At 43.5% G+C, this 461496-nt stretch overlaps 1 protein-coding gene and 1 non-coding gene across 2 annotated transcripts; one reads left to right on the top strand and one right to left on the bottom strand.

The window, feature by feature from the left end:
- Positions 1 to 25198: 25198 nt before the first annotated feature.
- On the bottom strand, positions 25199 to 25271 carry TRNAR-CCU (transfer RNA arginine (anticodon CCU)). Its single transcript has one exon. It is a non-coding gene; the product is annotated as a tRNA-Arg (tRNA).
- Positions 25272 to 60299: 35028 nt separating this feature from the next.
- Positions 60300 to 408360, top strand: PRICKLE2 (prickle planar cell polarity protein 2). The gene is made up of 9 exons (XM_052645998.1): positions 60300 to 60341; positions 61128 to 61213; positions 311950 to 312133; positions 350723 to 350836; positions 353920 to 354057; positions 357002 to 357205; positions 360706 to 360892; positions 366583 to 367455; positions 407486 to 408360. The coding sequence occupies exons 1-9, from the start codon at positions 60300 to 60302 to the stop codon at positions 408358 to 408360; spliced, it is 2703 nt and encodes a 900-aa protein (XP_052501958.1).
- The last annotated feature ends 53136 nt before the right edge of the window (positions 408361 to 461496 follow it).

The raw sequence follows: 461496 nt of genomic DNA, 5'->3' as shown, positions 1-461496 counted from the left end.
ATTTCTGTGTATGTGCCCTCCTCAGACTCCACTTGCTCACAGAATACTGTGGTTCTTTCTGTTTTCCTTCTTTCCAATGTGGATGAAAGCTGTGTATCAGAGGATACTATCAGAACTAGAAGGGACATGAAAGGATATATACAGCAACAATAATAACAATAGCTATATAATAAGCATCATAAAAATCGCATTTATTGAGCATGTACTATGTGTGGTGGTTAATTTTATGTGCCACTTTGGCAAGGCCATGGTACCCAGTTTTGAGACAGACACGACTCTAGACATTGCTGGGAAGGTATTTTTTTCAGATGTGATTAACATTTAAATCAGTAGAGTTTCATTAGAGCAGATTACCCTCCACACTCTGGGGGAACCTCACCAATCCGTTGAAAGTCTTAAGAGAAAGAGTGAGGTCCCTGAGGAAGAAGGAATTCTGCCTCCAGACCGCATTCACATGGCAACATCAGCTCTTCCCTGAGTCTCCAGCCTGCTATCTTGCCTTGCCAACGTCAAATCTGCTGCTGCTGCTGCTGCTAAGTCACTTCAGTCATGTCCGACTCTGTGCGACCCCCATAGATGGCAGCCCACCAGGCTCCCCCGTCCCTGGGATTCTCCAGGCAAGAACACTGGAGTGGGTTGCCATTTCCTTCTGCAATGTGTGAAAGTGAAAAGTGAAAGTGAAGTTGCTCAGTTGTGTCCGACCCTTAGCGACCCCATGGACTGCAGCCCACCAGGCTCCTCCGTCCATGGGATCTTCCAGGCAAGAGTACTGGAGTGGGGTGCCATTGCCTTCTCCGGTCAAATCTGCTAGCTTCCACAATTGTACAAGCCATAAAATTAATCTCTTCCGTAAATAAGCCTCTCTAGATAGGTGGATCACAGATAGACAGATGATAGAAAGATGTGGTCCAATATTACTGTTGTTCAGTTGCTAAGTCATGCCTGACTCTGTGACCGCATGGACTCCACCATGCCAGTCTTCCCTGTCCTTCACTGTCTCGTGGAGTTTGCTCAGATTCATGTCCATTGAGTCAGTGATGCCATCCAACCATTTAATCCTCTGTCATCCCCTTCTCCTCTTGCCTTCAATCTTTCCCAGAACCAGGGACTTTTCCAGTGAGTCAGCTCTCCATATCACGTAGTGAAAGTATTGGAGTTTCAGCTTCAGCACCAGCCCTTCCAATGAATATTCAGGGTTGATTACCTTTAGGCTTGACTGGTTTGGTCTACTTGCTGTCCAAAGACTCTCAATAGTCTTCTCTAGTACCACAGTTTGAAAGCATCAGTTCTTCAGCGTTCTGCCTTCTTCTTACATTCGTACATAACTACTGGGAAAGCCATAGCTTTGAATATACAGACCTTTGTTGGCAATGTGATGTCTCCACTTTTTAATATGCTGTCTAGGTTTGTCATAGCTTCTCTTTCAAAGCACATGAATCTTTTAGTAGTCACCGTCTGCAGTGACTGTGGAACCCAAGAAAATAAAATATGTCACTGTTTCCACTTTTTCCCCATCTATTTGCCATGAAGGGATGTAACAGATGCCTTAATCTTAGTTGATGTTGAGTTTTAAGCCAGTTTTTTCACTTTCCTCTTTCACCCTCATCAAGGGTCTATACTAGATTTCCATGTATAAAAATATTTATAGCTATAGATATATTCCATATATGTATATTATAGGTAGACTATAGGTAGAGATTGCTTGTTGGTTCTGTCTCTCTCTAGAACCCTGACTAATACACTATGTGACAGGCCAGAGCCATTCTGTCGCACAACTCCAGGGGGCGCCATTCACCCTGAGCCCTGAATACTTTGCACATGTCCTCTCATGGAACCTTCATGACAGCTCTCTGGTGGAGCCACTCTTTTTATTCCCATTTTAAAGATGAGGAAATTAAGGGTTCAGAGAGTCTGACAGCCTGTCTCACAAACCCAGGGGCTTAAGCACTCAGCATAGAGACCTGAAGCAGCTGTGTCCAGGGCACTCAGTTAGTTAGAGGGCAGTGCCAAGACTAGAACCCATTCCTTCTCACTCCCGACCCACAGACCTTCCACACTAGAGAGCTTCTTCCCAGACAGAAGAAAAAAATTAGATCTTTGTTTCGCATTTGCAAGCAGAGGGAAAGAAAAGAGTCCCTCGAGGAACATTTCCTGTGATTGCTCAACTACATTCTGGACTAGACACTGACAGTTAAGAGCCCCAGGCCTTGTGAAGTTAGGATGAACTCAGTTTTCGCTTAATTGGTTAAACTTTGCTCTGATCCATTTGTCTTTGGAGTTCGACTTTTAATATGACTGAGCAGCTCTTAGAAATGGAACTTCTATGGCCTTTGCACTGGAGCAGCCATCCCCATTCCATCAAGGAAAGGTCAAGAAAGGGGCGCTGGGCTCATTTGCATTCCCCCGACCTCAAACTTGGACCTGAAATAAAAAGTCTTTGTCCAAGAAAAGAGCCAAGCTCTTCACGCAGCAGCTGTCTGATGCAGAGACCTGCGGCTTTCAGGAAGCCCTGTGTTGTCTGAAGTCAAGTTTGTTTTGCATCTGCCCCCAGGTATTAGTCCACATAGGAAATAAAGTGTTAAAAGCAATTGCTTGACCAGTTTGGGCTAACTCAGGCTTTGGCAAATCCTTGCTTCTTGTACGATTTACAAAATATTTTCTTTGTAGTTGTGCTTGAAGCCCAAGTGGGACTAATGGCTTTAACTACCAGCCTGCACATTTCAAAGTGATTTCCACATCAGGAAGCCATTGCCAGCTTCCCCAAACATTTAATTGGTATAGGATGTGAGCAATTATCAAAGGCCACACTTCTGTTCTGAGTCCCAAGCCATCAGCTCAGGTGGGAGCTGGTTTTCAGCAAGGATTTCCATTTCTGCCTCCTTGTGTGCGCTCAGTCTGTATGGCTCCATTTTCCTGTGGAATAAAAGGTTTCCTTGGTAATGAAAAAGCGTTATAATCATCCCCAGGACCCAAAAGGGGAGTTGGCTTGGCAGCCACAGACCAAAGAGCACTGTGTTGGCATATACTCTCCAAGGAACAGCATGACAGTCTTTGCGAGTGTGTGGTGGTGAAGAGTACAGTCTCTAAAATCTGGACAAGTTGCTTGCTTCTCTGAACTCATTTTCCTTATTTGTAAATCAGAGTAATAATGACATCGACCTCAGAAGACAATTCAAGGATTAAGTGACATAATGAGCATCAGGCTTCTAGAGCAGTGATGGCCCACAATAAAGGAAGGGAATGACATCCTCCCCCTGCCTTCCTGCCTCCACCATCACCATCACCCTCCCTCTCATCATCAACGTCTTCCACTACAAGTTTTTTTTTTTTTTTGTAATGATACAAAACCCAGAAATTACAAAGAAGAAAATTTACCAATTTAACCACATAAAAGTAAAAACTTTAGATATGAAAAAAAAACCCATAAATAAAGCCTACAGATAAATTACAAACAGAGGAAAATATTGGCCAGATGAAGGCATTATTCTCATTTACAAACATGATGAGCAAAACTGTTTTAAAGAAAGTGCTTACTGAAGACAAAGGAAGAACAAACTAAAGAACAGAAAGGAGGAGTATAAAAGGAATATGAAAAAAAAGTGTTTAAAAGATGCAAACAGGCCGTTAGTTTAAGAAAAGATTTTAGATGACAAGCAAATGCAAACTGCCCGATTTAGTTAATAAACCAACAGAATATAAAACATCAATGAGAATCTTTTAATCTATCAACTGAGGAAAAATTAATAATACTCAGAATTTGCCCAAGTGTTCTCTACTTCTGCACTACTTTTAGCAGAAATTTTTAAAATTATATATTTACTTATCTTTCTACACCAGGTCTTAGTTGCAAGCATGCAGGATGTAGTTCCCTGACCAGGGATTGAACCTGGGTCCCCTACATTGGGAGGGCAGAGTCTTAATCACTGGACCACCAAGGAAGTAATTTGGCAGTGTTGGTGCAGTATAAATTGCTGAAATGTCCGGAGGATAACTTAGTAAATCTCAAAAGTAGCACCATACCTTCATTAGTAACCTGTAGTTAATAGTTTCATATTTGAAAGTTCTAAGCTCGCCCTCTGGTGATGGATGCTAGCTAAACATTGTGACCATTTCACAATATATACAAATGTTGAATCATTATGTTCTACATTTGAAATAAATAGAAGATGTCAATTTTATCTCAATTTAGAAAAAGAATCAGAGAAGGCAATGGCACCGCACTCCAGTGTTCTTGCCTGGAGAATCCCAGGGATGGAGGAGCCTGGTAGGCTACCGTCTATGGGGTCGCACAGAGTCAGACACGACTGAAGTGACTTAGCAGCAGCAGAAGAATAACACTTTCCTAAAGGCATACCTGGACTGCTGCTGGAGTGGGTTGCCATTTCCTTCTCCAATGCATGAAAGTGAAAAGTGAAAGTGAAGTCATTCAGTCATGTCCGACTCTTTGCGACCCCATGGACTACAGCCTACTAGGCTCCTCCGTCCATGGGATTTTCCAGGCAAGAGTATTGGAGTGGGGTGCCATTGCCTTCTCCTTCTCTTCTACTAATACATGTGTAATACAGCATAATATAGCAGAAGTCTTGGAAACCACCTAAATGTCCAATAATAATAGAATAGTTAAATGAAGTATGGTAAATCTATATAATAATGATGTATTATATAGTTATCTATGTCTATCTATTTACCTATCCATCCACTTGTCTGTCACCTGTTGCTGCATAACAAATCATCCCAAAACTTAATACACATCTGTTTGATGTCACAGCGGCGTCTGAGGATCAGGAATGCAGGTGTGGTTAGCTGGGCCCAAGACCTCTTCACAGCCTCTTACAGGCTACAGTCAGGGAGGTGGTATCATCTCTAGGCTGACTGGGGAGGGATCTGCTTCCAGGCTCCCTCCCATGGTTGTTTACAGGATGCAGCCTTTGCAGGCTGTTGGCCTGCCCTCAGTCCCTTGTCCAGTGACATCTCTCTAGGGCAGCAGATGACATGGTAACTTGCTTCAGTAGAATGAACAAACTGAAAGAACCAAGAAAGAATGCCAGTAAGAAGGAAGTCCCAGGGCTCTTATCACCTAATCTCGGAGGTGACTTTCCCATCCCTTTTGCTATATTCTGTTCATTTGAAGCAAGTTGTTAGCTAATTTCAAACATGATTTTCCACTCCTAAATTCTGCAGTATATATCTATATAAAGTGAGGACATTCTTCTTAAATGCAATGACTTATTACATCTGAAATAATTCAAAGAATTTCCTGTTACTACCTTAGATCCTGTCTCCATCTGAAAGTGTTTCCAGTTGTTTCAAAAATGTCACCTTACAGATGGTTTACATATCAACTGAGATCCATATAGTGGATTTTGCTAATAATAATAATTAATCTGATTATGCTGTCTTTTAACAGTCTCTTCATCTAAACCATTCACCTTCCCGTTTATGATTCTTTTTCACCTTCCCTGTTTTCATGCCACTGATTCATTGAAAAGAAAGGAGATCAGTCGTCCTACCTGCTGGGTTTGTCTGAGTGCTTTCTCATGACTTCTCTGGACTTGTTCCTCCATCTCCTGTCATTCCTGTAAGCTACAGATTGGATCTAAATACCTATATTCAGGGAGACTATTCCATAAGTGATGCTGTACGCTCCATATTCTATTTTTATTAGGAAGTACATAATGGCTTTTGCCACTGCTAATGATTTCATAATCAGAGTTGTCTTTTTTTTTGTTATTATTGGAGTATAGTTGATTTACAGTGTTGTATTAATTTCAGGTATATAACAAAGTGGATTAGTTAAACATATATCTTCTGTTTTTTTTAGATTCTTTTCCAATATAGGTCACTACAGAGTATTGAGTAGAGTTCCTTGTGCTGCACAGTAGGTCCTTATTAGTTATCTGTTTTATGTATAGTCATTCGTGTACGTCAGTCACAGTCTCCCAATTTATCCCTCCCTCACTTATTCTCTGGCAACCATAAATTTGTTTTCTATATCTGTTGACTCTACTCCTGTTTTGTAAATAAGTTCACTTGTACCCTTTCTTTAGAGTGGTCTTTAAAAAATGTTCGCATCATTCCTCTGCTTAACCCCTATCACATTTAGAATAAAATCGCGGTTCCTTCCTGTAATCTGGCTCAGGGCTAATTCTCTCCCTGTTGGTCCTTGCACCTCACTCACACTGAGTTATTGTCCCTCAAACTTGCCAAACTCTTTCTCAGTTTGGCAAGTAACCTTTGCAGTTACTGCTTGAACACTCTTCCCCTAGAACTTTTACCTGGCTATTTCTCACCCCTCCCAATAGCCCTCCTTTCCAAACCACTCTCTAAGCTATAACCCTAGTTTGTTCTCTTTTGGCATTTGTCCCAACCTGAACCAATATCATCTTTTTAGCTTGTAGGTTTCTTTATGAGGTTTTACCTGATTTCCCATACTGGAATGTAAACTCCATGAAATCACAGACCTTGTCTGCTCAGATGCTCAATAAATATTTGTTAAGCAGATAAATGAACCTTATCAAGGTAATTTATGTTAAGAAACAGCCTCTAAGACACCTACCTGATGAGAATAAATATAGCACCATATTGTACCTCTGGATATCTGGGGGGTGGGGGGTGTTTCGTTTTGTTTCATTGTGCTGCTGTTTTTGCAGGGGGTGTATGATGCTTTCTTACCACAGATCACGGCTATTCAAACTGTGTCCCATGGACCAGCAGCATTGACATCACCTGGGAGCTTGTTCAAAGTGCAGAATCTTGGGCTGCAGCTCAGACCTACTGAATCAGAAGCTGCATTTAACAAGATAACCCAGGTGACTCGTGTGCATTTTAAAATTTGAGATGCCCTGGTCTAAAACCCTAGTCTCTTCTATTTTTCTTCCTTCTGTTTCATCTTATTCTCCAGTTCTACCCAACCACCCTCATAGGTAATCCCTGATGGCCCATCCCCGGAAGCAGCTTCCGGTGCCTCCCGAAATATTTACCCAAAGGCTTATCTCTCCAGGCTCCTTCCCTCCGGATTTCATTCTGTTTATAAATATTGAAGCTGAAATGTAAACCACTTTGAAACTCTTCTCCTCAAGGCCTGCCTGTCCTGGTAAGTCTTTACATTTGCAGATATCTATTGACATATCTTAAGCAAATGATTTTAAATGTTTCCACAGGCATCCTGCGTTTAGCATTTCCTTTCTTCTTGCCTGGCTGCAGATTGAGGCTAGGGTTTATTTTCAAAGCTTGAGGAATTCATAGTATTTCTTAAACCTGGGTTACGGGCACACACCACCACAGCATGGCACTGGATGTCATCTCATGCAGCCTGGTTGCAAAGCCTGGGTTATTAACCTCTGTGACAGCGATGGCTGCAAAAGTTGCTTTATGGAAGTGCCATTTTTTGGTCCATTCACTTATGTATTCACTCTTTTGAAAGGCGTGTGAGGGTATCGGCGTGGCATAGAGATGTGGATGTCAGACCATCACTAGAGGAGCTGAAATAAGTACAAAAGTAACCTTATAAGATTGAGTCATGTAAGTGGCATCAGGTACTCACTGAGTTCAACGGAAGACTTCATGGAGGAGATAGCAAGTAGAGATGCCTTTGAAGAGCAGAGGCCCCAGGAAGTCATGGTCGCAAGACTGTCACTGAACGCTTTCATTTGACTTTATTCAGCATCTTGGCCATCTTTCATACTGTCACTGGGCTTTAGTCTCTCAGAATATATTAAGAACCTGAGAGTCATAGGATCTAGGGGCAAAGAGGATTAACCTCCACTCACTCAATAACTTATTCCTGAGCATTTACTGTGTGCTTGATACAGCCCTAAGGACTGAGAATACAGCAGTGAATAAACACGCAAAATACCATTTTTGTGGAGCTTATATTCTAATGAAGGGGTAAATGAGACAGTGACTGAAGTTCTCTATGGTTTGGGGGTACAGAAAAGACTTCAGCAGTATTGGGTTGGCCACTAAGTTCATTTGGGTTTTACCCTTACATCTTATGGAAAAACCCAAATGAACTTACTGAGTGACACAAGGTATCTTGGTTTAGAAATTAATGATTGCTTTATTAAAGTCACATGTTAAAAAAAGCAAATGTTTAAGCGCAGCTTGTATATCTACATCTGAAAAAAAAGAGCCATCTTTTTTTTTTTACTTTTATTTTTGTATTGGGGTATAGCTGATTAACAGACAATGTTGAGATAGCTTCAGGTGAACAGTGAAGGGACTCAGCCATGCAGGTACATGTATTTCTTCTCCCCCAAATCCCACTCCCATCCAGGCTGCCACATAACATTGAGCAGAATTCCATGTGCTATACAGTAGGTCCTTGTTGGTTATCCATTTTAAACATAGCAGTGTGTACACGCCTAGCCCAAATTCCCTAACTCTCCCTTCCTCCCGTCATTTTCCCTGGCAACCATAAGTCTGTTTGTTTTGTAAGTAAGTTCATTTGTATCATTTCTTTTTAGCCTCCACATGTAAGAGATGTCATGCAGAATCTCTCCTTCTCTGTCCAACTTCACTCAGTTTGACCCTCTCTAGGTCCATCCATGCTGCTGCAAATGGCAGTGTTGTTTTTATGAGCTGTCATTTTTGAGGGCATTTGAAAAATCTTTGATTGGATTTGAAAATTTAATTAAGCTATGTTGATAAATTCTGTGTGTTCAATTTAATTTTTTAGTAGCACATTTGTGTCCTTGACACATCCTCTTAGGTGCTTAAGTCATTTTTATAAATCTGTTAAACTAATAGGATGATCTTTAAATTGTTTTAAATGTTCTAACACTTTGTATAATTTTAGTAAGATTTTTAAATTAAAATCCTAAGTCATGATCAGTTATAACTCAATTGCATAGTTTAAATGGGTATTACTATGCTGATATGTTCAATCTAATAGACAAAATAAACATATAAACATTTTACTGTTGAAATATTCAGTATGTAAATATTAATGCTATGGATTTGATTCTCTTAAACATTTTTATAATTAATCAAGAATTCCTAAAGGTTGAAATACACTTAACCTTTAAGGAAATAGTGACATCAACCTCTTCTGTTTGGGAAGTTGCCTTCGGGTTCATTGAGTTTAACAACCATGATGCAGCCAGATATTTGCACTGTCACCTGCCACCTGAACCCCTTTTCCAGAATTGCCTAAAGGAAAAGTCCATGACTTCACCTGTATCCCTGAAATTCACGTGTAATCCATGACAGTTCACCCAGATGGACTAGCTGTTGGTGTTTGCATTTCTTTCTTTCACTCTATAAGCAAGTCAATCTATTCCCAGGTCTAAAAGACACATGTACTTGACCAGAATCTGGCTCCCCGCCCGCCCCCGCCCCCGCCATGGTTCTTTCAGACTTCTGATTAAATTATAGACATCTCTCAGCATGTTGTGGGATTTTTCAAAGCAGTGCCCGAGATCGTTCTATTGACAGGATGTACAGTTTGTAAAGAAGCAAGGTAAAAGAGAGGAGAGGATTTTGAAAGTGATGAGAGATGAAGTTTTCTAGGGTGGTCAAACGTGGCCTCTCTAAGGAGGTGACACAGGCAAGACACTGAACAGTGGAAGAGACAAGGCCATGTGGCTCTCTAACGGGTAGAGAGAATGGTGGGTGCAAAGGCCCTGAGGTTGGAGCAAAGACTTGGAGCATGGAGACTAGGTGGTTCAATCTATATGAATGAAGGGAGAGTGGGAAGAGAAGAACTCAGAAAGTGGAGGGCAGGATGGGGAGATGGGGACAGTTGATGCAGTGCTTTATGGACCAGACCAAGATATGGATCCTAAATTCCATTCTGAATGAGCCTGGAGTATATTTGACCTGACATAGATTTTAAAAAGCTTTCTCTAGCTTCTGGTAGGTGCTGGCATTTCCTGTGGCTGCATCATTCCAGTCTCTGTCTCCATCTTCAAAAGAGCCTCTCTCTGTGTCTGCTCTTCAATCTCTCATTTAGGTTTGCTATAAACTGAATTTTTCTGTAGCTCTAAAGTTCACATACTGAAACCTAATCCCTAATATGATAGTATTTAGAGAGGGGATCTTGAAGGTCATTAGGTCATGAGGGTGGAGGCCACATGAATGGGATTAGTGCCCTCATAAAAGAGACCTGAGAGATCCTGGCTCCTTTTGCTGTGTGAGAACACAGTGATAAGAGGATGTCTATGAAACTACTAGGAAGTGGACTCTCCCTAGACACCAGATCTGCTGGCTCCTTGATGTTGGACCTCCAGCCTCTAGAGCTGTGAGAAAGAAGTGTTTGTCATTCATAAGCATCAAGTCTGTGGTGTTTTTGTTGTAGAGGCTAAATGGACTATAACAACATCCAACGCAGATAGTCCCAAAAGATCTTATATGGAGACCCTTCAGTTAATTGTATCTGCCAAGATCTTTTTTCCAAATAAAATCACAGTCACAAGTTCTGGGATTTAAGACATGGGCATGCGTATGCATGTGTGCTCATTTGTGTCCGACCCTTTGTGACCCCATGGACTGTAACCCTCCAGGCTCCTCTGTCCGTGGAATTCTCCAGGCAAGAATACTGGGGTGGGTAGCCATTTCCTCCTCCAGTGGGTCTTCCCAACAAGAGGATGGAACCTGGATCTCCTGTGTCTCCTGCATTGCAGGTGGATGTTTTAGCACTGAGCCATGGAGGAAGCCCATGAACACCTCTATTCTTGAAGGGCACCATCCAACACACTGCAATAAGCTAATGTTGCAGACACAGGAAAAGATACAGCCCATTGCCACACTCACATATCTATTCATTAAGTCAACAAATATTTGTTGAGCACAGTCTAGAATAGGAAGGCCCATGCCTGGCATTGCAGACACCAAGGTGAGGTGACGATAGCAGGCAAAAGCCTTACAAAGCCTTATAAGGGGAACAGGATATAACGGATTCAGCTCCCCTTGGAGTGCTCATGGCGTTCTCTTATACATTGTATAATTTTATTCTCCCAGTTCTGGGAAGTAGATGTTACTGTTTCATTTACAGTCATGAACATGGTGGCTCAGAGAAGTGACTTGCACAGACAGATGGTTAATAGGTGGTATAATCAGGATTTAAACCCAGGTCTGCCTGACAGTGACAGATGGCGATGCCAACTCCGCAATAAACACACTGGGGACACCACACGTGCACATCATTAAATGCTGACTCCTGTGACACTGAGTTCCAAATGGATGTAAATGGATTATAGACAGTGACCCCATTTAAATATTACAAGGGAGAATATTCTTGGCATCTACTGGTCAACCCTTTCTAGGAAGCACTGGCTTTTTGTTTTACATTTTATATTCTGCTAATCTAAGATTTTCTTAAAGTTCAGTGATCTCAGACACTTCAGTTCTGGGAAATAACACGAGAGTGATAAAATGCATCTTTGTCTGGGTCCCAGCAATCCAGGCCCTGTGTTTCCCTCAAAGTGATAACTTCAAAATGTGTTGCATCTGAAAAACAACAACGGTCTCTGTAATTGGTGCATTTAGATTAAGCACAGATTTGCTACCCTTTGTATGCAGACAGACCAAGTATAGAAATGTGGCTTTTATTTATACTTAAAGCCTGGTAAGACTTTTTTTTTTTTCCCCCTCTCCTTTTTCTGCTGTAGCTTCTGGAACAGTAGGACGGCAAAAGGCAACTGGGTATCTTGCAATGCCACCTCTGAGCTGAGTGATCCAAGGCACAGTGCTTCCAATGTCTGAGCCCCAGTTTCCCCATCACTAAGGTGAATATTTATTCCAGGTGATCTTTGAAGTCTCTTCTGGCTCTGAAATGTTTTAACTGTGAAGCTAAATATTTAGTGGTAATTATGTTTGCTAGAATGTGTGTTCCATATAGCTAGGCTTAGTTTACAGTTTTTATTAGACAGATGAATGAGGTTAATAAGAATGGGTAATTAAAAAAAGATTGAATTCCCAGAAGGCATTCTGCTATGAATTTAATTATGAAACGTATTAATTGCATCACTCTAAGACTTGAAAGTTGTGCAGTTGCTTGATGCACAAAGTAAGGGGCAGTTTTGCCTCAAGCTGACCTCAGCTCTAGTATCAGAGATGTGGAAACAGTCACTTTCTAGCTGGGGAAAGAAAAAGAATACGAGACAGCTGGGCAGTTGGCATAATCATTCTCTTTCCTTGTCTTTGGCAAATTAAGGTACCTACAACAGACAAGAAATATACATTATGAAATATAGCTCTTCCAGTATTACCTACGGGGTGCTCTATGTAGCTGCCGCTAGACTGTGTGACATCTTTATTGGAAATTAGCAAAAGATACCCCTTTTCAGAGTTCACAGCTCCACAAACAAACAGCTTGGTGAGTAGCGAGTACATGTTTCTGACCAGGGTATGGCTTAGCAAGTGGAGCTTGGGATGAATTGCCGTCTCTACTGGCCTCCTCAGCTAAGTGTTTGTGCCGTGCACACACTGCCGCACAGAACAAAGCAGCCCTTCCTGGCTCAGTCACTTAAGTTTCTTTCTACTACTCTGAGAAAGTGGCCTGTCTTTATTTTTTTTAATCCCAATACTGTTACATTTGAGGTTACAGTAAAAGGGTCTAGAGCACTTGAGTATGTTAGGGTAGGAGGGAGAATGGCATTTTTTAGAAATGGAGAGAAAAAACCGTTGTGGTTGAAGTTAGCAAACACGGGAGATGAAGTTAGGAGACAAGGCTCTAGAGAGGGACAGGGGTCATTCTGTAATCTCTAGGCCATTTGTTCCAAAAACAGTGACACTCTGACTGGTTTAACTAGTGAAGAGTTTGAACAGATGAAATTGGTTCTTTTGGAGAAGGTGAATTAGAGGAATCAGAGGTTTGGACCTCTGGTACCAAGAGTTGCTGGTAGTTTGGACGATGGTAATGATGGAGAAGGGGGGATGACTTTTAGAGATATTTGTTAAGTAAAATTGCGTGGAAATGATGATGAATGGTCTTGGCATATCAGGAATAATTCCAAAGGTAAGAATACCTAACATAGCATGTCCTTGCGCCAGGCGCTGTTCTAAGTGCTCTTTGTACATTAGCTCATTTAATCTATGAAAGAGGGACTGTTGGTTTCTTCAGTTTGTAGAAGAGGAACTGAGGCACAGAAAGATGGAATAACTTGGCCTGCATTCCACAACAGAGTTGAGATTTGAGCCCACAGAGTCTGAGGTTTAAATCCTTGCTCTAAACCAATAGTTCTTAATCAGGACAGTTTTGCCCCAGGGGACATTGAACAGGATCCAGAGGCATTTTTGGTCGTCACACCTCAAAGAGAGAGGTGCCACTGTTATCTCATGGAGAGAGACCAGGGATGTTGCTCAAAACCCTGTAATCACAGGACAGTGATTATCTAGCTTTGCATCCCCAGTAACACAGAGGCTGGGAGCGCCTGCTCTCTCCACTGTGTCACAGCACCCCCTGAGGACACTGCCTGGGCTTCTGTCTTAGCCGATTCACCAAGAACCTGGAAGAGCAACTTGAAAGGGGCTGTGAGTTGTTTTCTGGACATATCCAGCCCAAGCCCTTGAAGGCATCTCAGAGGAGATGGCAAGTCGAGCCCACCAGTCAGGTGCTTGCTGGGCTCTGACATCCACAGGAGGAGCCTGGCATTGCTTAGAGCAGGCTTCTATTCCTGGATACTGGAGACCCCCAAGTACCTTACATATATCATCTTGTATCTGTTTGTTTATGCCCCTACCCTTCTCTAGAAAGATGTAAAGCTACTTAAAAGAATAAGGAATAAGGTATAGGCCATAAAAGATGGAAGTGGGCCATGGACATTAGGGTGGAGACATAGATTGGAGCCGGAATGGAGACATAAATGGACCCTATCCATATGCCTGGCTGCTGCAGGACTGTTCCTGGGGGTTCACTGGACTCCTTTCTCCATCTCCCTGCCCTCCTTGTCCCGTCTCCACCAGACGGATCCCAAGTATCATCTTGTGGCCTCTCTGTAGCTGAGAAAAAGCCTGGGTATGTGTACTATCTTTTAAGTTTCTGGTACGTAGTAAGTGAAGTTGTTTAGTCATGTCCGACTCTTTGCGACCCCATGGACTGTAGCCTGCCAGGCTCTTCCGTCCATGAGATTTTCCAGGCAAGAGTACAGGAGTGGGTTGCCGTTTCCTTCTCCAGGGGATCTTCCCAACCCAGGGATTGAACCCAGGTCTCCTGCATTGCAGGCAGACGCTTAGGAGAGTGGTAAATATTTGCTCAGAGAATCTCTGGGGACACACTTCTGAACAAAACACAGACCCTCCCCTCACTGGGCTGTCTTTCTAATGGCAGAGACCAAGCAACAGGGCAGGCGTTCAGTGCGAGGATTCTTGGTTTGGGTTTTTGTTACCAGATGATTTAATACAGTAGTTTCAAGATGGCATCCATGCTATACAGAAAGAAACAAAAAAGGAGTCAAGGAAGAATGATGAGGGAAACCTGGTAGCTTCTCTGAGGAGATGGCACAAAAGCTGCAGTCTGAAGAAAGATCCAGCCCGCACAGAGTGAGGCAGGGGCATTCCAGGGTGCTGAGGGAGCAGTCGGGGTGCATACCCCTGTGTGGGAAAGAGCCGTGGCCTTTGAGAGACACACAGGAGGCCAGGGGGTCTGAAGCGTGATGAGGGAAGGAGGCCACGAGAAGAGACGGTAGGAAAATGGGCCAGGCCGTGAGGGGCAGAGTAAGGAGTACAGGGTTTATTCTAAGGGCAATAGGGAGCTCTGGAAGGATTGCATGGTAAAGGTCAACAGCTGTTTCCAAGCATCTGTCTCCCCGCCATCTTCCTCGTTAATAAAACCCACAGCATTGAAAACCGGGTTCATGGCTGCCTGGAATAGAGAAGACTTTCCCAGTCTCTTCCGTAGCTATAGTCAGGTGACTTAAACTCTAGCCCCTGGATTATCAGCTAAGGTGGTGTTTGCAACTTCTTACTCCTCTTCTTCTTTTTATTGGTAGTTAATTTTCTATTTCTTTATTTTAAAAAATTTATATTGCAATATAGTTGATTTGCAATGTTGCATAAGTTTCTGCTGTACAGCACAGTCTATCAGTTATACATCTATCCACTCATTTTTAGATTCTTTTCCCATATAGGCCATTGCAGAATATTGACAAGAGTTCCCTGTGCTCGACAATAAGTCCTTATTGGTTATCTTTTTTGTTTGTAGTAGTGCATATACGTCATCCCCATCTCCCAGTGTATCCCTTTCTAATACCTGCTTCCCCTGCTGGTAACCATAAGTTTATTTTCTGCATCTGTGACTCTGTTTCTGTTTTGTAAATAAATTCATTTGTACCTTCTTTTTTTTTTTTTGGATCCCACATATAAGCAGTGTTATGTATTTGTCTTGTCTGACTTATTTCTCAAGATGACAGTCTCTGGGTCCATCCCTATTGCTGTAAATGGCATTGTTTTGCTCTTTTTTATGGTTGAGAAATGTTCCACTGTGTATAGCATGTACCACATTGTCTTCATGCTTTCCTCTGTCGTTGCACACTTGGGTTGCTTCCACGCCATGCCTGTTGTAAATAGTGCTGCTATGAACATTGAGGTGCAGGTATCATTTCGAATTATAGTTTTCTCCCTATGTATGTCCCGGACTGGGATTGCAGGGTCATATGGTAGGTCTGTTTTAAGTTTCTTCAGGAACCTCCATACTGCTCTCCATAGTGTTGGTACAAGTTTCCTTTCTCACCCACAGTGTAGGAAGGTTCTCTTTTTCTCACACCCTCTGCAGCATGCATTGTTTGTAGACTTTTTGGTATGCAACTTCTGAGAAGTATCTTTGAAAGGAGGGAGTGCACTCCCCTCCCCGACCCTTGCTGCTCTGTGGAATGTAGATTCCACGGCTAGAGCCCTCGCACCGTCTTGGACTTTGAAGTGAGCTTAGAAATAGAAGCCAGGGATGATGATGCTACCAGCCACACTGGGCCTGGATTCTGACCACTGAGCTGCCATGCCAGCCTTGGGCAGCCTGGTACCAGATGCTTCTGTGTGAGAGAGATAAATGTTTGTCTTATTTAAGACACTGTTGGTGTGACTTGTCTGTCTAGTGGAACCTAATCCCAGCTGAGGGAGGGGTTAGGAGAGGACATGGTTCTGTTTGTCACCTAAGCAGCTCTCTTAGGCTGTTGTGCACAGAGTGGATTAAGAGGCAAGAACCTGGAAGCAGGAAGGTGGGGTGGAGGCTGCTGCAGGTTACTAGGCAAATGAATGAATGTGTTAGTGAATGAATGAGTCAGTTCACAGGGACGCCCGCTTTCTCACCTCTGACGACCTGCTTTTCTCAGCCTTTCTGTCGCATTAGCAGGTGAGCCTTCTTCTCTGGCTGTGTTAGGCTGCTCAGACTGCTACAACAGATTATCCCAGACTGGACAGTTAAGAGAGTAGACATGTGTTTCTCACAGTTCTGGAGGATGTGAGTCCAAGGTCAGGTGCCAGCATATCCAGGCTCAGGGAGGGCCCTCTTTCTGGCTTGCAGGTGGTCCCTTTCTGCTTCTGTCCTCACACGGGGAAGAGAGGATGCCCTGGTGACTCTCTTTCTTCTCCTTAAAAGGTATTAATTCCACCAGTGTGCGGGGAGGTGGGGAGTCCACCCGCATGAACTCAGCCAAATCTAATCACCTCTCAAGGGCTCGCCTCCCAATGCCCTCACACTGGGGGTGAAGGCTTTGATGAAGGGATTGTGTGGGGCAGGGGTTAAGTGCAGAAGCCTGCAGTTCTCCTCCTGTCTGTCTCTCCTTCACTTTCTTATTTATTTATTTATTTATTTATGTTTGGCTGTACCAGGTCTTAGCTGCAGCACATAGAGTCTTTATTTGTGGCATGTGAACCCTCAGGCGTGGCGTGTTCCCCAACCAGGGGTTGAACCCAGTCCTCCTGCATTGGGAACGTGGAGTCTTAGCCGCTGGACCACCATGGAAGTCCCTTCCTTCACTTTCACACAAGACATTTCACCTCTGATACTCTGGTCACCAAAGCAAGCAATTCTATGATACCAGCTGGGTGTCCTACAACGGCAGTCAGTTCTGGTGCCATCTACCTGGAGATAGCATCAAATCCCGCCTGTAAAGAGCTCAGTCTCAGAAGACTGCCCTCCACTTCAGATGCCAATTGCAGTTTCACACTACATATAACTTCTACCTAATTTAGCTGCAGACTGGAGGTTCCCACAAACCCCCTTCTTGAGTCTGATTAATTTGCTAGATCAGCTTGTTGAACTCAGGGAAACACTTACTTATGTCTGCCAGTTTATGAAAGAATGTGATGAACAGCCAAATGGAGGGCTACATAGAGTGAAGTCTGGGACGATCCTCAGCACAGGAGCTTCTGGTTCCCGTGGAGCTGGGGTGCATCACCCTCCTGACACAGGTGTATTCACCAGCCTGGAAGCCTTCCGAACCCTGCATACTTTGGACATAATATTGGAGGCTTTCTCTTGTAGGTATGATTGATCATTAACTCCATTTTTTACCTTTCTCAAGAGAATCGTAGGTGAGGGGACCAGGGACTGAAAATTCCAAACTTCTCATCATGGCTTGGTCTTTGTGAAGCCAGCTCCCATCCAGGAACCAGCCCCACTCAGAGTGGGTTCATTACATCATTAGAACAAAAGATACTCCTATCACCCAGGAAATTACAAGGGTTTCCCTGTGTCAGCAACTGGAGCCAAAGACCAAATATTAGAACAAAAGATGCCCTTCGTGTGTTTATCACTTAGGAAGTTACAAGGACTTCAAGAGCTCTGTGGCAGGAACTGGGGGAGGAGACCAGTGTATATTTTCTGTTATCTCACCGGGAGACACAAACATTCAATTCATAACACAGGCTGATTGAACTTCCCTCCTAGACAGAGGAAAGAGACCAGAAATATCCCAGCACCTGACTGATGAATTTACCTCCTTCTCCAAAAGAAAAAGGCCTCTCAAATAAGGGAAGGAAGGAGAAAAGGCATGCCTTTTCATGTTAACCCTGGAAGGGTGCTTCAAGATCACTAAATTCCCACTTCACAGATGGGAAAACTGATGCCCAGAGAGGGGAAGGGACTTGCCTGTGGCCACACAGCATTTCAGTGAAACAGAAGGTATAAAATATAGAGGCTGGAAGAGGGTGTCAAAACCACATAGCCCCACCTTTTCATTCCCCTCATTTAGAAAAGGGGACCAAGGCCCAGATGTGGGGGAGATTAGTGGCAGCCAGGATTAGAACTCAGAACAAGGATGCAGTGATGGTGTAAGACCAGGCCCTGTGTTTGGAATTGAATGCCTTCCTGTTGTGTCTTGAAATCCTTGATAATTTTGATGTCTAAATTTGTGTTTGTAAGCTGAGTCTGATGGAACAATGGAGCTTGTACTAGGGGTTGGGAAGTTCAATTCATGCGAAGTCCTGCCTCCCACCACCTCCTTAGGTGGGTTCTCAGCGCACCTTGCCTGGTGTCCCAGGACTGACCTATTTGGCCCCTCCCTACTGCTCCCCCAGCCCCATCCCCTTGCCATCATCATCAGGGACTGGGACGTAGGGGAGGGCTGCCGCGCATACCCCAGAGCATCTACGGAGTTGGCGTGACCACAGCCATCCCTGCCCTGGGCTGGTAGCCACAGGGCTTTCAGTGGGAAACCCAGTGGAAGTGAGTTGCAGCTGACCCCCATTGAGATGCCTTGTGCCCCCTGGTGTCACCTATCCATCCCTGGAAAGGCCTTGGGGAAAGGAGGGTGCCTGGCTCCTTACCCGGCTTCTCCAGGCCCTTGGCAGCTAATGGGCAAGCACACACATGTCAGGCTACAGGGTGGTCTTCTGGGTACCTGTGACAGTATGCACTCTCCCCATGCCCACAGGATTAAATAACAAGCCAAAAAGCACTGTCCCCCAGAGAGACTGCCAAAGAGGGGGAACGCTTTCTGTGTTAGCACCTGCTGTTTGACCGAGGGGCCTGCATTCCCAGTTTGCACCGGGACCTCACTTTGGGTAGCCAGTCCTTTTCATGTTTGCCAGTCCTTTTCATGGACGGGGGCAGGTAGCCAGCCCTGACAGGACTTAAGACTGTCTTCTCCATCAGCCTCCAGCTCTGCCTGGGCCGTGCTAGCTTTCTTACGGTCAGACTGCTGTGTGCTCAGCCCCCTGAGCCCCCTTTCTCTGTATCACCTGTTTTGAAGCCTTGCTGGACCCCAGTGAAGTGAGTACGATTATTGTGTGGGCATGGGTGTGTGTTAAGTCGCTTCAGTTGTGTCCAATTCTTTGCAACCCCGTGGACTGTAGCCCACTTACAGGTGAGGAAGGGTCGGTTAGGCTGTGTCAGGCCAGGCTCCCTACTCCCACAGCTTGCCTACTTGTCCTGGCCTGGCCTCTGGCCAGTTGCAGGTGGGGCAAGGAAGGCACCGCATTCAGAAGCTGCCCTCGCTGCCCCTCCTCCTCCCTGTGCAGGCCTGTGTGCTGCTCCTCTCCCTCTGCTCCACTGCTCAGCACTTCAGCCTCAGCCTCCAGGGGAGCAGACCTTGCAACCCAGAACGTCGTGTAACCAGGCAACCATTCCAAGACGCTGCTTTCCCTCCCTGCTCCTTCTGCCTTATTCAATATCTGCCAGGCGAGCACAGCTCCTGGGAGTGTCCCAGAAGCATTCGTAAGAAAGAAGGCTTGCTGGGGAGGCCTGCGGGGATATCTAATATTCATCTCTCTGCATCCTCCAACCCAAAGCCCTGAAGCTGCTCATGGGAAATTCTGAGAGATGTGTGGGAATCCAGATTCAGGGGGCTGGGCCAGTTGGAGAGGGTGGGCACTAGGGAAGATGGGGCAGGGGGAGGTTTTGCATGGTGCTACGCTTGGTCCTCAGGTACTACCTGGATGCCCCTGTTTCCCTAGAGTGGACGTTCAGATACCCTGCACTCTCAGAAGCAGCTCACACGGTCGGCCTTCTGCACCCATGAGTCCTCCCATATGTAATCTGATGCCAGATGAAGGGGGTGACCAGGATTAATGGAGCTCCTATTATATTTCCTGTGCCAGACGGGAGGCTTAGAAAAACAAGCAAAGTAGACCCAATTCCAATTTCACAGGTGGGAAAACAAAGGCTCAGATAGGCAGAAAGCCTGAATCTGGCTGATGACAGCATCTGCCCTTCCCAGTGACCGTGCTGCTTATATAGGAATAAAGGGATTCAGAAGTCATCTGAGAGCCAGCTCCCTTGTTGTACCAAAAGGGGAACTGACAGACAGGGAGGGACAGTGTCTCCTCCAGGAACACCCAAATTACTTGGCTCCAGGGTTGCACAGAGTCGGACACAACTGAAGCGACTTAGCAGCAGCAGCGGCAGGGTCATCTTGCTGTCACTTGAGCTCAGTTTCAACCTGTTCTTGGATTCGGTAGCTGTTTAGAGCTCCAGCCATCCTTCTGTTTTCTAAAGCTGACAGCATTATGCCTGTGCTTCTGTGAATATGCATACAGTCTGGTAGTTTAAGGGCAGCATAACATAGTTAAGACTCATTCCTGCCTCTTTAGAGCAGTGAGAGTTGGGACAGTTGTTTCATCGTTTTTAGGTCTCAATTTCCTCCTCTGTAAAATAGAGACAATAACAGTACGTACCTCATGAGATTATTGTGAAGATTAAATGAAATCATTTATGGCATATATTGAATACAATCTTGAATATTATTTAATTGTATCCAACTTGCATCACAGATGTTTTCAAACTCTCAACCAGATAAAGAATAAGGCTTACATCATATTCTTTATTTCTTTATTGGTATCCAAAATGCCTACACAGATAATAGATAATAATGCAACACAGTAGGTATAGATAATAGATACAATGCAACAATAGATAATAAATGTTTGCTTACTTAGTGACATCTTGAAAAATCCAGACTTCAAGCCAAGGTGGACTTTGAAAATGACACCAAAATGGTAGAAAACGTTGTTGTTCTGTCTTAGTCAAGACTGGACTTGAGCAGACTGTGCATCTCGACTCCTCTTCTTTCCTCGGCCTTCCCCCTCCCTCCAGCCTCCTCTCAGGGGAATGCTCGACACCTATTATTTCCTCTGTGCTGTGAATTTAAGATCCAGGTGGTCCCTCTCCTAGGGATGGTTTCATTCATAGTCTTCTCTGTGACTGTAGAGATTCTGTCATTAGAAAGAGGAGGTGTGCTGTAGTGGGGAGCTTGTGACAGAGCCCAGGGCAGGAGGCAGAGAACTGGCTGTCTGTTGGCTAACCTTGACCACTGGGCTCTATTGCCCAGCTTCCCTTGCAGCTAAATATGGCCACATGATTGAGTTCTGGCCAGGGACTTGGTGAAGATGGTGAGTACAGCTACCAGAACTGGCCCATGAAACCCTCAGTCTGTCCCCTTCTCCAGCCATAGAGAAGAACATCTCCCATCCCCATCAGGACTTTACTGGAGAGGGGAACTTCCATCATGTCAAGTCATTGAGTTTAGGGAGGGAACTGCTTATCTGTTCTAGCATCTAGTGTTGCCTTACCTGATAGGGTCATGAGGCGAGGGTCACAAAAGGGAACTGAACGAGCTGTTCCCAGATGTGGTGCATGTGGCTGAGGGCTGGCTGTGCAGGAGACAGGGCAGAGCTCAGGTCCTGCCTTTTTCATCTCCTACCCAGGGCTTTTTGTCCAAAGGCTCTGGGCAAGCTGTGAAAACATCTTTAAAGCTGAGACAGCCATCACTGCTTGATCATTCTCTTCTGAAGAGATGCTGGGAGAATCAGAGAGTGGGAAAGTAGGGCAAGGGTCCTTTGATTTCAGCCCAGTTTTTTTAATTTTCACCTCAGCTAAGAGCTTAGAGTTAAAAACTCCCTGAGGGATGCATTCTTCAAGCTTTGCCATTTCTGGCCCTCTCTTTCTCCCTCCCTCCTGCCTTCCTTTCTTCCCTCTCTCACAGTGAATGTGGAAGCATGCAGCTTGAATGCCCAACTATATGCCCAACTTCATTTCCACGTGTGTACATTGAAGATGATGCCATTTGTCTTGCTAGGTCCTTGTGTGGGTTAGTGGTGTAATGTCCAAAGAAAACACAGCAACCCCTCAGGGGAGAACATGCTCCTGCTTCTGTTCGTATGACTGTGTTTATGCCTCACGTGATCTGACTCTGTATTTCTGCCCCTTCACTTGGTGGCCATTCATTCAGCACCCACTGTATTCCAGGCACTGAAAGGGAACACTGAGCCCTTGCTCTCATGCAGCGTGCAGTCTGGCAGAGAGGTAGAGGTCTCCTAAGTGAGCAGACACATAAAATAATCGCAAATTGTAATAAATGCTAGAAAAGAAACAGGTTGCTGAGATAAGAGTGAGGGGTGAGGGAAAGTGAGGCCCGCACTGAATGGGGCAATCAGGGAAGGCCTTTCTGAGAAGGTGCCATTTCTGTGGCCTCAGAGCCTGAGGGACAACCAGACAAGGGAAAAACTAAAGGAGAAGCCCTCTGGGAAGAGAGAGCAGCTGGTGTGAAGGACTTTAAGTGGTCCGGAGGCAGACAGGAAGCAGTGTGCCTGGAGCAGAGGGTGTGAGGGGCCAGGAGATAGGAGGGTCCGCCTCCTGCCTGACAAGCCATGGTATGGAACGTGAATTTTTAAGATATTCTTCCCTGGTGGCTCAGATGGTAAAGAATCTGCCTGCAATGCAGGAGACTCGGGTTCAGTGCCTGGGTTGGGAAGATCTCCTGGAGAAGGAAATGGTAACCCACTCCAGTATTCCTGCCTGGATAATCCCATGGACAGAGGAGCCTGATGGGCTACAGTCCATGGGGCTACAAAGAGTTGGACATGAGTCAGTGACTGAGTACAAAGCCATTTAAGTGTTTCGTAGCCTGCGTCACATTTTTACAACAGTAGTTCTTACAGTGTGGTCCCAGACCAGCAGCATCAACATCACCTGGCAACCTGTGAGCTCAGGCCCAGCCCAGAGCTACCGAATCAGCAGCTCTGGGGTGGGACCCAGCTGTCTGTGGTCGAACAAGCCCTTCCGGTGATCCCGATGCTGCTGGTCTCGACAGCAAGCCCAGGGGTTCTCAGTCCTGCCTGCAAGAAGCATCCAGGCATTTCATGAGCTGTAGATGCTGAGACCCCACCCAGCCTCAAGACTCTGCCTTAGTCCCGGATCAGTATGTTAGTAGTTTGTTAAAGCTATCCAAGGTGTTCTGGTAGCTCTGGCAGCGGATCTGGGCTCTACTGGCCTTGGAGACTAGACTGGAGGGAGAGGGGAAAGGAGGCAAGACGACCAGCTAGGAAGGAGGCTGATCCAGAGGTCCAGGTGAGCAAAGTGGCCGCTTAGACTGGAGTGGCATAAGAGGAGGTGGAGAGGCAGGATCAGATTTTAAATATATTCGGAGTAAAAAATTAACAGGACTCTCAGGTGGATTGAATATGGGGTCAGGATGGTACTTCACGTTCAGCATCAGACTGAAGTTAACTCTAGAGTGGTAGTTACGACCCTTTGCTTGTAGGTGGTCTGCAGCCAGCAGCCCCTGGGAACAGGGGCTGGTCAGTGAGCAAAGGAGTATGAAAAGGTGCATCTTCTCTCTCTGTCCCGCAGTTAAGACAGTGAAGAAGATCCAATGCGGCAAGCTTCGAAAGCTCTGAGTTTCTCCTGAGTGCTAATAGGGAACATGATGTGAAAGAACCTTCTCCCCTCCTCCCTACCCCTCTTCCTTTCCCCCTCCCCACCCATCTTCCCCATCCCTGCAACTGCTGCAGTGGGACATCCTTGTTTTAGAGTCAAGTTCCTCCAGAATATTCCCAAAGGACCACTTCGGAAAACACCCGCCTGGATTATGTATCTAGATGTGACCAGCAGAGGGCGCTCTACACTCGGAAATGTGCGTTGCTGGGAGCGAGGCGAATCTTGCTTGCCGTTTCCAAGTCAACTAGGAGAAAGTGATTCACTCTGGAAATAATAATCATATCCGTACGTACCAAACAGCCCCTGTAAACCACCAAACACTGTGCTAAGTGCTTTCTGTGTACCGTACCACTTAGTCCTCCTAGTTTTATAAGGTGGGTGCTGTAAGCAGCCCCCTTTTACGTATGCTTAGAGAACATGAATAACTTGGCCAGGGCCATTCAGCTAGTCACTGGCGAGACTGGGCTTGGTCGTCTAGCCTTTCTGAGTCTGAAGGTGTGTGGTCACTTCTCTGTCAGAGGGGCCAGAAACCCCAGCAGTTCTTTCTTTTGCTGCTTTCACTAATAGTTGGGTGGGGGGTGGGGGATGCCCTTGGAAGGTGGCATCACCTGAAAGCAAAGCCATGGCTCTGCAACTCACTTGCTATGTGATGGTGAGCAAGTTACTTCGCCTCTCTGTGCTCCAGTTCTTTCATCTCTAAAATGGGATGAGATGATCTTATATACCCAGAACCTTGTGCGGCCTAGAGCGGGTGCTCAATTAAGGGCAGCTTTTCTGCCTAAAATGATTCCACGGGACTGGAAAGAGCTCTGCAGGGTCTAGAATAGTGACGTCCGATGGTCCTTCCTATGATGCTGGCCATGCTGTGTGTCTGCACTCGGTGGTGTGGTAGTCTGTAGCCATGTGTGATTCTTGAACACTTGATACATGGCTGATATAGGAACTCAATATCAAATTTTGTTTATTAGAAGAAATTTAAATAACCACATGTGACTTGTGACTACCATATTGGGCAGTGGCAGGTCTAAAATGTGTCTGAGATAAAAGTCCTATGTATCCTTGAAAGCCCCTTAGGTATTAAATAAAATAATCCACATTGAACATTTAGAGCCTGGCATCAGGCAAATGTTCAATGAACTGAAATTTGTCCAAAGTCAACATAAAAAGACAAGAAAGTCAAGCAGCAAAGCCATGTTTTACATTTGACACATTTGTGGAACTAGTTGCTCAGACTTTCCCAAAGCAAAGCTCTCAGTCAGAATCCAGCACCCACAGGGGGCTGCCTGGGGCAGGCTGTTATTTTTCTCCAGCTTTTCAAGCCAGAATTCTTTGAATATTTCTTCAATGTGTATAAGTGGAGAAGAAGAATAACTTTTATTTTAGTTCATGAAGTGTATGTTAAAAACAAATTCCTTTTATTCATTCACTAAAGAAATCTTTCCTCCTTTTCTATGCCCCTCTCCTGCAGTTTTATAAATCAGACAATAACATCTTCACCTTTTTTTTTTTAAGGTTTATGTTTAAAGATTTTTTATTATTCATTTATTTGACTGTACCGGGTCTTTGTTGCGGCATGGGGGATTTTTATTTGTGGCACATGGGCTCTAGTTCTCTGACTAGGGATTGAACCCAGGTCCTCTGCATTAGGAGTACAGAGTCTTAACCATTGGACTGCCAGAGAAGTCCCAAGGTTTTTAAAGGTTTAATGTGTAAATTAAAAACTATACCTGGTCCCCAGGAAGCAACACTACATCACATATGTCTTGGTTCTAAGATTTCATCTGTTTAAGACTTTGTGTTTAAGCAATGGTCAGTTGGGAAATCTGGAAATTCAGTGGCTGGAGATTCCGTCTCATAGTGATGAGTGGCATGCATTTCCTACAGAGACAGGTCTGCCTTGATGGACACTGGTGTGTGTTTCCGCCTGAGGGTAATTTCTGTCCTGGCGGTATTAGGGCCGGTTTGCTTCTAGCCAGCTGTGTAAGGAAACCAGAGTCGATGGGCACCTGATTTCTTCCAGAGAAGCCAGTGTTCCGCAGGGATTGGCACACGGGGCTGTTGGCCCGTCCCCTCGTCTGGCTGTGAGCCAGGGTGACTCGAAGCCCCCGTCACTGGGGCAGCCGTGTCTGCTCACAGGACTGGTGCTGCATTCAGCGCCGCGCAGGTCCCTGCTTCCTTTCTCACCATCCTGAAGATTCGCACACTCTAGGCACCCTCCCTATTAATAGGTGCCCAGTTCCTTGAACAAGAGCTGTGGTTCTAGCCACATACAGCCCAGGGAAAAGAGGCCTTTTGTTTGTTTTACTTTCACTGCATGTCCAAGCCCTTTAAGAACATAGAGAGTCCTCTGCCTGAATGACATGTTCCTTTTTTTTTTTTTCCTGAACATGGCTCATCCGTAGTTTTGCCACTAAGGTCCTTGGAGATGGATTCCAGGTGTAAATAAAGAGACACCCTCCTCATTGTGCCTTTGAATGAGGAGTGGGACGGATCAGTGGGTCCAACATCACTCTTCTCGCCTCTGTATGTTGGCCCAAAAGGCTGGCCACCTTCTCCCGAGTCCCTGTATTGGCATTCCAGCAGCCCCAGTCGTTGTCAGCCTAACATGATGCCCAGTGCTATGTGCTGTCAAGGAGGGAAACCTCCACGGGGCTCCCAGAACCCGCTCCACCATGAAGAGCTTCGTCCAGGTCTTAGCCATCCCCAGGTGGAAATGGTAGTTTTCATCAACTGTCTGAGGGTGGGTTTTCGAGTTCTCTTGCTGCTGCTGCTGCTGCTGCTGCTGCTGCTGCTGCTAAGTCACTTCAGTCATGTCCAACTCTGTGCGACCCCATAGACGGCAGCCCACCAGGCTCCCCCGTCCCTGGGATTCTCCAGGCAAGACCACTGGAGTGAGTTGCCATTTCCTTCTCCAGTGTATGAAAGTGAAAAGTGAAAGTGAAGTTGCTCAGTCGTGACCGACCCTTAGCGACCTCATGGACTGCAGCCTACCAGGCTCCTCCGTCCATGGGATTTTCCAGGCAAGAGTACTGGAGTGGGGTGCCGTTGCCTTCTCCGTTTCATGTTCTCTTGCTGCTGCTGCTAAGTCACTTCAGTCGTGTCCGACTCTGTGTGACCCCATAGATGGCAGCCCACCAGGCTCCCCTGTCCCTGGGATTCTCCAGGCAAGAACACTAGAGTGGGTTGCCATTTCCTTCTCCAGTGCATGAGAGTGAAAAGTGAAAGGGAAGTCGCTCAGTCGTGTCCGACTCTTTGCGACCCCATGGACCGCAGCCTACCAGGCTCCTCTGTCCATGGGATTTTCCAGGCAAGAGTACTGGAGTGGGGTGCCACTGCCTTCTCCTTTCAAGCCAGCTTGTAACCTCAGCCCTTATCTATGCTCTCCTCTGCAGTATCTCTTGATAAAAGCACTGCCTTCATGCTCTGGGTTGACATCTCGGGTTCCCCCTACCCACTCTACTGCGCCTGGTGGTGAACATATGCCACAGGGTGCCCTTGCCCTTTGGCATTCATGTTGGGTCTTCCGATGCAGAGCCCAGGGGAGACTGGAGGGAGGAGAAGAGAAGGCCCCATGTGTTTTGTCTGCCCTTTCTTTCAAGGTCACCTTGGCCGGGTGTGCTCTCTAGACTAAGATCTTGGCTTCCCTCAGCCTAACCCCTCTGTGCAACTGTCAGTTCTGCTCACAGCTTCTTCCATTGTCGTTCAGATCCGGGACATGACCCCTTAGCTGCTCCCAGCCTTGGGTGGGTGCACTAGCTCTTATGATCCTCTGTGCCTGCACCTCTTTAGTTTTTTTCCCAAAGACGCCTTGCTCCAATTATCCTGATTTGACTATTCATCCACTGCCATTAGGCCTCTGATTGACATAACTTCCTTTGGCATATATGTGCATTTTGTTTTGCTGGATTTATATTCCTGGATGCTCTAGGAGCCTCAACACTGAGAATTATTTCCCCCTGCAAACCTTGCTTGCATTCAAGATGTTTACTGATTGTACCAAAACCTGGATATCTCAATTCCAGTCTCTTTCAAACTAACCATCCATCTGTCCGCCTTCCCTCCCTCCCTTCCTAGATGTGCTGCATATAAATACTGGAGTCAGACTGTGAGTGCTGTGTGCTAAGTTGCTTCAGTTGTGTCCAAATCTTTGCACCTCTATGGACTATAGCCCCCCAGGCTCCTCTGTACATGGGATTCTCCAGTCAAGAATACTGGAGTGGGTTGCCATGCCCTCCTTCAGGGGATCTTCCCAACCCAGGGATCAAGCCCATGTCTCTTAAGTCTCCCTCATTGGTAGGCTGGTTCTTTACCACTAGAGACTGCCTTGGTTAAAATTCCAGCTCCTCTGTCTACTAGTTACGTGACCTTCTTTCTCTAGCCTCCGCTTTTCTCGTCTGTAAAATGCAGACGCTGCCTGGGTTGTGATGAGAATTGAAGGACATCTTTTGAGGCATTTGCACGTGGAGGCTGCTGTCTGTTGACTGATTGCTTCTATATCCAGACCATTCTGTAACCTCTGATTTCTTAACCTAGGTCTCCCGGGTCTGTCTTCCTTATCCTTCTAGCTGGTAGATGACTTCTTCCTTAGTGCTATCCATGATCTTGAGGTGACCTCTGGATTCCTAATCTTTACAGAAATCCTTCACTTCCCTGGGCCAAGTTCAGTCAGAGAACACACTCTTACCTAATCCTTAGAGTTGAGTTTACTGATTCCTCCCAGTTTCTGGTAAAGAATAACAAAAAGAAGCTTTGAATTATATTATTTTTAGTTTCTCCTATGAAGTATGAGACATTCAGAATGCCTTAAAGGGAGGCATAAAGAGGCCAGGGAATTTTTTTTTTTTTTTTTAACAATATGGGCCCAGCAGGAGGGAGAATTTCATAGCAGTTCTAGAAAGCTGGGATAAAAGAGAAATACAAAGTGCTTCCCACGTGAGGACTATATAAGTATCTGTGGTTTTGCAATGGATTTGATCAGGATTGTAGAGGAAGCAGTTGAGACTAGCGGTTAGCTCAGAGATTTAGGGAGATCTGTAGCTATAAATTCTCCATTGCATAGGTGATCCATTGATGATTTTTTTATGTGCTGATGGTATCACTTTTCACCTCTAAGCTCCTGAGAATTGTAAAAACAGGATTAGGAAGGAGGTGTATGCCCACAATTCACCAAGAAAGAGTGGAGGACGCACTTAGACCCCATCCACAGCTGAATGCATTTTCTTGATGTTCTATTTCATATTTTTACTTTCTCAAGAGTCTCCCAAAATAGCAATTTATGCACATTTGTCTTCCCATTTAATTTTGCTGTAACAATAGTTGGAAAAACATAACCAGATGCTTTCTTTTAAAAAAAGAAATCAACACATTGGCATCAACATCAAAATTAATGCCTGCTCTCCAGAAAGTCACTTTTTCAGTTAATAATTAAGTTGGCAAACCCAGCTCTTAAATTCTGGGACCACACAGTGGGTGCGTAGGTAAGTGAGGGACTGGACCCTGACCTGACCTCAAGGAAATCAGCCAGCTAAGCTGCTCTTAAGTTCCCTGGAAAAGCATACTGTAAGCCAGGTTTCTTATTTAAGCAATTAAACTTCACTCAAGTAAGAGATGAATCTATTCTTTTTTAAAAAATATCTTAATACATCACAGATGAGGTTAAAGTTCCCCTGGACCAGCACTCTTCATCATGATGCTGACCCGCTTTCCTGAAGGTTCCAAGTTGGGGGTCTATATTTCCTGAACTTGTAGCTTACATTTTCTTACAGGCATATGTACACATAGAAGATAAGTAACATTGTTGTATGTTTTTCTCACAGACCATTTTCTCCTCACAGCCAGGTCTCAAGGGAGAGAAGAATCCCTTGTTAAAACTGAGGCTGGGAATTCGGGACCTCCTTCTCCCCACTGCATTTCCTCTGGCAGAAACCAAACGTCCAGCCTCCACACCCTGTGCTCTTTGCCCCTTCCTCCCTTCTCCTTCCCTATATGTGGATCTTTTTGCCCATATTTGAAATTTCAGCATAGCTCAGGTAGGCAGGCAGGGAATCATGTGGTGCGCACTTTCCCCAGCCATGGTGACTCGGTAAGGGTAAGCCCGCGACCTTCGGGGTCATGATGTCGGTTCGGGCCTAGCTGCCGTCCTGGATTGCGTGCAGTGCAGGTTAGCAGATGAGAGGGCCTGGCTGAGACAGCGCAGTCACCTCTGTGCCTGCTTTGCTGATTCTAGGCCCCGTGTCACCTGGGTGATCTCTGTTGCCTAGACTTGAATTCCGTAACCTATTCTTTCCAGTGTTTTCTTACTTGAGTTAAATTGAGGGAGTTTCTGATACTAGTATAGAATTTCTCTCGATCTGCATGACTGTCGTTCACTTCAAGCGCGTCACTGACACTTCTCGTTCATTCTGGGCAACTAGTCATGTCGGGAGTTCAAGACTGGTTCCCGGTAGTCTCTATTTGCATGTCTCAATGCTGGAATGTCTTTCAGTCCCCTTTCCCAGATTTCACAAGTTGGAACATGTCCAAATTAAAGAATCTTTCCTTCTTGCTCTCCCCTCAGCTGGACGACCAGGTGGCACCCTGGCTACCATCCTCTGCATCCCAATTCAAAAGCTTACCAAGTTCCCATGTAGAAAGTCCAAGCTTCTGTCTCTGATTAGTGAATTTATTGGATGAACTATTATGAATTACCTCCCTGGTGGCTCAGATGGTGAAGCGTCTGCCAGCAATGCGGGAGACCTGGGTTCGATCCCTGGGTTGGGAAGATCTCCTGGAGAAGGAAATGGCAACCCACTCCAGTGTTCTTGCCTGGGAATTTGGGGCTTCCATGGTGACTCAGATGGTAAATAGTCTGCATGCACTGCTGGAGACCCAGGTTCAATCCCTGGGTCAGGAAGATCCCCTGGAGAAGGGAATGGCAACCCACTCCAGTATCCTTTTTTAAAAAAAAAATTAATTAATTAATTTAATTGGAGGCTAATTACTTCACAGTATTATAGTGGTTTTTGCCATACATTGACATGAATCAGCCATGGGTGTACATGTGCCCCCCTTCCTGAAGCCCCCTCCCGCCACCCTCCCCATCCCATCCTTTAGGATTGTCCCAGTGCACCAGCTTTGAGTGCCCTGTGTCATGCATCGAACTTGGACTGGTGATCTGTTTCACATATGGTAATATACATGTTTCAGTGCTGTTCTCTCAAATCATCTCACTCTTGTCTAGAGAATTCCATGGACAGAGGAGCCTGGCAGGCTGCAGTCAATGGGCTTATGAAGAGTCAGACACAGCTGAGCAACTAATACTAACTATTATGAATTACTGAAAAATGACTTCATCATTTAACATGTATTGCCGAATATCCACCATGATCCGTCCTTCAGGTGAGATCCTAGGGACAGCTGAGAATAGAGTCAACCCAGTCAGCACCTGTCATTTGGAGCTTGGAGTCCAGAGGCAAAGACCACTGGAAATTAGCACACATTTTGAGGGCATATTGCAAAGGCTGATGGATTTGGGGTGTCTAGAAACGAATCATAAGGTCTCATGGAAGCTGAGAGCCCTGTGGGAGTGAGCCAGGTAAAGAAGGAGGGGAAAGCACTTGGAAAGCACTTGGAGAGCAGAATGTGTCCAAAGACCTGGAGCTGGGATGCAAATCTAAATAACCGGGAGGCCCTTTATTACCAAATTCAGACTTAAATTGAAGAAAGCAGGGAAAACCACTAGACCATTCAGGTATGACCTAAATCAAATCCCTTATGATTATACAGTGGAAGTGAGAAATAGATTTAAGGGCCTAGATAGGATAGATAGAATGCCTGATGCTATGGAATGAGGTTCGTGACATTGTACAGGAGACAGGAATCAAGACCATCCTCATGGAAAAGAAATGCAAAAAAGCAAAATGGCTGTCTGGGGACGGCTTACAAATAGCTGTGAAAAGAAGAGAACCGAAAAGCCAAGGAGAAAAGGAAAGATGTAAGCATCTGAATGCAGAGTTCCAAAGAATAGCAAGAAGAGATAAGAAAGCCTTATTCAGCGATCAATACGAAGAAATAGAGGAAAACAACAGAATGGGAAAGACTAGAGATCTCTTCAAGAAAATTAGAGATACCAAGGGAACATTTCATGCAAAAATGGGCTCGATAAAGGACAGAAATGGTATGGACCTAACAGAAGCAGAAGATATTAAGAAGAGATGGCAAGAATACACAGAAGAACTGTACAAAAAGGATCTTCACGATCCGGATAATCATGATGGTGTGATCACTCATCTAGAACCAGACATCTTGGAATGTGAAGTCAAGTGGGCCTTAGAAAGCATCACTACGAACAAAGCTAGTGGAGGTGATGGCATTCCAGTTGAGCTCTATCAAATCCTGAAAGATGATGCTGTGAAAGTGCTGCACTCAATGTGCCAGCATATTCGGAAAACTCAGCAGTGGCCACAGGACTGGAAAAGGTCAGGTTTCATTCCAATCCCAAAGAAAGGCAATGCCAAAGAATGCTCAAACTACCACACAATTGCACTCATCTCACACACTAGTAAAGTAATGCTCAAAATTCTCCAAGCCAGGCTTCAGCAATACGTGAACCATGAATTTCCTGATATTCAAGCTGGTTTTAGAAAAGGCAGAGGAACCAGAGATCAAATTGCCAACATCCGCTGGATCATGGAAAAAGCAAGAGAGTTCCAGAAAAACATCTATTTCTGCTTTATTGACTATGCCAAAGCCTTTGACTGTGTGGATCACAATAAACTATGGAAAATTCTGAAAGAGATGGGAATACCAGACCACCTGACCTGCCTCTTGAGAAATCTGTATGCAGGCCAGGAAGCAACAGTTAGAACTGGACATGGAACAACAGACTGGTTCCAAATAGGAAAAGGAGTACGTCAAGGCTGTATATTGTCAGCCTGCTTATTTAACTTCTATGCAGAGTGCATCATGAGAAACGCTGGACTGGAAGAAACACAAGCTGGAATCAAGATTGACGGGAGAAATATCAATAACCTCAGATATGCAGATGACATCACCCTTATGGCAGAAAGTGAAGAGGAACTAAAAAGCCTCTTGAAAGTAAAAGAGGAGGGTGAAAAAGTTGGCTTAAAGCTCAACATTCAGAAAACAAAGATCATGGCATCCAGTCCCATCACACCATGGGAAATAGATGGAGAAACAGTGGAAACAGTGTCAGACTTTATTTTGGGGGGCTCCAAAATCACTGCAGATGGTGATTGCAGCCATGAAATTAAAAGACGCTTACTCCTTGGAAGAAAAGTTATGACCAACCTAGATAGCGTATTCAAAAGCAGAGACATTACTTTGCCGACTAAGGTCCGTCTAGTCAAGGCTATGGTTTTTCCAGTGGTCATGTATGGATGTGAGAGTTGGACTGTAAAGAAGGCTGAGCGCCAAAGAATTGATGCTTTTGAACTGTAGTGTTGGAGAAGACTCTTGAGAGTCCGTTGGACTGCAAGGAGATCCAACCAGTCCATTCTGAAGGAGATCAGCCCTGGGATTTCTTTGGAAGGAATGATGCTAAAGCTGAAACTCCAGTCCTTTGGCCACTTCATGCGAAGAGTTGACTCATTGGAAAAGACCCTGATGCTGGGAGGGATTGGGGGCAGGAGGAGAAGGGGACGACAGAGGATGAGATGGCTGGATGGCATCACAGACTCGATGGACATGAGTCTGAGTGAACTCTGGGAGTTGGTGATGGACAGGGAGGCCTGGCATGCTACGATTCATGGGGTCGCAAAGAGTCAGACACGACTGAGCGACTGAACTGAACTGAACTGAACACCTGGAAGGCTCAGGAGATAAGAATAACTATGCCTCAAATTGTCACCTTTCAGAAAACAAATGCTCTGTTTTAACCAAAATAAATGGCTGATGGGTGAGAAAGCTACGATCAAAACAAATGCCTTGGTTGTCACTGAATTGGAAACTGTTTTATTGACGTCAAGATGTTTAAAAATACCAGTGACGATTCGAAATCAGCCCCTTTCCCCTCCCCAGTCATCAAAACTTCACACAACCCCGGGCTTCCCAGGGGGTCTTCTCAATATAGAAGAGCCTCTGAGGCCCCAAGGGTCCCGGTTTGTTTATTTTATGAACCTTTGCCTCCCTGTCTGGGTGGAGATAGAAATTGTAAAAATTCTGAAGAGTGAGATTTGGAGGGAAATGAGCGGAATTGTCAGTCACGCTGAAAAATCGCTGCTGATAGCTGCTGCGTTTTCTCTTGCCTTTGATTTGTGGCTGTATCTTTTACACATTTTAAAATATTTATTTATCTGCCCCAGGTCTTTGTTGCAGCATGCAAACTCATAGTTGTGGCATGTGGGATCTAGTTACCAGACCAGGAATTGGACCCAGGCCTGCTACATTGGGAGCGTGGAGTCTTAGCCACTGGATCGCTGGGGAGATCCCTGTGACTGTTTTTTGGGTTTTTAAAAAAATTTGTATTTATTTATTTTTGGCTGTGCTAGGTCTTCATTGCGGCATGGCCTTTTCTCTAGGTGTGATGTGTGGGCTTCTCACTGCAGTGAGAAGCTTCTCTTGTTTCCAAGCATGGAGTTTAGGTGCACAGGCTTCAGTAGCTGCAATCCCCTGACTCTAGAGCCCAGACACTATCGCTGTGGTGCACGGGCTTAATTGCTCCACGGCATGTGGGATCTTCCCAGACCAGGGATTGAACCCGTGTCTCCTGCATTGCCAGGCAGATTCTTTACCACTGAGCCACCAGAGAGGTCCCTGTGACTGTTTCTTAATCATCATCACATTATCATCAGGGTAGTAATAGCAGTTAACACTAAATAGTATCTCTGTGCCAGGCATCACACTAAGAACTGCTAATGCATCATCGTATTTAATCCTAACAAACCCCATAAGATGGGGACTGTTAGATAATATGAAATTGTCAATGGTTAACCTTTCCTGACCTGCAAAGATGATGATTTCATATGGCTGAGCCAGGGCTTTACAAAAATTGCCCATGTTTCCATAACTGGGGAATTGCTAAGCTGAAATGAGTAGCTGGATTTGTATACCAGAGTGACTGTGCTTCTTGGCCTGACTTGTGGGAGGGAGGGAGAGGTTAGATACCATAAAGGTTCTATGTTTTCCTCCCCTGTCCTACTCTCATGAGTTAAGAAAGGAGAGAAAAGTCAGAAGATGCTGAAGTCTGAACACATTCTAATAATCCTTCCCCTTTTCACTCCACTGCCCCATCCCCTCCCTGATTCCATCTAAAACTGAGTTTCCCCACAAAGGGAGTGACTGGCACTTGCTACCACCAGGTCCAGGGAAATGATGACCACAGGCACTGTCAGAAGCAGGTCCCCAAACAATAATGGGAAAAGTCTGTCTCTGCACCTCTACACTTTCCTTCCTACTAGCTGTTTCATATTCAAAGTCCACAGTTTGATAGCCCTACCAGAGAGAAAGAGAGGAAGAGGGATGGGGTGGGGAATGCTGCTTGCTCAATACTAAAATCCTAGCAAAGATTCCCATCAGCCTGGACAGGTAGGGCAGTCATGCCTGGATTCCCAATGATCGCAGATGTATCTTTTTGAGGGAGTATGTGTATAAGGCATTCTTTAGGTGCCTCATCTAATGCTTCCTCATAACAGCTCTGCAGAAGTGGTGGTGGGGAGGGGTGCTGTTTTTATCATCCCATTTTACAGATGGGAAGACTGGGGCACAGAAGTACTTTGGTAAGTTTCATGCAGCTAGTAGACTCTGGCCCCAGCACATCACATGCCTCTCTGACTTGGTCACCTGGACTGAGGATTACGAGAAGGTGATTTCCCAAAGGAAACCTGGGTGCCCTTAACCGGAAGAAGAGGGGCCAGGCGTGGGCACACAACTGCCCTCCATAGTGAGAATCGAGCAGAAGTTTGGTCAAGAGGATTCATTTCTTTTCTGTCTAATGTTGAGCCCCCGTTTCCAAGAATAGGAGGCTATAACAAGGAAAAGGAAGGAAGTGTTAATTAAAAGGTCCCTGTGGGCTCTGGGGTTAAAAAACAACAACAACAAAAATCCTAGGGAGGCTTATAGCCAGGCCTTCTCTGCAAGGGCTCTGGGGCAGGACAGAGGTTTAGCCCAAGGCCCGTAGACTGGTATGGGACCTCTCCAACTCCATCGTCCTTATTTGTCAAGTGGCCATAAAATATTGACGTCTTGGGTTGATAGGATTAGGAGTCCTAGTACATGCCATTTCCTTAGCCCTGTGCTTGGTGTGCGGCTGGTCCTCAATAAACAGTAATGTCTATAGATGATGTTGCTAATGCTCTTCAGATACACATGTCCTTGGAATCCTTCCTCGTAGGCCAAAAGTCTCATTTGCTCCACTCAGATCTTTGGTTCCTTTTTTAAAAAAATCATTTTTATCTATTTGGGTGCACTGTATCTTAGCTGAAGCCTGCTGGATCTTTAGATGTGGCATAAGGGATCTAATTCCCCCACTGGGGATTGAACCTGGGTCCTCTGTATTGGAAATGTGGCATCCTAGCCGCTGGACCACCAGGGAAACTCCTGGTTCCTTTTCTAGAATTACAAGTTCAAGGACTTGGTCTAGTGCCCACAGTTCTAGGAGTCTTGGTGGCACTTTTCCAGAACTTACGGTACAGTGTTCTTCTTTGGTGGGATGGGCAGTGCAGCCCAGTCAGCGGGGCCTCCTCTGATCAGCTTCATCTGTTTCTGTCATGCTGGAGAAACAAGAGCCCTTAGTCTTTGGATCCAGAGCAATGCAGTGGCAGTGTCCTCCAGTGCTCCCTCTGTAGCCATCCCATGAGATGCTCCTTGACCCGAGCCCGGTGGCCTCTGGCAGCCATCCTGGACTCAGCTTCCAGAGCCCACTCGCTCTGTCTTGGCTTCTCTTTGGATCCTGCCACTCTCTCTGACTTGACTCTGTGGACTTCCCGAGTGAGTGTCCTGACTGATACAGGTCAGTCAGGTGTCTTTTTGTTGTAGACAACAGAAACCCAATTGAAACAGACTCCAGCAATGAAATAATTGAAAAGTCAGGACTCAGCAGGATTCAGGGACTCCAACCCTGATTTGCTCTCTTTTCTGGTGGCTTCATTCAGGCAGACTTGTCCCCTCAGGTGGTAAAGTGCCCACCAGGGAACCTGCAGGTTCCCAACTTGGCACCCCTACTGCAAGCCTGCCCTCAGCCACTGACCGTGTCCACCCCGATGTTGGGCGTGGCTACGTGACCTCTTTTAACCAAAAGAGTATGGTTGGCAATGAAAGCATGCCAGTTCTGAGCCTTGACATTAAGAATTGCCTGTTTCCATTTGCTTTTCTCTTGTACTTCTGGAATCACCATGAAGATATGCCCCAGGTAGCCTAAAGGGAAAAAAGACATCGAGAGCAGAGCTGCCCCGCTGACCGCAGACGTGAACCAGAGGCAGGACATGCCAGCGAGCTCACAGGGCTATCAGTGAACCACCCGTGCTTGCTGTAGTGTGTGCCCCTGGCTGTGGGAGGGCCCAAAATGTAGTCTTGTGGCTGCAGTTGAGGGATGCATGGGCTATTCTCCTGATCACCACCCCCAGAAGAAAACTTTTCCTTTCTGATGGTTCCAACAAAAATCCCATGATTGATTTCAATCGGCCAGACTCAGGTATCTTCCTAGTGCTGGGATGAGGGGGGAGAGTGAAGAGTCTAGAACCAAGACATAATTGCTGAAAGTGAAGAAGCAGTGGTCCTCTATAGGAAAATCATGCTGCTATTATTAGAAGGTGGGAAGGATGCTGAGCAGGCAGTGACTGACTCTCAATATACTGTCCCTGAAGGGGATGTAGAAACCTGTGTCCTTGGCTGTATGTTAAGCCAGGAGCCAGGCTTGTTCATGTCTACACCCATCTGTGTAGGGTGGAATTCAGCTGGAGTTAAGATCCAGTCACCAGTTGGCCAGGTAGGGATGCCCAGGACACAGCGTTTAGTGAACCTCCAGAATTAACATGACCTTGTCCCTAACCTCTGGTCCTTTCCAGGACAGAATGAGTAAGGTGTCTTTAGCCAACTGGCAGAATACTGTTTGGCCGCATGCCCTCCTTCCCCACAATGCCAGCTCGACTTGGAGGTGAAAAGTAGCAGCTGGAGTAATTGCTGTGTCCACACCTGGACCTGATTTAGAGCCGTTCTTTCTTGCCAGCCCCAGTCCTCAATCGCACTCTTGGGATTTTCATCTCTGGTGGGGTTAGTGCCCTGCTGCTTCTCTGTCTTTGAGAGAGAATTAAACTGAATGGGAAGCATGACATGCAATAAATATAATCCCTTGGGCTTGTTTCACAGGGTCATTCAACTTCTTGCTGAATATCATCTAAAATGAAGTTGAATTAAAAACTGGACTTTTTTTGCTTTCTTCCTCTAAATCTCACCCTCTCCTTGACCTTTTCCCTGCTTTGTGTAGTCGCTGCAATTTTAAAGTGACGTTTGGCTCTAAGATACTCTTGGGGAACTTTTGATGGACAGCACCCTGGGAAAGGACTCATTTCTGTCTCATTCTGGCAGTATTAGACCCCACGGCTGCACGACAGCCTGTGCTTTCTCTAGGGCTTCTATCATGGAGAAGTACTGAGAGATGTGAAAGGAAGACTACATTTTCCCTCCTCCCCAGGGCTCATACATCACTTTTGCCACACTCTACCCCTCAGATCATGAACTTCTTATGGCAAAATTCAGACTTGAATTGAAGAAAGTAGGGAAAACCACTAGACCATTCAGGTATGACCTAAATCATATCCCTTACGATTATACAGTGGAAGTGAGAAATAGATTCAAGGGATTAGGTCTGATAGAGTGCCTGAAGAACTATGGATGGAGGTTCATGACATTGTACAGGAGGCAGTGATCAAGACCATCCCCAAGAAAAAGAAATACAAAAAGGTTGTCTGAGGAGGTCTTACAAACAGCTGAGAAAAGAAGAGAAGTGAAAGGTAAAGGAGAAAAGGAAAGATATACCTATCTGAATGCAGAGTTCCAAAGAATAGCACGGAGAGATAAGAAAGCCTTCTTCAGTGATCAATGCAAAGAAATAGAGGAAAAAAATAGTATGGGAAAGACTAGAGATCTCTTCAAGAAAAGTAGTGGTACCAAGGGAACATTTCCTGCAGAGATGGACACAATAAAAGACAGAAATGGTATGGACCCCACAGAAGCAGAAGATATTAAAAAGAAGTGGCAAGCACAGAAGAACTATACAAAAAATATCTTCATGACCCAGATAACCATGACGGTATGATCACTCACCTAGAGCCAGACATCCTGGAATGTGAAGTCAAGTGGGCCTTAGGAAGCATCACCATGAACAAAGCTACTGGAGGTGATGGAATTCCAGTTGAGCTATTTCAGGTCCTAAAAAGTGATGCTGTGAAAGTATTGCTCAATATGCCAGCAAATTTGGAAAACTCAGCAGTGGCCACAGCGCTGGAAAAGGTCAGGTTTCATTCCAATCCCAAAGAGAAGCAATGTCAAAGAATGTTCAAACTACCGCACAATTGCACTCATCTTACACGCTAGTAAAGTAATGCTCAAAATTCTCCAAACCAGTCTTCTACAGTACGTGAACCGTCAACTTCCAGATGTTCAAGCTGGATTTAGAAAAGGCAGAGAAATCAAGTTGCCATCATCAAGAAAGCAAGAGAGTTCCAGAAAAACATCTACTTCTGCTTTATTGACTATGCCAAAGCCTTTGACTGTGTGGGTCACAACAAACTGTGGTAAATTCTTAAAGAGATGGGAATAGCAGACCACCTGACCTGCTTGAGAAATCTGTATGCAGGTCAGAAAGCATGTTGTTATGTCCAGTTAGAACTGGACATAAAACAACAGACTAGTTCCAAATCGGGAAAAGAGTATGTGAAGGCTGTGAATTGCCACCCTGTGTATTTAACATCTTTGCAGAGTACATCATGAGAAACACTGGGCCAGAAGAAGCACAAGCTGGAATCAAGATTGCCGGGAGAAATATCAATAACTTCAGATATGCAGATGACACTACCCTTATGTCAGAAAGTGAAGAACTAAAGAGACTCTTGATGAAAATGAAAGAGGAGAGTGAAAAAATGGGCTTTTAACTCAACATTCAGAAAACGAAGATCATGGCATCTGGTCCCATCACTTCATGGCAAATAGATGGGGAAATAATGGAAATGGTGAGAAACTTTATTTTGGGGGGCTCCAAATCACTGCAGATGATGACTGCAGTCATGAAATTAAACGATGTTTGCTCCTTGGAAGAAAAGCTATGATCAACCTAGACAGCTTACTAAAAAGCAGAGACATTACTTTGCCTAAAAAGGTCCATCTAGTCAAACGATGGTTTTTCCAGAAGTCATATATGGATGCTAGAGTTGGACTATAAAGAAAGTTGAGTGCTGAAGAATTGATGCTTTTGAATTGTAGTGTTGGAGAAGACTCTTGTGAGTCCTTAGGACAGCAAGGAGATCCAGTCAGTCAATCCTAAAGGAAATCAGTCCTGAATATTCACTGGAAGGACTGATGCTGAAGCCTGAAACTCGAATACTTTGGCCACCTGATGCAAAGGACTGACTCATTTGAAAAGACCCTGATGCTGGGAAAGATTAAAGGCGGGAGGAGAAGGGGACAACAGAGGATGAGATGGTTGGATGGCATCACTGACTCAATGGACATGAGTTTGGGTAAACTCCAGGAGTTGGTGATGGACAGGGAGGCCTGGCGTGCTGCAGTCCATTGGGTTGCAAAGAGTTGGACACGACTCAGCAACTGAACTGAACTGAACACCCCCACTCTTTAAATGCCTAACCTCCCTGTGGGGCTGGGAGAAGTCCCGGGTGGGGCAGCAAACACTGGTCCGTGTATTTGCTCCAGTTACACTGTTGGGGATGAGACAATAGCTCCTGTGAACACGAGCAGGCTGTGTTCAATGCTGCTTTCTTCCCCTCCTCAATGCAGCTTTGATCCATCTGGGGCTACCCAAAAGGAATTGCAGTGTAACTGGGGCAGCCCAACCTGGGAACCATATCTCATTCAGTGGGGGCAGATTCTCTTGTGATTTGGGAAGTTATCAGGTCCGGGCTTGGATCATTCCGTGAACATGGAGCACTCCCTCCCCGCAAGCCGCTCAACACAGCAGGCTGCTAGCCTTTAGCACAGAGCTTTGCTCTAGGGACGATGGCTGGTGCTAGTTATTAAACTGTTGTCTCTCAGCCTCAAAGTCACCCCTGTTTGGAGATGCAGTGGCTGGAATTGCTGTTTCTCCCGGCCAGCTGGTGCCATTCTAGGTTCTGCCACTAAGAGGTGCCAGAGGGGGACTGTCAAACTACGGGAGAGAGAAGGACTCTCCTAGTTGCCATGAGCTTCCTTTGGGCAGAGCCGTCAGTCTCAGTCTCTCGCTTTTTGCAGTACTCCCAGCGCCAGCTTCTTCATGATGTCTCTACCCCACGATTTACAGAACTACCCTGCTTTAAAGACCACAGCCTCTGGGTTTTTTAAACAGTCCCAGCTCTCTGTGTATAGTTTCACTCACGACAAAGAGAAACCCCAACAGCTGGTCCAAGGAAGGGAGGGGTCTCTGCCTGCATAAAGATCCAGTTTCTCCCCCGGGGGGTGGATACAGCAAAGAGGATAAAAAAATGACCTTTCACCTTCAAGAACAGTAATGTAAGATTAATTTGAGGCTTTGGAACTAATGAGTTGGCTCGTCCTGTTGCAGCACCCCATGAATAACACTGTGTTTGCAGAGCCAGCAACCCAGTGATCTTTTTCCTCAGATGGAGCTGGGGAGAAAGGAAGGAGAAATTCATTTTTAGAAACAAATTTCAGAAGCGGGAGATGCCCTAAAACTGTTATTAGAGGAAGAAAAAAGAAAAAAACCCAGTGCAAATTGTGTACCTTTAATCTGCTTAGCTTTTCACTGTCGAATAGCTGAAGGGCTCAGATGGACGAGAGTATTGTGCGGTAGTTAAATGTGTGAACTTGGAGTAGATCCCTTGGGGTCTAAGCCTGATCTGTGACTGTCTAGCGGTGTGATCTCAGACTTGCTTTTCCACTGTGTTTCAAGGAGGTTTAGATTAGAGCACATGGAAAGCACATATGTTCAGGCCAGGATTCTGGTTATTTTTGCATTTTTGATGATGATTGAGGCAGGCAGGAGCTTTATCCACGCAACAGGAAGGCTAATGTCTAAGAGCAGAAGACGAAAGCAGAAGCAGTCTGATGGGACTCGTGGGGAAAGTGGTTTCAGCACCACCCAAGAAAGAAGAGTCTCACAGGCTAGCTGACCAGCAATGGGAATGGCTCCTGGGGAGGCTGTGAACACCCTGTCCTTGGAAGTACGCAAGCAGGAGCTCTTTCTACTATATTATAGGATGGGTTGGATAATTTGTAAAGATCCTTCTCCCTGTTCACATTCTGGATCTTCAGCTTATTAAATGCGTTGCCTGAGGTCTCAGAGCCTGGTTTACCTTATCTGATGGTGGTACTGGCCTCCCTCTTACAGTTTCTCTTCTGTTTTCTTCACTCCTTCCCATCAACACAGTGAGGATCGTGATGGACTGGACACTGAATTAGGCCCTGGGAATACTGAAAGGGAGTAGATGGTATGTAGATGCTGCCTTGGAAGAAACTCAGGCACGTGGGGGAGGGGACCGATGATCAGAACATCAGAAAGCAGTTCCACAGAGATGCTGAAAGAGTATTCAGTGTTCTGGGAGCGCAGGGGGAGAGCATCTCCCTCAACAGGAGTGAGATGGGGAAGGGGTGTTGGAGAACGCTTCCTGAAGGAGACGCTATACTGTTTGGATGCTGGGAGTGTGTGCTTTGGAAGCAGAGTAAACACTAGGATCGAAGACCCAGGGTGAGGAACAGGGTGACGTACAGGGAGCTGTGCCAAAGGCAGTGTTGGTAGGATGCAAAATGTCAAGTAAGCGTGATGGGAGACAGGATGAGGAGGTGATAGGTAGGGACTGGACCACAGAGGCCCTTCTCTTTCACGCTAAGGAACGTGACCTTGGATCCTCTGCATGATGAAATGTCAATGACTGGTTTAAATCAGCATGTTCAGGTTTCTGTTACAGAGCAACCCCTCAGAGCCTAGGAGGAAGACAGACCAGGGAGCGACAAAGCTGGACCGTCAGCTGAAAGGCTCCTGAGCCCTCGGAGTCACCTAAACCAGAGGTAATGCCACAAACCAGGAGTCTTGTGGAGTTGCTGTGAGGATGCAATGGGGGGATGCCCAGGGCCGTGCCCGGTAAAACAAGAACCGCTTCTCAAATGTACAGGATGGCTATAACTGTGATCTCTCTATAAAACTTTGGCTTTGGGGGGCATCATATAAATCGGGCCCTCTCATCACTTACCCAGGCAGTGGCAATAAAAGCCATACTTATCATCCAAACCAGCATAAATGGTACTTGTGCTTAAGAAGAGCCTTTAAAAAAGTAGTGAAACCATTGGCTTGAGAAGTAATTTTGCAGATGCTTCTGGGATTCAAAGGTTTCCATTCCAAGCCTGAATTTTGGTGCTGCTGGGAAGGATGGGCACGTGGGGGCGGAGGTGAAAGATTAGATTTCTTGCAGACAAACGAGGAGGCCAGATGATGGTCTTTGAATAAAACTTCTAATGGATTTGGCACGAGAGGGCACTGGAGATGGGCCCAAATGTCTCGGATTTTCTGAACTGTTTTTGCAGACAGTTGGATGTTTACCAGGATTTTTTGGACCTTGTAGATGTGCCCTGGAATGCCTCGTCTCAGGGAAGGCGAGAGGAGTCTCTCTTAAGCAAGTGTGGTGTCTGCTCCTCATGCTGTTTATGGCAGAGCTGAGAACTGTCTTCGAAATTAACAATAGACGTGCATAAATCTTCTTCAGTTACCTAGCAACTAATACAAGACAGTGGAGAGGTTCACAGGGCTGGGAGGAGGCAAACCTGTTTGAGGACTACCTGGGAGCACTTTGGTGATAATTTAGGGATTGCAGGGAGGGAAAGAAGGAAAATTAACACCACTAATGAAATGTAGGGGTTTCTTTCTTTTTCTTTTATTTCTTATAAACAGTGAATCAGGTTACAAAAACCTTTCCTAAATCTCTGAGATATTTAGCAAAGCGAAGGTTTACAAAGAAACTACATAATTTCCGAGGCCTCTTCCAAAGCTAAACGTTTGGCTGTAAACTAGCGGGGGAACCTCATGTATAAAATAATAGATCACATTAGTGGAATTGCAAAGTTTCACTCACATTTGTAGGATGTAAGGAATGATAGAGTTTTTAGATTTCAGTTTCGTTGGATGCAAGATACACGTTTTGAGTCAAAATGGATGTTTAAAGGGAAAAGGCATTGAAACAATGAAGTTGTAAGGTATGCAACTTAAGACACACAAATATATTCTCTGTGGATATGTATATATGTCTGTGTGTGCATTTTGTTTATAAAAATTAGTGTCTGCATTAAGCCTTGGGCTGCAAATTCAGTGCTACAGGGCGTGACAGGTGACACTGATGAGTTCTGTGCCCAGGGACCACAGAGAGTCACATATCTGGGCACTCGCTAGGTGACAGCCTAAGAGAGTAGCGCCCAGTGCTGCCCAACCTGCTGCTTCCTTAAGAAGGGAGGCACCCAGAATTCATGTAGTGTCTCCAAGTTTCAAAATACTGACAGCTAATCTGAAGTTTTAAAAAGCATCCTGTGGGCTAAATAAAGCAGCTCTGCCTTAAAGCAAAAAGCTCTGAAAACTTAGTCCTCTTTTTAAAGATTATACAGCTGCTCATGACCCACTTTATCTGATGGGATTGAGAAGAGCTCACCCAGGCCACAGGCTAATTAGTTCATCCAGTGCCTCCCACAGCTTCCCAGGCAGCTCAGTGGGAAAGAATCTGTGCCAATGCAGGAGCCACAGGAGATGTGGGTTTGATCCCTGGGTCAGGAAGATCCCCTGGAGAAGGAAATGGCAACCCACTCCAGTATTCTTGCCTGGAGAATCCCATGGACGGAGGAGCCTAGCAGGCTATAGTCCATGGGGTTCCAAAGAGTTGGACATGACTGAGCGTGCAAGCACACGAGTGCCTCCTGTTAATACATTCTGTGCAAGGTGATTTTCATATTGCACATGTTCAGTATCTTTCCAAATATGAATATTACTTATTCAGGAGTTAGAATCTTTATTTCAAATATGAGAATGCTGAGGCCCACGTACATCAAGGATTTGCTGAAGCTCCTGAGTCCTGAGTCTCCAAATCGGTTTCATTGCTCCGACTCTACAACTGCCTGTGCTTAAGGGTTTGACTCCCCTGGAATAAAAGAGGTCAGAGTGATTGTTACTTTTACAGGGAAAAACAGTTTTAACAAAATTTCTCTTAAGAAGAGTTAGGAGGCTGTATCTGTTTGCTAGAGCTGCCATAGCAAAGCTCCACGAGCTGGGTGGCTTAAACAACATACCTCTATTCTCTCATGATTCTGGAAGCTAGAAGTCCAAGATCAGGGTGTGAGCAGGATTGGTTTCTTGTGAAGTATGTCTCCTGGCATGTGAAGACTGACCGTTTTCTCCCTGCATCTTCCCTCTGTGTGTCTGTGTTACTAATCCCCTCTTCTTGTAAGGACACATTCATATTGGATTAAGCCTCATTCATTTTATCTTTTTTTAAAAAAAATACCTCCCTTTATCTTTTTTTTTCTGTTTTTAAATTTTTATCTATCTTTTAAAGATTACTTTCCATATACAGTTATTACAAAATACTGGTTCTGTTCCCTGAGTTTTACAATACATCCTTGAACCTATCTTATACCCAGTACTTTGTACCTCCCACTCCTCCACGCTTATATCGCTCCCCCCACTGATAACTGTTAGTTTGTTGTCTGTATCTGTGAGTCAGCTTGTTATATTCACTAATTTTCTGTGTTTTTTAGATTCCATGTATAAGTGATATCATACAGTGTTTATCTATCTCGGTCTGATGTATTTTGCTTAACATAATATACCCTCCAAGTGCATCCATGTTGCTGCAAATGGCAAAATATCATTCTTTTTTATGGCTGAGTGGTGTTCCATTGTACGTATGTGTGTGTGTGTGTGTGTGTGTGTGTGTGTGTATACATCCACACTTCATACTCTTTATCCATTCAGCTGTTGATGGAAATACAGATTGTTTCCATGTCTTGGCAATTGTAAATAATGTCGCTGCGAACACTGAGGTGTGTCTGTCTTTTAGAATATGTCTTTTTGGTTTTTTTTTTTCAGATATGTACCAAGGAAAGGAATTGCTGGGTCATATGGTAGTTCTATTGTTAGTTCTTTGAGAAATCTCCATACTGTTCCCACAGTGACTGCACCAATTCACATTCTTAACAACCAGTGTACAAGGATTCCCTTCACATCCTGGCCAACATTTATGATTTGTGTTCTTTTTGATGATAGCCACTCTGACAGGTGAGAGGTGATATCTCATTGTGGTTTAGACTTGTATTTCTCTGATGATTAGTGATACTGAGCATCTTTTCATGTGCCTGTCGGCCATCTGCATTTCCTCTTTGGAAAAATGTCTGTTCAGTTCTGCGTTTTTTAATCAGGTTGCTTGTTTCTCTGAGGTTGAGTTGTATGAGCTGTTTATATATGTTGAATGTTAATCTCTTATCTGATTTAATTTTATCTTAATCATGTGTTTAAAGAGCCTATCTCCAAATACAGTCACCTTCTGAGGTCCAGAAGCTTAGAGTTTCAACCTGTGGATTTTCAGGAAACACAATTCAGCTTCAAACAGAAACCATCCACTTTTTCCCCTCTTCTGTCCCTTTAGTATTATTATTAATATTGTTGGAGAAGCTGAGAGACGTTTTCTAAATCCGGGAGGCAGAGTGTCAAGCAGGGCATTGGTGACCCTGAGGGGATCTGCTCATCTCATAAGCACGGGGTGGCTGTCCAAGCATCTCACCTCCCTAGGAGGAGGGGGAATTCACACATTTGACCCTGTCAACCTGTCCCCAAAGCATCGTTTCAGTGTTTTAGGATAAATACAACATGAGGCATTTAACAGTGTCACTCTTTTACTTGGCATCACTTCTTATATATGTGTGTATTGAATTAAAATAACATTAATGTGGACACGTAGCACTATTTACCATATCAAAATGGGAGACAACCTCAGTGTCCAACAGGAGGATTTAATAGGATTCTCTGCAGCCTTTGGAAAGTTGGCTGTGGAAAATATTTGCAGTGTGAGAAAAAGCCCAGGGTAGATGAAGGGGAAAAAAGCACGTTACAAAGAAATATGTACAGTTTGATCCAATTTTTTGAAAACAATTTATTACATGTACATAGATATTCACACACACACACACACACACACACACACACACACACACACATATATATATGCATCTTTGTTCATTTGGAAACACATGCTCTAAGATGTTTAAGATATCTCTCAGTCATGGAATTGTGTATATTTAAGATTTTTTCTTCTGTTTTCTTCATGTCTTGTGTTTTCTGCAATAAATATAATTTTTGTGAACAGGAGAAAACCCTTAAAAATCCAAACCTGGCTGTATACACTTAGTTTACATTCTTCTAACTCAGCCGTTGACATAAGGAGCTCTCTTACAGCTTGTAACATGGGATTGCATTTATAAAATTTTCATTTACTTGCCATTTTCCAGTTGCAGCTCTCAGCCATGATCACCTGGACTCTAGAAGAATTTTTGTGCCAGGCTTGAGAAACTCTTTTCTCTTTTCTGTCCATCTGACTTTCTTTTCTCATGGAAGGGGCTCTTTGAGTGAATTCAGAGAAAGGGCAGCACCCCACAGGCCTGAATAAAGGGTAGGAACATACATAAGTGAGCTAAAGTAACAGCCAAGCAGACCTAAAAAAGAAACAAGATGTAACTTCACAGTGACTCTGCCTTCTAGTTCTCTATGTTTATTTGTAAGGTCCTTTGGACATACTTCCTTTTTCATAGAACATGCTTTCATTGGCTACATATCTCTGCACTGTATCCTTTTATGAAGGAGGGGTCTGTGGAGGGTGACACTGTACTAAACTTGGAAGAGACAGTAGTGGTCACTTTGATCAACCCCGGACATCATTGGTTCCCAGACCTCTGAATCCCCTCGAGAAACTTTATAAAGGGTGAGGGTCCCATGCATGCTGCACGCTAAGTTGCTTCCGTCTTGTCTGACTCTGTAATCCTATAGACTGTAGCCCACCAGGCTCCTCTGTCCTTGGGATTCTCCAAGGAAGAATACTAGAGTGGGTTGTTGTGCCCTTCTCCAGGGCTTGACAGCTTCTACACACTCCTATAACACAGGACTCCTAAGTAAATAGTTAATAGCATCCCCCTAAGTTGTGGGCATAAATCGATCAAACAGTTGTATAAGTCGATCTGCTGTGTGTCAGAGGGTCCCATAACACTAAAGAAAAAGAAGGGCCCTGGGCCTGTGAATTGTGAAAGCTCTGGTTCTTTTGATATTTGTGCCTCAGCTTCCTCATCAGTAAAATGGGGCTATCACAAAATCTAACTTAAAGAGTTGTGAGAATTAAGGGAACTTCAATTAACTCAAGTAAAGTGCTTAGCACAGCAGTGTGCTGGTTCTATGCATGCATCCCTATTTCCATTTTTCTTTTTACCAGCCTTTTTGGAGGGAATGGGCAGAAGAAAGGGCTGTTTTGCTGAAAGTGAAGAGGACCTGGTGAAAGACTTAGGCCAGAGGTCAGCAAACTAAGCTTGCTGGCCAAATTTGACCTGCCACTTATTTTCTTAAATAAAACTTTTACAGAAAGTCAGTCTCGTTCATTCATCTCTGACTGCTTTTGCACTGCAATTACAGAGTTGAGTTGTGATAAAGACTGAGTGCCCTGCAAAGACTGAAATATTTTGTATCTGACTGTTTACAGAATATGTTTCCCAGCCCCAATCTAGAGTTAAAAAAAAAAAAACAACAGCAGTGTCTTTTCCACATGATCTGCCATCGAAGAGATGAGTGTTAGGAGGCTGTCCCTATCAGGTGAAGTGGCTGACCCTTGTCAAAGATTTCCTGTACCTAAGAGTCAGCCCTCATTGGCACCTTAATTTCTGTGTCTTTCACCAAGAATTAACACCCGTGCCAATTGAGACTAAGGCAGTGTTCCTTCGTATTTTTGGCTAGTTCTACCAGAAACACAAGGAATGGATGTGGTGCACGTCTGAGAAGGCTCCTGGGACCAGGATGCCCGGCCTCACCCAGGTCTATGACTCTGATTCTTCCTGGGCACAGAGCTGCTTGTCACTTCCCAGCACCCCTGCTGTGGGGGGACCTGGTCTCACCTTCTTACATGTGGAACTGGGGGGAAATGTGTCCCCAGTTCCCACATCTGATCTGAATCTTCCTCACTGACCTTTCTCAATCTCACCTGTTCCTTGCCTGCAGGTCAGATGCAGACAGTCCAGTGGAGGACCCTAAGGTTCAGAGCAGGTTGTCCAATAAAACTTTCTGGAATGATGGAAAGTTTCCATTCTGCACTCTCCAGTACAGTAGCTTCTAGTCTTATGAGGCTCTTGAGAACTGGACATGTGGCTAGTACGACTGAGGAAGCGAATTTTTACTTTTCATGTAAATGGCACATATGACTCGTGACTTGTTATTGGACTGTGTACCTCTGGGGGATGGCAGATGCAGGTGTTAGGAGAATCATAGGCCTAAATGTCTGGGTGGAACCAACACGGTTCCCTCTCCCACCCATCCCTACACCCCCACCCCTTGCCTTGGATTGTGATGTGAGCAGGAAATAAACAGCTCTTTGCACTGGCCTGTGAGGGTTACTGTTTGACCAGCTGGGCTGCCATGACTAACACAGACGTGTCTTGGCAACCACCTTTCTGAAGAAAGGACAATTCAGTCTACTCCTCATCCATTTTAGAAGCTCGAGGAATGCCAGGGGCCTCTGCTGAGATCTTGTTTTCAAGGCATTGATTATCCTGTTTAAAAGATGAAAGAGGTGGCTTTGTGGGCCAGAGAGCAAGTGATTTCACTTAGCACCTTGGCTGTATACAGACCTGGTTATATGCTAGGAGGGAAGGTTCACTGTTCAAAACTCAGTTCCAGTTGTTGTTTATTTTATTTATTTATTTTTTTAAACTGCTTTAAACTGTGCTTCTCCTGCTCATGACAGAGAAAGGGCCATCTGGTTTGATGATTTTTTGGCTTGAAGGAGAGAACATGAAAGACAAGTATAAGCTTTAATACTCAAGAGATCTGATTCTCTGCTGAAGAGGAAATGAACTCCATATCCAGGAGAATTCTGCCAGGAAGGGGCCAAACAGACTGTGCTCTCTGGAGGGTTCTCAACGGTACTGTGAACACCATTTTAACTCTCCTTTTGGTCGTTTCCAAGGTGAGACAGTGATACATCGCTGGAGCAGGACAGCTCATCTCACCTTCTCTGGTGTCACCAGAGAGGGGATCTAGCAAGTTTCCATGCAAAGCCAGACGGGCTAGGGTGGCATGGGCCGTCTCACCTGCTCTATGTGCTTGCCCGATTCTGGGAGAAGCACCTGACTTTCTGCTTTGATGTAAAGAGAACCAACTTTGAAATCGAACAGACCTTTACCAGAATCTCACCTCTGTCACTTGTTTCATCAGTAAGTCGTGTCTGACTCTTTTCGCGGCTCCATGGACTGTAGCCCTCCAGGCTTCTCTATCCATGGGATGTTCCAGGCAAGAATACTAAAGTGGGTTGCCATTGTCCTTCTCCAGGGCATCTTCCTAACCCAGGGATCGAACCCACATCTCCTGCATTGGCAGGACGATTCTTTACCACTGAGTCTCCAGGGAAGCCCCTGTCACTTATTAGCTTAGACAAACCATGTCACTTCTCTGAGCCTTGTTTTCTTTCATTTAGGGATAATAATACTAAGCCAACCAACAGACCTGTCATAAGAATGAAATGAATCGGTGTCTATGGCAGCATATGTAGGACAGAGCTTCATGCAGAATCAGTACCTTGAGGGACTGAGGGTTTGGAGGATAGAATTCCAGTCCTGGTGCTTCGGGGTGGTCCTGTGATGAGGATGTGAGGCCATGTGTTAATTAGAGCACTGCTTCTCAAATTTCAATGTGTATTCATACCACTTGCAGATTTTGTGTAAATCCAGGTTCTGAGTTAGCAGGATTATGTCATGTAAGTGAGTTTCCAGGTAGTAATTTCAAGGCTGCTGGTTGCTGACATCACCTTTGGAGAACAAGGAATTCAAAGCATCAACCTGATCTGTGTCTGCCTCCTCTGTCACCCACATAGAAGCAGCGTACTCTCTACTTTGAGTACAGAGAATGGGGGAAGTGGAGGATGAGGATGAAGTAGTTGGCAGATGGAAGGGGAATCTAGGCAAATGAGGAAAGAAATCGTGGGGAAACACATGGATTCGAGGTTTTCAACCTGAGTGGACTTCAAACTCACCTGGAGAGCTTTAACACTCTCCATTTTTAAGTCTCACCTCAGGAATCACATATTTAAGAGACTGGGATGGGGCCAGTTGTAACATATGAAAGCAAATAACTCCTCAGGTTATTCTTATGTGCAGCTTGTGTTGAAACTGCTGGCCTAGAGAAAAAAGGCAACTTTCCCAGCTAGAAAGATTCAAGTATCTTTTCAAGATATGAGATCAGGTGTTTTTTTTGGGGGGGGGGGGGGATGCTGCTAGTTTAAGAGGAAGAAGTTCATGAAAATGGTAGATAAGAGAAGGCAGTTGGTTGAAATCTTGAAAAACTGGATCCATTTGATGAAGCCGTTACAAAACACTAAAATTCTGGGTCACCGACATGATAACTTAACTCTTTGAAGCATTTTGGGCCTTTGAACAATTTTTTTGTCTGTTGAGAAGCCAACAGTAAATGGTAGACATGAAATCTATGCCATCTGGGGGGAATTGGAGGTTCTTGGGCTTCCCTGATGGCTCAGTGAGTAAAGAACCCGCCTGCAATGCAGGAGACACAGGAGACGTGGGTTTAATCCCTGGATCAGGAATATCCCCTGGAGAAGGAAACAGCAACCCACTCCAGTATTCTTGCCTGGAAAATCCCACAGAGGAGCCTGGTGGGCTACAGTCCATGGGGCTGCAAAGAGCTGGACACAAATGAAGCGACTCAGCACGTTTCTTTCACAAACATCGTGGATTTGATTGTTCTCTGTGCTCACAGAGGCTACTGAATTGGAGCACAGAAGTCTCCTTGGCTGGTAACCTTACCCAGGTCTCTGTCCAGTGGGCCTCCCTCGATCAGGAGGCCCTGAGCCCAGCACACACGCTCCAACACAATCTCACCCATGAGCATTGTTAGTGTTGCTGAGTGAGTTTTGACTCTTGAAGCCCAGGTATACCTGCTTGTCACCAGCAGTCAGCTCAGAGTTGGCACTTGACCAGCCTTGACACAAAGCTCAGCCCCTTTCCAGGATCTCAGTATGCCAACTATCTGCAAATATTTTATGGAAGATGCCTTATGTCTTGGGGTGGGGGCTACATCAGGCACTGTGCCACATGTCCCTTGAACAGTCCTCATTAGGTATACATCTCCCCCTGGAAACCTGAACGCACAGCCAATAAGGAGCCTGACCTCTCCAGGCTTTCACTCCTCACCAACCTCAGGCTTTCACTCCTTTGGAGCAGAGCTCAGCTCTGTCCTATTTGCTCCACACTTGGTTGTCTATACCCAAGCATAGCAAACACGAGGTTCCCTAGAAACCCGGACCTGCCCTCTTTAGATATGTATTATCACCCATTACCTGGATGTTGAACAGCTTATTCTGATGGGTACAGAGCTGGGCACTGCTTCTGGAAGGAAGGAAAAAAGCAGAGCAGGTGCAGATCAGCCAGACAAGCTGCCTGTGAGAAGCCTTTGCCTGAAGAGTCACAGAGTCAGTGGTTCTGCTTTGTGACTGCAAGCTGAAATCACAGGTGGGAGTTCATAAAATGCCGATGACTGAGCCACACCCTGGGAGACTGATTTCGTTGGCCTGGGGTGTGACCTGGGCACTGGGATTCTTACGAGTTCCCCAAGTCATTCCTAGGGTGCAGCCAAGTTTGATACACGCTGTTCCATCTAAGCTGGTTGGTGCTAAAGAGGAAAAGGGCAGCCGTGGGCCTTTCCTTATAAGAGCGATTGCTTTGTCCTGATTGCTGACCCAGTTAGTCTTGAGTGTTTAATTCCTTCAGGTGAACCCTCTTAGTGTCTACCATCAGAAAGTATGAGCCTGCAAAGGTTGAGAATCACTGAATAATTCTGTATCTTGGTGAGGTAAAGAGGCCATAAGTAGGAGGGTGGGAACTGGGGTTAGATTTTATTTTTGACGAAGGATTGAGAGAAATACCAGTTCCTATATCAAACTACTATCCTCATTTGCAGGATGCTTTTCAAGCACAGACTAAGGCAACTGGGGAAATACCAGGAGGCTCCTTTACTCTCCTTTTCCTGATTCCTATTCCTGTGACCAAAGGCATGACTGGAAAAGAATGCAACCACGCCTTGAGAGCTGGAAGAAAGGGGCAGCCTTGAAGGTGAGCAGAGGGGAAAAGAGGCTGGGGAGGAAGTGGAAACAAAGGTAGTCAAAGGAGAAGGATGTTCACTCTCTCCGCAACATACTGGTCCTTCAAGCATGCTTTGGGTAAAGTAAAGATGCCCCTTTGGATGCACCCCATCCTTCTCAGGCATGTGAGGAACCCTGAACCCTGTGTGTTTGTGTGGATGTGTGAGTGAGAGAGAGGCAGCTTTAATAAAAAGTCATCCCCAGAGGTAGGAACAGATCAGGAGAACCTGGGATAACAGAGCTAGGCTTCATTCTTTCCGCAACCACCTCTCTTAACAGCATAAAGTGATGGCAGATCACACACCTTGGTGAGCATCTGTTTCCTCTTCTACGCCTCCTGGGAGTCTTGGGGTTGGGATTTGATATTTATGAATGTACTTTGCAAACAGTAGACTGCTATCTAAGTGCAAGGAATCATTTAAAAAGTCAGTGTTGCATCTCTGTGCTTTTATAAGGATACTAGGAAAATGAGGAATATAGTATTACAAAGCCTCACGTGCATGGTTGAAGGGAGTGTTAGAAGAAAAGAAAACAGAAACATTTTTTCTGTGATTACAAAAGACATACATGTCATGGGAAAAACTTAGACAATTGCAAAGACACAAAACCTGAAATTCTTCTTCCCAAGCATACTGCTATTTGTCTTACAAGACAATTATGTGTGCATATTTAAAATCCATCATATTTTCAAATTCAAAAGCCTCTTAATTCAGAACAATACATGTTTCTTATGGAAACAGAATAGGTAGGTTAAAAACCATCTCTATTCTACCACTTAGAACCTCCTAATCTTCTAGAACTTTGAAAAGTTATGTAATTATTTATATATTTTATATTTTTACCTTTATTGTGCAAGGAGTGTACACTTATTTTATAAAAATTAGATGAGCAAAAGGGAAACTATAAATCACTTGAAACTGAAACCTCAACTGACCACAGTTTGTAGTAATTTTTTATTACAGTCTGTAGACTTTTCAATATTCAAATAGATGTATATTTTTGAAAGTGTAACAGGTACCCAATATCTTTTGCAAATAAGAACTCATATTGCTAATTTTATAACCTGCTTTCCAGATGGAACAAGATATATGTTCTACAACTTCACTTTTAATGTCTGGGTAGAATTCCATTGGAAGGACACACTACTATTTATTTAACAGGTTGTCTGACAAATATTTAGATTGTGTGTGATTTTTCTTTTCCCTCTTAGAAACAGCACTGTCATGACTATCCATTTAAATTTTAGGTTAAGCTGGGCCAGTGTCTCTGCAGAATCCTAAGGCTTTTCAAAAAGAAAGATGTTGACTGCCTAGTGTAGGACTTTTTATCATTTCCAACATTTTTGCTGTATACATATTAGATTATATTGATAAATCTAAAATGATTTAAAGCCCTGTGAAATATTTAGCCTGCCAACACTTTTTATTCTACTTCTCTCTGGATTTAATTTTTCCTGATTATTATGTCAGTCTCACACTCATACAAGACAATTTGTGGACCTCAGAAGCATGTGCATTGGAAAGAAAGGAAGAAGTTTCATATAATCCCCCTGCAAGAGAGCAGTGTGTCTCTAGTTACTTCCATCCAAACCCTCACCACACGTGACTTCACATGGTCTTTTTCAAAATACTATTTGTAGACTTCTGACTAGGAAGATGCTTTGGTGGAGCTTCTAAGTGTTGGCTGCTGTTCATGGAGATTTTAGCCCTGTTGAAACACTTAGAATTGTTTCTAGAAAGTACTAGAAAGAAATATGCACATGGGTGAGGCCGTGCTGAGATGTTGTGTTGTTCTTCTCTATCTTAGACAATACTCTGTGGACAGATCCCTGAGCTTTCCTGCAGTTGTGTAGGAAGAGGGCATCAGTGGCTTCACTTGGTTTAACAGTCACAGCCTTAGACAAGAAACAAATGTAAAAATACGGAAGACAGGCACACGTAGACCAAGAGAAGGAGAGAGAAACAGCCCCTTGCTTCACTTGATCCACATCTGGTGTTAGAAGGCTTCAGACAACAAAGACACAGTTCTCAATCTAGGTAAATAAGTTTACATTTCTGACTATAAAATGAGCATATACATTAAAAAGGCACAAAGGAAAAAAAATACCATTTCACCATCAATCCATTGTACGATTTTGTGTTTCTTTCCAGGTTCTTGATGCATGCCTTTTAAGACTAGTTAAAGCCCAACAGTTTACCCTGGTTTTGCATTTCTGCTTCTTAGTATGGCAAAGGCATCTGCCCATGTCAGTAGTTCCGGAGGATGATGTATTGCCTTGAGAGATGAAGAAGGAACATACATCAAAGATGTCTGTGAAGGGCACATGTGGTGATAAAGCAAAATAAAATTGTCTACTGTTCACGTATAGCTGCCAGTGAGAGTACATTTTCCTTCCTGGGTTACTAAGCTTTATCTTCCTAAGCAAGATAAAGTGGTTATTGAATAGATAAGTAAGATGCTGCCTCTCATAAGTGAGCCTCTGGTGTATTATAAATAAATGCTGGGAAAACTTGTTCTTGCTCTGAAGAGACAGACTCAGGGGGACTCATCCACAAAGAGGTGCTTTTAGGGCAGGTGGGAGGGTGCTGCCCTCTCGGCGCCCTCTTTGTAGGGTGGGATTGGGTCTTGTGCATGTGGTGTGTTCTGATAAATGTGTGGAGACCACGCACCTCTTTTCTCCTCTTTGATCAAGTAACAAAAGTCAAGGTCCGGAAAAACTCAAACCATGTGTCTGCAGGGCATTGCCTCCTCCACCACCCACACCTACCCAGGAGCAAGACATGGGGCAGGGGTTCTGCCCCGGCCCCTGTGGTTCCTCCCAGGCAGTTTGAGAAAGGTGCTGGTTCCTCGGGATGGAGATCATTCCCTCCATCTGTTAGCAGCTTGTAGTGCACTGGTTTTGTTACTGACCTTCGCCAAACATCCTTATAATTAAAGTGCAAATGGGCCATAGCTACCCTGTGAACACTGCCCTCCTGACCTGCTTCTGCCAGTTACAAGGCCACCTGCAGTGCAGGGCAGAGATGGCTGTGTGGCCACCCGCTGAGAAGGCTAGGTGAGCGTCCTGGGCTAGAACTGATTATAACTGGGCTTTGAATTGCTCACACTCCCTGCCTCCACCCCTACCAAAGCTACTGCCTTCTATTTAGTCAGTTAACAAATGTGACGCATTTATAATGGGCCAGACCCGTGCTAGGCCTGGGCAGTAAAGAGAGGAATGAGCTATGGAGTTTGCCCTCTGCAAGTATACCTTCCACGGGTGATGGCGGGTGGTGGGTAAGTAGAAAATGCTATAGAGGGGAGTTGACTGTTAAGGCGATTGATTTTTGAAGCATTTTTCCCAGGGCTAGGATTAGGGAGAGGTGACTCAGACAAGGATGTGTACATGTAGGGTAAGATCCTATCTTTAAAATGACATTCTGTTCATCATGGACTTTTTTGTATTAATTTTGACTCCTTAAATTATTGCCTAAAAATCTTGATGACTGAGTTTGTGGGTGCCCCTGTAAATTTTGCTCCTTAGGCAAAGACCTCACTGGCTTCACACTAGTTCTGGCCTGGAACTCAAACCAAACCTTGCCCTTGAGCTAATACATACCTCACACACAAAGGGTATATATATATATATATATATATATATATGTATATATATAAGCTGTGTTATTCTGTTGTTTTGGATTTGGGGTATAGGTAGACTGGCTTAGCCACTAATTTGCTACTTTACCGCAGACAAGCTGCTTTTCTTCACTCAAGTTCAATGTCTCACCTGGAAAAATACTAAACTGGGAGAGTTATCTTTTTGGCATGGACAAGAATGTCTTCTTTTGGCAAATAGGTAAATGAGATAATCTCATCGTGTGCTGCCTGCCGTATGAGGGAGTGTGTGTGAGAGATGTTACCACAGGGGGTCAGGAAAGTTCTCTTGAAGTGATCCCGCATGGCCTCAACCTGCGGCATCTGGAAGTGGGGCTTCGGTTCTCCATCCAGAGATTGAGGTCAGGTCGTGGCAGAGTACCGAATCCTAGCCACTAAACCACTGTCAGTGACCAGGCCCTAGCTCTTCAGTTTTGCATAAAATAATTCCCACAAAGATTAGAAGTGCGAAATAAGTTAAAGTGCAATGCGTGTGGTTGGACACACGGCTGGGCTGAGAGAGAGTCTCACCCTTGTGATCGTCTAGATCACTTTTATGGGGCATTTCTTCCAGGTTTCCTTTGGCCAGTCGCTTTGATTTGCCTGGTTCTGAGTCTGTATTTGGTTTATCTTGGGATCCTCCCGTGCGGGCATGCGCACCTCTTAGCCAAGCTAGATTCTAGTGAAGAGGCCTATGGGTAGTCGCATCACTTACTTTGAGGTGACGCCCCCCTTCCTTCTGACCTCTGAGGGGCCTTTCAGCGCATGTGTAATCAGGGAGGCCTCCTTAACTTCAAGAATGAGGAAAATGTAGTCTTTTATCTATTACCTGGGCATGGTCCAGCCTCCTCCATCATCTTGCTTTTATGGAGTTTCTGTCCACAGGGGAGAAACTGTTGAGCCTGCAGCCCATCTATCTCCTGCCTCAAAGGGAGATGGTATTTGAGCTGAAATATCCATGCCAAGCGGACACTATGGCTTGCAATCTTCTGTTTTTTTAACAGCTGATCTTTAAATGAGCCCTCAGTTGGCTCCTGTTATAACATGTAAAACTGTTCAGTTCAGTTGCTCAGTTGTGTCCAACTCTTTGCGACCCTATGAATCGCAGCACGCCAGGCCTCCCTGTCCATCACCATCTCCTGGAGTTCACTCAAACTCATGTCCGTCGAGTCGGTGATGCCATCCAGCCATCTCATCCTCTGTCATCCCCTTTTCCCTCCTGCCCCCAATCCCTCCCAGCATCAGAGTCTTTTCCAATGAATCAACTCTTCGCATGAGGTGGCCAGAGTACTGGAGTTTCAGCTTTAGCATCATCCCTTCCAAAGATCTTAGACAGGGATCAAGACCATCCCCATGGAAAAGAAATGCAAGTAAGCAAAATGGCTGTCTGGGGAGGCCTTACAAATAGCTGTGAAAAGAAGAGGAGCAAAAAGCAAAGGAGAAAAGGAAAGATAAAAGCATCTGAATGCAGAGTTCCAAAGAATAGCAAGAGGAGATAAGAAAGCCTTCCTCAGTGATCAATGCAAAGAAATAGAGGAAAACAACAGAATGGGAAAGATTAGAGATCTCTTCAAGAAAATTAGAGAAAAAAAACAAAATTAGAGATACCAAGGGAACATTTCATGCAAAGATGGGCTCGATAAAGGACAGAAATGGTATGGACCTAACAGAAGCAGAAGATATTAAGAAGAGGTGGCAAGAATACACAGAAGAACTGTACAAAAAAGATCTTCACAACCAAGATAATCACGATGGTATGGTCACTCACCTACAGCCAGACATCCTGGAATGTGAAGTCAAGTGGGCTTTAGAAAGCATCACTACGAACAAAGCTAGTGGAGGTGATGGAATTCCAGTTGAGCTCTTTCAAATCCTGAAAGATGATGCTGTGAAAGTGCTGCACTCAATATGCCAGCAAATTTGGAAAACTCAGCAGTGGCCACAGGACTGGAAAAGGTCAGTTTTCATTCCAATTCCAAAGAAAGGCAATGCCAAAGAATGCTCAAACTACCGCACAATTGCACTCATCTCACACGCTAGGAAAGTAGAACTGTTTGGTGTCTTAATTCATTTCTCTCAACAATGCTGTGAGGTTAGTACTCTTGTATCATTTTTTTTTTTAATATATTGGTAAGGTTCAGTTCAGTTCAGTCACTCAGTCATGTCCCACTCTTTGCAACCCCATGGCCCAGCATGCCAGGCCTCCCTGTCCATCACCAACTCCTGGAATTTACCCAAACTCATGTCCGTTGTGTTGGTGATGCCATCCAATCATCTCATCCTCTGATGTCCCCTTCTCCTCCTGGCTTCAGTCTTTCCCAGCATCAGGGTATTTTCAAATGTGTCAGCTCTTCACATCAGGCGGCCAAAGTATTGGAGTTTCAGCTTCAGCATCAGTCCTTCCAATGAACATTCAGGACTGATTTCCCTTAGGATAGTAAGGAGACACCGAGAAGGCAATGGCACCCCACTCCAGTACTCTTGCCTGGAAAGTCCCATGGACAGAGGAGCCTGGTGGGCTGCAGTCCATGGGGTTGCTAAGAGTCGGCATGACTGAGCGACTTCACTTTCGCTTTTCATTTTCATGCATTGGAGAAGGCAATAGCACCCCACTCCAGTATTCTTGCCTGGAGAATCCCAGAGACAGAGGAGCCTAGTGGGCTGCCATCTATGGGGTCGCAGAGTCGGACACGACTGAAGCGACTTAGCAGTAGCAGCAGTAGCAGTTAAGGAGTCAAGCAAAAAGAATTCAGGAAGAAGGTTAGCTAGCAAGAGAATGAGCATATGGGCCCTGGGGTTTCAAGCTTGTCTGTGATTACTTAATAAGGGTAGAAGTAGATAGGACCATTTTTCACCCTTCTCCTCCTCTACCAACTTAGTAAATACGAAGTAGATTATATGTAAGTTACAAACTTTTAAAATAGTCCATTTTGGGGGTAATGGGACTGTTCTGTATCTTGATTATGCTGGTGGTTGGAAGTCTGTGTGAATTAATCAAAACTGCCAGAACTCTGCACTAAGATGGGTGATTTTTACTGTGGGGAAATTATGTTTTAATTTTAAAAACTGCGCCCTCTTCTCCCCCGCCGCCCCCCCCCCCCCCCCCCCCATAGCCCAGCTACAGGAGAGGGACCTGGAGGTGTCCCCTGCCCCTAACCTCCGCGGCGAGGGTGAGGGACGAGCCTTGAGGGGAGGCGGGCCCAGGTGAGGGAAGGGAGTTGGCCCTGATGGGCCGGCGGGAAGCCGGGAAGGGGAGAAAATAGGCACAGCTGGGCGCGCGCCGGGAGGGATGGGAAGGGCCCGTGGACCGCGGGGCGAACCCGGGGAGGGCGGGGGGATGCCGGGAGAGAGGGAGGGACCTGCGGGCGGGAGGGCGAGAGGCACGGGCGAGGGAGGAGGGCCAGGCGTGCGCTGCGGAGCCAGCCGGGGGCAGCGAGGCGGAGACAGGCCACCGGCCGCCGAGGGTGCCCGCCCAGGCGACCCGCCCTCGCGGCCGCGGTGCGGACGGACGAACGGACGGCGCTGCGTGCAGGAGGCGCCCGGCCATGTTCAGCCGGAGCTCCCGGAAAAGACTCTCCAGCCGCTCGGTGAGTGTCCCCCGCCCGAGCGGGGCCAGTCTCCGGGTGCCCCGTCCCGCCTCGAGCGCCCCTGTGCAGGCTCCCTCCGCCCCGCGGCCGCGCACCTGTGGCCCCAGGTAAGCCGGCCCCGCTAGCGGGGGTGCGGCCCGGGCACGCGGGAGCGCTTGTAGGGGCTGAAGGCTTTAAGTGAGGATCCCCAATCCCGGGAAAAGCCGAGCTGGGAACCGTGACCCGGAATGTCACAGTCTGGGGGCACCCAGGGAAGCCCCCTCTGCCCCTTCCCTTCAGGCAGGTCGGAATCCCCGTACCCAAGCCCCAGCGTCCAGCTTCTTGGAGCTCTAGCCGCGAACCTGACTTTGGGGCGGTTTGGCGGTGGTGGTGGTGGGGGGATGTCCCGTTCTGCTCCCTTCTCGGGAGCATCAGCCTGGTTCAAGGAGAGCACGCAATGGTCGCCTCTCGGGGACTCCGGGGAGCAGAAAGGTCTTGCTTTTGTTTCTTAGAAACCCGTGACCAAGGTGTCTGGGGGAGACAAAGCCCCAGCCAGGGCCATTTCTTAGTGGCTTGGTGTCCACGCCAGAGGCAGCCCGAACTGGGTCCGCACAGCCATCCCCAGGCGGGAGACCACCCCTGGGGCCCTGCAGCGCCTGCCCTAAATCCCCAACGCCAAGAGGAGCTTTGAAGTAGAATCAGAGGAGGTGGGGTGAGAAAGGCAGGCTGTCCTGCCTGGGACACAAGTGGGGCTCTGGAGGAAGCCCGGTGGTGGAAACATGCTTGTGTTGTCTTTTTGTTTTGAAGTTGACCGGACTGGGGCGGATCGAGAGAGGCCAGCCATGTAACGCCTGTGGTGACCAGTGCCCGGGGTTTGCCTTGCATAAATGGAGGTAGGACCCCTTATGTGGGATTCCTGGAGACAGCACCACTGCAGGGGGAAGCTACACAGATAAATCCACATACATGTCTATATGCACACACGTGCATTTTTCGCCTTTTAAATGCACTTGAAGTCACATGGAAAGAATGCAAAGGCTGTTCCTTTAAGAGAGGGACTACATCTGCTACAAATATTGAAGGTGGAAGTGGTGGCCAGACACTGTGGGTGCAGGAGGGCCCGGCTCTGGCTGCATTTCCCTGATGTGAGAGTCTAAGTCACTCTACCAAATGATTCGACTTAGGCCGGACAGTTTTTCCAAGTGCCACAGTACTGCATATGTAGGATTCCTGGGACTAGCTGGTGTTTTCCAATTGTGTTTTTAATTCAGCCTCTGTAATTCTGGGTCCTAACCGCAAACCCACCACTGCCCGCCTGTGCTGTGTCAACCCTCTTCGGTGGCCAGATGTTTCTTATTAATGTGCCGTGAATGTTAACTTCCAGGCAGCCCCAGCCTGGATTGGAATGATTATGTTTGGGGGACAAGGAATCTGGGTGCCCTCCCAGTACATCTGGCTGCTGAGGCTCTGGCTGGGAAAAGTTAGGGTGCAGGCTGACAGGCTCTGTTTGGTAATACAAAGAGAAGAGAGAGGTTCTTCTTGGCAACTTCATGAAAAGGCAAAACTGGGGACGGGACAAAATTCTTCAGTGTTGTAACCCATTCTCTCTTTGCTTAATGCATCTTCCTCCCTCACCCCCTCACCCCGCCCCCCCCCACTCCCCATACCCCTTTGAAGAAGGCTGTTTCTGGATACTAGGGAGAAAGCCTGCTTTGATTCCCGCCCCCCCCCCCCCCCCCACTGTTCATTCCCAGTTGGTCATGTGTGCTGGGCACCCAGTTCTAAAGAAGCTCCCAGCCGGCTCCTTCAGAAATTAAATGCTTTTGTTCTTGCCTCTGATGGGCTGGCAGCCTCTTTGCCTTTGTTTCAGGGCACTGAGCGCAGCCCTTATGGCTCCCGAGCATTTAATAACTTCTGTGTCGGATGCAAGGCCGGGTGACCTTATAAATATGAAAAGGGCAGACGTAGGCATCCATCAGTCCCGCTGATGGTGTAGTCCCAGTAGGTGGCTCTCGACTGGTCCCTGGTGTGTCCCAAATGTGAAAGGGGCGATATGTGGGAATACATGTGGAAGCCTGATTTTGTCAGGCACATCCAGTGTGACAGCACTACTGATCACTTCCTGTTTGATCCATCCTTTGCTCCACTTAGGGTGGGAAGGCAGAGTGATGAACAGGAGAGCAATTTCTGGCTCCTCCCCTACTCTGGAGCCTTTAGGGCAACTTCTGATCAGAGGCCTGTAGGGCAGGGGTACAATGTAGGGGTGTGGCCAGAGTCCCCTGCTTCCAGTCTGACCTCCAGCCGGTCATTCTCCCTAGGTCTCAGTTTTCCTATCCCGTTAAATGGGCATCATAATGGTACTTTCCTCACAGCTTTATTGTAGGGATTAAGCCAGATATTGAAAACACATTGTTTACCCCATACCAGGCACATGATAAATATTAGCTACTTCTGTCAGTTATTTTGAGTTTCCTCTCAGCTAGTGCCTGGGAGGAAGCATAACGAGCTCACTAGAGGCTGTGGGATCTGCTGGTCACTTCAGATTGTCAGGGCCTCTGCGTCTTGCAGAACCTTCAGCAATGTTAACCCAGCTGGTTCAGTGAGGGGAAAACAAGTGTTTTATTTTCAGCCCATTATGGAGCCTTACTTTTGGAAAGAGAGCCTTTCATGAGGCTGGGATGGGTTTTCATGCCCAAGTAGTTTCTCCACTAGCAGCCGAAAGCTTCCATGAATGGGGTTTTTATGGCATTTCCATTCATGGCTGGAAAGGAAATAGCTTCTTGCTTTTTGCCCCTTCCTTTTCCCTCATGCTCTTGGGTGACTTTTTGGAGAAGAGGGAGAACCGTTTCTGGGTTATGGCACAAGATTCTTTTTTGGCAGTTAAGAATCCCTGGCATGCTCCTTTTCCAGTGCTCTGCCTTGGGAGACCTCTGAGCTCCTGGGAGAGACAGTCACATCGGATAGGAGGAAAGGCCTGACACAAAGCGGAAAGACTGCCTTTGGTGTGTTTCATGGAGAGTGAATTTGCCTTTTCCAAAGCACCACAACACCCTAAACACTGTCATTCCTGGACTTCATCTATTCTTTTGGCTTCCACATGGTCCCCCTCCCCGGCATTATCCACACAGCAGGCATCTCCATCAAGCAGAACAGACTTGTGTTCCTGCCTTCCAACACCGAAGTTCTAGGGAGGAAGCAGGTTGTAAACAAACTTTGCTTCCCTTTCTGGCTTGCTGGGGCTTTGAAGTCCGGAGGGAGCTGTGCTGTGGTCTTGCTCTGGTTTTGCCTAGCTGTGTGACCTTGGGAAGAAGACTCAGGCTCCCTGAATTTCATTTTCTTCAGCTCTCACGCTGGGATCTCACCTCTGAACAAATATTTGAGGGCCTGCTTTGTGCCAGGCTCTCGACAGGTGCTGGGGATACAGCAAACAGGGCAGACAGGGTTCCTACCCTTGTTCAGCAAATAATTACATTTTAGATAAGGTGGTCTGGAGAGGACTCTCTGAGGAGCTGACATTTGCACAGACACTGAGATGAAGCAAAGGAGGAGGGTCCTGTTGATTCAACCTGGGGCAGGAACCGCCAATGCCCGCATCTCATGGGAGCTTGTTAGAAATGCTGAATCTCGGGCCCTGCCCTGGACTTAGTGACTCTGGCTTCAGGCCTTAACCGGGTCCCCAGCTGATTCATGTGCAGGGTAAAGATTGCAGAAAGCTGAATTACAGCACCTGGCACTGCTTACCCCAGCTCCCTCTCTGCCCTCTTGGGGCTCCTGCATATGATAAAGTTGCCTCAGGTTCTGTGAAAGTCTGTTACATTTTATGGAGATTTTCCTGAGGGATCATACTCCTTTATCAATTATAGTGTCACCCACACCATTGGTGGCAAATGAGGGGATTTTTAGGATTCTTAAAAAAAAAGAAAAACTAGATAGAAAACCACAGAATTTCTATGCCTTGGAGAAGAGAATGTTCGTAACTGTCAACCAAAGCGCCCTCTTCCACCCGACATAGGGCAGTTGGGGAGCAAAGGTGTACACTGGTCCCTGCAGGTGACCTGCCCCCCTGAAAAAATAAAAAGCAGCCCCTCACGGCAGCCCAGGGCAAATCCCACAGGGACAGGGCTGCTGAAGGAGTTCTCATTAAGGGGAAGATTAAGGCATCTTCGTGGACTGTGGCCAGGAGAAAATCATTAATAACTAGGCACTTAGTGTACTCTGCCATGAGACAGCTCTCCGAGTGGGGCTTAATTGGACTCGCTTGTTTGTACCTAGTTTGAGCAGAGAGGGGGAAATAGCCAGTTCGACAGTGAAGATATGCCCTTTGAATGCCTAGGCACGGAGGAATAGAGATAGTAATAGTGATACCAAAGCAACGTCAGCAGTGACCAGGCTGTATGCTTACTCTGTGCAAAAGTGTGTCTCCCTGTTTGTACATACATTTCTGTCACTTACTCACCAAAGCCTGTGAGGTAGATGTGATGCTTCCTTGACGAGGAGACTAAGGCCCAGAGTGGTTCCATCATTGGCCCAAGGTCTCCTGGCTACTGAGAATGAAGCTCGGATTTGGCTCTTAACAGCCAGCCTGCTTTCTCTGTGACTGTCTGCCCTGGTGACTTCTCTATTCTAAGGAAGAGGTCACAGACTAGAGGCCCTCGGCTCATACCCAGCCTGCAGGTGGGTTCTGTTTGGTCTGCACAGTGCATTAAACGGGGGACTTTTTCTAATATTAACAGCCAGGTTTCCAGCTTCTCTTGAGGAATCCCAAGCTTTGGTAAGATGGGGCCGACTTTCCTGTGTGGCAGTAACTGGCAACACATAAGTGGTCTCCGTTAGGTGGGTGTAATCTTGGCTCATTGTGGTCACCAACATTCTAGTTGCTTTTGGGGACCTATTTTCCCATCCTTCCAGTCTTTCACCTGTAACAGTCCTTGGAGCTGGGTGCAATTATTTATACCCCTTCTAATATATAAGGAAAGTGAGTCTCAGGTTTCACAGCTTGCCTAAGGTTCTGCAGTCCCTAGTCAGTGCTGTTCCAACCATCTCTGACTTCAAAATTCTGTGTTCTGGACTAGGACTTCTCAGACTTGGCTGGCATGTGAATCACCAGGGGATCCTGTCCAAATGCAGATTCTGATTCAGCAGGCTCCAGGGCGAGGAACTAAGATGCATTTTTCAACAAGCTCCTGGGTGATGCTGATGCTGCTGGTCCAAGGACCATACTCTGAACAGGAGTTTGCAAACTAGGTCCTGCTGGCCATATCAGACCCTTTGCCTATTTTGTATGACTCAGAAGTCACGCATGGTTTTAACATCTTTTAATGGTTAGGAAAAAAAAGAATGCTATTTCATGATGTATGCAGATTCTTTGAAAATCAGATTTCAGTGCCCATAAATTGTTATCTGAACAAAGTCACTCCCATGTGTTAATGTATTGTCTGTGGCTGTTCTTGAGCTACAATGATGGAGTTGAGTATTTGCGAGAGTGTAGTTTATAAAGCCCAAAACATTTACTATCTGTCCGTTTATAGAAAATGTTCTCCTATACCACTTGTGGAGGAATATGCAAGTAGCTTCTCTTAATTTTAGAAGAAAGATTTCCGAGAACCTTTGGATTCAGGGCTGGAAGAAATGTCCCCTTCAGCCTGGATGAGAATGGTGCTAAAAAATGAAAGGCAACCAAAAACCAGGGAACAGACTACAGCCATTTCTAAAGGGCATGTGGAGATGAGGCTTGCGAGACCAGATCAATGAACCGCCAGTGGATTCTAAGCTCCTTGTAATCCCTTTAACGTTTCAGCTTTGCTGATAAATGTAGATTTGACTCTCGCAATAAAAGGCGGGCTTTCAGAACAAGCCTCCTGGAGTTGCACTTTGATGAGCGGCTGACATGGAAAGCCCAGAGCAGTAGTAGCCTTGTGAAGTCGTTTTAATTATGCAGAGTGGTTAGTCTGGGGACAAGGGCTGCCTTTCCAGGCAGGATGCCTGGACTCTGAGTGACCGCGCCCCTGAAGCAGTGCTCACTGGGTCAGCCAAGATTGTGCCTCGAACAGCGTCTTTCCTTTGTTGCCCTGGTAATCGTGCTGATTGATGATTGGGGCGGTAATTTGGGGAGACGCCGGCCTGCTTTCCTTTAGTGGGTTGTAATTTGGCTAAGAAATGGGTTTCCACTGGATTGGTTGGTTTTTTTTTTTTTTTTGGCTTGGGGAGGAAAAACACTCAGTCAATTGATGTGCCAAGAAAAGTGGGGGAAAAGGAGGTGGGGTGCGTGTGCATATGTGTGTGTACGTGTGCATAAGACATGCTCGGAGTCCTCTAGGAAGGGAAAGATCCTTACAGCTAAGAAAGGATCTACTACTTACGTCTTGGGCCTTTGATAACATGCCTGATAGAACCTGAAACACCTCAGTAGGTTTTTCTCTTGAGGAAATATATAAGTTCATCCCAGTGTGGCTGCTTTAGCTCTGATTTTGAAATAAGACATGGCTATTATAGAAAGATTGAAAACATCACACATTCATACACGTACACACACACATATAAAGAATATATAGCAGAGAGAAGAAAACCTTTAATCCTCCCTTCGAAGGCAGGAATCCAGAAATCACAGCCAGTAGGACAAAATCATTCTGCTATCTGTCTTGTTATAGCCTTGTAGCTAAGACTAGTCCTCACATTTTGAAATGGTTGCCAGAAAGAGAATCAGAATTACGTTTTGTGGCACATAAAATTTACTTGAAATTTCAGTTTCAAGTCCATAAATAAAGTTTGAATGGGACACAGCGTGCCTGTTCATTTAGTTTCATCTGTGGTTCCTTTTGGGTTTCTCTGGTAACTCAGTGGTGAAGAATCTGCTTGCTAAGCAGGAGACACAGGTTCAACTCCCGGGTCGGGAAGATCCCCTAGAGGAGGAAATGGCTATCCACTCCAGTATTCTTACCTGGGAAATCCCATGAACAGAGAATCCTGGTGGGCTACTGTCCATGGGGTTGGAAAGAGTCGGACACAACTCAGCGACTAAATAACAGCATGGCTGCTTTAACAATAGCTGAATTGAATAGTTGAGACAGCCCTCATGGTGCACAGTGGAGAAGGAAATGGCAACCCACTCCAGTATTCTTGCCTGGAAAAATCCCATGGATGGAGGAGCCCGGTAGGCTACAGTCCATGGGGTCGCAAAGAGTCGGACATGACTGAGCTACTTCACTTCATGGTGCACAGAGCTGAAAGTATTAGGTTAGCCAGAAAGTTCTTTCAGGATTTTCTGTAAAATGTTATGGAAAAACCTTAATGAACTTTTTGGCCAATACAGTATTTTCTAACTGGCTCTATACAGAAACTATTTACTCACCCTACAGCTGGAGATACATGATGTTTATGGTTTGGTGTTTTATTTCCTCAGGTCATTCAAATTATTTATTAAGATTATTTAATAAATTTAATGTATTATTTATTAAGATCTTGTAGAAAATATACATTCTACATATAATCTTTTATAGCTTTTTTTTCATACTTGGAAATACTTCATGGACATCTTTATATGTCAATATATAAATGACATAAAGATCTGATATATTTATTAGCTTTTAGAATCCAGTATTGGGTTATCATTGAATTAAATGTCTTTGAGTCATGGCTGCCTCAGCTGTTTTCCCTTGTTCTTTATCATATAGCACACGACAGTAGTTCTTCTTGTCCTATGACTTGCTGATGTGGAGCTCTTGTCAAATGGTCTTCTAAAAAGATGGTGCCAACTTTCACCCCCATTATTTAAAAGATTGGACTATATTTGTGTGTTTTTTTCCGAGGTGAAACTTTGACGCATCTCAGCTTATGGAGCAACCTGGCAAGTAACCCTTGTTTCATCCCCTGAGTGGCAGTTTATACCTAATGAATAGTGAGAGAGCACGTGGCATTGATGTCACTGTCTTGTTTTCAAAATACATTCTTGTCTTAACCCTCAAAGTGATACTGAAAGTCTATTGAAAGATCGCCATTCATATGCTTCTGCTGTTGAAGGTTGGTGGATAAAGGAAATCTAATGAGTTGTTTTGCAGTTTCTCAATTCAGAAAGTTGGAAGATTATCTTTTAACTCTGTAATTAATGAATATCCCAGAGGGAATTCCCCATGAATTGAGAGAACATTTCCTAAAGGGAATGATTCCTAGATCACTGAGCATTTTGACATCAAAAGGATCAAAAGATCCTGTGTTGTATATGGGAGAACCATGGGGGTTGATTTCTGGGAAGAAATACGTATTTCCAGGCAGTGTCATAAAAATTTCTGTGAAGCTCGTGAGAGCTTCTGGGTGCCCATTCTAGCTGAGCGGTTAAAGGGACAGGCTTTGAAGATACTTTGTAGGAACTGTAGTCTTGGTTCTGCCTCTTATAAGCTGAGTATCCTTAGCAAAGTGACTTAACCTTTCTGAGCCTCTCTTGGTTTTCTCATCTTGGTATTCTCAGTATGGGAATACTATTGCTTATTACTGTAAGTTATCTCCTGAGGTTATTGTGAGTGTTAAATGGGATAATGTATGTGTTGTGCTTCACTGGGCATGATGTGTAGGCTTCATATACCTTTGTGGTTGGAAGAAGGCTTAATGGAAACACATTGGATAAGGAGCAAGAAGACCTGGGTTCATGGCTCTGACATGGTAGATTATATGACAGAACAAGGCACTTCCCCACCATGAGCCACAATCATTCATTTGCTAAAAATGGAGGTGATGATTGTTGTTGTAGAGCCTTAACTCAGAGAGAGAGTGAAGTCCCCTCTGATGTGATGATTTAGCATCTAAAGGAATTAGACTTCCTGATGGAATAGCAGATTCATATGGCTCATTACACACTCACCTGGGGATATTTACACTTTAGGTTAAATAAAATTAGAAGAATTGGACCCTGTACCCTCACAGTCTCTTTGAAGTTGTGATGTTTGTAAGAGCATATGATGTTTGTAAAAACAGGTTGCAGTCTGCAACAGGAAGACAACATTTAAACTCTGCCCCTGGGGTCAGTATTTATAGAGTCTTTTTTTGTGCCAGGCACCCTTGAAAATTCATGTTCAAAGTGAAAACCACACATAATCAAGATAATACTTAGTTCATTTTCTCCTAGCCTGCTTGATAAGTATGATTTTTTTTTTCCTTGGTGCCCAGTGTGCCATGCTAAACACTTCCATTTACACAATCACCAGTCCCTTAAACAGAAGCTCCCTTTTCTAAGCTATGAGAAATATGGATATTTACATAATACCTGAACCCAGATCATACCCTGAAAACTCCTGAGAAGAAATCTGCATTGTACCTATGTCTTGCTGATACTACACAGCATTTAAAATTGAGATTAGTTGCCAACTACTGATATTTTGGATGAAAATTCAGACTTAAGGTTTCCTCTGGAATAAAGAAAAAATAATGAAAACAATGACAAATTGTGGCAACTCATATTCCTTGCTTCCTTTTAGATAGAATACACATGTTGAAATTTTTCTGCAGTCCCCAACATTCTCTGTTGCTTACCTGGCCTGAATCACCCATTACATCCCTGGCTGGCCATGTAGTCATCTGATGTTGTGACCACTGATTTGAAGAAGTGAGAAAGGAATGTGTACTACTGGAAGGATGCTATGAATGGAAGATTGGGATAAAGGTGCCACTTGGTGGCAGCGTCTGTGCTGAGCGTGACATCTAAGCAGCTAAACCCTCCCTGTCCCGGAGGGGTTTCTGGGGCTGGACCTGCTGTGTGCTAGGCTTCTTTCACATATCACCTTTTGTCATCCTCAGAACAGTTTTCTAACGCATGTCCTTTATCTACTCCTTTTTAAATCTGAAAAAAAAAACAAAAAAAACCCTGAAGCCCTGGGGAAGCTAGGTAAAATGTCCTAGGTTATGTAAATAATAAGTAGTGGAGTCAGGTTTGAAACCAGGTCTTGAGGGCTTGAGATCACAAATTCTTTAACAAAGAGTGTTAAGCTCTGTCATTTGACTCCCATGGTCTAAATATAAAACAGTACCTTGGCAAAAACAGAATCTTATATTCTCACTGGCCTGGGGATGACATCGGACTGTTGTCAGATATCAGCAGAACCCTAGGCTAGTTGGCTTATTCGAGGCTGGGGTCTTGAATGTGGAACTCCTGTAAAATTAGAGGGTGTGGTGTTGAGCTTATTGGGGTGTCTGAAAGGTGAGAAATTGCATTAACTATAATGCGATGTCCAGTAAAAGGCTCCTTGCAATTTTCTAATCAGTTCAGCATGCATTAAAGGGGGCTCCATTCGGCTTGTTGACAGCTTTGGTGTCAAACTGGGGCCTCTGGGGAGTTTGTGAAAGCTGGCAGTGGGGGGCATTCTTCAGACATGCCATTTGCATGTTTGCTAGAGGAAGCATCCACCAAAGGGCTCAGTCAAGGGAGGCAGTTGGCAGTACTTCCCCTCAGCCAGTCTGAGGTCAAAGCAAGTTGAAAATAAGCAAGATGATCATCCAGTCAGTCTTCAGATCTGTGTTTTTGAACTTCTGTTCCTCATTGCTTTACAAGGTCTGACACCATGCTGCAAGACAGACCCAAGCACCTCTGACTGTCAGAAGGCATTTAATGAGAGTGTTATTTGAATTTAGGTTTGGTAAACTACCTGATGGTGCAGAAACTGCCTTCACAGTTCTTTAAAGCTGACTCACTATGTGTACATATAACATCCAGAGCAGGTCCTTCACGTTTGCATGCTGAGGAATTAGGCCTCTGGGGCCTTTATTAGAAGAATGCAGGTGTTTTCTTTCTTCAATGACACTATGCAATTACTCGAACAATATAATTTCTCAAAGTCTTTTGTTTCGCACTTGGGCACCCAGGAGCGCTCCTGTCATTTGCATCCTCGATGCCTTGGTCTTCGGAGCTTCTATAGCGACTTGCTGAGCTGTTCGGAAATTATAGCGACAGGCCTCGGTCATCTTTGTGAAGACCTGAATTTGGAGACAATAGATACCTGGGAGACTCTCCACCATCCTGAGTCTGGACTATTTGAAGCCGTAGGGAAGGACACAATCATATGTTTTCCTTGGTTCTGGGACACCAAACCATTAATAGTTCTGTCCAACTGCTAGGGATTTTGGATAACTTTTTTAAATTTACAGAATCCCGGTGATAGCATTTTATGGCAGGTTTATTTTTTAACTGTTTCTTTTATGCTGGAGTAAAGTCGATTGACAATGTTGTGATAGTTTCAGGTGGACGGTAGAGGGACTCCGTCGTCCACATACGTGTATCTCTTCTCCTCCAAATTCCCCTCCCATCCAGCCTACCACGTAACACTGAGCAGAGTTTCAGGCGGGTATATTTACTTAAAATAGTAAATAGTACTTAAAATAATTCATTTTGATCCAATTGTTACATAAATATGCAGTGCAGACAGCTTGGAAAATTGAACAAAATCAAATGATTTATTTTAAGAAAATAGCATTATCTTCATCACACAAGGTTGAGTACAGATCTCTTAGCTTTAGGGTGTGATTTCTTTCTAGTCTAGTTTGTTTATGGTAGAGTGTTATTAGTTGTATTCATTTTCTAAAGCTGCCAAAACAATTGCCTACAGACTGCGTGGCTTTGAACAACACAGTCTATGGTCCCACAGTTGTGAAGGCTGGAAGTCCAAAGTCAAGGTGTTGGCACAGTTGGTCCCTGTGTAGGCTCTCAGGGGGAATCCATCCGTGCTGTCTTAGCTTCCGGGGACCTTCTTGGCAGTGCTTGGCCTTCGAGGCTTTCAGAAGTATCGCTCCCGTCTCTTCCTCTGTGTTTCTGGCCTTTTCCCTTTTTAAGGACTTGTCATTGAATTTACGCATGATGATCTCATCAACTTAGTTACATCTGCAAAGACCTTTCTCAGAATAAGATCACATTTGGAGATTTGGGTGGATCTTTGAAGGGACCACTATTCAACCCATTGTAATAATTATGGAAATAAAGCATATATATATATAATATACATTTAATATATATAGTTATATATTAGATATATAATTAATATATTTTAAAACATATTTAAGCAGTATGTCCAATTTGGGCTTTCTAAACGTGTTCTTTGTGAAACGACAGTGGTACGGGAGGGCTGGTCCTTGACTGTGGGGCACCTTTGTGGGGATATGCCTTACTTGTCTTTCCTGGGCCAGTTAAATATCTGCAGCAGGAGGGGACTGTACAAGCTGCTCTTCGTGGATGGCTCTCTGAGACGGAATTTGCTGCCCATATTGATGAATTCAGCTGTCTGAATCAGCTGACCCTCGGGTCATCCTGTGAAGTCCATCCATCTTCTTTGAGCTTTTGTTGGGCCTTGCCAGGGAGATGTATAGGAAATGAACTGGTAGTCTGTGGACAGTTATTTGTGGGAAGCGCTTTTTGCCCTAGGACCTTTTAATTAATGTCTAGGCTATATAATTGATTCACTTGCAAAGGGGAAAAAAAGTGAGCTTCATTAGAAAAGGAAATTCTTCATCCTCCTAGAAATCAGCCCCATAAAACCCTGCCTGAGATGACTCCCTCTACCCCTCCCTCAGTCAGTACCCCCCACTCACCCCCGCTTCCCATCATATCTCTGTAAATACCATCAAGAAAATTATAACACTAATTGTACTCCCTCATTCCCTGATTTCTGTCAAATCCAGCATGAATGGATCTAGGCTTTCCAGAATAAATTATGTGAAATAAATTGAAAGCAGATTATGATTTTTTATCATTATGTTAGCTATCATGAATGGAACGTTAACAATAGGCTAGGGCATATTGTATTCTAAGCACGTTTCTTGTCTTCTTATTTAATTCTTGAAACCCATTCTGAGAGAAACAGCACTATCCACATTGTTTTCACAAGGAAGCTGAGAGGCTGCAAGGGTGAGTTACTTTTCCCGAGGTTACACAGCTAGTGAGTACTCAAACCAAGGTTAGATCTTACAACCCTGACTGTAGTTTGAACTCTTAAACCCCACAATATGTGCCTGGCTCTCGAGGATTCTTCTTCTTCTTTTTTTTTTTTAAAATTTGTTTTATTATTTTATTTTTTTACTTTATAATACTGTATTGGTTTTGCCATACATTGACATGAATCTGCCACGGGTGTACATGAGTTCCCAATCCTGAACCCCCCTCCCACCACCCTCCCCATATCATCTCTCTGGGTCATCCCAGTGCACCAGCCCCAAGCATCCTGTATCCTGTATCAAACCTAGACTGGCGATTCGTTTCTTACATGATAGTATACATGTTTCAATGCCATTCTTATAGACTCTAAACTGTGGTTTTCACACTTCAATATTCATCAGAATCGCCTGCAGGGTTGCTCCAGAGGGTACTCCTCAGAGTTTCTCATTCATTAGATATCAGCAGGTGATTAGAATATCTAATCACCTAGTAATTTAAGTTTATTGAACATCTAATAAACTAGGTGTTGCTGCTACTGGTCCAAATAGTTTGAGAACCACAGGTCAACACTGTAGCCCTTCTCCAGGACTTATAGTCACATCCATTTATCAGACCAGGTAAACATGATTTAAATGACTGTCCAGTTTACTAGTCCATACGTTTTCTTATCACAAAGAAACAGTGTAGGTTACTATTACCTGGTTGGTATTGATGTTGAGCACTTGGAATTTAGTTTGGAAAGAAGGCCCTACCCCCACAAAAGCTTGAGTATAATCTTAGTTTCTTCTTCTTTCCTGTCATGTAGAGGCCATGAAATTTAATAAAGTTAATAAAGTGGTTTTTGAGCTCTTTTGTCAGCTGGAAAGTAGAACCAGCCAAGGTCTGGTATCCATGAAGATGACTAAAGATGAATGAAATGTTCTAGCCCAACCAGACAACCTAGACAGCATATTAAAAAGCAGAGATGTTACTTTGCCAACAAGGGTCCGTCTAGTCAAGGCTATGGTTTTTCCGGTGGTCACGTATGGATGTGAGAGCTGGACTGTGAAGAAAGCTGAGCGCCAAAGAATTGATGCTTTTGAACTGTGGTGTTGGAGAAGACTCTTGAGAGTCCCTTGGACTGCAAGGAGATCCAACCAGTCCATTTTGAAGGAGATCAGCCCTGGGTGTTCTTTGGAAGGAATGATGCTAAAGCTGAAACTCCAGTACTTTGGCCACCTCATGCGAAGAGTTGACTCATTGGAAAAGACTCTGATGCTGGGAGGGATTGGGGGCAAGAGGAGAAGGGGACGACAGAGGATGATATGGCTGGATGGCATCACCGACTTGACGGATGTGAGTCTGAGTGAACTCTGGGAGGTGGTGATGGACAGAGAGGCCTGGCATGCTGTGATTCATGGGGTCGCAAAGACTTGGACACGACTGAGTGACTGAACTAAACTGAACTGAGCCCAACCAGATAGTAAAATACATTGTAAAGCTACAGAAAGGAAAACTGTACGTTACTAGAGCAGAAATGGATTTTTTATGACAAACTCAGATATCTCCCCAAATCAACTCAGGTGTTGTAAGATGATGATCTATGATAAAGGTGATATGTATTTAAAAGCAGTGGGGGAAAAAATTCAATAAATGGTGCTAGGACAAGCAGCTTTTCATGTGGAATGAAAAGATTAATCCAAAACTTTTCAATGTAAAGAACATTTAAATTTGATTATGGAAAAATGCTTTTACAAATTGGGAAAGTGAAAAGCATATCTAAATTCAAATATTCCTTCTTCCTTTTTCTCTTACTTCCTCCTCTCTTGGAATGCTGACCACCTGCTGGTCCCCAAACGCAGGCATAGTTTCACCTCAGGGCATCTGCCCTTGCCGGGACATCCCCCAGGACCAGCCACCTACATACCCATCAGTCTTTCTCCCTTGCTTCCCTCCAGATCTCTCTTCTTCACAGTTGTGTTCTGTGATCATCTTCAAATTGTGTTCAGATCCCTCCCTTTTCCCTTCGTCTTAACTCTTTGTTTTTTCAGAGCACTTATTACTACCTGACAGTATACTCTTAATAGATTATCTGGCTTTTGTTCTCACCCTAGGATTAAGTTACCTTAGCTCCATAAGAATTTAAACTTCATGTGGATATTTTGTTCCATTGTTCCTTTGTTCAATTCTCTAATACCCAGAAAAATACCTAGTGCACAGCAAAAAACCTACCAGAATTTGTTGGCTGAATGAATAAATGGATGGATGATAGGAATCCCAGATGTTGTAAAGGAAGATGCGTTATTTTGACATGAAATAATTTAAAAATTGTCAAAACAAAATTGAAAAAAAAATTTGGAACAGATAGGATAGAGACAGAGGCCTAGTTCTTTAAGATATGAAAACAGTGCTAATAAAACTGTGAAATGATTCATTAGAAAATTGGGCAACTGATCTCATTAGGCAGGTGTTTGAGAAGGTATAATTTGTTTTCATAGTAATGTTCTTATGTTTCCATTTATTTGTGAGTCTAGTATAAGTAGCTCTTAGAAAATGTTTGTGATTCTTTGTTCAATTAACTATAGCATCTCTTTTCCTAAGAAGTATTAAAACAGTGTGCATACTCATGTTTTGGGCCAAGCTTTGTTGGCTTCTATCAAGATTAAAAGACCTTTTAAGATTCCTTAGGATTTGGAGTTGTCTATGGGTATGAACAAGACCCATAGCTGTGCTAGTGTGATCCAAGAGACGAGAAAGAGCAAGTAAAAGACGACCAAATCCACAACATCAGAAATAACCTCTGTGTCTAGGGATGTGGGCATTTCACCGCTAATGGGTACCTTTCTCTTTTCTTGTCATGATGACTTGGGAGTGTTGCCTATGGCCTTTAGAGGCCTGGGGACTGAGATGTAAATTCTTTTGTGGTCTGTGAGATTGTACCATCACAATGCAGGTAGTCCTGCCTGGAATGCCAATGCTATTCTTCCCCAGTGAGAAGCAGTGAAAAGGTTTTGGAGGCAGCAGGTGCCTTTGGGAAGTGCTTGTACATATCCGATGTTTGCAAACTTGACTTCTCTGGACCTCAGTTTCCCTCATCTGTATATTGAGGGAGATTATAGAATAGGAAGCCCTTCTCTCTCCCCCCGCATTGTTAATACACGGTGATAGTATTGCTAGGGTTTTCCTGCTCAGATAATCAACTGAAGAGATTTGGACAAGAAGAAATTTAGGAGAGAGAACAGAAATTTTTCACGCAGTCCGCTTGCCTGATGAGCATCCCCTTTTCAGGATGCTCTCACTCTTCTGCTTGCTTTAGTTGTGGTGTTGTAGAATCATATATCTGCCAAGTGTGAATTTGTTTGTTCCTTACACTACTTATTGCCAGTTACACCTACTGCTATAGTTAAGTTACCTACATAAACCCATGACGTATGAATGTGAGAAGAAAGAAGAGTTGTTATTTCTATGAAAATTAAGCTGAGTGCTTGGAAATGACCTGAAACAATTTAAAGATATTGGAAAAGAGGCAGAAATTGTAAAATGACTTAGATTTTTTTGACAGCATCTTTAAGTTCTGACACTACTTTAAAAAAACACCTCAAAAAACAAGCAACAAATAACGCCACCAAAAAAAACAAAAAAAAACCCAACCCAGATAAGAGAAAACCTGCACTGGGAACTGAAGGTGTGTGTTATGGTGCTGGATCTGTAAGTCCATAAGCTAAATTCCCTTGCCCACTGCTGCTGCTAAGTCACTCCAGTCGTGTCCAACTCTCACGACCCCATAGAGAGCAGCCCACCAGGCTCTGCCATCCCTGGGACTCTCCAGGCAAGAACACTGGAGTGGGTTGCCATTTCCTTCTCCAGTACATCAAAGTGAAAAGTGAAAGTGAAGTTGCTCAGTCATGTCTGACTCTTAGCGACCCCACGGACTGCAGCCTACCAGGCTCTTCCATCCATGAGATTTGCCAGGCAAGAGTACTGGAGTGGGTTGCCATTGCCTTCTCCACCCTTCCCCACTAGAAAGGAATGTATGGTTATGTATTTCAAGAAAATAAAAGCTATCTATGTATGATTCTTTTGTGATTCCTCAATGTTATAGACACTGCTACTCGTCCTCATGTACATTTCTACTCCTTAGAAACATTGCCTTCAAAGTACTGTCCGGCAAATGTCGTATTAAGACAATATTTCCTAGCCCTCCTTGCTTCTAGGGATTACAATTGACTAAGCTCTAGCCAAAGGCATATAAATAAAAATAGGAAGTACAGCTTCTGGAAAGTGCTTTTGAAAGGAAAGCATGTACCGTTTTTGCTGACTTCTTGTCCACTGGAATGTGGATGTGACAGCTGGAGCTCAAGCAACTACATTGGACCATGAGGTAGAAGCCCTCTGTTGTAAAAGGCAGAGTATGGTATGCAGTGCCTGGGTCCCTGATGACCGCAGAGACAATAGCACAGCCTTGGACTGTATAACTCCAGACTATATTTCCATGAGAGATAATTTTCATCTTGTTTAAGCCATTATTATTTTGAATCTTCAGTCACCTACAGCCGCATTTCAAGCCAACAGGACTATAACAATGGGATGTATGTTGTGTTCTCAGTGGTTGATAATCCAAGCTCTTCTTTTAATTTTAGTTCTTGCTAAGGGCAGGTGTGCTATTCCAGAATACACTGTTCTGAGGCAGGGATGCCTTCATGTGAAATTTTTGCGTTTTGTAAGTTCTTAGAGTGGATGACTCGTGGTGGTAATAGGTATTAAAGAGAGTAATTATTTCCTGTTGGTCAACTGCTCTCTGAATATGCACAGTTATCTATCGAGGAATAACCTGGGACAACTCAGGAATGTCCTCATGTAGCACTGATTTCACCCTCTGAGAAAGTGCATATCCTGTTTTGGAATGTGTTTAGTACTGCTTATTTTAGGATTAAAGGATAATAGAGTGAAGGAATACATTTAATCCATTTGATGGTCCCTATCGTTTTACCAGCAGACCGAGCAGAGGAGTTGGGTTCACATTACATCCGTGGAGAGGGATGCCACAGCGCTACTGTGTGGGAGTGTGGGCAAGGGTGAAACCCTATCGCCTTTGTGTGAGCACAGAACGACATGTGCCTTTTTAACCTCGTAATTAAATAATCACCGTCCAAAAACGTTTCTCTCTGGAAAGCCTGCCCTGCTGGTTGTATCCCAGAATAGTTTTGCATGAGAGTCTTTAAGTAGGAATTACCTTTATGATGGTTATTCCTGACCAGCTTTCTCAAATTATCTGAGCAAAGTGTTAAATTGTTAATAAAAAGTGTCTGAGAAAAAATTAAATGACATTTTGGGGTCAGGTTTTCAAAAGCAAGAGGAACACACTGGGAAATGGATTTATAAAGGCTTAAAGGGAATTTATTCATTCAAGAAAGTTTATTATGTGTGTGCTGTGGCTTTATGCATGTATGTTTAGTCGCTCAGTTGTGTCTGACTCTTTGTGACCTCATGGACTGTAGCCCTCCAGGCTCCTCAGTCTGTGGGATTATCCAGGCAGGAATACTGGAGGGGGTTGCTGTGCCCTCCTCCAGGGGATCTTCCTGACCCAGGGATCAAACCCACATCTCCTGGATTGTAGGTGAATTCTTTACCCGCTTGCCATAAAATACAGTAAAACGTCATAAATGTTTATAATTTCAATTCGTTGGATGTCCTTCTTTGATACATACATACGGGTATGCACTTGTAGTATACACAGATCAGTATCAAGATGTGTGTATATCTGTGTATGTATGTGTACATATGTTTTGTTTTTTTAACACAAATGGTGGCATATTATAGATACTTACTTTTTGTCACTTGACAGTAGATCTTGGAGGATTTTTAACATTAGTATATTATTATATATAAATATTGTTATAGAAAAAAAACAGACCAGGCAATAGCCCATTATATAGGTATGTCATAATTTTTTTTTAACCAGTTGTCTGCTGATGATCATTTAAGATATTTAAAATTTCTGGATAATGCAGTGGTGCTTTAGCAGACATTATTTGTAGCTTGTCATTGCCTTTTCACATGACAGTACCTGCGGGGTCAATTCCTAAACACAGAATCATCAAATCAAAATGTATGTGCAAATTAATTAGTTGACTATTACTAAATAGAAAAAATAATGGTTTCCAAAGATGTTTAGATCTATCAGTGTATATGAGGGTGAAAGATAAAGTTTACATGACTGAACGTTTAACTTTAAAAAACTTTTTGGATTGCCATTTAAAGCATTTATTTTGTATTGTGGTAAGATAGTCATGGGCTATCCAGGTGGTGCTGGTTAAGAATCTCCCTGCCAGTGTAGGAGACATAAGGGATGCAGGTTTGATCCCTGGGTCAGGAAGATCCCCTGGAGGAGGACATGGCAACTCACTCCAGCATTCTTGCCTGGAGATTCCCCGTGGAGAGAGGAGCCTGGCGGGGTACAGTCCATAAGGTGACAAAGAGTCGGACACGACTGAAGTACCTTAGCACACGTGTACAAGATAGTCATGGCTGGGATGCCATCTTGATTTATTTTGTTGATAACACCACCCTCAAGTTTTTGCAAAACCATTAAATTGGATTTAACCTACTTGCACTGGGGTAGGAGTTTTTAGGTAACTTAACCCTGATGGAGACTCTTTGGGAATAAGATAGATCATCATTATTATAGACAAAGACCAATACATTGTCAGCATACAGTACTGATGATGCCCACGGTACTGAATTCTGGTGTATCAGAGTGTGAGTTTGTGTTCTATCACATGACTGGGTAGAAAGAGGCAGAAGGCTGGTGTTAATGATTTTGGTACTGGTCCATTCTGCCCCTAATTTTTTTTTAATTTCATCTGAGTCTTGATTTACAGATCTGTAAAAATCAAGGAGTTTCATAAATTGGGGAAGAAACCCTTTCTCCCTCACTGTTTCCATCACACTCTAGAAATGTTGCTTAAACCTTAAACCCAGTTTGAAAGTTATGGTTTAACTGTGTGCCTGGCAGCATTTCTTTCTCTCCATCTCCTCTGTATCATGCTCTTCTGGAAACCACTATTATTTCTTGCTTCAACAGGTGCCCTGGTCTACCTATCAGATTTCTCCACTTCTACCTTTTCACCCCTCTAATCCATTTTCCACCCAGCCCTCAGATACAAAGAGGTAGTTCTTATGAAATATTGAGCAGATAAAAATATTAATAAAATATGTATCAGGCAAAAACAACAGTGTTGTGATGGACATCCATGAACCTGCCACCTGGTTTTAGGAAAAAGAACCTTATTATCTCTTGTGATTTCATCCTCTTTCCTCTCTCTGAGGTAACTAGTGTGTTGAATTATGAATTTTCACATCCTTAGCTTATTTCATAGTTTTGCCATAATTTATGTCTTACTAGGCATCTTTGCTTCTGTAGTGTTCTTTTGGGACCCAATATTCAAGAGGTTATCTGAAGCATGTGCCCAGGATTGGCCTTGCCAGGTCATCTAGCGTGTACCTGGGACTTCGCTAAACAAGGATACACTGCTTTCCAAAGTTAGTACTCCGTCAGCAGTTAAGGTTCTGCTGGTTCTCATCCCTGGCCACACTTGGTTTTGTCTGATCCCTCCTTAGTCTTTTGTACATGTGGCTTCCTCTGCCTAGAATGTCCTTTCCCCATCTATTCCAGAACTCCTTGCTTCTTGCATCTTTCCACTCTCAGTTTAAATGTCACCTTCTCAGAACATTTCTCTGCCCATAAGCCCCTCTTGCCCCCAGACTATAAGGGCAGGACCTGTGTCTGCTTGGTTCATCATTGTGTTTAAAAAGCACGTTGATTTTCTGGAAGGTGCTCAATAAATAGTTGAAATGAGAGTAAGAAATGATGTGAATCAAGCCCTTTCTGGTCTGAAGTCTTCTGTGTGAAATGATGTAAAGATTTGAGAAAGTTCAAGAGAACTCACTCTGTTTGGCTCTGGCTTCAAGGCAGTTTTGTGATGAAGATGGTTTAAGAAGACCTCCTCTGAAGGGGTGTGGATGCCCAGCTGCTCTGATGGAACATTTCCACCAGCAGACATGAAAAATGTCTGTGTGCAATAAATGAATAAATGGAGCGTAAATAAATGAACAAGCAGAGCATACATAAATAGGGCATGCATAAATAGGAGTTATAGACGTGCTTGTCTCCCAAGTAAGAAAGTAGGTGGAGGTGCTCTTGAGGTGCAGAATTAACCGATATTCTAGCATCCCTGATTGGGACTGAAAAGTAAGTGATCCCAGATGGGAGACCTAGGGAAGTTTTAGTCCAGAGCTCAGATTCCCAGTGTGGACATTCGAATTTGCCTGTGGATGTTTGTGGGGTTTTGTTTGTCCTCATGGGAGTTGGCTTCCTTATGGGTGGCACATTTTCTTTGAGCTCAGCCTGGTGAAAGCTGGGCAGTGCAGCTTCAGTACTGGGCAGACTGGGTGGGAGTAGCAGGTCACTCTTGAAGATTAACACAGAAACATCCCTAAATAATGTTTGAGTATCCATACATAATGAAATCCATTACATGGAGTCGTTTACAACCTGCAAAGCACTTTCTCATACATATCTGATCGCCTAGAAATGGGAAGGAATTGACTCGTGTTCAAGATTCCTGTGAAATCCCAGCAACAGGGATGCCACGCAGGGAGGTGATCATAAGCTCAGGCTGGAATCTCTGTTGCTCATTGACCAGCTCTGTCAATTTGGATATGTCACTTAGGCTCTCTGAACCTCAGTTTCCTCATCTGTAAAATGGGAACATCAATTCTTCTCTAAGTTTCCAGTGAGGGAAGTGATATGATAAAGATAAAACACTTGCCACAGTACCTGGCACATAGGAAGTGCTTGAATTTCTTTTTCCTTTAAAGATTTATCTTTAATTTCTATACGATGGCGCAAGAGATACCCAAAGGAGATTGACATGGTGGAGTATGTAGTTGAAACTGGGCCCAGAATGCAGATCTAGGCACTTTCTGGCCAGTATTTTTGGGACACACTTCTTTTTCAGAACAGCTCAGATATCTTAAGGCTCTCTTAATTAAGCTCTTTCTATGAAAGAGCTACTCTTATTTTTTTCTCCTAAGGTTTCGCAAGTCTGTTTTGCTTCAATACATTCTTAGTCATTTATGATTTAAAATGGAAGGATTAAGACTGAACAATTGGCAGCAGCCTGTAGATACAAATGCCTTTGAGGACTGCTAAAAAGGAAGCAGGAAGTAGAAGAGGGCAAGTAAAACTGTCAGAGCATCAGCCTCCAGACTGCAAGTCCCTGGAATAAAGAGCTCCAAGGGGCTCTCTGTGCCCCTTGCTTGGGTGCTGACATGTGAGGACCTCTCTAAGTCTGTGGCCAAGAGGAAATGCCTCTCTGTGAAAAGTCAGCTTAGTGTGAAAAGGATGGGCAGGCTGAGTTGGGATAATTAGTGGCCCAGTGAAGCAGAAAAAGCCCCTCCAAGCCTCCTTGTTGCCCACTGGCTGAGGGACCTCCCCACCGTTGTTGCAACCCTGACCTTTCTCCTGACATCTTTCCAGAACAGTGTTTCTTAACGTGGCCTCCTATAGATAGAACACTCTTGAGCAAGGGTGGAAAAAAACCTGACATCTTTTGTTTCTACTAACCCCTACTTGAACTTTAGCATTTCCCTGAATTATGAGTGAAGGCAGCAGACCACAGTGATTGCATTAGCGATACCTGTGCCTTTAGCACCAATAAAAATCCCAGATGTTTTCTTATGTTAACAGTCATAGAAGTCATCTTGAAAGATCATTAATGCTCATCATTGTTTAGAAATCATGGCACTTGGGAGATTTACTTCTGGATCTTTGTATATCATATTTTAATAGATATTACCATATAAACCAAGCTATATAAATTATAGCTTATATGTAACATTTATAATTGTATGCCATATAACTATGGAGAAGGCAATGGCACCCCACTCCAGTACTCTTGCCTGGAAAATCCCATGGACGGAGGAGCCTGGTGGGCCGCAGTCCATGGGGTCGCGAAGAGTCGGACACGACTGAACAACTTCACTTTCACTTTTCACTTTCATGCATTGGAGAAGGAAATGGCAACCCACTCCAGTGTTCTTGCCTGGAGAATCCCAGGGACGGGGGAGCCTGGTGGGCTGCCGTCTGTGGGGTCGCACAGAGTCAGACACAACTGAAGCGACGCAGCAGCAGCAGCAGCTACATAACTATAGCTTATATGCTGTGCATTATTAATCATATAATCTATATGTGTAGCATGTACTTACATATAAAGACAAATTGCTACACCAGATTTTAAAAATATTTTAATAACTATTTTAACATAACTGGCCACCTTTATAATCTGATATATTTTGTTTTGCTTCCCCTGTGGCTCAGCTGGTAAAGAATCTGCCTGCACTGCGGGAGACCTGGGTTCTATCCCTGGGTTGGGAAGATCCCCTAGAGAAGGGAAAGGTCACCCACTCCAGTATTCTGACCTGGAGAATTCATATTTTGTTTTAGTCATTATATTATGAGAAGGGGTTCATAGCCTTCGCCAAATGCCCATGGGGAGGGTGAGGCACAGAACAGATGAAGAAGACTGATGCTTGTTCTGAAGGGGGGATAGAGGAGAGGGATGAAGAGGAGGATCTGCCCTGGATATTTCAGTTGTTGTCTGTCTTAGAAGTCCATGAATATAGTAGAGTTGGTGGTTTGGAGGTGGCTTTGGCTTTTCCTAACCACACTGTTGAGTATTTATTTTTCAAACTTTCCTTTTCACCAAGAGAAGCATTTTGCTGTTCAGAGACTTGTCCCCCTACCTTCAGCGTTTTGTGAAGTGTCATCTTCTCTGATTCCCTGAGTCCCCAGAGGTGAATCGGAGCTTCCTGTGTTTCTGAGGTCCCTCCCCTTCACCGGCATTCGCTTCACACACATACACAAGCATGCTTTTCGGCTTCCCTCTCTCTTCCCTTCACTGCATGACAAATGCTTTCTCCTCAGCCCTCCTCCCGACGCAAGTTTGAAGACAGGAGGAAAGCAAAACCAGGCCATTGCCAGGCGCCAGCGAGAACATATTAGGAAACTGCCATGGTCTTCATCTGTTCACTTGGAGAGGGCCCGGGCACAGAAGCTCCTTTTTCTCCCGGGCAGCATGGCTTAAAACAGAGCCTCCCAAAGCCACCTGTTCATGTGTCCCCTCTGTGGCTTTTGCCACATCTAGGGACCTGCCCTACTGCTGAGAGGCAATTCTGGGTCGTAATTCTGCTTTCAGGACCTTGCCTGGATTCCTGTCCCAGTTCCTCCACTTGGCAGCTGTGTGTCTCTTTAAACCTCGGTGTCAGTGTCCTTATCTATAAAGTGAGAATTGAGATAGTTTGTACCTTACAAGGTTATTAGAAAAATTAAATAAGTTAATACTGAAGTTCATGAGAACCAGTCTTCAAATCCAGATCTGTCTGGTCTGAAAAACTAGGACAAGTTCCTTACTCTTACTGATCGTTACTGCTTCACCTGGACAGTGATACTTATCTCAAAAAATAGTTACAGGATTCAACCAAGAGGGACTCTGTGAGGTTTATGGAGTTTTGTGAGGATTAAATGAGATCATAACATTAATAAGCTTAGAAAAGTGGCTGCCACATATTAAATTAAATTCTTCCATATAAATGCTAATTACCACACCTGACTAATAAAGGTATTTAATAAATGTTAACTTCCGTTGTTGTCATTAAGCCTCTAGGCTCAGTACTCTTTGTTCATTCTCATTATTGAGTGCATGTCTTTAATGTTATCTGGTAATGGCTACTCCTTGGAGCTAAACATCTAATTGCACAGGGAAGACTTTTTACTGATGATGCCTAATAAAAGTGGAACCTCTTTTTAATCTATTGACTCTCCCACTGCACAATTAGTTCGCTTTCAATTTTTGTTTTCTGCCACAGTTGGTAGTCTGTGAAAAGAGGCCTGCCTGTTTTGTTTCTTAAAGACCGAATATTTTTTCTTGGCTTGGTATTCACACCGAGCTACTTAGAATTTAAAGGAAGAAAAAAATGGAATTTTAGAAAATCATTTTAATATCCTCTGTGTGAAAAGGGAAAAATTCACTGTAAGACATTTAGTTTAGACTATTATGAAATATTATCTCTGAGAAATGTAATGTGTTCATCTAAAAAATTTAAAGTCATATTACCTTCACTTTAACTGAAATATCAGCAGTGCTTTTTAATTAGGTTTCTTTTAACTCCCCACATTTTCAGGCTAGGATAGAAAAGGTCAAGACAGTTTCTGAAGAAAGATCTAAGTTTAATTTTTCTCACTTTATAATCACGTTCTTTTTTGACTTCTCAATAGCTGACATTCTAAAAATAATCTTGTTTTGGCTCACAGGCTTCATCTATCTGGCCTAGAATGATTTTTTTGGAGGGGGGAGATGTTATCACTGCATTTGGTTTCCAGTGATAATCTAGGTGGACTTAGAAGAATTCCCCAGCAAAACCTTGTGAGGTCAGCCAGGGCAAATGTTTAACATTTCGACAACTTATCTCCTTGTTTGTTTAGCATTTCTTAGCCTTTGAAGCTTCCCATAAATAGTCATGAAGTTATCACAGAGGGGATCAGCTAAGATGAATTGATGTTATTCCCAAATGCAAGTCCCGTGCCAGGAGCTGGCTGGTGCTTCAGGAAGATGGCGGTGGGAGCAATCTTGCCTGCCCCACCGATGGCCTAATAAACTACACCATTATTGGTTCTCTTGGTGGCTAGGCCTATCGGACCTTTAATAATCCTATTGGATTTTTATTTCATCCTGGTGGTTTGGAGTATGAGGTAGTAAACAGAAACCTGTGTCTCGAAACTACAGAGGTAATTTGCCAGTTATATGGATGCTTGTTGGGGGATAATAAATGCCTCCAAAGTACAGCCCCTAATACATGCACACTCCTCAGTGCTACCGTCAATTGCAAGGAATTCAGAATAGAAAAATATACCAGGCTCAATGAACTGGATAATTGTCCTGAGTACCTCTTTTGCTTTAACGACAGAGGCAAACTGTTGTGAAATATGGCGGTTACATTGCTCCTCATTGAAAGTCCTGCCAGTGGCACCATGTCAGCTTCAGAAAATGAGGAGACTCGTGCTCCAGATGGAAGATAAAACATGAAAAAGGCCTTTGTGAGCATCTGCCCTTCTTCCCTGATCCCTTACCCCCTCTTCTAGTCTGCATGGGTACAGCATGGACTTGCGTCTGTGAGCCAGTCCTTCAGCCTCAGTGGCTGACTTGAAATTGAGAGATTGAAAGGAAGGAAAGGTTTCTGCATTGGGAGACTGGGTGATGCTGAATACCGAAAGCCAGGAGGAGGAAGAGAAGATATAGCGAAGGAGAGGAGGAGGGATTCAGATAAGATGGGTTGAATGGCCTAGAGGACATTCTGATAGACACGTTCTGGATGCTTATCCTGGACTCGGGCTCAAGAGTATGGTTGAGGCTTTAGATGAAAACGTTGTTAGTCGGACTTCCCTGGTGGTTCTGTGTTTAAGCATCCTCCTGCCAATGCGGAGGACACAGGTTTGATCCCTTGGCTGGGAAGATTCCACGTGCCACAGGGCAACTAAGCCCGCATGCCACAGCTACTGAAGCCCTCTTACCTTAGAGCCCGTGCTCTGCAACAGGAGAAACCACCACAATGAGAAACCCATGCCCTGCAACTAGAGAGAGTGGACGCTGCTCGCTTCAACAAGAGAAAGCCCGTGAATAGCAGCGAAGACCCAGTGCAGCCAAAAATAAATACATAAAAAAATTTAAAATAGATATTGTTAGTCATCTGTGTTTAGGAAGTTGAGGGTAGGTAGTTAAAACTGTGGAAGCAGTATGACCAGGAAAAGTTATGTGTGTCTGTTAGGTGCTCAGTCGTGTCCAACTCTTTGCAACCCCATGGGCTGTAGCCTGCCAGATTCCTCTGTCCATAGAATTCTCCAGGCAAGAATACTAGAGCGGGTTGTCATTTTCTTCTCCAGGGGATCTTCCTGACCCAGGCATTGAACCCGGGTCTCCTGAATTATACAGAGATTTTTTATCATCGGAGCCACCAGGGAAGCCCAGGAAAAGGTATAGACACTGTTCTGTAAGGTAAGAAAAGTGTGTTATTGGTGAAGAATTGTATGTGCCTGCAGGTAACACAGACCCCCTCCAAAAAAATAAAAGTTAGCTTAAATGCAGTAGGAGTTTTAATATATATGAGGAACAGCGAGTAAGGGCAATCGAGGGTGGGTTGCCAGCTCAGTGCTGTCACCTGAGACCCTTCTATTCCAGCTCATCCAGTCCTTAGCATGTTCTCTTGTCCTCAAGAGAACACTGTGGCTTTTCTTGCCCCCTCCCCACCTCCCGGTCCCATATCCCCACTCTGTACATTCAGTGTATTTCAGGCAGGAAGAAAGGAGAGGGAAGGAGGAAAAGTGCTGTTTCAGGTGAATTATCTTCCTTTCCTGGATGATCCACTCATGCCATCTCATTGGCCTAATGTGGTCGCATGACCATCCCTACCTGCAAGGGAAGTTAGGGAATGTAGTTGTTGAACAGGATTCATTGGCATCCTGACTGTAATATTGGTGTTCTGTCAGCAGGGCACAAGGGCCAAAGGAAAGTTTAAATTAATGACTTAAACATTGAGCAATATTTATTGAATGCTGATTGTATGAAATATGTAAGAACTCTTCAAATGGCTTTCTTCTCTTTACAATCTTCTTCCAATTGGATCAAGTCCCACCCTGGGAAAAATTGTATGGTCAAGGACCAGTCTGTTGCTTAACTTCCATTATTGCATTTGGTCTTCACCTAAAACCCTCTGAGACTGGCACTGTTATATCCATTCTACAGGTAAAGAAACTAAGGCACAGAGAGGTTATGTCATTTGCCTGGTGTCACACAGCTACTGACCCTATTTTCAGTGCTCTCTGCTACTATTTTGCCCCCATATACTCAACCAGATCCTACCTTCTGCCAAATCCCTTAACTTTTGGTGCCCAGTTCTCTTATATCTGTTCATTTCATAAGTTAAATTCCTCACTACTGAAAGGTAAAGTACTTGGTTGCCTCTAAAAAAATTACCTAGAATTCACATTTCTTACAAGAATTTGCGTTTTAATAGGCTCATTTTGTATGAGAAAGTGACGAAGCCAGAAGAATGCATCCTCTAGAGTTTTCACCTGCATGGAAGTGGGAAGTGTTTGGGGGGATGTTGCTAGAGGCATTTCAGTGGACGGAAAGCTGACCCTGTTGGCAAGACTGGGGCGGGTGTGTTCACGTTTCACCACCTAATCTGTTTGGGAAAGACAGAGTGAAAGAGAAGGAAATAAGTGTGGACATTCTGCCTTTCGTTCTACTCATGGTGGTACCTAGCACAACATGAGCAGAACAAGAAGTACACGAATCTTTTGGTTCTTGTTGATTTCAGCTTCCCAGTGCCTCTGGTGGTGTGGGCTTTTTGCCACATCGAGGGGGATGTTAGTATTTAAAGATACACATTTTTAATGCACTGTGGCTCTTTGGTGCAAGCTCGTGACTGGCACTCATATGAAGCAGCAGTGCCTTCTGTAAATACTAGAGGAAAGCTGGTGGGATGGATATATCAGGAGAAACGGTTATCACTTTCCAAGATGGCACCTCTTTCAAGTGTGTTGTGAAGAGTTATCTTACGCTTGTCAACTTAAAAAAAATGCACAACGTGAGTGTTGTGAGTCAGGTTTTATTTGGGGCCAAATGAGGACTATCGCTGGGGCAGGGAAGGGAGGCAGCATTTCACATAGCTCTGAGAAATTGCTCCCAAGGGGGAAGGTCAGTATATATGTGATTTTGGTGAAGTGGGAGTACGTGTACTCCAGCACACATTTTTTGCAGAAAGTTTCTGCTAGTCTCATGAAGCTTACCTCTAACCATGAGGAGCAGACATCACCATGAAGGATCTTAGTGCTTTTTTAGATATGAAGAGATACAAGAATTGGGCTCATAAGATCAGCTCCTGAAAATATCTAATTATCTGAAGACCTGTTTATCACCAGTTTTTCCCAGAGCACAGAGTGCCTCGTTTCTGTTCTCTCTCTGAACTCCTTTCAGGGGTGTTCAAAATCAGCAACCGCAGAAGCAACATGATATAATCCTTGTAGAGGTAGATGGCAGCTGCCAGTGGCAAGTGCCAGTTCGTGGTTGACAGTCTACATGCGTGCTTCTCAGCCTGGGCACTATTGACATTGTGGACTGAATAATTGTGTTTTGTTTTTTTTTTTTGGTGGGGAGCTGTCTTCTGCATTGTATATTTAGCACCATCCCTGATCTCTACCAGTCAGATGCTCTGACAACCCAAAGTGTCTTCGGATATCACCACATGTGCCCTAGAAGCAAATCACCCCTGGTTGAGAACCAGTATTTTTCTTGATCTGACCTTGTATACTAACTCAAAACCTAAACCCTGCCTGAGATGTAACTCCAGTCCATATTTTTCTAGCTTTATTGAGGTATAATTGATTCAGAACATTTCCGGTCCATATTTATGAAATCCTGTCAAACTGACAGGGATGGGATATTTGGGGCTTAGAAAATTACCATGCCTCTACGTTCGGTAGAGACAATTAGAATCTGCCTAATTGTAATGTGCCATTAAATCATCTATCTGTTAAATATTGAGTGCCCGCAACATAAAGGGCACTGCACTAAGGCCATGTACAGCAGGGCAAAGCATACATGTAGTTCCTGTCCTCATAAAGCTGCTACTCTACTTCTTCATACTCATGGAGCATGAAGCATCCAATTACAAATTTTATTTATTTGTAGCAAGTACTCTACAGGGAAGGGCGAGTCGAGCTGATCAAGCTTCAAGGACTGAAGAAGATCTGGAAGATAACCAAGTGATAGCAAGTGAAGGGGGAACAGTATCCTGGGTAGAGGTAACTGCATGTGCAAAGGTCCTGAAGCAGGAAGGAATGTCACATATTTGGCCTGAACACCAGGACAGCAGATGCACAGAAAATAAGGGAGAGAATGGACAAGATGAATGAAAGGCAGAGAAGAATGTCTGCACCAGATCGTCTTGGAAATTGAGGAGTTTATCTTAAGATTAATGGGCCGCTGTTGAATGATTTTACACAAGCAGCTAAGATTCAATTTGTGCTTTAAAAGATCAGCCTGTCTCTGTGTAGGTCCAAGAATCGCAGGTTTCTCTCCAGACTATAAGGGATTGATCTCTTTCCCTGCTGGGCAACTCTGATGGAGCCTTTTGAGGTTACCAAGACTGTTGGTGCCAGCACCCATCCTCCAACCACCCCAGTATGGAAGCTTTTAAAATTTTAAGTAAAAGAAGCCATTTCTGTTCGTGTTCTCTCTTTGTTGTCCTTCTTTAAACCGTGATTGAAGCTAGGCTCACATATCTGAAAACCCCAGAGAAGAAAATCATTTCCATAGCAGCTGTAACCATGGGAAACCTTCAAAATAGCTCCCGTTCCTATATTCCGCTCCGCTCTATTTATTGGTTGGCTGAAAATGAGGACTCGCATTTTGGTGTTCTTCTTTTTGTCAAAATCCACGAAGATGAGAGTCGTCTTTTCACTTCCACATGCACCTTATGATAGCTTGAGAATCGAAAGATGGCCTATTGAGGGTGAGGTAGAAAATATGGATGCCTTCGCTTGTTCATAAGTTAAAAACACTCAAGGGGAATGTTGATTTAGATAATGAGGTCTCCGGTTTCTCTTCCTCTTGCTTGTTTCCTCCCAGGAAGTACGATAGCACCATAGTACATCTTCCCTGAGAGCTATCAGGAGCAAACCTCTTTTTTTTTCTTTTCTTTTTGAGACACTTGAAAGAGGTTTCATTAGTTTCCTTTCCATTATATTCTCATGGGCTTTTGGTAACAAGCCATCTTTTTGTCACTGCAGAGAGATGCTCGAAATTCTTCCAGAAACACTTGATTCCCCTTTGGAGAGTTTCTGTCATAAAAGTCAGGGCTTGTTTTGGGCTGAATCTCTGGTATGGCACCTCTTTTTTTAAGGGGTGGGCACAGGGTAGACATGGGCAGGTCATTTCTCTTGATGAGCTGATTTTCAGGAAATGAAGACATGACAGTGAATCAGAAGTTATTGCTGTTAAGGTTAATAAGGAGACTGAAACATACGAGTTTAGTGTTTGCTTTTGGACTTTGGCCAGGCCACTGGGAGAGGCTCAGGAGGAGAGCTGAGAGAGGAAACACGAAGTTCAGGCAAGTTCGTTATGTGTGCACTCATTTCCAAAATGTTTGAAAACCATGTCGAGAAATGCATTGCCTAAGTTAAACCAGCTGCTGGCGACTTTTATGTTCATAGCGTCCCAGGGTCACCACAGATAACAGGGCAAGTTCTCCAGGTTCTCAGCATGTATGAGAGAAGGCTGGGGAGGCTTCCTTCATGCAGCACTCTTACCGTAACAGGGGGGCATCCTTTTACCTCTGGAACTCACTGCACAAAAAAGAACTCATGACTATTGTTGGGCTGGACCCAATAAGGGTTAGCATCCCTTATTGAACTTTGAGGTTTTTGTTTTCAAACAAGGTACTCAGGCTCTGGCAATCAGTTAGTCAGAATCATGACACAGGAATTTAAGAGCTTTACCCTGGTTCAAGAGCTTGGCCTGGCCTTCTGGAGTTTTCCTGTTGACATTCATGGGCTTGATTAGAGTACAGTTGTAAAAATTAAATACGACGATCTATGCAGCTTGCCTAGCATATGCTCCATAAATGTCAGTTCTTGTCTCTTATTAAACTTTTATAAGGGCAGTCTTAAGAGAATACAATTGGATATGTTTGACCGAATCACATTGGGGCTGGGCACGTTGAGATATTGTCAACGGCTTCAGTTTTCCACAAAGCAAGTGGTGTATCATCCCGTGAGAGGCCTGGAACGGTAACCGTGCCTTGAGTCTCTTGCTTGAGGTCAAGACTGGCCTAGCCTGAAAGCAATATTCTCAAAACAGTCTCCAGAGCAATGAGCTTGACAGCTTGCCCTGCTAGCAGTCAGTCGGTGGTCTCTTTCAGGCCAGCAGAGTTGGTTGGTCATCACCAAAGATGCAAGTGCCCATGCTTATAAAACTTAGTACCCAAAGCTGCCTATTAACATGTTTTTCCAGTTGAGAAGGCATTGATGATTAAATAACAAGTGCCTCTGTGTCCTTTAGACTATGTTTTGGCTCACTGAAAAATTTTTTCAGTATGCGTCCATCTTTCAAGAGTATTTTGAGAAATTCCTAGATGCAAGACTTTTCTTCAGAGACCCTATTACTCAATTCTTTTTTAAAAAGGTTTTTTTGTTTATTTTTGGCTGTGCTGTCTTCATTGGCTTGCAGACTTTCTCTGCTGCTGCTGCTAAGTCGCTTCAGTCGTGTCCAACTCTGTGCGACCCCATCGACGGCAGCCCACCAGGCTCCCCCATCCCTGGGATTCTCTAGGCAAGAATGCTGGAGTGGGTTGCCATTTCCTTCAATGCATTAGAGTGAAAAGTGAAAGTGAAGTCACTCAGTCATAATCCGACTCTTCGTGACCCCATGGACTGCAGCCCACCAGGCTCCTCCGTCCATGGGATTTTCCAGGCAAGAGTACTGGAGTGGGCTGCCATTGCCTTCTCCAAGACTTTCTCTGGTTGTGGCGAACGGGGGTTGCTCTCCAGCTGTGGCGTGCGGGCCTCTCACTGCGGTGGCTTCTCTTGTTGCAGAGCATGGGCTCTGGGCACGGGGGCGTCAGTAGCTGTGGCCCTTGGGCTCTAGAGCACAGGCTCAGTAGTTGTGGTGCACAGACCTAGCTGCTCCAAGCAGATGGGATCCTCCGGGACCAGGGATCAAACCCGTGTCCCCCTTCACTGTCAGGCAGATTCTTAGTCACTAGACCACCAGGGAAGTCTGTGTTCAGTTGCTCGGTCATGTCTGACTGTGACCCCATAGACTGTGGCCCACTAGGGTCCTCTGTCCATGGAATTTTCCAAGGCAAGAAGACTGGAGTGGGTTGCCATTTCTTTATAGAGGGAATCTTCCCTGCCCCCACTGGGGGGCCCTTCTCCTGCACTGGCAGGTGGAGCCACCAGCGAAGCTCCTGCTCAATTCTTGATGAGCAAATCTTGCATAAATCCCAGAGTAAATCACCTTTCCTTTCTTTGTCCTTTAGAACCTCGGACCTAGGAAGCCTCTTGGAGACTACCTGGAATATCCGGTTGAGGACACTGATTGGCAGGGAGAGGAAGCTCACTATTTTAAGCAAATGTTTTTGCTGGCAGATAAAAGACCAGAATCTGAATCAAATGTGGTGGTTTCCAAAGTAAGGTCTATAAATATTGTGAAAATTTAAAAAATGATCTTCTAGTATTTATTTAAAAATTACAAGTTACAGATATAAAACTTCTACTTTGCAGTGGACAGTTCGTAACTGATAATCCTGTCAATTGCCTAAGCGTGTTGCTTAGCTTGTTCTTGCTCTCAAACTAAGCCCTGCTCTCTGGAGATTGGCAGATGTGGGTAGGAGGGGTGTGAGGATGAGGAGGCTGTGTGATACCTTCCTCCTTTTAAAGTCTGTCTTTAACAAGAAATTGTTTTATGCTAAAGACATCTGATTCTAGGAGATCAGAAGATTGGTGTTTCAAATCTCTCTGTAGATGTTATTTGAGTGGGGTGGGGGGACGGTTTTGAATTTAGACCGAATGGGATGCACTTTCTGACACTTCTAACACCTAAATTTGTGAGCAAATCCTACAACTTGTCAGGTTCCCATTTCCCCTTCAGCATGATGAAGTGCATAATATTTCTTTCATGAGATTACTGTGAATATTAAATGATGTATATTATATATGGAAAGCCTTGACCACAGTGTCTGGCAATAGCTAAATATTATTATTAGCATTAAGATCAGTGGCAGATTTCAACTCTTGAACTTGAGTCCCTGCTAACAGAGAAGGTCCTTCAACTTCCCTGTAATATGAACACATTATTGAAAATGTCTGACTTATTTTCCTTTTTGCTAATCTCTTCACCTGAGTGAATCAGACTACTCTTACCAGTAGGAAAAGATGTGTGTTAGTTGGGTGTTACCTTTTTCACCTCTGAAGACTCCTGTGACCACATTCAGGTGAATCTTCTGATTTTAGGCTATTTATTTATCAGCATCCTGATAAACTAAGCATATGAACATATTTTGCTTCCAGCCCTTTCATTTATCCTTGAGAATTTGAGTCCCACAGCAGGGACACAAAGGTTCTATTTAAAACTTTGTGACAATGAGAAGAACAAGAAATCTTGCAGGAACAGTGCCGAGATGCAAAAGAGCTTGCCCTTCTCACACATGGAACTAATTGTGACCCTCATCCCAGGGCCCAAATCCTGCATGAGGACCCCAGAGTGCATGTTGTAAAGATGTTTTGGAATCCCACCTCTGTCATTGCCCAGTTGGAGGGGCTGTAATATCAGCTGGGAACTGTGCAAAAATAATAAAGTTGAACATTCTTTTGGAAAGGTGACCCATATGTTTAATATATCACAGTATGCGGACCAAAGTCAGCTTCTATTACAGGCCACATAAAAGCTTCACGTAGGTGGTTTGTCTCTGTCTTTTTTCTTCTCTCTTTTCTCAGAATGTGGATTTACTAAGCTAGCTTCCCTGTATGGCGCTGTTCTCTCATTCTGTGACCCACAAAATGAGGGAGATTTGAATCCTGCATTCACCCTTCTGCGTTCTGGGATATGCTTTCATGAGCATCATCTCCTCGGACCAAAAGGGCCATTAATCATAATACTGGAGCTAAGAGAACTCTGTGGTTTTCTACCCCTCTTTGAAAACCCCTTAAATCACATTTTTATTTTTGATTGGCTAGTTCTCAATAAATGGATTTTATATAAATTCCTATGGTTTTTCATAACTAGTCTTAGATAGTATTTAATTATTAGGTATTTATTATTAAGTGAAGTACCATTAAAACCAATACAGATGAAAATCTCACTGTATTTCTGTCCACGAATAAGAATTTATATTTGAATGGCTCTTAACAGTTTGTCAAAACCCTTTTGAACAGATTATCTCATGGGATTATTTCCTTGCTTTTGTTTTTTATGATCACCATTTTCAGGTGATGAAGCCAAAGGCTCAGAAGGTTGAAATGGTTTGTTCCACGTAGCTGGTGGGTGACGGAGCCAGGATGAGAGTCCATTTCTTACTCTGACATCAGAGCCCTTGCTTCTGCCCCAAGTGCCCTCCCTGTAGTCTTGTTGAAGTTTATATTGATGAAGGCACCAACATGGGAGAATCAAGCATTTTTCAAGCACCTTCCATAGCCTTGTCCTGTATACTAGACTTAAACTTCTCTACAATCCTCTGAAGTAAGTAGGAGATTTTACAGATGAGAAAATAGCCTTAGAGAGGTCCAGTGTCTGGCACAAAGTCCAAAGTTACTGATTTGTAAATTTTAGATTTATTTCTGTAACCTGGGCTCCAGGCTGACTTTCTACAGAACAGTTAAAAAACTGTGGGCTACACACAGTGCTTGCTAAGGAAGGCAAGTCAGTGAAAAATTTAGAACAATTGCAAGTGAATTTGTTAAAGTCGGAGCTTCTACAAAGATAATCTGCAAATATTTGAAAAACACGCATATCCATTGACGTTAAGTGGCCAAAGCAGCAGGATACGGTGGCCCATCTTGGTCCCAGGCAACTTGTTTTGTTTTTTCTTTGCTTGAGCAGAAGGTTCTACTTTCTCTTAGAACCAGGGAATAGGAAAAGGGTTCAAAGTGTAGATAAAAGCTTGGTGGGTGTGAGATTAAGAGCTGTGCTGTGCTTCATGTCACCTCTTCCACTCAGCCCTGATGGCATTCCTTCCACTGTAGGAAGAGGATGGAATTTAGATCCTCTATCAGTTAGCTATCACAATAGTGGTGTGTAACAAATAACCCCTGAGTCTCAGTGGCATGCAACACTAAGCTTTTTTTCTCTATTTGTGTATTTTCTGGGTTTGCTGGAGTGGCTCTGCCCCTCCTGTCTTTCATCCTCTTCCTGGCAGCAGTGACCAACCCCAAAATATATATATTCGGATTCTTTTCCCTTACCAGATATGCCAAAATGTTGAGTATAGTGCCTTGTGCTATACGGCAGGTCCTTGTTGGTTATCTGTTTTATATACAATTGTGTATCTGTTAATTCCATACTCCTAATTTATCTGTCCCCCTTTCTCCTTAGGTAGCTGTAAGTTTGTTTTCTATGTCTGTGAGTCTATTTCTGTTTTTTAAGTAAGTTGTATTGATATCATTTTTTTACATTCCACGTATAAATGATAGTATATTAATATGATTTGTCTTTCTCTGACTTTCAGCTTTTCACCATTGAGTATGATGTTAGCTGTGGGTTAGTTACATACGGCCTTTATTATATTTAGGTATGTTCCCTCCTTGGCTACTTTCTGGAGAGTTTTTATAATAAATGGATGCTGATTTATCAGAAGTTTTTTTCTGCATCTATTGAAATGATCATATGGTTTTTATTCTTCAGGTTGTTACTGTGTATCATACTGATTGTCTTGCCCTGTGCTTAATCGCTCAGTCATATCGGACTCTTTGTGACCCCATGAACTGTAGCCCAGCAGGCTCCTCTGTCCATGGGGATTCTCCAGGCAAGAATACTGGAGTGGGTTGCCATGCCCTCCTCCAGAAGATCTTCTCAACCCAGGAGGCAGACCTGGGTTTCCTACATTGCAGGCAGACTCTTTACCATCTATTTGGAAAATACCTGCAAATCCTTGCATCCTTGGGATAAATCCCACTTGATCATGATGTGTGACCCTTTTAATGTATTGTTGGATTCATTTTGCTAGTATTTTTTGAGGATTTTTGTGTCTGTGTTCATCAATCATACTGCTGCTGCTGCTAAGTCACTTCAGTCGTGTCCGATTCTGTATGACCCCATAGACGGCAGCCCACCAGGCTCTTCTGTCCCTGGGATTCTCCAGGCAAGAACACTGGAGTGGGTTGCCATTTCCTTCTCCAATGCATGCATGCATGCTAAGTCGTTTCAGTCATGTCTGACTCTGGGCGACCCTGTGGACAGCAGCCCACCAGGCTCCTCTGTCCACAGGATTCCCTAGGCAAGGGTACTGGAGTGGGTCATCAATGATACTGGCCTGTAATTTTCTTTTTATGTGGTATCTTTGTCTGGTTTTGGTATCTCAGTGGTGGTGGACTCATAGAATGAGATAGGAAGTATTCCTTTCTCCACAGTTTGTTGGAATAGTTTCAGAAGGATAGGTGTTAGCTCTTCTCTAAACATTTGGTAGAATTCTTTGGTAGAATTTTTACTTTTTTTATTTTAAAAAGTGTTTCTTCTTTTAAGAAACCATAGTGATATTAAACACAGATATTCCATTTTCTGAAAGTCCTCTTTGTGCTGCTTTGCTTTTACGAAAGACTTTCATTAGTGTCTGTTTTCACTAACCGAAAGAAATTCAAAGAGAAGTCTTTTGCATTTATGAAAAAGAATTGCTTCTTCACTTTACACTGTTTCAGCTTATGAAAGGTTTCATAGGAACATTCTACTTTCAGGTAGCTGGGGAAACCTGTAGTAGTTTTTATAAGTGTCTTTAAACCCTGTATTGCTCCCCCAAGTTATTTTGGATTTTTTTTTTTTTTTTTTTTTTTTTTTTGTGGCCTGAGAAATTTCAGACTCTGAGAACTACTGATGTAGACCAACTATCTCTCTGAAGCTGGAATCTGGAGATTTCTCCACGTCCGTAAGGACACTTTCAGATTCTGTTGGATTACCTCCAGAGATAGACAGTTGCCATTACTAGCCAATTATGACCATTGGATCATCCTTCCTTATGTCAGTGAAAAATCCTCTTCCCAGTCGTGATAGGAGACACTCAGTCAGCAGTGATCTTTAGCACTGCAAGAATAGAGGAACACACTTACCTTCCATCTGCCTATTGTGGGTTCTTTTGAACTCGCTAAGTTGGAATTTTGTAAGAATTTGCTGTCCATCTGAAACATAGGGATGCTGCAGAAGTTAACTGGCCTGTTTTGTAATTTAGAGCCCTGTCTGGACCCAGGGTTGAGTAATCAGTGAAGAGAGAGTATGGTTATGTAGCCTCAGCCTCTCCCCTAGAATTCCTCATTTGGCTGAGAGCCCTGTAGGTTGTTCATTCCATTTTGGGGAATCAAAACCTGAAGAAGTCAGTGTCCTCCACTCTCAGAGGACCTTCAGGCTTGTTGGACTTCGCTCCTCTCCCAGACCCAGGATCTCCACAATACCAGCAATTAGTGCACTAATGAAAACGTACAGCAGAGGGCGATCTCTCATGCATATCAAGGCTGCCTTTGCGGTAATGTCTATTAGATTGAAAAACCCATGGAAAAGTTTCTTTAATTAGGCCAGCTTCATAAAGGAGAGAGAAATTCCTTCTCCTAGAGGCCATCTTTTATGTGTAGGAAGGGTGATTTTCTTGAAGGGGCAATTTCCCTCTTCCGCCTACCCCACCTCCTGACACTGTTGGGTCTAATTTGTGAAGTTCAAAGACAGAAGGGGCTTTGCTGTAGAGTAGCTCTTCTGGCTTTTGTTCATTTGTTTTTGCTTTTTAAATCAAATGTACAGAGTGGTGGGACATTTGAACACAATGCAGCCAGCCGTGCTGACTTATTAGACCATCTTCACAGCCCCCTGCACAGAGGATTAGCCCAGAGAGGATCATTAATGCCAAACATCTGTTTTTCTTTCATGTGCCGGGCACTCACTCTGCTGAATCTGTCTTATGCAATATTTCATTTAATAGTCGCAAAACCCCATAAGGTAGATAGGTTTCTTATTGCCATTTTATGGGAAGGGAAATGGAGACCCTGAGATAAAGGGAATTGCTGTTTGACCTTGAGCAAGTCCCTGGATTTCTCTGGGCTCCACCTTGCTCTTCTCTGAAACAAAGACAGATTAAATAGCCTCCAAGATCCCCGTTTCCTCTAGGTTCCAGACAAAATCAAATCAAAAGCACTGAGGCAAAACTTACTATGAAAATGGGAAATCTTTAATATGCGGGGGTGGGGATGTTATCGTAATTGACAAGGAACTAGGGCTGTGCTTTTGCTATTTGTTGAAAATTGCCTGAGCTGAGCCTATGGTGTGTTGAGGAACCGAGCATCAGTTTAGTTTAACATTCATAAATGTTGAAATGCTGAGCCTGGACCAATTTTAGCAATAACCTGCCTCAGTTTCTGGGTAAAATGGGAACTGCATGAGAGGTTCTGAAAGCTTGGCCGCTTAGCATCTGCTTCAGCTCATCCATGAAATGCAGAAGCAAAGTGTTAGCATATTGAATTATGCAAAAGAGATGAGTCTCCTTTTATTTTTCCTGATAAAAATTTAGCAAAATTCCTGACCTGCCCCAGCTTCTAAAGTAAATTTTCAAGAAGGAAACAAATAAAGCTTTTAGTGGCCGATCTTCTTAGATGCAAGTGTTATTCTCTGAAGCATCAGCCACTGTCAGAGGTCTTACTGTGAATCTGTTCTAGTGGTTTTATATTATTTCATACCTCTCACTGAGTTAGTTTCATACTCAACCTCTCACTAGGTTCTGCATGCTGGGTGCTACTTAGCAGAGACACCGTGGAGATAAGAGAGAAAAAGTCATGCTAAGTGGTCCTTAAGGAACAGGGGGTATGCCTTGGTTGCATAACTGGGCCATGCGCATTATAAAAGGCAGGGGTGATTCTTTAATGTTTAGAGGGTTTTATAGACCATGTGATGACAAGGAATCATTTTAAAGAGAGAAAAAACTTTCAGGTACAGGTGAGATGCTTATTGGATATATTAAGGTGAATATATTAAGTTTTACTGTAAGAAACTGGCAGGGAAGATCTGGGCTGGCTGGGAAAAAATATATTCAGGAGTTATCAGCACATCGATGGTATTTAAATTGTGTTAAAGAGCAGTTAAGGAGAGGATTGATGTCAGACAGAGAGCCTGTCCAAAGCTTGAGGCTTTGCACTGTTCAGAGGATTTAGAGAGGAAGAGGAATCAGTGAAGGAATCAGAAGGGGAAAATGTGTCCTTAGATAAATATTCTATTAGCAGAGTTTAGCTCACATGCACACATATGCGCAGAGCACTGTTAGAAGTCCTGGTTCCAGCTTTCCACAAGTGAATTCTCCCCTCCCAAATAACCTTGCCTGGCAGAGATGCTATTTTGTCAGAGGAAGCAGCAGGAGCTGCTAAGCTGAGATGATGATTCATTATCTGTTAATGGTTCCCCCCGTGGTTTTTCTTTATTCTCACAACCCCCCACCCTCTTTTAGTGGAGTTTTCCATGGGCTGCAAAATCTATCTCTGGAAAATATCCAAGATTCTCAAGCCTTCTGGACTTTTCTTGACTCATGGAACCTGAGAACTTCTAGGCCAATCAGAATCAGTGGCTGTTAAACTCTGCCTGAAATTTGGTTCACTCCTCTGTACACATACTTGTGATGGTTGATTTTAGGTGTCAACAGGATAGAGCTGTGTGGTACCCAGAAGGTTGGTTAAGCTTTATTCTGGGTGCTTCTGTAAGCATGTTTGGGGATGAGATTAACGTTTATATCAGTGGACTTGAGTAAAGCAGAGTGCCCTCCCTAGTGTGGGGCAGGCCTTGTCTAATTAGCTGAAGGCCTGCAGAGAACAAAACGGCTAGTCCTTCATGGAGTAAGAGAGAATGGTCAGGATAACTACTTTTGGACTTCATCCTGCAATATCGCTTTAACTCTTTCTGCCTGATAACCTTCAGACTGGCGTAGGGCCCTGCATGCACATTTTCAACTTCTCAGCTTCCATCATTATGTGAGACACTTCTTATATAGGCATACCTTATTTGACCATGCTTCGCAGATACTACATTTTTCACAGATTGAAATGTTTGTGGCAACCCTGTGTTGAGCAATCCCACTGGGGTCGTTTTCCCAATAGCATTTGCTCACTTCATGTCTCTGTGTCATATTTTAGTAATTCTCATACTATTTCAAACCCTCCACCAGGACAAAAGATTATGACCGGCTGAAGGCTCAAATGATGGTTAGCATTTTAGCTATTAAATATTCTTGACAGTATGAACATTGTTTTTTTAGACATATAAACTGTGGAAAATTCTCCAAGAGATGGGAATACCAGACCACCTGACCTGCCTCTTGAGAAATCTGTATGCAGGTCAGGAAGCAACAGTTAGAACTGGACATGGAACAACAGACTGGTTCCAAATAGGAAAAGGAGTACGTCAAGGCTGTATATTGTCACCCTGCTTATTTAACTTCTATGCAGAGGACATCATGAGAAACGCTGGACTGGAAGAAACACAAGCTGGAATCAAGATTGCCGGGAGAAATATCAATAACCTCAGATATGCAGATGACATCACCTTTATGCCAGAAAGTGAAGAGGAACTAAAAAGCCTCTTGATGAAAGTGAAAGAGGAGGGTGAAAAAGTTGGCTTAAAGCTCAACATTCAGAAAACGAAGATCATGGCGTCTGGTCCCATCACTTCATGGGAAATAGATGGGGAAACAGTGGAAACAGTGTCAGAATTTATTTTTTGGGGCTCCAAAATCACTGCAGATGGTGATTGCAGCCATGAAATTAAAAGACGCTTACTCCTTGGAAGAAAAGTTATGACCAACCTAGATAGTATATTCAAAAGCAGAGACATTACTTTGCTGACTAAGGTCCGTCTAGTCAAGGCTATGGTTTTTCCAGTGGTCATGTATGGATGTGAGAGTTGGACTGTGAAGAAAGCTGAGTGCCGAAGAATTGATGCTTTTGAACTGTGGTGTTGGAGAAGACTCTTGAGAGTCCCTTGGACTGCAAGGAGGTCCAACCAGTCCATTCTGAAGGAGATCAGCCCTGGGATTTCTTTGGAAGGAATGATGCTAAAGCTGAAACTCCAGTACTTTGGGCACCTCATGCGAAGAGTTGACTCATTGGAAAAGACTCTGATGCTGGGAGGGATTGGGGGCAGGAGGAGAAGGGGACGACCGAAGATGCTGGATGGCATTACCAACTTGATGGGCATGAGTCTGAGTGAACTCCGGGAGTTGGTGATGGACAGAGAGGCCTGGCGTGCTGCGATTCATGGGGTCGCAAAGAGTCGGACACGACTGAGTGACTGAACTGAACTGAACTGAATAGCCTATAGGATAGTATAAACATAACTACATAACTTTTGTATGCACTGGGAAACCAAAAAATCTGTGCAACCCGCTTTGTTGTGATATTCACTTTGTGGCAGTGGTCTGGAACTGAACCTGCAGTGTCCCTGAGGTGCGCGTGTAATCAGTTAATATCTCTCTCTCAGTGTCTCTCTCTCCCCCACCTGCTCCGTCCTTTCTTCCCCCGCTTCCCCACCTCTCTCTGTATATCCCTATTGGTCTGTTTCTGATGGAGTTACCATTATTCTGTATCTGTCTCTCTATGAGCATGAACTTCAAAGGCCTAGCCAGATATGACCGGACTGTTGTGCTGTGGAGATCTCCATTTGTTTTGGGTGGCATGGACGATGGTGGAGGTTTTAGCACTGTCTGCATTGCATATGTGCATACACAGTCGTGACCGACTCTTTTGCAATCCTGTGGACTGTAGCCCACCTGGCTCCTCTGTCTGTGGGAATTTTCCAGGCAAGAGTCCTGAAGTGGATTGTTATTTCCTCCTCCAGGGATCTTTCTGACCCAGGGATTGAACGGGTGTCTCCTGCATCTCTTGCCTTGGAAGACGGATTCTTTACCACTAAACCACCTGGGGAGCCCACTGGCGACACTGAGTGAAAGTTTATTATACAGACTCCAGTGCTGGGAGTGCTGCCGTTACTAGGTGGTTGTAGGATGTCCGTTGGCCTGAAAGGGCTGTTTTTACCCCATTCTACTGACTGAGCTCTTCCCAGCACAGTAGTCTGCTGACAAACAGCCTTCTTTGCACACTTAACAGATTGTAGAGAACAGCGAGTTAGTGAACAGCAAGAGAAGAATGAAGGACTAATCTGTGGGCTTCCTTTACTTTAGCAAGTGTATATTCAGTGGATGAGAAGATACCCAGAAGCATTTATAAGCAATGTTTACTCATTGTTTTAGAAGCCATCTTTTCATACCTCAGCACCAGAATAGCTGGACTGTGGTTACACTGTCGGTTGGTGTTAGCACCGAACCAGTATGGTGGTGAAGGAGGACAGGAGTGGTGCCAACTTCCAGGAGCAGCTGAATGGACCAAGGTGGGACCCAGGCAGTGCCTACCGCAGCACTGACCAGGCTTCAGAGAAGGAGGCAGAGGTGACATTGTCAGCGGAGGCCAAGCTCAAGGGCTCTAGGGTATGTGGGAAGAAGTGGCACCCATTCACCAGCCAAGATAAACCAGCATCTGGCCTCCCTCTCACTACAGCAAGGTGCTGGGAGCCGAGCGGGGCCCTCATGACTCTTTACTGTCACGAGAATGTCTTTCAAAGAGCTTATCGTGGTTCCCTGTGTCAACGATGGATCAGACATAGCCAACATTTACTCCTGACGAGTGCATCAAACAAAGGAGTGTGCCAACAAATCTGAATCAACAATTAGGAAAATGTTAGACCAATTTGAAACACAATACGTGCTTCAGCCTATATATCACTTAGCAATTTCTGACCAGCCATTCACTTTTATGCACACATATGTTATAGAGAGAATACAAGAAATTGCAGTTTGGAATTTCACTGTGCATTTTTGTATCAATTTAGAATAAGTTTAGTGTTTTGAATATAATCACGGAATGGTCTCACTCGACACAAAAGGAACCAAGCCAAGTGCTGGGCTTTTTCCCTTTCTCCTCTGCTTCTTGGAACTTTATTGATTTCCTCCCTGCATGATCTATATTCAGAGATTGGCAGTAGCCAGTCAGACCTCTCATCTTGAATCTTATCCTGTGTTCTCCCTGGAAACTGTTTTAGTTAATATACAAATGGAAGAAACACTAAATTAGACTAGCCAGGCACTGAGTAAAATGTAGGCGTTTTTAGACAGAATAGTCTTTCTGTCAGGAACAAAAGATTCAGAAGCTCGGAGGGTTATTTATAAATCGGGCATATGACAAGGCTCTCGAGGCTCACCCGAGTCAAGAGAGGAATGGTACATGGTAGTGGCAAAAAATGCGATCTGTGGGACCACACAGACCCGGGTTCAGGTCCTGGCTTTTCTTTTTACTATGTGTGGACTCTTAGCCCAGTTATGAAACCCCAGATGTGGCCTCAGTTTCCACATCTGTACAAGTGGCATCCTCTCAACATCTATTGCGTGGTTTATTTTAAAAATTAAGAGGAATAATTCATAGAAAGTGCTTAACACAGAGCCCATGACATAGCAATTGCTGAATGATTATTTGCCATTATTGCAATTACTGTTGCTTAGTGTATGTTAAGTCGCTTCAGTTCTGTCCGACTTTTTGCAACCCCATGGACTGTAGCCCACCAGGCTCCTCTGTCCGTGAGATTCTCCAGGCAAGAATACTGGAGTGGGTTGCCATTTCTTTCTCTGGGGGATCTTCCTGACTCAGGGATCTGAGCCCATGTTTCTTACTTCTCCTGTGTTGGCAGGTGGGTTCTTTACCACTAACTGTTGCTTAGTAGTTCTAGGCAATAAATCATAAGCTCTGTTCTAGGTCTGCCAGAAGTGTCAACCTTTGTTCAGAGTGATTTGGTCTCTCTTTGTTGGTGACTGTCCCTCCTGGTTTTCATAACAGCTTATAAATATTATTCCAAGTGATTCATGAATTACCTGAAATACACCCTCAAAATGTCTCCAGGATGTCCAGCTTTTGCATTGGACCGCTCTCTTCCCAGGATATGTTTCTGACTTTGGGCTCAGAAAATATTACTCCTGTCCCTCTGAGTGACCACCAGGGCCTGTGTGGTCATTGATCACATCAGTGGCCCCAATTCTTCCCTCCATCTTCTTTTTGTGTAGTTTATGATCCTCTCCTCCTCACACCCTGTGTTCAGCCAAGGAATTGCTTTGGCCACTGGGATGTCAGCAAACCTAGGACAACCACTTAAAAAAGTGCAGGCATGTTTCTGTTCTGTCTTTTCCCTCTGTCATCTCCCAGAGAAAGATGCACCTGCTTATTAGCCTCCTGGTCCAGGAAAGGAACGAGAGCATTAAACGAGAGCAGAGCAGACCAGCCAGACTCATCTGAAAGCAGCCAGCCCACCCCCCAGATGCAGCAGGCAGCCCGGCTCCCACAGACACCCGGGGAAGAGCTGCCAATAGACAACTGATACAGCCAGGCAGGGAGGAAATGCTCTCTTCCTGTGGTCGATGTATCCACGAGGAAAACGTTGGGATTTTTGTCTTTTTAAATTTTTATATTGCAGATAGGCTTGATGTTACAAAGAGAATGTCGCTGCAAGCTGACACGTCCTCAGGAGTGCCAACCAGATTTTCAGCTTGTGGCAGGATGTCGTTATTTAACGTCTGTTGGGAAATAAAACCTGTGTACTCATTTGAAGCTGCTTGTAAGTGCCACCAACAATCATCTGTATAAATGGGGAAGGGGGCGGGAAGGGGACTTTGTTTCCTTGCCACATTTTGCTGATAAGTACACAGACTAGTGAAGGCCCAGTCCTTACATCACCACCTTGCAAGGCCTCAGAGGTCACAGCTGCTGGTAGCAGTGATGCTGCTCAGGCTCCATTGCGAGGGACTCTGGCAGGGGCAGACACCCAAGACCACCTGAATCCTCCTGCTTCTGATGCCTGTACCCTCAGCTGTTTAGGAACCCAAGCATTCCACCATGATTGCACGCATTATATCCTGGGGGCCTGTTGGGAGGGAAGGAGGCTTCTCCCACTAGCCTGTGAGTCTTCTGAGGGCAGCAAGTTGGCCTGTTCTTTTTGTTTATGAACTGTCTGGTATGTAGTGGACCCTGAGAGTGAGTGAGTAAATGAATGAATGATGTACCATTAAGTATATTCAAGGTGCTGAATTTTATCCTTGATGAACATATGTACTTCAGAGACTGCAAAAAAAAGGGGGAAAAAAAAGACATGTATGATACTGGACAAATTCCATAACGTTTTGAGGGAAGCTTTAGGTTTCACATGTATAGAGGGCAATAAAGATGAGAATGATTTTGCTTCAACATGCTGCTGCTGCTGCTAAGTCGCTTCAGTGTGTCTGACTCTGTGCAACCCCATAGATGGCAGCCCACCGGGCTCCCCCATCCCTGGGATTCTCCAGGCAAGAATACTGGAGTGAGTTGCCATTTCCTTCTCCAATGCAGAAAAATGAAAAGTGAAAGTGAAGTCGCTCAGTCGTGTCCGACTCTTAGCGACCCCACAGACTGCAGCCCACCAGGCTCCTCCGTCCATTGGATTTTCCAGGCAAGAGTACTGGGGTGGGGTGCCATTGCCTTAGAGACTCTAGGCCTCCAATAATGTGCTGAATGAATGAGAGAGCCATACTTGACATCATAGAAAACACTTTGACACACATGCTATCACTCATCATAACATCCTGAGACATTAAAAGGGCTCGTTCCACGCCTGATCTTCCGAAACAGGGAAACTAGATCTTCAAAGGACCAAATGACTTTCCCAAGGTCACACATACCTCTTCCAACTCCAAGTTCAGCTTTCTTTTCACCTAACTTGGCACCTCTCACATGAGAATTAGTCAAATAAACGTAAAGGATTTAGCATTGCTCCTGGCATACTGTCCACGGCTAATAATATGTGAGTGATGGTGGTAAGGCTGATGCTGAGATTTATACTTTAATAAAATAAATTATGCACACAGACAGAAGTTCCCCAAAGAGAATCCATATGCAAATACACAAGTGGAGAGTTATGAGAAACCCACAGTCCTCGTGGAAATCTAGGCAGGGACACAGCTATGTAACCAGAGCGCTGCTGCCCCTGGGAGAGGTTGGGGGCAGAGCAGAGAAGCTGTAGGTGGGACTCTAAGGAGAAGGTGGAGTTGAAGGATGGGTGAGTTGTTGACAGTGGTCGTTCATGTGATCCAGACTTTGGGTCTTGAAGGAATTCTGAGAAGGTACGGTTCCCTCAGGGTGTGTGATTCTGGAAGAGGTTGGTGAGGAAAATGCTGCTTCCGACGGGTCTTGCCAAACAGAGGTCAGTGTTTTCTTGGAGTGAATATAGAAGAGACAGCCTTACTTTATTTAATGGGCTCGGTAAAATTGTATTCCTATATTCAGGATAGAAAAGTTGTATTCCAGAGGACATCCTCAGCTCTTCCTGCTCTCTCTCCCTATTTCTACCTTTGTTGCTTCCATGCTTTTTCGCTATTCATGAGAGGTCAAAACTGTAGAGCACATCTGGGTTCCAACCTCAGGTGCTGCTACTTACTTCCTGTGTGGGGAAAGGTGTGTTGCTTTCTATTTCTTGAATTTTTAAAAATTTATTTTATTGAAATATAGTTGATTTACAACGCTGGGTTCATTTCTTCTATACGCCAAAGTGATTCAGGGTTTATACACACATACATTCTTTCCTTTCTCATGTTCTTTAACATTATAGTTTATCACGGGGTATTGAATATGATTCCCTGAGCTGTACAGTAGAACCTCGTTGTTTATTCATTCTATATATGCCAGTTTGGGTCCACTAAGCCCACATTCCCAGTGCCTCCCTCCTTACCGCTTAGCAACCATGTGTCTGATTCTCTCCGTCTGTGAGTCTGTTTCATAGATGAGTTCATTTGTGCCATAGTTTAGATTTCACATGTACATAATATATGGTGTTTGTCTTTCTGTTTCTATGGGTCTTGATTTTCTCTATCTGTAAAAATGGGAAAGCAGTTCCTACTTCAAGTTTCATGAGAAGATCACTTGGCGTAATATGTGCTAAGGTTTCTTAATAAATGATGGTGACCTCCATTACTCAGTTTTCATTCCTTCTGCCATTCAAGTACAGAGGACTCTCTTCACCCTTCCTCAGGCCCTGATGATAAGCCAGGCATCTTCCCAAGGGATAGTCGGTTATTTACCGTCAAGTGCCATGTTTTCATATAGAAATCTTATAGAAATCTCCTTTGAGCATGTTTTATCCCTGAGGCCTCACCTACTGTTATCAGCTGGGCTCGCATTTTACTTCTTACCTTTCATCAACTGGTGGCCACCCCCCAGAGCTGATAACCAGCACTCAAGAGATGGGTCTAGCCCCTTAATTCATGCCAACCTCCAGTCCAATTGGCTGGTGCTGGTGACTCAATGTTTTGGTGATCATACCTGTTTGCCACCTTTACAGTCATGGATTTGCAGGACAAGTGATTAGGAGGTGAATTATCAGTGCTTATCCATGAGGACTGTAATTCAGGGACTGGCAACAGCTGGACTGTGATCAGATGGCCCACATATACAAACACAAGAGTGTGAGGGAATCAGAGACAGTGTCCATTCAGGTAGCCACTTTCTAGAAGAATAACGTTCATAAATGTTTCTCATCTTGGGAACTATAGGCATCTTGGTTTTGGTCAATTCTTCCTGACACAGGACTGAGTCACATGTACAGCATTCTTGTCCTTTATGCACTAAATACGCAAAGCACCAAAAAATGCCCTCAAGCATTTCTGGATGTTCCTGGTGGGAGGATGATGGTGGACATGGTTCTCCACTCATGTGTTTGGTGGAAAACCTCTGTGTGACTGGCCAAACAGAAGCAGTAACAATGTTTTATAAGCACATTGCAGAGTAAACTTTAAAATAGAAAAGCCTACTTAATAAATAAAATCAATGAACATTGGCCCTGATACTCAGTGTAACCCTAACCATTCTTCAAGCCCGACAGATAGCAGCAGCCCAGAACTATTTCCTCTGCTTATAGCCACCAGCTCCACTTGGCCAGGGGTTCGTCTGTGTGGGAAATAAGATGCAGTGCTTGCCCTTCAGAGGCTGACGTTTGTAGACCTGCCAGGGTGAAACACTGCTGGCTTCAAAGCGTCGGGCAGCAGAAGCCTGGGCAGGGAACTTATATTTCCTTTACCGTCTCACTCTAGAAAGGAGTAGACCTTTATCTCATTTACCTGGGATCTTGTAAAGCAGTATTACCCCACGGATCCCAGTTGATGGCTTCATCTTCTTTTCACACTTAGAATGAAGTAGAGAAATGCTATGTGAACAAAAATGCTTTTCACGGTATTCAGTAAACACTGGGACACAGATGGTCAGACTTGATAAACAGCACTGGCCACAGCATTGGAAATGGCCTTTGGGGCCACCCTCTGGTATTATGAATTAACCCTTCGTTGTTGGTTGGGCTGCCTCGGGGAAGTTGCTGGGGAAGCAGTTATTTTGCCAAGCGTTACAATATTTTAACGATAGGTATGGGGGTTCTCGCTTACTGCCCAGAGGCAGCCTTATGTGTCAGTCCTCAGGACCCTCCTTTTCCAGACTGGACGGCACTGCCCAGGTCACCAGATTCCAAGGCCCGTGCCAAGCCTCCCCAACCCCCACGTACCTTTCCATTTTTGCCCTAACAATTGTGTGTCCTCATTAAGCACTGTTAGTGACACACAGGTTGGACTGAAGAGCTTTTAGAAAAAGTATATCTGTTTATCCCAGGGCAGACCTTATAAACACATTTAATAAAGATGTAAGAAATTTTTAGTTCCATTCAGTGGCTCGGTCATGTCTGACTCCTTGCCATCCCATGGACTGCAGCACCCTAGGCTTCCCTGTCCATCACCAACTCCCGGAGCTTTCTTAAACTCATGCCCATAAAGTCGGTGATGCCATCCAACCATCTCATCCTCTGTCGTCCCCTTCTGCCTTCAGTCTTTGCCAGCTTAGTTTTTAAGCTAAACAGAAAGTTTTTTTGTTTTTTTTTTAACTTCCCCTCCATCAAGTACCAGTTATGCTTTTTCTCTTTTTATACAAATACAAGCTCATGTGGTATCTTTTTAAAGGTGGTTCCACCCTCCTCTGAACCAGATCACTTACACAGGGCTGGCTCCCCGGCAGTCTCCTCCCAGCCCTGACGCGAGGTGTTTTTGTTTCTGTGGTTTCAAGACAAACCTCTCACATTTGTCCAACGTAGCGTTTTGTGGTCAGGGACATACATGAGAAAGCTTATTGAAGTTGATTGGCATCCTCCTTTTACAAATTGCTACCTTTTGAGATTTTCCTTTGGTTTTCTTTGGCAACATTATATTTCGGTCTGGAGAATTTGGCAGTGTCATATTTCTGCTGGCTTTTGTGTGTTTAATATTATAATTGCCTTTATCTGTTCTTTTTACCTCCAACTTGGGAAGAACGTTTATGCACAGTGATCTGTGTTTGCACAAAGGATACTATACGTGTATAAATGTGTTTGATTTCTGTTCACTGGTTTGTTTTAACATGGCTTTTCAGTACAACATGGTGGAAATGGAGGCCTTTGAATCCATTTGATAATCATCAACAACCCAAACAAGAACATGAAAAGGGGTATTTATCCCAATCATAACCCCTAAAGATGTATTAGCATTTGAAAGAAAAATGTGCCTGAGAAGATAGAACAGCAAAATGGACTGTTTAGCAAACATTTGGTAGAGTTGTAAGTCATTAAGTCATCTTTGTTCAAGGCTTTAGGTGAAAAGACCTAATTTGTCAACTGCCTTATGGAGGAAGAGAAATTTGTGCCTCTAAGACTTGGTAATTTTAGTCAAATCAGGTCTTTATTGACATGTAGCATTGAAACTCTGCCCAGGAACATTTTTTAAACAGATAATTATTTAGTCATGAATCAGAGCCTCTGTAAAAATGAAAGTGTTGGTGAGTGGAATGGGGAGTGCTCCCTTTGAAATTTAATATCCCTCAATTTGTTCCTTTTCTGAAACTGGGAGAGGCTCATTCTGAGTCCTTTCTTCCTTTTCTCCTGTGGTTCTGAGCCACGTCTTGAGCTCTCTTTGCAGAGTCCTTGTGGAAGGCTTTGGAGGACCAGAGAGAAATAGAGTCACTGCAGGGATCTGTACACAGGAAGTGGTGTTGAAGGAGAAGGGAGATGCGACTCAGGATAGAGGAGGGAGGGCAGATTGATAGGTTAGAGCAGTAGAAAGACAGACAGACAGGGGCCAGTCCTAGGCCTGGCTGAGCCTCTGGGAACAGCCCAGGGCACAATGGTACAGCCAGCCAGGCACATGCTTTTGTTGTTACGATGAACCTGGGTAGGAGTTTAGAATAGCTTGGTAGTAATAGTAGCAGCACCAGCAGCTACTTTTTTTTACATATTTTGTTAGTTTCAGGTGTGTATTGTGAAGTGAATCGGTTATACATATATTAATACATACACCTTTTCTTTTTTAGATTATTTCCCCATGCAGGCCATTACAGAATATTGAGTAGAGTTCCCTGTGACCAGCAGCTGGTTTTCATGGAGGCCCACTGTCGGCCATTTAACATGCAAGTGTTTTGATTGGATTGTTCCCTCTAATCCTTAGAGCATCCTTAGGAGAATGAAATTTATTATCCTCATTTTCCATAGAGGAAACTGAGACTTAGAGTTAAAAAAACTCTGAAGTTAAAAGAAATAATCATTCCGTTGGAGAAGGGGGCTTGCCGTAAATGATTTTCTTTTCACATGATGCAATCCGTAGGAGTCTCTTTGAGACCCATCTCCATGGGGATATTCCGATTGAGATGTGACAGAGACGGCATAAGTGTGACAGTGAAAAATACTTTGAAGTAGCCTTCCACTGTTTGGGAAGTCTCCAATTACACTAAGTCAGAGAGGCCAGAGTTTATTGATCTGTTTTCATTTTCATTTTCATTTTTATTGCAAGACATAGAACTTTTAGTTCTGTGTGTCTTTTAGTTCCTTGTGCCGCAGTTAACTCTAGTAGAGGTTCTAGCACTGCTTCTAAACTTGGCCATAAAACCACTCTTCCCTCCCTCCCTTCTATCCTTCTCTCCGCCCCCCCCCCCCCCCCCCGCCCCTTCCTTCACTATCTATTAACTTCTCAAAAATTATACATGAAGTCCCTTTAGAGAAGCATGGATGAAAGTGTAGAATGGATGACTAGAAGGAAAATGATCTAGGTACCCTCCTAGGTTGTACTCCTGACTCTTCATAATTTGGGGTAAATTTTCATTTCTCTCAGCCAAAGTTTTCCCTCTATAGCTTGGAATTTGTGTGTTTCTTGTACTGTTACAGAGATGTGTTATTGTGAATAGTTAAAATTAAAACATTTCATAAAGTTAGTGAAAGTGAAGTCGCTCAGTTGTGTCCGACTCTTTGCAACCCCATGGACTGTAGCCCACCAGGCTCCTCCGTCCATGGGATTCTCCAGGCAGGAATACTGGAGTGGGGTGCCATTTCATTCCGGACACTAAATTGATGTGAAGAGCATTTCATTCTCATAATATGTTGAGAATATGTTGTCATTCTTTAATAGTGGTCCCAGAGAAGAGGGAATTCGAGTTTTCTTTCAGTGCCTAAGAGTTAATTAATCTGAAACTATTGAAATCAGTGGTTTTCTTCATGCCTGGGAAGTTGGAAAGAGCGCGTTCAAGATGACTGAGATGATCAGATCCTGCTGAGGTTGTATTAACTCCATTGAAAGCCTCAGATGGAAGCTGATAACCCTACTTGGATTAAGAGCTGGATTCTGAGCTGGAGTCCATGAAAACCTTGGTTTTGTTCTTTTGATGTAGGGTTCATGGTGACACTTAAGCCCACATGGGACAGACCTAGAGAGCAGTCACTAGACTAAGGACAGTTTGTATAGTCAAAGAAGAAAAGTCACCCCTCCCAGAATCCCATGGGCCCAAAGAGCCTGGACCAAATTAGACTCAGACAGAGTGTGGCAACCATATTGTGGAAGGAGTCACTGGATGTTGTGTGGATTTGTCTTTGTTTTCCTTTGAAGGATCACATGTAGAGCTAGAAGGAAAAAAGACATTTTCCCAGCACCGAAAGGGAAAAATGCAGTTGAGGCTTCTGAAATGAACTGTGAAAGGCACAGACCTGTGGAAAGAATACATTTTCTGCTTAGTGAAGTTATGTATTTAGCAGCTTTCTGATGACACCCGGCCTCTGAAGCATGAGTGTAACAAAGTTATGTTACTGAAACTTAAGACCAAGTCTTAATGACTGAGGGCCATGGAGGCAAGGCCGCCACCTCACTTGTCCATCAAAGATTCCGTCCCAGTTAGAAAGAATGTAAATTATCTTTCCATCCTCATAGCTCCAGGCTGGTGGTAGTTTGTGCTTTTTCCACCCTTCTTTCTTGTATAGTTCATTGACAATTCTGCTCATGCTTTAAAATAATCTGAGCTCGAAGTGGGGCTTGCATTTCGCTGATTTTGATTACTCCCACATACTGTATGTATTTGCCATTTAAATCGTCTTCGTCTGGAGATTTCAGTTCTGCCGCATCTGATCTCTGCTGTTCTTAACTAGGGAAAAGGAAGGGAAGGCAGGTCCCTTCAGAGGGGCCTGTTGTTTGAGGACGCCTCCAAGGAAGATGGGGAGAAAATAAAATTCCTCATGACAAGGAAGGCTTGACTGCTTACTCAAGCCCTTGTCTGGTGCCTCTCACTCTTTCTGGAACTTGATGGATGGATGTGCTTTCAGGAAGGTCCTTATCATTTGAAATACACAACACTTATTGTTTCCATGCAGCTGGGCCCTAGACTCTGTTCCATAGTCTCTTGTCCTGGAACTCTGCTTTCCTTTGTCCTGACCCACGGGGCGACATGAGGCACTGGGTGACCAAGGGCTCTCCCCCTGAGTTCAAGGACCTGGAGTCCTGGCACATGAACCAAATATCAAAATTCGGGATAAATTCAGTTAATTTTCAAGAAAGACTGCACATTCACAGTGCCCTCCAGAGCAATGCTGGAGCCTGAGGCAAAAGGGGAAAAAAGATCAGTACTATGATAAAATGTTGGTATTTATTCCTTGTCCATGTTGATAAGGCCGTTTACCCTATATTAAGTACTTACTCTGTTGGATTGTGAAGAAAGCTGAGTGCTGAAGAATTGATGCTTTTGAACTGTGGTGTTGGAGAAGACTCTTGAGAGTCCCTTGGACTGCAAGGAGATCCAACCAGTCCATTCTGAAGGAGATCAATCCTGGGTGTTCATTGGAAGGACTGATGCTGAAGCTGAAACTCCAATACTTTGGCCACCTCATGGGAAGAGTTGACTCACTGGAAAAGACTCTGAAGCTGGGAGGGATTGGGTCAGGAGGAGAAGGGGACAACAGAGGATGAGATGGCTGGATTGCATCACCAACTATATGGACGTGAGTTTGAGTGAACTCTAGGAGTTGGTGATGGACAGGGAGGCCTGGCATGCTGCAATTCATGGGGTCGCAAAGAGTCAGACATGACTGAGCGACTGAACTGCACTGTGCCTTTTGGACATAGATGTCTAGCATGTGGAACATGCATCCCTGGAAACGTTAACAAATAGTAACTCATGAAATCACCCTGACATAGGTACAGTGATTATCCTGATTCTAGAAATCAAGAAACTGAGGCAGCAAGAAATTAAATTACTTCTCTGAAGTCATCACTTAGGCACGAAGGCAGAAGCAGGATGCTAGTCTCCATTATGTCTGGCTCTGAGCCTCTTCTGATCTCTTGTTCTTGAGGGACAGAACATTTTTCACTCTGTTCCATGAGACTTGATTTCTATTCAACTACTTGAAGTTTTCCATTTCCATTTCCAAGAGGACTTGACTTCTGCCCAGGAGATAATGCATCAAATTCAAGTGGAACCTGAAATGTAAGATCTGAGGAAAGTATGTGGAAGACCTTGATTCAGTTAATCCAGGTAAAAGAGGGAGATGGGTGTTAGTCTAGTTTCTTCCCACAGGTACTGGGCATGATTTTTATAGCTTCTTAAAAATTGTAATATAGAAAATATCTGTGTGAATACTAGTTGGTTCTTCAGTGATGTTGCAGCATAGTTTCATTGCTTTTACTTTCTTTTTCTTCAGATACGTTCATCTCAGAATTCTTGTTTGGAAATTTAGGTTTTGACTTAAAATTTTACCACCCTTGATCCATAGACATGTGTTGACCAGTGTGGTAAGTGCTCTTAGCACGTATGATTATTGACCACTTGAAATGCACTTCATATTAATTGAGATGTGCTCTCAGCTCAGAGTTGTTTGAAGACTTAGTGTGATCAACAGAATCTAAATTATCTCATTAATTTTTATATTGATTACATACGACAGTGATTTTCTGGATCTACTCATTTAAATAAATATACTGTTAAAATTAATTTCACTTGTTAGTATTTTTTAATGTGGCTAGTAGAAAATTTTACATCACATATGTGACTCAAATTTATTTCTGTTGCACAGTGCTGGTATAAAATATTGCCTGTCAGCTGTTCCATTTTGAGGCAAGAGGTTGGTGTGTTTGTTTTGATTTGTTTGTTAACTGTCGCAGGAGCAAGTAAAATTTGCCAAAAGAGAAAGAAAGGGAAAATCGTAGGCGCTTAAGACTTTTAGCCCAGTTATAGTTACTTTGTTAAAGAATTTTCACCTTTTGTCTCTGCTGTCTCAGCAGGCATGTGAATTCTTTCGGCTGTAGCATTAATTTGTATTCTGAGAGGTTTGTAAACAGCAAAAAACTGGGCCTGTTTTTCAGAACAGCTGCCTCTAAATGACTTCATCGGACTCTGAATACAGCTTAGGTGTTCATTTTGGCGTTGAATACTGATAGGCCTGCCTGTGTTTGCCATGTGCAGGGCTCTGGTGCATCTTCCTTGAAGTCTTTGTGCAGAATGGTTCTCTGGGCCCTAGGGCCTGATGTCATAGTCCTCAGACTTGAGTTTTCAGAAGAACCACCTGGTGACCCGGAGCGGCTGCACATCCCTGGAGGCTGATCCCTGGGGCATCTGGTTTAGGTCCTCTGGACCAAGCACATCAGTTGTATTATTTCTAACAAACCCTTCAGGCTCACCTCTCCATTGTAACTCGGGTATTAACATGGTCTGTCTCCCATTCTGTCTTAAGGATATCTTTGCTTTTTCCAGAAAGTGTTCCTCAGTCATCCAGTCAGTTTCCCTTTCTCCTTCCTTCTCACACACTATAGAATCTAATTTACTTACAAGTAGATATCAGCCAGTCTTAGCTATCCAAAAAAAAAAAAAAAATCCTTTTAGTGAAAGTGCCTTTATGTCTTAATTGTCTTAACTGCCTTATGGATCGGTGAAATTGAACTTGAAAGATAGCTGAAGTCCTCTTTGAAGTAAATGAGATAATTTTTCAGCAAATGTTAACTTCAGTGCTCTGCACAAAGACAATGCTCCATAAATATTTATTAAATGAATGAATTTCTGTCCTGTTCATATTCCTTACAAGTCGCATGAATCCTGCTGATCACCTAGGGTGTTTATCTGTAGTGCCAGAGGCAGAAACTAAGTAAACACCTACATGGAGGATTCAAATGAGGGCTTTAATGCCATACTGTAGAAGGTACCTTAATGGAACAAGTAAGAAGGACCCTCATGACTAGTTGAACATCATTTCCCCCTCCATATTTTCTTCAGCTCTTTTTGGTCCAGTGCATGTAACCATTCCCCAGTCTCCATCTCTTCCTTAGAGTGGAACTATATTTGTCTGAACTCTGGGTTGCAAGTGACAGAAACCAGTTTTATAAAAGGGTTTACGCACAAAAGCAAGAATTTATAAGTTGAGCTTATTGCAATACTGAGGCAAGACTTCATCCAGAGGCTCAAGGAATATTATTAGGACATGAGTCTTTCTGTCGCTTGGTTTTACTGTCAGACTGTCTCCACCCTCATGGTTAACCTCCTCTTAAATGTCCTCACTCCACCAAAGACCTTGGCTTCCCACATAGCTCCAGGAAAATTTCTGGGAATTGGCTCTGGTTGAAATGTGTATCTTATCTGGAACGTGGCCATGCAAATGAAATGCTTGACTTTGCAAATCTGGGTCACATAACCTCCCCTAGATCAGGGTGTAAAGCCAGCCTCACCCAAACTGCCGGAGTAGAGAGTGGAGAATGGTATGGCACCCCAAAGTCAATTCAAGGTCAGTTGACCGTTGAAAAGAGGAAAAGGTACAGCTGGCAAATCAAAGAACCACTTTAAAAACCTACAAAGGAATTGTTTTTTCTCTTTCTAAATGTGATTGACTATCACTACAGAAACCATAACCTTTCCCCCACTTCCGAAGTCATTGTTGCAGGCATTCCCAAGTCATCAGCAGACTGGGAGCTGCTCGGGGGCAGAGAATGCTCCATATTGACCTTTGGACGTACCCTGGTACACTGCAAACAGCAGGTTTTTAATCAGTGTTCCAATAGACAGAGGACTTCCCTTGAGGCTCAGCTGGTAAAGAAACACGCCTGCAATGCGTGAGACCTGGGTTTGATCCCTGGGTTGGGAAGATCCCCTGAGAAGGGAAAGGCTACCCACTCCAGTATTCTGGCCTGGAGAATTCCATGGGCTGTATAGTCCATGGGGTCGCAAAGAGTTGGACACAGCTGAGTGACTCTCACTTCGCTTCAGTAGAATCGCGTGGTGTACCTACTACTCTTACATTAATGTCTCTGTTGCAGTGATCATTCTAACCGGCTTTTATCCCACAGCCTGCTGAAGGAGAACTTTGAGATGATGCAGTCGTGGCTCTAAATCTGATGCTGCCATTGACTGAACAAGTCACCTGCGCCTGTAGGCCTCACTTTGTGTGTTTATAAAATGAGACTAGTATAGTCCCTCCACCCAGAGCCAGTGTGATGATTAAATGAGATTATGCAGGTGAAGTGCTTTACACAGTAGCTGGCCTGTAGTGAGGGCTGATGCACAGTAATTAACATCAGTATCTCTGTATTTCAAAGAGCAAGTGCTGACCATTTGTATCTGTTCAGTTGGCATCTGCTAAGTTTATGCTATATCCTAGACCCTTTACTAGACAAGATAAAGATAAAATGAAGACGATAAAAATCCCCTTCTAGAGGAATGTGTGGTTTCTTGGAAGGGGCAATCATGTAAATAAGATAGCGAAGGTAATGCTTACGATTGCCTGATCCATGTGGTTGCTTCCCCGAGTGGTGTACAATGAAAAGGAATTTCAAACTCACCCAGATTTCTAGAATAGCATGAAGGGGGAGCACGTACCTGCCAAGATGTGCCATTCCCCTTTTCTCCTCCTCTGCTGACTGCCCTCAGCCTGCTGAGACAGGCAGTGCCTGCATGTCATGGACCTCGCTGACCTCTCCTGCCCCACCCCAGTCACACCCTACTGCCAAGACTCCTTGAGTTCAGAGGCTATGTCCTTTCTGACCTTGAATTCTCCATGCAGTTACTTTCTCTGCCTCAAAGGCTGTCTCTATCCACTTTCCCTTCAAGACTTAATTCAAGCATCACCTTCTATGATAGGCCTTCCCAGCCTGTTGGCCTCAGCTGGGTACCTCTCTTCTCTTTTTTCATCTCTCTTGCCTTCCTGGTTCCCTTAGAACCTAGTGCATGTCCCCCTTACACCCTGGACCCTCTGATAATGTGACTGTCAGCATCCCTCAGCCTCCCTAATTGTCATGTGTAGTTAGGCTGGTCCTCCTAATAACCAGGGAGGAAAGGGGAGGGATGAATGGGGAGAATGGGATGGACATATGCACACTACTGTATATAAAATAGGTAACTGTGTTGTATAGCACAGGGAACGCCACTGAATACTCTGTAATGACCTATATGGGAAGGCAGTCTGAAAAAGAGTGGATAGATGTATATGTATAACTGATTCACTTTGTTGTACACCTGAAACCAACACAACATTGTAAATCTACTATACTCCAATATTTCTGCTTAATAAATTTTTTTAAAAAGAGGAGGTCATGATTTTCTGTATCTCTCAGGCAGCCTGGCACCATACGGGATGGTAGGAGAGAAGGAAAAGGACCTTCCCAGAGATGAGCCAGCAAGTCCTCCAAGATTGACAGTCCTCTTTGGGGGCATTTTGAACAGGGTCTCTACCTCGTGAATGATGTTTTCTGATACAGGTTATAAAGTGGCAGTAAAGGCAGAATAGCATAGGGATGGCTAGACTTCTTCCATGAGGATGAACTTTTAGCTGTTACTGACAATGAGCAAGGTGCTTAACCTCTTAAACCTCTTTATCACTTAAAAAAAAAAAGACAATGACAAGTCTTGTTTCATAGGGTTCAGTTCAGTTCAGTCGCTCAGTCGTGTCCGACTCCTTCTGACCCCATGAGTCGCAGCACGCCAGGCCTCCCTGTCCATCACCAACTCCCGGAGTTCACTCAGACTCACGTCCATCGAGTCAGTGATGCCATCCAGCCATCTCATCCTCTGTCGTCTCCTTCTTCTCCTGCCCTCAATCCCTCCCAGCATCAGGGTCTTTTCCAATGAGTCAACTCTTCGCATGAGGTGGCCAAAGTACAGGAGTTTCAGCTTTAGCTTCATTCCTTCCAAAGAAATCCCAGGGCTGATCTCCTTCAGAATGGACTGGTTGGATCTCCTTGCAGTCCAAGGGACTCTCAAGAGTCTTCTCCAACACCACAGTTCAAAAGCATCAATTCTTCGGCGCTCAGCCTTCTTCACAGTCCAACTCTCACATCCATACATGACCACTGGAAAAACCATAGCTTTGACTAGACGGACCTTAGTCGGCAATGTCTCTGCTTTTGAATACTCTATCTAGGTTGGTCATAACTTTTCTTCCAAGGAGTAAGCGTCTTTTAATTTCATGGCTGCAATCACCATCTGCAGTGATTTTGGAGCCCCCAGAAATAAGGTCTGACGCTGTTTCCACTGTTTCCCCATCTATTTCCCATGAAGTGATGGCACCGGATGCCGTGATCTTCATTTTCTGAATATTGAGCTTTAAGCCAACTTTTTCACCCTCCTCTTTCACTTTCATCAAGAGGCTTTTTAGTTCCTCTTCACTTTCTGCCATAAAGGTTATGTCATCTGCATATCTGAGGTTATTGATATTTCTCCCGGCAGTCTTGATTCCAGCTTGTGCTTCTTCCAGTCCAGCATTTCTCATGATGTACTCTGCATAGAAGTTAAATAAGCAGGGTGACAATATACAGCCTCGATGTCCTTTTCCTATTTGGAACCAGTCTGTTGTTCCATGTCCAGTTCTAACTGTTGCTTCCTGACCTGCATACAGATTTCTCAAGAGGCAGGTCAGGTGGTCTGGTATTCCCATCTCTTTCAGAATTTTCCACAGTTTATTGTGATCCACACAAAGGCTTTGGCATAGTTACTATGAGCATTTCATGAGATGATGTAAGGAAAACCCTTTGCACAGTACTTAGCATCTAATGAAGTCCCCAGTAATAGTGTGTGCTGTTGTTATAAATGTGTAAATATATTTTGGAGACCTCCAATGGTTTTTCAAAATGAACCATCAGTAACAGTTTTCGTCCAGAAAGTGGTTTGATGGTTTTGTATGACAGTTGGGAAGAAGGAAACAAGAACATGTCAGTTGCAGAGGGGGAACATAATTTTGTTTTGGTTGCTTTTTGCTTTTGTTTTTCACACCTGTTTTCTCAGGGGAATGGGACTTAGTGTCTTGCCAAATCTTAACAACAAGTAAAATATGTGGTTTAATGTCCTCAGCAGTCATCACAAATTGTGAAATCAAATCTCTCATTTGCTTTGGAGCATCCGGACAGCAAGGACAGCTGGAGTGTTGCTATTTTTTCTTTCAAATAAAAGAGTCAGCGCCTCGTTACCATAGAAACCACCAACCTAATTATAAGGAGTTTTGTTCACTAAATAAAAGTCATCATTTCTCTCTCCTCCCCACGCTCATACAGGTCCCCAAAATATTGCTGTGGATTTGGTCCTGGATGAAAAGATCTGCCCTCTTTAGCTAAAGGGTTCTAGTGCACTGATCAGCTCACACAGGAAAAGGAGCAATCAGGCTGGCCTGAGACTTCATCAGGTACCATCCACAGCTCACTTTCTCCTTCAGAAACAGTCATGAGCATTTAGCAGGAACACATTGGCGTTTTGAAAAGTAAACTTCAAAGAAAGATGCTCCTAACCCTTCCTACCATGAAGTAGACATGCTGTTTCTTGTTTGCAAATAGAAGGGTAGACCCCAGCTCTGGAATTCTCCTGTTCTAGGCTTTTGTGTTAAGATTCGGAGATCAGTCATATTATATAACATTGCAGTGTTTGGAGAGGAAATGCTAAACCATGAGTTTCTAAGAGCTGACAGTCTGTTTCACATGCGTGTGGATTTTGCTAGGATGGGAAGTAGTTGTTTTCCCTTTACAAATTTGGGTACCATCAGGGCTCACCCAGAGAATGGGGAGGCTTCTTTGTACCTGCTTCTCTCTCCTTGAACTTGTCCCATCTGTTTACTGACCTTCATGCATCTGTGTATCTGAGTGGAGATACTTTTCTTTGACCCTAGAGAGGTGTTCTCTCAGAGATCAGCTGATAGAAAGCTAAATGGCCCTGAAGACCAAGAGTCTTGGATATATTTTGGGCATAAGGTTACTTAGGAATTAGAGATTTACAAATGCAATTAATGCCTCTTTTTTCTTTTTTTGAGATTCCATTTATAGAATATACCAGCTGTAGGTCAGTGCTGGTGTTGAGTACATTGCTTGCATTTTGTAGACACCGTAATACTAATTTAGAAGGGAATGTCCCATAAGCACATGCAGGAGTTTTGGAAGATACATCAGGCCATTTGGCATGGGGGTAGGGGGTGGGGTGGCTGGACTATGACGGGGCCAGGAGAAAGCCTGAGAGTAAAGGCAGGACTCCCAGAAGAAGCTGTAAACATGAGAAGAAGATTATAAAAATATGTGTGGGGGATGGCAGGGGGAGAGCATGGTGGAAATGAATTAGGCCCTACAACTTGGGTAACATCCCAGGACAGGTAAGTGTTTCCTTTGTCCGGAAAAGATATCTTGATTTGGATGGGGATTTATTTGACCTGCACTCGTTCCTTGTGTGGTGGTCTCTGCTTTTCCTGCCTTGTGACCCCTGTTCTTGCTGGTGCTGATGATTGTAGTTGTAACGGTCATGGCAGCAAGGATGGTGGAAGTTGGAAATGCTGGTGATCACTATATTGATACAGTGCTGGGTGGTCAATACTTTTTGAGTACTTTCTCAGTGCCAGACCTTGTTCTGAACAGTTATATGTCTATTTTTCCACGTTTAGGGAAGAAACCTAGAAATCTTTGTTCTTTCTCTCATACCTGCCATCAACTGCTGGCACGCTTGCTCAGCTCTGTCTTGAGAGCATCTCTCTCGCGCCTCTCTGGCTGTCCCCTTTGCTGCCATCTTTCACTGTCTTGCCTCCAGAGGGCTACTTCCTCGGCCCCCAGATTTCATCCCTGTCTCTTAGAGTGCATTCTCACTGCAGGCAGGTGGCCTTCTGAAACCCCACCTCCTGTTCTCCTCAGAGCCTTCTCGTGGCTTCCCTTCACATGGACAGTAAAGTCCAGGGCGTTACAACCATTTACGCCCCAAACACCCATCTCACTGGTTTTACCCCTGAGGCTTACTCTGCTCTAGTCACCAACCTTCTCCCTTCAGGCAGAAGATTACAGGGTCAAGTAGAATTTTTTAAATAGTATTTGACATTGATAATATTTTGTAACTAGTGTATCACTTTCTTTTTACTTCTTGTGTTTGAAAGTGTGGATATTATATTGGCATTTAAAAAGCATCTTTATTCAGATAGCTTACATCCCACACATTTCACCCATTTTAAGTGTGTAATGCAATGGCTTTTAGGAGTTGGGCATCCAGGAGTTGGGCATCCATTATCACCATCAGTTTTTAGATGTTTTTATTACTTCACAAGGAAATCTCATACCCCTTTGCCCTGATCCCCCAAATTTCCCTTCACTCCCATCCCTGACAACCACTTATCTATTTCTTAGCTCTACAGCTTTGTCCATTCTAGACATTTCAGGTTTTATTTATTTTTTAATGATTAACTTACATTCCAGCGATGTGTATTGGTATTCCTATGGAAATATAAAGTTTGCTGTTAGAATAAACTTACTAAAATAAATTAATAAGCTTAAACAATGTTGACTAGAATAAGTGGTATGTGCATAAAGGTACAAATTGCTCTGGTGGCTGGTGGCGGCCTGGAGGTAGGCAGGCATCCTCACAGGGGAACACACCAGGATGATTTGGGAATTGTGGCTGGTGGATGTCCTTGAGCTCAACTGGTCTAGTCATCTTTGGACTAGAACAGAGGTTCTGAGTGCCCACACATGCGTGTCATCAGAAAGCACCCAACACTTGACACTGCCTCATGCAAACCGAGTGCTTATCAGGCAGGCGATTGTTGCTGGCCAAGTTCAGTCATAGCTGAGACGAAGCTCTGAGTCTCCCCACCCTCCACCCTGCTGCAGTTTGATCACTTCTTTGTTGCTTTGTCTGCCCCTGCTACTTCGCCTGCCCCAGCAGAGAGCTTTACTTGAAGAGTATCCCCCCACCAAGAGCGAGGGGGAAAGCCTGCCATTTGAGGGTATCTGAGTAGCTGCCTCCACCCGCTGAAACATCACAGCTAGCTTTCAAGTTAGAAACGCATCGCCCTTAACCAAGTTGACAAAACCACAGCTTACCTCTTTATGTTTTTGCAAATTCCATCAAACCAAACATCGAAAGCCCAATTCCATGGGGGCTGAGTGCATTTGTTATCAGTTTAGCAAATGACCCCTGGACATGTTTCCATACCCCAACATGTGGAATGCATCAGCAGACCAGAAATATGATCAATGTTGTTGTTGTTTGGTTTGGTTTGGTTTTTTTTACAAAATCATTGTACAAGTAAATTGAGATTTTAAAAATGCTTTTTTCACATGTTATTCTCTGGTTGGAGCAGCCATATGTTAAAGTAAGCTTCACCTATGGCAACAGTTTTCATCTGAGACTTATTTTAGCTGTTAATGAAAGAGTCCGTGGGTGGTGAGCAAAATCTTGTGCAGAGCTGCTAGAGAATCAGAACTAATGGCTTTTGTCTTTTTGCCTTGTGGATCTAAACTGTTTTGATTTTTGCCCAGATTATGGATGGGGTGAAGCCAAGCCACCATTATTGCAAGACCTAAGCTAGCCTCTGTCTGCATCCAGGGAGAAGTTATTATTTAGGGTGAAGCTCAGGAGGGGAGAGAAGGAGCCGGGACTCAGACCATTGGCTCCTAATCCCAGCTCAACCACCACTTAATAGCTGTGTGAAAATTATGAGTTCTTACCCCTTCCAGGTTTAGGTTGCTTTACCTGAAAAGTGGGCATGATGACACCTACCTTACAGGACTTGTCGGTCAAATGAAATAGCGCATGCCAAGTTCTTTGCATAATGCTTGGCATACAGTGAACTCAGCTGCCATTACTGGTGTTATTTTTGTTGTTTTCCCCTCATTTTCAGAGGCAGTGGAGAATTCGGCTCTCTGGGTACATCCGAAATGTTCTCTGATATCTGGTCTAGTTGCATTTACTTGCCACACTGGCCTCTTTGTTTCTTGAAGACACCAGCTTTGATCCCACCTCAGAGCCTTTGTGCTTGCTGGTCCCCCTGTCCAGCCTGCCCTTCTCCCAGCGCTTCACGTGGTCACTCCTTGTTAACCTTCAGGTCTCTCCTTAATGTCTCCTCCCCGGCTTCCGATTCTCTGTTACCTCACTGTGTTTCCTTTTTTGTACTTGTCTCCCCCTGGAATTGTCTTATTCATTTGTCTCCTTGCCTCTTGTCTAATACCCCGACTAGAATTGGGAGCTCCATAAAGGAAGGATCCTTATCTGCCTTCTCTGAGATCACTGCCTGGTACACAGTAGGTACTCCTTAAATATCTGTGGAATTACAGTGTACAACTTGGAGTTCAAATACAGGGGTTTTTAAGTAGTGGGACATGTAGTTCTAGAATGAGCCTAATGCTAGAAGGGTTACTGTAAGATTTTAAAAAATCTTGCGTTCTGAATTTCGGTGTTACCTCTTCCCCAGCAGCCCCTGGATCCAATTTGTTGTCATCAGGAAGAAGGCAGAAAGAATGACAACTAATGTTGCTGGAAACTGGAATTGGTTTAAAGGCCATCACAGGATTTAGTTTTCACAACAGGATATAAGAAACCATGTTTTTCCTTTGGCAGAATGCAGAAAAATGGATGGACTGTGTTACCCTCTTCTTGACCACTTAGTGGATGTGTCAAGGGAATAATTGGAAGGATTATAATGAAAAATTTTGTGCCTTGAATGCCACAATCATTTAGGGAAAAAGAGCATCCTTCCTAAGACAGGCGTCTCAGTGGATACATGCTGTTCTGTCTCTAGTTCCTTTGGGTAATTGGAGGCAGGAATAAAGAAGTAAACTCATAATTATATATACTTATTACTGCTTATTATAATAAATACCATGAAGGAAAAATAAGGCAAAGATATGGTTTTGATAAGAGAGATAATCATTGCAGGCAACCTAGTATAATTTGGATAATCAAACTAAGTGAAGGAATACCTTAGAGAAGATGAATATAGTTTCATTATTTTGGCATGAAAAAAAATAGACTCTGATAGCCCTTGCACCAGATTCCTGGCTCCTCCACTGCTAGCACAGGACAGAGGACAGCGCTGACTCTTGAAAGACCCAGTTGATTTATCTCTTTCTCAGACTCTCCTTGCTCCAGCATCCCTCCCTTTCCCTGTCTCCATCCCCACCTGGTAGGAATGAGCATCTTGTGGTACATAGCCTCACAGGGCCTTGGACCTGCTGGACATCCTGCTTATGGGGCACTTTAATGAAAAACAAAATATTCTTGCGGGGAGGGGGAGTAAGGACAATGATGGCTTCTGAGTAAATGTGCTTGTCAGAGCACAGGCTCACCTGCAGTGCTCCAGAAACCTCCAGAACAGAACCTTAGTGCTATTTGGAATTGCACAGAAAAGTGGGCATTTTGGCGGCTGCCATCCATTCTCCCACGCATTCCCCAACCCAGCAGTGCTATTTCTTTAAATCTACTTCTGTTTAGAAGGTGCAGATTTACTTGAGGGCTGACTGTGTGCCAGCGTCTGGAAGAAGCACCTGACAGAAATCTCTATATAAGGTTTCTGCCACAGCGTGTGCCTCTATATGTGTTATTATTATTGGCCACTTTTTCTATATCACATGATATGTACCTCTGTATTAATTATATTTTGCCAGTTTTTCAACAAACAGCAAAGCTAACTTACTATATCAGTATGTATCTACAGTCATTTTAATAACAGCATACTTTTCTATGTATCATGTGTATCCTAATTTATTTCACCAAGTCCCTATAACTGGACACCTGCTGGTCCTTCTCCCTCAGATGAAAGGATAAGGTTGCTGCAATGCTTTCTTTCATGGTTCCAAAATATAGGTCTGGATGTGTTTGTACACAGGTCTTTGTAAACTCAGCTAGTTGTTTCTTTAGGATAATTCCTAGAATGGTATCTGCTCCTTACTAAAAAGGGTATTTCAGGAAAATTCCATGGCCACAGACATTCAGACCTGCAAAGAATATAGCTGCTGTGATTAAGCTTTTAGCCTGACTCTCTGTTTCCTGGATTAGTAACTGCTGGTTGGCTGGCTGGCTGACTGCCTGCAGCTTCCAAAGAGCAATGCAGTCGGGTAGAGAGAGATGGAAGCTTGGTGTTATATTATGACATCGTACGTTTAATAAGAGAAACACGCTAAATATCTAGGACAGAGGGAAGCTGCACCTACCTCACCCCACCTAAGCATCACATGCTTCCATAGCATTAGCCATATGAAGAGCAGGGAGGGTGAGCAGTTTGGGCTTATAAAGTGAGATGTACCAGGCAGGGCAGCCAGAGACAGAGCCAGAAAAATAGCCAACTGCCATAGCAGAGATAGCCGGATATGAATTATTGAGAATCTTAGGACCAGCCTCTGGATTTAATACCAGATATGCTGAGGCAAACCTTGGAAGGACTCTTTTGTTGTTGCTAAGTCATGTCTGACCATTTGTGACGCCATGAACTACAGCACACCAGGCTTCCCTGTCCTTCACTGTCTCCTGGAGCTTGGGCTCTAAGGGTGGTTAATTTGCAGTTTAGAAGCTTTCTTCTGGCTTAGGGATGGAGAATGGTTGCACAACAGACATGTTTAGAGCCAGAGAGATGTGTTAGGAGGAGGATGCAGTTTTAAAAGTAAGAAGCATCTATTTTTCCAGCTCATGGGGTTTTAGACACTGCAATGGTCAAAGAATAGGAATGAGAGGAACAGATTGGAGATTATTTACATGAGAGGCCTCCACCTAAAGCTAAGCTAACAGGAATATTTGACCCCTGGAATTCTACCCCAAAGTGTGCTTATATGCCAGTCGTTATTAAAAATATTTCCAGTGAGTGGTAAGTTCTTGGATGTTGGGCATAAACAACCTGTAGAACCTGTTTGTTCTGGCTAGAGTTAGCAAATTTTCAAAAGGACCCCCATAGATGAGTGATCTTAATGGAATGATGACCATCTTCTAAAGCTGGATTATGGTAATACTCACACGACTTGATAAACTTACTAAAAATCACTGATTTATATATTTTAAATGTATGAATTTTATGATATGCTCCAAACACTTAAAAAGTGAAAGGGTCTTCATAGTCCCAAAGTAAATGAAAAGCCACTAAATTCTACATGTTGAATTAAGATGTAATGATTAACTTCATTGTTTCAGTTCTGCTAGGTTATGGTGCCTTCTTGTTTGGTCAAAGACTAGTTAGTCTAGATGGTACCCTGAAGATATTTTTTAGACGTGATTGAGGTTTACAATCGCTTGACTTTAAGTAAAGCAGATTACTCTGTATATTCTGTGCGTATATGTGTGTTAGTCACTCAGTCATGTCCAACTCTTTGCAACCCCATGGACTATAGCCTGCTTGGCTTATCTATCCAGGGTATTCTCCAGGCAATAATACTGGAGTGGGTTACCATCCCCTTCTCCAGGGGATCTTCCTGACTCAGGGATTGAACCTGGGTCTCCTGCATTGCAGGTGGTTTCTTGACCATCTGAGCCAGTGGCCTGTATCGTGTGCCTGGGCCTTATCCAATTATCTGAAGGCCTTAAAAGAAAGAATTGAGTTCCCATGAGAAAAAAAATTTCTGCCTCCAGGGTGCCACATAGAAACCCTACTCAAACACCCAGGCTGCTGGCTTGCCCTACAGATTTCAGACTCAAGACAGCAATGACTCTTAGCCGAATTGTCAGCCTGCCCTAAGTATTTCAGACTTGCCAGCCCCCACAATTGTATGAGCCAATTCCTTAAAATACTTATCTCTCTATAGATATATACAGGCATAGAAGATACTTTACTGATTCTGCTTCTCTGGAGACCCCTGAATGATGCATAAGGTAAATTGAAGTATTTCAGGTGCTTTCATTTTTTAAGTTGGTGTCACTATGGAAATCATATTCTGTCCTGTTATTCACAGTTGTGCCACTCTTATTTGTATGTTGGGCTGCCCTGTTGGATCTCGTTGGTATGGCATGTGTTATGGTGGAAGGGAATTAGGCAGAAACCCTGAGAGTTCTGGATCTGCTCCATGCACACTGAAGGTATCAGCTCCAGGATACTATGGGTGGGTAGGTAGGCCATGTAGTCTGGCTTTGGATGGTGGTCTGAAAAAGGGAGGTGGGAGGCAGGCCAGCCCACTGGCCACTTCTTGTGCAGTGAAGGACCCAACTGAAACATGGGGAATGACTGTCCCTGTGTGACTGAGGCTCTCTGAAACCCAACCACGCTTCCTTGGTCTTCAGTCCGAGCGTGTGTTTTGAAAGAAGACACACCAGTGATGGTCAGCTGCAGCTCCGACTTTTATTAAGGGTTGGCTGGAATCCATATGAAAATGACAGTCGGTCCCCAGATGAGCTCTGGTTCTCTTCACGTAGTGTTAAAACACAGTTTGTCATGTTGCATCTTTGCACTGAGGAAGGTAGTGGCTCTTTCTCCTATTTCACTCTTTGCCATGGCTTGTGGGAATGGGGAGAAAAGTCATCTAGGGAAACATTTCTGGGGAAAACCCTTAGGAGAGTGGAGACTTCTTGCACAGAACATACTGGCACTTAAGTTCACATTGGAATGATCCAGTCTATTGAACACATGCTGTGTGCCAGGAATTGTGTCAGGCTTTGGGACTACTATTAGTTGGAACACACAATGTTCTTGCAGTCTTGCTGGCTGAAGGAAGAAACGAAGAAAGAGAACCTAGCCTAACTTGAAAATTGGTATAAAGTTCTATTCTGAAACAGAGAAAGAAAACAACTGTTGGCCATGTCCACGGTTAACCTATGAAAGATTACCCAAGTGTGGTGCCTGAGAAAGTCTTGTCTGGAGACTCAGTCGTGGTTCACAGTTGGTATTTAGTTCTGCCTAGGTTCTAGAATATTTGTAGGAGATCACCATATGATTTAGTAGAAAGTTGCTGGTGAACTGTAGGCATATTACCTAGTCCAAAGTCTTCCTGCATGCTGTATCACAGGCCAATAAATCGAGTTGTTGGGGGCAGGAAATAGTGACTTCATTAGAAAAGCTAGCAGACCAAGGAAATGGTGGACTGGTATCCCAAAGCACCATCTTAACCAAGTTTGAATTCAGGCTTCTTTTATACAAAAAAGGAAAGGGGTATGGTTGGCTGTTATAAACTTCTTGGTGCCAAAATCTTTTGTTCCTTGCAGCTGTCCAAGTAGGTCTGGTCACCATATTCCTGTAAACCTCCAAGACAAATGTTACACTCTGTTCTGTAACTTTTAATCTCTATATGAATGGATGTGTTATATTTCAAAGATCGGAGCCTTAAGAATGGGCTACCCCATATATTTCAGGCTATAGACATCATTCTACAAAAGCATGACTAAATATTTGCAATGGAGCTCAAAAATTAAAGCTACAAGAATAGATTAAATATGGAGTCAACGTTTGTCCTTCCATGTTAGTTTTCACTGTTTATTGACTCTTTTTTCCAGGTCCTTATTCTCTTTAAGGGAACAGTCCTTGTTCCTTCATGTATAAAATCCTTCCACTCGGAGTACTGTGGCGAGGGGCAGATGAAATATTACCATAAAAAGAGTGTGTATGGAGATGCCCTGTGCTGAGCACTAAGAGCTATGTTGTAACAGTCTAAGAAGTGCCCCCTGATTTTTGTGAAATTACAATATATGAAGAGAAGTGGATCTGAAATGGAGTGTGTACAATTCTCTGTGAATGTGTATGTGTGAGGGGGTGTGTGTGAGCCTGCAGAGACCCATGTGTTTAGGAGAGGTATTGTCATCAAAGAAATACGTTTTGACAACTAAAGATAATTTCATAAAACCATTCATTCTTTCCTTGCTTTTCTCAAACATCATGGAAAGATACTTGAAAACTGTCTTTGAAAAAAACTATTTTCCCACCCATCCACTTCCCTCATGCAGTTAGTTGCTGTTCATCTTTCTTGCAAACTTCCCTAGGAATTCCTTGGAGAACACTCTTCTCCCTGGCCCCCTCCTCCACACATCTCTTGGTTTCTGCTTTCCTACCCACCCCCACTTTCTCTCAGTTCAACTTCATAAAGGCTTAAATTAGTCTCCTGGATCAATAATGCAAACTGTCCTGTGTCTTCAAACCAGATACCTCAGAGGGGTAACAGGGAGGGTTTAAGGTAGACATGGGAAGTCAGGTTGACAAAGCCAAAACCTGTGTACGTAGACGGAGAAAGGCTGAAAACATGTGCATCAGTGTAAATCACATGGTCTCCTGTACCTACTGCTGCAACACGTCCCAGCTCTGGGAATCCATGGTTAGAGCCCCAGGTGCTGCCTGGGAAAGTCATGGGAAACCTCAAAGAGGCGGTCTCTGCACTGGGTCTTAGAGTGTTGCTGAATGGAAGTTCATGTGCTTGACACACAGTGAGGACAGATAAACCAAAATGTCAGAGTTTGGAACAGAGAAAGGTTTATTGCAGGGCCATGCAAGGAGACAGGTGACTGGTGCCTCCCAAGCCCTGAACCCCCTGAAGGGTTTCAGCAAAGTGTTTTTAAAGGCAAGGGTAGTTGCAGACTTCTTGGTGTAGCAGTCCCTTGTTCTTGCAGCTGTACAAGTAGGTTTGGTCACCATATTCCTATAAACCTCCAATAAGACAAATGTTATTCTCAGTTCTGTCACTTTTTATTTCTACATGAATGGAGAAGTGTTATACTCCTAACTTTAAAGTGAGAGCCTTGAGAATGGGCTACCCTGTATTTCAGGCTATTGGCAACGTTCTTAACTTGAAGCCAAAGCAATAGCATACAAAGGTTAACATTCAGGAAATAGACGTAATATGGAGTCAGATTTGTTCTTCTCTGTTAGAAGAGAATAGGCCCAAGTGCGTTAGTGTGGCAGCCTGAAGCCATGTGCTGTGAACTAAGGAAGGGAATGATGATCTTTGTGCCTGAAATGTCAGAGACATGGGAAGCAGAAGGTAGAAAATGAGACTGAACTGGTTGTTTGGGGGCTGTGTACTATGTGCTCACTTTACACAGAAAATCTCCATTTGCAGATGGCTCTTGACACCTGCAGGTTGATTTGTAAATGATCCCTCCCATGACTGCAAGGGAAGGTGGCTAAGGTTGTTGTGGCTGATCCTGGGCAACCATCCCTGTCCCCTGAAAAACTGTGGACCCATGCTGGCAGCATCTTAGTTCACAAAGGGAAGTGTTCAGTATTTATTTAGCTGCTTTCTGGAAGTCACATCACTCTGGGCTACAATGAACAGAAACCTAACTTAAAGTGAGTGATACAAAAAAGCCTTACATTTTGTTATACACAGTTCCCTGAGGGAAAGGGAGCTCTCTTTTTCCACTCCTTCCTGCAAAAGTCACGTGATTGTCTTTCCTTGTACTTAGGTGGGCACATATGCCCATCTGTGAACTCTGGTCAAGATGATGGGCTATGCTGATTGGCCAGTCCTGGCTTCTTTGTAATGGGATGGGAGCTGCCCAACCTATTGAAGCCTCATAAACTGAGAGTAGGGGAAGGAGGGGGTTCCCCAGAAGAAAACCTAGATGCTGGTACCAGAAGGATCTGGAAGAGACTAAAACCCAAATGCCCACCACAAATAGCTTCCTGTCCATCTCATATTCTCACACTGATGAGCAATGACAAAAATGACCTCCATCAGAGATAATGAGTATAGCAATTGTTAGGGCTTTTTATGGAGGAAGGAGTAGAGTGACTTCAGGGAATATATGTGCAGCAGGAAAAAAAAAAAAAAAAAAAAAGATTTGAAATGAAGCCCAGCTTCTTATTGGTTTTTTAGTGTCTTGTTTGCTGAGGAGAATTAAGCAAGAAGAGAACTGATTGCATCTAATTGCCTGTAAAAAGTGTTCAAAAGACATTTTATCACACAGTTTAGATGAGTAAACAGCTAGGAGGTGAATGCCACCCTCTGAAGTAATAAACAGAAGGGGAAAGTCTTTCTTCATATTGTGTCTGTTTGTGCTTTCGCCAGTGCTGCCTGTGTTCATTGCTAAAACTGAGGAGGAGTTACATTAACTCAGGACAGATGGTGCTTAATACTGACCACACATGAAGACTGGTGGCCCCAGGCTCCAAGTTCAGGCAGAAGGCAAGACAGATTTACTTCCATATGGGATGAGTACCATTAAATGCTAGGATGCTGTGGTTGTAGTTTGGGAGTGGAAATGGCAGAATTACCTTGGTTAGGTAGATACTGTTGTTACTCTTGGTAATTTTAACAGCCATTTAATAACAGGGCTTTACTGTTTACTGCATGCTTTCAGGCGCACCTGTTCACTTTATCCTCCCCCAAATTATGTGCAATTAAAAAGTTTGTCTCCGTTTTTACAGATCATTGATTCAAGATCATAAAGTTACACTGTATTGGGCTCAACGCTTGGGCATTTGTGTCCATACCTTTGACTCAAAACCCAGGGATATTTTGACTACTCCATAATTACTTGCCCCTAAGTCACTCTCAGTTGTTAAATGCTTACATTTCTCTTTTGGGGGTAGTGGAGGGAGTAGAAGGAAAGATAGCTTTATTGAGGAAGCTGCCAGTCCTGGGGAGAAGGTGGACTCATGTCCCAAAGAACCAACTCCTGCCTCCTCAGACTTCGCTCAGAGATAATATAGGGGAAAGAGGAAGGTGACACATTCTGGGCAGAGTGTAGTGTTTTGTTTTAAGAAACGGTTATCATGACCATTGGTGCCACACTTCATTCACAACTCTCTTGCAATTGGAATATTATCAGGCCATGTCTCTAGTTAGTTATTTCTGCTGATCTTGGTGAGTATGTCGGGGAGGCAGAAGGTAGCAGTGGCTCTCCCTGGAGTCACAAAAGCTAGTGGTAGAAACATCAAGGAGTGAGTGCCACCCACTGGAACTGTAGGCAGACACCCTGCCTGCGTCCTTACATTTCTCTATATGCCCACCAGGGAGGGATTGAGAACTAAACTGCCTAGGTTCAAGGCTAAATTCACCTCCTCTACCCACAGGGTCTTAGTAATCTTCCTAAGTCTTCTTGACTCCATTCTTTAATCCTGTAAGTACAGGTACATGACAGTTGAATGGGGAAGGGAAGAATATATCAACACTCATATTAATGTTTATTTTTAAATAATTTAACCTCACTAATACTTGAAAACTTTCTTTTGAAATTATCTAAAATTATAGAAAGTTACAGAATTAGTAGAGAGAGTCCCCAGGTACCCTTCTGCCAGTTTTCCCTAAGGCTGATATCTTTAAAAAACATTATTGTACGATCATCATAACCAGGAAATTAACATTGACACAATGTCATTAACTCAACCACAGACCTTATTCATAATTCACCAGCTTTCCCATTAATGTCTTCGTTTCCTGCTCCTGGATCTTTTCCAGGATCTCATGTTGCATTTGGTTTTCATATCTTCTTCTTGTCTATAACTCTAATCTGTGACAGTTCCTTTTTATTTCATGACTTTGACATAGTTGAACAGAACGGATCATTTATCTGAGTGTCCCTCACTTTGGATTTGTCTGATATTCTTGCATGATTTGATTGGGGAATGCTATTTTTGACTGGAAGACCACTGAAGTCATGCTGTTCTTTCCATCTTGTCAGGAAGTACATGATACCAGCATGTCTTGCTATCAGTGATGCTGATGCTAGTTTTGACCACTTTTTTTAAGGTACTGTCTGCCAGGTGTCTCTGCTGTAAAGTTACTATTTCTCCCTTTGTAAGTATAGCTTGTCTTGGGGGAGACACTTTGATATAAAGCACGTATTCGGTTTGTCATGGTACTTTTGCTTACCAGTTTTAGCTTCCGTTGATGATGTTTGCCTGCAACAGTTAATACCAAAGCATTTGCCTAATGTACTTGATTAAAATTTATTAAGTAAGTTCTCTTCAGTGCTCTTATTCAGATGTCATGTTTTATAGTGACATGCCATAGTAGTATTTATTTTCCCATTTTCTTCCCCTGTGTTTATTCACATGAGTATTTTTACCCTCTTCAAGTAATGGTTCATGGGAAATTTGATAAATATATCATTTTATAAAAATTAACACCAGAAGAACTTTTTGGAAGCATTATCACTGACTTGTAGAATTGGCAGAAGGCTGGAGAATTTAGTTTGGAAGTCCGAGGTCATGCAGGACCCATGGAAAAGACAGTATTCTACTTTTGATTGCCCACTGGAGGCAAAGTCAGCCTGACCATTTCACCTGATGTTATATCATCAAGATTTCTATATGCTTCCAGTATTACCAGTTACCATTTTACATACCTGCATAATATTCCACATATTGTGGGGGATATTGTATGTTTAGGTTGTTCCAAATTTAATAGTAGGTACATTAATAAATACCTTCATGCTCAAGTGTTTCTGAAACTTGGGTGCATGCTGGAATCATCCAGGGAGTTGAAGAAATACTGATGTCTGGGTCCCACTTCCCTTCAGAGTCTGATATAACAGATGAGGCTGTTTCTTGGACATAGGGATCTTTCAGAGATCTCCACAGATGCTAATATGTAGCTGAGGTTGAGAACCACACTGGTCTAGAAGCTTCTGTGGCTCATGTGACATACGTTTTCTTGTACATTCACTACTTCTTGTTGACCACAGAAACTTGTTCTGTTTTCTCTCCACTTGACCTAAAGCACACAAATACTCACACTCAGATGCATTCACACATGTAGGCAACCTAATTACTGCTTTATAGTATTACTACTTCCTGCTTATATGAACAAAGTAAGTTTTATGACTTCACTGTGCTTTTCTTTTTCTTCATCTATAAAATGGTGATATATTAGTGTCTCTCTCCTCTGCATATTGCAGATGATTCAAGAGTCAAAATTCATATTCCTTATGCAAAACTCTTTAGTGCAAGCATTTTAGAGCACAGTTTGGCAATAACAATTCGACAGAATGCGTATCCCTGGCCCTGTGAAAAAAACTTTCAGGTTTACGAGTATCTTCACAATATTAGGTTGAGAAACCACCATGATAATGTTTGTCTAGGGCTGAGTTTAAGGTCATGGCACCACGGCGATGATGGCTGGGCTTGATACAATGTATGGAGGAGTGTCAACCTCCTCTGCTCATCTGGAGCTGGTCGCTTTTACTGTTGCCATCTCAGCATATGGTAGGTTTCCATGCCAGTTCTTTCGTTTGTTTGTTTGTTTTATTTCATTTAAAATGTAATTTTGACTTTAACAACTGATACCATAGTTTTAAGTGACCTGTGTGACATCCTAAGCATTTGCTCACAAATGCCAGATTCTCAAATGAAAGTTGAAATATAAAGTTAAGTAACAGAGTGGATGTGAGAGTCGGACTGTGAAGAAAGCTGAGCCGAAGAATTGATGCTTCTGAACTGTGGTGTTGGAGAAGACTCTTGAGAGTCCCTTGGACTGCAAGGAGATCCGACCAGTCCATTCTGAAGGAGATCAGCCTTGGGATTTCTTTGGAGGGAATGATGCTGAAGCTGAAACTCCAATACTTTGGCCACCTCATGCGAAGAGTTGACTCATTGGAAAAGACTCTGATGCTGGGAGGGATTGGGGGCAGGAGGAGAAGGGGACAACCGAGGATGAGATGGCTGGATGGCATCACTGACTCGATGGACGTGAGTCTGAGTGAACTCTGGGAGTTGGTGATGGACAGGGAGGCCTGGCGTGCTGCGATTCATGGGGTCGCAAAGAGTCGGACACGACTGAGTGACTGAACTGAACACAGTGGATGATAGTAAATTCAGGACTAGAATCAGCCTATATATAATTCTTTTTAAATCCTGAGGCTTTTCATTAATTAAAAATAATAGCTACTGATACTGAGCACTTACTCTTGACCAGATATCATGATGAACATTTCACAAGTTTTATTTACTCTTCACAATTGAACCTCCAGGGGATAGCGTGAGTTTGAATGTTTATTCCTTTACTGAGATAAAGTTGATATGTAATATTGTATTAGTTTCAGGTATACAGTAGTGATTTGGTCATTGCTTCTACATTGCTACATGTATACAGATATGTATACATATATATACATTCTTTATTTTCCAATTCTTATCCATTATAGATATTGAATATAGTTTCCTGTGCCATATAGTAAATCCTTGTTTAATTTACTTTATATGTAGTATTGTGTATCTGTTCAAAACATACACCTAATTTATCCTTCCTGCTCCTTCCCCTTTGGTAACAGTATGTTTGTTTTCTATGTCTGTGATTCTCTTTCTCTTTAGTAAATAAGTTCATTTGTACTATTGTTTAGATTCCATGTATAAGTGATATCATACAATATTTATCTTTCCGTGACTTACTTCACTTAGTATAATAATCTCTAGGTCTATCTAGGCTGCTGCAAATGGTATTATTTCCTTCTCATGGCTGAGTAGTATTCCATTGTGTATGTATACGACATCACCTTTATCCATCCATCTGCTGATGGGCAGTTAGTATTTATTTTAAAGTTGAGGAAATGTAATAATAATAATTTGTTCAATCCTTTTCATATTCCAGATGCTATTCAAACAGTCTTGTTTGAATGCCTTTGCTAATAACCTATTTGCTCCAGGAGAGGATAAGTAACTTGCTCATTGTCATACAACCCATCAGCACAGAGCTGGGAATTAAACCCCTTCCAGTCTGCCTGACTGCCAGTGGCAGTTAACTTAATCGCTAGATTTGATTGCTTTCCCTAAAGGCTGATGCTTGGTCAGCTCCCTAAGTATCCAGGTGCAGAGGATACAAGGGAGATTTTTTTTTTTTTTTTTTCATTTCAGTCTCAGCCAAGCGTCTACCATACTGGCAGGTGACATCTAGGAACAGAGGGACTGTAGCAGCCTGGTGATTGCTGGCCCCTGGTCCTGTGCTTGCCTGTCTCTTTATGATGCAGTGCCTGTAAGGTAGGGTATGCTTAATCAGTGTTTTGTGGCATTAGGTTTATGAATTAAAAATATCAAATAGAATAAATAGGCTTTTGTTAATAACGTTCACACCAAAGGGAAGAAAAGTGCCTGTTGATTTTCATGCCAGAGAAGAGTGGACCCTGCAAGGCAAATCTACTTAGAATCAGTTGTCCTAAAGCTTGTGCAGTTCATCCCAGCCATGCTTGTTTATCATTCACAGTGAAGATGCTTGCTTTGAGGGGTGCTGGTGTTGCTAGATGGATTTTGTAAATGCAAGCCCATTTATGCTAGCCTTAAATGCTAGTCTCTAATTGAATCTTGAAGGTTGAACTTCAGGTTCTTTATTCTGTTGGCTTGGAAACCCCCACATTTCTGTGACTTTTCAGAGTCCAAGTTTTCATTCTGTGCCTAGCGAATTTCCCTGAAACAGAAATGTTTCCAAAGGATTAATGCCCAGCTCTGTCGCAAGGTGGTCCTTTCCTCCTCACGCCAGCAACCTCCTCCATGCCCAGTTGTCATGTTTCATGAGAAGCGTCCTGCTCAGTGGGCATTTCAGCATGTGTGTGCCAGCGTCTTGCAGCAGCAGTTTCCATGCCTCTTGAGAAACAGATTAGGGGAAGTGATGGATGCTGAAATTGGTTTTGACAGATCTCTAATCTTCTTTATAACTGAAAGCTGTTAGTGGAGGGGGGTTCTTAGGGGTGCTTCTTGCACAAATTCCATTTCCATCCCTTTCAGAGCTCTTGTAGCTTCCTCATCCCACCAGCATCTGTGGACTCTGGGTGCTAAGGAGTGAGGGGAAGGACAGCAGTAATTGTGTTCTCACTGTGGAGGAAGAGACAGGTCTTTATTCTCTAGGTGGGAATGGATTCTTTGGCATTAATGTTCACTTATTAGTGTTAGGTCAGCAGTAAGAAGATGAGGTGGGGGAAAAGGATTAAATGGTGGGGACAGACCCTGTTCTCTTTTATACAGATGATGACTGTTTGCTTTCAAAGTGCATTCCAGATGGGCCAAAGGAATGAACAGAGAGTGTAGAGAAGCTGAATGCGTGTGGCAGATGGGGATTTTAGAAGTTCAGCTCAGCAGCAATAAGCAGTAGAAAGTAAAACAGAAATGAGACAGCATTTTACCTATTAAATAACAAAGCTCCATTTTTTTTGAATTGCCAGTGATAATACTTAATGTTGAAGGATGCTGGGTGATAGGCATATACTGCTGTTGGGAATACACATTGGTTCAAAACCTCTGGCAAGATATTATAAGCCTGAAAAATATTCATGCGCTGTAACTCAGTGATGAAATTTCCAGGAATTTTTACTAAGCAAATAATAATTTTTTTAAAAGGAAGTGTATCACTTGGGTATTCATAAAAATGTGTTTTTTCATAATTGCAAAATTAGAAATAAATATCTAGCAGTAAGGTTATAGAACATTTTAGCAACAGCTGGAATATTATTAATGTGTTGAAACAGTATCCATTAAAACTGTTAACTACAGTTTTTATGATATGGAAAATGCATATGATATGTTGATAAGTAAAAGTTGTCTATTTAGTGGTTTTTCCTTTTTTTCATATAATACATACATAGAAGAAAAAAGACAAAGGATTTATATAAAAATGTTAATGACTATCATGTCTGGGTGGTATAATTTTCTTTGCCTTATTTAAAAAATTTTGTGTATACTTCACTTATTTAATGCTGCTCTGTTCAGCATTCATTTAACCAGTGAATATTAAGTGCCAATTATATATCAGCACTGACTTTTTATAGCAGTATTTGTCTTAGGAGCGGTTTTATTTTTACATGTACATCAGTTGATGACAGTATTGAGAGCTGCTTTCTCAGGGCTGTCAGTGGAGTGTGAGTTTCTACAGATGAGGACTAATGAGCCCTCCTGTGCTTCCCACTGTATGAGCCTGCTGGTCAGGAGGAGAAACATGGAGAGGGCCTCCTCCTCCTTCTGTCCTTATTTCATGGTCTCATGAACACTGTGGATTCATGATACTTGGAAAAGGATAGTAGGAAATAGTACTAGAGGTGCCATGAACTTACCGAGGGAAATCCACAAAAAATGGATATTAAAAATGCAGGAGCTACAAAGAATGACTTTTCTATTTTGGGAGCAGGATATTTATTTTTAAAATAAGGAAGAAAAGATGGGAAAGAGGAAGGGAGGGTGGAGGGGGAGATGGAAAGAGTTCCCCAAAATGCCATCACAATAAATAATGACATTTAAATATTTGTTTAAATGTTTGTAAAATGTTTTATTTGTAAAACATTTATTATATGTTTCTTTGGATATGCCAATGCTCTTTCATTGTATAAGTTAGGGCTTTCCTGTTTTAAAACAAAATTACTCCAAATGCATATGAATTATATTATCATTGATTTTGTTTATGAAATGATGGTACTCCAAGCCTTAACTGTTTGAGTCAAATATCTTCACCTCTAGCAAGGAGCCTGTCTCTCCAGCACAGTCCTCATGTTTGGTAGGCACAGCTTAGATAACCTTCGTCATGATGTCTGGCATATTGGGGTTATGGTCCTATCATTTTGGTCAACTGAGTAGTTACCTATATGGATGAATAGCTTTTGGTAGTTGACTTTCCAGTTATTACATCTGTCTAGCGTTTGCAGAAAGCAGGCACATCTCTAGAGATTTGAGTATAAATTCTGAAGTTAGACAATCAGGGGCCACATGCCAGCTCTGTATATTAGCCACGTGACCTCAGCAAGCTCAACTCTCTGGATCTCAGTTTCTACATCAGTAATATGGGGAAAGTAGTTTCTGTCTTAAGGGATTGTTATGAAGATAGAGTAAGTTTTTGTTGTGGACTGTATTATTTTCACAAGTATTGCCTCCCCTAGACCTCCAGAAGAATTTATCTGTTTGCTCTGTTGATTTCAAGCATGACCATGTAATATGTTTTGGCCAGTGACTTTTGAGTGGAAGGGCACATGTTGCTTCCTGGCCTGCTTTGCCATGTTCTCCTTTCCCTCTCCCTTAAGACTGGCAGTGCTCTTGGTAGAAGCTGCTCCATCAGCCCCGATTCAGGAGTGGGAAGCGATGGGGCAGAGCTACAGCCAGTGACCATGCTGCATGAGGGGGGTTCTCCCTGTATGTGATCAGAAGCATGGAGCTTCTCAGATCGCTAGTTACTGTGGCATGACTTCTCCTGACCTTACTGATTTTCAGCTCTCAAGTTGGTGCCTGTCACATATGTAATGTTCATCCAGCATTAGTTTGTGTAGTTATGTGTCTCCACATCTCATATTTTTTCATTTATCGGCCCCAATAATTAAAGATTTTAAAATTAAAAAAATAAATAAAAAATAAAAAATCTCTTCAATCTTTTGCTGTCCATTAAGACATGAAAATGTCACTGACTTTGGCAGGTTTGTTCCTGTAGTTCAAGAGCAGAACAGCAAAGGGATTATGAGGGAAGATGTTTTTAGGAGAGAAGCAGATATACCAGTATTTTTGATCAGGGATCAAGAGCAGTGACTTAAGGACCAAATCTGGTCCAGTGCCTTAGTTTTGTAATAACTGTTAGCTAAGAATGGTTTTTATATTTGTTAATAGCTAGAGAAAACAAAAACAAAGAAAATGTTTTCTGACAGCTGAAAATTAAGTGAAATTGAAATTTCAGTATCCATAAACTTTTGTTCCAACAGAGCCACACCCTTTCATGTAAGTATTATGTGTGGCTGCTTGCCCAGGTTGCATTAATAATTGGTCCCGGTGTTCTAATCTGTGCATATCATAGGATTACTTTAAATACCTAAAGAACCTATATGAATAGCAACATACTGAAAAGAACAAAAGTCAGTGATATACTCTTAAATGAGGAAAACCTGTATTACAGAGGGTGTCATTTAAACCTCTTTTTTTGTTTCAATGTGTTCCTGAAAAAAATATTAAAAATAAATATAGACTAAAATCTTAAAAGGAATGGCCAGGCAGTGGGCTTTTGCCTGATTTTTGTTACACGAATCTGTGCCTTTTGATATTTTCTTTCTGTTTAAGGCATTGAGTATGTAATTTGAGAAGTTATTTCAAAAGAATAAAATAAAAGTATACTATAAGTTAAAGAGAGCAATAACTCATTTCACAATGTTTAGGGCCTCTCAAGCCCTCATCCTGGGTTGTGCTGAAAAGACAGAAAAGGTTCTGTGCCAGAGAGTGTCTCCTTCCAACCCCATCAACCCCATTCCATTGTTTTATGGGCCATCTGGAAACAGAAACATCCTGTTCTTTCCATACTTTTTCAGTCTTGGCATCTGAACCTGGCATCACCTATGTGCTTTGGAAATTGTACTTCGAATTTGAGAGTTTCCTAGAACCCCATGGAACTCCCAGATGCTCTAGGACCTATGTACTCAGCTGTGACTGGAAGACACCAGTTCCAACTTGTGCAAGTGCTCCAAGGCCAATTCTGTTTTTTAAGGGTGTCCTTCTAGGACTCAGGGCCAGGACTGCCAAGTCCTTGTAACCTCAGGCTTGAGCGTCAGATGTTCATCTGTAGAGGTGTCACTGGTGCAGCTGAAGAGCGGTGGTGGTGTGGGTTTTTTTTGGCAGAGCAGACTTCCTCACTGGTGGACACACCTGAACTTGGGAGAAGGGGTGCTGGTCATCTGAGCCATCTGTCTCGGCCGTGGACTCCTCACTCCCAGGCAGGCAGCCTCCTCAGTATCCCAGGAACCACCCTTTGTATAAGTGATGTGACTGGAGCCTCCTTCAATGAGTGTGCTTACACAATTCCTTCTTTGTTCTCTGGGGCCTGGGCAGACCAAATGCTCTCCAGAAGGCATCTCAGCAGGTGTCCTGGGATGCGTGTGCTTTATTTAGGCTTCCTCATGCTATAGCACTCAGTGGACAGCCTAGATCAAAAAGGCGGCAGACACCCCTCCCCCCAAAAAAGAATGCAGGAACAGAGTATGGTGTTCGCGTGCATTAGTGGGAAACTGATTCACCACTGTGCATCCTTAGGTCATGTTGTGCTTTTGTTCCCAGGATAAAAGACAGGCAGAGGCGATATAACTCAATGGTTAGACAGGTTGGTGAGGGTCAAGTGCACCTGCATTCAGGTCCAGGTGCTGACGTAAGTTGCCTAAGTGCCCTTGGACCTGGGCCTTAACCTTGGTAAATTTTGCTTGCCCCATTGCTAGAAGGAAGATGCAGAAAAAGCACCTACTTCCTGGCATTAAAAACAATAACTGAGGTGTGACGTGAGGCATAGTGTGATGCGTGGTGCACAGTTAAGTACTCAGGGAGTGTAGTTTATCTTTTTAGACATTTCTTGACACATTTAGCCCTTGGAGCAGGTGCAAAGGACCTGCTGTATCTGTGATCCATGCCAGGATTTTTTTGCTAAGCTTAAGAAACGTAGTAGCCAAAGTTGAATTTGGGAACAATTTGCATCTTCTAAAATTTCTATTTATTCTTAAAATCTTTCTCAAGTTCAAAACTTCCTCCCATTCTCGTCTTCCACCAAGAGAATAATACCAGTAATCGTCACAATAATGGCAACAACAAATACTCAGACCCATCATTGTGTAAGTATTTTGCTCCATTCATCCTTATAATAAACCATATGAAGTTCAAGCTATTATCATCCCCATTTTTCAGGTCAGGAAAATGAGGCACAAAGAGTTTTTTAAGTAAGTCACCCAAGGTTATGCAACTAATAAATGGTGGAGCTGGGATTCAGTTGCAGACCATCTGGTTCTGGACCACTGGCTCTTCATGGCACCTTAGGAAGAATTTTCCACATAGCAATGCTCGTTATTTTCATACTTGAATCTAGCCTGTTCCTTTAAGAAGAACTAGACAGTAAATAGTTGAGCACATTCAAAGCAAGGTTTCATTCTGGCCTTGGAAGGAAATGAATCATACTTACTCTTTGAACAGTTTTGAAAAGAACTTTCACTAGGTCTATGAAATGTCAAACAAACTGAATCAGATTTTTCCTTTTGTAGGAAGGTAAACTCTAGGTAGCTCAGACTGATAATCAAATGAGTTATTAAGTTGAAAAGTATAAACAGTTTTCTGCACCTAAATCTTTTTTGCTTTCATTTGTCAATCTGTCAGGACTGGAGGATTCTACTGGAGAATTCTGCAAGGCCGGGTTTCTCAACCATAGCACTATTGACATTTTGGGTCACAAAATTCTTCATTGTGCAGCCTGCCCTGTGCATTATGGGATGTTTAGCAGCATCCCTGACTTCTATATCACCCTCTAAATTTATTTCATTTTTTGACTGTGCCACATAACATATGGGATCTCAGTTCCCCAACCAGGAATCAAACCCACACCCCCTACATTGGAAGCGCAGAGTCTTAACCACTGGACCACTAGGCAAGTCCCCTAGAGGACCCTCTAGATGCCAGTGGAGCCCCCCTGTTCCCAGTGGCACAACCAAAAATGTCTCTAGACATCCCATTCCTAATGTCCCTGGGGAGCAGAATTGCCCCCTGGTGGAGAACTGTGGCTCCAAATTCCCAGTAGATCTGTCTTGGAATTCAGGTTCTGTCACATGCTCGCTCAGTAGGTTAATGTGTGACCATGTCTTAAAAGCCTTCCCATCTTTGATTCTCTCATCTGTGCAGAAGGCATGTAGATCCCCTCCTATAGGATGACTGGGAGTATGAAATGAGAAAACCTAATTAAATGATACTGAATGATTAATATGTATGCTTTTTTTTTTTTTGGACTCTTCTTTTCTTTCCAAGCTCTAAAATTCAATGATTCTAATCATAACTATAGTTTTTAGTTTCCCTCCAGATGCTAACATATGTATGTGATAAATCAATTTATATTTCTCTGGAAGACAACTCTTGGGATTCAACGTTGAGAACAATTTCTTTTCTTTTTCCTTTTTTCCCCTTGTTTTGGCTGAATTTATATATTCTAACACAGAAAAAAAATTTTTTTTAATTTTTATTCCATGTGAAGAATTGTTCAGAGAAGATCAAGGCCATCTCTTTTGAATATCCACTAACAGTTGAAAAGGAGATGAGTTTAATTAACAGCTCTAGGGGTTTCTGTTAGCTAAGACGGGGAACTTTCAGACCAAGATCTCGGACAGTGAAAGTTCATCACCAGAGCAGGTGATAGCATTGCCTTTCTTGGAAGCTAGCGAAACCTAGAAAGCCGCTGATCCGGAACGCTCTGAAGCCTGCCTTCTAAATGTGGGAAACAGTCTTCGCCTTGCAGGTTTGCCCTTGACTGTGCTGCGGGCTCTGCTTCTGTTCTGAGCTCCTGAGAGATTCTGGAACGATTCACCGAGTGTTTCATCTTTCTTCCCCATGGCTCAGGCCCCTTCCTTCCCAACCCTCTCTCACTGCGCGGCTAACAGAAGGACTCAAGAAACAGTTGGCTGAACTTGAGCACTTAAGACCTTGATGAAGGCAAAAACAAAAACAGGGAATCATTAGTCCCAGTTTGTCAGCAATTAATTGTACTTTGAATGCAATTTTTTATTATTGGAGGCTTAGGCGAACAGGATGCCGTGGTTCTATGGTTCTTAAGCAGCCAGAGCACGCCTGAGGTACCCCTGCACTGAGTCATCTGTACAGCTTCTTAGAAAGATGGATGCTTGGACCCTATCTCTGGGCTGTAAGTCAGGAGGGTTGAGAGGTGCCAGACAAATGTATTAAATACACATACACACCCTGCTCCTCATAATTACTTAATTGTTGAAAGCATGAGCTTCGGATCTTGGACATTTCATATCTGTGTTTCTTCTCATTTGTAAAGTGGGAATAATGATAGCTTCCAACCACACGGACTTGTTGAGAGGATGGCGAAGATGATTCAAACCAAGTGCTTAGCAGAGCCCAGCAGAGATGAGGCCTCAGTTTGCATTAGCTGATGTTGTTGCCGCTTGGATCATTGTCATCATCACCTCTCCTGCCCTGGAAATCTTGGGCCGCTCTCGATTCCTCTCTTTGTGTATTTCCTTCCTAATTATCTAAAACCACTTGCCAAATCCTGATGAGTCCAAGTCCTCTTTAGGTTGTTTGTAGCCTTGCCCTTCCCCCCTTTTCCTACTTTTCTCCTCTGCTTCATGCCTTGCCTGGACTGCAGGCAGCCTCTTCACTTATCTTCCTGCCTTCCTGTTTGTTCTAGAAGGTGCAGCCAGAGTGATGTTTCAATCTTTCAAGTGGTATATCCTTCCCTGGGCTTCTCACCCTCCATTGCATTTAGAATAAAACCAAATTTTGCCCTCAGTTTACACAGCCTGCCCACTCTGGTCACCAGGCATCGCCTCATGCCACTTTCTTCCTTGTCTGCCATGTGTGAGGCACCATGATCTCTGACTACGTTCAGCTGTAGTTGTGCTGAGTTCTTTTCTACCGCAGGACCTTTGCACAGGCTCCTTCTGAAGCTCTTGATGACTCTCCACATTGCTGCCTCCTTCTCACTGCAGGTCTCAGCCATTACTGTCTCTTTAGCTAGGTTTTGTCTGACCACACCCATTCAACATCTGTCTCTTACTCCCACTATTTCAACCTCAGGCTCCTGTCTGTCCTCTTCTTAGCACAAGGCACTCTGCCATTATTTTGTTTATTTGCTGTATTTTCTCATACCCTTTCACTGTAATGTGAGAACCATAGGGGAAGTGCCTATGTTTTTTTAATTCACCAACCTGTCTCTGGAACCTCATTCAGTGTTTATCCCACAGAGGATGCTCAGAAAATATTAGTGGGATGAAAGAATGAATGAATTCCAAGTGAATGACTTTGCTTGTTTATTCATTCACACATCCACAGACGTGTGTTGAGTAGCTCCTGGAGACAGGGCGAGCTGAGTATCTGAAAAAAAGAAGAGATAGAGGGGTGTAATCTAGAACCCATGGGAATGTTTTGATTTTTCCAGAGCCCTTGGACTGATTTTACTTTTTGAACATAGCAAGTTGTGTAATTATATGATTTTTCCTTTTCCACATCAGCTGCTGCAGATTTGGAGCCAAATTTGTGGCCCATACATCTTCTTGGTATGCAGTTTCGCCTCATTCTTGGATCCACTTCACATCCCTGTCCTCATTTTTCTTTTCCTTTTGTTCCTATTTTTAATTTATGCTGTCTTGTATTTGATGTATCCTCATAAGCTGCCTTACCTTCTCCCTGTAACAAGACAAAGTAGACATCCATCAATCTATACAAATTTGACGAGAAGCGCTTTATGAGAGGGATAAATAAAGTGCTTCTGGTGTTAGAGAGGCGGATTATTTCCCAGGGGACATCTGTAAGCTCCAGGGAGTGGGGAACGGGAGGTGAGCACCTTCTCCCGGAGAGACTGAACATGCCCTAGGCACAGGAAATGTGACTGCAGTTGAGATTAGTAAAGGGAGGATTTAATTCAGGTAACTGGTTATTTTGCCTGTTCTGACTGCACACTGGAGCTCTGGACCTCATACTGTTTTTTCTCATTATCTTCCTTCTCTAGAAGCACCATATAATTTTCAAAATAATCAGGAGGAGGTACCCACTCTGCTGTCTCTCTGAAAGGTTCAGACACGTTTTCTCATAACTATCTTATCGATTCTCAGCCGATCTGTGTGATTTGGGAGCTCAGGAGCTTGCTGCTTCTCCTTTTTTGTCCACTATTGTGTTTGTTTACAGGGCATCAGACGTCTTTGGGGTTCTGGGGGACTTTTATGTACAATGGGGTGAGCTCACCCTTCCCATGGTTCCGCCTACCTGGTCTACTCCATACGTGGAGCCTGAGTCTCTGGTCCAGACCTCTCCCAGGACCCCAACTTGTGTATTCAGAGCTCCTCTCTGTGTGTCTCTCTCTCCTTGGATGATTGGTAGATGTCAGAAGCTTGACGTGTCCAAAACTGGATTCCTGGTCTCTCCCCACCCCCCGACTCCAGCTTCATCTTTTGCCACCTCCATTGATGATAGTTCCATTCATCTGACTTTTCAGGCCAAAAGCTTTGAGGTCATCTTGGACTCTTCTTTTACTCTGGCATCTCTCACTCAGTCCAGCAGGAAGCACTGGGGTCCTGCCTTCACAGTAGGCAGCATGTGTGAGTCACCCAGTTGTGTCCAACTCTTTGCAACCCCATGGACTGTAGCCCACCAGGCTCCTCTGTCCATAGAATTCTCCCGGCAGGAATACTGGAGTGGGTTGCCATTCCATTCTCCAGGGAATCTTCCCAACCCAGAGATAGAACCTGGGTCTCCTGCATTGCAGGCAGATTCTTTACCATTGGAGCCACCAGGAAGCCCCCACAGTAGGCAGACTTTGATCTTTTCCCACCACCACACCATGATTCCCTGATTGTGGTCACTCTCATCTGTTGCCCGAATCCCAGTGATAGCATCATTTCTATCCCAGCCTCCAGCAGTCTTTGGAGAACCTTCCAGATGGGCTCCCCACACCCACTATTTCATCATGCTCAGTCTAAAACCCAAAGTTCTTCAGTGGACTCATGTCACCACGTGATCAACTGTCCCTTGTCCCTACCATTAATTCCTCTCGGTCCTTATGAGTCTCATAAACCCCTACACTCCCTCCGGCTTACTGCTTCAGCCACAGCGAGCTGTTTCTGTTCCTTGAAGAAGCCTTGCCTGCTCCTACCTCAGGACCTTTGCATCACATGTCCCTTTTGCCTGGCATGCCTTTACCTCCCTAAAGTCTTTGGTCTCCTTGGGCAACCTGTTTCAGATGCCGACATTTGTCTCTGGGATTCCCCATCTCTCTAGCGCACTGTTTTTCTTCTATGCAAAACACTTAATGGTTTTTCTTTTTTTGAAATTTTATTTATGTGTTTATTTTTACCTGTGCTGAGTGTTCGTTGCCACACAGGCTTTTTTCTAGTTGTGGCAAGTGCGGACTACTCTTTGGTTGCAGTACATGGGTTTCTCATTGCAGTGGCTTCTTATTGTGGAATGTGGGCTGTAGGGCACATGGTCTTCCATAGTTGTAGCACCTGGGGTCAGTAGTTGCAGCTCCCAGGCTCTTGAGCACAGCCTCCATGGTTGTGGCACATGGGTTTAGTTGTTCTTCAGCATGTGGGATCATCCCACGCCAGGAATCAAACCCATGTCTCCTGCATTGGCAGGCAGAGCTTCACCACTGAGCCACCAGGAAAGCCCCACTTAACCACTTTATGACACAATGTTTTGTTTTGTTTTGTTTTTTTGACTGCGCTGGGCCTTAGTTGCAACATGAGGGATCTTTAGTCTTCATTTAGCAATATTTAGTAGCAGCATGTGAACTCTTACTTGTTGCCTGTGGGATCTAGTTCCCTGATGAGGGCTCCTACTTGAGCCTTCTGCGTTGGGAGTGCAGAATCTTAGCCACTGGATCACCAGGGAAGTCCCAATGTGTTTTTTTTTTCCTTAGTCTGTTTATCCTTCTCCCTTTCCATACTGATAAAGGTCCGTCTAGTCAAAGCTATGGTTTTCCAGTAGTCATGTATGAATGTGAGAGTCAGACCCTAAAGAAAGCTGAGTGCCAAAGAATTGATACTTTTGAATTGTGTTGAAGAGGGCTCTTGAGAGTCCCTTGGAATGCAAGAAAATCAAACCAGTCCATCCTAAAGGAAATCCATCCTGAATATTCATTGGAAGAACTGATGCTGAAGCTCCAATACATTGGCCACCTGATGCAAAGAACTGACTCATTTGCAAAGACCCTGATGCTTGGAAAGATTGAAGGCAAGAGGAAAAGGGGACGACAGAGGATGAGATGGTTGGATGGCATCACTGACTCGATGGAGATGAGTTTGAGCAAGCTCTGGGAGTTGGTGATGGACAGGGATGCCTGGTGTGCTGCAGTCCATGGGGTCGCAAAGAATCAGACATGACTGAGTGAATGAACTGAACTGATTCCTCTCCTGCCCTGCACTAAAGGATAAGGCTGGGGATATTTGTCTTATTCTCTAATCCCAGGGCCCTAGAACGGTGCCTGACACATTGCTGATTCTTCATCATCATTGTTGAATTAGTAAATAAAGCCCTGTCTCTTCTCCAGTCAGTGTGCTCCTCATCCCTTACGGTCATTTGATCTGATACACTGTCCTAGTTTAGGAGCCCATCTATAAAGTCTTAATTACATTGATAAGGCTGGGGCAGATTCTTCCAGGATAAATTATGACATACCAGCACCCTCCACATGAACCTTGCTCAATTCCTCTGTAACCCTCTCTTCTGGAGCCTCCTGGATCCATCTGGAAACCATTCCAGTAAACATCCATCCTGTATAATAGATCACTATTTTCCTTGTGCATATGACTCTGGCTCCCCAGAGCCTGCAGTCAGCATGGAGATGGATTTCTTATCTCCGTGGCTTCATTAAGAGTGTACATATTTGGTTGCCAGTGCTACGCTTCTCCACAGTGCAGTTTGTTGCAACAAAAGAAAGCGTTTGCCAAATGATTTGTCAGCATATGCTATAAAGCCACACAGGAACTCTTTATGTAACTGGAAAGTACTGATCCCAATTAGTGACAAATTAAAGACTGAGAAGGAAAAAATGGTGTTGCTTTCTTCAAAGGAATCTAGAGGGTCGATGTGAATATGTATGGGTGGGGTGGGGAGGCAGAGGAGTAGAGAGGCAGAGAGCAGCAAAGGAGCAGACTGTGGGTGATGGAATCTAGTTCAGGGCTCCAGGAAGCAGAGTTTAGCATCATGGGGACCAGTTATCTACTCAACTCCCATATTCTTCAAGGTGATAACCTTTCCAGGCCAGCTGGTCTCATGCCTCAAGTTCTTGGAAAGAGAGACATTCATAGAGGCTTTCTGAAACAGCAGGGACCGGAGCTGACTTCCCAAGGACTGGGAGTCGTGCTGTGGTGCCAGGCGGAGCCCCCGGGCTGCTTGGTGAGCTGGGATGGTGCAGCTCAGGGAAGGAGCTGAAGTTGGCAGCCCCATGCGAACTCAGCCGCTTGCAATCCTGGCTGCCATTGAAAGTGACTCACCTCCACATCAGGGGAGCACATTAGACAAGTCTGGCTTCTTCTCCACGAATAAATATTTGACCTCTTGATGTTCTCCAGGCGTCTTCCTAATTAGGAAACTCAGACAGATCTCTAAGAACAAAACCAAACATGGCTTCCCAGGGCAGGACAGGGCCGGGCCTCCTTCCCCTGCCTTAATACCCCGAGCCCGCAGCATCCGGGTCTGTCTCTGAGACTTGCCTCCTGTGACAGAGTGTGTAAGTGGCATTTTTGGTTTGTTTCCATTAGAAGAAAAGAACTTCCCTTATCAAAACCAAATGTTTATCTAGTAAGAGACTTGCTTCATCTCACATTCTTTTTGGCAACGTCAGCAAGTAAATGTCAGCACTAGGAGGATAGACAAATATGTGTGCTCAGCTGGTTGGGTAGACGAGGGTCTGAATTGGGACTGCCCCACAAAGGACCCATTGCTCTGATCGCCTCCATGCCTGGGGGTGGGGAGGACCGTGGAAATACTGCCTGGTTTATGCTGAAGCTCTTTCTGTGGTAATGTTCCTTAGAATGTTTTTTAAACTGAGTAAATTCAAGAATTTACAATTGTTAGATCCGGGCAGGGTTTTAAACTTTTATGATGTAGCCGTGAGGCTCTCAGACTAAACGGACACCAAACATATTCAGGGCACGGGGCGTGGTTTGGGGGTCCGAACTCCATTACTTCAAGGCATTGTTCTTGAGCTCAGTTTTCTCTGAATGAAAACAAGTCTTCCTCTACCCGACCCCCCCCCCCCCCCCCCACCAACTCCTACCCTCATCAGCAGGAAGATATTGTACATTAAGAAAATATTTCTTGGGAAATGAAGAAAGGGAATTGGGAGCTGGGCTGCGAACTTCCAAATGGTTCTTGAGTCGAGTGATTTTTGCCTCGCTGTCTGGTTGCCGGAGTGACTTCACCCACAGCCCCCCTTATATGCTTATCCTAGAGTTAGTCCAAGTTGAGGATACAAAAGACAGTCTCCGGCCACACAGTCAGTGGAGAAGCTCTCCTGCACATTGTTTAATGATCAGCCCAGATGTCTGTCCTGAGTGTCGGATAAGACAGTCCCAGCAGAGGCGGGATGAGAAACAGGCACGTCTCCACAGTTCACAGTGTCGTATCTCTCTTCGGCTAGCATCTGATTACATCCATGTATATTATTTAAAAGGTGCTTAAAAAAAAAAAAAACCTGACCACGGGGGAAAATCAAGTGGCTTTCTCTTCCTGCTCTCTGTGGATGATGTTTTAATCACGATGCACATAAAGATGTGGTGTTTGCTGGTGGAATTTGTCAAAACTAATAAGGCAGTTTTCTGTCCTGTGGCAGCCCCGCTTAAGTAGCTCATGTCATTACTCGGGACAGCCCCCGGTGTGCTCTGCATTTCTAGACTGTGCTGTGACCGGTCTCTCTCCTTTAAGACCTACTTGGAAAGAACCATGCCACCGTGTTCATCACTTTCACGCAAGTCCTGCCAATGTATGTGGACCTGCATGCTCTAGGGGTGAAAACGATGACTGTTTAGGTAGTTAGGTTCATTAATAAAGACGGGGTTTTTACATACCAATAGCTCAGGGCACGTGGGGCTTGAGAGTCTGAGGTCCAGAGCTGGGTTTGAGGTAGGCAGCGCCTCCTTGGAACTGCTATGGTCCTAGAAGCCCAGACTAGTTAGTACATTCAGAATATGCTCAGCCAGGACTGGGGTGACTTGCAGGGTGGAAGATATGCCCAACCATGAGACCACAGTCCACAATAGGCTTCAGACTAACACGTTCCCCAAGTGACATTTGACCCACAGTGGTGTAGCAGAACTCTAAAGCAGGGGTCAGCGATTCACAACTCAAGGCTGGCATATTGCATGCTTTTGTAAATAAAGTTGTGTTGAGACATAGTTAGAATTATCATCAGTGGCTGCTTTCCCTCTGCAGTGGCAGAGGTAGGTAGCTAGAAGAGAGACCACACAACCTGCAAAGATGAAAATACTAACTTGTGGGTCCTTTACAGAAAGAGTTTGCCAGCCTTTGATGGATTTTCAACTTAGAGGCCCCAGTTTTCCAAGAGTATTCATTCATGGCCTTCCATCGAATGAATCCCCTGAAATAACATGCAGAATATTTTGCGTGTGTGTCTGTGTTCCACATAGAAATTTCTGGAGAAAGAGTGCATAGGTTATAATAGTTTTGGCAAGGTGTCTATGACCCTAAGATAAAGGTCCTTATTGATAGGCAGATTTTACCCAATTTATAAGCTTGTCTTCTCCTCTTCCATAACTTCTATCTCTGACTTAAGCCCTCTAGGATCCTGCTAAGTAACTGGTGTGAAAGGTAAATTATATGTGGAGTATGAGTGTCTAACAGGAATGTGTTTTCCTCCATGAGAATAGTTTTATTTTAATCAGAGCCCTCCTTCCATGCCAGAATCTAATGGTCATGTCATGGGGGCAACATTAGACACAGAGTGAAAGGTGGGGTGGGGGAGGAGTGGCCAGGAAGGTGTTGTCTGGAGGCAGGTAGATTTGGACTAGAAAGAAAGCTGAGCACTGAAGAATTGATGCTTTTGTACTGTGGTGCTGGAGAAGACGTCCCTAGGACAGCAAGGAGATCCAACCAGTCCATCCTAAAGGACATCAGTCCTGAATATTCATTGGAAGGACTGATGGTGAAGCTGAAACTCCAGTACTTTGACAACCTGATGTAAAGAACTGACTCCTTGGAAAAGACCCTGATGCTGGGAAAGATTGAAGGCAGGAGGAGAAGGGGACGACAGAGGATGAGATGGTTGGATGGTGTCACTGACTTGATGGACATGAGTTTGAGTAAACTCCAGGAGTTGGTGATGGACAGAGAGGCCTGTCATGCTGTAGTCCGTGGGGTCTCAGAGTCGGACATGACTGAGCAACTGAACTGAACTAAGTGGAACTTTTTTATGTCCTTTTTAAAGAGACAGTAGGGCAGTCATCTTTCTGACCAGGAAAGCCAGAAAACCATAATAGAACATGTAAGGCAGTAGGCTAAGTATTTTATATGAAATGGCTTACATCCTACTCACATCTCCCTCAGGAGTTAGCATATGTAATGTTAGAATGTTGGCCAGTGCCAAGTGCACACAATATGACTGTTAGTGACTAGTTATCATCCTCCGTCCATGGGATTTCCCGGGCAGCTAAACAACAAAAAGTTACCTTCCTCACACTCAGCATCCCCATCAATTGTCCGAGGAAACTGAGGCTCTGGCTTACTGTCTAAAATTTAGAAGTTCTTGGCAATCACAGGCATGGGACCTTGTGTCGGTCAATCTCAAGAGATGGCACTGGAGTCCAAGTCTGTTAACTTCCAAAGTTTTCACTTTGTTTTTACACCCTCTTCTTCTAGCCAACTCTGTGGACACCATGATGTGGGTGTTTCCTCTTTCAAAAGCTACCCAGATAGAATCCTGTGGTGTTGGTCTCAAGAAACACATCCTCCTTTCCACTGTATTTCCTCCTCATCTCAGTTCTTTGAGAGACCTTATCTTTAGTGTCCTGGCTCTAGAGCAGAGGTTTTCAAACCTGGCTGTCCATCTATACATCCTAGGAGGCATCAGAAGGATGCAGATTCTCAGTAACTACGCTAGGACCTAGTAGATAGCACTGCTGAGGATGGGCCTTGAAAGTCTGTATATTTTATAACCCTCTCTTTGTAGTCATGTTTCGACCAGCCAGGCGTTGGCCCATCAACTGCTGCTTGGACACCACTGCTGTCAATGCCACCCAGGCTCTGGCCATGTCAGGTGGTCAGGACGGGGGCGTAATTGTTACTGAGATCTGACTGCTTCCATCCAGGTGACTCACCCTCCTTTTGGAAACAGGCAAGATGTTCCCTCTTTGCAGTTGGGTCCTCCTGTCCAAACAGAGCCCAGAGTCTGTGGGTGGTCCTAGGCAGGCAGGAGGGCTCCCTTCTGGCAGAGCCGAGAGGGAACAGGCTGAGCTGCAGTTGGTTCTTGGGAAGAGAATAGAGAAGGGTGGGGGTGGTTGGCCCAGAAACAGCAGGATCAGGAAGTTGGTTCCCAACTCCAAGTGGAGTTGGAGGAGGGAGAGAGTATTCCTCTTTTTCTCTTAGGCCTCATTTTAAGGTCTTTACTACATCTTCATTTAACTCTTAAGAGCCGTGGAAGTTAGAGCTGCCCCGTTAAGAAGGAAAAAGAAAAGCTTCTTGTGTAACAAGCTATAGCCCCTTATTTCAGAGATTATGAGCAACATCCTCAGGGTTCATACCAGTGACCCCTCTTCCCCAGCCCTAGCTAGTTACGAATTGGTCACTGCACTTGAAATCCACGTAGGTCTAAATTACATACCGACTGAAAGTATGAGAGGGGGTAGGCTACGAGCTTGGAAATGAATACAGGACCCAGCAGGCAAGCTTGCCAGATTCTTGATGAGAAATCCGAACCACTCAAAAAAAATTAGAGCAAGGTGCTCTCTGTGTGTGCCTGTTTGCATGTGAACATATTTGCTAGTCTGCATTGGTCTTTTTAGGGGGTCAGAGCAATTAACCTTTTTTCCTTCCTTTTAACTGAACGTTTGGAAAGAACTTGGAGAATTTAAAGTTTGGAAAGTAAGCAGCGCAAGATGTATTTATGTTAAAGTTGATATGTGAGAGTCTTCTTTCCTCCAAAGCAACATGAGTAACTACCAGTGGGAATTGAGCACTTTGAGTCATGCATTTTGATGTCTGTCTGGCTTTTCCTGGTGAGTTGATGTCCCTGGAATCTCAGGGGTATGTGGACACGTTTATGATGATGTGGTCCTCTCCTGGGTTAACTCAGGCAGGGGGCCATGTCATCACTGAAATGTAGATTGCCCATAATATCTGTTAATTGAAGTATTAATTATACAAAAAAAAAAAAAAGAGTCCCTTTTCTAATTCTAACTTCTCTAAATTCTTTGCTGCTCAGATGTGGCTGGGTACAAAGTTTGGATTGGGATGTAATCTCCTGTTCAGCTAGTAACATGGATTTGAGAAAGAATGGCAGATGAAGTCAGCCTAGTTAAAATGAAGCTCTAATTAGTTGAAGAAAAGGAGAGAAATGTAGTATCACACTCATACAGCATTAATGGTCACACCCCCCACCCCAAGCATCTTCCCTCGGCTCTGTTAGTATTATTTAGAGACCAAGACTTGAACTCAGTTCCCTTGTGGGCTTCACTGCCTGCTCTGAGAGGGGTCCCAACCTAGGAGCATCCACGGAGAGTACTGAAAATTGCCAAGGAGGCCTGGCTTGTGAATTGGCAACTGTGTTCATTATGACTCTGGGCCTGGAGGGATTGCATTGCCTGGCTACCCATCACCATGTTCATTGTTCCTCAAGAATAAAAATATTTCTCTTTTTAACAGCAGGCACATACAGAAGTAGGACTAAGCCAGGTCTTTTTTTTTTTTTTTTTTTTAACATTTTTATTGGAGTCTAGTTGATTAACAATGTTGTGTTAGTTTCAGATGTACAACAAAGTGAATCAGTTGTACATATACATATATCCACCGTTTTGTAGATTCTTTTCCCATATAGGTCGTTATAGACTATTGAGTAGGGTGCCTTGTGCCATACAGTAGGTTCTTATTAATAAGTTATCTATTTTATGTGTAGTACTGTGTATATGGCAACCCCAGTCCCCCAGTTTATCCCTCCCTCCTCCTTTCCCCTCTGGTAATTGTACATTTGCTTTCTACATCTGTGACTCGATTTCTGTTTTGTAAATAAGTTCATTTTTATCACTTTTTTAGATTCCACATGTAAGATGAACCAGGTTTAAGGGAGCAGCTGAGCTTCAGCCACTGACCTGAATCATCAAAGCTGTCCTTAAGGGTGGGGAAATTACAGAAGTGGCCTAATTTAAACAATTTTTAATAGCTTTATTGAGAAATAATTTATATACCATATGACTTGTCCATATAAAGTGTACAGTTCCATGATCATTAGTGTCTTCACAGAGCTGTGCAGCTATCAACATTGTCTGATTCCAGAACATTTTCGTAGTCTGAAGGAAAAAAATAAACTATACCCATTAACATCATCACTTCTCTCCCAGCCCTAGTAACCCCTAATCTAGATTATGTCAATGGATTTACTTATTCTGGGCCTTTCATATTAATCAGTCATATAATATATGACCTTTTGTGACTGGCCTCTTTGATTTAGCTTAAACTGTTTTCCAGTTTCATCTATGTTATAGCAATTATCAGTACCTCACATATTTTTCTTGCTGGATAATACAGTAATTCCATTGTATGGGTATACCACATTTTGTCTTTTCCAAATGTTGATGGGCATTTATGTTGTTTCCACTTTTTAGCTACTGTGAATAATATTGCTGTATACATCCATGTACAGGGTTTTGTGTAGACATCTGTTTTCTTTTCTCTTGGGTGTTATACCTATGAATGGAATTTCTGAATCAGAGAGTAAATCTATCTCCGACATTTTGAGAAATGGTCAAACTGTCCTATAGTGGATACATAGTTTTACATTCCCATCAGTAATACATAAGAGGAGCCATCTCTCCTCATCATCACCAATACTTATTATTTCTGTCTTTTTATTATAATCATCCTAGTAGATATGGTTTTCATTGTGGTTTTGATTTCTTTTTCTATGATGGTTCATAATGTTGAGCGTTTTTTTGCATGCCTTTTGATTATTGTATATTTTCTGCGAGAAATGTCTACTCAGATATTGCCCACTTTTGAGTTATCTTTTTCTTGTGGAGTGTTAAGTTTCTTTCTATATTCTAGATAGTAGTCCCATATCAGATATATGCTTTGCAGATATTTCTTTCCCATTCTGTGGATTGTCTCCACTTTCTTGGTGGTATCCTTTGAAGCACTAAATGTTTTTAATTATAACAAAGCCCAAGATATCCATATTTTTCTTCTGTCATTTGTGATTGGGGTCAGAGCTAAGAAACTATTGCCTATTCCAAGATTATGAAAAACTCTTGTTTTTTCGTGTAGGAATTTTATAGTCGTAGCTCTTACAGTTAAGTATGTGATCCATTTTGTGTTAATTTTTGTGTGTGATGTGAGGAAGGAGTTCAAATTCTTTATTTTACATGTGGATCCCCAGTTGTCCCAGGACCATTGGTTAAAAAGACTTATTTCCCCTGTTGAATTGTCTTGGCACTCTTTTGAAAAAATCAGTTGACAATAGATGCTCGAGTGTATTTCTGGGCTCTCCATTCTGTTTCATTAATCTAAATGTCTATCTTTATGCCTGTACCAGACTATCTATTAATTACTGCAACATTATAGTCCAATCACTTCATGGGAAATAGATGGGGAAACAGTGGAAACAATGACAGACTTTATTTTTGGGGGCTCCAAAATCACTGCAGATGGTGATTGCAGCCATGAAATTAAAAGACACTTACTTCTTGGAAGAAAAGTTATGACCAACCTAGACAGCATGTTGAAAAGCAGAGACATTACTTTGCCAACAAAGGTCTGTCCAGTCAAGGCTATGGTTTTTCCAGTGGTCATATATGGATGTGAGAGTTGGACTGTGAAGAAAGCTGAGCACCGAAGAATTGATGCTTTTGAACTGTGGTGTTGGAGAAGACTCTCAAGAGTCCCTTAGACTGCAAGGAGATCCAACCAGTCCATTCTGAAGGAGATCAGCCCTGGGAATTCTTTGGAAGGAATGATGCTAAAGCTGAAACTCCAGAACTTTGGGCACCTGATGTGAAGAGTTGACTCATTGGAAAACACTCTGATGCTGGGAGGGATTAGGAGCAGGAGGAGAAGGGGACGACAGAGGATGAGATGGCTGGATGGCATTACGGACTCGATGGACTGAGTCTCACTGAACTCCGGGAGTTGGTGATGGACAGGGAGGCCTGGCGTTCTACGATTCATGGGGTCACAAAGAGTCGGACACGACTGAATGACTGAACTGAACTGAACTGATAGTCAGCTTTGAAATGGGGAAATGAGAGTCTTCCAACTCTTCTTTTTTAGGATTATCTTGGCTGTTCGAGGTCCCTTGAATTTCCATATGAAACATGTCAACTGTGAAAAATAGCCAGTTGGGATTTTATTATGTCCCATATTTGAGTAGGTCCTCAATTTACTGGTTGGAGTCAGTAACTCAGGGAGGTAGTCTAGAGCGAGACTTAAAAACGGAATGAGGAGAAGATGGTCACCCCACTGACTTTTCCTGCTACAATTAAAACACACACTGACACTCACACACACACACCCTTAGGCCCACATATGCAGGTTAACTCGAAATTCTCATCTACCTCCACCATCATCTAGGCCCTTTGCAATTCTGCTGCTGTATGTGTGTTGGAAGTAATATTATTCCCATTGTACACGTCATTTGAGTCTCATGGGAGATGATTGGTAGTTGGTTTATCACACTGTCTGGTGTAGAGTGAGTGCTTGGCTAAGTGTTTACCATTGTTGTTATTGCTTTCCTCAGTGATATCAGTCACCTAGAGAAGTAATAAGTCCTTAAACAAAAGGTAGATCTCAGTAATATGTACACTTAACTCCTTGGGATTAATGACATAGGGAATCAGATGTGAAGTTTAGAGTGAAAAGTGAAAGTGAATGTCACTCAGTCATGTCCAACTCTTTGGGACCCCATCGACTGTAGTCCATAGAATTCTCCGGGCCAGAATACTGGAGTGGGTAGCCTTTCCCTTCTCCAGGGGATCTTCCCAACCCAGGGATCACACCCAGGTCTGCCTCATTGCAGGCAGATTCTTGCCGGAAGTCTAGAGTAGCGCTTCTCTAATGTTAGAGTGTAAGAATCACTTGGGGATCCTATTAAAATACAGATTCTGATTCAGTGAGTCTTGGATGGAGTCTCAGATCCTGCATTTCTAACAAGCCTTTGGGTGATGCTTTGGAGGAACGGGGTGGTGGAAGTCCTAAAGGGCACACCCAGGTAAGAGGTGTTCAAGACTGTCGCTGACACTTGGGGACAGACTGGACATTAGGAGGAAAGACTTGCATTAGTGGAAACTGAGAAAGCTACGCCGAGAGACTTGGATTGTCTGCTGTTCCTCGTGACTGTGGTCTTTCCCCTTTTGCTGTCCCACAGTATTCAGGAAGTGTTGTCCGGGCCAGAGGTATCCAAAACTCTTTTAGAAGATGTTTGATCACAGACTGCCAAATAGTGTGTATTTATTTATCAATAAATTATATGCACATACTCCTGTGGTTAGCTGAAACAGGCCATACTTGCTTTGAATGACAGTATGGGACTGTAAAAATAACCATGCAAGCTGAAACTTTGCAGAGTGATCTTAATAAGCAATGTGAAAATTTACAATTGTATTGTGACCTTTAAATTTTTTTTTTTCAAAACAGTAAAAATTCTTACTGTTGGTTATAAATGCATAGGGAAATAAGAAAACTACTAAAATTAACATTTAGTACACTGCAACTTAAAGAATTGGAAACATTGAGGATTACAGTGTTTTACTTCTTTGGACAAACCTTAAGAGCAGTTTGAACAGTGCTTGTCTTCCTCTTCTTATCTTATGATACAGATGAAGCATCTTTTCTAGAACATGGCAGTTTGTCATATTCCTTTCTAAGTTGGGATCAGTTTCCATTTTATGCTTTGTAGTTTCATGAAGCATTACTGAGAGCTCCTTACGTTTTTGTCATGTGTCACTGACTCTGCAACATACGTGCATGCTCAGTCACATCCCTTTGTGACCCTATGAACTGTAGGCCACCAGGCTCCTCTGTCCTTAATCCCAGGCAAGAGTACTGGAGTGGGTTGCCATTTAGTCCTTCAGGGGATCTCCCCAACCCAGGGGTCAAACCCATGTCTCCCACGTCTCCTGCACTGGCAGGCATGTTCTTTACCACTGAACCACCTGGGAAGCCCCTTCTGGAACGTACATCTTCACCCTTTTTTTTTGTCACTACCATTTGCCTTCATGTCATTAAGTGTTCACCTTCGTTAAATTACTCTGGCTCCATATTGCATGGGTATCACTGGGAGACAAGAAGAGGACACAACTACATGCTTTGCTGTCTGTGCATGAACTGCATAAGAGATGCTCCGTGACCAGTCCCTGGCAGACTGAAAGAAATGACGTGACTGGTCCCTGATCATAATGTGAACCTGGTATTTATTGATAGGTAATGATTTGTGGACTGAAGCAGTGATGTTTATACTTTATGCAAATCACTCACAGTGAATATACTATAGAAAGTGAAATTTGAACCATGATGAGAGGCCACAGTTGAGAAAACTGGAATAACTGAAATTTGTGCATAAGCAACTATGCAATGCAAAGACTGTATTCCAAAGTATGATATATACATAAAATAAGATTCACAGTTAATCATAGTATGCAAAAATGTGTACTTCAAAGAGCCATCTTGATCACTTTTTACCAAATTATGGTTACTTCTCCTTGTTGCTGTTTTTAATTTATACTCTGTCATCAAAGGAGTCCATATCAGAAGTCGGAGGTGCTCTAACTCAGCCATTTGTCTCATTTTCTTGTGCTTTCATTAGACAGTTATATACTGGATCTTTTGTAGTAATCTGTTGAGATCAATTGTAAATTTTGGTTCAAATATACCAGGTGCCCACATCCCATAAACTCATTTAACGTGGCAATCAGTAACCTCAATGTCAACTGTCCCAGATTGTAGCTCTCCCGCCTTTTCCACAGTTCAGTTCAGTTCAGTCGCTCAGTCGTGTCCGACTCTTTGCGACCCCATGAATTGCAGCATGCCAGGCCTCCCTGTCCATCACCAACTCCTGGAGTTCACTCAGACTCACGTCCATCGAGTCCTCAGGGTGCTGTCAATGCCACATAGGCATGCTGCATGACCATCTGACAAAAATCAAGAGAGGGCCCCTGTGTCAAACCGTATATAAAATACCCATAAGTTTAATGCCCTAAATTTTAAGTAAAAATCAATTTAAAGATAAACTCTAATATTGTCACTTAATTCACCATGGAGACCACTAGCCTAAATGTTCTGGTTATGCTCGAGTTGTGCTCTAGCTAAGGGAAGCGTCCTTTGTTGGAACGGGGAAGAGGTTGGTTTTTCTGTACTGCCAATGCGGTGAATGGCACTTGAAGGTTCTTAAAGACAGTGTCCTCAAAACTTTTTGCACAATAGATTCACCTGGGACCCTAGTTTTATTTATTTTCTTATTCATTCATTCATTCTTGTATAGCTGTTGAGGCACCCCCTCTGGCAAGCAGCCTTTGTACTGTCGTCTTAGTGACCATATTTGCCAAGGAAGGTACCTCTTGTAGTCGCTTAAGTACCAGTAGAAGAAACTTACCTGAGCATGAAGTCAGTGCTGGTAGCTCTGGCCTCCGGAGATGACTGCATGGTTGTAATAAAGTCCTACAAATGCTGGAATAGGCCTAGGTTTCTTTACAGTGTTCAGTTGTAGCTTCCCCTCTGAAGCCTGTTCTACAATTAAAAATGAAAGCATTTACTGGACATCCCAGTGGATAGCAGATGATATGGTCACCAAACACCAAAGAATAGTGTTGCCCTTCAAAAAGTTCTAAAGCAAACAAGATCCAGTCAGCCCACAAAGGACGAGGGTCAGGGATACCCAAGACAGAGTTAATTTCCAGACACAGAATCCCAAAGAGGCTGGTTGAGCTGTTGAAGGCCTCTCAAGAAGTGTGCCTCAGAGCTAGTCTTGGTCCTCCAGTTTCCTGGCCCTTTTCCTTGGCCTATTTAAGTGTAGTATAGTGTGAGACCCTCCTGCATCTCAATATCTGCAGAGTTAATTAAAACTCTGTTTCCTGGGCTCTACCCTAAGTGGTTGGAATTATAATGGGGTGACATGGAGGCTGGAAGTCTGCATTTTAAACAAGCTACCTGGGTAAGTGCCCATTAGTGAAAGTTGCTCAGTCGTGTCTGACTCTTTGCCACCCCGTGGACTATACAGTCCATGGAACTCTCCAGGCCAGAATACTGGAGTGGGTAGCCTTTCCCTTCTCCAAGGGATCTTCCCAACCCAGGGATCAAACCCGGGTTTCCCACATTGCAGCCAATTCTTTACCAGCTGAACCACAAGGAATACTGGAGTGGGTAGCCTGTCCCTTCTCCAGGGGATCTTCCTAACCCAGGAATCGAACCGGGGTCTCCTGCATTGCAGGCGTATTCTTTACCAGCTGAGATGTCAAGGAAGACCAGGTGCTCATTCAGGCATGCTAAATTTGGAGAATCTTGGTCCTGGCTTAACCTGCCATTATGCAGTCTTCCACCCTGCATGCCATTATACACGAAGTTCTAGAATTCAGATAGTAAATGGGACAAGTTTCTAGTGTTATAAGATTGATGTGTATATATTGAGCACTGGTCCAAAAGAATGATTATCTCTCGTTGGTGAGAGGAGTCATTCCCTAAGAAATATTTGTAGACAGTACTGAGTTTTTCATAATATATCCAAGTTTGTTAAGAAGTTACTTGATGTTTAGTGGGCATTTAGAGCCACAGCAAGGTCCATCTGCCAGCCAAGCTTAGCACAACTTGAAAATGCAGGAGCTTTGAATTGAACAAGGAAATGGTAGCCCACTCACTCCAGTGTTCTTGCCTGGAGAATCCCAGAGACGGGGGAGCCTGATGGGCTGCCATCTATGGGGTCGCACAGAGTCGGACACAACTGAAGTGACTTAGCAGCAGTAGCAGCAAGGTCAATTTTTGCCTCTGTTGCTTCTTAGTTAAGTGAAATTGGATGATTTATTTAAACTCTGAGTCTCAGTTTCCTCATCCCAAATGAAGTGTAGTTATATCGGTTTTGAAGAGCTCTTGGGAAGAGTATATGAGAAAATGCAAAAAACTTAATAAAAGGGATATGATTTCTATTCTAGAACTGACATACTGTTTTTTCTATTTGGGGGGCAATCAGGTCATATTTCAAATGCATTAACTGCGTTGACTGAAGAAAACCTTAGGTGAACTCTTTTGTAGACAAAGATTTCTGAAACTCCTCCAAAGCCTCTGCTCTGCGTTTGACGTTATTGTGTGGTAATAATGTGGATAGAGGTACAAAGAGTATATTTAAGAGGTACAAGAAATATAAAGTGATGTCTTCTTTATACACAAGCAGCTCCCAAGGCCAGTTGGGGAGAAGATAGTGATACTAAGAGCCTTGCTTTTGTTTGACTGTCTCTTGACAGTTCCCAATGTGGTGTTATGTTTTATCCTCATGGCAACCCGAGGGTTGATAGGGCCGCAAGGATTGTCATCACCTCCATTCCACAGGCTGGGAAATTGAGACTCTGCAGGCTTTTGACTTGATTGTTGTAACTAATACTCAAAAAGACTCTGAATTCTGCTCATACTGCCTCCCATTGCCCATGAAACAATCAGAACACAGAGCTTGATCACTAACGGCCAGATGTGTACCTGGGGGTTTTAATGGATTGCTTTTCTTGCACCCGTTCCTTTTTATGCTTTGTTTGTAGGAATAAGGTGAGACCCATGCTGGCTTCTGAATGGGCTCTGATGTACTCGGGGGCCCTGGAATTCACTTACTGGCCTACTCTTTATCAACGTGTTCTGTCTTGGCATTTTTCATTCTGTAACACGTCAAGTTTGTAAAAGCACATACCCCTGGCTACAGCTCATCTCCTTCGTGCTGACTTGAAAATAATTTAGGCACATGTAAAGTCAGCGTATCTGTCTTCCGAGTTTTTTTTAAAAATGGGTGTCTTGTTGAAATTGAATTAACTGTTGGAATCAAGAACACAGTAACGATTTTAAGTAATTATCTTAAACTTTTTTTTTTAATCTGTTTTTCTATATGTAAAGTAGGCCTATGGCTTCTTACCTACCCCAGAGTAGAATCTAGTGGCTTTAATTAATGACTGTTTCTTAAGGGCCAGACAGGGTCAGCATCAGCATCATCATTATTATTTTATTTTCACACGACCATCACTATCTTCATCCTCCTCACCATTGTCATGATTATCATCACATACAGCCCCTTTACATAATGCCTGTACTTCAAGGACACAGAAACATTTTGCTTTAATAAGCTCCAAAACTTTTTCTCCTCTCCCTCCCAAATACCTTTCCATTTCTGTTGCTCTGGGATTTGGCAACCCAATTTAATTTCTGATGAGAAGACACTCTGAAAAATTGAAATGAGATAACAGGAGTTGATTGGGGAAAAAAAATAACTTCATCTTAACTCTTAAAGCAGAAGACATCAGGTTCCCTAATCCCTTCCTTTCGTCCTTGAAAATAGAACATCAGCCACCGAGTGCACCTGTGCCGATTTCTAAAATGAATGTGTGGCAGCCGTTGCCAGAGTAGCAATTAGACAATTAAAGCTAAATTTCACCTGCAGAGGCAGGCTGCAGAATGCCAGTGGTTTGACCTTCCACACTTGGGGATGAGGTAAATAATCCGTGGGAGATGGAGTGATGTCATGGGATTGGTATTGGCAGGGAAATCCAGCGGTGGTGTGCTTCTCGGCTGACCTCGACGGCCTGGGGGATGTTGGATGCAGTGTAGAACTCAACCATTGTTTTCCACTTCTCCTTTGTGATACTCATATTACACCTTCCCTTCTTCCTGGTAGAGCTGCAGAAAAGGAAGTCACCCAGCCTATCACCCTGCTGGGTTTTTTTTGTTTTTTTTTTTTCTTTTCCCCAAAGTCCTTTTATCATAACTGGAAAGATCCTTTTGATTTCTTTAGTTATTTTTCTGTCTTTGCCACCCTCCTCTGCTCCCTCACCATATCTGTAACCTCCACAAAGTGAGGCCTTCTTATGCATCTTGCTCCTCTTTCTATGCACAGTCCTCATGACAGGAGCGAGTAGCAAATGCTCAGTCAACATTGGTTGCATCAGTGTGTTAAAGATGCCTTGGACAGGGACTTCCCTGGCCACCCACACTTCCACTGGAGGAGGCGTGGGTTCAGCCCCTGGTCAGGGAGTTAGGATCTCACATGCTGCATGATACGATCGAAAATAAACAAAAACGGTTAAACACAAAAGTGCTTTGGACACAGCAGAACCTAAACAGCCCAGAAGCTAAATTTGGCCATTGGTTTGCACAGTTGGTTCAGTTCAGTCGCTCAGTCGTGTGCAGCTCTTTGCGACCCCATGAATCGCAGCACGCCACAATATTGTTAAAAATACTGAATTCACAGCGAGCATGTAAATCCGATAAGCTATCATACAGAAGACACATTTCTGGCTCTTCTTGATAGTCTGTCAAAAGATGTGGAACGCTGGACCAGTCTTAGGAGAAAAGGTGGGGCCTAAAACAGATTCTCAAAGTGTGTTCCTCAGTTCAGCAGCATCAGCATTACTGAGGAGCTTGTTAGAAATATACTCTCCATCCTGACCTACTAAAGCATTGGGCAGTTTTTAACAAGCTCTCTAGGTGATTTTTGGAGCCCAAAAATAGATGTTTTTCTGGAACTCTCACTGCAGATGGTGACTGCAGCCATGAAATTAAAAGACGCTTACTCCTTGCAAGAAAAGTTATGACCAACCTAGATAGCATGTTGAAAAGCAGAGACATTACTTTGCCAACAAAGGTCCATCTAGTCAAGGCTATAGTTTTTCCAGTGGTCATATATGGATGCAAGAGTTGCACTGTGAAGAAAGCTGAGTGCCGAAGAATTGATGCTTTTGAACTGTGGTGTTGGAGAAGACCCTTGGACTGCAAGGAGATCCAACCAGTCCATTTTGAAGGGAATAAGCCCTAGGATTTCTTTGGAAGGAATGATGCTAAAGCTGAAACTCCAGTACTTTGGCCACCTCGTGCGAAGAGTTGACTCATTGGAAAAGACTCTGATGCTGGGAAGGATTGGGGGCAGGAGGAGAAGGGGACAACAGAGGATGAGATGGCTGGATGGCATCACTGACTCGATGGATGTGAATCTGAGTGAACTCCGGGAGTTGGTGATGGATAGGGAGGCCTGGCGTGCTGCAATTCGTGGGGTTGCAAAGAGTCGGACACGACTGAGCAACTGAACTGACTAACTGACCTGACTAGGTGATTTGTTGTGCCATAAAGCCTGAGACCCACTCACTGTCCCTAGAGGTTACTGAGTGACTGGCTTTGAGAACAGAATGCCTAGGTTAAAGTCTGGCTTTGCTGGGTGGGGTTAGAGTTACCTAACTTCAGAGCCTGGTGGGCGGCAGTCCATGGGGTCACTAAGAGGCAGACACGACTGAGCAACTTCACTTTCACTTTTCACTTTCATGCATTGGAGAAGGAAATGGCAACCCACTCCAGTGTTCTTGCCTGAAGAATCCCAGGGACGGGGGAGCCTGGTGGGCTGCCATCTTTGGGGTCGCACAGAGTCGGACATGACTGAAGCGACTTAGCAGCAGCAACCTCACTGTGTTCATGTATGTGAACGATAATAGGTCCTTCCTTTTGTGGTTAGGAGGATTAAATGAGTTAGTATATACAAAGCCCTTAGACCCTTAGCATCATAGCTTAACAAACGTTCCTGGCTGTTATCTTGGCTATAATAAGCTGATGTTGAACAGGCAGCTGCCTTTTTTAGATGCAACTTTTTTGTAGTTGGATGTCTACTTTATTAGGACCCCGCCCAGTCTGCCTCCTTCCTTCAAGTACCACGCTCCACCCCTGTGGGCCTTCAGGCTGTCATCCCTGACATAAAGGAACTCTCTCGTTGTCAGCAGTGACTCACACACCCTCCCATCAAAGAGTAGTATTATGTACCTATTGTGTGCCTACTGGATTCCAAGCACTAAGCTAGGCTCCTGGGATGTTTTATCTTCTATTTCCCAACAGCCCTACAAAGTTAATATTATTAAACTTACTTTATAGATGAAGAATTAGCAGTTTAGAGAGGTTAAGTAATTTGCCTCCAGGCCACACATCCTGGAGCAGGAATCTAATCCAGGTATTGAACTTCAAAGTCTGCTTTGTTTTCTCTTAAGGAAAAAAAAAAAAAAAAGGGGGATCCATGCCATTGTAGCTTACACATGATTTAAAAGGCATTGAAGTGTTTTTAGGTGGTGAAGAGGATGGTTTTAGTTGGTGTGCAAATTCTGTGTTGAAGAAAATAATCAGGTGCATAGTGAAAAAATTAATACATTTCTAATTCTTCCACAAACCTAAGGGGAAAGTCTGAACTGGTATTAGTAGGTCTGTTAACTATTATATGAAATTTCAGTTTCAGTTCAGTTGCTCAGTCGTGTCCGATTCTTTGCGACCCCATGGACTGCAGCATGCCAGGCTTCCCTGTCCATCACCAACTCCCAGAGTTTACTCACGGTCATGTCCATTGAGTCAGTGATACCATCCAACCATCTCATCCTCTGTCGTCCCCTTCTTCTCTGCCTTCAGTCTTTCCCAGCATCAGGGTCTTTTCAGATGAGTCAGTTCTTCGCATCAGGTGGCCAGAGTATTGGAGTTTCAGCTTCAGCATCAGTCCTTCCAATGAATATTCACGACTGATGTCCTTTAGGATGGACTGGTTGGATCTCCTTGCAGTCCAAGGGACTCTCAAGAGTCTCCTCCAACACCACAGTTTAAAAGCATCAGTGCTTTGACTGGAATTAAATGAAATTCCAGTTTAATAATCCTTAAGCTTATATGTTTTAGTGACATCTATGCTCTTTATATAGACTCGTAAAGAGTCGGACACAACTGAGCGACTTCACTTTCACTTCACTTTTATATTTAAACATAATTGAAATAAATTCATCTTTTTACTCAGCCATTTCTGAGGCAACACTTACTGAAATGATTTGTCAAGGCTAGTCAGTACAGGTTCTGACCAAGACGGGGTGTTCATTGAAGGTTTGCTTCATGCATTCCCCACCACCTTTTCAAGGGACATATTATTTAGTCTGATTCAAGGTCACCAGCTAATAGTGATCTGTTACTTTTAATACCCCTTTTCCCACAGGCTGAGAGCCTTTGATGAGCAAGTGTGTCTAGTGAAATTGAGTATGGGTGAGTGCGCATGCGTTCAGTTGTGTCCAGCTCTTTGCGACCCCATGGACTGTAGCCTGAAAGGCTCCTCTATCCATGGGATTTTTCAGGCAAGAATACTGGAGTCCTTCTCCAGGGGATCTTCCTGATCTCCAGGGATAGAACATGCATCTGTGTCTCCTGCATTGACTGGTGGGTTCTTTGCCAGTTGAGCCACCAGGGAAGATGGAAATTGAGTATACTTTTAATAATTATTTTTGCAAGTTTAATTCTTGTTATGGCAAGTGAAAAGAATTTTTACATATAATAATTGTATAAAGTTCCATTTTCAAACACTTATTTTGATGAGACAAGGAGCTGATTAAAACTATGCAATACAGAAGTGGGGGAGCAGGAGGTATAAACTATTAGGTGTAAGATAGGTTCGAGGATGTATTGTACAACACAGGAAATATAGCCAATATTTTGTAATAACTGTAAATGGAGTATAACCTTTAAAAATTGTATAAAACATGTTTAAAACTGTGCTAAATCAGTAATAGTACATGTAGTCCATAGACTTATCATAGTTCATGGAAGTAGAATATAAATGACAAATGTGTGGAAACAACTGCTCCCATCATCATGTTGCTGATGGACACTCATGTTGAAGGAGGACACCCATGCCTGCCATTATGCCCAGGCTGATCCTTAAGGCCTCTGCTTGGACTCAGCAGGGCTCTCAGAGGACACCAAGCACTGTTTTCTTCTTTCTCCTCTCTGGCAGCTTGCTGTCAACATTACCCTCAAGCTTCTTGCCAGCAGAGACCTGGTAGAAAATCAAGCCCTAACTGAGGACAGGGAGAAAGGATATAGGTCTGTTAACTCTGGAGAGTGGGCCACATCAGTGTTTTGGGAAGTGGAGCTTGGATCTTACACTCCAGGGGCAGAGGCCTTGGCTGTGTGACTCACTCTAGACCAGCACCACCCACAAGCAGGTTCGTAAACTGGGAAAAGGATCCTGACCAAGAAGCAGTGCTGGGGGAAGGGTGGGTGGGTGTTGGGGTGTGGGTGTGATCTTGCTTCTTCGTGTGATTTGAATCTGCTACCCCGACTCTTTGAGAAAGAAAAGAGCATCCTTGGGAATTTCCTCCCAGAAATAGGGCAGCTTGCCCAGTGGTTGAGCTCTTTGGGATGGATCGAGAGAGACCTGAATTGGATTCCTGGGTATCTGTTACCAGCATTTTGACTTGGGGCAAGTCTCTTAAGCTCTTGTTGTCTGCAAAATAGGCATGGCATGTTAAACAAGTAAGTTGACAGAAACCAAGGATGCTGCACAGAACCTGGTGTGTCAGGGGGGTGGTTATTGTTGAAGTTGGATGTCGAGCTGGGTGAGGGGATGCCAATACTATGTTCTTCCCAACTAAAACTCCGAAAGCTAACATGTAGGCCTGGGATCACCGGATCATGTACAAGTCAGGGTTCTCCGGAGAAAAAGAACCCCAAAGATACACAGTTGGCACATGAAGAACATGGGTTTGAACTGTGTGTGTCCATTTATAGGACTTTTTCAATAAATAGTAACACTACTATACAATCTGCAGTTGGTTGAATCTGCAGATGCAGAAGCATGGATATGAGGGCCAACTGTAAAGTTATAGGTGGAGTTTTGACTGCACGGGGGTCCGTGACCCTAATCTCCATGTTGTTGAAGGTTAATCTGTGTGTGTGTGGAGAGAGAGAGAAAGGGGGAAGGAGAAAGAGAGGGAGGAGGGGTGAAGAATGAAGAGAGGGAGAGACAGTGAGAGAAACGGGGTGGAGAATGGGGAGAGAGATTTATTTTAGGGAATTGATTCACACAGTTGTGGAGGCTGGCAAGTCCAAAGTCTGCAGGATAGACTGGCAGCCTGGAGACCCAGAAAAGAGTTGCAGTAAGAATCCAGAGGTCTTCTTCTGGCAGAATATCCTCTTCTTCCAAGGGAAGGCAGCTTCTCTGTTAAGGCCTTTGAACTGATGGCGTGAGACTCACATATGTTATGGAGGGCAATCTACTTCACTCACAGTTTACTGATTTAAATGTTCATCTGATCTTTTAAATATCTTTGCAGAAACACACGGGATCATGTTCGACCAGATATCTGGGTACTGTGACCTAGCTTACTTGACACATAAAATGAACCATCACAGATCTTGTTCCCTTGATCTGGTGGCCTTTGGGGAAATCACTAGTGGAACTGTATTATTGATTTCCTTCTATGTGAAGTAGAGTTCTTTATATCTCAACAGGCAGAACTATGATACAAACTAGTTTAAGGAAAAAAAGGAGGGGGTGGGTGTGAGTGACTCAAACCACCAGGGATTCTAGCTTCTAGATCAAGTTCCCCTGATATGAGGCCCCCTCCTGTTTTGTCTCCATTTTCATGCAAGTGTTCCCTTTGTGGTGGCTAGATTGCTGCCACTGCTCTTGGCTTAAAATCTTCACAGAATGGTTTTCTTCTCAGGACCAGGGGAAATCCTGCACCTGCATCTCATTGGCTCAGTTGGGTCACATGCCCGCCCCTAAGCAAATCACTGCAGCAGGGGGAGTGAGTGCACTGATTGCTTAGACTGGGTCCGGGAGCCTGCATAGGAGCTGACCTTCACCCAGGCCAAGTGGGCTGTAGTGTAGAGAAAGAACAGTTCCCCATGGGAATCAGTTCTTTCCAGGAGGAGGAGGACAGGTTGACGGAAGGGCTAGAACAGCACGTGACTACTCCAGCCTCACACATGCAGCTCTTCTCTCCTCCTTGCCAGTCCCATTGCCCTCCTTTCGGTCTTTGCCTTCCTTAGCCTCATCCGTGCCTCAACCATTTTCTTTCCCTTTAAAAACCTGGTTCTTGCTCTGCTAATTTTGCAACTCCCAATTCGTCTAAGAAAGCAGATGCCTCAGAAGCAGGCTGCCTCAGAGAGCAGTTTTGTGCCTGATTCCGTACGTGTGATCATTGCCCAGGGACAGTCTGGTACCAGCCGATCAGTCAATGCAGTGCGTATGTTCCTGGCGTGGGCGGATGGCTCAGAGTGACTTAGTACTAACTGGTGCTAGGAAGAAGGCAAGTTATGACTGTTGTGTTTGTCCATTAGCCAGAGATCTGCAGGAGGGACTTTGGAAGGGAAACTGGGAGCTTACCTGTGAGTTGTAGCTGACTAGAAGACATCTCACACTAGAAGGATTGAACATTAGGGGCAAAGCTGCTTACAAACCCTTTTTTATTTTTGGTCCTAATTGTGTGTGTGTGTGTGTATTTTAAGACAGCTTTTTTGACATTTAATTCACATACCATACAGTTCACTCATTTAAAGTGAAGAATTTTTTTTTAAAGCTTATTTTCAGGGTTGTGAAACTATCACTGAAATCTAATTAAGAATATTTTTATCATCCCTGAAAGAAACTTCATATCTATTAGCAGTGACTGTCCATGTTCCTCTTCCTCTGGGCCCCTGGCAACCATACTTTCTGACCCCACAGATCTGAGTATTCTGAACATTTAATATAAATGGAATCATGCCATCTGTAGCCTTTTCTGATTGGTTTCTTGCACTTAGCACAATGTTTTCAAGCTTCATACATGTTGTTGCCTGCGTCCATATGTCATTTCCTTTTTATTGCCACATAATCATCCATTGTATGGATATACCGCAGTGATGGACATATGGGTTACTTCCACTTTTGGACTTTTATGAATAATGCTACTGGGAACATTTGTGTAAGTTTTTGTGTGTATATGTATTTTCATTCCTTATGGGGTATATACCTAGGAAGGATTGTAATTGCTGGGTCATAGGGAAACTCTGTGCCTAACTAGGAGGAAGTTTGCAAAGCAGCTGCACAATTTTGCATTGTTGCCAGCATTGCATAACCTTACAAAGCTTGCTGTTGTCTATGTTTTTGATTATGGCCATTCTAGTGGGTGGGAGGTTGTGTCTTATGGTTTTGTTTGGCATTTCCCTAGTGGCTAGTGATACGGGCATCGTTTCATGTGCTCACTAGCTATTTGTATACCTTCTCTAAGGAAATACCTTTTACCTGTTTTTATTTTATTGGGATGTCTTTCTATTAACAAGTTGTAAATGTTCTCAATATATTCTGGCTGCTTATATTTTTGATTTAGGCTCTTGAATTCATATGAACCTTCTGGGTCAATGAGAATATCTTCTATTCAACCCTGGGGAAAATCAAAGGATACACTAAGTTGTCATGGATAATATTGCTAATAATTTTCAGGTGTCATTTAGAGATTCTCTGAACTTGATTCCTCATTTCTCTCCCACTTTTTTTTTTTAAAAGATGTCAAAATTACTGAAAGAACAGCACAAGAAATATCCCTGTACGTTCCTCTAGATCCGTTAGTCATTTATCTTTGGCCACATTTGCTTGCTTTTTCTATGTGTGTGTGTGTGGTTTTGATGGGGATGGGGGGAGAGGATGGTGGCAGGTATAATTTTTCCAAGCTGAATTCTTTGAAAGTAATTTGCAAACCTAAGGACCCATCACCTCAAAGGTCTTTAGCTGGCAGGCTGTGAACCAGGTTATGCTCCTCCATAACCACCATGCCTTTATCATATCTAAGAAGTGTCAGATTGTTTCAGTAGTCCCAAATATAATCCATATTCATATTTCCCCAAATGCTCTTTCCTGCCTTAAAAAAAAAAAGTCCAAGAAAATCCATATAAGGTTCACCTATGGTTGTCATGTCTCCTAAATACTAGAAAAATTTCCCCCTTGCTTGTTTTTTGTGATACTGAATTTTTTGGAAGAGTTTAGGCTAGTTATCTTATAGAATGACCCATATTATGGATTTTTCTAATTGTTCCAATAAGATGAGAATTAGAATAGACCTTTGTTGGCAAGCACATTGCATGGGTGACGTTATGTCCTTCCCTTGCGTCATATTGACAAGTGTATGATGTCAGTTTGTCCTGTAACTGTTGGTGCTTAGTTTGATCATTTGATCAAGGGGGTGTCTGCCAGATCTCTCTATTATAAAGGTAACTTTTCCCATTATAGTTAATAATTAACCTGTGTAAACCTCTTGTTCCCCAGAACCTTGCACCCAACTGTGGCATCCATTGATGATCCTTGCTTGAGTCAGTTATTACGTTGGGAGTTACAGAATGTTGAGTTTCTAATTCTATTATCCATCCACAGTTTTTCTGCTAGAATTCTTCTGTCAAGCAAAGCTTCTCATACTTTTAACAATTTCCTTTCTCTCTGCCCCCCTCTAGTTCATTTTTTTTCTTTTTAAAAAATAATCACCATGACTTGAGGGTCATTTTAATCACTGTCATTTTCTAATTAAAACAAAATTTTAATTGTTCACCCTCTCAATGGGCATTTTTGAGTTCCTACTATGCAGTAAGCATTATGGCTTAAAGTCCTTAGATTATCTTTAAGTCTTCTTTCAGGCCTAAAATATTTTGTGATTCTATGAGATTCTAAGGTACATCCTTGTATGTGCATTTTTATATTTTTCTCTGCCTCTAAATTGTGTGTTTAATTCCATTTATTCATTCATTTTATCTTAGTGTTTTGTGAGACTGTCTTTGTAGACTTGTTTTTTATTAAAGGAAGCCAAAACAAGTGAGGCATTGTAGAATCATCTGGATCTCTCAGTGTTCAAGGCCTAAGGGAAAGCCATTTCTGTAGGCGTGATGAAGTTTCTGAAGCTGCCCAAGCTGTGTAGCAGCTTACCTAATTCCCTCCAGCTTACCTAATTCCTGATAACGTAAATGGCTCTGCAAGTCACAGGCATAGTATTAGACAGGCTTCCAGCTTGCCTTGGCTAAGTCCTTGGCCACCAGCCCCCTTCTAAAATAAAAATAACACTTAAAATCCCACAGGCAGTTCTGCCTGCCATTCTGTTCACAAGGTCTGTGCTCAGCTTGTGTGTGAGACAGGGGATGTGCCTCTGCTCCTCCAGAACTCTCTCGCTTCTCGAGTGTGGGCTTCTCACACACAGTCATTTCATGTGTTTAGATTCTCTCTTATGTAAAACTAACAATGTAAAATTACACATTGCATTTGTACTCTTGTTATGCACCATAGCTTATAGTCTATGTATTAGTAATTGTCCTGTATGAGGTTATCAGTTATATTATACCTCATTGGTGATTCAAGAGATGAGTTAACTGTTGCTGTATTATTTTTGCCTCATTTGATGACTTCAGATCCTAACCTCTGGCTGAGTCTCTATTATCCTGCTCTTGCAAACCCATTTTTATATAGTTTTGACATATATCTCTTTTCCTTTCAAACCTTTTTTCCTTTTTATTATGCTGACGAAAGCCATTAGCCCTGGTTAATGACTCCTTCTGAAGTGCTGGTCTCAGTTATGTTTGTGCACGTCCGCCTCCCCCTCACCCCTACCCTTCCCCGGTAGCTGACAGAAGAAATGGGAATTATGAGCCCCAAGATATCCAAAAGTGCCTATTTTACTGCTGTCCTGAAATTAGATCCTTGTCTGCAATAAATAAGGCTGCACAACTAGTAAATAAAAGCATGCCAGTTTATTGTTTTTTTTGAACTGTGTTTTTTCCTTAGGAAGGCTAGATTTAGAGCTTGTATTAATTAACTTGGTGGCAAGCAACTGAAACTGATTTTGCTAATTTCAATAAAAAGGGAGGCTATAGAGTGCCTCTCAGATTCTAAGGCAAAGCAGAAATAGCAGACTTCAGAAGATTAGGACCTAAGCATGATGGCAGCAGAAACCCATGTCCATTGGTCCCATTTGTTCCATCTTGTGCCCCTCTGCTAAAAATCCTCAGTCATGCTAGAGAAAAACTAAATGGACCTGACTGGGATTACGTGCCTGGTGAAGGGTGGATGTCAAGTGTTGGAAAGTGATTGACATTCTCACCAAAACTGGGGAAGGGGCATGCTACCAAGGGAAACCTGGGCTTTCGTCCCCATAGAAGAGCAAAGGAGATTGGACAGACATAAATATCACTGCCCTCAATCAAGCAGCACCCTATGAAAATGGGAAAATGTTACTCAGTCATGTCCAACTCTTTGCGACCCCATGGACTGTAGCCCGCCAGGCTCCTCTGTCCATGGAATTCTCCAGGCAAGAATACTGGAGTGGGTAGCCATTCCCTTCTCCAGGGCATCTTCCCGATCCAGGGGTTGAACTCAGGTCTCCTGCACTGCAGGAGGATTCATTAACCGTCCGAGCCACCAGGGAATGCATCTTTGTAGATCATTATCTGTGATGCCTGATACTTTGGAGAGCAAAATATTCAGTCACTTTCCCTCCCAAAATAGCCACTGATCTTATAACAGACTTCATCTGATGATCTAGACATGCAAAGGATTACCTGTCCCCTAACTTTATCTTCCTTCTCCTTACCTGATCCTCTAGAAATCCTGATAGTTAATTACACCTCTGTGGGGGGATGGTGGGGGGTGGGAAACACATGGAAGGGAAGAGAGAAATAGAGAAAGAAGGAAAATGGCTGAGAATGAGTTAATATGACTGACTCCCTTCTGGAAATTTCCAGCTGTCAAATATTTGTTTCTGGGGACCAGCACTGTTCTCATTAGAAATTCCCTGGCTTGGTCACTGCTGCCTGGAGCTGTGGGTATGTAAATGTCAACTCTCTCACTGGCAAGTCGGTGAAATTTGCTGATGACACAAATCTGCGTAGGTTTGGGAGAAAGCAGGATTGTGAGAAACTCCAGATGCATCAGAGCAAACTGTGAGTCACTCAGATGGGTCAATGGAGAGCCAGCTTGCTGGGTGGCAGTGAGAAGGGACAGAAAGGAATTGGCATATTTAGCACCAGGAAGGAAGAAGTCAGACCTGAGGCCAGCAGTGTCATTCAGCGGCCTTCTGCAGTACTGTCTCGAGTTCTTTCTTGGATCTGTGTACTAAATTTGACTCTTCCTGTGTCAGAGAGAGAGAGAAAGGAGGGGAGAAAATAGAGCTATGCAATCAGAGTGAGACTGACTGCGAAGCTCCTGTTCCCACACCCAGAAGCTATTTTTAATAGGAATGTTGATGATAATAACAGTTAACCATTTATTGATTACTTACAAGGTACAAGGCATTGTTCCTGGACATGTTATATCTATCATTAATCTACTCAGTAACCAAAGGAGGAAATTCAGTTGGCAAAATTGGGACTTGGGAACCACAGCTAGAAAGTGGTCAGAAAAGAATAAGAATAAAAACCTTAGCACTTCTGCCATGTAAATAGTAGCTGCCTGACTTATTCCTGCCTCATGCGGTATTGGTTAGGGTCCTTCAGCCCATAGGAGGACCCCATACCAAAGCCCCACATTTCAAGTGTTTATTCGTATTTTCTATTTTTTAACTTTTTATTGGAGTACACAGCTAATTTACACATATTTTCAAGTTGTTTCCCTATGCTGGACAAGCACCCTTGTGGTAGAAGAGGAGCCCCACTAAGAAAATCAACTTCTTAATTCCCGTTTATACCCATAACCAGAAACCTCAGCCATTTCTTCTATTTAAAGGTTGCTTTAAGCCTCCTAAATTCGTGTTTAGCTCCTTGGTCAAAATGGTAAAATGAGAGAGAATTTGGCCCTTCCCTCTCTATTTGAACTGGAACCTGAGTTTGGCTTAACATATTAGGAGCCGGGCTCGGAAGGAAGAGAATGTCTCACTGGGACGAGGAGGAACCTGGCATTTACTAGTGAGCAATTAGGAAAGCAGAGCTGACAGTTCCTGAGCACCTGCTAGATTTCAGGACACATTACCATATTTAATTCTCACAAAAACCCCTGCAAGGTATTCGAGAACTGTCCCATTTTATTTTACTACCTAATAAACTACACATGGATAGTTTCTAGGGTTTGCCCAGAGATACACAGCTTGCAAATGCTAAAGCCAGCATTTTTCATTTTTGTCTTCTCTTTCTCTTACCCTGTGGACTCCACCTTCAAAATGTGTTTTGGAGGAGGAAAAGAAAATATCATTTTCTAATTTAGAATAAAATGCTTACTAGAGTACTGACATATGAACCATTGTCTGAATTTTAGAAAAATATCAGTAGAAATTGTGAAAATGGAACTAAACTTGATAGGAAATCATTATAGTAAAAAAAAAAATGTATTTAGAATCTGAATCTGACTGTTCTAGAGGAAATAGCCCCTCTGTTACCCACCCCCCCACCAGCCCCAACTTGAGCCTCCATCCAGATGGTAATAATGATGATACTTTTTAAGTTAGCTTTGATGAGGTATACATAATTCACATACAATAAGTTCACTTTTTATTTTCTTTTTAAAATTTTATTTGGTAGTAGTTAACATTTATTGAGCACTTACTATGTGGTAGACAGATTTTAATGCTTTATACACATCATTTTATCTTCATATCCACTCTGAGGTAGGTATTGTTACTTGCCCATCTTTGTTGTTCTAAAATATCTTGCCCAGATTATTGCAGTAGCCCCTCAGCTGCCCAGGCCTCTCCAGGCTTTTCTCAACAGTACCCAGAGTAATGCTTCCAACCTGTTGAATTACTCACATCAGCAAAATCGCATTCAGAATCCCATTGTAACATTCAGGAGCTCATCTTCTCCTGTTCTCCCCTTTTCTCACACCACCCCAACCATCTGGTCTCCACAATGGTCTTAGCTGAATTCCTTCTTCACTACTTGGAGAGCCTGGAATGCTGTTCCCAAGACATCCCTGGAGCTTGTTTGCTGATGGCTGTCACGTCACCTTCCCAGTGAGGCTGACTCTGCCCAGACTCCTTGAAATTAGAAGTATAGAAGAGGCTCAGGTTAAGGGTAGCGTGATAGGCAGGAGCTGATGGATTGTTTCCATGACCTCTGCCCTGATGTTACTCCCATGATTGCGTTGTTTATATGGCAAAAGGCAAAAAGGTTGTATCTGGGCTACAACTAAAAAGAAGAAAATTCCAGCACCCACCTGATGCAGCTTGAAGTGAATCCTTCCCCTAGAGCCTGTAGATGAGAGGCTAAGACCATGGTCTGTTTACAGGTTTGTGACACCTGAGACAGAGAACCTTGTAAAGCCCCCTGGACTTCTGACCTCCAGAACTGTGAGATCTGGAAAGACTGGTGTTTTAAGCTGCTAGGTCTGCAGTGACTTGTTAGAGTAGCAGTGGAGACCTCATACAGATGGTGAATAAATAGAATTCCTCTCTTCAGGCAGAGGGGCTTGTGGATCAGCACCCATCGTGGAGCTCTGTTGGGAAAAGTCTGAGACTGCTGGCAGGCTCTGTGATGGATTAGCAGTGGCTGAAATTTTGCCACATATGTGCCATCCCTGGTCTGGGCTCTTCCTGCTGAACTAAATAGAACGGTGTGATTAGATGGAGTTAAGCTGTTAGGCTCGAGTCAGAACAGAGAACATGGGTCATTAAAGAAAGTAAGCCAGCAGAATAAGAATCAAGAATATAACACTGTCTTAGTTGGTTCAGATTGCTGTAACAAAAATACAGACTGCATGTCTTGTAAATAGCAAACATTGATTTCTTACAGTTCTAGACGCTGGGAAAGCCAAGATCAAGGCACTGGAAGATTCAGTGATGAAAACCAGCTTCCAGGTTCATAGACAGTTGTCTTCTGGCTGTGTCTTCATAATGGAAGGGTCGAGCAGGCATTCTAGAGTCATTTTTTTAACTTAATGTTTATTTTACTTGGACAATAATTGCTTTACAATATTGTGATGGTTTTGCCATGCATAAACCTGAAATGGCCACACATATACATGTGTCCCCCCCACCCTGAGCCCCCCTCCTACCTTCTTCCCCATCCCATCCCTCTGGGTTGTCCCAGAGCACTGGCCTTGGGTGCCCTGCCTCATGTATCGAACTTGCACTGGTCATCTGTTTTACATATGGTAATGTACATGTTTCAGTGCTATTCTCTCAAAGCATTTATAAGGGTGCTAATCTCATTCCTGAGGGCTCCAGCCTCATGGCCAAATCACGAAGTCCTCACCTCCTAATACCATTACACTCGGAATTAGTGTTTCAAAATATGAATTTGGGGAATGTACAAATATTCAGTCTACAGCAAAGATCTGAAATGTAAATTCTATTATGATACAGATTTTTGCTTGGTTTAATCACTTTTCTATCCTCGGTATCTGAAACAGTGTTAGGGCTAGAGTAGGTGCTTAATAAAATTTTTTCAACTAAAGATCTATATAACAAGGAATAGGAGATAAATATATTTGAATGGTTAACTGAATGTGTTTTCATATTATAGGGACCTGATGTCAAATTCCATTTCCACCACTTAACAATTTCTTTATCTCTAACAGGGAGATAAGAGTGATTTCTTGCCAGTGTAGCAGTGAGAATAAATGAGATAACATGCTTATTATCCAGAGCCCTGTGCCTGGCACCTGGTCAGATTCACCCAGTGGTAGCTGTTTTAAAATCACTATATCCTTCAGGCTTCTTAGCTGTAAGTTAAGGCCATGAGCTTGGGCTGATTGGAGCAGGGAGACTGTTATTCAAAGGTTATCAGGAAGTTCACTAAATCTTCCAGAGGCTGGAGAGCCAGGCTCTGAGCACAGACAGATCAAAGGGAAGCATTCTGTTGAGTCAGCCAAGAGTCATGTCCAAAAGGGGTCTACGTGGACATGGCTGCCACCACAGCACACAGTGGCGGCTGCAGCTCGTACCTTACTGCAGCAGCTTCCCCATCCATGTTGCTGCTCGTTGACAGATGGGCATCACCCCCCATCCCTGCTCCTTCGTGTCATCAGATCCAGACTCTAGGCTCTAGACAAGGCCCCACAACTGCTCAGGGCTTCCTGCAGCTGCCCGGAGAGCCAGGAGTGAGGTATGAGCTTGTCATCTTCTCTGCGGAGAGATAGGCTGTCTGTTCCACTTATAAGGCAGGGATCCTCCAATCGTAGGAAGGAGTTTAGATGCCAGACAACCCCCTCATACCTCCCCCCACACACCCCGCTGAAGACCAAATCCCTTCTATTCATTTTTCGGTCCTGATCCAAAGTAGAAATACTATTTCAAGAAGGCAGGGGAAGCCTGGGAGTTCAGTCTTAGGTTGATTCCAGGTAGAAGGGGTGCTTCCTGGGTCTTTCAAGTATATTCAGATGTAGAGGAGAGTGTCTTTTTGTCCGTTTGACACTGGCTTTCAACTTGACCTCTTCTAGTCAGTTCTGTACCAGGGTCATGCATAGTTGAAGGTCACTTGCATCCAGCCTCAGAACGTGGTTAGAGCAGGGAGGCATCTGTAAGCGTGAATTCCAGTACTCTTTGGCCTTCGCGCTTCTGAGAAGACGTGCAGGATCTGTGAACGATCCGGTGCTGACTGATGCCATGGTCATACAGTCAGATGCTGACTGTCATTCTTTCCCTGCGTGTTTTATACCTGAGAATGCTTTCTAGAAATAATCACATGATAATAGATTATGTTATTTAATGCTGGTCACGTTGTAGCCATGGAGTAAATGCTTTAAGTTGTATGCGGTCTCATAAAATCCTTCCTTTTGTGAGGTTCAGTATAATTGCTTCTATTTTATAGACCAGGAGACTGAGGCTTAGGGAGCAGGTCAACCAGGTTATAAGCAGTGGAATTTGGCTATGAATCAAGGTGTGCCTGACACCAAAGCATATGGTCTTAACCACAAATTTGTGTGAAGCCGATAGAATGTGAGCAGTAAAGATTCTTTTCCAGAGCAAGCTGTGCCATTCAGCATTATGAATTGTCACTATAGTGTCCAAGTTCGGCAGAAAGACTATAGAAAATCCACAGGTGCCCTTTCAGATTTGTTGTGAGAATTTGGAAATATTTGAATCTCCATTTCTTTCCTCAAGATTTTGCCTGAAGATGAAGTGTTTTTTTTTTTTAAATAGTAACGGCAGTATGAGAGAACATATAATTTTTTCTGTAATCAAGATGATGAACTGAGTTGCCTGTATTTATTTCCATTAGCACAGTGATTACATATAATCAAAACCAAGCATCATCAGAAAAGGTCAGATAACAACAAACACAGGCTAGAAAAGATGAGTTACCTTTTCACAGAAAAGATTTGTGCAGGCCCACTAAGAAGAAGGGGCTTCCCTTGTGGTTCAGCTGGTAAAGAATGGGGTCGCAAAGAGCTGGACACTACGGAGCAACTTTCACTTTCGCTTCAAACTAAGAAGAAATACCTCTATCCCTACCCGCTCTTGACACCAACCCCCAATACTCTGCTCTGCCTTTTCCTTTTGTTTCACACTTTACCTTCTAACATGCTAATTGATTATTAATTGAGTTTCTTGATTATCATTGCCTCCTTTTAAAACATAAGCTCATAAGCCTTTGTTTCATTCTGTGACAGATCCCAAATGCTGGGGAAGAGTAGCTGCAGAGCAGATACTCAAATACTGGTTGAATGAGTGGATGAATATAATAACTAGTAGTAGAAGTAGAATTAGATAAGAGGACATTCTCTAAAAGTATGACATATGTTTGCAGGATGGTTTCAGTTATCTATTGATGGGAAACAAGCCACTTTACGATGCAGTGGCTTAGGACAGCCCATCAGTTGGCTACCATTCTATGGGTCAGGAATTTGGACAGGGCTCAGCTTGGGCTTCCCTGGAGACTCAGACAGTAAAGAATCTGCCTGTAATGCGAGAGACCAGGGTTCAGTCCCTGCGTTGGGAAGACCCCCTGGAGAAGGGACTGGCAAGCCATTCCTGTATGTTTGCCTGGAGACTTCCATGGACAGAAGAACCTGTCAGGCTCCAGTCCATGGGATCACAAAGAGTCGGACACAACTGAACGAAATGAATTGAGATGCATTCAGTTCAGCTTGCATGTCTATCTGTGTTCCACGTGGTGATGGCTGAGACAACTCAAATGATTCTAGGGAATTCAAGATGGCCTCATTCACGTGACTGGGTACTGGCAGTTGACCGGGCTGCCCCATTTTCCTCATATAGGCTCTCTCCCACCCCCAGCCTGCCGTCTTGCAAGGCCTTTCTCTCCACGGGGCCTCCCTCTCTAGCCTGATGGTCTGGACTTCTTTACGTGGTGGCTGGGTCCCCAGGGTGACAGTGGAAGCTCTGAGGCCTCTCAGGGCCTCAGCTCCCAGCATGTCTCTTCCACCGCATGGCGTGGTGAGAGCCAGCCCAGATTCTCAGGCTGGGGCTGGGGACTCTGCCTCGTGGTGGGAAGAGCGGGACCCTGACAAAAACAGATGGGAAGATGGCAGCTCTTGCACTTCACATTTTGCATTTTTTTCCCCCCAGTTTCCTTTTTTCTTTTCTTTTTTTTAAATTGTGGCAAAACATAGGTAACATAAAATTTACCATTTTACCTGTGTTTAAGAGTTATTGGCATGAAGATAATCACATTGTTGTGCATCACCACCATCCATTTCCAGCCCCCCTCTTTATTTTTTAACTTCCCTAAACATAAATTTGGTCCTCATTGAACAATAATTTCCGGTTCCTCCTCCTCCTCCTCCCCCCCGCCCCCAACCCCTGATACCCCCATTCTGTGTTCTGTCTGCATTAGTACTGCCTCAGGCATGATCTGTTAAGGACATCACTTGCATCGACAGTATTTGTCTTTTTGTGACTGACTTCATTTACTTAGGAAAACATCCCCGGTGTTCATCCACATTGTAGCATGTGTCAGATTTTTCTTTCTTTTTAAGCCTTGTTATACTCTTTCATAGATACATACAGCATTTTGTTTGTCCATTTATTCTCCTGTGGATACTTGGGTTGCTTCTGCATTTTGGCTACAGTGAATAATGCTGCTGTGAACACGGGTGTACAGATGTGTCTGCTTTCAGTTCTTTTTGGTGTTTACCCAGCAGTGGAGGGTCTAAATTACATGGTAATTCATGTTTAATTTCTTGAGGAACTTCCATCCTGTTTTACATAGCAGTTGCACCATTCTACAGAGAGGGAGCACCTTTTAATCCATAATATTAATAACACAATAACACAACCCATAATATTAATAATACAAGACAAGGAAGCCTAGAATTCTGCAGTCTGTGGGATCACAACGAGTTGGGCACAACTTGGTGACTGAACAAAAGCCACAGCTAATAACATAATAATGTAATCTCATTTGTAACCTGTATTCACCACTTTTATAAGGAATCATTTTTTTTGCCCTGCTGTAACTGAAACATGCTTTGATACACGGTTTTCCCTTTATATAAAGATTTTCTTCCTTTATTTTCCCACATCTATGTATGGGTCCTATGGGACTTGATTTATGTCAGGTTTTCCTTCCTCCATTATAGAGAAAGTCTATTCCAAGTTCAACTAAATGGCAAGGGATAGTGACACCCAGGTCTCTGCTTTCTGTCTTTCTTAAACTCTAGCTCACATAGATTTCTGGGCTAGGGTGGCATCATTTTCCCTGAAAAGCTTTGGAGCATTGCCCCAGAAGACAATTCAGAAGTGCCCCTCAACATCCCAGCATTTTCCAGCCCTCTGTGACTAATCTGAAAATGAGTCTTTGGAGAAAACGAAGGGGGGAAGAAAGAAAAAAGCACCCTCCCAAGACTAGCAATGAGAAATTGCTAAAAATAGTGGTTGCTTTATTGTTTCTCTTCCTAAAGGCCATATTTTTGGCTGCTGTTAGCTATTATTCATTCCCCTGGGGCACATTTTGTTTTCTCTGAAAGACTGTATAGTAAGGGGGAACAACTTATAATTTAGTCTACAAATTGTGTGTGACATTTCTGGGTCCTATTTGGTGGTTTTTATCTCTATTATTGTCTGAGAAGAGCTTTTTGTTCATGGGCATTGTTTGAAAGCAGGTAATATCCCTCATAAACAGGCATCTCCTTCTGTAAAGGTATATAGTTTGGCTCCTTTCTGTATTTACTCCTTATATTTACAATACTGTCTGATAGCCCAAGCTATAACAAGAATCATTACCTTGTTCATGTCTATAAAGCCTTCGGTATTGGGAGGAGGTAAAAGTGGGTGTATTGGGATTTCTCTAGGCTTTTTTTGGAGTAAGAATGTTCTGTTTTCCTTTGGAGGTAAACTTTGATTCAGAACTTTTCAAAATTCAGCCACCCAAATATGGATTCTGAAATATCAATAACCTCAGATATGCAGATGACACTACCCTTATGGCAGAAAGTGAAGAGGAACTAAAAAGCCTCTTGATGAAAGTGAAAGAGGAGAGCGAAAAAGTTGGCTTAAATCTCAACATTCAGAAAACGAAAATCATGGCATCCGGTCCCATCACTTCATGGGAAATAGATGGGGAAACAGTGTCAGACTTTATTTTTTAGGGCTCCAAAATCACTTCAGATGGTGACTGCAGCCATGAAATTAAAAGACACTTACTCCTTGGAAGAAAAGTTATGACCAACCTAGATAGCATATTCAGAAGCAGAGACATTACTTGGCCGACTAAGGTCCATCTAGTCAAGGCTGTGGTTTTTCCTGTGGTCATGTATGCATGTGAGAGTTGGACTGTGAAGAAGGCTGAGCGCCAAAGAATTGATGCTTTTGAACTGTGGTGTTGGAGAAGACTCTTGAGAGTCCCTTGGACTGCAAGGAGATCCAACCAGTCCATTCTGAAGGAGATCAGCCCTGGGATTTCTTTAGAGGGAATGATGCTAAAGCTGAAACTCCAATACTTTGGCCCCCTCATGTGAAGAGTTGACTCATTGGAAAAGACCCTGATGCTGGGAGGGATTGGGGGCAGGAGAAGAAGGGGAAGACAGAGGATGAGATGGCTGGATGGCATCACGGACTCGATGGACGTGAGTCTGAGTGAACTCCGGGAGTTGGTGATGGACAGGGAGGCCTGGCGTGCTGCGATTCATGGGGTCGCAAAGAGTTGGACACGACTGAGCGACTGAACTGAACTGAACTGAAGAAGGGCAAAACAAGGGCTTTGTTGTCTGGCACATGTAGGTTTGAGTTGATACAGACCCATTCATTATCTGTGTGATTTGGGGAAAGTTCTCCATTTATGTCAGCATGAGTTACTGCAAGTGTGAAATGCTGAAACCAAAAGTACCTATCTCAGCAAACTAATTGGACAGTCAAGGAAAAGTGCCTAGTACAAAGTATAAGCGAAGTAATTATTCTTCCTGTGAGTAAATTCTGAGTTCTGATCTTCTCAGTCTATTTATTTTCATCTCTGAATGCACAGTTTAGATAAATATTCAAAAATAATCTGCTAAGAAGAACTGTTACAGCAAAAACAGTACATATTGTAGTTCAGTTCAGTTCAGTCGCTCAGTCGTGTCCGACTCTTTGCGACCCCATGAATCGCAGCACGCCAGGCCTCCCTGTCTATCACCATCTCCCGGAGTTCACTCAGACTCATGTCCATCGAGTCAGTGATGCCATCCAGCCATCTCATCCTCTGTCGTCCCCTTCTCCTCCTGCCCCCAATCCCTCCCAGCATCAGAGTCTTTTCCAATGAGTCAACTCTTCGCATGAGGTGGCCAAAGTACTGGAGCTTCAGCTTTAGCATCATTCCTTCCAAAGAAATCCCAGGGTTGATCTCCTTCAGAATGGACTGGTTGGATCTCCTTGCAGTCCAAGGGACTCTCAAGAGTCTTCTCCAACACTACAGTTCAAAAGCATTAATTCTTCAGCACTCAGCCTTCTTCACAGTCCAACTCTCAGTAGAGCTGTATATAATTTGTTTTTTCCCTATGTTTTCAGCTTTAATGGTAATAATTAGAGCACCTGAGGTTTTTTGAGCATTACTGTGTACTAGAAATTGAGCTAAGCATTTTACATGATTCATTTAAACTTTACACTGGGAACATAGTTACTATAATTATGCCCATTTTAAAATGAGGAAACTAAGGCCAATAAAGAAATTTTAAGTCCCTCTTTAAGTCAGTAAGTAGCATAGCCAAAATTTGAATTCCTATAGTCTGGCTCCAGTGTCCATACATTTAACTTCATGAGTTTTCATAGTTTTTGTTCTCAAGACCCTTTTATTACTTAAAAGAGCATTACTTTATGTGGGTTATATCTATAAATATTTACCATAATCAGAATTCAAACTGGGGACTTTAGAAATTCACTTACTAAATTTATTTAAAGTATGAAAATAAGAAACTTATTATATGTTACCATAAATGCCATATTTTCCAAACCCCCCAAAAAATTAGTGTGCACAATGGCATTTTTTTTTTCAAAATCTTAATGTCTAGCTTAATAGAAGACAGCTGGATAATCATATCTGCTTCTGTATTCAATTTGCGGTGATATTCCAAATTATTGTGCCTCTCGAAAACCCCATTTAACATTCATTAGAGAAAGGGAGTGAAAATGGCAAGTAACATCTTAGTGTTATTATGAAAATATTTTTACCTCCCAGTCCCTCTGGAAAGATTTTGGGGGTCCCTGGGACCTTCACGACCACACTTTGAGAACTATTATCTACTGTTTCCTGCTTTTCAGGTAAAAAAAAAGTTTATAATCAGGTTAGAACAGGGAAGGGAAGAGAAGAGGTATTAGGAACTATTTCTGAACCACCAAATGAAACACAGGGATGGCTGGCACAGTTGGCAGCCTAATTTCACCTACTGTTTCTAATTTAATTCTTGTGATATGCCTGAGGAATAAATATTTTTAATATATATTTTATAGTTATGAACAATGAGACTAAAATACTGAGTCTTGCTCAGAGACATCCAGCAGAGTTAGGATTTGAACCCTTCATCTGATTCACTAGTTGCCTGCTCATTCTTCCATTTTCCCAGAAAGTAATTGATACACTTTATGTTACTTTAAACCACCATTAGTGAAGGCCTTTTATTAATCAAGACTCTGGGTTATAGTGACAGAAGTCCAATTCAAACTTGTTTCAACCAAGAAAAGGAAATATATTGGCAGTGTAAGCAAGTGGTAAGTGGACTTCAAGCATAACAGGGTTTAGGTATTCACCTAACGAAGTCAGATTTAGGATTTTCATTTTTCGTCTCTTGCATTTGGCTTCCCTCTCAGTGAGCATCATTCTCAGGCAGGATCTGATCCTAGCAAACCTTGGCTTTATCTAACCAACTTGACAACCCATGCAGAAAGAAAACGAATCTTTCCCCAGAGTTTCTGCAGTAGTCTTGAGGCTGACTCTTATTGGTCCACTTGGGACAAGAGTTTGTCCTAAAACTAATCCCTGGGCCACAAAGGTAGAGGACTGCAGATGGGGACCATGTGCCAGTCCCTGGAGCCTAAAGAGGTAGTAGGGTCAAACCAACCTACTCCTATGTCAGCCTCAGTTATTTCCTCTGAGACTAGGGGAGAGGCGATTCACAAATGAGAACTGGGATGCTCGTACCAGGAAAAATGAGTCAAGGGATTCTGAGCAGGTAAAACTTGAAAGATGTCTACAGTGGATCCTGTTTTTCTCATGTATACTACCTTAACTTCCAGACAAAGAGAATTCCTTGATTTCTGCCTCCCCCTTCCTTTTCTCATTCTACGGAGTATTTTTATGGGATGCTGTGATCATGTCATAATGTTCTCTGGGCCCTGCTCTTAAGGAATTTACAATGTTGTTCTGGAGATGAATCAGACTTACACACAAAATGCTCTAAAAACAGTTACTAAGCAACAAATTAGCATATGGAGATGAAATCCTGTTACAGGTTAAATGTCTGAGCCAAGGGATTATATAGAGGATGACGGCAGACACAAACGTGGGACGGAGCAGCATCTTTATGGTATATATTGCATGGCAACAGACACACTGTGTGCTTTCTTCTGAAAAAGCACGCTAAGTCTTTTTGTCTCTTCCTGGGAAACAGTCTGTTGATGTTGAAAGATTACAAGTTGAAAGTCAGAAACTGAACAAAAGTTATCTGCCTTCTTCTCTTCCTCATCGCTAGTCCTGGTATTTGCTTTCTGGCCAGACTTTTCATGTGCAAGTAAAATCTAAGAAACACACTATTCCTTTTTTTTTTAACATTCTACTGCCCTCACATGTGAAGTGTGTACATTTTTCAACAACTGGTATCTAGGTAACTATTCAGTCCTGCGCCCTGATGAGCGACAAAATGAAGTAATTTGGGGGTGATGGTTATTTTCACTGGAACGAGGTGCAGTTCAGAAGAGTGAGTGGCTGAATGTTGAAACCCGAGAGCTCAGTGATACAGGTGCTGATAAACTGCCGGGGCTTCAACTTTGTGATCAGGTCAAGGTAAATTACAAGAAATGAAACACTAAAAGAAACCTGTTATTTAACCACGATATTATTTAGCAGCTTAAGATTTCTGTTTTAAAGGGTATTAAAAAAAATAACTTCCAGCATTTCATACACTGTGACTGAGCATTGTTATTAACTGCTGTGAGGCATTTGTTTAAACAGAGAAGGAAAAATGTAGCTTGTATTTAGTGAAGCCTGTTTAGCTGTTAACCTAGCTTCAGGAATTCAAATATTGTTACATTTATTTCAAGAGTCCAAAACAGCCGCTCTGCATTAATCTTTACTTGATTTTGCTTTGAAATTTTCAGGGGTTGTTTTCTCCAAAGCTCTTGTTTCCAACCTAAACATGAACAGATCGAAATTTCTTGCTCAGGCATTGTAAAGCTAACTTGATCCAGTGCACAAAAAAAGAAAGAAATAGAAGAAATTGGCATTTCTACAACCAGTTGGAAACTTTTATCTCCAGGTTTTGGGATTTGGTGCTTAAAACTGTACCACGTGCATTGGCCTGAACTCCACATTCACTCTGAGTCCTGAGTGGCCAGCAAAAAGAGCTAATGAGCTTGCCCTTTTCATTCTCAACTTGCTTTTTTATGGCACAGGGTGGGACATTTGTTTTTCTTTGCAGTTTCCACTTTTTCCTCCATTTTGATAAAGTCTCTCCACTCTAGGTAGTAGAACTCCACCTGATAAAATGGAAACCCATTTCTTTTCATTACTTAGAAGCTTTTTCAGTATCATTACCTTGTCAGCCTTGGCTGCCAGAACAAAATGCTATAGACTGGGTGACTTAATACAAATTTACTGTCTCACAGTTCTAGAGGCTGAAAGTTCGAGATCAAGAACCCAGCAGGGTTCGTTTCCGGTGAGGCCTCTCTTCTTGGTTTGCTGTCAGCCACCCTCTTGCTGTGAATTCACCTGGCCTTTCCTCCGTACATGCAGGGAGAGATCTCTTCCTCTTATAAGGGCGTATGTGTGCGTGTGCTGTAGTGTCTGACTCTTTGTGATCCCATGGGCGGTAGCCCGCCAGGTTCCTCTGTCCATGGGATTTTCCAGGCAGAAATACTGGAGCAGGTTGCCATTTTGTACTCCAGGGAATCTTTCCAACCCAGGGATTGAACCTGCATCCCTTACGTCTCCTGCATTGGCAGGAGGATTCTTTACCGCTGAACCACCTGGGAAGGCCATAATGGTATCAGTCATAAGGAATTAAGGCCCACCCTTGTAACCTCACTTAACCTCTATCCTTGTTTATAGGCCCTAACTCCAAATACAGAGGGGATAGGGCTTCCATATATGAATTTAGAGGTGATGGAGGGAACGCATTCAGTCCATAACAATCTTTTTTGTTTTCTTTTCAAGAGGAATGAGGTAAAAGTCTTTTCTGTGTTTCCAAATCACATGGTGTTCTTGTCGACCACGATCTCTGCTAGAACTCGGCAAGCACGCTGTGGGTGGAAAAAGGACACAGTAAACTGTTTCAGCTGGTGAGAGTGACATGCAAGATGAAAAGCACAGAGAATTTAGTCTCACTTCTTCTTGTTCTCTTCTCCTGTGAATGTAGCCTGTCCTATTGGTAGCTGCCTGCTTATTTCGGGGCCATCTTCTGAGGGATGCCTGTTATTAAAATGGATGGGGCTCTGAAGTAGTAATAACAGAGACGATTTCCCTGGGCAAGGAGGTTTGCTTAGTGTGGAGATGAGCCTTGTGTTCAGCAGTCTAGTCTTTGTCAGGAGACTGGAGAGTAAAGACCTAGGGTAGCACTTTCAGCTTTGTTCCATCGTTTTACCATGGGGTTTCAACGTGTCAAGGCATTTTCTAAGATAATTGGCGTTGGCCCCTGATGCTGTAATTGTATGTTGCCCACTTGTTATGTATTTATAATAGAATGATGTTTGAAACCTGGTAGATGTTGTTCCCTGTTATTGCAGAATTATGGCCAAGACCCAGAATCGGGCCAGAGGGCACAGGTACCCCACATTACAAGTTGAGAAATTGGAGCCCTCCAGGGCTTGCCAACAGCCTCCATTGCAGGAGGGCAGGCCTTGCTTGCTTTACCTCCCAACCCAAGTTGATAGAAGAGGCAAAATAGAAAAAAGATGTTGTCTTTTTAGGTAGAAGGATATTTACCCAAAGCCTTACCTTCCTTGCATTCCTGTAAGAGAAGTCGAGGGGATTATCCCCTTGTTGTGAGCTGACCAAAGCTAACATGATCCCTCTAGATTCTTTGGAAGCGGCTGAAGAGATTAGAGTTGGTTAGCATTAGCCATTCTTCTATAACCTTGCTCCAGTTTTAATGAAAGCAGGCCTCAGACCAAATTCTCCCACACATGCAGACATTTACTAAATGAATATTCATTAGCAGAGCTGGCTCAAAACAGCTTATAAACCCTTTCTGCAAGCCCAGGGCTGTTCCAGCTTGCAGCCGAGTAGAACAGCGATGCTCTTCCATGGTCAGGGAATGGAATCATCAGGGCAGCTTTACAAAGGCCGTGATACCAGTGCCCCCTCCAGAGATTCCTACACTGTTGATCTAAATGGTGAGGTCTGGCTGTTGGAATTCTAAAGGTTCCCATGCAAGGCCAAGGTTGAAAACCAATGTTTTAGATGCTCCCACCATACCCAGTATGAAATTATTAGAGACCAACCCAGCAACATCACAGAGGCAGGATTCTGTCTTTAGTTAGGACTCTTCAGTTAGAAAGAATCCTAAGTCAGTGGTTACATCTTGGGTTGAAGATTACATCAGGGTCTTATTATAAGTGGTTCAGGATACAGGCCCCGAGTGGATTTTTTTTCCCGGTTCATCAGAGCTGGAAAGTGTATTCAGACTATGTTAGCCCCTTCAAGCATCCTAAATACCTTGGATTTCACAACTGAGACCCTGTTTCTGTCATCTGTCATGCTAATGAACTGGTCATTTCACCCATAAGAATCTGTTTTGGCTTCCCTGGTATTAATTAACAAGTGCTGGTTGTTGCTTAAGGGAAATGTGCTTATGGTAGCTCACCTTAGCTTATGAACCTTTCCAGTGTGGTGTAAGTGGTCTTCCGGAGTCTGTGTATTCTTGGTAGCATGTTAGCAGACAAGCCTTAAAATTAAGGTTAACCTACCTGGCACATACGTGATACCATTTTGATTGTGCAGGTAACTTAAAAAGGAAATTACAGTCACATAGCACTGACTGTCCCCAAGGCCAAAGGAATGATGTTCCAAGAGTGTTCCTGATAAAGTCTAGACGTGCCCCAGCTGTCAGTCTTTCCCTTTCTACCCTCCAGTCAAGTCAGACCTCTGGTCTGCAGGTGGCGGAACTGCTGTAGTAGCGTGCTAACTGTTGTAACCTTAGCTAAGAGACAGGACAAATGTGACCAGTGGGTTAGCTAGGCCAACTGGGGCCAGGGTATCTTCTAGTTCTTCAGTGATAAAGATGTTTTCCCCACATTGTGTCTCCAGGCGCTGGAATTGGAGGTCAGAGTAGAGGAGATAGATGCTTTAGACTCATGGGGCAAGGCTGCCGCGGGCAGATGGCGTGTACACTGGAGGAACGCTGTCCGAGACCACTAACAGAGTCAGCCAGGAGGAGTGGCTCCATTTTTGCAAGAAGACCTCCAGTGACTTGGGCAGCTTGGTGCCCCTGGATCACACCGAACACACGTGAAGGAATCCTATCAGAGATACCTGTTCTCTGTATAATCCAGCCATGTCAGTAAGCTTTTCCTACAGTGATACTACATAGCTGGTCACCCCTATCTAAAGTGACCTGTGACAACAGTCATTTCTCCTTGATCATGTCAGTTTCTGTAAGATGGGTTGGTATCATGCTTCAAGGCGTGAACTGCACTATGTTTGTGAGCCTGTGGTTGGCTTCAGATCTACTCCCATGTGTTTAATCTGGTCCCCACGCTGAAGGGGCAGCAGCTCTCTGGGGAAAGTTTTCCTCATGGCTTCCTCAGTAGAGAGCAAACCACTGTATGTCATGCCTGCTATCATCCTAGTGGCTCAGCTGAGTCACATGACCAGGCCCAACATCCTTGAGGCCGAGGAAGACACTCTCTGAGGCAGTATATTCGAGAGGATGAATGTTTTTGAACCATCATCTCATCTGCCACAGGGGCCAAGAAATAGGCACACCTCATCTTTACTGTCATTTCCCTTATTCCAAGGACCAGAACAGAACGCTCAGCAAAGAGGGTGTCTGTCTGCGGGTCAAGTCCATACTCTTGTCCACCACAAACTTCGGTGACTCCTTTGATGAGGGAAAGAAGGCTGATCTAAGGACAAAAGAGAAGTTTTACAAAGAACAAAAAGCTAAGCCTTAGGAAACCAGAACGAGATGCTTCGAATAACTGAATGTTACTGAAAAATTATAGAGTTGGATTGAGATGTTTGTTGAGGGAGCCTTCCACGCAACAGGAAAAGGCTGTAGAAGTCTGAGATGGGTAAAGCGATGCCCTCTCATGTTTATAGCTCATCATGCCCAGACGCCTTGGTAATCTGTTACATATGCCTGCTTTGATGTCCTCCAGGGAAATGCCTTCTTAGATCCCTTGTCTGGTGGTTAGCAGTCAGGAGTACATTTCCCATGAACAGTGCCTGGGGAAATGCACTTAATTAGCAGGACAAAAGGGAACAGAACAGATGTCTCAAGGGAGTCTTTTCCTTTCTCAGGAAAGAAGTTGCTTCCCCTCTTTGGGATTCTAGTTGCCCATCAGTTTGTGGTGGAGGATGCTGCCTTTTCAAAGAGTGAAAGTGAAGTCTCTCAGTCCTGTCCGGCTCTTTGCGACCCCATGGACAGTAGCCTACCAGGCTCCTCCCTCCATGGGATTCTCCAGGCAAGAGTACTGGAGTGGGTTGCCATTTCCTTCTCCAGGGGATCTTCCCGACCCAGGGATCGAACCCAGGTCTCCAGCATTCCAGGCAGACACTTAACCTCTGAGCCACCAGGGAAGCCCTGTATTTCAAAGAGTATTGTGTCTCAAAGTCTGCCTCACCAGATCCCACTGAATCATGATGTGAAAGATTCTCTGGAAAGGGAGCGTTCTACGACCAAGTGAATTTGGGAAACTTTAGGTTTACACATAGAATAGGGTGTATTAAGGACTTTTAAAGAGCCCTTAATATGCTAATATGCATAGCAAGTATTGAAAAATAGAGAAGTTTGTAATAATTTTTTAAAATTATGTTTGACTAGAGACTGCTTTTTTCCCCAAGGAATACTAGTGCAGCAAAAGGTATCCTAGGGAATTTATGGGGTAAATTCTGTTAAAATATATCAGGGTTTGGAGAAAAGTGCTAGCTAAATTCATATTTTTTAAAAAATTATAAAACCAGCTTTACAGAGCTGTAATTCACATATCATAAAATTTTCCTTTATATTTTTTAAAATTTAATTTATTGAAGTAGAATTGATTTACAATGTTGTGTTAATTTCTGCTGTATAGCAAAGTGATTCAGATATATATACACATGTGTACACACACACACATTCTTCCTTTATATCTTCAACGGGCTAGTTTAAACAAGTCATTTCCACTAGAAGTTACATCACCTTATGAGCCTGAGTAATAAAATCATTTCCCCCCCCAAAGAATCTCGCAGTGGTAAAGTAAGTGAGAAAAAGGGTTTAGGAGAAAATGTTGAATGAAACAAGTATTGTCGTCATCGATGTTTCTTTTTTTAGGTTAAAGAATCCTAGTTCCTTCGTTGCGACGGTGTGGTCAGCTTTGTTTCTGCCTGACCATCTCTTCTGAGAGATTTCAGGGCATCATTTCATTTTCAGCTCTTTTAGGAGCACATGCTTCTTGTCTTCTTGAATGAATCTCCATTGTCACTTCCTCAGTGACATTTCTGAGCAAAACGCCCTCACTTCATTTTTCTTTGCTCACAGCCGCAAGCAATCAACAGCCCTGGAAGAGCTTTCCAATTCAGTTTTCTGTCATTGATTCTGGGGTGCCGTGTTTTTGCAAGTGAAGACTCTCATAGCCATGCAGGTGGCATCCCTGAATATATGTGGTTTCCTACCTAAGCCGGTCTCTCTCCTTGTAAGCTTTGCCATGGTAACTTCAAAGGGATCCTTCTCTCCCATCCACCCCCAACTTCCCTCAGCACCAAAAAATAGAGCCAGTCTTGGATTCTATCTTCAACTTCATTCTCCAGTTCTAGACATACCTGCTCCATCATATCTTTCCTTCTTTTCTTCCTTAGAAGGTCAAGGAAAACCTGAAACACTCTCCTCTGCCCAAAATAGTAACAATAGCGAATTTATTCCCCACAACAACCCCTTTAAGTAGGCAGTAGTATCATTATGCCTGTTTACAGATATGAATACTGAGGCACAGAGAGGTTAAATAATTTGCCAAGGTCACACAGTAAGTGTCAGAGCTGAGATTTAACCTAACAGTCTGGCTACAGAATCCTGGCAATCTCTATTTTATTCGTTATTCCTATCAGTTTAAAACAAAACCAGCTTTATTGAGCATGATTCACATATCATAAAATTTTCCTTTTTAACTTTTTAAAGTTAAAATTTAACTACTTAAATTTATGGAAGTAGAGTTGATTTACAGTGTTGTGTTAATTTCTGCTATACAGCAGAGTGACTCAGATATACATATATATACACATGCGCATTATTTTTCATTATGGCTTATCACAGAATGTCGACTATAGATCCTATGTTATACAGTAGGACCTTGTTGTCTCTCCAGGCTTCTCCTTTTTAAAATGAACAATTTAGTGAGTTCTAGTATAACCACAGAATTTCGCAACCCACACCAATATCTAACTCCAAAATACCCACAAACCCTGGTACTAGTTAGCAGTCATTCCTCATTGCCTACTACCCCTAGCCCCTGCTAATCACTAATCTACTTCCTGGCTCTCAGTTTGCCTGTTCTGGACATTTCATAAGGGATTTGATTAAAATGGAGTCATGCAATCTGCTTTTCTTTTTTTTTTTTAATGACTGGCTTCTTGCACTTAGCATAATGTTTTCAAGATTCAACCATGTCACAGCATAGATCAGCATTTCCCTTCTTTTTATGCTGAATAATATTCCATGGTATGAACTTACCAACCACATTTTGTCCTTCCATTTGTCAGTTAATAGATGTTTGAGTTGCTTCCACTTTTTGGCTATTACGAATGTAGCTTCCATGAATATTCATGTATACATTTTTTGTGTACATACATTTTCATTTCCTTTAGATGTATGCTCAGGAGTGGAATTCCTATGTTGTGTAACTCTGTTTTAACATTTTGAGGAACTACCAAGCTGTTAACCAAAGCAACTGTACCACTTCATAATCTCATTAAGAATGTATGTGGGTTCCATTGTTTCTACATCCTTAATAATACTTGTCTTTTTGCTTTTTATCATAGACATTCTAGTATATGTGAAGTGATATCTAGTTGTATATTTTTCTCTTGACCAAGATTGAGCTTTTTTTTTTTTTACCTCTTAAATCATCTTGGAGAAAATATCTATTGAAATCCTTGGCCATTTTTAAATTGGATTATTTGTCTTTTTATTGTTGAGTTGTAAGAGTTCTTTACATGCATACTTCATTATATTGTGCTTTACAGAGACTGCATTTTTTACAAATTGAAGGTCTGTGGCAACTCTGTATTGAGCAGATCTGTCAGTGCAATTTTTCCAACAGCATTTACTCAATTCATGCCCCTCTGTCACATTTTGGTTATTTCTTATAATATTTCAAAATTTTATTATTGTTATATTTATTATGATGATAGTGACTGTTGATCTTTGATACTATTATAACTCACTGAAGGCTTAGATGATGGTAGCAGTTTTTAGCATTAAAGTATTTTTAACTGAGTGTGTGTATTGCTTTTTGGATGTAATGCTGTTGCACACTTAGACTATAGTACAGTGTACAAGAAATGTCTATATGCATTGGGAAACCAAAAAATCCATGTGAATCTCTTTATTGTTCTATTTGCTTTATTGCTGTAATTTGGAGCCGAACCTGCAAAATGTCTTGAGTATGCTTGTATCCCTGGTGGCTCAGACTGTAAAGAATCTGCCTGCAATGCAGGAGACCTGGGTTTGAAGATCCCTGGATTAGGAAGATCCCCTGGAAAAGGGAATGGCAATACACTCCAGTATTCTTGCCTGGAGAATTCCATGGACAGAGGAGCCTGGTGAGCTACAGTCCATGGGGTCCGAAGAATCAGACATAACTGAGCAACTCACTTTCACTTCACTTTTCATGCTTGTATATATTCTGGATATGTGTCTCTTATTGGATATATAACTGACAGATATTTTCTCTCATTCTGAGTTATCTTTTTGCTCTTTTGATAGAATGCTTTGAAGAATGTGAAGTCGCTCAGTCGTGTCTGACTCTTTGCGACCCCATGGACTGTAGCCCACCAGGCTCCTCCATCCATGGGATTCTCCAGGCAAGAATACTGGAGTGGGTTACCATTTCCTTCTCCAGGGAATCTTCCCCACCCAGGGATCAAACCCAGGTCTCCTGCATTGCAGGCAGACGCTTTAACCTCTGAGCCACCAGGGAAGCCCAAACCGAACTCTGATATAACTGACAAATATTTTCTCTCATTCTAAGTTATCTTTTTGCTTTTTTGATAGAATGCTTTGAAGAATAGAAGCTCTTAATTTTTATGGTGTTCAGTTTATTTGGGTTTCGCTGGTGGCGCTAGTGATAAAGAACCTGCCTGCCAGTTGATCTGGTTTTTTCTTTTGTTGCTTGTGTTGTTGGGTTTAATCGAAGAAACCACTGTCTAATCACCAGGTTATGAGGATTTCTGTTTTCTTCTAAGAGTTTTATCATTTTGGCTCTCACATTCATTTCTCCTATTCATTTTGAGTTAATTTTTATATATAATATAAGAAAATGATCCCAGATCATTTTTTAGTATTTCTTACAGGGCAGGTCTGCTAGTGAGAAATTCTCTCAATATTCATCTATCTGGGAATATACCACTTTCTTCTCTGTTTTTGAAGGATAGTTCTGATGGATCCTTGGTTGACAGAATTTTTCTTTCAGCAGTTTGAATATGCTTTTCTAATGCTTTCTGATCTTCATGATTTCTGGTGAAAATATCAGCTCTCCATGTTGTTGAGGATCTTTTATATATAAGGACTCATTTTCTCTTGCTGCTTATAAGTTTTCTTGCCTTTGACTTTTTTGTTGTGCCTAGGATTAGATACTTTTAGGTTTATCCTGCTTGACGTTTTTTAGGCTTCTTAAACGCATAGATAAATGTTCACAAAATTTGGGGAGTATTTTAGTCATTATTTTCTTCACATATTCTTTCTACTCCTTTCTTTTCCATCTCTCCTAGGATTCCTATTATGTATGGAATGGTGTCCTACAGGTCTCTGAGGCTGTACATTTTTGTACATCCTTTGTTTTCTTCATATTCCTCAGACTTGTTTGTTCAGTCGCTCAGTCGTGTCCGACACTTTGCGACCCCCTGGACTGAAGCACATTAGACTTCGCTGTCCATCACCAACTCCCGGAGCTTGCTCAAACTCATGTCCATTGAGTCGGTGGTGCTATCCAACCATCTCATTCTCTGTCATCCCCTTCTCCTCCTGCTTTCAATCTTTCCCAGCATCAGGGTCTTTTCCAATGAGTCAGCTCTTCGCATCAGGTGGTACAAGTATTGGAGCTTCAGCATCAGTCCTTCCAGTGAAGATTCAGGACTGATTTCCTTTAGGGTTGACTTGTTTAATCTCCTTGCAGTCCAAGGGACTCTCAAGAGCCTTCTCCGAGCACCACAGTTCAAAGTCATCGGTTCTACAGCGTTCAGCCTTTTTTATTGTCCAGCTCTCACATCCATACATAACTACCGGAAAAACCGTAACTTTGGCTATAAGAACGTTTTTAGGCAAAGTAATGTATCTGCTTTTTAATATGCTGTATAGGTTTGTCAGAGCTTTTCTTCCAAGGAGCAAGCATCTTTTAATTTCATGGCTGCAGTCACCATCTGCAGTGATTTTGGAATCCCCAAAAATAAAGTCTGTCACTGTTTCCATTGTTTCCCCATCTATTTGCCATGAAGTGATGGGACTGGATGCCATGATCTTCCTTTTTGGAATTTTGAGTTTTAAGCCAGCTTTTTCACTCTCCTCTTTCATTTTCATCAAGAGGCTCTTTTGTTCTTCTTTGCTTTCTGCCATAAGTGTGGTGTCATCTGCCTATCTGAGGTTATTGATATTCCTCCCAGCAATCTTGATTCTAACTTATGATTCATCCAGCCTGGCTTTTCACACTGTGTACTCTGCGAATAAGGTAAATAAGCAGGGTGACAATATACAGCCTTGATGTGCTCCCTTCCTCAGACTAGAACATCCTAATTGGTCTATCTTCAAGTCCACTGATTGTTTCATTTGCCAGTTCAGATTTGTTCTTCAACCTCTCTAGTAAAATTTTAACTTTAGTTATTAGGCTTTTTAACTTAAGTATTTTAATTTGGATATTTTTATTGTTATTGAGTTTTTTGTTTCTATTTTTGAAGTGTTTGTTTTTTTTAATTGATATTCTATTTAGTTGACATTGTTCACATATTTTTCTTTAGTACTTTAGATGTGTTTTCCTTTAGTGCTTTGGGCGCATTTTGAATAATTTAAAGTGTTGGCCAGTAAATCCAGTGTTTGGGCTTCCTCACATATAGTTTATACTGAATGTTCTTTCTCCTGTGTATGGATGATACTTTCCTTTTCATGTCTCATAATTTGAAATGAAATCTGGACATTTGACATGATAGGATACTGCATCTCTGGAAACCATATCTATTTTCCTCTCACTGTTTGTTGTTGTAGTGTTGTCTGTTTAGTAACTTCCTTGGGTGAATTCTGTCACATCTATATTCATTGTCATATGTGTCCACTGAGGTCTCTGTTCAGTTACCTTCAGTTCAGTTCAGTTGCTCAGTCGTGTCCGACTCTTTGCGACCCCATGAATCGCAGCACGCCAGGCCTCCCTGTCCATCACCAACTCCCGGAGTTTACTCAAACTCATGTCCATCGAGTTGGTGATGCCATCCAGCCATCTCATCCTCTGTCGTCCCCTTCTCCTTCTGCCCCCAATCCCTCCCAGTTACCTTAATAGGCCACTAATAATTGGACAAATATATCCTTGAAGACTAGTCAGTCTCACCTTTGCCAACAGACTGTGTGCATGTTGGTAAACATCATCAACACAGACCGCTGATAATTCTGCATTAGCTTTCACTTGGCACTTGTTCAGAACATCGAGGTCAGCTAGAGGTGAGAGAGTCCTCTTAGGTTTTTCATGGACATGTGCAAAGTCTTTCATATGCCTTTGACTTTCTAGAGCTCCAGGAATATGGAGCTTTATCAAGCCCCATAGATATTCCTCCAAAGATTTTTAGCCAGCCTCTTTTTTCCCCCAGGTGGTATTATTGATTCAGGTACCTGCAGTGTTAAAACAATTGGTGCTAAATATTTTCAGCCAACACCCAGGAATAGGGCTTTTACCACTGAGCCAGCTTTGATTCAGGTCAACTGACAATGAGGCCTGTTTGGGGACTTTTCAGGGAACTTTCCTCATTCGTCAAACAGTGACAAGTTTCTTGGGATAGGACACTTTGAGGGCTCCAAGCCCACCTTGCCAGCCCTACAGTGGCTGCCAGGTTACTGTTTTTTAAGATATCCTTGTTGTAAGACTGGCGCTATGGAGTGGTAAAGAGTCTGCCTGCCAATGCTGGAGACACAAGAGATGCGGGTTTGATCCCTGAGTTGGGAAGATCCCTTGGAGTAGGAAATGGCATCCCACTCCAGTATTCTTGCCTGGAAAATTCCATCGACAGAGGAGTCTGGTGGGCTATAGTCCATGGAGTTGCAAAGAGTCAGACAGGACTGAGCAACTGAGAACAAGTGTGCTGGTTTTTAGGGCTACTGCAGAAATGAAGATAGGATGGGAAGCCAGGAGGAGCATGGGAAGGATATTAGTCAAAATGCTACAAAGCTTGTTGTCCTTACCAATATTCTGCTGGGAGGGTTTTCTTTGTTTGCTTCTTTTTTTTTTTCCATCTTAAGTCTCCTCTGGTTGTTGCAAACCTTTGGTTAATTTCCAAAGTCTTGAAGAAGTTAATTTTGACAATTTCTTGCCAGTGTTCTTACTGCTTTTATGGAGAAATAGATTTTTGGAAGTCCTTACTCTGTCATTCTGGAACTTCTTTAGGCAATCCAGCTTAATTTATGAACATGAATTTATAAATCCTTAATAAGTACTCTGAAGACCTACTTATGAATGAAAGTGGAATTCTATAGGACTGTAAGCCATTTGTGCAAGAAAAAAAAATCGAGAAGTGATTTAAATTTTTTCCTGCTACTTCAAGTCCATCAAGAGGACATTTGTATCCAGCATGTGCTACAGCTGATTTAAGGAACATTTTTGGTGAATTAAATTTTCATGAATGGATAATATTACTTTTATATGGATGTGCCCTGATTTTCTTTACTAGTGAACATTTAGATTTTTTCCCAAGCTTTCATATTACAAATAATGGTATAGGGCATATTATCAAGCACATATCTATGTGTATATAAATCATTTGTCCAGATAAATCCACTGAAGTGGACTACTAGCTCAAAAAATGTATGTGTGTAAAAATCTTGATAGCTAGGGTAACATGCATTTTTAGATCTTTAGAGTTTATATTTTATATCTCATGCTAGTATTAGGAACATTTTTTTCCTTATGGTTCTTTTTTTTATCCTGTATTTTGAAGAGGTCTAAATATGTACTGGATGTCTGAAATGTTGGGAAACAAGATAAATGATTTTAAATTATATGTTGACTATATTTTCAAATATGTGTCTCTGTACCCTCCTGACATCTTTTCAGATGAAATACCTCTAAATTTAGAGCACTGAGGCCAGCTGTGAATCTGAAAACTGGGTAGTGAAATTTTGTGACACCCTATAGATTGGCAAGTAGATAGTGAACTTTTTCCCAACTTTTTTGACACCTTATAGATTGTCAAATAGATATGTTATTTTATCTTCATTTTATCTTCTGTATACTTGGCACCTACCCAAAGGGCTAAAAACTTTCTTGATATTTGAAATCATGGTTTTTCAGTTGCTCCTGTTGAATATTTTTCTCTTTTAAGTGAGTTGTAGCAGGATGACTCATGACTCACCTTTCTGGATTTGTTACCCAAACAACTCAGCATCTTAAATTATAACAATATACGTGCTCTTCTAGCTGGGTTAGATTAGAACATGATTGAAAGCAATGCAGTACAAGAAGAACCTGGGCTTTAGAACACCTTTTTTTTCTTTTAAGTGTCTTGAGTTGTGATCTACCATCTTTTGTTACATAAAGGGAGAATGAAAATGATCTCTTGTTGACACTCTTTCATTCTTTAATGTTTACCTGGCTGCCTTTTGGTATTTTATTACTCATCCTACCTTCTGATGAGCAAAGCAGTAAAATGTGTTTTAGGCAAACCATGGGGAGATATTAATTGTCTTATTAGGAGAAAGCTGGTTCTTTTGCCTGTACCCTCTGGCACTAAGGGTCAGGAAATAAAAGTGGCCCTTTACTAATTCTCAGTTAAATTATAGGACAAATCCCATTACAGCAAATCCCAACACAGCAGACTCTTTATATGACAACAGGATTTCCTAATCTCAGACAATGGCCTGTCCATAGCAGGCAACAAAACCCTAGCCCTAAATATGCACTAGGAGTTTTTCATAATGGAATTGGACCTGTGGTTATGTTTGGAATCAGAATTATTCTTTGGGAATGGTGATTCTACACATGGATGCAAGGAATAAATGGCTTCATTTGCCTCTCCCTGAAATGTGCTATCAGCGAACCGCAGCAACCGTGTAATAACATGATGAATTCTCCTAAGTATACAGGAGATTAGTAAAAGCCGCTCATCAGGACGTGATCCACAACTCAGGCTCCAGTAATATGTGGCAGCTGCCAATCTCTGCCCCCAGTGAGGTCCCTGGCACTTAAATTGCTTTCAGGAAATGGCTGTTGAATAAAGAATAGACTGGAAACAACTTTGACTTGTTTCCTTAGTCTCCGAGGGGAAGAGGTCCACAGAGGCTTTCCAAGGATGCTGGATTTTAGTTGTACTGCAACAAGTCCAGTCTTTTATTAATCTGTTGGCTGAGGTCAGTAACCCCTCAGTATCCTCCAGCCAGCTCCACAGGTGCAGAGCTGATGAGGGAGGCTCGTTCTGTGGAGCCTGACCAGGTACCATTTGCAAAGCTGCTTTCAGTCCATCTGAAGAGGACCTTGGGGGTGACATGGGGGTCTGTAGAATGACAAACTGGATTTCTTCACCCAAGATTTTAAAGAATTCACTTCTGGCTGCTGATGCCACCTCTGCCAAGATCAGAAAAGACAACCACCTTGTTACCTCAATCACTATATAGAAATAAAAAATACTGCTGCTATTATGTGTACTGTTAATAATGATGGTAGTTGTAAATTCTTATATAGCACTTTTTATGTCCCAGGCACTGTTCGAAGACTTTAAATACCCATATACTTTATATACAATGATAACATAAAGGTACAAACTCTTTTCCCCTACTTTGAAAATGAGAAAACTGAGGTCCAGAGAGGTTGAGCATTTAATCCAGGGTCCCACAGCTATTAAGGGGCAAAGCTGGACTTTGAACCTAGGCAGTTTAGCTCCATAATTCATATACTTACCGCTTTCTTTCAGTGCACCTCATCTGCAAAATCTCTGGGCTTTGAAATAGTAGGTCTCTACTAAGTGATTGATGACACATGTGTGTTCAGCAAACATTCATCCAGCACCCACCTTGGCTGAGGCCCTGGGGTTAGAATGGTGAATGAAAGAAGTCAAGGTGCCTGCCCTCTTTTGTGATCAATGGCTATGCAGATGAACACTGGAAAAGAACATAATTTGGTTCTTTAGTGACCTTTGATGAAGATGCCTCCTCCAAAGCAAGAAAAAGTAACACGTGCCACTGGGGCTGAACACCATATGGAGAGGCAAGGGGAACACATGTGGAACAGCATATGCAAAGGCCAGGGGGCAGTGGGATCATGGTCTTCTTCAGGAACTGCCGCCCTCTTAGTGAGATGAGGTGCCTGCAGAGTTGGCCAGGGCAGACCACTGAGGGACCCGTAGGAAATGTTTAGGAGTTTTACAAGCAGTGGAAAGCCATCAGAGAGCCTTCTACAGGAGAATGAAAACATTTGGGTTTTTAAAAATTTTTTATTGCAGAATAATTGCTTTACATCCTTGTATTAGTTTCTGCTATACAGCAAAGTGAGTCAGCTGTATGTATATATGTATACCCTCATTTTTTTTGTTTTTTAATTTCCTTCCTATTTATGTCACCATAGAGCATGGAAAAGGGTACCCTGAGCTGTACAGTGGGTTCTCGTGAGTTACCTATCTTATGCATGGTATCAGTGTATATACATCTATCCAAATCTCCCAATTCATCCCACCCCATCTTTTCTCCCTTGATGTCCATATATTTGTTCTCTATGTCTGTGTGTCTATTTCTGTTTTAGAAACAAGATCATCTACACAGTTTTCTAGATTGTACATATATGCATTAATATATGATTTTTTTTTTCTGACTTACTGTATGACAGAATCTAGGTCCATCCACATCCTCTTTACCCATTTCTCTGTTAATGGATATTTAGGTTGCTTCCATGTCCTGGCTATTGTAAATAGTGCTGCAATGAATAAGATTTGGATTTTGAAAAGATCTCTCTGATGTCTCAGGCAGAACAGAGGGGATTGGCACCAGAAAGCATAGTGGACTATCAGGCAGAAAGCCCATCCTCCAGTCCAGACCAAACAAAAAACCAGAGGCAGCCATGTTGGGCTTGCATGTTGGCAGTGGAATGAAGAGACAGACAGATCTGAGGAATATTTAGGGGATAAAACCCACAGTTTATCATGGAGGAGTAAAGATGATTCCAGGTTTCATGGAAACCAAACATCTGAATGAAATGGCACATAGGCTCGGACTCAGATTTCGTTCTGGGGCCCCTGGAGCCATCTAACCAATGATAGCAGTGTTCTCAGCTATATAGCTGAAGGAGGACATTTTTTGGTGACTCAGATATTTATTGAGCACCTAGTGTGTGCCAAGGAGATCAGCCCTGGGATTTCTTTGGAAGGAATGATGCTAAAGCTGAAACTCCAGTACTGTGGCCACCTCATGCGAAGAGTTGACTCATTGGAAAAGACTCTGATGCTGGGAGGGATTGGGGGCGGGAGGAGAAGGGAACGACAGAGGATGAGATGGCTGGATGGCATCACTGACTCGATGGATGTGAGTTTGGGTGAATTCCGAAGTTGGTGATGGACAGGGAGGCCTGCCATGCTGCGATTCATGGGGTCGCAAAGAGTCGGACACGACTGAGCGACTGAACTGAACTGAGTGTGTGCCAAGCCCTGTATTAGGCAATAAGTAAACAATATCGTGGACAGAACTCTTGTCCTCAAGTGTTTAATCACAGAAGTTCTCAATCAGGAGCAATCTCACACCCACACACCACCTCCACCCTAGGGGGTTGGATAGTGGGTGGAATTTGCTATTGGCAGCCAGAGAAGCTGCTAGACATCCTATACAGCTTATAGGACGGCCCCTGCAAGAAAGAACTCTTTGGCCCCAAGTGGTGAAAGTTCAGAACCTTACTGGTTTATTCTTTGGATGAGAAGAAAGAGGAGCAGGCTATGCAGCGCATACCGCAGTGTGATAAGGTCACGTACAGGGTGTTACGCAGTCCAGGGAGTGAAACGCAGCCTTGTTCGTGGGGGGAAGAGGCAGTGGAGGCTTCTTTTAGTCCCTGAGTTCTGTCTAATTGAAATTAATTTAAATGGAAGAAGACTGTGGACTCTGGTGTGCCAGGGTTTCTAACCCACACTCCACTGGCTGTGTGACATTTGACCTCACTGTGCTTCAGTTTCCTCATCTTCTTGTTTGGTCTTCCCTTCACAGCCCTGTGGTGAGATGAAGGGAGATAGTCCTGGTGAAGACTTGAGCGCGTCTTGCACGCAGTAATCACTCTGTAAAAGCCCATTGTGGACACTCTTTCCTTCAGTTGCCCAGTTGATGTGCCTTTTTTTTTTTTTGAATGAGCAGAGGACAAAAATCTGCTTGGTTCCAGCACCTTCCTAGCCCCACTTTCCTGAGTTGGGCAAGTAGCTTGTTTCTTGCTTGTGACAGGAAAAATGAAGGTGAAGAAAAGATTGCCATCACCATTGGTTTTCAGTGTAGTGTTCAGACTTCTGTGGGAACATCTAATGGAAAAGTTGAGATTTCAATGGAATGCTCACCCTTTACTCACTGCTGAGTAATAAATACAGGGCTCCCTAAGGCAAGGCTGAGCACGCCTCCAACCCGTAATTGTCCACTTGTACAACACGGTCCAGCATATTTAATCATCATGTAGTAATTGGCTCAGAAGCTCTTTAGGATTCGAGGCATCCACTTCTGTTCACGTGCAAAAGCCCACTGTATTCATGCAATTGTATTGACTGGAAAGTAAGGTCTTTTTTTTTTTCTTCTTTCAACTCTCCAAAGAACTCATTTAAACACTTAATTTGGCTTTGGGAAGTTCCCTGCTGGCCCCTTAAACACCCAGCCCACTGTAAAATGATGTTTGGATTGAATATAACCATCTGAAGTCAAGAAAAAGGGAGTATTTGATGAGGTTAGAGAATGGTATTACTAGGAATCTGCAGCTTGCTATCACTGGGTGGAGAATGGGTTCAGTTGTCTTCCAGCAAATCAGAGAATGCATCCATCTTAATGGTGTAACTGCTCTACTCTGGGGGCTTGATACGCTGTGGCCCATGGCCTTTTTTTCACAGATAAAGATTTTGGGAACACAGCCATGCTTAGTCACGTGTGCATGGTCTATGGCAGCTTACATGGCAAAGTTGAGTGACTGCAAGAGACCATATGGCCTGTAAAGCCCAAATTGCTTTCAATCTGACCTTTTACAGAAGAAAACTTGTCAACCCCTCCCTGCGCTATCAGAGTGCTTCTAAAACCCTAATGCACCTTAGAATTGCACTTGAAGATTCTGATTCAGTAGGTCTGAGAATCTGCATTTTTTAACAAAATCCCAAGTGATGATAGTCCTTATGGTCCATGGACTATACTTCGAGCAGCAAGGTTCTAGAAATTCACTGGCTTCATGAGTATTGTTCTTACAGGAGGCAGGATGTTGGCGGTTCAGAGAATAGGGTTTAAGTCTCTGTTCTTAGCATTTATTACCTTGCCATCTTGGTAAGATACCTAATGTCCTTAAGCTTTGGATTGCTGCTCTATAAAACAGGTAGTATCTATGAAGTGCTTAGGACAGGGCCTGGCCTATAGTATCGGTTCAGTTCTTATTAGCTACTGATACATGGGTGTACTGTGAGGCATGTTACCTCAGAGCCAGGCACAGTCCCTACTGTGGCCTTCAGTTCAACCTTGGTGTCACCTTAGTGGCAGGGGTCTTACATGTGTTTTTTGGAGAAACTGGTTGGCAGTTTTGTTGTTGCTCTGATTGTTTTAAAGGGATGATTATTTAGAGATTGCTTTGGTTCAGTTAATTGAAAAATCTGATTCTTCAAGTTTAGCATCCAGATCTTACTGCTCTATCATATTTGCAAATTGTAGGCCCCTGTTTACAAGCTTGTTAGTCACTCAGTCGTGTCTGACTCTGAGACCACAGGGACTGTAGCCTGCCAGGCGCCTCTGTCCGTAGGATTCTCCAGGCAAGAATACTGGAGTGGGTTCCCATTTCCTTCTGCAGTTTACAAGCTTAGATAATTAAATTCTTTATATTTTAAAATGCACTCATAATTATAAAGTATTTCAGTTCAGTTCAGTCACTCAGTCATGTCTGACTCTTTGCGACCCCATGAATTGCAGCACGCCAGGCCTCCCTGTCCATCACCAACTCCCAGAGTTCACTCAAACTCACATCCATTGAGTCCGTGATGCCATCCAGCCATCTCATCCTCTGTCGTTCCCTTCTCCTCCTGCCCCCAATCCCTCCCAGCATCAGACTCTTTTCCAATGAGTCAACTCTTCGCGTGAGGTGGCCAAAGTACTGGAGTTTCAGCTTTAGCATCAGTCCTTCCAAAGAACACCCAGGGCTGATCTCCTTCAGAATGGACTGGTTGGATCTCCTTGCAGTCCAAGGGACTCTCAAGAGTCTTCTCCAACACCACAGTTCAAAAGCATCAATTCTTTGGTGCTCAGCTTTCTTCACAGTCCAACTCTCACATCCATACATGACCACTGGAAAAACCATAGCCTTGACTAAAGGGATTTAGCTTCTTTTTAAGTCATCTGACTTGACTCTCACCTTCCCCAAGGAAGATACCCTTTCCCTTCTCTGTTCATAATTCTTACAATTCTTACAGATTGAACTTATGATACACATAAAGTTGACTTTAGTATCCTAAAACTTTTCATTTAAATTTCATTAAGATTTTAATTTGAAGTCATAAATCTATATCAGTTACTCTGACATTTTAAACTGGAACTACAAGAGCAACCTGTTTATTTCAATAGGGCAGATTCTTTCAAATGTTAAAATGATTACAATACCAAATATGTGTAGATCCTGTAACACAAACTATATAAAGATTATAGGTTTGGTTCTTTTAAATGTTTCTGAATGTCATTATAAATCTTAACCAGGGTTAATGCTTAGCTACAAAGAAAACATATCTTTTTAAAATTATTATTTCTATTTTAAAGATTTTAATTCAGGAAACATCTCTCATCCTGAACAATGTGGGATGGGGGGATACCTTGTCAGTTACCTTGAGACTGCATGATGATCAGAAATTACAGTTAGGATGTGGATTCCATTGTTAACTATAATGCTGCAGGGAGACCCTGAGTCCTGTTTATACTTCCTGTGTCATCGACATCATACATCAGTAACTAGGTAGTTCAACAGTCTCTAGCCCTCAGCTGCAAGTTCAAGGTTACAGAAGTGTGGAACACTCTTCCAGGCTGCTCCACGCCTCTAACTTGACTATTGCATTTCTTTGTCTCTTGCCAGCCAGCTCTGAGGACTCTTGAACTTGCTAGAAAATGGCATTGCTTTAAAAACTTCCTATCTTGTGTAACTTTACTAGATTATTAAAATGAAAGCCTGTTTTATTTTGCATATCTTGACTGACGTATGGTCACAGCCTCTAAGGCCATTCTGCTAGTGGGGTTGGCCCGAGTCATTAAACTCCTTTGATAATAAAAGCAATCAGGACAGTTAAATATCCTCCATGTGGTGTCTTTGGATAGCCTAATTATAGGGGGAAATATCACAGTTAGCAGTGGTTATACTGCCTAGATTGTATCGTCCAGCTGTTTTTCCTTTAAGGAAGAGAGAGGACAGATGTTCAAGGGGAAATTCAAGTTCAGATTCAGAGAAAGCCTGAGATGTGCCTAGCTGTGTGATGGATAAACTAGGATGTTGAGTCGCTTAGGAGACCAATGAGGAGACACCGTCCCCCCCGCCTTTTCATAACCAAACTTTTCACTGAAGCTTATCATAATTACTAGGAGACAAATGGCTCTAGAGGATAAATTTTTGCCTTCATTTTCTTATTTGAAAATGTGCATTGGTCTTGGATTATATTATCATAATTCATTTGAAAAGGCATTCATTTAAAAAATACTTTTATCCAGCTTTGGCCATTTGATCGATACATAACTGCTTTGAGTACTTTATTTAGTTGTTTCCACCAGAACGGGGTTTTCTGGGATTGGTTTGAACTTTAGGTAAACACTGCAAAGTTTATTTTTTGTTGTGAAAATGGTTTCCTTCATAGGTATAAAATTTTATGAGCTAAATAAAGATTTCCAAGAAGAGAGTATTCTGATATCTCTTACCAGTCTTTTCACTTAAAAAGGGCCATTCTCATCAACCTAAAGCCATGGAGAATTTTGTGTGGAATTCACACCCAGGCATCTCAGACCTTCTTTATTGGCTTTATTCTGAAGTTAAGGGTAGAAGAACATTTGGGACTATTTATGCTTGGGGGCCCAGAAGTTAAACCCATCAGTGGTGTTATAGGTATTAAATATGATCCTTCTCCCTTGAAGGGAATTAAGAAATTAAAACCATTACCTTTCTGCTAGTGATTCGAATTAAAATTGCTGTGGTTGAACCAATCTCTTTATCTCTTCTTGAAATACCTTTGCCCCCATTTGACAATTTTGAGCGATGAAAGATTCTTTGAAATGATATATGCAGAGTTGATAGGCATCCCATTTTTTGCACATGTTGTAAATTTTCACAGCACACCAAGACGTATAACTTTCTTCTTTTCTCAGGCCCCATCCACCTTGCATTTAAATTGCTTTTGAATTGAACACTCCCTCCTGGAGCTGTTGTTGTTGCTGTTGTTGTTGGTGTTGTTGAAGCACTTGATAATCAAGTCAACCTTTGAGATTTTCATTAAAGTTCCAGCAGCAGTAGTTGCTGCTGCTCAGAATATTTGAATGCTCTGTAGTTTCTGGGAGCTTTGAAAAACTACTGGACATGGACTTGAAGAAACAAGAGAGATGATTTAGTGAATCTTGAAAAATGTCAGCCTCCATTTTGACTTGAGTTCACAATTCAAGTTTTGCATTTGGTGCTTGAAAAGCAGAGTGGTGATAATTAGGATCTGACACTAGTTCTCTCCCAGATGAGGAACACGTCCTGATTAGCTACAGGCCAGTTTTATTTACTCATTAGCTCTGTTCATTCAGTGACTCCGTAAATGTTTAAGAGCCTACTTATGTACCTAGAACTGTGAGAGTCTAGGATTATATTAATGGATAAACGGGGGCCTTGATATCTTGTGCATTTATGTTCTTGGATGGAAGACCAATGTGGAACAGGTGATCTTATGCTCACTTAGTCACAGCTGTGGTGAGTGAATACAGCTGTGCATAGCGTTTAATATAGTGTCATTCACTTGGCCGTAGGATTAAGAATTGTTGGTAGTAATTGGAGAAAAACTTCTGGGTTCACTTATTTCAATTTATTAGGTTGCCCTGTAGTATTGGACAGTGTGTTTTTAGAGTAGCTTCATATGTATTTGTTATTTATGCCAAAGTCCTTTATCTGGAAAGCTTTGAAAATTAGGATTTAAACACTGTAAGCAAACAAACAGAAAAACTAGGTCATCCTAATATTCCCCAATGTGTGTGAGTCAAAAGGATATGGATTCACCCAGATCTTTCTTATTATCATTATGGCATTAATGTGACTGTGGCATGATCATGTGTGTGTATTAATATTCATGAGCTCCAAGATCCATTTTTTTCTGTGTGTTGACTTAAACATTTATTCCTTGTCAACGATTTTAAGTTTCTACTCCATCTACTAGCACTGATTCTATGAATATGCAAAGTTCTGGTCTAACAATTCAACAGCGACAGGTAAAGATAGGTCTAAATCATAAATATGACCCCAGTAAAGAAAAGTAATGAGGAACAAGATACATGATGGCAGTCACAAACAGAAATGATTTATTCACTTTTATTTTTCACAAGCCCTAATTCAGGTCCTACCACGAAATTAATAGATCTTTCTCATCATAGGAAATGACAGATGCATCAGACGTTGGAAGCAGTAGAGAGTAAGTGATTCCCGGTATACTTTTCATCAATTGATACTAAACATTTTTATCATTTCTGTTCACTCTGTCTGTTAGTACATGGCTGGCAGGGATGTCTTGGGAGGGTTTTTGGCCATCTTAGGAGCCTGAGCTACAAAGCAGAACGTCTCTGTCTCATCCAAATGGAGAGGCATCATTCAGATGTAAAAATAGTCAAGCGTCAGTGTGCAGATTAATATTCCACTGTGAGAAGACATGTGGTCTGTCTGCTTGCCCCCATTCACATGGTTGCCAACACACACATTCTCTCCAGGTGGAGCCCCTCCCCCACTTCTGGCCAAGGCTTGAGTCTGAGACGTATTTCCAGATGCGTTCAGGTGCTGACATCTTAAAGGATGAGGGCGGGCTCTTAGGATCCTCAGCCAAATGTGCATTTCCTGGGCTGCACCGTGGACTGGCATTTCAGCCTGGCAGCCGTGCAGTTGTCTGGTCCACGCATGTCCCGCACGGATGCCCCGTTACCTCTACAGTGGGGCATGCTTAAATGCTATCTTGGAGCCCATCAGGCACTTGCCACGCTAGGTGAATTGGCGACAGAAACCTGTGCTGTTTCCATAAAAGGCTGTTGGTCCTTTCTTCATATCAACTGATGGTGCCACTTCCTGCCATGTGCAGGCTGCTCCTGGAATAGTGGTGGGTAGGTTCAGGGTTGGGTGGGTTGTTAACACTTTCAAGCTGCTTGATACCTCAGAGGGCAGAGGGCATGGAAAGTCAGTGTTGGTGGGAAGAGCTCTTGTGGCATCAAGGCCACTACGGAGAACCCAAGTCCACAGGCTTCTATCCGCCTCTGGAAATTTAGGACCAACTTTGTCTGATGTAAATTTTTTAAAAAGAAGCTGGAAATCCTGCTTTTAAATAAAATCTCCTGATTTTTACAAGTTACCAGCTAATGGAGACTTGAGGGAGTACTACACCTGCCAAACATAACACGTGTGGGCAGGGACCCTTTTATGCCAGGCCCTGGCTACTCCAGGTGTGGTCCCCAGACCAGCAGCCTTTCCTGGAAGCTGGATGGAAATACAGAATTGCAGCTCTACCCTGTCCTGTTAGACAGAACATGTAAACAAGATCCCAGGTGATTTGGATGTATGTTAGAATTGGAGATTTATTATGTTGGGGTCCTCATTCAGGTTCTCATGCAGGCAAAACAAGAAGCTTTTGAATTATTGGCTAGAACTTAAATATCTTAAATGGTTAAATGGCATTCTGTTTTAAAAGCACAAAGAGAACCTCATCCTTGAGGTATTAACTTGGATACAGTTTTTATGGGGAGATCTCCTCCCTAAAACCAGGTTAGGGTCCTTGTTCTTACTGGTGTTAATGTCAGGACCCCATAAAGACAGAAGCCAGGTCTTGTTCCCTTTCTATTTCTAGCCCTTGTCAGGGTACCCAGAATTTAGGGGTATTCAATACATGAATGAATTAGTGAAATCTCCCAATCTTATCTCAATTATTGTACATTGCCCAGTAACTTATTTACTGTTTGAGGTGTTTAATTAGACTTGTCAGTAGGAGGAAAACTCACCAACAGTAGGATCTTTTTTATACTTAGAGTCTTCTTGTCCACTCCTATGAGGCATATCCTTCATCTTACTGTTCATCTTGTTCTCTTTTACATTTCTGGGACCTGTTCCATGACCTAGCATATAGTAGATGCTCAGTAAAGATGTCTTGAATGGATGAATGAGTAAAAGCAAAGAGCTCAGTAATTAATACTTTTTCAATCATCATCCTTTAATTACCCATCCAAATTACAGACTCATGGCTTAATTATAACTTCAAGAAAAAACTTTAAATATGTATAAGTAGTATGTGTATATATATACACATACATAGTGCTCACCAGCACTGTTCTGTATTAAATGGGGCTTTAGTGTCCTCAAATATGTAGACTATATTACTTTATGAAAATAATGGGATAGTTCTTCATGCAGGTACCTCCCTTTCTTGAGTTGCAGTAGGCTGCCCTTAGGAAATTTGAAGTGAATTTTAACCATCTAATCTGATCCCATTCTTTACCCACATCTTATCTAGAATAGCATATTGTGAAGACAGAGAACACAGCAAAGCAGATGCGAATATAATGTTTTCTATGTTAGCGTTCACTTTTTATGTATTCTATACGAAGGTTGTCTGTCATTGGGACAGAAGCTTTTGATCCATATAAAATATTTTAAATTGGAATTTTTAAAAAATCACAGAAATTTTTGGGTTTTAATGGAAGGGAGAATTGCTTTGCAAGGATTCTGTCACTTGATGGAAATTGACTTCCAATGGTTCTTAACAACGTGCAGTAATAGATTGACACTCTTACTTTCCAAGAGAATTTATTCTATTCAGTTTTACTCTTGTTCTAGACTGAACTGGCCTCTAAGTTTTGTTATTATGCATTTGCTAGGCTTCTGTCTCGGAGAAGGCGATGGCACCCCACTCCAGTTCTCTTGCCTGGAAAATCCCATGGATGGAGGAGCCTGGTAGGCTGCAGTCCATGGGGTCGCGAAGAGTCAGACACGACTGAGTGACTTCCCTTTCACTTTTCACTTTCATGCATTAGAGAAGGAAATGGCAACCCACTCCAGTGTTCTTGCCTGGAGAATCTCAGGGACGGAGGAGCCTGGTAGGCTGCAGTCCATGAGGTCACGAAGAGTCAGACACGGCTAAGTGACTTCACTTTCACTTTTCACTTTCATGCATTGGAGAAGGAAATGGCAACCCACTCCAGTGTTCTTGCCTGGAGAATCCCAGGGACGGGGAGCCTGGTGGGCTGCCGTCTATGGGGTCACACAGAGTCGGACATGACTGAAGCGACTTAGCAGCAGCAGCAGCAGGCTTCTGTCTTTGTTTTTATTTTTGTTTTGCTTTTGGTCTGTGTGTGTGATTTTAATGACTTATTTTAGATATCCTGACCTGCCATCTAACATGGCCATCATGAGAGTTTGACTTCAGTTCTGAATGGCGTAGAAGGGCGTTTCAGATAAAAATTCTATTTTAGACCAAACGACCAGAAAACTTTCTTCCTGTGTATGTGTTATAGAAGCTAGCCTTCCTGTTGATTGTGTAAAGTGAAGGAATAATTGTCATTTTGAGAATTAAAGTACAATCAGTGTTGTAGATACTTGATTATAATGAGCCTAGGCTTTTACAAGATTTATTTGAATGATGAGGCTGTCAAACAGGCTCTTTAGTTTATGTTCAGTTGCTTAGTCATGTCCGACTCTTTGTGACCCCATGGACTGTAGCCTACTAGGCCTCTCTGTCCATGGGATTCTCCAGGCACGAATACTGGAGTGGGTTGCCATTTCCTTCTCCAGAGTATCTTCCCAACCGAGGGATCAAACCCAGGTCTCCTGCATCTAATGCACTGAAGGCAGATTCTTATAGTCAGCAGATTTTTTTTCTTTGAAGAAAAGTAACTTGGTAAGCTTTTAATAACTATGTTTGCATAATTAAAGTATAAAAGATGCACATTAAATTAATAATAGCTGTTGAATTAGAAGGTGAATTTGGAGAGTGAGAATGAGGGAGGATGGGACTTTATACACTTTATACACTTTATATTTAAAAAGCTTATACACTTTATACACTTTATATTTAAAAAGCTTATACACTTTATACACTTTATACACTTTATATTTAAAAAGCTTATATTGCTTTGGGATTAACTGACTAAACTAAAATGTGTAAAGAATTGAGGAATCACATAACCTAAAAATTTTTAAATAGTAAATTATGCCTGAAGCTTATTATTTGCTTTATGTTTTTGCTTTATGTTTTCAAAATTCTATTATTTTGCTTTATGTTTTCAAAATTCTCTCTAGAAGTTATATTTTGTCAGTTTTTTAAAAAATTAAATTTGGTTCATGAATGACCAGGGGTACTTTTGTGTATGTGTGTGTTTTATTTTTTGTTTTTATTGTAGTATAATTGCTTTACGATGTTAAATTGGTTTCTGCTGTACAACAGCGTGTATCAGCTACATGTATACATATATCATGTCCGTCCCACCCCCATCCCAGACCTCTAGGTCATCACAGACTCCTCACAGCTAAGCTCCCTGTGTTCTACAGCAGCTTCCATTAGCTATCTATTTTATGCATAGCAGCATATGTGTGTGTGTGTGTGTGTGATTCCTAATCTCTCAATTCGTCCTACGTCCTACGCTCCCTTTCTCTCCCCGGTGTGTGTGTGGCAGAGGGTGGGGGTGTACTTTCGAACTCCTGCTTTCACCATCCAGAATTCTACTGTGATATTTCCTTATAGCACAATAGTATTCAGTGATCTTGATCACTGATGTAATAGTTCACATTAAACAATGCTTTCCATAATGTATAAAATAAATATTTCTGTGAGAGAAAAGTTAGGAAAGTTGATTATCAGTACTGTGTGGTTTAGGAGCCAGTGGGACTGGGTTTAAATTCTGGCTGCATTATATTCTAGCTCTGTGACCTTGGGCCAGTTACCAGATCTCCATCTGTGCTTTACCTTACTCATCTGTGAAATACACACTAGTACTGCCCCAAAGGGTTGTTGTAGGATGTGAACTAGTTTATTTACATCAAGCACTTTGAAGCACTTATTATGTAAAGCACTTTATTTATGTAAAACATTGTATCTGTTAGCTTGTGCTGCATAACAAAGCACTCCAAAATTTAGTAGATGAGATCAATATTTCTTTATGATTTCTCTTAATTAAGGCAGGCAGAGCATGCCTTCTGGTCTCTTCATCTGGTGCTGGGTTGGGCTATTGGATGCTTCTATTACACGTTTAGGGTGATCACAGCTGACAGCAGGAGCTGGGCTTGTTTACATGGTTGTCATAGGTTTTCGAACAGCAGCAAGAGGGCAAAGCCCAACTGCACAGTTGCTTTTAAAGCCCCTACTTTAGTTATAGTTGCTCATATTTCCTCTGGAGGAGGGCATGGTTTTCCTCTCCAGTATTCTTGCCTGGGAAGCCCCACAGACCTAGAAGCCTAGCGGGCAATGGTCCATAGGGTTGCAAACAGTGGAATGCAACTGAGCACGCACGCACGCTAATATTTCATTGGTCCAGGCACATCCTATAACCACGCCCAAGCACATTCTCTAAGCAAGCCCAAAGGCATTCTGGGAGAGGATACCTCAAGAGTACTGGCTGGGAAATCACTCAGACCATTTTTGCAGACAGTATGTTTGAAGCACCCTATAAGCATTAGCTGTTACTATTACTGTTATTATTTTTATTAATATTAACTCTCCAACATAAAGCTCCTAAAAGTAAAGACATATTCCAGTAAAGCTCTTGATGTATCTTCAGTTAGTCATTAGTGCTTGCCGTTTCCAAATATTGTGGGAGCCTCAAAAATTAATACTTGCAACAAGAGAGTTTTTAAGAGGAGCTTATTCTGCAGGGTTGAAATTATTGTTTTTGTTACAAACTGTAGCTGTCCCTACTGGTCTCCCCGGGAGCATTTTGCAGGTTATAAAATACAGCGATTACTATGGTAATCATATTGCAAGTATAAAATGGCTTTGACCTACTTGTTAAAATGCAGTGTGTATTAAAATAAAGACTGTGAGCTTAAAGCTAAATGAACTCAGAATAAAAACAGAATAGCGCATCCAAAGTGCTGGAAAGATCTTCAAAAGGAGAGGAGGGCATTTGATAAAGAGGATGCGTTTTTCCTCATTCTTTTCATTTTTCTCCTTGGTCTGATGACCTCTGGGAAATAACACCTTCTCAGAAAGCATTTCTGTTCTCTGCCCGACTTGCAGACAGAAATAATTTTTTTTTTTTAATAATACAAGTTACCATTTGCAGAGCCACACTGTACCAGTCCCATGCTAGGTTTTTTAAGACAGTGTTTTGCTTTGTCATCATGATACTTCCCCCCAGTAGGAATTGGAAGTTGTCAAACAGGAGATAGCAAGAGTGAACATAGACATTCTAGGAATCAGCAAACTAAAATGGACTGGAATGGGTGAATTTAACTCAGATGACCATTATATCTGCTACTGCGGGCAGGAATCCCTTAGGAGAAATGGAGTAGCCATCATGGTCAACAAGAGAGTCTGAAATGCAGTATTTGGATACAATCTCAAAAACGACAGTATGATCTCTGTTCATTTCCAAGGCAAACCATTCGATATCACGGTAATCCAAGCCGATGCCCCAACCAGTAATGCAGAAGAAGCTGAAGTTGAACAGTTCTGAGAAGACCTACAAGACCTTTTAGAACTAACACCCAAAAAAGATGTCCTCTTCATTACAGGGGACTGGAATGCAAAAGTTGTAAGTCAAGAAACACCTGGAGTAACAGGCAAATTTGGCCTTGGAATACAGAATGAAGCAGGGCAAAGGCTAAGAGAGTTTTGCCAAGAGAACACACTGGTCATAGCAAACACCCTCTTCCAACAACACAAGAGAAGACTCTACACATGGACATCACCAGATGGTCAACACCAAAATCAGATTGATTATATTCTTTGCAGCCAAAGATGGAGAAGCTCTATACAGTCAACAGAAACAAGACAGGGAGCAGACAATGGCTCAGATCATGAACTCCTTATTGCCAAATTCAGACTTCAATTGAAGAAAGCAGGGAAAACCACTAGACCATTCAGGTATGACCTAAATCAAATCCTTTATGATTATACAGTGGAAGTGAGAAATAGATTTAAGGGACTAGATCTGATAGATAGTGCCTGATGAACTATGGATGGAGGTTCATGAAACTGTACAGGAGACAGGGATCAAGACCATCCCCATGGAAAAGAAATGCAAAAAAGCAAAATGGCTGTCTGGGGAGGCCTTACAAATAGCTGTGAAAAGAAGAGAAGCAAAAAGCAAAGCAGAAAAGGAAAGACAGAAGCATCTGAATGCAGAGTTCCAAAGAATAGCAAGAAGAGATAAGAAAGCCTTCCTCAGCAATCAATGCAGAGAAATAGAGGAAAACAACAGAATGGGAAAGACTAGAGATCTCTTCAAGAAGATTAGAGATACCAAGGGAACATTTCATGCAAAGATGGGCTCGATAAAGGACAGAAATGGTATGGACCTAACAGAAGCAGAAGATATTAAGAAGAGGTGTCAAGAATATACAGAAGAACTGTACAAAAAAGATCTTCAAGACCCAGATAATCACAATGGTGTGATCACTCATCTAGAGCCAGACATCCTGGAATGTGAAGTCAAGTGGACCTTAGAAAGCACCACTACGAACAAAGCTAGTGGAGGTGATGGAATTCCAGTTGAGCTATTTCAAATCCTGAAAGATGATGCTGTGAAAGTGCTGTACTCAATATGCCAGCAAATTTGGAAAACTCAGCAGTGGCCACAGGACTGGAAAAGGTCAGTTTTCATTCCAGTCCCAAAGAAAGGCAATGCCAAAGAGTGCTCAAACTACCGCACAATGGCACTCATCTCACACGCTAGTAAAGTAACGCTCAAAATTCTCCAAGCCAGGCTTCAGCAATACATGAACCGTGAACTTCCAGATGTTCAAGCTGGTTTTAATAAGGCAGAGGAACCAGAGATCAAATTGCCAACATCCACTGGATCATGGAAAAAGCAAGAGCGTTCCGGAAAAACATCTATTTCTGCTTTATTGACTATGCCAAAGCCTTTGACTGTGTGGATCACAATAAACTATGGAAAATTCTGAAAGAGATGGGAATACCAGACCACCTGACCTGCCTCTTGAGAAACCTGTATGCAGGTCAAGAAGCAAAAGTTAGAACTGGACATGGAACAACTGACTGGTTCCAAATAGGAAAAGGAGTACGTCAAGGCTGTATATTGTCACCCTGCTTATTTAACTTATATGCAGAGTACATCATGAAAAACTCTGGGCTGGAAGAAGCACAAGCTGGAATCAAGATTGCCGGGAGAAATCTCAATAACCTCAGATACGCAGATGACACCACCCTTATGGCAGAAAGTGAAGAGAAACTGAAAAGCCTCTTGATGAAAGTGAAAGAAGAGAGGGAAAAAGTTGGCTTAAAGCTCAACATTCAGAAAACGAAGATCATGGCATCCGGTCCCATCACTTCATGGGAAATAGATGAGGAAACCGTGGAAACAGTGTCAGACTTTAATTTTTTGGGCTCCAAAATCACTGCAGATGGTGACTGCAGCCATGAAATTAAAAGACGCTTACTCCTTGAAAGGAAAGTTATGACCAACCTAGATAGTATATTCAAAAGCAGAGACATTACTTTGCCGACTAAGGTCCATCTAGTCAAGGCTATGGTTTTTCCTGTGGTCATGTATGGATGTGAGAGTTGGACTGTGAAGAAAGCTGAGTGCCGAAGAATTGATGCTTTTGAACTGTGGTGTTGGAGAAGACTCTTGAGAGTCCCTTGGACTGCAAGGAGGTCCAACCAGTCCATTCTGAAGGAGATCAGCCCTGGGATTTCTTTGGAAGGACTGATGCTAAAGCTGAAACTCCAATACTTGGGCCACCTCCTGCGAAGATTTGACTCATTGGAAAAGACTCTGATGCTGGGAGGGATTGGGGGCAGGTGGAGAAGGGGATGACAGAGGATGAGATAGCTGGATGGCATCACAGACTCAATGGATGTGAGTCTGAGTGAACTCCGGGAGATGGTGATGGACAGGGAAGCCTGGCGTGCTGCGATTCATGAGGTCGCAGAGAGTCGGACACGACTGAGCAACTGAAGTGAACGAATGATCCGTAGTGGGCATGGTGAATTTTGTGCCTTTGAGGCTTTGAGGACTCCCCTAAAAGGAAGCATAGAGAAAGAAGAGCCTTCAAGGAAACTGGAGAAGATGCCTCCTCACTTTCCTCTGAAGCTCTAGTGGCAAAATGTTTAAAACTTCAAGTACTTTAAACGAGTGGCTCTTGGGCACCTGATGATTTCTGGAAACAATGGACAGAGTAGAGCTGAGTAGGTTGACATGCTTCAGTTTCTTTTTTCTTTGTGTGTGTGTGTGTGTTCTTTTTTCCTTTCCTGCATTTAAAGAAGAAAAATCAGGGCTTACCTGGTGGCTCAGTGGTAAAGAATCCACCTGCCAATGCAGGGGACATGGGTTCAGTCCCTGGCCCAGGGAGATCCCACATGCCGCAGAGCAATACTGAAGCCCCTGTGTCTAGAAACTGTGCTCCACAACAAGAGAAACCATTGCAATGAGAAGTCTTCACACCACAACTGAAGAGTAGCTCCCGCTTTCTACAAATAGAGAGAGCCGGTGCGCAGCAATGAATATCCAGCACAGCCGTAAATAAAGCTTTAAAAAAAAATTCAGCCAGATTGAAGCATAGGTCTAGGTTAAGAGGGGGAATCATCAATACATTTAATCCATCAAGAGCCAAATTGAGTTTTTCTCAGACCAATTGGGATCATTTGGGAGGAGTGTTTTCTTCCCAAGAGTTGTGTTTAGAAAGAGTCTAGGGCTGGTTTCAGGCCCAGTTGCAAGGAGTGTTGTGATCAGTTAGAGGTCTTTACTGTGGAAGCTGTCCTTGGGTAATAGCATAGCTGACAGACTTTCTGTACCCTTCTCTGAAGAATCCGTGACTAAGAGGAGTAACTTTCCTGAAGCACTTACATTTCATCTCGCGCAGTATGCATTTATCCAATATGAATCCTGCCCTCCTTGTTGCTGGCACTCTGCTTGGTAACTTGAGGGCCTCAGTTTGGTCTCATTAGCATAATTCACTAGGGAGTGGAATGTGGCCAGAGTGAAAGTTGACTTTTTACAGCCTGATCATTTCTGTGCTACCCAAGGAAGCTTCTAAGTTGGAGTTTCCAGTTTTGTCCATAATTATTTGTTCTTTAACATGGGTGATTTTGAGACATGATCGGCCCTAAGTATTGCAATTTTCAGTCACATTAATTGACCCTCTGATAATTACAGAAAGGAAAAGAATGTACACAGAGGTTAGCTTTATTTAGGTCCCAGGAGCTTTATTTCCTGAAATTATCCTGGAAATAAATCTGAACTTGAAAGCTTCATACAACAAGTCGATTTTAAGCGTTCAGTTATTTAAAATTTTTAATCATGGTGAAGAACAACTGAGTCAGGAAAGTGACTCCTTTGATTTAACTTGTTTTAGTTAATGATGTCTATATACTCCACTGTGTTCATCATTTTCCTAGAGAAAGGTGATTCTTAAAATTCTCTTGTCGGCCTTCCAGAGGAGGGTAGAATATTCATTCAGTGGACAGTGGTAATGGAAGATTTCCTTGGAAAACTCCTAGTTTGGGTCTTCTAACCAGGAGACTAAACATCAAGTCCAGTGACCAGAAATGTCAAGCTTTATTTACATCTAGAGGGGAGGAGTAGTGTATGTGAAACCTCTTGAGTCATGTCTGAGTCATTGTGATCCCAAGGACTGTAGCCTGCCAGGCTGCTCTGTCCATGGGATTCTCCAAGCAAGAATACTGGAGTGGGGTGCCATTTCCTTCTCCAGGAGATCTTCCTGATCCAGGGCTTGAACCCACAGGAGGAGCAATAAGGGAGTGTAAAATACAAGGAGCCTTGAGACTTTTTGTCTGGCAGCTCATGTTGTTCAGTCACTAAGTCATGTCCAACTCTTTGTGACCCCATAGACTGCAGCACGCCAGGCTTCCCTGTCCTTCTCTATCTCCCAGAGTTTGCTCAAATTCATGTCCAGTGAGTCAGTAATGCCTTCCAACCATCTCATCCTCTGTTGCCCACTTCTCCTCTTGTCCTCAGTCTTTCTCAGCATCAGGGTCTTTTCCAGTGAGACACCTCTTCACATCAGGTGGCCAAAGTATTGGAGCTTCAGCATCAGTCCTTCCAATGAATATTCAGGGTTGATTTCCTTTAGGATGGACTGGTTGGATCTCCTTGCTCTCCGAGTCCTCTCCAGCACCACAGTTTGAAAGCATCAGTTTGGCACCCAGCCTTCTTTACGGTCCCACTCTCACATCCGTACATGAGTACTGGCAGCTCATAGTAACTGATTAATTGCTTGACCCTGAGAGTTAGTGACCCATGAGAGGTCACCTTGACTTGGGTGTTATGATCATCAATGAGAGTGATCTCATCTAAGTCATTTTTTTTTTAACTTTTTATTTTATATTGGGTATAGCTAATAAACAATGTTGTAATAGTTTCAGGTGGACAGCAAAGGGGTCAGCCATACTTACATATGTATCCATTCTTGCCCAAATTCCCCCTCCCATCCAGGCTGCCACATAACAGTGAGCAGAGTTCCCTGTGCTATACAATAGGACTTTGTTGCTTATCCATTTTAAATATAGCACTGTGCACATGTCCATCCCAGACTCCCTAACTGTCCCTTCTCCTCATCCTTCCCTCCCACTCCCAGCAACTGTAAGTTTGTTCTCTAAGTCTGTGAATCTGTTTCTGTTTTGTGAATGAGTTCTTTTCTTTTTTTCTTTTTTTGATGGATAAGTTCATTTGTATTATTTCCTTTTTGATTCCTTTTGATATAGGGGATGCCATACAATACTTCTTTCTTTGACTTTCATATAAGGCATTATTGAAATGCAAGTGGTTCTTTTGAATGCTAGCGTATTACTCCAAGTCACTTCATAACGTGGATTTGGCAATGGTTTGCAATTCCCCTTAGGTGGGGGTGAGGGGTGGGGACCCCTGTCCATCAGTCAGTAATGATTTACTAAGTGTCTACAAAGGGCTGTTAAAGCATATGAAAGAAATTCAGAAGATCCTTCAAGTGGTGACCAATGTCTTCCCAGTGCTGATTTCTGTGGGAAAGGAAGAGAAGGAGAGAGGCGAGCAGACAGACAAAACGTGAACCTTCGGGACATACTCAGTGGTAGAGCAGCAGTTTATCCACATGAGATATCAAACAAAGTTTTTCAGGCAGCAGAATCAGCAGTGCAGTGAGTCAGGTAAACTTGCAGTAGCCTGGCTCACCCTCTGAGCATGGTAGGGAAAGGCCTCCTGGAGAAGGAAGGATTGAAGCAGGACCTTGGAAGCTTGCAGGGTCAAGGCTGTGCTTCCTGTGGCCACACAGCGGATGACCACTAATTTTGTGGCCTCAGACAACACCTGTGTATTATCTCATGATGTAGCCTGTGGTTGTCTTCTTTGCCCAGATTCTCTAAAAGCTGAAATCCAGGTGTTTCCATCTGCTTCTGTTCTCATCTTCCCATCTTCCAAGCTCATCAAACTGTTGGCAGGATTTAGTTCGTTGTGGTGGGACTGAAGTCCCTGTTGCCCGGCTGACTGTCACCCAAGAGCTTTTGGGTGACAGTTAAAAATTAAAAGCTGTCAGCAATTTTTAGGTCCTTGCCATGTGGCCCTCTTCATCTTCAAAGTTAATGACTGAGAATCTCTCTTATATCAGATGTCCCCTCACCCTTTCAGTCTCTTTGTCCAGGAGATCCTAGTGTCTTCCAGTGGGTGATGGGATTAGGTCAGGCTCACTGAAGATAATCTCCTCAATTTAAGGTCAGTTGATTTGGGATCTCAGATTACAGTTGCAGAATTCCTTCACAGCAGCACCTAGATCAGTGCTTGAAAAATTGGGAGAAGGCATGTGTAGGCACCAAGGCAGACATCTTGGGAGCCGTATCAGAATTCTGCCTCCCCCATGGTTAGATAGTAAGCTTTAAATGTCCAAGATGGAAACTAAATTAATTATCAAAGTTCTAATATATATTGCATGCACAGCCTGGAATTTGGAGGAGACCCTTTTAAAGGAAATGAACTTCAGAGTGGCCAGATAGTGATACAGAATTGGAGGGAACTCATTGGTTGGCTTGTTTCATCATCTCAGCCCAGAACTACCTCCCTCTCCCTTCTTTAATTTCCTGGCAAACTCTCCTTTCCCTCCCTTCTTTTCTTTCACACATACAGGCAGGTTTTCCCAAGAGTCCACATTCTCCATGGGGTGCTTCTGCTGCCTAGGGGCATGTGCTTATGTCTGGAGATATTTGGGGTCATCATAACTATCAGGGATACTGGAAGCATCCAATGGGTAGAAGCCAGGGATGCTATTCAATATCCTGCATGCACAGGACAGCCCCTCCAACCAAGAGTCATCCAGTCCCCATGTTGATGCTGCCAGGGTCGATTAGCTCAACAAAATGTCTCTCTTCTGCCACTCCTGGGTCTCTTTTAAGCCTCCATAGTTTTTCTCATACCACTGCATCTGCCTGAACGTGCTTCTCCCCTTTTCCATCTCAAGGATTCCTCGTCATTCTTTGAAAGTTGATTCTACCATCACTTTCTTGTGCTGGTCCAGGTCATTCTCTCCACGGTACTTTTTCACACCTGGGCTACATCACTCGGTGCTTTATCAATGTGTGTGTGTGTATATATATATATATATATATGTGTGTGTGTGTATATATATATATATATATATATATATATATATATCATATCTGTCTCTCCCACAAGACTGTGGGTTCCTCTTGAGTGTGAATTGTGTGTGTTTTTTAATATCTGTGTTCTCAGAGCTCATTACTATAATGTCTTGTGTGTAGTAGATGCTCAGTAGGTGTCAGGTGGACAGGTAAAGGATAAATGCATGAGCACCTGCAAAGTTCGTGGACATGAACTACCATCAGTTCTCAGCTTCCACTCAGTCTTTCTTCCAAGTGCATCTTGCAACCGAGATCCAGCGGTTGACATAAAGAGTGGTCTGCACATGTGAAGATAGTGCACCTGGGGAATCTGGGAGCAAGATGGCCCTGTTCCGGCTCCCATCCCAGCCACTTACAAACTGTGTTATGAGAGGCAGGTTACTTAACCTTTCTGTACCTCAGCTTCCTCCTCTGAAAATGGAAATCTTCATAGTTGCTACTTCAGTGGGCTGTGGGAAGGACTCAGTGAGAGAGTTCTGTTATAGTCAAGAGTGTGAGGAAATGGGAGGGGTATTCATTTGCATAATGCTTCCTTGTTTTCCAAATTCGAAATAAATGAACTTCTCCCCAACACCCTGAAAAAACAATGGATGCAGGTCGGCATGGCTGAATGTGGCAGACACCTCCAAAGTCATGTATCTGAAAATTCAGGGCCAGAATGTTCCCATAACCACCAAAAAAAGAGATGTTAAGATTTACGTCCATAAAATGAAAATGCTGATACCTAGATCTCATGATTAATGCTTTTGAACTATAGTATTAGAAAAGACTCTTGAGAGTCCCTTGGACTGCAAGGAGATCTATCCAGTCCATCCTAAAGGGAATCAGTCCTGAATATTCATTGGAAGGACTGATGCTGAAGCTGAAACTCCAGTATTTTGACAACCTGATGCAAAGAACTGACTCATTGGAAAAGACCCTGATGCTGGGAAAGATTGAAGGCAGGAGGAGACGGGGATAACAGAGGATGAGATGATTGGATGGCATTACCGACTCAATGGACATGAGTTTGAGTAAGCTTCAGAAGCAGGTGATGGACAAGGGAGGCCTGGCCTGCTGCAGTCCATGGGGTCACAAAGAGTTGGACATGACTGAGAGACTGAACTGAGATCTCATATTCATACAGATTAGCTATGTTAGAAATGCTCTTTAAAGTTTGAGGCATTAGTTTTCCCTGTAAACTGAAAGTTTGCCTTTTTATTTAGGAATACTCTCTGATAGCTCATTTGGTAAAGAATCCACCTGCAATGCAGGAGACCTTGGTTCAATTCCTGGGTTGGGAAGATCCCCTGGAAAAGGGATAGGCTACCCACTCCACTTTTCTTGGACTTCCCTTGTGGTTCAGCTGGTAAAGAATCCACCTGCAGTGTGGCAGATCTAGGTTTGATCCCTGGATTGGGAAGATCCCCTGGAGAAGGGAGAGGCTACCCATTCCAGTATTCTGGCCTGAAAAATTCCACGGACTCTATAGTCTGTGGGGTCCCAAAGAGTTGGACGTGACTTAGCGGCTTTCCCTTTCACTTTTCACTTTAGAATCACCTTGTCAGGAATGAGGAGGACATAAGCCACCCCATGTTGTCCTGGTCAAATTGAGCTTGAAAGATTTTTCATTACTTGTTGCTCAGTTGCTAAGTCATGTCCACCTCTTTTCATTATTAAGAACATTTTAAAACATAATCAGAAGTAGAAAGAAGAGTATAATGACTCCCCATGTAATAGGTTTCAGTTCAGTTCAGTCGCTCAGTCATGTCCGAATCTTTGTGACCCCATGAACCGCAGCACACCAGGCCTCCCTGTCCATCACCAACTCCCAGAGTCCACCCAAACCCATGTCCATCGAGTCGGTGATGCCATCCAACCATCTCATCCTCTGTCGTTCCCTTCTCCTCCTGACAGTTATCAAATTGTGCTACATTTCTTTCATCTTTTTCCTTTTACTCATGGTTCCTCCCTCCTTCCCCTTCTCCTTTACTCTTCTCTCTACTAAGTATTTGAAAGGAAAGCTCAGACATCATGTGATTTTAACCTTACATACCTAAACATGTTTTCTAAAAAGTATGGAAATTATCTTACAGAACCTAGCAGCACTGACAATAATGCCACATTCTCATTTAATTGGAGTGTGATGTTTTTGAATGGCTTGAATGTAAAAGGGTATGAAGCCAGTCCCCTGAGAAGCCGTGCATAGAAGTGGCTTGATAGAAGATAAAGACTCGGGTTTTTGAAAGACCCTGAGTGGAAGAGTTGGCTGGCTTGGCTCTCTGTGGTCCATGTTAGTGGAGTATCAGCCTCAGCTCACTGGAGGCAGGAACTTAATCCAGGAGCCAGCTGTCTGCTAGGGAACTGAGCTGCCTCTCCTGCAGGCGTGCAGAGTGAGAACCAGTGGAATGGTTTATTTCATTCATTTTATGAATAGTAAATTGCCAAGATCTGCTGGAACATTGAAAAAGCAAGGGAGTTCCAGAAAAACATCTATTTCTGCTTTATTGACTATGCCAAATCCTTTGACTGTGTGGATCACAATAAACTTTGGAAAATTCTTCAAGAGATGAGAATACCAGACCACCTGACCTGCCTCTTGGGAAACCTGTATGCAGGTCAGGAAGCAACAGTTAGAACTGGACATGGAACAACAGACTGGTTCCAAATAGGAAAAGGAGTACATCAAGGCTGTATACTGTCACCCTGCTTATTTAACTTCTGTGCAGAGTACATCATGAAAAACGCTGGACTGGAAGAAGCACAAGCTGGAATCAAGATTGCCGGGAGAAATATCAATAACCTCAGCTATGCAGATGACACCACCCTTATGGCAGAAAGTGAAAAATAACTAAAGAGCCTCTTGATGAAAGCGAAAGAGGAGAGTGAAAAGGTTGACTTAAAGCTCAACACTCAAAAAACTAAGATCATGGCATCTGGTCCCATCACTTCATTGCAAATAGATGGGGAAACCATGGAAATAGTGAGAAACTTTATTTTTTGGGCTCCAAAATCACTGCAGATGACTGAAGCCATGAAATTAAAAGACACTTACTCCTTGGAAGGAAAGTTATGACCAACCTAGATAGTATATTCAAAAGCAGGGACATTGCTTTGCCAACAAAGGTCCTTCTAGTCAAGGCTGTGGTTTTTCCAGTGGTCATGTATGGATGTGAGAGTTGGACTGAGAAGAAGGCTGAGTGCCGAAGACTTGATGCTTTTGAACTGTGGTGTTGCAGAAGACTCTTGAGAGTCCCTTGGACTGCAAGGAGAGCCAACCGGTCCATTCTGAAGGAGATCAGCCCTGGGATTTCTTTGGAAGGAATGATGCTAAAGCTGAAACTCCAGTCCTTTGGCCACCTCATGCGAAGTGTTGACTCATTGGAAAAGACCCTGATGCTGGGAGGGATTAGGGGCAGGAGGAGAAGGGGACGACAGAGGATGAGATGGCTGGATGGCATCACAGACTCGATGGACATGAGTCTGAGTGAACTCCGGGAGTTGGTGATGGACAGGGAGGCCTGGCATGCTGCGATTCATGGGGTCGCAAAGAGTCGGACACAACTGAGTGAATGAACTGAACTGAAACTTTGTAAGTACATCAATAAGGAGATCTCAATTGGGTGCTAGAGTTGCCTCTTCTTTAAAACTTGATCATCTCCATTATTAGTCAAGAAAGAACAATGTCATGGCAGTAGCCCTTGGCATACCACAGTTCCTCAGTTACTTTTTTTTTTTGAGTAATTTGTTAAACTTCCTTACGAGAACAAAACAGAAGGAAAATAGTTCATTTAGATTAAAGCCAAAGTGATGCAAGGGATGGTTTTTACTTGGGGGTTTTGCCTAGTTCTGTTTTTCACTGTTCAGGTTTGCATACATTAAAACTTACTTTTAGGTTTACAGTTCTGTGGGTGTTTACAAATGCATCTGGTCACACAACCAGTGTCGCAATGAAGATACGTATCTCCTCCTAAATTTTTCTCTGTCCCTGCTCCCATCTTCAACCCTTGTTTTTTGCGCCTATGAGTTTGCCTTTTCTGGAATGTCACATAATGCATTCATACAGTATGTAGCCTTTTCAGTCTGACTCTTTCTCTTAGCACTACATATTTGTGATTCATCCACTGTGTTGCTTATGTTTATTCCTTTTACTCACTGGGTCATATTCTATGTGTGGATGTCCCACAACTTGTTTATTCTGTAAATAATAATATAAGGCCCATTCAGTATGTCATTAATATGATATTTAGTAAAAGCAGATTTAGCAGAAATCCTGCAGGTGGTATACAAATGAGTGAGTCTTGGGAGAAAAAAAACTAATCTGACCAGTTTATGCATTAAAGGGTTGCTGATGGTTGTTCATCTTTTAATCGCTTACCCAAACCTCAACAGTGTGTTTGATTGAAATACAAATAGGTTTCCTGCCATCCTATGTCAGAGCACAGCTTCTGGGGCCTCCAGAACGTCCTCTTCATATTCTCTCCATCATGTATTCCCATTTGTTCGTTTCCTCCCTCCCTCCTTCCCCCTCCCCCCTCCCTTTCCTCCCTTTCTCTTGCCCTCCTTGTCTTTCTCCTCATTCTCACTCTGATATTCTTCCTCCCTTTCTCCCTTCACTTGCCTGTCTCCTCCCCCTAATATTTCATTGGAGTTTATGTAACTGAATTAATTAGACCTATTTCTCAAGGAGTTGGTTTTCCATAAAATTCACTTTGCAGTTGGCATGACAGAAGAGCTAGCATATTAATCAAATGCTACAATTTGTTCTTTGTGTCTGAATCACGCTGGGGTTGGGCTTCCTGCTTATCTGTTGTCCGTTTATACCATTCTGTCCTTCACAGGGAATGAGCCTGGATTCTTTGTGACTGGGCTGGGTGATGGTTGTGAGTGTTGATAGATTGGGTGTGGAAATGCTTAACAGGGCCAGACCCTATCTTTTTAGTTAGTGTTACAGAGTGCCCAGGATATAAAGTGTCTTCTGAAAATAAATAAGAGTCTTTCTTTTCCTTCCTTTGGCTGATGATATCAGTACCATTTAATAGAATAAAATGATAAAAATCTTCATTCTTTCTTAAATAACATGTTAATTACCGTTCTATGTATTCACTTTGTATTTCTGAAATATATTCACTTTTTAGACGTTTTTGTCCCCCAGTGCATTTTAAATCCTCAAGCATACTCAAATTATATGTATTTTATATAGTCTTAACATGTGTCTGGTGGGGTGGGGGGCGGCTCTTTGTAGCTAACCAGGCGATCAGAGTCTGCAGCTTTCTCCATTTAGCCTGTTTGCTGCAGAATACAAAGGCTGCTAAAGGATTTGAGTGCATATCTTAGAAGCTCATCAGAAATATTCTGAGCTCCAGACTTTTTTTTCTCTCTCAGCAACATTTCAGATATGGAGGTTCTCCTCGGTTGCCCCTGCTCGTGTTGCTGAATTTAAAATGCCACAGGAAGAAAGAAAGATCTGTTCTGTTTTCTCATCTGTGGAATGAGGGGGTTGGACTAGATGGGAGATGTCAGATATATAGCAATAGTGCTGTCACCCCCTTCTCCATCCACATGACAGACATCACTAATCAATCACAGCATGCTTTCCTGCCATATGCAGCCTCAGACTTCTTATCAAGTCAGCACTCCAGGAATCCACTACCAGTCAGTCATTGCTAGCTGAAGAGATAAAATCTATTTTTCTGTTCTGAAACATGGTGGGATTTAATCTCTAGTTCAAATTTAAGTTGTTTTATAAAAGTCAGATCACCATTGCATGGTAGCAGGAAGAATGTTGGAAGGCATGGGTGGTTTCAAGTGAAGATTTCATATCACTACGTTTTATGCTCCATGAAGCCAAGTGTTGTGTTTTATTCATGTGTTTCCATGTTTACACAGCCTATAAGTCAAACCTTCTTGCTGCTGCTGCTGCGTCACTTCATTTGTGTCTGACTCTGTGTGACCCCGTAGATGGCAGCCCACCAGGCTCCCCACTCCCTGGGATTCTCCAGGCAAGAATACTGGAGTGGGTTGCCATTTCCTTTTCTAATGCATGAAAGTGAAAAGTGAAAGTGAAGTCACTCAGTCGTGTCTGACTCCTAGCGACCCCATGGACTGCAGCCTACCAGGCTCCTCGGTCCATGGGATTTTCCAGGCAAGAGCACTGGAGTAGGGTGCCATTGCCTTCTCCGCAAACCTTCTTAGTAGATGTTAGATTCATGTTTGTTAAATGATACATGAAGGAATGAATGGAAAGCTTGGCCTTGGCCAATGCTTTCGTTTCTAAGCTTGGCCTTGGCCAATGCTTTCGTTTCTAAGATGGCATAGTTCAGTGCTTCTTCCAAAAGGCAGGTATAACCTTTACCATTATTGAATTTCTCTACTGAAATTCAGGCAACTCCTCCAGATTTGGCTAGATAGCTCTGTGTTCTTACCTGCTGAGCATTGGCAGGGCCCAGTAATTTGGCACCATAGGTTGGACTTTATGAGTTTCTTTTCCATGCATCATTCAGGTCATTCATAAACTTGTTAAGTAATACTGAGGAGGGTCCATCTATTCCTCCCACTGCTGGACTCTGAATTCTTTCAGTTTACTTTGTGGTTAGGAATCTGAAAGTTTCATGATAAAGAGAAGTCTGTTACAGTTTTGGAATTTATCACTGAAAAGAATCACATACTTGACACTTAACTTATGCAGCCTTCATTAGTTATTTTGGAAGAACTATATTTTAAGTTCCTTTATTGAAAGGGCCAGATCAAATAACTCTTTAAATCTGGTAGCATAATAATGTTATTTTTGCAGGCTAGATTCAATAAATATTCAATGTTCTTCAAGATAGTTTCTTGAAAAATAGACTGAAGCCTCTGTCTCTGTCAGCTTTCTGAAGAAAATCACCTTTTAAAACAAGAGGCATTTTTTTTCCCACCAAATCATTGGATTTCATCTAATAACAACAACAGGTACCCATTTAGTAAAAAAAATCAATTATAGGTCAGGCATTCTGCCAAGTGCTTTACATGTATTATCTCTAAATCTCAAAACAACGCCAGGACTTAAGTGATATGAATTCCATTCTACAGATGAGATGAGTGACGCTTGGAAAAGTCACATAACTTCGCCAAAGTCGGACTAGATGATAAGCAGCAGTACTGGAATCTAAAGGCAAGCCTAATTCTAAAGTGTTTGCTCGTAAGGATGCTAGCTCCCTCAGTGTAGATGTTACCTACTCCAGGAAGCCCTTTTCAAGTACTGCCTTCCCACAAGACTGGTTGAGATGTTCTTCCTCTGTGTTTTTATAGTAGTGTAGTTTATGCCCCGTGATGGCTGGCTCAGTAGTAAAGAATCCTGCTTCAGGAGATGCGGGTACAGTGGGTCAGGAAGATCCCCTGGAGAAGGAAATGGCAACCCACTCCAGTATTCTTGCCTGGGAAATGACATGGACAGAGGAGCCTGGCGGGCTACAGTCCATTGGTCACAAAAGAGTCAGACACAAACTTAGTGGCTGAACGACAGCAACAAATGATGACACTCTCCATCTGTTTATTTGCTTCCTCTACCACCAGAGTAAGGTTCCTGGGAACAGGGGCTCCGAGCTTCTGTTCATTCGGTTCTCGTTCCTCTACCACCAGAGTATGGTTCCTGGGCACAGGGGCTCCGAGCTTCTGTTCATTCGGTTCTTGTTCCTCCACCACCAGAGTAAGGTTCCTGGGCACAGGGGCTCTGAGCTTCTGTTCATTCTGTTCCTGTTCCTCCACCACCAGAGTAAGGTTCCTGGGCACAGGGGCTCTGAGCTGCTGTTCATTTGGTTCCTGTTCCTCCACCACCAGAGTAAGGTTCCTGGGCACAGGGGCTCTGAGCTGCTGTTCATTCGGTTCCTGTTCCTCCACCACCAGAGTAGGGTTCCTGGGCACAGGGGCTCTGAGCTGCTGTTCATTCGGTTCTTGTTCCTGCACCACCAGAATAGGGTTCCTGGGAACAGGGGCTCCGAGCTTCTGTTCATTCGGTCCTTGTTCCTCTACCACTAGAGTAAGGTTCCTGGGCACAGGGGCTCTGAGCTTCTGTTCATTCGGTTCTTGTTCCTCCACCACCAGAGTAGGATTTCTGGGAACAGGGGCTCCGAGCTTCTGTTTATTCGGTTCTTGTTCCTCCACCACCAGAGTAGGGTTCCTGGGAACAGGGGCTCCAAGCTGCTGTTCATTCGGTTCTTGTGTGTATGCTTTTCTTCCTGCCACTTTTGTTAATGGCTGAATGAACGTGTCTTTCCAAGGATGCCTCTGCTATTTCATCTTGGTGCTTAAGAGCCATATTAATGTACAGTTAGACATGTAAGGACCTTCTGTAGTGCAGAATTTGTTAATTTGGGGGATGAAAGACTGAGGGAAATATAATCCAACTGTAAATGGGGAATGGCAGAGTTGCCTCTCTTTAAAGTGCCATCTATTTAATTCTGTCATTGCATTGTTAAACTGTTATACTTTTCCTCAGTTCAGTCTTTTATTAACTGTACTTTTATGAGTAATTAATACAGACAGATATTCCTGCCTGAGATGTCTTATGCTTCTTGAATCTGAAGATTCATGAGTTTTATAAATTCTAGAAAACTCTTAGCCATTATGCCTCTCCTTAATGTCTGTTCTGTGCCAACGGGACTCCGGTTAGACATATGTTGGCCCTTCTAAGTCTGTCCTCTGTATCACTTAAACATCTTTGTAGTTTTCAGCTTTGCATCCCTTTGTGTTTCATCTTGTGTAATGTCCTGAGATCTGTATTTCTCTCTTCAGCAGTATTTCATCTTCTGTTTCATCTCTCCATTGAGTTTTTAATTTTAATGAATCTATAGAGGAAAGAGAAGAGTTGCCCTTTTTTTGTTGTTTCATTTCTAGCTTTATTGTGTTTAGTCATTTTAAACTTTATTAATGTTCTTTTCCAAAATGTTGTTTTATTACCTCTAACTCTTGAGCCCTGATCCTCATACTTGCTGACTTATGACTGTGTTTTGTAATTTACTATCACGAGCTCATGCTTTGAAGGGTCAGATGTAGCCCAGGTTACAGAACTGACTCTGCAGGAAAATTTTTCATTTGCTTCTGTGGGGAATTCTTGGCATATTGTGAACGGGACCAAGCTTTATATTAATTGTTCAGCTGGAGTTTGCTGATGCTCCCTTCAATTGTTCATATTCCACTCTGAAGAAAGGCATAGGCTGAGGGCTTGTAATTCTCAACTTAAATGTTTCCCTCCTGCTCAGACCACAGGGAGACAAGTTTCCTTGGGATGGTTGACAGTTTTTCTAATCTATTTGTTTACCGAGGGTGCAGCCCTCAGGGAGTGTTCCTGGTTTTCTGGAGGAGTTTCCTAACAACTTCCTACTTCTGCTTGTTCCAAAGCCTCATCTTCTGTTCTGCTTGGGTATTCAAACCCTAGCCCCTAGGGAACCAAGACAGACTGTTCTCCTGTTGCCAACCATCTTCCCTTCTGCCTCATATCCCCAGCATGAATTTGCATGTTCACCATTCTTGTTTTTAGTTACTTCTTTTTTCTACCTGGGTACTCTCCTTTCTTAATTGTGAGTCAGCTAAGCCCTTAAAATAATTTTGGTTATATTTTATCTAGTGTATCTAGGGTTTTTGAAGAGTTGGAATTTTCAGGTTGTCATCATTTACCATCTTGCCAGATCTAGGAGCTTATTACAAGCTCCTGGTAAAATAATCAAGTAATACACAAAAGTATATGGTGAAATAGTAGTCTCCTTCCCACTGTAGACCTGCTTAGTTCTCATACCACCTTGCCAAGAATAATAACCTTTACCATTTTCTTAGGCATAGTTCTAGAAACATTTTACACACATACAGCATACATATGTATATATAACACATGCATCCATGCTTAGTCACTCAGTCATGTCCAGCTGTTTTGTGACCCCATGGACTGTAGCCCGCCAGGCACCTCTGTCCATGGGATTTCCCAGGCAAGAATACTGGAGTGGGATACATTTCCTTTTCCAGAGGATCTTCCCAACCCAGGAATCAAACCTACGTCACCTCTGTCTCCTGCACTGCAGGCAGAGTCTTTACATGCTGAGCAATTGTGGAAGCCCATATAATACATGAAGATTTATTTAATCAAGCAGGGATATATTTTACCTTCTGCTCTGTACTTAGCAATATATTTTGAAGTTTATTGTTTATTAGTGCACTTAACTCTGCTTCGTTTCATGACTGTAGTATTCCAGAAATAGGTGTTCTGTAATTTATTTTTCCATTTCCCCTATTTTTATTGGGTGGTAGTTTTCAGTTATTGTGATATTATAAACTGTGCTCCAATAAACATTCCTGGTCATATGTCTTTGCTGACTATACATCTAACATAATTCTGTTTGTATATTTTGCTCTGTCTCTCCCCAATGCTGTGATGGGAATTAATTTCCTGTGTCAACTGGACTGGGCCAAGGGATGCCCAGATAGTTGGTAACATTAGTTTTAAGTGTGTCTGTGAGGGAGTCTCAGGAAGAGATTAGCATTTGAATCAGTGAACTTCTGAAAGAAGATTTCCTCTTCACCGGTGCAGGTAGGCATCTTCCAATCTGTTGAGGGTCTGAACAGAGCAAAAAGGTGGAGGAAAGATCAATTTGCTCTCTTTGCTTGAGCTATGACTTCTACATTTTCCTGCCTTCAGACATTGGCATTCCTGGTTCTTGACTTTTGGACTGGGACCAGGACTTGCACCCCTGGCACCCAGCTTTCAAGCTTTTGTATTTGTCCAGCATTATAACACCAGCTTTCTTGATTCTCCAACAACTCACAGACTACAGACCATGGGACTATTCCATCTCTGTAACTCCATATAGGGTGCCAATTCCTATAATAAATCTCTGCATATCTATCTATACACCTTACTGGTTCTGTAGCTCTCGAAAACCTTAGTACTCACCTCCACTCCCACTAGGAGTAGTCACCTCAGCATCTTGCATGAGGTCTGGCACTGAGCAGGTACAGAATTCACATCTGTTTCATGAATGACCATGTATTCACCAAGAAGCCAAACCAGCAGTCAGATCATCCCAACCCCCAGGAAATGTATTCTGATTTTAGAAACACCAGCTCTTGACTATAGCTGGGCTATAGCTGTTGATTGGGCATACCTCCTAGACCAGATTTGCACTAACACCATCATTAACAACAACCCCATGAGATTTCATGATCATGCTTTACAAACAAGGAAACTGAGGCACAAGTTCTATAACTTGTAAGACCCTGAGACTACAACGGGAACAGCTGGCCTCTTGAATATCACCTTTTAATTAACATTTGTCTTGCCACAGCCAACACAAGATGTGTCAGTGTTCATTCCTTTGTTTATTCGTTTGTTTATTCCATCCACAAATATTTACTGAGAGCTCACAGTGTTCCAGGCAGGAGGTAGGTAATACAGTGCAGTGAGAGACGGAAACAAGCCCTGCAGTGGTGGAATTTACAGTATAAAGGGAGAGACAGATTAAGCAAAAACCAGTGAAAGTGTGATCAGTGCCCCCAAGGCGGGGGTGGTAGTGGGGAGAATTTGGAAGCACCTAGCTGGGGGTTCTTTCCAGTAATTAAGAGAGCCCCCAAATCTGATGAGTGGGATGAGCCTTGAAGGATGAGCAAGATGGGAGGGGTGAAGGCCAAGGAGCAGCCTGTTCCCTGCCTTACTCCTGTGCTCTGCTGTACAGCGGAATTTGCCTTTTGCTGCCCCTGCCAGCGCCAGGGACTTCCAAAGAGCAAGGGCCAGAGCGCCTGTGTCCTGCTACGGAAAGTGGCCCGTACCCCTTTCCCCACCCCCATCAGCCTTTTCTAATTTTAAAGCAGTAGCTCCCTTGATTGAAATCTCAATTTGGGAACAGGCCTAGGATTGGCCTGTGGCTCGGAATTCTCACCAATAAGCGCCACGGTAGGTGGGGAGGCGTCCCTTTAAGCAGCGGAGAGGCAGCCTGGAGAGCTTGAAGCGTCTCTTCCCGGGACCTGAGAGGTTTTCCTGCATCCGGAGCTGTGCACGGAGCAGCTGCCATCGCTGAGCCCCGGGAATGTCACCTCCCTCGCGCGGAGCCCCTGCAGGGCCCCCTTTGGCTCCGGGTGGTTGGCGGCGGACGCCCCACTGGGCTTCTTAGCCGCAGCCGCATCCCCTGGCCCGGGTCTGCGGCCCCTTCCCACCTCCCCCCCACCCCCCTTAGTTCGCGGTGGTGGAGGCCCCGCAATAGCAGAGATGCAAGGCTGAGCCGGGTAAGTGACTCCTCAGGGCAGGGGTGCCCCGAGGGGGTGCGTGTGCTCCTGGTGGAGACCAGGAAGAGGGGCCTTAAAGTGGGACAGTAACCTCTGGAAGAGATGCGCTCTGCAGCACAGACACTGGGGAGGTCAGGAGCTCCGGGAAGGGGACCTTGGGATCTTTTTGATATGAGCGTCTCCCAGCCTTTGCGCACTAGGTTAACCAATAATAGTAACAGTGTCAGGAGTCGCGGATCCTGTTACTGTATTAGGACTTCTTTGGTGGAAACATTTAAACTTCCCTGAACTTGCTTTTTTTCAAGAGCCTTTAATCTCTTAACAGTTCATTTCCCTCAAATGTTGGAAATGTATGGATTACTCCTGACCTACTTATTTATTTCTCTTAGACGCTCAAAAAAATGTGTGATGTCTCCAGGAAGGTCTGGTTTAAAAGATGATGTATTTCTCCCCACATTCCTATGGCTGGTTTTCCTAGAACTTTAAAAATGCATATTACTGTTCTTCTTGGTGGATTATCTGTAATGAAGCAGCTCAGAAATGTGTTTATTTATTCTCCCTGAATTGGAGGTGGAGATGAGGGAGAGACCTCCCTCTCCTGGCCTTCCTAGCTGGAATGGAACAGTCTGTGGGATGGGGAAAGCTCCTGGGGGGAGTTTGTTAGAACCCCTGCTCGTCCAGATTTGCAGATGTGCCCTCTTGGCTGCTGGGAGACTTCGGACTTAGTGCAGCCTGAGAGTCTGCAGATCTGAGGTGCCTAGGCAGCTGTATACTGGGAAATTTCCAAACCAAAATAGTCCATCGGGATTGGAGTGGGGGAGGGGTACGATTTATTTAAAAGATGCATTTTGAGCTTCCTCCCTCTCCCCAGTCTGTTTTTCCTGAGGTACACATGAGCAAACTTGAAAGCCTAATGCAGAGGGCCTGGGGGCAGGGGATGGGGTGGTGGGGTATGTTTGTGTGTGTGTATGTGTGTCTGTGTTTAATTGAAGACAAGGCTCCTAGAAGAAATGCCTTCCCAAAATGAAGCAAAGTCTGATGCATGAATTGCCAAACTCCATTTCCGCCCATTTTAAATTATTTTGGCTTAGAGCAGCCTTCATTTTGCTGGACTGGACTGGCCTTCATTTGCAGTTGTTTAGGTGTTGTGAATCATTTGTATACTTTGGGTTCCTTGCCTTCTGCAAACAGATGTTTTTAGCTGCGCAACTAGTTGAGTAATTAGAGAGATGGACACAGCCCTGTATGTACAGACAGAACACATACCACTTGGGAAGGATTTGGACCTTTCCTTTTTCAAATCATCAATTGCCAAACCCTCCCAGCCGTTGGGCAACTCAGATAAAGGTGTCAAGTGAGCTGAGCAGTGAAGAATTTATATGTGCAGCTAACTCTGCTCGTCCTGCAATAAAACATCTTCCCATGGGGCCAAAAACTGGGGGGGTGGGGGGTGGGGAAGGCTTATAAAAATGATCCTGTGTTCTCAGTCACTGACTCCCCAGCTCTCCCTGGATTTCTGAGAACCTGCCAGGAGAAACTGTTGACTGGGTGGAAGTTTCAAGAAATGAAGAACAGAAATCAGCACAAGCCCTCCTTGAGCGACTTTTATTTCTGTTTGGAGGAAGGGAACACTTTGTTAGAATAACAAATCGTGGCTGCTTTTCAAGAGCAGAAAACAGTTCGTGTTCCGAAGGCAGATTCATTTTTAAGAGTGTGAATCATTTGGTTTAGGTTTTTTGCCTTTTTTTTTTTTTCCTCTTGTGGTGGAGGCTTGGAGATGATTAAATGTCTTGTCTGCAGGAAATTACCAGGAGATTTGAGTATTTTGCCGGATCAGGCTCAGATGGTACACAGCTTTGGGTGTAACACAAGAAAGCTCTGTTACCAGGCGATCCTTCTGCAGCGATACCCTCCACCTCTCCCAGCCTGTCAAGCTTCTTGCTCAACAAGCCTTTTTTTTTTGGGGGGGGGGTGGGGGGGGGTGTTGCCTCCATTTAAGAAACTGAAATAACTTGCTCAGTCCCTCCATGAGCTTTTTAAGACAGTTTTATCAAGCCTACTTCCCTGTTGGCCTCCTCCCACTAGCTTTCACAGGAAAAGCTCTTGGCTCTTTTCCCCAAGATTTCCTTTAAGCCTAGCTTGTTTTCCTCAGGGACACAGATGTCTCAAGGAATGAGAGAAGCAGAGGTCTGAACTAATGCTCACCAGTTTGGTGGTGGTGACATTTATGGTCTTTGTAGAGCTGTTTGCTGAGAAGGCAGGGTGGTTCTGTGTTGGGTTTACTCCTGAAGCACATCAGTAAAATGAACGGCCAATTAAATGTTGGCCAGGGGCAACCACGGGGTCCAAGGCCTTGCTTTGTGTAGTGTTTACAGAAATGTGCAGTTTCTGATAATCTTAGAGATGCTCTGGTCCCCGAGCTAGTTTTCTGAAAGGCACCTGGTACCTGGTCACGTGAAGCACCTCTTAGCTGTGTAATCAAATAGGAGCACTCTGGGTGAATAGAACTCGGTGTGATACTCTGAGGTCAGTAAGAGGAAGCAAAGGGAATCTATTTTTTCTTTATTTTTTCCAGCTACTAAAACACAATGGTAATCCTAGTTGAATATAATGAAACTTCATGGAAATTGCATGGAGAATTTCCCAAAACGTTTTTTTTTCCCCCTCAAGATCTAAATGACAAAGGATTCTTTCCCAGTATACTTAGCATTTGATTGCCATGCAGTTTTGATTTTGTTTTAGCGGGGGGATTGGGGGGACGTTGCAGAGGGTGATATTGTCTTTTTATACCCTGCTGCTCTGTGTAACAAGCAGAGCAACACTCGTTTTTTGCAAAGGTTTCTATCTGGATGTCTTCCAGAAGATACAGAAGATGGAGGGTCAGTGGAGAGAACAGACAAATGCAGGTACTGTGGAACTCAGTGTCGGGGAAAACTCACGTATGATTTCCCTGCAAGTGTAGCCCAAAAGCCTTTGAGAATTGCCTCACGATTGACTTTTAGTAGTCAGCTTGCATACAGCAATCATACCCATCACGAGGGTCTCCCTCTTCACGGAGCACCTTTCCAGGCAAGATACCAAACATCAAGGAGGGTGTAGGTGACATTGCTTACCACATCTTTGAAAGTTTGCCTTGTGCTGCTTTTTCTTTAAAAAGGAAGGAAAAAAAAAAGTGACCACTTGATTTCTTAGTCACATTTACAAAAGATCCCTTTGTATTCACCTAGGCTGTTATAACTACAGAAACTTTAATGTTTCCAGGGATTGAGGCTTTATTTAGGTTTTTGAGGATGAATGATTATCTATTGAGTTAGCTTTCATATAAAGTCTGATTTTGAACCTCGGTTTGTCTAGCCTAGAGAAGAGGTCTCATATTAACATGTTATAATTGATGATGGCAATCAGTAGCTGTTAACTTCCTGAGTCTTTGCCAAGCCCAGAATACCACGTCTTACCAAGCTTTCTTAGACAGTCTGATGCATGAGAATACCCTTCAGAGAGTCTGTTTCTCAGGGTCTCAGGTATGACCTAGAAATCTGTGTTTTAAGAAGCATCTCAGGTGGGTCCTTAGACTCTGCCAGGGGACACACTTGCCTTTTCATTTATTATCCTTTAAAATCTTGACAGTAAGCCCACAGTAGATTGCGGTTATCATCTCTGTTTCACAGATGAGAAAGCATAGGCCCAGAGAGGTTCAGTAGCTCCTCTCGGTCACACAGCTACCAAGTGGGACTTAAAACCTGTGACTGTCCAAACTCCGTGTCCTTGACGCTCACGCTAATGTTCTCTGAACAGTTTGGATCTAGTGACCCCTCCCCCGACTCTCTGTGCCACACCCTTTCCTGCCTGGACATCATAGGTATGTGGTGGGTGGCTGCAGTCCACGAGGGCCTCTTGTGGTCAAATGTAGGGAGGTTGCGTGGGGTGTAGGGATTCATGTTCATCGTGGAGGAGCATCTGGCTCATTTGCCTGCAGTTCTCTAACTGCTGGGCCAAGACGACAGAAGGTCAGATTGAATACTTAAGTGGAGAGGTGCTTTTCAGCCCTGCAGCTTTTGGAATCCTTAAGGCATCTCTGTGTCTTCAGGGGCTCCTTCCATAGTCCTGTGACTCTTCTTTTTCTCCAGACACTTCCTTCAGGCTCTTCCCACAAGACTGTTCACAGTTCACACGCCCGACAGGACTGAATGCCTTTCCCTATTGCCCGTAAGCTGAGCTCACACGCAGCCCCTCTTTTTCCTCCATCTTTCGCATAACTGCCTCCCCCCAGATAGATTCCTGCAGAAAGCAAACCGCAAGGGAAGGTTGTAAAGAAAGGAGCAGAGGCGAGGAGGAGCCTCATTTTCTGTCTCCAGCTTGATTCCCCCTTGGCCTGACCTGACCTGATTTCTCTTGCCCCTGGGCTCATGGACCGGGGCTGATTTCCACTTGCTTAATTGCTTCAGGACTGTGATACAGGGCAAACCACTTAACCTCGTGCACTTTGCCTCCATTATCTGTAAAATGGAATGTTCATGTCAACCCTTTCTCCTTTGGCTACTAGTCACATAACATTTGTGAGAACACTTTAGACTTTGTTCAGACACATTTTGAAGCCATGATCCCGTTGCCTTCTAGCAGTGGTTCCCCTACAGTGTCCTAGAAAACACCTGTATGGTGAATGGTTCTTCTAAACAAGAAAGCAAAAACATGGTTCCATGTGTACTTGGAAGATGCAATACCCTATAACTCTTTTCTGAGGCATCACAATTCATACTAGCATATTCAAGGCTCTGAGCCCTGGAGTAGGGAAACCTGTTTTAACTATGACTTCACACCTTCACTCATAGCTCAGTTAGTAAAGAATCCGTCTGCAATGCAGGAGACCTGGGTTTGATCCCTGCGTTGGGAAGATCCCCTGGAGAAGGGAAAGGCTACCCACTCCAGTATTCTGGCCTAGAGAATTCCATGGACTATGCAGTCCATGGGATCGCAAAGAGTCAGACACGACTGAGCAACTTTGTCTTCACTTCACTTTGTACCTTCCCTTCTAATGTGACCCCAGAACCCCTTTTGTAGCCTGATGCATTAACATGCTGCAAACGCACTTGGGGCAAATCTGTTACACATCAGGATGTCAGCTCTTCTTTTAAGTAGCCTTTAGACAAGTCAGGAAGGATATACCCATTTGAATGCAGAGTTCCAAAGAATACCAAGGAGAGATAAGAAAGCCTTCCTCAGTGATCAATGCAAAGAAATAGAGGAAAACAATAGAATGGGAAAGACTAGAGATCTCTTCAAGAAAATTAGAGATACCAAGGGAACATTTCATGCAAAGATGGGCACAATAAAGGACAGAAATGGTATGGACCTAACAGAAGCAGAAGATATTAAGAAGAGGTGGCAAGCATACACAGAACTATACAAAAAAGATCTTCATGACCCAGATAATCATGATGGTGTGATCACTCACTTGGAGCCAGACATCCTGGAATATGAAGTCAAGTGGGCCTTAGGAAGCGTTGCTATGAACAAAGCTAGTGGAGGTGATGGAATCCCAGTTGAGCTATTACAAATCCTAAAAAATGATGCTGTGGAAGTGCTGCACTCAATATGCCAGCAAATTTGGAAAACTCAGCAGTGGCCACAGGACTGGAAAATGTCAGTTTTCATTTCAATCCCAAAGAAAGGCAATGCCATAGAATGCTCAAACTACCACACAATTGTACTCATCTCACACACTAGCAAAGTAATGCTCAGAATTCTCCAATCCAGGCTTCAACAATATGTGAACTATGAACTTCCAGATGTTCAAGCTGGATTGAGAAAAGGCAGAAGAACCAAAGATCAAATTGCCAACATCCCTTGGATCATCAAAAAACCAAGAGTTCCAGAAAAACATCTGCTTTATGGACTATGCCAAAGTCTTTGACTGTGTGGATCACAACAAACTGTGAAAAATTCTTCAAGAGTTGGGAATATCAGACCACCTGACCTGCCTCCTGAGAAATCTGTATGCAGGTCAAGAAGCAATAGTTAGAACTGGACATGGAACAAGAAACCGTTTCCAAATAGGGAAAGGAGTACATCAAGTTTGTATATTGTCACACTGCTTATTTAATTTACGTGCAGAGTACATATCATGAGAAATGCTGGACTGGATGAAGCACAAGCTGGAATCAAGATTGCCCGGGGAAATATGAATAACCTCAGATATGCAGATGACACCACCCTTATGGCAGAAAGTGAAGAACTAAAGAGCCTCTTAAGGAAAGTGAAAGAAGAGAGTGAAAAGGTTGGCTTAAAGCTCAACATTCAGAAAAGTAAGATGATGGCATCCAGTCCCATCACTTCATGGCAAATACATGGGGAAACAATGGAAACAGTGAGAAACTTTATTTTCCTGGGCTCCAAAATCACTACAGGTCATGACTGCAGCCGTGAAATTAGAAGAGGCTTACTCCTTGGAAGAAAAGTTATGACCCACCTAGGCAGCATATTAAAAAGCAAAGACATTACTTTGCCAACGAAGGTCTGTTTAGTCAAAGCTTTGGTTTTTCCAGTAGTCATGTATGGATGTGAGAGTTGGACTACAAAGAAAGCTGAGTGCTGAAGAATTGATGCCTTTGAACTGTGATCTTGGAGAAGACTCTTGAGAGTCCCTTGGACTGCAAGGAGATCTAACCAGTCCATCCTAAAGGAAATCAGTCCTGAATATTCACTAGAAGGACTGATGCTGAAGGTGCAACCCCAGTACTTTGTCCACCTGATGCAAAGAACTGACTCATTTGAAAAGATCCTGATGCTGGGAAAGATTGAAGGCGGGAGGAGAAGGGGACAACAAAGGATGAGATAGTTGGATGGCAGCACTGACTCAATGGACATGTATTTGAGTAAGCTCCGGGAGTTAGTGATGGACAGGGAAGCCTGGTGTGCTGCAGTCCATGGGGTCGCAAAGAGTCAGATACGACTGAGTAACTGAACTGAGACAAGTCACTCCTTCTCTGAATCTCACTTGCCTTTTCTGTGAAATGAGAATACAGAAAGTCCCCTAGATACAGATGAGTTCCCTTCTAATACTGTATTCCTAAGTCCAATTTGTTCATAAGTCCAACAAAGTTAGCCCAGGTACCCAACTAACACAATTGTCTATATAGTACTGGACTGTATGTAGTAGGTTTGCAATACTTTTCACACAAATAATACATGAAAAAGCAAACATACAGAAACAGTAAAACATTTTTAATCGTGCAATACAGTACCTTGAAAAGCACAGTAGTAGAGTACAACAGCTGGTGTACAGGGGCTGGCATGGGGAGTTACTGATGGGAAGAGGGAGACGAGCTTGGAGATGGTAGAGTTGAAGGATAATTAACAGTAGGAGACAGGGCCAGTTGCATTTCACTCATGCCTGATGGTGATGGAACACATGTTCGCATGTTTGAAAGTTCGTAACTTGAAGGTTCATATGTACAGGACTTTTCGTAATAGTGAGACCTGCGTTACAGAGTTTTGGGTACTCTGTAGGGAAATAAACTAATAGATGCAGGGATCACCTTCCACTGGCGAGGAACATTTGCGTGAGTGCATCATTCCCTCCTTCCTGTGTTTTCCCCTTCGTTCAGCAGGCTTCTCTGTATCCTACTTGCGACATCTTCCTCTTGCCTCAGTTTCCTTTGCTGCTCTTCTGAACTGCTCCTATCCTCTTCTTGTTCTCCGTTTTGTCTTTATTTGCTCCCTTGCTGACATCATCCAGTCCATGACTTCCTGCAATGACTTACATCCATGACTTCCTGCGAAGGTTTACGTCTTCAGCCTGGACCTCTCTCCTGAGCTCCAGACTTAGTTGTTCTACTCTTTTCTGAGCATCTTTATTAGGTGTTCAGTGAGCTTCTTGAACCTGACATGTGAGAGCACAACTGGAGATATATTCTCCTACCCAAGGTTTACCAGGGCAGCCAGTGCTGGCCTCCAGCCATCCAGTTGTTTGAGCTACAAGCTTTTGGCATCTTTGATCTTTCTCTTTTCACGCAATCCCATGTCCAGTCTAGTGAAAATGAGTCTTTTTCCCTCAAAAACAGATCCCACATTGGACATGGGAGAGGGAGAGGGAAGACTGATGGAAAGGGAACTAGAAGTCACATTCTTGGGTACAAAAACTGCTTTACATTCTTGGTAGAGTATGATTTCATGGGTATAAGCATCTGTCAAAATGGATGAGACTGTGTAGAAGATATGTGTTTTACTGTAGGTAAATTACACCTCAGTAAGCAATGACAGAAAAGATGTTTATCCCCCCGGGAACACTGCTCACCTTCTCCACAGGCACAACTTTATACAGGTGATCATTGTTTCCCACTTTGATTACTCAGTAACCTTCCCAAATACCCACTGTTTTTAAAGCTTAAATCAGTTCTCACCCTTCCCCTGTGTAACAGCTTCCATCAGCTTCCCATCCAATAAGAACAAAATCCAAACACTTTACCAAGAACTTTGAGATGCCTCCCTCTTCCCTGCACTTGTAACAAAGCCTGACCCTAGTCTGCCTCTGCAAGGACACCTTCCTCCCCAAACAGTCATCCCCATGCTTCAGCCCCTCTGGCCCTTCACATCCAAGGTCCTGCCTGCCTCTGGGCCTTTGTATTTGCTCTTCTTCCTGCTTGGAATGCCCTTCCTCTAGAACCTGGCCTGGCCAGCAGCTTCTCATTATCAGCATCCTCAGCTTAAATGTCATTCTGCCAAGATGACTTCCTACCTGGCTTTGCTTTACTACTCTCAGCTTGCAACTCACTGTGTTTCTCTTTGCCACATCATGTTCTTTCTTTTTGTCCAGAGCATTTCTCAAGGTATAAAATATTTGTTTTTCTTGGTGATTACTGTCTGCCTCTCCCTAAATCCCTGACGGGCAGAAACTGTGTTACTCAATGTCCATCTTCAGTGTACAATTCATGCCAGCTTGTAGGGGCTCACAGAGCTGCCTAACCATGACCTTGCTCAGGGTCTGACACAGAAACTGCAAGAAAATTGTCACTTAAAATAGATTGTTAAAGTACTTAATATACATTGTTAAATTAAGAATATTTTTATTATTGTTCTCAACTCCTTCCTTTTAGGGGATGGAGGTATGACTGATAAGCTTCATAGCCTCATTGATTCCATGTACTTAATGTTTCTAATTTTCAGATTTTTTTAAAATTATGAAACAAGATCAGTGGTAGTTACCCCTTGTGGAAGTGTGTATACCCCACTGAGAAAGGTGTTCTTACAGTAGAAGTGAGGCATCCGTGTTTCATCACCTTCTAAAATTGCATCCCCAGCTAATGGTTTTCTTTGAAGACCCCGAGCTTCTGAATTTTCCTGCTGGGGAAGTTTGATCAGATGCAGCTGCTGCTCTGGGATTTCACTCAGAATGCAAAGATTTAAAAAATCAACTGCAGTTTCCATGAATGGCTTTGGAACTCAGAGGGCAGTAAATACATGTATATTTTAATTTGTTGGAGAAAATTATGCCCAGAGAACAAAGATTAGACTGCATGTAGAGTGCCCCAAATCCTCCCCTCTCTGCTCCCAAAAGCTCTCACCATCATTGCTGGAGTTCTGGTTTAAAAATCAGAGCAAAGGTTGTGCATTCTAGAAATGGAGGTGGGGAGGAAGTCAATAAATATTGGTGGGCATGAGAACATCCTTTTGGGGAAAGAAGAAAATAATACAGATGTTTCTGAAAACCCACAAGCCATGGTTTATTTATTTGGATTGTCTGTTGAGTTACTAGGACAGGAACAGTACATAGATCTTATTTGCCTGGAGCTCTGGTTAAGGACTGCTACTGCTAAGTCACTTCAGTCGTGTCCGAATCTGTATGACCCCATAGACGGCAGGCAGCCCACCAGGCTTCCCTGTTCCTGGGATTCTCCAGGCAAGAACACTGGAGTGGGTTGCCATTTCCCTCTCCAATGCAGGAAAGTGAAAAGTGAAAGTGAACTTGCTCAGTCGTGTCCGACTCTTAGCGACCCCATGGACTGCAGCCTACCAGGCTCCTCCATCCATGGGATTTTCCGGGCAAGAGTACTGGAGTGGGGTGCCATTGCCCTGTCAGAGCTTGGGGGATTGTGCTGTGATTGATTAGCAATGTCTGCCATGGGCAAGAACCGTGTCTGGTTTTACACATAAAGAATTGTTAGATTTTGAAGGCCCTCTGGAGCTCATCCCGTCCAGCTCTTGATCTGATAACTACTATGCTATGGTGGTTGTTGCTGTTCAGTCACTAAGCTGTGTCCATCTCTTTGCGACCCCATGGACTGCAGCTCACTAGGCTTCCCTGAGCTTCATTGTCTCCTTGGAGTTTCCTCAAACTCCTGTCCATTGAGTCAGTGATGCCATCCAACCATCTCATCCTCTGTGTTTGGGAGGATTGAAAAAAGTAATCATGAACTTGGCAAAGTAATAACTCTTAAGTTTTTAGGCCTTTGTCCCCTCGTGGGTATCATCAGTGTTGTCAACATGGCATACTGCAGATCTTCCTAGGACTGCTTGCTGGGATCTTCCTGTGAAGTTTGGGAAATTCTGCATCACTATAGCCCCTTCTCCAAGAAACATAAAGCACAATAAACATACTAAACGTCTTGAGAAGTCCAAGTGTAAAGAAACCTGAGATTAATTCCCAAACCTGTGTGATCCTAGGATGCTTCTCAGGGACTCCTGTGGCCATCTTATAAAATATTGTTTACACGATGGTGTATAAATGTTTAGTTAAGACAGAGTATGTTCATTTCCTATGGCTGCTTTACCAAGTGTCCATAAATTGCCTGGCTTAAAGCAGGAGTTTATCCTCTCATTGTTCTGGATGTCGGATGTTTGAAAACCAGTGTGTTGGCAGGGCCGTACTCCCTCCAGAGGCTCTGGGAGAGAACTCGTTCTTTGCCTCTTCCGGGTCCTGACACTGCCAGCAGCCCTTGGCGTCCCTTGGTCTGCGGCCACATCGCCGTGATGTCTGCTTCCATCTTCTCATCGTCTTCTCCTCTGCATGTGCTACGTCTCCCTCTGCCTTACTCTAATGAGGACACGTACGCAGTGACACGTGGGACCCAACCAGCTGAGCTGGCATAACTTTCTCCTTTCAAAATCCTCATTTAATTATATCTGCAAGGACCCTTTTTCCAAATAAGGTAGCATTCACAGGTTCTAGGACTTAAGACATGGACATATTTTTAGGGGGACAGTTTTCAACCCTCCAAGGGCATGTTGACTCAAAAGTCAGGAGACTTGAATCCAGGTCTCATTTTGCCAAGAACTTTCCCTGATTTGCACCCCATCCATATGCTTAAATCAGGTCAGGGTGCATGTCTTTACTGCTCAGAACCTCAGTTTCTTCCACTGTAAAATGGGATGTCATTGCATATACTTCATAGTTTTATTATAGAGATTAAATAATACTTGTACAGTGTTGGGCACAGGTGAACATTGAGTAAACATTAGTTTATTACTGTAATTATATATATTTGCTATTGTTACAGCTACTAACATTATTATTGTATCCCTTCTCTTTGAACCTTATGGTCAAATGAATTTATGTGGGTGTCTCATCCCTGAAATATCCAGGGCTTCTTTCAAAACTAGCAAACTATGATTCCCTGTCTGTTAGAGGTCACATTGTATGTTTTGAATCTTTTCAAATGAACATATCCTATGCTTATAAAGGGAACACAGCCCTGTCACCAGCATACAGATTAAGAATGAAACGTCACCAGTGTCAGAGTGGCCCCTCCGGCCCCTACCTTTCTTCTAGCATGATAGGTTTTGCCTGTTTTTGTACTTGACTCTAATGGAATCATACTCTTTTTGTACCTGGGTTTTTTCCATTCAACATTCTGTTAAGTGAGATTCAGTCATTTTGTTGTATGTGATTGTAGATCATTCATTATAATTGTAAAGAATTCTGTTTTTAAGTAAATCACAATGTATGCATTCCATCCCCCCACCCCATGGGCATTTGGTTAGTTTTTAGTTAGAGACTATTACACAGAATGCCTCAAGAGACATTCAGATATATCCTCTTGGGGATCATTTAGTGCTGAGACAAAATACATGATAACTGTTAATCAGAAACTCTCTCCCCCACCTCCCACTCCAACTGCCTGCTTCAGATTCTTTGCAACATGAATAACTCATAACCAGGGCTCATGGATGATCTAAAGGAGCTGATCCCTTTCCCGGGCTTACCCAGCACCTCCTAAGCCGTTGGCGAAGCCTCCCTTTCCTTGATGTGTTGAAATCTTTTGAACCTCCACACTTTCCAGAGTGCTTTCCCTTGGCCTGCCTTCCAAGGGGCTGAGCCTGGATGTGGTAATTCGAAAGAGTCAACACCCAGCCAGAGACAAGGCTCTGTCTCCCAGCATTCCACTCAGTGCCACCTCATTCATTTACTCACACCCCCATGCCAGCGCCAAGCCCTCTCTTCCCAGTGAGGGCTGCATGAGTCCCTTTTTTTCCCCATCTGGAGCCTCTGCTGCACTTCTGCGCCTTCATTTCATACTCCCAAGCCTGGTATTTGAAACAACTCAAACTCTTACAGATTAGAGCATGTCTAACTGAAGATTGGGGGTAGAAGGGTGGAGAAAGGAGCAGACAGACTGGCTGAGAAATGTGTGCATGAGCCAGAAACTTGGCACCATTGCCCAGAAAGGTTGAGAGATGCCAGTTTAACTCAGCCATGTCATTTTCCTTTTGTTGGAGAAGGTTGGAACTCACGTTTGAACTGCTCCTGAACTGCTCCATGAGAGGCTCTTCCTAGATACCCAGATTGAGTCTGGCCACGATTGAAGCATTACTACCATGTGGCGAATGGTGGAATCATACATGTGTCTTTGCCCAAGGTTCCATTTATTTGCACCAGATGGGCAATTTACGCCAGTCACATCTGGAGTTAGGTGGGGAAATGTAGGAAGGATAGCGGGCCCAGTTACCAAAACATTCTAGAGAGATGTAAATGAAATTAGCCTTGTCTTATCCCTTTGTGTTACTCACTGTGTCCCTTTTTTGGCTAGGTGGCCTTAAAGATACATGTCTATGACTGGTGGAGTGGGAAACAATGTATTGTGTCTTTGTTATGCTTGTTATGTTTACTTTTTATTGCCTGGTGACCAAGAAGTATCAAAGAAAGTGGAGATGCTTGGGAAGGGTGAGGTTAACTGGAAGATTTTTTTTACTAAGTCAACAAAGAATTAAGCCATACTTTTCCGTAGGGTTATAATATCTTGTGAAAAGGAACAAAGAATAGAGTAACTTCAGTGCCAAGCTTTTTAGGAGATTTAATTATAATAATAGCTGTCATTTATTGAGCATTTTCTATAAGATTAGCAGCGTATTTAGAACTTGTCTATATCATGGGTCAACAGATGTTTTCTGTAAAAAGCCAGATAGTAAATATTTTACATTTTGCAGGACAAGGCAAAATCAAGGACAGTTTGTAGGTACTTAAGTAATGAAAAAGCAGATTTCCACCACATTTTTTATTGAAAAATTCAAAATATGATAACAGATGAGAATAACTTTTTCATAATACAGGTGTACTAATGAAAAGGATACAATTCTTTTTTGAGCGGGTGGGGATTAGAGTTATCATTTCCTCTCAGATTGATTGCAAATGTTCATCTCTAAAAATCACTCTTAACTCCTGAGCCACACAGAAACAGGTGGTGGACTGGATTTGGCCTGCAGGGTATAGTTCTATTTACATTATTGCTGAGCTTTATTTATCAGTAATGATGAAGCTGAGCTGCACAGGACCGAGAAAACTTTACCAGTGGCATAGATTAGTTGGCATGTATTTCTCTCCCCATGAAAGGATTTTAGAGATGGATGTACAGGGCTGGTCTGGCAGTTTCACTATGTCAAAGAGACCTAGGCTTCTCTTTTCCAGCCCTGCTGACCTCAGGATATGTTTCTGTTCCTCAGGGTCATTGCACTGCCCCAGCTGCTGCACCACATCTGTATTCCAGACAGCAAAACACAGAGTGAGGAAAAGAGTATCTGCTCTTTCTTTTTTTAATCTCTTGGGGCTTTTCTTTGAAGTATAGTTAATTTAGAATGTTACGTTAGTTTCAGCTGTACAGCAAAGTGATTCAGTTATACACACACATACAAACATCCATTCTTTTTCAGATTGTTTTCCGTTAGAGGTTATTATAAAATACTGAGCATAGCTCCCTGTGCTATGCAGTAGGTCCTTGTTGGCTATCTGTATTATATATAGTAGTGTATAAATGTTAATCCAAAACTCCTAATTTACCCCCCCCCCACCCGCATCTACTGTATTTTAAGGAGATTCTCCAAGTCCCACCCAAACCCACTGTCATCTTCTTGGCCAGAACGTGGTCACGTGACCAGACAGCTCTGCATAAGAGGCAGGGCAATGTAGTTGTCTCCTCCAGCTGTTAATGTGTGTAGACAACGATTGCAATCCTGTTCCTGAGGGGGCAGGAGAGAAGCTGGGACAGGCAGGAAGAGAGCGTTGGAGAGACGGGTATCTTCCCCAAGGTCTTGTGGGAGCAGACTGGATTTGAACGGGGTCAGCCCAGCCTGCCGTTCACTTCTCCCCATCCTGTGACTGCCCTTAAGCTTTGCCAGGAGGAACACATGCACAAATGTAGGAATGAGGTGACAGGTGATTTTTACCCTTGCTCCCTCCAAAGACATTCCCAAGATACCTATAAGGAAAAATGATGACCGTCATCCTTCAGTGGAGAACCCTGTGAAGGCTGAACCAGGTCACATGGCTGTAGTTGAAGCCTAAACCCAGCCTCCTACCTCCCCCTAAACATTAGTGTATATCTGGAGATCCTGCCAAACCGTCTGTCCATCACAGAGACCAGGAAACAAGAGCAGCGACCAACCCGCTGAGGCATGGACCCAGAGAGGACACTGGCGGACCTTGCTGTAAGCCCACCGACCTACCACACTGCATGAAAGCAAGGATGTGGCAGTGAGGAAACAGTGCCTGGATGTGCGGCCCCTTAAAGTGACCCTTCTCACTGCTCTGGCTGCGAATTTAGCCAACAGGTTCCCAACTTCTTATGCTGAGTGGGAAGCTATGTATGAAGTTTCAGATACTTTCCACATTCAACATAAAATTCATATGTAGAAGGAATCTGAAACTTCATATTTTTGTATCTACATATTTATGTATGTACACGTATATAAATACGTGTATATGCTTATATGTGTAGTATGTAGATATGGATATAGATAAGGATATGGGTATCCAGCTGAGAGAGCATTTGAGTGCTTAAGTGTGTTAATCACTCGGTCATGTCCGACTCTTTGTGACCCCATGAACTGTAGCCTACCAGGATCCCCTGTCCATAGGATTTCCCAGGCAATAATACTTGAGTAGGTTGCCATTTCCTCCTCCAAAGGATCTTCATAAGCTAGGGATTGAACCTGGGTCCCCTGCATGGCAGACAGATTGTTTACCATCTGAGCCAGCAGGGCCTAGTATATTTGAGTGCTTGCCAAATGACAGATCATTTCTCTCACTTAATGTCACAGTAGTCCTTTGGGGTACCATCATCATCTCCATTTTAAAGATGAGAAAATACAGTATTGAGAACTTAAATAATCTTATCTAAGACCACACAGCTAGTAACCTAGGCATTTAGACTTGAGATTTCACTTTTAATTCTGTTGTTCCTGATTATAATACTGAAGGCACCCTGTGAGACAAAAGCTGTACTAGCGTCTTCAACAGAGCTCATGGAATTACAAGGGGAGGAATGATTCATTCTGACTTGGGAGGTATAGGGAAAGCTTCCCAGAGGTGGTGACATTTGATCTGGACTCAAAAAATGATTAGGGCCATGTGGGTGGGAAGGATGAAATCTGCCGAGACAAATTATTGTTGGCCAAAGATATGATACTGGGCTTCCCCGGTGGCTCAGTGGTAAAGAATCTGCCTGCCAATGCAGAAGGTGCGAGTTCAACCCCTGGGTTGGGAAGATTCCCTGGAGAAGGAAACAGCAACCCACTCCAGTATTCTTGCCTGGAAAATCCCATGGACAGAGGAACTTGGCGAGCTATAGTCCACGGGGTTGCCAAAGAATTCGACATAGTGACGAAACAACAACAAAGCTATTATATGACATACTATAATAATAGCCACTAGCCCTGGTTGGTTAGGAGGTGAATGGGTTTCGTGCCCTGTCTTCTGTGCACCTGCCTCTGACTGTTACCATCACGCTAGAAAGAGCTGATCCATATTCCTAAGGTGGCGTCTTGTCTTGCTGTGTTTCAGGGTTGTCTGTCATACTCGGGGATAGGGGCAAAGCCTCTCTCCAAGTAGATGTCTTGCACTGAGTGGTGATGGTCTGGTATCAAATGGTTTGTTCCTCACTGAACTGCATTCATGACTCAGGTGTATCTAAACCTTCTGTGTGTTAGCTTAAAGGAATCTATCTCATCAATTAAAAGGGAGGTGGAAGTAGGTTTTAGTAATGAGGCTCCTGTGTAATTGCGTCACCAAGCTAAGGAGAGACCGTTAAATATTTAGTGGATTGTTGCATTAACATTTTCACTGTGCCTCCTGTGGACTTTGGAACTCTCTGGACAATGCAGTTGTCTATCGCCAAGCCAGAGATGGGAACATTGGTTGCACCACAGTTTACACCCCTGTGATCAGGAGCCTCTGTCCATCTCAGGGCCCCAGAGAGATGCTATTAATCATCATCAGTTGCTCAGGGAGACTCTGTGGAAGGTGCAGAGTGAGATGCCCAGGCACTGAAGGAGCATCAGGTGCCCCACCTGGAAACGCCTCCTGTGAGATCAGCCAGCCTCACTGATGCACATTTCAAGTTGCCCTTCAGCTTTTTTTCCTCAAGGTCACTGTTTCTCGAGAATTTTGTTTATGACTGTTTTTTACTCATTTTTGTTTTGTTGGAGTACAGTGTCATGTTAGTTTCAGGTATATAGCACAGTGATTCAGTTATACGTAGGTATACATATATATACATATATATATGTATTCTTTTTCAGATTGCTTTCCTTTATAGGTTAGATTATTACAAAATATTGAGTGTAGATAAACTGATAAACCACGGTAAGATGTAGATCCTTGCTGCTTTTTTTTTCCCTCCTTCTCAGTTGAAAGGATTCTTTAAACGGAGCTGTGTCCTCCTGGGTGATAGACTGCAGGTCTCTCAGCAGGTCCAGCATTTGTTCACCTTCCAAATAAGGCATGCTGTAGGTACTCCAGCCCTCGAGAGGTCTTGAGCTGGTCAAGGAGTCAATTATTATGCATTAAAAAGCAATTTGTCATCTAGCGTTGTGAACTTTTGTGTTATTTTTAGGCCCATCTTTTAATTTATGTGGCATGCAAGGGCGGGGTTTCTCCCGTGAACTTCTGGAGGGTTGACGGAAGAATAACCAGGGTGAGGGTGAAGAGACAAGTGTGGGTAGGACTCTGAATAACTTTGTGATAATCCAAAAATTCAGTAGTTTGAAGCAAGGACTTTGGAGTCAGAGAACACTTCAGATCCCAGCTCTGCAACTTGTCGTTTTTATGACGTTCACTGGGTTCCTTGCACCCCTGAAGTTTCAGTTTCTTTACCTATAATGTGGACTAATTATAGTGTCTACCTCAGCAAACGGCTTGGAGGACAAAAGGAAATAATGCACATAAAGCCATTTGTGGAATACTTGGTACTTAGCAATTACTTCATAATTGATACCTTTATTAGTATTTCTTGAACTTTTCATTTCAACCTAGAACTGTCTAGCCTTTGAACTTTCTGTAAGGCCAGATGGGAGATGCATCTTTAATAATGAAAATATGGAAATCCAAAGTGGAGGTGTAAAAAAGAGGTCATTTAATCTAAGGGTTTGCATATTCTGGCCCTCTGGCTATATCTAGCCTGCAGGTTTTTTTTTTCTTAAGTAAAGTTTTCTTGGAACATATCCGTGCCCTTTCATGTATGTATTATCTATGGCTTTTGTCATACTGCAGGGACAATTAAGTAGTTGTGACAGAGACTCTATGAACTACATGGCCCTCAGAACCTAAAATATTTTCTTGCTGAGCCATCATTTTAAAATTGTTGACCCCTGGTCTAATCCACTGAGGTTTTACCCCTGTCAGTCAGTTCAGTCGCTCAGTTGTGTTCGACTCTTTGCCACCCCACGGACTGCAGCACACCAGGCTCCCCTGGTGTCCACCACCAACTCCCAGAGCTTGCTCAAACTCATGTCCATTGAGTCAGTGATGCCATTCAACCATCTCCTCCTCTGTCATCCCCATCTCCTCCTGCCTTCAATCTTTTCCAGCATTAGGGTCTTTTCCAATGAGTCAGTTCTTTGCATCAGGTGGCCAAAGTATTGGAGCTTCAGCTTTAGCATTAGTCCTTCCAATGACTGATTTCCTTTAGGATTGACTGGTTTGATCTTGCAGTCCAAGGGACTCTCAAGAGTCTTCAGAGGAAGGCAAAGACTTGTGGAGATAAGCAGCCAAGTCTCTAAGGTGAATTCCCTGACCCCTGTGCCGGTGCTCCCCCCATTATGCAGGCTGCCTTCTGGCTTGGCAAGGAAGGGGATTATACAAGGTACAGAGAAAAGCTCCTGCCACTTGAACACTGTTCCAAATAGACCAGCAAATGGCCAGCAAATAGACCAGTTGTGTCACAGAGGAAATGTTCTTCTAGAGGTACAAGATCAGCACTGAGATGATGCAGGATGGCAACCACCCCTCCGTTACCATATCAGCTGAAGGTGTTCTAATCTCATGCTCAATTTTCTCCAGCCAGGCAACCCGTGGGTGGGTAGGGGACACACTTCCAACTGTTCCCTCCAGTATGTGGTTGCAGTGGGTGGGCATAGTTGATGATGACCAAGTATGAACCTTCCTGGGAGAGAAAGCTGGTGGGGGAGGTCATTTTCATAGCCTTTTTTGATTCAGAGTCTGTCCCTATCTTTTGATTGCCTTATATTTTTCCTTTTGTTATTTACTGCATGAAGCACTTCACTTATTCCTCCCGACAGCCTTACAAGGTAGGAAACTATTGATACCATACATTTACAGGGGAGGAATAGAAGCTCACAGTGATTCATGATTTGTTCAAGGTCCCAAAGTCAGTGGTGGAGCCAAGCCTGAATGAAGCCTGTCAGATTCCAAAGAAAGGAAGGCACGTACTGGAAGTAAGGGAAGAATGTTGGCTGGAGTGCAGGCTATGCCTATTATTATTGTTAATACTGAGATCATCTTGGGTTGACTCAAATGCATTCTTAAACTCTTTGCTATAATGTCTCCAGTGTGTTCCATTAAAATGTGAGTTCACCCATAGGAAGGTCAGACCAGACAGGCAATAAATTATGTCTGTGTGCCAAGTGGCGAGACCCCCATCCTTAGTACAGGGCAGAGGGGTATGTCTGTCATGTTCATCTATGTGTCCCTAAACCCTCGAACAGACCCTGGTGTATATTAGGAGCTTAGTAAATATTTGTGGAGTGTGGGCAAACTGGATGGGGAATGTTATGAGTTAAAATACCCAAATATAACAGGGTTGCTCTGCAGCTAAAGAAAACCCAACCTGGGCAAAGGGGTCCAGATGCAGACCTGGAGATGGAAAGCTTCAGGCTTGCCAGTCAGGAGGAGTGGCAGTGGGTAACAGACACCCAGATGTGAGCAAGTCCCAGGCTCTGATGGCTCCTCATACTTCTCTGCCCTGTGTGCAAAATGGACTCTGCCTCTGGACAGAAATGTTAAGGGGAACTTATGGCCGCTTTTCTCCTGCTAGAAAAGGAGAGCTGATTATAGACTTGGAGGAAATGAGGCACACTGATACTGGCAGAGTGTCCAAGGCACAGAATTGAAGCACACATGGCATGTCTGCTATGTCAGGGAACTCCAAGGAGGAGGAGAACCCTGGGGCTGGATCACGGGTATGGATGAGCCGGGGCAGGGGAGATGCTACCGAGTGTAAGACCTTGATGACCTGGGCGAGGATGGGGGCTTTCTCTCTGCTACAAGGGAAGCCCATAATAGGCCTTCTAGTCTTTGATAAATCAGGCCTGTCAAGTCAAACCAGTATAGACCAAGAGGGAGGTTATTGGCTCATGGAAATAGGAGTACTGAGGGACAGGGCTTGTTTCAGGCACCACTGGACCAATGCTATCATACTGCTTCATGGTGGCGCTCTCGCCTCATGTCTGCACTCCTATGTGCTGGCTTCATTTCTTTCTGCCCACCACCTCAGATGACCACTGGCAGCTTCAGAACCAAGAATGCAGGTATTTCAGGATGAGGCTTTTTCACTCTTCCAGTTTCTTTATCATTATCCTCCCCACCAAAAAAAACACAAAATACTGATTGGCCCTTGGCTTGATGACATGTACCCTCACATGCTTATTAAGGGCAGGAGAGAACAGTGTGGAATGATCTAGTTGGTCAGTCTAGGTCATGGGCCCCCTGCAGAGAAGGTAAACATGGCCTCTACTGCTCAGTGCTTCTCAGGCAGTGTGACCCTCTTCTCCTCACTCAGGGAACATGAGTCAAAGTCCTTACACATTTTGATGTTCATAATTGGGAGGAGGGATACCTGGCACCTACTGGGTAGAGGCCAGGGATACTGCCAGACATCCGATAGCATACAGGACAGCCCCCCACAAGAAAGAATTATTTGACCCAAAATATCAATAGTTGAGAAATGGAAATACCCTTCTAAGAATATGTTTCCATTAGGTGGCTGGTAATGCAGACCCAGTAACAATCTGGCTCTGGTGGCCTTCCATAGTACTTGCTGTTTGGTGACACCGTGGTTGGAAGGTAAAAGCGGTGGGGAAGAGAAGCAGAATTGAACGCTGGCCATTGCCCTTTAAAAGTTTTCAGACCTTGTGCAAGACCAAGTCCTTATATGTTTTAAGCTTCTGTTTTCTATTCAGGAAAATGGATGGGAAAACTCCCATCTGACCCAGGGGCTGGAAGCGTTGAAATCAGAGCCCCATGTCATGAGTTTACTCATTCTAATGGAGAGCCTCTGTGGGCAGGGTGCCTTGCTACAATCAGTGTTCCACAAAACAGTTTCTGCCCTCAAGTGAAAGTCACTCAGTCGTCTCCGACTGTTCGCAACCCCATGGACTATAGAGTCCGTGGAATTTTCTAGGCCAGAATACTGGAGTGGGTAGCCTTTCCCTTCTCCAGGGGATCTTCCCAACCCAGGGATCAAACCCAGGTCTCGCGCATTGCAGGCTGATTTTTTACCAGCTGAGCCACAAGGGAAGCCCAAGAGTACTGGCGTGGGTAGCCTATCCCTTCTGAGGATCTTCCTGACCGAAGAAGATCGAACCAGGGTCTTCTGCATTGCAGGCAGATTCTTTACCAACTGGGCTATCAGGGAAGCTCTTCTGCCCTCAAGGAGCATCCATTAGAATGTGGGTGATAGTAACATAAATAGTACAAGACTGCAAGTCGACAAATATTACCTAAAAGATGGGAGTGCGATTCAGACCTGGACAACGGAATGCTCTAGGAATGGAACAGAGTGGATGAGCTGTGGGGTTCAAGAAAAAGGGGGAAAGGGCTGTGTAGTCATGAAGGCATTTACTGTATAACTTTGCTGCAGTTGGGGGTTGAGCCTTGAGGTTAAGAATGGTTAAGTTGTACGGTTTCTTGCGAATAATCTTCACATTGAGCCTCTGTTTGACAAGCCCATGACTAGTATTCCAGTTAGTACTAACTGCTATTTGGCTAATTTTTTCTCAGATTGTTGCTGTATTTATATTCTCTTAGAGAAAGGGTAAAGATTATCAGTGTTTTAAAGGTAATAGATCATATTGAGGAAAAAATCTCGTGTGTTTGTATATCAGAAGAGTTTCCTTTTTTTTTTTTAATCAGTCTGAAATTACTGCTTTGGATGAGGAATCAAAAAATAACTTTCCTGAAGAGTTAAATTCTTAACTCAGCTTCACTTATGTTGAGTTACTAGCCAAGGTAGTGTGTTGTTATGGTGTCTATGAAGTTTGCTGTTAATTGTTTGATTCTGTTTTCTAAGAGAGCCCATCGGGGTAAAAGATTTGCTACATTTTGCCATCTGGAACAGTGGGGGTGAGTAAGGTTTTTTTTTAAAGGGAGATGCATTATCCAAGTGAAGGGCTGAGGTTTTCCAGCTGGATTTGTCTCGTTGGCTTCACCTCTCACTCCTTTGATGTGAATGGTGATTGATCTGTGGTTCAAGTCACCACCTGCCTGACAACTAGAGAGGCTGACCTTTTGCTGTTTATGTGACAACGGACTTTAATTATTAGCCTGAATGTGTGGGTGTCCCCACACCCTCATAGGGCTTGCACATTGATTAACATCTTCCCAGTCCTTTGTGACTGGAAACTTATTGGAGAGGAGGAGCAATTTTCCTTTGGAGTTGACTGGTAAGGTTTTTGGTTTTTTTTTCTTTTTTTTGCCTAATTATTTGCCATTTGGCCATTGTTAAATGCTTTCATTGAAATGAATAAGGGAAATGGAAGAGGAGTTGGGTGAAGCAGTGTTCTGCTAAGACAGATCATTAGCAAGAAGTTAGTAGGAATGACTCATGAAAATTAACTGATGTTAAGTGAATTATTTCTAATGTGAATTTTTATTTTCATCTGGTGAGAGGGTGGGCCACCTTTTTTAAAAAAAAAGAAGTATTATGTGTATAGCTTTCTGTTTCTAAATTTTTCAGGGAGTAAAGTTTCAGTTACATAAGTTTTATAGAGGATGGTTGGGGCTTTCAAGTTTTACAGATTAACGTGTGCAGACCGCAGGAAGGCTGTCAGTTTTCCTGACCCAACTAAGGAATGAGTAGCTGACTTCTCATTGGTGACAGGCTGGTGAAAACCAGTCCAGTTACCCAAAGTCACTTTGATCTCAAAATGATTTTACACAGCCACTTGTGTTTGAGGCCCATTAAAAAATGAAATTCCATGCTGTAACTCCTAATTAAATTAATTTTCTTAATTAAGAATCAGTTTGAGTTGTCAGCTCAGTGGTATCCCACACCAGAAGGCCTATCTCATGTGAAGTCTTTGTATCTCAACACACTGCTAAAGGAACTTCAGGGGGACAATAGTTCATTTTATCCTGTGTCACGGTTATGGCCCAGGTTACTTAACTTATGACCTACCGTACTTCAGTCTGTGCACTCTTGCTTTTGAAATAGTGTCTTATTAAGTAAGGAGAAAGAACTTTGTGCCTTGCTTCTAATTGCTGCAGAATTTTGCACAGCTAAACAATGGAACCAGAAGGATCCACCTACAATTAAAGCCTGATTCAGTAAGTTACAGAAGGTTATATATGATGCAAGACAAAAAAGGTTGTAAAATAAAAAGTCTTTATTCCCTGAAGATAATAGTCATTTTGAAGTGCTGCTCTTTTTAAACCAGAATGTTTAAAGGTACTCTGTAGTCTATAAATCACATGGCAAGGTAATATAAATAGGATGATATGACTTAAAAAAAAAAAAAACCTCACTTGTGTCTTATACATATTAAAATGCATGCATAGTAATAGCTGTAACTATTAAACTATATTTTAGGAGCTTTCTGTTTAAATGAGGATGAAAATATGATATAGATGATTAAAATGTATCATCTAATCAGGGAGCCTGGCCTGCCTGAGAAGGATTCTGAACTGGAAACTGACCATTCAAGAATTCTAGATTTTCGGTGCAGCTCTTCCAGTTCCTACTAACTAGTACTCTGGCTTTAGACTAGTCACATGATCTGTTTTGCTTTTAGGATTTTCATCTACAAAATGAGATGTTCAAATATGTGATTTTTTTTTTTTTTAATGAACTTCTTTTTGAGCCTTGAAGACCTCTCTCTGGTTAAATATTGGTAAGCTCTGGAATGAACCATGTGGATGAATCTTGCCCACTTCTTCCCTGGAACTCCTCATTGCATGCAAGGGGCAGGGAAACCTGAGAAATTTGTGAACACACTGTCTATCTGAAACTTGATTGAAATGAATGTTGAAATGAAGGCAGAGGTATCAAATGGGAGAGCCAGACCACTAGCTGGCTGTGAACTGGGCTTAACTCTTTAGGGAAGCTTTTGCTTCTTATGTTTATGCATCTGATTTAGTGGTTCTCAAAATGTGATCCTCAGATCTAGAGCATCAGCGTTATCAGCACCTGGGAACTGGTTAGCAATGCAAATTCTCAGGCTGTGCCCACCTGAGACCCATTGCCAAGCAGATACTCTGGGTGTGGGAACCTAGCAGTCTGCTTAATAAGTCTTCCAGGTGATTATGTTGCACATGAAAATTTTAGAACCAGTGATCTAAGTTGAACCCAGACCACAGGCGTTATCAAATGGAGAAATAAGATCAATAAGAGAGAAAAGGGAATATTATTCTAATGTTAAATGGTGGAGATGTAGGGGCTATAGGTTGGACCAGGGCTACCTAAGATGATAACTAAAGTCCTGTCCAACACCAGAGCTCTGATTTTAATAGCATCGCTAAGATCCCTCAGATCAAGTTTTAAAACGATGGCTATGGCCATCAGATTTTCCAAGGAAAAGGCGTGCACACCAGAGGCAACTTTTTATTTTAATTTAAGTGTAGTTGATTTACAGTGTTTCAGGTGTATAGCAGCATGATTCAACTATATATGCATCTTCTTTTTCAGATGCTTTTCCATTGTAGATTATTAAGAGATGCTCAGGTAGTTCCCAGGGGTATACAGTAGATCTTTTTTGTTTATCTTTTGGATATACTGTCGTATCTGTTAATGGCAAATTCCTAATTTACTTAAGAATTAATTTCCCTTTCCTCTTTGGTAACCATGATTTTGTTCTCTGTGTCTACGAATCTATTTCTGTTTTGTAAATGAGTTCATTTGTATCATTTTTTTAGATTCCACATGTGTATCAGGTATTTGCCTTTCTCTGTCTGATTTCACTTAGTATGATAATCTCTAGGTCCATCCATGTTGCTGCACATAGTATTACTTTATCCTGTTTTATGACTGAGTAATATTCTAGTCTCTCTGTGTGTTTCATGTCTTTATCCATTCCTCTGTCAGTGGACGTTTAGATTACTTGTATATCTTGGGTATTTTCTATCCTGCTGCTGTGAACATTGGGGATGCATGCATCTTTTCAAATTAAAATTTTGGTCTCTTCCAGATATAGGCAGAGGAATTGGACTACCAGGTAACATGGTAGTTCTATTTTTAGTTTTTTAAGAAATCTCCAGACTCTTTTCCATAGTGGCTGCACCAGTTCCATTCCCACCAACAGTATGAGAGGAATTTAGTTCTTAATTGATAGTCAGGAGAAACCTAACAATATAAAGTCCCAATGAACTTAAAAGAGAAAAACTCATCTTTGCAGAAATACAGGGTTTATTGGCGAAACAAGAGCACATGCCTTTTCAGAAACCTCGTCCTTTCACCCCTGCTTTCTTCTATGTTTGAGAGCTATGAATTTCAGACCATAGAATCTTTAGTTGGAAAATGCTGAGCTGTCAGTTACAGTGAATTTGAACCTTTTCAGAAATCATCCATTGGAACCCAAAGAGTAATCTCCCCTATGGCTCTATGGATTTAAATCACTGACCTAGTTGCAGGAATAGTTCTATCACCTCACTGAAAACCCTGGAAATACTCACTGGATCCTCCTAAAGTCTACTTGGACACGCATCACCCCTTCAGGGTCCTCACTTTTCTTTAAGATCTACCGTTGTTATGAATGTGGACTCTCATTCCAAACAGAAGCAGCAATCAACATGTAAAACCAGAGTTTCTGAGTATTTTGAATGCACTAACAGTGGAAAGATGGATGTAAACTATTATGCAGAGAATGGATAAACACAGAGTCCTACTGTGTAACATAAGGAACTGTTTCCAATATGCTGCAATAGACCATAATGGAAAATAATATGAAAAATATATATGTATAACTGAGTCACTTTGCTGTGCAGTAGAAATTAGCACATTGTAAATCAACTACACTTCTGTGAAATAAATTTTTTGGAAAAGTGGAAAGATGGTGGGTAGAGATGAAAGCCAGTAGCGTTATGTAGCCTTGACTCCAAAGGTTTCTGATCCATTATTTCCCAGATTTTCCTGGACTGAGAAATCCAGTATACCCCCAGAGCCCGCTTTCCTGTTCTTCTTCATCTACCCATTTAATCCTTTTTGTTATGAAACACTTTAAAATACTAGAATTTTTGGCAAGACATTTTAAGGGACTAGAATTCAAACTTTTTTTCTTTTCTTTTTAAAGCAAGCTTTGGAAAATTGAAATGAAAATTTCCTATGTCATCTGCTCAGTGAACACATAATTTTTCTTTCAGAAAACTTGGCTTGAAATTGTCCTATGCTTCTTCACCCTTATTAGTAATAATTCACCCATTGATACTACATGGTTAAATAAGTTAATTCCACAAATTTTAGGCTGAATATCAATGTTGTAGCATACATCATTGATTACAAAAATAATTTATACTCACTGATCAAAATTTGGCAGTGCAGTTTGGAAGGATTCAAAATACACTATTGTATTCTATAACATACTGGTTGAGAACTGTTGGTCTATAGGCAACCTCACTGTAGTCATATATGTATATTATTTATGCAATTATATCTTTCTATTTTCTGTCTCTAACAAGGCGTAGTCTGTTTGACTCAAGGACTATGCCTTATTCTTCCTGAAAACCTGGTGACCAAATGAGGCATAGATTATGCTAAATTGTGATTTGTTGAAGGTGTGCATGAGAATATTTTTTCTCTCTCACACACACATACACATACACCCCACCCATTCACTTTTTTTTCCTCTAGACCAAAAGTGAAAGAAAGTGAAAGTCGCTCAGCCATGTCCGACTCTTTGCAACTCCATGGACTACACGGTTCACTGACTTCTCCAGGCCAAAATTTACCAGCTGTACTCCAAGGGAAGCCTAAGAATACTGGAGTGGGTAACCTACCCAGTGGATCTTGCTGACCCAGGAATTGAACTAGGATCTCCTGCATTGTAGGCGTATTCTTTACCAATTGAGCTATCAGGGAAGCCCCCCCACCCCAAATGTAAAATGTTTTTTTTCTTTCGTTATCATTATCTAGTGCCCATATCAAAATGTCCAGCACATATCCACTAAATCCAGGGTAATTAAATGGCAGCCCCAGCCAGAGAGAGCTCCCTTCTAAATATGACTAGATAATTATCCCCGACTTTTTCAAGTGAGAGTCTAATTATTACCTTACTTACTCCATGACTCCCTCTGCCAGCTAACTCATCTCATAACTTTGCTTAAGATGACAAGGTACAAATAAGTAAACAAATTGGAGCATATAGAGATGGCTTTTTTCCACTTGAACTGAGATCCCGGTTTCTAGCTGTGGTTACCAAGTGGTAGAATAAATGCTTTCACTGAGCAAAATCAAACAGCATGAGGCATTCCATGACCAGAGCTGATTTCAGCAAGATATCAAGGCCAAAATACTGTAACTTCCCTAATGTTGCAAGGGTCTCTGTGAGCCGCTGCTGGGATTTCAGGCACATTAGCACTTCTTTTTCTCCTGTTTGTTTTTCCTCGGTCTTTGATTGATCCATCAAATAAATGGATGGTAGGTACTTTCCTAAGAAACTGAATTTGCTCTTTCCACTATTTGGCTGCTACAAATGGGAATACTAACAATTATAAGATGAAAGAACATGGATAGTTCATAAAGAACGTATGAGGAGACTCAAAGATGCAATTTTATGAGGTAGAAATGTTGAAAGGCACAGGGTGCTGCATGATCAGCCATCCAAGATGGCTGTTCTCTTGCCCTCTGTGTATCTCCTGCTCTACCAGTTCCGGCCTCACCTGTCCTCTGCGCACCTGAGTGACCTTCCCTCTTATACTTATCAGTTCCCACTATAACTGGTAACCTCTTGCTATGTCTTGCCTGTTGTTTTCAGCACACAGTGGGTGTTGTTCTAGGGCCATGCTTAAGCCATGTAAGATCCTCCCTATCTACTAAGCCACTGAAGTCTCTGTCACTTACTCCAGGCTCTTCTTCAGTCATGAAGCTGTGTAAGCACAGGGCTTGCAGGCATGTGGGGTGCAGCCCAACTGGTGCAGTGGCCAAAAATGTGTAATTTTAAAGCAGTAAACTAGGTCCTAATTGCAATACCTGTTATTCTGGAGTCTCAGTTTGCTCATCTATGAGATGAGCTGATTCAGTTTGACCCCTTCCCACATATGTTTTTCTTTTCTTTTGTGTTTTAATTTTACTGGAGTAGAGTTGATTTACAATGTTGTATTAGTTTCAGGTGTACAGCACAGTGATTCACATAGACATGTAAACATATTCATTCTTTCCCAGATTCTCCTCTCTTATAGGTTATCACAGAATATTGCATATAGAGTTCCTTGTGCCATACAATAGGTCTTTGTTGACTATCTGTTTCTTATGTAGTAGGGTGTATATGTTCATCCCAGACTCCTGATTTATCCCTGCCTTCCCCTTTGGTATCCATATGGTTGTTTTTGATATCCGTACATCTGTACATTTACTTTGTAAATGAGTTCATTGGTATCATTTTTAAAAAATTAGATTCCACATTCCACAAATATATGCTATCATATATTTGTCTTTCCCTGTCTGACTTCCTTCACTTAGTATGATAATGCCCAGGCCCATCCATATTGCTGCCAGTAGTATTATTTCCTTCCTTGCTATGACTGTGTAGTATTCCACTGGATATATGTACACCGTCTTCTTTATCCATTATTCTGTCAGTGGGCATCTATGTTGCTCCCATGTCCTGGCTGTTGTAAATAGTGCTGCAGTGAACACTGGGGTGCGTGCACCTTTTCTAATTATGGTTGTCTCTGGGTATATGCCCAGGAGTGGGATTGCTGGATCTTATAGTAGTTCTATTTCTAGTTTGTTAAGGAATCTCCATACTGTTCTCCGTAGTGATTGCAGCAATTTACATTCTCACCAATAGAGTAGGAGTTTTCCCTTTTCGCCATAGCCTCTCCAGCATTTATTGTTTGTAGATTTTTTAATGATGGCCATTCTGACTTGTGTGCCATATGTTTTTTCTTAATTATAATACTCATAGCTGACACTATTGCACTGTCACTGTGTCAGGCACTGTCCTGAGGGCTTCCTCTGCATTTTCTCAGTTAAGCCTCAGAATATTATCATCTGCCTCCGTTTTACACAGAAAGGCTCAAAGTGGTGAAATAATTTTTAGTCCATAAAACTACTTAGTGGCAGAGCTGAGATGCTGACTCAGGCATGTTTAATTAATACCAGAATTTGTGCTCTTAACCTTTACTGTCTATGGCCTCCGAAGAGGTAGTATTAATTTGTTGCAAGGTAGGGTTTCTAAACTACTCTTTGACCAGCAGTTCCCTAGGGGCCCCCGAGGGGCCCTCTGGTAATGCCTGGAGACATGAACAGTTATCACCAGGAGGAAGAGGAATGCTGCTGGCATCTGGTGGATAAAAGTCAGGGATGCGAATTAACACTGTACAGTGGGAAGCACATACCCTCACAACAAAGGTTTATCTAGCACAAACTGTCCATGTGGCCAAGGTCAAGAAACCCTGCTCTAGGGCCAGCCTAGGAACATCCTCTTCACCAGCTGTCACAGAAGACAGATGAAAAGCACCTATCCGTAACGGATGGCACCTCTATTTTTAGAGTACACAAGTGTATCGCAGAACATCTCTGCATTTACGAGCCTCTGACTTTGGTACAAGACAGACCTAGGTTCCAATCCCTGTTCTATCACTTTCTGGTTTTCTTTAGGGCCATCGTTTATACTGTTAAACCTCATGTTTCTCATCCCTCAAGTGGAGATACTCCTTCCCTGTCTTGGAATGACTGGGACACAGTGAGTGCCTAGTTAATCACCCCAGCCATCTCTCATCATCCTCTCTTTCCTTTTATGAATACCTCAGGCATCCAACACGTGTACAGATGGCCAGGTATGCTCTTGGCTCTGCCAGTAATGCTGGCAGAACCCACAGACTGTCATTCATGGACTGGTGCTCAGTGTCTTCAACACACAGGAGACGGAGTGGCCGAAATGCACCCAAAGAGACGCAGCTGTAAAGTCACGGTGGCCGCGTGTGGTTGCAGGAGGCGGGGCGGTGGGAGGAAGAGAGTCCAGGAATCTTGGCCCCCAGCCAAGGTGTCGACTGCACTGGACTCGCAGGGTTGGCTAGTTTTATTGTAGAATAAATTGTTGCTCTATAATGTAAATGGAAAATTAACTTGTGTAACCAATCAAAGAAATCCCTGATTCTTTGTGCAAACATTCCACTCAGATAAGTTGAAGATTTATGTATTTTCTTTCAAAAGACCTTTTTCTGCACTAGACAGGGTGGGGAAAAGAGTGCATGCTGAAGAGGGAGGGGTGGTGAGGTAGAGGAATTTCCTTGATGGAAAGACCACGGATAAAAATGTATATTTGACAGATGTAGTGCTGGGTTCATGTAACTTTAAGGTAAAATGTAAGGTTTCAGATAGACTGTTGAGAAGGTGACATTAAATATGCCCTTTTCCTTCTTAAAGAAAAGATCATTAAGTCCTGTGCACATTATTTATTTATTTAGGTCAGTGTGAGGATGGAAGGAGGAGGAAGGAAAATGAGGGTTCAGTTCAGTTCAGTCGCTCAGTTGTGTCCAACTCTTCGCGAACCCATAAATCGCAGCATGCCAGGCCTCCCTGTCCATCACCAACTCCAGGAGTTTACCCAGACTCATGTCCATCGAGTCGGTGATGCCATCCAGCCACCTCATCTTCTGTCGTCCCCTTCTCCTCCTGCCTCCAATCCCTCCCAACATCAAGGTCTTTTCCAATGAGTCAGCTCTTTGCATGAGATGGCCAAAAGTATTGGAGTTTCAGCTTTAGCATCAGTCCTTCCAATGAACACTCAGGGCTGATCTCCTTTAGGATGGACTGGTTGGATCTCCTTGCAGTTCAAGAGACTCTCAAGAGTCTTCTCCAACACCACAGTTCAAAAGCATCAATTCTTTGGTGCTCAGCTTTCTTCATAGTCCAACTCTCACATCCATACATGACCACTGGAAAAACCATAGCCTGGACTAGACAGACCTTTGTTGACAAAGTAATGTCTCTGCTTTTGAATATGCTATCTAGGTTGGTCATAATTTTCCTTCCAAGGAGTAAGCGTCTTTTAATTTCATGGCTGCAGTCACCATCTGCAGTGATTTTGGAGCCCAAAAAATAAAGTCAGCCATTGTTTCCACTGTTTCCCCATCTATTTCCCATGAAGTGATGGGACCAGATGCCATGATCTTCGTTTTCTGAATGTTGAGCTTTAAGCCAACTTTTTCGCTCTCCTCTTTCACTTTCATCAAGAGGCTTTTTAGTTCCTCTTCACTTTCTGCCATAAGGGTGGTGTCATCTGATATCTGAGGTTATTGATATTTCTCTCAGCAATCTGATTCCAGCTTGTGCTTCTTCCAGCCCAGTGTTTCTCATGGTGTACTCTGCATAGAAGTTATAAGCAGGGTGACAATATACAGCCTTGACGTACTCCTAGGAGGCTCCAAATAAGACCTCTGATCCATTAGGCTACAGACAGAAAAGAAAAAAGGATTGGAAGTCACATCTGGCATGCTGAGCTTCCCAAAGAACCAGTTAGCTGATCTGAGCAAAATAATGTATGTGGAGGGCTTTTTTTCCATTGTCTTTCACTCATAGGGTATGAGGTGGGTAGTGAGAGGACTAATGCCGTGGAGAATTAGCCATTTTGATTTAGGGAGATGTCCAAGCAAAACAAAACAGTATCTTTTCCCTGCTCGGCCAGTCCTGAAGGCATGATTGAGACTGCTGACTTGTAGGCTGTTTTATACTACTTTCCCAGGCAGTACTGCTGGCTTTGTTGGCACAGCCATCCTGGGAGTCAGGGAGTGGAAGAATGATTTCTGTAGTTGAACACAAGTGGATTCTCTGAGCAGGTCCTAGTCTGGCTCAAGTTATAGCTACAAGGTCAAATCTAGGACAGGAGCCCCATCCCAGAATCCTAAACCAGGCTTCTTACCATTGTGGTACTAAAGCATTAGAAATAAATGAGATGTTAGGGCATCTCTGTAAGATAAAGCCACTGAAAGCCTGTGGGGGTTAAAATATACACACACCCACATATGTGTGTACATATGCATGTATGTATATGCATGCACATTTATTGTCAGTTTAAGTAAATAAAGGACTCCCCACTGGCTCAGCAAGTAAAGAATCCACCTGCAGTGCAGAAGACGCAGGAGACCCGGGTTTCATCCCTGGGTCGGGAAGATCCCATGGAGAAGGAAATGGCAACCCACTCTAAAATTCTTGCTTGGAGAATCCCAAGGACAGAGGAGTCTGACAGGCTACAGTCCATGGGGTTGCAAACAGTTGAACAGGACTGAGCATGCACACAGGAAGTAAATAAAGGAGAAAATGACCAGGATAATAAATGTGAACTGGCTCTGCCCTGGTGTTGAGGAGAGAATCCGTGGGGACTGTGGAAAACTAGAGACTGTCCCAGGGAGGAGGGCTGCTTCTTCAACTCCAGCTGATCTCTGCTTCTTGGGGACTTGAGCTCAAAGTGGCCAGATCTTCAGAGTCCTTTTTTTGTTTTACTTTTTTTTTTCTTTTAACAGAAACTGTCGTTCAGATGTTGGGTTGGCAAATCACAACCTGCAGATGAAATTCAGCCCAGCACCTGTTTCCATAAAGTTTTACTGGGAGATAGCCAAACCCTTCTGCTTACAGGGTGTTAGCTTAACGGCTGCAGCAGCAGAGTTGAATAATTGTAGAGTCAGGGACAGTAGGGTTGTCAGAACCTCCCATACCTTCTACTTGGCCCCTTATAGACAGAGTTTCCTGACCTCTGGGGTAGACTTAATTAAACCCTCATGTGGGCCAATTGCCACGTCCATACATCTAGCCTGCCATCTTGGACCCTCAGAGGCCCCTCTTACCCTTGCTCACCCCTTCTTCTTTTTGTGAGAGTTAGATTATAAAGGAAGCTAAGCACCGAAGAATTGATGCCTTTGAACTGTGGTGTTGGAGAAGACTCTTGAGAGTCCCTTGGACTGCAAGGAGATCAAACCAGTCCATCCTAAAGGAAATCAGTCCTAAATATTCATTGAGAGGACTGATGCTGAAGCTGAAACTGCAATACTTTGGCCACCTGATGTAAAGAACTGACTCATCTGAAAAGACCCTGATGCTGGGAAAGATTGAAGGCAGGAGAAGAAGGGGACAACAGAGGATGAGATGGTTGGATGGCATCACTGACTTAATGGACGTGAGTTTGAGTAAACTCTGGGAGTTGGTGATGCTGTCGACAGGGAGGCCTGGTGTGCTGCAGTCCATGGGGTCGCAAAGAGTTGGACAGGACTGAGCAACTGAACTGAACTGAGCAGTTCCTAGCAATCACTTAGACCCCTGGATCTCATACTTACAGCCCACTTTCAGACTCCTTTGGAGGAGTCTGAAACACTGGGATAAGCAGGCTCCATCTCCAGATTCAGCAGGTCTGGGTAGGGACTGAGACTATTCCGGGTCCACGAGTTCCCTGGGGAAGCTGGTACTGCTAGTCTGAGGTCACACTTTGAGAACCAAGAATTCAGACATGCCATGCTGTTGGGGAGGGCCCAGTACTCCTGGTCTTCAAGCAGGAGATGGAGTTGACCAAGGGAGATGAATGAAGTCTGTAGAACCCCTAAGAAAGACTCACTGAGCATCTGCATGGCCCAGACAGGGATGGGACGAGTTCTCTGGAGTCTCAGAGTTTTGGAGTTGCTCTGTTTCCTCAGTTAGAAGAGCATCCCTTGGAATTCGTCCAGACCCAGCTCCCGTAGCCTGAAAAGAGGCTCTAACTGTATGAAAAGTGTTCAGTACAGGGAAACCTGGTTTGATTGCACTTGTTGGGCTTAGCAGATACTGTTTCTTACAAAGTGAAGGTTTGTGGGTTCCCTGCCTTGTGCAAGTCAGTCATTTTTCCAACAGCATTTGCTCATTTCAGGTCTCTGTGTGTCACATTTTGGCAATTCTCACAATATTTCAGGCTTTTTCATTGTTATTACATCTGTTATGGTGATCTGTGATCAGTGACCTTTGATGTTACTGTTAAAAGGTTAGGAGTCACTAAAGACCCAGATAATGGGTAGCGTTTTTTGCAATAAGTATTTTGAAGGTATATGCATTTTTTTTAGACATACCATTACACACTTGGTAGACTATAGTGTAGTGTGAACATAACTGTGCATTGAGAGACCAAAAAAGTCATGTGACTTGCTTTGCTGGGATATTCACTCTATTGCAGTCTGGAATGGAGCCTGCAGCACTGTCGTGAAGAGAGGCTGTAGCTCGCTAATCCGGTGTTCATGATGTTCGTGAGGAGCATAGGAACTTGTCCATTAGTCCGAGAGTAACTTGTTTGTCCAGCCGCTCCCCTTGACCTGTCACTTTCTTAGTGGTATAATTGCATGCCCCCATACCTGGCCACACCCAGGGCCCATTATATTTAGATCACCCCAAACCTAGGATGCATAGAATGAGAAGAGTGAGATGAAGGCTGGCAGTTACTAGTGATTTTGGTTTCAACAAGCTTCGGTTTCTTTATCTGTGGTAAAGGACTATTGATATAACTTTGAAGGTGGTCAGGAGGGTTCAGTGAGATGATGTGTGTGTGTGTAGTGTTACCTATAAATCTGGCTTATAGTCTCTCCACTAATACTGAGAGCCGTCACCTTGGACATCCCAAAGGACTTCTGACCTTTGGAGTGTCTGTGGGTACCACCTGGTACCTTTGATTCGGCTTTGCCAGAGCATCCCTCCAAGAGGGATTCCTGTTTTCTCGGGACAGCTGTCTCCATCTAATCACTGACTGACCGTGACCTTCTTTCATTCTTCGTGTTTCTGATTGCCAGTAATACAGCTCTCCTCCTTGCCACTAGCTGAACCCCTCTTCTGTGCAGCTTCTTTCTGCATGGGCTCCTAGCAGCCTTCCTTCCACAACTGCCCCAGCTGTGAAGAGCTGAGCACCAAAGACTCTGCCAGCTTCGGCCCCAGCAGGTCTCCGCGCGTGCCATTTAAGGGAAGAGGAATGTGGCTCCTGCCAGATGAGTCAGGGGCTGCTACCGCAGAGCAGGGGTGCTAAATAATTCACCACAGCAGCCTGCTCTGACAACCATCTGGGCCTGTCCCCTTGTGACCCCAGAGACGCACCAGCAGGGTTTCTGCTTGCACTGGTGTCCCGGAGAGCAGGCAGAATAAACAAAGCAGCAGGCAAACCGCCCTGGCTGTCAGTAGCTCTGCGGGCCTCAGAGTCAGGGAAGAAGGCAGGCAGGGTTGGTGGGGGCGCTGATCTGAGGCTGCTGACGGCCACTCCAGTCAGAGGGCTTGGGATGGTGGCTCACTGTCCTGACTCTAGTACATGCACTCAGACCCCGGTAATGTTTTTTAAGAACCTGCTCTGTGCTTGGTAATTTTGCCTGTATTATCTCATGTAATCCAGAAAGTTCCATGAAGCAGCAACTATCAGATGAAGCTCATGAGAAAAAGTAACTTATCCCATTCACACAGCTAGTAGTAAGGTGCAGAGTCAGGGTTTGACCTTGGACATACCCCACCTATCACTCAGAGGTTCCTGGCCATCAGGGACGTTTCTCTCTCCAGACAGTGGTTCTCCTGGAGTTCAGACTCCCACGTTAGGCCAAACATTACCCATTTCTCTGAAGTGACGCAGGTTATGGTGGATAAGTAAACCTCTACCACTGCTTGTTTTGGCTGGAAATTCGAGTTCAGGTGTATTTTGTTTGTAGTTTCAACTTAGCGTTGGCTTGGTCCTCTGCTGGCTAGGAGATGGTGTTCACAGTTGAGGGCCTTTTCCCGTGAACTTCCTCCCTGAGAGAATGTGAGGGTCTTCAGGCAAGATTCCCAGGTTTTCCTCCAAGGCCTCATTGAGCCTGGAGAATAGTGGAGGAATGGGAGCACAGGCCTAGAGGAGTAGAATGATGAACTGGAACAGAACCAGATGCTGGTGAGGCTTTTTCTCAGCCCAGCATGTCAGGAAGACTTAGTTCTGCAACTCTAAGAAGGTAATTTTGCATAATACATCACATGAACAATCTACCTTCCTAGCCACTCTCATTAAATGCACAGTTCACCTCAGTGTGATAGCTGGGCAGGTCTCCGATTTCTGTTTTACAGTTGATAATATTAGTACCCAACACTTACCGAGTATTCCTGGTGTGTCTGAGGCCGTGCAAAATGCCTTGCAAAGATCGTTTGAACTCCTGTAACAAGAAAAGAGATTACAATCAGTTCTCACCATTTATTCACATTTTTCCAAGAAGGCTTCTAAAGAACAGAGAGTTTAAGTCATTTCCCAGTGGCACATAGACCACAAGAGCCAGAGCTCAGAATCAAACACAGACTTCCTGATTCCATTTCCAGGACTAGTCCCATTATAGTAGGACTTTCTTTCAAACCAAGATAAATTAGATGCCCTTTATAGCGAGCTATTTATAGATGTTAAAGAATATTTAAGATGAAAAGGAGCAGGGGTGGAATCCAGCACAGAGGGTTGAGAGATATGCATGCCACATCTATGCTGCTTATCCTTTCGTCTCCATCAATCTTCTGCCTGACAACAGTCACAGGTGTGACAGTCTCCCAGGGCTGTGATCAGCTTCTGAGGAAACTGCAAAAAAAAAAGTTACATGGAAATATAAGACTGTGGTTATCCATAATTGTCACAACCATAAATGAATCATCAGCTGTGGCAGTTTATGGTCAGCCATGGCACGGCTCAGGGGTAAAGAATCCACCTGCCAATGCAGGAGATGCGGGTTTGACCCCTGGTTGGGGAAAATTCCCTGGAGGAGGACATGGCAGTCCACTCCAGTGTTTTTACTTGGGAAATCCCATGACATGGCAGCCTGGCAGGCTACAGCCTATGGGATTGCAAAGAGTTGGACATGGCTGACTGACTGAACAACCAACAGCGTGACATGCATAAGACAGGCTGCCGGTCATGGGAATTCCATTCATTCAACCTGTATTTACTGAAGGCCTACTGTGTGCCAGGCACTGTTCCAGACTCTGATGTTAGGGCACTGAGCAAAAATGACAAAACTCTGTCTCCACCCCGCCCCCACACTGCAACATGGAGCTTACATTCTAGGGCTTGGTAGGGAATCAGACCACATAGCAACATACACAAGTAAAATGTGTAGTGATTTCAGAGTGTTAAGTGCTGGAAATTAACTTCAAAATGGCAGTGTGAGGAGTATGGCAGACGCTTTAAATTGATCAGAGAAATGGTTGGTTGATTGCTGTAAATTATTTGTTTAAAAAAAAAAACAGAAAAACAAGCATTTATGGTTTTGAAAAATTGTTCCAAGTGTATGCAGCAAATGGAGAAACAATTATTCAAGAAAATCTACTAAATCTTGGTAAGAACAGAGAGTGTGTGTGACATTCGAGCCTTGACCCTTTCATCTCCCTTGTTCTCCCCCACACAGATCAGTGTAATGGAAACTATGTTCTGAAAATAATGCAGCCAGGAAGGTGGGACTCCATCTCCCCTAGATTCCAGTGAGAGGGAAAACCTCAAAAACTGGCAGCACCATGCTCCTGCACAGGAGCCCTGCTTCAGTCAGATCAGATTGTGGGCCAGTTTATGCCTCAGGGTATTGTTGAAGCCAATAGAACAGTCAGAGAGCAGATAGTGGAGGCTTTTGGACTTCCCTGGTGGCTCAGATGGTAAAGCGGGAGACCCAGGTTCGATCCCTGGGTTGGGAAGATCCCCTGCAGAAGGAAATGGCAACCCACTCCAGTATTGTTGCCTGGAAAATCCCATGGACAGAGGAGCCTGGTAGGCTACAGTCCACAGGGCCGCAAAGAGTCGAACATGACTGAGCGACTTCACTTTCACTTTCAATAGCTGGATGTGATACCAATAAATATAGACCAGAGGCAGGTATTCAGGGAGACTGTGCTCATGCCCTCTGAGGAGCAACATCAGAGGCTTCACACTGCAGGGAAACAGACTTCACTCAACTTGACTAGCCAGTCACTGGACAAATAAGCAAATAGCAACAAGGTCCTGGAAAAAGGGAGAGGGAGTCAGTGTTCAGAGTTGCTCCAGTGTATTATCTAAAATGTTCAGCTCTCAAAAACATATCATGTGTCATCCAAAGAAACATAAAGTGTGATCCATAGACAGGAGAAAAGAAGGCAAAAGAAACTGTCTGTGAGGGGATATAAATGCCAGATTTACCAAAGACTTCAAAGCAGCTATTAAAATATGTTCAAAGAACTATAAGAAACTATATCTAAAGAATTAAAGGCAAGCATGGTTACAGTGTCTCATCAAATAGAGAATATCAGTAAAGAGTTTTAAAAGAATTATTTTTAAAATGGAAATTTTAAAGAGTATAATAACAGAAATGAAAAATTCACTAGCAGATTTAATGTGGAGAATCTGCAATCTTGAAGATGAATCAGTAAAAAGATTATTCTGTCTGCAGTGTAGGGAGAAAAAGAAGAAAAGAATGAGAGGAAAAAAGCGGAATCTTTGAGAAATGTGACATACCTTTAAGTATACTGACATATGCATAATGGAACCAGTAAAGGAGGGAATGGAGAAACAATCATTTCAAGAAATAATAGTGGAAAACTTCCCAAATCTGATGCAAAAATATTAATCCATACATCCAGGAAGCTAATTCACTCCAAGTAAATAAAAGACAGCCTCACTGATACACATCTTAGTAAAAATATTAAAAAGCGAAGAGAAAATCTTGAAAGCAGTAGGAAAAAAACAGCCAGTCATATTCAGGGGAACCCCAGTAGGATTAACAGCTTATTTTGCAGTCTTGACAAAGACACTAGTAATAGCTCCTAAAAAGGTTAAACAAAGTTACCTCGCACATGACCCAGCAACTCCATTCCTAAATACATACCCAAGAAAAATGAAAACATAATCGCAAAAACTTGGACACAAATGTTCATGATAGCATTATTGATACTCATCAGAAAGTAGAAACATCCCAGTGTCCATCAGTTGATGAATGGATGAATAAAATGTATGTTTATACAATGGAATATTATTCATTCATAGAAAAGGAAGGAGGCTTTGGTCTAAGCAGCAACATGGATGAACCTTGAAAATACCACACTAAATGAAAGAAGCCAGTTGCAAAAGGTCACATATTATATGATTACATTTATATGAAATGTTCAGAATAGTTAAATTTCTAGAGACAGAAGGTAGATTAGTGTTTGCCTTGGCCTAGAACCGTGGGGGCAAATGGGGAGTGATACTACTTGCCAAGAGGTTTCTTTCATGGTTGGTGGAAAATCTAGAATTATATTCTGATTAAGGTTGCACAACTCTGTGAATATACTAAAACTTATTGAACTGTGTACTTTAAAGAAGTGAACTCTGTGGTTTATAAATTATCTCAATTAAAAAAATTGCTTAGAAGATTGCTAAGTGCTATGGAGAAACATAAAGCAAGGAAAAGATTTGATAGTATTAGGAAGGTGGGAGGGGGGACAGTCACCGGTAACATGGGGAGCCCTCACTGAGGTGACATTTTTAAGACTTGAAAAGACAAGAGATGGGCCAGGCTACCATCTGCAAGAAGAATATTTCAGTGCAAAGACCGCTAGGCAGGTATATGCCTGGCACGTTTGGACACTGGTGTTTGAATGACAGCAGGGCGGCGAGTAGCCAGAGGTGGTGTCAGAGAAATCATGGGGCAGAGATCTCAGGGGCCTCATTCTGAGATGAGCAGCATTGGTGGGTTTTGAGTGGAAGTGTAACATGCTTTCATGTTTGTTTTCAGAGAAACAACTGTGGTCATGGTTTTGTGCATAGACTGAAAGGGGCAAAAGTAGAGGGGAGAGTTGATGGATGGTGGCTCACATCTCCATCCAGGAGAAAGGTGGTAGTGGCTTGGAGCAGGGTGAGAAGAGTGGAAGTGGTGGAGTGATGTTACATTCTGCCTATGTTTTGAAGGTCGAGCCATCAGGTCTAGTCAAAGGTTATAAAATACTGAGTTTCAGGGGTCAGATAGTAAATATGTCAGGCTTTGCTGGCCACACAGTCTCTGTTGCAACTACTCAGTTCTGTGGAAGCATGAATGTAGCTGTAGATGATAAATAAATGAATGGGTAACATTATGTTCCAATCGAATGCTGTTTGCAAAAACATGAAACATCCACTTGGCTAGTGGGATGTGGTTTGCCAACTCCTGGATGAGGTGTCAAGGGCAAGAGGAAGAACAGAGTGAAGGGTGACTCAAAGGTGTTTTCTTTTTAACCAGGAAAGATGCAGTTGCCATTCACTGAGATAGTGAATACTGCAGATGGGCAGATTTGCTGGTGGGGGAGGAGGGTGGAATTAAGAACTGAGATCTGGACTTGTTAAATGTGAGAAACCTTTTAGACGTCCAAGTGTAGATGTGACCTTGGCAGGTGGATCCATAAGCCTTGTGTTTGTGGAGTAAGCATGGCCTGGAGTTGGCCATGGAGATGGTGTTTAAGATCCTGGAGCAGATGAAATAAGTGAATGTACATAGAAAAGAGAAAAGGTCTCAGGACTGAGCCCTGAGGTAATCCAGTGTTCAGCTGTCGGGGAGGTGAGGAAGAACAGCCAGAGGACAGGAGTAAAACCGGGAGACTGTGACATCCTGGAAGCTAAACTAAGCAAGGCAGAAAGATTCACTCCATCTTTTCTTTTCCCACTCACAAAATTGTGTTGGAATGCACATGAGCAGAGAGATGTTCTTACAGGAATAATCCGAAATCCCTCTAATTTCTAGAGGAGAAAAATCGTTGTCAAACTTTATATTCATTCAGCAAATATTCATTAGCTGTCAGGCCACTGGCCACTCTACTGGGTGCTCGGAATAAAATGGTGAGCCAGAAAAGGCAGGTCCCTGTTCTCAGCGATGTGCAGTCTAGTTAGAGAGAGACGCTAATGAAGTTACCATTAACATTGAACGTGGATGGACCAGAACTACATCCACGGATGTAGAATCTATGTAACAGGACAGGGTTCTAACGCAAAGGACACGCATCTAAGAAATTAGTCCTATGAGTTTTGTACAGAGGAATTCATCTAATCTAGATGACCAGGGAACCGTCTCCATTTTTTGTCTGTTTTTAATAGTAAGTTAATCCCAATGTATTGCACCCTTATTGGGGCACACCTACTTTTTGAAAGGTTGGCTGAGAACCTTTGAATTAGAGGAAGAAATACGAACTTGGTAATCAGACCCAGGACCAAATCTTAGTTGTGGGTCCTTGTGTCATCCCTTTTGGACCTCAGTGTCCTCATCTGTACAACAGAGGATAATCAGAGCTCTGATCTGGGATCAAATGAGAGACTGCAAAACACCTGAGTTATAAATCCTTCCCAGTGCTTGCGAAAAACAGTATGTCAGTTTACACATCTGTGACACTCTGTGTCCAGGATAATTTTCCTGAGACAGATCTCTGTTGCCCGTTTGGTATTTTATGAGGCAGAGTCATTTTTCAGTCTTTTCCAGGGCATCCTCCATTATCCCAGCATTCTCTCCCAAAAGAAAGATAAAGTAGCTTGAGTGCCTGCACTTAGAAAGTGCTGGAAAAGCGAAGCACCCTTGTACAATTCTTGGTTGTTCTCCTGGCCCTTTACATAGAGAAAATTCAATTTCTTATTCTGCTGTTAAGTGAAAATTAGTAGTTACAAAAAAGCTGCTGTAGTAAGTGCAGCTTTCTTTATCTAAAACAAAAGTAATGTTTGCTAGCACACCTGTCACTTTAACAGTATTTTCATGGAAATGTGTGATGGTAAGCATGTTTAAATCATTGACGCAGTTTTTAATCTTTTGGGGGAAGGGAGCAGTCTTTCATTTTGATTTGCCCACACTTGCTTGTCCATATTTCTCCTTTTAATTAATGTAATTAAAAGAGGATAAAAGGCTATGTTGAAATTTTGTGCATTAGATTATTGGGATCAAGAATAATTAAAATGTATGAAATGTGGCTGATTCTTGTGTAGTGGAAAAAATAAAAGAAAAGGAAGGCCTCTTTCTTTTTTGGATTTAAAGTGTGTCAGTTTATTTTTCACAAGATGCAGAATGTGTCTATGGTCTGAGACGCATTTATGATGATGGAATCTTATATAAATGGGTGAGAAAAAAGGGGTGCTATCCAGGGGAGTAATTCTTACCTTTATCATGAAAATTTTATCATTTACGGCTGCATTTCTTATTCTTGCTCCCTTCTGTGAAAATCCAGTGGGAAATAATAGTATACCCTGTTATATTGTTATATGTGAGGTGCTTTACAAAGCCCTTCGTATAAAGTAACTCATCTGTCTCCATTCTATAGATGGAGAAACCGAAACTTAGAAAAGGTGATTGGTTGTTAATTACCAAGGTCATGCAGCTAGGAGGTAATAGAGTTGGATTTAGATTCAGGTCTTTTTGTTGGGCTCTTTCAAGGACAATGCCCGCCGCCTATTGGAGGAGGCAGCTTATTATTATAAGTCTGAACTGGAAAAGTAGTTAGAATCTCTTGAGGAGAATCTGTTTCAGGTATTTCTATTTTATGAAGGCAGTTCCACCTTTGGGTGCCTTGTTTGTGCTCACCTGCAGTAGAGAAACTCCTCAAGTTGCTTTTATTTTCTGTATGCTTACATGGGTTATATGTTATTGCTTGGAATGTAATAAAAATCTAAAATATTTTGTTTTCTCCCTGTTGGGGCAAAACAGATGCAGTTTTGATCTCTAGTATTCATTTAGGACTATTATCATTTCTTTGATGTTAAACATACTTTTAATAAGACATTGTGGGTTTAGGAGATTGTGTTATTTTTTAAAAAATGAATTTACATGGCAAAAATAAAATTTGATAGCTGTGGTAGGCATTGGTAGGACTCCTCATAGTCTGCTCTTCACCTCTTTTTTCCGGTATATGAGTCCCAGTCCCTTGCAGTTGGGTGAGGTCAGGGAACTTGTTTGACCAATAGAAGTGATGTAATTCACCTGAAGCTGAGGCACCTAAAAGCATCTCCAATTGTCTCTTCTTCTTTTGCTGCAACCTAGAAATTCTGTGTTGAGATCACAGATGCACAGGAAAGAAGCAGACTGGATCCCCGAGTTGCTGCTTGGAATGGAGGTGCCTGGAGAGGCTCTGGGCCTCCAACCCACTTTGTCTGAGTGAAAAAGCAATTTTCTTTGTGTTAAATAACTGAGATCTATGATTGTTACTGCATAATAGCCTAGCTTATCCCAACTAATGTAACACTTTTTGGTCAACCTCCTCTTCTTCATTTTGAAAAATTTACTGGATTTTGAAATCTAAATGTCAGAGAACCAATCTTGAGTAGATTATTTAAAGCTATATAAAACAATCTCTCTCTTTATATTATGTATGTGTGTATATATATGTGTATATATACACTATACACAAACATACTGTAAAGTTTTAAAAAACATAGTCTTTAAAAATATATAATAAAATATATATTATATACTTAAAATTTATAATATAAATTTTATATACAAGATTATATAACTTGTAAGTTTTAAAGAATAATAAAATATATATTATATACTCAAAGTTTATAATACAAATAAGCTTTATATATGAAGTTATATAAATTACAAGTTATAATAAGTTTTAAATCATATATTATTTTTAAATATATAATATATTTACAGTGTGTGTATATATATTAATTATGCATACATACCTTTTTTAATAAAATTAAACTTAAATGAATTTAAGACCTTTATTGGATGAGTGTTTTGAAACTTGGTAATATCCCTTATAGTAGTTAAGATTTCACGATTTCAGGGCCGAAGGTACTAGTGTAAACTAGCCAGGTCCGGGGCTGTCTTGATCTCTGTAAAGTGCTGCTAAGAGCAAAAACACTGCCGTTGTTCTTAGTAACCCAGGCCAGTTCATGTCATCTTCAGATTCAAGCATCTTCCTTAGGTCCAAGTGAAATCCCTCTTTAGTTCACTGAAAATCCATTCCTCCTTATTTTACATCTATGGAGATGGAAATAAAAAATTGTTCATTATGACTGTCCTCATTAAAGCCCTGCATCTCAGAGGCCACAGCCCTTGTCATCACTTACCCTTCTTTTCTGTGAGATAAGCAGCCGTGATTTGATTACCCTTTCCCCATAATCCTCTAACAAGATTTTGACTAATGCTGGTGGAATGGAAAGTTGATTTGATTTCCTCGCGTGTGTGAAGCAGTCTCTTTGTCATAGCCTGCCAGTGTCCTGTTGGTGCTTCTGGGGGGCAGTTTTCTCACTCCTGCTCTGTGCGGGCGCTTTTCCCTTAGATCTGTGTCCTGGCCCCGTCTGCAGCGCCCTCTCTACCAGCTAAAATTTGACCATGGCACTTTTAGCACGCTTTTCATTTACTTCTGGGTTTTGTGTCATGCTTATTAGTAAGACCTTTCCCCTATAACCTTGGTTTTTCATCTCCTCCTGCCCCCCCTCAATTTTTTTTTGTTTTGACCTTCATGATTCAGATCACATTCTTCTTGATTCCTGATGACTTCAGCTTCAATCAACCTTGGCTTCCTTGTTCCTCTTCCTGTATACTATATGCAATTATGGTCATTTGTGTAAAAATAATACTGTGCTATCTCAATAGAAGGTGCTGAAGGTCTCATATGTGTTGCCCTCCCCCACCCCCAAGAAGTTTGCTGTCACGAACCTGCAGTTTCACTCTGTTGTGTCAAAACAGGATGAGCTTCATCCCTACTTAGCAGGCCTCTAAATTTCCAAAATAGTTGTATGCCATTCCTAATGGCATATTTTCCAAAAATCCGGAATAGAATAATATTGTCCAGGATGAAACCAATTGTCACAAAGAATTATCGATCCCTGTTTTGTGATTTCAGCCATCTTATGCAAGGGTAATGCACACCCCTCCAGCTCCCCACCTCTGAGCTGCACTCACAGAGCACACCCTGTCAAAGGGGCATTGGCCACGTAATTTTGCACCACCACCCTCTCCTGACTGCAGTTAGACCTTCAAGAACTCTGCACTCGCCTATCAGAACATGCATCACACTCTACTCTAATTGCTTGCTTAATTGTCTTCCCCTCTGATTTCTTGGCTTTTTAAAGGCAGAGCCCATGTCTTTCTTGGTCACCATGATGTCCCTAAGGCCTAGCACACTGACTGACAAACAGGAGCTCATTTAATAAGTGGGTGGTTCCATGAATGAATGGATGAAGAACACAGTGCTTGCCAGAAACACACTTGTCTCTCTCTGTTGTGTAGATTCAGAGGATGGAAACCCCTGGGGCTTCTTGGTTATTTTCCCAGCTTTCTTCCCAGTTTCATAGCAATTGAAAAGTATCTGTGTGGCTTCATGGAGGAAGACTGTGTCAGCGGCTAACTTCGGTGAAACTTTTGAGTGGTGTCCTAGGAATGGGGAAGATTTGGCTGTTTTCTGTTTACCCACTTTCTCCTGCCTTTTGAAGTTTGGTCATTAACTAGTAGTGCCGAAATGAATAGTAATTGAAGGGTTACCACTTCCACGACCAACAGCTAACATTTATTGAATGTTTGCTGGGTGCTAGGTCCAGTGTTAAAGACTTCACACTGAGGATTATTTGCTCCTCGAAACATTTCTGCAAGCATAAGCCCCTCTTGTTTTAGATAAGAACATAAGGTTCCCAATCAGACAGTTAGCAAATGTTAGAGCCGAGGTCTGACCACAGGTACTCCATTCCAGACTCCTTGGCACACCCTCCCTTCTTATGAAATGGATGGTCACATGCCAGATTTATTCCAGAAGATAAATCACTTTTCACGCTTTCTGCTCTGCATTCCTCTTCATTGCTTCCCTGTCCATCACTTGTGAATTGCTTCTCATGATTCTCCTATGATCTTGATAGTAATAAGTACATCAGAGAGGCTCATCTTCAGATGAAGAAACTGGGGCACAGAAAGTTGAAGCGACTTGCCCATGATCACACCAGAGTAGGGTGTCACTGCTTCCGCTTGGCCATTGGTGGCCCCAAGCTGGTTGATTTGATCATCTCCTTGAAGGATATTGAGATGTGGGGGAAGCATTTGCTTCCCCACATCCTCTGAGTTCTGTGTGATGGAGACCTGAAGCAGACTATGACTCATTGGCTTGTATTCAGTTTCTATTAGTAAAAAGTTTTTCCAGGTCCCACAGTTTTCACCATGAAAGGTCTTCTGTGAAGCAGAGAGAAGCAGTTTGAAAGAAGTTATTAAGCATTATTAATACAATTACATATAACAAAAGACACAATTTAACTTCCCCATATCTGACAAAGAGATTCCTCTGAAGCTTCAGGAACTCCAGCTGGAGGGGCAGAGCTCCTGGGGGCAGGGTCTCCAGGCAGGGGCGTGGAGAGTGTGGGCAAGGAGCTGTGCTGGCTGCTTTGTCCTCAGGGACACTTCTGCATGATGGAATACACTTCTCCCCAGCCCCTCGTCGCCTCCACCTGAGGACCCCACAGCGCGTCCTCATTGCAGGCACAGAGTCCAGCATACTGCCCAGACAGCACTGAAAGAACAATTGATTTTAAACAATAAAGGAGGACTAGGGATATACTCGGAGAAGAGATGCAATGGCCAGCCCAGTGGAAGCAAAAGCTTAGTGCATTTTTTTTTTTTACTTTACTCAAAATATCAGAAATAACTGTTACTTACTGTTGTGCTTGGTCACATCCATCTCCTTGCAACCCCATGGACTAGAACCTGCCATGCTTCTCTGTCCATGGGATTTTTCAGGCAAGAATACTGAAGTGAGTTGCCTTTTCCTTCTCCATATTTAGACTTCCCTGGTCACTCAGCTGGTAGAGAATCCACCTGCAATGCAGGAGGCCCTGGTTCGATTCCTGGGCTGGGAAATCCCCTGGAGAAGGGACCAGCTACCCACTCATGTAGTCTTGCCTGGAGAATTCCATGGACAAAGGAGCCTGGCAGGCTGCAGTCTATGGGGTCACAAAGAGTCAGACACAACTGAGAGACTTTCACTTTACTTCTCCGTATTTACCGTTGCTGGTAATTGTGTTAGTCCTTGCCACATTTCCACTCAGTATTTTTACTTTATTGCATTAGAGCAAACACATACCTATACCCATACATACACTATACACATACATACAGTAAAGTTTTAAAAAACATAATCATGGCACAGAGTAGGTACTCAGAAAATATTTATTGAGTAAAAGGATGGTACAGATGAAGAAACTGTAGACCTTAAGGGTGGAAGTGCCCTGCCCAGGGTCACATCTCTAGCAGGAAGCAAAGTCAGGATTTAAACCCAGGGCTATCCAATACTATAAAGTTATTTCTTCCTGACTGTGTGGATAGGCCACTCTGTTGGTACAAAAAGATGGAGATTGAAGACCCAAAGGTCTTTAACAGAGCTGTGGACTGAGGTCCAGGAAACGTGCGTTCTGGCCCATCCTTGCTGGAATTCTGTGGCCCTGGAAAAGCTGCTTCTCCATCCAGAACCTCACTTTCCTCATGTGAAAGGTGGAGAGATGAAAGTTGGGTTTTCTAAGGTTCCAGCGGCCCTCAGAAGCGTCTGGGAAGCTTTCTGGTTTGTCATCTCTCATGCTCACTTGGCGCTGGGGTCAGGCTTGACAGAATGGCCAGGTCAACAGCCAGGCACTTGAGGAAAGCAGTCATTTGTGTTTTATCTCAAGGTGCACAAACATTCAAAGATGACATAGCCCCAAGCCAGAAAATCCCCTGAAATGAAAGTTGGAGAGAGAGAAGAAAGAAAAAGAAAGTAGAGGCAGTTGGGGGTGGGGGAAGGCTCTGATTGCACCCTGCGTTGATGCAGCACATAATCTGAAACAGGTGCTCAGGTTCATAACTGTGCCCAGATCTGATCCCTGGCACATAAGAGCACAGCCTTAAAAAAAACAAAAAACAAAAAAAAAAACAACAACAAGAAAAAAAGGTGTGCATCTTTAAAGCCGCTCTTCTCCTATGTGATATTTTTGTACCCCTTTGGAGGTTGTGTCGCTGGGGCGTTTGCATCCAGCAAAGGCTTTCTTCGTCTTCCTGGCTTGGGGATTATTGATTTGGAAGGCGAGGCTAATTTACATGTAAATAAATCTTAGCGCTGGGCAGAGGGGACGGGACATCCAGATGCCGTGACTGACTTGCTGACGTCACGGCTTCATTAGCATGCGGAGGATGCGAGCACTGCAACAGCGACTTGGGCACCACCAGCAGCTCCGCCGACAGTTCTTAGTATTTCTCGGCGGAGCTGCACAGTTCCTAGTTCTGTGTCTTGAGCTCCGCGACCAGCTGACTGGGTGCCCCCAGGTCTGGCTCAGGATCAGCTGGTGACGCTGAAGCTGGGGTCTGTGACTTCCTGCCGATTGTCGTGAAGAAGGGGAATTCATATGAAACTGGGGTTCTCGGGAAGGCGAACAGATCCAAAGGGAGAGAAGTCACTTTTTCCCCTGCCTGGTGGATCCCAGGAGGGTCTGAATCCAGCAGTGCTGTTTCTGTGAGGGAAGGAAGAGCAGCGCAGGCTCCGCTCCTGCTGCTGCTGGCCTCAGGAAGGGTCCTGATTTGGAGAAGGGTTTCCAGAAAGAGATGCTTTGGCTGCCTGCCGTCCTGCTTGCCTTCTTAGGAGCCAGACCCAGGGGAAAAGTGAACTGGGGCAATTGACAAGCTCAGAGGGTCTGGCGGAAGCTTCTATCCAGACTGGGAATTTAACTCTCCCTTGAGGTAGGTAAGACATTTGTTGGAATTCACGAATTGAACAACAGTGTATTTTCTAGGAAGGCTGAGAAGGCTAGATCTAGAGGCTTTGCGTGGGGGTGGGCAGGAGGTCGGGGCTCTGTTATCTTGCTGGCGAGGCTGTTTGCTGTGGTCCTCTGGCACCTCTGCCCTTATCATGCTTATTGGAAAACTCAATTGCACAGTGACATTTCACAGTTCTAGGGAGTCCTGAAGAATCACTTAAGTCTTAGTGCTTTAGAGGCAGCTTTTCTGTAAAAGAAGTGCAGCTGTCCTTAAAAAAAATAATATTACTACTAAAAGGGGAGAGGGTTTAAAAACCAAGCACACACCTGGCTGCGTGCTTGCATTTTGGCTCAGGATGTCAGAAACCATTAGAGGCTCTGGGAAATGAAGACTTAAGTGAGACTTCCAGGCGAAGAAATGGCGCTGGAATGATTTAGGTTTAATTTTAGCCAGTGCTTTCAGATTAGAAATGGTGACAGAGCTCCGGAGTATGACCGCACAGCCCGGCTGAAACACATGACTCAGTGTGTTCTCTACATTGGGTTTCATAGAGGAGTGGTCACAGTGAGCTCTTCTCAGCTCTTGGTTTCCCCAAAGCCAGTCACAGCATCCCTCATCTGCCATGAAGGTCTTGGTGATGAAAGACAGATTTTTAATCCCTTTTTGTTGTTGTTGTTGTTATGTGGTCTTAGAATATGCTGAGGTTGATGGGGCTTTTATGAGCCATAAATAACCCGGGCTGGGCCAGATCACAGGGGGATAAGTGGTCTGTACCAGCTGTGATGCCATCCGCTGGTCCAGGCGTGGCTCTTGTATAACTTCCGCACGTATGCAATTTCCCCGGAGAGTTCTGCTTCTAGTCAGCGCATCCATGGCCAGTCGGGGGAGGGCTCCAGCGTGCCGTGACTCTGTAGACAAGGCCTGTCTTGTACCAGAGCTGCAGCTTGCAAGGCTGCAATTTGCTTTGCTTGAATATCTCTTCCCAGAGAGTGTTTTAAACCATCTCAGGGAGACTTAAACTAAATGAAGCAGCCTGGCCTCCTTGCTGGAGGCTGAATTGGCTACTCTAATCCCGTTTTCCAGAAGGCTTCCTGGCTGCTGATGGCTTTCACAGATGGGTCAGGATGAGTGTCCCCTTGGGCCCCAGAGCAAGACACAACTTTAACAGAATTACTGTATTTTGGAAATTCGGATTTTAATGCCTCCTTGAGTGCTTGTAAAGGTTTTGACTTTCTGTCAAATACTCTTTCCCCTCGGGAATTCTTTTTTTTTTTTAATGTGAAAATTAAAACATGTTGGCTCCATCAGACAATACAGCCTGTAAACAATCATGGGGCCACCAGAAATGGTAAAATAGCATTGTTTGAAATGGCAGGTTTGTAAAGGTTCACCATGCAATGTGCAGGGGGCAGGGTGGGGAGAGAACTATTGGAAGGAAGGTGCATTCATGGAAGCTTGAGGAATGAACAGGGAATTTTGCAGTTAGGCAGTAGGGTATGATATTTATCATCAAGGACTCAGACTCTGGATTCAGAAAGAGGTGAAAATACTTGAGCTACCTTTCTGAATATTGTTTCCCGCTCGTGTAATGAGAAGAGCAGTAGAACCAACGGGCAGGTGTAAGGATGAGGTGACATAGGAAAGCACCCAGCACACTGCTAGCTACATAGCAAATGTCCAGTAGAAGTTAGCTACTACTGTTGTTACTGTTGTCATTGTTACCTTTTTATCATCATTTTAATAAGTGTAGTTGCTAAAAAAAAAAAAAAAAAAGACAACCCACTGAAAAGACAGTATGTTCACATCCACTTGCATGCAGAGAGGTTCAGCCAGAAGCAAAGGTGCCGTCTTCAATCACTGTAATGTCCCAAACCATTCCCACTCAAAGCCACTTCCCACCCTGCTGACTGAGTTGACATAATAAAATGTATTGTCTGTCTGCTGTGTTTTGCAGAGCTAGAAGTGACCTGATGCTATGATGAAAATCATCTAACATCAGCTGGGGCTCAGGCACTCTTAAAGAAGTTCTCTTGTTTGCCTGCCGACAAGTCTCATGTAGACCATTACAGGGTCCAAATCAGAATCCATGCACTTCTGGATTTCTGTGCATATTTCTCTTCTGATCCAACATTGCATGTGTAGGAGGCCTGCCTTTTCTTTCTTCTTTCTGTGCAGTGCAGAAACTAAGCATCAAAGGGAGGCCTTTGAATACGTTCTTCACCTGATGAATGGCTCCTTGGAAGTTCCACGGCTTCATTTATGCCATCATATTGGTGGCGTTGTTAAGGGAAAAGCATGGTACTCCCTTCCCTACCTTCCTGTGACCCAGGCGTCTGCCCTTGACTTGTGTCGAAATACACCATCCATCTTTCCTAGATTTTTGCCCTTCCTCTGTCCTGCTGGTGAGCATACTTCAGTCATGCAGATTGATAGCTCTTTCTCCCTATTCTTTCAGCATCTTTCTTTTAAACGTAGGTGAACTGGAACTCCAACACAGAGGTCTGAAGGATGACCTACAAGTGACTCCTTTACAGTCAGAGGAGTCTGGCTTGAAGTTCTTTCTGCAGAAACTCCACTTGGGAATTGATCACTCCAGGCTGTAATAAAGTTGTGTCTTGCGTAGAAAAACATAGTTCTCCCTTAATGATAGCCTCCCTCCATTGCCTCCTGATTGTGTGTGTGATCTTAGGAGAGTAGCTTGAGCTTTCTGAAGTTTGATTTCCTCATATAAAGCTTAGGCATAAATTTCCCTGACTCAGTGGGACTCATGGGCTTGCTGGGGAATGGAGGCAGCACTGCGTTTGCCCAGTTCCTGGCTCCTATGAGGTACTCAGCTTGCTTTCCTTCTGGGGCTGACGACTTTGACATTTCCTGTTGAATCCGAACCTGTGAACCCTAGGGAGTTTTCATACTCATTAAACAGAGGAGACGGAAGGCCAGAGAGGGAACATCACATACCCTCAGTGACGCAGCTGGTGACAAGCCCTGGTACCCAGCCTAGTGCTGCTTCTGCTACACGTGGATTGCAAAGGCGTTGATCTGCGCAGGGCTTTTTTCCTCCCTTCTGTACTGCTGGTCTTGAATTAGCAGGAACCTCTTTCTTTAGAAGCCGGAAACATGATCTCTCTTCTCTGTTGTTTTCCAACACCCAAGAGTGAAAATGCTCTGTCCATCAGACAGTCATGCTAGGTGGCATTTGGGTAAGGGCTTTTCTGTTGTGCTTGAAGACCTACTAAAACCTTTCTCTATTCATACCCTCCTTGAATGTCATGCTTATAATAGCTCATTGCTGGTGACCATGAACTATTGCCAGTTAAGAAGCTGAAGGTCTAGGCATTGGCAAAATCTGTTTCCCTCATTTATGCTCTTGGCTGACATTTGCCACTTTGCTCTTTTCCCCTCCTGAAAAGATTGTTCATGAAACGTTCTCATTCTTATACATGGTCTGTCTGTGTGTGTGTATAGGATGTGTGTGGGGGTCGTGGTGGTGGGGGGGGGTGGTTTGGGTGTATTTGAATGAAGCAGGGGAGAAAATGCTGGATAAGATGACATTGAGATTCCAGCATCATGAGTCTCCGAACGTCTCCACTAGGGACCTGGCTAGTTGATTTTGGAGACTTGGCTTTGTTGTTTCCTTGGCATGCTGTTTGAGCAGTTCTTTGTTCAGAGTCTGCAATCCAGAAGCAATCTTCTTCCATTATTTCCCTGGGGACAAGGCAGAGGGAGAAAGAAGGTGGAGGGAAAGAAAAAAGGTGGGTTGGTGGGGAGGAGCTGCTGTTTGTGAAGACAGAGATTAGAGAGATTGGATGAAGGAGTCAGGAGGAAGGGAGAGCAGAAGCAGCTGGGAGAATATCAGAGCAGTCTCCAAACCACCATGAACGTGCTAAGCCGACGTTCCCTTCGGGTGACGTCACAGCCCAGAAGACAAGCACCTGTGTTCCACTTCAGCTAGAAATGCCTGTCCCCGCCTGTCCTATAGGATCTGTGCTCAGTCCCTGTCTTGTCCAGTGCTTCGGGCTGTACTTCAGCAGGCTCCTCTGTCGATGGGATTTTTTAGGCAAGGAAACTGGAGTGGATTGCCATTTCCTCCTCCAGGGGATCTTCCCCACCCAGGGCTCGAACCCGAATCTGCTGCATTTCCTGCCTTGCAGCTGGATTCCTTACCACTGATTCTATGGGAAGCCCATAGAATCCCTAACGCAACCATTTGCCATGTTAGATTCTAAAACCCTACATGGGGCTCAGCACAGCAAGTGTTTTCCACCAGAGCACCATGGCCTATTTTTTAAAGTGCATTTATTCAAGAGCACATTGTTTAGTACAGTACAAGCCAGCCAGCCTCCTTGGTGGGTGTGTAGCCTGTACTTCAGCACATATTTGGTTGTAAAGTCCGTCAGGATCAAGTCAGCTGAACTGAAGACTCAAGTTTCATGAGAGCTGACATGGAAGAGGAGACAACACTGCCCAGAGCACAGAATCCAGAAGCATCCCTAGTTGGAAGTGGAAACCTCAGGGGAGTCAGGACTGCTGGCCTTGTTGGAGAAAGCATAACCAGAGTCTTGGTCACTCAGGACAGTGGGATGACCTCTAGGAAGAATGAATAGTGGTGATTTCTGATAACCCCTGTTCTTCCTGGTTCTGGCATTCATGTATAAACCATCTTGGGGCACTGGAGGGAACCTGGGATGGGAGGCAGAGATGGAACCAAGGTGGGGCACCTTTTACAGTCAGCACTGTGCCTGTCTCACGGTAGATGGGAACTTGAGTTGTCTCCATTCGTCTTGCACTGGGAGTACCATTGACTTCAGCTCCCCCACCCCTTCTTGGTTTTTAAATATCAAACCTTACGAATAGGATCCAGCCCCATCCAGGGTTAAAATTAACTGGGACAAGAATTCTTAGCATTTCATTTCAGCTGGGCAGGATGCCATTTTTCCAGCTCTTTTCTTGGCATCCATTCATCAGTTTTGAGTCCTCAGAGATTCTTGTTCATGAAAGTTCCAGGACTCAACTGAGAAACAGCTGTACTTTCTGTGGTCACCGGGTCAGATATTTTTCAGGGTAGCTGTTAGTATATATGTCAGTGTATGTTATGGGTGTCTACGTGTCTGAAATAGTTTTGTGCTTGGGTGAATGTATGGCAAAGGCAGTAGGTATCATAGGTTGAACACTTAACCATATTCTAGTTGATGTGAAGGATGGTTTCCATACCTTGTTAATCCTTGCAGCAGTTACACAGCAAGATATTAGCTCCATTTAGTAAGAGAGAAACCAGGACTCCAAGAAGTTAAGTAACTTGCCCTACTTTATGCCTAGAAGAAAGAATAAAGCTGGAATTCAAACCCAGGATGGTCATCGTCCAAAGCCTGAATGAGGCCCACCATTCTGGGTCTCCTTACACTTTTTACTATAAAGTCTTATGAATATTTTTTCTTTGCCTTTGAAATCTTGTATCTGTGGAACCCTAACGTGAGAAATACCTCATTATGTAGCCATTGATTGATTGCTTTTTTAAAAATTGGAATATCATTGTTTTCCAACGTATTATTTTCTGCTGCACAGTGAAGTGACTCAGCTATGTACACATGTGTCCCCTCCCTCTTGGACCTTTCTCCCATCCTGCCCCTCTCCGTCATCACGGGGCGCAGAGCTGAGCTGCTTGTGCTGTGCAGCAGCTTCCACTGGCTAGCTGTTTGACACATGTGGTGGATATATATCCGTCTGCTCTACCAACGTCTCCCCCTCTCCCCTTCCCCACTGCATCCACACGTCCATGCTCCATGCCCGCGTCTGTTTCCAGGGTAGGAAGAGAGATGCTATGTCTGCGTCTACCCTGGAAATAGATCCATCTGTACCATTTTTCTAGGTTTCAGGAATCCTTTTGCTTGATCTTTTGATAAAATTGGCAATATCCAAGAGACCGTATCAGGCACAAAACAGAACAGAGTGGCTTCTTCATAGCCAGCTCTGAATGTGGCTTTTAGAATGGAAGTGTGAGGTTCCTTGGGAAGTTGGTAAGACACACTCTGATGAGGAGTAAAAGCTCTGGGCAAATGGAAGCAGCCCTTCTGTTGGACTGAACGGAGTGTGGGCAGATCTGCTGCGAGCCTAGTTGAGTCCAAGAGAGAGGCCAGGCTTGTGGGCTTTTGATCCCCCCATCATGAGCACTTCAGGTCCTAAGTAGAATGTGTGTTTCCCCTTTCTGAGCCTCAGTTCTTCTCTCCCTAAAATAAAGGCCCTGGATTAGGTGATCTGTAAAATGTCTTCTGGCACTGACCTTGATGAGTGTGAACTTTCAGAGGGAATTCAGCCTTGTCGGTGGAGGTGTGCAATTTGCTCTAGTGGCTGCTCTTGGGTGGAGAACTAAAAGGTCAGGTTTTATATCTGGCCCTGACCTCTGTGTGTTGTGAATATGCACTGGAATATGAGAAGCAGTAGCCCTCCAGAGAGCCACTTGGAGCTTCCTGCAAAAGCCTCTGCCCTTTGGATGCTTCAGATGTTTAGTTGGGGGCGGGGGGGGGTAGTGGGTGGAGGGGTGTCGGCATTCCTCAGTGCCGCTCGCTCGGTCACTCTCAGAAGGCCTTCGGGCTGTGTTCTGTATACACGCATCCTCCTCGGTGCCTGAGACCAGGACTCTCCAGCGCATCATACCTGCACCTGGGGGTGTTGCTGACTCTGCATTTGTAGCCAGCTCCCTGGTGATGCTGGAGCTGCTGCTTCTCGGCCACCTGTGTCACAAGCACAGAGGGCTCCACAGGAGAGGAGATGTGACTGCATTCAGAAGGCCCAGGTTCAAGTCCCAGTTGTGTCATTGTTTATTGGAGTGAACCTGAAAGAGATCACTTAGCTGCTCTGTGACTCAGTTTCTCCTTCTGTGGAGTGATCAATAATTAATAACTAACAGTGAGTTGACTGTTTACTATGTGCCCAGCACCATGCTCACTATTTTTAAAGTCTTTTTTAAAAAAATTTTGTTATGAGTATGGGTTGCTCTGCAATGTTGTATTTCTGCTGAACAGCAAAGTAAATCAGCTTTACATAAATCAGATACACATATATCCCCTGTTTGGGGGATTTTCTTTCCATTTAGGTCACCACAGAGCACTGAATACAGTTCCCAGTGCTATACACTACGGTATAGTTATCTATTTTACACATAGTAGTGTACATATGTCAATCCCAATTGCCCAGTCCATCCCACCTCCCCTCTTCCCTCCTTGGTATCCATACATTAGTTCTCTATATCTGTGTCTCTATTTCTGCTTTGCAGATAAGTATGTCTCCACCATTTTTCTAGATTCCATATATGATGTTTGTTTTTCTCTTTCTGACTTCATTCTGTGTGACAGTCTCTTAAGTCCATCCTTATCTCTTCAGAGACACAATTTTGTTCCTTTTTATGGCTCATGTTCACAATTTTATGTGTTATATCTTATGATAACCTTGTGAGATAGGTTCTATTATGCATTCTATAGATGCTAAGCACAGAGATGTTAAGTAACTTGCCTAATATCACACAGCTAGTAAATGGCCAAGCTGAAATTTGAATTAAATCACTTGATTCTGAAGCTTCCAGAAGTTGTAGGAATGATAGGTGTGAACCATCTTGGAACTTATGTGTGTTTTACAAACATACCATATGAACAAATACATTTATTTCTATGATTTGTATGTTTATAAACATTTAGGACACTTTGGTGATTTCTATATTTATAAATGTTTAGGACACCTGAGGAGAAGGCAATGGCAGCCCACTCCAGTACTCTTGCCTGGAAAATCCCATGGGCGGAGGAACCTGGTAGGCTGCAGTCCATGGGGTCACTAAGAGTCGGACACGACTGAGCGACTTCACTTTCACTTTTCACTTTCATGCATTGGAGAAGGAAATGGCCACCCACTCCAGTGTTCTTGCCTGGAGAATCCCAGGGACAGGGGAGCCTGGTGTGCTGCCGTCTATGGGGTCGCACAGAGTCGGACACGACTGAAGCGACTTAGCAGTAGCAGGACACCTGAAATGGTAAGAAGTTGGTGGTTCCCAATTGATATGGTATTGTTTCTAAGGAAAAAAAGGTACTGTTCCATTTTATATTAATTCAAATCAAATGCTTTGTGAAATTTTGAAAAGCACAGGTATTTATGCTGTTGTCTTGGGTTGTTCAACTAGGAAATAAAAGTGTCAGCTGAGAGGAGTGGGAGGTTCTGGTTAGCTAAATTTCTGGCTGTTGAGAATTAGATCCCAGTTCATTTTCAGTCTTGTTTTTGCAAATTTGGAGAATATATCCAATCACTCTTCTGCCTTAATAGGAAGAGCACAGTTACCCAACTGTATCTTGTGATTTGACGATATGGCAGCCATATAAATTATTATCCTGAACATGAATTTCCTGCAAGTGGATTGATTGTGGGTTGATTGTGAACATCATCTGAGTTTGATATGTCTCCCCTTGCTGGACCCCAGGCTGTGATCTGGCAGGATAAACAGACGTCTGCTTTCTTCCCTCACCCCTCCTTATTATTCTTCTAGAAGCTTCTATTTGAATGACAGAGGAAATCCTCAGTGGGGAAATTTATTCTTATTTGAATATGTACCCATGTTTGACCTCCATTCTTAATGTCCTAGCATACTAGGAGTATGGCACATACCGGCACCTGCATCACCTTTGTCCACTGTGGACCTCGCTGATGACACTCCACACTCTTTGTCAAGCTCCAGCACAACCTCAGACTACTCCTCAACCCAGGACTCAGGTAGCCTATATTGATCAGTTGTAGTTGCCCCCAAGAGATTGAACTTAAATGCCATGTCTCCTCTTGGACGCTGCGTGGAAGTTGATTCTCTCAGTTTGGTAAATAAATACCAACCACCTATTAATAAAGCATCTGCCTGCAATGTGGGAGACCCAGGTTCGATCCCTGGGTCGGGAAGATCCCCTGGAGAAGGAAACGGCAACCCACTCCAGTACTCTTGCCTGGAAAATTCCATGGACGGAGGAGCCTGGTAGGCTACAGTCCATGGTGTTGCAAAGAGTCGGACATGACCGAGTGACTTCACTTTCACTTTCTTTCACCTATTAATTCTTAGGCATGCTGAAAAGACAGTTTATTTTCTACTTACTCTGTGTTGTTTTATTCTTCCTCCCCCAGAGTGGATGGACCTACAAGCTTATTGAAAGTTTCAGTTGGTTGAATTTTTTGTTAAAGTTTTAATAGTGTTTTTATTTCTCTGCCACTCACATCCTGTTGTTCTGATTAACGTGGTGGCCATTCTTAAGGCTCCTGTCGCTTTTCATTACACGTGATGTAGGCTCTTTATCCAGCTTTCCTGCCCTGATGCTCCCGGAAGAGTACCTGCCATCCAAGGGGCTGTTTCCTGTAGGCACCCTCTTGGCAGCTCAGCCAGGGGCCAGGTGGCCGGCGCACATGCAGTGGCTGCTGTTGGCTCCCTGTGCTGCTGTCAGCGGGTGTCCTCTCCTGACAGCTTCGCTTTCAGGATTCAGGAGTTCATGTAAATTATGCCCAAGTCTCCTACTTGCCGTGGAGGTCGCATCACAGAAGTCAGCTGGAGAGCCTGTCAGGACTAGAAGCTTGCCACCATTTGTGACAGTGAATCCTCCCCCTAGCCTAAGCACCTTCCCCTGCTTCCTGTGCAGGTTGGGCCACCACACTGAAACACCTGGCTCATTAGGAAGCAGAGTGAAACGTAGAGCAGAGAATTCCCTTGTTCCTGTCTCAGCAGCAGGAGCTTGAGTTCTTGCTTGAATGGCTTCTGAAAGGTTGAAAAGCAGCCCTAATCACCAGGCTTGGTTTTGATCAGACTAGCTTGAACCTGCCTTCTGCTCACTTTGGCAGTTGGACTGCCTAAACACCAGTGTGGTTTGCCCTTGCCATCCTTAAAAATTGCCTTCCATCCTGTATCATTGAATGCCTGAGATTCAGCATCCTACGTGGGCAGGATGATATCATGTGCTATTTTGAATTTTTAAAAGCAAACGTTGCAGAGAGTGAGAAATGGAACATCTGCAGAACATAAGGCAGTGTCTGTGGGCCTGCGGGGAATAGCAGAGAAGACCTTTTACACTTAGCCAGTTCTCTAAACCAGGTGTTTTTAACTTGAAATCCATGAGCACCAAAGGAACAGTAAAGACTGACAAACTTTTTGAAATTAAATGCAGCATTTACTATGAATGTGTGTATGTTCACCGTTTTAAGGAAGAGGATCCCAGCTTTCATCAGACTCTTAAAGATGTTAAGTCATTTGAAAGTTAATAAGAAGTGCTGGATTGGATGGTAGATGGTTGTAAACTCACCCAGGAAACTCTCCTGAGGTTAACTGGGGACTAGAAAAAAATCCCTCTGCCCTATACAAATACGTCACAGTTCTACAAAGCTCTCAGGAACTGGAAGGAGTGAATTACCTGGTTCTCTCCCATTTTATAGATAGGTAAATTGAGGTCTGGAATCTCAGATGCCAAAGCCACAGGAGTACTTCTTTGTTCTGTGTTTCAGATACTTTAACTGAATTATTAATTATTAACTTAACAATTCCAGCAAGTTTTTGGAACATTTACTTTAGGTTAAACTACAGCTTTTCAGTCTTTCTGTATTCAAGGCATTCTTTCCGATTTTGGACATTTTGCAGTACACTTAGCAGGATTACATAACATGGCAGTTACGGTATGATTCTCGGTCATTCTCAGGATATATTCTCTGCCCTAGCTTTCCTGTGTCATCTTTAATCCCAGAAGAAGATAGTCTTTCTTTGATGTGGTTTTGATGATGTACTACTGATCTTATAGTTGACTCACACTTTCCATTTTTGGCATCATTGTACCAATGTAGATTTTCAGTAATCCCAAAAAATGAATATAAAAAAAATTTTTCACACTGATTCTGTCTTGTGTGCCCATAAGTGTTCAGCCTCTAGTTGAGAACTACCAAGCTAGATTCCAGGCTGGATTGAATACTTACTGTTTTAGGTTAGAGTTATATGGCACACCACTCCAGTACTGTTGCCTGGAAAATCCCATGGACAGATGACCCTGGTAGGCTGTGGTCCATGGGGTCGCAAAGAGTCGGACACGACTGAGTGACTTCCCCTTCACTTTTCACTTTCATGCATTGGAGAAGGAAATGACAACCCACTCCAGTGTTCTTGCCTGGAGAATCCCAGGGACGGGGGAGCCTGGTGGGCTGCCGTCTGTGGGGTTGCATAAAGTCAGACATGACTGACGCCACTTAGCAGCATGGTTATAAAATAAGCTCCTTGATTTTATGGAGGTTATAGTGGGAGAAACATTTGATAGATCCACCAACAGGTAAAAGCAGTTTCTGATAGTGACAAATGTTAAGAAAAAAATTAAAGGATAATAGAATGAAGAGTGAATGAGAAGGGAAAGTGGGCTATTTTTCATAGGGTTCTTGGTGGAGGTGCCTTTGAGTAATTACATGGATAATGAAAAATAGGTCAGCTCAGAAAGAGCTCAGGGAAGGATGCTTCAGGCAGTAAAACAGCCACTGCAGAGGTCCTAAGAGAGGGATGGCCTTGGCACACATGCAAGCACAGAGGACAATTAAAAGGTCATTGGGGCTGAAACATAGTAGAGAAGATTGGGGGCAGTGGGACAAAATAAAGTTGGAGAGACAGGAAGGGGCCAGATTATATTGGATCTCATAGGCCAACGTTAGGGAGTATGTGCTTTAATTGTAATGGGAAGCCAGTGGAGCTTTTTAAGCAGGGCAGTTGAGTGATACCGCCATTTTTTTAAAAAACAAAACAGAAAATAGATTCTAGAAAGGCAAGAGTGGATACAGGGAAGAATAAGTAGGCTGTTGTACCCCAGGCAGGAGGTGATGCTGACCAGATGGGGAAAGGTGGAAATAGTGAGTAGAGCTCATGGATAAGTGACCAAGCCTCATCCCGTGCACCAAGAAATCCACAGACTGAGCTGCTGTTCATTGTATCAGCTCAGCCAGAAGCACATGGGCGTTGCTGCACCCCCCAGGTTTGGGGGTGGGAGGCACGTCTAGGAGACATACATCCTTCCACCGTCACCTTGTCAAATCTGAATATAACAGATTCTTAAATATTTTCAGTGTCTCACTCCTGTAGACCATGTGAATTCAATTCATCCAGGGCTTCTTTCCAATAAAACATGAAACCAGGAAGTGTTATTTTCTTTCTCTGTACTTCCCTCCATCCCCGTTCTGCTGCAGAATGAGGGGACTGGTCATGGCTCAGAACAAAACCACATAAACCTTTCCACGGATTGGGTTCGAAGAAGGGAAATCAGCATCTTGCCTTTTTTTTTTTTCTTTCTCTTTTTTGTCTGTCCCCCTTGTGGGAAACCCTGAGAAATGTGTTTTGTTTTTTGCTCTGGACTTGACTGAAGCCAGGTCTCTCCTGGAAATAACGTCTTTCCCTGTTGTGTCTAACTCAGTCTCAATGGCAGGGCTTCACTTCCAGCCTCAGTGCTTGGTAAACACCCAATTTCTTGACACTCTCGTTTCCCAGGTCCACTGGGGTCATCTCGAGCCATTGGCCTCATTCACGGAGGAACGTGGATTTCTGGGAAGTCTCTGCCTCCAGCCCTTCAGCACGGATATTAAAGGGCCCCTGTCAAGTTTTGAGGGGTGTGACCATTGCCAGAATCCCCACAAGCCAGGCCCCTGAGGAGTGCTCTCGCCAGCTGGCCCCCGTCCACACCAGAAACGGCTGGATTGCAGAGGTTCTCTGTATATGGAGCTGGCTGAGTTCCCCTGGATGAAAGGCAGGCTAATATAAACTGAAAATGTTATTAATAAGCAGCCACTTAAGAATTTCCTATGACTTGCCAGTGATTTGGGGGCCTCTATGTGAACAGGGAGAAAAGCACAACTTGTTTTACATGGATTAGGGGAGCAGCGCAGTCCGTCTGCTGGGGCCTCGAACAGGCGCTCGCTCAGGTGTTCAGTGAAGGGTTCTGGAATCTAGCTGGTCCAGGTTTGCGTTTCCAGTTTCATAGTCTGGCAGCATAAGAGAGTTTCAGAAACACTTTGAGCCTTGGTTTTCCCCATCTGTAAAATGAGGAAGATGTTACTGATTTCCATCTCTTACTGTGCTGTGAGGATTAAGTCAAGAACGCGTGGAAAGTGTTTTGCACAGAGCCTGGCATACACCCCAAAAATGTCCTTTTCAAAAGGAAAGTTAGAAACAGCACATCCCAGAATCGGAACCAAACTGACTCAGTTTGCCCTGCTTCAGGGTGAAAAGCAGAAGATTTGGCGTTGTAGACACGGCACACTTAGTAGTAACGGCCACAGTGCTTGGCTTCTCTGAGCACCACCTTCTTCTGTGAAATGGCAATAATAGCCCTTGTTCCTCTGAGGAACCTTGGTAGATATTTTTGGCAGTTCAGAGAGTTCCCCGAATTGAAAGTGCATGGGAAGCTCTGAAGTGTTTGATTAGTCCCAGGGTCATTATCCAAGCCTGTTTACCTTATTGTATCTTGGTAAGAAACTAAAGTCATCTTTGTGACCTTGAAGTGTTAAAAGCATGGTAAAATAAGTAAGCCTTAGGTAAAGATGGTAATCAAATTCCCTTCGTCAGTCCAGCACACCTTCAAGTATATATTAGGTGTTTAATAAAGACTCACAGAAGTGATTGGTTTGCCACCCATCTGTTTTCCATTGATCTATTTCCATCCCAACTAAAATATATTAGTAGGGGCTAGATCAACTTCTAGCAAACAAGAACCATAACTATTTTTATTGACTTGTTTTACTTTTTGTCCCTGTACATAGTACAGGGCCTAGCAAACTGGCCCAGTCAGATTTCACTATAGCCAGCACAATGAAGGTATTATTTAATACCAGCTGTATTGTTTAATACCAGCTATAGGTATTATTATTGGAGAAGGCAATAGCACCCCACTCCAGAACTCGTGCCTGGGAAATCCCATGGACAGAGGAGCCTGGAAGGCTGCAGTCCATGGGGTCGCTGAGGGTCGGGCACGACTGAGTGACTTCACTTTCACTTTTCACTTTCCTGCATTGGAGAAGGAAATGGCAACCCACTCCAGTGTTCTTGCCTGGAGAATCCCAGGGACGCGGGAGCCTGGTGGGCTGCCGTCTATGGGGTCGCACAGAGTCGGACATGACTGAAGCAACTTAGCAGCAGCAGCAGCAGCATAGGTATTATTAATCCTAACAGCCACTCAGTGAAGTGGCAGAGATAGGGTTTGAACCCAAGGCACTGTGCCTCCAAGATCTTAATTCACTGCACAGTCACAGTATGCTGTTTTTGAGTACTTAGGGGATATTCAATGCTTCAGATTTGGTCTCAGTGGGGTTAGCCAACTTCTTCTACACAGGAGGTAGTGACTGAACAAGTCCTTTGGCAGGTGGCATGGAAAAGAAAAGCAAACAGCGAGATATTTTGTGGAGTCTTACAATTCTCATTTTGAAGTCAGGAGGTGAGGAGTGTTACAATTCAATGTGTAGTTATTTCCTCAGAAACTGTTCCCCTGAGGGACTCATCTGGAAAGGAGGAGCTCTTGGAACTGGATCTGCTCAGCATCCAATGAAGGAAAAACGTACATGCCATAAAATCACAGTTAACGTATGGACTAAGTGAAATGGAGGAACTGGTCCAGGCATAACCATTCCATCTACTTTGGTTGCTTCTTAGGAAGGCTGTGGGTCTGAACGCAGCTCAGGAAATCAGAGCTTCTCTAGATACTCACAGCCCTTCCTAACGGATGCAGTGATGCAGGTAGCAGTGTTGCCATGGAGACACCATCAGTGGCCAAGCTCTTTCCCTTGAGGATTCACTCTTACTACTCATCATGATGCTGAATTAGCTAGCTGTGTGTTTGGTAGGCAGATTTCTCACTGGCCTGTGAACATGTTTACAGTAAAGCAAAAACTCCTTCACTTGGGTTGCATGTGTACTCTTGCACCTGCTGACTTGTCACCATCTTAGACTCCTTTCAGTGTCTTGATAGCACCTTGATCTCTCTTAAATGCATGCCTTTATCCACCTGTCAGGAATACTCCTTCCTTCTCTTTTTGCCTAGCAACTTCCTAGTCAGCAAGGTGGTATCCAGTGCCCAGCATGTGCTAGGTGTTCTATTAATAACTGACCTAACAACAAAGTCACAAAACTGTTCAGTTTTTTATTTCTGTGTCTCAAAACTTATTTTGAAAAACTGCAGTGTTATATACAGTTAATAAGAATAGCATGATGAACTAACTTCCAGACAGCCTTCTAGAAAAGTCTGTTGCTAACATTTGGCCCTTTTATGCTGCTTGTTCCCCCCTCCCTCTAGCTCTCTGTGACTCTATTTTTGTGTCCCAGTCACACAGGGGCTTCTTACTATTTTGTTTTAATCCCTCACAATACCCACCAGAATGCATAGTATATAATAGATGTACAGTGATTAGTTGTTTAATAAATGAAGCCGCCGGCAGCAGACACTTGGGACAGTCCCCTCTTCCCCCTGGGCATTCACCTTCTCAGAGTCCTCTGACCCGTGGTTCCTCCATCCAAAGGAACTATCACTCTCTAGCCTGCCTGTTTGGCATGTGGGGTGGGCCACAGGGGTGTAATTCTCACCCAGTGACTGTTGGGAATTGGGTGGGGGGTGAGTACCCCTGCCTCTTTGATTCTCTAGTAGGCCATCTGTGAAGAATGTTCTAGAGCATTTTCCATAGCTTCTCCACTAAATGAGTCACAGTTGCCCAGAGCTGCAGCTGCCCATCACCCCTCCATGTGTTGGCATCGTTCTCTGCCCTGCATCCCTTCCGCAGTTCCTTCTCAGGAGCTTGGGGATCACCTCCCAACCTTCTTTATGTTCGGAGCCCTTTCCCAGATCTGATTCTGGGGAAACCTGATCTAACATGTGGTTCTTCCATTGCCGAGACATCAGACCCAGAAATCAAAGTCTGGTCAGAGATACTCATAATATGAAAAGTCATCCAGGAGGTTTAATTTAAAAGAAAAAAAAAAGGTTCCACTGCCTAAAAAATTCCAAGATAAATTAGTCCACAGTAGGGCACCGTGTATGCTTCTTCATGGAAATATGAATTGACATATTAGAGGAAACAACTGCCACTAAAAATGATCCTGTACCAAGTTGGGCAGCGCCTGGCAGGGATAATCTCCTCTTGGTGCAGATGGCCAGAGCCGCTGGAGCCCAGACAGAGGGCAGGGAGTATGACGGGCCAGACAGCGGGCTTTGGCTCTGTGCTCGCACCAGCCTCGTACCCAGCTGGCCCTGTCACGGTCTCCGCCCTTGAGCTTCTGTGTTGATTAGGAAACCGTTTTTCCTTTCTCACAGAGATAGAAATCTTGCTTCCAGACATGGCAAGTGTCAAGCTTCATGCCTGGGTCCCTCAGTCAGACTGAGTGTTTCAAGAAAGAGGAAGAACACAGTATTGTGGCTGGGGGGACAGGGGGTGAAGGAGCCAGTGAGGCTGCAAATAACAGGATATGCTGACGTCTGGGTATCAAGACAGGGAGATAGGAAGTCCAAGGCGAAGGGAATTCAGGAGAAAGGAAGAGCTTTCCTTCAGCCCACTGAGATGGCCTCTTCCCCCAAATCACAGTGCTTCAGTACAGGCAGGGGCTCAGCCGCCTTGGTCACCATCTTCCATGCCTACAGTGGTGGAGGAGGGGAGGTCAACACATGGCCTCCTGAGACAGTCACTCCATACCCTTCCCCATGCCACAGCCTCTGCTTGCCTTTCCTCTGCCTGGAGAACTCTCCCTGGTCTTCTCCAGAGCTGGCTCCTCCTCCATCTTCCCATCACAACTCACATGTCGTTTCAGTGGGGAGGCCTGTCCTGATCCATCCTTGGCCCCTCTCCCATCTCCTTGTTTGCTTCCATCATGACAGTCACCACAGTCTGTAAGTGGCAAGTTTATCTATGTGTTGACCTGACTGTTGTCTCTCTTCTTCACTTGACTTGAAGCCCCATGAGGTTAGAGATACTGTCTGAATCCCAGCATCTCTGTACAAGGCCTACAGTAGATGCTCCATCACTGTTTGCTTGGATGGTTGGACAGGTAATGAGAAGGATGGAAATATGCACACAGGAAAGAAGGAAGATTTGACCACTCTCCTAAAAAAAAGGCGATAGAAAGAGCTTTGGTCTTGGAGTTGGACAACTTAGGTTCTAATCTGTGTGACTTCAGTCAAGTTGCTTATGAGTTTGTGGGATCATATGTGTGAAACAGATACAAATGCCAACTATATAGGGCAGCTGAGAAGGAATAAAGGTGATGATAAACTATGGAACAAAATGACTGTTATAAAACCTTTTGTAAATGTAAGAAATTGCATAAACATTAGAAATATACCTGCCATCCCCCAGTTCCCAAGCACATACTGGAGTCAAGGCCCTGGAGGTCAGACTTGGCCTGTGGAGTCCTCCATCCTTTCAGGACACATTTCCCCCTCTTGGAACATCCTCATCTCATTTCGTTTCAAGCCAGCCTCCACAAGCCTATTTCCCACCTGCCTGCCTTCCTGTCTTTCTGACCCTCCACTGTGTTTTTGTGCAGCACTCGGAAGGAGGGAGCTAAAGCCTTGTCATGTGGGTCATGTGATCGTGTGGCCCAGGCGATTTTGGAGGGGAACAGCTAGTGTTCTTGGTGATAGCTCAGTTTTGACAGTTCTGGTGTACTCATCATGGGAGTATCTCAGTGATACCCATTTTTCTAAACAATTCTTTTTTGTTGTTTTTTTGTTGCTGTTCTTGTGTTTTATGTAGTTGTTTTCTTTGGCTGTGCTGGGTCTTTGTTCCTGCATTTGGACTTCTCTCTAGTTGTAGTGAACAGGGGCTATTCTCCATCTGCAGTTCGTGGACTTCTGATTGTGGTGGCTTCTAGCACGCTGGCGTCAGCAGTTGGCGGTGCCCGGGCTTCGCTGACCTGCAGCATGTGGAATCTCCCCGGACCAGACACCGAACCTGTGTCTCCTGCATTGGCAGGTGTATTCTTAACCACTGCACCACTAGGAAAGTCCTCTCAGTGCTAAGTGAAAGCAAGCAGACCCCACTTCCAGTTCTTACCAGCTCACTTACACAGCACGGTAATGGCTTTTCTGCTAAGAATGCCCACTTCTTTTCATTCCTCACATCTAAGCAGCCTGCAGCCTAATAAAATCTCTCTTCACTCAAAACACGTATTTACCTGTTTTCTTGGTCAAACAGATAAGGTGGGAAAGGTGTTCCCAAAGGTATGAAACTCAGAATTAAGTTTTGGCTCATCTTAGGCCAGTGTCTTGCATGCATGTGAGAAGCTGGATGCTTTTATTGGGAACTTGAGGGAATGGAGCAGCAGAGTGGACTGAGGAAGCCAGGCTCCTACCCAGCCCCTCAGAAGCCTGGCCTGCCCAAGACACCCTTTAGGTGGTTTGCAGTGACGTCACTTACCGCACCATTGAGAGTCTGTGACCGATATACAAAGACACAATTCAGAGCCAGGGCTTAGTGGTTTTAGATTACCCATGACCCATCTCTCCCTACTTGCACAGCAAATTGAAAGTTGATAGCTGTTGAAATCCGGTTTTCAGATTTTTTTTTTTTCTATCTATCTGAGGGACCCAGCTGAACTCTGTGATACCCTTAAGTATATACGCAGTTCCCACGTTGCCTTGTGTTCTCTACACTATGTACATAAAGTCTCTGATCCTGCTACAGGGCACCAGATCAGAGCAAACCCACTTATCTGGATTGAAGAATGCACATCTTTTTGCCGAGAGTGTTGTGTGTCCATGTGTGGGTGGCTCTGGCTCATGTCTTTTTATTTCAGGCCAGAGTCTTGTCTCTCGGTACTCCCTGATAGCGCGCACACATAAATGAAATCTGGTCTCCAGTTCCTTCACATGAGAGGAAAAGAGGGCCCGCATCTGTTTCTGTTCAGCGGTGATTATCTCTGGGATTGTGAGTGTTTGAATTATTTTTTTCTTCTCCTTGCTTATCTGTAATTCCTGATTCTTTTCTACATACATTATATGTTGCTTTTCTTTTTATGATAAGGGGGCAGTAACATTAAATTACGATAAGGAGAAAAAGGCTTACTCTTTTCCTCTGGTTAAGAGTAAAAGGAGTGATTCTTGTGCCTTTAGTGAGCTGAAGTCATGGAAGAATTTAAATACCAAGGACACATCTGTTAATTAGCAAAAAGCTTTGGAGGCCTTTGGGGTATTTTAGCCCTCTGTATTTTTTTATTATTATTAAGTTTTATTGGAGTCTAGTTGCTTTCCATGGCCCTCTGTCTTTAACAAATGTATCTTTCCCACACCTGATCTCAGCTGCCTGAGGCATTGCTGTATTGAGCCCAGAACTGTGCATTCCTTATCCCCCACTTGATTTGTGTTGGGACTGAGCCTCCTTTAAGCAGTCTGCCCTATGACCCTGTGCATAAAAGTGACCTGAACCTGTCTGACCATGAATTTGGCACAGGGAAGCCCATACCCCAGGAAGGAAGAAGGCAGGATAGATAGCAGGCTGGCAGTGAGAGGCACTGTTTGATGACTGATATGGTCCTGCCTCTCACCAGCATGTTTTCACACACATGCCCCAGTGGTGCCCACCTGAGTGACAGGTGGGCTTAGTGATACAAGAGTTTAATACAGCATGGTCGGGACAGTTGGCATAGAGGCCTTGAGACCACTGGGAATGTTGGTAGAACACTCAAGTTTCCAGACCATCCTCTGACTCAGGTGCCCCCTTCTAACTGGGAGGATTGCTCCAGAAGCATGTCCTCCAAGTGCATGTCAGATTGGAATGACATGGAATGCTGGTGAAAATGCATTTCAGGGCCCTGTGTCAGGCTTGTCAAATCAGTCATGGGGGTACATCTCTACACCCTAGGCATCTCCATGTAATGTCTTAGAAACAGGACATACAATTTCCCATGACCAGAATCATCATCATCATCTGCAGAGTTTGATGATAAAGAATTATCTGTCTCTTTAAAGTCATCCAACAGCCTCTGTGGTTTTTGTTTTGTTTTGTCTTTCTGCCATCTCTCAAATTATTGGGCACTTACTTCATATTCTGATAATACTAGAAATGACCTTGAGCTGTCCTGGAAAGTATGCTGCTTTCCAGATTTGTGTCTTTGGAACCCTTGAGACGTTCAGTTCAGTTCAGTTCAGTCGCATCCGACTCTTTGTGACCCCATGAATCGCAGCACGCCAGGCCTCCCTGTCCATCATCATCTCCCGGAGTTCACTCAGACTCACGTCCGTCAAGTCCGTGATGCCATCCAGCCATCTCATCCTGGGTCATCCCCTTCTCCTCCTGCCCCCAGTCTCTCCCAGCATCAGAGTCTTTTCCAATGAGTCAATTCTTCGCATGAGGTGTCCAAAGTACTGGAGCTTCAGCTTTAGCATCATTCCTTCCAAAGAAATCCCAGGGTTGATCTCCTTCAGAATGGACTGGTTGGATCCCCTTGCAGTCCGAGGGACCCACAAGAGTCTTCTCCAACACCACAGTTCAAATGCATCAATTCTTCGGCACTCAGCCTTCTTCACAGTCCAACTCTCACATCCATACATGACCACAGGAAAAACCATAGCCTTGACTAGATGGACCTTAGTCGGCAAAGTAATGTCTCTGCTTTTGAATATACTATCTAGGTTGGTCATAACTTTTCTTCCACAGAGTAAGCGTCTTTTAATTTCATGGTTGCAGTCACCATCTGCAGTGATTTGGGAGCCCAAAAAATACAGTCTGACGCTGTTTCTACTGTTTCCCCATCTATTTGCCATGAAGTGATGGGACCAGATGCCATGATCTTCATTTTCTGAATGTTGAGCTTTAAGCCAACGTTTTCACTCTCCTCTTTCACTTTCATCAAGAGGCTCCTTAGCTCCTCTTCACTTTCTACCATAAGGGTGGTGTCATCTGCATATCTGAAGTTATTGAGATTTCTCCCGGCAATCTTGTTAGGACCATGAAAATGGTTCTGGAGTTTAGAAGAAGGTGGAGCTTAAGAGAAGTTGAGCACAGGACCTCCTGCTGTCTTATCAACTTGGGCAGCTCTGTTTCATATAATGAGTTTCCACATGGGAGTTCTCTTGCAAAAAAATATTTTCCTCTCCTTATAAAAAAAAAAAAAAGGAAGGATGAAAAAGAGAAGGGAAAGGGGAAGGGGGGACAGGGGAAAGACTTAATGATATTTCCAATCCTACCCAAACTTAGAATCCTGCAGTCTATGACTTGAACTTGTCACCATCGTGTGACAATGAAGACTCCTTTTTTGCCTTCATCCTATCACTTCTCACACAAAAGGAGACGTTGTGGTTCAGGCTTCAGCGTTGTAAATAACCTGTCAACATCTCAAAGATGAGACACCGCCCCCCAACAGACAAACACCCCCGATCCATTTATAAGGAATTCTTTTGCATCATGGTCGGTGGGTTCATTGGTATAAATCGCTAGGCATTTTGCAAATGATTTGGTCACTGATGCAGATGACCGGAGTACTTTGAGACAGTTGAAAGGAGAGCCTTCATCTGCTGGTCTTGGGTATGTCATGGAAGAGCCAGTTGTGGCTTCTGAATACGAAAGCGGATGAATTCATAGCTGCAGCTGTAGTTGGGGGTGGGGGGGTGGCAAGGGTTGTTGCTGGGTAGACGGAGGGAGAACGGAGGACGCAGGAGCTCTGCTCTCTGAATCATGCCTTATTCCTTGGAAACCTGTCATTCACAAACCCAATTATGTTCAGGTAGAATGTCAACTCTGACAGAATGAAACCAATGCACGCTTTGTGTGATTGTTTTTTGTTTTTTTTTTTTTTTAATGAAATCCTGCTTTACTAGCAGGTTCTATCTTCATAAATGTCTATTTTAAAAAGAAAAAACCAAAACCAAATCATATATTTCCCCACGCACTCCTGAAAAGCTTTAATCAGTGTGTTGAAAGCGAGAGCTCTTAGGTGTTGCTTGCATTTTGCCAAGAGGGAGAGAGAGACGTGAGAATCGAGAAATCCTCTTGGCTTTACCTCTGACCCTCTGCACCTTTCTCAGCATCTAGGCCTTGCCATTGCTCATTTGTAAACAGGAGTTATTAAATTAGTCTCTCCAAAGGCTGTCATGGAAGCACTCAAAGGTTAAAAATTCTTTGCAAATAAAAGTGCCTTGCCACAGCAGTGCCTGTTAATTATAAATGAGGAATGGAAGGCAGACAGCTAACGGGGAAAATACATAAGGTCCTGATGGTTTTGATTTACCTTTTGGTGTTGTTGTTTCTTTTCCTCCTCTTTTTTTTCCCTGTTTGGTTTTGATTTTTCTGAATGTGTTTGTTGTCGAGCGAAAGGCTGCTCTCTGGTGGGAATAAGGTATGCCTTTCATAGGGTATTAATAGGATTTGGGGGTCAGATGGATCCTACTTTGCATCTCTGTTCTGCTTTGTTTTCTTCTCTGGAAGGTGGAGGTGATAGTTCCTTTCTTGGAGGACTGGTGTGCAAATCTGAGCTCACGGGTGTCGGGTGGAAGTGCATCATATGCTGTGGATTTGCTCCTGTGTGCCCCTACCCAAGCCCTGCTTGCCCTCATTTTGCCTCACCATTCTATCTTTGCATTGCACTGAGCAGCTTTCATATACTACTTGATTGAATGATGTTATTTTTTTGTTGTTGTTTATTGTATGTTTCTCCCCCTCTAAGTATATAGATTCTGTGAGGGGAGGGATCTTTGTTTCTTTTGCTTGGATATCACTAGTGTCTAGAGCAGTGCCTGGCAGATGGTAGGTACTTGGTGGTTACTTGTGAAATGACTAAAGAGGACCCTTAGCCCTCTCCCTCTTTCTCCTCTGTTCAGACTTCTATTCAATGAGACTCATTATGGATCTGGTTCTTTAATTCTCTTTCGCTTTTGTCTCTGTTCCTTCTTCTGGAGCTTCTGTTCATTAGACTATGTCTGTCCAGCACTAAAAAGTATGCTCTTCCCAGCCTTGCTGAATAAATGAGTTTCATTGATGAATATTCTAGAGACTAAATTTAGAAAAAAATCTCTATACATTTTGTTCTAAAACTGTGACTTGCTAGTAAACCATTAGTCACCGAAGAGCCTCCTAGACTTGCTTAAACATAGGGAGACTGTTTTCTCCTTAAGTCATACACTGACATAAAAAGTTCTAGAGGGGGAAAGTAAACCCTTGACTGCTTCCCAAGACCCCTGACTTCTTTACAGTAGGTGATTAATTAACGAGTTACTGTTAAAATGAGCTCAAACTATTTTTAAAAACAACAGCCAAGATTTGGATAAAACTTCTCTGAGTTTGGAGATGCAAACCAGATCCCAAGGTACATTCTCTTCGTGGATATGTTCAGTCAGATGAAAAGCAGGAAGCAGAAGAATCTGACAAGCCTCACTTGGCTGGACAAAACTGATTTCGTTTCTTCATGTACATTTTGGTATCAAAATTCAGGCCATTAAAAGAATAAGGACCAAAAAAATCCCTGACTGATCATCTCAATAGATGCAAAAAAAAAAGTATTTGACAAAATGTAACACGCTTGGTTGATTAAAAATTCTCAGTGACTAGCATAGATGAAAACTTCTTCAACTTAATGAAGAAAAGTTACCCCAAAACCCCACAATTATTTAATACTTGATGGTGAAGGGTTGGTTGCTTTCTCTTATGATCAGGAACAAGACAAAGAGCCCACTTAGACATTTGCAACTTAGGATCACTGGAGGACCTAGGCAAGCAGTAAGACAGGGTAAAGAAAAAAATAGGCATCACCTTGAAAAGGAAGGAATACAACGATCTCTATTCACAGATGACATGATCTTGTATATAGAAAGTCCTAAGGAATACACACGTTCGAGAAAATGGAAATAAATAGAAAGACATTCTTTGTTCATGGATTGGGAGACTTAATATTGTTAAGATAGCAGTACTCTCCAAATTAAAGATTCATCACAGTGCCTGTCAAAATCCAAGCTTAAATTTTTGCAAAAATTGGCAAGATAACCCTAAAATTTATAATTTATAGTGCAGATGTCAGGGACCCACAAAAGGTAAAATATATATATATATTTTTAAAAGAAGAAAATTGGAGGACTCACACTATACAATTTCAAAACGTACTACAAAAGAGCAGTAATCAAGACAATATGGTACAAGCATAAGAGACATAGACCAAAATATGAAATGAAGTTGAGTTGAGAGTCCAGAATAAATCCTTATATATGGTCAACTGATTTTTGACAAGGGTCAATGCAAGTGAATTGAATGGCACTGGGACACTTAGGTAGCCACACAAGGATGAAGTTGGAGTCCTATTTCATACCATATATGAAAAGCACCTCAAAATGGGTCATAGACCTATAAATATGAACTAAAACCGTCTAATTCTTGGATGAAAATACAAGAGTAAATCTTATGACCTTAGGTTCCTTAAATATGATACCAAAAGCAGAAAGAACAACAGGGCAAAAAAAATGGACTTCCTTAAAATCAAAAACTTAGGTGTTTCAAAGGACTTCATCATAAAGGGAAGACAGTCCACAGATGAGAGAAAATTTTTACAAAGCATATATCTAATAAGGACTTGTATCCAAAAAGTATATGAAGAATTCTTTCATTTCAACAATAAAAAGGCAATTTTAAATGAACTAAAGATGTGAATAGACATTTCTCCAAATAAGATATACAATCACATAAAAGGATGTGTAACATCATTAGTCATTAAGGAAGTACAAATCAAAGCCTTGGTAAGATACCACTTCACACCCACTAGACAACAATCACAGAGAAAGACAATGACAAGTGTGACAAAAATGTGGAGAAAATGGAACACTCATTCATTAACGGTGGGAATGTAAAAAGATGTAGATATTTTGAAAAATAATTCAGCGGTTCCTCAAAATGTTAAACATAAAGTTTCTGTATGACTCAGCAATTCCATTCCTAGGTAAATACCCGAGAGAATTGAAAACATACAGAGAATTGCACATAAATAGAATAGCGTTATTCAAGAGCAGTGGAAACAGTCCAACTGTCTACTGACTGATGAATGGATAAACAAAGTGTAATATATCCATATAATGGAGTATTATAATGCAAGAAATGAAAGATTGACATGAGCTTTTGCAAGAGTTTATCTTGAAAACATCCTGCTTTGTGTAAGAAGCCTGTATATAGTAAAATTCCATTTATGTATACGGTAAGAGTATTTGTAGTAAGATGCCATTTATGTGAAATTTCCAGAAATTTCCAGAACAAGTAAAACCTTAAAGACAGGGAATAGATTAGTGGTTGTCAGGGCCCAGGGGGAGGGGAGGGTGAGAAGTTACTGCTAATAATGCACTTGGAGTTTCTTTTGAGGGTGAAGAAAATGTTTTAAAATTAGATAATGGTGGTGCTTTTACATCTCTGTAAATATACTAAAAACCAGTGAATGGTACACTCCAAAATGCCGAATTTTATGGTATGTGAATTATATTCTTAACAAAGCTTTTGTCAAAAAATTCAGGCACATGGCAATTAGAATTCTGGGCTGTCTCATCACTTTTATAAGGTGCTCCTGAAACTAATCCTGAAAGTCAGAGTGCAGGTAGAACAGCTTATTTTCTTAAAATCTTTTTCCTCCTTTACTTTTTTCCTCTCTTTTTACTTTTTATTTCACTGGTGGAAGCTAAAAGTGCTTTTGTGTTGCTGACATCAACGTTTTTATTGCTTCATCATTTTTGTAGCCATGGAAAAGGGAACAGATGGTAATCTTAAAAGAGAAATGTTCAATTTGAGGGAGAGAATTGTGTCTCTGGCTGCTATCTTTTGAAATTATTCACATGCATGATGCTCTTGTACATTAAAAAAACAGCTACCAATGTGGGGTAATTTGGGGTTTCTAATTAGAATTTCAAACCCACAAGGATCTTCAGTGGAGATGAAAATGGCTTTCCCAGCAGATCTTAGGGTCAGATTTGTTTTGTTGGAAAAAAAACTATTTTTACTCTTCTTAAGGAAAATCTCACCTGCAGTTTTTTTTAAAAACCACTTTCTTTTCCTAAGGTCTGGAAACCTTCTATAAAAATGGAATGTTGTCAGTATTTGTTAAATCTCCTGGTAATATTTCTGGTCTGACTATGTATGGTATCTATTTAATTACTATTCCAGTCAAGGAAATTGTGGTCATGGTGCATATCCAGTGTTCTACCTAGTAAAATAAAAGGTATTTTGACTTGCCTCTTGGGGTACTGATTTAGAAGAAGAGGTCGGCATCCGTGTTTAAATGTCCTTAGCATGCTCACCTGGTGGGCCCTGACTTGAGTTCAGGAGCTTTGCAGGTACTCAGGGCCACGCCTTCTACAAAAACAGGTGGGGCGTGGAACACTCCTTTAGATGCTTTTGCCAAAAGCCAGTTGCCAAGAAATGTGTTTATGGTTTGGGATCCAAGGGCTGGTGAGTGGCAGGCTAAGTGAAAAAATGGTTTCTTTTGCCTTCCTTCTCACCTCCTGCCTTTGCTGCTTGCAGGAAGATCTGCCTGCACTGCAAGTGCCCTCAGGAGGAGCACATGGTGACGGTGATGCCCCTGGCGATGGAGAAGACAGTCAGCAAACTCATGTTTGACTTCCAGAGGAACTCGACCTCGGACGATGACTCAGGCTGTGCCCTGGAGGAGTACGCCTGGGTTCCGCCAGGACTGAAGCCTGAACAGGTACCATTCTTTCTCTTCTTTTTTTTTTTTTTTTTTTTAATATTTACGTATTTGGCTGCACTGGGTCTCAGCTGTGGCAGGGGAACTCTTAGTTGCAGCTCATGGAATCTAGTTCTCTGAGCAAGGATTGAACCCTGGCTGCTGCACTGAGAGTGCAGAGTCTTAGCCTCAGGCCTACAGAGGAAGTCCCGGAGATACCGCTCCTGACGGAAGGGCAGTCATGGGCTTGGCTTTTCCCATGGTCTCGGCCGTTGTTCCTCATTCTGGTTCAGAAGGAAGAGCTGACTTTGCTAAGTCTGAGAAGATGTTGCTGTACGGGAAGAAGACGTCTGGGTCCCCACTGGGAAACCAGGAAGAGAAATGAAACAGAGCTAATTCATTCTACATTTCCATTGAAGCTGTTACGAAAAGATTTTCTAGAAACGTCTAGAAACATTAGGTAATGAAACTGCATTTTTGGAGAGGGAAGGGGTGTCCTACATTGGCCATCAATCTTAATGTTAAGATTCTTTGTAAAGGAGAGTAAGGAAATGAGGATTTACCTGGTGATCTGATGCTGCGCTGAAAAGTTTGACCCAGCTTGACAGAGAAAGATACTGGCACTTCCTGAAACATTTTGGCACTGCTTGCAGGCTGTAAATACTGCTGGCTTGGTTCGATGAACTTGATTTCTTTCTCTGTCACTGCATTTCTCTCAGTCATATACAACTTCCACTTTGCATTTCTTGGTCTTTGGAATTTTCTCCTGTCCCAGCCTCCTGTTGGTTTAGAAGCCCCTCCCATAAGCTGGATACTTTCATGATCTTCCTTGTGCATCTTTGAGAGACAGGTTTATCACAGCCTTAAGTGTTTGACCACTATTCCCTTCCTCTCACATAGAAAGGTTCTTTCCCTGGAGATCTTCTCTATGTCTGGCAATGTTTCAAAGCTTAAAAAAACCCTGAAAGTTTAACTCTGGAACTTTAGATGTGATACTCTTAGAAAAAGTTCTTTATAATGAGGGAAGACCCAAAAATTCACCAAGAACTTGAGGATGGGACCCTGATAACATCTCCTTGGTTAGCCATTTCTCATTTTTCTTCTTCCAATAATGAGGTTGTCATTTGACAGATAGAATCGCAAACACAGAGCCAGGATTTGTTTAAACAGCAAAGGATTGTTTAAAATTTTAATTAGTCACTAATACTTAGAAACTACTCATACTTAAAAATTTTTAAGTTTAAAGTTGATATTCAGATCTTGAAATTTTGAGAATCTGGAATCTTACTTTCAGTAGAATCTGAAATCTTACTTTCTCAAGGATTGGTGTGCAGGTCATTGATTTGAGTGCGAGACATTCTTTCCAGAGTTTCAAAAGGGTGAATCTCCAGGTCAGCCTGGTCACGACTAAGCCCATTTCATCCTTTTGTGTTCATCTTCCTATACCCTACAGGCATTTGAGTTTTGTGAACTCTATTCTAATTCTTACTAGGATGAAAATGTCTTAGAATGGAAACTTTCACAGAAAATAATCTCTGTGAGAATTGAAAGGAATTCTGTGTTGGGTTATCAGCAGAAATAAATAAGAAGGTTTTCTCCCAGGGGCTTCCCAGGTGGCACTTGTGTTAAAGAACCCACATGCCAATGCAGGGAGACATGAGACCTGGGTTCAGTCCCTGGGTCGAGAAGATCCCCTGGAGGTGGAAATGCCAACAACCCACTCCAGTATTCTTGCCTGGGAAGTCCTGTGGACAGAGGCGCCTGAAGGGGCCTGGAGGGCTACAGTCCATAGGGTCACAAAGAGTTGGATGCAATTGGAGAGACTTAGCATGCATGCACATTTTCTCCCAGTTTGTATATTAAGGTTAAATCTTTATTTTTTTCTGTTTCAGTAAAGAGTGTATTATTAATAAGTTGAAGAAGAATGAGAGTATTTGCTTGAGTTTGTCTGGAAACTCAGATGAGGTGGTGGGTGACTGAATATCTGTGTTTGACATCACCCTTCTACTGCCAGTACTTGAGCAGTGAGTTTTTACACCTTGATACATCTGTGAGCCTGTTTCGTTTTTCTTGCTAACCTCATTTCCAGCAGCTTCCAAGAGACCCATCCTTCTTTTGTTCATGTTGCTTCCTGCTGAACTGGGCTCTGAAATTCCAAAGTTAAGCTATTTTCAGTTCCCTGCTTAGGTAGATTCTTTTCTAAGGCCATTAAATATCATTCTGTGATGTCCAGATTCAGAGAACATTTTCTACTGACCTAAGAGAACAAACCGTTGCAAAAGTTAAAGGGCTTGGTGACATCCATCAATTCCAAAAATGATTGCTTACGTATTTTTGAAGGCCACTTGCTTCATCCGAAGTGAATATCTTTGGGGAACATAAAACATCTTTCTTTGATTTGTTTTGAAAGAAAATGATTAATGCTATTAAATCAGTGGTTTGAATTATGTCAGATGACAGAGTATTCCCATCTCTTGTAATTGTATTTTTCTTCAAATGGTTTTCTCTATTCACAACACTTACTCAGACCTATATGACACAGATGATTATAAAGGAAATTGTTCTCCAGAGAGAGACTATCTTTTCAAGCTATTTGAAGGGCTCTATATTTGCCTAATAAAATATGAATCTGTATTAAAGGTGTTTCAAGGGATCATGTTGCATGAAAAAAACAGTCTTCACATTTTTAAATTATAAGATCTTTGAGAGTCTATTACTTATGGAACTGATTATAGGTTCAAAGATTTCTTTTTAAAGATTGCCTGGTAGGTTTTAGAAAAACTTAAGACCCAGATACCTCTTACTAATAAAAATTCTGGTATTTAATATGATGTTAGTTGTCTCTGACTTGAGAAAAAACATTTTTCTATCAGGAGAAATTACAGTGGATATTAGAATGCTTTGTGCTGGAGGCAAAATACTCAAGACCAGTTAGGGTTCCGAGTAATGTGCTTTCATTTTTGTTAAAAACCTTTCATTTCATTCCCTGGTTGTGAGGTTGGTAATATACCTTCGGGTGACACTCTTTATTATTCTGTTTCTTCTGAGAAATGCCTTCAGTTAAATAAAATGGAAACGAAAGCTACCCCTCTTTGGAAAGGAGGTATTCTTGAATATGGGCAGTTAATTTTATTAAAATCTACTAATTGCAAAAACCCAGCCTTCTTAAAATAGTATAAAAAACCATAAAGATAACAGTCGATGCCAGAAAAGAAAGGCTTCTAAGGTGTGTTTTTTAATGACCAGACTGAAAACTGATCAGAGAGGTTGCCAAGATCCTTTGTCTCTGCTCGCTCTGGGTGAGGCATTTAATATTATGCAGAGAACCCTGCGGAGGCAGGACGGAAAACTGGAGTCTTCCCTGATGGCCCATCTGAGGTCATCTGTAAGGCTCCAATTTCTCTTCAGACTCCAGCAGGTCATTGTATGCGCTCTGTCTCCTAGAACTGCTCTGGGGAGACATTTATAGTAGATAATACTTTAGGAAGAATTTGGAAATTATTTAACAAGCTGTAAGGAAGGAAAACGATGACCAGACCCGTATCCGAATACCATTCATTGCCCCTGGGGGATGAGCTGGGCACCCTGCTTGAGAACCACTGGGTAAAAGTAATGTTAAAACCTGGAGGACGTGTCAGCACAAGTGTGGCCCAATCCAGACAAGAAAAGGATGACTCAGTTGAGTAAACATTTATTTGAGTACCTCCCAGGTCTTACCTCTGGTATTACAGCTGCTGCCTTGAAACGAGGCTGAGTATTTGGCAGAGTGAGAAAGGTGATCCCACGCTGCTTGAGCAGAGGCCAATACTCATCGTCCCGATAAGTCAAAACAAGAATTGAAATGGTGTGTGGAGCAGGTTGTTGGGTGGATTATCGTTTGTTCTCCAAAACAAGAGATAGCATTCTCTTTCCGTAATGAGAAGACTTTTCTTATTGAAAAAAGGGAAAGAAAAGAAGAAAGAAAGCAGATAAAAATCACTCATAATTCTGCCAACCACAGAAAACTGTTTTCCAAAGTTTTTGGAATCTGTGTGGGCTTCCCTGGTGACTCAAACAGTGAAGAATCTGCCTGCAATGCTGGAGGCACAGGAGATGAGGGTTCGATCCCTGGGTTGGAAAGATCCCTGGAGGAGGGCACGGCAACCCACTCCAGTATTTTGGCCTGGAGAATCCCATGGACAGAGGAGCCCAGCAGGCTACAGTCCATGGGGTCATAAAGAGTCAAAAATGATGAGCAATAGACACTTTCACTTTCACTTGGAATGCATGTAACAAGAATCTATGTGTATAGGCTTACATTTCTGTTTTGTTTTGGACAAAAATATGATGCTATCCATTTATCTTGACATTTTTTTCACTTCATGTATTGTGAACATTTTTTTCCATTTTTTTTCTGTATTTGAAAGTCGCTCAGTCGTGTCCGATTCTTTGCGACCCCATGCACTATACTGTCCGTGGAATTCTTCAGGCCATAATACTGGAGTGGGTAGCCATTTTCTTCTCCAGGCGATCTCTCCAACCCAGGGATCAAACCCAGGTCTTTTGCATTGCAGGTGGATTCTTTACCACCTGAGCCACCAGGGAAGCCCAAATTTCTATATTTAGACCCCAGGTTGGAATAGGTGCATGCTGCTGCTACTGCTAAGTCACTTCAGTCATGTCGAACTCTGTGCGACCCCATAGATGGCAGCCCACCAGGCTCCCCAGTCCCTGGGATTCTCCAGGCAAGAACACTGAAGTGGGCTGCCATTTCCTTCTCCAATGCATGAAAGTGAAAAGTGAAAGTGAAGTCGCTCAGTCGTGTCTGACTCTTCGCGACCCCATGGACTGCAGCCCACCAGGCTCCTCTGTCCATGGGATTTTCCAGGCAAGAGTACTGGAGTGGGGTGCCATTGGAATAGGTGCATAGTTCTCTGTTGTTAGTAGTTACCAACCTGTAGTGGCACCACTCGCCACTAGGGGGCATTTGGAAGTGTAGGTTTAAATGGGGGCAGTTATTGTCAAAATGGTTAGGGGGTTGCACTAGAATTTTGATGGGTAGGGGCTTGGGGTACTAAACATTCTGAGAAGTACCAGGCGATCCTGTGCAAAGAAGAATTGATCCCTCCCAAATGCCAGGAGCACAACCATCAAACAGCCCTGAACTGAAAAGTTATTTTTGAACATACGCATCCTTGGTAGCTTTTCTCTTTATTAAATAAAGCAGTAGCAGCCAGCATTCCTGTACACCTACCTGCTTCTCTCCTTCAGCACAATCCCTAGAGGTGGAGAGGTTGTGGGTAAACCCCTTTAAGGCTTTTAATTCATTGTGCCAGTTAGACTTTTGATTCATTGTGCTAAACTGACGTCCAGAAATGTTGTGAGTAGTGCATCCTCTGGGTGGATAGCTTTCATTGGGTCTGTGAAGATGTGGTTTTTCTCCTGGTGCTTCTGCTTGTGATCCTTGAAAATGTGAACAGCCCATTAGATTGCTTCTCCTGAGTGAATGAATGTCCTTTTATCAATGTTTTGGATACTCCATGGAGAGTTCTCAGATAGGAATGTCTTCACATCTTTGGTCTCCCAATGTTAGTGATTTTACCTCGACCATAACCCTATTTTTGCACATAAACAATGGTAATTAGGTTATTTCTCCAGAACTGTCAACTTTCACTTCAGACTGTTGCAGTAAGGATGAAGAGTGAATACTGGAAGTAATTGCCCAATTTGGGGCTTTCAAAGCGTTTTTCCATATGTGGCAAAATAGACCATCCAATATTACCTAAAAGATGGGAGTGAATTAGTTGGTTTAAAATACCTCTATGGGGAATATGTAAAATTCTTTATTTGGCTTTTAATGTAATGATTGTTACTCATCCATCAGATGTCAGATTAAATGTATTTCCTGAAGGAGTTTCTCTAGCCACCCCACTCTTCCAATATAAGATTAGGTCCCCGATTCCCTGCTTTCCAAAAGTCCCTACCATTTCCTTTTCAATATTTTTCTTGCTTAGTCACTAAGTCATGTCTGACTCTTTCATGACCCCATGGATATAGCACCTCTCAAACTTGTAACTAGGTAACAGTATAATTATTTCTTTAATATTTGGCTTTCTGACTTTGCTTTAAGATTCAGGAGGTCAGGGATCTTATCTGCTTTGTTCTTTAGGAATTTCCTAGTGCCTGGCACTGTGCCAGGCACCCTGCCAGTATTTGTTAAGAGACAGGCAGGTGACCAGGAGCCTTTGCAGAACCAGTAATGTTCAGGGTTGCATCACACTGAAAAGATAAAGGTCTTTTCAATGTTTTTCTACATAAAAACAGGATTATTTTGTACCCATAATTCCTGCTCCCTGTGTTTTTCTTAAAAACATACTCAAGCAGATTCTCCAAATAATCCCAGCGGCTTCAGAGATGTCTTAGATTCGAAAGGCAGGAGATGGATGACATGCGGGGAAGGACTGTGTTCCGGCACAGACTTGGGGCAGCACCACCAGCTCTAACACTCAGGGTGCCAGGAGCCAAGGGTCTGGCAGAAGCCCTCTTTATTTCCAAACCAGAGGACCAGTTGTGTCACAGAATCACTTGCAGAGTGCATTCAGGGTCACAGTGCGGTGGAAAAAGCCTCACTCCCAGAGTCTACTAAGTCTGGCTTCTGCTCCCTTTCTGACCTCGGAAAAGTTGTTCAGTTTCCAGGAGCCTCAGTTTTCCTTCTGAGGGTGATGATCATAACATGGAGACAATTATTAAACTTGCTCTGAACCCTTGTTTTGTGCCCACCACCATTTTCAACTTTACGTGCATGACCGTGCTTAATTCTTAAAACAACATGATTTGGTCGTTATTATTACTATTTTAGAAGTGACTGAAGCAGGGCTCGGAGAAGTGAAGTAGCTTGCCCAGGATCACACAGCTGAGAAGCAGCAGAGAGGAATTCAGTGTCAGACACCCAGAGCCCAGAGCTGGTGCTCTTTAAACCTATAGATCTAGCACAGGGCTGGTCTGGCCCCGAGTGAGGGAGCATGTAGAAAGTTCCCAGGGCAGTGTCTGCACACAGTAGATGCTCAGGAGAACGACTGTCTCCTTATCACCCTCCTTGCAAAGCTGTAGCGAGTGTCACTGATCACTACTGCCCTGAGCAGGCAGCAAAAAGTGGGGAAGGAGCATTAGGCTGCCCACGTGGAGGATGGTTATGTCGGGTGGGAGAGGGTCAGCATAGAGTCAGCCGGAATCCAGGGTTCCTCCTCAGCCTTTTTAAAGGCTTTTAAAAATCATTTCCATTCTGCTGCTGCAGGAGCTGTTCTGCTCCCCAGGTTCTCTTCTGTGGGCTTGCTGTAAAGGTACAGCTTCTTTCTTGTGAACTTCTGGGCACACTGAACCAGATAAGTTTGGACAGGGGCCCAGGCGGAGCCACCTGACTCTGAAAAGTTCAGCGTCCGAAGGGCGCTTTGGGGATGTCTGCTGAAGAAATGCACTCTGCCAACCCCCTTCCTCAGTCCCTGAGGTTACCTGTAGCCTCTCAGTGCCGAGATCGGTGAGGAGTAAGTCCCAGGGGCATTTTCTATAGACCATTCAGAGTGCAAAGAGAGCCTTCCCACAAAGCAGAATGGCCTGTTCTGAGGATGCTCAGGTCATCTGAAGGCATGGCTCCTTACTCTGCCCCTCGCAGCCTCTTCAGCAGCTGTCTCTAGTGGTCGGGCTTCATGCCAGCTTTCCACTGGACTGTACCCCCTAATCAGAGTTGAAGAATGAATCACAGTGTGTGCTGGAGAACTCTGTGACAAAGGAACAGCAATCGGACTGTTTTCATTCCTCCCTTCACTGGTCTCCTGTGCACCTCCTCTGTGCAGGCACCATGCTAGGCACTGCAGACGAAACAGTAACCAAGATCTGTGAGGTTTCTAAGTGGGGCTGTTGGAGACCTGTCCTCTGGGGAACAAATGACTGAGATAATTGAACACTGAATTTTAAAATGATGTAAACAGTAGAGCTGTAAACATTTAGTGAACTCTTGCATGCACCAGGCACGCTCTTAGGTGCTTTGCATTTAATTAACCATGAAGAGTAGGTAATATCACCGACTCAATGGACATGAGTTTTAGCAAGTTCTGGGAGATAGTGAAGAACAGGGAAGCCTGGAGTGTTGCAGCCCATGGGGTCACACAGAGTTGGACACAACTGAGCAACTCAATGACAACAACAACAAATGAAGGAAATACAGTGGCTCCTGTGATCAGGACTGTGGGTCAGAGTGTTGGGGCGGCGGGGATTGGCTGATTTAAATTGATTGGTCAGGACCTGCCTCTCTGGAGAGGTGGTCTTCGAGCTGCTGCTGAATGATAGGAGGAAGCCCACCCTGCAAAGATCTGGCTGGTTGCAGAAGTTCAGAAGTGAAATGAAATCCGTACTCACTTTGTATCTGTGCTCAGAATTTGGAGAGGGCATTGTGGGATGGTCTAGGGAGAAATGAGTAGGGCCTGTGCCATGCTGAGCTCTTGCCAAGGCAGCCACCCACTGACCTGAGGGCTGGGCAGCTCCACTGCTGTTCCTCACCCTGGGAAACCAAAGGCGCCCCCGTCACGCATCACCTTGACATGTCTTCCTGTGAGCAGAGATGAGGCAACACTGATTCCCCATTCAGAGGCGACTAGAGAGGGAGCAAGAGGCCTTCACCCATCCAAGGGCGTAATGTATGCTTTATATACGTTTGTGTCTACCCCTTTTGTCCTACAGCCTACCTTCTAAAGTGTCTAAAATGTCAGCCTATTGGAGAGAGACAGACATGGTCCTGTTCACCACTGTATCCGCAGTGCTTAAAATAATGTCTGAGAGATTATTCAGTAAACAGATCTTACATGAATTAAGTCACATTTCATCCCCGTAGAAAATCCCCTTTTTTCCCACCGAATACCTTGCAGCTCAAGGGTCAGAGGCTTGACCAGGGTGCCTTACCTCATAAGCAGAGCCAGGATTCACTCCAGCCTTCTACTTGGCCCAGGACCTATTTGGGCTCCTCTTCCTACACCACCCTCACCTCCTTGGTGATCCACCCAAGACATCAGATCCGAGGAAGCTGACTTGGCATGTATTAGAGGCGGGAGCAGTATGTGTCACACTAGGCTCTTTCATTCCTAGGGGAGACAGATTGCTTTTCATCTCCAGGTAACCCTGGTGACTAAGGAATTCCTCTCTCCCCACCTCCGGTTTCCCCATCACTGCAGGAAGTAGCAGAGCCCTACCTTCCTGAAAGGCTTGTTTCCCTATCAGCAATCTCTCTATCTCTGGCTCTTCTCAGTCTCTCATCCTGGCTGGGAACCCACTTGGTGACAGACACATTTTGTCATCTTCTTCCACTGGCCCTCATGTTCCTGGTATGGTGTCTTCATACCTGGGCACTCAACAGTGATATTCATTGAGCAGATATTTATCAAGTGATAAGTATGTTCCAGGTACTGCAGGAACAGCCATGAACAAACAAACAAGTGTCCTTGCTCTTTCAGAGCTGACACTCTAGTGGAAGAATCAGGCGGGTGAACTATTGAATGAAGAATACTTTCAGTGTGCTGGGAAAGCAGTTTTTAAAAAGGGGGATGGTGTGATTTAGAGCCACGGTTGGCAAAATTTTTCTGTGAAGAGCCAGACAGTAAATATTTTAGGTTTTGTGGGACATAGTCTCTGTCTCAAATAACCAACTCCAACGTTGTCATGTGAAAGCAATCAGACAACACATAAATGAATGGGCATGGCCATGTGACAATAAAACTTTATTAACAAAATCAGACAGTAGGCCTGATTTGACCCGCAGGCTGTGTAGTTTGCTGGTCTCTGATTTGGCCAATCTACTTCTTCAAATGAGGTGACCAAAGAAAGCCTCTCTGAAGAGATGACATCTAAGGTGAGTTGTTACTTGAAATGATGGTTAGGTTACCCAGATTCAGCCGTTCCAGTGGTTTTCAAAGTCTGGTTCCCATACCAGCAACATTATTATCACCTGGGAACTTAGTAAAACATACAGATTCTCAGGCTGTGTCCCAGACCTGCTGAACCAGAGCCCTGGAGGTGGGCCCGGCATTCTCTTTCAACAGAGCCTTAAAGGGTTTCTTATGCAGGCCAAAGCTTGAGAACCTCTGCTCTGATGTTCCCGAAAAACAAGAGTGTCGAAAGTACGTGGAGCCAAATCTTGGCTCTACCACTTACTAGCTTTGTAACCTTGGGTGCCTTAACCTTGTTGTGTGTAAAATGAAGAGGCTTGTGCCCGAGTCTAACATAGCTGCGAAGGCTAAGTGAATTACTCTCTCAAGAGCCTAGGAGATGCTGACTCATAGGAGGTCCTCATGAATGGTAGCTGCTGTCATCACCACCCTTGTTATTTGGGTCTTCCGGACACTGATGCAGATTTGCCTGTGGACAGCAACAGAGGATCAGCTCCAGCATCTTCCCTGTGGGCACGATGTCTTTCATCCCCAGCTTGTTGCCCCTGGCTGATATCTGCTGAATATGGCCTGAATACAAGGCTGTTTGTTAAAGGAGAATTGAAGATTTTTTTAAATTAATGTATTTATTTTAATTGGAGGCTAATTACTTTGCAATATTATGGTGGCTTTTGCTATACATGGACATGAATCAGCCACGGGTATACATGTGTCTTACCATACTGAACCCCCCTCCCACCTCCCTCCCCACCCCATCCCTCTAGGTTGTCCCAGAACACTAGGGCACCACTTTGAGTGCCCTGCTTCATGCATCAAACTTGCACTGATCATGTATTTTACATATGATAATATCCATGTTTCAATGCTATTCTCTCAAATCATCCCACCCTCGCCTTCTCCCACAGAGTCCAAAAGTCTGTTCTTTACATCTGTGTCTCTTTTGCTGTCTTGCATATAGGATCAAGATAATTTTTTAAAATTCTTTGACTGGTCCTGCTTCCTCTGCCCCCTCCGGAGCCTGTTAACCCAGAAGATGCTCTGGTCCCTGCTGTTTGGGAACCATGAACTCTATATCTGTGACTCACCATTGAGCCAGGGCCTCAGTGCTAGGCCCCCAGCTTTTCCATTCACTTTCAGGCTGTTGACAGTTTGTTCTTTTTATGTAAGAAGCTATTTATACCAAGAGGGACAGAGGCTGGCAGGTGTGCAGGCATGGAGAGAACAATGACTAAGTAGTTCATCTCTCTAGGCCTGCTGGGTGGTTCTGGTTCATAGAGAGCAAATCTAATAACCCCTCAAAAAAACCCCACAAACACAATCATTAGAGTCACCAGCCATTTGCAGAGTCGTCTTCATTTCATTACTCCATCAGCACATGCTGAGCTCCAAATGGGATTTCATGGCTGCGGTGAGACGCCCGCCTCCCCACCTGGATTGGATTACATTTCTTCCAAGCTGCTTCTCTTGTGTTAGCTTTCACCGTCACTCACTCCAGAGTTCTTGGTGCTAGGTGAGTGGGAAGGGAAGGGAAGAAGGGAGATAGGAGGAGGCCTGAATGCAATCTCCTGCCACTCTCAGGAAGCCAGTCACATGAGCGACGCTCAGTTGATCTTGGCTTCAGACATGCACTGACGTCATCCAATGGTGATGGGAAATATGCCTGTGCAGCCTTCAATAAAACTGCCTGTTAATGAACTGGTTTTCAAAGGAGCTGTCAGAGGTGGGATTAGAACTTGGGTTCAGACTGAAGGGCCTCTGCCAGATGAAGTAAGCGACAGTGTGGCCAGATGCCCCCAGCAGGGCCTTCTCAAGGTTCGTGTGCAGAGCGCGAGGCCTGGAAAGGCCAAGGCCCATCTGCAAATGCAGGAAGGGAGACCTGCCACTGGAGGTCCCACTCTCAAGACAGATGGCTCCCACCTTTACAGTAAGTGTGTACCAGAATCCTGGACATGGGGACTGAGCCCCAAGACTTTGACATCCTGTAGAAGTTCACAGCTGTGCACCCTTTCTACCACTGAGCAGCCTACGCTGTGGGCTGGTATGACAGTTGATTTCCGATCAAGATGATCCCCGCCGCCTTCCAACTCGTGAGACATTTGAGTGGTTTCATGGATTGGTTGGATGAGCCTACCATCAGGGCAGCTGGTAACTGCCTTCCTCCATATGTCCATCTATGTGTCCATCCATTCATTCATTCACTAGTGCATTCAGCCATGCGTCTATTCAGCAGTTATGTATTTATTAAGTGCCCATTAAGTGCACGCCCTTAGTCTAGCTGTGATTGCACTGTGGCTGTTTCCAAGTCCAGTTTAGAACTGGCGCTTCCCAGGCCCTGTGTGGATGGTGTGCTTTGTGTAGTGTGGGATTGCTCACAGAGAGGTATGGACCATCCCTCTCTGAGGAAGACCCACACGGACTACAGGCTCTGTGCTGGTGTCCCACGGTGTCCACCTTTTAAGTACCTATCCCCCTGAGCTCATAGTGTTCCAGAGTATAAGCTTTGACACTAACTAGCTCTATGTTCACATCTTAGCTGTGTTGCTCTAACGTTGGCCAAGTTCATCTACTTCCATGAGCTTTCATGTCATCCTCTGAAAAATAAGAATGTCATTATCCAAACTGTAGCATAGTTGTGAGGATTAAATGAGGCAATGCCTTAAGCACATGGCTTTAAAAATGGAAGCTTTTAGCTTTCTTTTTTTAATAACTCCAAGTTGGAAACAACCCAGATGTCCATCAGCACCTGAACGGATAAACAAATCGTGTCGTATCATAGAGTAGAATGCTACTCTACAATAAAAAGGAATGAACTCTTCATATATGCAGTGACATTCATGAACCTCAAAATCATTATTCTCAGTGAAAGAAACCAGACCATAAAAGTACCTACTGTATGATTCTATTTATATAAAACTCTAAAACTTTTAAACTAGTCTGTAGTGACGGAAAGCAGACCAGTGGTTACTTGGGGCTGAAGAGCTGAATGAAGAGAGTGGGAAGAAGAAACGACAAATGAGCAGCAGAAGCTTTGGAAGGTAATAGATATTTCAGTATCTTGATCATGCTGATGCTGTTGTGGGTCTAGGTCTATGTCAAAACTTATCAAGTCGCATACTTTAAATATATGAAGTTATCCTGTATCAAATACTTTAATAAAGTGAATGACTGAAGTTGCTCTTTAGCAAGCAGGAAGGCAAGCATCCTTGCATGCCAGTGTTGGAGTCTTCCTAATGTTGCTTGGTTGCCTTAGCAAGTAACTGAGCCCTTTGGCCAAGTACTGTCAGAAAGAATTGCTCAATATTAATTATGCACAATAAAAACAGAGATTTGGGACAGAAACTCATCAACATCCAGATGGATGGCACTAAAAAATCAGTTCCATGGACTGGCTCTTGGCTTCATCTCTAAATGCTCTGAGACAGTGCCTGACATATAGTTGGCCCTCGATAAATAGTGGTGGTAGTTGTTATTGCTCTGACAATTAGAAAGGCTGATTAAAACTCAGTGGTCCTATCTTGCTAAGGGAAGCTAGTTATTCAGGTGATATCTGAACCTATATTTCCTGAGCCAGAAAGATAAGTTCATTACCTGTCAGCTTGGTAGAGGATGAAGTTCCAGAAAAACATCTATTTCTGCTTTATTGACTATGCCAAAGCCTTTGACTGTGTGGATCACAATAAACTGTGGAAAATTCTGAATGAGATGGGAATACCAGACCACCTAACCTGCCTCTTGAGAAATCTGTATGCAGGTCAGGAAGCAACGGTTAGAACTGGACATGGAACAACAGACTGGTTCCAAATAGGAAGAGGAGTACGTCAAGGCTGTATATTGTCACCCTGCTTATTTAACTTCTATGCAGAGGACATCATGAGAAACGCTGGACTGGAAGAAGCACAAGCTGGAATCAAGATTGCCGGGAGAAATATCAATAACCTCAGATATGCAGATGACACCACCTTTATGGCAGAAAGTGAACAGGAGCTAAAAAGCCTCTTGATGAAAGTGAAAGAGAAGAGCGAAAAAGTTGGCTTAAAGCTCAACATTCAGAAAATGAAGATCATGGCATCTGGTCCCATCACTTCATGGCAAATAGATGGGGAAACAGTGGCTGATTTTATTTTGGGGGGCTCCAAAATCACTGCAGATGGTGACTGCAGCCATGAAATTAAAAGACGCTTACTCCTTGGAAGAAAAGTTATGACCAACCTAGATAGCATATTCAAAAGCAGAGACATTACTTTGCCGACTAAGGTCCGTCTAGTCAAGGCTATGGTTTTTCCAGTGGTCATGTATGGATGTGAGAGTTGGACTTTGAAGAAAGCTGAGCGCCAAAGAATTGATGCTTTTGAACTGTGGTGTTGGAGAAGACTCTTGAGGGTCCCTTGGACTGCAAGGAGATCCAACCAGTCCATTCTGAAGGAGATCCAGCCTGGGATTTCTTTGGAAGGAATGATGCTAAAGCTGAAACTCCAGTACTTTGGCCACCTCATGCAAAGAGTTGACTCATTGGAAAAGACCTTGATGCTGGGAGGGATTGGGGGCAGGAGGAGAAGGGGACGACCGAGGATGAGATGGCTGGATGGCATCATGGACTCGATGGACGTGAGTCTGAGTGAACTCCGGGAGTTGGCGATGGACAGGGAGGCCTGACGTGCTGCGATTCATGGGGTCGCAAAGAGTCGGACACGACTGAATGACTGAACTGAACTGAACATGCAGTTGTCCAGTTTGTGTGCCAAGCAAAGGTGCCTGGCCAAGGTGGTGATGAAGGCCAATTCAGCTGGGCTCTGATGACTACAAACCAGAGTGTGTGTGTGCATGTGTGCTAAGTCACTTCCCTCGTGTCCGACTCTTTTTCAACCCTGTGGGCTCTAACCTGCCAGGCTCCTTTGTGCATGGGATCCTCCAAGCGAGAATACTGGAATGGGTTGCCATGCCCCCATCCAGGGGATCTTCCCCACTCAGGGACCAACCCGGATCTGCATCAGCAGGCAGGTCACTAGAGCCACCTGGGAAGCCCACTAACCAGAGTAGGAAATTTTATTTAACCTAGGGCACCTTGCAGTTTACCTGGTTGTGATACAACACTCCCCCTTCTGAGATTGGGAGCTTGCTTTTTCTAACTTGTAGTTGGGGTTGACAGGAGGTTGTCTTTTTCTAATTTCCATAAAGCTACCAAAAAGTCTAGCAGCAACCTAGGATGGACTGTAAATATTAACTAGCCAAGCTCAATGATGACTTTTCATTTCTTCCATGAAATCCTGGGTTTCTAGGAAACCTCCTTTCTGATTCTTGCCAAAGGGTGTCAGGAATAAGAAATGGTGTCTTCATCCTCATTGGCATTGAGTATTTGGTGGAGGAAAGGACGTAGGTTATGAATTTCGCAAGTTTTGATGGTTAAGATGTTGAATACTTTAGCCTCTTCTTTGTTCTCTGCCTCCTTTTCCATCATTTTGTAAATCATCATAGCCTTGGATGGAGAGGCAAGTGGAGAAAAGAGGTGAAATGTCAGCTGACTAATTTTGTCAACTACTTGGCAACTCTGTGCATATCGTTTGAGGCAGACAGTCAGCTGAAACTATCTAAGTCCATTTGAAGTTGGACTTGTGCATAGTTTTGAAGCATCCATCCTTGCCTGGACCCCACTGCTATGTGGAAATCAGTAATTCATCCGCATGGTGAATATGACATGAGAAATAGCTCTTCTGAAATATGGTCAGTGGGTGGTCCTTCCCAAGCGAAGTGATTAAAATCCATGGCTGTGCTATCAGAGGCTTATAGTACCTGATCCAGCTCTCCGGCTGCTCTCTGGCTATATTTATGTTTGGAACAAGTTATTTTACCTTGATGCAGTCATTTTTCCTCATCTATAGAATGAAGATTGGAGAAGGGAATGGCAACCCACTCCAGTGTTCTTTCTGGAAGAACCCCATGGACAGAGGAGCCTGGTGGGCTGCAGTTCATGCAGTTGCAAAGAGTCAGACATGACTGAAGTGACTTAGCATGCATAGAATGCAGACAGTGATGGTTCCTGCCTTGTACAGCAACTATCCCAGTACCTGATATTTTAAGAAACATTAGATATAATTACTGACTGGAAAGGCCAAAAGTGAAAACATTTTTCTTGAAAAAGCCCATCTGAGGGGGAAAAGAAAAGAACTGGGAATGAAATCTGAAGCTCTTGTCCAGAGTTTGGGGGTTTAGGGGTGGAAGAGATATAAGACTCATAGAAATAAGACTTAAGGAATTATTAAACCTAAGCCTTGTAAATGACATTGAAGAAACAGTCTCATAGAAAGTGTTTAGAGAGCTGAGTTAATTTATCTCAGCATTCTGCCCCTTACTACGGGGAGATTTACCTAGGGGCAGTCGAAAAGGCACATGTATAGAATAGGGAGCATGAAAGTCTAGAAAGAGCTATGAATCAGAAAAGTTCGGACCATTGTTATGGAAGTGGCCTTCCCCAGGTTTCTTAGCACTTTCTAGCTTCTGTTCCCCATTTGGAAAATAAGGTGGTGAAATCTTTTCTTCCCACTCTTAAGTAAGAATAAACAAAATATTATTTCTAAACGGTTAGAAGAAAGGTGATAGAGTTTGTGAACAGTTGCTACTATTGTTATCCTCTACGGCGTTTTAGTCGCTCAGTCGTGTCTGACTCTTGCAACCTCATGGGCTGCAGCCTGCGAGGCTCCTCTGTCCATGGGATTTCCCAGGCAAGAATACTGGAGTGGGTTGCTGTTCCCTTCTGAAGGGGATCTTCCCAACCCAGGAATCGAAACCTGGTCTCCTGCATTGCAGGCAGATTCTTTATCAACTGAGCTACAAGGGAAGCCCGGTTATACTCTGTAGCTTCATAATTTTTTGTTGTTTTGGTCTATTGATGCTGAGTCACAGTTTATTTTTTTTGCTATTCATTGATTTATTTTGCTGCACTGAGCCATAGTCGCAGGATCTTTCGGTTGTGTCACTTGGGAGCCTTAGTCGCAGAACACTTACTTGTGGTGTGCAGGACCTAGCTCCCTGACCAGACATCAAGCCTGGGCCCCCTGCCTTGGGAGCACAGAGTCTTAACCGCTGGACCACCAGCGAAGTCCCAAGACACATGCTTTAAAATCTCTCACAGTGTTTATGCATTTGTTTCTTCCTGTATTTCTGTTTTCCTTATATTTTCAGGCTGTATTTTTGGGTACCTACAAGTTTATGAATACATTCCAATTTTTATCGATTTGTCTTCCTTTTATCATCTTGTATGCATTTATTTTAACATCTTAAATCTTGTATGCATTTATTTTAACATGAAAATCATTTTTATGGTCCTTTAAAAGTTTATAAACAGGTGCATTAATACAATTTTCCAGGAAAACAAGTAGGAAACTGATGGCTCAATCAACAAATTGTGTCACTATTAATTTTGAAATGATCATGGAGCTGTTAATCAATTGTAGCATCTCTTTTAATCCATCTTAATTATGTTTACATAAATACAGTTTCTTCATTGTTAATATTGTATGCTAGCTTTTTTGAGGGGAATAATTGTAAGACTGTACTTTTCCATTCTTTTATTTCAATGTTTTCTTAGGGATTTGTTTTAAGTAACCAGCATATCATGGATATTGGGGTTTTGTTTTTAATCCATATTGATAATTTTTTAATTGGATATATTTACATTTATTATGATAACTTAGATAATTATTATTCCCACATATTTTGTTATTTTCTATTTGCTATGTTATTTTCCTCTGCTCTGTTTCTGTTTTCTTGATTTCTGTATTTTAATCAAGTTTTCCCAGTTTCTTTCCTTTTTCTTGTTGGATAACAATACAATACATTGCTGTTTTTCTCATGGCCACTTTGCCATCCCTTAACATCCAGCCCCACTGGCTCTCTTGCCAATCTTCAAGTATCCCAAGCTTCCTCCAGCCTCAAGGCCTTCTCACTTACTGTACTTAATGCATTGCTTCCTATTTAATTCATTTTTAACAAGTATCAGGCTTTATGTGTCCCTTTTAAGTCTAACGGGGATCTCACATGATGTACTTTCGTATCATTTGTTACATGGCTTATAAGACTTTTCCTTCCTTATGAGGTACCCTGAGTCTCAGTGTATTTTGAAGCCACCTTACATAAACTTGAATTCATATTTGCTCAAGCTTAAGTAAATTTTTAGATAGTTTCTCTCTAAACCAAAATCATTATCAATGCTAATAATTTTTTTCTTTCATTAATCTTTTTAATTTTTAAAATTCTTATAGTTTTTAAATGTTACTTTCCACTTACAGTTATTACAAAACATGGGCTGTATTCCCTGTATTACACAGTGCGTCCTTGAGCCTGTCTTATGCCTAACAGTTTCTACCTTCCACTCCCTTCCCCACTTTAACCACTAGCTTGTTCTCTGTATCTGTCAGTCTGCTCATTTTTTGTTATATTCACTACTTTGTTGTATTTTTCAGGTTCTATGATAGAAGTGATATCATGCAATATTTGTCTTTCTATATTTTGTTTATTTCACTTAAGCATAATGCCCTCCAGGTCCATCCATGTTGCTACAGATGGCAAAATTGCATCCTTTTTATGGCTGAGTAGTATCCCATTGTGATATATATACCATATTTTCTTTATTCATTCATCTGTAGATGGACAGTTAGAGTGCTTCCATATCTTGGCAATTATACATAATGCTGCTATGAACATTATGGTGCATGTATCTTTTTGAATTAGTAAGTGTGATTTTTTTTTTTTTTTGGTTATATACCCAGCAGTGAAATTGCTGGGTCATTGGGCTTCCCTGGTGGCTCAGATGGTGAAGACTCTGCCTGCAATGCCGGAGAACTGGGTTCCATCCCTGGGTTGGAAAGATCCCCTGGAGGAGGGCATGGCAACCCACTCCAGCATTCTTGCCTAGAGAATCCCATGGCCAGAGGAGCCTGGCGGGCTGCAGTCCATGGGGGAGCAAAGAGTCAGACACGACTGAGCACCCAGGCACGCGGTAGTCCTTTACTGTCTGAGCCACCAGGGCAGCAGTTCTCTTTTTAGCTTCTTGACAGACCTCCATACTGTTCCCACATCAGCTGCAGCAATTTATGTTCCCATCAGCAGTGTACAAGGGTTCCCTTTGCTCTGCAACTTTGCCAGTATTTGCTATTTGTGTTCTTTCTTGATGATAGCCATTCTGACAGATGTGAGGTGATATTTCATTGTGGTTTTGATTTGTATTTCCCTGACGACTAGTGATGTTGAGTATCTCTTCACGTGGTTGTCAGCCATATGCATTTCCTCTTTGGAAAAATGTCTGTCTAGTTCTTCTGCCCATTTTTTTTAATCCAGATATTTGTCTTTTTGATGTTGAGTTCTTTATACATGTTGGATATTAATCTTTTATTGGTCTTGTCATTTGCAAATATCTTCTCTTCTTTTATTGAAAAGACTGAATTTGCTTCATTGTGTATTTTTGCCTTCCTTATTATAGAGTAATTGGCCATAAGTGTGTGGATTTATTTCTGGACATTCTCGCCTGTTCCACTGATGTATGTGTCTGTGCTAGTCCATACTGTTTTGATTATTGTAGGTTTATAGTATAGTCTGAAGTCATGAAGCAAGATTCCTGTAGCTCTGTTGTTTTGTCTCAAGATTGTTTTGGCTATTTTGATCTTTGTGTTTCCATGCAAATTTTTAAACTATTTTTTCTAGTTCTGTGAAAACTGCTGTCGGTATTTTGATAGAGATTGTGTTTAAATTGTAGATTGCCTTGGATAAATATAATCATTTTGACAGTATTGATTATTCCAACCCAAGAACACAGTATATACATCTGTTTGTGTTGTCTTCACTTTGGATAAATATAATCATTTTGACAGTATTGATTATTCCAACCCAAGAACACAGTATATACATCTGTTTGTGTGGTCTTCACCTTCTTACATCAGTGTCTTTTGGTTTTTGAAGTACAGGTCTTTTGCCTCCCTAGGTACTTTATTCCTGGGTACTTTGTTCTTTTTGATGCAGTGGTAAATGGAATTGCTTCCATAATTTCTCCTTCTGATACTTGATTGTTAATGTATAGAAATGCAACAGATTTCTGTGTATTAGTTTTGTCTCCTGCATGTTTACCAAATTCTTTGATGCACTCCACCATCTTCCTGGTGGCATCTTTAGGATTTCTTATGAATAGTGTCATGTCATCTTCAAACAGTGACAGTTTTATTTCTTCCTAATTTGCATTCCTTTTATTTCTTTTTCTTCTCTGATGGCCTTGGCTAGGACTTCCATATCTATGTAGAATATAAGTGGCAAGAGTGGACGTCTTTGTCTTATTCCTGATTTTAGATGGAATGTCTAGCTTTTCACCATTGAGTGTGATGTTAGCTATGGGTTTGTCATAGATGGCCATTATTGTGTTGAGATGTGTTCCCTCTAGGCCCATTTTCTGGAGAATTTTTATCATGCATAGATGTTGAATACTAATAATTTTACACTAGTAATTTTAAGATCATTTTATGTCTGTTGTTTACAGCTTTGCTGCTTTCATTAATGAAGGTAAGAACTGATCCCCAAACTCCCTGTTTTCCGAAGTCTACTTCCTTAAAAGATGGATGTTTAAAATTAACACCTTTTTCTTTTCCTTCATTTCCTGTTTTACAAAATGGCTTCGAGGATCTATTAGTAGAATAGTTAAAACAACAGTATAGAATACTGTAGGTACAACATGGATGGATTTAGAGTCTCGTGCTGAGTGAAGTCAGACACAGAAAGACAGATATATGATATTGCTTACATGTGAAATCTTTAAAAAATATTACAAATGAAGTTATTTTAAAAACAGAAATAGAGTTACAGATATAGAAAACAAACTGATGGTTGCTGGGGCGGGGAGGGGGAGGAGAGAGGAGGGATAAATTGGGAGATTGGGATTGACATATGCATACTGTGCGTGCTAACTCGCTTCAGTCATATCTGCCTCTATGAGACCCTACGGACTCTAGCCCGCCAGGCTCCTCAGTTCATGGGATTCTCCAGTCGAGAATACTGGAGTGGGTTGCCATGCCCTCCTCCAGGGAATCTTCCCAACTCAGGGATCAAACCCATGTCTCTCTTGTCTCCTGCATTGGCAAGCATGTTCTTTACCACTAGTGCCACCTGGGCTAGACATGCGCACACTGTGCTGTGCTAAGTCACCTCATTCGTGTCCAACTCTGTGCGACCCCACAGACGGCAGCCCACCAGGCTCCCCCGTCCCTGGGATTCTCCAGGCAACAACACTGGGGTGGGTGGCCATTTCCTTCTCCAATGCATGAAAGTGAAAAGTGAAAGTGAAGTTGCTCAGTTGTTGTCCGACTCTTCGCAACCCCATGGACTGCAGCCGACCAGGCTCCGCAGTCCCTGGGATTTTCCAGGCAAGGGTACTGGAGTGGGGTGCCATCGCCTTCTCTGACGTACACACTACTTTATATAAAATAGATACCTAATGAGGACCTACTGTATATATATATATATATATAGCACAGATAATTCTACTCAGTACTCTTTAATGACCTATATAGGAAAAGAATCTTAAAAAATGTGAGTATATGTATAATGGGGTAACAGTCAGATACAACTTAGTGACTAAACAACAGCAAAATCACTGATTCGCTTTGCTATACAGCAGAAATGAACACAACTCTGTTTTTTCATCCACATCAAAGTTTTTACTACATAATTCAAAATTTTAAATTTTGTAGCAATAATGTTTTTAAACTTTTTTTCTTATCAGAGTATAGCCAGTAAACAATGTTGTGATAATTTCAGGTAGACAGGCAACGGGACCCAGCCATAAATATACGCATGTATCCGTTCACCTCCCTTCTAGGCAGCCACATAACACTGAGCATCCTCGGCTATTGTGAGCAGTACTGCAATGAAAATTGGGGCACATGTATCCTTTCGGACCATGTTTTTCTCCAGATACGTGCCCAGGAGTGGGATTGCAGGGTCTTTTGGCAGCTCTATTTTTAGTTTTTTAAGGAGCCTCCATACTATTCTCCATATATATTTACATATACACCAACAGTATAGGAGGTTTCCCTTTTCTCCATGCCCTCTCCACCATTTATTGTAGATTTTTTGGTGATAGCCAGTTTGACTGGTGTGAGGTGATACCTCATTGTAGTTTTGATTTGCATTACTTTAATAATTAGTGATGTTGAACATCTTTTCATGTGCCTCTTGGCCATCTGTATGTCTTCTTTGGAGAAATGTCTATTTAGGTGTTCTGCTCATTTGTTGATTAGATTGTTTGTTTTGATGATGTTAAGCCTCATGAGCTGTTTGTAATTTTTGGAGACTAATCCCTTGTCGGTCACGTCATTTGCAAGTATTTTCTCCCAATCCATGGGTTGTTTTTTCATTTCTAACACAATTTTATGAATCAACTATACTCCAATAAAAAACTTTTTTTTAATAAATGCTGTAGGTAGCAGAGGGAAAGGAGATGATCATAACAGAAGTTCAAGACTAAAGGTGGCTTTTAAAACTGGGCACTGTCATAGGCTACTCAATATCTGATTTGGGGGGAAGAGACTAAGATAGCATGTGGATGAACATGTTTTAGACTACATATTGGGGATGTCAGAATGCTGAAGAGTGCCTGTTGGAACTGCTTATTTGGGTCTCAGCCTAGTTGATACTGAGTTCTCTTCTCTTGCAATTATTAACTAACTTTGATTGCTCCAATGTTCTCATGCCACTCGAAGAGCATTCAGAAGACTGTCATATGCTAGGAAGAGGCGCTATGTGATGGGAATTCTGTGATCTATAAAATATGGAGTTAATGCCCTAAGGCTAAAAATTCAGGAGAAATTACTCCCCTGGATATCAGTAGTGATTTATTTCATGGGCCTTCTCAGTGGACACGCAGCTACGATATTCTCATTTGTTATGGATTCTAATGACTGAGGTCAAAGGTTCCCCTGTACCCTTTAATTTTTTATTAAAAACAGAAGGAAAATTGCTTATAAAAGGACTTAAATGTAAGTGTAGATACATTGTCTGACTCACTTTTTCCCCACTGATTTTCACCGTAATATCAGAGTATTACTGCAGAAGAACATGTAATAAAAGTAACTCTCAACTCTAGTCAAATTCATGGAAACAGAAAGGAGAATGATAGTTACCAGCAGTTTGGGACAGGGGGATGGGGAGTTAGTGCTTAATGGGTACAGAGGTTTAGTTTGGGAAGGTGAAAAGATTCAAGAAACAGATGATGGTGATGGTTGCCCAAAAATGTACTTAATGCCACTTAAAAATGGTTAACGTGGTAAATTTTGTGTTATGTGTATTTTACCACGAAATGAATAAATACATGAAGTTTTAAAATAAAATAAATTTTAAAATTTACTTTGAGGAACCAGAGCGCTCACTTACAAGAACACCAGGCCTTTGTTGGGGACAGATGTGGACATATTATCTTCTCTTGCATAGATCTCAAAGAAAAGTTTGTCAAGCCTGAGTCATTTCCCATGACCTCTACTGCATAACATTATGCACATAATATTCAAAGCAGACACATTACCCAGTAACACTGATGATTTCTATCGTCTTTGGAATTCCACCTGGTTCCTGTGGCTTTCATGATGAAGGAGCCTCTCTAGTCTGTTTATTATTCCAGGTTTTAACAGGAACCACAGGCTTGAAGAATGAACTGTGACCGCACTGGGTATGGAGTCAGCAAATGCTCAGGGCAGACTAGAATCCTGTGAGTGGTTTAGGGAGACAGCGGAGTGAAGTGGAAAGAAAATGAGCTTTGAAACCAGACCTGAATTTAAATCCTGGTTCATCTCCTTTTTCATGAGCAGGTCAGAGAGCTCATAGTCTCGTAATCTAGTCAGTCTTCATTATTCATGGAGTCAGTTTTTACAGATTTGCCTCACTCTCAAAATTTGGTTGGGACCCCCAAATCAGGACTCCTGATGCTTTCACAGTCATTCCCAGACTGTGGAATGGACAGGTGCAAATAGACAAAACAATTTTTTAATTGAAGTATAGTTAATTTACAATATAGTGTCAGTTCCTAGTATACAGCGAAGTGATTCAGTTTTATATTTTTTCAGATTATATTCCATTGTAGGTTATTAAAAGATAGTATAACTCCCTATGTGACACAGTAAACCCTCATTGCTTATCTATTTTATACATGATAATTTGTATCTGCTAAACTTATATTTTTATTTTATTTTTATGTCCCTCTTCCTTTCTCTCTCCCTGTTGGTAACCATAGTTTGTTTGTTTTCTATGTGTGTGAGTCTGTTTTGTTTATAAATTCGTTTGTGTTATTTTTTAGACTCCACATGTGTGATGCCACATAGTATCTGTCTTTCTCTGACTTCACTAAGTATAATATTCTTTAGGTCTATCCTCTTTGCTGCAAGTGACAATATTTAATGCTGGATCCTATGATAGCTCTACTTTTAGTTTGTTAAAGGAACCTCTATACTGTTCTCCATAGCAGCCACACCAATTTACATTCTCACCAATAGTGTAGGAAGATTCCCTTGTCTCCACATCTTCTCCAGCGTTTACTGTTGTAGACTTTGATGATGACCATTCTGACCAATGTGAGTTGATACCTAATTGTAGTTATGATTTGCATTTCTATAATAATTAGTGATGTTGACCATCTTTTCGTGTACTTGTTGCCCATCTGTATGTCATCTTTGGAAAAGTGTCTGTTAAGGTCTACTGCCCCTTTTTTGTTTGGGTTATTTTTTAGAGTTGCATAGGCAGTTTGTTTTGGATATTAACCCCTGCCAGTCACATCATCTGCAAATACTTTCTCCCATCCAAGATTGTCTTTCCATTTTGTTGATATATCGTTTCCTTCAGAGGGGCAAACAGTTTGACTATTATTTAGCCATAGAATGTCGTCAAGTTCTGATAGATGCTACCACATGAATGAACCTAAATGAAATAAACCAGACACAAAAATATTGTATGATTCATCTTGGGTGAAATATCTAGACTAGGTGAATTCATAGAGATAGGAAGACAATCAAAGGTTACCAGGGGCTGGAAGGAGAGAGAAATGGAGAGTTATTACTTAATAGGTGGAGAGTTTCCGTTTGCTGTGATGAGAAGTTTTGGAAGTAGATCATGGTGCAACGTAGCGCATAATCCTACATAGTACATAGTTTTGGAAATAGATGACATACAACACAGTGAATGTAATTAATGCCACTGAATTATAAATTTTAAAATGGTTAAAATAGCAAATCTTATATGTTTTACCACAATAAGAAAAAAATTTAATTTCTTAATTAAAAATGAAATTGATAGAAAGCATTGGTGCGAAACCAATAATATTTTGGTGTTGTTTATTACTGTGGCATAATCTAGCTTGTGCTAACCAAACCTTCCTTCCTGCCTGTTCCTCTAAAGTGGGGTAATATAGGACATTTAGAGTTTTATGGGCATATGTAACCTTGAACCTGCAGGCTAATATGCTACATTCAGTGATCTTTCGGTTTCTCAGAACAGGGAAGACTATATCCTTGCAGTCATATCCATGATACATTTGAAACTTAATGAGGCAAGCAGCGTAACTCAGGCTAACAGTAGCCTTGGCAGTCAGAAATACCTACTTCATAATGTATAAATGAGCTCCTTAGTTTTCATACTTCTCTGTGGGTTCACAACCTTATTATTTTAATGTGAAGAAATGAAACTGCCTTCAGTGAACTGATTCCAAACAGAGATCACCTGTATTTTAAAATGGGTGTCCACCAACACAGTATACTAACGCGTATATATGGAATTTAGAAAGATGGTAACGATAACCCTGTATGCGAGACAGCAAAAGAGACACAGATGTATAGAACAGTCTTTTGGACTCTGTGGGAGAGGGTGGGATGATTTGGGAGAATGGCATTGAAACATGTATAATATCATATAAGAAATGAATTGCCAGTTCAGGTTCGATGCAGGATACAGGATGCTTGGGGCTGTGCACTGGGATGACCCAGAGGGATGGTGTGGGGAGGGAGGTGGGAGGGAGGTTCAAGATGGAAAACGTGTACACCCGTGGCGGATTCATGTTGATGTATGGCAAAACCAATACAATATTGTAAAGTAATTAGCCTCCAATTAAAGTAAATAAAGTTAAAAATAAATAAATAAAATGGGTGTCCAACAGTGTCCTGTGAAAGGAAGTCTACATGAGAGTGGATTTTCTTGAAATTATAGCATGTGTCATGCGTTGCTTTCTACAGTTTAAAAGTTGAGTTTAATCTTAAGATATCTTCTGTTGCTATTCTCTAAACTTTTTTCAAAATGGTTCTCCATGACATTGTGACTCTGTACTTATTAAGAATGGGGGAGGGAATGGACTAATTATGTTCACAACTCTCTACTGTTCTTTTCCTTTTCCTTTTTTTTTTTCTAAAGAGAATTTGCCAAAGAAGCAGACGTACAAGTTTCCAGCAGTGATGTACTGGAACTGGGCTCTTGGCAGTATCACAAGTTGCAACTGATCAGTTTTCAGAAATTTTGTAAGCCATTCAGCCCTTCTTCAAACTTAATTGTGTAAACTTAAATTGTACCATATTAAAAACAAAGATAATAAATACTCAAACTGCATCACTTCATGGTGAAGTTTCCCGTATTTTACTGTTATCTGTGCTCTTGAGGTGATTTCATGTATTACATCTGTGTGGTGGGAATACTGTGCCGTTTTATGCTACTGTGTGTCTCTTCCCAGTCCCTCATCCAGTGACATCACAGCCTGGAACCACTCCCAGCGCAATTATTTATATCATGAAAATGGACAAATGCTACAGATTTGGGATGGATTTATTGTTGTTGCCGTTTTTAACTCTGCAGTGTTTTTCTCTGCCTGTAATAGCTTTTGTGTTACTTTAACTTTGCCTTAAAGTCATTTGCCTATTTGTCTTACGTGTGTGCATGCATGTATTCAGTCACATCCAACTCTTTGTGACCCCATGAACTGTAGCCTGAAAGGCTTCTCTGTCCATGGAACTTTTCAGGAAAAAATGCTGGAATAAGTTTTCATTTTGTGCTACAGGGGATCTTTCCAACTCAGGGATTGAACCCATCTCCTTGCATTTCCTGCATTGGCAGGCGTATTCTTTACCACTAGTGCCGCCTGGGACACATCTGTCTTACACACTTCAACAAAACATAACCTCCTTCAGCCAGGAGTAGTTTCTTATTTGTATGTGTGTCCTTTCCATACAAATCCCTCAAAGTTCCTTGCATGTAGTAGACTATTAGTCTGCTCAGGCTGCCTTAACAGAGTACCGCAAACTGGGTGCCTTAAACAACAAACATGTATTTCTTCACAGTTTGGGATGCTGGATGTCCAAGATCAAGGTGTTAGCAGGGATGGTTTCTGGTGAGACTTCTCTTGACTTGCATTTGGCCACCTTCCTGCTCTGTCTTCCCAGGGCCTTTTCTCTGTGCATGGGTGCTCCCAGTGTCTCTACCTCCTGAAAGGCTCTTTCTCCAGACACAGTTACGTGGGGGCTTATGGTTTCAGCCTGTGAACAGAGAGGGGGAAAGCACAGTTTAGTCCATAATACAGACATTTATGACTTAGGGACTAGGTTGCCTCAAAACTAAGACGTATAGAGCCTTCATTGTGTGCCTGGCTTTTGGCTACCTGCATGACTGGCCTACCTCAGAGATTTGCGGTTTCAGTTCCAAACCACCACAGGAAAGCAAGTGTTGGAATAAAGGCACTAACTTTGTGGTTTCTCGGCACATGTAAAAATTGTATTTATACTATTAATTGTGCGACAGCATTATGTCTAAAAATGTTCATACCTTACTTACAAAACACTTTAGTGCTTAAAAATGCTAACCATCATCTGAGCCTTCAGCAAGCTGTCATCTTTTTGCTGGTGGAGGGTCTTGCCTTGATTTTATGGCTGCTGACTGATTGGGTTGGTGGCTGTTCACATTGAGGTGGCTGGGGCAGTTTCTTAAAATGAAACAGCTATGAAGCATGGGTTGACTCTTCCTTTCACAAATGATTTCTCTGTAACAGACAATGCTATTTGATGGCATTTTCCCCACAGTAGAACTCCTTTCAAAACTGGAGTCACTCTTCTCAAAACCCAGCAGGGTTCTGTCAACTAAGTTGATGTAATATTCTAAATCCTTTGTTGTCCTTTGAACAGTCTGTAGCATTTTCAGAGGGGTAGGTTGTATCTCAAAAAGCTACTTTCTTTGCTCATCTATAAGAAGCAAGGGTTTATCTGGTAAAGTTTCATTCTGAGATTCCAGCGACTCAGTCGCATCTTCAGACTCCACTTCCGGGTCTAGTTCTCTTGCTCTACCTACCACATCTGCAGTTATTTCCCCTCCGAAGTCTTGAACCCCTCGAAGTCATCCATGAGGGTTGGAATTCAGTTCAGTTCAGTCGCACAGTCCTGTCTGACTCTTTGCGACCCCATGAACTGCAGCACACCAGGATTCCCTGTCCATCACCAACTCCCAAAGCTTGCTCAAACTCATGTCCATTCATTCGGTGATGCCATCCAACCATCTCCTCCTCTGTCATCTCCTCCTCCTTGTGCCTTCAGTCTTTCTCAGCATCAGGGTCTTTTTCAATGAGTCAGTTCTTTCCATCAGGTGGCCAAAGTATTGGAGCTTTAGCTTCAACATCAGTCCTTCCAGTGAATATTGAGGACTGATTTCCTTTAGGATGGACTGGTTGGATCTCCTTGCAGTCCAAGGGACTCTCAAGAGTCTTCTCCAACACCACAGTTCAAAAGCATCAATTCTTTGGCGCTCAGCTTTCCTTAGAGTCCAACTCTCACATCCATACATGACTACTGGAAAAACCACAGCCTTGACTAGATGGACCTTTGTTGGCAAAGTAATGTCTCTGCTTTTTAATAGGCTGTCTAGGTTGATTCTTCTTCCAAACTCCTGTGAATGTTGATATTTTGTGTCCTCATGAATCATGGATGTTCTTACTGGTGTATAAAGAATCCTTTCCAGAAGTTTTCAGTGGACTTTGCCCAGATCCATCAGAGGAATCACTTTTGTTGGCAGCTATACCCTTAAGAATTATTTTCCTTAAATAGTAAGAGCTGAAAGTCAAAATGACTCCTTGATCTATGGCTGCAGAATGCATGCTGTGCTAGCAGGCATGAAAACAAGATGAACAGCTCCATCAGAGCTCTGGGGTGACCAGCTGCACTGCCAGTCATCAGTAATACTTCAAAAGGAATCTTTTTTTTCCTGAGCAGTAGGTCTCAACGGTGGCTTAAAATATTCAGTAAGTTGTGTTGTAAACAGATGTGCTATCATCTAGGCTTTATTGTCCCCTTTACAGAGCACAGAGTAGATTCAGTGTAATTCTTAAGGGCCCTGGGGTTTTAGAATGGTGAATGAACACTGGCTTCAGTGTAGGTCACCAGCTGCTTTAACCCTTTACAAGAGAGTCAGCCTGTCCTTTGAAGCTTTGAGTCCAGGTACTGACTTCTCCTCTCCAGCTATGAAAGTCCTTGATGGCATCTTCTTCCAGTATATGTCTGTTGTGTCTACATTGAAAATCTGGTGTTTAGTACAGTCATATTCATGCATTATCCTAGGCAGATCTTCTGTATAACTTGCTGTAGCACCTTGTACTTTTATTTATGGAAAAGGCTTCTTTCCTGAAACCTCATGAACCAAAGCTTCAAATTTTTCTTTTGCAGCTTTCTCACCTCTCAGCCTTCATAGACTAGAAGAGAGTTAGGGCCTCAATCTAGATTAGGTTTCGGCTTAAGGGAATCTTGTGGCTGGTTTGATTTTCTGTCTAGACCACTGACACTTCCAACATATCAGCAATAACTCTGTTTTGCTTTCTTATCACTTGTGTGTTCACTGGAGCAGCACTTTTAATTTCCTTCAAGAACTTCTTCACATTCACAATTTCCCTAACTATTTGAAGCAAGAGGCTTAGCTGTCAGGCTGTCTCAGCTTTTGACATACCTTTTGCACAAAGCTTAGTTATTTCTGGCTTTTGATTTAAGGTGAGCGATATACAACTATTTCTTTCACTTGAACACTTAGAGGCCATTGTTGGATTATTAACTGGGTTAATGTTGGTATTACTATTGTTGTGTTTCAGGAAACAGGGACCACAAGCAGAAAGAGAGAGAAGGGGGAATCATTGTTTAGTAGAACAGTCAGAACACATGCAGTATTTATTAAGTTTGACAAATGGGCACATTTCATGGTGTCCCCAAACAATTACAGTCACATCACATCTCCCCCAAGAGCATACTATCACTTAGTAAATCTTCAATTTGCTTTCTTGGGAAAAAAATGTCACTGCTCACAGATTGTTATAACTAGTATAATTGCAGTGAAAAAGTTTGAAATATTGGGAGAATTACCAGCATATTGACACAGAGTGAGAGAAGCCTATTGCAAAAATGGCACCGCTGGACTTGCTTGTCACAGGATTGCCACAAGCCTTCAATCTGTAAAACAGTGTATCTGCAGAGCATAGTATAGCTAACTCACTAAAGTGCTGTGTGCCTGTTCATCATTTGAGCCTCAGCAGTTTCAGAGTAAATATGATTGTTCCCATTTCACAGAGAGAGACATTGAGTCTATAAGAGATTTTTTTTAAATTGCCTAATTATGCACCGATGAAAAGTGTTCAAAACATTTTTCAGACCCGAAGAGTGTGACTCCAGAGTCCAGACACCCAGCCACTCTAGGAAACACCTCCACTGCCGTTTTATACAGACGGATGTGTAGAGCGTGTCTCAAGGCAGTATTAAAACTGTTATCCAAAAAAACTAAGCAGCTGTTTGGAAATGTTGCCTAGGGCGTGTATGCAAATGTATGGACACACTGCAGAGAGCCTGTGTGCTGGGGCAAAGGGGGTCTTGATGTAATTGCGGCTTCAAGGGAGAATATTAAAACTCCAAGATCTTCCATTTCTGACACCTCTTCTTTAAGACAGGATAAAATAAATAACTGTCAGATAACACTCCAAACTAAATGGAAAGTATTTTCTAACTAAACACTGAAGTTTAATATTCCAAATAAAATTTTTGTTAACTGAAAGGGTTGGATAGAGAGCGAGCCTTTGAGAGCAGACAGGCATAGCCTCAGAGCAGCTCACCTGATTCTGAATCACAGTACCTGCCTCGATTGTAACGTGATTATTGTCTTCAGTTTCTTTGAACGGAGTTGACTCAACTTAAATTCTCTAGCTTCAAATAAAAGGGGTGTTGCTTTTGTCCCCTCCTCTTGAAGAAGTAGTACGTCGACAAGTCATTTTAGTGAGCCTTCTCTTAGCATGTTGCCATCAGTTACGTTTGGTGAAAAAGTGCTCTGATTCATCCTGAAGCCTCACCTGTGTATCCTGTTGCTGCATGCCCCATCCACATCCACTGATAAACCAGAAAGGCAAAGAGATGAGATCTGAACACAGCATGCATTGAGTCTCCAAACATTTGTTGAGCACCTACTGTGTGCAACACCTTCTTCTGAGAGTGAACAAAACCCCAGGCATTCACATTCTAGAGGGAAGAGAGAGCTAGTGAACAGATTATATATCAGCAGCTGGTAAGTTTCTCTGGGGGGAAGCAGGGTAAAGGTTTATCATTTTCAACACTAGTGACATTTTGATCTAGATCATTCTTTACTTTGGAAACCACACTATGCACTGTAGGAGGTTCAGTGGCTTCCCTGGCCTTGACTCACTATATGTAAATACACACACACACACAAATATACACGTGCACACTCGCACACACCAGTTGTGACAACATTCAGACATTACCAGATATCCCTGGAGGGTCAGTGTAAGGCCCAGGTGAGAAGCACTGGTCTAAAGAGTAAGAGGTAGGGGTCCTGGTTCACTGGGTCAGGGAAGACCTCTCTTATAAGGTGACTTTTGAGCAAAGACAGGAAGAAGCGAGGACAAGCGTCTTGTAAATATCTGGAGGAAGAATGTTCCTAGCAGAGAATGGCTAGTGCACAGGCCGTGAAGTGAGAAGGGTAACACGGAGGCCATTGTGAGCAGGACTGAACAGGAAGGATGTATCAAGGGAAGGGATCAGCCACCTCTTCAGGAGGCAAGATCGTGAGCCTGTAGTGAGGACTGTAGCTTTGAATCAGAGCGGGATAGGAAGTCACAAAGGGTTTTGAGAAGAACAGCAATGGGACCTGGTGTATATTCAGATGAGGTTGTTCTTACCAAGTAATCACCTACAAGGGCACAAAGGTGAAAGCCAGGTGCACAAGCAGCCGTGGCAGTGATTCTTGTGAGCACTCAGTCGAGGTAGGGCTGGTTGTGGAGGGGTGGGGGACAGCGACTGGATTTGGGGTATGTTTTGAACATAAATCAGATATGATTTGCTATTGAATCAGGCATCAGGTGTGAACAAAACAAAAGCGGGGGCCTTTGAAATCTTTTTCTTTGCAAACACCCCAAATGAGCTTTTTTTTCCTTGATTTTTTTTGATCCTAATCCTATGGGAGCTTAAGCCTGATGCATACATTGTTTAGGCATTAGGTTTTAGACTGTTATTTCCTGAATTGCTTCCTGAGTAAACCAATTAAAATTATAATGTGCATCTCCAGGAGAAAAGGCAAGGAGCCGAACTTGGTACGATTTTACCTCTTTGACGCCACTTAACAACACTTCTCTCCTATTGCTTGAGTAATGAAATTCTGGCAAGGGAGATACCAAATGAACAAACGGGCCCTCAGAAGCAGCCCATCGCCCCATGCTCATAGCTGTAGTACTATCTGATTATTCTCCGGATCCCCATTTGGGAACTCGTGTGCACTTTTCATAAAAACCACCGTGTTCATACTGCCTCTCTCCCTTCTCTGTGGCACCTGCCTCTGAGATCTCAGGCATATGGTTGATATTGCCTTCCTGGATTGAGGCAGATTAACCAGGGTTCCAAGCTTCTCATACTGAGAGAGAGAGAGAATGTGAAATAAAGGCCCAATCTTCCAGTCTCTGGGTTGAGATGGGCTTTTATAAAACCTTCCAAATGTGTCAACACACATTGGTGATTACACTCTGTGAATTTTTACCTTTAAAGTCACATTTGCTTTCCCCTTAAAGCAATGTTTCTCCATGTTGGGTATGAGATTTTTATTAAGTTTCAAAAGGGAGGGGATATATGTATACCTACGGCTGATTTATATCGAGGTTTGACAGAAAACAGCAAAATTCTGTAAAGCAATTATCCTTCAATAAAAAATAAATTAACTTAAAAAAAAGAATGCAGAATTCTGGGTTCTTTGTGAGATCCAGAAGGATAAAAATGGGAATAATGTTCAGTAAGAACCTCAAATGATTCTGTAGTATGTGTATGCAAACACTTGAGAATTGTTGCTGTATCATTTGGGAATTACACTCACTTTCAAGTAACTGAAATCTAAATAAAGATCTAGTTTATTTCTCTCATTGGTTGGAGAAGTTCAGTAATAGGCAACCCAGTGATGGTGTATGATGGCTCTGTGGTGTACTGAGAAACTTTCACTCTTAAAGTTGCCTCATGGTGCAAGGTGGCTGCTGAGCCCCCAGCCATCATTTGTACATTCCAGCCAGAAAACCAGAAGAAGGGGAAATGGGCAAAAGGGGCCTTTGTCAACTACTTTACCTCCTTTAGAAGAGCTCTCCCAGAAGTCACATCTTCACATGTCATGGGCCAGAATTTATTCACATGGCTGCATGTTATTCCTCCAGAGGTATAGAATTGTTTTTTCTGAGTTGAGTATATTGATGCTGTAAGTAAAATAATGGTATTCTAATTAAGGAAGAATATGAAATGGATGTGGAAATAGAAAATATAAAACCCTTTGGGGCATAAGAGCCACTCAATTAAAAAAATACATTGTTTGATCCTTCCCTTTATTGAGACAGTGAAGGACAATTGATTTTCAAATCAACCCCCAGATTCTGGCTTCTTCTTGGGATCTCACTCAAAGAAAAAGGGATGCTTTTGGTATGGAAAATGTACCACCTCAAACTTTGAGCACTTTGCGTTTAGAATTTCTCATTCTTGCCAGAGCTGGTGAAATCCTTTTTAAGTACTATAGAGAGGGAGACACCTACGAAATTGAGTGAGAGCATATAACTTCATTTGCCTCCTCTGGGTCTGCTGGGATATCTGGTAATCTCATGGGTTGGCTGTTGAAGGAAAACACATAAGTAACTCTAAAATTCTTAAAATAGGCTCCCTGAACCAATAGCAGGGGCATCCCCAGAGAGGTGGTTAGAAATGCAAATGGTCACCCCCAACCCCCAGGTCGTCTGGATTAGAGAGATGTATTTTAACAAGCCTTCCATGTGGTTGTGGTGGAAGCTACAATTTGAGAACCACTGTTCCTGTGTAAAGCACTTTTCTCTCCAACGAGTAGTCACTGACTTTTTGGCTTCCATCTCTGCTCCAGCAGAAATGCTATCAAATGTGCAGTTCCTTCCGAAAAACCCAGTCTTCCCAATTGGGCGAGGTCTTGCTTCATCGACTTTATTTGCACACACCGACTAAAGCTCTGACAATCCGTCTTGACACAGACTGAAATTATTGCCAAACCTCACTGTTGAGAGTAACATGTTTAAATAAAGGCCTTCAGCTATTTCGTGTATTGTGTTCAGCGTGCTTTTGTTTGGAGGAAATGTACCTCGTATGGTTACACCCAGCTCACAGTCATAGGGCACCTCTACCTGAGAATCTGTAACCGGAGTGAAGTCCCAAGCACATGCCACAGAGCTGCTTTTGGAGAAATACACTGAGTATACACAGGAGGAAAAATCACATCATCAACCTGTCAGATAATGGTTTGGTAGTGATCATCATTGACAAAATTCTATTGGATTTGATTATTTACAAAAATTAACAAGAGAAACATGTTTGGGCTAAAATGAGCAATCTGCAGGGTTTTCAGTGGTGGTGCCAAATTTAATTTTTGTAGTGCCAGAAAGTATATTAAATATTTTCCCCTTCCCATTGGTATGATTGGTGTTTGTTTTGAGCTATACAGTAGTTTTATTATGGAAGATGCCAGAGCATTTCCATGCATGCAGCATTTCCATGTTCAGCCAGAGACAGATGGGGAAAGGAAGCCATTCCTCCCTCCTTCCCATCTGTCTGCTATTTCCCTTTACTCAGTGAAGAGCTTGCAGAGTCCAGCTCCTAAACACCAGGAAGAGACACAGAAAGCAGCACAAAGTGATTATTTTTCCTCCTGGACTTGAACAGGCTTTGAAGAGCCTTGAAAGTGGTGAAGCACCGACTCACTCTCCTCCCTCAGAGCAAGCCAGATTACCTACCATGTAATATGGGAGTGATTTGGTAGGTTGTGAGTTAATATTAGCTGCTTTGGTTTAATAATGGAGCATCTTACTAGATAAGCTCTTTTATTTTTGTCAGAGGAGCCTGGTGGGCTACAGTTCGTGGGGTAGAGGGGGTGGCAAAGAGTTGAAGCTTTTAAGTCTTCCCTCAACTATTACTTGAAGTCATCCACCAAATTATTGCTAGCCTTGAGAGAAATTATTTTGGAACACTTTGTATCCAAGGAATTACTGGAATACTGGTAGAAAAGATACATTTTCAGTGGTGGTGATCAGTAGACTTAAATTATAAAAGGCAACACAAGATGTCCAGCCAGGAAGGATGTTCCCAAAGAGTCACTGCCTCTGCAGACTTAAGAATTCAGTCTTTAGGGTGGACCTCGGAGGACTAAAGTATTTATTTACCACCTAAATATCTCTAGAGCTCTCCATCGCTTCCTCCCCCTTAGCCCAATCATGTGTTGGGACTCTTTTATCCTCCAGTAGGTGGCGCTCCAGTAGGTAAAGAACCCGCCTGCAATTGGAGAAAACATGAGACGCAGGCTCAGTCCCTGGGTTAGGAAGATCCCCTGGAGGCAGGCGTGGGAACCCACTCCAGTATTCTTTCCTGGAGAATTCCATGGACAGAGGAGCCTGGTGGGCTACAGTCCATGGAGTCACAAAGAGTCGGACACGGCTGAGGCGACTCAGCATGCACACAGCACTTAAAATAGCCTGAAACTTCTCCAATCCAGCCTGCAGGTGTGGTCCTCACCCAAGAGCCTTCCATAAGGAACTGGAATTGAGCAAGGCTCATAAGTCTAGGGTGGACTCCTGAGCTGAGGTTGTGTCAACTTCCAGTTGTGTGGGGATCTGCTGAGAGTAAAGAATAGAGCAAAGAACACCAGCCTTAGAGAGATGGGAAATCCCTTTCCAGTCACTTTCCATTGGAAGTTTCCATTTCCACATGGGGTTTTGAGAAAACACTACATCTTTTTAATCAGCTACCTTTCTTCCCCCTGAAACCAAACTAGCTTCAATAGCATTTTATTCCTCACAACCTTCTTTCTTAGACCCATTACAGTGGGAACTTGACGGGTTTTGTCTCACTCTGCAAGCTAGCGGTGTTGCCTACCTCTTAAAATGGAAGGGGGGCCGTGAAAATCTGGATGGTCCCATTTGAAGCATACCAGGCTGGACAATACACTTACTGCTGTGTATTCTTATTATTTATTGTTATTGCTGGCTAAATACTTTGCCTCCACTCCCATTTAATTGCCACAATCATGCGATAAGGATTCTGAGAGGTTTTAACCTTCTCAGAAACACGGGGATGGGTCAGGACAGAGCCAGGACTGCGGGGTTCAGATCTACTTGGCCATGGCTGCAGAAGATACAGGGAAGACTCCAGCCTGGGTCAGCCTTGGACAGCAGTGGACAGGGCTTGTTCAAGGCACCAGTTCAGAAGATGACGGCTCTGGGCAATGGAGACAGGGCTGTGTGAGTGATAAGGGATGATTGCCAGGAAGGTCAGTGGAGCTCACATTAGACTCTTCATGATTATGCATCCACAGTATATGCGTTAAAAAAATTTTTATTGAAGTATAGTTGATGTATGGTATTGTGTAAAACTGGTCTTCCTTCAGTTGTACATTTGTATACATTCTTTGCATATTCTTTTTGATGACAGTTTATCGCAGGATGTATTTCCCTGTGCTATCCAGTAGGACTTTGTTGTTTATCCATACAGTGATTCATGTCATATTAGCATTTACCCCTAATGTTCTGTTAACTATCATGGGAGTTGTGAGAATGACAAAATGATGATGCCACAAGGCCTTTCCACCCGTCATTTTTTGACCTGGGAGGCAAAACCCATTCCCCAGTATACTGCAGCTGCTTCCTTATCTGTCGCCCCTACAGGTGAGCATGCGGACTGCAGTTCTTCTGCGCACACAGTGCTGTGCCAGTCTGTGATGGGCTCATTGCCAGCTTCTAATCCCAAACTGTCTCATGATCTGGGCTCATATGTCTTCTCAGAGAGAGTGCTGGTAAATGTGGGCTGCCTTCAAAACCTGAATTCCAGGCCCTGGCTCCCTACCAGTGTCTATAGGGAGGGGTTGCAAGGCCCTGGGTTCCAAAAGTCAGCTAGTCTAGGACAAGAACTCTGTTTATGTTTGCCTTTGGGATTTGATTAAGAGGATGATATGCACATGATGGTGAATGGTTAAGATCATTTGTTACAAAAATAAGAATGACTTTCACATTTTGTTTAAGACTTTGTCATCATAAAGCCTTCTTCCTCTCTCTTCTAACACTTATGATTTCATTTCTGGAGATCAAAGTAGAGAGTGCTTTCGCAACTCTTCACCCCAGCATTCCCAAAACATATAGTCATATCCAAGTCTCCCTAAACTCCAGGGAATGTGACCATGGTTGAGGAGCGTAACGAATACAGTGAATTTAGGGCCCTGTGCCTTCTGTCTTCTCCGTTTTGTTGAATGAATGCCTTGTTTCACAAGAGCTGGTCATAATGCTTAGAAATAGTTGAAAAGTATTTTCCATGATATCATCTGAGCTTGTGGGAATTTTTTTTTTTAATCTCTCCTATATAAAGCATACCTTCTGTTTTGGCCAATTTTTTCTCCTAGCTTGCATGCAACTGGATGGTAGAATGTCTGTTTTCTTTTCTCAGGCAAAATTAGATGTTTAGTGCTTTCCCAAGTCATTGTTAGGGTTGAATGAGCCTCAGAAACTGAAAGAATATGTCCTAACAGCTGTAAACAGGAGCATTCTAACATGTAACAAAAAACAAAACAAAACATGTTGATAATGATCTTTAATTCCCTGTTCTGTATCCCAAGTTCAGTGACTTTTTAACAGACCTGATCTTCTGGCCTGTCCTCAGGAAAAGCTGAAAACCTAGAGGGCTTTTAGTGTAGGTGGAGGCTGAGGGACCCAAGAGTCCTCCAAGTGCCAAAGACTCCAGCGCCAAGACAGGCACTGACACATCCTTTTGGCTGGGAGGGCAGGTTACATGCCGGAGACACACAGAGAAAATGGTAAAGTCAGCTCTCAGGGGAGCCTGCTGAGAAAGCCCTGGCCCCTGGGGTCATCAGCGTGTTTGCCTAAATCTCTTTTTCTAGGAAAGTTTGCCGGCTTTGTTTCTCCCTTACAGAAAGAGGAAAAGCCCCAAGACATGGGAGATTCGAGGGACTCTTTCTTCAAGGATAAATGTCTGCTTGCAACGAGAAACTCCTAAGCTGTGGAGTTTCACGAAGGGTGGAGACAGTGGGAAGCAGATGGAGTCTTGCTGTGGGAACCGTCTCCCCAGGATGTGGGGATGGGCAGGTGGTTTGAGGAATGGGTGAGTTACCCATGTGCTTTCCCACCCCTCAGGTTCACCAGTACTACAGCTGCCTCCCAGAAGAGAAAGTCCCCTATGTCAACAGTCCTGGAGAGAAACTTCGAATCAAGCAACTATTACACCAGCTGCCACCGCATGACAATGAGGTAAGGGGCTAGAGGGGCCTTCAGAAGCCTTTTCTTAGAATTTTCAGCGAATTGTTAACTTTTTCGTCATCAGAATGCTGCAGTCAGTGAGATCCCCAAGGAAACACTCGGGCAATTTATTTTAGGTTTTAGTTTCCTTGATTAGAGGTAAAAGAAACTGTCAGATGCCTTCTGGAGAGGGTTACTGAAAAGCAGAATCTTATTGTGGGGTTGATTTGCCTCTGTGCCTGGCACTGTACTAACAACTGGGGGAAGAGAGCACTAACCTGTAAAAGTTAGGTCCAGGTTTACTTAGTGGAAGAGTATGCGATGCCAGTTGCCTGAGCATGTTAGATGAATGAGATTCCCTGGGCAGTTCAAGCCCAGCACAAACTTCGTGACTCTTTTAGATTTTCATCATCTTTTCTTAGTAAATGAGTGTGTAGGTTTTCCATGTTACAGTGCTGTAGAAGTTACATGTCCCGATTTGCAGCTGTGAACATCTGTGTTTTTGTTATTTCCAATCCAGCTTGCCAAGGTTATCCTTTATACTCCTGAAAGTATGACTTGCAGATTGTCTTTTTTTCTGAACCCAGACAAGGGCACTCTAAGCAGGCATTTATCATCTTTGAAGTCAGATTGATCCTAAAAGGAAATGTGTGTATGTGTTTTTAAAAGGTCATCATGCTTGGGAGGTTTAGGTTTGCAAATTAGAAATTAATGTTCAAGTATCTGGTTTTTAAAAGTAGTGATCCTATGGAATCCAATTGTCTACTTAACTCTAATTATGTTTTAAAGAAAGCCATAATTTCAAGGTAAAAGGAGAAATTTAAAACTCCTTTAGAGAGCTGGACCCGACTTTTTACCAGCTGCCCCCACCCACAAGCTCAGTCTCTGAGGAAATAAGTCTGTGGTTTTTTAGTCTTTGTCTTCCCACATTTGAATAAAAGGAATAAACCAGGAGCCTCAAAAATTAATTTGAATAAGCAGAGCAAAAGCTTAAAAACTGAAGCAACTCCCTAAAAAGGGAGTCAGAATTCCCCTTCCTGTTGTTTATTTCAGACTTCATGAAACAGATTTAAATAATGCTTTCTCCTTTAAAGAGGAAAGCAAGCATTGTAACCGGATGCCCAGGTAACTAATTTGAAAGTGAAAATGCCAGTTTTTACAAGCAGGAGGGGTGTGCCTATGTTTCAAAGCATGTCCATAAATTGTCAGTGGTGTAATCATATTCTCTGGGTTATTCTGATCATGGCAGTACATTCTCCACATGAAGACTCTTTTTTTCACTTTTTTTTTTTTCACTTGAGAGAGGAAAGTGGTCTGCTCTTACCTGCTCCTCTCTGTTTTTTCATTGTTATTTCTGTTTACGGTTGACTGTGATTTCATGAAAATAGACCCTTCAAATTTTTTCTCCCCACTGGTGACAATTGCTTACATGTGACCCAATGGACAGATTTGTCCATTCGACATGGCCTTTTAAAAGACAAAGGGTGATTCTAAAGTAAATATTTGATCATGCCCTTTTTCATATACGTTAGACAGTTTTGATGTATACAGCTGCAGTGGTTTTCAAACTAGTCCTAGTTCAAAGGTTGCCCTTTGACCATCTGTAGGACAAATCATCCAGGCAATTCAGTTAACGTTCCTGATGTCCAGATTATTCTGAAGTAAGGCAGAGGGTGGGATTAGATCCATGTGTCCGAGGATGTCTAAATCCATGGCTTTGGGAGGTAGAAGGACACGGCAGTAAATAATACTGAACCACATAATGAGAGACTCTCTCCCTTTTTGAACTGTATTTCATTCTTTGTGGCTGCGTGATCATGGGGGAAATTTTAGTTTGGGTGGGCAGGTGTCTCACACCTCTCCAACTCCTACTAATCTCCATTTTTAAGTAACAGCATTGAGAACCTCCATTTTAGAATCTCCTACAAGCAAAAGTAACCAGCTAGAAGCCAACAGTATGGTTTTGTTTTTACTCTGTATTTAGTTTTATGACTGCCCTATTTTTTCACAAGTGATATTGCTTTTCTATTTATAGTCATAATATACTTTCTTTTCAAGTAAATGTATTCAAGTAAAAAAAGAAATGAGTTAGTTTTTAAAACAGTATTAAGTAAACAGTAGTTCAAGATTACAGCAAAATTCCCAAGGTGTGCATAAATAAAAGAGAGAATGGGAAATAGCAGATTTGAATATCTTTAATGTCCCTCCCTTAATTTTTGTGAGTTTCTGTTTTGAATGAGAGGAAAATCTCTTATGTGAGTTGTTAACCAAAGCCTGGTGAGCAGCCGTCTCCCTCCTACACAGAGAGAAATGCGCAAGTACTTCCTGAGAGAACACAGAGAGCTCTGAACCAAATTCTCAGTCAGATGGGAACGCCTTGGTCCCCATCTCATTTTGGGAAACAGACGCCATGAGCGTGTTGACCACAATTCTGGCTCATTGGCCTGGAGCCATCCTTTGGTGTCAGGGATCATTTCTGTGGGCCCATGGAGGTGAGAGTGAAAGTGAAGTTGCTCAGTCCTCTCAGACTCTTCGCGACCCCATGGACTGTAGCCTACAAGGTTCCTCCGTCCATGGGATTTTCCAGGCAGGAGTACTAGAGTGGGTTGCCATTGCCTTCTCCAGGGGATCGTCCCAACGCAGGGATCGAACCCAGGTCTCGTGCATTGCAGGCAGACGCTTTACCCTCTGAGAGTGAGAGCACGATGATCAGTTCGAAGATCTACATCACGTTGTAGAAGAAGGAAGTCCCAGATGCTGACTAGCAGCAAAGCTCTCCCAATGACGTGGCTCTCAGTGTGGTGAGCAGAGAGGGGCAGTGGAGCATGAGAAACGGGTACCAACCACTGGCCTGCCTGAGACTTGTGCGCCAGAGTTTCGAGCCTCTAGGAAGCTGTTTTTATGGTCAGCAATCTCTGGTAGACACTCACCTAAATAGCCCCAAGCCTGGTGGTATTCAAGTGCCCACCAGGACAGTGAAACCTAATGCACATGTGTTTAATAGGAAAAAAGTCTGAGGCCAGGGCTTCAGGAATCCTCAGGAGCAAAAGATGACCACCACCCCCGCCCCCCAACCTTCCTCTGTGTCTGTCCAGGTTCGCTACTGCAACTCCCTGGACGAGGAAGAGAAGAGGGAGCTGAAGCTCTTCAGCAACCAGAGGAAACGTGAAAACCTGGGCCGCGGCAATGTGAGGCCCTTCCCGGTCACCATGACAGGAGCGATCTGTGAACAGGTGAGCGCATGGTCTGGGGCGTGCCCGGGGGGTCACTCAGGCATCCTTTCCCTGAATCATTCCTTCAGCAATTATTGTCTTGAGAACCTATTTGATAGGCCTGGGAGATATAGCAAAAGGTTTGAAAGCTTGGTTTTGCCCTTGGAAGGAGTTCTGTCCTAGGAGAGAAGTCACATAATAATGTCAATCAATAAGAGAAAAAAACTGCAGTGGGGAAGAGAGTGAATGCTGGGAGTGTGAGGTGGCTGTAGTTTTCAGGGAGGTGGCTGGGAAGGCTCCACAGAGACAGGAACTGAGGGAGTGAGTCATGTGACGGCAGGGGAAGGGGGCTGAGAGGGAGGAGCACGCTCAAAGATGCTGTGGCAGGAGCGTTTCCCTTACGGTCCAGGAATAGCAGGTTGGCCCGTGTGGCAGGGCAGGAGGGGCAAAGGAAGAGTATGTGCCGGTCAAGTCCAGTTTCATGGAGGGCTGTGTCAACCACTGGAAGGAGAGAGAGGGCCACTGGAGGGATTTGAGCAGAGAAAGGACATGATGGAATTATATTTTAAAATGAGTGCCTTAGAAAGTGGAGTTTACCTGGACCACGGCCACCCTCTTTCCCAGGATCATCCTAGGACCAGTGCCCTTTAAAGAGGTGGTAAATGGTCATCTCCTTGGGTGTGAGGATTCTTTAGCAAAGTGCATGGACCTCCCTCATTCTTTCTAGGGCCTCCCACATTCTTTCTAGGACCTCACTGAGTTGAGAGTTTGGTTTTGTGTTTTCTTCTAGTCTCTGTAGAGTGCTCCGGGCATGGTGGAGAAGGGTTTCTAAGAAAACAGGGTGGGAATCAGGCCTGCCTGGGTTCACCCTCCCCGACCTCTTGACCTCCAAAAGCCTTCTGGGGCGGATGGTCATGTACTGAGCACTTTTCTTAGCCCTGCTGCTCAAAGAGTGGCCCCATCTAACTCCTTAAGCACTTTAGGGACCCATTCAGGCACAGATTTCAAGAGGATACATGACCTGAACTGGTGAAGAAAAGGCAACATACTACCTGAGCAGAGGGGATGCCATTTATTTGGGGGCCCTTTTGGGAAGGGATTTCAGAGAGCGAACTTTGGAAGGCTCAGTGGATGAAATGGAGATGCTACTTAACAGAGGAGCCAGAGCAGCAGAATTGACAATGGGGGTCTTCATCCTTGACACCCACCCCTGAGATGCAGGTGGTCAGAGTTTAAGATGTGAGGTTCTGTGTGGTCCATTCAGAGCCTCTACCACTCTTGGGTGGTTCTCCTTGACCAGCCCAGGAGGGCTCCCCTGAAGCAAAAGGGAAGCTGGGCATTTCATAGGCAGATGTCGAGAGTGATACAGGACAGTGATGACAGCATGGAGACGGAAAGATGTGCGTTTGACACGTGATTCTGCCCGGCGACCTTGACCCGATTACTTTTCCTAACAGTTTTGTCACCTCCAAAACGGGGGTATCGAATACCTAGGTCGTAGAATCATGGTGGGGGTGAAATGGGATTCTGTATTGTTACAGTAATTAAACAAGGAGGCCATTAGACTGAGGTGGCTCTATTGCCACAGTAGCCTGTATCAGCAGACCAAAACCTGAACCAGTCAGGGTACCGGAATCAGAAAATGATGCTGAAGAACAACCAATTGCAAGCAGCCAGCCGGGCTTTCCCAAATAAGGGGCCCACTTAATCTCTATAGTTACTGAAATACTTCCCTTGCTTTTATTTCCCTGACTTCTCTATAAAACTCTCTCCCTGGGTTTCTGTCCCAGCCACCTTCAGTTTGATGCTTGCTACCCAATTCAGATCAGTGTTGGAGCAAATAAACTGGAAAGCTTTAATGTGCCCCCTGGTTTATCTTCTAACAATATGCATACCTCCGCTCTACTAACGTTGCCACACAAGGCAGGGGTATCACTTTCTGTAATGTAATGTCTTTCTTATGTCTGGCCACTTGCATGAATGAGCTCCCAGAAACTACTCCATGAGACCTGGACTTCATTTTCTATGAAGCATCTCAGCACTTTTAATGGCAGTGTGTGGGAAAGGTCTAGGGGTGGCCTTTCTGCTCTTCAGACGTCACCCCCAGTCAGCCTTTTAGGTGGGGCTGGACTCTCAGGCCAATACCATGATCAGCAGAAAGCCTCCCCTGGACCTGTTGCCTCACACTTTATTGTTCCCTCCAAGACCCTCAGACTCTACTCATTTTATCTTGAGCCCAACTATAAGCATGGGTTATCATGGATTTTACCTTGCTCCTTTCTGGGCAGGGGAAGGAACTTTGGAAATGAGTGAGAAGATAGGAAAGGGAGAAAAAAGTCCTTGCCATAGTCTGGCCTTAGGAGCGGTACCTTTTCATTTGGGACTGTGTACAAAGATGTCAGAGGAAGCAGGCCAGAAGCATGCCTGAGAGGCTTCTAGAGAAACCTAGATGATAAAAGGTGGGCATGGTTTTATGAACCCACTCCCCTACCACCCTAAGTGTAGGCCTCACCAGCTCCCCGAGTCCCTGCAGGCTTCCTTCTCGCTCCCCCATGCCACACAGCCTCTTGCTGCAGGCGTTCGACGTGGCTGGGCCTCCGGCAGGGAGTTTGCAATGTCTGAGAGATAATGAGACCTCCGCTCCGTTTGCCTCCTGTCAGCAGAGCTCTTCTGTGTCACTGCACTGACAGACTTTGCCTTTCTCTCCCACCTCTGTGATTCTTTATTTTCTCAGCGACAATGATCTTCGTCTTACTTGTAGGCCCTAGGAAGGGAGGGTGGGGGTGGGGGTGGGGGCAAGAGAAACCCGCCTGCCACGCGTGTAAAGCAGGTCGCACGGTCACGCGTGTGAAAGTAAGTGCTCAGTAGTGAGCTAAGGACGCTGGCGGTCGTCTATCTTTTCTGCATGGCGCTGAGAGCTGGGGCTGCTGTTCCTCGTACTGACCTGTTTCTGTTCACCTCGCAGTGTGGAGGCCAGATCAATGGCGGGGACATTGCTGTGTTTGCATCGCGCGCCGGCCACGGTGTCAGCTGGCACCCACCCTGCTTTATTTGCACCGTCTGCAACGAGCTCCTGGTGGATTTGATCTACTTTTACCAGGATGGGAAGATCTACTGTGGCAGGCACCACGCAGAGTGCCTGAAGCCACGCTGCGCAGCCTGCGACGAGGTCAGAGCTGGCTCCGCTCCCTGGGGCCCGCAGCCCCACTGTCACCCCGGGTTTCACCGTGGCCAGCACGTTGCCGTGTGGTTCCTGCATGGAGGAAAACCATAGGCCTCACCAGCCTCTCCTATTAACTCTTTTGAGAGTGGTTCTAGCCCCATCCCTGTTGGCTAGAATGTCCGGGACTGTGACCTGCTTTACTGAATTTGACAGTCTCATAGGAAAACAGTTTCTAGGGCACTAGGTCATTTCAGAACTCTTTTAAAAAGGGGGAGGGGGAGGGATTGTTGTGGAACTTTCAATTGCAGCCCAAATCCAAGGGAGCAATCACCATTAGTAATAATGTGTCATTTCTGAATATCTTAAAATCTTGGGTTTCCTGAGATTCGATGGGACAGGTTAGGGTGAGAAGAGAAGAAAATGAGTAGTGTGATGTGATTCTCCCATAATCTGTGAAAGTCCTGATGAGGATTCCAGGGCAGATGGCTACTCCATTAGGATTCTTCTGCCCCCATACACTCACTCACCCAGGTCAGAGAGCAGACTGGACCCAAGGTTCATACCTCATCTTTCCTCCCAGCTGAAGTACACCCAGGTGTGGTCTGGGAGCTGAAAGGTAGAAAACCTGGGTTAGTATAAACGTTGGGAGCAGAAAGGGAAATGTTCTAAGCTTGACCACTTTTATAGGAATAATTTGGGGAAAAGGTCTTGGGCAGGGGGTCCTTCCTGTGCAAAATATACTTTTGGTTCTTTCTTGACCCTGTAAGGCTATGTGGGACCCTGTAAACAACACTCCACTTTGTCACCCAGAGACCACAGATACGTGGCATTTCTTCCTTACAAACTGCCCATCAGAGACTCACTCTTCTAGGAGGACATCTATCAGTCTTAACTAATACGGATTCTCATGCTACTGCTGATGTTCATTAAGAGACACTCTGAGCAGGTAGTTGGTACAAGTTTGTGATTCTAGGCCGCGCCTTTCCCTGCCTGCCTTAGTTGCCCCATCTGGAAGCGAGTGCTCTTAATACTTTATCTAATAGGAAATGAAGTAGGATGTTAAAGCACTTTGAAATTTTTGCTTATTGAGGTCTAATTCATACAGCATAAGATTTACCCTTTGAAGGTGTGCAATTCAGTGGTTTTTAGTATATTCACAAAGTTGGACAACCATTGAAGTGAAGTGAAGTCGCTCAGTCGTGTCCGACTCTTTGCGACCCCGTGGGTAACCTACCAGGCTCCTCTGTCCATGGGATCTTCCTGGCAATAGTCCTGGAGTGGATTGCCATTTCCTTCTCCAGGGGATCTTCCCAACCCAGGGTTCGAACCCGGCTCTCCCGCATTGTAGACACACGCTTTACCGTCTGAGCCACCAGGAAAGTCCATTATTACTGCCTAATTCCAGGTCATTTTTATCATCTAAAAAGAAACCCCAGAAACATCAGCAGTCACTCCCCTTTCTCCCCTCCCCCCAGCCCTGGCAACCATTCATCTAATCTCTCCATGAATTTGTATATTCTGGACATTTTATATAAGTGGATTAATGCAGCATATGACCTTCCATGCATCGCTTCATTCACTTAGCATGATGTTTTTGTGGTTAACCCGAGTTACAGCGTGTATCAGTACTTTCCTTTATATGACTGAATAATAAGCAACTGTATATATCACATTTTGTTTAGCCATTTATTAATTGGTGGGCATTTAAGTTGTTTCCACTTTTAAACTGTTTTAAACAAAGCTGCTGTGGACATTCATACACAGGTTTATTTTGCGGGCATATATTTTCTGTCCTCTTGAGTTTATATCCAGGAGTGGAATTGCTGGGCCATATGGTAGTTCTATGTTTAACTTTTTGAGGGGATCTAAACTGTCTTCCAGAGCAGCTACACCATTTCACCTTCGCAGCTATCAACAAATGAGAACTCCAATTTCTCACATTCTGCTCAGTGGTTATTACTGTCTGCCCTTTAAATTATAGTCACCTGTGCCATGCTGTGCTTAGTCGCTCAGTTGTGTCCAACTTCTTAGGACCCCGTGGACTGCAGCCCACCAGGCTCCTCTGTCCATGGGATTCTCCAGGCAAGAATACTGGAGTGGGTTGCCATGCCCCCCTCCAGAGGATCTTCCCAACCCAGGGATCGAACCCAGTTTCCCACATTGCAGCAGATTCTTTACTGCCTGAGCCACCAGGGAAGCCATATAGTCACCTTAGTGGGTATGAAATAACATCGCGTGGTGGTTCTGATCGGATTTTTCTTAATGGCTTATAATGTTTATCTTTTTTTTCCATGTGTCTGTTGGCTATTTGCGTATCTTCTTTTGGGGAGTAATGTCTCGTTGAGTCTTCTGCATATTTTTTCAATTGGGTGATTTTCTTTATTGTGTCCTTGTGAAACTTGTTTACATATTTTGGAGTCTAGTCACTTAGATATGTGATTTGCAAGCATTTTCCCTCATCCTGTAGTTATATTTTCACTTTCTTAATGATGTCCTTTGAAGCAGGAACGTTTTGATTTCAGTGAAATCCAGCTTCCATTGTCTCGTTTGTTGCTTACGCTTTTAATGTCATAGCTAAGAAACCATTGCCTAACTGGAAACTGAGTTTTTTTAAATTTGCATCTTTACTTTTCTTCTAGACATTTTATAAATTTTTTGCTTTTACATTTAGGTCTTTGATCTCTTCTGAGCTAACTTTTATATATGGTGTGAGGTCAGGGTTCAGCTTATTCTTTTGTGTGCAGTTATTCAGTTGTACCAGGCAGGTTTATTGAAAAGACTGTTCTTTCCTCCATTGAATATCCTGGTCACCCTTGTCAGTCATCATTTGGCTGTAAATATCTGAGATTATTTCTGCCTTGATTACTGCAGTTTGTAGGAAGTTCTTAAATCTGTGCTTTGAAATTGAAAACAAGTCTGTCTCATGGGTCAAAACAGAAATACCTCTGAGGGTTAGGCGGTTACCGTAAATAAAGGTGACTCATTTTAAGGAAGTGGTGAAAAATATGACAAACTGCAGAACTCATCACTCATCTGAAAGCAACAACCCCTTTTATTGTCACCATGCAGGAATGTATAGCACACATTGCCAAATACTGTATTTTCAGAGAAACCAGGATCCCAGGTGTTTATATGACATTTCTCATTTTCAAAAAATACCATATATAATCCAAATTAAACAGATAATGGCCAAAATGTCCATGAGCTGTCAGCTGTTAGTCCTGCTTTATATTCTTTTCAGTAAACCATTCTTTGTCTGAATACACTGTGGTTAAATTAATCAGTGGCCAGGTCAGAAACTGTTTAAATGTGCTTTAGGAAAATCCACATGTGGAAACTGATATAGATATAGAGTAAATATATATGTGTCTACTTCTGTTTAATAATTTGTGGGTGGGACCAATTTGCCTACCGTTTTAGTTTGGGGCCCTCATAGCTTTCCTCCTTTACAGTGTATTCTCATGGCTGTTTCTTATCCACTGACCTTTCGGCCTCTCCATCTGCAGATCATCTTTGCAGATGAATGCACAGAAGCCGAGGGGCGACACTGGCACATGAAACACTTCTGCTGCTTCGAATGTGAGACAGTGCTGGGTGGCCAGCGCTACATCATGAAGGAGGGAAGGCCCTACTGCTGCCACTGCTTTGAGTCCTTGTATGCGGAATATTGCGACACCTGTGCCCAACACATAGGTGAGGCAACACTCGGTGCTCGTCTTGGTCCTACTCTGACTGGATCTCCTTTGTGTCTGGTATAGTTAGAATCCCTTTGGTTGCAAGCAATAACAATCCAACTGATACTCCCTTAAGTGAAAAAGGAAATGTCTTGGTTCATAGTACTGGAGAAGCCAGGGAGGATGTTGGTTTCAGGTAAGGATGGATCAAGGGATTGAAGAGAATCTGTTTTGTTTTTTTGTTTTCCTCTGTGTCTCAGCTTGCCTTCTGTTGGCATCATTTGGAAACAGGGTGCCTTCACAAAGTGTCACAATGACCCCCACACTTATACATACCAGCTTTAGCACTGTTCTCTAAAAAGGATGAAATGGTGACTTTTCCAGTATCCAAGTCAGGTCCTCCAAATAGAAATGCTATAGCCAGCCATTAGGTCATCTGTTCCACCCTGGAAAGAAATGAAAAGGGGGTTCCTGTTGGTCTACCTGAGTCTTAGACCCACCCCCAAGGCGGGGCTACATGATGGACAGTCTTAACTACCAAGCAGAGGAGGAGAGGTCTCAGAGGAGGGGGAAATATAAACAGATGTCTTCCACCGCCTCCTCGGAAAACCTCAGGAATCAGCAGAAGGAGGAAACAGAACGGTCCTCTTGCTAGCAAAAGATAGTCAAGGAAACCAAGTGGTGACTGGCATGCATGTCCTGAAAGAAATCAGCAAAAGCCGACCCAGCCAAAAACCAAAGCGAGAGAACCTCAAATAGCTCCGAAGCTATAAACGCCTCAAATAAGTGGCAGATTTGAGATAGTGAAAATCATTTTCCCTTTTCAAGTAACGGATTCGTTCAGCCCTTCAACACTATTCCTGATCATGCAGCATCTGGAGCGTCTTCACTCAGCTCGCCTGTTCTGGCACCTTGAGAATGAGCTGCCCTTTAAAAAGAGAAGAGAAGTTGGCAGTGGATGAATGTCTCTGAGACCAGCAGCCTGATCTTCCTGTGGCTTGTGCAGTTCCAAGAAATCTGCCTGGAGGCTGCCAACTCCTTACCTATCGTGGGGAGGTGTGGAGACATCAGTCTGGGAGCCCATTTTACCTCACTTAAAAGATTTTATCGGGAACGAAAAGAGGTGCCCTTGGCTCCCTGGTTCATCAGAAGTGATGCAGTCAGATGAGAAGTTAGTTCATAATTTGAAGGGCTTGGGTGCTGATAAAAGTCACAGCTTTCAGACACCTACTATATCCTCAGGGGTCCTTTGTCGTTGGAGGGTCCACCCCATGGGCTCAGACCTGCCTCCATGGAGCCCTTCTGAGCTGAAGACCCTGCCAGGCCCAAGAATGAGCAGTGCTATGCCAACCTGTGTCCAGCAGTGTTCCCATCTGGGAGCTGGGCTGTCCGAAAAACCCCCTTTCCCCAACCCCGGAAATCTTCACTTCTCACAGCCTGATGCCTCAACTGGGTACCCACCAGCTTCTGTTTCTCACAAGTCAAGGCACTTAAACAGACACACTTCCTTTTATTCTGAGAGCTAGGAAAGGAAAAGACCCTGATGCTGGGAAAGACTAAGGGCAGGAAGAGAAGGGGTCATTGGAGGATGAGATGGTTGGATAGCATCATCGACTCAGTGGACATGAGTTTGAGCAAACTCTGAGAGACGGTGAAAGACAGGCAAGCCTGGCGTGCTGCAGTCCACGAGACTGCAGAGTCAGACATGACTGAGCGACTGAACAACAAGGGAAGGAGAGTCTTGATCTGGACAAGGGGCTGGGGGTGGGACTCGGTCAGGAGAAGTGGTGTGAGGTGCTGACCCAGCACGCTCTCCGTGGCTCTGGGTCTACAGGGAGATGCCTGCTTGGATGAGAGAGGCAGAACGCACAGACACCTTACGTACAGCAGCCCTCCCCCCGCTTGTTAGTATTTCTGTTTCTTCTGTCCCTTTTCAGTGAGACTTAAGCCTCTCCAGAAACTGCCACTTAAAATTTTCGCCCAGCAGCTTGGAAGAGAGAAAATATGTCTGTCATCACGGCATGCACACCTCTGTTTTCCCCCCGTTTTCCCCTTTCTGTCCTCTGTAGCTTTGATTGCCATTCCCTTCTCCTTCCCTCTGAAATCCATAGAAAGACATCCATGCTTTATCAGAAAGGGGGACCACTGTGGCCTGCAGTATTATCACTGCTGTAGTTAAAATGTTGTCCCTGATTTATTTTTTTCCCTTAAATCCACTTTTCTGTAAAACATACTTTTCCTGCAGCAGAGAAAGGGTGCGCTCTGTGTATCATGCATACCACAGTGTATGGATGCTCTGCTCTGACCATATTATCCAAATATTCCCTATTTATACAGCCGCGCAGCGCGAACCCTGCATCAGGCAGCTGTTGCCAGGGCAACGGTACTTTTGCCTGCACACAGCAGAGTAAACAGTCCTATAAACAGACCAAGGCTGTAGCAGCGGTAGACATATACACCCTCAGAGAAGTACTTAAAGGGCTTAGAGAGGGAATAAAAAAGGAACGCTTAGATGTGGAATGGCCAAGCCCTTTTCCAGATGTTTAGAGTTCAGGAGCAGTTCAGAGCACCATCTGACATCGTTGATGTTTATCAGGGACCATGTTCCTGTGCCGGCTGGGCCGCTTTGGAACACGCCTCATCCTCCGCTCTCCCCACCGCGACCCAGCCTTGTGTGGGGCTCCCACCCCCAGAACCAGGCCCGCACTGCTGCATCTGAGCGTGTTCCCTTGCAGGAGCACGGAGAGGCAGCTGGTGGAGCACAGGCCGTAGGGACTGGACTTCCCACCCCTCTGACAGGCAGTGGGTGAGGCTGCAGCTGCAGGGGAGGCCGCGCTGAGTCGGAGCTCACAGCGAGGACCCAGGGCAGCCGGGTGTCAGCTCCAGTTCTCCAGACGAGGAGGACGGGGAAGGGGAGGACCTAGCCAGCCTCAGCTCTTTCTTGGGCAGCATCCAGGTAGCAGCCCTCAGGGCAGAGAGAGACAGGTGTTGAGACCTCATGAACACACAAGGAGACCAAGAGTTAGCAGAGTCTAAGCACTGACTGCATCTTAACTCGGTTCTCACAGCAGCCGCATGAAGTAAGCACTGTTGTCGTCCCTGTTTTAGCGTAGAGGAGGCGCCGGCCCAGAGACGTGAAGCCACTTGCCTAGGGTCACACAGTCCTTCGGCGGCTGTGCTAAGCTGATGGGTTTCAGGGTCTTTATAACCTGCTGGCGTGGTGTGGAGCTGTGGTTTGAACCTGTATTTGTCTGAGTCCTGAGGCCTCACTCTTAAGTACTAGAGGCTTCTGCTCCCTCCAATAGCCTGGTGAGGGAAGTGTTTTTGTGGGGGTTTTGCTTTGTTTTAAATTTCTATTGGAGTATATAGTCGCTTTACAATGTGGTGTTAGTTTCTACTAAACAGAAAGTTAATCAGTCGTATGTCTCTCTCCCTCTCTCTCTCTCTATATATATGGATGTACTATTTATATAGACGTCTCTCCGTGTATATATATCTCCTCTTTGGGAGGATTTCCTTCCCATTTAGGTCACCACAGAGCATTGAGTAGGGTTCCCTGTGCTACACAGTAGGTTCTTATTATCTGTTTTATACACAGCATCAATAGTGTATATATGTCGATCCCAATCTCCCAGTTTATCCCACCCCCTTTTCTTCTTGGTGTCCATACATTTGCTCTCTACGTCTGTGTCTCACTTTCTGCTTTGCAAATAAGATCGTCTGTATCAACTTTTTTCAGATTCTATATATATATGTTTAATATGATATGTTTTTCTCCTTGTGACTTACTTCACTCTGAATGTCAGCCTCTAGGTCCATCCACGTCTCTACAAATGACCCAGTTTTGCTCCTTTTACCGCTGAGTAATATTCCCTTATGTGTGTGAAGCCCCAGCTCTGGGCCTGCTGTCTCTAGCCCCATCCCTGCCAGTTCTCACTCCTCCTGGGGAAGTGGTGCTGTGACAGGGAGTTGCTTGAGTGCCTCACTCACCTTGGGGTGCCCTTGTGGCTTCTCGTGTCCCTGTAAATACCCCCTTTTGGTCCCTGTAGCCTGACACCTAAATAAGCAGAGACCCCCTTAGTTTGGGGAGGAGCTCCTAGGAGAAGATCATACCTTATTCTTCTCTCTCTCTGGACCAGGGACGTGAAGATAGTGAGGCGAACAGAGAGAGGCCCCGGAGAGGCTGCTGTACTGTTGGCCTTTTGCTCTTGCCCTTCTCTGTTTCCCTGTTTCTCATTCACACCCTCTCTAGACAAGTCTCTAAAGGTTATTCCTGGACAGTTCAGACTCAGGACTGTCGGCCACCACAGATGATGGTTCCCATCCATACTGCCTTTCGGGGAAGACATTTGTCAGGATCTATGAGGAGTCTTGCCAAGGTCCCCTCCTATCCCACAGTCACTGCTGGGTCTGCACTCCAAGGGGGTGGGGGAAGGGGCCCCCACCACTGCCGGCTCCCATTCTGCCTGTTTAGTAACTGCTGTCAAAAGGTTTCCTTGTGTGGTTACCTCAGTAACAGACGCAGGTGCCTCTCTCACTGACCTGGCTCAGGTCACGTGCACACCCTTAAACTAGTTATTGGACTGGGAGGAGATATGGTATTTTTACTGAACAGTGCCAGTCCAGCTATGGCTTTAGCCCCACCCAAAGCTCATGGCCCAAGGGTGGCAGGAAGATGGTGTCCCACCAGGGGGTTAAGTCCTGTAACCGTAAGAGGGCAGAACATCCAGGGGTATGGGAAGTTCCTGGAAGCAGGTGTGACAAGATTATATAAACCAGGCATAGCTTTGGCACAGGGAGGAAGTTACACAAGGGATATGCATACTTATGGTAAGGAGATGTCTTTGACAAACCAGGTCCAAGTTTTTCCCTACCATGAGCTGAAATCCACTTTTTTCCTTTCCACTGAGCTGCTAAACTGATGTCCCCTTAGAGTGTTATACGGTAGTGAAGGGATTCAGTTTACTTGCCCATTTCGCATGTGAAGAGGCCCTGGGGCATGAGCCGTGTTCATGGAGATACCCTGGAAACTTCATCATCTAACTTCACTTTTAGTAATTAATAGATGCACGTATGTAGTGGCTCATTGTCAAGCAGTATTCGTGCTGTGAAGAAAATACAGCAGGTGTGGATGGACAATGGTCAAGGGTAGCTGTGAGGGTGGACAGGACCACGAAGTAGAGTGAAAGAGATGATTATCAAGGTCATGGTTAGGAGCCAGATGTGCTGGGTACAGATCTCGTCTGTGATTGCTAGCTCTTCTGCGCTGAGCAAGTTATTTAATTGCCTATGCCTCTGTGTTCTCATCTGAAAAGTGGACATAGTATTAGAGATCTGCCTTCTGCAGTTGAGAGGTTAAGTGAGTTCACATATATGCAAAGCATTTAAAGCAGTGATTCTCACACCTGAGTATCATTATTGCTGTTTATCTGGAGGAATGTGCCCTGGGCAGAAGGATTCATGGACGGGCCACTTTGACCTGGTTTCTCTGCCCTCAGGGCACGTGAGTTAAGGAGGACCTGACTGGTAAAATACGGCAACTGTCATAATAAGACATGACTGTTTACACGAGAGCCTGATAGTCGACCTATTGACATTTTATTCTGCAGCCTCTAGAACCCTGAGCCAAGCCAGGGTGCTGTATGTTTCACGTCATGTCACAGAGCTGTGAGCAGCTCATCACCCTATTCATGTCCCTTCTTTTCCCAGGAATTGACCAAGGTCAAATGACCTATGACGGCCAGCACTGGCACGCCACCGAGACTTGTTTCTGCTGCGCTCACTGCAAGAAGTCGCTCCTGGGGCGGCCCTTTCTCCCCAAACAAGGCCAGATCTTCTGCTCGCGGGCCTGCAGCGCCGGCGAGGACCCCAATGGCTCAGACTCCTCCGATTCCGCCTTCCAGAACGCCCGGGCCAAGGAGTCCCGGCGCAGTGCCAAGATCGGCAAGAACAAAGGCAAGACGGAGGAGCCGCTGCTCAACCAGCACAGCCAGCTGCAGGTGAGCTCCAACCGGCTGTCGGCCGACGTGGACCCCCTGTCACTGCAGATGGACCTGCTCAGCCTGTCCAGCCAGACGCCCAGCCTCAACCGAGACCCCATCTGGAGGAGCCGGGACGAGCCATACCACTATGGGAACAAGCTGGAGCAGAGCCAGCCGCAGAGCCCCTTGCAGCTCCTCAGCCAGTGCAACATCAGAACTTCCTACAGCCCCGGCGGGCAGGGCGCTGGAGCCCAGCCCGACGTGTGGGCCAAGCACTTCGGCAACCCAAAGAGGAGCTCGTCGCTGGCCATGAAGGGCCATGGTGGGAGCTTCATCAAGGAGTGCCGGGAGGACTACTACCCGGGCAGACTGCGGTCCCAGGAGAGCTATAGCGACATGTCCAGCCAGAGCTTCAATGAAACCCGGGGCGGCATCCCAGTCGCCAAGTATGAGGAAGAGGAGGAGGAAGAAGGGGGCTTGTCCGCTCAGCAGTGTCGGACCCGGCACCCCATCAGCTCGCTGAAGTACACTGAGGACATGACGCCCACCGAGCAGACCCCACGGGGCTCCATGGAGTCGCTGGCGCTGTCTAATGCAACAGGTACGTTCTGGTCTCCTGGTACCCTGAGAATGTTCTCGGGGTCCTCTGATTGCTGGTCCTCAGGATTTTTGAGTCGTGCCCGCCACATGCCCCTCCACCAGGTTGTCGAGGAAGGTGAACCCCATGCCGATGGCTCCTTTGATTGGATTCCTCCTAAGCGGAGCCTGACACAGGGGTTAAGGTGCCTGTGATGAACATGCTGCAACATGCTGCCAAGGAAGAGGAGCGAGAGAAACAGGGGAGGACGGGGAGGAGCCAAGTGGAAAACGGTGTCTGGGCTGGGGTCGAGCTTCAGCCTGAGCCCACAGGGGCTTCTGGAGGATGAGTGGGACCATACGGTGGGGTGGGTTCCTTCTTGGGACAAAGGGACTGATGCTTTGCTCAGCCATGTCAGTAAGTCATTGGTCCTGGGCAACTGGAGGGCTACTTGGGGATCAGGTTGTGGATGTGGACACAGGGGCAGGAGAGCGCCTCTCAGCCAAAAGCGACATTAAAGAGAAAGGGTGGGCGGTTGTGAGCTCCAGGATCTCATTAGGGAGCTGGTTTTAGTGTGTGGATAAAGATGAAAGAAATGAGGATAGATAAGGAGCAACCAGGCAGGCTGAGAAGGACAAGTGTTGAGAGAGACACAAGACAGACAATCCATTGCCTGCTCTTGCCAACTAAACTGTCCAGCTGTTTTGTGTACAAGTGTAGACAATGTCAGCATTCCCCAAGATGACACTATGCAAAGTGTCATCTGAGGAGCGGGTCTGTCCACAGTGCACCCTGAGATAAGTACTGATGTTAACAGTGTTTACGCACTCTGGGAGCAATTTGACATTATTGCAACATCCAAGCGCATGTTCAGTGGGCTTGTTCTACTGGTTCAGGTGTGGACCGGACAGGGTGTTACAGACCGGTGGGTGAGTTGTCTGTGGCATATGCTGGGTGTCAGTCCTGTTCAGGTGGGTCACATATCAGGCCACTCTGGGCTGAAATATGAAAACTGGTCCTTTGCTCCAGATAGATGGAGAAATAGGAGCATTGAGTGTCTCTGCCTTTTGTGGATGGGACACCAGGAAGGAGACATATGTCTGTCCTTTCCAGTAGGGATCCCAGAGTCAAATGTGTCTGTCCCAGTAGAAAATGTGACAGCCTTATGCACGTCAGCTCCCTCTGGAGGGACAGCCGCCACTGGGCTCCAGCTGGTTGTTGCCGCTTGCAGGAATGTTTATTTATTTATTCAACTAAGAGTGATATAGCACTCGCCATGGGCCAAACATTCTTCCAAGCACTTGATAAATATTCACTCAGTTAAATCATCACAACTCTTAACATTCTCAGTTCAGAGTAGAAGAAACTGAAGCACAGAGAGTTTGAAGCACTTGCCCAAAGTCATCCAGCTTTTCAAAGCAGAGATTGGAACCTCTGCATGTGACCCCAGAGCAGCGCTCTTCCGCACATCAGGCTGCCAACCTCATCTGAGCTCCATGCTGTTACATCTTCCAGGTTCCCAAATAAGTTAAAATTATGGATTTTTTTTTAATGTAAAGCCTCTTGGACCTCTCTGCTGGATGCAAAACGTATCTCTGAGTTGTAGGATGTATGTATGTTGTGTTATTAAACTCATCATCCTCTCCGATGCTTTCACAGCTGTGTGCTCCTTTGTCTTGGAGGACAAAAAGCAGATATCTTTACCCCCATGTTTCAGATGAAATAAATGAGGTCTTGATGACTAAGCATGTTGCCTAATGTCATACAACGGTGCAATTAGCACAGAGTGATGACTGCCTGGCTTCCATCCCAGTTTGTGCTGTTCTCAAAAGATTTATATGCTATAATTATTTAAGAGGCCAGGAGATATGTATGTAATTCAGACTCTGAAGTGGAGTTTCTCAAAGCTAGACCACCTGTATCAGAATCATTGGCTGCTTGATTGAAACATGAATTGATTGAAACATCCCCTCCAGGCCCAGTATATCAGACCCAGTAGAGATGGGGTCCAGGAACCTGCATTTTGAACAACTCCCTGCTGGTGCTCATACAACCACTGTCTAGAGCAGTTGTTCTTGGGTTTGTCTGTTCTGACTTGATTGTCCTCACAATGTAACTTAGGAGGAAATCAGGAGATCCTGATTGGAGGTTCAGTTCAATTCAGTCTCTCAGTCGTGTCAGACTCTTTGCGACCCCATGAATCACAGCACGCCAGGCCTCCCTGTCCATCACCAACTCCCGGAGTTCACCCAAACTCATGTCCATCGAGTCGGTGATGCCATCCAGCCATCTCATCCTCTGTTGTCCCCTTCTCGTCCTGCCCCCAATCCCTCCCAGCATCAGGGTCTTTTCCAGTGAGTCAACTCTTCGCATGAGGTGGCCAAAGTACTAGAGTTTCAGCTTCAGCATCATTCCCTCCAAAGAACACCCAGAACTGATCTCCTTCAGAATGAACTGCTTAGATCTTGCAGCCCAAGGGACTCTCAAGAGTCTTCTCCAACACCACAGTTCAAAATCATCAGTTCTTCAGTGCTCAGCTTTCTTCACAGTCCAACTCTCACATCCATACATGACCACTGGAAAAACCATAGCCTTGACTAGACAGACCTTTGTTGCCAAAGTAATGTCTCTGCTTTTGAATATGCTATCTAGGTTGGTCATAACTTTCCTTCCAAGGAGTAAGCGTCTTTCAATTTCATGGCTACAATCACCATCTGCAGTAATTTTGGAGCCCCCCAAAAAATAAAGTCTGACACTGTTTCCACTGTTTCCCCATCTATTTCCCATGAAGTAATGGGACCAGATGCCATGATCTTCGTTTTCTGAATATTGAGCTTTAAGCCAACTTTTTCACTCTCCTCTTTCAAGAGGCTTTTTAGTTCCTCTTCACTTTCTGCCATAAGGGTGGTGTCATCTGCATATCTGAGGTTAGATGGTTACTATGTATTAAATTCTACTACACTATGAGGTACAGGAGGGCAAGACCATGTCCACATTAGCTCACTGCAGCTCTAGCACCTTGCAGAGGCATGGCACCTACTAAGTGTAATCTCTAACAGTAACTCAGAGGGTGTCAGGCATTGTGCTAAATTCTTTATGGAAATTTACTTATTTAATTCCCACAACAACTCTACAAGGCAATGTTACCGTTTCAGTTTGAAGATGAAGACAGTAAAAGAGTTCCCTGGTGGTCCAGTGGTTAGGATTCAGCGCCTTCACGGTCATGGGCTGGATTCAATCCCTGGTCTGGGGACTGAAATCCCACAAGCCATGTACTGTGGGTCCCCCCAACCCCCCCAAAAAAAGATGAAGACAATGTGAGACAGTGAGACAGAATAGATAAGCCAGGTTTACCCAAGGTCACATAGGTATTAAACCACAAACTCCGGTTTCCAGCTGGCAGACTGGCCTATAGCCCATGCTCTCCTTCCTTCTGCTGTAGCTCGTAGGGCAGGCGCTCCAGTCACAGCTGCTGACTGAATGAATGAATGAACAGAGAAACCACCTTTCCCTTCCCTCACTCCGATCCACATCTGCATTTTGATTCTCCAGGTCCCAGCTCTCCCTGACCCTTCACTCCTTATAGAATCTGGCTGATCCTTAAGGAACAGCCCTAGCGTCGGTGTCACCACTGTCCCCCTTCCTGGGGACCACCTGACAGTCCGGCTGTTGTGTGGCACCTAGCTGAAGTCACCACTCCCAATTCCAGCTCTATTCTATGTCTGCTCCAGCGTGACTTGAACCCAGACTCCACCTTGCACTATGGCCGCGGTCTCCTCCCCATGAGTGCCTCCTGCCCGGATGCCCACCCCGGGATGGTTTATACTCGTCTCCTTTGTCTTTCCTGCCTCTTACCTGGGCACGTCTCCTCAGACCACCTCCCTTGCTTCTGCCGTTCAGTTCTCCATTGGCGCTTGGGCTCTCAGGCTTCCTTCTAGCCCTGCCTGAGCCTAACAGACCCATCAACAAACTGACTGCACAGGAGAAGGAATCCTTGTCTCTTCAGAGAGTCACTGTGCAAATCTCTGGACTGTGAACACCACCCTTCCTGTGAAGACGCAGATCGAGGTTCAGAGTAAGGGCTTTGAAGACTACCACACCTAGGGCTCAGGTCCTGGCCATTAGTGGGGGCCATGGGGAGGTCACAATGTCTATGCACTTTAGTGTACTCATGTACACTTTACACTTTAGTGTAAAATGGGTATAATAATCAGACTTCTCTCACAGGGCTGTTATGAAGACTGGAAGAGATGTTATATGTGAAGTTGTTACCAGGCCACGTCCCAGTCAGCGATCTCTCATGATTATCTTCACTTATATCATCACCATCAAGCATTCCTGCCATGGCACAGGGTTCAGGGCGCAGGCTCTGGAGCTAGGAATCCCGGCCCTCTACTTCCGAGCCGTGTGGCCTCGGGCTACTTCCCCTCTCTGGGTCTCACTACCTCACAGGGGTGCTGTGAGTTACTTTCTGTTAAGTACTTAGAACCGTTCCTAGCACGTGATAAATATCTGGTAATGGTAGCTGTTGTTGATTTTGTTACTCTTATTTATAATACTGAAATCACCCAGGCTGCAAGCTGCTTTAGAGGCACGGTTAGACAATGGCAGGGTCAAAGAGCTTCTACAGTGGACTTCCCTGGTGGTCCAGTGGTTAAGAATTCACGCTTTTACTGCAGAGTTTGCGGGTCCGATTCCTGGTCAGGGAACTATCTCCCACGTGCTGCACAGTGCAGCTAATCTTTTTTTTTTTAAGAGCTTCTGCAAGACTCCATTTAGTGGGGGGTGCAAATGGTGACCAAGCCCGCCTGATTCACTCTGAGTGAGCAGAAGGAATGGACCATGTTTGCCAATGATAGGGGACAGCCCACTCCTACTTCTAAACCAAAACTGCAGGTGTCCAGCTGAGATTTGAGGCGAGCAAGCCACTGGGGCTCCCTGGCTTTTCAGACTTGCTGTAAGGGAAAAATGGTGCCCACAAAAAGCTCATGCTTCATGCCAGATTAAACACTGCAGACATAGTTAATAACAAGTTACTGGCCATGGAAGAGAAAAAAAAAAATCCATTATCTTGAAACCTAGTTTTCACTGAAGGATCAAGGTATTTTTGACTGAGCCTTTTGTGATTTGTACTTTCACTCCCAGGGATTCCTTGGAGGCTGAGTGGTAAAGAATCCTCTTGACACAGGAGATGCAGGCTTGATCCTTGGATCAGGAAGATCCTCTGGAAAAGGGAATAGCTACCCACCCCAGTTTTCTTGCCTGGAAAATCCCGCGGACAGAGGAACAGCTCATGAAAGGGTCAGATACAACTCAGCGACTAAAGAACCTTCACTCATAGCCTGGGATTCTAGGGTTTAAAGATACATACAGTTCACAAAGCTGTCTTCTCAAAAAAACTGAATTTTCCAGCAAAATTCACATGCAACAGTAAGGGTCAGCAGCAAAAACACAGACTTTCCAAGTCTAATTAACACCACGTCCTTGGTGTATGTGAAAGGCGTTTAGAGTGAGGTCCCATGGTGAAGGATGCTACGAACGGTGCTGCAAATATTAGCTATAATCTCCCTTCCAACACTGCTGTGTCTGACAGATCCATGGAAACACAGGGGCTCAAAATGGATTTTGTTTTACATGTTCTTCTCAGGTTGATTAGGGAAAAGAGGAGCCCACAGAAACAGTTTCAAACCTAAAAATGCAAACCTACACAGTAGCTGGATGCTGGGAGATACCAGAAGCCAAAACATCCCAAGAGGCCAAAACCATGCACAAGTATGTTTAGGATGAGAGAAAAAAAAATAAACACTCAGGTAACCACTGGAGACAGTCATGTGTGTCAAAGACTATATTAGTGTGTTTAAGTGTATGATCATTTCCTTCTACAGAAACCCTGCAAAGGAAGTCCTGTTACTCATCAAATGCCATAGATGAGGCCATTGAACCTTAAGGAATTTAAGTGACTGCTTTAAGGCCACACAGCTCCTATAGGAAGGCTGGATTTGAACCTAGGGAGTGTAACTCCAGAAATGGTACTCCAAACCAAGAATTAAGTTAGAATTTGAAAAACCAGGGCTCAGGACAGAATTCCCAAAGATATTAATGATAGTGAAAGTCACTCAGTCGTGTCAGACTCTTTGTGATCCCATGGACTATACAGTCCACGGAGTTCTCCGACCAGAATATCAGAGCGGGTAGCCGTTCCCTTCTCCAGAGCATCTTCCCAGCCAAGGGAGAGAACTCAGGTCTTCCACATTGCAGGTGGATTCTTCACTAGGTGAGTCACCAGGGAAGCCCAAAGAGATTAGTAATGGGGTTGAAATTCTGCCCATCCTAACAGCTCACTCCCTTCATCTGTGCCGTCCATAGGGTAGCCTCTGGTTTAGCTACATGTGGTGATTGAAAATGAAACTGATTAAAATGAAATGAAATTTAAAATTCAGCTCAAGGCTGGTGAGCACTTGAAAGGTGGCTTGTATAGCTGATGGCCTGAAATTTTCATTTCATTTCATCTTGATTACTCAAATTTCAATAGTCACATGTGGCTTGTGACTACTGTATCAGACAGTGCTGGTCTGGGCAATTTTTCTCAGCTCTGTCAGATGTGGGTCAAGGATGCTTTCCAAAAAGTTCTCAGAGACAGAGGGGCATTTGCTGCTTTGCCCAAGGATCTACAGAAAATCTTGAGGATAAATTACCTGCCTTTTCCTTAGGGTCAGAGACTATATATTCTTCAAATATGCTTAGTTGGTCTTTCCAACATTCTCCAGCCTCTAGCCTCCAATCTTCCAGATGGTCAAGCTGGTTTTAGAAAAGGCAGAGGAAACAGAGATCAAATGGCCAACATCCGCTGGATCATCGAAAAAGCAAGAGAGTTCCAGAAAAACATCTATTTCTGCTGTATTGACTATGCCAAAGCCTTTGACTGTGTGGATCACAATAAACTGTGGAAAATTCTGAAAGAGATGGGAATACCAGACCGCCTGACCTGCCTCTTGAGAAACCTATTTGCAGGTCAGGAAGCAACAGTTAGAACTGGACATGGAACAACAGACTGGTTCCAAATAGGAAAAGGAGTACATCAAGGCTGTATATTGTCACCCTGCTTATTTAACTTCTATGCAGAATACATCATGAGAAACGCTGGACTGGAAGAAACACAAGCTGGAATCAAGATTGCCGGGAGAAATATCAATAACCTCAGATATGCAGATGACACCACCCTTATGGCAGAAAGTAAAAAATAACTAAAGAGCCTCTTGATGAAAGCGAAAGAGGAGAGTGAAAAAGTTGGCTTAAAGTTCAACACTCAAAAAACAGATCATGGCATCTGGTCCCATCACTTCATTGCAAATAGATGGAGAAACAATGGAAATAGTGAGAAACTTTATTTTTTGGGCCCCAAAATCACTGCAGATGACTGAAGCCATGAAATTAAAAGACGCTTACTCCTTGGAAGGAAAGTTATGACCACCCTAGACAGCATATTAAAAAGCAGAGACATTACTTGGCCAACAAAGGTCCTTCTAGTCAAGGCTATGGTTTTTCCTGTGGTCATGTATGGATGTGAGAGTTGGACTGAGAAGAAGGCTGAGTGCCAAAGAATTGATGCTTTTGAACTGTGGTGTTGGAGAAGACTCTTGAGAGTCCCTTGGACTGCAAGGAGATCCAACCAGGCCATTCTGAAGGAGATTAGTCCTGGGTGTTCTTTGGAAGGAATGATGCTAAAGCTGAAACTCTAGTACTTTGGACACCTCATGCGAAGAGTTGACTCATTGGAAAAGACTCTGATGCTGGGTGGGGTTGAGGGCCCGAGGAGAAGGGAATGATAGAGGATTAGATAGCTAGATGGCATCACCGACTTGATGGACATCAGTCTGAGTGAACTCCGGGAGTTGGTGATGGACAGGGAGGCCTGGCGTGCTGCCATTCATGGGGTCACAAAGAGTCAAACACGACTGAGTGACTGAACTGAACTGAACCATCTAATTGTACTATTTAAAATTACATCAGTGGTAAATGTGGGGCTAGGAGGGTATACAGAGAGGGCTGTAGCTAAGTTAGGAAGATCAGAGAGGACAGAAAAAAAAATGTTTAAGGGGGTAAAGAGGAAGGCACATTCCAGGTAGCAGGAGCAGCATGTGCAAAGATCCTGTGATAGGATGTATGGCAAATATAAAGACCTGAAAGAAGGCCCTATGGCTGGGTGATGCACAGAGGATAATAAGGCTGGAAGGCACAGAGGGAATAGTGCAGAACCATTTCAGATAGTTTAAGGGTTTGGGCCTTTCCACTAAGGACAGTGGAAAGCACTTGAAGTTACAGGCCAACAGGGAAGGAAGTGACATGATCAGGTTTGCATTCTGGAAAGATGGCTTCAGCTGCTATGTGGGGAATTGACTTTAAGAGGGTAAGTGCTGCTACAGAGAGACCCATTAGGAGGCAATCCAGGATGTGCAGCCAGGAGAAGAGATGAAGGCGGCAGCCTCCAAGGTGTAAACACAGCAGTGACTGAAGAGCGTGCACGTGATGGTGACCTAGGAGAGGAAATTTGCAGAGCTTTTCGGTGCCCTGGGGGAATGATCCCGGGAGGCAAAATTGCATGGATGTGAAAACATAAAAGTTGAATCAGTTTGCCTACTGTGTGATTTTTTGACCCAGCCCAGCATTGGCAGAAAGTCCACGCATCATTGGCTTGGATACTCAGACACACAACAGAGGTAGAAACCTGCCATCTTTGATTAGTGTTGTATTGGCGTGGCACATCCACACCTTTATTATCCTTTTATTGAGCTATAGTTGATTTATAATATCATATCAGTTTCAGGTATACAACATAGTAATTCAATATTTCTATAGATGATACTCCTTTTAAAGTTATTTCGAAATAATGGCTGTATTTTCCTGTGCTTTATTATATGCCCTATTGCTGATTTATTATAAGCATCTATGCATAGCACATTCACACCTTTAACACACATCACCTGCACACCTTGACAAGGAAAGCTCAGTTGCACAATGACTGGATGTATTGATTGCTAGCGGGTAATGGGGTAATTTTTTTTTTAACATTTATGGCAAACTTAAAAAGAAGGACAAAGAAACTTCAGTGTGAGAATCTGAAGTAATAAATGGAACAGTCCACTTTACCAAGAATGTCTGAGATGTTTCTTAATCCTTTTAATGTGAAACATTAGTGTATTTAATTTGGGACAGGAACATTTCTCCCATTCTTCTGCATAGCTTAGATATCCATCCTCTAACCCAATTTCTGTATTTAAATTGTTGGATAAAACTTCCTAAGCAGCTGGCACCCGTGACTCGAGGAGTTAGCCCTCAAAGGTTCTCATAAATCATATGGCCCAGGACTTTCTGATCCTTTCCTCCATGGGGAAGACATGGAAGATGCCCAATCTGGAATTACAGGTTCGAAAACCTGGAACTCATCTTGAGTTCTGTTGTTTGGTTCCAGAGCCAACCCCAGGTCTACTTGGGGAAATGCACAGGGATCGTCTTTGTTCACTGGAATTATGAAACTCTTGTTTGCAAGCCTCAGAATCCCAATTCCAATGGGTGTAAGCAAACAAGATTTTGTTTTTCATCACGAAGTACAGAGTTCCCAGAATGGGAATTCCTGGTACAGCTGGATCCAGGCACACAAATGATGGCATCAGGACTCAGCCTCTTTCCTGTCTCCATTCTTGTTTTCTGCATAGTGGCATCCTTCTCAGGTGACTCTTCCCCGGAGTAGGAGAGGGTGCTCCGCAACCCCAGGCTAACATCTGTTAACATCAGGTCAAGGAGAATGGGCTGATCTTCTTTAATAGTGTCCATGACACTCCCAGAATTGAGTTGCATTTGCGTGACTTTGGTCACCTAACATTTGTTAAACTAACTCCCAGGTTGGGAGGGAGCTGGAGGGAATCGTTGCTCTGATTGGCCAAGCATGGGTCACATGTCCATCCTGGGAACTGGGCAAGTAGGGTCAAGGTCATCAAAACTGTAGGAATGGAAAATGGAGAAGAGCTTCTCAAAGGGAAATCCAGATAGTCTTTACAAAAGAGGAGGGATGGCACTGCAGGAGTACAAACCACAGGATGGCACCCATCTGGGGCTGACCACCCCCCACACACATACCTTGATCTGGTTCCTTCCTCCAGAAGCCCCACCATTTAAACTTGACTTCAAATGTCCATTATGGTTGTTAGCCATGTTTTTTTTTTGTTTTTTGTTTTTTTTTTTAATGGAGACAAAGCTCTGGTCTTTGGGACATGTTCCTGTGCTGATTATAATGTGAAGGTTCTAGATGGTTTAGAGGGGCAGGTTAGATGGGACCCAACCTTCTGGCTCTGTGTTGAGGATGTGATTCAGGAGTGCTTTCTGACTGGTTTCATGGGCTGACTTCCTTGGTGCACCACCCCACCCCCATGAAAGCGTGCCCTCTTGGCATTTCTCGGTTCTGAAACAGGCTCACAGACCGGGGACCAGATGAAAGGCAGCAGAGCAAATGTCGTAGGAGAATCTGTTTGTTCCTTATTTTTTGCTGAGTCAAAGCTTTGGTGTGTGGGAAAGCAGAGGACCTTGTCAGAGCCAGGGGAGACAGATGGGGAACAGTGGACAGACAGAGCCCAATCCACAGTAGCTACCTGTCATGGTCTCGCTGATATTTTCCGGGTCCAGAGAAAACTTTTCCAGTGTCCTGGTTTTTAATAACCACTCAGGAGGCTTATTTATAACCTCCTTGGGCATGAGCAGTCAGCTATGCTGAGAGTAAGTAACCGTGGTTGCTGACAGGAGAGAAAAGGTCGCTGATTTTATTCATTTTATTACTGAAAAGGCAACACTGGAAAAAAGAAAATGGGTCTAGAGTGGAGACCAGAGGATGATGAGCTTTTTAGACTCATAAGATTTTTCAAAGTGAATTTTTAAAGATTGAGTGTGCATTTGTCTCAGAACCTTTGAATCTGGGAGTTTCACATGGGAAATCAGATAGTTCTTATCCACTTGAAAATGGTTTTGAAACTCAGATTTTTAAGATCTATGCCTTTAAAATATTGACAGCTAGTAAAATGTAAAAGAGGAAAATGGAGAAAAATGACAGAAGTGGGGGAAAATATCATAACACCCACCACTTGAGTAGTGCTAATATTTCAGTGACTTTTCCACATTTTCCCTATATACTGGTATATCATTTTTCTTGGAATTGTAGGCATATTGAATATTTTGTGTCCTGAATTTCTTCATTTGCATTCTATTGTTAGCTTATTTTCAGAGCTTTTGTAACCATCGTTTTTGATGACTGCATTAGTATTCCACTGAATGAATGTTATCGCATCTCTGGAATTGGACATTTAGGCAGTTTCCAATCGGGTTTCCTTTAAATCTTGATTTCTTTGGTTTCCATCAACAGAACATACTTTCTTGACCCTCCCTTTTCTTATCAACATAAATCTAAATATTTGGCTCAGAGGCTCACCTGATCCTTGGCCTCCTCAGCTTAGCTCCTTGGGAAAGCATTTCAGCATCCCCTGCACAAGGTGTTCCGGCCACAGGGTGATGCCTGTCAGTTACACTGTGCTGAGCCTCACCTGTCTAAGCCACCCCTCTTCAACCCATACACACTGGAAAATTAATGTGATTGAAACCCCACTTCCTAGCATGAGCCATGTGGAGCCAACTTTGGGGAGTGCATTTCTCCATATAAACAGTCAGTCATCCCCTCCATCAGTTAGACTCATCCAGGGACCCACCTACATTATATTCATCTGGGATGCTTGTCAATAATATAGATTCTTGGGCCCCATCCCAGACTCACAAATAGAATCTCTCAGGGCTCAGCTTTTCTAACAAGTGCCCCTGGTGAACTCTCAGGCCCGCTAAGTTTGAGAAAGGACTGCTGAGCTAGAGGAACCCAGACACCTCATCTTGGTGATCAGATAGTTGCTATCATACGTACCATCTTATCTGTGGCTGGAATGCTCATCTGTCCTGCAGTGCCCTTCTGCGTCTCCTCTTAGCCCTGAGCTCAGCCTCCTATTTAGACAAAAGTAAAATGAGTTATGCTTATTCTAAGAAGCTCTGAAGATGTCTCCAAGATAACTTGCTCTTGATAATAGTAAATATCATTCTAATGAGTTAAGAACACATGATCTGAACCATATGGATGGGATATTCCTTAATTACATAGTATGGATTAAATATGAAAGAAAGTGATACTTGCCAAGTGGTTTTGGCATTTTCACTGGATGCAGCAGAAAAGTGGACAAGAATGGCAAACCACTTCAGTATTCTTGCCTTGAGAACCCCATGAACAGTATGAAAAGGCAAAATGATAGGATACTGAAAGAGGAACTCCCCAGGTCAGTAGGTGCCCAATATGCTACTGGAGATCAGTGGAGAAATAATTCCACAAAGAATGAAGGGATGGAGCCAAAGCAAAAACAATACCCAGTTGTGCATGTGACTGGTGATAGGAGCAAAGTCCAATGCTATAAAGAGCAATATTGCATAGGAACCTGGATTGTTAGGTCCATGAATCAAGGCAAATTGGAAGTGGTCAAACAGTAGATGGCAAGCGTGAACTTCGACATTCTAGGAATCAGCGAACTAAAATGAACTGGAATGGGTGAATTTAACTCAGATGACCATTATATCTACTACTGCAGGCAGGAATCCCTCAGAAGAAATGGAGTAGCCATCATGGTCCACAAGAGAGTCTGCAATGCAGTACTTGGATGCAATCTCAAAAACAACAGAATGACCTCTGTTCGTTTCCAAGGCAAACCATTCAATATCAGAGTAATCCAAGCCTATGCCCCAACCAGTAATGCTGAAGAAGCTCAAGTTGAACGGTTCTATGAAGACCTACAAGACCTTTTAGAACTAACACCCAAAAAAGATGTCCTTTTCATTATAGGGGACTGGAATGCGAAAGTAGGAAGTCAAGAAACACCTGGAGTAACAGGCAAATTTGGCCTTGGAATACAGAATGAAGCAGGGCAAAGGCTAAGAGAGTTTTGCCAAGAGAACACACTGGTCATAGCAAACACCCTCTTCCAACAACACAAGAGAAGACTACACATGGACATCACCAGATGGTCAACACCAAAGTCAGATTGATTATATTCTTTGCAGCCAAAAATGGAGAAGCTCTATACAGTCAGCAAAAACAAGATCAGGAACTGACTGTGGCTCAGATCATGAACTCCTTATTGCCAAATTCAGACTTAAATTGAAGAAAGCAGGGAAAACCACTAGACCATTCAGGTATGACCTAAATCAAATCCCTTATGGTTATACAGTGGAAGTGAGAAATAGATTTAAGGGACTAGATCTGATAGATAGAGTGCCTGATGAACTATGGAGTGAGGTTCGTGACACTGTCCAGGAGACAGGGATCAAGACCATCCCCATGGAAAAGAAATGCAAAAAAGCAAAATGGCTGTATGGGGAGGCCTTACAAATAGCTGTGGAAAGAAGAGAAGCAAAAAGCAAAGGAGAAAAAGAAAGATATAAGCATCTGAATGCAGAGTTCCAAAGAATAGCAAGCAGAGATAAGAAAGCCTTCCTCAGCGATCAATGCAAAAAAATAGAGGAAAACAATAGAATGGGAAAGACTAGAGATCTCTTCAAGAAAATTAGAGATACCAAGGGAACATTTCATGCAAAGATGGGCTTGATAAAGGACAGAAATGGTATGGACCTAACAGAAGCAGAAGATATCAAGAAGAGGTGGCAAGAATACACAGAAGAACTGTACAAAAAAGATCTCTAAGACCAAGATAATCATGATGGTGTGATCACTCACCTAGAGCCAGACATCCTTGAATGTGAAGTCAAGTGAGCCTTAGAAAGCATCACTATGAACAAAGTTAGTGGAGGTGATGGCATTCCAGTTGAGCTCTTTCAAATCCTGAAAGATGATGCTGTGAAAGTGCTGCACTCAACATGCCGGCAAATTTGGAAAACTCAGCAGTGGCCACAGGACTGGAAAAGGTCAGTTTTCATTCCAGTCCCAAAGAAAGGCAATGCCAAAGAGTGCTCAAACTACCGCACAATGGCACTCATCTCACACGCTAGTAAAGTAATGCTCAAAATTCTCCAAGCCAGGCTTCAGCAACACATGAACCGTGAACTTCCAGATGTTCAAGCTGGTCTTCAAAAAGACAGAGGAACCAGAGATCAAATTGCCAACATCCGCTGGATCATGGAAAAAGCAAGAGAGTTCCATAAAACCGTCTATTTCTGCTTTATTGACTATGCCAAAGCCTTTGACTGTGTGGACCACAATAAACAGTGGAAAATTCTGAAAGAGATGGGAATACCAGACCGCCTGACCTGCCTCTTGAGAAACCTATATGCAGGTCAGGAAGCAACAGTTAGAACTGGACTGGACTGGTTCTAAATAGGAAAAGGAGTACATCAAGGCTGTATATTGTCACCCTGCTTGTTTAACTTTTATGCAGAGTACACCATGAGAAACACTGGGCTGGAAGAAGCACAAGCTGGAATCAAGATTGCCAGGAGAAATATCAATAACCTCAGATATGCAGATGACACCACCCTTATGGTAGAAAGTGAAGAGGAACTAAAAAGCCTTTTGATGAAAGAGAAGAGTGAAAAAGTTGGCTTAAAGTTCAACACTCAAAAAACGAAGATCATGACATCTGGTCCCATCACTTCATGGGAAATAGATGAGGAAACAGTGGAAACAGTGTCAGACTTTATTTTTGGGGGCTCCCAAATCACTGCAGATGGTGATTGCAGCCAAGAAATTAAAAGATGCTTACTCCTTGGAAGGAAAGCTATGACCAACCTAGATAGCATGTTCAAAAGCAGAGATATTACTTTGCCAACAAAGGTCTGTCTAGTCAAGGCTATGGTTTTTCCAGTGGTCATGTATGGATGTGAGAGTTGGACTGTGAAGAAAGCTGAGTGCCGAAGAATTGATGCTTTTGAACTGTGGTGTTGGAGAAGGCTCTTGAGAGTCCCTTAGACTGCAAGGAGATCCAACCAGTCCATTCTGAAGGAGATTAGTCCTGGGTGTTCTTTGGAAGGTTGATGCTAAAGCTGAAACTCCAGTACTTTGGCCACCTCATGTGAAGAGTTGACTCATTGGAAAAGACTCTGATGCTGGGAGGGATTGGGGGCAGGAGAAGGGGATGACAGAGGATGAGATGGCTGGATGGCATCACTGACTCGGTGGACGTGAGTTTGAGTGAACTCCAGGAGTTGGTGATGGACAGGGAGGCCTGGCGTGCTGCGATTCATGGAGTCGCAAAGAGTCAAACACGACTGAGTGACTGAACCGAACTAAAAACACTCTAGTCTTCAAACAGGGGCTCTTTCAGTTCTAAATCAATGTGAAAATCAAAAGGCCATGAAACCAAAGTTTCATAAGAATTTGAGACAGGTTGATTTGTTTTTGTTTAGCATTGAATTATTTTCAGTAGCCCTTCTCAGTGTTTTACCAGCATCACCTTTAGAGCAATAGTTAGCTATCCGTGGGTGGATGGATGGGTGTGTGTGTGTGTCTTTCCTGAGCTCTGTTCTTCCAGCCGGCTCCTCCAGCCTGCCCTTCCCAAATCAAAACCAGACCATGACATGTTTTTGGGAGGCAGCTGTCACAAATCAGGCTGACCAAACAGGCGGGGCACTGTCTAGAAGATAAAGTTTCTGTGTTCCAACACAAAATTACTTAGAAAAAACCTCGTGTTTTCCTTTGTACAAAAACTTTTAACAGCTTAAAAATGTCATGCCGAACTCCCCATCCACTAAGTAAAGATATAGGACATATTTCTTCCATTTTATTTCCCTCCTCTGTTCTGGAGAATCATCTTTCTCAGCCCTCACCCACCCAGGGTTTTGGTGTTCCAGTTTGCAGACCGTCCAGCCCCCATCTTCCCTTTCCTCTGTTAGCTTCCCCATGTACAAGCAGTGGAAGAAAAACAGGCTCATTATACTCCTTGCACAAAGGAGTAGAAACTGTCCTTCTGTGCATTCCTGTTCTCTCGACCTTTCCTGGGAACAAATCCTTGACTCTCAGCTGTGCTACGTCTGAGGGATTCTCATTTCTTGGAGTTAAGCATCTGACCCAGTCAGATCTGCCTTCCTGAGTGTGTTATCCATCCAGAGACACCTGTGAGGACTTATTTTTTATTCTGATATTGTGCTTTTGGTGCTAGCATCTATAGAAGGATTCTTTAACTGCCCTGGACTGCTCCCCTGGCTGGAGCAGATTTTTGACTGCTGCCTTTCAAAACAGAGGTGCTGATTTTAGAAGGGCAGAAAAGTCCATTTCAGGCTTTACTTGTGTCTTTTCCTGGAGAGCAGATTAAGCTCAGAGCTGGAAGGGAAATGAGAGAAGAGCCTAGAACAGCTCATCCTTTTTATTTCTTTCTTTGTGTTTGGATCCTGGGTCCTGGGGAAAAGATCAGGGGGAGAGTGGTGGGGAGTTCCCTTTGCCTGAGATGCACATTCGTGGACAAACACTGCCTCAGGGTGAGCGTGACGGTCTAGATGAGTGCCTCTCAACAGGGGCGGGTGGAGGTGGGGAGGGTGGGGATTTTGTCACCCTGGGAACATTTGGCAGTATTTGGAAACAGTTTTGTTTGTCACATCTTGGGGTGCAGGGTGTTCCTGGCTACTAGTGGATAGAGGGCCAGGGTCGTGCTGCTAAACATGTCCTGTGCACATGACAGCACCTCCCCTCCCAGGAATTTTTTTAATTGTTACCTGGAGGATGATTGCTTTCCAGCATTGTGCTGGTTTCTGCTGTACAACAACATGAATCAGCTGTATGTATACGTATAGCCCCCCTCCCCCCCGCCACTTCTCGAGCTTCCGTCGCACCACACACCCCACCACCAATCCAACCCCTCTAGGTCATCGAAGAGCACCAACCCAGCAAACAGTTTTCTGTCCCCATGAGTCAGTAGTGCCAGAGTTGAGAAAGCCTGGTCTTGACACCAGGAATTCATTCAGAAAGCATCAGCCTCCATCAAAGCCTCTCAGAGCCACATCTGAGGAGGTCATGATGTCACATGGCAGGCAGTGGGTCTGCCTGGCCTGGCATTTCAGAAGCCCCCTCTGCAGCTGGAAGAACCCTTTCTGCTTGTTGGTCTGATCCCAGCCACACCACAGAGAGCGGGTTACTGTTTCAGGATCAGTCCAACTTGGTTGAAACTCCCATCACCACTCTAGCTGCATGGCCTCAGACAAGTGGCTTCAAGCTCTCAGCTTCCTAGAGAACAAATGTAAATTTCTGCCACGTGGGGCTGTGATGGAATGGGAGGTAATATTCAGAAAGCGCTTAATTGCATGCCTGGCACTTGGCCGTCTCAATATTTGAGAGTTATTATTACTCTTATTATTAGGTGCCCCAGAGCGCTGACCTCCTGTCTCGTTCCTTTCAACTCTGTCTCAGCCCGTTGCTCACTTACCAGGGAGAAGGAAGATTGCAGGAACTCAGACCTCATGATCACAGACAGGGATGGAGAGAGAGGGCCCGAATCCATGGATGAGCCTGAGGTCTGGCGGTTCTATAGGTGTCAGAGATCCAGGCCACACTGGCGCCCACAGCTGGGGAGCTCTGTGGCTTGGATTTTCAGGAATGTTTGCAGCTGGAAAGATGAGCCCCTTGCTCCCTGAGTCTTGGTTTCCCATCTTGTCTGAGCTGAAAGAAGCTACGGGAATCTGAGGCCTAAGTACCCCCATGTGACACCTCTTAGTGGTAACGGAGCCTGGCCTCCCTGTGTAAGGGCGCTAGACTGTCAGCTCCTAGACCTGAGCCTCTCCCTTGCTAGTCTCCCCCTCTCCCCAGTATCAATTAACTTTTCAGACAATTCTCATTTGCTGCAGTTTAGAAGAGTTAATTTGTTGTTTGAGTCTGTGGATGAGCAATCTCTGGGCCCTGAGTTTAGGAAGACAGTGGGGTGCAGGGGGTGGGTGTGGGGAGTTCCAACAAAAGAAATTTTCCATTGAGATTATTATCGGCCTTGGAGACTCACTGACTAGTGAGGTCTGGCTCTTAGCTGCAGATCTGTTTCCGAGTTCAAGCCCCTCGGCAGAGAGACAAATTCCAGCCTGCCCGGAGGTTCTCATAAAGGTCTCCCTGAAGCACCCCAGATGTCACCATTTTTTAAAAATTGAAGTACAGTTGATTTCCAGTATTGTCATAATTGCTGCTGTCCAGCAGAGTAACTCAGTTATACGTATATGTGTTCTTTTTCATATTCTCTTCCATTGTGATTTATGACAGGATATTAGATAGAGTTCCCAGATCTTGCCATTCTTAAGTGAACCGTGGATGGCCAGACTTTCTGTCCCTGAGCGTTTTACTTTGTGGCCCTTTCTGCTCAGGATGAGGGCAGCCCAGGAAACAGATGGCTTCCCCTGTCTTCTTCTGCCCTCTGAAGCTGTTTATTGTGGGGACTTTAGTCGGCTCATGTGGGTGATGCATCTTTATCTGTCAGTATTGCATGGAATCCAGCAGCTTGGAGGATATTTTTATTCCAGCTTTTCTCTGAGCCCCAGGTGTGCCGCAGAAGGAGCATTGTGAATATCCTTAGTGGGTGCTCAGAAGTTCCACCCCCACCGTTGTCATCCAGTTGCTGGACCCAAAGCCCTCCTGGGAGCGTTGAGATGTAAAAATCATTCATTCTCAACCCAGACCCTAATACTGCGTATGTTAGTGGGAGAAACTGTAAGATGCCCCGTCATCCTTTATGGTGACCTCCTGCAAAATACATCTCTAATGCACTGGTTTTCTCGAGTTGCCATTTCTGTTTATGTGTAGAGTTGTCATTTCAAAGGGAGCCATGCTCGTGTGTCTCCCTCATCCACTCACAGTCCCAACAATCCTGTTTTTTATCCATCTTCTATACCAGAGTTTGATGTGAGATTTTTTTTCTTTTTGAAACAAAAAGAATGAGGAAGAGAAAGACATTTTAAACATGTTGGCTCTGACTTGTTTTATGGTCATTTATTCAACAAATACTTATTGGGCATCTACCACGTGCCAGGCACTCTGTTCATTGCCAACTGTACGCTGGTGAATAAATCAGACTCAGTCCCTGTGTGGGTCAGGGCCCCAGCAGGAAACAGATGGCACAGGAAAGGGTAATTAAAGGAAGCCTGATGAAGGAGGCCACTGGGTAGTAACTGAGGCCTTAGGCAGAGAACCTCAGCCAATGTTCAGCCTGGCAGAGGGAGCCAGGGTGATAAGTACTGTGCTACCCTCTGACTTCCTACTGGGAATTAACCCCAACCAGAAGGCCAAGAGTAAGAGAGCCAGCCACTGATGCAGCTTTGTGGGAGAGCAGGGTGGAGATGGTTATAATTGTAGCAGGGAATGTATAAGCACACACTAAGGAGGATTATAGTACGTGGTATGAAGGACATGAGCAGGGTAAAGACCTGAGAGAGTATTGAGGATTAACAACATTAAAAAGATTGTCATGGAAGCTGTCTGATGTGGTGTTTAAGCTAAGAATTGGATAAGAACTTGACCTTGCATAGGAAGGGGGGAGGAGAGGAAAAAGGTGAAAGGGTTAAGAAATAGCATGTGCAAAGGCCCTGAGGCAAGCGAGAGCTTTACAATTCTGGTAACTGGAAAGCAGGCCAGTGTGCTAAGAGTATAGTTGTTGAGGGGAGAGCTATACTTAGAGCTATGAAGCACTCACATCTTATTGCTGGCTCAAATTCAGCCTCTTGGAATCCCTCTGAGAACACTGTCCTGGTCCCTTTTCAGTGGAGTGTGTAAGTAGGAAGAAGTCCGATGACTTGCAGAGTAGGCTGGGGAAGCAAAGGCAACAGTAAGGTCAAAAATATTGTGTGTACTGGGGAGTGTGAGGGGAGAACTTTTCATTTGGAAAAAACTGTTTTGGGGGGAAAAAAAAGTCTGTGCACTCTTTCTGTTGATCTTTGGGTTGCTGTAGCTTATTTTTTCCTTTTGGCGCTGGTTTCTGGCTTGGTCATCTGCTGGATTTCATATACATAGTGCATTTGAATTTCACCCCTGGTATCCTGTCTTAGCCAAGCAAATAATATATAAATCTGATTAAAGCAAAGCCTTTCCTGAAGTAAACAGTAAGCCCTGAAAACATGTAGCTAAACATATGATTCACAAATCTCCTTCTTTTGTTGCACGAATTAGCCAGTTTGGGCCATAGGGAGCAGACTCTAGGGCTCTTAGGACAGATGCATTGGTCTTTAGGAAGAAAGGTGGATGTTTCCTGGCTGGATGTTGCAGTAGTTACAGAAGGCTTTCAACCAGCCTCCAAAGATCTGAATCCTTCTTCGTTTCCTCTCAATTTCTTCCTAAAGTGAAGCGCCAAGAGTTCAACAAGATTTTCCACTGTAGGGAGGAAATCATGTGACTTTGTCCTCCTAGAATCTCAGCACCATGATAGGAGATGAGACCAAGTAGGTTCACAGTTTAGGACAGTTCAGTGACTAGTGCCCAAGGCTCATCCTTAAAAATCTCAGGAACCATCACACGTTTCTTTAGGGCCCTTGGTGGTCGTGAACTTAGTTCTCATTAACAAGGAAAGGGAGCCAGTACCTCATGGAATTCCTATCTCAAGCTCAAAGGTACCAAGTGAATACTTAACACTATTTTAAAGAGAATGGTCACCAGGCCTTCTTCATCTCTTTTAAGAGAGAGTTTCATTGGGCACCTGCTGGAAAGATGGAAGATAGTGTCAGTGAAATAGTAATAAGTGATCTAAGAAAGAAACAGAAATTTTTATTTCAGTCAAGTTGATGATTTTAACCTGGGAACAGCCTCTTAGAAGGCTCCAAGAACTCTCCCACCCATTAAAGGTCTACATATAGTTCTAGAAGTTTTTGAGACAGAGGGCTGTATATGAAATGACATGTTACTGACAGTTTGCACAACCCAGATCTGTAAGTATGAGGTGGTGGGCCATTGAGACCCTTCACAAGATCAAGAAGGAGTATCATCTTTTTTTGTTTCTGGATATATATTTTATTTCTGGCTGATAGTGGTGACTAAATCCCATTCACTCCATAAAAGAATGTTTTCCTTCAAGGAGCTGTCTTGATAATAGTGGGAGAATGCTGCTCTTCACGGTTGAGGAGGTATTTCTGCCAGTGAGGGAGGCGTGGTTGATGTCTAATGTACAGTGGAGAAGAGAGTTTCCAAGGGCAGAAGAAAAAAAATAAGTGCTTTTTTTTTTTTTGGTGGGGGGCATGCTGCATGGCATGTGGGATCTTAGTTCCCCAGCCAGGGATCAAACCCATATCCCCTGCATTGGAAGTGCTGAGTCCTAACCACTTGAACCACCAAGGAAGTCTGAAGAAGAATTTTTATGTTCAAATTTTTCTTATCTGGCCACAAAATATGAATTTTATTTCACAGTAGACACTAGAATCCACACACAGTGGTTCTCAGTCTTTGCCACATATGAAATCATCTGGGGAATATAAAAGAATACAGATGCTTGGACCCCACCCCTAAGAGTTCAGTTTAACTAGTCTGAGGTTTGTCCTGGGCCAGGGGATGTTTTATGACTCCCCGTAATTCTTCCAGGCCGACGAGCTTGAGAAGCACCGTATTAAGGCAAATCCAAATTCTTCAGCTGGTGCATATACTTCTGGCTTCTGGGATGATGTATGAGTGGTTCTGCTTCTAGTGCCCTAGTTTGGTCTGTTTTCTTTCTGTCTGTGAAGTAGCACACATCCTAAGGGAGAGAGCACTCATTTCTGAGCATACAGGATGCTCTCTGGTAATATCTTTGCTCTGCCACATCCTGCCCAAAAGCATCTAGAAATTGCCATTAACGTGATGGTCTCAAGGGTCAAATAAGCCCCTATTTAGAGTTCTTGGCTTGGACTGTTCGCAGTTCTGTGACCTTGGACAAATTATCTAAACTCTTTGAGTCTGAATTTCCTCATCTACAACAATCCTTTCAGAGGGTTAAATGAGAAAGCACTGAATACAATTCCTGAGCTTAGTTGCTCAGTTGTGTCTGACTCTTTGCGACCCCATAGACTGTAGCCCACCAGGCTTCTCCATCCATGGGATTTCCCAGGCAAGAATACTGGAGTGGGTTACCATTTCCTTCTCCAAAAACAATTTCTCAATCATAGTAAACACTCAAAATCATTTGCAGTTTTCCTCAGCAGAGATGCACAAAACTCTCAGGATAGATGCATTCTGATGTTGTAATAGCTAAGGACTAACCCAGGAAAATCAAATGAATCACAGTAAAGAACAACAACAATGCTTATTGCTTTTATTCCCATCTTGGAGATGGAGAACCCAAAGATCAGAGAGTTCAAGGTCACATGGGTCGTGACTGGGTGAGTGGGGATTAGAGCAGGTTTGCCAGGCTCAACTTTTCACCACCATTTCGTATTGCTCTCCATAAAGCTCTTGAAAGACGAGGGGCCTCCTGGTGACATCAGCCCTTAATCTGGCTGAGAAAAGGGAGTTGACACAAAGCTCAGGTTTCTCTCTGATGGGAAGGGTTCTCCAGAGAGGTATCAGCCAGTGAAACCAGAGTGGGCAGGGTCGGCCGACTGCCACAGGCACCTGGAAAAATCCTCTTCCTCACCCTTTCATTGTTGGCTTCCCTTCCTCACAGCTGTCTAGCCCATATGCCACCACACAGGAGCCAGGGCGCCTGCCTGGGCTCAGCCCAGACAACCTCGGCAGCTGCCATGGCAAGCTTGGGGCGACCGGCTGTGCCCGGTGGGTCCCCCCGCTTCCTCTTGCTCACTGCTTTTCTGTGCTCTGGTAGAACCACGATCCTCTGCAACTTGCTTTCAGTAGTAGTGGTTCTGCTCCTGAGCCAGTGTATCTCACAGTGTGCCCGCTTTTTAACAAAAGGACAGGAGACTTTTACACCCCACCCCACCCCCGCTTCTGATTCTTTGTGCCCCCCCCCCCACTCTTGTCCAGATGCTGTCCTCTTTACATCCCCAGGCTCTACTGCCATCGATAGAGCTGAGGTCTGTGAAGTCCTTTAAGTGGGACACTGTGTTAACCACTCAGGTAGATGTTTCTTGGTTAATCTTTGTAATGGTGCTGTGAAGCAGATGTCTCGTGTCCTTTCTGTTTCACAGATAAGGAATCTGAGACTTATAACGTGTTAAGAACCATAATACAGCCAGCAGCTCGAACCAGGGTCTCAACACTTGAGTCCTGTGTGTTTAGTCATAATCCCATGGTTCTCTACCAAGAACTTCCCCCACCGAAGTAGGGCAGGGGGACATTTGTCAATGTCTGGAGACCTCTTGAGTTGTCCCAAGAGAGGGTGGGATGCTCCTGGCATGTAGTAGATAGAGATCAAGGATGCTGCCAAATGTCCCACCCCCACAACAGAGCACTGTCTGACCCCCACGATCAGAAAGCGCCAAGGTTGAGAATCTCTGCCACAGCCCTAAACTGAGCTACGTTTTCTTAGTTCATACTATGAAAATGATGGTTAACATGGTGTTAGAATGCTGACTGTGCTTTGTAAGGTGCTCCTGCCCCTCCTCACCCTCTCTCTCTCCCTGGGTTGGGCAGAGCACAGCCTCTTCACTCCCCGCTTTGATAATCCCTGGGGTTGACTTTGTCAAGAATCACTTCATCTCTTTGGCAGCAGAGGTTGAATCTGTCTTCCTAAGTTTCCTTCCACCTTTGCAGAAGTTCATGGATATGCTAGACCAGCTTCAGGAAGGCAGTGGCTCCAGATGTGGAGAAAGCAGGTGGGTTCTCTCAGACCACCCAGGCCTTCTGCTTCCTCTTCTCCTCTGTTTGCTCCTCCCCTCCCACCACCACCAACACCTCTCTTCTTTGTTGAGGGTTCCACTTTAATCGGTCTCTGCAGCCCTCATTCTAAGTCTGATGGGAAAACTCCAAATCACAGAATAGGACCAAGAGAGAGAAAGTAGGTCAGGATTCTAGGTTTGCCGTCTCTGGCTATCTTCAGCATCCTGGCCTGGTGTGGCTCAGGCAGGACCCCCAGGGCCTGTGGGCACTGCAGCCAGGGCCTCAGGAGGGAGGGCATAGCCTGTAGGGAGCTGGGCAGGTAGGATCTGGCTTCCAGCCTTGGGAAGACACCCTCAGTTGAGAGCTTAAGCCTTCAGTCAGGCTAATGCGGATTTGAATGCTGCTTGCTGTGTGGTCTGGGGGACTGATCCCTGCCAACCCTAGATTTCTTTGCTGAAAAATGAGACGGACTATACCCACTCTCCAGGGTTGATGAGACTTGAATGAGGTTGAACATGTGAAATTGTTGAGTACCATGCCTTGCCCATAGTAGATATCCAAAAAGGCACCTCTTGTGAAATCCTCAGTGGAGACAGACTGACAGAGGACAAGCTACAGAGGTGGGGCGGGGAGGTCACGTGGACAGTGGTCTTAGGGATAGTAGTCGTGGTAATGATGGCATTCATTACTGAATAGCTGCTATGGGGTGAGGGCTATGCCTATGCATTAACTCCCTGTGTAAGGGTCTGTTCTTATTCCCTATTGTAGCCCCCGCAACAGTTCTCTTTGCTCTTCCTTGCCTTGTTTTTGTCTGCAGCACTTAGCACTATTTGGTGTAATATATATTTTAGTGCTTAGTTTTTTGTCATTCTCCACTAGTGGAATGGAAGCTGCATGCAGGCAGAGACTTCATATGGTTTGGTTTTTTGCTGCTGTTGCCCCAGCAGCTGAAAGTGCCTGGCACCTGAAGCACAGTAGGCATTTGGTAAATCTGACACATGGAAGGCATTCCTGAAATATGATGCTGAAAGAATGAGTCTCCTTTTTACAGATGAGAAAACAGAGGCTTAGAGAGATTAAGAGATTTGCCCAAGATCAAATGGCTCATGAGAGGCAGCTGGAGTCCTGAGCCCTTGTGAGCAGACTGCCTCATAAAGCAGTGTTTGGCCGGTGCTGATGACCACAGGTAAATGTCCATGGGGCTCATACTTAATACCAGGTACAGAGGCAGCAGGTGCTTTGCTTGGGTTCAGAACTTCCAGGTCGAGGTGTGGGTGGAGATGGGATGGTTTGAAACCTGAAACCACCTACCCTTCTCACATGAGCTCCAGGTATTTTCAGTTGCAAACAGCTCTGAATAACTTAGCACAGGATTCGGGGAGGAACTTATTTTCTTGTCCCTTCTCACCATGTTCCAGAAATTACAGACTTGTATTTAATATCCCTGTCCCCAGCTTTGTTTCAGCCTCAGAGAAAGCACACCTGGCTTCTGGATCTCCTGGGAGATGGGCTAAGGTAAAGGAGGGTAGGCTGCCAACTTTTTCCATGGCATTTTATAAGCTTTTCTAATTACAAACAATTCATTTTTTTTAAAGTGGCACAACTACAGAAATGTGTATTATGTAAGTCGAAGTTGTCCCATCAATTCTCCTCCCACCACAACCATTGGGTGAATAGTCCTTTGGTATTTATCTCTGGGCATAGACTGACAGATACAAACAAAACAGTTATGCTGTTTTGCAATTTGTTGTTGATTTAAATATTTAATTTACTTATGTATTTATTTTGACTGCCCCAAGTGTTAGTTGCAGCCCTCAGGATCTTTTTTATTTGTACAGTATGTAGGGGCTTTCATTGTGGCATCCAAACTCTTAGTTGTGGCATGTGGGATCTGGTTCCCTGACCAAGGATAGAACCTACAATCAGGGCACCAGGGAAGTCCTTGTTGTAGTTTTTTCTTTTTCTTATATATACTTAACAGTACACCTTGTTCATCTTTCCTTGTTGATCTTTGTAGGTCTAACTCATCTGAACCTATACGGTATTTCATGGTATGATTATACTATCATCCTGTTAATATATCCTCTATTGCTGGACACTTGGGTTTTTTACAAGTTTATACTGGCACAATTGGTTTTCCAGTAAATACGTTTTTACTTACGTCCGTGTGCTTATTCAAGTTTTTCAGCAGCATGAATTCCTTGGGGATTTCGGGATCAAGAAAGTTCTGTAGATGCTACCACATTGCCCTCTTGGGTTGTGTAACTTTGCCCTAAGAAGACTAGGGGCCCTGAGATGGTCACTTGGTAGGACGAGATCCTGCCTGAGGACAGGCGCTATACATCAAGCCCAGAGTGGTCACCTCCTTGCTCTGATATTCGGGTGTTTTTCATGCTCAGAGAGCAGGGGCCTGCTCTGATGGCTCAAGAGTTGGAGACAGACCAAGTAAAATCCCTCCCTCTCTACCAGCCTCCAGCATCCTGATGGGTTTCTCGGGTACCAGCCATCTGAACAGTTTCCAGGGGAGCTGGGTTGCCATCTACCCTGTCTGGGTTGGGGAATTAAGTCATCAGTCTTCAGCAGCCAAGATCTGGCGGGACAGGTAACACAAACTGTCCTGGAAATGGTGTATCTGACAGTGACCCGGCTCTTGGCAGGTCACAGAATCCTCGCACCTTGCTTGGCGCTGGCATGACCAAATTACATAACAGGCAGCTTTTCAGACTCTGAAGTCCAAGGTTGCTGGCAAGTGAGTGGAGCTGGTGCCGGGGCCTGTGTACATATTCACAGTCATATGACTTCAAAGCAGTGGGGTTGTTTGGGTTTTTTGTTTGTTTGTTTTGTAATTTTAAAAGCATCAAAATTAATTGAAGAGCTTGTTAGAAATGCACATTCTTGAGCCTCCCTCCTGGAAATTCTGATGCAGTAGGTCTGGGATGAGCCCCCCAGATAAATATGACCCAGGTGGTACCAGGACCACACTGTATTGTAACATGAGCCTTGTCTGTTCGGTTAGGACTTTGTAGGGGCAGAGTCAGGCTCCAGGTACCACGTGATTCATGTATGGGCTGGCGATAAATTTAGAACAGTGAAAGATGACCAAGTACACACATCTTGGGTTTAGTCTCTCTTTCACTCCCCTGGTAGCTCAGCTGGTAAAGAATCTGTCTGCAGTGCAGGAGACCCTGGTTTGATTCCTGGGTCGGAAAGATCCCCTAGAGAAGGGATAGACTACTCACTACAGTATTCTTTGGCCTCCCTGGTGACTCAGACAGTAAAGAAATCCGCCTGCAAGGCAAGAGACCTCGGTTTGATCCCTGGGTTGGGAAGATCCCTTGGAGAAGGGGACAGCTGCCCACTCTAGTGTTCCGGCCTTGAGGATTCCTATATAGCCGCAAAAAGTCAGATATGACTGACCAACTTTGACACTCGCATTTCTTTTGTATCTGCCAACAAACTATACCCCTAAATATTTCCTGACTACTTAGGAACCATCTAATTATTTTCAGTTATGACCCCTCGGGCAGCATCGCATCAACTCCTCTTGCTTCCCGTTTACCTCCTTGATTAGAACTTACCTTTCCTCCTATGCACCATTCCCTCGGGAATCAGGTGCTGCTGCGGTCCCTATCCATTAATCCATACTGATCTGATCATGAGCCGTGTCTCTCTTAGATCATGGAATCAAAACCACAGATTCTCACAGAAGTGGGTGAAGGGGATCAAAAGATACAGATGTACAATTATAAAGAAAATAAGTCATGGAGAGCCAGTGTACAGCACTGTGCCTCTGGTTAATACGACTGTATTGTGTGCTTGAAAGTTGCTGAGAAACCTGTATCCAGGTCAAGAAACAACAGTTAGAACTGGATGTGTAACAACAGGTTGGTTCCAAATCAGGAAAGGAGTACGTCAGGGCTGTATATTGTCACCCTGCTTATTTAACTTATGCAGAGTACATCAGGCGACATACCAGGCTCGATGAAGCACAAGCTGGAATCAAGATTGCCGGGAGAAATATCAATAACCTCAGATACACAGATGACACCACCTTCATGGCAGAAAGCGAAGAAGAACTAAAGAGCCTCTTGATGAAAGTGAAAGAGGAGAGTGAAAAAGTTGGCTTAAAACTCAACAGTCATAAAACTAAGATCATGGCATCTGGTCCCATCACTTCATGGCAAATAGATGGGGAAACAATGGAAACAGTGACAGACTATTTTGGGGGGCTCCAAAATCACTGTAGATGATGATTGCAGCCATGAAGTTAAAAGACGCTTGCTCCTTGGAAGAAAAGCCATGACCAACCTAGGCAGCATATTAAAAAGCAGAGACATGACATTACCAACAAAGGTCTGTCTAGTCAAAGCTATGGTTTTTCCAGTAGTCGTGTATGGATGTGAGAGTTGGACTATAAAGAAAGCTGAACGCCCAAGAATTGATATTTTTGAACTATGGTGTGGAGAAGACTCTTGAGAGTCCCTTGGACTGCAAGGAGATCCAACCAGTCCATCCTAAAGGAAATCCGTCCTCAATATTCATTGAAAGAACTGATGTTAAAGCTGAAACTCCAATACTTTGGCCACCTGATGTGAAGAACCGACTTATTTGAAAAGACCCTGATGCTGGGAAAGGTTGAAGGTGGGAGGAGAAGGGGACGGCAGAGGATGAGATGGTTGGATGGCATCACCAACACGATGGACATGAGTTTGAGTGGGGTCTGGGAGTTGGTGATGGACAGGGAAGCCTGGCACGCTGCAGTCCACGGGGTCGCAGAGAGTCAGACACAACTGAGCGACTGAACTGAGAGAGTAGATCTTAAGAGTTCTCATCACAAGAAAAACAAGTTGCTATGTATGCTGATGAATGTTAACTAGAATTACTGTAGGGATCATTTTGCAGTGTACACAAATATTGAGCCATTGTGTTGTATATCTGAAACTAATATAATGATCTGTCAATTATATCATAACTGGAAAAAAAAATCTTTTTGTAGTACCTCAAAAAAACTTGCAGACTCTCAGCTGGGAGGAGTTTGGAGAATCTCTGGTGTAGGTTCAGAGGAAGAGGTGAGGTTCAGAGAGAAAGGATTTATTCAAGATCCTTTTGGTCTTTGCAATAAAGTTGGGACTGGACTCCAATTCCTTTGCTTTCCAGACCAGTGAGAAGTTCATAGTAAGCAAAGTTCATAATAAGCATATAATCCATGGAATTTCACAAAGGAAAATTAAAGATTTGACTAAGGTGGGAGGAGAGTGGCTTGTCCTGTGGGTAAGGGTCTAGGGCACGTGGCCTCAGTAGTTGTGGAGCACAGGCTTAGCTGCCCTGCAGCACGTGCAGTCTTTCCAGAGCAGGAATCGAACCCGTGTCTTCTGCATTGGCAGGCGGATTCTTTACCACTGAGCCACCAGGGAAGGCCCCTCTCCCTCTTTCTGTGGGTTCTCTGGCTCCCTAGCCAGAGGTCTGATGTGCAGTTGCAGCTCAGTGAATCATCATACTCAGGGCATCTCTTTCCAGGTCAAGCAATGCCCTAGAGAGTCCCTTAGCCCCTCCCACCCACCCCCCACCCCTCCCTCCTCTCCAAAGTACGCTGTGTCCTGACTTCCAACAGCTTGTATGAGTTTGGGCTAGTTTTTAATTTCTCATAAATTCCATCATACTATGCATAGTCTTTTGTGTCTGGCATCTTTTACTTTATGAGATTCACTCGTGCTGTTGCATATAGCAGCAATTCCTGTTTATACTGGAGAAAAATATCCATTAATGAGAATAATTTTTCAAGTGCTGCTTCTGGTTCACAGCTCTTTGATATTGATGGATTTTTACTTCTCTTTGCCTCCTGTCCCGGCAGGAGAGTGGAGGGACTCCTGCCATGTTCCTTCTACTCATAAAAATAAAAGGCAGGAGATCAAAGACGAGTTCTAAAATAGCTCCTGTGTGACACTGGGCATATTATTCCAACTTTCTGTTATCCACTCAAAAAATTATGCAACAACTCCTGTTGTTCAGTTGCTCACGCCTGTCCAACTCTTTGCGACCCCAGGCTTCCCTGTCCTTCACTATGTGCTGCAGTTTGCTCAGATTCATGTCCATTGAGTCGGTGATGCTATTTAATCTCGTTCTCTGCTGCCCCCTTCTCTTTTGGCTTTCAATCTTTCCCAGCATCAGGGTCTTTTCCAGTGAGTTGACTGTTCACATCAGGTGACCAAAGTATTTGGAGCTTCATCAGTCCTTACAAAGAATATTCAGGATTGATTTCCTTTAGAATTAACTAGTTTGATCTTACAGTCCCAGGGACTCTCAAGAGTCTTCCCTAGCACCACAATTCAAAAGCATCAATTCTTCGGCACTCAGCCTTTTTGTATGGTCCAACTCTCACATCCATAACAATTCCTAGGAACTTTCTCTATGACAATATGCAGAAAAATGCTTTTAATAGTGACAAATATGGGATGAAGACAATGAGAGTATGCCATCTTATTTCTCTGGGCCAGCACTGTTCTAAGGACTTTGCGTGTTAAGACACTTAATACTCGCCTTCCTGCTAATGAGGTAGATTCTACTGCTATTCCCACTTTACAGCTGGGAGAGCTTTACAGCATGGAGCCGCCCAGGGACTCATGGTGGGGCCATAGCTGTAAGGGACGGAGCTGGATGCGATCTGCAAAGCCTGCTCTTCTCCACCGCCCTCTGCTCCTTCTGGGTGCTTCCTCAGTGCTGCCTGCGAGCATGGGCAGAATGCTCTCAAACCCCCAATGACCTAGAAGAAGCCCCCGCTGGCTCCTGGTCATCCCCCTGGCCTGGTCCCTGCTGCTCTCCTCTTGCTCACTGTGCTCTAGCCCTTCTGTCACTTCTCAGAGCACCTGGAACTTTCTCTGATACAAAATATTCTCATTCCTCTGCCTAGAATACTCCCCCACCCCACCCCGCCGCCACAACTCTTGGTTTGACTGGCTCGTTCGCTTCCTCTGTGTCAGACCCTCATTATCACCAACACAGGGCTCTCTACCAGCACTCTGTCTAGGGAGGACCAGTCTTTAATTCTGCACCTAAGCCTCGTGTTTCTTCCCTGCCTCCTAATGACTTGTAATAGCTGTAATGGTGTGTGATTCAGTCAGTCTGCTTTTCCCCGTACAGTGGAATATTCCTGTGAGGTGCTGTCTGAAAGGGCCTTGTTCACAGCCGCACTCAGTGCCCAGCAGCTGCAGGGCTTCAGCAAAAACCCTTTTGAAGAAACCAAGTGAGTTTCTGGTCCCTGGCTGCCCGCTCTCTACCACAAGGGAGCCGTTTTGCTTCTGCCTCCTGTGGAGTCAGGTGTTTGCTGAGCAAATACTCCAGTGTGGTCTGCTTGGTGACTGGGGCTGATGGCTTCTGGAAAGCAGCAAGGGGCCAGTGTGAGCTCAGAGCAAACGCCAGCAAGTCATCATCAACTGGTTCAAATTTCCTGCGCATCTTTTCAGTCAGCCATCAGCTTTGTGGCCACACAGCCACCACAATCCCCCACGGAGCTGAGGAGGAGTGAAAATTGACCCCACGTGTTTCAAACAGTGCGGGCTCCTGGTTTTCCCCTTTGCTACCTTTTATGTATCTGTCTGTTACTGGGGTGAGTGTATCAGGAAGTTAATGCACAAGTGAGCAGGTAGAAGGCTAGAGACCTCCAGTCTGAGCCCATGTTTTGATCTTGATCAGGCTCGTCCTGGTTGACCATACCGGGTCTGTCAGATCTGAGACTTGACTTAAGTCCTATTGTGATGCTGGTCACTTCCGGACCACACTGGTTCACAGGCTTGTTCCTCCCATAGTGCAGTCCACTGGGAAAGCCAGAATTAGTCGTGGCCTTCTCTGGAACCAGCTGGTCTTCGATTCGGGGCCAGCCTCCCTGTGCGTCAGGAATGAGAAAGTGACCCACTCTCCCCTCCCCTCCCCATAGCAGCTGATGAAGGAAATTGTTTCAAGTCTCCCTGGTACCATGGAAACAGATGGCAGACGCGTGGCCTGTGTATACTTACGACCTGCTGGTCACTTGGGACCTGGTCGATGGGCAGACCACCAAGGGAAGAAAGGAAGGTGTGCCCAGGGCTCAAGATTTCAAAGCTTCAGATGTGGGAGGGAAGTAAGACAGCCAAGGGCTGGAGCTCAGGGATCTCTTGAAACCCACCCAGGGAAGGACAGGCTGTCAGGAGTAGGTTTGTTGAGAGGAGTTTAGAGAGAAAACAGTTTGGCAATTCCCTGAGCCGTCTATGGGGTCACATAGAATTGGACACGACTGAAGTGACTTAGCAGCAGCAGCAGCCTAGGGGAACACATCCTTCTCTCTTCGGAAAGTGGGTGTGTCTGCCCTGCCTGGTGGCCAGGCTTAACTGTGCTGCTCCCGGAGTGTCGAGGACTAGTCCCCCTCAGTCTGCCAATCAGCTGCACCTCCAGAATTAAAAGCGTTTGAGCAGCGTTTCTCCATGGAGCTGAGTTCGTCCTCATGGCTGGGATGGTAAAGAATTTGTCCGCAATGCAGAAGACCTGGGTTCAATCTCCCTGAGTCAGGGAGAGCCCCCTGGAGAATGGAATGGCTACCCATTCTGCCTGGAGAATTCCACGGACAGGAGAGCCTGGTGGGCTACAGTCCATGGGGTTGCAAAGAGTCAGACACAGCTGAGCGATTAACACTTTGTGCACTTTCTCCACCGGGCTGAGTTTATCCCCCAGGGTAGATTTGGCATTGTGTGGACACAGTTCGAGTTGTTGAAAGTGGAGTAGGGAGGGTGCTTTAGGCACCTAGTGCAGATGCTGCTTAACCTCCCACAATGCATAAGGCAGCGCCCCACCCCCTGACCCCCGCCCCAGCACAGAGAATCATTCTGCCCCAGATGCAAATACTGCCAGGGCTGAGAACCGCTGGATCAGTGTCTCTGAAGGTACAGGATTTTCTGGAGTAGAAGCTCCTGTAGTTGCAAAGAAGGATTGCCCTTGAAGTGCTGTCACAAGTCAGGCAGTGCTTCTCTAACCCTCCAGGGCATGAGACTCGTCACCAGGGGACCTTGTGTGAACGCAGGTTCCGATTCTACAAGTCTGGATTGGCTGCCGTTGCCCCTGGTCCGCAGATCACATTTGGAAGAGCAAGCGGTTTTGAGTGCATTCATAATCTCCCCCTCCTTCCCTTCTCACTCTCCCTCTCTCTCCATCCCTGTTCCCCCAGCCTTCCCTGTCGTACTCTGTTCAAACCCTGTCACCTGGGAACATGTGGTGGTTAAACCTCACTGCCCAGATGACAGAGTCTCTCTAGCTGTTGCCAGTTTGAGGTTCAGGGTGTTGATGAAATCAGTTGACTTAGTTGATAAAAAAAGAACCCAAGGGACCTGAGCAGACTACCCCCCAACACACACACTTAAGTAAGCTGGTACCCCAAACGCATTTTTTGCATGGTCTCAGACGCTTAGCCTGGACAGAGCCCTTGACTTCGGGGATGCTCACACATGATACAGTTTCCCAGACTTTTCCATTTTAAACCAGAGGTTGAAACTGTTTCCAGAAAGGGCCAGATAATAAGTATTATAAGCTTTGCAGGTCATGTAGTCTCGGTCACAGTGACTCACTCCTGCCATCGTAACAAGGAAGCAGCCATAGACAGCATGCAAATGACTAAGTGTAGTTGCTTTCCAATAAATCTTTATTTACAAAAATAAGTACATAGTGAGCTGGATTTAGCCCCTGAGCCATAGTTTGCAAGTCCCTATTCTAAACAATTCCTTTTTCTTCACGTTTCTGCTTCAGAGAAAAAAGAAAGAAGAAGAAAAAAAAATCTGAAAACCTAAATCACCAGTATGGGTTGTAAATAGAGGGCAAAAATGAGTAGATATTCTTTCTTTTATGGCATCAAAATGTGAATGCATCCTTCAAGTGGGCAGAACCATAATTTTCTGCCTATGCCAGTTGTTTTTTGTGGTTTTGTTTTCATTTTGTTTTTGCTGGGGTTGAGAGGGATTAGAAAGGGCAATAAATAAGGAACAGCAAGAGGTACCAACAGAACTGCCAGTGCCTTTAAGTCTGCATTTTCTTTCCTCTGTGCTTCAGTGAATACTTTCTACCCTTAGGATCAGTGGAGGGAGGGGACACCACAAAGATTGCCTTTCTCTTCCATCAGACCCAAAGCTTTCTTTCAAGGTATTGATTTTTTGCATTGTCACTGGCTTCTGTTAAAACCTCCTATTTGCAATGAGGGGGCACTGCTTGGACAGAAACGCTTGAGTGTTGCTTAAAGCGCCTGGCTGCATTTTCCAGTTGACAGTTTAACCGCAGGGAACTGCAGGCTAAATTCAATACTGACCTCTCTTTGTTGGGGCACGTCCTGTGGGACCTGAGGGAAACCCATAGCCCGTGCAGTGTGTGGACATTTCTTTTGCTCCTAGCCATGCTCACTCCAGGGATAAAGATAAATCGCAGCGTTTAACTCCCCGGTCACCATCTAGAGCTTCTCACAAAGGCTGCTTTATTTGGAGAGGAGAAAACCCTCTCTGTCTGTTAGTAAGACAGGGTGCCGCTGGAGGGGAAAGCAACTTGGCATCTGTGTCTCGGGCTGTCTGGTGGGATCTTCTGCCAGGGTCTCCAGGACTTGCTGGGACCCTGACAATGCCAGTGTTAAGTGTGGGGTCAGACCGTGGATTTCCGCTGGAGCTCTGGGGAACTCTGAGTGTAGTTTCTGCCTCCTGTACACATACACATAGCTGTGCTCATTCACACACACCCACACACGCACAGGCACACACAGAGTCATGGCTTGGGCAGCAAAAAAAAAAAGTACATTTATTGCAGGAGAGCTGAGGGGCATCGAGAGCCCCATTCAAGTAGATTGTATTGATGTGCTAAAAAAAAAAAATACACATTTCCCTTCTTTTTAAAGCTATTTTTTAAGCATTATTTTTGACTGCACTGGGTCTTTTGTTGTGATGCACAGGCTTCTCATTGCAGTGGCTTCTCCTGTGGTAGAACATGGGCTGTACGCCACGTGGGCTCAGTAGTTGTGGCACACGGGCTTAGTTGCCCGTGGCATGTGGGATCTTCCCAGAGCAGAGGTCAAACCCTCTGCATTGGCAAGTGGATTCTTAACCATTGGACCACCAGGGAAGTCCTGATGTGCATTGTTCTGACACTGAGTCTCACGCTACATGGAGAGTGTGCGCTCTTTCATGGGGAACTTTTAGGCCTTGTTTACTTTCTTCCCATGTGTCGAACACCAGGTGCTGAGATCGGGGCTAGAAAACAGGAACCAGCTCTGGCCCTCTTGATGCTTATAGGCTTGTCCTATAGAGATGGACAGAGAATCACAACTACACAAATTTATGACAGTTGTGACAAGGCTTAGAAACGACATTTTTCTCAGCTAATCATCACCACAGCTTGTGAACTCAGGTACTGTGTTATGCCCATTTTACAGATGCATCTCAAGAGGTCTCAAAAGTTGACCCAAGTCCCCTCACCAGTTCTGCTCAGAATTGGTTCTGGAGTTGCCTCTTCATTGAAATATGAATCTATTCACACAGAGGACAGTCTCAGAAATGTATGACTTTGGGGCTTCTAAGAGGCAGGTTCAGGAGAACAGCATACAGTATTTGCTAGATTATTTCTCCTGACCCTAATTTCATTCCAGGGCTTGAGTAGAAAGCCCAGCAAAAAACATCACACCCTCCTCCATAGCTTTTGTTTCTCAGTGTGATTTTTGAAGAATTTTTTTTCCTTCCTTAACATTTATCTGCTCAGGCTAGTCATTCATCATCTTGCATTGCTCTCCTCTCCTCTCCGCCTTCAGATTGGGGAGGTTCTGGAAGTGATTAGGCTGTTGTAAATCAGCTTTTATGATGTGTGCGTCACCGATAAGCAGTGCGGAAAGCAGGAGTCAGAGGACTCCACTCCTCTTGCCCTGACAGTTATCCCACTAATGAAATTTAAATTTTACAAAAAAGCGGCCGAAAAGTACGATGCTTGGCAGAATAGTTTCTCAGTAGGCATATCCAGTGTTTAAACTGGGCTCTTTAATGAGAACACTGCATTATTTTTACACCATTTTATTGAGTTATAACGCACATAAGGTAAAACAAACTAACATTTAAACTGCACTTCAAGAATTTTTTACATGTGCATTCTTTTACAGTCATCACCCAGATCTAGGTGGAGAACATTCCTGTTCCTTGAATATCTCCCTTGCGCCCCAACCCATTCTCTTGACCTCTTCACCGCAGACAGCCTCAGCCTCTTCTTGAACTTCACGTAAATGGAATTGTACTGCGTGGACCCTTGTGTCTGTGGGCATTTTCTATGAGATTCATCCATGTTGTCCAGTGTAGATATTCACTCTCATTGTGTAATATTCTATTATAGCATGGTTTTTCAACTGGGGTGGTATTGACATTGGGGGCTGGATAATTCCTGGCTGTGGGGACTGTCCTGTGCATTATAGGGTGTTCAGCAGCATCTCTCTGGCCTCTACCCACTAAACACTAGTAGAGTCCCCTGCTGCTGCTGCTAAGTCACTTCAATCATGTTCGACTCAGCAACCCCACAGACTGTGGCCCAACAGTCTCCTCTGTCCACGGGTTTCTCCAGGCAAGAATATTGGAGTGGGTTGCCATGCCCTCCTCCAGGGTATCTTCCTGACCCAGGGATCAAACCTGAGTCTCCTACGTCTCCTGCATGGGCAGGAGGTTCTTTACTACTAGTGCACCTGGGAAGCCCCAGTAGTGTCCCCTATCCCTAGTAATTTCCCCTAGAATTGAAAACCATTGCATCATGTCACTGTATTAGAATTTTAAGAAACTTTTTATATGGAAATAACTTCAAACTTGCTGAATAGCTGCAAAAATAGAGCAAACAATACCCAAAATGTATTTACCTATTTTGTTAACAGTTTACCCATTTGGTTTATTATTTGCACTGTCTTGCACACACACATATACACACACATACACACAGTGTATTTCTGAACCACTTGATAGCAAGTTGCATCTATCTTGGCCATTTACTACCATATACTTCCATGTGTATTTCCCAAGAATAAGTTTCTTCTCAAACATGCTCCCAATTATCAGTTAACCACAGAAAATTTAACATAATGCATTGATCAGTTAGCCCTCAGTTCAGTTCAGTTCAGTCGCTCAGTCGTGTCCAACTCTTTGCGACCCCATGAATCGCAGCACGCCAGGCCTCCCTGTCCATCACCAACTCCCGGAGTTCACTCAGACTCGCATCCATCGAGTCAGTGATGCCATCCAGCCATCTCATCCTCGGTCGTCCCCTTCTTCTCCTGCCCCCGATCCCTCCCAGCATCAAAGTCTTTTCCAATGAGTCAACTCTTCTGTCCCAATTTTTGGCATTTAGGAGAAATTATCCATTACAGTGTTTATTTTTGCTTCAGTGCAGATTCCAGTCCAGGATTAGGGATTGTATAGTTGCTGTGGTTCCTTAAGATCCTTTAGTCAAGAACGTTGACTCAGTCTTTGTCTTTTATGATACTGGACCTTCTTTAAAAAAAAAAAAAACACACACAAACAGTGCTTTTTCTTCTTCATAGAATAGTCCTCCTTTGGGGCTTGTCTGGTCTTTCCTCCTGCATCCATTCAGGGTGTGTGCGTTCTCGACGGAACACTGCAGCAGCGGTGTGTCCTCCTCCGACCACTCCATCCGGAGGGGCATGATGCCGATGGACACTCGTTGGTAATGGAGGTAGTCAAGAGTGTTGCCTGATTTCTCCTCTGCAGAGTTACTAAATTTTGCCTTACAGGGGATAAGCAATATGTGGGGAAACATTAACACCATGCAAGTATCCTGCTCCCCAAGCAAAATTTGCCCAAGTTGAGCAGATTTCACATCTTGCACAAGCCAGTCTTTACCTACAATAGTTAGAAAATGATGATCTTCCGAATCCAGTACTCTTTCTGTATGTACAGTCCATTCTGTTGTACACAAAACAAACTCTTTCCCCCATTTATTTATTGGTGTTTTTACTTGTTATCAGTATAGATTCAGGAATTCTAATTTTTCCAGTGGTTTATAAATCATTACAGTTTTAATGCTCAAATTGCTCAGCTTTGGCTGGTGGGATCCCTTTGAAGCTGAGACCTGTGTTCTTCTGAAAACCGGCCCCCTTCATTTTCCAGTCTTAAGCACTTCCTTACCTTTCATAACATAACAAGATGTTCCATGTTCTTCTTCGTCCTTCCTTCCTCCAATCCTGGAATTAGCCATTTCTCTAAAAAACTCCTGTCTAAATCCTTATAATGGGGAAAGTAGACAATATCACAATTTATTTATCCTTTCTCCTGTTTAACATTTAAATTGTTTCTGGTTCTAGACTAATATGAGGAAAGCTTCACTGAATACCCTTGTGCATTTTTTGGACCCATAAACTGATTTCCACTGGACATGTAATCAAGAGTGGCAATGGAAAGTTACAGAACAACAAGGACAGAGAACTGTATTCAGTATCTTATAGTAACCTGCGTTGGAAAAGAATTATATATTAGAATATATAATTTACATATTTATATATATTGTATATATGTCAAGAATCTAGAAAGAATTTATATATATATATGAAACAATGTTTAACTTTGCTAAACACCTGAATCATTGTAAATCAATTATACTACAATTTAATTAATAAATAATAAAAAGAAAGCATAGAATCTCCACTCTGGTTATATACCCAACAGAAATGAGTACACTAAGATCACCAAAAAAAGCAACACAAGTATTTAAAGCAACTTATTCATAATTCATATATATACATACACACACATACATATATGTATGTATATTTAGTTTGGGGCTTCCCAGGTGGCTCAGTGGTAAAGAATCCACCTGCCAATGCAAGAGATGCAGGTTTGATTCCTGGGTTGGCAGGATCCCCTGGAGAAGGAAATGGCAACCCACTCTAGTATTCCTGCCTGGGGAATACCACGGACAGAGGAGCCTGGCGGGCTACAGTCAATAGTGTCACAAGAGAGTTGGACATGACTTTGCGACTAAAATAACATGTTTAGCTTTAGTAGATATTGCTTCCCAGTGGCACTCGTGATAAAGAACCTAACTGCCAGTGCACCAGACTGAAGAGATGTGGGTTCGATCCCTGGGTCGGAAAGGTCTCCTGGAGAAGGAAATGGCAACCCATTCCAGTATTCTTGCCTGGGAATCCCAGGGACGGAGGAGCCTGGCGTGCTACAGTCCTTGGGGTTGCAAAGAGTCGGCCGTGACTGAGCACACACACAGATACTGCTAAGTGGTGTTTCACAGTGCTCATGACATTAGTTTTGTGAGGGGAGAGAAAGTCATTGGCCCCAGTAGGTGGGGAGAAATAATCAGTGGCAGGGGTTATAATGGGCCAGTGCAATTCAAAGACATGTCGCCTGTGACCAGAAACGACAGAATCGCTATTCTTTTTCATTGATAATAATCAAGAAATGCTGAGATTTTGCCACCTGGTCCATTCTTAAACTGCTTTTTTTTTAGAAAGAGTGCTATTTTTAAATGGACAAAATGGAAGTTACTGAAGTCAAGAATCTCCTCCTACCTTCAAATTGCTTTTAGTCTCAGTGATGGTAGTGACTGCACATCAGGATTGCAGGGCTCCTGCTGTTCGGGAGCATTAGGATCACTGCTTGCCCCCAGCCCCACCCCAGAGTCCCACTGACATCTCTGACTGCTAGGTGTCCATTTGGAATCTTGGAACAGCCATCTACTAAACAGCCTGAGAGGATAAATATCCCTCTGTCTACTTCCAGGGAGTCAGTTGGTTTTCAAGATATCTGGGATAGAGGCCAAGGGTCAGCAGGCAGACCAGGAAATCACTGGAAGCTAAAGGTGAAAGTGAGGTGGTCCAGTACTATGGGACTCGGCTGTAGGTTCAGTGTTGCTAGGAAGTACTTGGGCATGGCCCTGCCTCTGACTCTTAAAGGTTCTTTGTCCAGAGAACGTATAGATCATCATTAGAACCAAAGAGGTGCTTGAAGCACTTTGGAAAGTGAAATTCTGAACAGAGGAAACATTGTAAAAAAGATACACGGATAGGCTCCTAAGTAATTTTGATGAAACTTTGGAGGCATGACTAGTCAAAAAGAAAAAAAAAAATGCTTTTTAACCAGGTGCCCCCTCTAGGTGGACGCTGGCCCACTGTGGAGTGGGGAGAGCCCTCCCTTGCTCATACTTTCTGAGCAAGCTTTTGTGCAGAGTACAACTGTGCAAAGGTTTACAGCAACCCTGGTTAGATGACGGTTTCGGTGACCCATGGCGACGGAATCCTCATCGCTGCACATTTGTATTAACCTCCGTGAACCTCTCCTCTGTCTCCCTCAGGCCTCTCCGCGGATGGTGGCGCCAAGCGCCAGGAGCACCTCTCTCGGTTTTCCATGCCAGATCTCAGCAAAGACTCTGGGATGAATGTGTCCGAGAAGCTGAGCAACATGGGCACGCTGAACTCGTCCATGCAGTTCCGCAGCGCCGAGTCGGTTCGCAGCCTGCTGTCCGCCCAGCAGTACCAGGAGATGGAGGGCAACCTCCACCCGCTCAGCACCCCGATCAGGTACAGAGACCTGCAGGCGCACGGAAGGATGCATCAGAGCTTTGATTTCGATGGAGGGATGGCGGGCAGCAAGCTGCCGGGGGCAGAGGGCGTGAGGATCCAGCCCATGAGTGAGCGCACACGGAGGAGAGCCAGTTCGCGCGACGACAACCGCCGCTTCCGGCCCCACCGGTCTCGGCGATCACGACGCTCTCGCTCAGACAACGCCCTCCACCTGGCCGGCGAGCGTGAGGCCCTCTCTCAGTTAAAGGAGAGACCCCCCCTGAGAGCCAGGGAGGACTATGATCAGTTCGTGCGCCAGCGGAGCTTCCAGGAGAGCCTGGGCCAGGGGTCCCGGCGGGACCTGTATGGCCGGTGCCCCCGGACCGTGTCGGACCTGGCTCTGCAGAATGCCTTTGGGGAGCGCTGGGGCCCCTACTTCGCTGAGTACGATTGGTGTTCCACCTGTTCCTCCTCCTCCGAGTCTGACAACGAGGGCTATTTCCTAGGAGAACCCATCCCCCAGCCCGCCCACCTGCGATATGTCACCAGTGATGAGTTACTGCACAAATACAGCTCCTACGGCCTCCCCAAGTCTTCCACGCTAGGTGGCAGGGGACAGTTGCACAGCAGGAAAAGACAGAAGAGCAAAAACTGTATCATTTCTTAATCCAATGGGGGGTCAGGGAGTGGGGGAAGATGGGAACTAAGAATGTAGATTCAGAAACTTGCACTGTTGGAAATTTTAAAGCGCTTTGGGGGGGGGGGGGGTGGTTCCAGGGAGAGATGAGAGGAGCTCTCCCTTGATGGAGGCAAGGTTACCTATTGATTCCATAGGTAGTCACAGTTCTTGGCATGTTGAACATTATTTGCACATTTCACTTTGGAAACGCCGTAGGCTCAACGGAGGCCAGGGTTGGTCACCTCTTTCTCTGACCGTCTGTGTTGAGTTGCCACTGGCAAAATGGCAAAATTGTTTCCTGCTCGCTTATATATATATACATACACACACACACACACACATATATATATATATATATATAGCCTCTCTGGTTTTCTTCCTTTTAGGACCCTTTTTCCAGTAAGTAATTTGTTTATTAGCCAGGACCCCACACTAAGTTATTTACATGTCCATTGTAAATGCAATGTAAATGAGAGTTCTGATAAAATATTTTTGTATTTTGTAATATCAAAGGAATTTCTATATCGTAGGACTCAGTGGAGCCTTGCATGCACGTCTAGCATTGTCTTTTGAGTAGTATTACAGGGTGGTCCAGGACCACTTTTTTTTTTTCTTTTTTTCTATACAAATTTGTTACATGTCAGTGAGACCTTTTTCAAAGGATTTTATTCAATTTGGCTTTTTGTGGCTAAAAAATATAATCATAAATTACCTGTTACACCCAAAGCATTTTATGCTCCATCCATCGTAAGGAGCCATCCTTAAGTCTGCTCCCACCCTCAGTAGAATCTCTTCTCTACAAAGTGATAGTAATTTTTTTTTTAATTTATAATTGCCAACGTAACTTCTGCCAATTAGAAAAACCAACCAGTGTCAGTCGCGTTCTGTGAGAAATGCCATCCCCGCTGGAAACACTGACGTTGCTCACCATTGATCTGTCCTGTGGGGAAAACAAAAGTGACTGTGAGTGGTGCCGTTGTGTGATGTCAGCATGACATTGTTTTGAGTGTGGCATTATTTCCTGGTGCTTGTTTCCTGGATTGTATTATCCGCTTTCCTTTACCAAGGCAGACAGAACAGCTGCCTTAGCCTGACAACCGGTTGTCCTCAGCGCAAATGAACTTCAGCTTTGGGAAATTCAGGCCAGAAAGGTTCGGAGGGACTCTGGGAGTGACGGTGCTTTCTAGGTCGTAGGTCATACGTGGAGATGGAGGGCCGCTTCCACCCGCTCAGCACTCATGTCAGGTACACAGACCTGCAGGCGTGGAAGGATGCATCAAAGCTTTGACTTCGAGGGGATGGCAGGCAGCAAGCTGCCGGGGCCGAAGGGCACAAGAATCCAGCCCACAGATCAAGGGCAGAGGCTGAAGGGGAATATGAAGGAAAGTCAGAGCAAAGAAGAACTTCCAGAAATGAAGTATAGGAGAGGTGAGAACCACCTTTGGACACCTTCTGGTGCTGGTGGAAAACAAAACAAAACCCAGTTTAACTCATTCTATAACCGGAGTATCTGGGTTGCCTAGAAAGATTGAGCCGCTCAGGAGATTTTGTGTAATGGTTCTGGAAAACAGATGTTGCTGAAAGAGGTTTCCGTTTTGAACTTTGGGGACCGTCGGTCAGATAGAAAATGAGCTCACAAGTGAGTGTGCTTAAAGAAGACATTTAACGGTTGTGTTGTTTATAGTAAAATAAAACCTCCTACCTAGCTTCGGTTACAAGTGAAGCGCTTGCTTTAACTTCCATTCTCCTCCTTCCCTTCATGGATTGTGGATGAAATAATCCATTGGGGGACCCACCTGTAGTGAGATGTACTGTCAGTGTGGTGTACAGTGTATCTCAGTGGCCATCTGCCATGGTGAGGTGAGCGTGGTCTCTTTTCAGTATAGTAGTTAATATTTTCTAGTGTTTTTTTATGCAGAGGATGTGGAAAGTGGCTTTTTAGACACCATCCCACATGGGTCTGGGGAAGGAAGGCTGTAAAGGATGTGGAAGTGGCACTCCATTCAGGATGTATTAAAATAATTTGCTTTTCAGGTATTTATATGCCATTTGTCATTGTCACTGATGTTTTTGAAAAAAGCGATGCAAATGTTGGTTGTGGCTGTTTTCCGCATGCTTTCTTCATATCTAAATGCTTCATTAATTATCCAAGCCTCTGGAGAATTAACTCTATTAAGTTTGTATAGTGAGTTTGTAAACTGCTTGGCAAACTGATAAAGACATAATGTATACCACCACGCTACCAACGTGGCAGGTTTCTGGTAGAAACCGGGCGAGTCGCATTTGGAGTTCTAAGTTTCTGGATTGATGAGAATAGAAAGGCATTTTGGAAAAAGAGAGACAAAAAGTAGATTATTTAACTTAGCAAATAACTGAAAATAATGTCTGTCTTCCGTGGCCTGGAATCCGAGGAAAGAAATTCTCCTAGTAAATGTTGTTTTCTTAATCTGTCCTTTTTAGAGTACCTCTTAACATTTCCCCAGTGAGGCTTTGACCACCATCAGCAGAAAGAAGAAAGTGCCCTAGACATTGGCAACTGAGCAGTATGCAAAGGGATGAGAGGAATAAGCAGTTTCAGATCTAGCCACCCAGGGAACATCCATCAGCTGAACTGGTCAGAGCTGGAGGTGTGGTGAGATACAAGCCTCAGGGTCAGACAGTCGAAAAAGCAAGATCACCTCCATCTTGTCCACCACTGCAGACGCCTCCTCCCCACCCCAGACGCAGCCAGGCACCCTGTGGAGATTGCTGGTAGAGGCCAGGTAAATCCTCATCGCAAGGATGGAACCTCCAAGGGAATGCCTGAGAGAGGGCAGGTCGTCACTGTGTTGGGAATTCTGCCTCTTAGTGATAACTTACACCTAACATCCCAGAATCCCATTCCCCAAAATTCAGCATGTTCCTTTCTGAGGCCGGATCTGATCCTTACGTGATCATCACCAGGAGCTCTTACTTAGTCAAGCTTTCCTCCACACCTGAGGCTTGCAGTCATCTCTTCTTAGACCATCATTTCACCTTTAATAGACTGTGTTTAAAAAAGTATATCTTTTCCCTGTTTATTTTCTTCTCTCATGCTTTGGTTTGGTTTTTCTTCCTACCTCTCCTCATATTGATCTTCTTATCTTTTGGATAAAACCACACTTTAGCATTCATTTCATTTCCTGTTGCTGCTCAGTTCATTGGCAACAGAACTGGCCCTTTCCCAAGTTAGAAATCGTGACAGTTTTCTGAATGGCACTGCCAGTGCCTATCAACCTTGATACTATGAGCAAGTTTCTTAGCAGGCTGGTGGCATTCAGGTAGCCTTCCATCTGTCATAGCATTCTGGGATTTCTACCAAGTGTGAAGGTAAGTGAGGTCAGGGAAACCAAAAACATACTTCTCAGTTTTTGCCAATGTTCAAGGGTGGGGGTGGTTTTTAGAGTTGATTGTTTGACCCTGTCCACCTATATTCACCTTCTGTCCACCCTCCGCCAGCCCCACAAACAAGCGGTTTGTCATTTCTCATATGGAAACTGAGGCTAGCTCTTTTTCTTCCCCTTGTCCCATTCTATAGGATGTTTCTTCAATACAACAAGGTTATATTTTCCTCTTCTGCAATAGCTTTCTGCTTCTTGGGTACCACTAGCCATTGTTGAGTTCAGGTGGGGCTGTCTCTGCCATACCAATAATGTGGGCAGATAGAACCAGGGTACCCTTTCAGAGAACATGGATGCAGCCTCAGAAATCTTTGCAACACTTTAGCCAGCCAGGACCAGTTGATCCGAATGGATTTGCTTTGTCTGATAACAAATCTTACTTGTGAACTGATTCTTCCTTGTGTTTCTACCCTGGACTCTTTTGCCATTTTCCCAAAACAGTTCACCAGCTATTCAGGAAGCATCATCCATAAATCACTGTGCGATGCCAATCCCTGTGCCCCTGTATTGCAGATGCTAAAGGAGGCTGACTTCTTTAGACTAAAAAAAAATCTCTTTGGCCTCCTTTTCCATTTTTGGATTCTTGGCCAGTTATAAGCAATCTGTGTTTGCCATTTTGCAGAGGTAAGATAAGAGTCCGTCCTATTCTTTTCTAGTCCCACCTTCTAATAAAGAACACAAATACTTAAATTCCAAGGAGAAGTGCTCTTTGCATATTTCTCTCTAACAGAAACCAGATGCTAATGCGTAAGAAGGAGGATCTATCTTTGACAAAGGAAAGTGGACCTTGAAATCAGTCATCTGAGGATTTCATGCCAGAAGGGTTGCTATCAGCAACTGTTTAGCACCTTCAGGGCTTTGAAAAGGACTCTGCGGACAGCATTCCAGGTACAGAACTCAGCCAAGCCTCCTCTGCCAATCTTGAAGGCAGTTCCAGATTGCTGCCTCTTGAGGTACGTTTCTTAAAGCGTGAGAGACGTGGAAATGAAGAGAATTTTGTCTTGCTTCCAGTGGTCAGTCCCTTTGGCGGCTCAGCAGACACCAGAGCCTGTTTGTCTAACCACTCGGAAGTAGTCATCAAGGTTAGAGTTAAAAAAAGATTGCAATCCTTTTCCATTTTCTCAAAATAGAAGTCCCTTCAATACTCCCAGAAAGTGTGAATTACTGTTGGGGGCTATATTAGTTTATAAGCTTACTTCCTGCTTATAACTTTCCCCAGACTAGCTTTTCCCAACAGGAATCTAACATTGTGTTAGAAATTACTTCTGTGGTTTAGATACAGAATCCATGAGGGGGTAGGGAGAGTGTCTTATTCTATCCTGAGAGTTTTGAGATGTCCCTCACCCTACCAAGTATTTGGCCATTGATATTCCATAGGTCACTGACCAGGCCTTTTTAAATGTTTCAGAGATAATTACTCAAGCCTTTCTAGTTAATTTCCATGTTTCTCCGTAAAGTATTTGGTTCTATCCTGGACCCTGACTTCGCATTCTAAGGCCTGTGGGTCCTCCTTTTTCCCTAGCAGATGAGGACCTCAGCAGTTCTCCTGTTCCTAAACGCATTCTTTCCTGTACAGGATCATTTTGTCCACTTCTGCTTTAATTCCAAGCGCGTAAACAAAACCTCAAAGGGCCTGAGAAGGTAAGGCACACCAGAGTCTGTGTTGTGTGTTGGGTGTCAAGCTATTTGTGAAGAAGGTCTGCAGTGGACCTTTGGTGTGGGCTCTGCCAGAGACTGTTGTGAACACTTTGCTTGAGATCCGTGCCCTGTGAAATGGATATGATGTTTTACTGATGTCTGTAATACATTTGTAAACTTCCAATAAAATTTGAATAAAAGAAATGTTGCCGTTCTTCTCAGTCTTCCATTACTTTCTAGGCTTTTGGAAGTCTTTGCCTTTGAGCATCTCAGCAAAAGAATAGAGAAGCTGCAGATGTCAGGAGAGGTGAGATTTGCTATGAACCTGATTGTTCAGATCAGGATTTCTCAACCTGGGCACTATCTCCATTTTGGTCCAGTCCATTCTTTGTGGCATAGAACCATCCTGTGTATAGTAGGATGTTTAACAATATTGCTGACCTCTACTTATAAGATGCCAGTAGCACCCTGCCCCAAGTTGTGACAACTAAAAATGTTTGCTCACATCACACCCATTAGGGTATTTTTTTAAAAACGAAGAAGGAAAAAGAAAACAACAAGTATGGGCATGGATGGGGAGAAACCAGAACACTTTTGCACTATTGGTAAAAATATAAATCAGTGCATCTTCTGTGGAAACAGTATGGGACTTCCTCAAAAAAATAAAAAAACAGAACTACCATATGATCCGGCTATTCTGCTCCTGGGTATATACCCAAAATAATTGAAAACTGGGCTTCAAAGAGATAATTAGTACACCCGTGTTGATAGCATTATTCACAATAGCTAAAAGAGGCAACCCAGATGTCCGCTGATGATGAATGGATAAGCTAAATGTGATCCAAACATACAATGAATTGTTCTTCATCCTTTGAAAGGAAGAAAATTATGACACATGCTGCAACATGGATAAACTTGAGGACCCTAAGCTGGGTGAAATAAGTCAGTCACAAAACGATGTTTCTAATTCTGCCTTTATAAGCTACCTACAGTAGTTATATTCACAGGCACAAAGTGAAAAGGTGGTTGCCTGGAGCTGATAAGAGCTCATGGGAAGACCTTTGAGTATACATTTTCTCTTTCCAAGATGAGAATTCTGGAGATTTGTTGTAGAGCAATGCAAGTGTACTTACTGCTAAACTGTACGTTCAGCAGCGGCACATTTTATGTTATCTTTATTTTACCATGATTGAAAAAAAAAATCTCCACCCTTAGCTGAGTGTCCCCTGAGGACAGAAAGCGCTGCTGGTTGAGAACTACCAGTTAAAATGCTTTGTACCTTCTTAGTATCTTCATTCCTTGAGGATTCTTGAAACTGACTTCAACCCTGGGCCACACAGTTAATTTTCACTTATTAGCAGGAATTGAAAACAGCAGATGGCTGAAAATATTTGTATTTGCTTCTAAGCAAATAATAAGTGGATTGTGTGAAGAGTTCTATGCATGGCTGTTTTCTGGTTAGGATGCTATTAATAGTCTGGGAGCCAAGACCAAAGCAGCATGTAAATTAGATTTCCCATGTCTGATTCACAACATTTGGGAGCTGCTGGATACTGCAATATTGTTTATTCATTCACTCAGCAAATGTTATTGAGAACCTGCTCTGTGCTGGGCACTTAGAAAACAGCAGTATATACAAAGCAAAGATCCCTATCCTAAAGAAGTTTGCGAACTTGACTTTCTACTAGATGAGAAATCTGGAACAGTAAGTAGTCCCACCCACGCTAAGCATGATGACTTGGGAACTGCAGATGGGAGTTACTGTAAGCCCTTCTGAGAGCCCTTGGATGAAGGCTTTAGAGATGGCAGTGACTGTGTTAGTTTTGCTTACACACCCTCCTGGGGAGCATGCCCATCAGGCAACCATGGTTTCGCTACATGAGCCCCCTCTTCCTATGCCTCAACAAAACGATAGGAATCAAGAACGGCAGCCAACCCATAATCTGTAAGTGACCTAGCACGACGTCGTAAAGTGGACCAGTCAGCTTCTCTTAAGGTAAATTAAGAAATTCCGTGTAAATTGGCACAGCCCCTATGGAATACAGTATGGAGGTTCCTCAAAAAACTAAAAATATAGTTGCCATATGATCCTACAATCCCATTCCTGGGCATATACCTGGAGAATATTGTAATTTGAAAAGACAGATGCTCTGCAGCGTTCATTGCAGCACTGTTTATGATAGCCAAGACTTGAAACCAACCTAAATGTCCATGGGCAGAGGAATGGCTAAAGAAGTTATAGTATACACTGCTATAAAATGGATAACCAACTGTGTGGCACATGCACCTACTCTATAGCTCATGGAACTCTGCTCAAGGTTATGTGGCAGCCTGGATGGGAAGAGAGTTTGGGGGATAACGGATAAGTGTATATGTATCACTGAGTCCCTTCACTGTTCACCTGAAGCTATCACAACATTGTTGATTGGCTATACTCCACTACAAAATAAACAGTTAAAAAAAAGAAACTGTGGTGACAATACACAAATCATAATCAAATTTTGCTACTAAAGAAAATTACAATAATGCAATTTTTAAAGGTGTGGTATCTATATAGAATAAAATATTACTCAGCCATAAGAAAGAGTGAAATAACGTCATTTGCAGCAACATGGATGGACCCAGAGATTATCATACTAAGTGAAGTAATTTAGACAAAGACAAATACCATCTAATATCACATGTGGAATCTAAACTATGACACCAACGAACTTACCTATGAAACAGACTCATCGACGTGGAGAGCAGACTTGTGGTTGCCAAGACGGAGGGCAAGATGGAGGGAGGATGGATTGGGAGTTTGGGATAGGGAGATAAAAGCTATCATATATAGAATGGATGAACAACAAGGTCCTATTGCATAGCACAGGAAAATATATTTAGTATCCTATAATAAAACATAATGAAAAAATATGAAAAATGATGTGTGTGCGTATATATATACAAATATATATATACATGTATGTATGTGTAACCAAATCACTGTCTGTACAGAAAGGAACACAACATTGTGAATCAACTATACTGCAATAAAATGAAAACAAAAATTCCAGGAACCAGTGGAGGTGAAGCTAAGAGAATGTGTCGGGAGAGTGGGCTAGTGGAGTCAGGTCAGTGCACATCACGATAAAATGAAGGATGAGGAAGGAGAAGATGAGGAAAGCAGACGAAGATGCGGAAGGCAGAAGCTCCAGCTGAGAACAGGTCCAAGAGCCAAGGTGGACACGAGCACAGAGATGTGAAACGACCCCGAGGAACTGGTCCCGCGACTCCCTCACCTCCACACAGATGCCAGTTCCTTTCTTGGAGGTGCTGCTCTAGGGTTACTGCAGGATTTTGGCCCTTCACACACTCCCTCTGTTTGTGTATTGTTGCATTACATATCTGCACAAGCTGCTCTTTGCACTGAAGTGTTCCTTGCAACCCTAATTCAGCCATGAAGGATGAATTCTGAATGCCAGCTGCAACACCTTTCGTTTTGCCCCACTCCTCTTTTGTTTTCAGTCCCATCTCAACCACTTGCTAGCTGTGTCATCTTGGGAAATGTCCGCATCCTCTCTGTTGTCTCAGGTTTTATCTAACAAACGTGAGCATAGTGGGACTGTCGTTTGGGTTTATTGGAATAATGCACGTGAAGCTCTTGGCACTGTGTCTGCCATTGTAAGAGCTTGAAATATGTTAGTGGCGGTGGTGGTGGTGGTTAGTGCTGCCGCTATTTTTACTACTATTATCCCACCCAAAGAGAAAGGATGGCAGAAACTGGATATCATTAGTATCTTGTCTGAGAGTGTTCATTGTCTTCTAATGTAAGCATTTAATAGGTGCTGCTATTATTATTATTATCAGACACCCCAGAAAGGCCTGAATCTTGACAATAGTTAAGAAATGCCTGCAGAGTTAATAATGCAAGTCTCCCACAGAGGTTCTGATTCAGTGGATCTGGGGTCGAACCCCAGAGTCTGCTTTTAAAAGCTGCACTGGGTCTTCATTGCTGTGTGAAGGCTTTCTCTAGTTGTGGTGAGCAGACTTCTCATCGTGGAGCGTGAGCTCTAGGTGCACAGGCTCAGTAGTTGTGTTGTTCATTCGCTAAGTCATGTCCAACTCTTTGTGACCCCATGTACTGCAGCACACCAGGCTCCTTTGTTCTCCACTATCTCCCAGAGTGTATTCAAAATCATATCCATTGAATCAATGATGCTACCTAACCATCTTATGCTCTGCTGCCCCAGTAGTTGGGATGCAAGGGCTTGGTGGCTCTGTGACATGTGCAATCTCCTGGACCAGGAATTGAACCTGAGTCCCCTGCGTTGACAGATGGGTTCTTAACCACTGACCCAGCAGGGAAATCCCAGAATCTGCTCCTTCAGCATGACCCTCCATTTCAGTCTGATGTAGCTAGGAACAGGTCTCCCAAGCCCACCCACTCCTAAAGAAGCTGAGTCACAAGCCCTTTGCTCAGGATGGGGAGATCTGAGCCTGGAGTTGAGAATCCAGTTTTGAAGGCTCTCAGGTATATTCACTCTTGCCTAGGAGTGACAGTCTTCAAACAAAGAAATTTAGTTCAACTGACTTTACTTTTTCTCAGAGGTATATATCACTGTATATCAAAGAGATACATGGAGTGATGCACAGCATTGAAGAAGAGGGTGAGCTTGTTATGCAAAGTGTGGTCTGGCTGCTCATTACCTAAAAGCCTATACTTGAGACAATAGGTTGGTGGGAAGGAAAGTTTACTTTATCTAGGAGTCTGGTAATAAATAGCAAGGGGAAAGGGCAGACATGTCCAAAGGCCGAATCCCACCCCCAATCTCCCCACCTACAGTCAGTGGGCAAGAGTTTTAGAGGGGAGTTTCAGGGGTGTACAGGCAGAGGGAGGGGGCTACAGGCAGAGACAGCACCGATGAAACTGCTCATCGGTGGTTGGACCAGCGTCATCTTGATTCAAGTATAGTTAATCTTCAGTTGCAGGGTCAGTTTGTTTCCATTTGTTTGAGGCCATTTCTCAGAATTGTGGCAGCTTATGTCATGGCTACCGTCTGGTCATCAGGGAGTTAGCCTCTTCCACCTAGTGGGAGTTTCATTATCTACAAAACAGCTCAAAGGATATGGCCCAGAATAGTATTTGTAGCCACTGAGGAGGAACTAAAGGTTCTTGATTTTGCTTAACAAGTAAATTATTATTTTGTCTTGTTTGACTATTTTCCTTTGTGTCTGCTTTTTCTCACTTCTCTGGTTAATTTCATTCTTTGACCAAGGTTTTTTGTTTTTGTTTTTCTTTTTAACAGACACAAGACAGGCAGAGGGCACAGGGATGGGAGTGGAGAAGGACTTTAGGGTCCTGCTCTGTTTCAAGCTAATTGTAAAATGCCGTCTAACAATTAAGTTAGGATTAGAGAATTGCTACTCTTGGCTCATGTAGCCAGTGGCTTTCACAGATCAAAATTACCTAGGTAGGTTATTAAATATCCAGAGTCCCTGGCCCCATCCCTAGAAAGTCTGATTCAGCAAAACCTGGGAAACTGAATTTTTCATAGACATCTAGGGATCTGAGAAGACCTGTTAGGAAAAACCGCTCAGAGCCTCTCTCATCATGGGAAATCTTTCATTTCCTGTGAGTGAGCCCTTCTGTGCTAAATGCATGCAGCTTGTGTGACAGAGCTTCAGTCTGGAAGGGTCTCCTTCTCAAATGTTCATTCACCATATGTGTAAAGTACACAGGTTTCCTAATGGCCCAGATTGAAAAACATCAGCCTCTTTGGAAAACCAGTGTCAGTGTTGCTTCTAACCACAGCTGGCTTTGTCTGAGAGAGATGTCCCGGCAAGACACCAAGAAAGAAACCTTATGAGAAGATGCAATAGAAAAATAATCAAAGACAAACACAGGTTGAAGTTTAGCCAGAAATGGTTAAGCCATTAAATGACACAGTCGTTCTCAGCAGGAGAACAGATGACTCAACAAAATACTAGCAGATACTTGTTTTGCTGCTAGGCTGGCTGATTCTGGAGATAACACAGATCATCAGGGTTGATCTGTTTTATCAGATCAGGGTTGATGGGCGGCTTTGTACCATTAACACAGAAGTTAGCAAACACAGGAGACTGTAAGTACCAGAAAGTGATCCCAATAGCTAGAGGAATTTGGACCATAAAAGGCAATTGTCTCAGGCCACATACTTTGGATTTTAGGTGGTTGAAGCTTACTTCAAAGGAACTTGAGCATAGTGGAAAGAGACAGCGAATTTATTTGAAGGGGACTATGTGTCTTGAAAGAACCAAGGGCAGCCCCTTCCTGAGAACTTGGAAACTGGAAGAAGAAAGCCACAAAGACCTCAGAAAAAGAATTTTATCCCACTTTTTAATTATCTTTTTCCCTTCGTTGTCTTGATTGGCCCAACCCGGGTCACATGCTCATTCCTGGTTGAATCAACTGTTGGAGGAGATTGGGTGACTGCTTGGTGCCGGCATGCTGGTCAAGTGCTAGTTCTTGTGGGTAAGGAAAGAGTTTTCAGATAGAGAAAGTCATGGGCTGGACAGACACACCAAAATGTACCTCCTGTAACAACTCTGTTAGTAAGATCCCACGGGGAAGAACCAGGATTGTTATCTATTAATTGTATTTTTAAACAGCCAGGTACACCATACTTACTGAATTGAAGCAACCATCTCAAGTGAGAGTTTCTACCATTCTCCAGACCTAGGCCTCCAATTGGCCCAGTCGTAGCCAGGTATTGCATTCAAAGAAGCACAATTCAGGAACCAAAAAATATCAATCAGTATTTCAAACCTGTACTGTCTCTGAAGGAGATTGTTAGGGGAAGCACACTGACTGAAGCCGCCCACCCTGGCCAGGCACCATAGTAACTATTTGCATGAGTTGTTTTACGACAGGAGGTCCTGGTAAGGAACACAGAACTAATAAGCCACCACCAACCAGAAGAGTTCAGGAAAGGTCAAAAGGAAACACCACATGTGTGACCGCCTCCCAGAATCCTTCACTCTGGCATCCATCTTGGCTGAACAAGGCATGCACCACCAGGAAGGACTCAGAGTCAGAATGATTGGCTAAGGACAACCCGGAAACTAATCCCATCACTGTAAAACCCAAGACCTTGAGCCACATGGCAGAGCTGTTCTCCTGGATTCCTTACCCTACTACTCTCCACCCAGGTGCCCTTTCCTAATAAAATCTCTTGTTTTGTCAGTACGTGTATCTCCTTGGACAATTCATTTCCGAGTGTTAGACAAGAGCCCTGTTTCAGGCCCTGGAAGGGGTTCCCCCTTCCTGCAACAAAATGGCAAAGGAGGAGATGAATTTTTTAATGCATAGCAAGCATCTTAAAATTCTCTCTCTCCATGGCTGCCCCCTTATTATTCTGTACACGGATGCCAGCTTTTCCCACCAGTTCTGTCTCTTCCACCCTGAAACATGCCCTGTACACAGACTTTTTCTGTCCAGGAGTCCCTGTTCCCTCTCCTGCTCTTTATTATACAAATCCATCAGCTACTCTGCCCTGCTTTGTTTTTTCCTTTGCTTTACTAAATATCCAAACTCCCCGCGTACTCTGCAGTCTCTGATACTAGATGAATTTTTCTCTAAAATTGCAGGACCACAGTGGTCTTTTCATCTGACTTCATCAACTGTATGAATTCCATCCAACTGGTGGCCTCAGACCAGGTAAGAGGCTGACTCTGAAAGTCACTGTATCTGTTCTTACGGTTCGGGCCCATAACCCAGGAAACCTTCATGGTCAGGCCAGGTCTCATATCTGACACTTCTCTGTCTGCAGCTCATTTTGTCTCAGAGAGATGTCCAGACACGAACACACAAGCCATGAGTGCTGGAAAGCACTGCATAGTGTGCATATGATGAAAAAACAGTAGTAAAGTCCAACCAAGTGATCATTCCACATCACCCCCCGCACACTCTGCCTTACATCCAGCCCTTCAGACCCGCCATTCCATCCACTTAAAACCTCGTTATGTCCCTGCCTACCTTCCCTGTTCTGTCTGTTCTTGACTTGCCTGACTACTCCTCATTCTTCAGGGCTCAGCTTACACCTCATCCTCCAGGATGGTCCTGGCCACTTGGAAATATGTATCTCTGCCTTGGGCTCCCTGGGACTTGTGAGTTTATGCTTCCTCCCCATTTCAGCCTGTATCCCACAAGAGCCCAGGCATCCTAGCTACTTTTGCAGCCTATTCCTCTGGGGCCTAACCTATTTTTAGGCAGATTCCTAAAAATTCTTGATTGAGTACATTAAAAGGGAGAAAGGAAAGCAGAGCTCAGCCTTCTACACTTGAATGTGCTTGCCTCCGCGGCTTCACATTCCTCCTATCTAGATGAACGCTCCTATCTTCTGGATGCTGAGTTGCTGCAGGGCCAAATTTCACTCAAAGCTCCCTGTTAGTGCCTGTGGCTGTGATCAGGTTTGCATTACTGAATTTCCTCCCAAATTGTTTTTTTTTTTTTTTAAATAAAAACCTCTAAGCATAGTGTTTTCCAGTTTCAAAGAGTAATAATGTCCTTGGACTCCACAAGGAAGCTATCAACATTTTAAGTACTGTCAGCTCAAAATGGAAAAACCCAAGTTAAAGTTCATGCCACAGAATTATAATCAGTTTATGATTTAATGAAACAATGATCACTAGGAAGTGAAGGTTTAAGAACAGGCAAATCTATATTGATCTGGAAAATGCTCCCCAGGAATAAACTTATATTAGCAAATGGGATAAATCATCATATTTCAGTATTCTTCTTTCATGGGTCGAGTGCTAATTACATGACTGTTGTTGATTAGAAAATACGTCTGAACGAGGTTGGACAGAACCAGGGCACACTTAGTAGATAATAGAAACCTGCAAGCGAATTAGAAGTAAATGAGATGGTACAGTCCTTAATAAAAGCCCCAGTGGCAGAAGAAACACAGAGAAGGAAGCTGATGCTTTCTATCAACTTTTCTAAGAAAAAGTGAATCTAGCAAAAGCAAATGTTATTCTGATTTTTCAGGTACAATCAAGTGTGCTTATTGTAAACAGGATCCCAGTGGACAGAGGTTTGCAAAGGCAGACATTCAGAAGGTAGGTGATGCTACTGCCACAAGACTTTTAGAGGCATTGAAACCAATTTAATTCTTCTACAAACTAGAGTTTTCTCTCATCTCTCTTTACTGAGGTGGAAAAACAAACTTTACCCACTAAAAAAGTACAGGTGAAGAGGAAGTTTTCCTGACCTGTAAGAGAGATCAAAGGGCTCTGAAAAGTGAAAGTGAAAATCACTCAGTCATGTCTGACTCTTTGTGACCCTCACAGACTATACAGTCCATGAAATCCTCCAGGCCAGAATATTGGAGTGGGTAGCCTTTCCCTTCTCCCAGGGATCAAACCCAGGTCTCCCACCTTGCAGGCAAATTCTTTACCAGCTAAGCCACAAGGGAAACAAGGGAAACCCAAGAACACTGGAGTGGGTAGCCTATCCCTTCTCCAGCAGATCTTCCCGACCCAGGAACTAAACCAGGGTCCCTTGCATTGCAGGCAGATTCTTTACCAACTGAGCTATCAGGGAAGCCTGAAGGGCTCTGAAGTCAACATTAAATTCCTCTGTCCTAGAAACAGGGAGAACTAACTATATTCCTTTCATTTCCTAATTATTCCCAGATAGCCCAGGAAGAAAATTGTCTCATTTATTTGCAAAATCTATCCTGTAATCTCATCTATCAACTGTTTCAAAGTTGTTTTTCAGTTCTGCAGAGTGATGATTCAGGGGGCATTTTGTGTAAAGAATGGGTGTGGTTGAGATGTGTGATGCTCACTCAATAGCCCTGTGTTGCCTCCTACATCCCTGCCCCTGAGCAGTGGGTGGGGTCGTGTGACTAGTACTGGTCAAAGAACTGAGGGAAAGTGGGATGTGACCCCTAGGTGTTTGCCTGCAATCTCACCACGGTGACCAGGATGCCCATGGTGAGACACTGAATCATTGGATGAGAGCAGACCAAATCCCTGAGTCACTGCACAGAAGACATGTTTAAGCAGCCTTGTTTCAATAAGGAATACAGCTGGCCCTTAAACAACTTGAGGCTCCAACATGTCACCCCGTTGAAAATCTGAATATAATTTATAGTGGACTCTGGAATGTGTGGTTTCTCCATATCTATGCTTCCTCTGGACCTGAGATTCTGCATCCATAGATTCAACCTTCAATGCTATAGTACTGTAGTATTTACTACTGAAAACAAGCCATGTATAAGTGTATCAGCATAGTCCAAACTCGAGTTGTTCAAGGGTCAACTGAACACCTTTGTTGTATTAAACTGTGGAGGTTTCAGTATTGGTTTGTTGCTATAGCAAAACTCAGCCTACTGCAACTAATACATGGGAACCAATTTAATCCTCTCGAGAGTCCTCCTTACCTAGACTGTTTAGTCATTTCATGACCACAAGAAGTTCTGAAGGCCATAGGGCCAGTGCTTTGGTTGTTTCTCTTTTGACTTGCTTGCTTTGGTTTCATGATATTTTTTGACTGGTTACAGCCTCAGTCCACAGCAGTGGCCTTGGAGACTACAGTCTATGAGACCATAAGCTCCAAGCCAGTGCACACCTGTGTATTTTTCTCACCAGTATATTCACACATGCTAAGCTCAGTGTGTGTACAAAGTAGGCGCCTCCCAGTGATTTATTGGATGAAAAAAATAAAAGAATAAATGTAAGAATTTAATGACTCATGGAGAGATTATCCAGACTGCATGAAGCCCCCATCACCCAAAATACTGCCCTTGAAAAACTGGAAAAGACCTCCCTCTTCATACAAAGACAGAATCTGTGGGAGAAAATCACTGAGCTGGATTCGACCTCCTATGTATTATTCTAGGATTGGGGATGCAGCAATGAATAAGTCAGATAACGTTCCTGCTCTCTTGAAGCTCTGCTTTTCTCCTGTCAAATTTTCAAGCCGAAATTTGGCCTGTGGAAAGAAAATGTTCTAATCATCTAGTTATCTGAATTATCTAGTAAGAAAAATAAGGCATGGCAGAAGGTTCAAGTTCCCCCTCAGTACGTTAACCGCTCAACCCTCCCTTTCCCAGAGCCTGTAGCTACTCACCAGTCTACTTGCTTCACCATCGTTTCTGGGGCTCCCCCTGGAAATTCCCACCCCCCTATTTCTTACTTGAACCGAGGAGATGACCCCTACCCTCCTCCCTTGCTGAAACTCATCCTTCAGAGAAGCTATTTCCTTCTTTGGGTTTCTCTTGCTCTCCTCCTGGGTCAGCATCCCGTAGTTTCCTTTTTCATCAGTGGTTTTGGGCATGGCTTGCTAGCCTGTCCTGTGTTAAACATCTCCAGTCTGGGTCAGTACTGTGAGTGCTTTTGAAAGGGTCACTGCCTCTGCAAAGAGATGCTCCCAAGTGTCCTAACTAAAGCCCGCACGGCAGTGGCCCCATAACTGAAGAGAAAAAGTCTGCCTCCTCCATCTGGTCCTCAGAGTGTTGTCTGGGACCACGCAGAGTGGTGTCCGAGCAGTGCTATGTGCTTAGAAGGGCAGCCCAAGTGCACAGTGCCCATTACCCTTCTGCCAGCGCTCTCTACCTCCTGACCCCCCGCCCCGACCTGGTCACCGCACAGCTGTGAATACAGAGCTGGCCATCCTCAAGGGGCTGGGATGGGAGGAAATTCTCCAGCATCCAGTCCTGCCTTTGCCCCTTCTAGAGTCTCCATTGCTAGGCCAGTATTTCGAGTAGACCCAACCTCACACATGAGGTTCACATGTTCCCCTGAAAGGAGTCTCTCACATCATCAGGGCGGCCCTCCTCCTCCTTCCAGTTCTTTGTTTTGCAAATTAATGCCATGCGCACCATCTTTCGGAGGAGGCAATGGCACCCCACTCCAATACTCTTGCCTGGAAAATCCCATGGATGGAGGAGCCTGGTGGGCTGCAGTCCATGGGGTCACTAAGAGTCGGACACGACTGAGCGACTTCGCTTTCACTTTTCACTTTTCCTGCATTGGAGAAGGAAATGGCAACCCACTCCAGTGTTCTTGCCTGGAGAATCCCAGGGACGGGGGAGCCTGGTGGGTGCCGTCTATGGGGTCACACAGAGTCGGACACGACTGAAGTGACTTAGCAGCACCATCTTTTGAATGATTTTTTTTTTAAAAAACTGAGGCAAACCCTAATGTTCATAGCAATAGCCAAGATACTATTTATGTATCATTTATAATAACTTAAATAGCTCAAATATAAAAGCAACCTAAGTATCCATCAACATTTGAATAGAGAGAAAGATGTGGCAGGATGTATGTACATATATATACGTGCACACACACAATGGAATAATACTCAGACATTAAAAAGAATGGAGATTTGTCCGTTGCAACGACATGGATGGACCGGAGGGCATTATGCTTAGTGAAATAAGTCAGACAGAGAAAGACACTAGGAAAATCAATTTGGAACCAACCAACAGATGAAGTATTTGACTGGTACTATTCAGATGCTTCTATGGGTTTCCCTGGCTGGTGGCTCTATGGCAAAGAATCCGCCTGCCAATGCAAGAGACACAGATTCAATCCTTGGGCCAAGTAGAGCCCCTGAATAAGGAAACAGCAACCCTCTCCATTATTCCCGCCTGGGAAATCCCATGGACAGAGGAGCCTGTAGCCATGGCTTTGGTCCATGAGGTCGCAAAAAAGTCAGACATGACTTAGCAACTAAGCAACAACAATTCCAATGCTTCTGGGGACCTAGGGTCTTTTAAAAGCAAATAATGCACAGATTTAGACTGCTCACATTTTATATCTTGGCTCTGCCTTTTGGCAGCTGTGCATCCTTGGGCATGTTTGTCTCTCTCTATGCCCCAGGTAGAAAAAAAGATGTAACATGTGCGAGGCCACGAGCAGTTCTCCTTTGCTAAGAAGGGAAATGAAACCCAAGTATAAATGAATAAATGAAACCCAAGTAGGCTGAGCCAAAGAAAGAGATGGGTTAACTAGGTTGACTCTGGTTACTTTTCCTTCCAGCCTGACCCCCATCAAGATCCATCTTTTTTAGGTGAAATTCATCACCCAGCTTCCAAGCCTAGAACCCAGTTCTGCTGGGGGAAGTGATGAGATCTCAAGTGAGAACAGGAGGTCCCTCTGACATGCTGCTTGAACTCCAGGCAGGACACGGTTCCATTTACTCTCCCAGTGGAACACCACATTGCTTCCTCTTGCTCTCTTCCAACAGAGATGATCTAGGGAAGGACAAGGACCAAGTAAGTAAACAAGCCTTTGGATCTGATCCATATGACATCCTACCTGTGAGCCCCAGAGAGATTCAAAGTTGGCAGTTCTGGGGCCAGTCCATATTTACACCACTTCCCGATGGCACCTTCTAACTGGTCTTTGGCAAGTACAAAAGAAAGTTTACTTTGGGACAGCCCCGGTGGTCCAGGAGTTAAGACTTGGCACTTCCTCTGCAGGGAGCACAGGTTCAATACCTGGTCAGGGGACTGAGATCCCACATGCCTCACAGTGCAGCCAAAAAAAAAGGTGACTTTCCTCTCCTAAAAACTATTTATGTTTCCAACACTATGTCTAATACCTTTAATGTCTTTTAATGATTGTTGTTGTTTAGTTGCTAAGTTGTGTTCAACTCTTTGTGACCCTATGGATGGTAGCCTGCCAGGCTTCTCTATCAATGGATCTTTCCAGGCAAGAATACTGGAGTGGGTAGACATTCACTTCTCCAGGGGATCTTCCCGATCCAGGGATCGAACCCACGTCTCCTGCATTGGCAGGCAGATTCTTTACCACTGAGCCACCCAGGAAGCACCTCCTTTTAATGATTACACTTGTACAACTGAAGTAGTCTTTAGTTGGGGACCTGGTAGAATGTCAGAGCTTTGGGTAAGTGTCTTCCTGGGCCTTGTCAGACCACAGCACTGAGGGTGAGGCTGGGGCAGTGCTTCCCCTGAATGGAATGAATGGCTTCATTGCCAGTTGACTGTGAGGGGAAGAGAGAACTTTCTTCACAGTGAGGCTGGAGGGGACTAGGGCCAAGATTCTGAGGCATGGAGCAATCCAGGGATGGCTGTGCTATCTGGCTTTGTCAGGGGAGTGGTCACGCATGGCCCATGAGAACACCAGTCTCAAGGAAATAGAACGTAAATGGTGCCCCCATAGAACTGTGCAACAAGATGGCCCCATGCCAAACAAGACAAAAACTGGCTCAGTGGGAGACCTGGGATGGACTTGGGTTTATGCCTAAGTTGAGGGGCCTGGCCTATAGTCATGCACGGGCTGACGTGGCAGAGAAGAAACCATCTTTCTCTCATTGCTGTGGTCAGACTTGATGAAGACAGAGAGCAGGGCACTAAGGCTAACAGCAGGAGTGGCCCCTGGGATACATGATCAACATGAAGCCAGCTCTTATTTGTAGAAGAGGTGGCAGGTGTCCTGGGAAGTGAGTGAGTGAGGCAGAAATGATGTCTTTTGGTTTCATAAGGCAGGTGTTACCTCTGAGCAACCAGACATCTGACTGAGATTAATTAATACACTTCTTGGACACCTAGGGTGGACAGGGGAGATGGGCTCAGGTGGGCAGGCAGGGACAAGGAGTCATTGTATTTTGGAGCATCTGTGTGGGGTAATAGCGTTCTACCCCTGGCTGGGGACTGGGCATCCCAGTTACATGTGATTCTGTTGGTTTGTTTCCTGTGGAGGGGAAAAGTGATCAAATGGTTATGGATTTTAGATGTGCTTACCTGTGTAAAAAAAAGAAAGCTGTGACTTTTATGAAGGTGTCAAATTCTAGTTTGTTGTAAATTGCAGTGGTTTGAATTTTGATGCCCAAAAAGATCTGTCCAAGTCTTACGTCCAATACCTGTGAATGTGACCTTCTCAGTAGAGGTCTTTGCAGATAGAATTAAAGATCTCCAGATGACATCATCTGAGATTTAGAGCAAGCCCTAAATCCAGTGACCAGTGTTCTTACAAGAGAAAGGAGAGAGACACACACAGAGACATACAGATGGAGAAGACCCTGTGAAGATGAGACAGAGGTTGGAATAAGGTGGCCACAAGCCAAGGAACTCCAGGAGCTGCCAGAAGCTGGAAGATGTACGGAAAGATCCTCCTTTCAAGCTTGTGGAGGGAGCATAGCCCTGCCAACCCCTTGATTTTGGACACCTGGCCTCCAGAACTGTAAGAGAAAAAAGTTCTGATGTTTTAACCTGCTTGGCTTGTGATAATTTGTCACAGCAGCCTCAGGAAACTAACACAAGCATATTCAGTGTTTGCTGGTATTAAGTGAAAACTGAGTCATGGTTCCATGCCCCTTCCTCTAATGGGAGATTCTCGAAACCTAGTCAAAGCATGTGGCTGATTCATTTAATGCGGTTCTGAGGCTGCAGTTCTTTTTTTTTTTTTTTTTTTAATTTTTAATTTTTTTAATTTTAAAATCTTTAATTCTTACATGTGTTCCCAAACATGAACCCCCCTCCCACCTCCCTCCCCATAACATCTCTGTGGGTCATCCCCATGCACCAGCCCCAAGCATGAGGCTGCAGTTCTTAAACTCAAATGAGCATCAGAATCCAGAGGCCCATTAAGACAGATTACCACCCCAGCCCCGCCCCTGCCATCCCCAAGGTTCTGATCCAGGAAGTCTGGGAAGGGACCTAAGAATCTAAATTGTTGACAAGTTTCCAGATTCTGCTGCTGCTGCTAGTTTGGAACCACACTTTGAGAACCACAGAGTTAAAGTTACAGGCTCCACACCAACCCCACTGCCACACTCCTAAAAGGGAGTGCTTCTAATTTTAGAAACTAGTGGAAATTTGGGGGAAGGCATCCCAATTGGGAAGAATGATGGAAAGAATAAAATTTGCTTTTTTATTTCCTGTGATTTACAGTGGGTCAGAATTATAAATCAAAGACACAAAAGGTATTCTGTTGTGAGCAATTTTGCCTCTTTTCCCAATTGATCCCTGCCGTTTTCCTCCAAGTTAAGACAAGTGTATGGACTGATCTGGTGCTTAGTAGGTGGTCATTTGAAGTCCCTGGGGAGGTGGTGAATCTGTGCAGTAGTTGTAAACGTGGTTGGAACTGCAGGGTGCTTTTGTATCACTCTGGACCCGTCTTGTACACAGTCACTCCTCTCAGCCTGGCCTCTTGCTGCACAAGCCATTCTGCCAGTGAGGTCAACCCAGGTGTCAACAGCTTTGTGGAAACAGTGCCTGCCACTGTGTCTCCTTAGATCCTTGTTCTGGGCCACTTGCTTCTTGCTTCCTCCCCTGGATCTTGTCTCACACCTTTCAGACTCAACCTAATGTGCCTAGTGCAAGAAGTTAATGCTCGTGAAGTCATTATTGATGCTAAGGAGCTGAGCCACAGATAAATATTTCTCTTTTCCAATTCCTGGGTGGACAGTCCTCGCTTCTCTCTTAAATGACTTCTCAGAGTGTCCTTTGAGAAAAGAGATTATTTCTAGCCTACATACGTACCTGTCCAACTAAATAACAATTCCTAGTATAGACTTTTCATGTTTTCCTTATTTGCCACTCCATCCTTCACTCCTGCTCCTGAGACCATTTTCCAAAGAAACCTGTCTGCACTTAAGCCTTTGGCTTGGGCTCTGCTTTTTGGGGAATAAAAATGAAAACACTTAAATGTACCCTCCTTCTTCCTTTCCCACCTTTTGGAGATGGATGCAAGTCCAAAGACTCAAAGTGCACACGTGCATATGAAATTTGGGGTGTCTGCTAAAGGGAAGCTGGACATTTTTTGGCTTTTATTGTGTAGCTTTGACACAAAGAAATGGACCTTCCCCATGGATGATGCATGGAAGTAGGAAGAAGAGTTGAATTATCTCCCATCACCCATTGTCCCAGGAGAAAGACCTTGGATTTCATTGACTATTGTCATCAGAGAGAGGTCCTTTATTGGCTTGGGCAGATCCCCAAAAGGCTTGGAGTTCACCTGTGCTTACAAGTTAGCAGTGTTCCTGAAGGAAGACCCTATAGTTTGTTCTAATTTAATGCCATGAATATGCTTTAACTTTTCATTTATTTTTAATATTTTCTTTATTTATGTGGTTGCACCGGGTCTTAGTTGCAGCCTGCAGGATCTAGTTCCCTGACCAGGGGTCTAACCCAGGCCCTCTGCATTGGAAGCTTGGAGTCTTTACTGTTGGACCACGAGGGAAGTCCCAGCTCTGGTTTCTCTGAAACTCCTAGACTTATATACGTTAGTCCAATGCTTCTCCAAAACTGCTCTATGGACTGATTTTTTTTCAAAATCAGCTAGGGAGCTTTTTATTTGTCCATTGTGGTAACATATAATTGACATAAAATGTATATTTTAACCATTTTAACTACACAGTTTGGTGGCCATAAGTACACTGACACTCTTGTACAACCATCAGTATCTATTTCCAAACATTTTTGTTTATCCCTAATAGAAATTCTGTAACCATTAAGCCACAACTCCCTAGTAACTTCTAGTCTACTTTATGTTGTTGCGTCTAAATATTTCACCCAACTGGAATCATACAATATTCGTCCTTTTGTGTCTGGCTTATCTCACTGAGGATAATGTCTTCAAGGTTCATTCATGTTGTGACTTGTGTCCGAACTGTATTCCTTTTTATGGCCAAATAATATTCCACTGTGTATATATAGCACATCTTGTTAATCCATTCATGTGTTGGCAGAGTTTCGAGTTGCTTCCACCTTTTTGCTATCGTGAATAACGCTTCCAGGAACGGGATATACAAATGTCCGAGGCCCTGCTTTGTATATATACACCAAAGTCTATGCCTTCGGTGTCTATGTGGATGCAGAATTGCTAGATCATATAGGAAGCCTATGTTTACCTACTAAAGAAGCGCCATACAGTTTTCCACCGCAGCTGTATCATTTTTCTTACCCACAGTACAAAAGATTCCATTACCTCCACATCCTGGCCAATGTTTGTTGTTTTACATTAAAAAAAAAAAAAAAGAGCCATTCTCATGGTTCCGTCTCCCTAATGGGTGTAAAATGGTATCTTACTGTGGTTCTGATTTGCCTAATGACGAACTAGTAAGCTTTCAAACAAGTCCACATTCCTGAAGTTCTCCCTTTGGGTGTTTGTACTGGCTCTGGGGTTGGGGCCATAGACCCAGTCAGCCTCCTGTCTAGTCTCCTTGTTGTTGTTCAGTCGCTAAGTTGTGTCCAGCTCTTTACCATCCCATGGACTGCAGCATGCCAGGCTTCCCTGTCCTTCACTATCCCCTGGAACTTGCTCAAACTCATGTCCATTGAGTCGACAATGCCATCCAACCGCCTCATCCTCTGTCGCCCCCTTCTCTTCCTGCCCTTAATCTTTCCCAGCATCAGGAGCTTTTCCAATGAGTCGGCTCTTCACATGAGGTGGAAGTGTTGGAGCTTCCACCTTTCATAATTCCCTAGAATGTTAATCTAGTCTCTGCATATGCCTAATAATATTCAACTTGCTGCTTTCTTGGGAAGCCAAGCCCAGTTTTATGCAGTAACAGTGATGCATCTCTCAATCAAACTTTGTGTCACTAACATGGGTTTCCCTGGTGGCTCAGATGGTAACGAATCTGCCTGCAGCAGGAGATATAGCGCATGGCATTTCTCTAAAGGTGAGAAGACACCCTCCTCTCACTTCTACTTCCCCAGGCTCCTTCACCCTGTAGCTCCACTCTGGAAACTTTCTCAGACCATCTCCACCCCCAGGCTGAAGGTCGAGAACCCCAGCACCTAAGTCTCCTTCTCTCATTGTGTTTCCACATGTGCTGTGACATCCTCTTGACTTGTCTGTCTCTGCTACCACACTGTGAATTACTTAAAAGCTCCCAGCTGTCTAAACCACTGTACCCCAATGTCCCCTATGCCCGTGCATAGGTAAGCACTCGACAGAGATTGAAGCATCCATTGAAGAAGATACATTCTGCACTAAATGCACAAGAAAGCACTTTGGGTTATTCTTCAGCATGAAACTCAGTTATGCTTGTTAACATTAGGAGCCCCACAATCAGCAGAAAAGAGGATTTACTAAAATCCAGTTAGTCTTCAAATCAGGGCACAAAATCTTACAGAAGTATCATCTATAAGCAAAGGGAACTAGACAGACTGCCTAATTCCTCTCTCTCCTCTCACTCTTCCTCCACACAAGCTTACCACAAGACATACACTGTTTGTTCAACTTGGACTTTCTTTGTGCTGAAGAAAAATAAAGCACCTTAGGGTATATTTAAACAACCCCAGAGTTATATTTTTACTTGTGTATTTTACCTACAGCGTTGGAAAATGTGATTTTTGTCCCAATTAGAAGAGGTCTTTTCAGCTGCTGACACATGTTTATGGAGCATCTGGATATAATCTGATTAGCATCTGGTGTGAGGCTGTGAGATACTCTCTCTCTGGGTCACCCATGGAGAAGGAAAGGCATAAACTTGGATTCATTTGGCCCATCCTTGTGTTGACCTCTGCTGGGCTTCCCAACCTCCAGCACATTGCCAGAGTTCATGTGGCCAGAGAGCATCACCCTAAACTCTCACAGTCCCACTGTACTTGGAGCAGAAAACAAATGTTAGCACTTGGAGCCAGTCGTCTCTCCTCTTTTCCTCTGTATACATTAGAACCAGCTTGGAATGCATGACACATGCCTTCAGAAGGAAAAGTATCAATAATTAATACGCTTTCCCTACCCCAGCTGCAGACACTGCCAGCTCTTTGGTTGACATCCTCTCCACTCACCTTCAGTTTGCACTCTCAGATAAAGTTGCATGATACATTTCTTGAGAAATCCCTTCCTAGTTTTTGTTTTGTTTTGTTCTTTTATGAGGCACAGCTTTAAAGGAAAACAGTTTCATGAAGCTGTGTTTGTTTATTGTAGAAGTTAGTTTTTGTTTTAGGGTGAAGCAGTTCGAGCTGGTTTCCCGAAATGTAAACAAATGGGTATCCTCTCCCTCACGTGTTTAATTATTGATGTTTGTTGAATATATTTCACTGAGCAGGGGATGTGGGAACAGCCACTTGACATTCATCACCCAGCATAGAACAGCTTAGCTGAGAAGGCTTCAAAACGCTATTCTGTAGAAGGAACAAAAGCCGGGGGTTGGTGCTTTGAGCATTGACAAGTGGCTAATTGGGCAGGATCTGAGATCATCCTAAATTCATAACTTTTTGCGATGGGTTTGGAGAGACAGTGACTTGTAAACATTTGGCTCAGTCTCACATACCCTTTACCTATGTAAGTCCAGTAGGGCCAAACAAACAGACTGCTTTATGTTAGCGACTAAAGCCAAGAAATATTTACTGCATGCTTCTCATCTGTCAGGCGCTGGAAGGCATGCAGAAGGGAGCAGGTCCAACACCTGCCCTTGTCCTGACTATGCACAGAGTCTCGTGAGGAAGACTGGCCATCAGAGATGTTTACACACATCTGCTTGGTGTGCTGAACTGAGGGAAGGTTGTGAATGAGTATGTAGACCCAAGAAGAATGAGGACTGAGAGGTGCTCTATTGAGGTGGTGAGGGTGGCTTCCTGAGGATGCGTCATTTTGGAGGATACTTGGAGGCATCTGTCAGTTGGAGGCAGAGAGTTCAAGGCAGGGACAGCAGCTTGTGCAAAAGGTGGAAAGAGCCTGGCACGTTCATGGAACTGAAATAGCTCCAGTAGAGGTGGAGCAGAGAATGAGAGCCAGAGGGTAGAGAATGAGACTTGGGCCGAGGGAAGAAGTGGGCAGTGCCAAGTCCCACAGGCATTTTGGGCCTTAATGATGCTTCTGTTCTTGTTGTAGGAATGATGGAATCTCTTAAAATTGCATAAGTTGGGGAGAATGGTATAATCAAACACAGGATCAATGGTTATTTGAAGAATAAATTGTGTCGATAATAGAAGCAGAGAAACAAGTCAGGATGTATGGGTGAGAGTGCTAATTGCTCAGTTAAAAATAATTTTCCCATTTTGAAAAAATCCTGGTCTATTCTAGTTGGTGGTATCACTACATCTCCCTAACACCTTGCAGCTAGGATTGTACAATGAGATGAAAGTCAGATTTCAGGGTAAGACTTCTGAAAACCTTTTGAGAGGGATTGACTCATTTGGGAGAAGACCCTTTGGCACTTCATCTCCTTCACTCCAGCCTCTTGTTTGGAGTACAGATGTAATGGCCGGAGCTTCAGCAGCCATAATGGGTTATGTAATCAGACTTGGACAAAGGAGGTGCCAGAGGGGATGGAGTGATAAAGGAGTGAAGGCTTCCCATAAGAGGTGATGCTTATATAGAATTTCGAAGGACCAGAATGATTTGATCAAGAAAACAAACATTAGGGCAGCAACTAACATTTTATGATGTTTTTATACAGTTAGTTTTATTATGATTTCCATAAACATGAAGGATAAGGCCAGGGGTTGAAAATGGTAGTTCATAGTCATATGCAGCTCTGTGACATATTCTATTAGAACAACACTTGGTTTCAAAGTTTTTTAATTCCTTGTCAAGCTTTAAAAGTTAAGAGATTTTGTATAAAAATCTGAGTTGGAGGAGATTCTCTTTAAGATCTAACAAGATCAGTACCCTGTTTCTGCAAAACAAGATAGTTAGCTGAGTCCAAGCAGTAACTGCCTGCATCTCTTGACTCACTCGTTTCTGATATTCCCTGCCTGGCCCAGTGGGTACTTCAGTCTGCCGACCTGGAGCAAGGCTCTCTGCCATAAGTCCCATGGAAAGCTGCCTATACTGAGACTCTCAGGACAAGTGGTGGAAATCAAATGTTCATTGCATTAGGAGAATTCAGTGCAGATAAATTAGAATTGCTACCTTCTTGAGTTCAAGCTTGAACTAGTGAGAGGGAAGAAGGGTACACAGAAGCCAGACTGGGGAGGTGTGAACATTTTCTGGAAAACCATGGTGGGCCAAGGAGTACTGTAGACGTGTGTGTGTGTGTGTGCGCGCACGTGCATGCGTGCATGTGTGCGCACACTCAGTTGTGTCCGACTCCTTACAACCCCATGCAGTTGTAGCTCTCCAGGCTCCTCTGTTCATGGGATTTCCCAGGCAAGAATACTGGAGAGGGTCGCCATTTCCTCCTCCAAGGGATCTTCCCGACTACGTTTCCTGCATTGGCAGGTGAATTCTTTATGGCTGGGCCACGGGGGAAGCCATAGAATCCCTCTATCAGGTATGTGTTCAGATTTTTGCTTTGAAATCTGGGTGAAGAATGAATTGGAGAACACTGTATTTTTGTTGTAAGCAAGTATAATTATCAGTTTGTATACAGTTTATGAGTTGGTACACACATTTTTAAATTTGACTTTCATAACACTTCATAAGTCAGCTATCATATGTATTCATTTTAAATAACCAGAAAAGTGATATTCAGAGAGGAAATAGGACTTACCCAAAGTCACATAGTAAGTGACAGAACCATAACTTCTAAAACCAAAAGTCAAGGAGATTTTTCCCCCCCGGATCGAGTTTGCAAGACAAAAGATGACAACCTGATGAATTTCAGTAATGAATTAGCAATCAAGAACAAATACATATTTTAAAAATTGATATGATGAAATAGTTATATTCATCATCCTGAAGCCTCCTTTTTTTCTTCTCCATTTTGTTAAATCTAAATGTCACTGTCCAAGTCTTGATGGTCTTTCATTTGTCTTTTGTTTGATTTCTTTCCAAATATCCTCCCACTCATCTTGGTTCCCTTTTCCTCCTACTCCCTCTCAGTTTCTCCTTCCTTCTCAGTCCAGGGCTGTTCTCCCAGTAAGCCCCGACACAGAAATTGCTGAGTTTCACCAGAGTTCTCACTGAGGTATGTGCTCACTGAAGCTGCCAACCCACCATAGGTGGGTATTACTGGTCCCTTGTCTCACCCACCACCTCTTGCCTCCCAGAGCCCACACACATCTAAGGGTCATTAAGTTAGGACGCACTATGAGGAATCACCCCAAACTTCAGGGTTGGCCGAGTCAAGCAGGGGAATGAGAACCACCCAGGCAGCCTCAACCTCCAGGGAAAGGCATTCTACGATTGCCCTGGGTGTCCTGTTTCCAGGATCTGTCCACACCAGCACTCATGGAGTTTTCTCAACCGCTCACCTAAGGCATGCCGTGCATATTTGGCAAGGACAGTGCCCATTCATGCTGGCCGCTCCCAGTGTGCCCTTCCTTTCCAGAAATGCAGCTCTTAGCCTTCCCCATCCATACACACCCTCTCCTCTGCTCCTCCAGGGAGGGAATTTGGCTCAGAAATCCACTCAGGGCTCCCAGCTTCAGCTGGCCATCTGGCATGACGGCTGCCTCCAAATTATGTTCACGTCCGTAGATAACCAAGTGGATTATCTCCAAGAATCATCTTCTCAGTGAGAAGAGAGGAGGCGGAGAAAATATCACATTCATGTGCTTGCCTGGAAAAGACCGTGGACATCAGCAATTTGCCCTTGCTGGCAATAACATTTGGTTGCTGCTCTGTAATGCAAAACCTAAATCAGGCTTAATAGTATGAAACTAAAAGGGCCTGAAGGGCAGCCAGGGTTTCCAGAACAGGCACCCGTTGAAGTCTGGCGCAGCCACGGAGCTGACAGGTCCCAGCTTGGGAAAGGTCAGTGAGGGCTCAGAGCATTCCGAACGCCTCCCTGACCCATTAACCACTGTAGGTCTAATTAAGATGCATGTCCTTCCATTTCTGGATGTCATCCGCCTGTTGACAAGTCGTTCAGAGAATGAAAGCTAATGTTTAATAATTAGCCCAAGCAAAACATTGTCGGGGAGGCAGAGCTGAAAGAAGCTCAGTGTCTTGTTGGCCTCCAAGCAGCACAATGAATAGAATTGATGTCAGTATGCGTACCTCATAAGAATCTCTGCCCACAGACTCAAGAAGTACAACCTTTCTTTACCTGCCCTGAAATCCATGATTCTCAATCAGGTGTCATGTAGGTTCCTAGGGGACATTTGGCAATGTCTAGAGACATTTTTGGTTGTCAAAGCTGGGAGCAGAGAGGGTGCGCTACCCATATCTAGTGAGCAGAGGCCAGGAATGCTGCCAACATCCTACAGTGCACAGAATAGACCCCCGAAGGAAAAAGTCACCCAGCTCACAATGTCTGTAGTGCCAAGGTGGCAAAACTCTGCCTTCAATCGACATAATTTCTCCTGTAAGCTTTCCATTCTAATAACAAGAGAATTAACTTCTTCATGTGTTTAAAGATTAGTTCTTTGATAAATGTCAGTTATTATTGGGGTTTTGACCCAGGGCTGAACCACAGTTCCAAGGTTTTAAGCTGAGAAAAGATTGGGTGAGGGTAGGGTGGGCTTCCTAGGTGGCGCAGTGGCAAAGAATCTGCCTGACAGTGCAGGAGGTGAAGGAGACATGGGTTCAGTCCCTGGGTTGGGAAGAGCCCCTGGAGAAGGAAATGGCAACCCCATGGACAGAATAACCTGACAGGCTACAGTCTCTGGGGCCAAGAAAGAGTCAACATGACTGAGTGACTGAGCACACAGTGGGTACTATGCTTAGAGCAGGGAATCCTTGGGGACACAGTCAAAGGTCACACCAACTGAAGCCTGACTTTCAGCCCCTGTTCCTTGAGGTCTTTCCTTCTCTGCCAGGAGGTTCAGTGTTATCTCCATGGCGTGAGAAGCTGCAGCCCATTCTCCCCTTCGTGCTTTATCTGGTGGGTGTCTTATGATCTAGTCTCTGCCCCCTGATGTTTCTATCACTCCATCTTCTTGCAAATTCCTTTGTTCCTCTTAGCACTGCAGAAATCTCCTACATTCTGTAGGGGACAAGAAATCTCCCAGGCCTTTTCTGCTTTCTTCTTAGGCATGTGAGTGCGTGAGTGCTAAGTCACTTCAGTCGTGTCCAACTCTTTGTGACCCTACGGACTGTAGCCCATCAGGCTCCTCTGTCCATGGGATTCTCCAGGCAAGAATACTGGAGTGGGTTGCCATGCCCTCCTCCAGGGGATCTTCCTGACCCAGGGATGGAACTTGTATCTCTTATGTCTCCTGCATTGGCAGGTGGGCTCTTTACCACTGGTGCCACCTGGGAAACCCCTTCTTATGCATACACCTCCCTTAAGCTTAAATAAAGGGAAGCAAAAGGATAAGATGGAGGAGAGTAAAAAAAAAACACACGAATTAACATCTCAAACTGTTATCCAGCAGTCACAAAGGTCATGGGGAGGTCAAATTAAGGAACGTGCATCTTTCTTGACCTGGCTCTAGCAGGGGTACCCAGGCCTTCCTGTCTTCTGCCCACAGCACCACCTTTCATGCCTGTGGGTGACACAGACTTAATATCAGGTTTCAGATATCCTGACCTCACTTATCACCCACTGAATGAGAAATGTTTTAAGGTCCCAGCCTTGGAGGAGGTTTCTTAGAAAACATTTCCACCTTGGCATAAGAAGAAAATATTAAATTTTTGCCTTCACTGGTTAGAGATGACCCAGCAGTGCCAGAAACACCCCCAAGAGTTTGTTATAAACAATAAAAAACCCTTTTGGAAATAATCCCACAGCATCTGTTAAAATTACAAAAAAGCATACCATTAGACCTAATAATCTTTCTTCTGAGATTCTGTGGGAATAAAAGAATTTTGAGCACTGTTTATAGAGGCTAAAAGAATATAGGGAAAAAGTCTGAGAGTGAAATGAATGAATTGAGGAGCATCCTTACTGTATGTGGTGGTTAGTTTAATATGTCTACTTGGTTGGGCCACGGTGCCAAGATACTTGGTCAAAGACTCTTCTGGATGTTTCTGTAAACATATGTTTTGGATGAGGTTAACATTTAAATAGCTGGACTTTGAGTGAAGCAGATTACCCTCTGTAATGTGGATGGGCTTCATCCAACCAGTTGAAGGCCTTAATAGAATGAAGTCTGACTACCCTTAGGAAGAAGTTCTGTCAATAGATGGCTCTGGAATCAGACTATAACTCTTCCTGAGTGTCTGGCTACTGGCCTCCTCAGCAGACTTTGCACTTAACCAGGCCTCTACCATGTCATGAACCAGTTCCCTAAAATCAGCCTCAATCTTGTTCTCTCATTCCTTTTTAAAAAAATATATTGTATTGCAGTACCGATCCCTGGGTCGGGAAGATCCCCTGGAGAAGGAAATGGCAATCCACTCCAGTATTCTTGCCTGGAGAATCCCATGGATGGAGAAGCCTAGTAGGTTACAGTCCACGGGGTCGCAAAGAGTCGGACGCTACTGAGCGACTTCACCTCACCTATTGCAGTACAGTTGATTTATAAAGTTGCATTAATCTCTGCTATACAGCAAAGTGATTCAGTTACACACACGTGTGTGTGTGTGTATATTGAATATAGTTCCCTGTATGATGGTATACAGTAGGACCTTGTCTATCCATTCTATATGTAGTCATATGCATCTGCTAACCCCAAACTCCCAATCCATCCCTCCCCCACCCCATCTCCCCCTTCATAACCACTAGTCTGTTCTCTATGTCTATGAGTCTACTTCTTCTTATCATTATCTATTTATTTATTTGGCTGTGCCGGGTCTTAGGTGTAGCACATGGGATCTAGTTCCCTGACCAGGGATGGAACCCAGGCCCCCTGCATTGGGAGCATGGAATCCCAGCCACTGGACCACCAGGGAAGTCCCTGTGAGTCTGTTTCTGTTTCATAGATAAGTTTATTTATGTCATATTTTAGATTTCATGTGTAAGTGATAAATACATGCTATTTGTCTCTTTTTTACGTGCTTCACTCACAATAATAATCCCTAGTTCCATCGCTGTTGCTGCGAATGACATTCTTTCTCGTGGCTGAGTACTGTTCCATTTGTGTATGTGTGTGTCACTTCTTTATCCATTCATCTCTCGACGGACGTTTGGTTGTTTCCATGTCTTGGCTACTGTAAATAGTGCTGCTCTGAATATAGGGGTACATGTATCTTTTTGAATTACAGTTTTGTCCAGATATATGCCCAGGGTAGGATTACTGGGTCAAATGGAAACTCTATTTTCAGTTTTCTGAGGAACCTTCATACTGTTTTTCATTGTTCTTGTTTAGTCGCAAAGTCCTGTCCAACTCTTTTGTGGCCCCGTGGACTATAGCCCACCAGGCTCTTCTGTCCATGGGATTTTCCAGCTAAGAATAGTAGAGTGGGTTGCCATTTCCTTCTGTAGGGTATCTTCCTGACCCAGGGGTCGAACCTGTGTCTCCTGCATTTGCAGGCAGATTGTCTATCAGGGAGCCACCTGGGAAGCCTCTGTTTTTCCATAGTGGCTGCACCAATTTACATTCCTACCAACAGTTTCTTCACACCCTCTTCAGGATTAGTTATTTGTAGACTTTTTAATGATGGCCATTCTGATCTGTGTGAGCTGATACCTCGTAGTTTTGATTTGCAGTTCTCTGATATTAGTAACGATGATCATCTTTTCACATGCCTATTGGCCCTCTGTGTGTCTTCTTTGGAGAAATGTCTATTTAGGTCTTTTCATTTTTTCATTGCGTCGTGTGTTCTTTTCTTATTGATTTGTATGAGATATTTGTATATTTTGGAAACTAGCCCCGTGTTGGTGACTTCATTTGCAAATATTTTCTCCCAGTCCATAGGTTGTCTTTTCATTTTGTTTGTGGTTTCCTTTGCTGTATAAAAGCCTGTAAGTTTGATTAGACCCCATCTGTTTATTTTTGCTTTTATTTCTATTGTCTTGGGAGACTGACCTAAGAAAACAGTGGTACAGTTTATGTTGGAGAACGTTTTGCCTATGTTCTCTTCTACAGGTATTGTGATGGCATGTCTTGCAGTTAAGACTTGAAGCCATTTGGAGTTCGTATGTGTGGCATATGATGGTGCCATTCTCTCATTCTCTTATGATGGGCTCTCATGGGAGTGTTTTCTCAGCCACACCAGTAGTACCCGAATCCAGCCACGCACCAACCATCACTCTGGGGCCTTTGTTTTATTTATGTGTTCATTTCTGGCTGTGCTGGGTCTTCATTGCTATGCGGGCTTTTCTGCAGTTGTGGTGAGTGGGGGCTTCTTTCTTATTCCAGTGTGTGAACTTCTTGTTGCAGGGATTTCTCTTGTGGAGCGCAGGCTCTAGGGCCCGTGGGCTTCAGTAGTCCAGGGCTCCAGGGCTCTTGAGTGCAGGCTCAGGGATGTGCGTGGGCTTAGTTGCTCTGAGGCATGTGGCATCTTCCCAGCTCAGGGATGGAACCCGTGCCTCCTGCGCTGGCAGGTGGATTCTTAGCCACTGAGCCGCCATGGAAGCCCCCCTTTATTTTAGAAGCACTGACTCCCATGCAACCAGTGTTTTCCCCACCTGGGTTTGCTCAGTCAGAATGAGCACTGGCTGTTCCTGGGGTATCTCCCCTTCTTTTACTCTTTTCTTCCCTCTATGCTTTTTCCTTCTCCTCTACCTGTCACTGAAGCCCAGGAGTTACTCGAAGAGGTTGCACAGTCAGAGGTGGAATAAAACCACTCCAGGTTATTTGTCCCTCAGTCCAGGCTCTAGGTAAAGTCCTGGAGACCCTCAAAGCCGTTACCTTGGACCCCATCAGAACTCCAGCTGCCCATCACCAAGTCTACTGCTAACTCATTTCATTGTTGTTTTAAATTTGGATGTATATGGTTCCCCCCTCAAAAAACAAAACAGTGAAGGAGGCCTCTCAGGTCAACAGGAGGGAAATCCCAGGGCTCCACAGCTGAGGGCCAGGCTCCAAATCTCTCTTGCACCCCATCAGCAAGGTCTGAAGATCTGGGACCTCCCGGAGCAGAGAGGAGGGGATGCGGGATGTAAGACTGAAGGGGCTGGCCACCTCCAGCTCTCACGGTCTTGGTTGCCTCTGCTCACCTGCCACGTCCACTCTTTTGAATGCCGTCTTTCTCTTTAGAGATGCAAACACTCACATAGCCCTATGTAATGACATCAAATCTGTTATCCCGTCTGATTCGCACTCCAGCTCGGTGGATGCAGGGCAGCTGTTGATTTTATCTCCACTGACAGAGTGTGGAAACGAGGCTGAGAAACTAGTTAGGTGACCTCCTCGTGCTCAGTCCCTCAGTCGTGTCCGACTGTTTGTGACCGCATGGACTGTAGCCCTCCCAGCATGAATGGAGATTCATGCAAGTTTCTGGGCAAGAATGCTGGAGTGAGTTGCCATTTCCTCCTCCCGGTGACCTCCTCAGACTCAACTAATTCATAGTAGAAGAAATGATACTTGAACCCAGGTTTGACTCCAAACTTCTTTCTTCCTCATACCCACTACACTGCCTTTTCACCTTACTTAGATTGTTTGTTAAAGGACACCCTCTTTTCCGTTCCTTAAATATCCAGCCTTTGATCTTTGATGATAAGATGTGAAAAGCATTCTCTTGTAATTGACAAGGCCCTTGACGCACAGTTTTATTTGTGTGTTTGCTTTCATTGTAAGCTGTTCTGCATCTGTCTTTGTTAGTCAATCCATGTGAGGGGTTTTTACTTTATGCTGTCTGCATCACAGATTATTCAGGGCAGACAGTTTTACAGATGTGTTGGGGACAATATGAATTTGAAATTGGCAAGATATATATTTTTTTCCCCGAAGTGGAAAGTATTGTTCTGTTGATTGGGTGGTTTGTCTTCTTCATTCTGGGGACACTTGAACAATGGAGTTGAAAGTTGCTTCTGAGCCAACAGAGCAAACAATAGCAGCCCTGAGAGTGAAGGCAGAAGGGTGTCTTGCAATTTGTGATAGGAGTGAACTTCCCCAGTTCAGGAAAACTTTCCCCATCTAAAAAAAAATACAGCGTGGAATAGAGCCAGGCCCACAGGCAGCAGGACAATAACAAGACTGCCAGCAGAATACTTTAGGGCCTGGGTTGTTTTTTTTTTTCCTGACAAAAGAGGAAGGTCTGTGTTTTTGCTCATAGAAACATTTTCCCAGTGGAAAGCCCCAATACTATAATTTCAAAGTATTTCCCAAGTCTCAGCAATTGGTAAGAAGTAGAAATACTCGTTAGCCATCAAGAGAAGAGGGAAAAAAGGGACTTCAAGTTAGGCTATACATTTTGGCAGTTTTGTTGATCCATAGTATTTTGATTAAAAGCCAATGAATTATTTAAGATAGCTAACCCCTGGTAGAACCAAAGAAGTTGAAAGAATTACTGTTGTTGTTTTTAAAAAAATATTTATTTATTTAGGCTGTGCTTGGTCTTAGTTGAGGCATGCGGAATCTTTTTAGTTGCAGCATGCAACTCTTCCTTAGTTCCAGCATGTGGGAACTAGTTACCTGACGAGGGGTCAAACCCGGCCGGTGCATTGAGAATGTGGAGTTCCAGCCACTAGACCACCAGGGAAGTCTCAGAAGTTGAAAGAATTACTAATGTATTGCACGGACAGCTGATCTCATTGATCAGAAATCTGTCTGATGACCAGTTTCCTCTGCTCAACTCAAGGTGAACTTGAACCTCACCTGAGTTTGGTCTGCATTTGAGGCCCTGGAAGGTGATTGTGGATCCCGTGATTCTCTGGTCTCATAGCACGTCCAGCTCAGCTACAGTAAATGTTCCTTTTTGTGACACTGGAACTTACCAGTCTGAGATGTGGGACACAGTTCCTTAGTAACTTGCCTCCCTCCTAAAACCCAAAGGCCTTGATTTAGCATCTTGGTCTTTTTATGAAAAACTGAAGAATAAAGTTGAAGGAAACACTGGCTGGTGTCATGTGCAGATGAGCCATGACCTGGAGACAGAGATGCAGGCCATTCTGAAGGCCAAGTCCAACCTCTGTCATTGTCAAGAAGATGGAATAGCCTTAACTTTATAGGAAATGAGATGCCACCATATCACACTGGGGGGCAGGGATAGGGAAGGACCCTTATTAATCTGACCTGAGTGACTATCCCTTCAGGCCCTTATCTTCCATGTTTCTCAGGCTTTAACCATTTATTAAGTCATCCAGACACACCGCCAGCCCACCTCTCTGAACAGCACTGAAAAAGACCCCAGCTTCATTTCTGTTTGCTCTTCTGGCTCAGACAGAAAAACAGCCTTTTGCCATTTCCTCTTTATTAGTAAAGAAGTTGCATTGGTTTCTCCCTTTGTGAACAACGGACCACCCTATAAAAGAGAACAAGGCTGTTCATAGTTGTGTAAATACAGAGATGACTAAAATCGGAATATTAAAGCAGTCAGTTTGGGTATAAAAACGTTGCCAAGATTTTTTAAATTATTGCATTACTTATTATATGGTTTTAAACTTTTATTAAAGTATAATTGATTTACAGCATTGTATTAGTTGCAGATGTACAGCAAATGATATCATTTATATATATATATGTCCTTTTTTTTTTTCAAGTTCTTTCCCCATGTAAGTTATTACAGAATATTGAGTAGAGTTCCCTGTGCTGTACAGTAGGTCCTTGTTGTTTATTTTGTATACAGAAATGTGGGTATGTTAATCCTCACCTAATCTATCACTTCCCCCCACATTTCCCCTTTGTAACCACGTTTGATTTTGAGATTTGTGAGTCTGTTTCTGTTTTATACAAAAGTTCATTTGTATCATTTTTATTAGATTCCATGTAAACGATACCGTATGACACTCGTCTTTCTCTGACTCCCTTTACTTTGTATGGTAATCTCTAGGTCCATCCATAATGCCGCAGATGCCGTTGTTTTGTTCTTTCTTATGGCTGAGTGGCAGTCTGCTGTATATAAGACGTACCACATCTTCTTTAGTTATTCCTCTGTGCATAGACATTTAGGCTGCATCCATGTCTTGGCTACTGTAAATACTGCTGCATGAACATTGGGGTGCATGTATCCTTTTTTAAATTTTTATTGAAATATAGTTGATTTACGATGTTGTATTAGTTTTAGGTATACAGCAAAGTGAATCAATTATACTGAAACGTGTGTGTGCGCGCCAAGTCGCTTCATAAATGCATGCTAAGTCGCTTCAGTTGTGTCCAGTTCGTTGTGATCCTATGGACTGTAGCAGTCTCCTCTGCCCGTGGGATTCTCTAGGCAAGAATACTGGAGTGGGTTGCCATGCCCTCCTCTGGGGAATCTTCCCGACCCAGGAATTGAACCCGTGTCTCTTTTGTCTCCTGCATTGGCAGGCAGGTTCTTTACTACTGGCACCACCTGGGAAGCCCATACATAAACCTATTCTTTTTTTAGATTATTTTCCCATATAGGCCATTATACAGTATTGACTAGAGCTCTCTGTGCTACAGAGTAGATTCTTATTCGTTATCCCTTTAGATATACTAGTCTATGTGTGTCAACCCCAGTCTCCCAGCTTTTCCCTCCCCATCATCCCCTGGTAAGCACACGTTTGTTTTCTGCATCTGTGACTCTACTTCTGGTATAAGTAGTACTAAGTTCTTTGTACGCTTTTTTTAGATTCCACATGAAAGCAATATCGTACGATATTTGTCTTTCTGTGTCTGACTGACTTCACCAGTATGACAGTCTCTAGGGCCGTCCATGTTGCTGCAAATGTTATTATGTTGTTCCTTCTTATGATTGAATAATAGTCCATTGTATGTATGTGTCATATCTTCTTTATCCATTCCTCTGTTGATGGACATTTAGGGTGCTTCCACATCTTTGTTATTGTGAATAGTGCTATAATTAACATTTGGGTGCATGTATCTTTTAGAATTATGATTTTTCTCGGGATATATGCCCAGAAATGGGATTGCTGGATCATATGGTGGTGGTGGTGGTGGTTTAGTCGCTAAGTCATGTTCGACTCTTGCGACGTTATGGACTGTCACCTGCCAGGCTCCTCTGTCCATGGGATTCTCCAGGCAAGGATGCTGGAGTGGGTTGCTATTTCCTTCTCTAGGGGATCTTCCCAACCCAGGAATTGAACCTGGGTCTCCTGCATTGCAGGCAGACTCTTTACTGACTGAGCCACAGGGAAGATCATATGGTAGTTCTATATTAGTTTTTTAAGGCACCTTTCTACTGTTCTCCGTAATGGTTGTACCAATTTGCATTCCCACCAATAGTACAGGAGGGTTTCCTTGTCTCTATACCCTCTCCAACACTTATTGTTAGTAGACTTTTTTTTTAATAATGGTGGCCATTCTGATTGGTGTGTCATGATTTTTTTCCACTGAGGTATTGCCTAGAGCTTTGGAATTAAACATTAGTATGAGGCATGTAAACAGTTAAAATGTGCCAGCCCAGCTTCAGCTCTACTCTTTGTCTGTTGACCTCATACAGCGCTAGGAATAGGCAGTGTAATGTTGTGCTTTACAGTTTCTGAAACACTCAGTGAATCTTCACGATAAGGCTGTGGAGTGATGGTATTGTTTCACCCATGTTACAGATAAAGATGTTGAGCCTTGACAGAGCTTGATGTAGTTACTGTTTGCTGGAAGCTGCTCCGGTACAGTGTAAAGAGTTAGTATTTGCAGCTCTTTCTCCTCAGACTGGTCAATTACATTATTGTTCATTCAATTTATGGAAAGATAGTGCGGCTGTTCACAAAAGTGAGGTTCCAGTGTGGTGCACTAACACGGGGAATTTGCCTCAATATTGAGCTGATGCTGCGCAAATATGTGTATTTACTGGTTTTTGTAAGTTGCTATTTTCTTTATTTATATATATATATATATATATATTTTTTTTTTTTTTTTTGACTGTACTGGAACTTTGTAGCGGCATGTAGGCTTCTGTAGTTGCAGAACATAGGCTTAGTTGCCCTATGGCTCTTCATTCCCTGACCAGGGATCAAAGCTGTGTCCTCTGCATTCAAAGGCAGTTTCTTAACCACTGGACCACCAGGGAAATCCCCGAGGGTGTGTTTTTATTTATGTGTGATGAATAGAAAGTGTTCTGGAAGCATGTTCACACAACTGATAACAGCGGTCACCTCTGTGGAGGTATGTGAGATAGCAGGGATGCCTTCTCTCTTAGTTTGATATACTTAGGTATTGTTGGACTGTTTAATGACAAAGATACATTGCATTTGTAATAGAATTTTCTTTTACCAAAGGTAACTAAAGCATCTTCCCCACGTTAAATCTCTTTTTCCTCTCTGTCTCCAATTCTGCAGACCTGCACAAGCAAAAAGGATATAGTTACCCTCCAGGGTAAAAGTAGTCCACAGTGACATTGACCCCTATGACCACTGGCCCACCATACACCGTATGGACCCTTGTGAAAGGCAGTCCATGAATTTAAAACAAGGAAAGAGCAAACATTGACTCCATTGTTTGTGCGAGGCACTTTCCCCATGTCAGCTGATTTGAGCCTCTCTCAATCTATACAGACAAGGAGTAATTAGCCTTCATTCTACAGATGATAAATCCAGAACTTAGAAAAAGTGACTTGCCCATGATCACACATAATATGTGGCAGAGCCGCCTTTGTGGCTTTTCTGTACCACACTGCCTCCTGGAAGCTAGCTTAATACAGTTGTATTTAGGTGAAACTTAAGATCCAGAAGAATTATCATTTGGTTTCTATTTCTGCTTTTGTGAAAGACCTTTTCAGTTTAATTTTTCTTGGCAATAGTCTTTGTGATCCTAGTTTAGAAAAATGAGGGGAGTTCCTGGGAAGAAAACAGGGGCCGTCGGTTAATATAATTTTTGTTGTTGTTCAATATTCATTTTATGAGCTGAATAGAAATCTTGGTAGCAGAGGTGTTTTGAGTGAGACTTGGTGACTGCAGCGCTCACAGCATTCCAAGCTGTCTCTTAGCCCCGAAATACACCCTCATACATCATCGTCTGCTGTCTCTCAGTCTTTTCATTGGTCTAGCTCTTCTCTCAAAGTGGGAAAGTGCAGGCTCCCGCCTGGCAGAAGCAGATAGGTTACAACTCTAGAAACATTTTTGTTACCAGGTAATACTCTACTGTCCGTCTACACTGAATATCACACCCACACACAAACTGTCAACTGGAAAAAGAAATCCACTTGATTGGTATTAAATGACTTGATCTTCCAAGCGTGTTTATCTCAAATCTTGGCTAAATGGTAATTGTACATTTAAGGAATGACCCCAGCTCTCTCAAGTAAATTTGTAGTTTTGTTAAGGACGGGGGGGAGGAAGGAAAAAAACACCGAAAGGGGAGGTCACCACATCATTAACAATGCTTATGAAGCAACAAGATTTCTAGCCATTTTTCATTTCTTCTTTATACTTTTCTGGTTTATCACAGATTTTCCACGTGAAAACATGTACTCGCATTTTAGCGTTAGTCGTTCAGTCCTGTTCGACTCTTTGCAAACCCGCAGACTGTAGTTCACCAGACTCCTCTGTCCGTGGGATTCTTCAGGCAGGAATACTGGAGTGGGTTGTCATTTCCATCTCCAGGGGGTCTTCCCCACACGGGGATTGAACCCGAGTCTCCTGCTTTGCAGGCAGATTCTTTACTCGCATTTTAGTCAGACTAAATGTTATTTTTTAAATTCCAAAAAGCAGGTTAAAAAGCTTTACTTGCATTATTATTCTTGATATGTAACAATGTCCTTTCAAAAATTTTAGGGAGAAATAGCAAAAAAAGAAAATGTTTATAATATCTGTTCCTAAGTGAAGGCATTATGGTTGGGGTTTTTTTTTTTCTTTATATATTCATGTATTTTTCATATTCTCTCTAGAGAGTTGTATAGAATGTTTAATCTTAAATAATAGATGTTTTTAAAGACTGGAAATTTGATGGAGGGGCAATTCTATTAAGCTCCAAAATGCTATTATTGCTTTTATAACAATGACATATCCCCTCATTCCTAGAATAGTTGAGATTTCTCCAAGATACCTAATTTATGCTTGAGGAATAATGTATCTGTCTTTCAAGCTCTAAGTCAAAAAATGCTTTCATTCCTCCCAAACTGATTTAAGTTCTTTCACTCACAAAATAATAATGAGCCTCCGTTCTTTAACATGTCATCTCATGATGATGCTATTTGGACAAGTTCTCATCTTTAGATCACCTCCTTTCCTTGGAAGACCTGGGACCCCAGTCACCCACACTTTCCCTCCAGATGCTGTCTCGGGCCACGTTTCATCAAGAGGATCCATATTTTTCTTTCTTTCTTTTTTCCCAATATGCTTCACAGCTGGAGCTGTTTTTTATGGGGTCAGTCCCGATTATTATAAATGAAATTTCACATCTGGGACAGCATGGTGATCCTCGGACTCGGCCAGCCACCCTCTAGCTCCATTTTCAAAAGGTATCAAGTGCCAGTGTTCTCAGGGAGAGAGGAAATGTGATAAAGGGATTCACATAGGAAGGTCAGCCTTACCTTCCTAATTCTGAGACATTTATCTCTTCGTTCATCATTGGAACTCTGAGTCAAACTTATATCACCATCCTTGCTTTAAAAAAAAAAAAATTCCTTTGACCAGCTGCATCTAATTTGAGACCTTGTTTCATTAAATACAGTAAAGGTCTTTGGCAAACCTAAGAATTAATATTATGCCAGATGATTTTTAAAAAAAAACATATAAAGAGTTCCGAATTAGGACTTAATTTAAAACCAGAATTCTTTGCTTTAAATGAAAACTTTATTTTTTTAAAAGGGAGGGATGCTTTTTCTAGAAGGAGGAAATAGTGACTAAACTACAGCTGCAAATCAGAGCAGCTTACTAGCATCAAAAAAAGAGAAAAGAAAGAAATCTGTTTATGGAGCACAACATTCCTTCTTTGACACAGTAAGTAAATGCAATATGGTGGCACAGGCCATTTAAGTAAACACCAGCTCTAATAATAGCTGCATATCAGTTGGAAGGTATTTTTATCATGTGTGTGCTGGCTCCGAAGCCATAGCCTTCAACAAGCAGAGCCAAATGTGTGATCAGTCTGGTCCCATTTCAGTGAAAGAAGTGATTGATTGTTTGATCCCTGGAGGCATCGATGCTGCTTAATGGGTCCTTAGAGCTAAGAATAATGGAGGAAAAAACCCTGCGTGTCATTTGATAACCTCCGTGGCTAAGGATAAGAGTTTGGGAGAGGAAGGAGTGGAATAAGAAAAAGAGGAAATTTAATTCCCCAATTAATCTTACTCTGTTTCTGACATAATTCTGGATGGCATAGAATATTAAAAATTGACATGCCTCACATTCATGTTCTTCCCCTCCGTTCTCTCTCTCATCCATCTCTGTCAGATTTTCCCTAGAGAATGGGGATAGGATTCCCCAAGGATTTGTGACAGAAGAGAAAAGAAAGTGAGCCCTCCCTACATTTTGCAATATTTGATTTAGTTTTCACCAAAGTTCACCTACAAGTGGTCTTATGAGATGAAAGGTACTCTCAAAGTGGTTTGAAATATACTAACATTCTCTGACATTTTCCTTTAGAAATGGAGCCTAATTTCCACTCCCTTGAGTGTTGGTTAGACTTAATGACTAACTTCTAACTGATAAAATACGGCAGGAGGGACAGCCTGAGACTTCTGAAATGAGGTTAGTTCTCTGTCTGTCTCTCATCACTCAGACTCAAGGAAGGCAACAGCCATGTTGTAAGGATGCTCACCCAGCCTGTGGAGATGGCTGCATGGTAAGGAGCTTCTCCTAAGATCCTGCAAGGAACTTGAGAGCTATCACCAATAGAACCAGCCCTGTCTTCAGATGACCGTAGTCCCGAGCAGCAGCTTGCTGCATCTGCAGGAGAGACTGTGAGCCAGAGGCACCCAGATCAGCCACTCCCTTTTCCTAAGACATGGTGTGACACCATAAATGGTTGTTGACCTCATGGCTAAGGTAACTTTGTTGATAACTTAGCAGTTCTTCACCTTTTTTCTTGATGGCTAGATTATAATACATTCCTCTTGGGCACATTGGTAACAACTCTAAATCATAGGCTTAGGTCATGGTTTACTCTTCGGATTTGTATGCACATATCACATCGCTGAGGCAGAGCTGTGTTCCCTAACTGCTTTTGGGCAGATTTAAGTATTGTGATATCTGTCAGTCATTCAGTTGTCACGTATAGTTCAGTGCGTGCGTGTGTGTCCAGTCGATTCAGCCATGTCTGACTCTTTGTAACCCTACAGACCTTAGCCTGCCAGGCTCTGTGGCCCATCAGGCTCCTCTGTCCATAGGATTCTCCAAGCAAGAACTGGAGTGGGTTGCTGTGCCCTCTTACAGGGGATCTTCCTGATACAGGAATCAGACCCCCATCTCTTTTGTCTCCTGCATTGCAAGTGGATTCTTCACCCTCTGAGCCACCTTGGAAGGCCATAGTGTGGCAGATAGTAGCAATAATGTTGATCGTTTTGCCCATCTCATTCTACAGATATGTCAAAAGTGGCCTAGTTGTACCTAAGTGAACATATTTAGTGGCAGAGATGTCGGTGATCTGATCAGGATGGATGACTTTCATAATTTAGATGCAATAACATTTAAAGCATGAATTAGCATCAGAGGCTAGAGATCCTCTTAGGAAGATAACTAACTGTCTCTGGGAAAATACTGTGATGAGTTTTCAAGGGAAAAGATAAGGCCCTAAGAGCTTAGATTTTGCAAGAGTTATGATGGCACTTGGTTAAATGAACATGTATTAGAAAGAATTCCTTATAATCATGGAGGTGGTGGTGGCAAGTTAGAGACAGGTAACCAAGAGAGAGGCTGCAACTCAACCATGGAAATGGCCATGGGTGTCTTAAAAACAAGATTGTGTAGCATTGATTTTTAGCTGTTTGAATTTCTGCAGTAGAAATCCTGCATAAATATTCTCTAGGCTTTCAATAAAATGTTCTAGTTGTGTGAGAGATTCATTTAATGGAAATGAAGAAGAAATAACTAACAAGGTGTGAGAACTGAGACAAGGAGAATTAATTCAGCAGAACCAGGAGCTCATTCAGGGCTGTGGTGACTCACAAACACCTAAGCCCCTCAAGAAATTTAGAGAAGTCTTGGGGATGGCATTAGACTTCTCAGAATCTATGAAGGGCAGATCTGGTTCCAACTTGACCACCCAGCTAACATCCATATTACATGCATAACTCTTTTCGGCCTTCCAAGTTGTTGTAAATCTTCAGTATGAAGTTTTACTCGTGAACACGGGTTTTCCTTCATGTGTGTGTTCAGAGTTCTGTCCCTCTAGATTGTGATGTTACCTAGACTATTTTTTTTTCACCAGTTTATCTACAAGATGTATTTCTAAAACAGGACTCTTTCCTGCCTTCATGTGGGGGAATGTATGTGTGTTTGTGATCTGGGGGGCTTTAAATGAAATAATGTGCCTACAACATTCACCTTAGTGCCTGTTATATAGTAAGCCCTCAATACAATACATTAATTTCACAAATCAACTTTAGTTTATCTAGACCAAGAGAATATAAACCGTAGAAATTAGGCAAAATCTCGAGGAGAATGGTAAACCTTCCTCAGAACTTAGGATAGGGCCTCTAGACTTAATTTTGGTTAAGTCTCAAGGGGCATGCTCGCCTCTTGATTTTAACTGGAAGATGCATAGGGATGGGATGGTGAAGGGTCTTGAATGCTCTGCTAGTGATGTTGTTGAATGAAGCAGTGACAGTCCTGTATCTGTTTTAAAAAGATCTTTGGCTATGCGGGTAATGGCTTAAGGGACAAGAGGACTCAGGGAGTTGACTAAGAGGCAGTAATACTGCAATAGTCGTAGTAAAGATGATGAGGGCCTGAGTGAATGCTGTGACTATGGGGATGGAGAGAAGAGGTTCGATTTAAGAGGCTGGGAGAAGGAACTGCACTAGATTTAGACAGAACGAATGTTGTGGGCAAGATAAGGAAAGAAGGCAAGGACCACAGAGGATAATTTGAGCATGTGGGTGACCAGTGATGCTGGGGGCAGAAGACAAGGCAAGGGCTGGGATAACTGAGGACTTCAGCTTGGGCAGTCAGGTGATTCCTTTAACCAAAATAATAAGTAAGGGATAAGTTTGTTTTATCTCCTTTTAAGAATTTTTAACAGTTCTACACACAAGGAAGCCTGCCCCTGATTTGCCCGAGAAAGTTCCAATGAGCGTCCCCCACCCCACCCCACCAAAAAAGAGAGAGAGAAAGGAAAAGAAAAAAGACTTTAAAAAGTCCTCATGTTTGTATTTCACCTGGCACCTCTCTCCACCCTATATTTCACCTCTGGCTTGAGAAGGGAGAACTTTGCCCCAGGGAGGCCCATAGTTACAATGAAAATTCCTGTGTAACAGTAAATCTTCCTACCTTCAACTGATGACCCACTTATAAGAAATAAGATTCAAAAGAAGTTACAACTGGAATCAAATTCCTCCCTAACGTAAGAATCAGTCAGTGCATTTGGCTTGTGTGTGCCTGTGTGCACACTTGTGAGTGTTGGTGGGTGTGTGCATCACCCCTCATTTACATAAACAGACATAGAACCCACAGTAGTTTAGAGAACTCCCTTTTAATAGGTCTTGGTGTTGCCGCGGTAACATGAGCTGAAGCAGTACTCCTAGTCACTTAGGGAAAACCTGCAGTTTGTGATACACACCTGTGGAGAGATTTCAGCTACCATGTGGACCATCATAGCATGTGATGCTCAAATAACCTCCTGGGTTCTGTTTATGTTTGGCTGCTTCTAATCTTGCTCATATCTGCTGTTTCAGTCAGCCTTTTCCCAGGACCATAGCACTCCAGCTCTCCTCCTGGTGTTTGATGCTGAACAAGACTTCTCTATAAAGGTCTCTGGGCTGCTGTGAATTGAGCCTTTCCCCACTTAGGTGACATTGGTGCAGAAATAACTTACAGTTCTTCTATACCTTAAAGATGGGCTTGCCAGGCAGTGCTAGTGATAAATAATCTGCCTGAAATGTAGGAGACCCAGGTACGATTCCTGGGTCAGGAAGACCCGCCCTGGAGAAGGAAATGGCAACCCACTCTAGTATTGTTCCTGGAGAATTCCATGGACAGAGGAGCCTGGCAGGCTACAATCAATGGGGTCACAAAGAGTTTCATATGACTAAGTGACTTTCACTTTTCATTCTTTAAAGATGTTTGAAATTATATACCACTAAAAATAGTTTTAGAGAAAATAGGCCTCAGAATGCCAGGAAAATTCATTTCTCAGGTTATTTATGTATGTGCTCATGGAAATGACATGTCTGTGACCTACAGATTCAAAATACCAAGTCAGAGGTCAGTTACATATGGGGGAGGTTTCAGAAATGCCCTACTCATTCACTCCAAAAGAAAATCGATCTGGCCTTTAGTATTTTTCTTAGGAGAATTGGAAATAGTATTCATTAGAGAAATCTACTTCCCTCCAACTCCAAAGGGACTTGAAATTTTCCAATTGTACTTAAATATTGTGTCTCTGGTAATGACTGTCCTGAGGGAGAGCTGCTTCCTTCTGGATAACATTCAAATAATCTTCAAAGGCTTCTATCTGCTAAAACTGGTTCAAAAATTGGATATACTTAAGAATTCATCCTAATGTACCAAACCTTTACTTTTGCTGTGTAATCTGTATATGATACCATCTATGAATGTTGTGATGGGCTTTTGATAAGTCAGTGATTTTCTCTTTTGAGCTTCAGTTGAAACAGACCTTGTCATGAAAAATTTACCAGTATTAATTTTAGAATATTTTATAGTAAAGATATGTGTTTATGTATATTCACACAACATGCACACAGATATACTTATGTATATTGGTATGTACATGGCAACCCACTCCAGTATTCTTGCCTGGCAAATTGCATGGACAGAGGAGCCTGGTGGGCTATAGTGCATGGGATCAGAAAGAGTTGTGCATGACTGAGCAACTGGGCACTCACACACACGTATTTGTATGTAAGGACACATGTGTATTTTATGGCATGGAGACAGTTTGATTGTGGCATCAAAATTTCATGATGTGTCTTCTCCCTCCATGTGACTGTAAGTTACTTAACATCTCTGCATCTCAGTTTTCTTGTCTGTACAATGACAATAATAACAGTTATCGTGTCACAGAGCAGGCTGATGATTAAATAAGTCAAGAAATGTATAGTGCTGAGGACAGCCTGGAGCCTCGTAAGTGTTCTGTACATGTTAGCTGTTTTTATTAGAAGTAGTCCAAATAATGCATTTTTTAAAACGGTGAGTCACCAGCAAACAGGCAGCTTTTCAGTTATCAGTGTGTTTTACAGTGTGTCACTTGGTAATGGTAATAGTATTTTTCCTGTAGTCTGCTCTTATTGGAGAGTGTGATTCAATGGTGCCACCTTCTCCCTGACCAGGGTTTTCGCCTGGAGAATTAGCCATTCAAGTGGATAGCTCTCTCCTAAAGCCTTCAGCTTGTCAGAGAGCAAATTAAATCCACGCAGAGAAAGCTGTTTCATCTGTGGTCATTTTTTGTCCTTACTGGTAGTGATCCCGGTGAGAGAGTTGTACTCCACTTTGAAAATCTCCTTTCCCTTGTTGGTATAAGTGTGAGGAAGGAGTGTATGGAATTTCTAGCCTGGATACATGTGTTCAGGCAGGGCTGGAATTTCTGAAAGGAGGAGGAGGATGGTTGGTTTGTAGATACCCTTGTTTTGAAATCAAGGTGAATGATAGTTGAAGATGGCTGTGGTCATGGTGGGAGTGTTTCTACAGGTTTTTATGAGTACCTCCGAAGTTAAACGTATACCATTAACCTTAAGGAAATCTGGGCTCTAGAAAGGGTAATGGCTGCAGTGAGGTAAGAAAGGTTTGGTAATAAAGGCTCCTCTTCACTGAGGTCTCCCTCTGAGGCCGGTGCTGTTCACTGTTCTTCACCCGCCCCACCTCTTGGGGGAGACGCAGGTAATGCCCCACATGCAATAGCTTGGTGTTCCATCCACACCTGTGCAACCGCATCTTCAGACACCTCTGAGGAGGTAACATTGGTCCCTAATCACATGAAGCATGCTCTTATGCTTGTTTCCATAGACTGTATGTTATAGAACAGCTTTATATTTACAGATACATTGAGTAGATAGAATATTGAAACCTTCTGTACTAGATGGCAAGTTGGCAAACTCTTCACATCTTCCATTAGTATGGTATGCTTGTGACAATTAATGAACCAGTGTTGAGACGCTGTTATTAAAATGTGTCAAAGTCCATACTTTATTCAATGCCTTAGTTTTTACCAGATGCCCCCTTTTTTGATCAACCTTGTGTCTATGCTTCATTCAGATGGCCTAAAGTTTTAACCCCATGCCCCCGGATCACTACATTTAGTGGCCATGTCTCCACAGGCTTCTCTTGGCTGTGAGAACGTCTCAGCCTTGTTTCTTGACCTGGACAGTTCGGAAGAGTCCGGTCAGGCATTTTATAGGATGGCTGACAGCTGGAATTTCTCTGCTGCTCTTCTCATCCTGAGGCCGGGGTGGCAGGTTATTGGGAGGAACACCACAGAGGGAAAGTGTCATTTCATCACCGCTTAGGAAGGGGACGTGATGTTAACATGATTGTGACCGCTGGCGTTGACCGCGAGCCCAGGCTGGGGTCGTTGGGCAGGTTTGTCCACTGTAAAATTTCTCTGCTCCCCACTCTCCATACCATTCCGTAGCAGAGGCAGGCCACTGTGTACAGTCTGCCTCTAAGGGGAGGGGCTTCTCTTCCCCTTCTTGCGGGCAGAGTAGCTACAGAGATCCTTTGGAATTCTTCTTCATGGGAAATTTGTAGAGTCATTTCTCGAGTGAGACTGTGCAGAAGAAAACTGGCCAAAGAGAAAATTATGGTTGGCAGATGTGTAGAGATGAACTATTAAAAGCAACAAAGGGAAAGCAATCTGAGAAGTAGCGTTTTTCATGTATTTTTGAAAATTACCTAAATAGACAAAAATGTGCAAACATATTTATTGCTGTATTGCTTATAATACTTAAGAACAGAAAGCAAGTAGAATATACAAACAACTCATGGTACATTCATATAAGCATTAAGTCAGAAACATTCTGTATATTTGAATATATAAAATTATTGGCATAGAAATCTAATAATAGTATGCTGATGAATGAACTATACATATTATGAGTATACATAATGTAAGTATGCACATATATAAATCTACTTGAAATATATGTATATACACATGTGTATTTAAACATATACAATATCTGAAAGGTTAGCTAATACAGGGAAAAATTACTGTATCTCTAGCTGGTAAGACTATATGTCATTTAGAATTTTCCTTTGTAATACCTATACTTTCTATTTTCTTCAGTAGCTTTTAATTTATCTAATAAAACATTAATAATTTAAAGAAAATTGTTGCTTGAAGCAAAAGCTTTACTGACAAATGCAGCACTAGCCGTAGTGTTAGTGTTCTGCGTCGTGCAAAACCCGTTAGATGCTAGCTTTTAAAATGCCTCTGATAGAGCTTGGAATAGAGAAGAAGGCAAGAGCTTCATTATGTTTTTATGCCATTTCCTCTCACACCAGTCATTCTGTTAATAACTGTAGAACATTCTTTGTCCATTCTGGGACTCTGATCCTGGAAATCAGAGAACAAAGAGAAAACAGAGGGCTGTGTCGCTCCAGCCCTTGCCCACCTTCTCTGCTGCCCCACGAGCCTCCATTCAGTGAGCGCCATGGTCCTCTCTTCAGGACGGACCCCAGCTCCCACTCGCGCTCTCTCCTCTCTTGGTGGCCTCCCCGCCTCTTGGCGGCTGACAGGTCTTCCTCAGTGCACTGGGTTCCTTAGGATCGCCACGTAAGACCCTTCATCATCTTGCACCAGCCTCTTCAGCTGCAGTCTGATCCCTCCTGTCCAGTCTTGTATTGCCTTCCTTGCCGCACCTCCACACCTCACCTCAGCTCTCCATCTTCTGACCCCTCTCTTTCCTTAAAGGTCTAGATTAATTGGCCCACCCCCACCAGTGCTCTGCTTCTTACACACACACACACACACACACTTTTCCCAGCTCTCCCAAATCCTGTGATTCTTCTCCCGTTTTATCTTGAAGAGCACCTCTTGTCTGTGAGCTGTTCTCAGCAGAAGAACTTAAGACACTGGTATAGTTTCACTGAATCCCCTAAGAGCACAGCTTACTTTCTCCTAGTCAGGGCCTTCTGGTGCCTAGGAGAGCGATGCATGCCTTTGGCACTCATTAAATGTTTGCTGATGCTCATGCCTCTATGACAGTCTCAGTGAAAGAGAGAGCTAACATGTGTTTGAGGTAAGAATAAGCATAATATAAATATAGCATTCAAAACCCAGCATTGAGAGCAAGACTGCCTCTGAGCTCTGTTGCTCACCTCCTGAGTCGTCGCAAGTTCTTTACCCTTTCTGAGTCTGTTTCTTCACGTGTAAAATGGGCATGATGATGGCACCTGCCTCACAGAGCTGGGGTGAGGATGAAGTGAATCATGTGACGTACTCGCTGTTTACAAGTCGTCAAACAAGGTTAACTCTTCCCATCATTAGCTGTCATGTGAACTAACTCCTCCTTCAAAATTACATAGGCTGTGAGCACACAGTCTGTCTCATAGTCCACTGCTATGCCAACACAGTTGTTGTTTCTTCGTTTTAATTAAAAAATTTTTTTTATCTCAGAAGCCTAGTTCTTTATTTCGGAAACAATTTAATTGATAATACATCTGTTTGTGTCGTCTTCAATTTTTTTTCATTAATGTGTCGTACTTTTGGAGTACAGGTCTTTTGTCTCTTAGGTAGGTTTATTCCTAGGCATTTGATTGTTTTTGAGGCAATGGTAAATAGGATTGTTTCTTTAGTTTCTCTTTCTGATCTTCTGTTGTTAGTGTGTAGAAATGCAAAAGATTTCTGTGTATCAGTTTTGTATCCTGAAATTTTACCAGTTTCATTGATGAGTTCTGATTGTTTTCTGGTAGTGTCTTTAGGATTTTCTATGTATAGTGTCTTGTCATGTGCAAAGAGTGACAGTTTTACTTCTTTTCAAATGGATTGCTTTTATTTCTTTTTCTTCTCTGATTGCTGTAGCTGAGACTTCCAAAACTATGCTGGGAAAAAAAAAAAGTGGCGAGAGTGGACATCCTTGTCTTGTTCCGGATTTAGAGCAACTGCTTTCAGCTTTTCAGCTTTTTCAGGTATGATGTTAGCTGTGGATTTGCCATATATGGCCTTTCTTGTCATGAGGTATGTATTCCCTCTGTGTCCACTTTCTGGAGAGTTTTTATCATAAGTGGGGCCAACACAATTTGGAAGTGCACATGCTGCTGAGGATCAAGGATGATGTGTTGTAACTGCTTTAAAATGTACCCCAAGTTTGTTTTAATCAGGTGTGCTGCAGTGGGAAACACAGAGACGACTGCCTCTGAAAGCAGAGTTTGTTACCCAGTGTTCCCAAGAGGAAGGGGCACCCCGCACCATGAAGAGCCACATGGAGAAGCACCCGGGTGGTCAGGAGGCAGTAGGAATGAGGGAGAGCATGGCAGAGCCTTTGTTATTAAAGTGGTGGGGGGGGGGGGTTGTTGTGTAGAGGTGTCCCTTGTCAGGGAACAAAACACAAATGTTGGTGTTTGTGGTTGAAGGATCTGTCACGTTAGTTCTGTGTGCTTGTGAAACCCAGGGATAATATGGACATAAACAACTTTGCCTGTTAGTTTGGCCCATGATTTCAAGACACTGAACTGTCAATTACAGAATGTCAACAATGATGATTATAGCAGCCCATGCTGACTTTTCTCTGTAATTGCTCTTTCATTTAGTTTTCAGTGTCACCTTCCTTTCTACCACTGTGTCTCTTCCTCTTTTTGAACTTTCTGCTGGGCCCTCGGTTTTATTTAGATCTCCCGTTCTTTGGCCCATTTTTGTTTATCTTTCTCCTACTGTTTGACCCTGTTTCTATTATACCCAATGAAAGGTTTTCTCAGTTTTCTACTTCCTTCTATCTATGAGGGCTGTTCCTTTTCACAGTCAAGACTAGAAACTTGGAAAACAGAAGGAAGCCGAGGCTGCGTTGCCATGTCAACCGAAGGCAGAGCTGACTTTTCAGCATCGCACACTCATCTCTCTGCCTTATGGACTAGCGGGGTGCTGGAAACTGGGTTTTGCCCACCCAAAAGGCTTTTGGCAATTATTGAGGATGCTTAAGCTTTGTCTCTGGACCAGCCTGTCCTGTGGCCTCAGTGAACTGCCGAGTGAGATCTGGTGACATTGATCTTGTTTTGGGGACAGAACCCAACCACGACCCAACACAGTTGTCCGCATCTGCCTTTTCTGCAGAGAAGTCCCACTTAATACCCACACCAGTCCATGGCTGGATAATTACAGGAAATCCTGACCCCACTCAGCTGAAAAGAAAGACTTCTCAAAGAAGAATTTCAGGCTTTCTTATTATTTCCCCTTTTCTTGTAGTCTGGCTCTGTGCCTTTATTCTGCTTTCTTCTCTCCCTGCAAGTCCCGCCTCACCCCTCCCCGCACCGTCCTCTGTTTAGATGAACAGGAGACCCCTAAAATGTAGCTGTCCACTCTGACTTGGTTGAACTTCTTTTCTCTTTTTCTGTAGGGAGAAAAAATTAGATTTTACTATATGACCTTTGATTACTATTTTAGTTTTTGCCTTTTTTTTTTTTTTTTTTTTGAGGTAGGGAAACTTACTGGTAAGTGGCAAGCTCTCTGGTTTTCACGTCTGCTCTGTTTTAGGGGGTGGCGGAGAGGTTCTTACCTGAGGACCCCCTTTAATGAGTGATGGCAGCAGAGAGATGGGAAGTCACCCAGAGCTCTAGAGGGAACTCTCGATGTCGGTATCTATTTACAAGCAGAAAGAGTCAACAGGAACCCTGGAATTTCCCTCCCAGTAATTGTCTTTCTTTGATTCTGGCTTTTGTGTCCCCAAAAGTCAGGCAGCCTGCTATCTGCAGGTCTCCATTGCTTCCGTGTCCTGCTGTGGCCTCAGCAAGGGTAACAGAACAAAGGGTCCTAGCAGTGCTTGTTAAGGAGAGCAGGGTGGGACCGAGCAGACCCACCCGAGTTCCAGCCTAGATCTGAGACCAAAACGCAGCTGCACGTTGCTTCATTTGACTGAAGCAAATGCAGTCCCTTTTCATCTTCTCTGACATTTATTATCCCGAGGAGGGGCTCTCAGGGGAAAGGACATTAGCCACAAATATGACAAGGTGAAAGGACAATGAGTCTGGTCTGAAGCATTGTATTCCAACGGTTGACAGCCCCGGTTCATCCATCAATATTATTGACTTGGCCAAGCTTCAGGGTGGAGTAAT

Source organism: Budorcas taxicolor, chromosome 1 (assembly GCF_023091745.1).
Source record: "Budorcas taxicolor isolate Tak-1 chromosome 1, Takin1.1, whole genome shotgun sequence".
Lineage (NCBI taxonomy): Eukaryota > Metazoa > Chordata > Mammalia > Artiodactyla > Bovidae > Budorcas > Budorcas taxicolor.
Note: the sequence above shows the minus strand (reverse complement) of the source record. Positions and strands in the feature narration are given on the sequence as shown.

Excerpts from the sequence above, each read along its gene's own strand:
- PRICKLE2 (XM_052645998.1), top strand. The coding sequence starts at position 60,300 with ATGTTCAGCCGGAGCTCCCGGAAAAGACTCTCCAGCCGCTCG. Across the intron at positions 61,214-311,949 it reads TTTGCCTTGCATAAATGGAG|GAAGATCTGCCTGCACTGCA; the intron begins GTAGGACCCCTT and ends TGCTGCTTGCAG. Across the intron at positions 312,134-350,722 it reads CAGGACTGAAGCCTGAACAG|GTTCACCAGTACTACAGCTG; the intron begins GTACCATTCTTT and ends CCCACCCCTCAG.